Source organism: Eumetopias jubatus, unplaced genomic scaffold, assembly GCF_037043125.1.
Source record: "Eumetopias jubatus isolate StellerSeaLion01/CBP00866 unplaced genomic scaffold, mEumJub1_p1.0 scaffold_1, whole genome shotgun sequence".
Lineage (NCBI taxonomy): Eukaryota > Metazoa > Chordata > Mammalia > Carnivora > Otariidae > Eumetopias > Eumetopias jubatus.
The window spans coordinates 8,967,231-9,543,946 of record NW_028274807.1 but is presented as its reverse complement, the minus strand read 5'-3'; the positions used below and the strand labels follow the sequence as shown (position 1 = coordinate 9,543,946).

Here is a 576,716-nt window from a genome sequence, read left to right as displayed (position 1 = left end):
TGCTTAGAAACTAGAACTCAGTCACAAGAGGAAAGTCGGAAAGAACTCATATACATGGAGGCTAAAGAGCATCCTACTAAAGAATGAATGGGTCAACCAAGAAATTAAAGAAGAATTTAAAAAATTCATGGAAACTAATGAAAATGAAAACACAACTGTTCAAAATCTTTGGGATACAGCAAAGGCAGTCCTGAGAGGAACGTATATAGCAATACAAGCCTTTCTCAAGAAACAAGAAAGGTCTCAAATACACAACCTAACCCTACACCTAAAGGAGCTGGAGAAAGAACAGCGAATAAAGCCTAAACCCAGCAGGAGAAGAGAAATAATAAAGATCAGAGCAGAAATCAATGAAATAGAAACCAAAAGAACAGTAGAACAGATCAACGAAACCAGGAGCTGGTTCTTTGAAAGAATTAACAAGATTGATAAACCCCTGGCCAGACTTATCAAAAAGAAAAGAGAAATGACCCAAATCAACAAAATCATGAATGAAAGAGGAGAGATCACAACCAACACCAAAGAAATACAAACAATTATAAGAACATATTATGAGCAACCCTATGCCAGCAAATTAGATAACCTGGAAGAAATGGGTGCATTCCTAGAGATGTATCAACTACCAAAATTGAACCAGGAAGAAATAGAAAACCTGAACAGACCTATAGCCACTAAGGAAATTGAAGCAGTCACCAAAAATCTCCCAACAAACAAAAACCCAGGGCCAGATGGCTTCCCAGGGGAATTCTATCAGACATTTAAAGAAGAATTAATACCTATTCTCCTGAAACTGTTCCAAAAAATAGAAATGGAAGGAAAACTTCCAAACTCCTTTTATGAGGCCAGCATTACCTTGATCCCAAAACCAGACAAAGACCCCATCAAAGAGGAGAATTACAGACCAATATCCTTGATGAACATGGATGCAAAAATTCTCACCAAAATACTAGCCAATAGGATCCAACAGTACATTAAAAGGATTATTCACCACGACCAAGTGGGATTTATCCCTGGGCTGCAAGGACGGTTCAACATCCACAAATCAATCAACGTGATACAATACATTAACAAAAGAAAGAACAAGAATCATATGATCCTCTCAATAGATGCAGAAAAAGCATTTGACAAAGTACAGCATCCTTTCTTGATCAAAACTCTTCAGAGTGTAGGGATAGAGGGTACATACCTCAATATCATAAAAGCCATCTATGAAAAACCTACAGCGAATATCATTCTCAATGGGGAAAAGCTGAGAGCTTTCCCCCTAAGGTCAGGAACGAGGCAGGGATGTCCACTCTCACCACTGCTATTCAACATAGTATTAGAAGTCCTAGCCACAGCAATCAGACAACAAAAAGAAATCAAAGGCATCCAAATCGGCAAAGAGGAAGTCAAACTCTCACTCTGCAGATGATATGATACTGTATGTGGAAAACCCAAAAGACTCCACCCCAAAATGGCTAGAACTCATACAGGAATTCAGTAAAGTAGCAGGATATAAAATCAATGCACAGAAATCAGTGGCATTCCTATACACCAACAACAAGACAGAAGAGAGACAAATCAAGGAGTCGATCCCATTTACAATTGCACCCAAAACCATAAGCTACCTAGGAATAAATTTAACCAAAGGGGCAAAGGATCTGTACTCAGAAAACTATAAAATATTCATGAAAGAAATTGACGAAGACACAAAGAAATGGAAAAACATTCCATGCTCATGGATTGGGAGAACCAACATTGTGAAGATGTCAGTGCTACCTAGAGCAATCTACACATTCAATGCGATCCCTATCAAAATACCATCAACTTTTTTCAAAGAAATGGAACAAATAATCCTAAAATTTGTGTGGAACCAGAAGAGACCCCGAATAGCCAGAGGAATATTGAAAAAGAAAAGCAAAGCTGGCGGCATCACAATTCCGGACTTCCGGCTCTATTACAAAGCCGTCATCATCAAGACAGTATGGTACTGGCACAAAAACAGACACATAGATCTATGGAACAGAATCGAGAGCCCAGAAATGGACCCTCAACTCTATGGTCAACTTATCTTTGACGAAACAGGAAAGAATGTCCAATGGCAAAAAGACAGTCTCTTCAACAAATGGTGTTGGGAAAATTGGACAGCCACATGCAGAAGAATGAAACTGGAGCATTTCCTTACACCACACACAAAAATAGACTCCAAATGGTTGAAAGACCTAAACGTGAGACAAGAGTCCATCAAAATCCTAAAGGAGAACACAGGTAGCAACCTCTTCGACCTCAGCCACAGCAACTTGTTCCTAGAAACATCGTCAAAGGCAAGGGAAGCCAGGGCAAAAATGAACTATTGGGATTTCATTAAGATAAAAAGCTTTTGCACAGTAAAAGAAACAGTCCACAAAACCAAAAGACAACCAACAGAATGGGAGAAGATATTTGCAAATGACATATCAGATAAAGGGCTAGTATCCAAAATCTATAAGGAACTTATCAAACTCAACACCCAAAGAACAAATAATCCAATCAAGAAATAGGCAGAAGACATGGACAGACATTTTTCCAAAGAAGACATCCAAATGGCCAACAGACACATGAGAAAGTGCTCCACATCGCTCGGCATCAGGGAAATCCAAATCAAAACCTCAATGAGATACCACCTCACACCAGTCAGAAGGGCTAAAATGAACAAGTCAGGAAACGACAGATATTGGCGGGGATGTGGAGAAAGGGGAACCCTCCTACACTGTTGATGGGAATGCAAGCTGGTGCAGCCACTCTGGAAAACAGTATGGAGGTTCCTCAAACAGTTGAAAATAGAGCTACCATACGATCCAGCAATTGCACTACTGGGTATTTACCCCAAAGATACAAATGTAGGGATCTGAAGGGGTATGTGCACCCCAATGTTTATAGCAGCAATGTCCACAATAGCCAAACTGTGGAAAGAGCCAAGATGTCCATCGACAGAGGAATGGATAAAGAAGGTGTGGTATATATACACAATGGAATATTATGCAGCCATCAAAAGGAATGAGATCTTGCCATTTGCAACGACGTGGATGGAACTGGAGGGTGTTATGCTGAGTGAAATAAGTCAATCAGAGAAAGACATGTGTCATATGACCTCACTGATATGAGGAATTCTTAATCTCAGGAAACAAACTGAGTGTTGCTGGAGTGGTGGGGGGTGGGAGGGATGGGGTGGCTGGGTGATAGACATTGGGGAGGGTATGTGCTATGGTGAGCGCTGTGAATTGTGCAAGACTGTTGAATCACAGATCTGTACTTCTGCAACAAATAATGCAACATATGTTAAGAAAAAAGAAAAAGAAGAAGATAGCAGGAGGGGAAGAATGAAGGGGAGTAAGTCAGAGGGGGAGACGAACCATGAGATACGATGGACTCTGAAAAACAAACTGAGGGTTCTAGAGGGGCAGAGGGTAGGGGGATGGGTTAGCCTGGTGATGGGTATTAAAGAGGGCACGTTCTGCGTGGAGCACTGGGTGTTATGCACAAACAATGAATCATGGAACACTACATCAAAAACTAATGACGTAATATATGGTGATGAACATAACAATAAAAAATTTTTAAAAAATGAACCTAGGCTCACTGTATTGGTGGGGTTCAGAATTAACCCTACATCAGGCTGGGGACAGTGGTCTGCTGGGGAGAGTGAAACAACTGGATTGCGGGCGGTGGTTGGGAAATAACCCTGATTTGTAGCATCTGCCCATCTCTGTGGTGTAAATCCTCCCACAGTAGCAGATGTCAGGCTACAGTGTGACTCACTGAGGGGGACTTGGAAAGATGTGAAGTGGCACACAATGCTAATAACTGTTTATACTGTTTCCACCCAACCATGGCTGAGCATAGTAGTAATAGTGCAGGTCAGGGGCACCACCCCCCCACCCGCCCCGCTGTGCAATGGAAAAGCCAAGTATAACTTTTGACTCCCCAAAAATCTAGCTACTCATAGCCGAGTGTTGACTGAAGCCTCACTGATATATCAATGTAAGCAATCGATTAACACATATTTTGTGTGTTACATGTATTATATATTGTATTCTTACTAATACCTAGCTTTTTCTTAAATTTTTAGGGGGGTATTTCTAGGCTACGTGGTTTGTCTTTTTTAACATTTTTTTTAAATTGTCACAAATCTCCAAAAAAGTTTCCAATATATTTATTGAAAAAAAAATCTGCGCATAAGTAGACCCACACAGTTCAAACCATGTTGTTCAAAGGCCAGCTACAAAATGTCCTAAAATAATGAGGAAGTGATGGGTTTAAGATTTATTACCTCTGCTTTAAACATAATTTATTTAATTGTAAGTTGATATATTTTAATTTTCAATAATGACTCTTCAACGATGAGCTCACGAAATTTCTGAAAATTTAAAAATTGGCTCGAGTTAGAATAAGCCACTCCAGCACATCACTGTCTGGGAGGCTTTTTAAAAATACCCAAGACCCGTCTCTCTCTCCCCAAACCCCACAATTGCCAGAGGTCCCCAGAGTGGGCACGGCACATGTATATTTTATAAAGCTCACCAGGGTGGTTCTAATGGATATCCTCAGGTGAGACAGTGATGTGGCTCACCCTCCATGTCACAGAAAGGGAAACTGAGGGTCAGACATTTAAACGTCCTGCCTATTGGTTACAACTTGGCCAAGCTATGGGATGATGGTTAGTTAACTTCTGTTTCTTCCCCCACTCTTTCCATCCTGGTCATGGGTAACTTTGGGTCTATTTTTGAAATAATCAAGACCTGTGTTAGGATCCATTATAGCAAGACCTCATTCCTTTTTCGTTATTTTAACAAAAACTGAAGTGAAGTTTACCTTTAGGCTGTCCATGAAAAACCAGGGCCTAACAAGGAAATTCAGAGGTAAACAAGATTAAAGAGGAGATGTCCATGTTCTCAAGAACCTTTTAAAGCCAGCTTTGTATCTCGGTTTATACAAACCACCTATATCTTAATGACAAATGACTCTTTGCTCCTCACAAAGAGAGGGCTGACTGGACTGGCAATGTTATAGAAGTTTCAATTATTAAATGGTTAGTTTAAGTTATTCCTTTTACTTAAAAAAAAAAAAAGTTACTCTGGGTAGCAAGACCATGCATAATTTTCACTCACTGCGATTTTCTCCTGTATTCTTTCTAAATTTTCTTTCAGCAAGCATAATGCTGTAATGCTGGCATATGCTTTAAAGAATTAATGAATGCATGAATTTGAGAGAGAGCGCGCAAACGGGGGAGTGCAGGTGTGGGGGAGGAGGAGGGAGAGGGAAAGACTCTCAAGCAGACTCTGTGCAGACCGCCCAGCCCAGCGCAGGGCTCGATCCCACAACCCTGAGACCATGACCTGAGCCAAAACCGAGAGTCGGTGGCTTAACTGACTAAGCCACCCAGGTGCCCCTGGCATATACTCTAAAAACGTCTTTATAATCAGGGAAGAGTTGGCATTAATAAAAAAAACGACAAAATCAATTCTATTTCCACACCCGGGCTTTTGGCAAACCCAGTCGGGCTTCTCCCCTGAATATCCTAAAGAGAGCAATGGAGCCTTTTGCTGTAGCTTCAACCCCCTTCAGCTTTCCTTTCTGGATTTTTTTCCTTACTCTTCCCCCTGAGAGTCGAGAGTAATGTCCTTTGAATTTCCCACCCCAGTCTGAGGCTGCGAGGTCCCCGTGGGCCGGGGCCCGGTGTCCTAAGTGCCGCCCCCAACGGCTCACAGCAGAGACCTCAGCCTACAGCTCTCACGTGAGGAAGCGGTAGGTCCCGGAACAAGTTCTCGGCTTCTGTTATTTGAGAGAACGTTCCAGGACTAATTGTGAACTCATGCCCCAGAGATATGACATCTGAGTTTCAGTGAAAGCCGGTGCGGTTAAGCCGTGGGCAAATAAGAACACGCCTCAGCTAAGAATGAGGCCTGCTGATTCCAGCAGCTTCCCGGTGCTCTCTGCCTGGGTGACGGGGCATTAGCAGGGGCTTCTCCTCCCTTCCTGAAGACAGGCCTCTGGGGACCCCAACGAGTGCCCTCGTTCAACCCAGGGTTAGGAGAGCGCCCCATCTGTGAGCAGCCAGCTGTATACCCAGGAGACCTAGGCTTGAAGGGGAGAAACTTTTCCCCGGTGCATGGCTTCCTGAACAGTCCTCCCTCTCCGGCTCATCCCACAGCATCTGGGAGGATGTCCCGGCCTCGTCCCTGAAGAGGAAGGGGTCGGTAAGGAGGTGGTGCCAGGGCCGGGAAGCTGAGTGTGCAGCACTGTGGGTGCTGGGCTGGGCTGGAGGCACCTGCCAAGGGGAGGCCTGCCCTTCTCCCCTCAGACCAAGTACACACCTTGTATCCTTTCCCCTTCAGGGGGAGCGGGGTGGGCTGCACTTCTTGGTGCAAGAACCCTTGAAACAATTTCCTTCTCACGCTCCAGGCAGCTTCTGGCTTCTGCGGCCGAGCGGATCTTCACCCCTGTTTCTAGAACTCTCCCTAAATCCCAGTTCTAAACCGGGCTCCTGACACTCGGTTCTCTTGTAAGGAGGCCACATCCAGGGGCAGGTTTTCCCGCCACGCCTCTCCCACGCCTGCCCTTCCCCACCCCCCTCACCCAACCCTGGGGTGGAGGGGCTCCCGCGGCCGGTCGTGGGGAGAGCCGTGTCAGCGCCCCCCCCCAACCCCGGCCCCTACTGAATGTGTGTTTGGAGGAGTCACATGACCTCTTAGTACCTCGGTGACCTCACTGGCCAGCTAGGGAAAGGGATGCACACCGCGGGCTTCGGTGGGCATTCAAGGAGCGACTATGGATGGCCAATGCCAGGAACGGTCACCAAGTCTCCGCTCCCGCAGACCTCTCCTCCCCTCGGTCCCTATGCTAGCACCGTCACCATGCCCCCTGGTCTCTGTATGATCAGGATGGTTGCCAGATCAAATACAGGGCATCTTGTTACATTTGAATTTCAAAGAGACAAACCAATAATTTTTGGCGTAAGTATGTCCCATGCAATATTTTTATTTGCTAAATCTGGCAACCCTCATTTAATGAGAGTACATGTTTCGTGGGTTGGGCACCAAACTTGGTGTGTTTGTACTCCCAGCCTGGCCCAGGGCCTGGCACGGGAGTGAGGAGCCGGTAGATCTCGGTTCTGAGCCGGGGCGGTACTGCCCCCTAGGGGCTGTTTTGGAGACTGGAGAAGGCATGTTTGATTGGCACCCTCAGGGTGGAGGGAAGCAGGGGCTCCTGGCATCCAGGCGACAGCAGCCGGGCACCTGGCGGTACAGAACAGCAGCTCTCGACAGAAAATTGTCCTTTGTCCCACTCACCATTCGTGTACGTGAAAACCTACTCATGAGTGTCTGAGCCTAGACTCTAACTCGAATATAAGGTGAACTTTGTGCCGTATTTTCCAGGAATGCAACCACTGGGTAAATCGAGGAAACACTCCATTTTGCTTTGTTCATAACCAAGAGAGTTTCGAGGTGTCAGAAATCATCACATCAGTGTTTTGAGAGCGTCACAGCTTGGACAGTGGGGTTCTCGAGGCTGCCCTTGGCGGAAGGACACGCTTTCTTCCCCTCGCCGCCCCCTCAAGGCTCTTCGCTTCTCCCGCTCTCCATTCTCCCCCACTCCCTCCCACTTCCTTCCTCTCTCGTTCTATTCCTCTCTTCCCCATCCGGGGCAGAAACCCATATGTGCACCCCGATGGTTAGGAGGACTCATTTAGTATTTTACTATGAGACTAGGGTGTGACACCAGTATAGGGTGCTCTTCACAGTTGGGAGACCCAGCACCAGAGGCTCGTCAGCTCAACTCAGTGTGTCCTCCCTCCTGGAGGAGAGCCAGGCCCGCCCTGCAGCCCCCTCTTTGCCTAAGGGGCTGCCTCCTCCTGACCCAGTCAGGGGGTAAAACCCTCAGAGGCCCCACTGCACACCGGTTGGCTGTGGACGGAACCGTTCCCCTCAGAGTGACACCAAGGATACTGGCTGGATGAGGAGGAGCTCTGTGGGGATGGTTGTGCCTGACCTGGCCTGAGGCATTGGTACTAAGAGCCCCATCTTCTGAGGAGCCCCCAGTTAGCTGGGGTTTAAAGGCCACACATCTGTAGAGTTTCTGCTGGAGACAAAAGAGCTCGGAGGTTCTCTGATGCCAGGTGTTCCTGAGACAGCCCTGGTGCCCTTCTCCTTCTAACTCCCACCTCCATCCTCACAAGGCCCATCTCCTGCCCCGTCCAGGTAAAGTTCACACCACAAACCAGGGCTGGAGCTTCCTCCAAACAGTCTTGCTGGGGAGTCTGCCGAAGGGAAATCACCTGCCATATTTCTCATTCTCTGTGCTCCTCAGGTAATCTCACAGCACAGGAAAATGCCTTGTATCTTTCCTTTACAGGCAATGCCCCCCCTTTTTATTGCCTACACCAGGGGTCAGCAAATTTTTCTGTAAAGAGCCAGATGGTAAATATTTTGGGCTTTGCAAGCCATACAGGGGTCTCTGCCACAGCTGCTTTATACAGAAGTGAATGGGTGTGGCTCTGTTCCAATAAAACTTTATTGCTAAAAACATGCAGTGGGCCAGATTTGGCCCACAAGTCATAGTTTGCCAACCCCTGGCCAATGAGGTTAAGGAATCTAAAAGGTCAGGAGCTTTCCTGTTGGAGTCCTGGAACAAAGCCAGGTGGACTCCCTTTCCACTTTTCCAATAGGGTCTCTTGGGCTCTTCCAAACTTCTATACCTCAAGGGAGACAGATGGTGCTTCACCTGCTCTGCCAGTCACCGTGGCCTCCAAGCCTTGGCTGCTGGCAAGACTGGCTATTCCCCGTTCCCCACAAGTTCTTTAGAGCACCCCACTGCTCATTAAAAACCCAGAACCTCCCAAAGGAATGCAATCCTCTCTGATGTGTCATTTATAAACTCTTAGGAACTGGCCCTGTTTTGAGAATGTTTTATTACTACCTCTTGCTGAGAGAGTGCCAAGCCTGTAAAGATGAAGAGAGGGGGAGATTCTGCTCATTTTACTTTATAGGAAAGAACAGTCTCCAATTTCTCGACTCAGGAGCTCTTGTACCTTCCTCCATTCTGGTGCTTCTTCAGGGGACCAAATAGGACCAGTGCCAATGGCTATGCCAGTGACAGAAGGGTCTATCATAGGGAAGGAAACTGGGCATCTGGGGATCTTGTTACGACAGAGGCCGTTCGAAATGCAAAGGATCCCTTGGGCTTCATTAATGTATTTTCTGGCTGTTAGACAAAACAGCAGTGTTTCTAAGTCAAAGAAAGAGTCTTTCCCTAGGTGATAGATAGCATTTTTAAGAATGAGAGTTTAGATCTCCCTTCAATTTCTTCGATGAACAAAGGCATGAAGTTAAATGTTTTTCCCTTGGAGCAAAGATTCTTCAGAACAGGGTTTTAAAACTCCTTCAGGTGGCTGAGAAAGAGACTTTTCTGAGTTGAAGAGTGTATTCCACATTCACTAAACACGCTGGGTTTCCTGAGTAGGTGATCTACAGCCTGGAGGGTGAATGTGGGATGCCTGTAAATGATGCTTTCTGAAGGAACTCTGAAAAGTTACGTGAGAAGAACGGGAGTAGGGAGAGGGCACGAGGGAGGCCAGAGCATTCACTCCGTCCTTTCCTGTGTTCTTTTGATTATTGACCCATGTGAATGTAGTATCAAGACTAAGAAATGGGGACGCCTGGGTGGCTCAGTTGGTTAAGCGTCTGTCTTCGGCTCAGGTCATGATCCCAGCATCCTGGGATCGAGTCCCGCATTGGGCTCCTTGCACAGTGGGGAGTCTGCTTCTCCCTCTCCCTGCTCTTGTGCTCTCTCTCTCTCTCTCCCTCTCAAATAAGTAAATGAATAAATAAAATCTTTTTTTAAAAAAGACTAAGAAATAATTTCAAAATAGCATAAGTATGATACTCTTCATTGCATCTCCAACCCAGCTGGTTACTTGGCCACATATTTGATTGTCCTCGTCTGCCCTGGCCAACGGGATGCTAAGTCCTGTTAATACCCACAAGCGTCACTGGGGTTCATCAGGGTGAAGAGCTGCTCTCCCTGGCAGATGAGCTGGGTCCCAGCCCTGGTTTTAAGGCACTACCTGGACCCATCACTGTTCCTGGAAAGGGTAACATGGCATTTTCAAGAACATTTGAGTTTACTGATTTATTACTTTTTTATGAGTTCAATGGCATATCCAGGGGAATAGCCAGAAGTCTCAGCAGAGACATGTGGGCATCAAGAGGACCTTAGAGCCATGTGGCCTTGGGCAAGCAGCTTGGAGTCTCCAGGTTTTTTCCTCATCTGTTAAATGAGGAAAGATCACCTGCTTCACAGAATTGTGAATCTTCTTAATATATTAAGGGTCCTTAGTAAAGGGACTCATGCTCCATAAAAGATAGCCAACACCAACAGCCATCCTGGAAAGGAAGACCCCCATGGAAGACGCAGGCCATTGTCACCACCAACTTCTCCTGACTCCTGAGTTCCTGGGCTTTCCTGTTAGTGTGGCCAAACGAGCTGCCCACTCTCTACCTCTTCTTGCTTCCCAGGCCTGGGGGACAAATCAGCTTCTCCCTCTGATCTCTCTACAACCAGCACTCCACCTCCAGGATGCCAGTATCACCTTGGATTATTTCTCCTGGGAAACTACCCTGCCTCTACATGCAAGCTTGGTTGCTGCTCAGATGGGCTCCTGGACCAAGAGCTGGGCACAGGATGGTCAGAGTCTCTCTCCTGAAAATCTGAATTTTGGGCGGTGGGACTCCAAGATGGAAAACGGTCCGCTTACCCTTACACCTCCCCTTCCACTGGCCCCACCCTGTTCCAGGCAATCATGAATTCTTTTCCCACCTAGATGCAATTCTAGACCCTTCCTCCAAGAATGCCCCCTTCTTTGTGAGGGAGGCTCCTCTCCCCTGTCTTCATGCAACCTGCAGGTTGCCTTCTTAGGGTGCCGATTCTGACTCCCCAGGTGGGCAGATGCCCCCACTGCACTGTGAAACACTCGCCAACTTGCACTGCTTCTTCTTAGTGTGCACATCCATCCCCAGCATCATTCCATGCTCTGGAAGTTCTGGGACTCTGTTTCAAATGTGTTCATACCCCATTACCTAGGACATTGGCCTGTGGGCTGTAAAAACTGTGCTTTGAATGAGGTGGCCCATTTGCTCACAGGGGGGCAAACACCACCAAGTCCCCACAGCCTGGCAAGTGTGGCATCCCTCCCCAGGAGGAAAGCCTCTCTGTGTGGTTGTGACAAAGACAGCCGGTCCCAGGGAACAGAGACTGATCTGTGCAAGGTTGGTGGTTCCAGCTAGAGCCCACCCTGCTCAAATTGCATCTGGAGAGCCGATGGGGTGAGTGCTGGGGAGCCAGCATCCTCCCTGGAAAGAAGCATCTCCTTCAGGGAAGCTGGACACCACCCACTCCTGAACACAGAACCAGATGGTTAAAGAAGCTGTGATCCCGGGTGCCTGTCCCGTAGACATGTCCTCCAGCCCACCCCTCACACCACATACTACAGGGAGGGCCTATAAGAAAACCCAAAGAGCTGCCGGGTAGCACCAAGAGCCAGAGAAGCAACCCAGCCTGGTTCCCACCATCATAGCACCTTGAAGAGCCCAGGGACCCTGAGGAGGCAGCTTCCAAACATGCCCCTAGGACTTGACTCCTGGACGGGGGAGCTGCCTTCTCTGCTGCGTCTCAGACCTCAGAGGCCCCACCCTTGCCTCCCCAGAGCCAGGAGGGGCCCGGGGTCTGTGTGGGCTCCCAGGCCTGCCCACACCCCCATGCCCAGGGGCCTGCAGAGCCCAGGCCGATCTCCAGATGATTCCGGCAGAAACTCAACCACAGCCAAGTGGTGCTTAGGAAACAGAGGGGCTTTTGACCTAATTATTCCCAATTGGTTGTCTCCATCGATCACATTCTCTTGATAATTGCCCAGCTCCCCACTTCCAGATGGGGGTGCAGTTCTCGCGTGGGATAAATGGGGTGTGACGCTGAGAAATGTGCAGCCCCTTCTTTCCACACACTGGGCCTTTGTGGAGGAGTGTTTTGTTTACTGCCATTAAAATGAAAGGAACACAAGCAGGGAGTGTGTGGGGGCCGTGGAGGGGCAGGGGGCTGGCTCCTCAGGGAGAGAGAGTGCTGGTGTAAGCTGATCTTGAGCCTGGCCCCCGGTGGGACCCCCGCCATCTGGCCCAGACCCCACTCACTTGGTCACTCACTTGGTGTTTGCAAACCCTGATCCTGTGCAGATCCCCGGTCACGGTTCCCTCCCTGACTGCATATCAGGACCTCAGCCTCCTTGGCCTGGCACTCAAGGCTCCCCCGCAATGCCTCTGCTCTCCCTTCCACTTTATCCCCCACCAGCCCCCCCACGGACGACCTGCTCCGTTCAAGCTCAGTCACTGTACCTGGAGAGGACCCTGAGGCCAGTGTGTCCCACCCGCCCCAGCTTTCCCCCTGTCCTCAGTCTGCTCATGCTCTCTTCAGCTCTGTGCAGCTTGTGGGGTGCACCTCAGCTCTCACTTCCTCTGGGGATCCTTGCCCAGCCCCCTCCAGCTTTGCAGAAGCCTCCCCTGCAAACTCCCAGCACCCGTCCTCTGTGCCCCTTGTGGGTCTGTAGGTCTTGGTGTTCCCTTCCTCTCTGTGTCCTGGCTCCCCAGCTGGCCTGTGAATTCCTGGGGGCTCCCCGGTTTGGACTAGGTCCCCACACTAGAGTGACATCAGTCTCACACAGAGCTCAACACATACACATCTGCTGGTTAATAGAATAATGGGGCAACAGATGCATTCCAAGAGCCTTTACCTCACTGGAATCCACTCCCTTTGAAGAGCAGGGCCAGGCCTGCTGTATTCTCCCTCCCAGGCCCTCCTCTCTAACCTGCAGGACCCACTGTGGCTCTGAGATTGCTGAGACTAATGAGAGGCTTCAGCAAACGGGAGCCTCTCCTCCCCTGGTATCTGGTTCCCTGTGCCAACAATTACATAGTAATTGACAGTCAGGTGTAGGCTGAGTGGGCAGGGACTCATGGGGACGTTTTCATCAAACACAAAGGACTTACAAACTGACCTCTTCTTTTTCCCATTTTTCCCCCACAGTCACTCTAAACTGAGCTGATTGGACCTCCTGGCCATGACGGTCACTAATGTCAACGTCTCCCAAATGCACATCTCCACCCTTAGAATGAGTTGGTGAGCTTCGATGACCCTTGTAACTTCTGTGTTATAACTTCTCTGTTCCCCTAAATCTGTGGTTCTCAACCAGGGGTGATTTAGCAAGCCCCTGCCTCCGCCGGGGGACATTTGGCAATCTGGAAACACCTGATTGTCACAACTGGGGAGAGGAGTCTTAGCGGCACTTAGTGGACAGAAGCCGGGGCTGCTGATAAACATCCTACACTGGACAGGATTGCCCCCGCCGAGGTGTCAACAGCGCCGAGAGTGACCATCCCACTCGGGTTCTGTACTACATCTAGGAATGTATCACAAATCGCATCTTCTAGATGATCTATTTGATTTCAACTGTAAGTTGACATCTGCCGTTTGTCCTTGCCGAGAGAAGCCACCAGCACCATCCTAGGGGGACGAGGAATGAAGACCTGTAGGAGGCTTCTAACCTGGAGACCAGGCAAAGGGCACATGACACCCACAGTCAGTGAACTCGAAGGGAAGTGCTAGCAGTTCTTGCGTTTCTACCAGAACCCCCCCACCCCCAAATTCAGAGCTCTCAATCAAGTGGCTCACAGGAAGGCTCCCGAGGAAAGGGTGATGAGAGACATGGAAAGAGAACACTTTTGTTTCTAAACTTACGGGGAAGGGCAGAGGATTTTTCAACAGAGCCAGATCACACACACCTCTGTTGGGCCCTGAAAAATGTGCCTCAACAAGACGAAATAATGCACGTGACTCAGCTTTTCATGGGCGCTGCACACATGGCTTACCAAATGAAATGTGAAGGCTTATTTGCTTAGTGGAAATTCTCCAATAATGGCCCTGCCTGTTGCAGCAGGTAAAACGTGCAGTTTCATTGTGCTAGAGTTTTTCAGTGCAGGATTTCTCTGTTTGACAATATTTGAACAGATGGGGTATGTGGCAGGCACCTAGGACAGCAAGAGGCCTGAGCCCTTCCCAGCCTGAGACCCAGATCCAAATGTCTCCCACTGTTGGCCAATGTGTTTGTAGAACTTGCAGCACCCCAAGATCTTGCCTTCTGTATTACTTACATTCGACTGGTCTCATTTTTGCCAGCATTTTCCCCCTACAGTTTGTTGATTGTATGAGTTAGGATTGCTTTCAGCTGCAAGTCATGGCAAACCCATCAGGGACGGGCTTACGAAATTCAGATGGTCAGTTATGGCACGTGACAGGAAATGGGAAGTTGAAAAGTCCCACGGTTGCCCTTGTGTGGCTCAGTGAGGTCGTGGAGGACTCTATTTCTGCTTAGGTATTTCCAACAAGTTAGATTTTCATCCTTAAATTTGTCACCTCACGGCCATAAGATGTCTCGGCAGCTGCAGCTACAAGGTTTCCAACAAGAACAAAGAGGGGTCAATGCCTAGAGTGACCAACCAGCCCCCCTTTGCCCAAGACTGGAGGGGGGGCCTTCCCTGGAAAGTTCCAGGCAGACTCGGGCAGGTTGGTCATCCTCTGGCCCCCTGTTATTAGGGAAGGACTTCTCCTTCAGGAGCCCCAACGATTTCCCCTTATGTCTTTTGAACCAGACCTAGGACACACCCTCACCATTGGGCCAGTGACTAGAAAGAGGCCTGGGATCCCCTGTCATGATTCACCCCCTTGGGGCAGGGAGGAGGGCCTCCCCCGGGCTTGCCCAACACTTGAACAGAGTTGAGGTTCTATTAGCCAGGAGGAAAAGTGAAGAACTGAACATCTGCCAGAGTGCTCATGAAAAAATGTAAATCTCCAATGAACCAATTGAGCAAAGTCTTAAAGACTATTCATTCAGGGGCACCTGGGTGGCTCAGTCAGTTAATCGTCTGCCTTTGGCTCAGGTCATGATCCCAGGGTCCTGGGATCGAGTCCCGCATCTGGCCCCCTGCTCAGCGGGGAGCCTGCTTCTCTCTCTCCCTCTGCCTGCAGTTCCCTCTGCTTGTGCTCTCTCTCTCTCTCTCAAATAGATAAATGAAATCTATTCATTCATTCATTTATTCGTTCATTGAACAAATGTGTGTTGAACCGTACTGGCCTGGGTGCTGGAATACAGTCTCTGTTCTCCCAAAGCTTCCAGCCAAGTGAGGAATTATCTGCACTGAACGTGTAAGGTCGAGTGTGATGAGTAGTTGCAAGAGTGAGTTGCAAGAGTGAGTAGCTGCAAGAATCAGAGTTCTGGGGCCCATGTAACAGGGAAGCTAACTAGTCAGGGAGTTCTTCCTGGAGGAGGTGACTATGAAGTCGAGACCTCCAGGGTGGACAGAATTTGCTAGGAGATGGAGAGAGGAGAGAGGCAGGAGAGGAAGCATAAAGGGAAGGAGGACATCCACTGCACAGAGAAGAGCCATTTCCCTGCTCTGTGTGGGTGGGTGGGAGGTAGAAGTGGGTGGTTTTTGTTGGAGGAGCCTGGAGGGTGCTGGAGGGAGGTGTGAAGGACAGTAGGGAGGGGCCAGGTGAGGTACCCATGTTCTAGGGCCTTGGTGTGGTCTCCTCCATCCCCACCCCCATTGCTTCCTTTCACTTTGCAGCCTTGCAGCCTGGAGCAGAGCAGGCCTTTCCTCCCCACCAGGCTTCCCGAGGGGCTGAGCTCTTGCCCTGCCTGCACTCCCCATCTCAGAGGAGAGAGTTCTAGAGCAGATGGCTCCTCCTCTGGAGGACCTGCATCGGTGACACCTTGAACCAGTGCTTCTCGGACTTTAACGCACATAAATCCCCTGGGGCTTGGGCACTACTCAGTAGCTCCCGGGGATGCTGATGTTTCAGGTCCAGAGGCTGCACTTTGATAGCAAGGCCTTGGTCTGATTCTGGAAGCTCCATGCTGCTCACACCCTGCCCAACCCTGACCATAAGAGCCATCTCCAACGCCTCTGCTCTCCTACCTCTCCTCTCTTACTTCCTGCGTCCTCAATTGCTTTAAAATTTAGGGTGGGACTCTCCTTGAACCCCAACCACCATAAGGAATCCCCGTATATTAAAGTATTGATTCATTGAAGTAATGAGTCCTTCCTATGGCCATTGAATGATCGGAACTCTGGGCCACCTACATGGGGCCACTGTGGCTATGAGCAATTCAGTGAACAATGACATCATCCGTCTAATTAGTGAGTCCTTTCTACATTCTGGGTATTCTTCCAGGAGCTGGGTCTAAAGTAAAAGATAGAAATATCTGCTCCCATGGAGCTGACCAGGACAGTCCGTAAAGAGAAAGAATGGTATGTGCTAAGAAAAAAAATATAAGGATGGGAAATTGAAATTATATGTAGGGCATCCAGGGAAGGCTCCACAAACAATGTAGACTTTACTGCAAACTTGTGTAGAAGCAGGGAGGCTTTGTCTCACGTGTCACAGCCCTTTGTGGGCCTGTGAACCCCCCATGTCTCTCCCTGGGAGGCCTGGGCCCCAGAGCGGTACAGCTGGGCCTGTCCCTGAGGAACGTCCCACACACAGGTCAGCCATGCAAGGTTTCCTTGAACCCCGAGGAAGACAGTTGCCTCCGTTGTGTTGCAAAGGGTTATGGGCGTTCTGGTTAAAGCAATGGAAGTGCTGTGGGTGTTGAGCAGAGGTGTGGGAGAATCGCATATGTCTTGGAGTCATTCTGGCCTCAGTGGGGAGACAACAGCCCCCTGCTTTCATGTACCACTTTATGCCCTTGACAAAACCGCCTTAAATTCTTTACAACACAAGGTGGCCATAAAGAAATTACACTTTTTAAAAAGCGTACACCCTCTCTGACTTGAACTTCAAAACAACCTTATAAGAGTACAAATCTCTCCCGTATTGCTTTCTAGATGTGTGACTTTGGTGCATTAACTAACTTCTCTCTTCTTCATTTTTCTCATCAGTGAGATGGGGATTATCATACTTATTTCATAGGATCGTTGTAAGAGTTAAATAACACAAATAAAGTTGGCGTGACAAACGTTCCAAATACAGATAAATACAAAGAGATTTCTTGGCACATAAGAAGTGTTCAGTAAATGTTTGCTTTTGCTGCTTGTGGTAATGTTATTTATTTGTTTGTTTGTTTGTTTATCACTTCCGTAATTATTCAGAACTTTTGCACCATTCAGTGATCACCCCCACTCACCATTCTCGGCACCTAATTTTATCTCCTTTATCAAATGAGAAAAACAGACATACTTAACTCCCCATCTTGACCCAACACCACGCTCTGGCACAATGGCCGATGGCTGATCCTGAAACCGACTCTCAATTCTTATTTCGGCTCTGGCACATGTAAGCTGTAAAGCTGAGAGAGAGCAGCAAGTCCCTTCTCTGTGCAAGTAGGGCTGGTGATAATACTACAATTGTGGTGAGAACCATGAATAAAGCCTTCAGCCATTTTGTTGCTCATCGTCAATGCTCTAAAAATAGAAGCTGGGGCACCTGGTGGTTCAGTCGGTGGAGCATCTGACTCTTGATTTCGGCTCAGGTCATGATCTCAGAGTTGTGAGATTGAGCGCCACATTGGGCTCCAGGCTGGGTGTGGAGTCTGCTTGAGATTCTCTCTCTCTCTCCCTCTCTCCCTCTGCCCCTCCCCCCACCCCCACGTTCTGTCTCTCTCTAAAAAAAAAAATAAAAATATAAGCTACTATTATTTTTATTGCACACTGGCCAGTGATTCAGAGCTTGATTTTTTTTTTTAATCCCCATCACCCATTTCCCCATCCCCCCATCCCCTCTCCTCTGGTGACCATCAGTTTGTTCTCTGTAGTTAAGGGTCTGTTTCTTGGTTTGTCTCTCTCTCTCTCTCTTTTTTTTTCCTTTGCTCATTTGTCTCATTTCTTAAATTCCACGTAAGAGGGAGATCATATGGTATTTGTCTTTCTCTGAGTTATTTCACTTAGCATGATACTCTCTAGCTCCATCTATGTCATTGCAAATGGCAAGATTTCATTCTTTTGGTGACTGCATAATATTCCATCTTATATATATCACATCTTCTTTATCCACTCATCTATCGATGGACAGTTGGGCTGCTTCCATAACTTTGCTATTGTAAATAATACTGCAATAAACATAGGGGTGGCATGTATGCTTGTGGTGATTTTAAAACAGGGCTGTAATATTTTTCACTTCTTCCTTTGTAGGGGCAGAGTAAGGTGGAAATTAAGTCTACATCTCCTCTGCTTGAGTCTCTCTGGCTGCCTTGACCACTGGGATACAGAAAAGGTGTGACTTCTGGTTGTGCCCTTCTTCCTTGTTCTTGGGGACGCTTGCTCTTGGAGCCCTGAGCTATCTGTAAGATCAGCCCCCCTGGGACGGCCATGTGGGGGTGCTCTGGTCTGCGGTCCAGCTGAGTCCAGCCTTCCTAGATCCCTGCCTTGCTCGGTGTCAGATATCATAGTCCCTCCAGAATAGCCCACCCACTAGGTGAGAGCCACCAAGGACCTCCATCCAACAATACCACCAGCAACAGAAGAGTCGCCCAGCCCAGCCCCGTCTGAATTTATGACTCACAAAATTGGGTGCTATAATAAAATGATGATCGTTTTAGGCTGCATAGTGCTGAGGCACTTCGTTATAGAAGCAATAGCTAACCGGCACACTACAAGGAACGTTACTTTCATTGGTAGTATTATTACTACTGTTATCAGTATCAGCATTAAAAGACTGACAGGCGGGCACTAGAGTGCCTTCCTAACAGAGCAGGAACCAAAAGCAGAAAGTTAGAAGTTTTCGAACAGGGGAGCCACAACTAGTTTTCTGGGTTGGGCATCCTTCCGACCGTCCGGCATGACTTCTCGGCTGAGTCTTGCACAAACCATTTCTGTCTAGTAAACTGCCCTTTGGGAAGGTACAGGAGTATCCCTGTAGGACTCACCCTCCAGGAAGTGACTCATCTTATAGGGTCTGGCCCCAGAGAAACCCATCAGGCTCTGTATATAGTAAACACCACCATGTTGATAGTCCTCATTAAAAACCCTGCAAAATGCAAGCCCAACCCGATGCCAAACTAGCAACACCCCCCACCATGCACACACACACTTTTTGAATTAAAATAATGTAAAAGCTAAACTCCTGGTTTCCCCTGAATACAGCTGAGGAGCCTTGGCAAATCTGATCTCTGTGATATACCAGTCAAGGAAGAAAGGCTCTGATAACCTATTTGTTCTATCTGTCAGAGTGAAGGAAACAAACACAGTGCTTTTAATCAATATTTATGTAACACTCACCAAAAGCTGTACTTGCTGAAGTAAAATATAATGTTTCTCTCTTTAAACACTTCTTACTTGTTATTCAAATAGGAAGTTATTCTTGCAGAATTAGCTACATCTGTCAACCCAGCATTCCTGAGTACCACATATAAAGCTCTTACCACATCCCACCTTCTCAATAACTTTCTCTTTAGCTTAGATTTTATTTATTTTTGACAACTCCCTGGGGTTGCCTGACAGGAGAAATCTTTAGGACTGGGGTAATATGGTTTTTACATTCAGGGATACATTATTTTTTTTATTAGTGTTTTCAACTCAGCCTAAAACAGTCGGACAAATCCATGCCAAAAGCAGGCCGTTTTTTATTAATGGTTCTACAGACCAACATTTATTTTAAGCCTTAATGTTCCAACTTTCTTGTCTCTTTCATTGGTTTAAAAGGTGCCAGGTGTGTTCTCAAATGTGTTTTTGTTGGATCGGCGTAGGGTGCAGCACTTTTGCAGGAAAGCATGGGTTAAATGAAAAGTCACTGGATGCTATCTGCAAAATTCCATGCGCAACTCCTATTGTTTCCTTACGAGGGCCATAAATCGATCAGGTTGAAACTGTCTCCTTTGCGCCATTGATCATGGTTTATAATCCCAATCAATGGATGGGTCTTCCAGCTTTAGGCCGTGGCTGAAGACTCACAGATTTTTTTCCTTCTGCATTCTGCCCTGTATCTAACCCAGTCCTCGGGCTCTTCCATCTATGGATGGCCCTCCCCTGTCACAGTCTCTGTCGTTGGAGCAACACAGAATTAGGTAGTTTCGCGACTTCCCTAAAGCCGGCAGGTCAGAGATTTTCCTTACTTGCCCGGGAGGACATTGCACAGAGGGCCGCAGTCTGGTCCCAGGGGAGGAGGGTGCTTCGTTTGCAAGAGAATGGATTTAACCAATCAGGCCACTCTTGTGGGTGCTCAGCTGCAGCATTCTATCAGGGCTCCCGTTGGGGTCCGTCTGATTTCAGTGGAAGCCAGGGAGGTAGAAACTGAGCCCTGGAATGGATTGGCAGAGGTCTTAGCCCTGCCTTTTCCTTTTTAAAAAATTTGCCAACCACTCTTTGCCTGCCGCATGGACACAACCATTGCTAGGCTCTCTTGAACACCTATGCGGCCCAGGCTCTAACTAGCAGGCTTACTGTGATATTTTCCAGATTTAACTTTAAAATGTACATTATTTATTGTACTCTGCCTTGATCCAGAAAGGGCTTAAGGCAGCTGACTGAAATATATAATCATGAAACGCTGATTCAACTTATTTGGTTGAAGACATTCTGCTGTAAGTGGAAAAAAAGTTTTGAAATCCTCTTTTTCATTATAAGGTGATTACCTGATTTTACAACAAACAGACGTTTCTCGTAAGTGAATACAGTTAAGTATCTGTCCAAAAATTTCCTTTGACCTTGTAACTTACAGCTAATATATAGTGTTTTCATTCCTTCCTAACCAGGAAATTTGATGTCATCATATAAATTATGCAGAAGAAATGTCTTGTATGGGCAAAGCTGGACGTCAGGAGATGTGGATCAACTTTGACGGAACGCCCTAGCCTGTAGCAAGGAGGTTCCTCTGCTCCCATTCCTCCCAGGATTATTTTATTTTATTATTATTTTATTTTTTTAAATTTATTTTACTGTTTATTATTTTATTTATTATTGATTATTTTATTTTATTTCCTCCGTCATTGAGACACATCACTTTCTCATTTTTTCCTTCCGTTGGCCACTTGAAATCCCACGTTTCTGTGATTTATTAAAATATTCAAATATCACTCTCTTGCATCAGGTTGGCTGTATCTCTAGAGCAGAATGGAATTTTCATAGTCTCTGGCCAGGTCAGGCTTTGGTGGGATTCGGTGGCAGTGGGTGACCATGAGGTCATTCCGCTAGATTGGTCATTGCTGTTTCCTGAAGTGTCTGCCATGTCCCTTCCCATGACCCCTCCCAGACAGCCCTCGTGGATGGGCAGGCAGATTCTGGAGGAAGAAGGAAAGGGAAAATGCTTCCACCTTCTTACTTGTGTGCAGGTACAGGTGGGGGCAGGTAATTCAAAGTCATTTGGATTACATGTTGCCATTTGGCTGTCACGTGTTAGACAGTATATACTGCTCACCGGTGTGTGTGTGTGTGTGTGTGTGAAATCTGAGGTCTTTTACTTTTCTTTTTTGTTTGTTTTTTAAAAAAATGTAACAGTAAATTATGCAACAAAGTGGAGAAAGAGAATAAAATCATAGAGGGTAGCTTCTTTTAAAAAGTCACTCTCCAGACGATGGACTCTGAAAAACAAACTGAGGTTTCTAGAGGGGAAGGGGGTGGGAGATGGGTTAGCCTGGTGATGGGTATTAAAGAGGGCACATTCTGCGTGGAGCACTGGGTGTTATGCACAAACAATGAATCATGGAACACTACATCAAAAACTAATGATGTAATGTATGGTGATTAACATTACGATAAAAAATTTTTAAAGAAGTCACTCTCCATGTTTTGAGCTTTGTAGGGCAGGGCACCATGATAAGTGACCTTCACACAAAGGATCTCCCTGTGGGGGGGACATCATCACCCCCATTTCAGAGACGAAGAAGCCAAGACTTAGAGAAGACAGGATGTTCTAAGGGTGTGTCTGGGATTTGTTTTAATCAGGTAAGCAAACACAGAAGTAGTTGTCAAGAGGAGTTTGTACTCACAGCTCCCTAGAAACCAGAGGCACAGACACCATGCAGGGTATGGGGAAGCACTGGGGTCCGTTGGGAGGCAGAAGGCAGGGAAGGGGAAAGCCTGGCCCACAGCCCTTTACTGGGGTTTTGTGGGAAGGGAAGGCAAGGCAGAGTCAACAGTTGAGGATTAGCTAGTTTGAATAATTATGGCAGTCTCTGGGCTATAGAACAGTACCAGTGTCTGTACCTGGCCCTGGGATGACAAAGGGATGGGGTAGGGGGGATTGGCATGGCATCTGAGAGTCAAACACAGGATCTGGTTGAGGTGTGGGCTCTGGATTGGTTCGTTTCCAATCAAAGGCATGCTTGTAGGGCAATCATCTGCTGTCTCTAGGAATTAGCTAGCCCTGGAAGGGGCATTTTCTCCAGGTTCAAGGCCCCAAATGCCAGAGCATCAAGAATACGGACAATAATAAAACATAGTCGCTACACAGGATGTGGCTCAGGTGTGTGCAGGTAGTAAGGGGCAGAGCCAGCGTTCCCACCAGGCTGCCTGGCCCCCGTCCTTCTTAGGATTCAACCCTGTGAAGTGTTTCCTTCCCCCACTACCCACAGCTAGCTAATGGGAGCGCAGGAGCTGATTAAGGTGTATGCCCTACTCTTGGGAGCTTATTCTTCTTAGTAAAAGACAGACAGAAGGCCCAGACTCAAGGTTAGGATAACCCTCCTGGAGGTTACCAGACTTGGCCGAACAGTATTGTCAGTGCCTCGGGGACATTTATATTTTCAAGGAAGCTTTTCTTTGTTTAAAAAAAATTTTTATTGAGGTATAATTGACATACAACATCATATTAGCTTCAGATGTACAACATGATGATTTTCAGTATTTGTATATAATGCTAAATGAACATCGCAAGCCTAGCTGACGTCCGTCACCATACATAATCACAAAATTTTTTTTCTTGTGATGAGAACTCTTGTGATTTACTCTCTAAGCAACTTTCAAATATGCAATACAATATTGTTAGCTATAGTCACTATGGTGTCCATTATCTGCTATGACTTCTTTACTGTATAACTGGAAGCTTGTGTCTTTTGACCCCTTCACTCATTTCCCCTGCCCGCTACCCCCCACCTCTGGCAACCACCAATCTGTTCTCTGTATCTACGAGCTTGGTTGGGTTTTGTGTTCTGTTCTTTTCTTTTTAGATTCCATATATAAGCAAGACCATAAGGTATTTGTCTTTCTCTGACTTATTTCACTTAGCATAATGCCCTCAAGTTACATCCATGTTGTCACAAATGGCAAGATTATCTTCCTTTCTTGTGGCTGAATAATATTCCATTGTGTGTGTGTGTGTGTATACCACATCTTCTTTATCCATTCATCCATCGATGGACACTTAACTTGCTTCCATGTCTTAGCTATTATAAATAAGGCTGCAATCAACATGGGGGTCCCTATCGTTTTGAATTAGTGTTTTCATTTTCTTTGGATGAATACCCAGAAGTTGAATTGCTGGATCCACAGGGTAGTTCTATTTTTGTTTTTTTGCAGAAACTCCATACTGTTTTCCACAGTGGCTGCATGATTCATCTTTTCTATAAATTAACAACTCGCTTCTCTTGCTTTCCTTCTTCAGACCCACCTTGTATCTTTGGGCTGGGGAGAATCAAGTGTACTAAGAACACATCTATTTAGGTGCTATTTATGTGCACACCTGTGAGACTGCTGAGGTTGTCAGAGAGGCAGGGAGGACCACTGCCCTCCGTGTTCCCTGTGCCATCATCCACGTGCTGTCCCCCATGACCGACGCCGGGTGCACGGAGATCTGTGCAGCAGGCAAGAAGAAGGTGAGAGATGTATTGAGAGAAATGAACGAGTGTGGTAGATCTAAATCAGCCCAGCCCAGTAGAAACCTAATGCACACCACAGATGTCATTTTACATTTTCCAGTAGCCACATTAAAAAGATAAAAAGCTGGTGAAATTAATTTTAGTAATCTATTCTCTATAATCCAATTTATCCAAAATATTATCATTCCTTTTTTTTTAAGATTTTATTTATTTATTTGCCAGAGAGAGAGTGCGGGAGAGAAAGAGAGAGCGAGAGCACAAGCAGGGGGAGCGTCTGGCAGAGGGAGAAGCAGGCTCCTCGCTGAGCAAGGAGCCTGATGTGGGACTTGATCCCAGAACCCTGGGATCATGACCTGAGCTGAAGGTAGATGCTTAACCTACGGAACAACCCAGGCGTCCCCAAAATATTATCATTTCAACATGTAATCATTATAAAAATTATTTATGAGATATTTTACATTACCTTTTTTCTTACTAAGTCCCTGAAATCAGTGTGTATTTTATACTTACAGCATATATCAATTTGCACTGGCCACATTTTAAGTGCTCGGATTTCATATTTCATGTGGCTGATGCCTACCGTCCTGGATAGCACAGACATAGATCAGTAAAACCCAGGCCATGTGTTCTCTCGGTTTCCATGGGCAGGAAAGGGAAGGACTGTCGTCCTGGACATAAAGAACTTATGGAAGACGGGCTGATAGGAGCATTGGGATAGAAATGAGACGGAAGAGCAAAATATATGAAAGAGAAACAAAGCGTAGGTAGAAGCAGCACAGAAAGGAAGGAAATTTACAAGCAGTCCATTCCTTGTGCTTGATGGCTGTGTAACCACCGTGCGGAGCTCCTAACACATCACCCCACGAGGTTCTTCCTCTCCTTGTCATCTGAGGAAGCCAAGACGCATGGCAAAGGTACAGCTCACAGCTAGGGACTTGTGATTATAGGATTCAAATCCACTCTTGTGTGACTGCAGTATTGCCCCTAAAGTTCCAGGAACGTGCCACGGACATCAATTATGTTTGGGCCAAGGTGGAAAATTTTCTGCTGGAAAGATTTATGAGTGAGTTACCATGAATCCAAATGTCACTTGTTCTTCATGGTTTTCACCCGAATATCAACTGGAAAAATTAGGCAGGATGACCTCATCATCACAAGAGGCCAGCAAGCCAAGGCACCACTCATAGGCAACCCTGTAGGCATCCCATCGGATAAAAGGCACTTGATTTTTCCAGAATGGAAATATCTATATTGTTTTGTTTTAGGGAGGTATGTGTTCATTATAAAATGTCCAAAAACCTTAAAAGAGCCTCCGTCATTCTTCTCCCCACTCTGTAAGAATCACTGTAGGTGTTTGTGCATAATTAGAATAAAAGGAATCCACATGTGGGGCACCTGGGTGGCTCAGTCGGTTAAGCGTCTGCCTTCGGCTCAGGTCACGATCCCGGGGTCCTCGGATGGAGCCCCGCATCGGGCTCCCTGCTCAGCCGGGGAGTCTGCTTCTCCCTCTGCTGCTCCCCCTGCTTGTGCTCTCTCTCTATCAAATAAATAAATAAAATCTTAAAAAAAAAAAGAATCCACGTGGTACGTAACATTGTGGACCTTTTTCACTGTGTGAAGCCTCTCAGATCTTTCTGTTTCCATGGCAACACCCATCCCATGTGGCTTATCCTTTTTTCGGGTTGTAGAGTGTTCCATCAGAGAAGGGACCCCAGTTTAGCAATTCCCCTTTGACGGGCATGCAGGTTGCGTCCAGTGTCGTGATGTAGAAACGACCCTGCAGGGAGCATTTCCTAAGATTCATATGTCTTCATGTGTTTCCAGGTGTTTCATCAGGACAAACTGACACGGCAGATTTTATGACGCTGGTGTCACCATGCCTGTTATGCTGGGCCACACCCACTGGGACTAAAAACTCCACACCTCAGTAATGATACAACCTGCGTTCTTGGCTTTGTCTGTGCCCACCACTGGGGGACCCCCAAGCCTCATTGATGCCCCCCAAACTCTACGCCTGGGGAGCGTGACACAGGCCTTCAGGCCACCCCGTGGCTTCTTCCATTTTCTCCTTACCTTCCCTGTGCCCATCTTATGATGTCAACAGCCCAGTTCCCCGTGCTGAGGACCCAGCTCCCTTCTCTGGTACCCTAGTACCACAAGCCTCTGAGAGGATGGAGGAAGGGCAAAGTTACTCCCCAGATCTGTCATATAGTGTCCAAGCTCAGCACTGCCCTGGCTTCTGCTGTTCCTGTCCTTATGCCAGAGCATAAGCAGTCCTGGAAGTTTCCAGAACCCTCACTCCAGGACACTATTATTATTACTCTAGGCAGGGCTGGAAGATCTGCTGGCCCTTATCTTCGGATAGGTTCTTTCCTAGGGGGGTTCTCAGGCCCCCAGACCACTAGGCTCCTGCCTCAGGTACCCGCAGGCTTTGGACATGCCCAAACCCATCAAAATCCTAGTGAGTGGCCTTAGATTCTTGCTGTGTCTCCACCACAGGCTGTTGACCCTCAGCCTCTAGGGAGGTGACAGAACCACTTAGAGATTTTGTGAGAGGGCTCTGAGGGGCATCTCCATGTGCAGGAGACTGATGAGGTTGGGGAGACTGGAGGGGACAACTCGAGGGTGGGGTTCACATGTATTTAAGAATGTTGGAGTATCAGAGCTGGAGGGGACTGGAGCAGACGTATGAGTCAGTCAGTGTTGCTGTATTAAAACCAGCCCTGAATTCTCAGGGACTACAACAGCAAAGACATCTTTCTCACTATGTTAGAGGGTCCACTGTGCTGCAGTGGCCTTGCTCCACCCATCTTCTCACTCCAGGATACTGGCTCAAGAAGCAGCCCTGTCCTGGCTCTCAAGGCAGGGAAAAAGAGCAGGTGAGCTGATGGAAGCTCCCACAGTGCTTCCTAGACAGAGCTTTTCTTCACACATGGCTTAAGTCCATGCACTCATGTCCCATTGGTCAAAGCATACCCCACGGATAAGCCCAAAGCAACGGGGCAGTGGTGTATAATACTTTCACAGGGGAGGGGAGAGTGAATAATTGTGAATACCAACTCTAACTACCATACAGAGCACATCCCTGACTCTGAGATACACCTGGAGAAACTGAGGCACAGTGAGGGAAAGTGGCTTGACCAAGGTCCACAAACCAGAACCAGGACGAACACCAGATCTCCTGGGAATCAACCCAGTACTCTTAATTCTACCCAGAGCTTCCCAACATGTGCTCCGAGAGATATTATGGAGGGTCTGTGTCATAAGACCCCTCAGAACCTCCAATAATGCCATTGAGATTTACGGCTGTGCATGTCAGGCTGTGCCTGCAGCCTTTCCCAACTTTTTTGACCACAAAACCCACGGAACCAGCTGAGGAGCCGCCTGTGGTGATGGCCCTCCTGGGAACACACTTTGGGAAATGCCGCAGCACCACACCAGCCAACCACACTGACTCTAACTCACCATCGGGAACATGAAACTTAAGGTTTTATGTTGCTATAAGGAATGCTTTAAAATACCCTAAACTTCGTATAAATTCTTCACAGCTTAGAAGTAGACACAGTTCGCATTTTTAGAAAGTGCACATGACTTTGTGAGGCCATCATTAATTTTGATTATTTTTTCCATTTTCATTTCTTTCTCAGTTGCAGCCGAAAATGCAATAACTATAGCGAAACAGATATTCATAAAGTCTTGGGTGGATGAATCATGGGTATCTGGAAAGTGTGCTTGCATCTGCTATAAGCCTTTCTTCTTTTTTTCTTTGATAAAGACAACAAATGTTATGTATCATTTCTCAACCATAAAAATATGTTTTAACACAACAAAAACCTGTGCTTTGGTGTGATCATGGCAACACATCATGTCGTTCTCAAGGTGTCTCAAAGGGTCATACGTGGCCTCTGCTTGGGGCCACAGAACTCTCGGGAAAAGGCTACGAAGATTAGATCATCTCAGATCATTAGGATATCTTTTTCCACGAATTTTCTTTTGATTTGTAACATATGTGAAATTAAAATAAACTTTATACAGTGTTGGATTTCCCCAAACCCTGCAAAAAGTAAAATCCTATTCAAATGGCTCAAAAATAAAACTGGAATACACTCCAGTCACCCTTTAAAAGAATTTTCTGACACGCTGGGATGATCATAAGCAGGCTGGGAGGTGCGGTGCCTTTCTCAGGCAGGCAGCCCCAGAGATCACAAGCTCCTGGGTTTGAACGTTCACCTAGAGCCTGAGTCCTCTCGAACGTGTCCCTCCAGATCACTACATAGACCCTGGGGACTATGAGTCTGGGGACAGACTCTTTCCTTGGGTTAGATCAGGTGGTACAAAACTGTCCTTTATGTGCAACCTGAACACACTTCCCTACAATGTCTATCTCTTGGGGAGGGTGAAATGAGTCTAATTCCTCTGTTCCATGACCATCCCTTCAAATATTTTGAGACTGTCACTTTCCTCCCAATCATTCTCTCAAACAGTGGCTGTTCCTGGGCTGCTCTTGGCATGAATGTTTCTGAGGCCTTCAGCTGCTGCAGACAGATATTGGCCTAGAGGAGGCCCATGCATCCATGATACCAAGACTGGGCAGACATGCCTTCGGACAGCTAGACCTCGAGAGGTGGGGACAAGTGGAGGGCAGGTGGGGTCAGAGCCACATGTGACAGGGGCACGGGGGGGGTCTTGTCTTCTTCATTGCACTATGTCACCATGACTATGTCCCCACATTGCCATGATGTGGCCTTTCTACCCAGGGCCACACACAGAAAATTTGGGCCTCTTTGTTCCTGAGCTTATCCTGATTAATAGACCACCAGTGTGTGTGTATATTATATGTTGTATATTATATTATACACATGTCATTTAAGTCACATTCATAGATTTGCATAATATCCCTATACCGGGGTGATTGGGTGGCTCAGTCGGTTGACCCTCTGACTCTTGATTTTGGCTCAGGTCATGATCTCAGGGTCATGAGATTGAGCACTGAGCGTGGAGCCTGCTTGAGATTATCTGCCGCTCCCCCTAGCTTACTTGCTTGCTCTCTCTCTCTCTCAAGAAAAAGGAAAAATTCCTCTTACCATTCCAGGATGCAGTGGTTTGTCATCCTTATTAATGGTCTACACGAAGTCCAAGATTGTAGGTTGGTCTCCAGATAACATTGAAAATATGTATAAAATAATATAAATCTTATAGATATGGTGTCAAAAGAAAAGCTTAGCCAGATTCCTGTTTTACTAAATCACAGACTCCTGCAGATAACACAGGGGCGTCTTTTCTCCCTAGGGTGCCCTTCATGTCCCATGCAATGCTGCTTCTGTGACAGGTTGAGAGCAAGAATAAAAAGAGGCTGGAGAAGAGAGTTGGTTGGTCCTCCCTCACTCCGTCTGGGCCTGCTCGGGGAACCAGGAGGGCTTTCTGTCTGTGAGCCCCGAGGCCTGCCATTCCCACATCCGCACCTGCGTGAGCTGGAGGCCTCTGCTAACCACCGGGGTCCTTCCACCTCCTGGCCTCTCTGGGAAACAGTGAGCCATTGTTTTTATGAAGGAGAAAACAAGGTTTTAATGAGTGCACACGCACCCTAGGCCTCCTGTGCACACGGTTTTATCCTTGAGGACACACTCCAGAGAACGAATGTGGTTTTGCTGGGGGGCCCCACGGAGCCCACACACCGCACACCACAGCCTTCCCCCCAGTGTCCCCACCACAGCAGACACCACCCCGCAGGCCCCCAGGTACACCATCCTTCTGCCCTCGGACTCGGAGGGCGGCCCGCAGGACTGCAGGGTGTGTTGAAGGCAGCCAGCATAAGCTACTGGCTTTTTCTCACCGCTGGAGGGGAAGCAGCCGTCCTTCAGCCACCTAACTGACTTGCAGGAAGTCACAAAATGCTGAAATACCATATGGATTATCATCCCAGATGCAGAATCTGCTTTGTCAGGAGAACCCTGAACTCCCCCAGGTGATGCCCTGGGTGCCATGAACAATCCTTCCACCCAGCACATCCATTCTGTTTTGGTCACAGCAAAGGGTGTGTAAAGCAAACCGCGTGTGCTCAGCATGTATTTTTCTAACAGGGCAGTAAGAAAGACTTGCTACCTGAGATATTTCTGCAAGTCAGCGAAGCAAGCAGTTCCACATGTGGGTTGCATTATCCTCAGAGTTGAGCCTGGCTTTCTAACATGCACTAACCAGGCGTCTGCAGGAGGGTGAGTTTAATAAAAGCTGCAGGTTTCACTAGTGCCTCTAGGCAATAAAGACTCAAGCATCTCGTGGTGTCAGAACAGGCTAATTGCTGTGTTCCTACATCCCTAAATGAGGGGTGCCCCCAAAGACAATAACCCCGCCAGCATCCACGTGGACCAGCCTGTGATGAAGATTTTGAGGCATCAGCACACGTGTGTGCGGAGGTTCTGAAGCTTCACTCCTGAGGAATGAAGCTTTGTGCCGCTGAGGACTCCCCTAGCATCTCCCCAGCCCTGCCTGGCCGTGGTCTCCAGTCCTGAATGGGTTTAATGATCCATGCCTCCATGACACTCCCGTAGGAGGAAAGCATCTATCTGGACCCCAACAGTTTGGCCCTGGAAGAGTTGCTTCAGTGTGTTTGTGTTTATGGTTATGCCTTTAGATTTCATTGAGGTCATTATAAGAAGCAGCTGGATGAAGATTGCTTCTGCACTTGGGCTGAAATTATGGTAGGCAGGGAAAAATGAAGGGGGGGACATCGGAGGGGGAGACGAACCATGAGAGACGATGGACTCTGAGAAACAAACTGAGGGTTCTAGAGGGGAGCGGGGTGGGGAGATGGGTTAGCCTGGTGATGGGTATTAAAGAGGGCACGCTCTGCATGGAGCACTGGGTGTTAGACGCAAGCAATGAATCGTGGAACACTACTTCAAAAACTAATGATGTAATGTATGGTGATTAACATAACATAATAAAATTTTAAAAAAGAATATAATGCCATGTGCAGAGAAAGTTTATTTATTTGTTTGATTGTTTGTTTGTTTAAGAATACAATGCCAGGGCACTTGGCTAGCTCAGTCGGTTAAGTGTCAGACTCTTGATGTCAGCTCAGGTCAGTATCTCAGGGTCGTGAGATCTGAGCCCTGCACTGGGCTCCGCACTCCCTGCGGAGTCCGCTTGAGGTTCTCTCTCTCTCCCCCTCTCTCTGTCCTTCTCCCACCCCTGCAATCTCTCTTTCTTGAATAAATAAATAGGTATATAATGCCATGTGTGAGGGCAGGTTTGGGAAACCCCTTAAGGATTGCTGGCTCCCCTCTTCCTAATAATGGATTTTATGCAACCCCGTGGCTGCTAGGAAGTTCAGAGCCAAAGTCAAGGATAAGTCACAGTAATGACCTAGGCTCTGCTTTCGGTATCTGCTTCCTCCTCCTTTGCACGGTCTTGGTTTTTCTGTTGCATGAACAGAAATTTGCCATACACATGGTGTGCTTGTAACAGCTTCCAAGCATTTTGGGAAAGAGATGGCATATAAATAACTATCACTAGATATTGCTACCTCCATAAAGAAGGTTTTTTTTAGCATGACACGTGATTAATATCTCTTTGCAGTGTCCATAATGTTTTCTTGCTTTGGAGCTCTTGCAACCTTAAAATATACCGATACTTTTGAACTCCTTTGCATGATAGAGAAAATACAGACAGGAATTTCTTTTCTCTTTTTATTGCAGTAGAGTTGACATATAATGCCACATTTGTTTCAAGTGTACAACATCGTGATTTGACAATTCTATGCATTCAGCTATGCTCACCAGAATAGGTGTAGTTACCATTTGTCACCTTACAGAGTTATTGCAATATTATTGACTCTCTTCCCCGTGCTGTACTTTTCATCCCTGTGACTTAATGATTTTATAACTGGAAGTTTATACCTTTTAATCCCCTTTACCTATTTTATCCATCCCTCCACCCTTCCCTTCTGGCAACCACCAGTTTGGTCTTTGTATTTATGATGCTCTTTCTGTTTTTGTTTGTCTGCTCATTTGTTTTGTTGTTTAGATTCCACATATAAGTGACATCATTTGGTATGTGTCTTTGTCCGACTCCTTTTACTTCGTGTAATACTCCCTAGGTCCATCCACGTTGTCACAAATGGCAAGACCCCATTCTTTTTTATGACTAATATTCCACTAATATTTCATGACTGATATACCACATCTTCTTTATCCGTTTATCTATTGATGGACACTTAGGTTGCTTCCATATCTTGGCTATTGTAAATAATGCAACTAACACAAAGGCGCATATATCTTTTTTAATGTTTTTGCTTTCTTTGGTAAATACCCAGTAGTGGAATTACTAGTCTGTATGGTATTTCTGTTTTTAACTTTTTCAGAAATTTCCATACTGTTTTCACAGTGGCTACACCAATTTACATTCACATCAACAGTGCTGGAGGGTTCCCTTTTCTCTACATCCTTGCAAACCCTTGTTATTTCTTATTGTTTTCATATTAGCTATTCTGATAGGTGTACAATAATATCTCATTGCAATTTTGATTTGCATTTCCCTGATGGTTAGTGATGTTGAGCATCTTTTCATGTGTCAGTTGGCCATCAGTATTTCTTCCTTGGAAAAATGCCTCTTCAGTTCCTTTGCCCATGTTTTCATCAAAGTATTTGTTTTACTGATGTTGGGTTGTATAAGTTTTTTTATATACTTTGGATATTAATCATCAATTGGATATATCATTTGCAAATATCCTTTCCCATTCAGTAAGTTGTCTTTTTGTTTTGTTGATGTTTTCCTTCACTATGCAAAACATTTAGTTTGATGTACTCCTAGTAGTTTATATTATATACTTATATATTATATACATATTTATGTAATAGCTTTTATTTCCCTTGCCTGAAGAGACAGATGTAGATAATTGTTGCTAAGACCAATGTTCAAGAGATTACTCCTATTTTCTTTAAGGAGTTTTATGGTTTCAGGTCTCCCTTTAGGTCTTTAATCCATTTTGAGTTTATTTATTTATTTATTTATTTTTTTGCCTTTATAAGATATATAATTTTTTATTATTATTATTATGTTAATCACCATACATCATTAGTTTTTGATATAGTATTCCATGATTCATTGAGTATAACACCCAGTGCTCCATGCAGAACGTGCCCTCTTTAATACCCATCACCAGGCTAGCCCATCCCCCCACCCCCCTCCCCTCTAGAACCCTCAGTTTGTTTCTCAGAGTCCATAGTCTCTCATGGTTCGTCTCCCCCTCCAATTTCCCCCCTCTTCATTCTTCCTGCTGTCTTCTTCTTTTTTTTTTTTAACATATATTGCATTATTTGTTTCAGAGGTACAGATCTGTGATTCAACAGTCTTGCACAATTCACAGCACTCGCCATAGCACATACCCTCCCCAATGTCTATCACCCAGCCACCCCATCCCTCCCACCCCCCACCACTCCAGCAACCCTCAGTTTGTTTCCTAAGATTAAGAATTCCTCATATCAGTGAGGTCATAGGATACATGTCGTTCTCTGATTAACTTATTTCGCTCAGCATAATACCCTCCAGTTCCATCCATGTCATTGCAAATGGCAAGATTTCATTCCTTTTGATGGCGGCATAATATTCCATTGTGTATATATACCACTTCTTCTTTATCCATCCATCTGTCAATGGACATCTTGGCTCTTTCCACAGTTTGGCTATTGTGGACATTGCAGCTATAAACATCACGGTGCATGTACCCCTTCGGATCCCTACATTTGTATCCTTCGGGTAAGTACCCAGTAGTGCAATTGCTGGATTGTATGGTAGCTCTATTTTCAACTTTTTGAGGAACCTCCATACTGTTTTCCAGAGTGGCTGCACCAGCTTGCATTCCCACCAACAGTGTAGGAGGGTTCCCCTTTCTCCACATCCCCGCCAACATCTGTCGTTTCCTGACTTGTTAATTTTAGCCATTCTGACTGGTGTGAGGTGGTATCTCATTGAGGTTTTGATTTGGATTTCCCTGATGCCGAACGATGCTGAGCACTTTTTCATGTGTCTGTTGGCCATTTGGATGTCTTCTGCCCATTTCTTCATTGGATCATTTGTTCTTTGGGTGTTGAGTTTAAGAAGTTCTTTATAGATTTTGGATACTAGCCCTTTATCTGATATGTCATTTGCAAATATCTTCTCCCATTCTGTCGGTTGTCTTTTGGTTTCGTGGACTGTTTCTTTTGCTGTGCAAAAGCTTTTTACCTTGATGAAGTCCCAATAGTTCATTTATGCTCTTGCTTCCCTTGCTTTTGGCAATGTTTCCAGGAAGAAGTTGCTGCGGCTGAGATCAAAGAGGTTGCTGTGTTCTCCTTTAGGATGTTGATGGACTCCTATCTCATGTTTAGGTCTTTCAACCATTTGGAGTCTATTTTTGTGTGTGGTGTAAGGAAATGCTCCAGTTTCATTCTTCTGCATGTGGCTGTCCAATTTTCCCAACACCATTTGTTGAAGAGACTGTCTTTTTTCCACTGGACATTCTTTCCTGCTTTGTCGAAGATTAGTTGACCATAGAGTTGAGGGTTCATTTCTGGGCTCTCGATTCTGTTCCATTGATCTATGTGTCTGTTTTTGTGCCAGTACCATCCTGTCTTGATGATGACAGCTTTGTAATAGAGCTTTAAGTCTGGAATTGTGATGCTGCCAGCTTTGCTTTTCTTTTTCAACATTCTGGGTCTTTTTTGGTTCCATACAAATTTTAGGATTATTTGTTCCATTTCTATGAAAAAAGTTGATGGTATTTTGATAGGGATCGCATTGAATGTGTAGATTGCTCTAAGTAGCATTGACATCTTCACAATATTTGTTCTTCCAATCCATGAGCGTAGAACGTTTTTCCATTTCTTTGTGTCTTCCTCAATTTCTTTCATGAGTATTTCATAGTTTTCTGAATACAGATTCTTAGCCTCTTTGGTTAGATTTATTCCTAGGTATCTTATGGTTTTGGGTGCAATTGTAAATGGGATCAACTCCTTAATTTCTCTTTCTTCTGTCTTGTTGTTGGTGTATAGGAATGCCACTGATTTTTGTGCATTGATTTTATATCCTGACACTTTACTGAATTCCTGTATGAGTTCTAGCAGTTTTGGGTGGAGTCTTTTGGGTTTTCCACATACAGTATCATATCATCTGCAAAGAGTGAGAGTTTAACTTCTTTGCCGGTTTGGATGCCTTTGATTTCTTTTTGTTGTCTGATTGCTGTGGCTGGGACTTCTAAAACTATGTTGAATAGCAGTGGTGATAGTGGACATCCCTGCCATCTTCCTGACCTTAGGGGGAAAGCTTTCAGTTTTCCCCATTGAGAATGATATTTGCTGTGGGTTTTTCATAGATGGCTTTTATGATATTGAGGTATGTACCCTCTATCCCTACACTCTGAAGAGTTTTGATCAAGAAAGGATGCTGTACTTTGTCAAATGCTTTTTCTGCATCTATTGAGAGGATCATATGACTCTTGTTCTTTCTTTTATTAATGTATTGTATCACATTGATTGATTTGCGGATGTTGAACCGACCTTGCAGCCCAGGGATAAATCCCACTTGGTCGTGGTGAATAATCCTTTTAATGTACTGTTGGATCCTATTGGCTAGTATTTTGGTGAGAATTTTTGCATCCATGTTCATCAGGGATATTGGTCTGTAATTCTCCTTTATGATGAGGTCTTTGTCTGGTTTGGGGATCAAGGTAATGCTGGCCTCATAAAAGGAGTTTGGAAGTTTTCCTTCCATTTCTATTTTTTGGAACAGTTTCAGAAGAATAGGTATTAATTCTTCTTTAGATGTTTGGTAGAGTTCCCCTGGGAAGCCCTCTGGCCCTGGGCTCTTGTTTGTTGGGAGATTTTTTATTACTCCTTCAATTTCCTTAGTGGTTATAGGTCTAGTCAAGTTTTCTATTTCTTCCTGGTTCAGTTTTGGTAGTTGATACAGCTCTAAGAATGCATCCATTTCTTCCAGATTATCTAATTTGCTGGCATAGAGTTGCTCATAATATGTTCCTATAATTGTTTGTATTTCTTTGGTGTTGGTTGTGATCTCTCCTCTTTCATTCATGATTTTGTTGATTTGGATCATTTCTCTTTTCTTTTTGATAAGTCTGGCCAGGGGTTTATCAATCTTGTTAATTCTTTCAAAGAACCAGCTCCTAGTTTCGTTGATCTGTTCTGTTCTTTTGGTTTCTAGTTCATTGATTTCTGCTCTGATCTTTATTATTTCTCTTCTCCTGCTGGGTTTAGGCTTTATTTGCTCTTCTTTCTCCAGCTCCTTTAGGTGTAGGGTTAGGTTGTGTATTTGAGACCTTTCTTGTTTCTTGAGAAAGGCTTGCATTGCTATATACTTTCCTCTTAGGACTGCCTTTGCTGCATCCCGAAGATTTTGAACAGTTGTGTTTTCATTTTTATTGGTTTCCATGAATTTTTTTAATTCTTCTTTAATTTCCTGGTTGACCCATTCATTCTTTAGTAGGATGCTCTTTAGCCTCCATGTATTTAAGTTCTTTCCAACTTTCCTCTTGTGACTGAGTTCTACTTTCAAAGCACTGTAGTCTGAAAATATGCAGGGAATGATCCCAATCTTTTGGTACCAGTTGAGACCTGATTTGTGACCTAGGATGTGATCAATTCTGGTGAATGTTCCATGGGCACTAGAGAAGAATGTGTATTCCGTTGCTTTGGGATGGAATGTTCTGAATATGTCTGTGAGGTCCATTTGGTCCAGTGTGTCATTTAAAGTCTTTATTTCCTTGTTGATCTTTTGCTTAGATGATCTGTCCATTTCAGTCGGGGGGTGTTAAAGTCCCCCACTATTATTGTATTGTTGTCAATGTGTTTCTTTGCTTTTGTTATTAATTGGCTTATATAATTGGCTGCTCCCATGTTAGGGGCATAGATATTTACAATTGTTAGATCTTCTTGTTGGATAGACCCTTTAAGGAGGATATAGTGTCCTTCCTCATCTCTTATTACAGTCTCTGGTTTAAAATCTAGTTTGTCTGATATAAGGATTGCCAACCCAGCTTTCTTTTGGTGTCCATTAGCATGGTAAATGGCTTTGCACCCCCTCACTTTCAATCTGGGGGTGTCTTTGGGTCTAAAATGAGTCTCTTGCAGACAGCATATTGATGGGTCTTTTTTTTTATCAAATCTGATAGCCTGTGTCTTTTGATTGGGGCATTGAGCCCATTTACATTCAGGGTAACTATTGAAAGATATGAATTTAGTGCCATTGTATTGCCTGTAAGGTGACTGTTACTGTATATTGTCTCTGTTCCTTTCTGGTCTATGTTACTTTTAGGCTATCTCTTTGCTTAGAGGACCCCTTTCAATATTTCTTGGAGGGCTGGTTTCGTGTTTGCAAATTCCTTTAGTTTCTGTTTGTCCTGGAAGCTTTTTACCTCTCCTTCTATTTTCAATGACAGCCTAGCTGGATATAGTATTCTTGGCTGCATATTTTTCACATTTAGTGCTCTGAATATATCATGCCAGTCCTTTCTGGCCTGCTAGGTTTCTGTGGATAGGTCTGTTGCCAGTCTAATGTTTCTACCATTGTAGGTTACAGATCTCTTCTCCCGAGCTGCTTTCAGGATTTTCTCTTTGTCTCTGAGACTCGTAAGTTTTACCATTAGATGTCAGTGTGTTGACCTATTTTTATTCATTTTGAGAGGGGTTCTCTGTGCCTCCTGGATTTTGATGCCTGTTTCCTTCCCCACATTAGGGAAGTTCTCTGCTATAATTTGCTCCAATATACCTTCTGCCCCTCTTCTCTTTCTTCTTCTTCTGGGATCCCAATTATTCTAATGTTGTTTCGTCTTATGGTATCGCTTATCTCTCGAATTCTGCCCTTGTGATCCAGTAGTTGTTTATCTCTTTTTCTCAGCTTCTTTATTTTCCATCATTTGGTCTTCTATAACACTAATTCTGTCTTCTGCCTCATTCATCCTAGCAGTTAGAGCCTCCATTTTTTATTTCACCTCATTAATAGCCTTTTTGATTTCAACTTGGTTAGACTTTAGTTCTTTTATTTCTCCAGAAAGGGTTTCTCTAATAACTTCCATGCTTTTTTCAAGCCCAGCTAGTATCTTTAAAATCATCATTCTGAACTCTAGTTCCAACATCTTACTAATGTCCGTGTTGATTAGGTCCCTAGCAGTCGGTACTGTCTCTTGTTCTTTTTGTTGAGGTGATTTTTTTCTGTCTTGTCATTTTGTCCAGAGGAGAATAGAAGAATGAAAGAACAAAATGCTAACAGGGTAAACATGCCCCCAGAAAATATACACTAAACAAATCAGAAAAGACCTAAAACTGGGGGAAAAGAAAGGGAAAGAAAGAAAAAAGAAAAAGAAAAAGATAAAAACAAACAAAAACAAAACAGAATATGATCAAATATGATCAGGCTGGTGCATAGATCAGTGACACACACTAAATTTTGGGCGTATTTTGGTCTGTTAGAAGAAAGTGCCTCCCAAAATTTTAAAGAAAGAAAACCGTATATATGTACAAAAATAAGGGTTAATATGATGAAGGGATGGAATATGACTGTAAAAATGAAAATTATAAAAGATTTTATAAAAGGAATTGATAAGATAAGAAGTTGGTTGAAAAAAGAAAGAAGAGGATTAAAAAAAAGGGGGGGAGAGAATGTGATCAGGCAGGAGACTAGAACAAAGCCATACACTAGAGATTTAGGGTATATTTTGATCTGTTAGAAGAAACTGTATCTCAAAATTTTAAAGAGAGAACAACTTATATATATATATCTATATATATACCAAAAATAAGATTAACTACTATGAAGGGATAGAATATGACTCTAAAAATGAAAAATAAAAAAGATTTTTTAAAAAAAGGATTGATAAGATGTTGGTTGAAAAAGGGAAAAAGAAAAATTCCAAAAAAAAAAAAAGAAAAAGAAATAAAAAAATTAACTTTGAAAGACTAAAGAATCATGGGAAAAAAGCCATGAATTCTATGTGCAGTATTCCCCTAGTGCTGGCGTTCTGTCGTTCTCATTGATTGGTAAACTTGGTCTTGGCTGGCTGTTCTTGCTGATCTTCTGCGGGAGGGGCCTATTGCCGTGGTTCCCGAATGTCTTTGCGGGTGGCGGAATTGCCCTGCCCTTGCCGGGTCCAGGCTAAGTAATCTGCTTGGGTTTGCTCCTGGGAGCTTTTGTTCCCTGCAAGCTTTTGGTACAGCTTTGGAGGACGAGAGTGAAAATGGCAGCCTCCTAATCTCCACCCCGGAGGAGCCAAGAAGTCAGGGCCCCACTCTTCAGTGCGCCCCCAGAAAAAAGCAGTCAATCACTCCCGTCTTCCTGGTCTCTGGCCGCACTCTGTGCTCACCCGGCCTGTGACCGAGCATTTCTATCTCTGGCACCCAATCCCGTGTGGAATCTCCAAGCCCAGAAGATCCCTGAGGTGCACTCCTGCACCGCTCCTCCCAGGGGGAGGAAGGGGAGTCTCCCTGGATCTGCCACTTGTTGGGTCCCTGCTTCCAGAAAGTGGTTGCTTTTCTGTTCAGAGAGTTGCTGCTATTCTTTTCTTCAGTCTCCTATCGAGTTCGTAGGTGTTCAGAATGGTTTGATCCCTATCCAGCTAAATTCCTGGAACCAGAAAAAATCCAGGTCTCCTACTCCTCCACCATCTTGCTCCTCAAGATATTCATTTTGAGTTTATTTTTGTGTATAGTGTAAGAAAGTGGTCCAATTTCATTCTTTTGCATGTAGCTGTCCAGTTTTCCCAGCACCATTTATTGAGAGACTATCTTTCTCTCCATTGTATATTCTTGCCTTCTTTGTTGTAGATTAATTGACCATATAAGTGGGTTTATTTCTGGGCTATCTATCCTGTTTGATAGATCTAGATGTCTATTTTTGTGTCAGTACCGTAGTCTTTTGATTTCTATAGTTTTGTAGTATAGCTTAAAATCTGGGTTTGTGATACCTCCAGCTTTGTTTGTTTGTTTGTTTTTTTCTGGTAAAGATATTTATTTATTTACTTGACAGAGAGAGAGCACACACAAGCAGTGGGAGCTGGGGGAGTGGGAAGGCTCCCTGCTGAGCAGGGAGTAGGATGCAGGGCTCAGTCCCAGAACCCTGGGATCGTGAACTGAGCCGAAGTCAAACACTTAACCAACTGAGCTACCCAGGCGCCCCTCCCGCTTTGTTCTTTTCTCTCAAAATTGCTTTGGCTACTTGGGGTCTTTTGTGGTTCCATACGCATCTTAGAATTATTTGTTCCAGTTCAATGAAAACCACTATTTTGATAGGGATTGCATTGAATCTGTAGATTGCTTTGGATAGTATATCCAAATTATATTTATATATTTATATTTATGTATAATATATATTACATATATAATACATATTAATATATTATAATATATAATATATTATAAATCCAATTTATATTTAACAATATAAATTCTTCCAATCTATGAGCACAGTATATCTTTCCATTTGTCTGTGTCATCTTTAATTTCTTTCATCATTGTTTTATAGTTTTCAGAGTACAGGTCTTTCACCTCCTTCATTAAATTTTTTCCTAGGTATTTTATTCTTTTTGGTGCAGTTGTAAGTGGAATTGTTTTCTTAATTTCTTTTTCTTCTACTTCATTATTAGTGTATAGAAATGCAACAGATTTCTGTATATTAATTTTGTATCCTGCACCTTTACTTATTACTTTCAATTGTTTTTTGATGGAGTCTTTAGGGTTTTCTGTATATAGTATCAAATCATCTGCAGATAGTGACAGTTTTACTTCTTCCTTACCAATTTAAATGCCTTTTATTTCTTTTTCTTGTCTGACTGCTGTGGCTGGGACTTCCAGTACCATGCTGAATAAAAGTCGTGAGAGTGGACATCCTTGTCTTATTCCTGATCTTAGAGAAATGCTGTCAGATTTTTCTCATTGAGTATGATGTTAACTGTGGGTTTGTCATATACGACCTCCATTATGTTGAAGTATGTTCCCTCTAAACGTATTTTGTTGAGAGTTTTTATCATGAATGGATGTTTAATTTTGTGAAAGGCTTTTTCTGCATCTATTGAGATGATCACATGGTTTTTATCCTTTGTTTTATTATTGTGGCATATCAGGTTGATTGACTTGCAGATGTTGAACTATACTGCATCCCCAGAAAAGAATCCCACTTGACTGTGGTGACTGACCTTTTTAATATATTGTTGGATGTGGTTTGCTAATATTTTGTTGAGGATTTTTGCATCTATGTTCAGGGATATTGGCCTGTATTTTTTTGTTTGTTTGTTTGTTTTGTTTTGTTTTTTGTTGTATCTTTGTCTGGTTTTGGTATCAGGGTAATGATGTCCTCATAGAATGAATTTGGAAGCTTTCCTTCCTCTTTTATTTTTTGGAATAGTTTGAGGAGACTAGGTATTAACTCTTCTTTAAATGTTTAGTGGAATTCACCTGTGAATCCCTCTGGTCCTGGACTTTTGTTTGTTGGGAGTTTTTAAATTACTGATTCATTTTGTTATTAGTAATCAGTCTGTTCAGATTTTCTATTTCTTCTTGATTTAGTTTTGGAAGATTGTATGTTTCTGGAAATTTATCCATTTCTTTTAGGTTGTCCAATTTGTTGGCATCCATAAACGAGCTTTGTTCTGTGTGTCTGCATGAGTCCCTCACATCTTCAGTTCTGGAGACACCCTCATGGCACCAAAGAGTGGTGCCACTGATCAAAATCTCTAAGAAATTTGCAAATTGGTGTACCCGGGTGGCTCATTCAGTTGAGTGTCAGACTCGCTCTCCACTCAAGTCTTGACATCAGGGTCGTGAGTTCAAGCCCCACGTTGGGCTCCACATTGGGCTTCATGTTGGGTGTGGAGCCTACTTTAAAAAAAAAAAAAGAAATTTGCAAATCCTGTAAATATGGGGAAGAGAAATCCCTGTCAGATCTGATTTCATGACTGGAGGGCAAACACTAACAAGTGCTTTTGAGAATACCAATTTTTCTGCCCAATCCTGGGAAATGATGGGACAGATGCAGTACTTTCTATGAGAAATATTTTCTGTAAGAGTCCACCCTGACCCACCCCTCCCTAGAATATTAATTCTTTAAAATGTCCTACTTAGAAACTCTATGTTGTCACTGATAAAAAGAAACACCATTTCTAGAAGAAAAGTAGCACCCTAAAGAAGAAGCCTCTCAAAAAGGTGATTAAAATATTGTAGTTTCCACTATTTCCCATGACCCCACCTAAAAACTAACCTATCAGCCACAAACAGGAGCTGGGGAGAAGCTTAAAATTATTCTGCCCCAACTGCAGGTTTTTCCAATTAGAGGCATGAAGAGGTAGGAGGACCAGATTCCACATGATAAATTATCTTTGGTGTTCTGCTAGCCCAGGATTCTAATCCACCTCTGCCTTAGTTGCTCTGTGATCATGGACATGTCATTTTTCTTCCTGGCCTCCATTTTCTTATCTTTGAAATCAGGAACATGTCTTAGATGATCTTTTTTTATTTAAGATTTTATTTATTTATTTGACACAGAGAGAGAGATAGTGAGAGCAGGAACACAAGCAGGGGGAGTGGGAGAGGGAGAAGCAGGCTTCCCGCCGAGCAGGGAGCCTGATGCGGGCTCGATCCCAGGACCCCGGGACCATGACCTGAGCCGAAGGCAGACACTTAACAACTAAGCCACACAAGGGCCGTGTCTTAGATGATCTTAATGTCTCCTCTTATTCTTAGCCTGTCACATCCAAGTGGAAACAATCCTTCCTAGAATTGCCAGCACGTACCTTCCTAAGGGGAGTGTTAAAAATGTCCACCAGGGGATGCCTGGTTCAATGCAAACACTGGCCTGGGGTCAGGACAACCTGTGGGCAGGTAGGGTGACCCCAATTTTCCCACCCAGTCTTGGAAGGATTCCAGACATCCAAGAAGGATAGGTCTTCCTAGGGGTTAGGCTAGAATGGCACCATCTCTTCTAACAGCCTGTTTTACAATTTATCCCCGCCTCTGAGCAGATGGTTGGGACAACTCTCTGAAATTTCTAGGATTTGGTAGTTTGGGGCCATCTGTCTATGTGGGAAACTCTTTTCAGTTCATTCATTTATGGTTCCAGCAGCAGCTGAAAAACTGGGAACTGGTTGAAATTGGAAAAAAAAAAGGTCTCTGTCTCTTGCCTTCAATCCGTGGACACTGAGAACAGGGCTAGTGGCCATGACCACTGTGATTTAGAGGGGCTGGTCAAGGAGGGTCCCCGATGGTGGGAAGGTGGAGAGTGTGCTGGTATTGTCCGTAGATGTTCTGAATGCATCACCTCTCTCTCATGGACGCTTTGGTCAACCATGGTTAAAATATGCTGTTTCAACCACCACTATTTGTTGCTGGAGTCTCAGGCCAAATGAGAATTCTCTGGGTGTAATCACACCCAGACATCAGATTCTTCTGTGCCTCCACTGAGGCTTCTTCAGTTCTCTGGGGCGCTAGGTCTAAGGCTTTTGAAGAACCTCCCAAGCTCTGTAGACCATGTTTGCTATGGGTCGTATGTCCCTCAAAAAGATATGTTGAAATGTGACCTTATTTGGAAACAGCGGTGTTGCAGATGTAATTAGTTAGGATGAGGTCATTGGGGTGGGCCCTTAATCCACTATGACTCGTGTCTTAATGAGAAGAGGGGATTAGGACATAGACATAGACACACAGAGAGAAGGCCATGTGATGACAGGTGGAGATTGGGGTGATGCTCTACAAGCCGAGGACTGCCGGGAAGTGCAAACAACAGCAGAAGCCAGGAGAGGAAGCTTTCTCCCCTGCAGGTTTCAGGTGCCGACACCTTGGTTTTGGACTTCGGGCCTCCAGGACTGTGAGAGTATCAATTTCTGTTGTTTTAAGCCACCCAATTTATGGCAATTTGTGCAGCACTGCAGGATGTTCTGCTCTAAGGTTGATCACTGTCCCTTTCTAAAATAGTCTCCAAACTCGGCTGCTGAAACTTTGCCCCAGTTTTCCTTCCTTCACTGAACAAATATTTACAAAGCACCTACTATGTGCCAGGCATAGTGCTTGGCCCAGGCTATGGCAGCCCTGACAGAAATGGTCCCTGCCCCAGGGAGCTTATGATCTTCTCATTTGTCTCTCCTCCCTCCTTCCTCTTCTCACCAACTAAATCTGGAATCTCCCAGGTTCTGCCACCGTCCTTTCTGCTCCCCTGCCCTTTGAAGCTTCTGTTACAGGAACAACCCCCAAATCTACAACCCTCCCTATTCCTGGGCCTCCAAGCTTCCAGACCTGACTTCAATTGCAGCTCTGTGATCCCTCCTGGGGTCTCCTGTCACCAGATGCCTTCCTCCCTCCCAGTGTCCCTGTCCCCATCAATACAAGGGCTGTTGTCCCAGTGGAGCACCCCACACATGGACACCTTGATTGCTCCCTCCGACTTGGCCACACCCAGGCCCAGCTTCCTCCCCTCCTGGCTTTGCCCCAGGACCCCTGCATCATTTTGATCTGTCTGTGCCATTCTGATGCGGATTAGTCGTCTGAAAACCTCACTTTCACATGCACACCTCACATTGAAAACCCATGGCACTGGACCGACTGCAGAATAAGTCCAGCTTCCTAGCAAGGTGCCATAGTCACCCTTAATGGCAGCCCAGCGCCACGTGCCCCTACAGGCATCCCCTACTCCTGCCAACCTGGGCCACTAGCCATCCTGAAACACACCCCAGCCCCATCCTCCTCACTGCCTCCCTTCTCAATGCCCTCAAACTTCCCTAATCCAACCCTTCCAGCCGTTGGCCCAGAGTCAATCTTGCCTCACTGGGGAACATGTTCTCGCCTTCTCCGGAATGCTTATGGGCTTCTGAAGCACGCTTTTGCCTGTCGCCTGTGCAGCCCGCTGCCTCCGGCCTCCTGTTCCTGGAACCTGAACATTGTGGGAGCCACCCTGGGCCACCATGGTAGGACCATCTGTCACCCTCTCCCGACCACCATTACAGGCGTGGACCCAATGACCAGCCTCAAGTTAGCCCCAGAGTTAGACTGAGAATATGGAATCCAGGTAGGAGATCTCAGGTCTTGGGGCAGATTTTATCCTCCTTCAAGTTAAACATGAATCTTTAAGAGATAGATGGAAATAAGGTGACAAGCTCAGGGTGATGTTGAGCTGCTGTCCCCTGAACATGCACACTCCTCCCCTTGTGACCCCTGCTCTCAAAGATGCCAAGACCCCCTGCCATTGAAGCGTGTCCCTCCCCCAGATCCATATGTTGAAGAGTAGACTCATTGCAGATCTGGTTAGTTCTGATGAAGTCATAGTGGAGTAGGGAGGGCCCCTCGTGCAGACTGATTGGTGTCCTTATAAAAAGGAGAAACTTGGACACAGACATGCACAGAGTGACAACCATCGGAGGACACAAGGAGAAGACAGTGTCTGCAGGCCCAGGACAGAGGTCTTGGAAGAAACCAACCCTGCTGACTCCATGATTGCAGACTTCCAGCCTCCAGGACTGCAAGACATTACATTTCTGTTGTTGAAGACTCCCTTTTTATGGCACTGTGTTACGGCAGCCTCAGCAAACAGATACGGTAGGGGCACCCTCTCCATCAGCTCCTGCTCCTGGGAGTCAGAGGAGGGGCTGGGAGGGAGGTGGGAGGTCCAGCTGGAAAGGAGGTAGAGGGGGACACCTACCAGTGCCCTCAGAAATCTCCCATCCTCTGCCCTGAAGGACTGCATTTTGCCCCCAATACCCTCAGTTAGAGACATGCTTACTTCCTACAGGATATGACTCAGCTCCATCGGGTGGCTAATTACTCCGTTTTTCACGGGAAACTTTGGGGAGGCGGGTTTGGAAAAGCCCTGTCCCTCTCCTCCTTCTGTCTTCCCCCTTTTCTTCTTCGCTCCCTTGGGCATTTCTCAATTCAACCAATGCTTAGGGAGGGCCTGCCGCATGCAGACGTAGTGCTGGCAGCTGGGCACGTGTCCCACCCTGACGTGGAAAGGACATCAAAGTGCCCTCTGAACCTCAGCATGGCGTCCGTATGTCTGGCTGGTCAGTGGGAGGGTGCCCTCTGGACCCTACTGTCAACCCTGGAGTAGCAGTTGCCTTCGAGAACACAGATCTTCTTGGGGGCGCCGCATTCTACACAAATATTCCAATTTGTGCTGTTCTTCAAAGGCAAAGAGGAGCTCTCTCCTCTTGGGAAATTCCAACCTGCTGAGCAAGGAGCCTGCACCATTTTCCCCGCAGGGCGGGCTGGTGGCTCTTCCTGGGAGTACACAGGGTGTGGTGGGGAGCTCTAGCTGTGGGGTCTTGAGACAGACACGACCTGCAGCTGGGGCAGGGCAGGCTGGTGGGGGGGCAGGGGGAAGGGAGCTGAGCCCTGTGTCCCAGGCAGACAGGTGATGAGGGGCACCAACCTGGAAGCAGAGCTCATTGTGCACAGAGCCAGGGAGGGACCGGAGTCCCGGCCGACAGCCAGAGGCCCAGCCCACCACTGGCAGTGCTGGGAAGTCCTGGCAGGGGCCCTGGAAGCAGAAGAGAGCCCAGGATCTGGAGAGGTGGGCAGCTGGGCTGGGAGAAGGCCATAGCAGGCTGCAGGCTGCAGGCTACCGGCCACAGTTCTCGAGGAAAACACCAGACCCAGAGAGAGGGCAGGCGATACTAGGCAAGGCCAAGCCTCTCTTCTCCTGAGGATAGTTTAGAAGCTCACCAGCACAAGGAGCACCTGCCCTGGGGGCAAGACCTCAATCTAGCATCCTGGCCTGGGTGATAGAAAATAACTGTGTCTCTGAAAAAAAGAGAAAAGCCCAAGTTTTCAGGAGTGGACTGGCGGGAGGAGCGAGAAGCCACACTCCTGAATGTAGGACAAGCATTGCTCCCTGAGGTCAGGACCCAACCGGGAGGGGGTGGGGAGTGAAAGGGAAGCAGGGAGACACAGAGCAGGTACCAGCTGCAGAGGAAGGAGGGCTGGGAGCCGGCCTGAGTACGGCCAGTCCCCGAGCCATGCTCTGGGGATCCAAATGTTCCTGTGGTTTTTCAAATCATCCCCAAAGCTATTGAAATGCTCCCAGAAGTTTCCGTGTCTTAACACCGTCACCCAGATGGCCTTTTCCACTGGACAGCAATCCTTTGAGCCCTGAGCTCTTGAAAACACACTCTTACTGGCATTGGATCTGAGGCCAGAGCTGGTGGGCAGTGAGCCCCCAGCTGTTACAGGGCAGCCTGTCAGGAGCATAAGGCGGCCCAGATAAGGAAGGAGAAGTCTTATCTGGTCTCCATCGTGGTTCTTGGGAAAGATAGGAAGCAGAGGTGGTTGAGCAGCTGACATTCAAAGCTGACTTGTGTTGCTGTTTGAGTTGCAAAAGCCTATTAACAAGAAGGCTAATGTTTAGGTTTCTGCTACCATTGATAAGAGTGGGGAGCTTAGGAAAGTCGTACCTTTTACCATTTCCTGATCTGGGGTAAAAATAGCTTCTTTGTCTCCATCCTTAGACGGACACATTTGGGGTTGTATCCTTTAGTGAATCTGATCAGCCTGCAAATAGTTCACCTTTCCCTGGAATTCTCAAACAACAACAAAAGGCAAGCTGGTCCTAATGTGGAAAAGGAGAGGTAATTGTTGCAGGAATCATCTGTTTTTGCAATGTGTCCTGTCGCCTCCACCAACTCACTGCCCACTCTTCCATCGTGGAGATGTGCTGGCAGGGGTGACTCCTGCATGACAACGTCCGCAGACTCATAGCCCCATGGCCTCAGCAGACAGCACTCATGTATGCGAGTAGATGAGTGACTGGTTCTTATGGAGTCTGGGTGCCAGAAACTTCTAAGAAGAATGGGGTCCTTCTGCTTCTGGAACTGATAGTTGAAGGAATCAGGCAGCCAGGCTGACAGCAGTTACTGCCATGCCTTCCCTGGGGCTCAAGGGCTGGCCTCCATGATGACAAACACGGATGGTGGTGGGGGAATCTCAGACACTGGGATGCTCCCCTCCTCCATTGGATCCCTCAAGCCAGGGAGCCGGGTTCCCTCCAGCCACCCGGGCAATGCAGGCACAGGGCTGATGGAGGCAGTGACAAAAGAACCATGAGTGTTCTGATGGGAATTATCTGAATAATAACGATATTGGGGCTCTGGGTTGTTTTAAATTTTTTTCCCTAAAAAGGGCAGAAGCTAAGGGGAAGGGAGGAAGATCCAGGGACATGACATCTTGGTCCTGGAAGACAACAGCCTCTGGAGAACTGCATCATTATCTCAGGCTGTTTGCAGGGGCCCTTGAGAAAACAAGACCCTGAAGGAAAGTGGGTATGGGAAGGAAGGATGGGGAAGCAGGTCCTTGCTGGTGACAACTTAGCTCATGGCCCCCAGGGCACATATCAAGATGGTGGCCATGAGGCCCTGAGTGACAGGGGTGCAGGGCCAGGTGCAAATATCCCGTCCCAAGAACATGGTCCCCACTGGCCCTTGGCACATCCATTTCCATCCCCAGCCTCCTTGGACCCACGCTGGACTGATCTCACCTCATCCCCACACATCATCCCCAACCCAGGCTGGCCCAGGTAGAACAGAGGCACCCATGCTGGACATAGAAAGACCCAGTGGCTACTTCTTGGACAGGAGGCCTGGGCAAGTCACTGAAACTCTCTCAGCTTCACCTTCACCTCCGACACAATGAGGAACACCATACTTGTTGTTGTAAAAATCAAATGCGCAAAGCATGTTAAGAGTCCTTTCTAGTGCAGGACTCTTAGGACTCAGGACAAATAGAAGGGTCCCCTCTCCAAAGGCAGAGGGATCTTGGCTTCACTGCTTCTTAAAGCTGGGCCCTCCAGGCTGGCCCTTGGAATGGGAAAAAGCAGTGATAAAGGAATTAGGAACATCCTCTCAAGCCAAACTTTACCCCCTTGTGCTGCTTCTGAATCAAATCCAATATCCCTATTGCCAGATAGATATTTTGGGCAGGCCAGAACAAAGGTAACCCACAGGGCCAGCTTTTGCATTTTAAATTAAGTGTCATATGTTAAAGCTCGCCACCCCAAGACCCACCAGGAACATACATATGGGCAGACAGAGCTAGGTGGGTTAGCTTGGAGTGGAGAACACAGAGGGAAACTGTAGAACACCTCAGGTGGGGGAGTCAGGAGGAGTAAAATTGTAGGAACTAGCAAGGACCCATCCATAGGCCCATTACAGGAGGAGTCTTGAGAGAGTCAGTCAATTTGTCAACTAGGCAACTTGCCAGAACAATGCATCCATGGTCTTGTTAAAAACACAGACCTGAATGAAATTGGTGTGTCTTGCATGTCACGGTTTAGGACAGTCTATTGTTCATAGTCATAGCATCGTTCTGCAAATTGTGGGCTTCTGTCTCCATTCTGTCTCCTCACACAGCCTAGCTACCAGGAGCCTCATTTTTTACTTTATCACACATAATTTTCAAAATGTCCCATGAGAATTATAGTGCCTTTCTTGATTTATCAACTTTAGACCAAAATCTTACAACATAGCTATGAGAGATGAGTGATTTAGCTTATCTATAACCTGCAACACCTCCATCTTCTCCCAATTTTTGTTAACTTTATCTCACTTTGAGTTCTTCTACGATTATATTTATAACTCTAAACCAGCAGTTCTCAAAGAGGGACAATCCCCCTGGGTGTGTTGGAGGGGGCATTTGGCAATGCCTGGAGACAGGTATTGGCTGTTACAACTTGGAGGTGTTATTGAGGTCTAATGAGTAGAGACTAGCAATGCTGACAAACATCTCAAGGTGCATGGGACAGCTCCCACAATAGAGACTTATCCAGCCAAATCACAACAATGCCAAGGTTGAGAAACCCTGCTTTCAACAATACATTAAAACCTCTTGACCCATCAACTTGGACAATATTGGACTTTGCATCATTATGATGAAGAAATGTGGTCTCTCTACTTCATTCCATCTCTTCCCTTTCTTTCAGCCAAGTCAAGCTTTGATCATCTGCATTCTATTTAGATCAATAACTGACAGTTTGGTCTAAAAATTGGTTTTCAAATCCCAAACCCAATATAGAGTGTTTACAATGCCATCATTATGCAAATATTGATCTCTGAACCATGTGATGTGACTCAACCATGGAGAAGGAAATGCCACCCTTTGCCACCCACCTGGGCCCCTCCAGGGAGACTGAGCCAGGTGTCAGGGTCAATTGGCTTCTCTCTTCTTACCTCTCATCAATAGTTCCAATCATGCCCCTACTTCAGTTTGCTCCACATTTGAACCATGACATCCTTCTACGGTTCTTGGTTTTGATGGGTTTTTAACTGTCTTTTTAAACACTTATTCACAAGAGAAGCATGTTCCTTCACCCCATTGTAAGATCATCCAGCTTTCTCAATCACATGCTTGTTAAGAAAATCTAGTTTTGGGCGCCTGGGTGGCTCAGTTGGTTAAGCGACTGCCTTCGGCTCAGGTCATGATCCTGGAGTCCCGGGATCGAGTCCCACATCGGGCTCCCTGCTCAGCGGGGAGTCTGCTTCTCCCTCTGACCCTCTTCTCTCTCGTGCTCTGTGTCTCTCATTCTCTCTCTCTCAAATAAATAAATAAAATCTTAAAAAAAAAAAGAAAATCTAGTTTCACTGTAGAGTCATACTTCCAGTCTGTTCTTGTTCTAGGTTGGAATGCTTGCTTCCCAGATCCACTGAGTGACTCTCATCCTGACATGTCTTCTCCATTTCCTCCTGGGTGAGGGTCACTTAGGTCTGCAGACTTCCCTTCCCTTCCTTGGATTCTTTCTAGCTCTGAGAGTCAGTGCGTCATGGTGGGTAAGGGCCAGGCTGGAGCCAACCAGCCAACCCAGTGCACCTCCCATGGCCTCCACATAGTATTTGCATGACCCTGGACAAGTTACCGAAACTTTCTATGCCTGTTTCTTTGTACACAGAATGGGGATTATGATGATAAATATGGTAACCAAACTCAGGGTCATTGCAAGGGTGAAATTATGCATATAAAGTGTTTAAAATAGTGCCTGGCATTTAGTAAGCCCTCAATAAGTGCTAGCAATTACTGTCATTATTTTGCTGCAGCATATCCTTAAGTAATTTTTCCAGCAGATTATATGAAGGTAAAATTTCTGAGTCTTTTCAGATATGAAATGTCTTTATTTTGCCTTCTCATTTGATCGACAGGTTAAAATTCTGTTTGAAATCACTTTCCTTCAGCAATGTGAAGGCATTACTCCCACTGTTTTCTAACACCTGAGGTTGCTGATGAGAAATCCAGTGCAAATTTGATTCTAGTCTCTTTGTACACAGATGCTCTCTGAGTTTTTAGGGTCTTCTCTTTATGTTAGGTTGTTTGGAAATTTTACAAGGATGAGTCTAGGTGTGAGACTTGACCCTTTCAACGTGCCTGACATTTGAGCACTTTCTAGCTGAGCCTGTGTTTCTCTCTAGCTCTGGTAGATTTTTTTTTTAAGCTCTGGGAATTCCAAGCGACTATTTCCTTATGAATATTTCCTCCTTTAACTTTTCTTTTTCTGTGTTTTTGGAATTGCCATCTGACGAAATACAGGACTTACTGAGTTAGTCTCCCTGTCATTTACACTTTCTTCCTGATTTTCCATTTTTTTTATTCTGAAAGAGGGCCTTTACTTTTTTCTCCCCCAAGTCTTTTATTAGAGATTTCATTTCAATAATATTTTTAATATTAAAAAATTCTTCCATTTTATAGAAAGCTTCTAAAATTTTTCCAAGTTTCTTATTAGAGTTTTGGGTAAGAATTTTGTTTTGAGTTCTTATCTGGTGCCTAGTTTGTGCTTTCTTTGGCTTCAATTATTCTGTTAACCATCTTGGTCCTCCTATTCGGGGCCATTTTTCCTTTTAATGTGTGGTGCTCCTTGGTTGCCATTCGTATTTATTTGCCAAACCACAGGATTGATTAATACAGGTAGCTCTGTCCTCTGTTATCATGTAGGTCTGACCAGCTGCTTGGATGAGCTAACTGGAATTGTGAAACATTTGTTTTTTATCATATCATATCTATTGCCTCTCCCTCTCCTCTGCCCCCCACATAGACCACTCACTCGTCCCCTCTACTGGATTCTTTCCCATCCAACAACTCCAAGAAATACATACCTACAGTGTGAGGCCACCTAAAGTGTCTCTGTAATGGCTTCCGCAGCATTGGAGCAAATCCCTAAGGATGCCCCCTTGATGCCAGGGTTAGCATGTTTCTCAGGTGCCTAGTAGACACTTGTCGTCCATCCAAAGTGTACTAGCATTTTGTTGACAGGGTGTTAGAAGCCCTGAAACTAATGCACCCAAGTAGCTCAAAGTAGCCCACACAGTCTGCTGGTATCCACATATATCATTGCTACAACCTAACTGACCAGGCTAAGGAGCCCATTGATACAGTGGCTCCTGATGAACCAATATGGCACTGTCAGATTGCTATGGGGGCCACCCACTACCATCAAAGTGGGCCCTGGGTGTGGAGATTTAAGGCTCTGACATGGAACTTAACAATGCTCCACGGTCCTAGACTCATGCCTGAGGCAGAAATACTATTTTTGTTTCTTTCTGCCTTTTATATATAAGGGGGGGGGCTTCTCAACAAACTGAGGGCTGGAGATAGAACTATTTCTAGGGGACAGGTATGTCCAGCAGCCAGCGTATTCCTGTGATTAACACAAAAGAGAGCTGTATGCACTCTCCCCTCCAAGGGGGCTGCACGGGGACTGAGTAGAGGTTATTTACTATCAACTAATTAATTCTCAGCTTCTGCATCAAGGCTGAATTGTGAGAAGCAAGAGAAAAGGTGCTACCCAAGAGGGGTTTTCCAATGAAAGAGTAAAAAAACAGTTGGTTCCAATGGCAGTGGCAAAACAAGAATTCAAAGTTCATCTGCATGCCCCTGTCCACATTGCCCAGTTCTCCAGCTTAACTAGTAAACACCAGGGATCAAATCGAAAGTAAAAGCTGTATCTGTGCCTTCCTTAGTTCTTTGTTTTAATTAAAAATACAAATACCTGTATTCTAACCCCCACTGTCTTTATTGACTAATTCATGGGATCCATTTGGCTAGTGCTGATAAATTTTCCCACAGTTTTTAAAATAGCTTCAATTTCTTTCTCTTTTCTTTCTTTTTTTTAAAGATTTATTTATTTATTTGACAGAGAGAGACACAGCGAGAGCAGGAACACAAGCAGGGGGAGTGGGAAAGGGAGAAGCAGGCCTCCCGCTGAGCAGGGAGCCTGATGCGGGACTTGATCACAGGACCCTGGGATCATGACCTGAGCCGAAGGCAGACGCTTAACGACTGAGCCACCCAGGCACCCAAAATAGCTTCAATTTCATTATGCGGGGTAAATACATTTGGCTCTAAGCTTCTCCTAGAAATTGGAAGTGGAAGAATCCTTTGTTGCTCTTAATGAGCTCCTATATTAGTTTCCTAGGGTGCCATACCAAAGTGCCACCAATAAGAAGGTTTAATACAGTAATGTATTCTCTCATAGTTCTGGAGGCCAGAGGTCCAAGATCAAGGTGTTGGCAGGACTCATTCCTTCCTGGGGACTCAGAGTCTGCTCCATGCCTCTCTCCTAATTTCTGGTGGGTGCTGGCAACCCTCAGAGTTCCTCAGCTTGTAGCTGGATAGCTCCAGTCTACCTCTGTTGTGACATGACCATCCGTCTTCCTTCTGTGTCTGTGCCTCACATGCTGCTGTCTGTGTCCAGTCCCCTCTTCTTGTAGCTTAATCTTAATTACATCTGAAAAGACCTATTTCCAAATAAGGTCACATTCACAGGTCCAAGGGGTTAGGACTTGAACATAGCTTTTTGGGGAACACAACCCACAACAACTGCCTGCCAAGTCCCACAAACTTTTGGTGTGGTTATATTGCTTGAAGTGGGGACCCAGGGCGATCAGACCAAAAAATCCTAGATCCCAAGTTCTTGGCCCATGGCTACACATACTGTTTCTAGCAATGACAAGGGATTCCTAAAGTTAATTATGTTGAAATATGCCAAAAACCTCTAACCTTGAGACCCAGAAAGCCCCAGAAGCCTAAGCTCTCAGTCCTGGTCCCAAAAGCAGGCCATCTTCTCAGCCACTAGGGTGTATAGACCTGCCTTGATGGTCTCCTTGCCACAGGACGAGCACGTGCAGCCTTTCTCTGCTTCCCTGCAAAGCCATGCACAGCATATGGTGCTGTTCCAGGCATCTAACAAAAGGCAGGATGTGGCTTCACGTGGTACTTTGAAATGATCAAGAAAAAATACATTTACCAAAAATGAGCTGAAATAGGATGTCCACATACTGAGTGTTAATGCAGAGTAAATCAGTGTTTAACAACCAGGACAACAAGCCATCGGTTTCACAGGACTAATTCGAACAATGTATAGGTGACACAGGAAAAAGTGGTACACAGATTGGCTTAGAGGGAAATAGAAATGAAGGGGAAAGAAAACCAACTCCAGTCAGAGAAGAAAAAAAGGAAAAAGGCCAAAAGAAAAAAAAATGTGCAAGTGTACCTCTTAAGTCCCACAAATCTGCAAGGATTTGTAACTCAGGAAAACCCTAAAGTGAAACACAAATCAAAAAGTGACCAAGAGCCATAATCCACATTCCTAAATAGTTGTCTTTTCCGGTAATGAAAAAAGAATAAGACTGTAAATATATAATATCTCTCTCCATCATTGCAGCTTCTTTCATTTCTTTCTTAAAATATTACAAAGCAAACAAATCCTGCATTCTAATCCATTATAAACCAGTTCCATATCTAATCAACTTGAAGCCAAAGCCATATGGGCTGTGCAAACATAAAAAAAGTAATTCTAAGATAAGCAAAACAGGAAATTGGAGGTCGGTGATGATGAAACTGATATCTGAATGGTAATCTGAGCAGCAAAGTCACTAAATCCTTCCTGCTCCATAAACAGTTTCTCGGGATGTGTTTCCTTCTCCTTCCCTTGTGATTTGGCAGTAGGTTGCAGCAGTTAGTGCAAATCATCATCTTCCTCTTTCTTACCCCATGTCAGCGAAATATGCCCAGCTGCAGGGTCCGAGTGCACCCGGCATTCCCATCTGCTCCTGCTGAGCTCTGTGTGGTCTACCCTTCAGCCCAAGCTGCCAGGGAAGGGACAGATGGATGCACCTTGGTTTCCCAGTGTTTGTTGCAAAAGCTGGTCTGCTTGTCTAGATCAGGGCTCCCAACCTCAGCGCTATTCACACTTGGGCGCCGATGGTTTTGTCCCATGCCTTGTAGGGTATTTAGCTGCATCCCTGGCCTCCACCCTCTAGATGCCAACAGTATCTCCTTTGGTCCTGATGATCACAAATGTCTGGGGATATTGCCAGATGTCCCTGGGAGGGGAAGGCCAATCACCCACAGCTGAGAACCACTTATTTAGAAGGAAACTTTGCTAGAAAGAGCTCAAATCATTCATTTTAGATAGTCTTATTTCATTAGCCTTCACAGAGGGAATTCATTATGCTGCTTTGGACTTGAAAGTCACCTTCCCCATAAGGCTTCCCCTGACCACACTATTTACATTCACCTACTATTCCCGTTTCTTATTTATCATGTTTATTGTTTAATATTCTTTTTCCACTGCCAGAATATATGCAATTCTGGACACATAGCAGGTGTTCATAAAACAATTGTTCAATAAATGGGTGGATGCTCACCAAGTTCTACACGGTGTAAACAATGAAGAGATGCATTCTCCATGTAACCAGGGTGCTGGCTGAGGTGGCTCCAGGGTTCTCTGACTCAGCAGAGCCCCAGTGACAGGCTTTGGGGTCTTTCTTTCCTGCTCTACTTCTCACCCAGCTGCATCAATGCCCAGTGGAAGAGGAGGCGTGGTCTTCTCCCCATCTCCCTTCAAAAGCAAGGAAACTTGCCCATAGTCCCTGGGAAATGCCCCCTGCCCCACCCTCCAGTATCTCACTGGCCAGACCTGAGTCCCAAGCTCATCCTTAACTCAGTCCTTTGCAAGGAAAATGGACCAAACTTAACTGGAACAAGTCAATCAGGTTTACTCTTCAGCAGCAGATGGAATACTCTCCCCAAAGACTGGAGACCTGAACAAAAGCACAGATGTGGCAACAAGGAGGAAGAGGGAGGTGTTGCCAAACAAGGTTGGGCTACTTCCAGAAACGAAGGGCGAGGGAGGGTCAGTGCTGTGCAGATCACACCACCAACAGTCTTGTTCTGAGCAACCCCTGTTCCTCCTTGGGCCCTGGCTGCTCCTGGTGTTCTTTCATTTTAGCACACATCCTGTATACTCTTGCTCAGGCATCTGCTAACACTGACTCTCAAGTAGCTGTGGCTCATGGTGTTACCTTTCCCTGACGACATTAGGACTTTTCTGAGAGTCTCAACATCTTAAAAGTCTTTCATGTCCAAAGGAATTAATCTCTAATAGCCAAACATCAGGTTAGTGGGTATAATATGTAGGGACAAAAGAGTTCTCTAGTGTCCCTCAGAAGCCCAGCCTCCTCTACCACTTCAGTAAGTCAACACAGAATCCCCGTGGTCTGTGGCCAAGTTCTCTGATGCCTCTCTGAGTCCCATCATTACCTTGTTCCCACAGTACACCTAATGCCTGCTCCATGGGAGGCACTCAGTGTCTTTGTTGAGTGAATGGACCAACTCCCTTTTCTTGAGTCAAGGCTTCTCCAGCACAGGGCATCATAGAACATGAGATATTAATTTTCCTCCTGTTTCCAGGATGTGAGGTACTTTGCTGGAACCCTCTGATCCTGTGGCTGGGAAGAGACAGGATCTGAAACCTGGGCATAATCCAGATTCCTATCACGAAAGCCCTTTCCACCCCTTGTAGATGGGCAGCAGTGTCCAAAAGAAGGCTGACAGCTTGGGTCCTTGTCCTGGGGGCTACACGTCCCCCTCTCTCAACCCTCTCCCTCCAGGAGAAAATACTCCTGCCAGAAGATGTGGCGAGTGACAGAGCCTTGGCTGAGGACCAGTGAGGGTCCGTCAACAACCCAGAGCAAGCAGGCCTGCACTGTTCCAGCTGAAAAACCATCTCCAGTCTTCTGGCATATGCTGAGGCCATGTGGTATAGTGGAAAGGGTTTCCAGATGGGACCCAAACTCATAGAGTTACAGCTTCCCAGCTACCTGTGTGTATTAGCCAGGGTTCTGCGTTCTCTAGAGTAACAGAACCAACAGTGTGTGTGCGTGTGTGTGTGTGTATGTGTGTGTGTGTGTGTGTGTGTGTGTGTGTGTGTGTGGAGAGAGAGAAAGAAAGGGGGGATTTATTATAAGAAATTGGCTCATGCAATTATGGAGGCTGAGAAGTTCCATGATCTACATTTGGCAAACTGGAGATCCAGGAGAGCTGATGTCCTATCCAAAAGTTGGTAGGCTCAAGACCCTAGAAGAACCTGTGTTTCAGTTCAAGTCCAAAGGCAGGAAAAGACCCAGCTCAAAGCAGTTGTGCAGGAGGAGTTTCCTCTTATTCATGAGAGAGTCAACCTTTTTGTTCTACTCAGGCCTTCAACTGATTGGATAAGGCCCACCCACACTAGGGAGAGCAATCTGCTTAACTCAGTTTACCTATTAAAATGTAAATCTCGGGGCGCCTTGGTGGCTCAGTCATTAAGCATCTGCCTTCAGCTCAGGTCATGATCCCAGGGTCCTGGGATCGAGCCCTGCATCGGGCTCCCTGTTCCACAGGAAGCCTGCTTCTCCCTCTCCCACTCCCCCTGCTTTTGTTCCCTCTCTTGCTGTGTCTCTCTCTCTCTCTGTCAAAAAAATAAATAAATAAAATCTTTAAAAAATAAATAAATAAAATAAAATGTAAATCTCAGGAGTGCCTGGGTAGCTCAGTCAGTTAAGCATCTGACTCTTGGTTTTGGCTCATGTTGTGGTCTCAGGGTCGTGGGATCGAACACCGTGTCAGGCTCTACACTCAGCGGGAAATTTGCTTGAGATTCTCTCTCCCTCTCCTTCTGCCCCTCTCCCTGCTTGTGCTGCTTGTGCTTGCATGTGCTCTCTCTCAAATAAATAAAACTTAAAAAATAAAATAAAATAAAACAAAACGTTAATCTCATCCTAAAACACCCTCACAGAAATACCTAGAATATTGGACCAAATATCTAGGCACCCCATGGCCCAGACAAGTTGACACATAAAACTAACCATCACACACTGGGTGACCTTGGGCAAGGGAGTCTCAGTTTACTCATCTACAAAGAGGGCATAATAACACCCACTTTAAGGGCTACTGGAGATTAAATGAGATCATAAGCCCATGGTGCCTGACATCTGATGGGTGTCCAGCAAAAGCTCTTTCCCTGCCCTGTTTTCTCCCAGAAGAGCATCTACAGCATCTCCTCTGATGAGGCTCTTCGCTGTATGGGCTCCCTGGGCCCAGGCCAGACACTGCTCTGCAGACGACATGAGGACTTGATCTTAGCAGCCTCTTCCCATTTTGCCCTGAAGCCTGGGTTCATGGTAACAGACCCAATCTGCCAGCCCAACCCTTGGCTACCTGGCTTGGGTGCTCAGTCCGCACAGCTGTTGGCCATCATTCTGGGCCTCCGTGCAGCCAGACCTGCAGTGGAGCTCCTTCTGCCACCCTGGGACATCCAAAATTGCCTGCCCCAGGTACTCTCTGTCCTTCTACAAGCATCTCAGGCTAAGAAAATCTGATATCCGATCTTGTAAACTCCATATGTCATGCATGCATGTTCTTTCTCAGACCCACGTGATTCCAGTGTCATAGTGTGTGTCTTCTCCATTAGTTGGGGGCACTGCCAAATTCTCATGGATTTACACTACAGAAGCTTACTTCTCTCTCACGAAGAGTTCCAGGTGGCTAGAGCAACTCAGCTCCACACGTGCACACAGAAACCCAGGTTCCTACCCTTGTGTTGTTCCTCCATCCCCACTGGCTTTCTCGTTGTCTGCATGCCTACAGCTGAGTTGCCACCAAGGCTGGGCTCCAGCCAGCCAGAAGGGGAAAGAGTATGGACAACACAAGATGCTGGTCCCAGACCCAGATGCTGATGTCCCCACTCACACTCCATTAGCAGGAATGTAGTCCCATGGCTACACCTCACTTCAAGGAAGGCAGGGGGTACAGGCAGAAGGCTTTTGGTAGGCAGCCGGCTGTCTGCACCCACTTTCCCACTTATTTCCTGAGTGGTGGCCCATACTGCAGGGAAAGAGGGACAATGTTGTGTGGTTGTGTCCCCGAGAGGCAGCTGGGCCACCAGGGACCTGGGCGAAAGGACAGGCCTGCTTAGGATATGGTGGCTGCATGATCAGCACCCTGATCTAGGGGTTCTCCAGCTGAGAAATACTAATGATGAACACAAAACTATAAATAAATGAATACTTTCTTTATAAATAACAAATTAAAATTGACACTAAACCATTATTTCGTCATGAGACATTTAAATTGGCTTCTGATTCCTTAAATCTCTCTCCTCTCTCTCTTTATATTCATATATCCTATTGGTTATATACATATCCTGGATTTATCCCAATTCTGTATGTATATCTTGTTGGTTCTGTTTCTCTGGAGAACCCTAGTACAGATGTCCTTTCTAGTTCAAAACTTTCCTTCAAGGTAAAGAAATGTCAATAAACTTTTTCTTGTCCTCTCTATTATTATTATTATCCATTATTATCATGAATTATCTCTATTTTTTCTTATGATCCTGAGTGATGAATCAATGAACTAAAAATCATTCTTAAACAGCACACCAGAAACTGTTCTAAACTTAAACAGCACAGCAGAAACTGTTCTAAAACTTCCATCTAGACTCAGATGCCTGGTGGATTCCACAGACACACTCACATTCTACTTTAGTAAGGACAAGCAACATCAAACCCAACTGCAATTGTCTGGTCTAATTCAGGGTGACCTCAGGCATGTATCTGTGTGTCCCCCAAATAAATGTTCTTTTAAAAGTTTAGCCAAAACTGAGTAAACATAATCAAATCATTGAAAAATTCCTCTTTGGCGGTGATGCCACAGCTGTGTGTCATCTCTGTCCTGTCTCAGCAGGCAAAGAGCAAAGAGATCCCCGCCCCCTTGATGTCGCGTCCCGAGAAGGGAATTGTCCCCACGTGCTCACGGCTGGTCATCCAGCCTCTGACCTCGGGACTTCAGAAAGTTCTAGAAGCTGGACTAGGCTCTGATCTGGGGCAAAATAGGTGAGAGTGGATGAGGGTTCCTTCTTCCCGTGAGTTCAAGAATCAGCCTTTTCTGGCTCTTGGGCAGCCATCCATGACCTTGCCATCAGGAACACCATTTATCACCCTGGGAGTAGCTGCATTTTCTTTTCCCCATTTTGGTTTTGGCGTTGCAAAGAACGGGCCTTGTTACAGGGCTACCCTGACTATGCTCACTGTTGTCCTCACAGAGGAGGGCTCGGGAGGGGTTCCAGAGGGAACATGGGGCTCGTGACTCCCCAGCTGGGCTGCTGGACCTGGCCAGACTGAATCCCATCAGCATGTCGCTTCACTGCCCTGTCTGGCAGGCACTGCTACTAACCAGGTTGAGAATGTCCACTTCTCACCATCCCCACATGCCAGCACACGTGGAAGGCTTACAGAGCTGCCGGAACCAGGAAATTCTGAGACAGCCAAGCAGGAGGTGCATTTATCTCATCTGTCAGCATTTACAAAGCACCTACTATGTGCCGGGACCTGGGCTAGATGCTGAGCAAACACGGGCAGAAGGCAGGCACGAATCCTATTTATTTATTTAGTTTTAATAGTCTCAGAGTTCTGGTCACAGAGCAAAGATTCAATAAAGATTTTAAATTGTGGGGTGTGTTTGTAAGAGAGAGAAAGAAAGAGAACAAGAGAAACTGGGAGAGCGCATAAGGGAGTTAGCTCCTGACATGCCCAGTAGGAACCATTAAAAACAAACCTCCATCATTAGTTTCTGCAACAACCATCTCAAACACTTCATTAGGGGGAAAAAACAACTCGTTTTCCTCCTGAGAGTCAGGACAGTATTGATTTTCAATGTTTCAAACCCATAAACAAACACCCCCATTTATAAAACCCCATTTCACTCAAGAATCATATGTCTTCATCTCAAACGCACGTTTACGCTTCTTGGTTGAGAAAAGAAAAACACTAAACAGACCTTAGTGACCATTTCATCCAACCTGGGAGGGTAGAGGGGGCTCAGCTTTCAGACCTTATCAGTGGAAAGCGGTTCCATGCTTGGGTGTTACCTGATAGCATTTACAGAGCACCGGAAACTCTGTCAGCTGGGGACAATGGGTGTGACCGTCACGGGAAGGAGAAGGGGCATCAGGAAATTTTGAGCAGGACATTGCAAAGTTGAGTCAAGTCCTTCATCGTCAACATGACAAGACATAATAACAGCCTTCCAGCTAGTCCGAGGTAAGGGACCCTCCTTCCCAACGAGAGACTCTGTTTATTTACAGTAACTCCACACCAGCAAGAGAGTTCCCCAGATAGTTTATTTTAGGAGCGCACTCCAAGAACACTAACTGAATTACCTTTCCCCTGACCTGCCAGAATCCCAGCCCCATATTTATTTCTCTACTTAGTGTTTGCTTAATTCTGTGGGGTCAAAACTCCATTCTTAGTAACAGTGACCCACTAGCTCTAGATGCTTGCAACACAAGCCTCACCAACAACAGCAATTTCACTCTGCTCTTAACACTCCTCCGGTGCTGCTTCTGGGCATTCGTGCTCTACCCCACTGCGGTTCAGAGTGTTACAGGGTCACTTAATCACTTTCCAACCATCCTCTGTGTGCATAAGACCAGGAAGAAGACATAGTGGCAGCGAGACTTCCTGGTCACAGAAGACCAAGGTAACAGACTCAAAACACTTCTTAGAAAAGGAAAGCACGTGCACTCTGTGAACATACCCTGGAATATCATTCAGCCATGAAAAGGAAAGAAATTTTGGTACATGCTACAATGTGGATGAACCTTGAAGATATGATGCTGAGTGAAAGAAGCCAGTCACACAAGACTACATGTTGTGTGATTGTGTTTGCACAAAACGTCCCAAATACGGAAATCCATAGGAACAGAAAACAGGAGGGGGCTTGCCAGGGGCTGGGGGGAGGGAGGAATGAAGACCAACTGCCTAATGGGTTTCCTCTGGGGGCAATGAAAGGGTTTTGGAACTAGATGGTGGTTGCACAATATTGTGAATGCCACGGAATTTTTCATTCTAAAATGGTTATTAATTTTATGTTACATGCATTTTACTTCAGTAAACACACACACTCATTACTGGCAACCTAAAAAGAGGCCATGATTTTAAACTTTTGATTTCCTGTGGATATCTTTTGTAAATTGTACTTATGTCTCAAGAAAATCCCTTTCCAAACACACAAGACACATTCCTGGATTCTGATAATAATTTTTTTTAGGAGGATAAGCATCTGAAGTAGGGGCCCAGGTGCTAAATCTTCATCTTCAGTGGAGTCATACACAGAAAAGTCTTGATAAGAATAATTTGCTTGGGGGAGAGGGGAAGAGCACAATTCCAGAACATTCGGGTCTCTCCACTCTAGGAGAAACATCAATAACTCAGAATTGGGGTGTTTAGGGAAGAACATATATTTTTCGGGGGTTCCCACCCAGCCTGTGTCCCTGATGTCCCCTTAGAAATATGGGACCATAACAACAGCCTCCTTGGGAAGCCACGCTCTGACTTCCACATCTGCGTTAGGGGTTGAATGACATGCAGTTTCTCGTTTCAGTGCTGGAGGAGTGATGTGGGATGTCAGATGTCACAAGGCATTAAATAAAGCTGCACAGAGATGGAAATTGGTACCGGGTTTATTTGGAAGTACCAGTGGCTGCTTAATTGCAATTTGTAGAAACAAGCTATAGTCCGAGAGCTATTTTTCACAGTCAAGTTTTTGGTTTCTGCCATTTCCAGGGTGAGCCTCAAGTACCGAGCCTCAAGTATCCTCTAAGGTGGCATGATTTCCCAGTCAGGCTCAGGGCTGATGGCATTTGGTGAGGAGCTAAATCACAGGTCCTACGGAGACCCCCGCTTTGCCTCACTGCCGCCCCAGAGGCTCCTGCCCTAACTCACCCCAAAGAAGCTCACTTCTCACTCCCTGCCATGTCAGATGAAGGACCACCACCGACCGTGCACCCTTGGCTATTCCAAAGCAGACTTACCAGTTTGGGATTAACTCAGGGTTCTTGCTTCCTTTCCCTCCTCTCCTCTACTCCCTTCTGGCTTTATAGCACCTCTGCTGAAGGGCTTAGGCAAGTGAAAGAAAGGAGAAGAAAACCAACTGAAACCCATTTGGCTGCATTTCCCTCTACAAACAGGAGAAAATCTGAAGCGGGGAGTTGCAGTTACATAGTTTGCAGGGCCTGGTGCTAAATGAAAATGTGGGGGCCTTTATTCAAAAATTACTAAGGGGGCGCCTGGGTGGCTCAGTCAGTTGGGCATCTGCCTTCGGCTCAGATCATGATCCTGATCCCAGGGTCCTGGGATCAAGCCCTGAGGCAGGCTCCTTGCTCAGCAGGGTGTCCGCTTCTCCCTTTTCTTCTGCCCCCCTTCCCCTTGGCTGGTACTCTCTCTCTACCAAATAAATAAATAAATGACACTTTTAAAAATTTTATTAAGAATTTCAAGAAGGTGACAGAAGAGCTTCAAACCAAGGGTGGGGCCTTGGAAGCACAGGGCTCTGTGGGTCCACACAGGCCTCAGGCCCATGATGCTTGCCAAGTGGTGGGGAGAGGGGAGGTGGCAGGAAGGATGATACACAAGAAACTTTAGTTATTTAGGCCCCATCCTGAGTTAAGGGGTCCCAAGTTCTAGGAAGAGTACCTAAAATTGGATGGATTCATCTCTCTGTGTTCTAAGCCCAGACTCCACCCCAAATGGTGAGAGAGGCTAGGTTTGGAGAGGAGCTGCTGAGCTGACAGGAGTAAGCTGAGCAGGAGGCAATTGTGGGACATCCCAAGGGAGAAGTCAGCTGTGGGAAATGGAACAGCCCAAGGAGCCCTCCAACAGCTCCAGTGCCCACCCTCCCGGTACAGCAAGTCCAGAAGAAAGAGATTGTCTCCCCCATCCCTTGCAGAATAAAATTCCCAAGGGAGATTGATGGCACCAGCTTCAGTCACATGGCCTTCCCTGAACCAATCACTGGCCAGGAGACAGGACACCCTGATTGGCCAGGCCTGGGTCTTGTGCCCCGTCCACCTGGCCAGCAGAGGGTGAAGCACCTTGGGAAAAGCTCTATTAGAAAACTCTGGGCATTGGGTATGGTTCCCAAAGGCGAAGTTGGTGCTTCTACTAGAAGAACAATGGGAAAGTGTGTTGGATGGACACAAAACAAAGCAAACAAAGCCAGCTACAACAACTGAAGCCAAATGACACAAAAAAAGAAACTTAATTACATGAAAAATTGGGAATTCCTAGAGCTAGCTTCAGAGATTCCAGGGACACACATGTTATCACCAGATCTCCTATCTTTCTGGCTAACTACACATATACCCATCCATCCATCCATTTCTCTCAAGCTCCTGCTTTTCTCTGTGTATTGTTAAGGCACTGGGCTCTGAAGCCCAGCTACTGGAGTTTAAGTCCAGATTCCATAACCTGTAGCTATGTTGCCTGGGGACAATTTACTTACTCTCTATACCTCAAATGGGGGATAATAACCTATCTCATAAGACTGATGTGAGGATTAATTGAGTTATTCTGGCATCCTCAGAATAGTGACTGGCACCAACTGACTGCTCCATAAACATCAGCTCTCATTGTTTTTACTGCAGATGGGCTCTTTGCATGTGGTTTGGGTGGGTAGTGGTGGGAGAGGTGTGAGGAATAGCCACAGATAGCTCCAGCCCTATGCTATTCCATCTCCGCAAACCTAAAGGACAGAGAAAGCTTCAGTCTTCCAGCATCTATACATAAAACTTTAAGAATGGACCCCCTGGCCCTGGCCTTGGTCCCATGCCCATGTCTGGGTTCTGGGTCACTCACTGCAGCCAGGGGATGGGATACTAGGATTGACCAAACAGGCTAAGTGTCCAAAACTATGCCTGGAAGTGGGGTATGTGATTGGTGGTCTTGCCAGAACCAAAAAGGGAGCAGCTGTTACCAGGAGGCAGGGGAAAGAATACTGGGCAGACTAAAGCCACAGGTATACCTTACACTAATAAACCTTTTGGGGACATTTCAGTACCTCTTACCTCTTCTATAAATAGCTACAGGATGGGCTGTGATGGGCCATTATTTCGGACCATCTTCCAGGTTCCAGGGGCTTCCATACTCTACAGGGTTTGCAATCTCCCTAGCCCCTGGCACAATGGCTGACACACAGTAGGTCTTTCTCTTTGCTGACTCTGCTGTCAACACATGTTCATGATGTCCTGTCCTAGGTTGGTATGAGTTTATCTTCATCCGGGATTGTTTCTTCTGAGGAGACTCTTTGTTGTCTGGTTTGTGGGACCAATTTTATGTCAATCCTCAGCTTTGGAATTACCACACAAATGAGGTACATTCATATTATAAATGGCATCTGGCTTGGGCTTAAAGTTTTAATTTCTCATAGAATAACTTTTTTCCCCACTCAGAGCCTTGGATAGAAAAAAAGAACTTTTTTGGTCTCTGAGTACCCCATTCAGAGGGTGCTGCCTTTAGAGAGTCCTGACTTTATGCAGGGGTTCTGAGTTCCAGGTATGTTTCCCTTAAGTGGGTATTAAAACTGAGTGCTAAGACCTAATTCAGGTGAGACTCCATCCCAGGATCTCCGACCTTAGTGACAGATTGCTCCCTTTCCCTCTGACTTCCAATTCCCTTAGAGTTTCTAGCACTGGGATTTTCCCTTTTTTTCAGTTACAACTTTTTAATTGCTTTAGTTGTCCAGATTTTATGGGCATTTGCATCTAGAGCTATTCCATATCTGCTTGGCCTATTATGTTGCCAAAACCAGAAGTCTATTGTAGACACTCAGTAAAATATTGTCAAATTTTAGAATAATGGAGAAATGTACAAATGACCTGTTATTTCAGGGAACATAAGAGCAATGGTTAGGTTGCCTGCCAGACCTACTGTTCTCTAACTATTTGAAAGACGGTATAGAGAATATTATAGGTGCCACTCATCTTTTCCTTTCCCATCAGCTAAGAGATAAGAACAGCCTAATGTCACTGTTGTTAGCAACAATACAGATTGCCATCCAGACAGCATTTATTCACCATGCACCAGACTGAAGTGAATGCTATATATGCATTATCTTGTTTGATTTTCAGTATAATTCTGTAGGGTAGCACCAGTATTATTGGTCACACTTTACAAATGCTGAACCTGTGTGATCCAGAGAAGTAAATCCACAGCTAGTAAAGAGGTGTGCTAGATTGAATTCAGGTCATTCAGACTTCAAAGTCTGCTTATTTTCAGTAAAGAAAAATAAAAGCAAAATGGCAGAATGAATGGAAAATGCTGGATCTCTTCTGACTTAAATTTCCTTGGCATTCACAGACTCCATGTTGTGAGAACACAGAACGCTGGTTAATTTACTTCAGTCCCCCATCCCACCCCCACATCCTCCTTCCAGCCCAGAACAGCATTAACATTTTTGGATGGTTTCCTTGGCTCACCCTCAACCCTACCTCACCCCCACTTACCAACTTGTTTTCCCTGCCATAGATTCAAGCTGCTGAAGCCCACAATCTCCAGTGCTCTGGTTCATCACTAGAACCTTCACAAGCTGATGAATATCAGTAATACCCTACTATTTCCCCAGTCTTCAACCCCTTCCCCCAAGCCCAGGAGCAAATCATGGGTACTGCACCAGAAGGTAAGCTGGGTTTTGTGGTATGCCCTCACACCTTGGCATAAACACAGCATTAACTAAACCTTCCAGAGACCATACTGCCAGGCCAATGTCAGAATTGGATCCCAATAGCTGCCTTCCCTAGGGAGGGGGTAAGCTTTATATTACAGTAGTCTTGAGCCCAACAAGATCCAGGGAGACATCAAGAGTACCTGTCCAGGAAATTTTAGGGAGTTGGATGAAGGAGGGGAGAGAGGAGACCCAAAAGGTCTTCATGCCAAAGCATTCAAAACACTGGACTAGAAGAACAAGGGTACACACCCTTCTGTCGGTCTCTGCCATCCCCGCCCCTCATTCTCAGAGCTGCCCAGTCCCCTTTTCCAATAACTTCCCCTTTTTCTGGATCTGTTTTCCTCTCCAAAGCTTTATGGCTCCTCTCATTCATATCCCAGATCTGAATCTAAAAGAAAGATGTGCAGACACTTCTTTCCCACCTTATCTGCAGCAGCACTGCTCCCCAGCCGCCCAACACACACACCTGACAACTGACAAAGGTAGACCTTTTGTTTGTGATTTAGTGGAGACCAATGGCATTTTCAAAGGTTATTTCTCTTAGAGTAAAGTGTACAGCCCAGGGACAGTCACCTTGTGAGCTTCTTTATTCATGAATCTTCACTCTTCTTCCCAGATTGATGGGTGACAGCTCCTCATTCTGGGCCTTTCTTATATGTATTTACAGTAGTTTCTGAAGTACATCCTTAATCAAAGGGGCCATGACTCATTGACACATCTTTGGAATATTACTGAGTAACTCATTAAAATGTTAATAGCTTCTGTCCAGATATATTGATCGTGATGTCAACTATTCTTGGAACAATAAATAAAGTTGATTCTTTAAATTTTATCTTTTAACCACGCTGAGTGATAAGTGAGCCAAGGAGGGTCTGAAGGGAAATAAGTCACCTTGGAGGCTTCCAGGTGAACCGGGATCAAAAAAGAAGTTTCTATCAAGCTCTGTAATGGAAAACGTTATGGCAGACAGAGTTAAACTCAAACCGAGAGTAGGGGAAAGTACCCCAAACCCATGGACTATGGCTACTTCCCAAGATGTTTCTAAGTAAAACGATGAACGAGGGAGATTTTGAATCAACAACCTGAAAATATCTCCTGGCTTCCCCGAGTGTTCTGAGCATGGATAACTCTAGACTGAGAGAAGCCAGCATTCCAGGAGCCATTTTCAGTTTCCCAAGACTACCATCCAGGCTGGACATCCTCCGGTGCTTTGGTCACCTGCCACTTGCCCTTTGGCTTCTGCCACGCTAATCTTTCTACCTCTCTGATTCTTGAACACGCCACGTTCATACATCAGTGGCCTTCTGCCCTTACTGTTCCATCTGCTTAGAACACCCTTCCGGCCTCAGATGTTCACATGGCTTTGGAAGGCTGGCTCCTTCATGTAGGTTGCTCTCAACCCACCTGTCATTCCTGAAGATGCCTCCTGGACTTCCCATCCTAAAACACCACCCCTCCACTCCCAACCAAAACCTTCCCTAATGGGACCCACTTGACTTTTGGTGACACATCCCTCTGAAGTCATCCTTATTCTTTGTTGACTTGTTTTTTATGCCTCTTCCCAGGAGGCTGAGTAGGAACCATGTCTATCTTATCCGTCACTATGGCCCCAGCATTAGGTCCATGCCTGGTACATAGTAGGCACGCAATAAATATTGGTTAAATTAATGAATGTCTCCTAAAACAAGGAAGGGATCCTGGGATGCCCAGAAGAAATTAGGCCAGGAGAGTCTCTACTAAGCAAACAAGGGAGGGGCTGGAAAGATGTAGGGAAAGTCCTCAGGAAATGTTTCCTACTCTCCTACTCAGAGGGTGGGGAGGAGGAAAGGATTCAGTTGGGATGCCCATCTAAAACTCCAATTACTACTTGGAGCTCAGTTCGAGGGGGAAAATCTTTTATATGGCTCCATGACTCAGGTCCTAGGCAGTATGTTTAGGGCAAGCTCAAGCCCTAAGTCAATGTTTCCAGAACAAACACCCGCAACCAGAAGTGGCTGGGGCCAGTGACACATCACCCCACTCTCTCAGACCGGGGTGAGTCCTGTCAGGAACATTAGTATCATTCCCTACGATCCGCCATCCGAGCCCTGGCTGCTCTGATACCCCATCAATGGGCCCATTCAGATGGAGTCCCGTTTTGCATATTATTCTTAATAAACATTCAGAGTACAAGCCATAATGGCCCTTTCAAGGCTGCTGCTTTGAATGCATGCTAACAACAGAGTGCCTTTGTGTACTTACATGTAAAAATACACTGGCCACCCTGTTGATGTGTAGCATATATATTTATAAATATTTATCACCAAGTCATGGCTGACATTTTCAAAATGCTGCATCTGAACTAGGCCTCGTGTTTTTCTGTCTCCCAAGCTCAGAGGCCAGACGAGGTTAATTAATCCAATTTTGCCTAATAATGTGTGGCATAATGATCTCCATGCCCTGGTTTTATTTGTCAAGGGGGAGGGGGCTCCAAGGAAAAGCCTCTGTGACTCAGAAAGGAGGGGTTTTCTGACTCCAAGCTTGATCTCAAGCCAGCCCAGGGTGATGGAGACGTGCCCACAGCACCTTCTGAGGAAGCAAGAAAGAGAAGAAGCAAGCCACAAAAGAAATCCAGGGTTCTGGACTCGGGTTATCCCCAGGGTAAGGAATAAAGTCATGCAATCAGCTTCTCTCCCAATTCCATCCCATGTCTCCTGCCCAGGCTGCTAGGAGACTCCAGTGTTTCAGAAATGGCATCCCAAATGCACTCCTTGCACCTCATGCTGTGGTTGATATGAGAGCACTTGCCCCCGTGGCAAGGGCAAAATGAGTATTGGATCTGATAAGGATTGGCCAACAGAAATACCTGGTCTTTAGAAAACTGATGAAGGGCATGATGCAAATCCTTTGACTTCTTGCATTGGGCTGGTTTTACGAGCCACAGTGCACCGAACACCCCTTTGCAAACCTGTTCTCTCCAGATTATTCCAGCAAGAATATCCTGTTTTGTGCATTTTGACCCACATTTAGACTTGCTTTCTAACTCTTGGAGCCAGGAGGCATGTAAGCCAGGAAACTATTTCAAAAGGAGGTCTTTAAACCATATCTAAATTCCCAGAATGCCCACTTGTCTCCACTCAGCTCATGTGGGACTCAGCGCAGCTTTGGGGTTGTGGACTTCTGTCTCTTCCCTGAAATGGCTCTTGGTGTTTTAGGAATCCTTTTAGCCCGCACCTGCTCCCCATCCCCATGTGGCTCCTGAAGTCACAGAACAGACCTCACAGACAACTGCTCCAAGCTCATCCTGCCTCATCACCTCCAGGTTGGTCCCTGTCCATCTCTGTGGGACCGGCAAGGTCTTTATCCCATACCACCCTCCAGCCCACATTCACCTTCACCCTCTTGTCACCTCCATCAAACAAAACTAGGCTGCCAAATCCCACATGCCAGTTCCATTTAACATTGATTCAAACAAAATAAAGAGGAAAGTGGATCTACTTAAAAAAAAAAAAAAGTTGGGGTCAGGCCAGAGCCAGTTTAGCTTTTAAACCATCGATTCTTTGGATCCCCCATGTGCCACAGAGTTCATCAGCACCTGTGGCTCACTGCTAGACATGCTTGAGTCTTGGACCCCTTACTCAATACACCTTTGAAAATTGATTGTCAAATGGGCATTCACTGCACCCTTGTTCACTTCCTCAGATTGTACACAGCAATGAACTTGAAGTCAGAAACCTGGAAAAGAATCCTTTCCTGCCTGAAAGCTGCACAGTCTTGGGCAAGTTACCTAACCTGTATGCAACAGGGGTCATAAACCTGCTCCACGGGGCCATGGTGAGTCCTGAAAAAAAACAGCTTGAACAACCTGAGTACTGAATAAAACACGCTGCATGGCCATAGTAATTCTCAGCAAATCTCTGTGGAAACAGTGACCAAGGAAGGAAAAATTAGAGATGGTTTTTTTTTCTGTTACTTAAAATCAAGTTAAATAACCCCTTGATAGTTCCATTAGTGAAAGCTTCAAACTCATAAAGCTAAGCATTTGTAAACTTGTGAATGTTGACATTTCTTTTAAACAAATGTTCCCCCTCACCTGGATCCCATGGCATTTTATTGGTGCTATTGGGTGTATAGCTCATGCCAAGCTGGAATCCCCCTGATTACATGTGTAATTAATGCCTGTGGTATGATTTGTCCTCATAGGCCCTAAGCCAAGGAGGCACTGATGGTTATTTATTCATCAACATGTGAATGGGCTCACCTAATGTGCCCCTCAGAATCTCAGCCTTACTTGCTTCCTGGCCCCTTGGCTGTCTGCTTGGCTTCAGAGCCAGATGAACTCCACTGGGCCTAAGAGGGTCTACTGTTTGATGCCAGGCAGCTCCATGCCCAGTGTCTCTCGCTCCTCCTGACCCTTGTGGCCTCACTGAAGTAGGATGAAATCCACACTACAGGGCATAGGGTCTAACTTCTGCCTGGCTGGGAAGGAGCTGGAGGAGACACTTGGTTGCACAGGGGAGTTAACTCCCCAAGGGGTGGATGTGGACCAAGGGAAGCAGGAGATCGGAGGAAGCCCAGGAGATAAAGGTTTTCTCCCTTTCTCCCTCCAACAGACTACTCTTAGACATAGTGACATCCGTGGAGCTGATGAGTATACCTGCCAAGCAACTGTTCTGCCTTCATGGCTCTCTGCATTGCTTCTCAGTTCCCCTTTCCCTCACTCTCACAGCCCTGAGATGGCAGTTCCCAAATAAAGCATTAGTACTTAATCCTTGCCTCAGGCTCTGTTTTCTAGGGAACCCAAGACAGATTATTTAAAAGATGTACAAGTTGAAGAAAAAGAGAAAAGCCTTCTGGATTGACATGGATGGAAGGGACAGAAGCTGAGATTGTCAATACGTCCACTCAGTGGATTTCATTAAACTGCCTGGTTAACATGGTGCAGTGAACTGAATGTTTGCATCCTCCCAAAATTCAGATGCTGAAGCCCTAATCCTCAATGTAATGGTATTTGGAGGTGGGGTCTTTGGGAGGTAATTAGGTCATGAGGGTGGAGCCCTCATGAGCAGGATTAGTGTCCTAGAAGAAGACTCACAAAAAAGCTTTCCCTCCCTCTCTCCCTCCCTCCCTCCTTCTCCCTACTCCCCTCTCTCCAGGGTATGAAGACACAGCAAGAAGGCAGCCATCTGCAAACCAATAAGCAGGCTCTCACCAGGAACCCAACTAGCCAGTACCTTGAACTTGGGTTTCTGGCTCCAGGACTGTGAGAAATAAATGTCTGTTGTTTAAGCCCCCCAGTCTGTGGCATTTTGTTACACTAAGACACGGTCAAGCCAGCTGACCCCTGCCCCGTCTTGGAGCCCAAGTCCTCAGAAAAGCAGGGGCACCAGGCTGTGGGCCCCATGTGCCAGCTCGCCCCACTGGGCTCTGGTGCAGCCCCAGCAGGAAAATCCAGAGAGCCCCACACTCCCAGCTCATCTGTGTCTGAGACTGAGTCTACAGCTGCTCAAATTCAGTCAAGAAAACCCAATCAAGGGCAGAGCAACAGAACATTTTCTCTTTGTCTTTTGTTATTTTTAAATAATTAATACCGATGTGGTCACATACTAAAGAGTTTTGCTCTCATGTAATGATGCAGATATGGTCAGACTAATGTTAGGTGAGTGGGTCAGACAGGCAGAAGCCACGCCCCCGCCCCCCCCCCCCCCGGGCACACCTGCTCTCACTTGCTCTCTCTTTGGGGTAAGTGATCCACAAAGGGATCTCATCTTATTTTTGTCCATGGCAGAGTTCCTGAGGGCACAAGCCCAGCTGTGCTCCTTCTTGACCAGGCCCCCACTCACCACCATCCCACAAAAAGAGAGAGACAGGTGGCTTATTTTGAAAGATCCTAACTGTGGGCTTTCATAAGTAAAGTCCTGATTAATTTCCAGAAGCAGATAGGTCATTACTTTAAGAGTAAAAATAGTACCACACACCTTAGATACGTAGCATTGCACTGTTTCCAAAATTCTTTTCCGGGTATTGTGCAGTTTGATTACAACTACAAAGACCACTAAGCTCTGTAGCAGCTTTGTATTAGGTTGAAGAATCTGAAACTTACCAACGTTATAAGTCAAAAATGGTTGACTATGAACGGCTTCACACAGTTCAATGTATTTGGCAGCCCATGTTCGAATCTAGAGGAGAAAGCAACATGAGTAAGCAAGAGGCCTTGAGAAAGGGTCAGAAGAGATGCAGAAAGAGGCGGAAGGATGAGAAACGGTCATTAAATTAAGTTGTACCAACAATGACCACGTGTCCTAGTCATGGGAACTCAGTGTGGTTTTGAGGTTCGGAATTCGGTCTGTATTCTTTCAACCAAAGAATCTTTTTCCTACAATTAACACATTTTAAAGTAGGTATTTAAGTATCTGCTGACGGATGACTGTACTCACAGGTCCCCACGGAGAAGAGGGCTACCCACCCCAAAATGAAGGAGCAGTGTTGAAGAGTAAGAACATGGAATGTTTGTCTAAGCAATAGTGGAGCTTAAGCCACTGTGGTTCCTAATACAGAATAATTTGTCAGGTGACCTTGAATGAGACTGTTAACCCTCTTTTTGTTGCTTTGAGAAAGGAGGATGATACCTACTCAATACAGGGCAGTTCTAAAGGGGGGTAAACCTGATTGATCACTGCAAGTTTGGAAAAGGAAGACAGTATAATAAATACTAATTATAATAACCACTCCTGGCTTCTAAGAAAAATGCCTTTTAAGAAAAGGGAGGAAGGTTAAAAAGAAAAGAAAGGAAAGGAAAGGAAAGGAAAAGGAGGGAAGGAAAGAAAAATTCCTTCCAAAGAGGGCCTCATGGGGTGGCCGGCCACGGGGTATCAGGACCTCACGCACACCTGAATGGGTCCAAAGGGAAAAGGGCTTACAGGAAACTTATTTTTAAAAATTCTTCTTATATAAATTAATTCCATGTTTCAACTGTCAAATTATCACAGTTTTAGATTAATATATTTAGGGCCAAAACTTGCAGGTAGGTATACGTTTTTCACTTTATTTATGCAAATGCTAAATTTAAACGTGTAAAACGTAAGCGTCAGAAGCTACCCCCATATAATAACTCTGATATATATAAGGACAGATACTTTATCGGCATCCCTGGGCCCCCGGCAGACGGTTGTATCCTTGAGTGAATTCCTCTGGCTCTCCACAGCCTCGGGACCGTAACCCTCCCTCCTACAACACGCCGCAGCGCAGTCTTGAAACAAATGCGAACGCGGTGCCTCAATTTTCAAGATGGATTTACCAACCCCCTAGCCCTTCGCTCTCAGTTCTGTCTCCTCCCTATTTCTCCCCAACACGCACGCAGTTTGCAGAGTGTCCAGCCCAAACAGAACGTGCTCGGCAGGGAAGGGGGCTGATCGGTTTAGTTTGCCAGCAGCCCCGGGAGGGGTGGTAATTGACACTTTAACGTACGACATGTTGCATTCCTTCATATTGCCGCGGTAATTGAATACACATGAAACCCCCCTGCACTGGTGACCTCGGAGTGTGCCACACACCTGGAAGTAGTGAGGTTCAATTAATGTGTCACCGCCACTAATAGCCGCTACCAGTGAGAACCACCAGCAGCCGCGGAACAAAGCAGACAGCAGAGCAGAGTAAACCCCAGGAACGGCTGCTCCCCAGCAGAGCTGCCTGGGACCAGCTCTTAAAATCTGGGCTCTCCAGGAAAACAATTTGCTTTTAATTATGCCAATTAATTTTACCTAATGGCTTTGCTCATCTCTAAAAGAGTTATTTTTGCGCTAAAATACCAAATAGTCAACTGAGAGGAAATGACAATTGGCCCTAGATTTTTATGATAATGCATTTAATAATAATAATAATAAAGATGAGAAATTGAATATGATCTGAAAGACGGGACTCAAACTGGGGAAATGCAAAGTTAATATGATGAATTCCACCTTTTCATTCTTTGGGCCTTTGTGTGTGTGTGTGTGTGTGTGTGTGTGTGTTACTTACGTCCGTACAGTTAGTGGGACGCAGAGGAGGAACAATATGGGCGGAGGAGCCCTAGAGTGACCTGCCTTCGGGTCTGCAGACTCTGGAGGCTGACTCAGGAGGAAGTAGCTCCTAAGCTCCAGGAGGGGCAGGAGTAGCCACGGGAGGAGGAGGGGAAGCGGAGAGACCTGCGCGGGCAAAGGCTGGGATGTCGGAGACAAAGTCGGAGAACTTGGGGAGTGGGGATAAGAAAGAAGGGGGCCACACAGGGGGTGCGGGTGGTGGGGGCTGGAAACCTTTGGAGGAAGAAAGTGACAGGGAGGACCCCGCAGGGAACCATTTCCCAGTCTTCTTGGAGTATGGGAGTTCGGACTGGTTTCAGTCTAGTTACACTTTTTCCAGGACCGGTAGCCTTTCTCTTCCTTAAACAAACACACGCGGGGAAGGTGGGAAACATTGGCATATTAGAATTCAAAAAAGGGTAAGGCTACAGTTTGGGCATATTCTTGGAGGAAAGAAAGGAAAATTACACTGCATTTCATATTTGATAAATTCCATTTAATTAATTAACAAAAGTTTGCAGGAACTTCTGAACGAATATGTCCAAGTTGAAATGCGACCCTGTTCCACAAAATCTGACCTCCTCTCCCTGACCACGCCCTTCTCCCTGGCCACGCCCAGACTTCCTGTTTCCCCAGTCACGCCCCACCTTAGTCTGTCCTGGCCCTGCCGGGTCTTTGTTCTCCCTGGCCAAGCTCCAACCTCCTTCTCCCTGGCCCCGCCTCAACCCAGTTCTCTCTGGCCACGCCCCATCCTTGGTCTTCCCTGGCCACGCCCAGACCTCATTCTTCCTGACCACGTCCATGACCAAATCATTTTGCCCCATGTCATTGACTCGTTGTGGGGTGCAGGGGATTGCTTTGATTCTCTGCGCTTCAGGCTCTCCTCTAAAACAAGGGGGCTGTGACTTGGGTAAGTATGCACTTTAGCATTTTGGTTGGTCTCCCCAGGGAGAACAGAAGCCCTACCTCGGACCCCCAGTGCTCCCTCCTTGACCTACTCCTGGCCCTTAAGGCCCCTGAGGAGGAAGGGCTCCTTCACATGGGAAGCAGTCTAGGCTACCCTAGACATGGAGGTTTTGTAGGCAGCCTTCTGGGTAAGGCAGGCTGCAACATGCTCCTGTTAATCTCTGTGGTCTCCTCAAATCCCACTAAAGTGACAGAAAAAGCAAGAAGAGAAGGTCAGGAGAAGAAACATCAGTAGAGAGAAGAAATTCATAATAATTGAAAGGTGAAAACATAATGGACAAATGGTATCTGACTTAGGAGGGAGAAAGTTGAACCCTACCTGCTGGAGGGAGGTGGATGGGGGGGAAGTCATAAGAAACAAAAGGATCCCTGCCACAGAGTGGCAGAGAGTCTCAGGAATTGGGAGCAACAGGTATATCTGCAGACAAGGGTCCAGTGTCACACTGGAAACAGGACTGGTTGAAAGATTGTCCAGGAGTGGTGCCACACTCAGGTCCCTTCCTCCAGTGCACATTCGTTCTGCACCCTGAATAGTGAGCCACTTACCCTCTTTCTGAATGTCTGCTCCCTGCCCACCCTTCCAAATACTAGAATTTTCCTCTGACCAGTCAAACCAGAGAGTCTCAGGGCGCTGGACCCAGCTGAGGGCAGGACAAGTGGCAAGCATGCTCTCTGAACAGGGAGATGAGCTCACCCCATCAGATGACATTGTAAAGTACGGTGTAGTCTTGGAGGGAAAGGCATTCCTAAATTTGCAGTTTGGAATTCATAATTTGGTCCCTTTGAAAACTGGTGAGCGGGCTGCTCTTCTCACGTCAATCTCCGTGTGTTAACACGAAGGAGAGCCTTTTTAGGGATGGTTTGAATCCCAGGGGAGAGGCATGTTGACACTGAGATTCTCTGCATGGGCAGTGTGCCTTCAAGCCTTCCTCGTGCCATTATTCAAAGTCTTTGCTGCCCTCGCTGTGGGAGGATTATACTTCCTCACCCCCACATTGGCCTTGGCCAATGAAATCTGAGTGGAAGTGATGTGTGATGCTTCTGAACTGAAGCTTTGTGAAGCCATCTGCTCCTTCTCTGCCACAGAACCCATTTGTCTTGGAGGGAAGCAGGATCCTGGGTCTTCAGCTCGCGTCCCAGGATGAGGACAACGTGAGGCAGAGCAGACGTGGTGTGCACAAGAAGTAAACCTTTATTGTTGTCTACAGTTTTAGGGACTGTTTGTTTCCATGAGCATTCCACAGCAAAAGGTGCCTGCTACTTCCCCAGGGACAGTTGCAGCCAGGATTGGCAGGAAGGGTGTTCTATCTCCTGCATGGATGAGCACTCCTGGCTCCTCAAAGACAAGGGTATGGACTACACCTCAAGATGACCCCTTTGGCCTGTGGGCTGCAGATGGCACGAGGAGGCTCGAGTGGGAGGACACAAGTTAGGGCATCTCCCTCAAGGAATCCCAGCCATACCCCAGGACTTTGAAAGGCCTGGAGGTCCCGGGGAGGAAGGTGGGAACATTGAATGACCTGGTAGAAACTGGGTCTCTAATTGGGCCAATTATTAAACTTTTCTGTCTCAGGGCTCTACAGAGGCCATTGCTCCTTTGCCATGTGGCTGTGTCAGGCTCTGCCAATAGGAGACTACAAGGCTGGAGGAAGAACTGGAATTCTCTTCTTCCTGTTTGCTGTCCCTGGCAGCACTGCATCAGCACACACCCCTCACTCCGGTGGCAGCAGTGGGCTCCTGTCCCTTCCTTGCTCCCAGGAGCAGCCTTTTGTACCCAGCCAGAAGGACAGCACTGGCAGACAAGGACCTCTGCTCAGGGCTCTGCACCCTTAACCCATGGGTCCCTCCTGCAGGGCTCTATTCTGATAACTGCCCTCCCCCCGTCCTGTTTTCCTGACCACACCCTGCCTGGTACAGGAATGCAGACTCCACCTGAAGCCTCAATGGGAGGAGGCTGGGGATACCCTAAGATAACTACCCAGAGGGGGGTCTTTGGTCCTAAGCCCTGTGAGCCAGAGGACTGGTCCAAGTAGTTGTTGAGCACTGTGCCCCAAATCGTAATGGGTGTTGTGCAAGATTTGGGACATTTAAACTATGGTCCTGACCGCCAAAAAGTTCAGCTGGAAAGAAGGGCTTTCTAAGTCCACATGCAGATCCAGGGAAGGGACAATTTGTGAAGACCGGAATGGTCCAAAAGGTCACCAAGGAGTCTCGCCCTGAAGGCTAATCAGGCTTCAACCAGCAACTCCAGGCATCTTCAGGGTAGGCAGAGGTGCCAAGTATAATCTATTCAATTTCCTGAAGGAGAGACAGAACTTCAGGGAACTTATTCCTTTTCCAAGATTGCAAAGCAAGTTATAGATGGCCAGTGATTGTGTCATATTTCCAGGAATGGCCAATTGTTTTTTTCCACAATGAGCTACCAGAATGGCTAAGATTTAAAGGACTGACAATATCAAGTGTTGTCAAAGATTGGAGCAACTAGAACTCTCACACTGTTGGTGGAGACATAAATTGTTACGAATGTGTTGGAACATATGTAGCAGTATCTACTCAAGCTAAACCTCCATATAGTCTATGCCCTGCAGTTCCGCTCCTGGACATCTACCCATGGGATCTGAGTGCTTGGGTGCACCACAATACACTTACAAGAAGCTTTATTCCCAATAGCCTGAAGAAGGAAACAACCTTCTTCAGGAATGCCCGTTAATAGCTGAAAGAATTTTTTTTAATTGTCTGATATTCATACAATAGAATATAACATAGCAGTAAAAAACAGCAAGCAATTTCTATAGGCAATGACATTCACAGACTTAATGTTAAACAAAAGAAGCCATACCCCAAAGAGCACTTACTGTGTGATTCTATTTGTATAAAGTTCAAAAAGAGGAAAAGCTCATCTGTGGTGATAGAGGTGAAAAGAGTAGTTATTTTTCAGGCTATTATTGCTAGTGGGATGGGTGAGCAAGCTTGCAGGGATGTTAGGCATGCTCTATAGCTTGGTCTGAGTGGTAGTTATAGTGGTAGTTACAGAGAGATAAGCAAATAGAGAGTTATTGAGCTATTTGCTTAATATCTGTGTTCTTTATTGTACATACTTTATATCTCAATAAAAAAGGGTGAAGGGAGAGAAAAAATAAATTGCTCAGACATCCTCTGTCTGGTTTGGGTCCTCCTGGAGACAGATCGTGAGACTGGGGTTGGAGGCACATGGTTTATTATTCTGAGGTACAAGAAATGTACATGGCTGATAGGAAGTAGAACAGTGACAAGGGGAAGATTGAAAGGGTGCTGGAAAGCCAGCTCTCAGGTCTGGTAGCTGGGCTTAATTCCACAGGGAAACTTGGAGAACACTCACTTCAGAATTATCCCGTGCAAGGGGTAAGGGACCTGGGGTATTTATACACCTACTCTGGAGAGTCACAAGTGGAGGGCAGCCAGGGAGGGGTGCAGGTGTCCTGGCTCTTATGGCCTGAAGGCTGCTGGGGCCAGTGAGCCCTTGGGCAGCTGGAAGTCAGCCAGCCAGAGCACCCAGAAAGGACACAAGTGACACAAGTGATGGTCAGTGTCACACACTCAAATGACACACGTCCCATATGTAGCTCCCATTGGTTTAGAGAATTTACCATGACAAAAAATTAACTCTGAATTCTCAAATGGTCTTGAAATAAATGTGTTTTTAATTCCATTATCACCATCTGCACACATCTGAATACTGGAGGCACGGATGTGTTGGTGAGAAATATCATTCATGTAGATTCTCAGGGCCCTTGCAATGACCCTGGGACCTCATGGAGGGTCTGTGGCCCCCAGGATTCAGTGTGTCAACCACTAATGCTCTTTCAGTGGTGGAACGGGCCAGGGGCCACAGCTGTTAGGGCTGGAGTTTGGGACCCATAGCTCTGTAAAAACCACCTTCTTCATCTGAAGATAAAGTCGCATTTGGTATTATCAATGTCTGAATTAAATGGGCACCCAATGTGATCAGTGCTAGATTGAGGAGGAGAAAAAAGTGCTCCTTATTTTTTAAAAAATATTTTATTTATTCATTTGAGAGAGAGCGCACAGGCGGGGGCCGGGGGCAGAGGCAGAGGGAGAAGCAGGCTCCCCGCTGAGCAGGGAGCCCGATGCCGGACCCGATCCCAGGACCCTGGGATCATGACCTGAGCTGAAGGCAGACGCTTAACCAACTGAGCCACCCAGGCACCCCTAAAGTGCTCCTTATGTATTCACTGTTGCCCTCACTGGCACAGAACTGTTGCCCAACAGCCCCGACGGAGCCAGCTCCTCAAAGGCTATGGCCACCTTTTTTGCCCACAGCTGCTGTCAGGCAGGACATCGGCATGGCTGAGGGGTACCACGCACACCTGCTACCTGCTGTCTCCAAAGCACCATGAAAACCTGAGTCTTCAGCGAGCAGGACCTCTGCTGGCCTTTCCCAGTCTCGGACCCAGCTGTGAACCTGCCCAAGAGCGGGGACAGGCAGTACCGAAGGGCTGTGGAGAAAGCCTGTGCAGCGAGTATAAGATCCCTGCTGACCCCTGGGTTTGCAAGGGGGATGACAGATATTCAGTTTTCTATAATTTTGATTAAACCTCTCGAGCCTCCATTTCTATTGGTGGCGGACATATTGATCTTGGCAAGTCAAGGGAAATGCCAGCTACTTGCCATTTAAAACACACTCACTTTACAGTAATTCTTCAGATAATTTAGGCTGCTCAGGTGAGTCCCAGGCTTAAGTCTTAGTCAATCCCAGAAGCCTCCAACTTTCTGTACGGCCACTCTCATCACCCCCTTTCTTGGCATTGATGACATGCCCCGCCTCTAACAACCCCACCCTTGTTCTGGTCTTGCCTCTAATCCATCCAACAGCCTATGCCTACAGGACCCCCTCACCTCAGGGACCTGGTGGCTGGCATTGTAGAAACCTCCCTCCCAGGCACTCAGAAACACTCACCCTCCTCAGCCAGACCCCACTGGGCTGGAGCAAGAACATCTAGGATCCCATTCAGAGCTGAGAGCAGGGTCCACCTTCTCTCTTGCCCTCCCCCTGCATCCTGGGGCCTTCAGAGCTTCACCTGAACAAAGAGGCCATTCCCTCATGTCTGGCTTTGTGGATCAAACTTGAGACCCCAGGAGGGGCCCCACAGTCCGACTATATACACATGGCTTACATCTGCATGACCTGAACCCATCCTTCTTCCACCAAAATTCAAATTTTTTTAAAGATTTTATTTATTTATTTGAGAGAGAGAATGAGAGATAGAGAGCACGAGAGGGAAGAGGGTCCGAGGGAGAAGCAGACCCCCTGCTGAGCAGGGAGCCCGCTGCGGGACTCGATCCTGGGACTCCAGCATCATGACCCGAGCCGAAGGCAGTCGCCCAACCAACTGAGCCACCCAGGCGCCCCACCGAAATTCAATTTAAAAACCACTTAAGTTCTTTTCCCTCTAAGTCTTTTCTTTTGCCTGAAACATCAAAAGAAAGCAGTGTCCCCAATGCCTATTTTGTCTGTTACAGAACCTTTTTCTCCTTCCCAATTCCCTATCCATGTGCTAAAGGGAATTCCTCTTACAATGTCTAACCAAATGCAGAAATAGGAGGGAAACTTGAACCCAAAGGATGGCAAAGTTGGATAGGCAACTGAGTAAGATGGAAGAGGATATAGAAGCCAACAAAGGGACAAAGAGAAACAGAAAGGGCCAAGCAGCTGGGGTGAGGAGCCAGGAGCAGAAGAGAGAATGCAATGAGCAGAAACTGGTGACAAATACCTAAGTGGAGTCACGTGCCTGAGTTGTACCACTGGGGACCCCAGGCTGGGTGTTTGTGCTTGGGTCAAATGAGCCTTCAGTTCTCCCCCATTTGTGGAATTCCAAAGAACAAGAGGAAGTCTACCCTGGCCACCCACCCAGAGCCTTGGCAATGCCTGACTCAGTTTACAAGGCCCCCAGTCCTGCCAGCTTCCTGGCCTCAGTACCAGCTGGAATGGCCCCAGGGAGGACTCAAGCTGTCATGGTCACAAACCTCCCAGCCTCCCCCAGGGGTGAGGCCTGAGCACAGCCTCCACCCTGCCCCATCCCCCACAGCAGAACTGCCAACAGCTCTGGCACCCAGGTCTGGTCTGACCCGACCCACGAAGGTTCTAGCAACGGCTGGGAACTACTGTCTGGAAGGATGGAATGATCTTCGCCTGGGAGAGCCGGAGGAAGGAGCCAGCAGTAAATGACTTGCCCTCCCCGGCCCCGCGTCTCCCCCCGGCACACACACACCAGCCTGTTCCAAGCAGCAGTGGTTCAACATGACCTCCCCTGAGAGGCCTCCCGAGACCGTGCAGCCACGCTCTCCTGAGAATCAGGGCCAGCCCGGTAACACACTGTCCCCCGCTTGGCCTCACTGCCCTTTCTCCCTTGCTCCGGCTTCCCCAGGATTGCACCACCACCACCACCACCCTACACACTATGAGCACACAGCTTTGCTGCACGTTCTGTCATAAGGTAAGCTATAACCGCATCAGTTGTCTGGTGTATTCTGTCACAGTTCGGGAGGCCAGAAGTGTGAGGTCAAGGTGTCCCCAGAGCCTGGGGAGGACACTTCCTTTGCTCTGCCGGCTTCCGGGAGTCCCCGCTGTCCTTGGTGATCCCTGGCTTGTGGCTGCATCACTTCCATCTCCGCCCGCCCCCACTCCTCCCTGTGTCTAACCGCCCTTTGCCTCCCCAGGAACTCCTGTGGTGGCACCGAGGGCCCACCTGGATAATCCAGGATGAGCTCCTTCTCTCAGCCTCCGTAACTTAATCACATCTGCAAAGTCCTTTTTCCAAACAAGGTCACATTCACAGGTTCCGGGGATTAGGATGTGGACATACCTTTAGGGCACCATTCCTCAGCCAGCCGTGGCATCCTCACTCTCCTGGCCGGAATGCCACAGCAGAGAAAGAAAAAGAAAAAAAAAAAAAAAAATCATGCAAAATGCGAACTTCACCCACCAGACAGTTCTACGGAGAGAGAGAAGCATGGGCAGGAAAATGCGCTAATGTTTCCATTGCTGGGGTCGTCTGTGGCACAGGAGAGATCCCACCTTCAATCTTCTTGTCAACGTATGTTATTTCTTCCTTGAGAGGAACAAAAACGAATAATCCAGTGTTGCTGAGTGAAAGGGCTCACAGATGGAAGAGCTGGGGCTGGCTGTGTGCCCCTGGCTCGTGGTGACCCGATCCACCCACCTGGCCTCCCCTCTGCCTCCCGCCGGCTCGTTTCAGCTCCTCCGGGCCGAAGGGCCCTCAACCCAGCCCTAGCTGGAGTGAAACTGTCAGTGCCCCCATTTAAAACCCATTTGTGGAAGGCTCATAAATCACACCCTTGGAAAACTCACTCCTCGTTATAACTCAGCAGAGAACAACTCTGTTCAGAGATTTAAATGAATGTTGAGTGTGTAGCAGGTTGTTTGTCTTTTCAGCAGGGGGTCACGTGTAAGAGGATTCTGCACCACATTCTTTCAGCTGTTCATGTTATTAAAACCAGGAATAATTATAGGCCATCTCTCCAAATGTAGCAGTCTCGATTGTCAGATCCAGCAAGTGGCTCAGAATTGCAATAAGCCTCCCCTAGGACCCTGCAAAATGACAAGATCAATGCCCCAATTTTGCAGTTAGAACTTCCTTCCTTTGGACTTGTCCCTAGTCAAAACATTAATATTGCTGGAAAGGGTCACACTTTAAGCATGGTTTTATTTATACATTTACCCTAATGTTTTATCAGAGCAAGTCTTACGGTGGGAGTACAGAATAGTCCACTGGACAGGACAGGGAGACAACACTGAGGCTGGCAATGAGAAACCAAGGGCTTGGCTGGGTCCCGGACAATGCCTGGAGAGGGTCTCTTGTGATTCTAACTTTACAGGTGAACTAAAATGTTACCTTGTGTCCAGGGCTATGTTCTTCCACATAGATCCCCATCTGGTGGGCACTAAAGCTCATCTATTTATCAGCAGGGTGGGATCTAAGAGGCTGCACCTAAGCCCATTTGTTCCTGTCCAAAGTGGCATGAAACAAGTTACCAAAGTGTGTATGTCCATGGAAGTTGAGTTGCACAAAAGAGCTGTCTCCAGGCCATGAAACAATAGGTGCCTGGGGGCTGACTTGCTCCCCAGCAAGATCTCAGACATGATGTATTTCTGGAGGTGGAAGAGATTTACAGGGATGTGATAAAATAGACAGACACAGTCAGACAGGGAAAGCTGAGTCTGGCAGGGGGGTGGGGGGGAAGGACAGATGGGTGTCACCGGGTTCCCATGACCAGAAGGTGAGCAGAAACCACCAAGGACCAGGGCAGGAATGCTCAGGGGTTGGCTGAAAGGCAGGGAGATGAGATTGGGGTAACTGGGAATCTGAGTGGCAGGAACTGGCCTGAACCTAAGGCGACAGGGAGGGGGTGGGGTTGCTCCAAGGCAGGGTCCCACAGGGGGACCGAAATCTGAGATTCTTATTGTATAAAAAAAAGTCTTTGAAGGATTGTGAAATGCTCTGGCACGGGAGAAAGGGGGCTTCCCCATCTATTGGCAAAAGCAGATGTAGATTCTTTTTGGAGAAAAGCTTCCCAAGTTAGTTTGCAGGAACCACACAAATTAAAATGAAGCACAACTGGGGCATCGAGGTAGCTTAGTCAGTTAGGCGTCTGCTTTCAGCTCAGGTCATGAGTCCCGTATTGGGCTCCCTGCTCAGCAGGGAGCCTGCTTCTCCCTCTCCTCCCTGCTTGTGCTCTCTGTCGCTATCTCTGTCTCTGTCTCTCTCTCTCAAATAAATAAATAAAACCTTAAAAAAATAAATAAAATTTTAAAAAATGCAGCACAACCTCATAAACAAGAATCAACAAATATTGGGGAAGGCAAGTCACTATGGATGAAAGCTAACAGAAGCAAGAAACAACTTTAGAATCCCAAGGACTATAGATGTTTCTACCCCAGCAATGGCACGCAGAACTATGACTATGAAACGTCTAAAGAAGAACAGATACACTTATAATGTGTGAATGAACAACAGGACCATTGGGCATGAATTGGTAGAACCAGGTCGGGGGTGGGGAGGGTGGTGGAGAATGAACAGAATGTCTAAAAATCAATAACTGTTAAAGAAAAAACCCAATGGGTAAGTTAAACCACAGCTTACACTCTGTTATTTCTTTAAGGATTTTATTTATTTATTTGAGAGAGAGAGAGAGCACAAGCAGGGTGGAGGCGTGGAGGGAGAGGGAGAAGGAGTTTTCCTGATGAGCAGGGAGCCCAACAGGGGACTCGATTCCGGGAAGCTGAGATCATGATCTGAGCTTGCAGATGTTAAACCAACTGAGCCACTCAGGCGCCCCTGTAGATTACACTCTTAAAGAGAGAATAGACTGGAAGATGTATCTGAAGAACTTATCCAGAATACAGCAGAGAGAAAGAGCTGAAAATATGACAAACTGTGACAGGTATGGAGAAAAGAATGAGAAGGGCTTGCACAGGGGTTGGCAAACTTTGGCCCAGGTGCCAACTCCAGCTGGCCACCTGTTCTCATAGAAAGTTTTATTGGGGGGCGCCTGGGTGGCTCAGTCGTTGGGCGTCTGCCTTCGGCTCAGGTCGTGATCCCGGGGTCCTGGGATCGAGCCCCGCATCGGGCTCCCTGCTCCGCGGGAAGCCTGCTTCTCCCTCTCCCACTCCTGCTGCTTGTGTTCCCTCTCTCGCTTTGTCTCTCTCTGTCAAATAAATAAATCTTTAAAAAAAAAGAAAGTTTTATTGGAACACCCCCACACATTGGTGTATGTATTGCCCATGGCGTCTTTCACACTACAAAGGAGTTAGGTACTTGTGACAGACGTTGTATGACCTCCAAAGCCTAAAATATTTACTCTCTGGCCTTTTACTGCCCCACCAAAAAAACTGCCCCTGGTGTAATATATATGACCATGAACCCAGAAGGAAAATATAAGAAAAAAAGACAGGTAATAGTTTAAAGAGTAATGACTAAAATTTCCAGAACAATTTAAAATGTGAAGCCGCATATCCAGAGAGTACAATGTATTCCCAGGGGGGTACATAAAAAGAGTCTTGCTTGCTATGTAGTTTGAATTGTATCCCTCAAAAAGGTACATCCAAGTCCTCATCCCCAGTACCTGGGAATGTGACTTCATTTGGAAATAGGGCCTTTGTAAATGCAGTCAAGTTCAAGGATCTTGAGTGAGGTCATCCTGAATATAAGATGGGCCCCAAATGTGATGGCTGGTGTCCTTACAAGAAAAAAAGGGGAAAGAGAGACAGAGAAATGGGTTGGGTATCCGTGACACAGAGACATAGGGAAGAAGCCACGTGAAGACAGAGGCAGAGATTGGAGAGGTGCTGCCACACGCCGCACAACCTTCTCGAGAGCCTTTGGAGGCCGCCCGGCCCTGTTGATGTCAAGCCTGGCTTTCAGACAGCTGGCCTCCACAATGTTGAGAGAACAAGTTTCTGTTGTTTTGAGGCACCAGGTTTGTGGCAATTTGTGATGGCAGCCCTAGGCAACTAACACAGATTTTGTTTAGTTGGGCAGAATAAAGATGATTCCAAGTTGATTGTCATTCTCCACACCAAGAGATGTTAAGTATCTTCCGTCCTCTTGGGGCGCCTGGATGGCTCAGTTAGGAGTCTTGACTTTGGCTCAGGTCATGATCCCGGGGTCCTGGGATCGAGCCCCACGTCGGGCTCCACACTCAGGGGGAAGTCTGCTTCTCCCTCTGCCCCACCCCAGCTCATGCGCTCTCTCTCTCTGAAATAAACAAATAAAATCTTCAAAAAAAATTATTTTCCGTCCTCTTGAATCTGGGTCGGCCTGTGACTGTTGAAACCAACAGAATATGGCAGCAGTGAGTTTCTGCCAGTTCCGAGCCTGAGACCTCAGAAGCCCTGGCAGATTCTGCCTTTCCACCTTTGGGAGCCTTCAGCTGCCTCACGGGAAGTGCAGCTATCTACCCTGCTGACAAAAGCACATGGAGAAGCCAGACGAGAGAGAGGGAACCAGGACTCCATGGAAAAAGAAAGGGCCAGCCACCCAGATTCGAGCTGGCCCAGCCTTCTAGATGCCCCTGCCAGCCAAGACTCTGGAGCCAGCCTCCAGCTTTGTCTCCCTCCTGTCCCATCCCACAGCCTGGTTCTTAGGTCTAGAGCCCCTAGTACCTTCTCAATCCCAGGGCACTCGCCCAGAGGCAGCTCGGCCTCAACCAATCCTGCCAGGGGATCCTGTTGCAGGTGGGTGAGCCATCTTGGATGTCCCAGCCCAGGTGAGGGGCGAGAGGAATGCAGCCCCAGGCAAGATCACATTCAGCCAAAGAACCACCCAGCTGATCCCCAGTCAACTCACAGAACCACAAGCAGACGAGGTATCGACCAACTTGAGAAAGATGTCCTTACAGATATAGGTACTGCAGGCAAAACCAAGTAGAGATGAATGGTGGGTTCTTGGTTCCTGATCTCAGTAGATGAGCTGATAATAATAAATTATTTAAGCAGACATGAGTAGGAGATTTACAGAGCATCCAGACAATAGTTAACTCTTAGGTCTTAGTATCTATGACTCTAATTTTGTTAACCACACACAAGGAGTGCCGCTTCTTTTTCTCCTTCATCACCTTGTCTTACACCTGCGTAAATAAAACTATGAATCAAATAAAACAAAATATCAAGTTAATGAATATGGAAATGAAAAAATCATAAAAACAAACCCATGTGGTTAACTGTGTGCCTTAGGGCCAGAAACTTGACCACTAGGTGGAACTGTAGAAACAAAACAACGTCTCATTTATGGGTAATCATGGACATCTCATGCCATAAAGAAAAAAGAAAAACCTCATATCTGAGACAAACTAAAACGGAGTCAGCAAAATCAAGGGAACCTTGCAACTTTCCTGTAAGTTACCAACTCCCAAGCAGAAATAACTTGATCCCAGACTTCTGTGATGCTGCTATTTGGAAATTTGTCAGGACCTTTGTGGATGTGACCATCATGTGACAAATTTGCTGTTTTTTCTACTGTGCACAGACTGACTGTAATCTCAGTAGCCTTGGTAGTTTTGTGGAATTTTTTTTCCTTTAAATTCCTGTTGTATTTTGTATGATGACCTCAGGGAGAATAAATTGACTAGAGAACAGGAGTAGGGCCTGAAAGGAAAATAGGAGAATTAAGTGACCATCTATATGCTGGACGGCCACATTCTTCCCACTCACCTCCCAGAACACAGGATATAAGGTGTCTTTTCTCCAGGCAAGTAGTCGGAGGATTTGTCCCTGAAGAAATTAAATACGTCCAGTGAAAAGACACAGATACTAATAATTGGGACCCCCAATGAGAAAAACCAGATAGCCTCTCAATCACCCTGTGATGAAGCCCCACTACCCACATGTCCCATCTAAATCCATAGAGCTTCCAATCAGAGTTCTTCTCTAACGTGCAGACAAACCAGTATCTCTCCCTTTTGCTTGTGCTTGTTCTCCATGTTTTCCTCTGTTCTGTTTTTTTGTTTTGTTCTGTTTTATCGTATAAGACACCATCCTCTAGTATCATGTTAGAAACTTTTCCCCTAGCAGTCTAACATGAGATGGTAGAAAACGGAAAGAAAAAAAAAAAAGACAAACGTAGGCGCAGAAGAAAATGTCAAGAATTTATACAGCAAAATTCTCCAAGAGAATACATCTATAAAACAAGAATGGGGTGACAGAAAATAAGGCACAGCCAGAGAACAAGAATGAGGTCCTAGAAAGTAATGATGTATTAACTAAAATGAAAAACTCAATCGTTGGATGAGGGGAATTGAAAAACTACCCCAGAAAGTAGAATAAAATGTCAAAGAGGTAAACAAGAGAAGAAAGTATGAAAGAAAATCAGAAAACCAACGCAGAACTCAACACCCAACAATAGGAGTTCTGCAGAAGACAGATAATACAGAGAAGAAGAAACCATCAAAGAAAGAATACGCATGGAGCGCCTGGGTGGCTCAGTGGGTTAAGTGTCCGATTCTTGATCTCAGCTCAGGTCATGATCTCAGGGTCATGGGGTCAAGCCCCACGACAGGCTCTGTGCTCAGCATGGAGACTGCTTGAGATTCTTCCTCTCCCTCTGCCCTCCTCCCCTCACTTGCTCTCTCTCTCTAAAAAATGAACAAATAAATAAAATCTTAAAAAAAAGTTTGTAGACCTTTTAAAAAAGAAAGAATACCCATAACAACTGTCATCATCAAAGAGCATGATTTTCCAGATTGAACAGCCCAGAGAGTATCCAGCATAATGAAGGGTGGGGGGGAGCCTCCACCAAAGATTTAAAAAAAAAAAAAAATTAACTTTCAGAGAGGAAAAAACAGTACAATTTTTAAGAATTAGAAGGACATCAACTTCTCAACAGCAACATTAGAAGCTGGAAAACAGTAAAGCAACGCACTCACAATTCTAAAGAAAAAATTTCAATATAGAATTCTATAATTAGTCAAACTAGCAACTCCAGAAGGAGAGAAGACTGAAGACGCAAATATGTGAAATCTTAAAAATGTGTCCTCCCATACATCCCTTCTCAGGAAGCTAATTAGGGTGTGCTTTACTCAGTGAGGAAAAAGTCAGGTAAGCCAAAGGGATGAGAGAGAGAGAAAGAGAGAGAGGAAGAGAGACAGGGAGGGAGAGAGAGAACTAACACATGGGGGGCACGGGATGTCAGAGCCTAGTAGGGTTTGATGAGAAATAAGGTTTTATACATCCTCAAAGTAGTTCCCTCACAAATACTTATTAATTACAAAGGGAATAGGATTCATTTACAGCAGAGAAGACTTAACCAAATGATTATAATCAAATATAATTATAATAAATAAATGATTATGTCACCTTAATCAAACCAAATTTAAAGTCAACGGGCAGTGAAAGTCATGTACCCCTTGGTGGGATGCAAGGAGCGTGTGGCCCTCATGCAGAAGATGCACTGCCTGGATCTAATCATGAAAAACAACACACAAAGGCTGAGAAACTGTTTCAGATTAAAGGACACTAATGAGACATGACAGCTAATTGCAACACATGATCCTGGATTAGATCCTGGACCCGGGCGGCGGGGGAGTGATAAAGAACGTTATTGGGAAAATTGATGAAATATGAATATAAACTCTGGATGAAATAATAGTACCAGGGTTACAACAGTAAATTTCCTAGTTTTAATAATTGTATTGAGGTTATGGAAGGGACTACTCTTGTTCTTAGAAAATACACTTTGAGTATTTGGGGTTATAAGGGCATAATGTCTCCAATTTATTTTCAAATGATTCAGAGAGAGAGAGAGTGAATAATCAAATAGGAGGAGATGTAAACAACTGGTGTATCTCGGTAAAGGGCCTATGAGGGCTTCTCATAGGATTCTTGTAACAATTCTGCAAGCTTACAATTCTGTAAAAAGTAGAAGTTACAAAAAGTCTCATTCATTTCGTTCGGAGTTCGTCTCCATTAAAGTTTGCATTTTCTGGTTAAAAATGTAGCTTTACTAATGGAATCAACAGACTGAAATGTGTTACCTGTTAAAAAAAAGTAAGGTAAAATGTGTTACCTATACCAGAATTAAAATGCAAAAACTTGGGGGCGCCTGGGAGGCTCAGTCGTTAAGCATCTGCCTTTGGCACAGGTCATGATCTCAGGGTCCTGGGATCGAGCCCCGCATTGGGCTCCCTGCTTGGCGGGAAGCCTGCTTCTCCCTCTCCTGCTCCCCCTGCTTGTGTTCCCTCTCTCTCTGTGTCTCTCTCTCTGTCAAATAAATAAGTAAAATCTTTAAAAAAGAAATGTAAAAACTTAATAAAAATAAATAAAATGCGAAGTACCTGAGAGGTTAAATAGTATCTACCCAGGTGTAGGCTGCAGGGTAATCAACTTTTCTATGCCTCACTTTTCGCATCTGTAAAATGGGCTAATAACAGTACCTATTAGTTTAGACAATAGATTTTGAGGATTATGTAAGGTGAAATGTGTAGCATCCGTACCGCTTTATGAAAAAGCTCACTCTGAGAAACATACCCTCATAGACATATTTCTTCCCTTGCTCGGGCATCTCGGACCTCAGCACACAAAGCGATACTCTGTGGCTTATTAATGCAGTTGTTCCTTTTATACGCCTGATATTAAGAATCCTATACAGGGACACCTGGGTGGCTCAGTGTCTGCCTTCGGCTCAGGTCATGATCTCGGGGTCCTGGGATCGAGCCCCACATCTGGCTCCCTGCTCAGCAGGAAGTCTGCTTCTCCCTTTCCTCCCCGCTCATGCTCTCTGTCGCTATCTCTGTCTCCCTCTCTCAAATAAATAAATAAAATCTTAAAAAAAAAAAATCCTATACAGCAAGAAGGTGACAAGAGCCCCATGTAGCTCTGACATGTTCCACTAGTTCCTTCCCCTCCATTTATTTCTTTACATTTCAGAAGCCTTCCCAAGCGGCCATTTATACAGAGAACAAAGGCAAGCTTCTCGGCATGCCTCTCTCTAAACACAGTACAAAGGAGCAGGTGGAGTGGAGGGGGAGACTAAAGAGGCACATCCCTCAGTCACTGGGCTTCCAAAGGTGATGCACCTGAGACAGTTCACCTGGCGGTCTGCAGACATGAGCCTCGAATAAAGGAAATGCCATATTTACCTTCTATTTAGTATCAGAAGTATCAGAAGTATCATTGTGCTAAGAACGACTACAAAAGCTGGACAAGAGACATGAGACAAATGTTTGAGTACGCAGAGAGCAACCCAGACACCAGGCGGGGCTTTATCCTGCGGAGATCCTGGAGCAGAGAGAAATGCATTGAGGAAGAAACCAGACTGGCCCCTACTTTCTCCCTTGGAACCTTCCAGCTTGAAGCCCGGGCTATGCGTGATGAGTGAAAAGCTTGGGGTTGGCCTGAGGGTTTGCATCAGTCTCATTAAGCTGGGAAGAAAAAACTAATTGAGTTTAGGACTGCCAAGACAGCCAGAACTTGAGGTGCAAAAATCCCAGGAAAAAGAACAGCGGAGATAGCTTGACATTCTACATGGCTTTTGCTTGCAGTATGCGCTGCCTGGAGCTGACACACAGACCAGGAGGTGGCTTGTGAAGAGGTTAACAATCTAAACAGAGCTGTTGATAGTTTTGTGGATTAAATAGTGTACCCCCAAAAAATCATGTCTTCCCAGACCTCAGCAAGTGACCTTATTTGGACATGTAGTTCAGTAAGTATCTTGGGATGAAAGTATCCTGATTTAGAGTGAGCCCTAAATCCAATGACTGGTGTCCTCAGAAGAAGAGACAAGGACACAGGGCAAGGCTGTGTGACAGTGGAGGCAGAGACTGGAGGGACCCGAGCACAAGCCAAGGAACGCCTGGCTAGAACAGGTAAGAAAGGATCTTCCCCAGAACCCTCAGAGGGAGCATGGCCCAGTGGTCCTTGATTCCTGGCCTCCAGAACTGGGAGAGAAGACATTTCTGTTGCGTCAGCCACCAAGTGTGTGGCAATTTGTTACGGTGGCCCCAGAAAACTTCAAGCAAGGGAAAGCAGGTTCAGTCGGAACCCCAGACTAGATCTTCTCAAGGATGACCACTAGAGAAAAGTCCGTATGAAATGTGTAGAACAACAGCGTAGAGATCTAACGTAGGTTCACCGCAGCGGGGAAGACATGATGGGGAGGATGGGGAGAAGAAATATTGGAAGGTACACCAGCTGAGAAGTCCCCCAAACGGACAAAAGACATCGAAGCAGGATAAACACAAAGAAAATTATTTGTGGGCAAAACAGTCAAACTGATAAAAACCAAAGACCAACAAGCTAGAGAAAAAAACCCATCACATTCAAAGGAGCAACAATTATGCAGACAACTGAATTTTCAACAGGAACAACAGACGCCAGAAGATACTGAAGTAGAAAGAACCCTATTTAGGGGCGCCTGGGTGGCTCAGTCATTAAGCGTCTGCCTTCGGCTCAGGTCATGATCCCACGGTCCTGGGATCGAGCCCCACGTTGGGCTCCCTGCTCAGCGGGAAGCCTGCTTCTCCCTCTCCCACTCCCCCTGCTGTGCTCCCTCTCCCGCTGTCTCTCTCTCTGTCAAATAAATAAATAAACTCTCTTTTAAAAAAAAGAATCCTATTTAATTTGGGGGAGGGGAACAGCATCTACGAAAACCCTGCAGCAAACATCACACATAAAGGTGAAATATTGTAAGCTTTCTCCTGGAGACCAGGAATAAGGAAAGGATGTCTGTTCTAAGCACTCCTCTTCCAAATTGTATTGGAGGTCTAGTCACTGCAATAAGGCAATAAATAAATAAAATAAAAGACACGATGATTGTAAAGCATGAAATAAAAATATAACTATTTGCAGGCCACGCCAAAGGGACCGAACACCTGGGACTGTCCTCTTGAGGAGGTCAGAAAGTAACAGAGCTACACAAGTCTACTTTGCAGCCCCCCAGCTTTGGTCTTATCTAATGTACTCCTGAAATCGTGCTTGGGGGCCAAACATGAGCAGGCTGAATGACACACGCTCTCCTTTAGATGCATCTTTAAATTTGCAAATAGCTTGGCATGCAATGCTCTTCTCGTCCTTAAATTTGCAAATAGCTTGGTATGCATTACTTTTTTTAAAGGTTTTATTTGTTCATTTGAGAGAGAGAGAGAGAGAGAGATTGGAGCAGAGGGAGAGGAATAAGCAGACTCCCCACTGAACGCAGAGCCCGACACGGGGCTCCATCCCATGGCCCTGAGATCATGACCTGAGCCAAAGTCAAGAGTCAGTCGCTCAACCGATTCTAAAAGATAAGAACTCTTTCGAAATATATAGGTACAGTACCATTATCATACTTACAAGATTCACACTGATACTTTGACAGCATCAAATATGCAATCTGTGTTCACATTTCCCTGGTTTTCTCATACATTTTTACCAAGTGATTTGCATGAGTTAAGATGCAAAGTTTCTAGTTTGCACGTGGGTCATTTGTCTTACTGTTCTTTCATGCACAGGTTCCCTCCCCGCCTGCCATGCTGCCTTTTATTCCCCTGCCATTTATTTGTCAAAGAAACTGGATTGTCTCTCCTGTAGTCTCCCACATTCTAGATTTGCTGGTAGCGTTCCCTGATGTCTTTTAACATATTTCCTTGTCCATGTATTTCCTGAAAACAGTTAGGGACTGAATCAGATTCAGAGTTGATGTTTTTTGGCAAGGCTATTTTATAAGGGATATGTACTCCACTAGAAGGCAGAGATCTCTGAATTATCATGAATTATCCTCAGCTCAGTCTCTGTCTCTGCCTTTCTGCCTCCCCAGCCTCCCTCCTGCCCTTACAGTTAGCAGCCATTGAAAGGCAGGTGATCAGTTATGAAATTCATAACTTCATCAGAGGTTTACAAAATGGTATATCCTAATTCTATCCTCTCTTATATTAGTCAGAATATTTCTACGGAGACAAAATTTCCCTCGTTAACTGTTTGTTTACCCGTAGCTGTAATTCGAACATATTCCCAGCATACACGGTCTTTACTATTGTCCTTTTCCTTCACAACTGAAGCCACAGTTGGGCAGTTCAATTTCTTGGGATGTCTGGTTGAGTCTAGAGACCCACATCATCACAGCATCTAATGATTCCTTTCTGATTCTTCCGAATGCATTCATGGGTTCTGTGATTTCTTTTCTTCATTTTTCACCAACTTTTCTTTTATTAAGTATATTTATTTATTTATTTTAGTAATCTCTACACCTAATGTGGGGCTTGAACTCTTAGATCAAGAGCCCCAAGCTCTTCCGACTGAGCCAGCCAGGTGACCCGCCACTAACTTTTCTTAGTTATTTAGGGAAGGATGCAATAAAATATTCAAAGAATTAAGCAAACCTCACCGAACGAGCCAAGAACACAGCCTGCTGCGGCCACACTGCGGGCTAGTGGGGACCACCACCAGGCAGCTGTTCAAAATCATCTTTCACCAGCTGAGGCACCTGAGACCAGGTGTGATGGGTTATGTCCAGCGTATGAGCAGACACTGAATAAAGTCAAGTGCATGAGAATCGAAGGCAGATGTGATCTGATCATATGAGGAGCACAGATCCTCGCAGAAGGCTCACAGATCCTCTTATGCATCCGGAACGTGTGCTCTGCTGGAGAGTCCTGTCCCCAGTGATGCCAGGACAGCTGCGAATGGCAGCTGGGAGATTCCTCCTCCTGAAGTACAGGCATGTCCCCCTCAGCGTGGCCCTTCCTCATTTTCTACCAGGATACCAGGAGGAGAACTGGGTGGATGTGGAGAGCTTTGTGGACATGCACTTCCTTAATCCAACTAATTGATATTCAACCTACGTATCTTTCAGCTCAGAATATCCAGGGACGTGCAAGTATTTTGATTATTCTATGGTTATTACTTCAGCCTTTTAGCATTTGACACTGTGAGTCGAACTCATGTTTAATGAATGAACTCTGGGAAAATTTGACTGATGGGATAAATGATTAATTTTTTTAAGGGAGAGTTTGTAATTCTTAGACTAGACTCAAAACGGCAGAAACTGTCTTCTAGTAAATGTGGAAGGAGCAAGTTTCTACAAACTGACTTAACTCACCAAGGACTCTACGGGAAAGGACACCTCTCCGAGTGAGTAATCTTGGCTCGTGTTTCTCCTGACCCATTAAATTATACAAGGGCATCAGTCACTGAAAGCTAAAATTAACACTTCGTGGGGCTTGCCAGAGAGTTCTGATATCTCCAGTGGGAAATTGCCATGCTCTTGTGACAGACCAGCTTCCACTGGTGTTACCATAGGAAAAAAAATAAGAATTGAATTTCCTGCCTTGGTTTTTCTAGTAATTGCCACGTGGACAGCCCGCTTGGCCTTTGATGATAACCCCACTCTGGTCACATTGATTCAGCAAATATTTACTAGCCATCCACTGTGTGCTGGTACGACGCTGGGGGCTGGGGGTGTAGAGGTACATGGGATAGACAGAGCATGTGCCCCTGGGCCATAAGATCTGGTCCCTAGACCAGCCTCCGTACTTACCGGCCACGTGGTTTGGAACCACGTCTCAAAAATCATGTTGACTCTAGGCATTGGAAGGGTTCCTAGTGAAAGCAGCGCTCCACACCAAGTTAGTATAATCCAGCTCTGTCCCTTACCAACTGTGCGGCAGGAACCTGTGGTCACTTAGAAACAGAAAGGAAGAAGCAGCAGCTCGAATGAGAGAGCGAAAGGGAGAGAGGAGGGAAATCACATGTTACAATTTCTTCTTTTCTTTAATCAGGGCGTAGCTTCCATGTAGTTAAATATAACACCACACGCAAGTCTGAAATACATTGCTCAAAGCATTTTTCACACGAGTCCCGTGTAACCACCACCTTGGTCAAGATATAGAACATTTCCAGCACCCCAGTAGATACAACTTTTAAAGTGAAAATACCAAAATCAAGTCTCAGGACTTGTGTGAGGTTCTCATATCCCTTCTGCCAGCTTCAGAGCCATTTCTCGAGTGCTGGAGATGAGTCTGCAGTCTCTCCTCCCATCCTTCTGCTGACCAAGAGTACCACCTATAGACCGGTCTGCTGGACATGGGGGATGAAAGAGGCTGTAAATCTGGCTTGGAACAGAGTTTGAATGCGTACTGAGCTAAATGGCCAATCCAAGGACGCACTCCACAATCTTGCCCTCTTCTGAATACGAAACTCAAAGGTACTAGTCGCCCAGGCCAGGTTTTCCTTGTTATAAAATTTGCTAAATATTTATCATAAAATGGCAACATGGTCAAAATAAAGGTTGGAGGGAAATACTAGCATTATTCACACCAGCCAAAAGGTGAAAACAACTCAAATGTTCATCAACAGATCCATGGATGAACCAAATGTGGACTATCCACAGCAGACTTTGGCTGTAAAAAGGAATGAAGTATTCATACCCACTATAACACATACGCTACAACTTTATAACATTGTGCTACGTGAAACAAGCCAGATAGATAAGACTGCATTCTGTATGATTCTCTTCATATGAAGGGGCGCCTGGGTGGCTCAGTCGTTAAGCGTCTGCCTTCAGCTCAGCTCATGATCCCAGGGTCCTGGGATTGAGCCCCACATCGGGCTCCCTGCTCGGCGGGAAGCCTGCTTCTCCCTCTCCCACTCCCCCTGCTTGTGTTCCCTCTCTCGTTGTGTCTCTTTCTGTCAAATAAATAAAATCTTAAAAAAAAAAGTCCTGAGTAGGGAAATCCAGAGAGAGAAAGTAGGTTGGTGGTAGCTTGGGGCTGGTGGTGGGGGCAGGAAGATAGAGAATTAATAGCCAATGGGTATTTTTTGGAGGGGGCAATGAAAATGTTCTAAAACTGACTGTGGAGATGGCTGCACACATCTGTGAATGTACCAGAAACCACTGAATTATACATTTTAAATGGGTGAACTGTATGGTATGTGATTATATCTCAACAAAGCTGCTTTTTTAAAAAATGAAGGGAACAAAAAGTAAACTGAAAGATCATTCATAGTCTTCCTGCCCAAAGATACTCACAATCAATGCTTTAAGGAATATCTTTCTGGTGCTTGTCTCTATTTCTATTGTTGTGCTGGTGATCACACAACATTTCATAGTATTGGCACACTTTCCAACATATGTCAGTCAGGAGTTAGTTGCCAATGACAGAAATTGGTTTTTTTAGGCAGAAAGAAATCTGATGGAAGAACTTTAGCGCTTATAGAACTATTGGAGGTTCCGGAGGAGGGGCTGGTTCTCTGGGGGTGGACAGCACAGCAGGAAGGGTTGGCTGAATCCAGTAATGCCCGCATGACCTTCCAGCCAAGGATGAAAAAACCACCCCCGGGCCTGTTGGCTTCAGCCCAATGCAACTGGGTTCCATGCTAACACACACACACACACGCACGCACACACACACACGCACGCACGCACACACGCGCACGCACACGCACACACCCGCACACACATACACACACACACACACACACACACACCAAAAACGTATTCATTGGGGTGCCTATTGTCTCAGTCAGTGGAGTGCGCAACTCTTGATCTCAGAGTTGTGAGTTCAAGCCCCACACTAGGTGCAGAGATTCCTTAAAAATAAAATCCTAAAAATGTATTTATTTATTTTAAAGAGAGAGAGAATGGGGGGAGGGGCAGAGAGAGGGAATCTCAAGCAGACTCCCTGCTGACCTGAGAGCCCGACGTGGGGCTTGATCTCATGACCCATGAGATCATGACTTGAGCCAAAATCAAGAGTCGGATGCCCACCAACTCAGCCACTCGGGCGCCCCTAAAAGTAAGATCTTAAAATAAAACAAAACAACCATATTCACTGATCGTGCCTACCGTCAGAAACCACAAAGGTGGCAGAAGTGTGACTTCCACTTTACTTCTCAAATAAGTACATCTCATGGCCACACTTAATTCACACCAGGAACCTTAGCTGTCAGGCAGCCTGAGAAATGACTGCTTGCTAGGATCTATACTCTAGGAAGGTGTTTACCATGACATGTTGTTATAAACTTATCATTTTTTAAAAACTACATGTTTTCATTAACTATATAAATGTATATCTATCCATGTATATATAATATATACATGGATAGACTGTTTATTATTATATATTATATATTACATATAGATTATTATATTAGGATAGACTATTATTATATATTATATATAATATATTACATATAGATTGTTATTATATATTAGGATAGACTGTTTCCAGAGTTTAATATTATCAGTATTAATATTCCAAAGCTTAATAATAAAAATAATGCCATGATGATAATGCTGGAAGTAGCAGCCACGGTTTACTGAATATGTCCTTCCCCCAGGCAGTCTGCCAGGCCCTTCACATTCACTGTATATGCCATTCTTTTTTTAGTTAAAACTCACAACCTCCTTATGAGGTGGCTCTTAGCCCCACTGTACAGATAACAAAATTGGCGGCGTAAAAAGAAGTCAAACCCGGAAGCTTTCACCCTTAACCATTACACAAATATGCATGAAAAAAGGCCTTTTTCATTTTGGAAATGGCTTCCATAGCACAAATAATCAGAAACAGAATTAGTGGTTCAATACCTGGGGACATGTTTAAGGCCTCTGGCACACATTAAGCAGGTCAGATTCTCAATCGGAGCATTATGGGGACTGAGAATGGCCTCCAGGACAGGAACTCACTTTTATCATGCAAATGCCTGGCTGGGTGCCTGGCACACTCCGGCCACCCCACGGATGTTTCCTGAATGAGTAACAGCTTGTGTGCAAGCAGGAGTGCGTGAGGGCTCCAAGAACTGCATTCCTTTCGTTGGGTAAAGTACAAGCAGCTTCTAACTTAGTCCAGCTCTAGACCGCAATGAATACTGAGTGCCCGGAACACACGGCCCTGATCCATTTGTTTCAGCCACCCTCATTTCAGCCACCCTCACGCTGAGTCACTGCACAGGCCCATCACTCGGTTGACTGTGAAGAGTCTAAAATGACCAAAGAAGTCACACCACAGTGCATCTGAGTGACCACGCATAGGGCTGGAAAGTGCATCTATCCTTTTAGGTATGTAAAGGGGAGCATCTTTTAGCAGGTGCAACTGCTTCCTGGTTTGGATTATTTAATAAGTCAACTGTCCTAGTAAATGCTGATTCTCTGTAGAAACATTAGCAACTGACATGCATTGTCCCAGTCCACCAATGCCGGAGTAAGACTGTAAACCCAATACCTTTGCAAGTTGCATTGGCTGGTGGAGGCCACTAAACAGCCTTCAGATGCCCAGCTCTACTTTGCGATCAGGAAACAGTTGTATCTGCCTAACTACCAGTTTAAGAGGTTCGTAACGCTAAAACCTCTGGACCTCCATATACTGCTTTCTGCTGCAGAACAAAGTTTCATGACAGGACGGTTTGTCTTGGGAGATTCGCCACTGAGGAGCCAAAAACCCTGTTGAGCATCAGCTGACCTATAACCAGGTGGGTTTGTGTTCTAATAGATTCATTCAGTCTTTCAGACTCTGTCACGTGGGTTTTCCACCATCTTTATTTCCCCTAAAAAAAAAAAAATCCTAAGATTATGAAAGACACTCCTTTTAGTGCTCCCTTACCCACCTCTTGGACTGTACTATTCAGGGGTCTTTTGAGGGATGGAATTATAACTTTCTTTTTTTTTTTTTAAGATTTTATTTATTTATTTGACAGAGAGAGACACAGTGAGAGAGGGAACACAAGCAGGGGGAGTGGGAGAGGGAGAAGCAGGCTCCCTGATGCGGGGCTCGATCCCAGGACGCCAGGATCATGACCTGAGCTGAAGGCAGACGCTTAATGACTGAGCCACCCAGGCGCCCCGAATTATAACTTTCATTATCAATGTAGAAATACCTGGAAGGGCGTCTGGGTGTCTTAGTCAGTTAAGCACCTGCCTTCGGCTCAGGTCATGATCCCAGGAACCTGGCAGCCTCCCCCCATCGGGCTCCCTGGTCATCTAGGAGCCTGCTTCTCCTCCCCCCCAACCCCTGCTTGTGCTCTCTCTCTCTCTACTCTCTCTCTCTCAAATAAATAAAGAAAATCTTAAAAAAAAAGAAGAAGAAGAAAAGAAATACCTGGAGAAAGCATGGATGTCCTTTGGCTCCTATCCCACTACATCTCTCAAATCTAGAAGCTCTATCAGGTCCTCCTGGCACAGGGTAAAACTGGGAGGCAATATTACCCAACCAGACCTTCATGATTTTATTTATTCCACATGGCCTGAAAACATGTTTGAACATCACTTGCCATAATTTTTCTGGTGATTTCTATGAATCATCTTTTAATTATGAATAATGTCTTTAGAGACACTCCTGAGAAATTTCACCCCAAGTTCCCTTGACAAACATCCCATAAAGTATCTAAAGTGAAGCAGCTTCTACGACCAACACAGAAAATCAACGTTAAAGCATGAATTCCTGAAAGACCCATTAGTCAACTTTGCTGGGAACGAAGCTCAAGAGTCACACATGCAAAAGGTTTCTGAGAAATTCAAGAACAAACAAAATCAGAAAAAAGACATTTACTGTCAAATAATATTCAAAGGATTTGTGTACAAATACAGATTTTCTAACTACAGATGGAGTCTTTTTTTTTTTCCTTCTAGCTGGGAATTTGCTCTGTGTGTCTAAATTAGTGCATTTCCACCCTGAGCTGAAGGTTTTCAGCTCTTTCAGGATCCGCTATGGCTATGGCACAAAGGACCCTATCCTCTTGGCTCAATCCAGGCCACTCAGAAATATTTGTGCAAGATAGTGAGTGTGAATTTCCATTTCTGGGATTTACTTTCAGAAAATCCGACTGCTGGATCTCAATCAAGTAAGGTCCAAGTACCCTTAAAGGACACCCGGGGAGGGGGGTTGGCCCTGGGATTCCCACACCTTCTGCAGGTGCAGCTCACCTGGCTTCCACTTTCCTTGTTTGTCAGAGTTGACAGCTTCTCCAAAAAGGTGGTGTAGACATCAGGCTAAACTGAAATGCAAATAAGCCCATTAGATTTCAGCGGAGCACCCTTTATGTTGCTTAAACAGGGAGGTGTTTTCTGGTCAATTATTTTAAGTAGACTTCAATAAAAACTAAGATTATTTGTGCATGGGTAATAATGGCACAGATCTTTTTCCTCCGTGGCCTCTAAAGCCAAGTCACATAGGCGCTTTCCAGTGCTCACTACCTTGTTTAAAGTGCTTAAAGGGTGTTTGGGGCCCACGCTCCCCGCCCCCCCCCAGACAGTGCTGACAGTTCCCAAACTAGGGGAAAATGGCACCTATGGCCTCACCAGTCGCAGTCAGGGTCTACACTGTCACTGAACCATGCCTGTCAGACGCCAGGCACCTCTGGGCTCTTCCTTACCCCAAACCTGCTTGCATTTGTTCAAAAGTTAGATTTCTCAATAAACTCTTCCAAGTAGCCACCTCTCTTGTCCCTGCACGCTCTGGGCAGAGGCTGGAGATTGTAGGATCTCTCCATTATTAAAAGAAAGATTGGAGCGCCTGGGTGTCTCAGTTGTTAAGCGTCAGCCTTCCGCTAGGGTCATGATCCCAGAGTCCTGGGATGGAGTCCCACATCCGGCTCCCTGCTCCTCAGGAAGCCTGCTTCTCCCTCTCCCACCTCTCTCTTGCTGTCTCTCTATCAAATAAATCTTTTAATAAAATCTTATTAAAAGAAAGATTGAGGGGGGGCCCTGACTGGCTCAGCCATAAGGCATACCGATTCTTGATCTTGGAGTTCTGAGTTCAAGCCCCACCGTGGGCCTAGAGCTTACATTAAAATAGTAATAATAATAATAATAATAATAGAAATAAAAAATAAACAAAATTAAAAGTAAGATTTAAAACTAGGTCTCTCACACAACCGTAATTAAACGGTTTAATTGGTTTCGAGTTTGGGAGCGGAGTAAGCACCTGCACAATTCCACTGAGCCACACGCGTACCCGAACCACCCCTTCCATAATGAGGAAAGCAAGGAGAAAGGTCCCCTGAATGTGCAAATCTGCGCATGCAGCGAGGAAGGAGCCCGAGGGCTCACCCCGCCTGCCTCAAAAGCTTCTGAGAGAAAGAAGCACAGAGTATTCCGTAGTTAGAGTAAATAATGTCTTTGTCCACACCCGCGGGGCGAAAAGAGCGTTAGTGCAATAACCAGGATTATTTTGTTTCCGCCCTCTAAAAACCCGAAGACGGTGCTGGAGTTGGGGCTTAAAATATTCATAAGCCGCACAATATGAATCTACCTTTTAGTTTATCAGCTAACCGCTGCTTTTGCCAGGGAAAATACCCTTGGACTGAGAAGAATTGCTAATTTTTAGTCATCCGTTTTACACAAAAACGTGTTTTACCCCGTGCCTTCTCCTCTGGGGTATTTGCTCTGGCACAGAAAAGAAGGAATTGTCTCTGGACAGTTAAAAGAGGGCGAGGGACGGTGGAGAGCCCCAGTCGGGGACCACGCGGGGACCTCCTCCAAGAAGGCTGAGCCGCTGACACAGAATTTTGACTCCAGATCCGGGCTAAGTGCGCGTGAGACGGGAGTGGCCCACGGAGCTTTAGAGAGACCCAGATGAAAATACAAGCCTTCAATTTCCCCCCAGACATCCCCCCACCCACAGGCACCGGGTTCTGTCCTCTCCCGCCAGCGCCGCGCGCACCCAGTCTCCCTCTGGTCTCCGCTTCCCTCGTGGAAGGAATCTGGGAGGGAGGGGCGGAGCGGAGGCCAAGCAACCCGAGTGGGAAAGAAGGAGGTGGGCACCGGCTGCCGGTGCCAGGACCGGGAGCATGTCCTGACGGCCTCAAGCACGCCCGGGAGCTTCACACACACACCTCCCACCCCAACGAGCACAACCACTTGCGCCCCAGCGTGCCGCACGCCCCCCGCCCCAGGCTAACCAAGGCCCACCCCCGTGTACGCTGCGCCCCCGCCGTGAGCGCCGACCGCGCGCGCTCTCCTGCGCCTCCCCCTCCCTGTGCAGTGCGCCCTCTCCGTGCGCTCGGTGCCCCCCCCACCCCGCGTGTGTACTGACAACAACCCCCCCCAAACCCGGTGCGCTCTGATCTGCCAGGGCTCATTGAGCCTCCCACCCTCCACGCGGACGGAGCCCCTCAGACGGCCGTGCGCATTGCGCCCCCTTCCGCCAACCCGCGCATGCAGCGTTTCTAACCACGCGGACTGTCCCGAGACTGCGCGCGAAAGAGGCGGGACCACGCCGCAAAGTACGTCTGAAACAAACCGGTCCTGAGCCCGTACCCAGCGCGGGGGGCAGGAGTCCCAAGTCCCTTCTGCAGAATTAAGAAGACCTCTAGCGTCGGAGAAGCCTGACTCTTGTCCCCCTCCCGCCGCCGGTGTCCCCGAGTGTGGCCTGCAGCTCCCAAAGCCGGGTTTCGGCCCTGGGTAGGGAGGGCTGGAGAGGGGTCCCGCCACCGCCTCCCTGCCTGGCCAGATGTGGTGCGCTCTCCCCGCCGCCGTGGCCCGGCTGCCGCTCAGATCTGAAGTCCGGCTTTGGCGCGCCCGGAACCCCCGACGCCGGACTGCTCTCTGCGGTGGGAGTCGCCGCCTTCACCTCCCCGGAGAGAAGAGTGTGCTGCTGGACACACGCCTCTCAGGAAACCTGCCTACCGCGCCGGCCTGTGCAAGAAAATAAAAAATGAGAATCTTCGCGAAGCAGTAAGACGCTCACGCCCCGGGTTGGGGCGGCCTCGCGTCCCAGGCCAGCCTGGACGGGGCCAATTCAGCCCGCCCGCCTTCCTGCTGGCCTTTCTCTAACTCTGCTGAACCACGAATGCATTAGCATACATACCTCTTTTTACAGATTTGTTTAGATTAGGGGGAAGGTTCCCCCAGTATTCACTTTGTTTTGCAAATAACCCTGTTGTATTAAATAAAACGAGTTTGTGTCCTCGAAGTACTGAAATAGCCCTATTCTGCAGTCAGCCTTATATTAAAAACCTGCTAGAAAAAAAAAATTAAGCCCCTCAGGTTTGTGCTCTTTGATGTACAGAAGTATTTATCTCTGGTGGATGTTTTCTTTTGTTTTCTAGAGGAAATTTGTGGTTAATGTTTTTGAAAGGCGGTTTCAACGCAGTCGTTAATGAACTAACTGGTTTTCAGATTTCATGGTGGTGTGTAATTGGTATAACCACTGAGGAATTTCAGCGAATGCCGGACTGTTAAGACTCCCAACAGCTCGAAGGTTTCCAGGCACGACCCCCAGCTGGCTGGAGGCGAAAAGCGGGGCTTTGCCGGGAGTCGATGGGCAACCTCTTCTCAGAACCGTGATTTTGAGGGACCGTTTCTGTGAAGCTGGGCCGGGAGTCCTCAAGAGGACCGCGGAGGCTTCAGGCGGCCGCGCCCTGGAAGGGTGGGGTTAGGTCGGCGCAGGTCGCTCGCCACCGCCCCCCCCCCTCGGCCGAGGATCCCTTCCCGTCGCTGAGCTCTTCTGATCTTGGGCGCTGGGCGCTGCTTGAGCTCCAGGGGCAAATCGCCCTTCCTGGAGAACATTGGAAGTCTGAATGAATTGGGAAGGGACCGGAGAATGGAGAGAAAGTGAGGCCAGGCTTGGGAGACAGGGAAGCAAAAGGCAAAGGCCAGGCTACCCTCTCACCTGCAGGTAAAAGCTGAAGAAAAGAGTGGCTCTCTTTTACCCGAACCTGGCGAGGCTTCCGTGGCACCCTGTGGCCCATGCTGAGGGAGTTTGCTAATCACTATAATTAATTACCAGTGGCATTGTTTTTCTTCCCCTAAACGCATCACTCTGAGGGAGGGAGAGAAGTGGGCAGCAGCTATTCCATTCCTAGGTCAAGAGGCACTGCTGTGATCTGAGGCCCCGATCTCAGAACCCAAAGTTGCCCTAGACAACTGAGTCGGAAGAAAAGGACCATGTTCTTTTCAGAATCCCAGAGAACAGTGTCAACTTAGAGCAGGCCCATGTAGGAACCCAGAAGATGGGAATTACACCCCCCCCCCAGCCTCACCCTGGAATGCCTCCTTCTCTTGCTTCCCCACCCCAGACTATGCCTGAGGCACCAAGCTGAGGGCCAAAGACCGGCGGGAAGGGTTCCCTGGACCCCATGCACATGGAGGATCTGCCCTAGTTCTTGCAGTAGACTCAGAGATCCTGCCCACCAAGCTGAAGGCGAACACTTTCTCCAAAGGAGTAACTTCCAGTGAAAGAATTTCTTAAAAACAAAACAAAAATACAGATCAACTTCTCTTCCTCTACTTGGAAATATGTGAGCAGAGCCAGTTACTGTCTAGACCTCTGGAGGAATGGAATCACTATGAAATAGCTCTAGCTATCTCGAATTACTTTTAAACAATGAGCAGCGATATTGAAATTGTCGTCTGATCCTTTCTTGCAATAGCGATGACTCCAGGAAGAGTTGGAATAGCTCTCTGAGGAGTGAAAAATCGGAGTACTCTTTGGGATAACTCAGACCCAAAACGCCTCCTAGCCATAATAGTCATATACGTGATGCTAGACGCAAGCGGGAACTTCTGGAGTAACCTTATCTTGCTAATTGTGTAGACAAAGGCTTATAAATTGAATAGATTCGAATCTCTCTAGTCCTGGATTTTCGGTTGCCTCATTTTGCTCCAGCGGTTGGAGCTCTCCTTAGTTGTCATATGAGAGGTTCGGCACCATCTCCCCCACGGTGCTAGGGATGGTAGGAGTTCTCTCCCCGCCCCCACCTCCTTCGTGGCAAAGTCTCTGATCCCCTTCTGCCGCGGCAGCAGCCTCTCCGGGAGCCCATCCCCGGTAGAACATCTGCGCGTTTCCCCCTTGATCTCACTCAAAAGTCGGTTTCCGCGGGGGATGGGCCTCAGGTAGGCGCCGGGCGCGGCCTGGGGAAAAACAGTTGCGGAGCATCTGAAGCGGAAAATCCAAGCAGATGTGGGGCGGCCTGGGCCCGCCCCTTTCCTCTTGGGGCCTCAATTTCTTCCAGATCAGTTTCCTAATGGAAAATTTCTAAGAAGTGGGGGGTATGTAGAGGCGGGCTGGTGCACCTCGGGGTGCACCAAAGCTTGCAAAGGAGGACTGGGGGGTGGGGGCGCCTGGTGAACACGCGGTACTCCCAAAGCTTGCTGACCTCAATGTGTGGGCCCCCCTCACAAGCCCTCTTCCTGCCCCCCAGCCTCCCTTCATTCTAGATTCTGCAGGCTCCTTCCAGGGCAGCAGGGGAACTCCTGTTTTGGGGGGATGCCCGGACTTCAGGGTCTTTCGTGGCTGTTATACTTCTCCCCCGCAGGCCCGTCTCTATGCTCTGGGGGAGGCACTCGGAGTTAGCCCCAAAGCATAGACCAGGAGCCCTGGAGCAAGGGACACGCAGCAGGTGTCCCAGCCAGCGGCCACCGCTGACGCCCAGATCACTCTAATAAGCACCTATTTAATGCTTTTCCCACTTTACACAGAGCTTGTGGGTGTCTCTTCTAAGTGTAACAGGGGTCCTAGGCTTTCCTTCTGGTAGAAAGGGCTCGGGGACAGGCACGCTCTGGGACAGGCACGCTCTGGGACAGGCACGCTCTGGGGAGGGGATCGTTCTTCTTTCACTATTCCACGCATAAGTCACCATCCTTACCACCCAGGAAACCTCGAGGTCTGCGTGCAAGTATGTTGGGTACTTTCGGTGATGGGGGCGTGAGAGGGAGCTCAGACCCATCGCGGTGTGTGTGTGTGTGTGTGTGTGTGTGTGTGTGTATCTTGACTGAATGTGTTGGGGGGATATACAATGCCCGTTTCGCTGTCTGCTGAGGCAGGCTTTAGGATTGGAAGTGTCCCATACCCCCAAGTCTATGAGTCTTCAAACGCTCCGTTGTGCTACTTCTCGAACCCCGCGATTTGGACCCGTCCTCCTGGTGAGAGAACAGCTGCTGTGAAGATGAGATCACGAGATCTCAAATACGCTTTCCCGGAAAATCCGGGAAATTTGGTTTAAGAAAAGTTTCTGTTACTTGCTGGGTCTCTCCCACTTCCACTTAGCCATGTTCCTGCGATCTGAGTAATCCCTTTCAAGCCTAGGAGGAATTCTCTTGGGTCCATAATTGGGGATCGGAAATCGTGGGGGTGAGAGGGAACGTTGAATCCTCCCGAAGCCAGGGAAGTGCCGGAGCACACTCACAGGCGGCCTTTGCAGCCTGCGGCGGGACCCAGCCCCCAGGCGGCAGTCCCTGCCTCTTGAAGCCCGTTCTCCGGGAAGCCTCAAGACTACAGCAGTCTGCGCAGTCAGGCGCGAGATCCCGGGCAGTGAAGCGGGCCCCGCGCCCTGCGTTTGGGTACTACGTACCCTCACCGCTCGCGCGCCGTCCAGACCCTTCTGCACGCACCGTTGGAAACAGGAAAGTGCTCCTAGATCCAAAACCCCAAGGGAAAGTGCTGCTCTCGGCAGTAGGTTGAGGGGGGGAGCACCAACTCCGAAACTCGCGCTGCTCTGTGGTTTCGGAGCGCCAGCCCCGGGAGCCAAGGTCACGGCTGTGGGTTCCGCAGGGCGCGGGGCTGGGGGGGGACCAAGCCGGAGTCTGCGCACACGGTCTTGCCCACCGAGGGAGCTAAGACGCCTCCAACGCTGTCCCTTCAAAGGGATCCCCAGAAAAGGTCAGGAGCGCCCGCAGCAGTGTTGGTGGTCCTCTTCTCGCCCCCCCCCCCCCCCCCCCGCTCAGGCGTGAGGGAGGAAGGCTGGTCCCCGGTTAGTGAGTGCGCGGAGCAGCAGGCTCCTACCCGGCTGGGAGGGAGAGCGGTGGCCGCTGAAAAGGAGATCCTAGCGCGGAGCGCCGCAGCCCCGGCGTCTCTCGGCCTCCGCGAGCCCACCTCAAAATCAGGCGCCCCACAGTCGTACAGTCTGCGGCACTCGGTCGAGGGACCCGCAAGACCCCGTGCCCCGAGTCCACTGCAGCTGCCCTCTGACCCCACGCGCGGGAGAGGCTGGCGTCCTCCCAGCGCGCACATCCGCGCGGTGGCCGCAGTATTCAAACCGCTAGAAGGGCGAGGGTCGGTGCGACCGTCGGGGATTGGAGGAGAGCCCTCTTGGGGTTGCGTGACAGTGGGTAAGAGGGCTCTTGCGGCCCAGTGTGGCCCCGAGGGAAGGCACCAGGACGCCGTATGGCTGCACCTTCAAGTGCGCCTCCCCACTCCAAGGGCTTCCGGGCCCACCACCTTGGCTCCTATCAAGGTTCACTCGATTACTCTAGCTCGGCCACCCCCGGCCTGAAGTACCCACCCCAGCCGCGAGTCCCCGAAATTCCGGCTGCACAGAGTCGGGCTGCTGGAGCGGCTACTGTAGGACCCTGTGCCCGCCGCCGCCGCCGCCGCCGCCGCCCTGGGCGAGGCCTGGCGTCTAGGCTCGGCTCCCCGGCCCCCTCCTTTCGTCCGGCCCGCGCGTCCCCGCGGCCTGCAGCCCCTCCGCGAAGGCGCCGATCTTCTTTCGCTCCTGTGTTTCGAGGAGAGAAAGGGCAGAAGGGGCAGAGGCTCTCTCCCGCTCTTTCCTGAGGGAGGGGGTCTTCCCTTCGGGCCTGCCGCCTTTCGGCCCTCGGACCTGCAAAGTGGGGAAGTGAGGGAGCGGGACCTGCGCGAGGCTCAGAGTATTCGAAGGGCACAAGCCGGAGGATCAAGCCCCCTCCCCTCGGCCGCGCGCCCCCAGGACCTGTCTGGGAGCCACAGGGGAGGCTTGGGCATCCCTCCCTCCCTTCCGTCCCTCCTCCGCTCCTCCCCACCGCCCATCGTAGCGCCCAAGTCCCGCGACCCGCTGGCCGGAGCCGGTACCCACGGCGCGCCGTGTGCACTCACCGAGACTTCCTCGAGGCCGGGAGCGCGCGGGGCCTCTCCTGGGAGAGTCCCTGGAGGCCGCGATGCAGAGACGCGCCTATGACTCCGGGGCCGCGGCGGGGTCGGGAGGCGAGATTCGCTGCCCCCGCCCCTGCTGCGGTCCCTCCCCCCGCCCGCCCCCCCTCCCCCCGGGCCGCGGCGGCCGAGTGCTCCGCCCGAAGGCGGGTCCGCCATAAACAAACGCGGCTCGGTCGCACGTGGACCGCGGAGCTGCTGCGGCTCGCGACTGATCGCGGGCTCCGGGCGCCGCGTCTCCAGGCAGAGGGAACAGCCAGGGAGGGCAGGAGAGCGCGCCCGGGTCGGGCCCCAGCCGCCTCCGCCCCAGCTCCCCTCCGCTCCCCTCCCGCTCCATGGCCCCGCGGCCGCCGCCGCCCATGCCGCCCTCCAGTGCGGAGGGGCCTCTCGGCAGCGGGTACGAACACTCGATCAAGGACTAAGCGGCACCGCTGCCTCCTCGCTGGCTACTCTCCACCTCCTAAGGAAAACCGAGACGCGAGAGACAGGAGGGAGAAAGGAAGAGCGAGCAGAAGCGAGCGGGAAGTCGGGCGCTGGGCACCGCGGGACAGTACAGCCCGGAGGCGGCTGCGCCCGGGGCGGCGGGCAGAGCGCGCAGCGGCGCGGCTGGATTACGCGGAGCTCTGGGGCCCAGAGGCTGTGGAGAGGCTTCTCGGTGCCCCAGGCCTGCCCCGCGCACCTGCCCCGGCCGGTGCCCCAGACTCACCTGGCCCCCAGAGTCCCCTTCCCCATCCCTGCCGCTGCAGCCGGAGCGGGGCTCCGAGGGCCTGGAGCACGGCCGGGTCTAATATGCCCGGAGCCGAGGCGCGATGAAGGAGAAGTCCAAGAATGCGGCCAAGACCAGGAGGGAGAAGGAAAATGGCGAGTTTTATGAGCTGGCTAAGCTGCTCCCGCTGCCGTCGGCCATCACCTCGCAGCTGGACAAGGCGTCTATCATCCGACTCACCACCAGCTACTTGAAGATGCGGGCCGTCTTCCCCGAAGGTGAGGCCGCAGGTGGGCGGCCGAGAGCCTCGGCCCAAGCGGGGAGCTGGAGCTGGCTTGAAGCGCCAGTGCCAGGGAGTCTTGGGGAGGCCGCGCCGGGAACTTCGGCTCCTGTTGGAGAGAGGAGCCAGGGTGTTAGCGCCGTGGGGACTAAGACGGTCTTCTGGCCCAAGTGTGGACCCGGCGAATCAGGAATTGTTTTGTGATCATGCTGGTCCATTCTGTTTTCCCTCCTTTTCTTTTCGTTTCTTTCCTTTTTCCTTTCCTTTCTTTTCTTTTCTCTTCATTTCTTTAACTCTCCCTTTTATTTTTTCCTTTTTTCATTCGTATCTCTTTTTCTGGGAGGGGAAGTGTGTGCACCCCAGCCAGAGGTGAGACGGGCCTGGGAGAGAGCCGAGTGCACCCGGAGGGCCAGGCCCTGAAGGCCCTAGCCATGAGCAGGGCACTTGTTTGGGGCCCGGGCCTCAGATTTGGGCCTCTCTGGCTGCCTCTTTGCTCCTTTGGGGCTGGGCAGGGCAGGTCAGGGTAGGAGAGACCGAAAGTAGGTGAGCTGAAACCCTGCAGGACAGAGAGGCGACTAGAAGAAAAATGGCAGGCAGGCCAGAGCACAGTCTTCTTTTCCTGATTGGAATTATAAACCAGAAGGGCAGGTGCCATGGTGGGCAAGGGGCATCAGGACCCATGGGTCCAGCAGACTCCGGTGGTAAGTAATGGCATGCTGGCCAGCATTCCCTGCTAGCACATGGCCTGTGGGTGACCATGGCTGCCAGGCTGGGCACTTCTGAGCAACAGGGCTGGGGAGGCCTGGTCACCACAGCGTTCCTTTTGGTGTCCCGGTGTTTCTCAACCGATCACCATTCAGCGTCTCTGTCCCCAGACAGGGTGGCTGCAGCCTGGCACGAGAGATTCTGACTGGGGCTGGGACACTGCACGGGGGGGCCTGCTGGGCACTCCAAGACTTCTGGGCTGAGGAGCCCCTAGGGCCGTGTGGAGCTCCAGAAGCCGGTGGGAAAGTAAAAACAACTTCAGCCGCAGGACACGGAAGGTGGCTGCACTGCAGCGACAAGTGTCCTTTGGGTGCAGGCTGCCTACATTAAAGTGCATGGCCAGGCGATCAACCAGAAGCCAGTAAGCTTGACCTTTGCATTGGTTGCCCCTAAGCCTGTTATAAGTAATTGGCTCTGGGTCTGGAGCTGCACTTCACACTGCCTCCAGGGCTCAGAGGGCCTATCTCCCAGGGTGACCTGCAGCCCTGCATCACAGCTGGCCAGGGAGTCTAGCCTCCTCCCCCCCCCCCCAAAGCTAGCGGTAGCCCTTGCCTCCCAGCTGGGCCATGCAGCCTCCAGCGCTTTCCTCCCTGGGGCAGGAACCTGTGACCTGTACCTCCACCCTAGCCCCCATACAACTTCTTTCCTTTTCCTTTTTTCCTTTTCCGACCCCATTATAAAGACGTGCCCCACTCCAGCCCCTCCTACTTGAAGTTGTCAAGCGGGTGGTCGCTATTAGTGAACCCAAGGGTGGTGACCCCTCTACCAGAGAAGTAGAAAATTAAAATTAAAAGAGAATTGGGTTTTACGAGGGCGCAGTCTCCTTCCCCCCCCCAAGGAGTGGTGGTGAGCCCGTTTTTGTTTTTCTTTCTTTCTTTCTTTCTTTCTTTCTTTCTTTCTTTCTTTCTTTCTTTCTTTCTTTCTTCTTTCTTTCCTTCTTTCTTTCTTCTTTCTTTCTTTCTTCTTTCTTTTTTCTTTCTTTCTTTTTTCTTTTTCTTTCTTTCTTTCTTTTTTCTTTCTTTCTTCCTTCCTTCCTTCCTTCCTTCTTTCTTTCTTTCTTTTTAAAATTTATCTATCCCCCCCACCCCAGTGAGCTGTTTCTTAATTTGCATGCTGCAAGCAGGTGGGGAACCATGACAGGGCCCTGGCCTCCTCTCACGTCCCCACTGGAAATAAACACATTAGAAGCCAGGACTGGAATATTAAATGATTTGTTACCAATGATTTCAAGTAAGCCAGAAATTAGAAAGGGAGGCCTGGAGAAAGAGGGCTAATTGTAAGCCATTTATTGTTTGGAGAATTTCCAGGAAAGCCTGCTAAAAATTGGGAAGTCGTGGGTGTACTGCTTCTGCAGATTTTTAAGAATTGAATCGGGGAAGTGAATCTCCAAGGCCTTTGAGCCCAGAATTACGTGGCCCTGAGCCCTTTGCAGAGGTGGGCTTGCATAGATGGTCCAGGACTCGAGCACCAGGCCCTTGTGCTTTGTTGGGTAGTATGGTTTGGTTGAGGGGTAGCCTGGATGCCTCTTGGGGGTGACTGTCGCAGTTGGAACTCAGGGAGGGGCCCGGAGATAATTGTTTGGCCCTAGAGTTTTGGAAATGGCCCTGAACCTCTGGGGTCTAGATTGATTGGGGAAGGGGAGAAGGCAGTGGTCCGGACCGCCCCCCCCCCACTTCCCACAGGGCCTGAGCAGGGAGGGGGGCGCTTTGCCTACATGGGTGGACCGGGAGGCCCAGGATTCCTCACTTCATTCAGAGGCCTGGGGCCTGCAGCTCTGGGCGGTGGTGCTGCTCCCCTCAAGTCAGTTCTGGGGCGCAGAGTTGTAAAGTTGGGTGCCTGGGCTGAGAAGGAGGCGTTTAGAGAGAGACCTCAATTATGCAAAATAACTCGCTTGCCATTCCGGTAGCTCCAGAGGGCGGCATGCACTGTAACTGATTTTAGTCTCTGTTCTCGCGCCTGGGTGTGCGCCGGGGGAATGGAGTAGGGCCTGGCGGGGCCGCCTGGATCCGGGTGTCAGCATCAGGGAGGTTTAGGGCCAATGCAGGCCTGCATGGTGTCAGGACCTCCCAGATCTGCTCCGACTCTCGGCTGGCTTCCGGCTGAAAGATGCCAAGTGAAACCGGTATCTTGAGCTCGGTCCCGCTGTTCCATAGTCCCGGAGCAAGAGGGATCCCTGGGTGAAGAAGGGTCTAGAGGCCAAGGCCAAGTCAGGACTTTGGGAGTCAGAAAATGAATAGCACAGTCCAAAGGAACCACAGGCATCCCCAACTAACCCTCAGTCCCTGAGGAAATTGAGGCCAGAGAGGGATGGGCCCTTTCCAGGGTCCTACAGCAAGGGCAAGAGCAGGAGGTCGCTGCTGTGTTCGCTGGCCGCCGCCTGTCCTCTCACTGCCCATGGCTCCTTTCATCCTGAGACCACCTGGGCCAGAGGAAAGATAGAGGAGCTCGGAGGAGGTCCCCTCCGCCCCGCCCGGGGGCAGAAAGAGGCATAGGAGCCAAGGTGGACACTCCCCACGGAGGTCAGACTGGCATTGGCGGTGCTGGCAATTTTATAGCCCGTTCAAAGTTGTGCCCTGTTAAGCTGCCCCACTAGAACCCCCCCCCTCCTTGTCTGCAAAATGGGCCTATTAAGAACTCCATAGCTGTACAAGGTTCCTGGGATTAAGGGTGAGGAGGCGGAAATCTAATGTGTTCTTACTCCAGTCACTTAGTCCTGGGAGCGCGAGTGTTTCCTGAGCCAGGCATGGCTTAGATGGCAGAGTGCCCCCACTCTGTGTGCCTCTGGGAGTCACTGCAGTTGGAAGACCTGCTATTTTCTGCCCCCCCCCCCCCATTTAACAGCTAAGAAATGGGAGGGAGCCAGGGAAGAGGGCAGGAAAACAAGGCCGGCTTTGGAAGTAGATTCAGAACCAAAAACTCAGTGCATTCACTGGTGGCTGGGAAGGCCTGGTGCACACAGGGCTCAGGGAAGGGCTGGGGCCCATGATCTGCCTGTCCTCTTTGCTTTGTGGCCTTCCTTGTGTTTCTTTGGAAACACAGAGGCACGGGGTGGGCGAACTCTGCTGCTCTCTGGCCATAACTGCTTGGTGACTGTGCCAGGCAAGACAAGTTCCTCCCTCAGGTGATGTACACTGGGCCTCAGGAAGCCCGAGTCAGAGCGGCAGGAACACAAGGCCAATCCGGTGGCTTAGGCTCCTTCCTAGGAGCCAGGATTCCGGAGTCGGATTTGACCCCCAGCCGAGGGGTAGGGGACGGTGTCCCTTTGGACCCTTGCACACAGACAGCTGACAGGAGGGACTGGCCCGTCGTCCCAGCTGAGGAATGGAACTGGAAACTGAGGCTGACTCCCCCAAGGAGAACACAGCCCCTCCTCCTCCTTTGCCAGACCTGAAGACTCTGGACAGGTGTGGCCGAAAGCAGGGGAAGGGAGTGCAACACTGTTATTCTCACACAGCAATAATGGGGGTTTGAGGCCGGTGTCATTCCAGTGGCGGAATTTGCCTGGGTTTAGATTCAGGCAGACGGCTAGAAATTGTTGTCGGGAATGGAAACGCTTTGATTTAGACGGTCTGGTGAGAAGAAACCCGCCCTAAACCTAGACAGATCCGAGCCCTTTCTCTACCGAAGCTCGAAATAATGTAGATTTTAAAAAAGAAAACAAACAAACTTATTTTTTAGAATAATGTGGAGCTTTACAACCCTCTCCGCATCGCTCCGGGAGGGAAAGCTCACAGTCGCCGAGCAGCATGCTGTGAGCTGTGGGCAGCGGTGAAGGGAACTCCGGGGTGCGGGGGCCCCGGCTGTTCGAGGCAGGAACCCGAGCGCGCGCGAGCCGCAGACTGAGCCCCCGGGGGCCAGAACCCAGGCGGCGGCCGGGGCGCTCGGAGGCGCGGCGGAGAAGCCGCTCCGGGCGGCGCCGGGCCCCGCGCGCTCCTCCGTGCGGGCCGCGGGCCGGGCCTCGGTCCCAGCCTCCGAGGTCTCAGCGTTAGGCGCGGCGTTGGGCGAAGTGGTGGTTGGGGGGGGGGGGCTTGCGTCTGTTGTCTGAGCACGTACTCTGGCCGGCGGCCAGGCGAGGCCAGACTGTAAGCCCCCTCCCTTCCCCGCTCGGCCGGGCCCGGGGAGGCCTTCCTGGGGCGTCCCCACAACCCCCCTTCACACCCTGGTCCCCGCTCGCTGTGCGACCCTGGGTTTGGAAAAGGGCCCAAAGGCCGGGCTTCTCGGGGACCCCGGACAGAACGAAGCATTCCAAGGCCGGAAGCTGAGGTACTTGGAGGAACCCCAGAACCGTGAGCGTTTACGGGGTGCTGGAGTCGAGCGAGGAAGGAGCGCCAGCTCTGGGCTCCTCTAGAGTGGCGAGGGGGCAGCCCGGCCCCCAGCGCCCGCGTTACAACCTCGTCCGGGCGAGCGACGCCCGGTAGCCCTGGACCCGAGCCCCTGAGCCTGCCGCCCGCGCGGCCGGTAATGCTCCGAAAGCCGGGTTGTAAATACCCGCAGGCCGACAGGCCTTCCGCGCCGGCTCCCTTGCGTTGGGGTGGGGGCTGTCGCGGTGGAGAAACCGAGCAGCCGGCCCTTAGTCCCCAGCTCCGCAGCCTCCCCCGGAAAACCTTCTTGACTTTGGAGTAGTCTGCAGTCAGCCAGTGTGACCTTGTGTCCTCAGATGGCCCACGATTCTCAAGAGGCCACGCTCCCCAATAACACGCTTCCTTCCCCCCTCGCCCCCCGCAAGGGGCTAGTAGGCGTGGAAGGAGTGGGAAGGCAAGAGAAGGCTGGACCAAGGCGGTGGGTTGCAGCACCACCGCCTTCCAGGGGACGCAGCGCTTTGCTCAGCACCCTCTGGTTTAGTTCATTTAATCCTACCAAACCCCCCACTTTTAGAGTTGAGAAATAAAGGTTAGAGGTCAGGGCACTTGCTGGAGATCAGACCATCCAGACTGGCCCAGCTGGGGAGTGGGGGCAGAAGGAGGTGAGATCCCCCCCTGTGTCCCCTGGGAGCTCCAGAAAGGTCTGTCCTGGATTTTTCTCAATCCCAGATCCAGTTCTCCATGGACGGGTGGTGGCAGGGTCAGATGGTCCCCTATTAACCCCGTTTAGTTTTCACAAGATCCCTGCGAGGAGTGTTCTTGTCACCATGTCAGATACCCAAGGCTGCCTTCCAGAAACCGCTGTCCATCCCAGGAGTTCTTATCAAACTCCAGACCCTTTCTCTGGGGTTGCACAGCAGGTGCTCAACAGCTGTTTGTTGACTGACTAACTGAGCACCCAGAGAGGCGGGACCGTATTTAGATAGCTTCAGTGGCGGGAGAGCCTGGTAAGGTTTAAACCAAACAGCCAGTCAGCCAAATAGCCAAGCGTGGATACTAAGGTGCAGGTACCCACAAACCCTCAGAGGCAGAGGGGGAAAGGGGATTCCTGGCTCCCTTTCTCTTCTGACCCAGCGGCTGGCCTCCTCCCCCCATGGCCTGGCCATCTGGATTCCCAGTAGAAGGGAGTCCCCAGTGGATTTCCCTGCTGACACATGTAGAGCAATTAGGATAGCAAACCTTGGCAGGGGAACCACAGGCCAGGCTTGGGGTGCTCCCCGCCCTCCCGCTGCTCCCCCCACAGTCAGTGGAAGGTGGGTGCTCCCAGGATCAGATGAGGTCACTGATAACCTTGGAGGAGCTTAGCTCAGTCTTACCTGTCTCCCCTCATTTCTCAAACAAATAAAGCCCTTTGGTAGGTCCAGATAAGGGCCACATGCCCAGCGCCTCACTTTTGGGGGGGGTATATATGGCTTTACAAGTACCAAGACTATTTTTTGTTCTTGTTACAAACCTTACCTTATTTAGTCTCTGCGTTTAGCCCAAAGTAAATTTTTATGGGCGGAGTGAAAAGGTCTCACCCACAGAGGTTTCTTTCTTTTTTTTTTTTAAGATTTTATTGATTTATTTGACAGAGAGAGACACAGCGAGAGGGAACGCAAGCAGGGGGAGTGGGAGAGGGAGAAGCAGGCCCCCTGCGGAGCAGGGAGCCCCCGATGCGGTTGCTGGAAGATCTACCAGCAAAGCAGAGGTGTCAGGAAATTATGGGAAAAATTATAATGATATAAGAGAACAGGCGCTTTTGAAGTATCCAGGTATTTGAATTATATGAAAAATTGTCCTGTGTACCCAGTGCACTTTTGGATGTAAGGCCAGAGCCTTCCACAAGGCTTTTGGGAGAGCTGGGCAGGGAAGTCTGGTTTGGGTCTGCACCTTTCCCAGAGGTACAGATTTCCCCAGGTCACCTGGCTGTGGACACTGCAAGAAGCCTAATCTGGAAGGCCAAGTTCACTTTTCCTGCTGAGCCAGGCAAGGCTAGTGTGGTGCGAACCAGGCAAAGGACCCAGGAGTTGGGTAAAGGACAGTTACCAGGGCACGGTTGTCCATTTTCAGAAATCAGGATTCCTGGGTCTTTATTAAATTCTTTTTCATTCAAGTCCCCCAGTTTTAAATGTTGGTTCTTTCCATTTCTCCTTAATGGAGTAAACGTTGACCCCAACCAAACCATCCTGCACAGATGGGGGCTGGGGGGGGACCCGCTGGTGAGAGCCATTGGTGCCCTACTATGGTCACTGTGGTCATCCTTGGAAGTGAAATTGGGCAGACAGTAATTTCCTGGGGTTGAGAAGACACCTCTGTGGAGGTTGAGGGGCTGTGATCCTGTTTGGGGGATCAGGATGTGTGGAATTTAGTCACTTCCTTATGGGGAGACCAGGATAAGCCCCTAATTCCTACAGCTTAGGAGGAGAAATTAAAGGTCGTCCCTTTTGTGCTGAACACAGTTTGCAGGGAAGGGTCTCCAAAGCCTCTTGCGGCGGCCTGGGCCCCGAGGGGCTCTGGGGCCAGGCGCCTCCCTCGCGCTTGGGGTGGAGGCCTCCAGAAGTTGTGCTTCCTGACACCCGCGGGGACAGCGCGGGGAGACCCAGAGTGCCTGCGCGGGGACTTTCCAGGCCACCCACTCGCCACAGTCCGCTTGGGGGAGTTTTGTGGTCCCGGGAATGGTCCCCAAATTCTCTGAGACTACGCGAGGTTCCCCATCCCGCGCGACCCGCTCTGGCTTCGCGTTCCGCACTCCCTGAGCGCAGCGGGCAGAGGCCGGTCTGGCCTGCAGGAAGGGAGCTGGACCCACAGCTCACCCCGCAGGGGTCGCAGCCGGTGCACGAGTGGGCCTGGAGCCTGGGGCTGCCTTCTCCACTGGAGGCGATGGGGCACAGGCTGAGGACCGCAGTCGCGGGCCTTCTCCACGTCGCGCCTGGGCGGTGGCGCTAACTGGACAGTTGCTGGCCCGCCTGCCGCAGAAGGACTCCAGGTAGCCGCTGAGGGTTCTCCCACCTGGCACTTAGAGCCGAAACCTCACCCGGCTTTTCTACTTTCTCCCGAATACGCAGAAGAAAGCCTGGGATTTCTGGGGTCACGCAGCAGAGCCGGGGACACAGGAGAGGAGGGTTCGCTGAGCGGGGCACCTTTCCCCTGGTGCGCTTTCTGAAACACTTGCGAGCTTCAGGGAGGTAGTGGGGGAGAAGCAGGAGGTCTTTGGGGGGGCAGTTAAGAACTGGGGAACCCTAGTTATGTGGCAACTGATACCTTCCAGTTATCGTCGAGTACCTACAAGACTCCCACCGCCTTCGGCCCCTCCCCCTCCCCGCCTCGGGTGCTTTAGGAGCTTGTTCTGGAGAAGGCTCTAGGTAAACCCTTCCCAAGCCGGGGCACTAGGATCGGAAGAGGCACCGCGCTCCCGAGGCGCCTGTGAGGGCTGGGGAGTCCAAGGGATTACGTGAGGTTTAAAAAAAAACAAAAAACTTTTTTTTTTTAATGCAGAAAAAACTGCCTCCTGGACGGCTAGGACATTTCGTCTGGGCTTATCTTTAGGAAAATGCATAGTTGCCGGCCACACAGTGAAGGGAGGGAGTGAGGGAGGGTCCTTGGGGGAGTATTTACAGGTCAAATCGATATCCCCGTTTGGCTTCGAGGATGGCAGGTTTCAAAGCAGATTAGATTACTTTATGGCATTTCAAATAAAACGGCAATTTCGGAGCCGTGAGCACGTGGGCGACCCACGGGAGCTATGGGCCTGGCGAGCTCAGCGCGCACTGGGGGCGCTTGGACCCGAGGCCTCGGCGGGAATATCTCCTCTGGCCTTTTTTTCTCTTTAATCCAGGGCAAAGGGGCGATGGCAAGAACACAGACGGCGGCCTGCGGGGCCCAGGAGGCGGCAGGCGGGACGCTCGGGATTCCGGCCCACCAGGGCGCGCGGTGGGGAGGTTTCCGCGCGCTCTGCGGGGCGTGGGGGCCTCTCGACCGCAGCTGCCATGTACTGATTTGCTTTATTCCCCGGTCCAGGTTTAGGAGACGCGTGGGGACAGCCAAGCCGCGCGGGGCCCCTGGACAGCGTCGCCAAGGAGCTGGGATCGCACTTGCTTCAGGTGAGGCTCCTTTGAGGGGGGGAGGAGCGCAGCCACTGCCTAAGGCGCTGTCCTGCGCCCGCGTGGGGGCTCCCTTCTGACCCCGCCACTCCAGCCTCGAGATGTCCCTCCGCAAGGAGCCCCGGATGGATCCATAGGACACCATCAGGCTGCAGAAGTCGCCGAGGCCAGAGACAGCTGCTGGACCTGGAGGCAATTGTCTACCTCCCCACCGTCCCTCCGTGCATCCTTTTTGGAGGCCGGGACTAGAGGGGACACAGCTCAGAGTAACCTCTGGCCAGCCCCACCCCCATCCGGCATCTCACCGTGTCCCAGCCCCAGTACTCACCAGCTCACCAGACCTAGGCCTACGGTCGCCAGTGGAGGCGCGGTTCTTTCCAGCCTTACTTCCCTTAGGGAACTTTTGTGGAGCGATTGCTCAGTTATAGATGCTGTGCCAGGCCGCTTGAGCCAAAGAAGGAATGATCCGGGGGAGGCTCTGAGCCAGAGTGTGGCCGTCCTAAAGCCTTTGACAATCGTGTATGTTTGGAAGGGGTGCAAGAAAAGAAAGACAGTATCTATAATAGAATATTAACGTTAGCATTTATTGAGAGTTTACTACGGACCAGATTCTGTTTTAAATCTTATTGTATCAGGGTGCGTCATCACCCACCTAGAGTAGGTTCTGTTTTGAACTCCATTTTTTCAAAGGAGGAAATTGAGGCACAGAGAGGTTAAGCAACATGCCCGAGGTCACACAGCAAGTGCTGGAGCCTGGTTCAACCCAAGTCCTCCAGTTCTTGAGTGCTTCAGGTTGGGACCTGGTGCGGCCTCTGGGGTCACCCGGCTCACGGAGGGAGCCCTTGCTTGGTTTGTGGTCAGCCGCTTATAGCCCTCGGCTCAGAGTCATTTAGTCCAGGGTTGATAAACCAAACCTGGCCTGGGCTTTGGCCCGCAGTGTCTGCGGCTCTGGCCAGCTAAGCGTGCACACACGACCAGCCATTTCCAAGTCAGCGGCTGGCGCTAGGTGGGGACAGCAACGCCTCTTGTCTCGGAATCTTTCAAATGCCCTTTACAGAGCCTCATCAACGACCCGATTCATTCCCCTCACCTGTCATTTGTCTCTGCCATCGAAAAATGCTTACCAAGAGCTGTTTTGCATTTCCTCCTTCTATTTTGTGTTTTCTTTAAAAGAAAAAAAATAGGTTGGCGGCAGTGCGCAATGACTTGGGTCAGCGAGTCAGCCAAGAGCACCGCATTTCGAAAAAAGCGGATCTTTTCAAAACCCCTTTCCCCAGATGTCCTAGTACGATTTTTTCCCTTTTTTTTTTTTTTTTTTTTTTTAATGCATGCTCTGGGGAAGAGAAGATCCCGGAGAATATTTGATACCTGAAGCTTTTACAGCAGAAAGCGAACGATGTGGTAGCCAGGCGGCGAAATGGCACTCTTGGAGTCCTTCCCGCGCCCTGCGCTCACCCCCTCCCTCACTTCCAGCTCCGTGCGTGGTGTTTTGCTTGTTTGATACTCCTACATATTATAAGTGACCCTAACGTCAGGGACAACTCAGTGAAAACCCGGCGGGCATATGTTCCTCCACTGTGCATTTCTTTAATTCCGGAATGCTGTGCCTACGGGCTTGTTTACTGTTAATATACATTCAAGCGAATTAGGTCATTGGAAGCTAGGAAGACATACCCAACAATTTCCATTAACGATATTATTTTTTTAGCTACTGCTGGCAACTTTCAGAATTTAATTATGATAATTTTTTTCTTTTTTTCTCATATGGCTGTCAGATACTGTTTCAATAAATGTATCTCTTTAATGATTTTGGAGTTAAGCAAAAGTTTAAAATGTGCCAAAACGTTTATAACTTTAGAAATTGCTGTATAGTTTATATTTCTGAAACGGAATTTCGTTGCAAAAATATTTTGTAGCTGAGTTAGAAACGAGAAAGTTAAGGCTTATAATCAAGATGTTGATTTCAACCTCAGTGTAGGTTAGGGTGATGATAGTTTAGTTGGCAAAGGATTTTTACAGTAAAACTGTGTTTGAGACGGCAGAATGTAAGGATATCTTTCAAGTTTCACTTCTACTACATTCTTTGTAGGCCCCCCTCCAAAGAGGGGGCAGATTTAGAAAAACCGAAGGTAATCTGGTTTCAATTACATGCTGTAAAAATAGAATTTGTGGCCAGAAATTAATTTGGAATATTTTTTATGGGGGCAGCATTGTGGGTTGTATGGATCTTTCACCAACTTTATTGCTTTTCTTTGGTTCTGGATCTAAAATATGAATGGGTAAATAAAAATGCAGTTTCCTTTTTCAAAAATAATTTAGTCTTTTTATCCTTGCCACATATAAATATAATCATTACCTTTTTATTTGTCTTAATTAACTCCTAAAATTTTACTTTATTTTTTTGAGGGCTAGCCAACTTAGGCAGTATCATTTAGGTAGTTTTAATTTTTTCAGAGATTGATACTTTTTCTCCTTGAATTTTGCAAAGGTTGCTTGATCTCTTGCAAATTCTAAGTAGTTAATTCTGTAGACATAGTCTGTTAAAATAACCGGGTATTTTATTTTCAGGGGAGTGGTAGTGTTCGGAATTTATTATTCAAATGGTACTTAGGGGTAACTAGAAAATTGTGGCAAATAAAGCATATGTCCTAGTGGTATAAAGGACTGCCAATTATGACATAAAATGGTCTATATAGTGGTAGGTTTCCCCCTAAGTACCATAGAACTCCGGATTTGTGCTAAGTGCTAAAATAACCCTAAACAATAAAACTACTGCATTCAAACTGAGCATGTTAGGAGTTCTCAAGTGTTTTGCATGATTTTTGTGATGTGGATATAAGATTATTTTTAAAGTGCTTTAAAAGCATTTGAGAGCCTGGCCCCAGGAATTAAACCTTCAGTGTTATAACCTGGAATCCTTCTTATGGCCCTGGGCTCGTTTTGCATTTAACAACTATGTATGGATGATAATATTTTATACATTCCTCCACCTCAGTGACAGTACGATTATGAGTTTTCAGTCTACTGTATTAACTATCACCTCTTCCCCTGGCACTCTCTTTTACAGACTTTGGATGGATTTGTTTTCGTGGTAGCATCTGATGGCAAAATCATGTATATATCGGAAACAGCTTCTGTGCATTTGGGCTTGTCACAGGTAGGTATTACCTAATTTTATATACAACCAAAATATAAAAGTAAGCGTTGGCGGATCTTGACCGTGTTACCCAACTTGTCGATGATTCTGTTTAAGCGTCTGCTTTTGTGTATGAAATAATCCAAAACTGCAAAATCATCTTCTTAGGCCATCCCGCTGAGCTTTTCTTCATGTTGCATTTCCCGGTTTTACTTTCTTTTTCCTTTGGGATTAATGACCAGTATATCTTTGCAACAGTCAGCTTTGTTCTGAGATTCTGCCTGATAGCCTGGACTCTGCTTCTACAGTAACACTCTTCCACTAACAAGAACTTCACAAAGGGAGATTTTTCTGTCCATGCTTGCTGGGCTGCACGTGGTATTGTGAGTTGCCATGAAAGCAAGAGGAAAACTGATGTTGAACATGGATTTTATGCAGACTGTGCTTTGGGGAGAGAGAAGGCGGCCGGGGGGGGGGGGTGCGTAGATTTATGAGTGTTCACATGGAATTCAGGGTAATTTTTCCTGAGTTTTTCCAGTTCAGTGGTCGCTTCAGTAAAGCATTTTATATGCTTGTGATAGAAACTCATAAAACTCAGTTTACTACTGTTTTCACAGCAAGGTCCTGTTTTCTCTAGAACATTTAAATATTACCGATTTTTCTGGAACTGTCTTTTAAAAAGGGGTTTATCCCGTCAAGGAAAGAGATGCGCTCAGCTTTTATCTATTCCGGTCAAGCCAAGGGTTTGGAGGGGTGGGGGTGGGGGTTGGGGGGGGCAGAAATCGGCTGCTGTCTCAGCTCCTTGGAATGTGGGGAGGGGAGGAGTCTGATTGTGGCCCTTCACATTTCTGATTTAACAAGCCTGGTGGAGGTTCTAAGAGTCACATTTTTTTATACATCTAGGGATTAAATGTTTCTTTATATTGTGACTTATCAGAGTGCTTTTTTTCATCACGACTGAAGACACACTAGAATTAATTAGGGACAGGAAATGGGCTCCCAGGAGGCAGATGAATAATCTGTATTGCACCAGCCCTCTCTGTAGTTAAGCCAAAATAAAACCAGCCAATTAACGGGGCTGGGTTTTTTTTTTTTTATGGAAAAACAAAATTACCAATTTGGAAACCTGCATCTGGTGTATTCCTTTTCTTTTTCTACCATTGCATTTTTTTAAACTTGCCATTTATTTACAGCCTTCTCTTCCAATGTGTGTATATCCTCATCCATGCCCAAGGGGGTTTCTGTGCCTCTGTTTCTTACATAAAGTCCTTTAAAGAGAATCTCATATTAAAATTATTTAGTGTTTCCTTTTCTCTTCCTCTTCTCTTCCTTTATAAAACCAGGTCTCCCAGCTAAGATTTGCTAAGGCTTGGCCCTTATACTTCCATGACTGATGGCATTAGTATACTCGTAGAACGGGAAATACTGTTGGGAACATGAAATGTACTATTTACATATTTTCCAAGGTTGTTATGCTCTGAATTTCCACCTTGCCCTATTTAGAATTACTTAAGGTCTTTTTGTTGTAACCAGTCTGGTGTCTAGACGTCGTTCTATCTGTGGCTGAATGATTTTGAGCAGATTACTTGACTTTTCAATTGTAATTTATTGAATCTTTGGTTAGTCTTAGAATAATGTCACAAACAAGATAAAACATTTCACCTCCTTAAAAAGGACTGGTAAAGATGAAACAGGTACAGTCACTATTTTCAGATATTAAATTTAGATCTGAGCTCCCTAGCAGTCAAAGCAAAAAGGGAAATGCCCAGTTATATGGTTTTCATTGTCCGATAGGTCAGGTACTTAGCCTCCCTGAACCATCACTTCAATAAGACAATCCTGCCTGCTCTACCTCTCTTTCAGGATTGTGGTAAGAACTATATCAAAGTGCCCATTTTATGTCATTTATAAATAATAGGGAGCTGCACAGAATCCAAGTGTCCCCACAGTTTCATTAGATCTATACATCAAGTAGCACAAAAGTTCTTCAAATAGTGTCCTTTGGTGGGCACATGTTGGGACTGCTTAGTCCTGTGGAATGTTCTGGCACATCATAAGGCCCTGCGCACATCCCAGGACTCCAGTTGACTCAGTCAGGCTGCTCAGTCTAGCATCCTACAACTCTCTCTCTGTCATTTTTCTCTTTTTATGTGGGAAATGAAATTGACCGTTTATGAGCACAATAATTAAGAATGAACAAAATATCGGATAGGTGACAAATCTGCCTCCTGTTCATGATGAACTCCTGTTCAGGATTAATCCCAATTAAAACTATATTTCCTTTTGGTCATAATGCAGAAATAAAACTTGGAGTCATAATTTTGAAAAGGGAGGGAGTTCTACACACTATCATTTTTCAAGAATGTTGTAGAGATGCCTTTTGTCTATATGTTGCCGGCCGGGAGAAGTGTCAGTTTTAAAAAAAGATAAATCAAACTAACTGTGTAGAGGGACTGATGTTTTTTTTCCCCCTGATCTCTTGGCGGGACTGTCTCACCATCAGTCTCCAGCTATGAAAACACTTTAATGCAGACGTGAACCCTCGCTAGGGTCTGGGGAGTGTTCCACGCTGAACTGTTTAAATAAGCAACAACAAACCTTTCCCTCCAATCTGTCTCCTGCTCACGATTAACTCTGCAGAAGTAAATCTAGGCAGAATCACAATGTGTATTTTTTTCTGTCTTCTTTACTTAAATAGTAAAATGAAGTATTGAAAAGGATGTCAAATACCCAACTTCTCCTTTTAAAAAAATTTTTTTGTACCTTTTAGGTTATTTGTATTAGTAGTAAGAAGTCAGGCAAATATGTCAAACATGAAAACTTTATTAAAATAGGCTTAAGGATTTTTTTTAAATCCTCAGAGATGAAAGTGTTAAGAAAATTCTATCTAGTAGGCCGAGTAACCCTTTAAACAGATTTTCTGATGAATAACGATAGTACTGATAGCTTTTATTTACATAGTGTCCTTCTGTGGTCCAAGAACTTTCAATTACTCTCAGTGACATTATCTCATTAAGTAACAACATCTTTCACATTAATTCAGGGTTAAACTCTATGTTAGCAGCTCCTGGGGAACCTAAGCTCCTAGGTTTGTCATAATTGTGTGATAATTCACAGCAAAGTGTGGTTTTTTTTTTTAATCTGCGCTATCTAAATAACTATCTGAGTGATGTATTTGAGAGTATGAAAATCATTCTTTATGTGTTATAAGCCCGTCCTAATCCAAAGCCTTTTATTGAACTCTTTTAAAACAAGTGTGGGAGTGAGAAATCTGGCAGAGTTTATTATTTTTGCTTTTAAATTAGTAAACAGGGTGATCCTCGCTGTTGGACTTTCGGACCAAAGAGTGACAGAGATGACATCGAATTGCAAGTTGTCTCCTCAGTTCACAGTCCGAGTGTGGGGAAACAGAGTCAGGCTACAGGCTTGAAAATCCTACTTGGTGTGTGCACACACAAATAATAGGTAATGATTCATGTGGTCAAAAGATAGAGCTGGGGAAGCACTCTTTTTCCATGCGGGTTTACTAGGTGGTTAGTTCCATGGTTTTTTGGTTAATGTAATTAACTTAACTTATATTGGAAGAAGGAAAAAAAAGCCCTGTATACCTGCTGTGTATTTCCGCAGACTCTTTTAAGCATCCCTGTGGTTTAAATTTCTTCACCAAAGCCACATACGTCATACAGCATCTAGGTAACTAATATAAATTTTCAAATAACTATAGATATGTGTGAAATAGCCTTTTATGAGACATATAAAGGAAAATGTAATATTTGAGATTGTGGCCGGAACCACAGCCGTAAAAATAGCCATGGCATTGTTTGGGGCCATAAGACCTAATCCTTGCACTTTTGAAATAAAGAGAAAGGATAGCGTTTTATGTTTGTTGACATAACTCGAACTCTGAAATCCAAACCATCTTTTTTTTTTTTTTTTAATGCTTAATTTACCATAGTCAGCAAAACACCCAAAGCAGAGTAATGTGTATTTCCAGAGTACTGGGTGACTTTCCCCTTCCGACCCAGAATATATCCATTTAGTGCTGTATTTATCAGATGTAGTTTTCTTGGCAGGAAGGAAAGCTATTCAGCAAAACATAAAAACGCTCTTAGTAGGAAAGCAATTCATTTTGTAGTTAGCAGGGTTTTACAAATACTAAAATATCACATTGAAGGTCTGTTTTAATACGGTTGATGTATGAGACCTGGGGAGTTTTATAGCGACAACCATAATTTTTTTTTTTTTTTTGTGAGGTAGTCACATTTCTTTCAACCATTCAAAAGCACGAATAGATATGTAAATACAGGAAACACCATGTCAACCATAATTTTGAGTCAAGGTCAGCACTGTTTTATCATTCCAAAATTTGTTCTTTAAAAACATTTCTGTTATTTGAAGACCATTTTACTTCCTGGACAGCCTTGGAGTTTATAATTGAACGAAGGATTCAGAAAATCAAGCCTCTTAATTCATGGACCTTCTCTCTTCTCATTCTCCAAACACATGTGGTGAGAATGGGGTCTTTGAAGACAGATGAAGCTGCTTTGGGATTAAAACGCGAATCGAATCCCTGTAAGGACAGATGCAAGTGTATAAACATACTTTCTCTAAAAAGACATGGGGTACTTTTTTCTGATTAAGAACTTGGTGCAAACCAGAATGCTCATTTTTTCCCCTAAGAACATGAGTAAGAGAGAGATGATAGACCCACACACACACAGAATCTATCTCGTTGTGTTTTCATTTTAAAAATAAGCTGTTGAGGGGCGCCTGGGTGGCTCAGATGGTTAAGCGTCTGCCTTCGGCTCAGGTCATGATCCTGGGGTCCTGGGATCGAGCCCCGCATCGGGTTCCCTGCTAGGCGGGGAGCCTGCTTCTCCCTCTGCCTCTCTCTCTCTCTCTCTCTCTCTGACTCTCATGAATAAATAAATAAAACATTTAAAAAAAAATAAGCTGTTGAAATGTGACTCGATTAAAAAAAAAAAAAAAAAAAGCCCAGCTCCCTTATTGATTTGCCTCTGTCCCTCTCCACCTGACAGAGCTTACCAGGAATCTCCATCACTGACTTCAGGGAAGAGGAGATGGTCCTGTCCCAAATGGCTGACTTAACACTTGCTGGTTTATCGAAATTTTTTAAGGATGAACAGAAATGATTTGAAAGGAGACTATTTAGTTCTTAATCCTTATTGTTTTTAATGAACTCACGTAATAACTTTGGTCATAGGCAAATCCCCTTTTGGGTCAAGTGGGGAGGGAGGGAGGCTCTCTGTAACAGGATTGTCTCCGTTCCTCTGTAGGCATAATATTGGCAAGAAACATTCCATGAATAATGCAGAAAACAGAACTACAAAAGCCGTTTTAGGGACAAGATTACTTAGCAGGCCAGAAACAGAATTTGTTCTGAATAAAATGGTAACCCCTACATCTTAACTAATTGGAAGACCTGGCTCAGAGGAAGGGGGTAAATTCCTTCACCTCTCCCTGGCTGCTCAGTCCCAAGGAAGGAGCTGATGGCCTTGATGCTAATTTGGAACAGTGGCTCCCAGAAGAACTTGTCCATGAAATTGCCTGTGGTTGTCCTGCTGCGTGAGGTGGCCCGGGCAGAGCGGCCCCTTGACAGGAGATGGTGTTGGCTCCGCTCTGAGGGAGACCAGTGAGCCTCCCAACAAAACACGAGGCATGACACACTTAAAAATAACAAGGGGGTGGTTGGGGACAAGGCCCTCGCAAGCCTGCCTTTGCTCTTTTAGCCTGCCCTCTCCCTGTGGGGCAGAGCTGAGAAAGACTGAGTCAGACCTGCCCACGGTTCCCTGCCACCCGAGGGCAGTTTCTCATGCGCTCTCAGCTTCCCCGCCCCCCACCCTGGGCTTTGGGGCTCCTGAGGGCTGTGATGGAAGAGCCATCACTGGCCTGGGCTCCTGGTCAATACTGGGTGCACTGTTCTTGTCTGCACCATTGCATCTCTACAACAGGGTCCACCCACCACTGCTCAGAAGGCCCTTCTGATGGTCATAGTCTCTGGAACATTCTACGGCACTGCCCATCTTGGGGTGATGGGTCAGGGTGTCCAGGTCTTGAGACTCTCTAACATCCCCTATCGTGGCACTTACTTTTGGGAGAACAGTAGGAAAGTTCTCAAGGTTCGGTGTCGAGTCACCAGGAATCTCTGTGGAAAGGTCCTAATGCTGGTGTTTTCCTAGAGACCCCCGTCCCTGCAAGGGTCCCGTCCAACATGCACGTGGGCTCTAGGCCTGCCATCGTGTCCTCTGCAGGGTGTGCCTGGAAGTAGGCGGCATCCAAGTGCTGGGGTCGCGACCCCCGGAAATAACCACCATGTCACATGGCTGTCTGGAGTGCGCCCAAATGGCCCCGCAGGTCATGCAGCCGCCCCGCCGCACCCGTGGGTGGGAGCTATTGGGTCACTGGTCATCCCAGAGTCAGAAGGCCAGGGACATGTTTCTGGCAATGGGGAGGAGGCTTGGCGGTGCCCGAGGAAGGGCCTTTGTCGGGGTGCGAGCCCTCCTCACGTGCAGTGGAGCCCCCATGGCTCCCACCTGCTCAGCCTTGGAGAGGACGTGACCCTCGCAGGGACCATCGTCTGAACTTGGCCGCTGGTGTCCCGGCTGGCCAGGCCCCTCAGGCAGCACGGGGGTGTGGGTGGAGCACGGTGGGGCCAGGCCTTGGCTCCAGTCTGCTGTAAGCTGCTTCCTGTGTAAAGGATACCGCCTGGGGCCATGGGGGGGCACCCACCTCCATGGCTCATCTTACATCCTTCCCGTCCCAGTTCCTCCCGCTCGGGACTGTCGTGGCTTTCAGCTCACATCCCCACGTCGTGGCTTTCAGCTCACATCCCCACGTGGGAGACGGTTCAGGGTGCTGCTTGATAAAAGACGTGGGTTTCTGCATGTGGAGAAGGTGTGCACTGTGAGCAGAGGTCAAAGCTCTGTCCCTCGCAGTCCATACCTATTGTCCACCTTCCCCTCCCCGACCTGCGCAGACCCCAGAGGATTTCTGACCCTTCCCTTCCCTCCGTGGCAGGTGGAGCTCACCGGCAACAGTATTTATGAGTACATCCACCCTTCCGACCACGACGAGATGACGGCAGTGCTTGCGGCCCACCAGCCCCTTCACCATCACCTGCTCCAAGGTATTTCCTCCAGACGAAGAAACCAGCACGAAAACCAGACGAAGCTCTTGGATGGGACGCGAGGGTTTTGCTTCCCATGCTGCCCAGGGAAAGTGTGCGTGACTGGAGTGGCCCAGCTGGGCCTCTCCAGCAAACACGTGGCGTGGGGGACTTGCTTTTATGCGTCTGTCCTTTGAAGCAACACTCTTGATCCCATTTCTCTTGCCAGAGACCATGGTGGGCGCTGGTAGGAGGTAAAGGAAAGCGGTCAAGATGTGCTCTTGGTTTAGAACTCCAGGAACACAGGTCTAGACCTGGGCTTCTTAACCAGAGGGTCCCCGATAGAACTCAAGGGGTCTGTGAAACTGCACGTGGAGAATTCCATCTTTCTTCTGTCTGGTTGGAATGTAGCATTTCCTTGGCTTATAGATTATGGGGGGTACGCCATCTTACTCCCCCTTTTACCAGTGGCTTCGCCAACGATGAGAGTCACACACATTGTCATTTCACTTTACAGTTCTCACAAGTGTATAAACTTATCACGCACGCTCATCACTACTTCGAAATTTCAGGAGTTACGAGGCTGGCTGCTGGCTCTTGTTATTTAATGCGTGAATAAAGCAGCACATTTATAACCAAATCACCACTTGTTTTATTAGCAAAAGATATGAGCAAAAATATTTTGGTAACTGTTTTCAATACAGTTGGTTCAGTTTGTGATCTATATTTTTATCTTCTGCTCTTAAAAACGTTATTCCAGGTAGGAATCTGTGGATTTTGTGCCATGGCACGAATCAGTTAAGAAGCCCTGGTCTAGATGGAGGCAGGTCCACTTCACTGGCCTGTCTCCATGTGGGGACACGATCCTCCACCTCCTCCACCACGGTCCCATTACTGAACACCTATGGATTGGGGTCCTACCGCCATAAGCGCGTGTGAGGACATAATGTGGTGTGATTGCTCGGGGGAGGATGTGGGGCACATCATTACGCAAATGACTCCCTAAGTTACAGTTGCAATGCATGCTAGGACGACAAACTTATTCTGGGGCGCTGGCCTTGTAACACCCTCTCTCTGACAGTCCACTGAGCTAGCATGCTGCTCAGTGGGTCTCTTGTCTGCTGTGGACTATGGTATCCCAACTTGGCCAAAATTCCCCATAGAACAGAATGCAAAAGAAGAGACATCAAGCATGGTAGAATGGGATAACCAGCCGGAGAAGAACTCAAGTTCTAGTTGTACTGCTCCCCCCTGGGAGGGGCCGTTCTAAGGCTAGAAGGAGAGACTGCAGAAGAGCACACTCCGTTTTAAAACCACCTGCAGGTACAGCCTGTGGCCCCCATGTTCTTAGCCCCAGACATAGTCACTGTGCGTCTCACTTTTCCTTAACCAGGGAGAGAGACTGCTGTGCTGGTTTCTGAGATGAGATGGCTATGGTCTGTAGCTATGGTCTGTAACTCTTTTTTTTTTTAAGATTTTATTTAATTTGAGAGAGAGAGAGCACTTGAGCACAAGCCGGTGGGGGGTGGGGTGCAGAGGGATGAGGGAGAAGCAGATGCCCTGCTGAGCAGGGAGCCTGACGTGGGGCTCGATCCTGGGGCTCGATCCCAGGATCATGACCTGAGCTGAAGGCAGACATTTAACCACCTGAGCCACCCATACGCCCCACCATGGTCTGTAACTCTTAAGTCCTTGCAGATGGTCTGGCCACATCAGTGCACACAGATAAGCTCAGAAGAAGTAATTTCTAGCAAAATGAGAGCTGGGAGGAGAATAGTGCACCTGAGTCTCATTCTTTCACTGCAGGGTTGTTTGTTTATTTTTTTAATTTTCTTTTTTTTTAAGATTTTATTTATTTATTTGACAGAGAGAGACACAGCGAGAGAGGGAACACAAGCAGTGGAAGTAGGAGAGGAAGAAGCAGGCCTCCCACGGAGCAGGGAGCCCGATGTGGGGCTTGATCCCAGGATCCTGGGATCACGACCCGAGCCAAAAGCAGACGCCCACCTACTGAGCCACCCAGGCGACCCCACTGCGGGGTTGTTTAAAGCTGGAAAAGGCTGCAGGAGTCTTAGAGAACTCCTAAAACCATTGTGTTATTGTTCTAGAAAGTTCCACACAGAGTGTTGGTTACACAGGAATGGACTTTCTCCCACGAGCTCTGGTTTCATGTTACCTTTCCATGTCATAGCTTTAAGTTAAGTGTTTATCAGATGACAGCAAACCAGTCTTGGGAATATCAAGAGACCCTTCCAATCCCAGCCCCCGCGGGGTTCATGTCTGAGGTGTAGCAACCACACGAGAGAAACACGAAGCTCCAGGACCGGTGGGGTTGCCATCTGAGTGTGCAAGGTGTAAGGTGCACAGGCGCTGGGACTGCTCCCCGGCTTCTCATCCACAGAGCTGGTTTTCTGCTGCGGAGCTCGCCCTGCTGCTTCATGGTTGTTGTGCTGTTGACTTTCTCCAAACTGGATGGGTCATTACCAGGTGAAGTTGTTTAGAGCTGAGCGTCCACACCTCAGTGCGTAGCTGGAAATGGTGCAGACAGGCAGGCATGTTACCGGGAAGCCTTAGGCCTCGCAGACCCTGGCCTGCTGCAGAGGAATTATGGGTATATGTGGCCGCCCCTCCAACAGTGGGGGGAAGTGAGGAGCCTCACGGGCGATTCCCTTGCTCTCCCTGGGGAGGGGCGGGGGGCATTGCCTCCACTCCTAATGGTAACCTTTCTTTAAAAATTAATTTATTGGGGCGCCTGGGTGGCTCAGTCGTTAAGCGTCTGCCTTCAGCTCAGGTCATGATCCCAGGGTCCTGGGATCGAGCCCCGCGTTGGGCTCCCTGCTCGGCAGGAAGCCTGCTTCTCCCTCTCCCACTCCCCCTGCTTGTGTTCCTGCTCTCGTTGTCTTTCTCTCTGTCAAATAAATAAATAAAATCTTAAAAAAAATTTTAAAAAATTAATTTATTAACTGCCACCAAATAGCTGTTTATTAGGAGTGGAGTGACATCATCCTCACCCAGGGGCATGGACACATCATTCCAGAGAACTGGTATCTGTTCACTGAAGCATAGGGTGTGTCCTTAGGGGACTCGCTTGCATTTGCAATAGTGAGGTCAGAGATTGGTGGGTGAGGCCTTCAGGCCAGCCAGGGAAAGACTGAATGGGGAGGGTCAGAGCCATCGAGAAAGGAGGGGTGGTCGGACCGGGGCTCTAGATGAGGGCAAAAGCTTCCATCTGGCCGAGTGAGTGGGTCTGTTGGGTTCTCTTCCCCATTCCATGGCAGTCTCGGGCAGGATGGGTGCCCCGTGGCTGCCTCCCTGTGCTGCGGAGAGGGCTGTGCTTGGGAGTCCTGACTCAATATCCTCTACCCTGAGGGAAGTCAGATGCCTCTGGGCCCTCCTGGCCAACTCAAGCATCCGCCCCAGAGCTGGCCAAGGTGATTTCTTTGGCACCAGGCTTCTCTGTGCCTGCCTGGAGGGGACCATGGGCCGGTTGAGCGGGGCTGGGCCCACTGCACTTAGAGTCCTCACCTGGCCCCAGGTTGGTGTCTCCTGAGCTCTTGCTACGGCCACGTTTCTGGCTGCCTTCCCTCTGGGGCATGTGGAAGCCACGCCAGGCTTTCAGTGGGAGTGTCAGTTTTAAAAAAAGATAAATCAAGCTAACTGTGTAGAGCCCACCCAGGTCGTGGCCACAGGCAGAAACTCTCTGGGTCAGGGGCTGGGCATTCTGGGATAGGGTCTCTGGCTGCCTGGTCTGGGCCTGAGGGTTGACTGATGTTGTTGGGACAAAATCGGGGGAAGCAGTTGGGGGACAGTTGGCCAATCTAACCTCACTCCTGCTTTCAGAGTATGAGATAGAGAGGTCGTTCTTTCTGCGGATGAAGTGTGTCTTGGCGAAAAGAAACGCGGGCCTGACATGCAGTGGATACAAGGTATGAGGATCCTCCTGTCGGGGGAGGGAAGAAATCGTTCGCGCTGGGTCTTCACTGCTTTCTATTTTGCTTCCTACTGCGAACATCTGCAGACACCAAGCACAGGGACCCAGACATTTCCCCCTGCCTAAGGCAGAACTTTCCGGGGAGGCCGCTTGCCTCTGCTCCTGCAGCAGGTATGAGAGCTGGTGTCTTACAAGGATATCCTAGGAGGGCCGGATGTCGTCAGAGGAGACCAGGAATAAACGTGGCCCAGGGTAGAATTTTCCTTTCCTGTAGGTTCTACTTTGCTCAGGTCGGTGGCATTGGAGGAGCTGCCCCTCGAGCTTACTGAGAATCCCTATTGCGGGGTCGGCAGCGAGTATTCAGAGCACAGAAACGGTGCCCCTACCCTCGAATGTTCGGCCAAATCCAGGGATGATGACTGTGATGTGCTTGACTAATGATAGAACCCGTTCTGAGGGGCCATGAGCTTTCAGCAGCGGCATCTCATCTAGTTAATTAATAGTCATGGCAGTCCTCTGAGGGGAGTATTATTGGCCCCATTTTACGATCATCAGGGACGCAAGCAGAGAAGGGAGAAGACCAGCAGGAGGCCCGCAGGCTAAGGGGCAGAGTTCCTCCCGGCTGCATTTCTCTGCCAGACCTGGCCGCCTGCTCTGGCTAGCTCCAGAATCCAGGAGTAGGTCCCCCGCAGAGCCCACGGGCGGCGCGGTGCCTCAGCACCAGGATCAGCCACTCCCAGATGGAAGGGCAGGTTGGGGGAAGTCTGCGCTGAGCAACCCCTTCCAAGCTTCTGTGTCCTCTCTGGAGTCTGAAGTTACTGTTTCTCCCTCCTTTGCCCTCTCTTTCTGGAATGCCGCTCCCTACCTCCTCCCCGCCCCAGGGGCTGCCTTTCCTCAGCCCCTTCCTTTGAACCCCACACTGAGCTCTTTCCTTTGACTTTACCTCACTCTGTTTTATAGTCTGGGGATACATTTCTTATTTGCTGACCCAGACTCGAAGCCTATCTCGACCAGGGGTGGAGAACCCCCAGCACTGTCCTGTACCCAGCAGACTTGGGTCTTGAGTTATTTCTGCCGCTTGTTAACTGTCTAATCTTAAGCAATACAGATCACCTACCTTGTCCTTCATCTCCTCGTCAGTAAGCTGGGACAATAGACTGGGCGGATTTTAACATTTATTGCAGCTCTAAAGACTGAATGAATCCAGGAGTCCTGGAGGAACGCTTTTGAAAAGAGAATTTAAGATTTTAGCTGTTCATCACTGCTGTCGTGATGATTGGGATCCTTTCGAGATTTTACTGACTCTAACTTACATAAATCCTGCCAATATTGAGGCTGTAGGTTGCATAAATGTTTCTGTTTGACATTTGAAACACTATACGTTCTCTCCTGCATGGTTTTTGGCTATAACAATCAGGTTTCTATGTAGCCACTCCTGCTTATTGCTTATTACAAGGGGATAAATTCTTGAGTTATAAATAAACAAAACAAAAATACATTAAAAGGAAGACTCTTGATTCTACTGAAAGAATTCTTAATTTACTGGAATGGTATAGCTTGTCAAGTGATATAAATGTCAAGTTAACAGATGTCAAATCCAGTCCCATTGGGAGGCGACGAGCATTACAGGTACCCAAGCGAGCATCATGGAACCAAGAGTTAGCTTCCCATGGTGCTTTTGTTGTACCATCTAGTAGTGACTTGGTGATGAGTTAATCATGGATAAATCCATTGTGTATTAGAGTCTTACCTTGTGGAGTTACTTGAGCAGAGTGGATTGGATAAGACAACCCTTACATTTTATTATGATATTGTTTCCTGAGAAAGAAGCATGTTGGCCCAACAGCTCAGTAGAGGCTGGGCTGGGCATCGTCCCGCATGCTCGAGAGGCGGGCAGGCCCCGAGCAAGGAGGAGTGGATGCCAGTCTGACCTCCTGGGCTGCCGGCGGCTGACCCTGCCCTCTGCTTTCCTCAGGTCATCCACTGCAGCGGCTACTTGAAGATCAGGCAGTATATGCTGGACATGTCCCTGTATGACTCGTGCTACCAGATCGTGGGGCTGGTGGCCGTGGGCCAGTCGCTGCCGCCCAGTGCCATCACAGAGATCAAGCTGCATAGTAACATGTTCATGTTCAGGGCCAGCCTCGACCTGAAGCTGATCTTCCTGGATTCCAGGTGAGTTTGGCACCTGATGCTCCTGCAGAGTTCCCGGAGATGCCGACAGGTGGAAACTGCCCCGAAAGCTACACTGTGAATAAGGGGAGGAATAAGTCATACTAAGAATGCGAGTTAGGGGGACGCCTGGGTGGCTCAGTCGGTTAAGTGTCTGCCTTCCATTCGGCTCAGGTCATGGTCCCAGGGTCCTGGGATGGAGCCCCGCGTCGGGCTCCCTGCTCGGCGGGGAGTCTGCTTCTCCCTCTCTCTCTGCTGCTCCCACTGCTTGCATGCTTTCTCTCTCTCTCTCAAGAATGTGAGTTAGAAAGCGATTTGGTGGAACCAGGTCACGAACTGGAAGAATTGCTATCAGCCTTAGGACTCAGGGGTAGCCAGCTTCTCCAGGTTGTTTTATATTATTTACTTACCCCTTCATCATTTCACTGAAGTGGGAACTGGGAATAATGTGTTGTGGACACAAGTTAGCCGTTTTTGAAGGCCCACGATGTCGGGATTCTGTCTTGTATCTCTGTCAAGTAGGTAGGACCTTAAAATCAAAAAGAAAGACTGTGAGTGTGGACTGTGAGGTGGGGCGGCTGCCCACGCAGGCTGGTGGGAAGCCGTTCGGACTGTGGCAGCCACCGGAGCTGAGGCTGCGAGAGGCAGGTGGCCTTCCCTGGGGAAAGCTGTGGCCACGAGCTCAGTGGGTGCCCCGTCTGGGCCTGGGCTAGGAGGGCACCCCTGGCGGGCGGGGAGGGCGAAGATGCAGTGGCCCCAGAACCATCTGTCTCAACTATCCTTTGCCCTCCTACTACTTGGGTCTGAGGATCTCGTCTCAGAGAGAGAAGGGAGAGTGAACAAGGCGGAAGCCCTGATGTGTTGTTCACTAGGCCTGCCGAAGCCCGCCACGCCGGGGAGGGGTGTGCTGGAGTGGCCGCAGGGGCCGGCTGGTGAGGCTTCACCAGCCTTGAGGCCTCAGGCCTGCCGGGCTTCTTTGGGCTTCCATTTTCTCATCTGTAAAACAAGTCAGCCCCACCCTGCCCACTCGGCTACCCACAGGCTATTAGGAAAGCGGAAATTTGATCATAGACAGGAAGCATTTGTAAAAGTAAAAAGCCTGATGGGACTGCAAGGTGAGTCACTTTGCCTGGTAGCCCCCTAGAGTCCTCAGCTGTACAGGGAGGGCTAAATGTTCAGAGATCCCGCTTCTGCTTTTGGGTGTGTGTGTGGCTAAGCTTTCTGGGGGAAAGGAGATAGATACATCCATATGTAAATATAAATATATATATATATTTTTGCTAAGATTTATAGATTTTTTCCCCCACCTTTTTTATAGTGGTAAAATGTACATGACATAAAATTGGTCACTTTAACCAGTTATGGGAGAAAATCACACATATCTGGTTGGGGTGGGAGGCGAAGACATGAATTAGCCTAGGTCACCGTTAGCACACGTCAGGACCTCAGAACTGTTCATAGGTAGAGAAATGACAAAGGTTGACATGACAGACTTGGCTTTGTGCTCCCAGAAAGTGTACATATAACTCTTTGGGGGAAGGAGGCCGGCACCTTTGGGTGGCCAGACGCTGACAAATGCTGTTTTCCTGCAGCGAAGACAGGCCCCTGCCCAGAGAGGGGCCCCGGGGGGTTGGGCTGCCTGGGGGTGTGGCGGAAGTGACAGCAGGCCGTGGGAAGGGGTTCTTTCTGGATTCAGGAGCCACTTGTAAAAGTGAACTGAAGGGAATTTCAGCTGTCCAAGTTCATTATTTCACACATTTGGGAGGGTCTCCCTTGTTATGTCTGTCTCCTAGTTTTCCTTTGAGGATTCTAGGAAAAGCCTCTGGGGCTCAGTGAATTCTCTAGAAGAGGAAGGAGGGAGGTCTCCCTGGGAGAAGAGATTTCAGGTCTTCTCAAATTGTTCGATGCACGCAGCTTTGAAACGTGAAGGACAGAAGGAGGGTTTTGCAGAAGAGGGTACTGGAGGTTAGCTGAGAGACTAGCTCATGGTGGGAGCCTCAGGCATGGACTTTCTCGAATGCCAGCGTCCCTCCACTTCAGGGTGAGGGCCGGACCCCTGAGGTGAGTAGGAAAGAAAGACAGTGATCTTGAAGAAGACTCCCTGTCTCTGCAGAAGTCCACTGCTGTTCTCCCAGCTAAGTACCAGGAAGCTTCTAGCAAAGCTTCTGAACTCCAGTCATCTAGCAGATACTTAAGAGGGTCGGAGACGAGCTGGAGAATTCTTCACACTCACTCTGGTCTCCGGTCTGTTGCAGCTCGGTCTTTGATAGGCCTCTGGGCTGGGGGACAGAGGGGCCGGCCCAGGACTCAGAGGTCAGCAGGATGGCCTGGCGGGGTGGGAGATGTCAGCTCCTGCATCCAAACCCCAGCAGCCACAGTGTGGGGTTGGCTTGAAGCCCAGTGGCCCTAGAGTCACAGGGGCCTGGGTGGTGGACTGGGGGGTGGCCACTTTGCTCCCCACCCAGTGTAATCCCAGACACAACTGAACTCAGCATAACCTGAAATTTGGTTCATAGGGATTTTGTGGTATTTCACTTTGAAACTGTAGCTGGTGCTTTTGCTAAGGATGGGTGAACCCAGCCATGTTTGGGGTTTGGCAAATCCCTCTGACAGGTCTTCAGACACTGGAGGTTTGGAAAAAACCAGGAGGGCGTGCTGCCAGACCCTCCTCTTTCCCTTTAATTTTTAAAACCAGTGTGTACTTTGATGAGAAACTTAATACATGTGTTTCTGATTCATTTACACGTTCAGGGCCGTTGTTCTGTAACTTTACTTCCAAAGGGTCTGGGAAGCCTCTTTCATCCTCACATAGTAGAGATGCCAGGTTTTCTTTTTGGGGGGAAGCCAGGTCTCAGTTTTCCTGCCACACAGTTCGACTCCAGTGGGGCCTGAAGTTCTAGGTGGCCCTTAGACAAGTCGCCCAGGCCCAGAAAGGCTGTGGCACGTTCCCTTTCCCACCTACCTCCAGCCCCGTCTCCTTCCCACCCTGAAGGAACACCATGGAAATGTGTACACCAAATAGTGACCGATTCCAGGGAAATATGAGGCTTCTGGAGATTTATGACCCAAAGCCCATGCAGAACTCAACAGAAAGGGGAGCAGGTTATGGAATGAGGTCAGGTTTCCCTGTTTCATTTCCAGCCAACATTTCAGATACAAGCCAGCAGGACCCCCAGTCCCGGCCCGTCCTCAGGCCCCACCTCTCCCGCAAGGACTGCCTCCCTTCCCTTAGAATCCCTCTTGTCCTCTTCTTTCATCTGTTCTTGAATATCTGTCACCAAGACGTTCGGGCCACCTCCTCTGAGGGCACGGCTCCCAGCTCAGTTGCCCAGGGCCTGGGAAACAACATCGCTGCCGCCTGCCATTTTCACCTCTGGACGGAGCGATCCGAATGCCAGTGATGATGTGGTCTTGGACGTTGAGAGCCGCTTTTCTTCAAAGAGCTGACGTGGGAAATTCATATTCCTGGGGCTTGATGAGAACAGAGAGGTGGTAGTGTCAGGAAAACCCCAGGAGCAGGCTGCCCTTTTGCCAGTGGACTGCGGGTTTACCTTGCAGTCACAATATTTGAGGGGGGCTGTTCTATTATTTTCTGGGGGCTGTGCAACCATCCTCCACTGATAGGAGGAGTCCATGTCTCCAGCTAGTCTGTAGATGCTACCGCCCAACCAGAGCATCCTGAGACCACCGTGTCCAGTGTGCGACGTCCAGGCTCATACACACAGTAGCCGGGATGTGGAAACCACCCACGTGGCCATCAGTGGGTGAATGGACAAGCCACACGTGATATCTACACACAATAGAACATTACCCAGCCATGAAAACGAACGATATCCTATCACATGCTACAACTTCGGCGAACCTTGAAAACATGATGCCAAGTGAAAGAAGCCAGACACAAAAGGACATGTGCCAAATCATTTCACTCCTCTGAAATATCTATTTTTTTAAATTAATTTATTTATTTGTCAGAGAGAGAGCACAGCAGGGGGAGTGGCAGGCAGAGGGAGAGGGAGAAGCAGACTCCCCACTAAGCAGGGAGCCCGATGCGGGGCTCGATCCCAGGACCCCGGGATCATGACCCAAGCCAAAGGCAGACACTTCACCGACTGAGCCACCCAGGTGGTCCCTCTCCTATGAGCTACCTGGAATAGACAGATTCATAGAGACAGAGGCAGAGTGACGGTTACCTGGGTGGGTAGGTGGGGAGCAGTGGAGAGTTCTGGAGATGGAAAGGGTGCTGGTCACACAACTTTGTGGATGTAGTTAGTGACACTAAATGTACACTTAAAAAGGTTAAAATGGCAAAGTTTCTGTTATGCATATTTTACCACAATAAAAAAAAAAACAAAGGTTCCCATTGGACCGTCACCCCAAAGCCCCTGGACAGTGGGTCTTTCTCCCACTATCAGCATCAAAGTTCACTGGTAAGCGCCCCCAGAGAAGTTTCACCCTGAAAGAGGAAAACACGTTAAGCCATCCCAAATGTTCTTCTAGCTGGTAGTTTCAGAAGAACATTCCCACTCATGAAAGTGCTACATCCTGCACCGGGCTAGAGTTCAAAGACTCTCTTCTTGTAAAAAAGATCATTCTCGGTTTCCAAAACCAACATCACCCCCCGCCCTGAGCCTTTTAGCACTTGATTAGTTGGCAAAATCAATATTAGTTTAAATGAAAGACAATCTGCAGAGCAGAGTAACCCACAGAGTCACTGTCCCCCCCACCCCCCAGGGTGACCGAGCTGACTGGGTATGAGCCGCAGGACCTGATCGAGAAGACCCTCTACCATCACGTGCACGGCTGTGACGTCTTCCACCTCCGCTATGCACACCACCTCCGTGAGTACCGTTCACCCGCGCCGGGCTGTGGGCCGGGGCTGGCCAGGGAGAGGTGGTCAGGATGGAGCAGGAAGGCGGCCCTTGTTTGGTACAATGGTCGCCTGTCGTGCATGTATGAATTTTAAACCTCCTGCACACTCCATCCACCCCTTGGTTAAGCACAGCTACTGGTCAGTTCTCAGACATCCAAGCTTACCTTCAGGTGACACTCCATTGGGTGTGGGATGGTGCCGAAGCTGCTGGATTGGAGATAGTGGATTTGGAACCTCCGTTTCTCTATGACATCTGGACATCAGTTGCAAGTGAGGGCGACCAGCAAAAGAACCAACACGTACAGAGCCCTTACTACCGTCGGGCACTGATTTAAGTGATTAAATATGTTGCCAACCCAGTGAGGGAGCGTCTCATGTTCATCTCCCCCTTTGACTACTGAGGAGGAGCCGAGGTTCAGAGAGGTTAAGCCACGTGCCCGGGGTCACACGGTGAGAGGCCGGCAGAGCCTGGAGCTGAAGCAGGCAGCAGCCAGCCTCTGACCCCTGTCCACCACTCGGTTGGCAAGCTCAGGGGAGACCCCAGGTTCCCAAGATGGGAGAAGTCAGCATGGAAAGAGTGAATACTCAGGATTCGATTTGCCAATGCAGACAGTTGGGCGAACATCTGGACGGGGTGGGGCTGGGGCTCGAGTCACTGAAATGTTTAAAGAAGTGACACTTCTCTTCTAGAATCCAACCTGAAGCAGCAAAGAATTGGCATGGAGTGGGATACCTCATCCTCTCACAGCCCAGCCCTCCATGCCAATGGCCGGCTCAGGGGTGCTTGTTAAGGGGGTGCAGATGGATGGAGGGGCCAGATCTTTTGCAGTGCAGCTCAGACAGCATGACCCCCATCTGGCTTTGCTTCGTGTTGACGAGGAGACGTTAGAGGACAAGTTGCTGGTGTCGAGCTGAGGGTGGATGGCAGGTCCAAGGACTGCTCACTCTGGCCGCATGGTCTACCTGCCCGGTCAGTGTCGACTGGGACCCGGCGGGCATGGCAGTTACTAGGGTGTCGCTGGGCAGACTCAGACAGCTTCTTCCTGCTCCCTTTTGATTTACAACAGCGAGGAAAGGTCGCTGTGCACGGACAGACTCGGAGCTGTGAGCAGCCTTTATATTTCTTGCGTTTCAATTAACCGAATCGTGATACAAACATCCCTGTTTTTCTTGAAAGCAGCTTGGTCAGGAAGCAACTGCTCACTGTTTGGATGGGATCCGTAGGTCAGCCTCGCTGATACGGGAGCTGGAAAACAGGGTAGGCAGTGTCAATTATAGAATTAGTTCTTGGGGAGACTTGCCACGCAGGGAGTAAGGGGAGAGTGTGTGCTCTGGAGTCACTAGAGCGGTCGGGAGATGAAGAGGTGTCTGCTTTGTGGGTGTGGAGCAGCATCATCACCATAGAACAATCTAGAAAGGAGGACAGGCGTGAGGGCCCACACCTCCGCACTGCCGTGGGGGGGGGGGCGGGAGGGACATTCCCTGCCACTACCACTGCCAGTGGAGAAGGCAGTGGCCGCTCTGAAAGCCCCCACCCCATGGGTCCCCAGCCTCCTTCCATGGAGGCAGGAGCTTGTCAGGAGCCCTGATATCCAGCAAGCCCTGATATCCCCCGAATTACCTGCAGGAACAGTTGCTCTTCAATGTGGGGCTGCGCTGGAAGACATGAGGCCTCTAAGCACAGAGAATGAAAACTTATGGAATTAAAAGTCTTCATTTTAAGTCTCATTTCTTATCGCTTGCACTGCCTGGCTGACAGAGGGGAGCAGGGACTCCCCCCGCCCAGGGGAAATTAATACAATTTGTATTTGTATCTGGAAATGTAATAGTGTAATAAAGGCCACAGTGATGATCATCGCGAGGTTCTTGTGACCATACAGACTGGAAGCTTTTCATGTATCCATTCTGGCCTCTCGTCAAGTGCGGGGAGCCGGGCGGCCCTTGTGTCCATTTCCCAAATGAGCAGGTGAGCCCCAGGGCTGGAGGCCTGTGGGAGGGCAGCAGCTGAGTCAGACAGAACTAGAGTCCAGGCCTGTTTGGCTCTCAAGCCTTGAGCGGTTTCCACCACAAGATGGCTCTTAGACGTGGAGCCTGTCTTTGCTCCATCAGGAGCCCCAATCTTCCCAAGCTCAGCCGGCTTCTGAAGGGACTTCATTTGAGAGGTCCTCTGCAATCTGCATGATAAATTCACCGTATCTCACTTGGGATTTGGTATTTCTAGACATCTCGATTATCCAAGGGAGCCCTGAAAGGGAAGACATACACAGGCTTCCAGGAGACACACGGAAAAGACAGAAGCATTTAGAAACCAGAGGGAGCACGGTGGTTTTATATTTTCTCCAAATGGGCTAGAATTGGTAAATCAAAGAAAATTAAATATAGCAATATTGGCAATGATGGCTGCTGGGCAGTGACCTTCACTACAGTGGAGAAACACCACAGGGACTGGAGGCAGAGAGCATGTCCCAGCAGGCTGTGGGGAGATGGGGCGTGGCCTTGGGATCTACCATGAGCCCCACATCGGCCCCGGACTCCCCTCTGCCAGTTTTCCAGATATAAGCTAGAGGAGCGTCGACAGCGAGAAACAGCCGAGGCTCTTCCCCACAAATAGGGGTGGGAATTAGTCTTCCGGAGCTCACACCTTGGCTCCAGGACTGGAACCATCTTTGGATGTCCCCCTCAGGAAAACCATTACTTTCCCCTCCAAAGCTGGGACTCTCAGATGAAGAAAGGGAATGTATTCAACACGCAGAGCCTGGTCTTTGGAAGCCGGGTCTTGTGTGGAGCTTGGACAGTTCTGAAACCTCTGTGTTGTGAGGTACCTGAGGCTCCAGTCTCCCCACGCACACAACTGGGGCCAGAGGGGCCAACTCCAGAAGACGGCCCTGAGCCTAGAGTTCAAGTACAGCAGTTTATTTGGACAGCCACTGAAACGTGGTTAGGGGAGAGAGAAGTAAGTCATGGAGGGGAAGGAGCCTTAAGAGGGGCTTGTCTGACTGGGACTCAGTCATGGCGCCAAGGGGAGTGAGCTGAGGTATTTATATTCCTGCTCCTGCCAGTCGTTGGCTGAAGGCCGCTCTCGGGGACTATTAACCCCCCTGCTCCCCCACATCTGTCACAGTGGGCTTTGCCAGAGAAAGGCCTCAGGAGGGTGATGGGGCCGTCGGAAGTTGCTGGGTGCCCTCCGTGGTGAGGGCAGGGATGTGAGGAGGCATCGATCAGAGCAAAGGTCCAGAGGCCTGTGTCTCCTCAGCCTCCTTCCCCTCGTTGGTCTCCAGGCTTCATGAAGGTGTTCTCCATCCAGCCCTCCCTCCACAAGCTGCTCCTCACCTCCCAGCCCAGGTGGTCGTCTTGTCCTTGCATGCACTGGTCACCTCTCTCTGCGGGGCCCTGTTGTCCCCACTGCCCAGGGTCCCTGTTGGTCATTTGGAGTGTTGTCCATGTCCAAACTCCTGCCCCGTGGGAGCTGGGGAAAGCCAAGCCCCCCACTCTTTCCAGTTCTGTTTTCACTCCTCACATGGTGTCATCTGCTGTCACCTCTCCTCCAGAGGACGTGTCCAGCTCCTTCCAGCCCTACCCAAGGGCCCTACATTCTTGTTTCTGGACAATGCTTTCACCTCATGCTGTTCAGATCCTTATGGGGACTATGTTGGTCTGCTCGCGCCGCCATTACAAAATACCACAGGCTGAGGGGCTTAAACAACAGAAATGTGTTTTGTCACGTTTCTGGAGGCTTGAATCTGAGATCAAGGTGTCAGAAGGGCTGGTTTCTCCGGAGGCCTCTGTCTTTGTCTTGTAGACGGACATCTTTTCCCTGCGGCCTCACGTGATCATCCCTCTGTGTGTGTGTGCGCATCCTCATCTCTTTTTATTGTAAAGATACTGGCCAAACTGGATTAGGGTACCCCCATTACTTCATTTTATTTCAATTACTTCTTTAAAGATCCTATCTCCAAACACGGTGACGTTCTGAGGTACTGTGGGACGGGACTTCAACATACGAATTTGTGTGGGACACAGTTCAGTCCCTGACAGGGACTTCCCCTCAGAGCTCTGTGTCCTTATCCAAGTAGTAGGCCCAGCTGGACAGGCCGGCTTCAGAGGGGCAGGCGAGAATTCTGAGAAGGCAGGATTCGACATTTGGAAAATGTGACTTTTCAGCCGCTGACGTGGTGCTTCAGGAACTGACGGCAGGGCTCAGGGGCCCCGCCCCAGCCTCCTGCCCTCCAGGCTTCACCCAGGTCCCGGATCCGCACAGTGGCCCCTGCCAGCCTGGGACTCAAGTCCTTCATTCCGATCACAGCTGGAGCTGGCCTGGTTGGTTGCCCCAGGAGCTCAGGCATGCAGGGCGGCCTGTGCCACTTCCTTTCCATCCCCCACAACGGAGGGCGGCTGGAGGTGGCCAGGACTATGGTGACCCTCGGGACTCCAAGGCCATGGGGGGCACTGGCCTCCTCTTATAGGGAGACATACAGACGCATCTGTCTTCGCAGTTGATGAGGTCACTGAGTACAGGAAACATCTGCCAACACCCAGGGAGGTCACTGTCCGATTTTCCAAGGCCAGATTTTCTCCACACTGGCGTCCAAAACCCCGGAATCCCTGGAGACGGGGCAAAGGGCTCTGCCAGCAGCAGAGTTGGACATAAGGCAGTGGTGGCTCTGGAGGACCACAGTCAGCCAAATGGTTTTCACACATTGTTCAAAATATTATCTTAACCCAGAGCAGGGATCCACAGGGTCCAAAGAAAGCACAGCCCCTAAAGAAAGAGAATTCAACACCTTCCAGAAAGTCAGCTTCCTACAGAGAAGCAGGGCTGGGCAGTGCTGTCTTTGGGGAGCACGGGATTCCAGAAGTCAGCAAGACGGGGCCTGGCATGGCCCTCGCATCCCAGCTTCTGTGTCCCTGTGGACCTGGGCCTTCCCTGCAAGTCAGACTGTGCCAGGGCTTTCCCCAGAAGCTTTTGTAAGGAAAAATGAACACAGACCCTCTAGGGAATGTATTTGACCCTCCCAGCCTTTCCCCGCCTGCCATCCTGGGGTGGCTCTGCTGAGTGTGGGCCCCGGCGCAGGCATGACATCATGTGGCCTCAGGGCGATACACAGCTTGGGAAGGGACTGGTATCAGTGACCTTGATGATTTATGTTGAGGGACACCGGGCAGATTTCCTCTGGACACAACAGTTTGGAAGAACTATGATGTCCACAAGGCTATTTGTCGAAGGTGGTAGAAGAATGTCACCGAGCTCTCTAGTTAGGCCCCTCTCCAGAATGGGCCCAGATCACAGAGAACACAGGCCATGTCCAACTGTCAGAACATTTCAATATCACAGAAAGGCTTCAAAGCCTGAATATGTGGTCTACAGACTTCAAGCAATAACTGTTATAACAAAATTATAGGACAGCTGGTAGACACCCAGAGAGAACACACCCTAAATGGTCCACAAGAGTCACAAACCCAGATGTTTATGGGGCCAGGCATGTGACATGTATGAATGGGCAACTGTAGGGCAGTAGGGAGTGGTAGAGCCTGTGGCTAACACATGGCCATCCAAAGGCACTCTGAGTAACAACAGCTCTGTACCACTAACAGAGCCCATCCATGAGCTTATGTGGTACATGGGATACCAGTTTGCATACATTCTGTAGCTCCACTGTGGAGCAGGGGACGGAGGTCTTCAAATGGAAGATAAACTTGAAAGGAGTTTCCAATCTACTGTGACGATTCCGTTTCAGGCGACCCTAGCCCCTGCTGCTGGCCTTGCTTGCCTCTGGACTGGAAATGGATGACCACATTTAATTCATACTCAGATCCTTTTTTAGATACTATTCTCCAAGGAGAGTCTGGAGGTAGAGGAGTCTTTGTCTTGCAAGTGAAGGTGTGGGGAAGCCTGTGCCTTACGGGGGAACCACGAGCGATGGACCAGGAAATAATCCTAGAAGGCACAGCGTGATCTACACCTTGTCCTGATCCCTGGAAGCAGTTTGGACATCTAGAGGTGTAGACTGTACCTTCGGGCTGCCACATGGGTCGGGCTCAGCCCATCTTCCGTGGTCAGTGCCACAATGTGGCCCTTGGGGACGTTCTTCCTGAAGGTGCTTTCCACGCTGTCCTACCCATCAGAGCGCCTCAGTGTAGAGCAGGGTATTGTGTGGGGACCGTACACGCTCCCTAGAGGAACACGTGGCTTTTCTTGAGACCCACTGGCTATACTCCCCCGAGGCTGGAGCCGGCAGGGGGGATGAGAGCAGGCGGAGCGTGGGGATCGCATCCGCCAGTTTTCCCATGGAGGGTGGTTTTGTTTCCTGGGGCTGTCCTAACGAAGTACCACCAGCTAGGGGGCTGAACACAATGGAAATTTACTCTCCCACAGTTCTGGGGACCAGAAGTCCGAAGTGAAGGTGTCAGCAGGGCTGGGTTTCCTCTGGGGCCTGAGGGAGGATCGTTCCTGCCTCCGCTAGCTTCTGCCAGCGGCTGGCAATCCTCAGCTGTGGTCCCAACCCTCCAGTCTCCGCCTCGGCCGCCCCCCATACGTGTGTCTTCTCCTCTTCTGTCTCTTGGAGGGGCACTTGTTCGAGGTAGGGCCCACCCTATTCCAGGACGATGTCGTCTTGAGATCCTTAACTTAATTACATCTACAGAGACCCTTTTCCCAAATATGGTCACGTTCATAGGTTCCAGGTGTCAGAACGTGGAACCTATCTTTTGAGGGAACACTATTCAATCACGACAGGCATTTTTGGTGTCCTTTTCAGCTCTTAAAATTCAAAATAGCCCCAATAGATAATAGAAATACATACAAATAGAAATAGAAATTGTGCTCCAGGCCAAGGTTTACCTATCAGTGAGGCTGAGAGGCCCAGTTGCGCCTTCAGGAGGAATTCTGGAGGAACCAGGCAGGCCACCTACTTTTCTGGATAGCAAATTCATGGAACCAGAATTCCCACCCCAAAGTGGCCTCAGAAAACCATGACCCACCTGTCACCCCTCACATTTGACATTTGAATGTATTGCTACATGACCACTGGCTTCCATCTCAGCATGGGCCACCCTGATTAAAGAAACATCTTAGACTGCGATGTTGGAGATACTGTGGCCTGGAAGCTCCAGGGCCAGGGCCTCTGCTCACAGAGCTTACAGCTTAGGGGACATCTCCAGCCTGCCCCCGTCCATCACCTCCAAGCAGGGCCTTCCTCATAGTCCTCCGCCCTGGGATCATTTCAGGCAGCTAATTAAGAACCACAGACTGGAGGGGGAGCTAGACCAAACCAAGGAATGTTGTAAGTGTCTAGGATTTCAACTTGGATTGATATGTGGACTATCACCATGGGTCATAGGGAAGCAAAAAAAAAAAAAACCAAAAAATTCTATGTCTGTGTTTGTTCGGTCTCCGTATCTAAGTCCCATCACAACAGAGGCAAGGAGGGTCAGAAATGATAAAATCTCTGCAACTTCTGCCAGTGGAATCCTAATATAAAATATTTGGAATAAACTGGCTTTATTGTATCCGGCTTAGATGATTATGGATAGGTTTTAGGAATGTTGTAAGAAATAAGGAAAGTATGGGGGCTCCTGGGTGGCTCAGTTGGTTAAGCGTCCAACTCTTAATTTCAGCCCAGGTTCTGATCTCGGGGTCGTGGGATTGAGTCCCATGTTGGGCTCCACGCTCAGTGTGGAGTCCACTTGGATTCTGTCTCCTCCCTCTGCCGCTCCCCACTGCACATGCACACTCGCTCTCTCTCAAAAAAGAAAGGAAGGAGGGAAGGAAGGAAGGAGGGAGCGAGGGAGGAAGGAAGGAAGGAAGGAAGGAAGGAAGGAAGGAAGGAAGGAAGAAAGAAAGGACAATATAGGAGAAAGGAAAAGCATGTGGTCTTATTGCCAGGGGCACTCCAGATACCACTAGGAACAGATTTCAAAGCTGAGTTGCTTCATAAGCACTTCTGTTGAAGAAGGAATGGCCGCTTGGGAAATCCACATAGGGGACCCTTGTTGGATCTTCTCTCATCTCTTTTGGGGCCAAAAGCAAATTGGTTGAGTCTCCCTTAACCTTCCTTCCACCTCTCCTTTCACATGTAGCTACAGAGAACCTTCTGGAGGCTGCTGCCCCTCCTCCCATAGGGGTCCCTCTGAGAAAAGGGAGTCATCAGAACATCCAGCCTGGGGCTCCAGCTGTGCCTGCAAGACTTGTTGGCCCCACTTTCCCGGTGATGCCTGCCTCCCATGGTTGTAGGGGGGCTGAAATGAGGCCATGCATGCAAACCTGAGCTGGAAGTAGAAACTGTGGATTTTGCTGTTAAAAAAGCAAACCCCAAGAGGAGAAGCATTGTAAAGAGAGCTCTTTCCTACTACCTGTCTGTGCTCTTCGGCATGGAATCTGGCTCCTGCCGAGGGAGCCCACGCAGGTGCATGTGCCAAGCCCCGGGGGGAAGAGAGCTCGTGTCTGCACTGTCCCGGGGAGCCCTGCCCCTCGTCTGGGTGGGATGGCGGTCGTGCGGCTAAGTAAGGGGCGTGGGGCCCAAGGCGTGCTGCATTTCCACTTCCCGACCCCCCCCCCCACTACTTAGCCGTGGGAAAAATAATTGTTCACTTTTATTAAAAAACGAATACCTCCTTATTGCTGGAAATGTAGACAATCAAGAAAAGCTGAGAAGAAGAAAATGAAACTTCTTGTAATTTGACCAGATAATGAGAGTTAATCTATATCGAGTCCTTGCTGTGTGTCTGCACCACTGTTCTAAAGCTTCACACAGATTATCTATCTTTCCAGCAGCCGGGTGAGGTAGGGAGTATGATTATCCTCTTGTTCTAAGTGGGGAAACTGAGCCACAGGGGTTAGTAACTTGTCCGACATCACGCAGTTAGCTGGGGTGTATATGTGTGTGCACGCATGTGCATTCACTTTTTCCTACCTGTACTCTATGCACTTCTGAATCGTGTCTCTTTTTTTAATGAGACATAATTGACATGTAACATTATATTAGTTTCAGGTGTACAATATAATGATTTGACATTTGAATGTATTGCTACATGACCACAATGAGTCTAGTTAACATCCGTTACAATACAGAGTTAATAAATTTTTTTTTCTTGTCTTGAGAGCTTTTAAGATCTACTCCCATAGCAACTTTCAGTGTATTTTCAGTGTATTAACTAAAGTCCCCATGCTGGACATTACAAGTCCAGGACTTATTTACTTTATTTTTTCAAAAGATTTTATTTATTTGAGAGAGAGCAAGAGCACAAGTTGGGGGAGGGGCAGAGGGAGAAGCAGACTCTCTGCTGAGCACAGAGCCTGACACTCGACACTCGGGGCTCCATCCCAGGACCCTGGGATTAGGACCTGAGCTGAAGTCAGATGCTTAACTCACTGAGCCACCCAGGCGCCCATCCAAGACTTATTAATTTCATAACTGGAAGTTTGTACCTCTTGACCCCTTTTACCCATTTCACCCACCTGTCACCCCTCACCTTTGGCAACCACAAATCTGTTCTCTGTATCTATCAACTTCTATTTTTAGATTGCACATATAAGTGAGGTGACATGGTATTTGTCTTTGACTTACCTCACTGAGCGTAATGCCCTCAAGGTCCATCCATGTTGTCCCAGTGGCAGGATTTCCTTCCTTTTTTATGGCTGAACAGTATTCCTGTGTGTGTGTGTGTGTGTGTGTGTGTGTGTGTGTGTGTGTGTGTGTGTGTGTGTGTACCACAATTTCTTTATCCGTTCATCCATGGATGGGCACCACTCAGTGTGCCTTCATTTTTTGGCTTTTGTAAATAATGTTATAATGAACATGGCAGAGCAGATATCCTTTTGAGTTAGTGTTTTTGTTTCCTTCAGAGAAATTACCCAGAAGTGGAATTTCTGGATCATATGGTAGTTCTGTCTTAAATTTTTTGAGGAACCGCCTTACTGCTTTCCATAGAGGCTGCACCAATCTACATTCCTACTGATAGGGCACAGGGGTTCCCTTTTCCCTATATCCTTGCCAACACTTGTCATATCTTGTCTTTTTGATAGTAGTCATTCTAACAGGTGTGAGGTGATATCTCATGTGATTCTGATCTGCATTTCCCCGATGATTAGTGATGTGAACTTTCTCATGCACCTGTTGGCAATCTGTATGTCTTCTTTAGGAAAATGTCAATTCAGACCCTGTGCCCCTTTTTTAGTTGGACTGTTTTATTTATTTATTTTTACTACTGAGTTGTAGGAGTTCTTTGCATATTTTGGATTTTGACCCCTTATCAGATATATGATTTGCAAATATTTTCTCCCATTCGGTAGGTTGTCTTTTCATGTTGTTGATGGTTTCCTTTGCTGTGCAGAAACTTTTTATTGAGATGTAATACCACTTGTTATTTTTGCTTTTCATCTTTTAAGGAATTTTGGGGGTTCCACACAAATTTTAGGATTGTTCTGGTTTTTTTTGAAGGATGACACTGGAATTTTGATAGGGATTGCATTAAATCTGTAGATTGCTCTGGGTGGAATGGATATTTTATATGAATTCTTCCACTCCATGAACATGGGATATCTTTGCATTAATCTGTGTCTCCTTCAGTTTTTTCATTAGTGTCTTGTAGTTTTTAGGGTACAGGTCTTTCACCTTCTCAGTTAAATTTATTCCTAGGTATTTTATTCTATTTTATGTAATTTGTAAATGGGGTTGTTTTCTTAATTTCTCTTTCTGATAGCTCGTTATTAATGTGTAGAAACTCAACAGAGTTTTGTATGTTGATTTTATATCCTACAACTTTACTCAATTCATTTATGAGTTCTAAGAGTTTTTTGATGGAGTCTTTAGTGTTTTCTGTATATAATGTGTCATCTGCAAATAGTGACAGTTTTACTTCTTTCTTTCCTTTTGGGTTGCCTTTTATCCTTTTATTTTATTTTTTTTTTCTTGCCTAAGTGCTCTGGCTAGCACTTCTGATTCTATGTTGAATAAAAGTGATGAGAGTGGGCATCCTTGACTTGTTCCTGATCTGAGAGGAAAAGCTTTCAGCTTTCCCTGGTTAGGTGTGGTGTTAGCTGTGAACTTGTCATAGATGGCCTTTATTATGTACAGTGGACATTTATATCCCCACTTTGTTGAGAGGTTTTTTTTTTTTAATCATAAATGGGTGTTGAATTTTGTCAAATGCTTTTTCTGCATCTATTTTTATCCTTCACCTTGTTAATGTGGTGTATCCTTTCGATTGATTGCAGATATTGAACCATCTTGCATCCTGGAAGTAAATCCCATTTGATCTTGGTGTGTGATCATTTTAATGTATTGTTGAATTCAGTTTGTTAATATTTTGTTGAAGATTTTTGCATCTATGTTCATCAGAGATATTGGCCTGTAATTTCCCCTTTTTTTGTGGTATCCTTGTCTGGTTTTGGTATCAGGGATATGCTGGCCTCATAAATGTGTTTGGAAGTGTTCTCTCCTCCTCTGATTTTCTGAAAAGTTTGAAAAGGATTGGTATTAATTCTTCTTTAAGCATTTGGTGAATTCACCAGTGAAACCATCTGGTCCTGGACTTCTGTTGGGAGGTTTGGATCACTGATTCAATCCCCTTACAGTCCCTTCAGTCCTGTTCAGAGTTTCTGTTTCTTCACCATTCAGTCTTCATAGGTTGTATGTTTCCAGCCAATTATGCGTTTCTTCTAAGTTGTTCAATTTTTTGGCATGTAATTGTTCATAGCAGTCTCATATGATCTTTGTATTTCTGTGGTCTTTTTTTTAAATTATTATTTTATTTATTTGACAGAGAGACAGTGAGAGAGGGGAACACAAGCAGGGGGAGTGGGAGAGGGAGAAGCAGACTCCCCACTGAGCAGGGAGCCCGATGCGGGGCTCAGTCCCAGGACCCTGGTATCATGTCCTGAGCCGAAGGCAGACGCTTAACGACTGAGCCACCCAGGTGCCCCTGTATTTCTGTGGTCTTGAATGTGTCTTTTTTTCATTTATCATTATATCATACACATTCCCCATATTACAAATTCTTATTAATCATTATTCCAATAGCTGCCTAGTACTCCAAAAGTTATTTACCATCTTCCCTAATTCTTGAGCATTCAGGTCTCCCCCTCCTTTTTCTCCAGAATTATAAGCAGGACTGCTTATAATAGGATCAGTTATTGGAAGTGAAGTCAGTGTGTCAATGGGTATGAGCCGTCAAACTGCTTCCCAGAAGGACCGTACCAACCCATGCTTCTATCAACACGTGACAGTGCCTCCCACAATAGATTAGTTGACATCACCTGTTGTCTTTTCATTATTTTCTTTGAGATACAATCCACATAGTCTAAGACTCACCATTTTAACCATTTTCAGAGGTGGTCAGTATATTTACAATGTCGTGTAACTATCACCTTTACTGAATTCCAGAACGTTTTCTTCATCCCAAGAAGAACCCTGGTACCCATCAGCAGTCACTCCTGGTCCTCCTCATCCCCCAGCTTCTGTCAACCACTAATCTGCTTTCGGTCTCTATAGATGTGCCTATTCTGGACAGTTCACATAAACGGAACCATACAATATTTTTTTCTTTTTAAATGTCTGCTGATTTAACGATGGTATCTAGCTTTGAGTTAAGCAAATACATTGAACATTTATCATTTATATTCTTTGTTGAACTGTTTGTTCAGGTCCTTTTCTCATATAACTTTTAGGGTCTTACTGTTTTCATTGATCTGTATGAACACTTTCTATATTAAGGCTGGTAGCTCTTTGACTATCATATTTAAAGTAATTTTTCTTCTGCACCAGAATATTTTACTGCAGGTGTTAAAGTGGATGATAAAGAAGCACCCTTAATACAAAAAGAAGCCACAAAAGGCAGTGGAGAGCCCCAGGAGGGTTTGGGCAGACGGTGAGGGGGCTCTGCCTAGTGGCACAAGATGAGGGCCCCCAGGGGATTCCTTCAGTGCCAATTCGTGCAGGCACAGAATTTGGCCACCTCCCCAAATTCCTGCTCAGGTGGCTGCTAGTTACAGCCCTGGGCCCAGCCCTGCTTTGAAAAGCAGGAATGCCCGATAGCCATGACCTGGGCATCAAGGGATGCCTTTTAGATTTGTGCTGGCCTCCCCCTCCGTGGAGAAGACTAATTGGGACTTTCTCCTCTCCACTGCCCACCCAAAGCTTCTGGCACTTTCCTTCCCCTCCAGCCTGTGCCCTCCAGGCCCTGAGGGAAATCAGTACAGAGGCTTTGGAAGTGAGCGTGGCTCAGCACTCCGGAGTTTGCACCCATGCATGGAAGATGGCCCCATCGGCCCATGTTCAGAAACTAGCCAAGAGAGTTCTTTCCTGCATACGCAACATAGGGAATAGGCCGGAGGAAAAGTGGGGCTACTGGGAAGAAAATATAAAAGGCAACAGAATAGCAGTCTCGCGGTGAATACACACATGTTCTGGAGAGCAGCAAATATCAACAATTTGACACTTGGTTGAATGTACTTGTTATTTTGTTTAAATAACTACATCACCCCCTCCCCCTGGTGCCTATTAAGGGTTTTGGAGATTAAGGGTTTGGGGGACTATAACATACATCGTGGCATTTGGGAAACTGAAAAGCAGAACGAATTTTATCACTCTGCCAGGTGCAAATGTTGTACGGGGACTAATTGTTTTTCCCAATGAAATCAGTGACTGTTAGATTTGACAGGGGAGGGGAGAGATTGCTCCTCGGACCCCTTGAAATCGTAGGCAAAAATCTTGCGTGTGCGTGTGTGTGTGCAAGCATGCACCTTCCCGTGGAGAAAGCCCATTCCTTTGTCAAGTTCTCAGAGGTGTCCTTGACCCCAAAAAGGCCCAGAACCAGGGCTGTAGGTTATCCATGGGGGCAGTGTCCCCAAAGCAGGGCCTGCTAATTGTCCCTCGGGATTCATGTCACCTTGTGCTTGCAGTGCTGGTGAAGGGCCAGGTCACCACCAAGTACTACCGGCTGCTGTCCAAGCTGGGCGGCTGGGTGTGGGTGCAGAGCTACGCCACCGTCGTGCACAACAGCCGCTCGTCCCGGCCACACTGCATCGTGAGTGTCAATTATGTCCTCACGTAAGTCAGACGTATTTGTTTCCTTGCTCTCTCCTCCTCCCCTGTCCCTCATCAGCCCACTCCCACAAGCACCATCTCTCCCTCTCTCTCTCTTTCCGAAACTGTTCATTTGTCTCCTGTTTTGTTTTTATTTGAACAATCTGTTCATTTGGGAAGGTCCATACTATTTCGGGACTCAGCGCAGAGAGCCAGGTGCTAGGCAGTGGGGGGGGGGGGACACCAGAAAGGGAGCCCTGCCCCAGGTACAGCTGAAGATCAGATCACAGAGACCAGCTGAGGGGCGTGGGGGCTGGGCAGGGGGCAGGTGGGAGATGTCCTCTCCCTCCATCTTGCAGAGGCTGCACAGGCGATGTACATCCTGGATCAGGAATATAAATTTATGCTCTCTGTGCCCACAAACATCAGGGTCATCTTGCATGCTCCTGCCATGTGGGACAGGAGATATCTCGCATTTTCCCCGTCTTTCTGTATAGCCCATTGCAGATGATGATGAATGGCCCCTTTAGAATCCCAGAAGGTCAAGTTCAGTTGCACATACTTTTAAGACCTTTAGGCACAAGAGGACATGAGTCTCCCTGGGACCATATATTACTGTGGACCCACCATGGCTACTGTATGTGAAATTACCTGCACCCAGCTCTGGCCCTGAACTTGATACCCTTGCAGTCCCCCAGCCCTACCCTGAACAAGGTCCTCAAGTGTGCTCTAAAGCAGTAAGGATTTAGGCTCTCAGTTCTTTCATAGAATGATTGCCAGGTCCCTGGTTTCTTGGTTTGGTTTTGTTTTTTTTAGAACTAGAGGGTGATTTTAGCAAAACTGTAGGGAAGAAAGCATTTTAGCCCCTTAATGATTCTTCCTAAGCAGACAGGTGTGGGCTGGTACTTTGGGCAGCTTCCTCACCCCCCTCCAACCATGAACACGACCATGCCGAGTTAGCTCTTTAGGGCAGAAACCGGCGCCTGTTGTGGAAAAGGGGTGGGCTGGCAGCCAGGCTCCCGGACCCTTGATGGTCCCCCACTCACGCCTCCCTGGGTGCTAACTAGAGAAGCAGCTGAGTCTCAGATACCCAAACTGGTAAGTAATGCTTCTGCCCTTTCCTTTTGCCCTGACACACTTCCTTACGGCCCATGGTGTCCCAGGGAAACGTGTTTGGGAGCTACAGGATGGGAGAGAGCTACGGTGACACCCCCCACCCCCGGCTATTCCTGCTGGATGTAGCAGGACCTCACTCAGCATTGCCCAAGCCTTCGGGGGTGGGGGTGGGGGGGCTTTTATCATGAGGGTGGCCTGCCCTCTGCTCAAGTCCTGTCCCATCCAACCTCAGTGAGCCGCTGTGCTGGAGCTCTGTGAACGCGCTCGCTTGGGGGTGCGGGCCAAGGAAGCCGCTCTTCTGGGGCAGCCTGCTGGACATGCCTTGTCCTGCTCTTGCTTCTCAGGGATGTCGAATACAAGGAACTGCAGTTATCCCTGGACCAGGTGTCTACGTCCAAGTGCCAGGACTCCTGGAGGACTGCCTTGTCTACCTCACAAGAAACTAGGAAATTAGCTAAACCCAAAAATACAAAGATGAAGACAAAGCTGAGAACAAACCCTTACCCCCTACAGGTAACACGCGGGACCTGCTGGGGCAGGGTGCAGCAGACACCTGGCCCGGGGGGCTGCTCAGGACCCCCCGGCCCGTCCAGGAATGCCGAGCCTCTGACTGCAGAGCGCGTCTCCCGGCCCAGAAGTTTCCCTGTGCAGTGTGGCAGAGGCCCCTGGGGATGTCCCCCACACACAGCCGAGACACGCCTGGAGGCACGCAAAGCTAACGTGTGGGAGGACTTGTGGGGTCTAGGAGAAAAGACTACATTAGGAAGGCACTTCAGCTTGCTGGAACCCCCATTCATGTGGCTTAGAGCACAGTGCATTGTGTTTCCATAGCATTTGTTTTTTAATGAAAACCTTCCTTTAAAAAAAAAAAGTAGTTTGTAACATCTCAGAAAGAGCAAGTGCCTATGTGTATCTGGTATGTGGTCAGCTTGGGCTGGGGAGAGCTCGTTCCACGCAGGGGGAGGGTCACTTGGTACTGTTTGCTGTGCACCTGTCCCCAGTGGGACCTCACGGTGGTGGCCATGGTAGGCCCAGCCCAGGGATGCGGTCGAAGCCTAGAGGGTGGGGTCTGGTGAGGCTGGAGGGCAGGTTCTCACTGGCCCCTTCATCCATCTTCTTTGCCAAACAGCAATACAGCTCGTTCCAAATGGACAAACTGGAATGCAGCCAGCTGGGAAACTGGAGAGCCAGCCCCCCGGCGAACGCCCCGGCACCCCCAGAACAGCAGCTCCATTCAGAAAGCAGTGACCTTTTGTACGCCCCGTCCTACAGCCTGCCCTTCTCCTACCATTATGGACACTTCCCTCTGGACTCTCACGTCTTCAGCAGCAAAAAGCCAATGTTGCCGGCCAAATTCGGGCAGCCCCAAGGATCCCCGTGTGAGGTGGCACGCTTTTTCCTGAGCACCCTGCCAGCCAGTGGTGAATGCCAGTGGCATTACGCCAACCCCCTAGTGCCTAGCAGCCCGTCTCCAGCTAAAAACCTTTCCGAGCCGCCGGTGAACACTGCTCGGCAGAGCCTCGTGCCAAACTACGAAGGTGGGTCATGTTTGCACGAGGGGAGGGGGCAGGGCTGTGAACAGCGGTGGTGGTGGCGGTGGGTGGCAAATGGAAAAATGATCCTCACACTTTGGGCCAACTTTTCATTTTCCTGCTTATAAGTAGGAATTCCTGCGCTTTCCTGCTCTTGATGGGAAGTGGCTTTGCAAGAGGGAGACGAGCAGGGTGACTGAGTCCGTGTGCCTCTCGTGGTGCCGGTGACAGGATAGAGGGCAGAGGATGTCTCCCGGGGGGGGGTGGTCAGCCACCCTCCACAGAAACCCTGGCCTCGTTTGCCAGACAAAGTGATTTTCAAACCCAGCTCCCGGGTACTGAGAATGCTCCAGCCACGTTTCTTTTACAAGATTACTTCTCTACCCTACCCAGAAATGAGTATGGGATGCTGTTGGTTTTCTTCACACGCCAGTTTTCAAAGTGTGGAGAACAGTGGCGGAAATTCATGAGCTCAAAGACAGAAATGTCACTCACCAACCCAGGGCAAACAACATAAACACTCCATGACTCAGTTTCTCCATCTGTAAAATGGGATCATAACCCATATGATATGCCTACTACCCCAGGGCTTGGCACACAGTAGGTGCCTGCCCAGCACCGCTGGTTCAACGAGAGGGAGACAGGAATGGCCCCTCCCCCAGCTCTTCCTGGTGGCAGACAGGCAAATGTCCTCCATGGATGTGCCACCAGTTTCCCCAGGCCCAGACAGACTCCTGTTTGCTCACTGGACCAACCCCCAGGTAGAGGGTAGGTGGGGGTTGAGGGGTAGCTGCAAGAGGTATATTCCTGTTTTGCGCAGAACTAACTACTGCTCAGAGGGTAGCCCAAGATGGTGCAAATTTCCTGCAGTGGCTACTACATTCGGGGTAAATGTTACATGCTCAGAAAAGAAACATCTGCCTAAAGAGGAGAGCTCTCCGGAGCCCCCTCCTTCCCCACTCTACTTTCCCTCCCTGGAGGCAGGTAAGGCTCTGTTCCTCCTCGGGCTGCTTGGGGAGTCTCTTGCTCAGACTGTCTTTGCAAGGCTGAGACCCATTTCGTCTCTCAATCTGAGAAGAGGGATAGACTGTGGGAGAAAGCTAACCGTATTGGAGATTACTGGGACATGTTTTTCAAAAGTAGCCAGCTTAGAAAAGAACACGCCACTGACTAGGGCAGTGCAGCCCTGCCTTCTGGCCTGGGCCAGTCCTTATGCCACCAGTTTCTCAGATTTGGAGAGAGAACCATCAGCTACTGGATCACTCAAATAACCAAGGAAGGGATTTCCCCCGACGATAAGAAAGACAAAGCTAAGCATTCTGATAACAGCTGAAAATATTCTTCACTTGAGATTGACCTGAAAGAATTCTTTTTCTTAGCGTGTGGATGTTGGCCAGTGATATAACTAACACACAGTATTATATATATTTTTTTAAATGGCTATTTTGAAAGTGAAAGAGGGTAATAAGGAGTTCATTTGTCATACACTTGGTAAAAATGGACCAAAGGTGCTAATCTGGGGGCAATTTGTGATCTACTTCCTAGTCTTTTTTGATATTAAAGGAAGACAAAGGTTGTCTTAAGGTAAAACAAAACAAAACAAAAAAACCATTGGGCGCTGATTGTAGGCACCTGACTGGTGAGGGTGGTTATTAACTTTAGTTATGACGGCACTAAAAGGAGCAGGTGGGATTACCACCCCACCCTCCCCACTAAGCAAAAGAAAAAAAAAAGAAAGGAAACAGGGTTGACTGGGGCCACCTTACCCGTCAGGCAGTGGAAGCCTCTAGACCAGCGCTGTCCGCTATGGTAGCCAGTAGGCACGTGCGGCTCTTGCGCACTGGAATGTGGCCAGGGCAGGGAGGGGTGCTGCCGGCCGTGCACTGCACCTGGACGGCAGAAACAAAGAACCAGGCATCTCAATCATGTAAAAGTACTGATTGCACACTGAAAGACCTGTTGGATATGTGGCATTGAGTAACGGCTTCCGGGAACTGCACCTGTTCCTCTCCGCTCTTTAACGCGACCACCAGAGCGCCGCGGGTTGCAGGTTGCAGCTTGCCACCGGACCGCGCGGGCCTGGGCGCGGTGGGGCAAGGGGCCCAGGCGGCTGCGTGGGCGGAGCGCGCCGCGCGGGTGGCCGAGGGAGGGGTGGTGGTGGCGGCGCCCGGACCCACCGGGTTGGTGCTGCTTTGGGCAGGTCCCCTTCCTCCCCCGCGCGGGCGTCTAACGTGTCGCCTGTCCCCGCAGCGCCCGCCGCCGCGCGCAGGTTCGGCGAGGACACCGCGCCGCCGCCTCCGCCGCCGCCGCCGCCGAGCTTCCCGAGCTGCGGCCATTACCGCGAGGAGCCCGCGCTGGGCCCGGCCAAGGCCGCCCGCCAGGCCGCCCGGGACGGGGCGCGGCTGGCGCTGGCCCGCGCGGCGCCCGAGTGCTGCGCGCCGCCGGCCCCCGAGCCCCCGGGCGCGCCTGCGCAGCTGCCCTTCGTGCTGCTCAACTACCACCGCGTGCTGGCCCGGCGCGGGCCGCTGGGGGGCGCTGCGCCCGGCGCGCCCGCCCTCGCCTGCGGCCCCGGCGCCCCCGAGGCGGCGGCCGGCGCGCTGCGGCCCCGGGCCCCCGGCCCCGCCGCCGCCTCGCCGCCCGGCGCGCCGCTGCCGCACTACCTGGGCGCCTCGGTCATCATCACCAACGGCAGGTGACCTCGCGCAGGGCTGCCCGCAGGGAGAAGCCATAGGCCAGGCCTCGGGCTCCTGTTCTCCAGAGTGCAGCCGAGTTACGAGGGGCGAGCTGTATATGCACGGTTTAAATTAATTTATACAGAGACGACTATTTTAATAGAACGCCGCGGCCGCCTTCTAGATTTTTACGTAGATCCCACCAACGCCGGTGCACGGGACTGCGGCGCGGCGGGGAGAGAAAGGCCCTCCAGACCTTTGTTCTCCAGGAGCCGGGTTCCGAAGGGGCAGAGCTGAGCGCCCCCTGCGTCCCACGTGTGACCTCAAACTACCCCGTCTTGGGGGCGGACTTGGGTTCCTCACCTTGACATCAGGCTCGCGCGCCCTCGCCTCGTCCCGGAAGCTCAGTGGCGGTCCCACCGGGGGACTGCAGGAGCTTCCACCCCGGGGAGAGCCTCTGTAGAGGGGAGAGCCCAGCCTGATACAGTCAGACACGCCGGGCCGCGGCCCACCAGGAAGGGGGAGGCCTCCTGAATTCAGGGCGCCCTAGAGGCTTAAGGCAGGGTGTGATAATTGAAGTCCCACGCATCGACAACAACTCTGACGACTTTACAAGTCATTCACGAGTCTCATTAAAAGCTGTTGTCGTTTTAATTTAAGCCTTTTTTCAGTACAAACATCCGCAAGCCCAGACCAAGGGAGTGAATGAACATGGGTGTGCCTCACAAGCACATTCATGAGCTTTTACTTCCTCCTAACCCCTGTGAACTCCTGATGGCACCAAGAATAGCACCTTCCGAATATATGGGATAGGCATTAAATGCAGAAATACAGAGAGCCAGATAGATATTTTCTGAGAATGACATGTGGATGATGATGAGGTGCCCAAGGCGACTGGCTACCCCTGTCGGGTTTGATTGGGAGGCAACATCCCTCTGGCCCACACATACCTGTAATTCCCTAGGCTCGTGTTTGCTACAAGTAATGCTAATAAAGTTAGTTAAATTGCATGTGCAATATGGAAAATTGTCAATGGACTGTGCCCTCGTGGAAGAAAACTCGCTAGAGGGATGGTATAAAAATGGTGTATACATTTTCTTCAGCATTTCCTGCATTTTCTGCATAGCAAGAAAACCCCATGAACATGTCCTGTATGTGACAGGTGAACAGGAATCCTTTTATAAAGCACCAGCAGTGTTTTAAAAATAAACTTCCATTCATTTTTGTCTTACTTTTATATTTTTGCTTCAAGATTTCACCATTTAAAAATCCTACCATGGCTCTGAAATGGACTGATGCATAACCACCGTGTTTCAATTTGCTCCACACTCTAAACACTCCCTCATTGCCCTGTTTCAAAAATGGTTTTCGTTTAGGAAACTCTGCACCTTTCTGAGTGGAAAGATTGTTCACAAATGTCTTCAATTCATTGTTCTGGAATCAGGGCGCACCTATACAGGATTGTTTGCAAAATGTGAAGTGATCGCTTGCCAACCTAGGGTCACACTGAGGGTCTGCCTCATTCTTAGCAGGGCATCAGTAGCCTTATGGTAGGGGTGACATTTGCAAATTTAGGAACATGCATGGTACAGCAAAGGGACTGAGTCCTAAGAATCGAACGCATACACCTCTATACTGCACTTACCTATACCTCGTTAGCAGCTCTTTGTGCACACAGAAAATAAGCCTGGGGTATTATTTTTTTATGCTTATAAGTCTCATCATTAAACCAGGATTCCTGAAAGGTGCGGGTTTGATGAGCAGGCGATATCACCTGACGTTTTTCAATAAAGTACCACAAAATGCGTTTGTGTCTACCTTGTTATTAATCATTGGGTCTGTGTTCATTAGTAAATACAAACCAAGAAGGCTTTCCAGCAGTTTAAGATCAAAGGTTACTGTGAAAAAATAAGACCATTATAGATTTGCAAATGATAACGTAAACAGTCTTAACAATGAGTATGTACTTGAAAAATGAAATGTGTACTAGGGAAAACTTCCTTGTCTAAACAAACATCGGGGTTTTCATAGCCTAGAACATGAAGGAAGATTCCTATGCAAGCTGGCTTCTGGGCGGCTGGCAGCTCAGTGCAAAGTTAACAGGAGTTACCATGGCAACCTAATATTGTTACCTCCATCTTTAAAAGTCTGCACATTTAAGCTGGGGCCATCATTTCTTGACTTCTGTGAGGCTCTGGCAGGGAAGAGGAAGCATTTTAATAAATATGACTCTCTTTCACAAGAGAAAGAAAGAAAAAGAAAGAAAGGAAGGAAGAAAGAAAAAGAAAGAAAAAGAAAGAAAGAAAGGAAAGAAAGGAAGGAAATTGTAGTGGGTCCTAACACGTTGACAAAAATGCCAGATCAAAAGGATTTGAGAAATAAACCCAGTTCAAGACTGGCCGGGCCCTCCAAGGGGCCTCCCAGGGAAAGGAATTCCTTTATGTTCGTGGAAGCCCTTTCTAGAAAAGCCATTCCATTCATACCTTTGTAGAGAAGGGAACAGGGTATGAAGAAGGCTGTTCTGAGGAAATCTGCAAGAGCTGGGTATTTTGCACCCCTCACCCCCCAACCCTTTGTCCAGTTTAAAGTCCTATGACCAAGTCTTCCCCCTTGGACTCTAAGGGCGGGAGAGGTTTATACAGTCAATGAATCCTATACAAAGTCTACCCGAAGTTGTAATTTTGTTGTAACTGTAAGACAGTTAAGGTAGATTTGTTGTAACTGTAAGACAGTTAAGGTCGACTGTGGGGGCTGCTACAGATAAAATGGGATAAAAAGAACATTTTCAAATAAATGCCAGAAAACTACAGTAGTTTAAAATCTTAGTGAATTGTAGCCCCTGGGTTATCAAAGAGGCATTATTCAAGCTGTTCCTAACTTAAGTATGATGTATAAGGTTAAAATCTTGGGGGAAAAAACTCAAAACAAAAGTCAAGCAGTTCTTACGGAAGAGTAAGAACAACTCTACAAGAACATAATCTGTTCTTATAGTAAGTTTGTTATATTAAATTTATTTTTCAATTTATATTAAATGGTTATATTAAATTTATTTCTCACCTCAGTTTAAAGGGTTTTTTTACTTTGGGTTTTGCTAACTTTCACTCTCTGGAGTAATAAAATTTTTCTTTTGTATGACACATAACACATTTGTCAAAAACAAATCAAAAACAACAGAAAAAGCACCCGACTTCTCAATACTTAGAAATACATACGTATTCCTTACTATGTAAAACTATTTATTTTGTAAAAATGTTTAAATATGAATAAAGATACTGTAACCAAGAGTAGTTGCCTATTTTTAAAAAATAAAACTGTGGTCAAAATAACAATGAGCACAAACTGTACAGAAAATCTTAAGTTTATTTTGGTAGACTTGCTTCTTATAGGCATTGGTTTAAAGTAATTACTTTTCTGAGGCGATTTTTCGAAAAGGTACAAATGCGGAGGCTTACACTTTTTAAAATTTCAGATGTGCATAGTCGTAACCCAGGAATAAGGATTCTCCGTGTTCTGACTGTAAAGGGCAAGCAAATCTTCCAGAATGCAAGCCAAAAATGTCTCCCTGCTGCATTCTGAAGCTCCTGGATGAGGCTGGCTTCTCTCCTGGTTCCCAGGCTCGAGGGCAGGGGCAACTACATAGGCCACCCCCAAGGGTGTATGTGCGGGGCCCGGGGACTGGAGGCCGCATGCTCCCCCCACCTTGGCCTGCACCCCCCCCAAAGGCCCACTTGCTCCCACATCGGGCAAAGTCTGCAAGAGTGAACCCCACCTACTATTTTGGACCAGACACGAAATCCTTCGACTTCGCCCAGGGTCAAGGGGCACTGCTTTGGCAGGGGCCACGGGAAGGCCTTCTGGAAAATGTGTTTGAGGGAAAACTTGTGCACATTCAGGGGGCGCTTTCCCATGGCTTCCCCTGAAACCCGCGGCCAGCCAGGAAGGAAGGACGTCTTGCCTTTTTTTTTTTTTTTTTAACATAACCAGATAGATGCTCAAGGCGCAACCTCTGAACTCGAGAGCAAATCCAGTGCCCTGGAAGCACATGCCAATCCTGAGTTCAGTTGCCATGTTTTAAAGACTATGAAGAAAATGCAACATTTCTGTTAAGACTTTAAAACTCCTTGAGATCAGAGATGGCCAGGTGCACAAAGACCCCCAATCCGTGAGGGTGGTGTAGTGAGTAGATAATTTCCCTAACACGAATAGCTCTAAGGAAGATGCTTTATTCAGCTGTTCTATATGAAGCAGAATTTCAAGTGTCTTTGGTTCATATGAGGCAAGATCGTGTTTACAGAAAACGTAGCATCTGCTTCAAGTCTATTTTGTCCCCCTCAAGACAACTGCGGGCGGCACAAGTAAGAAACAGTCTTGAAAGCACAGAGAACAAGCGGTATGCCCGGAACATCTCCATCTGCCCTGACACGGCCACACATCATTAGTTTTAATTTACAGAAAGGAAATTAAATGATAACATTTTTCCCCCAAAGCAGAACTGTCTAGAATGGGACTTCAGCCGAAAACAAAACATAGCATGTTTTTCATTAAAGAACCCCCCAAAGAAATTCAAACAGTAACAATGGCAGCGCTGAGAGATGACTTGCCTTATGTTACAAAGTTTGAGAAATGAAACTTGCAACATTAGCCTGGACATCTTTCCTCTTGATGATATTTTGCAGATGCCCTCTCAAGGGGTGAGTCCATTTGATTTTGGGGTGCTGTGGGCTTTGATTGAAACGTGTTACTCGTTCCAAAAGAAGACTTGGACACTTAGGAGGGAACAGTTTTTTTTGAGAAAAATAATTCTAATGGAAGCCTTATTTGCAAAAATTACTTCTGAAATTTTTTTAAAGTTACATTTCCAAAAAACACATATTGGGTTGGTGTACTTAACTAAACATGCTATTTTTTTTTTCCCCTTCCTATGGCGCTGCCTGCGCCTGGCTAAAGGTAGGCAGATTTTATACTGAAAACCACAAGTTTCTGGAATTAGCTTGACTGGGTAAAGCTGGGTAGAGCTGGTGCTCGTGCACAATAAGGGGATTCTGTTCAAAGCTGAGGGCTCCATCAAGTTTTCCTTCCACTAATTTCAGTTGGGACTGGCAGGAAGAGAGAAAAGTGGGCAAAAAATTGGCCTTTTAAGGCAGAAAAATAATGTGTGTGATTCACAAGTTCAGCAGAGATAGGAGTGACATGGAAAAAGCATGGAGTGCATCTGGAAATCGCAAATGCATATCAAAAGGTTTCCTTTCTTTTGTTCTTCCACGGAGACTTTTAGGGCATCAGATCTTGAATATCTTCTTTTAAAAGCTTCTCTCTCTCTCTCTCTCTCTCTCTCTCACACACACACACACACACACACACACACACACTCCTCCCTCTTAAATGATGGTGTTTGGTATCAGTTGCATTTTGTTTCTTGGCAATTTAGGGAAAGGGGGGCAAAAAATTATGACTTACAGACAAAATGCCACGTACTTCTACATTCTGTGCACCAAACGGTCTTTCAGGAATGCTCCAGATTTCAAAGTGAGCCTACAACAGGCTTAGAAGTTCCAAATCCTCCCTGGTGTGTGGTATGAGTGAGTCCTTGTCTCCAGCTGTTAGGGCCCAATCATCAACCCCCGCACGCACACAAGGCCTCATCAACGCATTAAGGATCTTGAACTTGAGCCCATCCCTTCAGAGTCTGCAGTACATTCAAACTTATGAAAAAGAGAGCTCATAAAATTACTGTCGAAGTAGGTAATCAATTTCCTCTACCAGGTCACTGCAAGCACACCAGTGACACCCATCTTAGCAGCTACTCAGGCCCTGTTGTGGGACCACAAACCACCGGGCCCAGAGGTAACGCTCAGAAGCCTACCATCTTTTCTCTTATTAACAAAAAAATAAAACGACCAAGTGCCAACGTATGTTCCTAGAGGAAAACGCCTCCCTGGATGCGTATAAACAGTGCTACCAAACCTCTACCTCATCGCTGGCCTGGACCTGGAAGCTATTTTTGATTTGTTTTTTAATAGTCTGGGAGTGAAGGTCTCCACTACCAGGGAAACATCTGAATTATTCCGTTGCTGTTTTCCAAATAAAAAAAAATTTTGGGGGGGGGGCAATAAACACACATCCAAGCCCAAGAGGGGGGAAGGATTTCACACGTGTGGTGGTGCTTCACCTGAGCTAAATCTTCCGCTTGGCATCCCTCCGCCCCAGAACATTCGCGAACGCCAAGTAAAATGGCAACAGACAGAACAACATTAAGGAATCAAGCAGGTTAACTGGAGGGAGGCCACGTTTGCCTACAACTCTAAATCCGTTTTCCAGATCCTCGGGCTAGGAAAGGCAGCAGGAATTAACTGGAATGCTCACTGGGGTGGGCTCTGCCAGCCCTCTCACTACCCGGTGGCCCCAGGCAGGCCCCAGGCCTGGCTACTGCTGTTTGGGGATGATCAGGTTTCTCAGCATGTCAAAGGAGTTGCCGTCGGGATGCACGGTCACCACCTCGCCGTCCTCCTCTTGGACCTGAAGGAACCCGGAGTCATCCAGGCCGACTATCCACACCTCTGGCCCCTCGAGGCCTCCCAGGCGGACCCGTTGGCCACTGTGTGTGAAGAACAGCAGAGGGTCAGTGGGAAAGGTAATGCAGCGTCTAGAGACAGGTAGCTAAGTACTCACCCCTCCGGCAGAGGGATGGGGGGGGCACGGGAAGGGGGTGGGCCGGATAAAATGCTCCGACTTTCACTGGTCCCACATGAACTGTTTTGATAACTATTAGAAGAATCAGGATGATGGTAATTCCAATAGGGAGTGTAGCCTTTCTCCTAATTCCGATCATCTGGATGATGATTTGCCCCACCTCCTCGCCCTCCAGCACTTTTAAGAACCACTGTGCAATTCTAGGGGTTTGGGGAAAAAGAAACTGAGTTGGAAAGCCCATTTTCTAAAACGAAGCTGGGTACCATCAACGGCAAGTTAAAGTCACTCTAACACTGCTTCTTTTAATGTTTTCCAAATGTACCTGTTGAGTTACATCCTTGTTAGTTTTTAAAATATAGGTCAACACCCCCCCCCCCCGCCGCCCGCCACTCATTTTTATTTGGAAGAATGTAAAACCTACAGAAGAGTTGAAGAAATAGGACAATGACCCCCAGAATCCCCCTTCACTTATATTCACACCAACTGATAACATTTTCCATATTCGCTTCCCCTCTTCATGCACACACACACATGCTTTTTTGCTGACATTTAAAAATAAGTTGCAGGCATCATGACACTTTATACTTAAATACTTCAGCATGTCCCTCCTAAGAACAATCTCCCACAAAACCAGAATACCATTATCACCCTCAAGAAATCTAATCTCCATATAATAACATCTAGTATAGAGTTCATGTTTAAATTTCCCCCATTGTCCCATTAATATCGTTTGTGGCAATTTCCTCCCATCCAGGATCTAATCATGAATCACATTTTGCATTTGGTTGTCATGCCTCTTTAATCTCTAACAAATCTCCGACCTTCTTTTTATTTTTTGTGTTGGAAGACATGGACATTTCTGATGCATCAGAGGCCTGCTGGTACTCACCAGAGTGCTTCTCAAGCTCTGGGTGCACAAGGAGCCCCCAGAGCATGTGTTAAAACACGAATGATCAACCAGCCTGAGTTTCTGATTTAGGAGGCTCAGGGTGGAACCTGAGAATGTGCATTTCTAACATGTTCCCAGGTGAGGGTGCTCCCACGCCCCCTGGGCTCTTGCTTTGAAAACTCTTTGTTATCTAGAATGTTCTACAATTTAACGTGTGTCTGTTTCCTCGCATTAGGCTCCACTTAAACCACTTAAGACACGTGGAAAACTCTCGGGCGAGGTTGTGTCCTTTCCCATAACATCCCACCAGCACGCATTGGATGCTGGTCCATCCTGGGGTTGCTGATGGTAACTCGCTCAACGTGGTGGACACCAGTTTTCTCCATCAGAAAGGTAAAAAATAATTATCTAGGGGCACCTGAGTGGTGCAGTAGGTTAAGCATCCGACTCTTGGTGTCAGCTCAGGTTGTGACGTTGGGGTCGTGGGATCGAGCCCCGCGCTGAGCTCCGTGCTCGGTGCGGAGTCTCCTTGAGACTCTCTCTCCCTCTGCGCCTCCCCCTGCTTGCACACACTCTCTCTCTCTCTCTCAAATGCATAAATCTTAAAAAAAAAAAAATTACGTAGACCTGTGCTTAGTTTCTTGTTTTAAGATACTGAACTACTCACTTAATAAAGACACTTTAAAAGAATGAAGATGGGCCAGCACTGACCTGTGTACCCAGTACTTATAATAAAGGGGAAGAACGCCATCGGGCCCTTTGTCCTGAAATGTGTCGATCAGTTTCTCCAGCACAGTCACAGTTCTGGCAATGAGACTGTCGGTTCTTAAGGGCTTCAGCTCTGCCCTGTGCTGTTTATTGTATTCTGTGATGAGATCATTGATGCAGATGGTAGGGTTACTGTTACTCACGTTAAATCCGCAGCCTGCACAAAAACAGTTGAAAAGCATGAGCGGCTCAACCTATTGATGGCCTCCCAAGCACCTGGAAGGAGTTACAGCCTTTATCCCCGACTCCCTGCTTCCTTTTCCCTCATTTCAAATTTATCATGTCTGGCCACTTAAAGAAAGACTTTTCGGGGCGCCTGGGTGGTGCAGTCGGTTAAGCGTCCAACTCTTGGTTTCAGCTCAGGTCGTGATCTTGGGGTTGTGAGACTGAGCCCCTCAGTGTCTGCTTAACATTCTTTCTCCTTCTCCCTGTGCCCCTCTGCCCCAAGCGTTCTGTCTCTCAAATAAATAAATAAATAAATCTTAAAAAAAAAATGAATGACTTATGTCTTTGGGACCATCTTCCTTTTCATCGTTCCTTTATCATCCTTGTTCGAGGATTATCCCTGTCCACCCCAACCTTGCCGCAGATGGGTTGGGGGGAAAAAACCAGCCAGATTCGATTCAATGAAACAGAAGCTCTGAATGGGGCAAAGCTCCTTGCAGTGGCCTCTGAAACAATACTTCATGTGGTCTCGCCAAGAACTCTAGCTCTGCACTGAGCCCAATATAAAGTACAATCTCTTGTTTCTTTTCCGACTTGAATAACAAAAACACATGCCTGAAAATACAGAATTTCACTCGGGTCTTAAGGAGTAAACTCTGGATTCAGAGATTTCAAAACTTGGTCATGGCATAACCCTAGAACACATCTTTTTAATACGTTATCCTTGGAAGTCTTTGGTGCTAGGGTTACGCTGCTGGCAAGGGGCCAACCCGTGTTCAGTGACTCTTTTATAGGCTCCTGACCCAGGGCTTCAGGAACGGGAGGTACCAGCAGTGGAGTCTGAACAGGCTTGTCTCTGCCGTTACTTAATACCACCAACCCTCTCCCAGAGAGCTAGAGCCTTCGAGAAGCCAAACCTCAGTTTTCAACAGGGTCCTGAATCAACCTCAAAGAGGTCTTCAATAAGAAGTGAAATACTGCAAGAACTAAGCAGTGAGATGCTCTTGTTTTCAGTGCCTCCGAGGAAAAAACTTCTCCAAATACTCGCCTCTGATGGAATGATGACATTTACAAGAACAGTATTCTTTGGTCAATGTTCCGAGCCATTCTCCGTGTGAAGGGAAGGATTGATAGGCCTCAGATTTTTTTTTTTTTAAATATACTGGCTATTAAAATACTAAGCAATGTAAATTACATCTGGAAAAAAAAAACCAAGTAACTATAGCAACAGGGATGAATCGGCAGTTGTCCATTTGTTCATTCAACAACACACACAGTATGGAGCGTAAGGCATTCAATTAAGTGCATATGGTGCCGAACAATCTCCCATATATTCAGAAAATTCCAAGTCCTGGGGAAACAGCAGCACTGACTACTGCCAACTCAGGCCATGTCTTTCCAAGGCCCAGAGAGCACCCCTGTTGGGGACCCTGACTCTTTCCCCAAAGACACCCCCCTCCCCTCATCACCTCCTATGGCCTTAAGAACGTAATAAAAGCCATGAATTCTCCCTACAGGACCACGTTTCCTTTCCCCCATACTGACAGAAGCCATCCCTGGACCTCCTCGACATCTCTGGGCCCGACTTCGGGATATGTGCATCTAGCCTAGCGAACACATTTAAAAATGAGAAGGAGAGCTTGGAGGCTATGAAGCAGTTTGCTCAGAATAATCCTGCCCATTGGTGGTAGAGCTGGAAACTTAAGCTTTGCACTTTGGGGCTGGTACTTCCCACAGACACATCATCACACATTTTCTGCTCATTACTCATTTCTGAACATTAAGTTCTCCTGGGCCTTAGGGAGAAGTGGATGCTCGGATGAGCAGGAGCCTGAGAACTTCTGAAATTGTTTCTGAATCCGTCTCCTTGCCTGATATGGACACGCTGAGGGGAAATGGGATTCTGCACCCCACCTTGACCAGCCTGGAGCTTCTTCTGAAGGTCAAAAAAACAAAAAAACCCAAAAAACAAAAAAAACCCACACAACTTTTTCATGGCCTGGGAAGGTCCAATTAAGAATGCAGGAGCACCAGGAGCCCCATCCTTGCAATTAGCTTTCTTTCCTTATTACAAAATGGCATATTAAATGTTTATTTTCACCATTTCTGATTCAACAAGAAGCCGGCGTGTGGAGAGGTGCAATAAAAAACCTGTTTGATGTGGTACCGATTTGGTGGTTTCCATGGCCAGAGACAGGAACGCTAAACCTCTGCAAGGGGCTTTCAACCATCCGGCCTGCTTTGCATACATATTGTGCTCTGTGACTCAAGGCTCAAAGAAAAAGTAATCCCATATGATAATCCACTCCCCTCAAGGTAGCCATGTAAAAACCATTTTTATTTTTGTTTTTATTCATCTAAAAATGTGGAGGAAAGGCTTTCACAACTCACCGATGAGTATATAAAATGTTTCTCCCAAAAGTGTTGAGTTAACCAGAACTCCACCAAGCTTCATGAGGTCACTGTAATAAATATCGTTGGGCCACTTCACTCGTAGGTTGATATCCTAAAGGAAAATCTGCACGTTAATCAAGCAATCACGGGACACAAAGGGGCCGGGAGAGGTCATCCAGCTAAAAGGAAGATGAGCCGGATACTCTCGAATCTAATGGAACATGGGATCTCATCCTCGCTTCTTGTTCTGAGGGCTAATCCCTTCTTTGGGACAATCCAGTGGTCAAGGACCACCTTGGGGCCAGGAGAGAGACCTACAGAACGTATCTGGTGTAAATCCTGGATTCTCTCCACACCCCTGCACTCTTCATTATCCCAGGCCAGGCATGGTCGTTTTCTTGTGCTTTGCTTTATTGTGCTTCATGGGCACTGTGTTTCTTACAAATTGAAGGTCGGTGGCAACCCTGAGTTGAGCAAGTCTATCAGTGCCATTTGTCCAACGGTATTTGCTCCCTTTGGGTCTCTGTGTCACGTTTTGTTAATTGTCACATTTCAAACTTTTCCAATCTTTGTTACGGTGATCTGTGATCAGTGATTATGACTTGCTGAAGGCTCCAATGATGGTTAGCATTTTTGGGCAATAAAGTATCTTCTAATCAAGGTAGGTACACTGTTTTTTTAGACACAATGCTATTGCATACTTAATAGACCACAGTGTAGTGTAAACATGACTTTTATATGCACCGGGAAACCAAAAACTCCTTTGACTCACTTTATTGTGGTGATCTGGAACCAAACCTTCAAGATCTCCAAGGGGTCCCCACGTCAATGGCCACCCCCACTGAGTACCTACCATGTGCGGGTGAGGGGGGAGGCAGGGAGACCGAAATACGCTCAGGGTTCTTTTTCCTTAAGGAGCTCATGCTCGAGAGAGAAAGATGCCCCAAATTAACCACTGTCACAAAAGGTGGGTAGAAATATCTCAAGTAGAATCCTAGAGAGATACAGAGAAGGAACCTGGTTCACTGGATTATCACCGAGGGCCTCAAAGAATTGCCAACAGTCAACCAGAAATAGAAACTGATTTGTTCTGCGGCTCACTGCCTCTCCATCCAGAAGCAAACCTGGGCAGCCCGGCCTGGGGCCCTCGGTCACAGTCACAGTGGAATGGTCCAAGGGTGGACCCTGCCTTGAGCTGGTCCCCCCAGACCCCCAACTCTTGCTGTGATTTTTAAGCGGGGAAACAGAGACTGGGTGAGACTCAGTGGGTGCTGGAACTGCCCAGCCTCCGGGGCCTGGGGCTGGCAGCCAGGTGGTCCATGTGTGGGTAGAGGAAGAAAATCTGGAAGAAAGACACTCAGCATAATAAACCGAAAGATTGCAGCGTAGCAGGTGGCCTCTGATCCCACAGGGCTAGCTCTTCCGTCGCTGAGGGCCCGCCCGGCCCCGAGCCCCATCTCAGCTCTGGTCTGTGTGTCACTTAACACCAAACCCACATGGGGGTACTAGATTCACCTCTATTGAACAAGGAAGAAACTGAAGCGGAGAGATGGCCTGGCTTGCTTGAGGTTACACTCGGAAGCGGCAGAGCTGGGATTCGAACCCGGGGCTTTCTGACACCAGGCCCCTGGGTGCTTAACACTATGCTACGTAGCCTGCTGCTTCCAAGAAATCCCTTCCTTTCCCTTGGACAAAGGCTTCTTTGTATGGTGGCCAGTTAGAATGCGTTTCTGTTCTTCAGAAGCTCGTCTGCCCTAGCGTGTAGTGCTCGATGGTGAGGGGAAGAAACGCAGAAGCACCAAAGAACAAAAGCATAAACAAGACGCGGGTGTGCGCCATGACCTCTACCTGATTAGGGAGCTTCATAGTTTTTTCTGTTGTAGAACAGGGATCTCAATGGGGGCCGGAGCAAGGAGGCCTTCTGCCACCTTGTCCCAGGGGACACCGGGCGACGCAGAGGAGACATTTCTGGTCACTCTCCCAGGTCCCCTTCTTTGTCCTCTCTTGCCTTCCCACGTCCCTTTGTGCCGAGCACGGTCCCTGCCCAAGCTTGGAAACTGCTCCCCCAGCATGTGGGTGGCCGCTTTCCTCTGCACTGGCCCTGCCCCTGGGCTCTTGTTTTACTTCACATTTTCGGACCTAGTTAGTTAACGCTGCAGAGCTTAGGAAATCGTGGGTTCTCGTGCAGGTAAACAATGACCTCTGTTTCAAGATGAAGAGAAAGGCTGCACGCTTCTTTTTCACCATCTCAATGATTTATTCAAACAGCTGCGGTGGCAGTCCTCCCAGGATAAAGCACCAGGTTAGGCCCTTTGGGACCAACATAAAACTAACCGTGCATTCAAGGAGCTGGCTGCTTTACAGGAGATGGTACAGGAGGACAAATAACCCTGCTTCCGAGCAATCCATGGGAGAGACCATGAAAGCGGCTCAGAATTTCAAAATGCCAAAAGGTTAGTTAGAGGAGGGAGTTTGTAGCTAGAAGCTTCTGGGAATGGCACTGGAGCTGGGCCTCCCAGGGCAAACAGAACTTGCAAGTGCGGGGAGGAGAGCAGAAGCAGGAGTGTGGGGGTGGAGGGCTCCCGGCGCCCAGCGGGGACCTCTGAGACAGAAGGAACAGAGGGACGGACAGCAGGCAGTGCAACGAGGGTTCTGGAAGGAATCGCGGGCATTCCCGGGACACCGCTTCTGGTCCAGGGAGACGGGCACGATCTGTGTGCTGACGGAGACACCCGGCCAAGGATGTAAGAGAGGCAAACTCTCTGCAACTGGGGCCTATTCCAACCATCTCGGAGCTGTGCTGTGTAGGCCAAATGGCTCTGTTCAAAAGAAACACTAAGGGGAAGGGGGCAACTGGGAGATGGGCATTAAGGAGGGCACGTGATGGAATGAGCACTGGGTGTTGTAGGCAACTGATGAATCACTGAATTCTACCTCTGAAGCTAATAATACACAGTATGTTCATTAAATTGAATTAAAAAAATTTTTTTAAAAACACTAAGAAAGTAAACCTTTTTTTTTTAAATTTTTTTATGGAGTTGTCTCTGTATCTTTTTTTTTTTTTAAAGATTTATTTATGTGTTTGAGAGAGAGAGAGCATGCATGAGAGGGGTTTGGGTCAGAGGGAGAAGCAGACTCCCCGCCGAGCAGGGAGCCCGATGCGGGACTTGATCCTGGGACTCCAGGATCATGACCTGAGCCGAAGGCAGTCGCCCAACCGACTGAGCCACCCAGGCGCCCCTAAGAAAGTAAATCTTAAAAGTTCTCATCACAGGGGGAAAAATGGTTTTTGGTGACCCTAGGAGGTGAAGGAGGTTAACTTACTGTGGTAATCAGTTCATAATATATGTATGCCAAGTCACTATGCTGCACACCTCAGACTTACACAGTGGGGGCTGTCAATTCTATCTCAGTAAAACTAAAAATAAAACAAGAATAAGCCCAACCCCTAGCCAAAGTCACATCACACAGGTGTGACTGAGCTGCAGGACTGCGGACACAGGACAGGAACTCAGGTGGGGGCTCCTTAAGGATAAGGAGGGACACACGCCCATCAGGTGCAACCCCCCCCGCCCCTACTCCAGGGCAAGCTTCCCACCTCACAGCCTGCTGCCCGCAGTGCCTGGCACGGCCTCCTGGCTAGCAGGCACTCAGAGAATGCTTGCTCAGTTAACAAGCGAGGCTGCAAGGTCACAAAGCCAAGAAAAAGCTAAACAGATTAATTTAAATTTTAAATTTTATTTATTTTATTTTTTATTTCTTACTTGTTTCCTACCGTTTTTTAATTTCCTTTTTTAAATTTAAATTCAATTAATTAACATAGTGTCTTATTAGTTTCAGAGGCAGAGTTCAGTGATTCATCAGTCTTATATAACACCCTGTGCTCATCACATTGCATGCCCTCCTTAATGTCTATCACCCAGTTACCCCATCCCACCCCATCCCATCATTTTATTTTTTTTAAAGAAGATAATAATGCTTTATAATAGTTTGCATGGAATGATTAATACTATTTTTGCATGTTTTTCTTAATATTGTTCTTCCTTTTTTTAGAAGATAATGTTTTATAATAGTTTGCATGAAATTAATACTATTTTTTGCATGTTTTTCTTAGCATTGTTCTTTTTTAAAAAATTTAAATTCAATTTAGTTAACATATAGTATATTCTTAGTTTCAGGAGTAGAATTTAGTGATTCATCAGTTGCATATAACATCCAGTGCTTGAGGGTTGCTGGAGGGGGGGTTGGCAGGGTGGGGTATGGGGTGATGGGCATTAAGGAGGGCATTTGATGTAAATTTTAATTTTTTTTAAAAGGCAGACACTTAACTGGCTGAGCCACCCAGGCAACCTGACATGAATTTTAAATTATTTTCCTAAGACTAACGAACCTGCCGCTAGGGCTAAAAATATTTCCCCCCACAACAGAACTTTATCTTCTCACCTGCCCTCTGTGAGGCAAAATGTCTCGTTCAGGGGCTGCAGGCTGACTTGTGAAGGTGTGTGACAGTCGGATGAGCCCAGGCCCTTGGGATACAGAGGGCAAGGATGCTGAACGCTGGTCATAAATGTCACCTTTCAGTGTGCGGGCCAGGGACTTGATGTGACTTGGGAAACACATACCCCAGTCTTATACACGGTGACCATGAGGACATGACCACACTGGAGGGGAGGGCTGCTTCCCCGTTAAACACGAGGACAGGCCCCTTTGAAAGTCATGATCTTAGCCTCTCACTTCAGGAATTAATACTATAATTGTGTTTGGCCTGAGAGAAGAAATGTAGGTAGGAGGGAGGCCCGGGAGGACCCATGAAATTTGTCCAGGAAAACTGCATTAATCACCCTCTTGTCTCCTTACTAACTGATGCAGCAGCATCCGATGGTAATGATGAAGCACCTCTGTCCCTACAGCGGGGAGCAGACACCCCAAATGAACCTGCACTTTGAACCTGGGCAGCCACAGACAAGGGTCGTTCTGCTAAGCATGGACCGTGCTAAATGAAGACAGGGAATGAGAAGGTTGTTTAGGTCCACACAATAAGCCTTTTTGCCAGAAAACACAACAGTGTGGTATGTCAGTCCAGTGTGCTTCAATTAAGGGGGTGGGGGGAGGAGAGGCTTGAGCAATCTGACAACAGCACAGAAAGGGAATTCTGGGAAATAAACCCATCCCGGCGACCCCAGAGCCAAGCTATGAGCTGACAGTGTTTTTAAAACTCCAGGAGCACTCTGCTGCCTGCTTTGCGAAGAGCAGCCTGAAACTCTACACGCAGCGGTCATTCAGATGCATCCACACACCAACCTCAACTGAGATCTGCACCCAGGGTGGGCAAATCGCACCTACCTGGTACTCAGCGATGGACCTCACCGCCTCCACCACAGCCAGGGACATCAAATGCTGGACGAATGGGATTCTCTGTCCCAGCTGGGATCTCAGTGGGATGGAGATGAGCAGGGTGGACAGAGCGCATCCCATGGGGCTCAGCCAAGCGTTTGCTCCCCGCCCTGGAACACAGAGGGCCCCCCATCAGGAGAGTGGCCACCCTGCCACGTGAACAGTCAGATGCATGCAGCACCCGAAAATGGGCCCAGGACTCAGAGCCCCACGTGCAATCAACCTGCACTGATGAAGATGCTTGGAGGTTCTGGGGTTAACTCATGAACAGAGAAGCATTTTAAAGTCTGGCGCTGTGTTCCTGAACAAGTGTCTGATAAGTAGCTGAATGTTCTGCCTCAGTGAGCACATCATTTACGCTTTGATGATTCAAAGTCCTACAGGGTCTGAACATGACTGTCAGCTTAATTGTCACCATCTGGTAATGCTGGCAAAAACAGAGACAGTGGGGAAACCGGACTGAGTCTGTCCTGGTCCAGGAGAGGTCCTGGACACCACAGTTTAGAAGTGACCCGTATTGTGGTGATGGTCCCACAACCCTGTGAATATATTAAAAACCCCAGAATTGTATACTTTAATTGGGGAACTGTATGGTCTGTGAATTATATCTCACTGTTATACGGGGGGAAAGAAGCAGACTTTAAAAAGTAATCCCTGATATTAACTCTCGAGATTATTTTTCCTAAGATAGAAGTCAAGAAAATAAAATGCTCAAAATGAGAGGTATAATCCAAAAATGGGAGGTATAATCCAAGTTCTTCTATGTTTTTTTTTTTTAACCACCGTATTGAGCCCCCCACCCCCAGCTTTGGGTAAAATGAATTTTCTCTTTGAGTTATGTTCAAAAGACGTGTTCAAAGGAAAGAAGTGGAAAACAGTGGATTTCTTATTTCGTTGCTCCTTCTGAGAAAGGCATAAGAGCCTCTGAGAGTTAAAAGCACGTTTGGGTTGGCCTGGCACCGGCGGGAGCAGGGGCCAAATGCCTCCGGCAGGACCACTAAGCACAGAGTCTGCTTGCGGTTGGACCCCAAGTGGATTCTGGGAGGATGCGGGCTCTTGTTTCTGAGGGTCTCGGGGTCAGCAGGTGGCAGAAGCTCAGATCAGCCCTTGGCTTCTCTGTGGTCACTTTGTGAAGGGGCACTGACCACTGGTCATGGAATTTCCAGTGCGGCTGGGGTGGGGGCTGGCAGACGAAAGGGCTCTCCATGGGACACTCAACAGGAACCCAGAAGGCACCTCCCGGAGAACCTTCAGGCAAATAAATGTCTCTATAACACAGTAACGATTCACACACTGCAATGCCCAGAATGTGTCAGAAAGAATTTACAAGATGTAGGTGATGGTATGTTAAAACCATCCCCAGCAAATGTCCAGTGATTAATAACCATCTCCACTGGAGAGAAAGCTTTAATTCTACCAAAACTCAGTCTTCTGATCAATTTCCCTCCCTCTTCCTCCATTTTAGGGGGTGTGAAAACAAGCACTCCTAATGGGAGTCTTCTCCGTGATCAGCACACACAATCAATGGGCAACCTGGCCACAAGGAGCCACAGATTTTAAAAAGCAGAACAACAGAAATGATAACAAAAGATGACTGACCTTTGCCCTGCGTTTGGCGGACTGCGATGGCTATTAACCCCATTTCCTGCGGGATCTCAAACATCAATCTGCAAACGGTGGGAAAGACTGGTCAGCCAGAACAGGGACATGACAGCAGAGCCTACGGCTCAGATGAGAGGAGGACCCTATTCACACTCATCTGCGGGGCTGTGTGGGGAAGAAAAAGGGCCATTTCCCGGGTTTCGAGGGATACTGACCCCATTCCCAGCCTCTGTAGTGATAACGAAGGAGAAGAGACAAAGAAAACACCATTGAATCAAAAAAGATTGGGGTTGGGGTGCCCGCCTGAGCTGTTAGTTCATTTAAGATGTTGTTTGATTCCATTTCTTTGGAATATCCTATCAGGAAGTTCTTTCTTCCCCCTCTGATGTGGTGTCCCTTACTCCGAGTGACAACTAGCAGTTCCTGACATTTGTTTCTACTTACGGTGCGTTTCTGTCCAAACACTAGACCATAATCATAACAGAAGTTTCTGATTATTCAGAAAGCCAATATGGTGGCAATAAAGCCGTTTAAAAGATACACTATCCCCTGAGAACTAATTATGTTTTAACTATAGTAAATAAATCTACACCTTCTGAGAAGTCCAGAGAACCATGGATCATTTTAGGCTTGAGTTCTGCTTTTAAAATGGTTTCATTTAAAAGAATGCAAACTTCCCTTTGGGGATAGGCAGAAAAATGCCTTATATCTCCACCAAATGGGTCAACATTAACCTTTTTTTTTTTTTCTTCAGAATAGGAAAGGGGGTGGAAAACAATCCCTCACACCGAGAATTTCCTCCCAGCTACTTTCTACATATTTTAACTCCGTGTTAGGAAGGCTTTCCTCTGCATTCCCAGAAGTTGCTGACCAGGTACTGAGCGGGCACGGTTCATGGTGGGATTTATTAAACAGAGCCAAAATCGAGTTGGTCCGCTGTCCGTGCAGCTGCCAGGGACTCTCTGAAACACTTTTGGGGGAGGGAAGAGGCAGGGGAGGGAGGATGGAGAGATGGTATTTGTAGGACCTTTCCAGTAAGAGTTTCCAGGGTTCCATAGCAGCGTCCGAGCCAAGGAGAAAGGGCCCTGGACCCCCGCTCTGGTGGTTCTTCAGCTGCTCTCAGGGCTCGGGGCAGGGAGTGAGAGGTCTACACAGGGTAAGAGGAGAAATACACTTAAAAGCAGAGAGCAACAACACAGTGCCTCCCCGCGCACACTGGCCAACAGAGTTGGGCACCGGTGTGCAGACTGCGGTCACGAGGAGCCCAGAAGACCCCTTCGCTTGCAAAGAGGAGCCTGGCCACGTCGGGAGGGGGCCGGCGGGTCCCACAGGCACAGGGCATTCCCAGCGAGCAGGCTGCCTTGTCCACTTTTCATCGTACAAGAAGCACAGCTCCAGAAGTATTTCTCTTGGACACCATGAATAACCCATTGAGACCGACGGTTCCTATACACTGGTGGGCTCCAAGAATAAAGCGTCCTTTTCTTGGGTTGGACCAGTGGAAAACAGAGAAGGAATCTCTGTCTGTGCCAAGACATTAACACTGTCTTCTTGGAGCCTCGTGCTTTCCAGAAAGTTCCGGCAGCCCCTCACCTGGGCTCCGAAGGCTTCGGGTGGCAGTTAACACACTTTTCTAGGGGAGTGGGGGGGGGATGATTTGGCACACTGTGAGCAGACTGCAAAAGCCCTTCTCAATGGCAGGCCATCTAGGATGTTCTTCAAATAAACATGTAGACAGTAGACAGTCGTGTCTATAAGCCAGTGATGGTGATGGTGGAATTAGGCGAGGGGATGGGGGAGGTTTAGAAACCAACACAGACTTCTAGAACAAAGAGAAATGATTAAGGGAACATATGCACTCAACTGCTGGAGGTTTGGCAGCAGTTAACAGGGCATATTGATGAGAAGACGGAGTTTGTGCAGCTGAAGGCCAAGAGGAAATTTCTGCAGGAGGGGACAACGGGGGAGGGAGGTAATGCTCAGTTTGAGACAACTAGAGGCCGTCAGATTTATTTGTGCCATCTGAGATAACTCTGGGGGCCAAACCACACGGCTCATGGTCAACAAAGAGGCATTTATGAACTTCACGAATTTTGCATTTCTGAAAATGAAGTCGCCGGAGTTTGCTTTAGCAAAGGAGACACCATAAATGCCTCTCCATCCCGGGCTGATGATGTTCTCACAAAAGGAAACAGGAAAAAAAAAAAAGAAGAAGAAATAGGAGGGGGTAACCTAATGATCGGGTCCCTGCTGCTGTGGATTTTCTTTCCTCATTTGCGAAGGCTGTGGAATGAGAGGTTTCTGTGCCCGGCAGCTCAGCGCGCTCCCTCGAGTTTACGAACGGGGCGTGTGGGGAAAGTGCTCCGTCTTTCTACTCTGCTCCTGCGTCTGAAACATCCAGACCCCAAAGGGTCACTTTGCCAACGTGACCATTTTGGTTCCCAAGGACATCACAGCACCTCGTGGGTGCCCTGCCAATGGGAACGTCCTGAATTTCACCAGGTGGTTGGAGTAAAGCTTTAAGAATTAAGACTAAGCTAGGAGACAGGCCAGTAGGAACCTGTGTGAAAATTCTGAATGAACAAGTGAAAGAACAATTTAAATTCAGACCCAGTCGATCCATTGGGGGGATTCAAACCTAAGGAAATGGTCCACATTCACCACAGCGCTATAAAAGTAAAAATGTGGGAATCACCTAAGTGTCCAACAGGTAAATGTTGAGTACACCATGGTAGGTGAAGTCAATGGAATAATTCACGGTCATTAAAAATGATAGTTATCAGGGCGCCTGGGTGGTTCAGTTGTTAAGCGTCTGCCTTGGGCTCAGGTCACGATCCCAGGGTCCTGGGATCCAGTCCCTCATCAGGCTCCCTGCTCCGCGGAAAGCCTGCTTCTCCCTCTCCGCCTCCCCCTGCTTGTGCTCCCTCTCTCACTGTCTCTCTGTCAAATAAATAAATAAAATCTTCTTTAAAAAATGATAGTTATGAAGAGTATGTGGGAAGAAATGCTTGCAACACTCTGCTAAATAAAAAAAGCCATAAAAAAACTACATATACTTTTATTCCAACAATGTAAAATTCATAGAAAAGGGAGGGAGGGAGATTTACTTAGGCTTTATTTATTATTTATTAGGCCTTATTAGGATGATTTTTTTCTTTGTTTTAAAATTTCTTAAAGATGATTGGTTACCCTTAAAAATTATTCTGAAAAATTCTGGCCAAAAATAAGCATGGTTTTTATGTTTAGATATAACATATCTAAACTACTGTTCATTCAGTAATTAATTCTTCAAAAATATTTCAAGAAAAGAACTAAAAGATCTGCTTTAAAATTAAATAAGACAATAAGAGTTATCTACAGCACCCATTTTATTGTGAACAAAAGCTTATTTGATAGTATTAAGGAGTAGAAATTCTTAAAACCAGTCTGTTCATATGCAACCAGAGCCTTAAAAATTTTACACCTTCTGACCCAGTGACCATCCTTCCAGGAATGCATCCTGAGGAGTATTCAGACGGGGAAACAAAATAATTCAGGGACAAACTGTTCATCACAGCCTTACGATGTGAAAAATCGGAAACAATACACAAAAATCATAGCATCTTCCCATGAACAACTATCCTGTAGCAATCTGTGATAAAGCCAAAAAGTCCACTGGACTCCATCGGGTGATTTAATCAGGAGGCAAAACCCTACACACACCATGATTCTAATGACGTTTTAAAATATTCTTTTTACAATTGTTAAGAAATACAGCACAAGGGGCACCTGGGTAGCTCAGTCAGTTAAGCATCTGCCTTCAGCTCAGGTCATGATCTCACAATCCTAGGGTCCTGGAATCGAGCCCCATGTCCAGCGCCCTGCTCAGCGGGGAGCCTGCTTCTCCCTCTCCCCTGGCTTGTGCTTTCTCTCTCTCTCAAATAAATAAAATCTTAAAAAAAAAAGAAACAATACAGCACAATATTAGCTCTGGTTATTTTGAGGAGTGTGATTATTTGAAAAAAATTCAGAAAAGTACAAAGCAGAAAATAAGTTCCTCTTCTCATTAAAAGTGTATATTCTTCTAGACTTTCTCCCCTTTTAAACAAATACACAGATATATTTTACAAAATAGGTGTCTGATGATTGGAGAAATTCCTTACTGTGGAGCTCTTAAAATAATGATGCTATGGAGGTATAGTTCTGGACATTCTTAACACACTGATGATAAAGAGGGAATGCTTGAAAACCACACGTTTGGTCCCGTTTATGAAAGCTATTTCTTCCTGCGTGCATTTCTAGAAGAATACAGGACACACGTCAATAGTGGTGGTTAATCCCCGGAAGGTGGGGACGTAAGCTACACCTCGTGATCTAAATTACTTCTTTACGTTGTCCCCTCTAGTCTCGGGGGGGGGGCAAGATTCCAAGCGGCTTTTATTTCCTTCTTTACGCTTTTCTGACTTTTCCAGTATTTCTACACTTGGGGTGCATTCATTTTAGAGCCAGGAAAAACGCTATTTTTAAAAAGATGTATTTAAACTCAGCTTTGCTTTCAGTAGGTTAAGCATGAATCTGCCAGCTCACTGGGTGAACGATCTCATCTCTTCGGGGAGATGGTAGGTCTGCGATACAAGAGCAGCCAACTGGCTGAGCTTTTTTGCCAGGCTCGCTGGATGGGTCCCCCATAATGCACACTGTGTAAGTTCGGCCATGCCTGTCCCTTGCTCTCCTTCCCTGGGGAGCACGTGCCCTGTGCAATGGTGACAGGCTGAGTCTGCTTACTGTCCCTGCACAGACTGGCGAGACGGCATGTGGCTGCCGGCATCCTTCATCAACTTGTGTTCTTGATGCACAAGCTGCACCTTTTCTTTTATGTCTTCCCCCTCTGATAGTTTCAGCTCTGACATCTCCTTTATTCCTAGTGTTCAGAAAGACACATTCTCAGACAACACCCCCTACCCCCCATGCTTTCTATATGTGAAAAAGAACCCAATTAAGGGACCAGGGATGAGGCAGAAGGAGGAGGACCCAGGAAGTCAGACATTTGTTAAGTCCCTATTTCTGATTTTTAAAGACTTCACTGGAAGATAAATTCCCGTATGCATAACCCCATTGACATCTATGTAGTTCAAAGGAAACGGTGCTGGACTTCATTTCAGAAACTTTAAAAAATATATTACATTGCAAACGCCAACCATGATATTCAGGCAGTACTCTTTTTAAAGTTAAGCTAAAATATCAAGATATTTTAGTTCTTCAAAAGTCTGATTCTATCAGTACAATCGATTTTTTCTTTTAAAGCTGCCTTCAATGCAAGAGTGCGCAGCACTGTTTTTAGAAAAAACGCATAGCGGTTTTTGTTAACACCACCATGTGAAATGGAGCAAGGAGCGTGGAGGGCTCTGTGATGCACGGGGATGCACCGGAGACTTCTGAACAGGCAGCTAGGCATGTGGGCGCAAAGCTGGGGTTGACAGTCCCAAGGACGCACGGTGCCACCCAGGGACCCCGGGGGTGGTGGTGGTGGGGGGGCTATTGCTTCTGGCAGGAAAGGAAAGTTCCCCAGGAACTTTGGAAATACCCCAGCAGAGCAGAGACTCAGAGAATCAGATCAAGATTCAAATTCAAATCCCAGTGTTGGCAGAATTAACATCGAGGAAGGGGCTCCATCTCCCTTAATCTCTCCAGTCACCCAGGAAACAGAACACTTGTTCGGGTGTCTGTAAAAAGGAAACAGAATACATGCGGGGGGTTGAACCAGGTGGGTGCTTAAATACAGCACTTTCTCTTTGTTGTGTGGATCCTAGAACTTCTTGCTGTCAGAAGACCTCCCATGACCCCCTCTTGGGGATAAAGAGGGTGGCCGGGGAGAGGGCGGAGCAGTGGAACGTGTGTGTGTTTTAGGACTCTTCTAAAATTCTAGAGATGATGCCTATCCTCTGTACGTCTCCCCCCACCCCCCCCCCGTCTCCGCCATTGTTGTCTACACGTGCACTAACATCTGCACATGGGGCTACAAAGCTTTTAGACTGACACTAGTAATTGGGCTTGGAAAATATTCCCTCTCAGTTCTTGGGTCTCTGAACCCACTTAGCAAAGCTATAAACCGTTGGTTGAACTAGCTATTTGGCTGAATTTTATTTACTTATTTATTTATAAGTTTTTTTAATTTATTTGAGAGAGAGAGAGAGAAATCACAAATGAGGGTGAGGGGCAGAGGGAGAAGGAGAAGCAGGCTCCCCCCTCAGCAGGGAGCCCGATGCGGGGCTTGATCCCAGGACCCCAGGATCATGACCTGAGCCAAAGGCAGACGCTTAACGACTGAGCCACCCAGGTGTCCCTATTTGGTTGACTTTTTAAAGACAGCACTTTCTTTAAGTTTATTACTTGCAAATAATTTTGATCACTGATACACACAGGCACATAATACAGCAGTTTTATTGATATATTTTTCCATTATCTTCTGGGTTTGACATTTAAAGCTGTAACAACCTGTTATCAGTCCACTCTTGCAATATTGTAAATAAGTAAACTTTACATCATATTTGCTTTCCTCTCTTCTGGTGTACAACAGGATGAGTGTGCTTCAACTGCAGGAGAAGTAAGAATTTGGACTGCCCAAGAACACCACCATCACGACCCCGCCCCCGCCAGGACCCCCCAGAAGCAGAGGCCCCACCTGTACCTCTATTGAAGGATGCCGATGGGTCAGACCCTCCGTTGGAGATGCTGTTTAATTCCCGTACCTCCTAGCATACCAACCACTCCTGGGTTTTCAGCTAATATTGCCTATCTCCAACATAATGATCGCATCAACACTACTCCTAAATCACTTCATTGCTCACGGGGAGGGAGTCCTGTGGATTCAGTTTTCAGAATGAGGCACCTGTCTAGTAGACGAAGGATTTATTGATGTTGGTCTGTATCATTCAATCAAGATGAACACAAGCCACTATTTCTTACCCCTGACACCGCACCATAAATAATGGATGTCTGAGCATCACCTCCTACCTTAGATGTGCAGTTACAGAATTCGCAGATGGACCAGCAGGCTTGTGTAGCCAGAGACCGTCCCGGCACCCCACAGCTATGTCTGTGACCGTGTCCAACAGCAGTCCTGACCCTAGATCCTCACTTTATGGACGCAAGCCTTCACTGTACTACCACACACAGGAACTCAAGACCATGTGCTAAGCCCTCCGCTAAGAGTCACCAGATTACAGGATCTTCTCAACCCACTGCTCAGGACGATCAGAGTCCATCCTCTGCCGCTGGATGTGGAGCGGCCCCCCACGGAGCATGTCCACGGCCATTACCACGAGTCATCTACCCCAACAGAGGGCCTTCTGCTGGGAGACGGCGGCTGCCAGCTCAGAAGACAGACGCTGATGCATCTTGACCACATGGCGAACAGACATCTGGGAACCGTTTTCCTGCAGGCCCTGGGTAGACTTTCAACTTGGTCATCCAGAATTGATGCAGATTTTTTTGCAAGACGTGTGGCATTTCACATGTGTTATCTCATCTGAGCTTCACAAATCAGAAGAGGACACAGTCTTGGAAAAGTGAAACCATTTCTGGAAGTCCACAGAGCCAGCAAATCAGCAACACAGATCAAGTTCTGGCTGGTTCTCAGCCTCACGCTATGTTGCTTTTGTTTTTAACCTTTTTCTTTGAAATAATATCAGACTTACAGAAAAGCTGCAAGGATTGTAGGAGGAATTCCTACATGACCTTCCCTTGCACCCAGATTTCTGTCTGTCTGTCCATCTCTAATTTTTCTCACCTGAGCTATATAAGAGTTGCAGCCATCACATCTCTTTCTCCCTCTGTGTGTCAGTGTGTCTTTCCTAAAAATCAAGGGCTTATTTTACATAATCAGACTACAATGATAAAAATCGGGAACTTCATACTGTGATACAACACTATTATCTAATCTGGGGGTCAGCAAACTTCTTCTCTGAAAAGCCAGAGAGTAAACGCTTTAATCTTTGCAAGCCACTGGGTTTCTGTTGCAACTGTCCAACTCCACAATCCGAGCACGGAAAGCAGCTGTGGACAACATGTAAATAAGTAAGTGTGGCTGTGTTTCAGCAAAACTTTAAAGACACAGAGATTTAAATTTCATATACTGTTCATGTGAAAAATACGGTATTTTAAAAAATTTAGTAGACTTAATTTTTTTATTTCTTTTTTTAAGTAGGCTCCATACCCATCATGGAGCCCAACGTGGGGCTTAAACTCACAACCCTGAGATCAGAGACCTGACCTGAGATCGAGAGTTGGACGCTTAACCGACTGAGCCACCCAGACGCCCCGTAATAGGCTTTATTTTTTGAGTGGCTGTAGGTTTACAGAACGTATAGGGTTCCCAGAGACACCCTCACCCCCCACCCCGCTTCCTTATTATTAACACCTTGTCTTAGTGCAGTATGTTTGTTATAACTGACGAACCAATACTGATACATTATGATTGACTAAAGACCGTGGTTTAGTATTAGGGTTCACTCTTTGTACCGTACAGCTTTACAGGTTTGGACAAATGTATACTGCCACGTAGAACAGTTTCCTGCACCCCACCTATTCATCCTTCTTTCCTCCTCCCAACCCCCGATGGCTTCATTGTCTCTATAGTTCTCCCTTTCCCAGAATGTCATAGAGATTTCATTCTTTTCATTTTGTTCCCAATCATTTAAAAATGTAAAAACCACTCTGAGCTCGTAAGTGGTACAGGGATGGGCAGCAGGCCAGATCTGGCCCGAGGACCAGAGTCTGTCTGCCAACTCCTGATCTCATCTACAGAATGTCTTCAAATTTCACCCACTGCCCTTAAAAGGCCCTTGACAGTAAAGCACAACTTCTTTCTGGTTTAGGATTGAATCCAGATCATTTGGTGCAGTTAGTTGTCATCTCCCTTAATCGACTTCAGTTCTTTAGTCTTTGTCCTTCATGATCTAGACATTTTTTGAAGAGTATGAGACATTATGGTTATTTTGTAAAATGCCTCTTGATTTAGATGATCTGGAATCTCCTCATGATGAGACTCAGGCCAGCATTTTGGGCAAGAACAAAGTTCTTAGCGAGGCTGTATCCTTCTTGGTGCATCACATCAGGAGGCACACGGGGTTGTCGGGTCCCGGTGTTGGTGAGTTAACGCTGATCCACTTGGTTAAGGTGGTATGTGACAAGTTTTCCACTGCAAAGTTACTGTTTTTCCATTGTAATTAATAAGTACTTGTGGAGAGATAAATATCATGTTTCTCAAAACATGTAATCTACTAGTTTTAACATCTAATGAATCTTGTTTGAATAGATGATTTATTGGATGGTTGCCAAATAATGATTTTGATTCATTTTTTCTTCTGTGTTTACTTGATGGGATGCTACTATAAGGAAGAGCTTTTGTTTCTCCCTCACTTATTTATCTATTTATATCAGAATGGATTTATGGATTCATATTTGATTTAATAGACTACATGTTTTCCTATCATTTGTTTTGATGCTCAAATTGCCCCAGATTTGGCAAGTGGAAGCTCCTTGAGACTGGTTCCCGTGTCCTACTGACACGTCCCTGTCATCTTTCAGCAGTTCCTTACTTTCTGGCATAAGAAGAGGTTCCAGACTCACTTTCAAATTTCTCAGTCCCAGCCTTGGAATCAGCCTTTTCTCCACAGAGCTCTGGTTCCTTCTAGCAAAAAATGACATTTATGTATTTATGTATTTATTTATTTGAGAGACAGGGGTGAGGAAGGGCAGAGAGAGAGAGAGAGAGAATCTCAAGCAGACTCCACACTGAGCACAGAAGCCAAGTTGGGCTCAATCCCACGACCCTGAGATCATGACCTGAGATGACCTGAGCCGAAATTGGGAGTCAGATGCTTAACTGACTGAGCTACCCAGGCACCTCGAAAAAAATATTTATAAAACAGATCTGGATACTAGGAAATAGCAAAAGAGTGTGTTTCCTTCCTGCCTGCCTTCCTGCCTTCCTCCCTCTGACCCCTCCTCCCATCCATCCATCCATCCATCCATCTAAAAAACCACTAAGGTCCACTGAAAACTCCAGTTCCAATTCAACACCACATGGTCCATTCTATTCTCCCCCTTTCTATATTTGTAACTTCCTTCTTCAATAATTAGAAATCTGGCTCCCATTATCTCAGGTATATTTACTTATTTGCATAATACTGTAATACATAGAAAGTGGTTTCAGAATTGCTGACCCATGCTACTGTGAAAAACAAACTTACTAACTAGCCTTCAATATTTATCTACAGTTCTTTTTTTGTCCATAGCCTGAGGGTACATAGTCAAACATTGTGTTTAAAAGTTCCTGGGCCTTGCTCTTTGTGTCTTTCCTTTTAGTGTGGTTATGTTATTCATCCAAATAAGGTTAGGCTTAATTGTCCTTCTGTGTCCCGTTACAGGGCCCCTCCTCCAATCCTTGTTTCTTTCCTACTGTAATTTCTTGTTTCTTTCTTATTCTTGGTTCCAAGAATCAGAACTATACAGAAAAGCATACTGAGAAGTGTCATGCTCCCTGACTCACCTCGTCTACCCGGATCTCTCCTTCTAACTCTTTTCTGTAAATAACAATTCAACTAATGTCACTAGTTTCTGGTTTATTCTTCCTGTGTGTCCTTCTACACAAATGAACAGATACTTCCCGTGTTTCCTTCTACACAAATGAACAGATACGTGTATATTATTTCCTTTTTCCCCTCCAGAAAGTTACCATGTAGCAGATACTCCTTTGCCTTCTGTGTTTTGTTTTTTTTTTCCCACTCACTATAATCTGGAAACACTCTTTGTGAGTTCTTAGAGCTCTTCCTTCATTCTCTTCTAAAGCTGACGAGTGTCCCACCGTGTGGACGTAGCTTGGCTTATTCACTTAGGTCGTCTCCAAAAGACAGTAGAATGAATACCTTTGTTCTCATAGTTGAAGTGGATCTTCAGGTAAATTCCTAGGAGTGGGATGCTGGGTCAGAAGGCAAATGTGTATGTAGCTTTGCTAGACGCTGCTGGAGTCCCCTGCATTACTAATGAGCCAGCCACAGATGGCACACCTGGGCCCCCACCACCTCACCAGTAAGCATAACGTCACATGTTTTTGGTTTTTGCCATGTGAGCTGGCTTTCAGTGTAGTTGTAATTTGCATTTCTCTTACCTGTAAACTTTTCATACATTTAAGAGCCCTTTATACAGACAGTATGTGTGAATTACCTGTTCATGTCTTTCGCCTATTTTTAACAGTGCATTATGTATCAGGGAATGGTAGGGCTTTATCTGTAGCATCTTGCCAATATTTTCTCCCAGTATGTTGTCTTCTGATTTTATGATTTTTTTTTTTACCATGCAAAAATGTCTGATTTTTTTCTTATATTTATGTAGTCGACTGTATCAACCTTTTACTGCCTCTTGTTTTTTGTGTCTTCAGAGCCTTTCTCTACACCCAAATTCTACAGGAACTCATCTACTTGTTTCTGATACTTACAGGATTTCACTTTAAATTTAAATCCTTGATCCATTTGGGGTTTATTTTTATGAATGGTGAAAGGGATGGGTCTGATTTTATCTTCTTTCCCCCCAAATACCTATCAAATTGTTCCAGGACCATTTGTTAAAAAGTCTATCTTTGGCCTAGGAATTTGAGATGCCACCTTTATTATATACTACATTTATCTACGCACTTGGGTCTATTTCTGGACCTTCTATTCCATTCTGCTAGTCTTTCCATTTATTCACATGATGTTTTAATTATAGAAGCTTTATAGTGTGTTTTAAAATCCACCAAGGCGAGTAACACCTCATGGCTTTTCATTTTCATTGTTTTCCTATTATTGCAAATTTACTTTTCTAAACGAACATTAGCATCTACTTGTCTAGCTTAATTGTTTAAAAATGGTATTTTTGGCATAAGTGCATTAAATTTATAAATTAACTTGGGGAGGACTGATATTTTGGTGATGGCAAACTGCCCTATCTACCAGCAGGCAATGCCTTACACTTTTTCCGGGTTCCTTTTGTGGATTTCAGGCATGTTTCAAAATCATCTCATGTAAATTTTACACATTTTTTTTAAGTTCATTCATTAGGTATTTTATCTTATCTCTTGCTATTGTGACTGCATACCATAATATCTTTTGCTGGTTATTGTTTGTATATACAAAGACTATAGATTCCTGCACGTTAATTTTATATCTTGCTCCTTCATTGAATTCTTTTATTGTTTGAATTAGAGAATCAATGATTCTCTAAGGTTTTCTAGGCATACTATCATAACATCTGCAAATAGGGATAGTTTTTTTCTCTCTTCAATTATGTCTCTATTTGGATTGGCTAATGCCTTCAGAGCAATGTTAAGTAGAAGTAGAGATAGTGAGTATCCTTGCCTTGTTTCTGTCCATAGTGGAACCCTTAGTTTTTAGGGTTCCTCCACTAAGACACTATCTTTAGTATTCACACACACATGCAGTCATATTAAGAAAATACCCATTAATTCTTATTTGGGGAATGTATTTATCAAGACAGGATGATGAATTTTTTTTTTTTTAGGATGATGAATTTTATGAAATGCTTTTTCAGTATCTATGGATTTAACCATGTTTTTCCTCCTTCACTCTATTAACATATTAAAGAACCAATATATCTATAAATACATTAATTTATTTTTTCCAATATTGAACCAACCTTGCATTCCTGGAAAAAAATATTTGATTGTGGTGTATTGTTTTCTTAATGTGGTGCTGGATTCTGTTTCTTAATATTTATTACTTCTATATCGATGCTCAGAAGTGATACTGGTCTGTATTTTTTTGTGTTGTCTTCAACAGATTTAAGTGTCAACATTATTTACTTCCTTAAAGAGGATCTGAATTTTTTTCTTCATTTTCTTTGTGGCCATGCTCTCTCTACTGAGGTCCTGCCTATCAACAAGACTAAAAAGTTTTGGCTAATGATACTAAGGACAATTTCAAGGGAAGCCTTTTCTATTTCTTCTTGAAATGGCTTTAGTACTCCTGGTCTGCCTCAAATCTCTTTGCACCTGCAGTTCTGTATCATTCGCAACACGTGAGGATCAACCAGTGAGTCCCATTTCCATGGACTGAGTTAAGGAATTTCATGCCTATGAACCTGAACTGAGGTTCCACTTCACCCCCGACCATCAGGCTAGACAGACACTGGACTTTCTCAGGAAGGTATGCACCAGGTCTGGTACAGATCAGCCCAAATGACCAGGTCTCCCAACATTCCACAGGGCATTCTTCACATTTAACAAGATACGGCTCACAAGGGAAACCATTTTAAGATTCTCAATCATCTCCATTAAAACATTAGAAAAAGCTGAGAAGATATTTAGATGTTTTGTGCTGCATTTTTCACTCAGTTTTAACAGATGACTCAGTCTTTGCTAGAAACCACCAAGCTCAACAAATGCGAGATCCTAACCATAGAATCAAGGTCACAGAATCAAAGGTGCCTCTAGGGTTAGGTCCTCTAACGAAGATGCACACTGGAACCACCTGTGGAGTTTTAAGAAAAAAAAAAAAAAAAACCAAACCAAAACCAAAACACATAGATGTTAAGGCCTCATCTTAGACCCATCCAATCCCAATCTCCAGAGAGACTGGGTATGCCCTAAGTAATCAGGATACAGCTGGTGCAAAGGCTGGTGTCCTGAAAGCACTGCACCAAAAGCTATTTCTCAAATGATTTTTTTTTAAACTGTATTTCTTAAAAAATCTCCAGAGCTACAGCATGAAAAAGCCCCCTTTCTCCTTTGGCCATCACAACTCCTAAAATAAAGTATTGCATTCTTTTTCTATCCTCTAAGATAACACGGAAACATGCCCACAAATGAGATTTTATTTTCTAGAGCTAAGGTGGTGATTGGTAGTTGAGGACAAGGGGAAAGAGAGAAAGGCATAAGGGACTGGCAATCAGAAAGTGTACACCAGTGAGTGCCACTGTATACAAGACTGTGACTTGGAAATGTCTGAGTTCCTTGTTAGTGTTCTGTTCCCCAAGACTGACTTCATTCATGGTCACCTGAGTAGTTTTCAGCCCCATGAAGCATGGTAAGGGATAGGACATTCTCAGTCTCTCCCTCTCTGTCTCCCTCTGTCTCTCTCACACACACATACAAGGCACTTGTACTCTTTTTTTTTTTTTAAAGATTTTATTTATTTATTTGACAGAGAGATAGAGAGAGAGCACAAGTAGGCAGAGTGGCAGGCACAGGGAGAGGGAGAAGCAGGCTCTCTGCTGAGCAGGGAGCCGGACATGGGGCTCGATCCCAGGACCCCAGGATCATGACCTGAGCCAAAGGCAGCTGCTTAACCGACTGAGCCACCCAGGCGCCCCCAGCACTTGTACTCTTGATCACTACCTCATTATGGCAGGCTTCCAAGAGTTAAGTACACCAGCCAACACAGCACCATTTTCCCTACTCACTTTAAAAATTTCTCCAAGGCCAGGGCATGGGTGGCTCAGTTGGTTAAGCATTTGACTCTTGATTCCGCCTCAGGTCATGCTGTCAGGATCATGGGATCAAGCCCCACATCAGGCTCTGTGCTCAGTGGGGAATCTGTTTGAGATTCTCTCTCCCTCTTCCTCTGCCCCTCCCCCACCACTCATATGCTCACTCTCTCTCTCTAAAATAAACAAATCTTTAAAAAAAAAGAGGAATTCTTCCAAGGTCTTGTGAGCTAATTAATTAATTAATGAGCCATGTATCTTCAATCACAGGTAAAGAATGGGATCTTTAGGTCCTCAGAAAGTAGAGCAAGGTTACTGCATAATCCAATGGTACCATTTACTGAGCACCCAACTATGCGCCTGGGCCCTTAATATGGGCGATTTTCTCACTTAAACAATCCAGTGGCTCTTGTGATGGTCATTGCCACGTGGTCTCATTTTACTCACGGGGAAGTGGTGGCTTGCCGAGGTTAACAGCCTGGTGAGGTCCCAGAATAGTTAACCAGGTTTGCCTGGCTCAGAGGCCCACTTTGTGAGTCACTGCCAAAAACATCTCTCCTTTTATCAAAACAAAATTTGTAGGTAGAAATGCCACCAGTCTCTTAAAATGCATTTTCGAGTTGTATAAATTTGGCAGTCCTGGGGGTTATACGTTTCCCTGGAAAGTTATGAAAATGTACACCCAAAGTGTAAAATCGGAACGGGGTTCTTGCAGTTTTTTAGAATTAAAATAGAGTCACCTTAAATTAAAAAGAAAAAAAGAAAAAAAGAAACACCACCACACTTGCACCAAAGTTGTTTGCTCAGCCCTGCCTGTCTGAGTGGGTGTTTTCCCTACTCCATATGCATTCTTGTTTCACAAATGCCAATCTTTCTTCACCAAATTTACATCCAAACTCACATTGTTTCTTTACCCAGAGAGCCAAGGGGCTGCTGAAACAGCTGGGCAGACAAAGCAATGTGAAGGTAATGAATTTCTTCCTCTAGAAAGAGAGGCTCCACCTTCCACTCAGGCCCTCACTGGGGCCCCTTTTTCCACCCCAATCCCATCGCTGCTTGGAGGGTAATTATGAGCAAGAATTTCCTGCCCCTGCCAGCTGGCCTCACAACCATTGCTTCTTTCACCACCTTGCTGCCCTGAACATCACCCTTCCTCTCTCCCTCTCGCAGCTCAGACCTCTCTCCTGAGACCTCCTTGCACCCCACCCCGCCAGAGATCCAGCAACATGTCGGAGCTTGTTCCACCAGGAAGCTTAGCACCAGCTCAACTCTTCAGTCACCAGGACAAGGGGCCTCTTTCTTTAATGCACGGCTTTGCTCCACGATACGCTGGGTTTACGGCCCCCATGAACTAAACCTGGTTCAGAATCCAATTCCATAACAGATTTTCATTCAAATGGTTATTTTCCAAACCCCCCGCTCCCCAATTGCACTTTCTACCCAACTCCGTTGGCCCCATGAGGCCGGCTTCTGGTGAGGCTCCGTGCCGGTGGGCCACTTAAAATCCTGCTCCCTTGCTGAATTCTTTTATTGTTTCAGCGAATTTTATTGTTGATTCTCAAAGATTTCCCAGCTCTACTGTCGCATCAAGTGCAGAGACAGTTTCACTTCTTTTCCTATTTGTACACCCATGTTTGACTTCTCTCGTCTACCTAAAATGGCTAATATTCCTAGGATGACGTTAAGTAGAAGTGGAGATAGTGGGCCTCCTGGCCTTGTTCCTGGTCTTTGGGGAAATACACTCAGGGCGTCCCAGCCCTCTCCATGAAGTGGGACACCAGCCTTAGGATTCAGAGGATCTTACTCACCTTCTCCCAACACTGGACCTCAGCCTCTCCTCTCACAGATCTGCCCAGGGGCTCTGGGAAATATTATTTCAGGCCCCAGAGTGGCAAAGGATCCCCTGGGTGGCTGGTCTCTGGAGACACCCTCCACCCAGGTAGGGTCCCGTCCCCCTACCCTCACCTCCGCAAGCTTTCCCTCCAGCTCAGCTGGAGAACGTCTGTGTCCCCGACAACGGCAGGGAGCGACCATGTGTCCAGCACTCTAGGACAGGCAGTGTCCGTATCCATGTTTCAACAGGATACTTGTGCAGAGAGAGGAGGATGGGCAGGTGGGAAGTCAGCTTTTCCTGGGGTTTCCTGGACCTTTTCTCTCCGATAACTACCTTCATCCTGCCTTTCACTGCCCCTTTAAAGAGAAAATGCTTCCCATTTGTTAATTGTTGAGAGTTTTTACTGCCCTTTTATTTTGCTTGACATTTTATAATCAATCTTCTGTATATGTTTATATATGCATTTCTATTTAAGCTTTTTCTTTTTTTTAAATCTAAAAAACATAGTACCATACCGCCAAAGGTGTCAGGAAACGCGCTCAAATAAGGACGGGCTCCAAAGACTGCCCTGCCAACAAAATGCCAGTAAAACCTGAAACCCGGTTCAGACACACTGGGAAGGTTCCAACATTTAAGACTTAAAGAACTTCTTTATTCCAGTAAATCAGCTTCCCTGTGAATACCATCAAAATCCTATGCTTTAATGAGTGAGGGAATATCAGAGGAAGGGGTGGAGAAGGAAAGGATTTGGACAAATACGAAATTTAATTTAAAAACTATTATGAGAAGTTTAATTTCCCCTCCCCCAACCAAATACATAAATCTTGCCTGTGCATTTTCTTTGTTTCATTTTTCCTAAAAAAAAAAAACAACTTTTTAAAGGCATCCTGAACCATGAGAAACCACGACGGGGAAATCAGTGGAATGGAGTTTTTAGTAACAAATAATTATTTACTGGATTCCTAATAATTAAAATGCCATGTCAGAGAGATGGGGGAATGTAAAGGGATTTTAAGCCATGTTGCATTTCTTGCTGAATGCATCATCAAACCGGAGAGCAAAGACCTCACGGGAAGGGTAATCAGCCACACGCGGCCATGTGGGCCACCTACAACGTAGGGACAATGCGAGGTACCAGAGTTCTGGGGCAGACGGCTCACATCATGGTGGGAGCAGGTCAGAGCACGGCAAACTCAGACTGTATTTAAAGATGTGAACACGCATAGGAAATGAGCTTGCCTTTGTAGTTAATAATCTGACCTATATACAGCACTGCCGTCGGCCACGTCCCGAAGCTGGAACTTATCAAGGCCAAGAAGTCCCAAACAAATCGCAAGGATGTGGACTTGTCAGATTGTTCAGCTGGTGGCGTGTGTGCGCACGGGCACGTGGGTGGGTGTGTATACGCTGGTGTGCCTTTGTGCCCTCCACTCCAGGTCCCGCTGTAAGTCAGCTTGCAATGCTCTTCCAAGAGTGTCCCCTCGTCCACAGTGTAATGAGGCACCACTTTGATCTTACGCAGAAACTGGCAGTGACGCACCCATTTTGGGGGAAGGGCTGGGCCACTCTGACTCCAGCACCTCCACCAGCCGGGGTCACAGAAACCCCAGTGGAGGTGCTTTGCTGGGGGCATCCATGGGGGTCCCCTGCTTATGCTGAGCCCCAGTCTCCTTGTAGATAAACCTGGACCCTACCCTTTAACCCCCCAGGGCCCCTCAAGGAATGAATGTGTCACACGGCACAGGCACCCTGCGCCGAGCGCCTGGCACGCTGGGGGCACGTAGCTGACATCAGTTCCTTCCTGCTGGCAAAGTGGCATGAATGCAAGGGACACAAGGCTCCTTGGCTGTATGTCTTCTGGGAGAGGATTTGTACAACAGGGTACATGTCGCCCTTGTCTGAGGGGCTCAGGATATTCTGGAGAAAGAGGAACCGTCTCGTCTTCCCTTCCCACCCCACCTGACTGAAAGGGAGCTTAAAAGAAAAGCCCTGCAGGAGGAGAAGAAGAAAGGGGGGGAAATCGGAGGGGGAGACGAACCATGAGAGACGATGGACTCTGAAAAACAAACTGAGGGTTCTAGAGGGGAGGGGGGTGGGGGGATGGGTTAGCCTGGTGATGGGTATAAAAGAGGGCACATTCTGCGTGGAGCACTGGGTGTTATACACAACCAATGAATCATGGAACACTGCATCAAAAACTAACGATGTAATGTATGGTGATTAACATACCAATAAAAATTTTAAAAAAAGAAAAAAAGAAAAGCCCCCAAGAGCACCTGATCAAGCTCTCAAGGGCTCACTAAACGCAGTGTTGTTCCCCTCTGTGGCTGGGAAACGCGCAGTTCACCTGTGCTGCTGAGGGGGCTGGGGGCGGCCTCTGCGCTTAGCTCATCCCCCGGAGGGGGCGTCAGGGCTCCCTGGGGAAACACCGCTGCCTTTGCTTATTTCTTTTGTTCTCACCCCTCAGCATGGCTCGGTTTGGATCACAGGTATATTGTTTTCATTTTGCTAGACTCACTCAATTCCCTCAAGCCCCTGGTAAACTGTTCAGTGACCACTTCCCCCAGAAAAGTAAAAACCGTGGCATTTTGGGGGCACCCGGGTGGCTTAGTCCGTGAAGCGTCTGCCTTTGGCTCAAGTCATGATCCTGGGGTCCTGGGATCGGGCCCCACGTCAGGGTCCCTGCTCAGTGGGGAGTCTGCTTCTCCCTCTCCCCCTGCTTGTGCTCTCGCTCTCTCTCAAATAAATACAATCTTTAAAAAAAAAAAAAAAAACTGTGGCATTTCCTGGAGACTCTGCTTTGTCTTCCTGATGCTGTCTGGTACATGCCCGTCTCTGCACCCATGCTCAATGCTTCGAGAAGCATCCTGCAGCATGTGCTGGAGGAACACACACAATTTTCAGAACTGGGGGTGTGCTGAGCTCATGAAGGGCTGGGCCACGCATGGAGCAAAAGCAGCACAGCATAGCACCCCGTGTCAACAGAGGGGGCCCCAGTGGCTTCTCCTGCAGAAACGCGGGGATGGACACACCTCGAGACCTACTGCTAAACGCAGTCCCAGCGAATGACCCTCGTAAAGCCAAGAACAGTAAACGGAGCTTAACATTCTAATGAAATCAAAATTGCTGGGTGTGCGTTCACAAAATGAAACTGCCTGGAACTTCTCATAACGCTTTTTACGATAAGCATTAAAATGCAAAGAGGAAGATGGAAGTTCCTGCTCCAGACCCAGTCTGTAATGAGTGGGAGCGGAGGCCTCGAGGATAGGGTCCGGGAGAGAGGTGTGTGCGCTGCATTACACTCGGAGATTATTATATAAAATGAGTGTGTTATTAAAAGGATCCTGAAGTCATAAAAAGTCAAAGGAGTTTTTAGTGAGGATGAATAACTTCTTTGGTAAAAAAAAAAAATGAATAACTTGTATTATCATGCTCTGGAGCACAGGGGAGTCCCAAAAGCAGTCACCCCATTTCCTATACACCAGAGATCTTTCGTTGCCAGTAGTTGGGTTTTGTTGGTTTTGTATGGCATTTTCATTTTGGAAAGATCAGGAACCCAATCTTGAAGAAAGTTGGTAGGACAGAATCCCTCCAATTAGCAGATGTGGACCTTGATTACCGTATTTGGAAAAGTGAACAGAAAGACCCATCTCCTCCAGCCACGCCAGCCACTGGACACAATGTGTTGTGTTCTTACTTCTCAAACACTACACACCACCTCATCCATTCATGACACACAAAGAATGAAATTGGGTCAGAGGACTGTGGTCTGATGTTGTGGGGAAAAAAAAAAGTTTTTCATGTAGTTCTCCTTTCAAATGCATTTGATTAGTTAAGAATATGCTAACGTATGACTTTGGGCTTGAATTCCTCAAGTAATTTAAACATTTTGTTTCTGCGCATAAACCAAGGAAATTCCAATTTAATTTCTGGCCAGATAATCATAAATTCTAAATTAGTGGAGGCTAAATAATGTTCCCTTTACGTGGTCAGGAGGATGTAGGATATCTGATTTATGAACGTAATCATGCTACAGATAGTCTGGAAAACAGAAATAAAAGATGCAATCATTCATCCTAACACAACGCAACCATTTTTCCTTATTTCCTAGTCCTTTGTCAGATGCATGTTTTAAGATTTTAATCTACTAACTACTTACTTAACCTACTTTTTAATTGATCTAAGAATTGCTCTATATTGTTAGTCTTTCTGTTGATGAATAATATCCCATTGAGTGACTATATGCCCTGTGTTTCCTAAAGTATGGGTTTCCCCATATATATTCCTATATATTTTCCATATATTTCTTGAGTGTAGATTGCTACAAAGTAGGGTTACTGGATCAAAGGAACTCCTTGTGATCCCTAATGCTCACTACCAAATTGCTTTTCAGAAGGTTGTTCCAACTTACACTCCCGTCAAGGTTTCAACTTGGTTTCAGAGTACCATATCTCCTTGTATCCTTGCCTGTCTTGAACAGTATCACTAAAAAATAAAAAAATGATAAAAAATTTAAAATTTTTAAAAAATCCATGGTTTTTGTTCGTTTGTTTTTTTTTGGCTAATTTAGTGGGTGACAAGCATATTCAGTGAATTGTGAAGGATTGTGAAGTAGGGTCCTATGATGTTATCTTGGCTCTTATATTCCAGAGTAAAGGCATAAAAATAATCACAGAGACATATTCTGTATCTAGCTGCCTTTCTTGGAGTCTAATGTTTCTGCTCATCTGCAGAGAAAGATCCAGAAGGCAGTAGGAATGCTCCAATCTGGTCTGTCAAGACTCAGACAGCAAGGGGGGATGTCTGCACTGGAAGGCGGGTCGGGCTACGCTGTATTACTGTTCTGGCATCATTTTGATCGGCCGGCAGCACACTTGAGTTTCCGGAAGCAGAGGGCAGAATTTTGGTGTTCTCTCCACTTAGAAAAACCATGAAGTCAGCAGAATTTTCTTCAGTCGCTCTGTTCACCATCACTGCCTATCCGTGCTGATTCGGCACTGATATGGCCTCTGATTCTTTTTAGAGCAAAGAATTTGGGTGTTGGACAACGTGCTTTGTACATAGAATAAAATTAAACAATAAACTAAGGTGTGCCTTAGCTTTGAGGTTTGAGCCTGCTTATACTTACAGCGGGTTAAATATGCCTTATCAAAGATCTTCTGAACACGAATCATTATAGAAAAGATTTTGCACGGGGGAAAATAGCAATGGATGTGTCCAAAACACTTGCACACACCTCGCTGGGCCTTGGGTAACCCTCCCAAACACTCTCCATTATACAAAATTTCAAACACACAGTAAGCGAAAAGAATGGTGTAAAGAGCCCCCATGTGTGTGATCACTGTCAACAACGAATAAGCCCTTTAATGCGCGCGGACCGGAAGGAGGCGCCCCACCCTCCCGGCGTCCCGGCCCAGCATCCAGGCTGCCCAGCAGCCAGTGACTCTCCGGTGAGGCAGCTTTTAGTGTTTGCGAGAAGCTGCATCACCAGCTGCCAAATTCCTGCTGGGTCGGCCAAGAGGTATGAACCCAAAATGAAAAAACACGAAGGATTTGTTTTTTAAAAGCAATACATCAAACACAAAAAGAGCTCTTTTGTATGAATTTCGGGTGCGGAAGCCAGAGAAGAGAAAATCATTCTCCCTCCTGGGAGGAAACGGTTTGACCTCACCTGTAACTTTTCTCTTACGGTGTGGGTTTTTCTCACCCCATTAAATGTAACCTACTCTAGGTGGGTTTGAACCATATGGGAGAAATAGGGAGTGATGGAGAAAATGCCCAAGGGCAGCAAAGTGCCCAAGGGCAGGCTGGGGCTGCCACCATCGCTGGAAGGCGGGCCCTCGGGCCACATACACTGTGGGGGGAGGGAAGCAGAGCCACAGAAGGGGGGGGGCACAGGGCCATGTGGATGCCGCTGCTTCAAAGGTGCCTGTCAGACACACAAGGGCACAAGGATCACATTTCCGTGGCTTCAGAAATCGTGTGCACTTCCCCCCGCGCCACAACAGTCTTTGCAAAGGGAAGGGAAAGAGAAAAGAAAAACTGGGAAGAAAAAACAGGTTAGAACGGGGCATCTTCCCACCACTTAAAAAGAAAGGGCCAGCTGGGATGGTGGGAACAGTTTTCACACTGTGAAACCCAAAGGAAAAGCAGAGGAATCAAACCCATGTTCTCGAAGGGCATGGGCCCCAGAAACAGGAGTGCGAACACCTGAAAACCCAGCCGGGGAGCCCTGCCTACTGTCAAGGAGCTCAGGACTGTGCCGCACGGGACGGGAAAAGACAGTAGCAGTGCTGCGTCCCTAAATCCCCATCCCATTAACCAGGTGCCAATAGTGAAACCTACAAAAGGACCCCAGTTACATCACCTGGCGGCCACTCAACAGGCTCCCAGCGCTGACCCCCCGGGACAGGCAGCCTTTTCTTCAGGCACACGGCAGGAGAAGGAGCTCACTTTGGCATCCGTGTGATCAGGGTCAGCGGCCATCTGCCTACACACCATCCCCTGTAGACGCGTCGGAGTGGAAGTCCTGGGGAGAACTGACAATCCGCCGTTTTAGACCTACAAAAATGGCACCTTCCCGTGGCTCAGACTAAGGAGGAGGAGAAGCACCATCAGCTGATTTTTCTGACGTCAGCGCCTGAGGGAATTGCTGCATTGTGATTCCATTGTATCCCTGGGACAGTGCTCCAAGGTGGGGACCTTGCAACCCCATTTGTGGATGAGACAACTCAAGTGATTGATCCAGGACCACAGCTGGTAAGAGGCATGCCCAGTGCCCACGACAAATAAGTGTTCCCAAATGAGGAAGCCAACAGCCAACGAACGTCTCATCACAGAGCTGCTGAGACAGGTGGCGCACTTGGAACCACAGAGGGAGGCTGGTGGGGGAGGCTCTGGGGAAAGAAGGCAGTGCCATGCCAGACCCCAGCCCTTTCAGAGTGACCAAGACCCAAGGGTTGTCTCCACCTTAACTGTGACAGTCACCCTACTGGTTTGCTTTCACTTCCCTTTCATCTCCTTGTGAAGTCACATGCTAAAACACATCCTTGGTGGGAGCCACATCGGAGCTATCCAGGACCTGGGTCTGCTCAACCACACCGGGCATGGAGGGAAACGCGTGGCAATTCCTCTCCATTCCTTTGTTCCTGAGCTTTGCCCTCACTTCCCAATCTCGCAGAAATGTTCACAGTTGGACTTGAGCCCCTAACGTACTTTGAGATGACCTGTTCACAGGCTCAGCTGGTTTCTACAAAGAGGAGAAACCTTGACTTTATCGGGGACATGTAAAAAGTTAAAATTGTTGAGACCTTTAATTACCCTTTCTAATGTTAATGTTCCATTCACTTCTGGATGTTTCCTTAGGGACAAGCACCTTTCTCTAGGCCCCTGCTTCTCCCAAGAACTTGAAGGACGCGCAGAGTCTTGTGTCCACTGCAGGACTCACGGAAACACAGGGTAACAGGGTGCATATTTAGCCGTGTGTCAGTTTTACTCCCTGAAGCAAAAAGGCTGGGTAAGTGGATAGGTTAAAATATTGTTTTTATATTAAAAGAAATACACACCAGAATTATGGGGTAGAAATACCTATGGAGTAGGTAAATACGTAAGGTGACAATACAGTGAAAACAAAATAAAGCAGAGTAAAGGGACAGAGAGGGCCAAGGGAGGGGGTGTCAACTGTGTGTGGATGGTCAGGCAGGGCCCCTCTGGTAAGACATTCGTTCAGAGAGCACAAGGAAGCCAGAGGGTACGCCATGAAGGTATCAGAGAGAGGAATGTTCCAGGCAGTGGAAACTGCAAGGCCAAAGGCCCCAGGTGGGTATGGGGAAGAATAAGGTGGCCGAGTATGTTGTAAATGTGTATAGGAGACAAGGACGGCTACAGGAACGTAGGTTGGGGGGGGGGGGCATGTTTAGGGCTTTTAAGATCTGGATTCTGGATTTTATACTGAATGAAATAGGAAGCAATGTTGAGCCATTCTAAGCAGAAGGATGATATAATCTGACTTTTTAAAAAAAGATTCACTTGGCTCCTATATGAAAAACAGCCTGGGGGGGGGTGGTGGGGTGGTGTCAGTGGCCACAGGGGAGCAACTAGGAGGCTCTACAATGATGCAGGTGAGAGGCAAGGAATGCCAGAAGCTGGGGGAGCGGGTGCATTTTAGATATTTCGAAAGTGGAGCTAACAGGATTTGATGATAGATTGAGTTCCTGAAAGAAAGGGGCGGGGGAGAGCAAGGAAGAGAGAAAGGAAGGAGTCAAGAATGGGTCCAAGATTTCTGTCCTACACAACTGGGGAAAAGGGGACATGCCATTGTGGAAGGAGGAAGCCAGGCGCTGAGCAGGTAGAGGATGGATCGGGCACTGGATTTTGGAAGTGGCAAGTATGAGAGGCCTACTGCACCATCCAGTGGATCTAAAAGGCAGTGTGGACTTGAAGGGAGAAATCTGGACCAGGCTATTTATTTGGGAACCATTACTGTGGAGATGGTACGTAGAGCCATGGGACCCAGTAAGGTAAGCTAGGGAATGAGTCGGACTACAGAGGAAAGACGTCTGAGCACCTTGACTTTGTTCTCTGGCAAAGGCTTCAGGCTGAGAATTCAGAACCCACAGCCCTGATTTCTTTCTCAGAAACGCAAAGCATCTTGACCATGTCAGGTCAACACATCTGAGCTGCCAACCCCGAGAAAAGGCAGAAATGCACCTCCTCCTTTGCTAACAAGTGTCCCCACACACGTGTGCAAAGCAGGGCATGAGGGACACAGGGGTCCCCTCCTGAGATGCTCCTGCCTTCAAACACTTTTTAAATATATTCAGAATAGGAGTAAATGATGACCATATGCATCTTCCAAAATAATGATGACCTTTGACACAAACCACTGAAAACGACTTCAGAGTTTCTGTACCACACACGCTGCCTAGCATATAGTAGGTAGTTTGTAAATATTTGATGAATGAATAATTATGTACATTTCTAACTGAAACCAGAAAATTTGGGACTGTGAATCCTTTACAGCTCAACAAACATGCAAAATTACTATTCGGTGAGAGACAAATATCTGAAGGTCCCCGGTGATCCAACACACCCCCCTTTCATAGAATGAGTAATGCTGCCTTAGGTAAATGAGCTCTGCTTCCCTTCCAGAAAAAATGAGGGAAGAACTCTTGCCATTGATTTCTCCCCCAGTGCCCTGTGCAGAGCAAATGCCCAGTAAATTGTAATGAATGTCCAATGAGTGAGTGAATAAATATTCATTAAAAATTAACTGGACAGTTAATTTAGGTCACTCACTGGAAAAAAGAAAAACAGTGAAACTAGAAAAGTATCTTTTTAATTTAAAAGGTTAATTAAGGATAAAGCTTTAAAAAATATTTTGGTGGCTTAAGTAAACCAAACACAACTGGGGTTCTAAACAGCTGTGACTTGTAACTTTGAAAACATTCCATTATGTTCTACAAATTAGAAAAAAGAGCAAAAGCTGCCTGACTCATTTTATGGTTCTAGTACAATTAATCTCAATTCTGAGTTAGGTAAGTAAGAAAACAAAATAACAGGCCCTCTTCACTTATAAACAGAGAAGTGAAAATCCTAAATGAAATGCTAGCTAACTGAGTTCAATTACCCGTCTTATGTATAATGCATTATAATCAAGTAGTGTTTATCCTAGAAATGCAAGGATAGTTTAACATCAGAAAAACCTATCAATGGAACACATCACGAGGGCAAAACGAGAAAATCACATGATTGTCTCAGGATGCAGAAAAGATAAGTGATACATGTCAGTGGGTCTGGGTCAATTCTCCAAAGGACCTATTGGTCAGATGATTGATTTCCTAAACTTGCCAAATTTTCTGATTCCCAAAAGCATGTTTTATGTTTACTATTTAAAATGGTACAGCAGTTCGTATTAGATGTATTGGCAGGCCTGTGAGAATGGCAGGGGACCAGGACTCAGATCATCTGAGACACTGGAAAACCAAAAGGCCACCGTTCTCCAAAACTGGCAAATAATCCCAAGCACCACTGTATCCCTTCAGTCTTCCCACAGAACCCACCAGACTGACCGGGGCCACTCACAAGGAGGGAAGAAAAACTACTTGTGGTTTTCTCTGGAGGACATCCTGTCCATGCCAATGAGCAGTAAATTCCAGAAGGAAGAATTCAGGAACGTGGAAAAGAAGTAATGAAGCATCTACAGAAAAGATCATTGGACCTAAATCAGTAAATTCATCACATAAAAGTGACTTCTGATCACAATCTCTCCTAACACTGTCCCTACATACCATCCAAAGATAGTACTTTGTGCTGTGTCTAAAATCTTCTGATTCGGCTTTAAAACAATCACATCCTTAGCAACAGACTAGAGTGATAATGTCAGAAAACAGTATTGGTTCTATGCCCACAGTTTCAATAGCATTTAAGTCCAACATTTCATAAACATTATTACATTTATTTTCTCCTCGTTTTGCCTTATATTTTTGTTTTTATAAATGGGGAACAGGTGTGCGGAGGAAGACTCACAATCAGCAATGGCATGCATCATTGAGAACTTTCCTATATAAAAAGCCCTCTTTTAATACCTTTGCAAAAATGTCAAGAATTTCCCATTTGAACATATTCAATGAGGCACTAAATGTGCCGGCACTCATTTCTGGTGTGCATTTCGTTAGTTCGGTCTCTCAAAGCTACACAGAGTCCGAGCCTGTTCAGGACATGAATGAATGAGGCTAAGGAAAAGCCACCAACACAGAATGCAACCGTATATATCTTGACCGAGCACAGGATGCCTGAGGTCTCATCCCATCCTGCTGCCTGCATTCTTAATTTTGTGCATTGGCATCATTCACCCAACAATGATCTACTGGGCACTTACTATGTAACAGTATTCCAGAGAGCAAGAAATGTAGCAGTAGACAAAGCAGGCTTACATTCTGGTGGGAGCAGGCAGATATGAAACAAATATGCAAATAAATATATTCTATATCAGGTAAGGGGGTGACAGAAGGCTCAGTGGAGGCTGTCCAACATTTTATAAAGACAGTTAAGGAAGGCCTCTCTCATGAGCTGACATGTGAGCAGAGTCCCGAAGGAAGTGAGAGCAGGAATAGCATCTGGGAGAGGAATGATCCAGGCAGGGAAAGAATAAACACTAAGGATCTGAGGCAAGGAGGATATGCTTGCAGTGTCTGAGGCCCAACACCCATGTGCGTGTGCATGGGTGCATGTACATGTAGGTCTGCTAGGCAGGCGTGGGGGTGGAGGTGGGGGTGGGGCTCAATCATGTAGGGCTTCCGGGCAGTTGAGAACCTCAGATTTTCACTTAGCGTAACATTTCTGAGATGCACCCGTGTTCCTGCGGGTACTCATCTTTTGCTCCTTGATACTGTTGAGTAGTATTCCAGCAATTTATTTATCCATTTACCAATTGATGAGTAATTGGGTTGTTTCCAGTTTGGGAGGATTATGTATAAAAGTGCTATGAACATCTGCATATGGGTCTTTGCGTGGACACATGTTTTCATTTATCTTGGGTCAACCCCTCGGAGTAGCAGGGCTGGGCCATATGGTGAGTGTATATTTAATTTCATAAGATATTACCGGACTGTTTTCAGAGGTAGCTGTATCATTTTGCTTTCCCACCAGCAATATGAGAGTTCTAGTTCCTCTGCATCCTTGTCAACATAAGGGTATTATTATCAACTGTTAAGTTAGCCCTACAAATGGATGCAATGGTATCTCATTATCTTGCATTTCCCTGAAGACTAGTGATATTGAGCATCTTCTCACATACTTTCTGGCATTCATCTTTTCTTTGAAGTGTCTGTTCAATTCTTTTGCCTTTTTTTTTTTTTTAAACTGGGTTGTCTTCTTAATAGTGAGTTGGAAGTCTTTTTATGTATTCTGGCTACAACCTCTCTGCCAGGTATATGTTTTGCAAATATTTTCTCCCAGTCTATGGCTTGCCTTTTTGTTTTCTTAACTATGTCTTTTTTAAAAAAAGTTTTTAGAAGCATATATACAATGAGATATTACTCAGCCATCAAAAAGAATGACATCTTGCCATTTGCAATGACGTGGATGGAACTACAGGGTATTATGCTAAGTGAAGTAAGTCAGTCAGAGAAAGACAAATACCATATGATCTCACTCATATGTAGAATTTAAGAAACAAAACAGATGAACACAGGGGAAGGGCAGAAAAAATAAGACAAAATCAGAGAGGGAGACAAACTATAAGAGACCCTTAACTCTAGGAAACACACTGAGGGCTGCTGGACAGGAGGTGGGTGGGGGGATGGGGTAACTGGGTGATGGGTATTAAGGAGGGCACTGGATGTAATGAGCATTGGGTGTTATTTGCAACTGATGAATCACTGATTTCTACCTCTGAAATTAATAATATAGTATATGCTAATTAAACTGAATTTAAATAAACATTTTTAAAAGTTATATAAAAATCATTTTTTCTTTTAAAATTCATGCTCTTTGTGTCTTAAGAAATTTTTTCCTTACTCCAATGTCACAAAGATTTTCATTAACATTTTCTTCCAGAAGGTTAATAGTTTACTCTCATATTTAGGACTATGATCTGTTTTGAGTTAATTTTTTCATATGATACCAGGAAAAGGTTGAGATTCACTTTCTTCTTTCCACACAGACACCTAGTTGTTGGAGCACCATTACCGAAATGACTATCTTTTCCCCCATTGAATGACCTTAGCATCTTTACCAAAAATCAATGGGCCACGTAAATGTAGGTGTGTTTCTGGGAGTTCTACTCTCCCATTAATCTATACCTCGACCCTTATGCCACTACACACATACACACACACACATCTTGATTACTGGGGCAAGTTAATTTTAAGCTGTCCCTCTTGGATTTGTAAAAATTAGATCTCTAAGTGTAACTATAGTTGATTTACCTATCCAGTCAGTGAATAAATGTGAGAATCTGAAGACCAGGGGAGAGACTGGAGATATCAATTTGGAAGCCATCAGTTCCAAGAGGATATTTAAAGCAGGAGACACTCCCCAAGGCAAGGATGCCCACACACATGCCCTTTTTATCACACTTTGAGCTGCCTGAGCTAAGGAAGTGCACAACCTCTCTGATCTGTAAGCAGTGAGGCTTCTATCCTTAGCAATGCTAGCAGGGTCCAGTGCAGCGCTATCTAATTTGGATCCGCTAGATTTCCACGGAGCAAATCGAGTCCCAGATGCAGCCTGGAGGCTCAGGAAGTCACTCCAGTCTTCAAAGCCTTGCTTCTCCAATTTGAAAAAAAAAAAAAAGGCAATTCAGTAACAAGCCCAAATCACAGGGTTGTGCGTGAACAACTAATAACAGTAATATGTAAACATTTAGGAACAGCCTCCTGAGGAAAATCCAGCGATCTTTCTTTCTACAGAAGGGTGTCTGAGTGTCACAGAATCCATTTCCACATCTCCTAACTGTGCTCAATATCAGCGGCAGAGCATGTATGCCAACATCTTCTAGAGTGTTCATCTCGAGTCTAAAAGAGCCCGCAGACTCTAAGGTCAGCCTGACCTCAACAATGAATCATCAGAGGAGCGTGGGGGGTGCCTGAAGTCCCAGCCAGGCTCTGGGCTGATGTGCAGAGGTCAGCACCGCAGAGCATTTCCTACCGAAAACAGACAATATGGACGTGGGCATGCTGGGCATACACTGTGGGCACAGTGTTCGGCATACAACAGGCACTCCATAAATACTTGGGGAACAAGTAAACATACACGAAAACAATTTGTATCACGAGCTGAGACACAGAGAATCTGTAATCAGCCTTGCCAATAAAGTGACCATCGACATTACAGATTACAGATGTGAACGGATGTCACCGTAGCAGTAACAATGACAAGAGCAGCCGAGCCGCCCCCCGCCCCCCGCCGCCCTGTCCTCGGTGAGTCCCCTTCTCAGCATTTCACACGACACGACTCAATAATCTTAGCAGGTGGTACTGTCATTAACTCCATTTTACCAGTGAGGAAACAGGTTGGAAGGTACTAGGATTCCAGGGCTGGTCTGGGTGATCCGGCTGTGGGGTTTTCCCCAGCCTACGTGTCAGCCACCAGGCTAGTCTTCCCAGCGTTTCCTTCACCTCAAGCCTAAGATCGTATCTGCAAATTCCATTTCCATCCTTTGTTATCTTACCGCAACCTAACTCACACAACTTCAGAACTCAAGCCCACTTGTTACAGAACCCACTAGTAAGTTTAGGGTTGGCTGCAAGTGTTTGCCCTGGAGTGTGAATTCGGTCCACTTAGTCTTGGGGGCGGAGAGCAGTGTTGAGGGAAAGAGGTAATATTCTGAACCTGAGGTCAATTCATTAGAAAGCATCTGTGGCTGCTGGGGCCGTATCAACAGCAGCATTTACCTCCGTAGGAATTATACTGTGGATATAGTGCTTGGATGCCTACAACCCATGGACGAGACATGCAGGAAACCATATTTGGTTGGCCATATTTACACAAGAAAATTCAAGAACAACTGGTGAATCACTGGTAAGCCATAAATGCCCCCTGAATAATTATCCTTGTTACTACCCCCAGCCAAAATAAACCCAGAAACACACAATAGAGACACATGTAAGTTTTCAACCTGCTAGAAATTGATTTTGGTAGTTGCTGGCCCTCTGACATTTTAGAGCTTGGGTTCTCATACATGATTAGCTCCTCGGCTTAATTCACGCGTACCACATACTATTATAACAAGGGGGAAGGGAGCATGACAATCTAGAAAAGGAATAAATATGCTTTTGAATCATAATCCAGTGTTAACAGGTATGAAACAATGTTGAAAGAAACAGCAAATGTCTCCCTTCGGGGGAACTCCTGTCATGTCTGCGAGTTCTTAGCACAGTATGTCTGGCACATGGTAAGTGCTTCAGCAGCGAAAGGCAATCTTCTTTTATGATTATGAATGTTTCCAGCAGGAATCCCCCCTCAGGGAGTCTATTAACTTCTCTTTTTGGTCAAGCTATGTACAAGAATTTAGTCACTCTTAAATAGATATGGTTCATTGTGAACAATTATGTTTTATTTATAAAAACTGCAAGCAGGTTGATTTTTGTTTGTACTTTTAGCAACAATCTTATATATGTGATAAAAATATCCTTAAATACAGTACATTATATTTATGATGTATACAAAAACACAAGTACTTGGGGTGCCTAGGTGACCCCATTGGTTAAGCGCTTGACTCTTGATTTCGGCTCAGGTCATGATCGCTGGGTCGTGAGATTGAGCCCCACATTGGGCTCCATGCTGGGTGTGGAGTCCACTTGAGATTCTCTCTCTCTCCCTCTGCCCCTCCCTCCAGCCCCCGCTCTCACGCACTCTCTCTCCCTCTAAAAACAACAACAAAAAACCAGAACTTTATATGCTAACAGTGGCAAATAATACTCTTTTCCAAAACTGTGATTATTCAGCGTAGCCTAACACTAGGTGAAACAGCCCCAAGGGCAGTGGCCCAAGTCCAAGGCTAGTTAGCTCTCCTCCAAGTGGTGACTCAGGGACAGGCCTCGTCCAACTTGTAACTCTGCCGTTTCCCCACACGACCTCCAAAATCACAATGGAAGGGGAAGGGAGGGTGGGAGAATCTAATGGGCCAGGCCTGGAAGATGCATCTGCGTGGCACCAGCCCCACTGAGAGGGTGGCTGTGTGCCCAGGAGGAAGGAACATGAAGCAGAGTCGGGAATCACGTGATAGTTTCCCTGCCACATTCTCTACATATACAATTGACACTTGCCTTGTATTTTACAAGTGTTTACATGGCACTTTCTAGTTATGTCTTATTTCCTTATCGTTAGAAAAAGCTGCAAAGCTGCTGTGGTCATGGCCACTTTACAAAGAAGAAGCTAAGGCCTGGAGAAGTCATTTAGTGTTCAAGCAGATGAGTGACGTGGTGAAGACATCCCCGCCCCCTGGATCCAGATCGCAAGCCCTCGCGCCTGCTTGTGGCACTGTACTGAATATCGAGAACACCGGACAGTCAGAGTTTCCGTGACAGAACAGACTTACAACAGAACTAGGGTTGTCTTTCCACCCTCAGTGTAATTCGGTGCAATTTAATCCCATACAACAATCCATGTGGGTGGAGTCAACCGAACAGTTCAGGCTGCCTCCTACAAGTAAGCAGTTGTGTGTCGACCATTTCAGGGAGTGTTTCAAAAATGAAATAGGAATTACTATGGCAACTATCCCCAAATGCGACCTCTGGTTCTTGTTTTGGAAGTTGCAGATACAGGTGCAAATATAGAACAGTAGGATTCAGATGAAAATTAATGATGTGAGGGGCGCCTGGGTGGCTCAGTCGTTAAGCGTCTGCCTTCAGCTCAGGTCATGATCCTGGGATCCTGGGATCGAGTCCTGAATCAGGCTCCCTGCTCAGTGGGGAGTCTGCTTCTCCCTCTCCCTCTGCCCCTCCCCCCTGCTAGTACTCATGCTCTCGCTCTCTAATAAATAAATAAAATCTTTAAAAAAAAAGAAAAAGAAAATTAATGATATGAAAAAGAACTCTATGCAACTCGAGTCAAATTCCCAGCCCTACACCCTCAACGAAAAGTGAATCTCGGGCATCACACTCATTGTCATGGTGACAAGGAGAGGACTGGTGCTTGGAGATGGGACAGAACACACAGCTGGGGACTCAAAACCTGAGGGGGATCCAAGCCGATCAGAGGAGTGGCTAGTCCTCCATCGACAAGACGGCCTTCCTGATGGGAAGAAGCCCAAAGCACGGTCTTAGAGAACGAGGTCTGTACTCGTTGGCCGGGAGTGGGGCAGATGTACTTTCCATCGCTTCCTTCCCCATGTTCTCTGTCCAGCATCAATATTTCCATGTTCGGGATGAAACAGATTTACCTAACATTTAAAGGAATGATTTTCTCCCTTCAAAAAAAGGAGGAACGTGCAGTATCAAATCTGGATTCCAGAAACCCTGGCAGAGGACGACCCGGTGTCCCAAATTTTCTTGCCAGGGTTCCAGTGTATGCCCAGGAGGCCCGGAGCAAGGTTCCGGATGTGGCGGCAGCTTTTGGCTCTGACCAGTTTTGGCTGCTAGAACTACCTGGCGACTGATTTACTCCTCAATTTCAATTCTTTTTTCTCCATCAAAATAATTCTACACGAATCATTTCCATGTTTCCAGGGCAAAAATATAAAAAAACAAAAAGCTACAAGCAAAAAAAAAAAAAAAAAGCCTTCAAACAGGAATGGGTTTGCTACCCAACATCCCTTTCAGGAAACCGTCGGGTAGAACCAGGCAATGTAATGGGCAATTTGGTCTCGACTTCCCCAATCAGGAACAACGCCTGTGCACACATGTATACACACATCCATTCCCAGGCGAGCCCCGCACCAGACCATGAGCTTCTAGTGAGACCAAATTCCTGTAGGAGGGCAGTTTCCTTTTTGCTATACCAACATAATGCTTCATTACACCAAGACATAGCACTCTCCGATCTGCCAGGTAAGTAAAGAATGAAGCTTAAAATTTACAGTCACCTTTAATGTGCTAAGCATTTCCACCTAAAATGGACGTGTCCTACCAACCCCTTCCCGTTCTGTGTTTGATTTTTCCCATGGCTGAGGTGCAAACTGGCCTTCCGGAGGCCCGCTGGTTCTAAGCCCATCCCCCAGGCTCAATGCAATGCTCCCAGCAGGTGCTATGACTGCCACACAGCCAAACCCCCAGTCATGCCCTGAGTTGCTGACAAGAGCACGAGACCTGTCTCTACTTTCGTTTTGTGGGCATCAGCAGAAAGAATTTCAAGGCACCTGTGGCCAGTAAATCCAGTTATTCTTCTGGGTCAGACAAGATGCCAGATGTAGCCAACGGACCTGCTCAAAGCCTCTACAGTTGACCATCCCCACATCACCTGCCCTGGGCTAGGAACTGACAAACTGACCGAGGCCACCTTCAGTTTCCCCAGGGGAGTGGGTCTCATGACGAAGCAAGATGTCACACTGAGCTAAGAAACTCTCACCCACCCTCTTCCTACATACGGATCCCTCTGTCCTCCATGGTCTTCAACAGGCACAGGAGTCCCTTGGCCGGAACTTGAGGAAGCATCTGTATTTCTTTTGAATGTATTAAATGCTGCAATATTAGGTAGCATCTCTAATAAAATATAAGACATCTAGCAAGAACACCAGGTTTTTGGTGTTCTTTATGTGATCATTAAACACCTCCCTCGGTTCTACTGAGGAGTGAAGCTAGACGCAACCCAACCCAGGCATTCAGTAATGTGACCTCAGATTGGTACGAGGTTTGACAGTTTACAACTGTTTCTGTATTTTATCTTCTTAACAGCTCTGCCAGCGAGGCCAGGCAGGGACAATCATCTCCATTTTGCCACGGGGCAAACCGCAATGCGGGAACAGAAAGGGTGGAAAGCTGATGAGGGATGATGCACTGACTTCACACCCAAACAAGCTGGCTCCATACACACAAAGCCACGCCAGAAACGGGACAACAAGACATTGTTTGAATCGCAAAGAAACAAAGCTGGTGGGATGTCCAGCTTGGGAGATATGAAGGTGGCAAAGACGAAAGGATGCTTCCAAGTTTTGAAGGGCGGAAAAAAAAAACAACCAACAACCCTCATGGTTAACCCTCACTACTCTGTCAAAAACAAAAGCAACGTTGAGGTAACCCCTGAAAGGGGCTCAGATCGGCACCATGTCACTCATCCCAGGCCACACGGACACCCGAGCCCGACCGTGGCTGTGTGTATGTGTGGGAGGGCAGCAGGAAGACATGACCACCTCGGCTCTGTGGCGGGTTAAGCAGGCTGATTGAACACCGCTGCTAATTAAGGGCCCCTCTCATCTGGCAGGACCACCAGACTACCTTCTGCACTTGTTCATGACCACAGCCCCTCGCTCAGAAATTAACTCTTGATGAGTGCAGACAGGGGCCCAGCTGGTCCTCCTGAGTCCTCCCAAATAGATAAATGAAGTGTAATAAGAATGCTGCTGACGGCCAAGACAAGGAGGTCTCTCCGTGACCTCTTGGTAAAATCCAGAGTATACTTTTACAGTGACTTAATTCTCTGCACTGGGGATACTTAATGCAGCCAGGAAGGGTGTGAATAGGCTGATGGCCACAGGGACAGAGTTGAGAAGTCCATCACCAAATGTCCACTTATTAAGTATGAGCAAAAAGAATAAAGAGGCAATGTATGAGGAACTAATTTTCAAGTCGCCAGTATTTTCATTGGGAGGAGATGGGGCTGTTTTTCCCCAGAACTCCTCACGGGTCTAGGGACAATGGTGGATTTTATTATAGTCTGCAAATTGTACAATCATTGCGCTCGGGTTTAAAATATTAAACACTCATGTCCTATCACTTAGAGAGGAAATCTCTCCCTCAAGCTCTGTTTAAGAAGAGGGAAATGGTGGCCTTTATTGTCCGGGCCTTCCAGATAGAGAAACTAGATGGAAAGATGTATTCTGGTTCACACAGCAAAGCCGTGGGGGGGATGGGACTGGAATCCAGAGGTCTAGCCACTCAGTTTAGTGCCCTGTAGGTCAGAGAATTCTCCACCCTTTTATCTCAGTAAGTCAACAGGTGGCGAAGAGGAGGGCCTGGAGCAAGGACGCTGGGGACCATGCGTGGTCACCGACAGTCCCACAGTACTGGCCAATGCTGAGTGTGGCTCCTGAGTGTGACATCCTCCTTGAGATGTGACAAAGGGACAAAGGGCAGTGAACCACTGCTCTGAGCTTTCTATCACACTGAAGCCACGTCCTCCTGTGACTTTTGAAAGGAGCAGGGGTGATCTCCAAAGCAACAGATGAAATGACAGCACTAGTCAATTTGGTTTTTTGTTGACACAGCAAAAAGCAGTGACTGGGCCAGAGGCAAGATGGTAAAATGAAGGAATGGGCAGGAAAGGCATTTGATGCCTTGATGTAAAATTTTAAAAATAAAAGGATGCCATGGAGAGATCGCCACAGTTCCCCAGGGACCGAAATGGAAGGGATGGAAGGAGGTGGGGGAAGTCAGTGAAGACCCCTCATTGCTTTAGAGAGTGTATTAGTTACCGATTGCCGTGTAACAAATTTCCCCCCAAACCTGGCAGCTTAAGACACATTTTTTATCTCCCAGTTTCGGAGGGTCAGGAGTCTGGGAGTTGCTCAGCTGGGTGCTTCCGGCTCAGTATCTCCCACACGTTGCAAGGAAGGTGTCAGCTGGGGCTATGGTCATCTCAAGGCTTCACTGGGAAGGGACCCACATCTGAGTTCACTTACACACCCACTTGCAGGCCTCAGCTTCTCACGAAATAAACATCAGTTTCTAGCCACGGGGGGCTCACCACAAGGCGACTCACTGCATGTCAGCTTGCTTCTCCCAGAGCAATAGCTCCAAAAAGAGGGAGGGAGAGAAGCCCAGCAAGACAGAAGTCACAATCCTTTTCATAACCGACTCTCAGAAGTGACATCCCATTACTTGTGCCGTATTCTCTTTGTTAGAAATGAGCCTTTAGGTCCAGCCCACACTCAAGGGGAGGGGCTTACAGAGGAGCATGCATTGCTGGAAGGCAGACATCACTGGGACCCTCTCAAAGGCGGCTTACCAGAGCGAGTCCTCATTCCTTGTTCCGTGGATAAACCTAGAGATGAATTCTTCCACAGTGAGCCTCTTCAGAGTATATGTGGGCTACCCATCATCATCTTCACATTCAACATCCTTTCTCACATAAGTGAGAATATCTTCACCCAAGGCATGGAGTTTTAAATATTTGGAAAACATGACACACATACACCAGCCTGATGTCATTTTAGGCATAGCTGCCCAGAGCTGGTACCCCTGAGAACCGACTGTTTGCCCCTCCTTCTTTCATGTGAGCTGCCCAGACCGGTGTAGCTGCTTCCCAGGGCTCAGCTCTGTACCCTTCCAGAAGGAGAGTATGTGCAAGAGATACATCCTCACAGTAATAACCACTAACATTTGTCAAGAGAGTCTAATGGCCAAGTACCGAGTCAGGATTCTGCATCCATCAGCACATTTCATCCTTACAATGAGCCGACTCCATAGATGAGGAAACAGGTATGGACCCAGGACATGTAATTCCCTACTGCTTGGGATCCACCAGTTAGTGTGAATAGTGCTGATTAGCTCCTGGGGATTCTCTGTTGCAGTAAGGTGAGCATCAGACAACAAGAGATCTCATGACTGAATGGTTCTATTATATGTCCACCACACAACTATCTGCTTAGAAAATCTATCTAAAGGAATTAATAGAAAGCTATCAGAATAAAAATAAATTTAGTAAAGTGCCAAAATACAGAATGTAGAAAAGCCAAGTGTTAATATATAACTACGTACTAGTAACAGCTAAAAAGTAAATTTTGTGATAATCCATGCTCATTGTAGAAAATTTGGAGAATGTAGCAAGGCTAGGATATTACATCACTTAGGATTCTCCTACCAAAAAGCATTCTGGTATATTTCCTTAAACTTTTTTTCTGTACTTTGTAGGTGTGTTAATTATTATTATTGTTATTTTTTTTTTTTGTCATACTACAATGGCTGAGTATCCTTTTTTCACTTAGCACAACATTAGGAGCATTTTACCCATATTAGTAAATGTTCTTCACCCACATTAATAAATGTTCTTCAGAGTGCCTGGCTAGCTCATTCAGTAGAGCATACAAGTCTTGATCTGTGTTGTGAGCTCAAGCCCCACATTGAGGGTAGAGCCTAATTTAAAAAAAAAAAAAAAAGAAGTAGAAAAGAAAATAACCAGGGCAAAATAAATGTCTTAATATATGTCCTTCAAAAAATTCAGTTTTAAATGGCTACCATATTATTATAGCCTAATTTTAAAAATGATTTCCTTTTATTCATTTAATGGGTCACAAAATAAATAAAAATTTTGTTCCTGTTTCTCATTTCCTGCCTTTAACAAAAATTATTTGAATATCCATTTCAATTCTTATGTTGGCTTTTTAGCTATAATTCTTTGCATTTTTAAGTGGCTGCACCAGGGATTATAATATACATCATAACTTTTCATAGCCCACTTATATTCACTATTGTACCACTTCCTGTAAAATACAGAAATCTCTCAACAATAGAGGTTCATGCCTACCCTTACGGTTGTTATAGGTACCATATCTGCAAATGTTACAAGCCCCACAAGACAGTTATAATTTTTGCTTTTAATAGTTACAGGATTGACAAAGAAATTGAGAGAGAAAAGCACAAAGGAAAAAATAGTATTTTGTGTTTACCCCAGTATTTACCATTTCGGTTACTCTTCATTTTTCCCAAGGGTCCCAGTTCCCATCTGGTGTCATTTCCCTCCAGCTTTAGGAAGTTCTTCTAGCACTTCTTGAAATTCAAGTCTGCTGGAGATGAATTCTCATCATTTTCTTTATCTAAAATGTCCTGATTTTCCTTTTTTTTTTTTTAAGTAGGCTCCATGCCCAGCATGGAGCCCAACATGGGGCTTGAACTCACGACCCTGAGATCAAGACCTGAGCTGAGATCAAGAGTTGGACGCTTAATGGACTGAGTCACCCAGGCACCCTGCTTCATTATTTTAAAAAAAAAAAGTATTGTGGCAAAATATATATAATAAAATTTACTATTTTATCAATTGTTAAAGGTAAAATTCAGTAGCATGAAAAACATTCGTGTTGTTGTACAACCATCACCACCATCCATCTCTGAACCTTTTGATCATCCCAATCCTTCATTCTTGGAGGATTTTTTTACAAGATGCAGAATTCTGAGATGAAAATTGCTGTCTTTCAGCACTTTAAGGGGGGATGTTGTTCCCTTCTCCCCTGGTCCCTGTGGCCCCTGAAGTCGTCCCATTAATTGGACTATGGTTCCCTTGTATTGTTTCTCTCTTGCTGCTTTCAAGGTTTGCTCTTGACCTTTGGTTTTGAACAGTGTGAAAGAGTCAGCACGGGCTTCCCTGTGTTTACTCTGCTTGACGCTCTTCAACCACCTTGTATCTGTACATTTCTACTTTTCATAAAATTTGGAAAAGTTTAAGCCATTATTTATTCTTTTTTTTTTGCTGCCCCATCTTTGCTCTCTCTCTATCATTTCCATTTGACTGTGAAGTCCACTCAAGTGAATATTTTGTTTCAGGTACTATATTTTCAGTTCTAGAATTTCCATTTGGTTCTTCATTTATCATTTCCATTTCTCTGCTGAGATAGCCTGTCTTTTCCTTCCTGGTGAGCTTATACAGTTTTACTTTATTGACCACAGTTCTAAAAGTCACAGCAAAATCCTCTTCTGCTTCTCCCCATCCCCATGCTTCATCGTGGGGCTGGACTCAGTTGACTTTCCTTTCTCCTAAGAGGACGCTCTATTTTCTGGGTTCTTCAATTGTGGAGTATTTTAGCTTCATATTCTAAATGCGACAAATGTTAAATTGCATAGATTCTGGATTTTCTTATTTTTCTTTGATGAATGTTTTTTCTTTTCTTTTTTCTTAAAGATTTATTTACTTTATTTTAAAGAGAGAGAGAGCACGTGTGCATGTGATTGGGGGAAGGGGTAGAGGGAGAAGGAAAGGGAGAATCTCAAGCAGACTCCCCACTGAGCGAGGAGCCCCACGCAGAGCCCCACACGGGGCTCAAATCCAGGACCCTGAGATTGTGACCTGAGCCAAAACCAAGAGTCAGACACTTAACTGACTGAGCCATCCAGGCGCCCTGAATGTTGTTTCTTTGGTTTTGGTTGACGACTACCTTGGCTGAACCAGAATTGCAAACTCTGTCCCTCTGGGCAGCAGCTTTACTCTCAGTTCCGATCTTCTGTCATTACCTGAGGTGCTTTTAGTCTATTCCACGCATGCGTGGTTCAACAGTTGAAGATGGGCATCAGCAGAATTTGGAGATGCCTTCTCTGACCCTTTCGCGGCACTGCCAGCACTTCGCCTTGGGCTTACTTTGGATAGTTCTAGTCCTTCCCTTTCCAAGGAGGGAGTCCCACAGAGCCTGCCTGCTTCTGTTCACTCTTCAGTGTGACTTAGGGTAACTGCTTTTCGTTTTATGCTCAGTTTGCACAGTTATTTTCAGGGTGAGAGGGAGGAGTCTGGTAAGCTCTTGGTACATCATTCTCAGAAGGAGAAGTTAAAGATCTCCATTTCTAATTATCATTCACCACTAAAAAGAACCAAATTGGCCAAATCTGGACCAATTCAGTAAAGAATAAGAACCGTGATTGATTATAAGATAATAATTCACAAGTCCATAGCACGAGATGAGAGTCAGGATAGAGAACAAAAGAGAAGTAAATCACTCATTTGCTGCTTCTGGAGTGACTAGCACATCAACCTCCTACTCTGAAAATGATTCTTTACAGAATAATATCAGTTAATAAATGAAGAAGGAAAAACAGGTAAGAAAAATCTCCATTTGGCAAGCCTTAGAATTGGTTCAAGGAAGGATCACTAACTAAGGTTACCAGAGAACAGAATATTTCCTGGTGTGCCAAAGTGGTGTGCCATAGATTACTCACAGAAAGAGACCTTGACCGTGGAGAGAAAAGGTAGTAAAGCCCCTCGACAAAAGATTGAACTTAGTATCAATGAGAAAGGTACAATATGATGCGACATGATATGAAATACACAGCATCACCTAGGAAGCTTTTCTGCCCAAAATATTTAACATGAATCAAATCAAATTTTTAGACCTCACTTCCAGTTCACAAGAAATCCAGGGGCTAAAGGAACAAAAACGTCACGAAGAAAACAGCCAAATCCAGAATGCGGGGTATTCTTTAAGATAACTGCCCTGGTCTCTCGAAAACCTTGATGTCATTTCTTGTTAAGGGTAAAAGAAACATAAGAAACAAGTGCAATTCAAAGTGATGATTGGGTCCCGGTTAGAAATAAACAGGAAGGGACGGAGCAAGATGGCGGAGGAGTAGGAGACCTGGATTTCGTCTGGTCTCAGGAATTCAGCTGAATAGGGATCAAACCAGTCTGAACACCTACGAACTCAACAGGAGATGGAAGAAGAGAGAAGCAACAACTCTCTGAACAGAGAAGCGACCACTTACTGGAAGGTAGGACGTGCAGAGAAGTGAATCCGAGGCGATATTCAGGAGGATACACGGCGGGGGAGGGGGCCTCCGTCGGCCGCTTCTGGCAAGTGATAGAGCCGCGGAGCACAAAATCGGACCTTTTGGAAGTCGGCTCCGCGGAGGGACGTCGCTCCAGTGGCTAAGCGGGGGGTGGAACCCTCGCGGGACAGTGTGGTCTCAGGACCCTCGGGGTCACAGAAAGACCGGGGGTGCCTGAGTGCGGCAGAGCTCCCAGGGATCGGAGCGGGGAAGCCGGCTGCAGAGACGGAGGCGAGACGCGGGCTCTCAGCTCGGGGTGGCCATAAACTGTGATCCGCGGCCCAGTCGGGCCACTGCTCCTCCAGCAGGGACCCAACACGCGGCAGATCCGGGAAGACTCCCCTTCCTCCCCCGGGAGGAGCGGCGCGGGAGCGCACCGCAGGGATCTGCTGGGTTTGGAGACTCCACACGGGGTCGGGTGCCAGAGATAGAAACTCTCGGTCACAGGCCGGGTGAGCACGGAGTGCGGCCGGAGACCGGGGACACGGGAGTGACTGCTTTTCTCTGGGGGCGCACTGAGGAGCGGGGCCCTGAGTTCTCAGCTCCTCCGGGCGGAGAGTGGGAGGCCACCATTTTCACCCTGGTCCTCCAAAGCTGTACGGAGAGCTTGCAGGGAACAAAAGCTCCTGAGAACAAACCTGAGCAGCTTGCTTAGCTGGGACCGACAAGGGCGGGGCAATTCCGCCTCCGGCAAAGACATTTGGGAACCATGGCAACAGGCCCCTCCCCCAAAGATCAGCACGAACACCCAGCAAGCCAAGACCAAGTTTACCGATCAAGGAGAACGGGAGAACTCCAGCGCTAGGGGAATACTGCACATAGAATTCATGGCTTTTTTTACCACGATTCATTCGGTTTTCAAAGTTAATTTTTTAACTGTTTTTTTTTTTTAATTTTTCTTTTTCCCTTTTCAACCATCTTATCAATCCCTTTAAAAAAACATTTTTTATTTTTCATTTTTAGTCATATTTTATCCCTTCATAGTAGTTACCCTTATTTTTGGCATATATATATAAGTTGTTCTCTCTTTAAAATTTTGAGATACAATTTCTTCTAACAGATCAAAATATACCCTAAATCACTAGTGTATGGCTTTGTTCTACTCTCCTGCCTGATCACATTCTCTCCCTTTTTCTTTTTTTTTTTAAATATTCTTCTTTCTTTTTTCAAACTTCTTATCAATTCCTTTTATAAAATCTTTTATAATTTTCATCTTCACAGTCATCTTCCATCCCTTCATTGTATCAACCCTTATTTTGTACATATATAAGTCTTTCTTCCTTTAAAATTTTAGGAGGCACTTTTTTCTAACAGGCCAAAATACGCCAAAAATCTAGTGTGTGGCACTGATCTTATGCACTAGCCTGATCATATTTGATCATATTCTGTTAATTTTGTATTGTTCTGTTTTTGTTTTTATCTTTTTTTTTTTGTGGTGGTTGTTGTTTTTTTTTTTCCTCTTTCTTTTTTCTTTCTTTCCCTTTCTTTTCCCTGGTTTCAGGTCTTTTCTGATTTGTATAGAGTATATTTCCTGGGGACGTTGTTAACCTGTTACCATTTTGTTCTCTCATTCATCTGTTCTCCTCTGGACAAAATGACAAGACGAAAAAAATCACCTCAGCAAAAAGAACAAGAGGTAGTACCCTCAGCCAGGGACCTACTCAAAACGGACATTAGTATGATGTCGGACCGCGAGTTCAGAATCATGACTTTAAAGATACTAGTTGGGCTTGAAAAAAGCGTGGAAGTTATTAGAGAAACCCTTTCTGGAGAAATAAAAGAACTAAAATCTAACCAAGTCGAAATCAAAAAGGCTATTGATGAGGTGCAATCAAACATGGGGGTACTAACTGCTAGGATAAATGAGGCAGAAGAGAGAATCAGCGATATAGAAGACCAAACAATGGAAAATAAAGAGGCTGAGAAAGAGAGATAAACAACTACAGGATCACGAGGGCAGAATTCGAGAGATAAGTGATACAATAAGACGAAACAACATTAGAATAATTGGGATCCCAGAAGAAGAAGAGAGAGAGAGAGGGGCAGAAGGTATATTGGAGCAAATAATAGCAGAGAACTTCCCTAATGTGAGGAAGGAAACAGGCATCAAAATCCAGGAATCACAGAGAACCCCTCTCAAAATCAATAAAAATAGGTCAACACCCGGACATCTAATAATAAAACGTACGAGTCTCAGAGACAAAGAGAAAATCCTGAAAGCAGCTCGGGAGAAGAGATATGTAACCTACAATGGTAGAAATATTAGATTGGCAACCGACCTATCCACAGAGACCTGGCAGGCCAGGAAGGACTGGCATGATATCTTCAGAGCACTAAACGAGAAAAATATGCAGCCAAGAATACTATATCCAGCAAGGCTGTCACTGAAAATAGAAGGAGAGGTAAAAAGTTTCCAGGACAAACAAAAACTAAAAGAATTTGCAAACACGAAACGAGCCCTCCAAGAAATATTGAAAGGGGTCCTCTAAGCAAAGAGAGAGCCTAAAAGCAGCATAGATCAGAAAGGAACACAGACAATATACAGTCACAGTCACCTTACAGGCAATACAATGGCACTAAATTCATACCTTTCAATAGTTACCCTGAATGTAAATGGGCTCAATGCCCCAATCAAAAGACACAGGCTATCAGATAGGATAAAAAAACAAGACCCATCAATATGCTGTCTGCAAGAGACTCATTTTAGACCCAAAGACACCCCCAGATTGAAAGTGAGGGGGTGGAAAACCATTTACCATGCTAATGGACACCAAAAGAAAGCTGGGGTGGCAATCCTTATATCAGACAAGTTAGATTTTAAAACAAAGACTGTAATAAGAGCTGAGGAAGGACACTATATCCTACTTAAAGGGTCTATCCAACAAGAAGATCTAACAATTGTAAATATCTATGCCCCTAACATGGGAGCAGCCAATTATATAAGGCAATTAATAACAAAAGCAAAAAAACACATTGACAACAATACAGTAATAGTGGGGGACTTTAACCCCCCCTGACTGAAATGGACAGATCATCTAAGCAAAAGATCAACAAGGAAATAAAGACTTTATTTTTTTAAAAAAGATTTTATTTATTTATTTGAGAGAGAATGAGAGATAGAGAGCACGAGAGGGAAGAGGGTCAGAGGGAGAAGCAGACTCCCTGCTGAGCAGGGAGCCCGATGTGGGACTCGATCCCGGGACTCCAGGATCATGACCTGAGCCGAAGGCAGTCGCTTAACCAACTGAGCCACCCAGGCGCCCGGAAATAAAGACTTTAAATGACACACTGGACCAAATGGACTTCACAGACATATTCAGAACATTCCATCCCAAAAAAACGGAATACACATTCTTCTCTAGTGCCCATGGAACATTCTCCAGAATACATCACATCCTAGGTCACAAATCAGGTCTCAACTGGTACCAAAAGACTGGGATTATTCCCTGCATATTTTCAGACCACAGTGCTTTGAAACTAGAACTCAATCACAAGAGGAAAGTTGGAAAGAACTCAAATACATGGAGGCTAAAGAGCATCCTACTAAAGAATGAATGGGTCAACCAGGAAATTAAAGAAGAATTAAAAAAATTCAAGGAAACCAATGAAAATGAAAACACAACTGTTCAAAATCTTTGGGATACAGCAAAGGCAGTCCTGAGAGGAACGTATATAGCAATACAAGCCTTTCTCAAGAAACAAGAAAGGTCTCAAATACACAACCTAACCCTACACCTAAAGGAGCTGGAGAAAGAACAGCAAATAAAGCCTAAACCCAGCAGGAGAAGAGAAATAACAAAAGATCAGAGCAGAAATCAATGAAATAGAAACCAAAAGAACAGCAGAACAGATCAACAAAACTAGGAGCTGGTTCTCTGAAACAATTAACAAGATTGATAAACCCCTGGCCAGACTTATCAAAAAGAAAAGAGAAATGACCCAAATCAACAAAATCATGAATGAAAGAGGAGAGATCACAACCAATACCAAAGAAATACAAACAATTCTAAGAACATATTATGAGCAACTCTATGCCAGCAAATTAGATAACCTGGAAGAAATGGAAGCATTCCTAGAGATGTATCAACTACCAAAATTGAACCAGGAAGAAATAGAAAACCTGAACAGACCTATAACCACTAAGGAAATTGAAGCAGTCATCAAAAATCTCCCAACAAACAAAAGCCCAGGGCCAGATGGCTTCCCAGGGGAATTCTATCAGACATTTAAAGAAGAATTAATACCTATTCTCCTGAAACTGTTCCAAAAAATAGAAATGGAAGGAAAATGTCCAAACTCATTTTATGAGGCCACCATTACCTTGATCCCAAAACCAGACAAAGACCCCATCAAAGAGGAGAATTACAGACCAATATCCTTGATGAACATGGATGCAAAAATTCTCACCAAAATACTAGCCAACAGGATCCAACAGTACATTAAAAGGATTACTCACCATGACCAAGTGAGATTTATCCCTGGGCTGCAAGGCTGGTTCAACATCCGCAAATCAATCAACGTGATACAATACATTAACAAAAGAAAGAACAAGAATCATATGATCCTCTCAATAGATGCAGAAAAAGCATTTGACAAAGTACAGCATCCTTTCTCGATCAAAACTCTTCAGAGTGTAGGGAGAGAGGGTACATACCTCAGTATCATAAAAGCCATCTGTGAAAAACCTACAGCGAATATCATTCTGAATGGGGAAAAGCTGAGAGCTTTTCCCCTAAGGTCAGGAACGCGTCAGCGATGTCCACTCTCACCACTGCTATTCAACATAGTATTAGAAGTCCTAGCCACAGCAATCAGACAACAAAAAGAAATCAAAGGCATCCAAATCGGCAAGGAGGAAGTCAAACTCTCACTCTTTGCAGATGATATGATACTGTATGTGGAAAACCCAAAAGACTCCACCCCAAAACTGCTAGAACTCATACAGGAATTCAGTAAAGTAGCAGGATATAAAATCAATGCACAGAAATCAGTGGCATTCCTATACACCAACAACAAGAGAGAAGAGAGACAGATCAAGGAGTCGATCCCATTTACAATTGCACCCAAAACCATAAGATACCTAGGAATAAATTTAACCAAAGAGGCAAAGGATCTGTACTCAGAAAACTATAAAATACTCAGGAAAGAAATTGAAGAAGACACAAAGAAATGGAAAAACAAACATCGTGAAGATGTCAGTGCTACCTAAAGCAATCTACACATTCAATGCAATCCCCATCAAAATACCATCCACTTTTTTCAAAGAAATGAAACAAATAATCCTAAAATTTGTATGGAACCAGAAGAGACCCCGAATAGCCAGAGGAATATTGAAAAAGAAAAGCAAAGCTGGTGGCATCACAATTCCGGACTTCCGGCTCTATTGCAAAGCTGTCATCATCAAGACAGTATGGTACTGGCACAAAAACAGACACATAGATCAGTGGAACAGAACAGAGAGCCCAGAAACGGACCCTCAACTCTATGGTCAACTAATCTTTGACAAAGCAGGAAAGAATGTCCAATGGAATAAAGACAGTCTCTTCAACAAATGGTGTTGGGAAAATTGGACAGCCACATGCAGAAGAATGAAACTGGAGCATTTCCTTACACCACACACAAAAATAGACTCCAAATGGTTGAAAGACCTAAACGTGAGACAGGAGTCCATCAAAATCTTAAAGGAGAACACAGGCAGCAATCTCTTCGACCTCAGCCGCAGCAACTTCCTCCTAGAAATATCGCCAAAGGCAAGGGAAGCAAGGGCAAAAACGAACTATTGGGATTTCATCAAGATAAAAAGCTTTTGCACAGCAAAAGTAACAGTCCACAAAACCAAAAGACAACCGACAGAATGGGAGAAAATATTTGCAAATGACGTATCAGATAAAGGGCTAGGATCCAAATCTATAAGGAACTTATCAAACTCAACACCCAAAGAACAAAGAATCCAATCAAGAAATGGGCAGAAGACATGAACAGACATTTTCCCAAAGAAGACATCCAAATGGCCAACGGACACATGAAAAAGTGCTCAACATTGCTCGGCATCAGGGAAATCCAAATCAAAACCTCAATGAGATACCACCTCACACCAGTCAGAATGGCTAAAATTAACAAGTCAGGAAACGACAGATGTTGGCGGGGATGTGGAGAAAGGGGAACCCTCCTACACTGTTGGTGGGAATGCAAGCTGGTACAGCCCCTCTGGAAAACAATATGGAGGTTCCTCAAACAGTTGAAAATAGAGCTACCATATGATCCAGCAATTGCACTACTGGGTACTTACCCCAAAGATACAAATGTAGGGATCCGAAGGGGTACGTGCACCCCAATGTTTATAGCAGCAATGTCCACACTAGCCAAACTGTGGAAATAGCCAAGATGTCCATCGACAGATGAATGGATAAAGAAGATGTGGTATATATATACAATGGAATATTATGCAGCCATCAAAAGGAATGAGATCTTGCCATTTGCAATGACGTGGATGGAATTGGAGGGTGTTATGCTGAGTGAAATAAGTCAATCAGAGAAAGACATGTATCATATGACCTCACTGATATGAGGAATTTTTAATCTCAGGAAACAAACTGAGGGTTGCTGGAGTGGTGGGGGTGGAAGGGATGGGGTGGCTGGGTGATAGACATTGGGGAGGGTATGTGCTATGGTGAGTGCTGTGAATTGTGCAAGACTGTTGAATTACAGATCTGTACTTCTGAAACAAATAATGCAAGATATGTTAAGAAAAAAGAAAAAGAAGATAGCAGGAGGGCAAGAATGAAGGGGAGTAGGTCAGAGGGGGAGACGAACCATGAGAGACGATGGACTCTGAAAAACAAACTGAGGGTTCTAGAGGGGCGGAGGGTGGGGGGATGGGTTAGCCTGGTGATGGGTATTAAAGAGGGCACGTTCTGCATGGAGCACTGGGTGTTATGCACAAACAATGAATCATGGACCACTACATCAAAAACTAATGATGTAATGTATGGTGATTAACATAACAATAAAAAATAAAAAAAATAAACAGTAACACAAGACATTTTTTATGCAATTGAAAAATTTAAGTATGAGCTAGATAGTACTGAGTTAGTATTTATATAAGAAATATCGGTATTGTGCTTATGTAGCAGAAAATCTTTATTGGTAAGAGATGCATGCTGAAGCCTTTAGGGGTGATGTGTAAGGAAGTCTACAACTTACTTTCAAATGCTGTATCTAAACAAACAAGCAAACAAAGAAAAAAAGGACAAATTATAAACAGCTGCTGAAGCCAGGTGTTGAGTATTACTCGTACACAGTATACTGTTTCTTCAACTTTCCAGTATATTTCAATTTTTCCATAATAAAAATTTGGAGAAAAAATTCTAGTCCATTCTTTTGGATGGTTCTGACTCTAAATCAGGGATGAAATCCAAATGAAAGTGATTTTTTGTAGTCAATCTTGAAATGGCCTATGGGTGACAAGCCAACCACAGCCAGTCTCCACTCTGGAAGTGACACAGAGGAGAAGAATGGCTGGTAGGTAATACCTGTCCCTCCAGGGTCCATAACTTGCTGACCCATGACTCTGGTAAAATAAAATACAGCACCTCTGAGAATAAGGTTGATTGGGATCACTGGATAAAAGTGACGTTTTGGTGCCATTAACTCACATATTCACAATATTCACATATTGATCTACAATACACCAGATGCTGAGGTAAGCAACGGAGGGTATATCCCAGCCTTTGTGGAATTACAGTCTAGTCAGAGAGAGAAAACAGGCTGTTACACACCAGCAGAATAGGCTCGATGATGAGTCAGTCATGTAGAGTGTTCGGGAGTACAAACATAGAACGGGCAGCAGGGAGAAGAGGAGCACTGTGGTGGCCATGCGGAGAAGATAGCTGATCTCCTTCAAGAGAAACTAGTTGACTGATGGCATCCAGCCACTGCCAGGATACAGTCCAGCTCCAGGTCCACATATTAGGGGCATAGTCAGTGTTTAGTAAACAAATTAGTGAATCTCCATTACCCATGCCCTCCTCGGTCCCCACGAGTACTTCAGATAACTGTGATGCTCACATAGGTCTCAGTTCTAATAATCTAGTGCTCCCTAACAAAGCACCCCAAACATTAGTGGTTTAAATAACTCCATTATTTATTTTGCTCACAAATCCGCATTTGGGGCAGTTATGTCAGCTGGTACAGCTCCACTTGGATGCAGAGGATCTATTTCCAAGATGGCAGCATGCACAAGGCTAGCAGGTTGGCGCTAGCTGGGAGTTCAGCTAAAGCTGGTCCAGAACTCAGTTCTCCATAGAGCCACACAGGCTTCCTCTCAGCATGATGATTGGACTCAAGAGCAAGTGTCCCAAGAGACAAGAAGTGGAAGCCACCATTTCTCAAGGCCTGGGCCCAGAAATGAGCACACTGCCACTTCTACCATTCTATTGGTCAAAGCAGTCACAGAGTCCACCCAAATCCAAGGAGAGGGGACATGGACCCAACCTACTCAAGGAAGGATCAAGCCTAGCCACATCCTCTTCTTTTGAAATGGCCTCTTTACGAACTAAAAAAGTGTATTTCCCTCAAACCACAGTATATATATATATACACACACACACATCAGTATCCACTCTGTTTGGATTTGTTACCTGGAGCTTGGTAACAAATAACGGGCTCCCCTTACCAAGTCAAAGAAGGCTTTGAAAAGAATGCACATTGTCTTAAAGTGTGGGAACAAAACTGCAAGTTTGCAGTTTCCTTAACTAAATCCAATGTTCATTCACTTATACAACATTTTTTGAGCAATTACCATATGTTGTCCTAGGAGCAGCAGGGAATACAAAGATTAACCAAATATGGCATTTTTAAATTGCTCACAATTTAGCAGGGAAACAAATACACACATTACAGTTAACTCCAATGGGATGGAATTCAGGGATGACAACAATGAGCAAAACCCAAGGAGCCAAAAAGAGAAGGGAAGGAAACACAGAGAAAGCTGACATTCTCCACATTCACCCCAACAGAGGTCAACTTATATCTTCTATCCCTTTAATTTATGCATCTCTAACAACATCAATATAATTTGAAAAATGACTATTAATTTTATACAGTATTTAAAAACTTTAAAAATCTATTGGCTAAAACAATATATGTATGCATGAGATAGAACACCCCCCCCGCCCCCCCGTCCCACGCCTATGTAACAGTAGCTCTGGCTTTTCCCAATTCCTCACCCTGGTCTTGTCACCTTCCAATTACAGACCTGAAACCAGCTCAGAGTATTAACATCTCACTGCCTGCCCCTAAATTACGTTTGGCTCAAATATCAAAATAACACCCAGCTAGAAATTGACATTCATGTGCTCCTGAGGCTACTTACTACCCAGGAACTTTGGTTGATTCCAGGAATCAACAAGGAGAGTAATATCCTAAAGAATTATTATTATTAAAAGCATCAAGAGAGGTCAAAGGCTAAAGAATTTACTCCTGAAGATTTAAAGTACTTTATTTTTGTGACTTCCCTTAATCCTATCTCTCTATGAGACCTCCATCAACACCTTCTGTCATCTAAAGTGTTTTAAAGGGTTTGTTGCAGATTAAGAATGGGCACAGATTCCCTGACACCCAGTGAAGGAGGCGGGGGGACTATGTCCCTTCCCCTTCAACCTGGGTGGGTTCTGTAAATGTTCTGACCAACAGAATACATTGGAACAATCTCCCACCCAGGCCTTAAGAGATTGGGAGCTCTCACTGCCTGTTTCTTGGAATGTTCTCCAGGAGTCCTGAGCTGCCATGTAAAAAGTCTGAAAGCCTTGAGACAGTCACAATGGAGAGACCAACAACTCCACCCCAGGACCACAACCGTCCAGCCCTCCCACCAAGGAGACAGTCGTATAAGTAAAGCCATCTTCATCCCTCCAGCCCAGCCCATCTACCAGTGAGTATCACCATGTGACCGCAGCCAACACAGCATAGAGATGAGTAACTCAGCTCAAACTTGACCAAATTTCTTACCCAGAAAATCATAAGATCTAATAAAATTGTTGTTGTTATAAGCCATTAAGGTTTGGGATGGTTTGAACTGCAGCAGTAAATACCAGAACAAATTTTAATCTTGAAACTCATAACTTTGGTTAAATGTATGCAAAAAACGAAAATGTAATTGCAGAGGGACTATGAGCAGAATATTCTTCTCACAGCTGAACTACTACCCTTGATAGCTATCAGCAAAGATTAGCTCCTGTTTCAGACAGTTTGTCTAAAAATAATGCATTTCATAGAGAATGCAATGTAACTGTATTACATTTTAATAAGTTATCCTTTAAATACCATTCATAGTATTTTCCAGTTTTTACACTTTTAACTGCCAAGCATCTAGTCTCTGATTTATTGGATTCTACCCAGAGAGAGCACACTTTCATCTCTTTAATGATGTAACTGCCATGCCCTTAGACGTTTTATTATTCTAATGTATCACAATCCAAGCTAGTAGTGACATGCTTATCTTTTTTTTTTAATTTTTTATTATGTTATGTTAATCACCAAACATTACATCATTAGTTTTTGATGTAGTGTTCCATGATTCATTGTTTGCATATAACACCCAGTGCTCCATGCAGAACGTGCCCTCTTTAATACCCATCATCAGGCTAACACATCCCCCCACCCCATCCCCTCTAGAACCCTCAGTTTGTTTCTCAGAGTCCATAGTCTCTCATCGTTCGTCTCCCTCTCCGATTTCCCCCCCTTCATTTTTCCCTTCCATTTTTTTTTAAACATATAATGTATTATTTGTTTCTGAGGTACAGGTCTGTGATTCATCAGTCCGACACAATTCACAGAGCTCACCATAGCACATACCCTTCCCAATGTCCATCACCCAGCCACCCCATCCCTCCCACCCCCCACCACTCCAGCAACCCTCAGTTTGTTTCCTGAGATTAAGAATTCCTCATATCAGTGAGGTCATATGATACATGTCTTTCTCTGAGTGACATGCTTATCTTTCAGGACCGTGCACAGCACGCATCTCTCCATTTTTAGAAACTGATTTTCAAAAACTATAACCCAGTACAGGACAGTTGAGGCCAGAGAAGCAGAAACCTCTCCTTCAGTAGGCTGGATCCATGCCTCAAGGAGGGCCCAATCACCATGTTGTTAATAAGCCAGAATACCCTTCCCACTGCCACTATAATGAATGCAGGAGAACTAGACTCTCAGCTTCACGGTCCAGAAATTGGGAGACAACACAGTTGGCCTCTTAGGAAACAAAGTATGAAAGTAAGATTCATTTAGTAGTGGTCCTTAGAGAAATGTGGCTCAAAAATCAAATAATTTAGGGGGCGCCTGGGTGGCTCAGTTGGTTAAGTATCTGCCTTCAGCTCTGGTCATGATCTTGGGGTCGTGGGATCCAGCCCCACATCGGGCTCTCTGCTCAGCGGGGAGGCTGCGTCTCCCTCTCCCTCTGTGCTCGCTCTCTTACTCTCTCTCAAGTAAATAAAAACTTTTTAAAAAATAAAATAATTTACAAAGATCTCTTCCCACTTATGACACCAAAATATAAATATGTTAGTAATAATTCATCTCTAAACTTTCAAAATACCTGCTTTTCATGCTCTCTCATGCTACTGAATGTGATGTCTGAAGAAGGTCCGCAGGACAAGATGGTGTGAGACAGTAGAAAGGGCCCAGGATGGGAGCTGGGGGCCACAGCAGCTAGTGTGGACTGGCTGTTGACCAGATGACTGGAGACACAAGCCAGCCCCTCTCTCTGTCTTGTTTGTTTGTTTTGAGATTTTATTTTTTTTAAGTGACCTCTAAACAATGTGGGACTCAAACTCACAATCTCCCAATCAAGAGTCACATGTTCCACCGACTGAGCCAGCCAGGTGCCCCTCTCTGTCTTGGTCCCTTATAATATAATTCCCCACCAGGGGGATGGGGAAGAGCTTGCTAAATTCCTTCCTCCTCTGAAATTCTGTGATTCTTTATTGTTCTAGGAATGGCCGAGGCACCTGGAACACTGAACAGCTCCTTCTACCCTACCACGATCACTCCACTTTAGTAGGAAGTTGCAGGAGACACACTCTAGCCTCATGAACACAAGGGAAGATATCCTACAAAGGACAAGGACAAAGCCGGGTCAAGGTGAAAACTACTGAGGCTTTATGGAATCGACTCTGCGTCTAAAATCTACTTAGTAAATGTCTCCTCCCACTGACCTTCTTAGAGTCTGATCAGATTGGGAGATAATGGGAGTCCCAACGGAAAAACACCTACCTCCCATGGAATCATTTATAATCTTAAAACACACACAGTATGTTCATTAACAACATTTTAAAGTCCCAGATACCCTTTATATCACTCCCACTATAGTTTATCCTTTGACCTCTGAACAACCGTGAGTTGCAGAATATGACTGCCGAATCCTGAAATCTACCAAATGATGTCTTAGAATTTTAATTTTTGAAATAAATTAAAAATAATTGTTATGTGAGGCTTCATAAGCGCCCAAATGTAGATCTCATTATCTTGACTCATTATCTTGACTAAATGGCTAAGAAAATCATTTCCTCAACAAATACTATTCATCAAATTTAGTGAATTTAAAATAAATTATATCAGGGCGCCTGGGGGACTCAGTCGTTAAGCGTCTGCCTTCAGCTCAGGTCATGATCCCAGGGTCCTGGGATCGAGCGCCGCATCGGGCTCCCTGCTCCGTGGGAAGCCTGCTTCTCCCTCTCCCACTCCCCCTGCTTGTGTTCCCTCTCTCGCTGTGTCTCTCTCTGTCAAATAAATAAAATCTTTAAAAAAGTAAAATAAAATAAGAAATTATATACAGAAGAGTAAGCCAGACACCAAACACCAAAAAAAAAAAAAAAAAAAAAAGGAGAAAGAAAAGTTCTTAAATCTTTCATCTCTGAAATCAGATATACAAGGAGTCTTGGATTCCTGTTTTCTGGTGGTATTACGCCACATGTGTTTGCAAACATGTAAACGACATGGGTAATTTTGCTGCAACTAAGATCTCTTCACCAGATTATAAATTTAGCCAGCATTTCCCCATACAACCTACTTCATGATACTAAGCAATGCAAACACACTGCCAAACAACCAGTGTCTTCATATTCAAGCTCCCATTTCTTCCACCACATAATTTCCTGTAATAATCTCATTCATGTCTGAGGTCCAAAGGCATTCTTATTTATGCTTTTCAGGTCAGTATGCCAATAGCAAGAAGACTCGTTCTTGAAAGGTTGAGCTTTTCGAATAAGTCCAGAAAGAATTCTACTGACACTGCATATTTCCTCAAGAGGGATAATGTAAAAAAGCAAAATTTTAAGAAAATGGCTCTAATGCCATTTTCAGTTAAAAGCACTGGGAGATTTACAATGATCAAGTAATATGTCAATTTCTTTCAAATGCTGCCAACATTTGATACCAACACAATTACAAGTTGGAAAAATGTGTAATGAATAAGGCAGCTCATATTTTCCCTTAGAATATGTACATACAACTTATTAAGGGGCGTAAAAAGCAAGGAGTCATGGCAAATGTTGAAACCCTAAATCTGAGTTTCATTGCTTTGGGGCATTTGAGTCAAACTCCATCATCTGGAAGTACCTAAGAATAAGAAATATTAGGTCACGAGCTGTTTTAGAAACACCTGCATACCTGCACCTAATGAGGTGAATAAATGAGAGCTTCATGTTCCCCATCAAACAAGAAAACTTAATAGTTAAATCTGACATAATAAGCCCAAACTTGAACCCTATAGAAATGAAAATACTCACATGGAGGGCATTTTCTCTTCCAAATTTTGTGGTTCAACTCTGCCAGTTCCCTTACCTAAAGCCACCTGGTGGAAAAATGTGCCCCCAGTTCTAGATCAGTATGGGTTTCTCCAGAGTAGGGCTTGATTTACTCGATGGTCTTTGGAGGCTCAGAAAGAATAGATAGAGCTTTCTCTTGATGTCTCCTGTCCTCACCCCCCACCCCCCAAACACACCTACAACCTCAGTCAGAGGTAACATGGCACTGACATCTCGTTCCAAACCCCAAATCCCAACCCTTTCAAAGTACGAGCCACGCCAAAGGCAGGACGGGAATGAATGACTCTCGAGGATTCCCCTCAGAACCTGCCTGCGTACCTTATATACTATCACTTTCTCCCAAAAGGGAGATACTTTTGTTTCCTTCCAAAGAGGGTTGCCGGATTTCACAAAGAAAAAATACAGAATGCCCAGTTAAAGGTGAATTTTAGATAAACAACACATCATTTAGTAGTTTAAGTGGGTTAAAAAAGACTATTTTCTCTGGCAAACCTATGCAGAACATTCATAATACTGAGAAAGAGCAATTAACACCTTGACGTCTTCCTGAAAGTCCAGGAAGCAGAGAAAGGCAGCTAGGATAAGAGTGGGAAGTTAGAGGTGAGGAAAGGGAAAATATAAAGAGAAAATAAAGTCTTTAGTAGAATGGCACGTGCTGCTTCTCAGACTTCACCATGCACACCAACCACCCAGGGATCTTATGAATTTGACCTGTGGACTCTGACCTGGTAGGGCCAGGGGGCCTCTGGTGTTCATCTTTTCTCAGGTGATGGTGGCTGGTGCAAAGACCACGCTCTCTGAAGCCCAGCTAGACAAGGTGGGGGCCATGCAGATGGTGTGGGTAAGCAGCTGGTGAGGAAGAAGGAGGCTAGCGATTAAAGAAGCTTTTCTGGCAGTTAAGGTTAAACACAAAGATCTGGTCTCTTCCAAATTTCCTTCTAATTCCCCACTGTGAGAAATAACCACTATCACCATACATACTAAGAAACAGGTTCTAAGCAAAGAACAAAAACAAAAACACACACAGACACCAAAAGCAAAAGCATCAAACAATTTCAGACATGCATGCTTTTTATATTATTGTTGAGAAACAAAGCAGCACATTTAAGAATCCGGCACAAAAGCCCTGTCACATTGAAACGACCCAGTAAAAAGAGGGGGTACATTGCGCAGAATTCATCAAGTCGGTGCTCTTAAAGGGCAGCTTGAGACCTCAGGCTTTGGCCATGGCTTGGCCCTTGGGGGCAGCCTTTTGAGAGCTGTCTGGAAATCTGTCCAAGTCTCTCCCCTGCACATGTTGCAGATACCATCTCCCGCTTCTCCTTTGCCTCCTGGAAGACAGGAGAGGCCTGGCTCGCCAAAGAACATCTCTTGTCGCTGACAGCAGTGAGTCTGATTTGTGTCTATATTCCGGATGATGCTGTGCCCACGTGAGCTGAGCTCTCAGGAGGCAAGGACTCCGTGGCCCTGTGCGCTGGCCCCCCCAGAGCTGTGGCCACATGTAAATGCAGAGTCAGTGCATGTAGACAAGTAAGTGTCCAGAAAAGAGGCAGACATTCTCCAAATTCTCTTTAGGTCTTATCTAGGAAAAAAACACCCCACCATGTCAATTTCTCACGGCGTGACTAGGCAGAGGTGAGCATGACTTCCACACGTGCACTTTTCGCAGATCTGGGCACTGTTCAAAAGTGTTTATATTTATCTGGTTTCTTGGGGGCGAGGGAGCTGCTGCTGTTTTGGAGGCAATAAATGGAGACAGTGGAAAATCAGGTGCACCAGGACTGTTAGAACGTGCAGGGAGGCAAGAGGATGTGCACACCAATATGTGTGTCCATGCCACTTTCCAAGAGTTAGTTAGAGAAAAGTTTTTCCTTCTGGTTCAGGTGGCTTATCATATGGGCCAGGGGTGGACATCTATATCCAGGGACATAGACATATGAGATCCTTACGGGGTCCTTGATTCCCTCTGACTCAGGATAAAATAAAAAAGGCCACTGGGAACCTGGGTAAACCATAGACTAGTCACCTTAAATTACCTTTTCCTATTCAGCTTCTCTAGTCCTAAAGCCAAGTGTCCAGCTAGGTCCAAGGACACAGAGTTTATATGTAAGTCGATGCGGCCACTGAAGGGTGTTGATAGAGATACTAACCTATCCCAAATATTTATTCTGGGAAGTGGAGATACACAGCTCTGGTTGGAGCCCACACAGTCCTGGTCCAATAAACCCTAAATGCATGCACATATACTTATTTTATCATAAACATCCTATTTTTCCACTCATCAGACTTCATGATTCCAGAACCAACTGATGACTGCCCCCCCCAACACTTCAGAAATGGAAATTACTTTTTTTCCAGGTGATGGAGCGCTCTCTCACTAGCACGTAGGAGATTATGTCCCAAGAAGAAAAGGAGGCAAGAGACACAAAATGGCTTTATCACTGTCATACCCACCAGTGCGAGTAGCAAGAAATACTTCCCAAAGTTCCCTTCTCTAAAGACTGTATTATCATACATGGAACATCAGGAATAGCAGGGAGGACCGTAGGGGAGGGAGGGAAAACTGAAGGGGGGTGGAAATCAGAGAGGGAGACAAACCAGGAGAGACTCTGGACTCTGGGAAACAAACTGAGGGTTTCAGAGGGGAGGGGGTCGGGGGAGGGGGTAACAGGGCGATGGGTACTAAGGAGGGCACGTGGTGTGATGAGCACTGGGTGTTATTCACAACTAATGAATCACTGCACACTACGTCAAAAACTAATGATGTACTATATGGTAGCTAACTGAACGTAATAAAAAATTAAAAAAAGAAAAAGACTGATAATATGGCTCCATTTTACAATGGTACAAAAGCTATGTGCACTCGGTAAGAACCATACTTTCGAATTTTTAATCTGTATCTTTTCCTGGGCTCGTGGTATGTGGTGAGATCCTCCGCTCCCAGGCACAAAGTCACGGGGGGGAAATGACCCATACGCTTACAACCATTCCGTACCCATACAACCATGCTGTTGTTCACTTTCGGTAGTTTTCAATAAATTACGCACAATAGTCAACACTTCGTTACAAAATAGGCTTTGTGCTAGGCGATTTTGCCCAACTGTGGGCTAATGTAAGTGTTCTGAGCACGTTTCAGGGAGGTGAGGTTACGCTATCATGTTCAGCAGGGGAGGCGTCTTGAACGCATTTCTGACTTAGGATATTTTCAACCTGCGAAGGGTTTAATGGAACATAACTCCATTGTGAATCACGGAAGGGCAGCGTTTATCAGAATGTGACCCCATCATGAGTCAAGGAAGAGCTGTAGTGATGTAAGGGACAGCCGAGCACCGCACCAGGTTGTCTCCAGACGAGGGTCAGAACATGACTGCCTTCTCATGAACGGCAATGATGTGGTCAAAGGCGGGTGGGCCACAACCGCCAGGAATCCAAGCACCCCCTCCCCGCTTTTTGCTTTATACTCACAGATGTGAAAGAACTAGGTGGTGGTGTTTCCTTTTCCATGACTAGTAACCTTTTCTTCTTTTAAAGCCTGACAGTGATACTAATTACTTAAGCAAAGGATCAAATAAGTCAGCTGTTGCCATTGCTCAGATCCCAGTAGGACTTCCATTAGCAAAAATTAAAGCTGGCTTTCCTCCTTCCTGGCAATCATTCAGAGCAACCTTGTTTGGCTGTAATTACACCATGGCCGTTGTAGGAACTTTCCAGAGCAAAGAGTAAGCATTTGATAAAGGTTAAAATTAGATTAAAATGAACGACTAAGCATTAGATAATAGGATGCATTACATGCCATATTATTTTCAAAATGAAAAAAAGGCTACTAATGTAGAATCTTCCGATACAAAGGTAGATTATAAACACGAATACTTTCTTTTTTACTCACATTTGGGATTACTCTGGTCTTACCATTTGTGCCTTTGCTCAGTCTGGACTTAACTGGTTTCTCTGTCCTTCCCTCTAAAATTGAGCCTTTTCACCAAATGACCCTGAATTCGCCTTAATTTGATTTTCTGGGTTTACTGTGTTTTCATCTTCTAAGAACCGTTACTTATCTTCTGCCTTCGTTGTGATCAGTTCTCCGACATTTGTTTGACTATGGCTCAAGATTTAAAATTTTTTTAAAAGGAAGAAGAATTTAAATCTCTTAATTCTCAAACACTCACCTACTCTGCACCCACGGGGTATTCTCCCTTACCCCTCTCCTCCACTGCCTTCCCCACCCACGGCACTGGGCCTTCTTGTCTTTGACATCATGCAGTTCCCTGAATAAAGGAGACTGCAGTTTTGTTACCAATGAAACGAACTTTACATTAGAGACATCCAAATTGTGTGGATTTGGCATAAGCTTCTTTCAAAAAGTACTACTCCATTATTGGGAATGTTTATGCCTAAAAAGAAGACTCTGTGTTCTATTGTGTCAGAAGCTTTCAGAGTGCAATTGTTCAATTTGCAAACTGCAATTGGTTAACCAAGCTAAACTTAATTAGTCCAACGATCCTATAGCCCACATCAAACCCCACTGTTTGATGTATTCTGCGAGGTGTCCAAGCCGCCTACAGCTGTCTAAGTGCCACAATGAAAAGGCAGCTAGGCTTAGGTCTGGGAACTGAAATGAGCTGTTCTAAGTGGGGCTTTTCTTCCATTTTCTGAGGCTGCACTGCTCTGACCTTCTCCAAATCAATCCTTTGCGGATTAACATGTAAAGCAGTGTCGAATTAATTTCAGAAAGGGAATATGAGATCAGCCTAGGATCATACAAAACATCTAACTCCTAAACACACTAATGCTTCTAGCCATTCAATGAGAAGCTGTCAATAAAGGGAAAAAAGTCGGGGAGGGGGGCAGCCAGAAGGATTTGAAGGTTGGAGCAATCTATCAGACTAGTTAGCGCATTGCCTACTTCTGTGGCATGGCTAATGCATTCCTCTAGAAGTTAATCCTATTTCTAAAGACCATCCCGCTAGGGGCACATAGGCCGTGATGAATGAGAACTAAAATGCATTAAAATTCTCAACAACTTCACCAAAAGGCACACTATTAGATTCTGAGTGTCTACGATAAGACGGTTCATTAAAAGTGCAGGTCTTAAAGAACCGCCTTTGTCCCTACATACTGGGGAGAGAGGATCCAGTGTGTCACTTGTGACACCTGCAGCCAAAATATTTTTACATTAGGTTGTCCGAGTAATCACATGAGAACTGCTACAGAAAGCAGCAAGGGAAGGCCCTTTCCCTCGAGCTGGCTTTAATACTGTTGTTATGCGCCTACACTCAGGGGAGGCTGTGTGCTTCCATAGCATTAGCCACACAACAGTGTCATTAAACCCACTTTTAAAAAATCAGACATGAAAGAGCACTTATTCAATTTCCCTTGAAGAAGCTGCAGTGTTTGAACACGTCTCTTTTTCTCCCGTTGTGTTTTGCTTATACTGCACTAAGAGATAATTTAGCCATTTATCACGATGTAGCTGGGGCTGAGCGTTCATACACACATTGAGTCCAGCTTTTCGTTCATACACACATTGAGTCCAGCTTTTCTTAGAGGCAGAAATCTGTAACTATCTCTGAAGACAGCAGACGGCAGTGGGCCCAAGACTGGAAATTACATCTCCATGAGTTAGGTTTTGGTCCTGGTCAATAGGCATGGGGAAAGGCTGGACAAGCCTCAAGAATGGGGCTGCAATGAATTATAACACAGCGCTGATTCTAAAATCAGAAATGCCCATAATGCAGCGCTTGAGGCGCTACGGAGCTGACAGGAAGCCGCAGGTGAGGAGGCTCCGTAAGACAAAACTGCAGGGGGTGGGGCACACCTAGAGACGGGAGGGGCCCTGTGTAGAGTATTGTTGAATGAATGAATGAATGAATGAATGAACGGACCGAGTTGGATTTGGCCCCTGGGCTCAGGACAGTTACAGCGACTCAACTGGCTCACGTTTTGCAAAAGTTCATTCTCAATGTGAAACACAGGGTTTGGCAGAGGGGTTCCCTGGGGAGGGGGGGGTGGCGAGGAGGGGGGGAGAACCGCAGAGATGGACACGTGACCGTGTCCGCTGTGTTTCTGCGCTTCATGCCCGACGATTACGTCCAATCCTCACACGACTTCTGGAGGCTGGCATCTCTGTTTTACAGATGAAGCCCCTGGAGCTCAGAGAGGGCAGGTCGGACGTTAAAGGTCACACAGCTTGCGGGCGCCGGAGACAGGACTGACCCCGGATCTGTCCGACTCCAAAATCCAAGCCCTTTCCACTTCTCTATAAAGAAAAGCCCCGTCCATTGTAGAAAAATACAATATGGACTAACAGAATTTTTAAAAAATCACTAGTAATTCTATCACCTCACATGAGGATTCGAGTGAAACTACACTGAATCCTTGACCCCCAAATATCTGCCACCCAACAGGTCTTAGATGCTACTCCCATCTTCCAGGTCGTGGTCTGAGCGGCTTTTGTCTTTTGGATTACCCTGAGAGAGGCAGCCCAAACCACCGAGGACCCAGAAGTAGCTCTGCAGGCGGCCAGCTGCCCAGAGGAGGAGGCGCAGGAGGAACATCGGCCAGGAAACACAGCATGAGGGGTGCATAGCTGGGGCCAGCCCCGGGGCCTGGGACGTGAGGGTGCTCCAGCAAGTGTGTAAGGCGAGAAACCAAGTAGCACTTGGGGAGGCATGGTTCCCCCCATAAGAACGGGGATGACTTTACAGCATAAAAGGCTGTGACCCGGGACACAGACCACCTGGGTGGTGGCAGAGTTAATCCCAGGAAGGTGGGCATCGGGAGGGACGGGCCAGACACACTCTTCCTTCCGCAGCTCAGCCTTCCTTTGCATCTGCCCTTTGCACACAGGAAGAGTGTGTGCGGATTAGGAAGAACAGAGAAAACAACTGTCTGTATTTCACTGGTTACAGCCATGAAGACTTGTAACAGTGAGCTGACAAACTGCTAGACACTCGTGCGTGCGTGCGTGCCTGTGTTCATTCATTCATTCACTCGGTTAACTGGCTAAAATGATCACCATCACACTCACCAAAAAATACTGACTGGGAAATTCGGCCTTTGCCAACTCTGCAGAACCTTCCCCCTCAGATGTCGTGGTTTGCATTTTGCTCTAGCGTGACCTCAATGTTATGCCATGAAAGCAGGGTTTCTGTACGTCTCTAACCTGGATGCTCACGTTGTCCGCTCTGTGACGCCTTGTGAATGGCTTATGATATTTAAGCGTTTGTTTAAAACAAACAAAAAAAACCTTTCAAGAATATAGTCTGAATAGACTGAAGGCTTGTTGCTAAGTTTTCAGTACAAAGAAATTCAGTGATTATCCCAAAACTGACATTAAGTTTTAAGGTACAAAGTCTAGGCCATAAGAAGAAGACGCGAGAAGAATGAAACTATATTCTTTACAATGAGAATTACGACCAACACAAAGAAAGGGAAGGGACGGGGGTGGGGAGGGGAGACACCGGCACATGGGTGCAGGGGCCCCAGCGTAAGCACCAGAACCATCAGCCGGCCGCCCTGATGAGCACAGACAGCTGAAGCCAGGTACCCTCACCTTCCCACGCCTGCCAGTGAGCTACTGTCTCACCGCATACGAGTAATTTACAGTCCTGCTGATCTATCTTATGCAGACTATGTGGTATTAAACAGTCAAGCCTATCTAATGGGTGAAGCAGACTTAAAGCATATCCATCAGACCCGATGGGCGTTTTTTTTTTTTTTTTAAGTTTTATTCAGGTAATCTCTAACACCCAACTTGGGGCTCGAACTCATGACCCTGAGATCAAGAAGTGCATGCTTCTCCAACTGAGCCAGCCAGGCGCCTCTGATTTTTTTTTTTTTAATAAATTTTTGATCTTGAAAAATCTTACATTTACATTATTTTTAATGCTATGGCAACTGCAGTGGTTTTCTTTGTGATGGGCTTAGTGTGTGTGACACCCACCAGCACACATACGCATCCTTGCCCAAATCCATCAACCAACAACTCGTTCAGGGATACAGAGACGTGATGTAGATGTAGTATCTGGCTAATCCTTACCGTGAATTTTACCGCTCACGGTATTTTAAAAATATGGTTATATGGGTCAATTATCCATGCCTGGCAAGTGCCCAGGAAACGGAAGAACAAGAAGAGGACATGATCTAAGTGTTCAGGTTTAGTCATAGCAGAATAATGATTTTAAAAGCACGTACTTTTAAAACTATCCATCAAGTACAGCTTTTAATTCACAGTAAGGTTAAAAGAAATGAAAATACCCAAGGAAGAGTTAATACATGACTCACGGATTTACCTGCGCTATAGGCAAGAGCATAACTACTCGGGTTTTCTTCTCCCCCCCCCCCTTTCTTTCTTTTTAAAGTGCTGCCAAATATAATAGTGACTAATAGCTTTTTTATCTAAGTCCCCACTGATTGTAGCATACATCTCAACTTCAGAAGTGTTAAAATGTATATTTTAGGACTGGTGAAACAGTAATCAAATTAAATCCAAGCCCACCAAAACTACATCTCCTATTTACCTGGATCATAATGCACAATGCCAGGCAGAGAGTGGGAACTGGGTAAATATTTACTGAATCAATGAATGGTCTGGGAGGTAATATTCATGTGTTCATACGGAATTACTTGCATTTTGCTGACACACCATCTTCTCTCACCTCTGAACTTACCTAGGCCTGGGCCACTCCTGTTTCATTCTAAGGAATTAGGTCAATCATTATGGATACCTCTTCATTCTATGGGATAATTTCCATGTAAACTACAAATACTAATTTGTTAACTTTCTTCCAGGATTCAAGAAGACTCATCCAGTCCTTTCAGGTACTCCGGACTTGCAAATGTGTGTGTGTGTGTGAACTTGGTCTATGACAAGACTCATAAACCGGTCCATTTAGCAGCTTCAGATGCCCAGGCTGTGTGTGTGCTCATCTGCCTCTGTCTTTCTGCATTTCGTCATGGAGCAGGGAGACAGTGTGTGTCCCAGTGTACACCCATGTGCTGCAGGGCAAGGCACGTGCTCTGTCATTTACTTCCTAGGTCTCCTACCACTGGACGCACCGAGTCAGGGTCACTCGTGTAAATGAAACTCAACTGGGTTTTTGTGTTTACATTATCTAGATAAATATTTTTCTCTGCATTTGAACTATGTAGACCAGGCCTATCTAGCTATTTCCCCCTCCCATCCACAGAGGACAAAACTCAATTTGTTGTCCTCAGAGGTTCTCTGTGTACCTAACACCATGACATCAGGAGAAATGAAAGAGAACACGGATGCCATGCTTGCTGGAATACCAATAAGGAGGATGGAGGACAGTGAATATAATTATTGTCCATTATCAACAGAAAAAAAGGGGGATACTAAGTATTGTACTAAGTACTTAGTACTAAGATATTGTCAACTCTCAACAGAAAAATGGGGGAATTGAGTACTAAGTATTGTACTAAGTAGTTAGTACTAAGATACTGTCAACTCTCAACAGAAAGGTGGGGGTACTGAGTACTAAGTACAATACTTAGACCTTAGTACTAAGATATTGTCAATTCTCGACAGAAAGAATCAGGGTATCAGAAACTCATTAACAGGCCACTACACTTGCAGGCTCCCTGGTAGCACAGATGGAGAGAGAAATCTTATAGTAGAAGTTGTTGATGAATGCCCATTAACAAGCCATCAAAGAGTCATCTCAGCTAACAACCCATGGACTGCTTGCCTCCTCACCTGCCTTCCCTGCCACGCGACTGGATGGCATCTGGGATGGTCAAGGCCAAATAGGATGTCACCTCTGCTAACTCATGCAGAATTTCTGCTTCTTCTAGGTTTTCTCCTGCCCACACTATATGAAGACTTTCTCCTTCGGGGACTTCACAAGAGCCAGAACTGAAGACAGAACCTGGGTGAGAGGAACAAGCCCAGCAAACAGAATACAGACACACGTGCACTCCTCGTAACCACGACAGCAACAGAAACTACAACAGTAAAGGGCAGCGTTTTCCTCCTATTCCTGGGGCCAGATTTAAATCAATAACTTGGAGCTAGGCCATCGAGGTGCATCCATCTAAATGCTGGTTATGTGGTTTTGTCAAAGCTCTTAACCATTATATTATGTAATCCACGGTGGGGGCGGGGGTCTATCTGGTTAATACCGAGCTCAGACTGGCCTGGGTACAGCAGAGTTTATCGAAGCATGGTGCACATACCATGGTGGTTGCATAGGGCAATCTGAAACAACATTAGAACTTTCGAAGCCTGACTGTCAAAGGTCACCAGGAACCCATCTGAAGTCAGAGTGGAGACTGTTCAACTTGCTGCGGAAGGGAGTTCACAGAGGAACCACAGAACACCCTAGTAAGAGGGAGTTGGGAGCCACCTATCACACACGTTGGGATTGTGCTGAGTGTTTCTATGGGGTGGTTATGGGTGGAATTGTGTCTCCCTCCTAAAAAAAATATTAGAGTCCTGACCCCCAGGAGCTCAGAAATCTGACCCTATTTTTGGAAGTAGAGTTTTCACAGAGATAAGTTAAAATGAGGTCAGTAGGGTAGATTCAAATCCAACTCGACTGATATCCTTATAAAAAGAGGAAATCTGGACACAGAGACAGACACACACACACAGGGAAGGTGATGTGAAGAACAGAAAGAAGAGGGTCGTGTGACTGGAGTGACACAGCCACAAGCCAAGGGATGTCAAGGACTGTCGGCCACCACCAAAAGCTGGAAGGCACAAGAAAGGATCCTCCCTTAGAGCCTTCAGAGGGTACATGGCCCTGCCAATACCTGGATTTTGAATTTCTAACCTCGAGAACTATGGGACAATAAATTCCCATTGTTTTAAGACAAAAAAAAAAAGTTGATCGGCTGTTATGAAACTCTTGATGAATGCCCATTCATCTGGAATTATAGAATTATACAGAAAATTATACTGCCTAGATTTCAAATTACTTTAGTTTCCTATTAAAAAAATAATTACAGCCCGTGTGCCGACAATTCTTGAGATCGGTTTGGTTCTGACGTGTGTGTGCACACATGCATTTATCTTGTCCTAAGTGATTTTTAAAAGATGAGCTTCGTTCATTTTGCAAATCAGTTAGACTTCTTGATTCCGTTAAAATTCAGGAGGTGGTCTGGGTTCCTGGTGTTGCTTGGGATCCTGGGGATCCCCACGTCCCTCCCAGGCCCAGGACTCCGTCATTCTGTGAGCAGACCTAGCAACCCTGGGAGCACAGACGAAGGACCGTGCCCATCATCCATAGACTGCATCAGAACATCAGTGATGCTGCAGAACAGCTATGGGGATTTGGTACAACGGGACGAGAGGCAGGCTGGAAATCAGAACTCTTTCAAGGATGAGAGACGCCCGCTGCTGGAGCTCTAAACAACAAAGACGGGACTCGAAATCTGGCATTCTGCCAAGCTGTACCTCAGAGGGCAGAGGGAACAAGGAGCGGAATGGTAAACTGAGGGACATTCTCTGCACACAACCGAGGACTAGAATTACCTGGAATTACCTGGAAGGGAGGGGGACGTTCGTTCAACCACTACAAGAGGCTAGAATAAAAAGTGATACAAAAATATGAAGGAAACTGAGAGAATCCTACCTATTTCCATTCTGTTCGCTATGATTTTAACGTGAGAGTGACAATGATAGGAAACCTGTCAAAAATCGTGTTTTTGCATCACACTGCACCCCGTGCGAAATGATTCTTGACAAGCCCAGATGAATTTCAGTTCTTTTAGGCCAATATTTAAAATACATAATCACCGGGGCGCCTGGGTGGCTTAGTCGGTTGAGCGTCTACCTTCGGCTCAGGTCATGATCCCAGGTGATCATGATCCCTGCTCCGCGGGAAGCCTGCTTCCCCCTCTCCCACGCCCCCTGCTTGTGCTCCCTCTCTCGCCGCCTCTCTCTCTCTCTGTCAAATAAATAAATAAAATCTTTAAAATATAAAATAAAATACAGAATCACCTTTTACTACTATTGATTTAAGTACCCTTTCCAATGAATAAACCTTTTAATCTTTCCCCCTCCCACTCCCAGCCCATTCTTTATTTTTCTCATGTGCTTAGAGTTCCAGACATTGAAATTTCCCGTAAGAAGGGCAGGCCATCTGACAGGAAGAGCTTCTCCGAAGATCACACAGTGGTGTGTTCTTTTGTTGTTGTTGTTGTTGTTTACTTCTTGATCTTTAAGACTTGGTGTTGTTTTTGTCAATTCCCCTAATTTCCATCCTATTTTGTTGCTGGTGAGTTGTTTTCTCCAAATATGCCAAACATCAATTTTAACTTTTTAAGTGACAAGCAAATCAATCACTATGCATGGGTGTTTATAAGTTAGCATGAAAATATGCATTAAATGTAACTTAGAATATATACCTACTCGAGCATAACCCTTCCTGACTGCAAGACAAAAGCACGCCAGTGCTCATGTGGGGAGGCACCCCTGGGAGAGGGGGAGTGGACCAGGAAGGAGCATCCCATGTGTATGATGCTGCTGTTTCAACGAGGACACAAAGGCAATAGCAAGCAGGCACTTGGGCCTGAGATGAAAGGAAAAGCCAGGCTAAGCGTGCAGAGGAAGAAGCACAGGAAGCAATAGATCTCCGGTGCCTCCATGAAGAGCCTTAAAGCACAAAGAGGAGCCTGGATTTGGTCCAGAGTTTGAGGAAAATCTCTGGAGCACTTTACAGAGGAACCACCTCAGAAGAAGGGTTGGGGATGCAAGCGAGGCCAACGGGAGAAGCATTTTCTGAAGATGAACGTGGGGGACCAGAGGAGAGGCTAGAAGAGAAAGAAGGACCTGATCACCCAATGACACGTAGGGAGACAGGTGGACAAAGCAGAGCCAACCCAGAATATGTGCCATTGATCCAAATCTCACTTATTCCTAACGGAGCCTTTGCTGACCGCTGGGATAGATAAGGAGGCCTGGCACCCCAAATCCTTCCATCTGCCCTCTAGGTTGACTTCCTGTCCTGCAGCAGCTGGAAGAAAGAAAAAACGGCATTCCCAGACTCCCTAAGGTAAGGCTTTGGAGGCAACTGACATAGATTTGCCCATCCCCACGTGTGCTCACATGAGATTTGCAAGGAGGAAGAGAGGCAGAGACACCTCCTGCCACTTGGGCTATTGTGCAACCAGTCCCCAAGCCGGTGGCAGCAACCAGATCAAGTGTCCCAAGGCCACAAGCGTCTTGGGTGTTGCAAGCAGGCACAGCAGCAGGGGGGACCTGCCCCCCTGGTCTTAGCCATGCAGTGCATTCCTGAGGGCGGCAGTTCTGGGGGCTCCCCTGACCCCTCTCCTTCCTCAGGGTAGGCCACTTCAGTTGGGGTTCGTGTAGAGCATGACATCAACCATAGTACCTGGCTTGCTAAAATGTAACGCAGAGGTCGCTGGGGGTGAGGGAAGGTTTAGGAGGAGGGCATGGGCCTTTGGAATGCTGGGGGCTGCGTGACCACTCTGCCGTAGGAACGCCGTGGGGAGGTGCCTTCCCGAAGCTTTCTTAGCCCAAACAGCCGCCCTGTGATCTAAGAGATGTATGTGTTGTCCCCTAGGCTATGTTTAGCAGAACTCATAGAACATGCAGATTAGCATATCGTATCGTAAACAGATCCTCCGAGTTCCAGTAAGACCCCTTTTCACACATCACGTCCTTGAGAAACAGTGATAAGGATCTGTGATTATCCTGAAGGACCAAAAAAGGCAGGAGCAAAGAAGAGCAAAGGGTCTTTGTCTCTGAGCGTGGACCTCCCCGCTTGCCTTCTCCTCTCTCTCACAGCAAAGTTTGGAGTCATCTTTCATCCGTCGGTACAGGGATTGCTGGCCATTCCCGGCAGTTTTCTAGGTCATTCTTGGAGTTAGCCCAGAGTCAGCACCTCAAGCCTTCTTACTGATTCCCCCAAGTACCCAATCACCTGCATCCAGTCCCTTCCCGCTCAAGAGACCTGGAACCAAGCCTGACTACCATGTCCCCAGTGTGTGCTCCTTCATCTCCAACCAGACAAAGAGTAAAGTTCTATCACATGACATTTTCTAGAATGGTTACAACAAGTTTTACGTTATGTCAGGTACTACTGTTAGTAACCTTTTCACAACAGCATGAATAAACACATAATAGCATTAACACCATTTTACAGACAAGGAAGCTTGTCCAAGTTTACACGGTCAGCAATGGAACGGAGGTTTCGTTCTGTTATACTGCCTCCCAGTCAAAGTTTACGTGGTGAATACAGAACAAATATTCAAACGAGAGAAAGAGAAGTAATGGAGGTAACAGAGGACCCGCTGTGGGCTTAATAAGTATAAACATAAATTGGGCATGTTTATAGGCAAAAGGAAAAAAGAAAAGCAGAGAAAGCATAGTCAAATGTGTGGGTAAAAATGCCGATGGTAGGTCTAGTAACTGAGAAGGGGTGGTGCACTAAGGAGGACTGAAGAGATACGGCCGGATGCAGACGTTTGGGAAAGGCAGGTGCCTGGCAGAATCCATGCGGAGCTTACACTCAAACTCTGTTGTGAGGATAAAGAAAGGGCGAGAGGTGAAAAGTTAAAAGAAGTAGAGCTCTACAGTGAGCATATTCAACCGGAAAGTGTAAGATACTTCCGAACTGGAAAAGATCAGCAAATAATTTCCTCAATAGAAAGAAACTCAGTCGACGAGCGTATTTCTACAGATTTCCCACGTTCTGAGAACTGAAGAAAGGATACTACATTTTGGTGCATGTGCAGGCTCAGGTTTGATTCAGGAGGTTCAGAAGGAACTGAATAAAACCAGATACCAGGATAGAGCGTACCAACAAAGGGGTGAAGTATTCCTAACAGGACTGAATCTCTTGACAGAGTATCTATACTTGTATCTCCCAAGAGTTCAGTACTTGGGACATGGATGGTACTCAGAAGTTTGTGGAATGAATGAGTGGTTATGCTTTTCTAGAGCAGGCAGGACCAACACCCTGCAATGTTAAAAGATGTGCCAAATGAAGCTGCTCAAGACAGACCTTTCTTTCCTTCATTATTCCTTTTTTACAAAGGGGTAATGGTCTATTCAGCAATTCTTTTTTTTTTTTCCTGACTGTAACAGAGAACATGATACCATATTTTCACTAATAGCAAAAACAATTCACATTAGAAGGGGTTCTTCCATCCACCAGAGTTAATTTTTTAAGTGGATAAGCAATTAAAGATGCCAAGTAGATTACAATTGATCCCTAGCACAAAAGTTGTGATCAATAAAAAACAATCTGTAAATTTGATTGCATAAATCCTTTTTACTTAAGTCCACTATAAGCGTAATTTTCAGGATCACTCCTTTGATCTCACTTACTGGAAAAGAAAATGTAATGAAAATATTGCTGCATTCCTGAGTTTTCAAAAAATCACAAAATACCCCTTTTTAAGTTTTGAACCATTCATGGAAGACAAATGGGTGATTATCAGACCATACTGCTGATCATGGAAAATGTGTGATTAAAAAGCCCCCTGTGATCTAGCCGAGCTCCTACATTAATATAATAAATGCTCTCAAAAATGCAGCATGCTTTATTTAACTGGTTCCAACAGACCCTTACTGGTTTTCATGGTTTGGCAAATTTACACATCCTTTGGCTTCATGCAATGAGGATTTAACTCACGTGGCATCCATCTCTTCTCCCCATGCTTGTTATGCATCTGTTGCCAGTTCTTGGCCTAAACTCCCGTGAAACTTCAGATAACATACCAAACCACACTTACTGTTCTACCTTCCAGACACTGTGTCTTGCTGCTCGGTTGGTGAGTGGTACATCAGTGCTCAACTCCCCCCCACACTGCCACCCATTACATTACCAAATTTCAAAACATATATTCTCCGTTCAGTAGCAACCACTGTATCTTTGGTTACCTGTCTATGAGTTAATTTTAGGAGTTGATACATACCAACTTTTTATGGTATGACACATAGTTGACATTACTAACTCCATAGATGTTATCTGTTACAGAGCCAAATAGTATGCTCGAGTTACATTTCCTTCTCAATGGGCTCACTGTGCCATCTAATGGAGAATGTTTCTCATTTCAAAATAAAAAAATAGACCATCCCCCCCTTTTCTTTTTTGGTATTCTAACAGATGCTGCTGGGTAGTGGATTGGGAGTGGTGGCCCCCCCAAAAGATGCATCCGTGTGTCCTAATCTCTGGAATCTGTGAGTGTTACCTTATTCTAAAAAAGTTTCTTCCCTGATGAGATCATGCTGGATTACCCATGTGGGCCCTAAAGCCAATGACAAGTGTCTTTATAGGAGATACAAGAGGGAAAGACAGAGACACACAGAGAAAGATGAAGGTAGAGACTGGAGTGACGTGGCCACAAGCCAAGGAAGCCAGTAACCATCAGAAGTTGAAGGAGGCAAAGACCGGATTCTCCCCATAGAGCCCCTAGAGGGAGCAGAGCCCTTGACAACACCTTGATTTCAGACCTCTGCCTCTAGAACTGTGAGAGAATAAATTTCTGTTGTTTTAAGCTACTCAGTTTGTGGTAATTCGTTAGAGCACCCCTGGGAAACTAGTGTACATATCCAGGTTTTACTAAACTCCCAATCACAGTATGTACACACACACATCATCAATTTCCTTTTGGTTCCAGAGGTTTTCCTCCTTGGAGTACTCTCTCCTGTTCCATTCTGAATGGGCTAATTTAGGCCTCCTGTATGACTACCTTCCCAGGACTGCCTTTCAATGCCTTCATGGTTGGACCCTTGGACCCACTAGTTTCTGGACATAACCTCAAGTAACTGCCTAAGAAAGGATACACATTAAGCTAACTTTCTGAGTCCTTGAGTGTCCCCAAATCTTTTTACCTGCACTCAAATTCAATTGAGCATGCTGATGGAAACAAAACACTAAACCGAAGACCTAGATGGTATCACGTTAAGTGAAATAAGTCAGACTGAGAAAGACAAATACCTATGATGTCACTCATATGTGGAATCTGAAAGAAAAAAACAACAAAGGAATAAACAAACAAAAAGCAGAATCAGATGTATAAATACAGAGAACAAACTGATGGTTGCCAGTGGGGAGGAGAGGTGGAGGTGGGTAAAATGTGTGAAAGGGAGTGGGAGATACAGGCTTCCAGCTATGGGAGGAGTAAGTCATGGGAATAAAAGGCTCAGCAGAAGGAATATAATCTATGACACTGGGGAAGATGGAAGCCGCATCTGTGGTAGACGTAGTCTAATGTATAAGCCTGTCCCATCACTAAGTTGTACACCTGAAACTAATAAAAAAAATTCCAGACTCAAAATTATTTTCCTTTGGAATGTTAGCACTACCAATTCTCAATCCCTTGTAGATATTTATATTTATCCTTCTCTGGAAGTTTTTAGAATATTCCCTTTATCCTTGGTTCCCTGAAATTTCACACTGATATGTCCAGATATGTCTTTAAAACCCACTCTGCTTGGTTTTATGTAGGGCCTTTCAACACGAAGAGTCATGTCTTCATGTATTATTTATCTGAAAAGTACCCCATACCTTTTTCTAGTCTCCCTCTTTCTTACTGGTTGCCAGGGCTATCCAACAGAACTTTCTGCAACAGAAATTTTCTGTAAGTCTCCACTGTCCAATAATATAGTTGTTAACTACCTATGGTTACTGAGTCATTGAGATGAGGCTAAGGAACTAAGGAACTGAATTCGAAATTTAGCATTTATTAAATTTAAATGGTCACATGCAGTTAGTTTTAGTCCCTACCTAGAACATTTTCTGGACTGTATCTTTATTCTGCCTGACAACTGCCATACATTTCCAATATTACAACTCTTTCATAGAATCTTGTTTTAATATTCTTTTTTTAAGGATGAAATATTCCTGACCACACCTTCATACCCTAATTAGAGACTTGTAAATTCTATTCATTTCATTAAATTAGCTCTTTAGTAGGCAGTTTTCTTGTTTATCTTGGTCTTTTTTATTGTAAGTTTTAATAACACATTTGGTAATACTTGGGTTTTCCATTCATATTCAAACCTGTAGTAATAAAAAGACTGATGGACATCAGAAGACAATTCTCCAAAGATATTTTCACGTTTCACGTTTCTGCACAGTCCAGGCACTCATATCAAAGAGTACTGGCCAACATGATTGAATAGAAAACATTCCTTGGAAGCTACAGATAGTACATTACTCCAGAGAGATTTAGATAAATCTCCCCTGGGGCCATTTGTTTACATTCCAGGGTAGGAAAAACCTAGGGATCTTCCATGTTCTTCCCCTTTCTCCCCTTCCCTCCTCTTCTGAGAGAAGACTTGCTTATATTCTAAAGTCAGTCTCTCTCTGTCTCTCTGTCTCTCTCTCTCCCCATAGGGAAGGAGGGGCGGTCATGCCAGCCACCCCATACAGGTTCCAAGTCTCATAATTCTGGGATTCCTTTCCCGTGGTACAATCCACCTGCACATGCAGGGTACCATGTACTGAACTGTGTCCCCCACACCAAAATTCTTATGTTGAAGTCATAACCATCAGTATCTCAGAATGTGACTTTGTTTGGAGATGGGGTCTTTACAGAGTTGATTTAGTTAAAATGAGGTCCTTAGGGTGGGCCTTAATCAAATATGATTGGCGTCCACGACCAATCCGTAATAACAAATTTGGGACACAGACACACACAGAGGGAAGACACAGGGCCATCTATAAGCCAAGGAGAGAGGCCTTCTCTCACAGCCTTCAGAGGAACCAGTCCAACTGACACCTTGATCTCAGACTTCTAGCTTCCAGAACTGTGAGAAAATAAATTTCTGCTATTAAGCCACCTAGTCTGCGGTTCTTCGTTACAATAGTCCTAGAAAACAAACATTAGCCTTTTACTCTGTCATCCTACAGAGACTGGAGCACCAGGAAGCTCTGTATTTCAAGATCTGCTCTCTGATTCAGAAATCTCATGTTCCTTTTCAAAACAGATCTATCTACCTGTGTGTGTGTGTGTGTGTGTGTGTGTGTGTGTGTACATATGTGTGTGTGTATATATTAACAGCAGGGAGCTCTGTGTGATATACAGGGTTTGTCAACAGACAAGTTTCACTTTAGCAAAAGTGGACACTGGGGACCCCTACATTCCAGGATGAGGAGGGCTCTACTCTGTGATACCAATGTCATACTAACTGCCCTAGTTATCATCATCAAGTCATTTCATTTCTTTAAAGATAAGAATCAGATGAATATTTTGCTTGGGGTAAAACTACCTGTCATTCTGCTATAGGGGCAGAGGAGAGGGTACACTGACACCTAATACAGCCAGGCCCTGTTTTCAGTCCTCTGTAGTAGACACTCTCCAAGTTCAGAGCTCACGAGCGCTCTGCCGGGGAGATCAACCCCTCCACAGTTGCAAGTCTCCACATGTCCCCTAGGCTTCATCAGCACCAGCCTTCCATCTGCTTTCCATCTTCCAGAAATTGATTTAAATCTCATCTGCTGATAATCACCCCTTACGTTCTTTGATGTTGTAGATGTTTAACTTTTACTGACATACAGTCATTTTAATGGGGGCTCAAAAGGAGAGAAAATAAACATGTGTGCAGATTGCCATCTTGAACTAGAAGTGCCAACAGTTTTTCTTAAATATTGTTTCTTGATATTAAATCAAATAGTAGGCCCAGTTATCTTAACTACAATTAAGCTAAATGAACACGTTACACAAAATGATTTTTTCAAGTGATATGGAAAATTCTTAAGAAAAATAAGAGAAACAGAAATCTTTGAGGGTAGCCCAAGGGAATGAAAGCAGTTAAAAGTTTCAGAATACAGAAATAAAGCTCTTCCATCAAAAGAGCTATTTTGGGGCACCTGGGTGGCTCAGTTGGTTAAGCGACTGCCTTCGGCTCAGGTCATGATCCTGGAGTCCCGGGATCGAGTCCCGCATCGGGCTCCCTGCTCGGCAGGGAGTCTGCTTCTCCCTCGGACCCTCCCCCCTCTCATGCTCTCTCTCAAATAAATAAATAAAATCTTAAAAAAAAAAAAAAAGAGCTATTTTGTCCGGAAACTGAAAGTTATTATATATATATATATATATATATATATATATATATATATATATATATATATATTAGCACTTAGGTATTGAGTTTTTTGGAGTTAGGTGTTTTTTTAATAGGTAGAAGGAAATAATTAAAAAAAAAATAGTTTCTTATATCCTCGGTTCCAGAACTGGGTTCTGAATCATCCCCTCTCAGAAAGTTTACTAGTAGTGTTCCACAATGACTTGCCTTCGTCTATGAGCATCAAGATAATTGAGTACATATAAGACAAGCAGCCTGGGGCACCTGGGTGGCTCAGTCGGTTAAGCAGCCAGCTCTTGATTTCATCTCAGGCCATAATCTCAGGGGCCTGGGATCGAGCCCCGTGTCAGGCTCTGTGCTCAGGAGGGAGTCTGCTTAAGGATTCTTTCTTTCTCCCTCTCCCTCTGTCCCACTCACACGTGTGCTCTCTCGCGTGGGCTCTCTCCCAAATAAGTAAATAAATTTTTATTAAAAAAAAAAAAAAAAAAGACAAGCAGCCTGAGATACAGAACACAGCTAAGCTCTATAGCTCAGATGTTCAGCCTTTCTACCACCACGGTGAAAAGAAAAAAAAAAAAAAAAACCTCCTCTCAATTCCCCAAGGGTTGTGTTCTTACACATAAACTGACATTTAGGCTCAGTTTGATACCCAAGCCAAGCAAGAAAGTCCCAGCCACACAGTTTACTGCTACCATATATGCATTAATACCTCTCACCAATGCCCTGTCTACTGCTTGGTGAGTGGCCTTCTGGCTTTTATGTGATCAGACCTATAACCTAATAAAAGGGGAAAAGGATCAAAGAAATGCCTCAAGAGGAGGAAGAGAAGGAAAAGAAAAGAACACGGGATTTACCCTACTGTCTACTTGACTGGAACCCCAGCAAGCAGAATATCACACTAGAAAATCTTGATGAAGGAGCTAATGTAGATCACACAAGTGGGAAGCTTTTCTCCTTAACATCTGACTCAGTTAATACCTGAAGAGAGTTGGTCAGAAATGAAACAATAGTTAGTGGACGCTAGAGCTCCCGACTTCACTTGCAGCCTAGACATGGATTTCTTCAGCCAGAGGTAGACTATCGTACACCAGACATGGTTCTGAGCACTTTACAGCCATTGCTCACTTAATACTCACAACACATTATCCTTGCTTTACAGATAAGGGAACCGAGGCACCGAGAGATTAAGTAACTCAACTAGTAAGCTGGAAGGCACAGCCAGTAAGTCACAGACCCTCAGACCCGATTTTAACAGTCATTCCCTAACTCCTTGTTCGTTATTTGCTTTAAACATTACCTTTAAATTGCTATCTCTCATTTAAAAAATGAATATTATGCTAACCTGAGTCAGCAAAATGTGTCCTCAAAGGTAGGCAGGGGAAAAAAAACAAACATGTTCCCTCAAAAAGCAGCCCTCACTGTATCATAAACCTTGTAAGAACTGTGAACAAGCCCCGAACTCACAGTTGCGTTCTCTAGCACTGACTTTTGGTTTCACTATTTGGATAACTAAGGGAAGCACAGGCGTTAGCTTTTCATTTTCCAGTTTCTGGAAAGGCCAAAGAAGTGAACTTTTTCTCCTTGGAGGATGACGTAAGACACAGAGATAGCACAGAACCGAAAACTTTTAGTAAACCTTTTGAAACAAACATAAAAACATTTGATTTGGACCGGATTCCACATGGAGATCTCAATATTATGAAATATGATATTCATATTCATGAATATAGTAACATGCTATGAATAGTAAGGAGAGGAGGAAGGGGAGGAAGAAGAGGAGGGGGAGGAAGAGGGAGGAGGGGGAGGAAGAGGGAGGAGGGGGAGGAAGAGGGAGGAGGGGGAGGAAGAGGGAGGAGGGGGGAGGAAGAGGGAGGAGGGGGGAGGAAGATGGAGGAGGGGGGAGGAAGATGGAGGAGGGGGGAGGAAGAGGGAGGAGGGGGAGGAAGATGGAGGAGGGGGGAGGAAGATGGAGGAGGGGGGAGGAAGATGGAGGAGGGGGAGGAAGAGGGAGGAGGGGGAGGAAGAGGGAGGAGGGGGAGGAAGATGGAGGAGGGGGGAGGAAGAGGGAGGAGGGGGAGGAAGAGGGAGGAGGGGGGAGGAAGATGGAGGAGGGGGGAGGAAGATGGAGGAGGGGGAGGAAGAGGGAGGAGGGGGAGGAAGAGGGAGGAGGGGGAGGAAGATGGAGGAGGGGGGAGGAAGATGGAGGAGGGGGAGGAAGATGGAGGAGGGGGAGGAAGATGGAGGAGGGGGGAGGAAGATGGAGGAGGGGGAGGAAGATGGAGGAGGGGGAGGAAGATGGAGGAGGGGGAGGAAGATGGAGGAGGGGGAGGAAGATGGAGGAGGGGGGAGGAAGATGGAGGAAGATAAGGGGGGGAGGAAGATGGAGGAAGATAAGGGGGGAGGAAGATGGAGGAAGATAAGGGGGGAGGAAGATGGAGAGGGGGGAGGAAGATGGAGAGGGGGGAGGAAGATGGAGAGGGGGGAGGAAGATGGAGGAGGGGGGAGGAAGATGGAGAGGGGGGAGGAAGATGGAGGAGGGGGGAGGAAGATGGAGAAGAGAACAGCAGCAGCCAAGCCAGAAAGGGATAAATCAAATAAAGGAAAAAGTTCTAAAGTAATAAAGTGGTAGAGGATCCAACAACTCCTACACCAGAATTATGACTGAAATAACTGTCCCTTAAAACTATTTCCAGCCATCAAAATTAATTAGCTCAGAAACTAGGGACCTAAGTTTTGAGAAGCGAAGATTCTCCTTCACATGTGTTTCCCGAGTGAAGAGATCTGCTAGGATTCAGGATTTACCACCGGGTACGTGGTGGCTCTTCACGAATACCAGGAGCCCCCTAGTTCCTTCACACTGAGGTTATCGCATTCCCAAAGTGGAAGTGCATTTTCCTCCGTAGTTGTGCGAAGAGGTACGAAAGAGAAAAAAGAGAAAGTAATTCGGCTTGTGTGCGCCCCAGTATGAGTGTGACCAACAGGCGGAAAGCCAGAGACGACCCAATCCAAGATGCACAAGTAACAGGCGCAACTGACTGCAGGAGCAACCAAATGCAAGCGTGACCTCTCCCGAGAACGACCGAGCGTCAGTGACCTATCGCGAGAAAGACCGCGCGTCAGTGACCTATCGCGAGAAAGACCGCGCGTCAGTGACCTATCGCGAGAGTGCCATGAGCAGGACCGAGCGGAAGTAGGGCTCCACGAGCACGTTTGTGCGCTGTAGGTGGCCCGGCACCTTGAAGCTGTTTAAGGAGACTCTTACAGTCCATACTTCTAAGGCTTCATATTCTGCGTTCAAAAATAAATTGTAAGGTTGAGAAACAAAAACAGGTTCTTAAGAAATGGGGAATTATCAATCGGGAGCTGCGTGCGATCAGGAACAGGTGGAGCGCTGCCTTGCCTGTTGGAAGACTTCTCAAGGAGATGGCCATCCTCCACCTTCCCCTGAGGAAGGTCTTTAGCCTCCTGTCTCCATTCCCAGTGTCCTGGCCGTAAGGAACGCGATTCGGAATCCAAGCGTTGGGGAGAAGCCGTTTTCCAGCAGAGCAGGCAACAGCTTCCAAAATGGAAAACCAAGGGATTCCAAGGCGCCTGACTCAGATGATCAGTAAAGCAAATTACAGTTTTGTCTTTTCTAAATATTGTAACAAAGCCTTTAATTTCACATTATGTCAAGAGTTTTATGGAGCCAAGAAACTTTCCAGTACTGAATAATCCTTGTGTGAATCTCACAGAAATCAGGCGGCAAAGGCAGCAATCATAACTATCACCTTTGGGTCAAAATTCTGATTAAAACCAACTGACAAAGTGTATTTTATTAGCTGTAAGATTAAATGCAGGGCATATGTCAAAGCTGTAATATGAAGTCACAATTTCTCTAGATTACAGTTGGAAGCAGTAATTTTATAATTCTACCCCTCCCTAGCCCGTAAATCCAAATATAGTTCAGACAGCTACTCTGGACTGCAGGGCGCTATCTCTGCTCAGTTTAAGCCCCAGGGGAAGGCGCTCCCCTCTGTGGGGCCTCAATCCCTCAGCAAGGCCATGCCAGGGCTCCCTGCTCCCCTTGTTTATGGACCTGGGCGTGTTTCCCAATCCAGGGCTGAGATCAGGTGTCACAGGAGTACAAGGCTCCTGCACGTCCCGGATCAGCTGTCCCCAGGCAGGCATGCCACTTGAGTGGTCTAATTAGCCACTATAAAGATGTTCTCTTTTGCCAGCAGTAATGAGCACCGGGACATTTTTAGACACAAAAATATCTGTCCAGGCATATCAGAGGGGTGCCCTCGTCCTGTGGATTTCTGTGGGCCTCTTTGTGCTTAATCACAGTGGCAAAATGCTGATTCCCATTTCTTTAATCCATCCAGGAGTGACCTGGCTTATATTCATCCTCTAGCTAGCCTTACCCATGTCTAACTCATCTTCTTACTCAATAATGGCATGCAAATATGCCCATGGCCTGTTCCCAATTCCTATGCCCAATGCCACTGTGTGAATTTCAGGCTTATTATGGTTTGCTTTGATTAGTGAGATAGCCTCCAAAAACTTCCCCTGAGTCAATCAACCACTATTCCCAGCCACTATCACAAGATTGTTCTGGAACACAGCCCTGCTTACATAGCTCCATACTCAGACGAGCAGACAGCACGTCACGGTCAGCCCTTCTATCCAGGTGAGTTAATCTGTTTTTCCACTATAAGACAGGAACAAGAACCATGTTCACTCTGAAGCTATGACAGGACCACTATTTTGCTTACCAGTACAGTGAAAATCTTGATGTTAAAAAAAAAAAAGGCAGTAAGTGTCAAGGAATGATTGACATTTCTTTCTCATGTAGGAACTGTACCAAAGATGTCTGCTGACCAACGATCGACGTACACAAACTGGATGGCACTTGATGTTCATAGTACTGGGATCTGACCTTATTGTTCAGAAAGGTATTTATAAAGGTTTTGTGAAGTGCTCGCTTTGGCAGCACACATACTAAAAGTTTTGTGAAAACCTAAGGCATGACAAAAACTGTGTACTATATTAGATGGGTGTTTATAATCTGAAGAACCTTTTAAATAGAAATCTCTACTAATAAGCAACTCAAAATCTCCCTAAATCCACACTATAACAAGTTTGAAACCTTTAAAAATACAACACACAAGACAACATCTTGGCTATGTCCATGCCAAGGAAAGGCCCAAACAAAACAAAGTGGCTGAATCCCAGAGAAAACATTTTCTTAATCAAGAGGGAATTAATGTTTAATTTATCTAGTGGGTGCTGTTACCGTAACCTCTTAATATCAAGCTCACAAAAGTATCAGCAGGAATGGAATGATAATTAAAAAAAAAAAATTCTTCCCAGTAAGGTTAGTCCATAGAAGAACAAACATTAGTAAGATCCACAGTGGTCAAACACGAAGAAATGAGTGGTAATTTTTACACATTGGAAGTGTTGGTTTTTCATAAAAGTATAATTTTAGAGAAATGTGCAAGTCAGCTGCAATCATGAACCTTATATCAAGCTCAATAATGAAAGCCACTTTTGTCTTGGTGGGCTCAGTACAACCCAGCCCCTGCTGAAACCCTGATATGCTGTAGAGCTAATAACCAAGTTCTTACACTGGGGCTTGGGGGCGGGAGGGTGGGGAACAGAACAAAATATAAGTTGAAAACAAAATGAGTATGCTTTCTGAAACAAAGCCAAAATCTGAATAATCCTTAGGTAATGACCATTTATGCAGTTGATAGTTTCCCAAGTTTTTCTTTCCCCACTTCTTAAGTAACACGGGAATCTGGGCCAATTTTTCAAGCCAGAGAATACTTAGGAACTATTTTTAGGTCATTTCATCCTGCTTTTAGTTGACTAGTATAACCTGGGTGGCAGCTGGATTTCAAAGCAGCAAAGGATGGCATGCCTGGGCTCTCCCTGCACCCAGCGCCAGGGTGCAAGCCTCCATGATTTCATTGCCCTTCCTGCCATCAGCTTCTTAGTAATGCGAGTTTTCTTTCCTTCTGTAGTGGGTTGAATGGTGGTACCTCCTGTCCCCCCATATATATGCTCATGTCCTGATCCCCACACCCTGTGAGTTGTTTCCTCATTTGGAAAGAAGGTCTTTGCAGATGTAACTAGAGATCTTGAGGTGAGGTCATCCTGAATCCCGAGGTGGGCTCTAAATCCAATAATATATGTCCTTGTAAGAGACAGAAGAGGAAAAGACACAGACCCACAGAGGGGAAGCCCACATGAAGACCAAGGCAGAGACAGAATGATGAATCTACAAGCCAGGAGAACTCCAGGAACTACCAGAAGAAGCTGGAAGATGCAAATAACAGATACTCCCCGAGAGCTTTCAGAGGGAGTGTGGCCCTGCCAACATCTTGATTTCAGACTGCCCTCCAGAACTGTAAGAGAATAGTTTTCTGTTGTTTTAAGCCACCCAGTTATGGTAATTTGTTTCAGCAGCCCCAAGAAACTAATACATTCCAGATACAGAGATAAACTATTCTCATTTCTGAGCAGCCAAGAAACATCACTTCAACAGTTACAGGAACCAACTTCTCGTCTTTATGGCAACCGAAGCATTTGGTCTCTAAAATTAAATGGGATTGAAATGACACTGCTTCACGCTGTGCAAATACTCATGGTTGAAAAGACACAAGAGGTCAACTGATGGCATTAGCATGTCACTTCATAAAACATGACACATTTTTCTGCGCTGCTTTAAAATACTGGATTAAAAGGCAGAAAAGCTTGTTTCAGTCACACGTGGATGGCTATCTTTCTGAAACGAGTCTGAAATTGTTGATCTTCTTCCTTAGATTCCCATGTTAGGAGGTAGGCCAGAAAGGTGCCCAACACTAAAATCCCTCCACACACATTTTTAATGACTCATTATTTTGTGAGAATTTGCTTTTCTTTCTACAGCAGTCCCCACCTCATCCACAGTTTCACTTTCCGCAGTTTCAGTTACCCACGATCAACCAGAGTCCGGAAGCAGATTCCCCTCCTCACATATCATCAGAAGGTCAACAGTAGCCTAATGCTAGGTCACATGCTTACATCACTCACCTCCCTCCATCTCCTCACAGAGGTATTTTATCATCTCCCATCATCACAAGAAGGGTGAGTACAGTACAATAAGATATTCTGAGAGAGAGACCACATTCACATAACTTTCATTACAGTATAGTTATCACTCTTCTGTTGTATTATTCGTTATTGTTGCCAATCTCTTTCTGTGCCTAACTTATAAATTAAACTCTATCACGGGTACGTATGTATAGGAAAAAACACAGTAGATACAGCTGACCCTTGAACAACATGGGTTTGAATCGCGCGGGTCCACTTATATGTGGATATTTTACAGTGCAGCACTATAAACATATTTTTTCTTCCTCATAATTGCCTTAATAACATTTTCTTTTGCTTATTTTATTCTAAGGATACAATCTATAATATAACATATGAAATATGTGTTAACTGTCTACGCTGTTAGTAGGGTGTCAGTCAACATTAGTAAAGTCTCGAAGGAGTCAAATGTTATGCAGAGATCAGTGCCCCAGTGTCTGCACTGCTTTAAGGGCCAGCCACGTAGGGTCTGGTACTATCTGCAGCTTCCAGCAGACACTGGAGGTCTTCGAATGTACCCCCATGGGTAAGGAGCGGGGGACACTACTTTATATACAAACATAGGCACACTTCAGCTCAATTATAGAGTGCAGTTCTTGGAGGGAGGTAGGAGAGACAGGTAGCAGCCCAGGGAGGAAGGGACAATGGGAGCACAGATGGCAGCAGAGACTCCTAAACCCCCAAGAGGAAGAGATGTACACAAGATAGAAGAACTTCGAAGCCAATGCTCAAAGTATGGGCAAAGGAAATTAATAGGCACATCACAGAAAAAATCCAAATGGCTAAAAAGTTCATAGGAAGATGGTTCAACTCACTGTTCACATCTTACATGTGTGTTTTTGAAAATTCCACAGTGTTTTAAGATACAGGAAGACTCCTCAAACCCAAGTATGGATCTGAAATAATGTTATATGGATGTTTTCCAGCCCAACTGCATTAACACAAGTAATACTCAAGATAGCACAATACTGCCTATTACCTTGATGATAAATTCTAAAGCTAACATTTATTTCACTGGGTGCCAAAAGTACTGAATAACAAAAGTGTTATTTAGCTTATAAATGGTCTCCTTGTAATTTGCTAAGCGCAAGTGCTTTCCAGGGGAGGAAAAAAAAACCCTCAAAATATAAACAAACTCTAATATTTAGTAAGACCCCATTACTCACAATAAAGGTTAAGCATGGATCTGAAATAGCTCATAAACAGAAAAAGTATGTGTGGCTCGATTTAAGAGACATATAACATGTTAGAGATTTACTTATCCCGGTAGGAATTTCATTGCTAATTTTTACATAATCACAGAACAAGACAGGCACATTGCCTAACCCTTAAATTTGGTTTAAGACAAAAATTATTAGTTCCAAATATAGAAATTACCTATCTCTAGAAAAAGGGAGTCATTTTTAAGTCCATCTACCTTTACTGTTGAAGCAGCTTTGCTTCCGTAGCTATTGATGGGAACTCAAAAAACAGTGTCCATAGGAACATATTCAAATATCTAAAAAAAAAAAAAAAGATTCCCCTGAATCTTAATATATTATTATTGATTAAAATGGGTAAATTAACGATTTCCTTTGAAGTATTTGTAGATTGCTTATGGTGGAATTATGATATGCAAAGATGATAAATTTCTCCCATCTCATATTCTTTTTTAAAGATTTTATTTATTTGAGAGAGACAGCAAGAGCAAGGGCCGGGGGGAGGCGGCGGACATAGGGAGAGGGAAAAGCAAACTCCCTGCTCAGCAGGGAGCCCGAGACTGGAGACTTGGGGCTCAATCCCATGACCCAGGGATCATGACCTGAGCCACAGGCAAACACTTAACCAATTGAGCCACCCAGGCACCCCTCCCATATTTTAAAATTAAAGCCATCATCATGGTAAAGATAGAAGGAGATTATAAAATAATGTTCCTAAAGGATGAGAAGGAAATACATATTGTAAATAACAGTATTGCTTTTAAATTAAGTTTGTAATATTTAAAAAAAATCCATTAAGATTTTCATTTTTCTCAGAGGGATGGGGAAGTGATATGAAAATACAACTGTTTGGGGAGGGTGAATTTTACAGTATGTAAATTATCTCAATTAAAAAATGAGAGAGTCTCAGACACACAAACACACACACACAAAATGCTCAGGGGATATTTATTTTCCATCTAACTGCTATAAATTAAAAGTATTTTAATTTAAATTATAGAAATTTAAAGTTTCTTAACTTGCCAAAAATATTTAAACTCAGTTGGCTTATACTTAAGTAACTGTCCCATCTGCAAACAAAATAAACAACACAAAAATAAACCACTGTCTGAATATTAGGAACAACTTAGAATGTGTGTGACGATCTAGAGTTCACAAAATTTGACAATAAATAGTCCTGGACATCAGCACAATGTTTACTATTACCACAGTAACAGTAAAATGCTACGTACATTTGAGACCCGAATATAAAGAATAACAATAAGGGCTTCCCCGTGTTATCTAGAAGTCACATACTGCAACTTCCTTGGAAGGCAGGAGGATTTAGTCCGCCCAATATGGTAGTTAAGAGTATAGGAGCCAACAGCCTAGGCTGGGATTTTGGTTTGTCCTCAGTCACATATGATGACCTTGGACAAACTAGATCAAGTTAGTTGCAAGTCTTCTGATCTGTAAAATGGGCATAATACAATTTACAACTCTTGTGAACTAATGCACGTGAAAGTACTAGGCACGATGCCCAGCTCACAGCAGACAATTACAAATGCTGGTTGTGTCCCATGGGTAGGCTGGCTCTGCTCCACAGCCACAGGTTAGGCCAGGCATCCTAGAAATAACACAGGGTCATCAAACAAGAATGCTAGTGGTGACCTTGAAAGTCTCCTGACCCTGAATCGCATATACGGCTGGCAGGGAAACTTGCAGGCTGAGGAGCAAACACTGTAGTGACTCTCGGAGGGGGACGATGACCAGAAGAGACCATGACAGGTGCCTCTGGGATGCTAAACCTTTCTATTTCTTCATCTGGTGACATGCATGAGTTTAGTATGTAATAATTCAAATGCTGTACCCTTAGGATATGTGTATTTTTCTGTATGCATTTTATACTTCCATAAAAAATTTTTTTAAACCTACCTCTACTGCTGATAAAAACAAAAAGTCTACACCCCACTTATAGGCACCAAGGGCAGCCCATAACACTCTATCTAGTCCCTGCCCTGAATGCCACTGGCCTACATCAATCAGCCTAACCACCTGTTGGGAGGGGACACATGCCAGATGCAACGCATTCTCCCACCCATCATTTCCTCACTCATTTCTGAGCCTGGCACCTCTCTGTTGCTTTTCGCATGTTTGAAACTGGGCATTTTTCCCTGCCATATTTCTTCACTTCTAGACTTTGGCTATCATCTGTATGGATACAATCTTCAGATAAAAACACACCTCAGGATACAGAGCTAAAATGAACCTACTGACACCGGAGTCTTTCCATTAACCACCTCTTACCTCAGGCAAGTCATTTAAAATAAGTATCCACATTTAAGATACAACTTTAAAGAAATGACTCCTTAAAAGATTAATTTATTTGTAAGCAACTGAAATGAATGCTAGCAATTTATAGAATTTTCTATTAGGCCTACATCATAGCATAATCAGCCTTAGTAAAATTTATAAATATATGCAAAGTTCTCTTAAAATGGAAAGCACATGGATAAAATAAAGTTCTCTGAAGTTTTGTACAGTCAGTTCTAAAACATCAAAATGACTACTTCTTCGCACCACTATGCATAAGAAAGAGTTTCCTTTTCAAGTAAACACATCCTCAAGAATACTTTAGTCAATAATGCTCCCTCCCACAGCTGGAGCAAAGGGGATTCTTTAGGGCAAAGGAACTACGCAGTCATACTGTAATGGTGGACGTTTGTCCAAACCCAAAGAATGTACAACACATAGAGGGAATGGTAATGTAAATGATACTCATAATTAATAATGTCTCAATATAGCTTCGTCAGTTTTAACGAATGTACCACACTAAGGGAAGATGGTAATAACAGGAAACTAGAGGCAGGGAGAGAGAAGAGAGGGAATATATGGAAACTCTGTACTTTCTTTTTAATTTTTCTATAAACCTGCAACCGCTCTAAGAAATGAAGTCTATTAATGAAAAAAGATAAAATAAAATAAATAACGCTCCCTCCCAGCTTTTAAGATTTTCACATTTCTACCTTGCTGGTTTTTCAGGAAATGCCTCATTTAGAACACAAAAGGAAAGAACAAAAGCTTTCACAGATTTTCAAGGGTTTACAGTTGTACATGCAAACATCTTTCACCCGTTGTTAATGACTATTCAAACACAATTTTTAAAAAATTCACTACAGAGAACGACCATCTTGGGTTTTTTGTACCGGGCTGGCATACTGTTCTTCTGTGTAAGAAAATATAATGCAGAACGTATTCAAATAAAAGCAAGAATAAGGGTCGACTTTAATACCTCAGGGAGAAATCCGATTGATTGGGTCCATAAGAAAAGATGTATGCATTAGGTGCTCCCTAATTACGACTGCTTTGGTGGGCAGCAACGGTGGTGAAACAGATGTTGCAGACCTATTAAGGAAGGGGTTTCAAACATCTGCTTACAATTTTAAGGCAATTGTAAATACAGCAGGGAAGGTCAATTGGGCCAATTAAGGCCAATGTGCAAATCCACCACTGCAGGTTTCTTTTCAAGCTTACGTGGACTTGATTTTTTATGCTTCTATTTTCTTCAACCACAATTTTTTTTTAAGCATGGGAAATGGGTTTAATAAGAACTTTTGTCCACTTTGTGACTTTTTTTTTTTTTAAATAGCAACAAATTTTCTGTTCTAGGCCTTAGCTGTGCACCTTTTTCTTCAGGATGACTCTGTTTTCCTTCCCTTGGCTTTCCCCCCTCATAGCTGCTGCTCAGCTCCTGGCCGAGGGGGTCTGCTGTTACAAGCTCCCAGGGAAGTGAGGGATAAGCAGAATGAACGCGGGCAGGCGTCACTTCCAGAAAAGTCAGCACTGTGACATGCAACTTAGCAGTCTTAGCTCTGCTGACCCTGCAAAGGGGAGCAGTTGCTATTTCTACTGTACGCATCCTCACCAGCCCGAGTTAGAAAACCATCAAGTTTACGACCAGTGAAATGGTGGCAAATGTTACTCTCCCTAATCTAAGTATGCAAAACCTAAAACTGCCCTAGGGTATGAAAAGCTCACGCACCTCAGAGGTAATACTGGGAACGCACTTCTAAGAAATTCTAGGTCAGTGCTCCAAAGGCCAAGACTCCTGTGCTGCTCAACAGCTGGCCCCAGGAGTGGGGCAGGACTCCGAGGGAGCCGCAGGTCAGCAAAGAGGCGGGGTGTCCATCCCAAAACTCTACTAGGTGATTTTTCCTAAAGCTGAAAGTTTAATAGTTTGATTTTTAGTAAAATAGGCTAAATAGGTATAAAAGATAAGCCTAACCCACCTTCTTTCCCATGAGCTCAGAGTGATGGCCACCAGGTACATTTGGCTCATTTTTTTGGGGGGGGTGACCCAGACCACTGAACTGTTCTCTTTATAGAGAAGGAAAAAAAGCAAGATTAGACAAACCTGAATTCAAATTCTGTACATTCTAGCTGAGTGACCTCAAAGTTTGTTTCCTCATCTATAAAATGGGAATACAGCCACCCTCCTGGAGCATTACAAGTTGATACACAATAGGCACTCAATAAATGTCCATCTTCCAAGGCTGTACACAGTAAGCACTCAATAAAATGTTCATCTCCCACGGCTGTACACAGTAAGCATTCAATAAATGTTCATCTCCCACGGCTGTACACAGTAAGCATTCAATAAATGCTGCGTTTCTGCTCTCCTTCTAGGACCTTCAGGACCTCCACCAAGACATCTGTAAGGGACTGGGATGGTTCTCTTGAGTTTCTATTTGTTTGTTTGAGGGGGAGGGTTTATTCCATTTCTTCTGTTATCAGTGTTACTATTATTGTTTGCTTTGTTTTTGATGCAACAAAAAAAGACTGGATAATGAAAACATGAAGTGAGTTCTAAAAAAAGGATCCTTCAGACGGTAGGATGGGAAGAAATGGCATGAAGAACAACAACAAAAAAACGCTGAAGGAAAGTCAGTGTAACGCAGTGAAATCGAAGTTGGGAAAGAACTTTCTCTTATGTTCCCTTTTTACTTTTCAACCTTGAGGCTTGGCTCGCTCAGGTCTGAGCAAGAATAAAGAGTCCCGCTTGTCTAAACAACTGCTAAATCTGAAAGCAAACAGCTCAACTCCGTGGGCTTCTTCAGCAACATTCCTGTCAATAAACCCGTCTTGGCTCAATTGGTCCAACAATGCCGGACTTCGAGCCTCCTGCTCCTCCCGCGGCCAGCAGGCCAGCCCATTTCCACAAGGCCATTCCAAGAACAGCTCTCACGACTTTTGTAGCCTTCTCAAAAACACAAAAATCTCATCCTTTTGGCTCACTGTGTTGGCTATCCAGCTTAAAGTAATTTTAAAATTCCCCCAGCCCCCCCACTTTTAAAACAGTGATAGTTGGAACACCACCATTACCACAATATAAAACAATTGTACTTTTCTCTTTTGCAACAAATTACCACAGTCTTGTAAGTGAGAAGCTTCACGAGGGAACCTCAGGGGTGGGCCAAACTACCTGGGATTCACGGTGTACCAGTGACACTGGATGCTAGGAATCTTTTTAACATCGAAATAAAGATGGCCTTAAAAAAAAAAAAAATCAAGTGTTTAGCACAGGACCTGGTATAAAAAGTGTACTTATAGCTGCACACTAAATTCACGATCATCTGAGCTCCAGTACAGACGTACATCTAGGAATCATTTTTAAAAAAGTCATCGTGCCAACAGCATCAGCACAGAAAGTTCTAGGCAGCGTTAACAGTAGATATAAATATTAGCATCTTACTTACTATCCAAATAATTGGTCTCAATTTGTTAGAACTGCAAATAAGCTAAGTAACTGATACCCAACGTGCCGCGGTAGAAATTCTCAAAAATCATTTTTATTTAGAATATTGCATATGGTAAACTGCAAAACCAAAAATAATATTTGGGTCAAAACTCCAAAGAGCTGGGACATCTCTGAGCTAGAAGGACAAGACCAGCATCTTCCTAATATTCTATATTCCAAAACCCTGGCTCCCCATTTTCCTTCAACAGGATTTATTGTTTTTTCTTCCTGTGTTATATATAGCAACAATATATACTCACAGAAGAAATTTTAGAAAATTCGAAAAATCACAAAGAGGTGGGGATGTCTCTCATAATCCATCAACCAAAGAAAACTGCCTTTAGTACACTCTAGCCAACTTTTCTCATCTTTCAATGCATGCACAGACCTTCTTATTAAGTAACTGGGTCATATTGTGGGTATTGGTCTTTGATCTGTTTTTTATGGTTTTTACCCATTATATGACAGTTACACAGATATAAAATCTAATCTCTTATTCCTAGGCACTGAGACGGTCTCTGTGTTTCTGTTTACTAAAAAGTGGGCCAATGAATGTGCACACATATTTGTGTGCCTACTTCATCTTCTTGGGTTAAATTTGACAAACTGAATCGTCGGGTCAAAATATATGCACATTCTAAGACGTGTGTGACACATGACACACCAGAAAGGCTGTATTAACTCTGCACCAACAGCGTGAAATACCCATTTTCCCACACCTTTGCCCAAACACTTCTTAATCTTCACAGTTTGGCGTGGAAAAATTAAGTATTTGTCCATTTTTACTAATAATGATATTCAGATGTTTTTCCACACTTTTGCTAGTCACCTGATTGCTTCCATTGGAAAGTGACTGTTTTACTTCCTTTACCCATTTTTCAATTGTGGAACATTTTTGTGTACTGAAAACATTAACCCTTTGATTACTTTTTGTGTTCCAAATATGTTTTCTCCATTGGTCACCCACTTGGTAGTGTTATTTCGCATACAGAAATCTATTACCATAGAGAAACCTACCAGCCTTTCCTTTTATCACTTTTTCCTTGGGTTTTTAAGCTTCAAAAGAGCTTTCCTATCCCAAGAGCAAATAAACAATCTGTTTTACATATTGAACTAATATCAGGAGGGCACGGATTTTGATTGCAATGATTGAGAGGGCAAAGCAGAGTTAAGGAAAGAAAGAAGAAATCCCGCAGGAGCGAGAAAGAGGTGAGAAGGCTTCTAAAAATAACATTGGGCAGACATCGACTAAATGCAAGTCTAATTTGCTTCTTAGTTAATGAAGGAGAAACCGGAGGTGGTGAAGGAATGAAAGGCCCATTCTAGAATGGAAATAATAAAATCCCCTCTGAAGACAATAACAACATTCTTGTTATACACGGAAAGCTAATCCTAAAATAATAAAGAATATATTGATATAACAGCACTGTGAATAAATTCCATTTAAGCTATGTTATTTTAACAATGACCCAGAAAATGTTGAATGAAAGTAGTTTGTTACATGCCCAGTTTGGAGAGGATAAAACCCACTTAGAGAACCCCAGGTTCTCAGTAACATACTTGGAAAAGTCCTCTTTGTCTGCAATCAGTTAATCAATAATTGTGTGCCAAGAGGCTCACTTCTTATGTTTATAAAGAGACTATACACAAATAGATGTGCATATACATATAAATTTCACTTATTTCAGAAGGCAAAAGATCTATGAAATGTCATCATTTGACCCAGTTGTTAAACATAATCATAATCTCATCAGGGTCTAACAGAAATGAATGACTTGGGCAGCTTTCAGCCCAACCCCTGCACCTCCTTCCTGTGGGTGGAGGAGCCCCTGGGGGGTGTCTGGGAGGGAGGAGGCCACGGAGGCCAGAGACTTGCTGGCCCAGACTCCATCTGGCTAGAGAGCCCGGACAGCCTGGGCCCTGAGAAGGTGCGGAGAGGAGTGCCCAGCATCCTCCGGCCCTGCCCGAGCTGCTGGACTGTGGCTCAGTCCACCTTTGCTTTTGAACATGCTCTCCCAGCCTCATCCTCCGAACTCCCCCTTGCTTTGGCGAGCTACCCAAGGTCCAGCTTCCAGCCCATTCCTTTTCTGGTCAAGTGACATAAGTCAATTTCCATTGCCTGCAATCACCAACCCTGATTTGTACAAACTCTGAAGTCGTTTCTGACACAAATTAAAACTCACTTTGATGCAAAATGTCCTCAGCCCTGAAGTACACATACTCTACTAAAAAGCTGCCTTGGGGGCACCTGGCTGGCTCAGTGGAGCAGGCGACTCTGGATCTCAGGGTTGTGGGTTTGAACCCCACATTGGGTGTAGTGATTACTTAAATAAATAAACTTAAAAAAAAATAAAATAAAAAGCTACCTTGTTCCAGTTCTTTCTTTCCCCGTACATCTCACAGCGTTTTACAAGTGATTTTGTTCTTGTCACTCTCTTCTCATCATGTTCCACTCCCCTCCCTCAAACGGGTCTGGTGGGAGAGGTGAGGGGGGAGAGCAGAGGCAGAGGAAAACGGGGAAGTTAGTCACTTTCCATTCTTCCTCCTAAGATATGTGTATGGCCGCAGCAGCCTTCCTATAGCTGTCACTGTTAGAGGCCTTACTTCTTTCTTTTCTATAAGTGTATTAAAGAGTGTGTCAGACGTGGATTTACACCTAGATATTGCTGTTGACCTTTCCATACTGCATGCAGTGAAGGACTTGGAACAGAGAGTGGGCAGAAGGCGGACGTGGCAGTGACCCCACAGCATCTCACCATTCTGGCCCCAACACCCCTGTGTAGAGTTTGCTCTCTAGAATTTAGAAGGCTACAGTGGATGCTCAAGACTGTAGGATTTCCACCCTGGTTGGGGAGTTGGGGAAAACGCAGGAGACAAGCCTCTCTGCCCTGCACCTTGGGGCTCCCGTCCCTGCCCAGACTTGCTGGGCAGTCCCAGGGAGCCTGCTCCTGGAGGCCAGCCCCAGATCGGCAGAGAGACTGATCCACTTCCCCCAGGGTAGAAATGTGGGCACATGCCCAGCTGGGGGATGGGGGTAGTCCTCTGGCCACGGGGTGACAGGGTGGGCTAGGAACCATTCAGTCCAAAACCGGTTATATTTTCTCCCAGCAGCTTTTTTGTACACCCCCTCCTGACCCTCCTCCAAAACAAGGCTATGGAGTAAAGCAAGATTTTCAGCAGGTTGAGCTTTCTACATTTCAGAAACATATATTTGAAAATTTTAAATTACAAAGAGTAGAACCCAATTCACCACATGATTGTACTGATTCCTAAGCAAATTTCAAAGAGTTTTTTGTTTTAAGATTTTTTTTTTTATTTGTTTTTGAGAGATTGAGAGAGAGTGAGAGAGAGAAAGCACAAGCAGGGGGAGTGGCAGGCAGAGGGAGAGGGAGAAGCAGGCTCCCCACTGAGCAGGGAGCCTGATGCGGGGCTCAATCCCAGGACCCCAGGATCATGACCTGAGCTGAAGGCAGATGCTCAAATGATTGAGCCACCCAGGCGCCCTCAAAGAGTTTTTTGAAGCTAACATTATATGCTCCGGTGCTAGCGCATGAACCTCCTCATTATTCCTACTGTAAAGATGCTTCTGAGGAGCTGTTCCTTCTCATCAGCATTCTTTTATGGCGATCCGGAAGGAATTCCTGTCTCGTCTCACCTCTAAGAATTCTATGTTCATCTAAGTATGTCTTTACTTTAATCTGTGACATGTTTAACAGACCAGGTTTTGTCCTTTACATTGGCTGTTAGCAAATTCAAAGAAAAAATGTGTAACTCTGATAAGATACCTAGGATTAATGGAAAATTACCCAGGAATTCCCTCTGGGTTACCTCGACAACAAGCCACATGGGACTGGGGGTTCATCCCTTCTTCCAGCTTCCTGTGAGACTGGAGGGCCACAGAAAAGGCCACCCCAGCTTCCTGTGGGCCCCCCAAGTTTCCATGTGCAAGGTAGCTGGACAACCCCTGTAAACAGTTGTCACCTGGGGTCCTGCTGGTTGGTGCCAGGCCATCTGCTGTCCCACTGACAAGGAAACTCTTACTTGTCCCACATGAAACAAGAGCAAGAGGGGAACAGAATCCTTCCCCAGAACGTATGCCCACTTCATTCCAGCACAGTGCCAGTATACCTCTCCCTTAGGGACCAGAAGGATCGGGGACCTGATCCTTGCCTGGTAAGTTTCCCTCTACAACCTGTTTCTTAAGCCAGACCCTGTGGCCTTGAGACCCCACCCACATCCTGGTGCTCAAAAGGCACCTTCTGCAGAGGGACTGACCTGCCTGACAACAACCCTTGGGGACAGAGAGTTGTCGTTATTTTGCCTGTCAGTTTTTACGCATTCCTACCACTGCTGTAGGTATGTTTCCCCAACCGCTGGATGTCTCTACCACTGCCTCTCCTTTTTCCCCTCCCAATTTTTATTCAGGATCTGATAGATTTTAGCATCCTTATAAACTGCCTTAAATAATTCTCAGGAAAGAGCAGAGCAGAAGAAGGGGAGGGAAAGATGGGAAGAGGGAGGAAAAAAAACATGAATTCTCTAACTTCCAAATGCAAGCACAACTTTTTACACATTCTTTGGCTTTCTAGGCCTCAGTGCACACCACAGCTACAAGATTCTCAAGATCAATGAGGATTGAAAATGTTCTAAAATACAGCCATCTTCAAACGGGGCATGAGGCACATCAGCTTTAAGGGAAAATATTCCCAGAGCCCCAACTTGCCGTAAGCATTCTCTCCTAACACAAGTCTATTTCAGAATGGGCTTGGAGTCCAGGTGCACACAAGCTCTACCTTGAAACCTCTTCTTAAACCACTGCCTCCCTCCCATGTGACAAGGAAAGGAATACCTCTCAGCCTCCCCAGGTCTAACCAAGGGGCGCAGCCTGCGATATAAAAACCTCCTAGAGGGGTAACGAAGGGGTAATGCAAAATACTGATGACTGTAAAAAGATCATTTAATCAAACACCACAAACCAGAGACCATTTCTCATCATAGACCCGTTTTGATAAGTGCAAAGTGTGGCATTTAGAAATGAAGTATTTTGATCCGTGCTGCATCGTTCCAGATCGAGGAATGTTCCAGGGTCGGGCAGAGGGAGTGAAGATATCTTGCCTCTTCCATGACCTACCTGCTATTCAAGAATGCTTTACTCCCAGAGAAGTGCCAAAGGGAGCTATTTAAGATAGGGCACCATATTTCATCCAGGGGGCAAACTGCATGCCTCATTTCATCTTCAAATTGGAATGAAGTGAAATGTGGTCACTGAGGCATAAATGCTAACATGTTTACCTGAATTGAAAAAGGAAGGTGGACTTTCTAAAAAGAAGTCTTATTTGGTTAAGTGGTTTGTCAATGAGGATTGGCTTTGCCAATTAGGTTACACGGCAGGTACTTTCCCAAAATTGCAAGAACTAAATCCATAGCTCCAAGGTGTTTATGAAAGTATATTGAAAACATGGGATTTCCCTGAAGCCAAGTGATGTTGAGCACTTTTTCATGTGTCTGTTGGCCATTTGGATGTCTTCTCTGGATAAATGTCTGTACCTGTCTTCTGCCCATTTCTTGATTGGATTATTTGTTCTTTGGGTGTTGAGTTGGATAAGTTCTTTATAGATTTTGGATACTAGCCCTTCATCTGATATGTCATTTGCAAATATCTTCTCCCATTCTGTCGGTTGTCTTTTGGTTTTGTGGACTGTTTCCTTTGCTGTGCAAAAGCTTTTAATCTTGATTAGGTCCCAATAGTTCATTTTTGCCCTTGCTTCCCTTGCCTTCGGCGATGTTTCTAGGAAGAAGTTGCTGTGGCTGAGGTCAAAGAGGTTGCTGCCTGTGTTCTCCTTTAGGATTTTGATGGACTCCTGTCTCACATTGAGGTCTTTCATCCATGTTGAGTCTGTTTTTGTGTGTGGTGTAAGGAAATGGTCCAGTTTCATTCTTCTGCATGTGGCTGTCCAATTTTCCCAACACCATTTGTTGAAGAGACTGTCTTTTTTCCTTTGGACATTCTTTCCTGTTTGTCAAAGATTAGTTGACCATAGAGTTGAGGGTCCATTTCTGGGCTCTCTATTCTGTTCCATTGATCTATGTGTCTGTTTTTTACCAGTACCATATTGTCTTGATGATTGCAGCTTTGAATTAGAGCTTGAAGTCCGGAATTGTGATGCCACTGGCTTTGCTTTTCTTTTTCAACATTCCTCTGGCTATTCGGGGTCTTTTCTGGTTCCATACAAATTTGAGAATTATTTGTTCCATTTCTTTGAAAAAAGTTGATGTTGTCTTTTTTTAATTTATTATGTTATGTTAGTCACCATACTTCATTAGTTTTTGATGTGGTGATCACTCAGCATCAGGGAAATCCAAATCAAAAACCTCAATGAGATACCACCTCACACCAGTCAGAAGGGCTAAAATTAACAAGTCAGGAAACAACAGATGTTGGCAAGGATGCGGAGAAAGGGGAACCCTCCTACACTGTTGGTGGGAATGCGAGCTGATGCAGCCACTCTGGAAAACAGTATGGACATTCCTCAAAAAGGTGAAAATAGAGCTACCCTATGACCCAGGAATTGCACTACTGGGTATTTACCCCAAAGATAAAAATGTAGTGGTCCGAAGGGGCCCACATGCACCCCAATGTTTACAGTAGCAATGTCCAGAATAGCCAAACTATGGAAAGAGCCTAGATTTCCATCGACAGATGAATGGATAAAGAAGAGGTGGTATATATATACAATGGAATACTATGCAGCCATCAAAAAATGACATCTTGCCATTTGCAACAACGTGGATGGAACTAGAGGGTATTATGCTGAGCGAAATAAGTCAATCAGAGAAAGACAAGTATCATATGATCTCACTGATATGAGGAATTTGAGAAACAAGACAGAGTATCATAGGGGAAGGGAGGGAAAAATGAAACAAGACGAAACCAGACAGGGAGACAAACCATAAGAGACTCTTAATCTCAGGAAGCAAACAGGGTGGCTGGAGTGGAGGGGGGTGGGAGGGATGGGGTGGCTGGGGGATGGACATTGGGGAAGGTAAGTACTATGGTGAGCGCTGTGAATTGTGTAAGACTGATGAATCATAGACCTGTACCCCTGAAACAAATATTATATGTTAATTAAAAAATTAAAAAAAAACATGGGGTAAAATAAAAGCATATTGTTTAAAAATATATGTTGTGTTGATGAGGATGTATTAAAATTATTTCAACTTTCTCACTATTGTTAAGTAGATGAAGCGAGGTGTCTCTAAATGAAGCAATAATCAGTATAATTATAACAATTTGGCAAGTGATAGTAGAGTCTCTCAGGTATCTTTGATAAACAGGTGGTTTCCAGTTTTTTGAATTCAACAAAACTGATGGCAGACCTTGAGTTATTAACTGACAGGTAAAACTTACTGAGAAGAGAGAAAATGTAATTTTTAGCATATAACTTGAAAACCTTTCAAAAAGCTGAGTGACAATGCTATACAAGAAGAAGAAAAAAACCCTTCCTATTCCCATCTACGTTTTTATGTGAAGAAAGTTTCTCATTGGCTACATATATAAAAAAAAAAGCTAATGCAGAACAGTCTCATTCTGTCAAAAAGTCATGTCCATCCACAGAAAACGGAATTGAAACCAATGACCTGATCCATTTCATTCAGAACTCTATTTCCAGTAAAAACTTAGTTATGTTTAATAAGCATTTGTCAAAATTTACAGTGTATTTGTTCTTTACATATTGTGTACCATTAATCATTAAAAGGAGAATTCAATCCAGAAGAATTTTTTATCTTTAAAGCCTTATGTTCACAGAAAATTGCACATTGTTGTTGCAGAGAAATATATTAGGCTGAACGATAAAAGACTTTCAAGTATCTAGGTCTATTATATTAGTATAAAATTCTGTGGGGGACCTAGAATGGCAATAGGAGTTCAAGGAGATAAAACGACAACATAAACTTTTGACTAGTAAAGAAGAGCTTCATATAGTTTTTCATGGATGACGACAGGCCTAAAATAGGTATGGCATTTAGATTCATGGATAAATCTCAGAGATTGCTACGCTCTTGAACATCAATATTCATCCTATGTTGAAAATCACATCCTTTGCAATTATTTAAACTTTGGATGAAAATTGTTAGATGTCAAGTGAACCACGTACAAGGGGATTTATAGATTTTCAAAATTATTTTAGGGGGACACAAATGAGAGAGTTTGACAACCACTGTATAACAGTGTCTCATTCGTTCCTCCACCCAAGGCAGTCGGGTCCCGGGCACAGCAAGGGACGCTTAGGAGGATGTCTCCATCAACAGTTGCAGTAAGCATCAAAAGGAGATGCAGACGGCAGGGCTCCTCGGAGCTCTGCAGGTGTGACTTCTTGGTATTGCTCTGACAACACAACATTTCAGAACAGAAGTGGAACTTCAGCAGGATCTTGGGGCAGTCGGGGGCAAGGACAATCAGACCAAGAGTATCCCTGTGCCTGAAGAAGGTACCAGCCTTCCTCCTATTTATAAGAGGATGGCCAATAATTTGAACAGTTCAGGGAGGAAAAAGCTTAATGAGAGGTATTCACTGGTGAAGCCCATGTCACAAAGTAGACCCCAGAGCAGAAGTCCTCAATGGGTGCAGGACTGCCCCCTAGGGGACATTTCAGAATGCTATTTTTGGGGGGTTGTTCCAGTGACTAGAATTTAGTGCTCAGAGGGTTGGGAGACTCCCACTGTCCTGCAGTGCACAATCAGACCCTCCCACCCACTGAAACAAAAATTTAATGTCCTGCTGGTCACTCACATAGGTGAAAACTTGTTCATAACGATCTGCCATGAAAACCTGATTTCATGTTTACCTGTTAACAAAAAGAACTTTCTGTACAGTTTTATCATATTCTTAATTTTCCAAGGATGCTACCACCATGTAAATCAAGGGGAGATGGGTAAAGTCCAAACAAGGTAGAGAGCTGTTTCCCATTATGTAAAATCACATCACCTAAGGCAACACCATTTGTGGTGTCTGAAATGCCCAAGGCCACACGCCCTCACGAGCCCGTCTGCCGCGCGGCCATCATACGCCTGATTTCCATACAGGTGCATCGAACTACCTCACTGTCTTCAACACTCGTCTATGAGCATGTATTAAAATGCACATTACTTTACTTTTTGTCTGTTTTATTATGTTTATATTAATTTCTTTCTTTTTTTTTTTTAAGTAATCTCTACATCCAACGTGGGGCTTGACCTCCCGTTCCCGAGATCAAGAGTCGCACGCTCTACCAATGGAGGCAGCCAGGCGCTCCTAAAGTTAAGTGTGTAGATTGGTTATATAGTCTAAGAATTTAACTTTAAGAGGTTAAATGACTGGGCGCCTGGGTGGCTCAGTCGTTAAGCGTCTGCCTTCGGCTCAGGTCATGATCCCAGGGTCCTGGGATCGAGTCCCGCATCGGGCTCCCTGCTCCTTGGGAGCCTGCTTCTCCCTCTGCCTCTCTCTCTCTCTCTCTCTCTCATGAATAAATAAATAAAATCTTTAAAAAAAAGGTTAAATGACAGCAATACAAAATATTTATTATAAAAAGAGGTATGGACAAGGATGACCCTTTCACTTAGGCTAAGTGAAAGGAGCCAGACACGAAGGGCCAAGTATTTTATGAGTCCATTTGTATGAAACATCCAGATTAGGCAAATCTGTAGGGTTTGCCTAGGGCTCAGAGGATTGCTAATGGGGATGGGGTTTCTCTTTGGGATGAGGAAAATGTTCTCAAATTGACTGTACTGATCATTCCCCATGTGTGAATATAATAAAAAACCACTGAATTGTATACTTTAAATGGTTAAATTGTATAATTCACATCCTATTATCTCAAAACAGCTGGTGGAAAAAAAAACCTTTGGTATGGATCTAATTTGGTTGGCAACCACGACTTTATTTAGAGTTACTCACACAGCAAGGAGCTGCTGGAGACAAGGCAGGCCAGAACACCGTGGTGGGAGTCCTGCCGTGTTAAAACCATGCTTGAACTTACAGAGCATTTCTGGTATTTAGACTGTGGACAGTTTCAGTTTTAAAGGACATGCAAATGGCAATAGTCATAGGTGAGACTTTCTAAAATAGAATCTGTCTCAGATTAGAAGTAAATACCATGACTCCTATGGTTGAGAAAGACATAAATAACACAGACCATACCAATAGCAGTCCTTTGAAACCCTCCAGAGCCAATTAACACTCTGAAAAAGCATTAAAACATAACGTGTTGTAGGAAGTATATCGTCAGGCCATGTAATATAGCCCCCACAGCAACAAAAGGAAAAATAGAAGGGGAAAAAAAACACATGAATGCCCAAATAGCACCCACCACCAATAATCACCTAGTTAAGAGAAAACCACATCTAGGGATCATGTTCCCTCACCTCTAGTTATGAGGTGGGTATGAGCCAGAGCATGAAATGGCTAATGTATTTTGAAATCAGAAAACTAGCTCCAAAGAACTACGATTTACTAGCACGTGAAACCACACAGACACACACATACCATGTACTTTTCCCTGGCGATGTCATACTTTGATTACCAGAAATGTATTTATTTGTTAACACAGGCAGCTCCCCCCTTGCATGCTGCATGTTAGCTGGACCTCAAGCAGAGGGGGAACCGTGTCCCCGCGAACCCCGCAAAAGCAAGGTCACGGCTCTGACGAGCCCAGCTTTCAGCGAACCCAGCTCCAGGCAAAGTAAGTAATGTTTTGTACTGAAACAGGTCCACTGTTGTTTTTAGGTCTTCACTGCTACGGAAATTCGTTTAAAAGCTTGCATTGGGGCATTTATCTCTTGCTCGGCACGGCCACTTCCTAGCCAGGCACCCAAGGCATGCTGGTTCTACGTGAGTTGCTTCAGCAACAAGAAAATGAACAAGCCCTTTGATCCTCTCTCCTTCCCTTTCTTTCTGTCCCACTCTACCCCAAAGCTGGGGATGGGAAGGCAGGAGGGAGGAGTGGGGTCGGAGAAACACACAGAACCTCCAGCTCCGTGCTCTGTCCTCTCATCACTTGTCCTGTTCCAAAGAGGCCCCTACGGATTCATGTTGGCGTTTTGTCCGAGCACATACGTGAGGGGGTCTGGCCCAGCTCTGAGACCAGCCAGTCGGGGCGAGCCCTTGGTAAAACAGCGAGCCATCGTGCCGAGGCCCTGGCATCGACCCCTGCTTTGTTCGCCCACCGCAAACCTCCAGGGCCCTCCCCGGGGCTCTCTAGATGCTCAGAGCTCTGTCCATGTCGGCATCTTAGGGGCCCAGGTTCTGCTTGCTTTGTACAAGCTCCCCTTGTCAAAGCAGGGTAGTCCTCTTTGCCCCACAAAAACCCAGCTCTTAGCTTGCCATCACTGAGCTGGGGGCCCTGTTTCGTTTTTAATTTATTATTATAAACATTTCCACTAAATATTGAAAGTCATTAAAAATTTCTATAAAAATCCCACTGGTTGCCCCATGCTTAATAAACCTCCTGTCTTCATGAGCATGACTAAGTATCCTGTGTATTGTCTTCTCCTTTCTCCTATTTTCATAGTCAATTCTCTAACTCAGCTGGAATCTATTTGGATATATCTCCAAAATACAGAAAACTCCAAAAGTAGCCACTGGCTAAGCGTGACTTGAACTATAAAGTTGGGACTCTCTCCGTCACCACCTTTTTCTAACAGGAGCCACAAGGTTGGTAAAATTGAGGTTGGAAAGATCAATCTCTTACAAAACACAGAGGATTGACGGGCAACCATCCAAACAGCCCTGAGTGTGTTTTCTAAATGCATCCGCTCATTCAACAAACATTGGCCGAGCCCCCGCCTCGCCCAGGCTCCAGGGATCCAGCATGCACAAATCCCCCGACCTTGAGGGCTGTAAGTTCTGGAGGGAGGGAGAGAGAGGGTAAACAAGGGCAGGAGGTTAGAGAGAAGCGTGGACAGGAGCCCCTGGGGTGGGCCGGTGCCTGCTGGGTGGCGTGGGGCATCCGAGCGGAGATCCGCAAGGAGACAGGCAGCCATGCACATGTGTGGGCAGAGCCTTCCAGCGACGGACAGCATACCCACTTCCCAAGTGAATCGGCTCATTAACTCCTCTCCAACCGTCTCCAGGCTCCTATCTGCTGCGGCCAGTTTCCCACGGGGTTGTAATCTTCCCTTAGTTCACCCCTTCTTGGGCTTGAACTTCACCGTCTCCCGCCTCCTTCCTCACCTGACTTGGTTTTTCAACATCTCAGCAAAATGCCCATGAAACTTTCTGGCTTTTCACAGTTTCTGGGTCTGGACTTGCACCCACAACTCCCTGCCGCATGTGCTACAGACACGTGCATGCTCCACAAAAGGAGGGAAGCCAGGGTGACAGCTACCATCTGGCTCTTTTGCTTCAGTGGACTCAAACTTCACATAAGCAGAAGGACCGAGGATTTTTTAATTTTTTTTTAAGATCTTATTTATTTATTTGACAGAGAGAGACACAGCGAGAGAGGGAACACAAGCAGGGGGAGTGGGAGAGGGAGAAGCAGGCTTCCCGCGGAGCAGGGAGCCCGATGTGGAACTCGATCCCAGGATCCTGGGATCATGACCCGAGCCGAAGGCAGATGCTTAACAACTGAGCCACCCAGGCGCCCAGGACTGAGGATTTTTTTTTTTTACTCTCTTAATCTCAACAGTATGTCTCAAAACTACAGCTGGTAGGGCATTACTGCACGGTGCACTCACCTCCCTGTGGAACAGCCTAACACCCTTTGCATTTTATTAACTGCCTTTGATACAGGTTGTCTTGTGTTTAAAGAGCATCCAACTACAAACCCAACATGATCCCTCAGCCTTTTGAATATAGTTTAAACTGAAATTGTAAGGAGGTTGAATAAGGAATATTAAGTAGTATCAAAGTTGGGCTTCGTGAACCTCCCTTCCAGGGTGAGTTCATGTGGAAGCCTCCAGCAGCAATGCCCCTTAACTGCTGGTGTTCTAGCACAGTGTGAGGGAAATGGGGAAGATGGTCTAGGAATCCTCAGTCACGCCATGGAGGCGAATGGCTGCTGTGAGGACAACACTGACCCACACCTCATCCTAGAACTTTCCCTTCCAGGGCACATATTTATTGAACCAGTATTTATCCAGAGCCCAGTATATGGCAGGATTCAGGACAGAATTAGCAGGACAAGAATGCATATGTGTACCTTATATGGAGTACATACTGGGAGAGGGGTTAATTTTCATTGAGCACCTGCTCTGTCCCTGGTATCAAATTCAGTGTTTGATTTCATCTTATCCTGTCTGAGTAGGCATTATTATTTCCGATTCTTCAGATGAGGAGACTAAACAGAGGGAACTCATATAATTTCCCCAAGGTCACCCAGGTAGCACATGGTAGAACCAGACTCCAAGCTGGTTCATCAAGACTCCAAAGCCACGGCCTTCCAGGAAGCCACGCCCCTCGAGGAAGCCACACCCCTCCTGGAAGCCATGCTCCTTCCCCAAACTGGCCGCCTAAGACAAGGTTTGAATGAATGAAGTGGGGAGGGCTAGTCGAACCAATGTGCAGGGAAAACCACTGATGCTCCATTGTTAATAAGACCCCAACCCCAAGTTCTCTTTGGAGACGTTCAAATTTTAACTGAAGCTATTTTTAATTGAGAAAAATAAGCCATAATGCTCATGTTAATTTTTGTGTGTTAAAAAAAAAAAAAAAGCCAAATTACAACTTGAGCTTTATTTTAAAAGGAAAAGTGGCTGAAGAAACAGGCATCAAATAAAAAGGAAACATATTTCTCTTAGAAATTCACCTGATACAGGGATTACCGCATTTTTTAAACCATGTCTACTTTAGACATGGCACGTCTGGTATGATAGATGCTGTGTATGAATGGAAACAAGTTTAGAGTAATAAATGTTTCCCAGTGTTAAAATAAACACCTCAGCAGTTCAGATTTTGGCCAGGCAATTTCTCCACAGTAGGAGAGCACTTATCTACTTTAACACTTTGCTACTTAGAAATTATCACTCAATCAATTACCATCCACACGGGTTTATTTTTACAGAGAGCTTCAATAAAATGAGTGTGAAAATAAGTTAAACACATTCTATTCATTTTCTCAATTTTTCACCTCTCCCAATGGTGGATATGTTGACAGAAAAATTACTTCATTTTATTTCAGCAGACATTTATGGAATGCTGACCAGGTTCTGTGCTAAGGGCTCGGAGACAGGATATGACAAAGAGGAAAGAAATGCAGTCCCCGGTCGTCAAGGAGTGCATACAACCTACCTTTTAACATGCCTGTGTCTCCACTGCCCAACTAGAGGCAAATGCAAGGAATTTCTAGACCCAATAACCTCAACAGCGCCCCCTTTATCCCCACAACCCCAAATCCTCTGCACTCTGCCCAGATAATGGTCACGCTGCTTTCAGATACGGAAATACTTTTTCACCAAGAGATGTGTACTAAATTTTATTTTTAAAGAGTACCTACCTGTTACATCACTTCTGACATACACTTCTGAATTTGTACACCACTTACTTTTATTTACTTTTTTTAAGATTTTTTATTTACTTATTTGACAGAGAGAGACAGCAAGAGAGGGAATATAAGCAGGGGGAGTGGGAGAGGGAGAAGCAGGCTCCCCACCGAGCAGGGAGCCCGACGCTGGGCTCGATCCCAGGACCCTGGGAGTATGACCTGAGCCGAAGGCAGACGCTTAACGACTGAGCCAGCCAGGCACCCCCGCCACTTCCTTTTAAAAAACAGCTTCATTGAGATATAATTCAAATATCATTCATTCACCCTTTTAAAGTGCAAGATTCAGTGGTCTTAATATATTCACAGAGTTGGGTGCCAGGGTGGCTCAGTTGGTTAAGGGTCCGATTCTTGATTTCAGCTCAGGTCATGATCTCAGGGTTGTGAGACTGAGACCCACATCGGGCTCCATACTTAGCGCAGAGTCGGCTTGAGATTCTCTCCCTCTGCCCCCCCCCCTGCTCGTACAAGTGCATGCTCTCTCTAAAATATAGATATAGATAAATTCACAGAATTGTGCAATCAGCACCATTACCTGATTCCAGAACATTCTCATCACCCCAAAAAGAAAACCCCTACCCATTAGGGGTGCTCACCATTCCCCCACCCCATCCCCTGGCAACCACCCATTTACTTTGTATCTCTATGGATTTGTCTGTTCTGGGCATTTCATATAAATAAAACCATACGCAATCTGGTCTTCTGTGTCTGGCTTCTTCTACTTAGCATAATGTTTTCATGGTTCATCCATGTATTGTGTATCACAATCTCATTCTTTGTTATGACTAAATAATATTCCACTATACAGATAGACCACATTTTGTTTATCCATTCATCCACTGATACCAATCTGGGTTGTTGGCTGTTGTGGACAGTGGTGTGTGTGTGCACAAGTTTTTGTGTAGACCTGTTTCATTTCTCTTGATGGATATCTAGGAGTAGACTGGCTGGATCAATGGTAACCCAATGTCTAATCTTTTGAGGCAGCTAGCCTGTCTCCCAGAGGGTCGCCCCACTTTACATTCCCACTAGCAACATACGAGGGTTCCACATTCTCCACCTCCTCACCAATACTTCCGTCTGTCTCTTTTGTTTTAGCTGTCCTAGGAGGGCTGATGGGGCATCCCCCTGTGGGACCACTCGTCTCTAAGGCAGTCACTATTATCACGTCCTGCTGAGGTGGAGGATGGAAGGTCTGTCCTCCTGGAGGTCTCCCTCCAAGCTCCAAAGGCTCATGGCCAGCCTCTCAATGCTGGTCAATTACTGTCCCACCAAAGCCACGCTGTCTCTGCTGGCATAAAGGAATAAAGAAGTGCATGTGTTCAGTTAGGTATTTTAAATAATTTGAAATATTGGTTGTGATCTTCCATGAGGTGAAGACTAAATACCTTGCCCCAGTGCCTCCTATGTAATACTTAAGCTGAGCATGGACAGCATGCCAGGCATTGTTCAGGAGCTTCACATAGCTCATTTAATCCATATGACAGCAGTAAAGTAGATATTCTTTTTTTAAGATTTTATTTATTTATCTGAGAGAGAGGGAGAGAGAGAGCACAAGCAGGGGGAGCGGCAGAGGGAGGAGAAGCAGGCTCCCTGCTGAGCAGAGAGCCCAACACGAGGCTCAATCCCAGGACCCTGGGATCATGACCTGAGCCGAAGGCAGACGCTCAACCAACTGAGTCACCCAGGTGCCCCTACAAAGTAAATATTCTTTCTCTAATTTACAATCCAGAAAATGAAAGAGAGAAGTTAGATACTGCTCACCCTGCCCCGGTCACCCCAGGGAGCGAAGTCGGCTGTCAAACCTAGGCAGCCCAACTCCACAGCCCTGAGGAATGAACGAGCCATTGACTTTCACTGCCAATTCCAGGGGCAGATGCAACTGTACCCGTTCAAGAGCCGGAAACGGGCATGAGGGAGTGAAAATGCAGGATGCACAGAGTGGGGTAATTCTCCAACCCTTTCTTAAGATCCAAAAAGCTCATCTGGTTCAGGACTTGCTTCACAAAATTACTGGATGGAGGCTGGAAAGGGGGTAAGAATACAGATGAAATAAGATCAGCCACAAGAGATCAGTAACTGCTGATGGTGAGTGATAAACACACGGGAGTTCACAAGAATATTCTGTCTGCTTCTGTATACATTGGAGATTTTCTATGCTAAAAAGTAAACTGTAGTCTCAAAATATCTCCCTCGAAATATTCAGCAATCACAAAGGGAAAAACAGTAAGCCTACAGCAGGGATTCCTGGCCGACTCCACCCGAGCCTGGTGGTGAAGGTTAGCATGATGTAACAGACAGACATCATGCACCAAGATGATGTACCAAGAAGAGTCTATCACCTGGGATATTCATCTCCCAATGCACAAGCTCAATCTACTCATGAGAAAACATCAGACAGACCCAAACTGAGAGGCCTTCTACAGAATACTTTTCAAAAGTGTGAAAGTCATGAAAGGTAAGGAACCACAGAGGAATTGTCACAAATTGGAAGGGACCAAGGAGACATGACAAAAAATGCAGGGTGACATCCTGGATTGGATTTCAAACAGAAAAAAGTTATCTGTGGAAAGACCAGTGAAAACCAGTAAGTTCTGCAACAATGGTTACTAGCTGTCCAGAAGGGAGTTAACATAGGACCTTACACTACCCTTAGAAAGGCCTGCTTGCAAGATGGTCTTTGGCTTCTGGGAACTTGGATTTTGGGGATATTCTCACCATTTCCTAACTTATAGGGTGGCCTACTGTGCTGATGCTGTTTGTTCAAACAATGTGGTTTATGCTGAACATTTTCTTTCCTTCTGGGAGTCTAAAATTTTGATGTGAACCAGGAGGAGGGCACATGACCTGCCCCCAATAAACACCCTGAGCACCGTCTCTAATGAGCTTCTCTGGTAGGTAGCATCTTGTATCCGTTGTCCACCGCTCACTGCTGGGGAAATTAAGTGTGTCCTATGTGAACCCGTGGGAGAAGACACTTTGGAAACACCCAGTTTCCTCTGGGGCTTCACCCATACACTTCACCTATACATTTTCCCCTTTCCTGAATTTGCTTTGTATCCTCCCCCTGTAATAAAGGATAGCCATGTGCAGGATTGCATGTCCTGCGGGTTCTCCAAGTAAACTGGCGGGGGCGGTCCTGGGAACCCCCAATACAATAACTTGTGCCAAGGGGAATTTCTTGCTTTTGATACACTTTCTGTGGTTTTGTCAGATCCTAACGTAAGGCGAAGCTATGTAGGTGAAAGCTTTACAGAAATTCTGTTTTTTGCATAATCCATAATGATCTCAAAAAGTTAATTACACTTTTTCTTACTCCGCCAGTAATTCATGTCTGTGGTACAAAATTTGGAAAATACAGGAGAGCATAAAGAATAAAATAAGAATTCCTAAAAACAGTCCCTTTCCAAGAAAAACAGTCAATGATACAAACAACGACTCTTCCCCTAATTGATTTCTCATCCACCAATCGCTCTCCCCAGAAGGCTGTGGAGGAACAATTTGGGGCTGAGATACGACAGTGACAGCTGTGGGGAAGCAGGTTTTAAGAGAACGAAGTCAGACTTGATGGGTCTCACCAGGTGTGGATAAGCTGCCCCTTTACCAATAAAAAATTCTGTCTGAAATTAATGATGGAAAGGTGAAATATAAACCAGCAGAGCATATAAAGATGCCACAGCAAACTGGAATAGGTAGTAACATAAAACAACACTTTTTTTTAAGTTGATTCCTGGGGTGCCTGGGTGGCTCAGTCGGTTAAACATCCAACTCTTGATTTCAGCTTGGGTCATGATCTCAGGGTTGTGAGATCAAGCCCCGTGTCAGGCTCCACATGGGCATGGAGCCTGTTGGGGATTCTTTCTCTCTCTCTCCCTCTGCCCCTCCCCTCCCCTTCTCCTCTCACAAAATAAAAAAAAAAAAAAAGGTTGATTTTTGTGCCAGAAAAGAAGGAATGGTTTGAGGCATGGTGCAGGTCGGTCAAAAGACACAGGAATTATCTTGAAGGGGTGGGCCAATCTGGGACAGTGTGTGCACGAAAATAAAAACACCAAATGCATTATAAGCCCTTGAACAAAACAAAAATCCACACATTTGTACTGACATAAATGAAGAAAGAACAAGAAAAGCTATTTTTTTTAAGATTTTATTTTTAAGTTATCTCTATACCCAACGTGGGGCTCGAGCTTACAACCCCAAGATCAAGAGTCGCACATGCCACTGACTGAGCCAGCCAGGCGCCCCAAGAAAAGCTATTTCTTCCACAGAATGTCAACAACTAAATACCAAAGGCCTAAAAGAGAAACTCGCCATTTTGCCACCCGATTCCTGCAAGAATCATAATAAAAGTATGGGGTGAAAGTCTGGAACAAGCCTCGAAGCATCTCTCCCACAGATTATTTATTTATCACAAAAGAAAAAGGGTGATCTGTGGGTGCCGCCTTCAGCAAGGGATGAAAACAAAGCTCACCGGTGCGAGACAGCTGGTGTCCTGAGCCTCCTACTGGGCTGCTCTGAGGACACGCCGTCACATGGGTTGTGTTCCTGCCCCCAAACGCCTGACTTCGAATCCTGTATTCTTCCCGGTGTCAGTGCCAGGACGACAAAGGAAGGCTGGGGTAATGCTCCAGATCACAGGAGACTCCAGAGATGTGGCCACAGATGCAGTGAGTGATCCTGGAGTAGGGCCAGACGACCACAGAGGGCACAGCTGGGACAACGAGCAATGTGTGAACGTGCACCGTTAGAAAACAGCGCTGTTTTCTAACGGTGGGGCGCCTGGGGGGCTCAGTCGTTGAGCGTCTGCCTTCGGCTCAGGTCAGGATCCTGGGATCCTGGGATCGAGCTCCGCATCCGGCTCCCTGCTCCGCGGGAAGCCTGCTTCTCCCTCTGCCACTCCCCCTGCTGGTGTTCCCTCTCTCACCGCGTCTCTCTCTGTCAAATAAATAAATAAAACCTTAAAAAAAAAAAGAAAACAGCACTGTACCAATGCTAAACGTGCTGAGTTACACGACTGTGCTGTAGTTACGTTAAGAGAAGGTATTGTCCTTAGCATGTCAGGGCAAGAGGGCATGACGGCTCAGGACACACACACACACGCACGCACACAACACGTGTGTATTTATTTAGTCATTGAGTGCAAGAGTGAGAGCAAATGTGGCAAAATATCAGCAACAGGTGAATCCTTATGCTTACCTTGATTTCAAAAGAGAAAGTCTGAAGTATCGCAAAACGGAAATGGAAAGCAAGGAGGTGCTCCAGGAGGTCCCAGCAGACTCTGCAGTCACACTAAAGTCCCCGCACAGGCTCGGAGCCGGACGGGGCTGGAGCCGTGGGTATGACGTGAAGCCACACAATGGAGAATTAAAAGGGTCAAGTACAACTGTATGTTAACTAACTGGAATTTAAAGAAAAACTTAAAAAAAAAAAAGAAAGAAAGAAAGAAAAAACCACTATCAAAGACAAAAGGGATTAGAAGGCATGGGGCTGCCACCCCAGGAGGTCAGCACCAGCTGCTGCCAAAAGCCACAGTGGCCATCCAGGAGAAGGCGTGGACACGGGGAGAAGAGCAGATGACCCCGGCGTTCCACCGGACTAGCAGGGAGGCCCCCGTCCGGAGACTGCTCTGACCGAGACCCCCGTCTCTGGCCGGACTCTGCGCCCTCAGGCGGGAGGGTAGGAGGGAGGGAGGCATGATTACTTGTGAGCGATGAACCTACTGACCTTCTCTGGTCTCGGCTCCCTCATCTGCACGATAAGAGGGAGGGGCAGACCCTGGAAAAGCCCCTTACTACATCAGGGTGCTCAACAAAGGTCTCTTAACCTGCTGACTCCTGCAAAACTGGAAAGTAAGCCAAAAGGGAGGACGCCTTGAGATCCGTGCAAGAGGGGAACCCACAGAAGAGACACAAAGCGCTGTCCCAGGGTGGTGGCAGAGGGGATGTCTCCAAATAACAACGGTGCAGTAGGCCTAGAGGAAGGCTGCAGGAAAGGGAAACGGAAACCAACAAATGCAGTTAAGTATCTGGGAAATAACCTTGGTAAGTTGTGTGAAGTGTTGGGGTGTGTGTGTGCGCGTACATAATTCAGGGGCTTTTAGCACATCCTCAAAGTCAAACAACCACCACCACTATATAATTCCAGAATATTTTTATCAACTACCCCTAAAAATATCCCCATGCCCATTAGCATTCAATCCCTGTATTCCCTCAACTGCCAACCCCTGGCAACTACTAGTCTTACTTTCTGTCTCCATGGAATTGCCTATTCTGGACATTTCATGTAAATGGGATCATACAATGCACAGTCTTCCATGACTGGCTTCCTGTACTCTGCATGATGTTTTCAAGTCCGTCTATGTTTGTACCATGGATGGAGCAGGACTTCCTTCCTTTCTGCCAGAGTATGGCAGAATCATACTCTGTGGTATGGATGGACCATATTTCATGAATGCATTCATCTACCAATGGGCATTGGGTTGTTTCCACCAGATGGTTACTATGAATAATATTGCTATAAATATCCACGTACAAGTTTTCGTGTGGATGTATGTTTCATTTCTCTTGGGGAGATGCCTAGGAGTCCGGATGCTGGGTCATATGAGAACTCTTATGTTTTTCTTTTAATTTTTTATTGTTATGTTAATCACCATACATTACATCATTAGTTTTTTGATGTAGTGTTCCATGAGTCATTGTTTGTGCCTAACACCCAGTGCTCCACGCAGAACGTGCCCTCTTTAATACCCATCACCAGGCTGACCCATCCCCCCACCCCCCTCCCCTCTAGAACCCTCGGTTTGTTTCTCAGAGTCCATCGTCTCTCATGGCTGGTCTCCCCCTCCGTTTCCCCCCACTTCATTCTTCCCCTCCTGCTATCTTCTTCTTTTTTTTTTCTTAACATATATTGCATTATTTGTTTCAGAGGTACAGATCTGTGATTCAACAGTCTTGCACAATTCACAGGAGAACTCTATGTTTAATCTTTTGAGGAACCGCCAGACTGTTTTGCAAAGCCATCGTCACATTTTCCATTGCCATCAGCCATGTAGGAGGGTTCCAATTTCCCCACACCCTCACCAACACTTGCTACTGTGTATCTCTTTTATTATAGCCATCTCAGTGGGTGTGAGGTGATATCTCCTTGTGGTTTTGATTTGCAGTTCCCTGATGCCTAAGGATGTGGAGCATCTTTTCATGTGCTTATGAACAGGTCTGTTTTCCCTCACACAAGTTTCTAAGATTTTCTGTATTCTTTCACATCTCCCATTCACATCTCCCATTCTGCCCCACCAGCTCAGACACGCTCGCCATCCATGTCTCTCACCCTCCTGTTCTCTGTTTTCTCGCCTCCCAGCCACAGCCAGTGAGCCCTACAGAACCTGCAATCTCAGCTTTCAGACCTGGACAGGGATGAAAGAACCTCTAATCAAGCACTTACAGGTCTGACAGACAAGAGAAGGGAGCAGAGGCGGGGCCGGGTGGCTCGCCAAAGCAAAAGCAACGCAGTGATGGATGAAGTGAAGCCCCAAGGTCTCTGGATGATTCTTTCCACCAAGCCAAGCCACACCCCTAAGTCAACACTTGCCATTTCTTAACTGCCACAAATTCCCCAAATCTCACGAGCCAGAAATGTACATGCAACCATAATACAAGTGCTCCTTAGTCTCCCAGTCCTGATGTGGCACAAACAGAACAGTAATCCTGCCCCTGGGTGTGCACATGGGCGCCAGTGTGATGTGGAGAGGCCTGAGGGTCGAAGGAGAGAGCTACTGATGCAGCCTGGAGACAGGGACGAGGCGTCCAGAGTAGACCGCGGACTGAGCTTGCCCAGTGGGCGTGAATCAGATAGGAAACAGTGCAGAAGACGTTTAGGCAATGGGAATAGCACGTTCAAAGATCCAGTTTCAGGACATAGCAGGTGTTTTAGTGAAACTGAAAGGAGTAGCAGGGTCACGGGCAGGGTCATAGGCAGACCCAGAGCTGAAAAGAAAGAGATCACGGGCAAGACTGCATCCCTGAACATCATATAGATTTTTTTTCAGCAAAGTGATGAGAACCGAAAAGAACTATAAAACAACACCTAAACTCATTCAATATTCCCTTTCTATTATTTCTTCTTGGAGAAGTTTTGCTGCTCAAGACCAAATAGTGCATTTCAACCCCCTAACACAGGGTTAAGAAATACTATGATAACTTGGGGAACTCTGCTATGTGCCCCAAAGCAGTGGTCTTCAAATCTTTAGCTTGCAGAATGGAATTTCTGGCTTAGGGTAGAAATTGACATTTTAAATAAAACTATCATATCACTCTTTTAAATGTATTCCAAGGAATCAAGTACCACAAAAATGGGTTGCCCGCCATCATCTATTTAAAAAGTACATGAACAGGGGTGCCTGGGTTGCTCAGTTGGTTAAGCATCTGCCTTTGGCTCAGGTCATGACGCCAGGGTCCTGGGATTGAGACTTGCATTGGGCCCCTGCTCGGGGGGAAGTCTGCTTCTCCCTCTCCCTCTATACCCACCACCCACCCCCGCCGGCTTGTGATCTCTCTCGCTTGCTCTCTTTCTCAAATAAATAAATAAAATCTAAGTAAGTAAGAATAAAAAGTACATGAACAAACTTCATCGGTCAGAAATTTTTATTCCTTTTTCTCCATCAACAAAATTCCATTTCCCCTCCAGAATCTCATCCTAAGAAAATCTTATGCTTGAAAGTCTTAACCTCCCTGCTTTACCTGTCTACAATAAAGGTATATATGCAAAAATTGACATTTTAATTGTTTTATTTCCTGTGACCATAAACCTCTAAGTATTAAATATTGTTTATTATAGGCTGATTTATACTTATAATTATCAACAGTACAGAACTGATCAAAATATCAATGCTTCAAATTTTGATAAAAACATTACACATAAAAACTTAGAATCCACTGGAAATACATATGTTAAGAAATGAATGGGCCCTTCTTTATTGTAGCCCTGGTTGGAGATTACTTATTGCTTATGAGACAGGAAACAACAGCGAGTCGATCCCTACGTTCCATTTTCATAGATTAAACATTGGGAAACCTTATTCACATACATAAGTATGGGGAAATCGAAGGCATTTCATTACAGCAAAGTCATTCAATTCTTTAAACTCCTTCCAAGGCATTTGCCAAAAATCACACCCTTATCTATCATCAAAGAGTCTTTGTGAATGATGTCAGCTGACAGACAGGTTAGGTTCTCCTTCCATTTGGTCTAAAGAACTGGAAACCACCCCAGGTGCAAAAGGAACCACCACCCAGTGGCTTTCACTTTCTCACCTCAGTATTTCACACTGCGCTTCTCTTTGCCACCCCAGAGGCTGCGGCAGCCTGGGCAAGCCCCCATCCATAACAAAAAGGGTGGGTGAGGGCGTGGGCTGGGGTAAAACACACCTGATGCCCCACCGCAGGCACGGATTTCAGGCAAGAGTCCACACGGAGGCTGAGGGTCTCAAACCTGCACCCGCCCCACACAAAGACCACTGCTCCAAGGCACGTACCTGCAGACCCCTGGTCTACTGCTCTGGTTAACCCTGGAAAGGAGGCTTTGTTCTATCGACATCAAGAACGGACCGGAAAGCAGGGATGAAGCAAGGACAGAAAAGGGTGAAAAGATAAAAAGACCAGGAAGGGCTTTAAAAAAAAAAAAAAGAATTGAGACGGGCTCCACACCGTCAGAATTTTGCGGCCTGCCCCATGGAAAGTACACGGCCCGAAAGCATTCACCTTCCTGGGCTGTCTCCTTGCCAGCCCCGCTTCTCCCTCACGACACCCCAGAATCTCTCCTGTCCTGGCACGTCGGGTTCTGCCGTGGTTGTTCTGAAAGCAAAGGGCCACCACTTCAACCCCAGATTTTCCAAACGAGCAGTAAATGTGATAGAACGTTCTGACCATTCCATCACCACCATTCTGATATGGTCTCCTAACTCAAAATTATTCCCTATCATACGCACATTATATGACATCAGCTACCACACAAGTTTTTAATACACAGTAAGCAGATGGCCCCAGGAACTTCCCTTATACCCCACATCTGGTATTGTACTCCATATAAGGTGCTGAGTCCGATTTTTTAATAAAAACATGGCCTGAGCTTGTAAAAGTTCAAGTAAAATATACCTCTAAAACTGCTGTATTTAATTTCCAGTCATGAAAGTCTAAAATTATTGTAAAATAATACTCCACCTTTTTCATAGATCCGTTCAATGAAGCTTAAAACTACTTTCCTTTCAGAAAGGAAAAGAGCTTCATAACTAACAGCTTCTTGAATTCACATGTGCTATCTTACTTTTGTGAGCCTGAATTGTATAAACTTTATAACCTTTCAATCTGGACAAAATTAGTTTGGTTAGTAGCGCAGAGTAATAACGCACTGAAGTTTCTGGAGAGCGGTCGGGGGACGGGAAAGGCAGAAATGCTGGAAACGAAATCAAGTCAGTCACCTGACACTTGGAAGAAATTAATCTTCCTTTCAAAATGAAATTCAAGAAATTCACGCTAGCAAATACAGACATCAACAGACACACAGGTGACCATAAGCATGATCTTCTGATTAAACCACCATTTTCGGCTGTGTTACCGAACTTTACATGAGGGTGGTGTGTAAGTGTGTCTACCAATCAGCACAGATTTGTGCAAGCTCACAGCTGTGCAGCTGACCGGACGGACCTAAGCGGCTGTGCCCGCCCTGCATCTCCCGCTCTGGTCTATGAAAGGCGCAGTTCTTCTAATTTAGACGACTGTTCTCATGATTTGAGTGGAAACACAGGGATCACATTCCTTCGATCATAAATTCCTCAAAAGCAATCTTGCTTTAAAGGCAGCTGGTTCTAAATCAAAAGGTAACTTTCATTTCCTTTAAATAATTCGGTTTCATCTTTATCATCTTCAACCACAGATTTTTAAACTGTTACTAAATTGGGTAACTAAGTAGAAATAAATGAGTATTAGATGCTGGCTATAAAACAAAGCCAAAAAGTTGAGTAGTTTAAAAAAAAAAAAAAGTGTTCTGCTCTAACCAATCTACTCGGTAATAAATATTTCTCCAAAGAACTTTCATCCCAGTGTTTCATTTTTCTTTTTTTTTTCCTTGGGGGGGTGGGGAGAGGTGCTGTTAACCTCCCTTGTTGTCAGAATTAAAATGCAAGAATCAGCCAACAGGCCACTGTACCAAAACAGGTTCTCTCAAATTCCAAGGGCCATAGTGTAAACTGGCATATCCACTGGGTTTGGTAGGCAGTTTAAGAAAAGACACAGCCCTGATGACCCAGCTCCCACGGGAGAGAAACACTGCACGAGTCCATAACGATCAGTGTGATGCGGTGGGCACTGCAACACCAAATCTAAGAGCAAATGGTAGGAATCAGCTAAGTATGCATTAGTAGGAAACGACTGGACAAAAAAGGGCCTATTCTTGCTGTGGAATATCATGCAGCAGTGAAAAGGAATGGGTTGGGTTGATACACTGTAACAGGTGAGTCTCCAAGATGCCTGGTGAATGACAGAATAATGCAGCAGCACCCAAATCTATTCTCCCTTCTTCCTGACTGCCCGCTGCATCTCCTTTCGGCCAAGCTAACCCGGCCCGGGCTCTTGCCAAAGGACGGTCAGTGCGTGCTACTCCAGTCCTGTTGAAGAGAAAATCTCTGGCCTTCTATATTTCCACCCTTTTGCCACTCCCACCAGCTGGAATAACAACGACCAGACTGACCCAGAAAGCCACATGTTAAAGACACAGAGCCACTGTCAGCCTGGGTCCCCGAATGACTGCAAGGAACACGGCAGCCCAGTGACCTCGGCTACTTATCCTGGACTCTCGCATGAGGCAGAAATAAACGCCTTTCTTTTAAAGCCAATTGTTGTTGGGTATCTCCGGCTATATAGCAACTTAGACTTTTATCTCAATATAGAAGCCAAGAGTCAGACACCTGTTACATAATACTATATAGGAAAGCCCTTGAAAAACACAGATCAGCCTCCCCACAGCGATTATAGAGGCGGGAATGAAGGATGGGAAGCGCCAGGGCAAACGAGAGAAACAAGGATTGAGGTGAGTTTTAACATTAGGTGCAATGCTTAATTTTATGAAAGCAAAATATATTCATGTATGACATCTATCATTTGAAAAATGAACGTAATATTAGTTGCAATGTTTAATTTTATGAAAGCAAAATACATTCGTGTATGACATCTATCATTTGAAAAATGAAAGCAATCTACACAATTTTATGATTTTCAGTACCAATGACACCTTTCCTCTAAATTCTCCACCAAGCTTGTATTTTGATCCCAGTGTAACGCTAGCAAATACATCTTTCCACAAAGCAGAAAGAAAATGACAACCATAATAAAAATTGTAGTGGAGAAAAGCATCAAGAAAAGATTGTTTGCCTGCCACCCACACCTTCGAAAGGGGTGCCCGGCACAAGCAGAGAACTTTGCCCCGATGGAGTGTGGTCCTGCCTGTCTGGGGTTCTCCAGACCCTGGGGGCAGCCCATCCCCCCAGGCCAGGAGTGGCCCGGGGTTGGCCAGGAGCTGGGGCGGAGGCCCGGGGAGGTTCACGGCAGCTTCTCCTCCCGGGAAGCTGCACTCTTCTTCCCATGAAAAATGGAGAGACTGGAGAGATTGTATCTGGGCTCTGACTCCTCGGATTCATGCTTCGGCTGGAATGTTTAAGGGCAAAATTACAACTTTTTTTTTTTTAATGACCTGAGTCCATTTTCTAGGGGAAAGAGGTTTAATTGTAGACAAGTTTCTTCCAGCTATCTCCTGATGTGCCAGAAAAGAGATTTTCATTTTCAAATCTCATTTCTTTGCTACAGATTACCCACGTAAACTGTATTTTGTGTTTTCAAAATCTCCTTTGCCGTTAAAAAGAAAAACAAAAAACAAAAACCACTGAGAGAATGAGACGCCATGCTTAAGAATTTTCATGCTACTCAGAGAAAAACTACCTCCGATCTTCTCTTTACCAGATGCATTTAGTCCCATTAAATCATCCACCCCATAAGAAAGTCTTTTTCTGATACCATAGCCTGATTTTGTTAATCCCTCACTCTAAATTTGCTGACATCCTTAATCTCGTGTTTATATTGGCGGAATTGCAACCACAGGCTGAGAACTTCGGCCCTCCCTCAAAGTAGTACATCAAATCCAATGCCCTTATTTTTAAAAGAAGGGAGGTCATCCCACTTAGAACTATTTTATGAACAGTTAGGGAGTCTGATTTCTGGAGGACCAGAACAGGGAAAGGAGCAGCAGAGACCCACCTTTAAAATAAAAGCTTTGACCCCAGTTGTCTATGGCAACCCCAACCTGCAAGGAATCTGAAGAGTGAAAGCTGCTTGCCGCGATTTTAAAATTAATTCTACACCAAAGCATGTGTGCCATGCATTTAAGGGACTTGGGGAAATTGATGCTGACGGACTGTCAGTGGCAGGATCTTGCTGCTTTCGTTTTGTGAGGAACACAGCCTCTGGCCGCTACCAGCCCGTGCACAAGCTCCATCTGACCACTGAGTCCCCTCGGACATACTTCAGGCTTCTGAATAGCACAGAGGAGCATGGGTGGGGGGATAAAAGAGAAATTTCGGAAAGTTCTTTTTTTTTTTCTTTTCAAGATTTTATTTATTTATTTGACAGAGACACAGCGAGAGAGGGAACATAAGCAGGGGGATTGGGAGAGGGAGAAGCAGGCTTCCCGCGGAGCAGGGAGCCCGATGTGGGGCTCGATCCCGGGACCCTGGGATCATGACCTGAGCCGAAGGCAGATGCTCAACGACTGAGCCCCCCAGGCGCCCCAAATTTCGGAAAGTTCTTATCCATGGGCCTTGTACACGGTCTTGGCAAACAGTCCCTCCTGTGGTTATTAGCCATTTGCTCATTACCTTTATTAGATATTATTTTATTAGTTATTACTCACAGTGATTTCCACCCAAATGAGCACAGTGCTCCTTCCCATTTCCTAAAATGTCTTCCCAGAAAATAGTTCATGAATAACATAAAAACTAGACTATCAAGAGAAAGAAGCTGCATTACTACCTGTGTCATCATTAAATCAGTTGTTGGCAAAGCTGCTCGATTTGGAGCTATAAGGGTTTTCCTCTCAGACCCCTCCCTTTGAAAGTATCCCTCAAAATCTTAAGGTTGGGGGGGTTGCTTCACAACAAAAGATCACATGAGGAAAAATATCTTTTTTCAAAAAAAAAAAGATTTATTTATTTGAGAAAGAGAGCACACGCGAGCTCGAGGAGGGTGAGGGGCAGAGGGAGAGAGAATCTCCAGCTTGACCGCAGAGCCTGACTCGGGGCTCGAACCCACCACCCTGAGATCATGACCTGACCCAAAATCAAGAGCCAGAGGATTCACCAACCGATCCACCCAGGCGCCCCATTAGGAAAAATATCTTAAAGACTAGTTATGAGAAGAATTCCCAGTAACATTATGAGCTAGAGATATCAAAGACCAAAATCCAAACACTAAGAGAAGAAGGCCAACTCCTCCCGGGTCCGCCATGACTGTCTGAAAGGACCTTGGCAGAAGGGTCTGGAAGAAGGGAATTCAGCACCTACCCCCTTCACCCGCCTCCGGCTAGAACCTTGGAGAGGCTGCAGAGCAACTGTGGAGTAAAATTACATCAGAATATACATTAATGAGAATATTTTAAATAACGAGAACGCTGCTAATTATATCTTCTCTTTTTAACATGAGGCTGAACGCTTTACAGCAACCCTGAGACTTGCCGTGTGCCCAGCAGGGTGCCTCCTACTTGGCACACACTTGTAAAGGCCATGACAGCAGGCTAGCCGATACGAGGTGTGAGAAATGAAAACTTTATGTGCAGACAAATTTAGATTTTTAAAATATTTTCACTAGGGGCATAAATAAAGAGAAATTAGGCCCCTGGGATTTCAGAAAACGAGAATACAGACTGTGATTTTTGTTTTAAATTTTAGTACTCAGAATACCCAATGCCTAAGGAGTAAATAATCCAGCACGTCACCAAAAGTAGCACTTCAGTGTTAACTTCAGACTTTTCATATACTTTAAGCTATTTTGTCCAAGGAAGGGGGGGAAATTGTGCACATTTAAGTAAAAGAAGGAAGACAAGGGAGGAAAATGTTTGAATGCAGGAAACAACACGCATTTCCTTTCATGATGAGGCTTTCATACATAACCGGGGATACCCAACGTTTACACAACTCCAATGTTTGTAAATTTGTTTTAAGTATACCCTCGTGACTATTTTTTACAATTCTTCCACAGTGATTCACTTATTACAAAAAATAAGGACACATTACATCAAGGGTAAATTTTGGAGTGAACACTCATGTATGCCCCAGCGATATTCTACCATTACTACTCTATCATACTTGCCTCAGTACATATCTATCAACTAGCCTATGCATCCACTTAACCGCTTTACACATTTCAACATCAATTTCAGATATCCCTCTCTTAAGACTTAAGCCTGCATTTAACTAGAGGTCAATACTTCAGTTTGTATGTAAAACTTACCTGCAGTGATAGTGTAAGATCTGCTGGGTTTTTTTTTTTTAAGATTTTATTTATTTATTTGAGAGAGAGAGAGAGGTGAGGAGTGGGGGGAGGGAGGGAGAGGGAGAGAGTCTGAAGCAGACTCCCCACTGAGCATGGAGCCCAACACAGGGCTCGATCTCATGACCCTGAGATCACGACCTGAGCCAAAACCAAGAGTCGGATGCTTAACAGACTGGCGCCACCAGGTGCCCCAAGATCTCTGCTGGGTTTTGACAAATGTACACACCCTGTTACTAAAAGCTCTACCGAAACAAGAAGCAGTACCATCACTCAAAAGGTTCCTCCTGTCCTTCCTGGTTGAGCTCCACCCCCATTCCCTAGGGACAACCCCTCTTCTGATCTCCTCCCACCACAGACTGGATCTGCCTGCTCTAGAACTTCACAGAACGGAGTCAAACACTACATACTATTTTGTGGAAGGCTTCTTTCACTGTGCGTAGTTTCTGAGATTCATGCAAGTTGATGCATGTATCAGCAGTCCGTCCTTTTTGATTGCTGAGTGATGTTCAAGTGTATGAATATGCTACAATGTATCCATTCATCTGTTCCATGGACATTTGGGTTGTTTCCAGTTTGGGGTTACTAAAAATTAAGCCACTATGAACAATGACATACAAGACATTGTGTAGACATATATTTTCATTCATCCTGGGTGAATAACCAGGAAGGCACAGTCTGAAGGATCAGAAAGGAAGTGCATGTTTACTTTTATAAAAAAACTGCACGTCATTTTTCCAAAGTGGCTGGATCATTATATTCCTGCCAACAACGTGATGTTTAGGAATAGTGGTTGTTTCACATCCTCACCAATATTTGGTGTGACCAGTCTTTTCTATTTTTAGCTAATCTGGTGGGTGTGGTGGGCGTGCAGTGGTATCTCATTCTGGTTTTAATTTACATTTTCCTGAAGACAGAAGATGTTAAGGATCTTTTTCACTTATTTTCCTATAGACTACGTATTAGGTTACACCAGCACCATCTCATTTTTTTTTTTTAAGATTGCATTTTTATTTGACAGAGAGAGTGAGAGGGTACAAGCAGTGGGGAGAGGCAGAGGGAGAGGGAAAAACAGCCCCCGCCCCTGCGCTGGGCAGGGAGCCCGATGGGGGATGGGGGGCCTTGATCCCAGGACCCCAGGATCATGACCTGAGCTGAAGGCAGATACTTAACTGACTGAGCAACCCAGGCACCCCAGCCAGCACCGTTGGACTGCTTTGACACCTATGTCAAAAATCAAATGGTCAATTAAGGGCAGGTCTACTTCTGAAATATTCTGTTCTATTGATCCCTATTTCTTGTTAATGTCACTACCACGTGCTTCAATTACTACAATTTAACAGTATGTCTTTTTTTTTTTTAAAGATTATTTATTTGACAGAGAGAAACACAGCGAGAGAGGGAACACAAGCAGGGGGAGTGGGAGAGGGAGAAGCAGGCTTCCCGCGGAGCAGGGAGCCCGATGTGGGGCTCGATCCCAGGACCCCGGGATCATGACCTGAGCCGAAGGCAGACACTCAATGACTGAGCCACCCAGGTGCCCCCAATTTTACAGTATGTCTTAAGAGTCGGAGAATATGACTTCTCCAACTTTGTTCTTGTTCAAAATTACTTTCTCTACTGTACTGTCCTTGCATTTTAAGAAATTATATGTAAATCTTAGAATCAGCTTATACATTTCTACTGAAACTCCTCCTGTGATTTTTATTAATCTTGCACTGAATCCATAAATCAATTTAAAGCAAACTGGCATCTTAATACTGAGTCTTCACTTCCACAATCATGGTATCTCTATTTCGATATTCCTTAACTTCAAAAAAGTTTCTAATTTCTTTTTTCTTTCTAAGATTTTATTTATTTATTTGTTAGAGAGAGAGAGAGCACAAGCAGGGGAAGTGGCAGGCAGAGGGAGAAGCAGGCTCCCTGCTGAGCAAGGAGCCCGATGCGGGACTCAATCCCAGAACCCTAGGATCATGACCTGAGCCGAAGGCAGACAGTTAACCGACTGAACCACCCAGGCGTCCCAAGTTTCTAATTTCTATTGCAATTTCTTCCTTGGCCCATAGATTATATAGATGTGTGTTGTTTAATTATGAAATATTTGTGATTTTCCTAGATACATTTTTGTACTAACTTCTAATTTGATTCCATCGTGGACAGAGAAAGTACTTGCTCTATGTGATTTCAATCACTTTATTTTTACAGAGACATATTTTATGGCCCAGCATATAATCTACCTTGGTGAATATACCATATGCACTTGAAGAGAATGTGCATTCAGCTGGATGTCGTGTTCCATAAACACCAATTAGGTGATAGGGGTCGATAGTGCTATTCAGATCTTTTACGTTTTTCACTATTTCTGGTTAGTTGTTCCACTACCTGTTAAGAAAGTGGTGTTAAAATCTCCAACTGTGATTGTGGACTTGTCTATTTTTCTCTTTAATTCTGTCATCATTTTTTTCAAGCTCTGTTATCAGGTAAATACACATCTATGATTGTTATGTCTCCTCAATAAACTGAACCTTTTATCATTATGAAATACCCCTCTTTATCTCTAATTCTTTGTCCTGAAGTCTGTTTTATTGGATGTTAATAAGCTTACTATTTGCATGGTATATCTCTTTCCATCCTTTTGCTTTTAACCTCTCTATGTCTTTATAATTAAGTGTGTCTTAACGAGAATATATACTCAGGTTTTGCTTTCTTTTTTTTGTACCCATTCTGACACTCTGGCTTTTAACCACAGTGCTTAGTCAATTATCATTTAGCTGAATTAGGCCTACCATTTTGTTCATTTTTGTTTTTTCCTTCTATTTATCATTCCAATATTATTTTTGCTGCCTTCATCTGGATTATTTGGATATTTTAATTTACCTATTAGCTTTTTAGCTATACCTCTTTGCCTTATGTTTTTAAAGATTTCTTTTAATTAATTTATTTAAAGAGAGAGGAGGGGCAGAGGGAGAGAGAAAGACAGAATCTCAAAAGGAGACTCCCTGCTGAGCCCGGAGCCTGACATGGGACTCGATTTCACGACCCTGAGGATCATGACCTGAGCCGAAATCAAGAGTCAGATACTTCACTGACTGAGCCACCCAGGTGCCCCTCTGCCTTATGTTTTTAGTCCTTACTCCAGGGATTACAATATAAATGCTTAATTTACACACCTATTGAGTTTAGGAGCACCTGAGTGGCTGAGTCGTTAAGCATCTGCCTTCAGCTCAGGTCATGATCCCAGGGTCCTGGGATCAAGCCCTGCATTGGGCTCCCTGTTCAGCAGGGAGTCTGGTTCTCCCTCTACCCCTCCCCCCTGCTTGTGTTCCCTTTCTTGCTGTCTCTCTCTCTAATAAATAAATAAATCTTTAAAAAAAAATTTACACACCTACTGAGTTTATACCATTGCACAACAGATGTAGAAATACTGCCACGATTTACCCCCTTTCTACTGTCCTTTATGCTAGAGTTGTCATATGTACAACATTAGCATACACAAGATTATGCAGGATGATGTTACAATCTTTGCTCTAAACAGTCTTTTTTTTAAGATTTTATTTATTTGAGAGAGAGAGGGAGAGAGAGAGAGCACAAGCAGGGTGAGGGCCACAGAGGGAAGCAGACTCTGCTGAGCAGAGAGCCCATTGCGGGGCTCGATCCCAGGACTCCAGGATCATGACCTGAGCCAAAGGCAGACACTTAACCAACTGAGCCACTCAGGCGCCCCAACAGTCATATATGTCTTAAAGAAATTAAGGGGAGAAAAGAATTTTAAATTTACTCAGATATTTGCCATTCTGTTCCTTCTCAAAGGATCCAAGATCCCCTCTGGTATATTTCCCCTTGCCCTCTGGAACTCCTGTTGGCATTCTATCCAGCAGATCTGCACTATAACAAATTGTCTTAGTGTTCTTTTATCTGGGAATGTATTTTGCCTTCATTGTTGAAGCCTATTTTGCTGGGTGTAGAATTCTGGGTTGACAGGGTTTTTTCTTTGAGCCCTTTAAAAATAGCGTTCCACTCTCTTCAGGCTTCCATGATTTCCAGTGAGAAATCGTGCACATTCAACATATCGTTCCTCTGCCTGTAAAGTGATGTTTTCTTCAGGCTGCTTTCAGTATTTTCCTTATCTTTGTCTTCAGCAGTTTGACTCTGATGTGCCTAGGTGTATTTTCATCAGCTTTACCCTGCTCAGGATTTGCTAACATACTGAACTTGCCAATTCATGTCTTTTACCAATTTGGGAGATCATTTGGCCATTGTTTGCGCAAATATTTCTTTTTGCCTCATTCTGTCTCTCTTCTCATGGGATGTTAATTACTATATATCAGATATTTTTAGATTATCCCACAGGTTCCTGAGGTTTATTTTTTTTTTCCAGTCTTTTTCTCTCTTCTTCAAACTGGGTAATTATTATTATTCTATTTCAAGTTCACAGAACTGGAGAACATGAGGAAGATATAATTAAATTCATATGGCTGATCTTTGAAGGGTTACTGTGAACTAGACAAGCTAAAAGAAACATGCCATTGTAATTTTCAAAGGCAACTGTACTAACTAGAGATGTCCTATCCCTGTTGAAATTCAAGGAAGTAAGGAAATTACTACTACAGAGTACCTAGTCCTACCTGAATACCAGGAAATGAACTGGGACTTTCACATATACTCTTCTATTTAACCTGTATCACAGCCCAGTAAGAGAGGTATTACTGTCCATGTTTCACAGATAATGGTACAGAACAAACAAGTTAAATAAGATGTCCCACTAGTAAGGTCAAGACCTGGGACTTTAACTTATGACTCCCATTATACCCCTTTCCATAAAAAATCTCCTAACAAACAAGAAAATCACCAAGAACTAGATATGTCAGCTAACCTGATTTCCTTTTACAACAAGATTAGCATATACACAGATGTTGGAAAGATGGGGGATATTGTGTATTAGGATTTCAGCAAAAAACCTGTAATAATATAGTATTAGGGGCTAAGAATCTAGGCTCTCAAACAAATCTTTTAAATGCAGTTTCTACCATTTAATTCTTCGTGTGGCTCTAGCCAAGCCATTTCAATCCTCAAAGCAATAGCAACTTCATTTCTTAAAATGGGAACTATGATGGTACCTATCTCCTAGGATTCTGGTAAAGACTGAATGGGAAAAATGCACAATAATGCACAGTACCTGCCACACAGTACATGCCAAAATAATGTTAGCTGTTATTAAAGCATGACATCTCTATGGACAAAAGATGAAATAATGTGAAATAATTGTACAATAGTGATGAAATAATATGAAATATTATAAATAACAACAAGTATTATTGGCCTCATCCTGTTCAACTTCAATCAACATCTGCTTTTGTTTTATAATTTTCCAATTACCTTCTGGAAAAGAACTATTGTAATGGGGTCACTGAAGAATTATACAGAACCTCTGCCTCAAAAAGAAATATGCTTATTATTTAGAATAGAAAAACACTGGAAATGACAGGAGAGCATTCACTGGAGAGTGCTTAAATAAATCACGGTCAAACTGCATATACAGAACAAAAGACGTGTTTTTCGCAGACTAATTGCATGGGAAGTGATTATTTCATAAACAACATAATCACAATCTTACATATTGTGTAGGAGGAAAACAGAATAGAAGAAAATATACCAAAAGATTAATACCATTTATAAGTGGTGTGGTTACAGATGATTTTCACTTCCTTAGTATAAATTATTATATTGTCTTATTTTCTACAATGGCCAAGACTTCTTTTCATAACTAAGAAATATTTTCAGAAAAAAAATAGTTTTATGTACCCTGACTGGCTTTAGGTCAAGGCTTTTGGTCCTTCAGACCTAAAGTTTTTATCTCCCACGTGACGATATAACTAAATGTTCATTACTGGAGATGCTTAGAGGAAAAGTGATATGGGGATTAGAACAGCCAATAACTATCTTCAAATATCTTAAACTATGTGAACTAATTAAGAGATCCTTTAACTATCATTTGGGAGAAAGTTAAAGAAATTTTCTCTACTTGGATCCACGGCCAGATTTCCTTTATGGAATGGGATGGGTTCTGAAGGACCCATCCCAGGAGACAGCACTCACCCTAAGATGCTGGAATGAGCTGCCCAAAGGTATAAACTGCTCGGTAAATATTTGTAAACTGAACAAGGCCAGAAAGTTGCTCATCATCCAGGACTCAGACACATCTGAAACAGTGCAGAGGGTATTCAGACAGCGGAGGGTGACGGGTGACTGGCCTCTCAGGTACCCCCCTCCCCACCAATCTAAGAGACCATGAGAGTTTTGGTACACACTGTTGGTCCGATTTCAGGTTTATGAGATGTCAAATCCTTCATTCTATCCCAACTATGACCACATTGTGCTGAAGAGATTTGGTCTGTTTCATGACAGTTTTCCAGATGTGACAGCAAAAAAGACAACATGCCCCCAATCCTACCATGGGGCTCTACCTCCACTAACCTGCAGAAGAACCCCAAGAAGGCCTCTAATGACCTTCAACAGTTGGGAGGCACCACACTTTGCAACAAAAAGAAGGGAACAGAACAACACCTAAGCTGAAAGCTAGAAGAAGCCTTTTAACTGAGCTCCTAAACAAAAGCAGAAACAGGGGCACCTGGGTGGCTCAGTCGTTAAGCGTCTGCCTTTAGCTCAGGTCATGATCCCAGGGTTCTGGGATTGAGCCCCGTGTCGGGCTCCCTGCTCAGTGGGAAGCCTGCTTCTCCCTCTCCCACTCCCCCTGCTTGTGTTTTCTCTCTTGCTGTCTCTCTGTCAAAAAATAAAAATAAAAATCTTAAAAAAAAAAAAGCAGAAACAATCCTTTGTTAAGAGGAGGTTCGCATCAGAAATTTATAATCCTCACAGGCAACATGCAAGTGTCTCGCGTTACCTTCATGGATAAGACCAGAGTGTTAAAAATCAAATACATTTCATTTTGTAGAAGTTTAGAAAAGAGCAATTGCCATAGGGTATTTTCAGAAGTAAGGAGGTACTGAAAGATTGCAAATAAAAACTCCAGGAAAGCAGGATGAAAGCCCCTTGGATAAATCCTGCACCTCAAACTCTGCACCATCGTTCAAGTACACACGATCATATCGATATCCGATTCCAGGGCAAACTCTATGCTGTGTTCATGAGCCAAGCAAGCTCTAATAAAACTTCAAAATCTGAAATGTTGACCAAGACTTCATAGAAGACAACTATGCACCTGCCCCAACTCCCCTACCCCATTCCCACCACTGCCCTGCCACCCTGCTCCCCTCCCAGAGCACTCCTAAGGGGTTCGGGAACTGAGGAGCACTTTCCACCAAAGCTGAGATCCCCTCGTGGAGTCTGGGTGTCTGAAACCCAAGCTACTCCGGCAGAGATTTCTCCCCTCAGACTTCACTCACCTTTAACTGGAGACATTTGAATAACCACTGGATAATCACCCCGAGACAACAGCTACTTAGCTTCACAGGGGCAGGGGACCCACCCAGGTTTCCCTGTGTTCCAGAGGGGACCACAGTCACTCAGTCCTCATTGTCAGTCTGGGGAAGTCAGGGAACTGAATGGTGTTGAGTTTTATGAACAATATGCATATAACTTTGACATGACATACAATAACAACCAAAGAAACACAGTACAATCCCTTTTGGTCATACAGTTACACCCACAGGAGGAGAAAGAGCTTATCTCATAACAGATAAACTGAAATCCCCATTGCCTTAAATCTTCTTGGAACAAGGCAGGGTATAAAAAGAAACAGTCCAAGGGTGCCCGGGTGGCTCAGTCGGTGAAGCACCTGACTCTTGATTTCGGCTCAGGTCATGATCTCAGGATCATGGGATCGGGCCCTACGTCAGCCTCCACGCTCAGCGCAGACTCTGCTTGAGATTCTCTCTCTCCCTCTCCTCCCGCTCATATTCCCTCTCTCTAAATAAATTAAATATTTTAAATAAATTAATTACTTAAAATTAAAATTCAAAAAGAAAAAAAAGATAGTCTAGCCAAACAGTCAGCCTGCCATTGAGATTTAATTGTCCCAGTCAGCTGGCCCTGAGGGTCCAGGTGGCAGGACCTCGGGCAATTTCTCGGCCAGTTGTCTCCACACCCATGCCCTGAGGAATTTGGGCTCTAGAAGGTTCCCCAGCCCTATCTGTACCAGGTGGGTAGTTCATGTAAAAAAGGGGCTATACTGCTTAAAAAAAAAAAATATATATATATATATATATATATATATATATTTATAAATTAAGCCACAGATCTAGTACAACCCTCTCATTTTACAGATAAGGAAACGGATCCAGAGAATTCAGGTGGTTCACCCAACATCACACAGCTGGTGTGTGAGACCGACACAGATAAAATTACAGCCTAAGTTTCCAAGGTCACTGACGCTGCTGTCCCACTGTGTAGTTTCATTTTTGGGTAACTTCTGCACACACATATTACCCAATTTTAACCTGTGAAAACCACATCAGCATCCAGGTGACCTCTGGAACCAAAGGATAGAAAAAGAGGTAGGGACAGACCTCATCATAATCCCTTCCTCTTCTCTTGTCACCTCTACCCTTCCCATATCCCGAGAAAATACTTCTCTGCCAGGCAATGACTTCATTTTCCTTTTCGCTAATTTGAATACTCTGGTGGGAGAGCCAAACGAAAAATGAAAATGATGAATGACCCCTTGTGCAATGCAGAAAAAATGTGGCGTCTGGGTCTCAGGGTGACGGAATACCCCTCATGCAGAAACAGAACATGCTTCTCTCCAAAACAGAAAGCAGAAACAAGGGCATTTCAGAGCTCCGAGTGTGTTTGGACAAATGGTAGGTGTGTAAAAGATTTTAAAGGGGCAGATGAAAGCAAATCAACCCTCACCTCCAAAGCAGGTAAGTGTTTTTATGAGAAAGAAAAACAGAAGTTTTTCTAAGTGAGTCACAAAGCCATGTCAGGGGAGAAATGGGAATGGGGCAGAGGTATGCAGAACAGGGCGAGGGAAAAAGATGTGCTTGATCACCTAACACATCTTTACTAAAACAAATGTTTTAACCCACAGCTCAGCCTCCACCTCCCTCACGTGTATACAGGTAAGTGGCCATACTTGAATGATCACAAACACCAAATTCTAAGAATATTTAAAACTTTTCCATGTAGAAACTAATGTTAATTCATAAACTGAGTTTCACTTTCTCTTGCACTGAATTTTACTTTTTTTAATTGAAGTATATTTGACATAGAACACTGTGTAAATTTAAGATGTAGATGTTAATTTGATACATTTATATATTGCAATATGATTGCTATTGTGGCAATAAAGGGCACCTCTAATACATTACTTATCATTTCTGGGTGCTTTGTTTTGTTTTGTTTTATTGTTTTAAGTAGGCTCCACGCCCAACGCAGGGCTTAAACTCACAACCTTGAGACCACGAGTCGGACACTCCGCTGACTGAGCCAGCCAGGTGCCCCTCACATTACTTATCCTTTATTTTCAGTGGTTGGAGTAGTTAGGTTCTAGTCGCAAAGCAAGTTTGACGATCACAATATGGTACTGCTGTCTACGTTCACTGTGCTGTGCATTAGGTTGTGCGGATTTATTTGAGAGCTTGAGGGCTTCTCGTTGCAGCTTCGTGCCCTTAAACAACATCTGTTCCAGTCCCCCACCCCTCACCGCCATTCCCTGGTAACCACCATTCTACCTCTGTTCTTAGGAGTCTGGCTTTTTTAGATTCCACATAGGAGTGATATCACACAGTACTTAATCTTTCTCCGTCTGACTTCTCTCACTTAGCAAGACAGACAAGGTCCTGTCCATGTTGTCACAGAACAAAGTTTTTTAAAATGCTGCTTTCTTGTCATACATTTTTTTTCTTGCATGAGAACCTTGGGACACATTCTCCATCTTTATTTTTGCAGTTGCCAAGGAGGCGGCTCTCAGCAGTCTCCATCTGGAGAGAGCACCCATCTCAATGGGGAGACAAGCAGCACTTCCTAATCACCCACTCCATGTCAGAGACCGAGCCAAGGGCTCCCCATTTCACCCCTCCCTCTGACCCTCTCAACATAAGTGCCATTCCTATGAGTGGGCATCACAACAGTTTGCTCATTTTAAGATGAGAAGTCATGGAATTCGCCAACAACGCTCGGGGGACTGAGATGCTGTCAGTATCCCAGGCTACCCTGCCCAGTGAAAGCCAGATTTCTCATCTGCCCACTCTGGGCCCTCCCAGGACACATCGCTAAGAAATCACTCCTCCGCTCTCAATAACTGAGAGTGAAAACATTCCCAACCACCGTAGGACACTGCTCACTTCTAAACTGCAGCTAACCCTCGGCTTTCTCTCTAAGATGCATCTGAACCAGGGAAAAACAAGTTTAGGGAACTGGCTGTCACCTTCTTTACTGAAGACATTTTCCAGCCCCAAACCTTGCTTTATTACCCTTTGTGGTACTTTATTGCTTGTTCAAAATAACAGAGGCATCTGACAAAATGAATATCAAGTGCAGTATACATCTGAGCAATTCTGCAGAGTAGTAAGTATGTAAGCAACTCAAGACCATCATGCAACATCAAACACATGCATTTCCAACCGGTACAAGAGGTTTAGGGGCTCAAGGAAGATGTGGGTGATGCACAAGGCATATCGTGGGACTGATGAAAATGTTCAAAGAGTCAATGTTCTGGCTCTTTCCAAATGACTGTTGTTATCTGTGAAAATGATAAATTGTGAAGATTTAAAAAAAGAATAAATTTGATTAAAAAGGGGGGGTAACTGGCTCCACATATTTTAAGGGTAACACAAACACAAACAACTGACTATGTTTTCTCATCTTTCAAGAAAAGCTGGACTAAAACAACACATTTCTGGCAAAAAAAAAAAAAGTAACTAGTGATGAGCCATCATGCTTCTTGCATGACAAGAAAAAGCTGCCAAAGTCTTCCACAAAAACTCCACCCAAAGAAAACACATATTACAATCTGGGGCGAAGACAATGCTGATTTGTTTCACAGACACTCACAGCACCGCCACTGAAGAGCGCAAAAGAACAAATGAATTACACTGAAGTTTAAATAACAGTGAGAGCCCAGCGGTGCCTGGGTGGCTCAGTTGGTTGGGCAACTGCCTCCGGCTCAGGATCATGATCCCAGAGTCCCGGGATCGAGTTCCACATCGGGCTCCCTGCTCAGCAGGGAGTCTGCTTCTCCCTCTGACCTTCTTCCCTCTCGTGCTCTCTGTCTCTCCTTCTCTCTTTTGCAATAAATAAAATCTTTTAAAAAAAAAAATCTAAAATAAATAAATAAATAAATAACAGCGAGAGCCCAGTCAATATGAGCTCTGTGCTGAGAGCTTTGCAGACGAGTCTCAGTACATCCTCTCTGGATCCTGGGGTGGATGCAGGCTTCTGGAAGGAAGGTCTCATGTGTCTGTTGCCCTTCCCCACCGGGTCCCAGAGCCTGCGGCAAAGGCCTGCACATGGCAGGTGCTGAAGAGAAATTAGTTGAGCAAATGAATTTAAGAAGAAAAAATGAAGAGGAAAGCAGAGACTATGACCAGCGACATTGCACAGATAAGGAAACACTTGCATGGTTTCTGATTTACCCAAGGTCACTCATGTAGTAAAAGGTGGAACTGGAATTCCAACCCAGGACAGGAATAACCTGTTCGCGAGATCTAAGCCCCTAGGGTCAAACCAAGAGTCTATCCTTAGTTATTAGAAATGAGTGAACCATGGGGAACTAGGTGTTTCTGCAAATACTTCCCACAATGGATACCTTACCATCATGTCTAGGGTTTTGTTTTTGGTTTTGTTTGGTTTTTTCCTAGGGGTCTGGTGTACCCTCAAAAGATTAAAGAACCACCATCAAGAACATGAAAAGACTGTGCTGTGTGTTTGGAAGAAGGCTCCAGAGGAAGAGCTTCTACTGTGGCGGGCGGGGGGGGGGGGGTGTGGGGGGAGGGCCCGGCAGAAACACCACCATGGCTGGGCAGCCCATATTGCGTGCCCCTGGAGCCAATGATGTTCACCGTTCACATGGCATCGCTGGGTGGTGACCTTCTCCCTCACTCTTCTGAACCGTAAAACCTGGGACGCTTCAGGCTGTCCAACAGTTAAATGTCGCTTAATGATGAGAGAGAGACAAAGAAGGTCCAATTTTCATGAAACTGCCATCTAGACAGCACACACTATAGCCACCACAAAATGGCACACTGCACAATGAGTTTACCCTACTTTAAAAAAAGTCAGCTAGAAAACGTGAAAGCAAACATCCTAAAACACTAAAAATTAATGTGGAGGCATCTCTGGAAAATAATGGGCCACTTCATAATTCAATTCCAGGAGCATGGCATGTGAAAGGTTAACTTATTCAGGTGTTGAATTGGGGCAAAAAAAAGCATTTGATGGAGAACTTGCCAGAATAGCCAGCCCTTCAGTTGTGACCTCTAGAGTCAAAGGCTGGAGTTATATTCTAAACCTTAATTTAGAAGTAAACATTCAAATGAAGGTTTCTTTAAAATTCTCCAATAATTTTCATTTTAAAAGTACCAAATTGGCTCATAAAAAAAGCTCACGCTAATTATTCCAAAGCAATCAACTTCTTAAAAACCCTTTATTTCACAATTACACCAATATCCCATTAATCTGGGACACTTACCCATGTATTTATTCTTTGCTCATTACCTATGTGCACATTAAGAGTACACCAATAACACAATACAGGCATTAATATGTAAAACATCAACAAAAGCCATCTGGAAAGCTAATGAATAATCAAGGGATTTCAAATTAAACTACAGAATTTTCCCTTAGAATCTTTAGGACAACACTGTCAAGTTCAATCTATTCACTTCGCCTCCAGAATCAATTTTTCAAACCTTATGACAGGTCTAATCGCTTCCACCTGTGTCTCTAGCTTGACTCTTGACTGGCATGCTACCAGCCAGGGTGGAAATGTAGACAAAGACCCCTATTAGGATCCGGCTGTTTCTCTACTGTGAGGTCACTCAGCCATTAAATTAGTTCCAGCCCAATTTCTGTCTCTCAGGCCTCGACTTCAGGGGAGGAGGGTGTGCAGGAGAGCGAGTTAGGGGAGCTGAACCAGAAGAGCAAAAAAGGGGAAAGAGATGTTTGGGACTGAATGGACACACACGCAGAGAGGCGAAAAGCTAGCGTTGGCCCCAGATTCTGAAACAAAAATACTCTTTATCAAATGATGGTGGCCATTCACCCCAATGTTTCCCCAAAATGTTTTCAAAAACCGTGTTCTGGGACTGTTTTTCCTTTTCATTTCTTTTGCTCGCAGGAAGTCTACTGTCTCCCATGCAAAGTGAGCCTAATTCCCAAAACCATTTCAGCCCTCTAGAGGTGCTGGGGAAAGGTTGGCTGGTAAAAGAGGCAGACTTGGGAAGATCACCCCATCAAGGGAGTGTCCAGCGCCCCAGATCTCACAGCTAAGGAGAGCAAGGCCCAGGGGAGGGAGACAGAGCCAGATGGTGATAAAATTTTCAGTTCCAGCATTTTCCCTACCAGAGCCGGGGATTTGTGGCATCAGGAATGATGCCTGACACATAGTAACTGCTCAAAAAAAATTCATTGATCAGTCTACTTCCTTTCCTATATCACATTATCTACTGCACCCACTTCTCTCTGCCCAAACCCCTCGCACTCAGAACAAGAAGGGTGCACACAACGTGTATGAGCTGAATGTGCACTGCAATCTGATTCTTCCAATGCACTGTAAGGCTGGGGTAGTACCTTCTCCATCATTCTCCCTCAAGAGCCTAACACAGTGCCTGGCATACAGAAGGCATGCCATAAATGCTTATTCTATGGATGAAGGCAAACTTAAGCCTGAAAAATCAAGGGACTTAAACAATATTAAGAAAATAAACTTATTTAATAAGGAAATCTATATTATTCTTTACAAATAAAAAAGAATCCATCCTTGGTCAGTTTACTGAGGATATATAAGTATGCTAAGGAAATCAGTATAAACAAGTTTGTGGTCAACTGGCTCACCACAAACTGTGGCTTCACACGTGAGTTATTTCAGTATCTGACAGCGACTCGGTAAAAGTTATCAAAAAAGATGATATGAGTCAAAACCTAATAAGGGACAATTCCACAATTATCACAACTCAGTTACTCCCAAGCTCTGTGCTCCATGGTCTGGCCTTAATGTCTTCCCCACAGCAGAAACTAATCACAAGATGAGACAGAATGTGGTAACCCAAGCATGCCACGTGGAGGTGTTTCTCTCAGTGGTGGTGATGGATGGTTCTAATCCATCGCCAACACCAGTGTAGACCCCACCACCACCAATAGCTCACATTTGCAAATGGCTTCTGGGGTGCACATATGTAGGACGTGACTGTGGGACACAGTAATGTTCACTGGTCCAGACACAGTGTGGAGCCCATGCCCTTGGGACTCTATCCAACTAGCAGAGCTCACTGGTCACAGGAAAACCTACCAGGAAATAGGGCAGAAAGAAAAAGAAAGGTGTCTAAAGGCAATCAAATCCAGCATCACGTCCAAAAGGTTACCCTGATAACAGAGTAGAAAACACATTTCAGGGTCAGAAACACGTGCCAGGGAACATGACTGGAGCAGGAAACAGAAGGTGAAATTACCTGTCCTAGTCAGACTGGTGGGTAGCTGAGCCAAGTACGACTATTGGGGGACTATCACTCACTGACATGACTTTTACTTTTTATGTTTGGAGAGGGGAGCCCACAGGCCCTTCAACTGCCTCGATTTAGTTGCTAGCAAGAAGCTCCCTTATCTCCCCTGGTCACTCCCTTCCCCAGAGCTCCTTCCCCTCTACTGGATCACTAACACACCCTTAACATTCACAGGTCAGGGGCAGGAGGGGAAGGTGGTGGTGGTGCATGGCTCTGGCACCTGCCTGCTTTCATACTTTGAGATCAAATGAAAGCTTTCAACGTCTGTCTCAGGGCCGCAGTAGTTCAGCTGAGTTTGTAGCCAGAGAAGAAAAGATGGTAGCCCTCCAAACTATTTGTCAGAGGAGCAATTTCCAAATTACCTCTGATGGTACTGAGGTGAGACAGAATTAGTGTGAGTATTCAAATAACTATTTTCACCCATGATTTTAAATCTTGTAGGCCCTGGGGCTATCATTCCGTGTATACTATTTAAAGGCCTCCAGCTGTTTTTCTTAATAGTCTGACTAATAAAAAGTACATGCTTGGGAAAAAGACTTCTAATTCTCCTCCAATATCTGTTCTCCACTCCTCCCTAGTGCTCGGCCCCCGATTTTCAATGGATTCATGGATGCTGAGTATACAGACCACGTTTATTTCCTAGCCTTCTTTGTGGGTCGATACGGTCCTGTGCGTAGATCCTAGCTCTAGAATATAAACAAAAAAGTCACGAGCGATTTCTGGAAAGAGTCCATAAGAGTGGAGGCACACCCTTCTCACCCCCTCCTCCTGCGTACTGGCTAAGACGAGAACATAAATGCCGTGCCTCCCAGACCACTTGCTGAGGGTGGCAAAGCAACTCAACTGCATCCCTGATGCAGTGGGCCGCACGCTGGCGGACCCTGGGCTGCCCATCTCGGCCTCTCTCATTTACGGGACAGAGAAATGAACCCAAATCTCAATCCTGTTTGAAACACTTTAATTTGGGGATACCTGTCTAATCCTAATTGACCTAGAAGCTGGTACCTGAATGGGGTGTGCAGAGGCTTCGATCTCACGCATATCACAAGAAATGCGACCTGAGAGAGAGGGAGGGTCATCGGGGCAGGGAACAGTGGAGACCGCCCCCGTCAAACAGCAGCAAAGCATTTGCTAGAAGCCTGGCTTTCTATAGTTTGGGAGGAAGACCATGCAACTGTTAGAAGGGTGTTATAGTCAAGACCCTCCCAAAAGGCAAAGCCATGACCCCAAGGACACCAGGCCAGATGCATGACCAGGAAACCTACCTACCGCCTGTGCAGGGAGTCCTTCCCTGCCCCGGAGGATTCCATGGTCCCCATCTCACCCCCGTAGCTGGTGGCAGAGAACACGTCTGTTTTAACTAGCAGACTGCCAGACCTCAGTGAGCCACGTCCAGCCCTGAGAGAGAAGGTTCCTTCCCCAGAGATCCTGAATCTGCTCGAGAGGAAGCAGACTAGTAGGGCTACCTTCCTGGAGGAGGGGGTGAGAGTTTTAGATGGGGCGGGGGGAGGAGGGTCATACAACACAGGTATTTGGGACTGAGGCAGAAATTGCTGGCTGTTCCCCACCATGGGTGTCCCCCTCCTTTCTTAGGAAGGAAACTTCCAATTTTTAGCTGCAACAAGTCCCTGCGGGTGGGGGGGGGGGGGAAGGGCAGAGAAAAAAGATTTTAGAAACCTTATAATAAAGATCTATTATCTAACTTAAATTTTACTTCTATTCCAGACCCTGAGGAAAGAGCCACAGAAGTGACAGATTTAAAGAGAGAAACATGCATGGAATTCAAAGCCAGGCCACACTTTTGAAAATTCTTCTTGCTCTGCATAATAGACCTATGCATGTGGTCGGTCCACAGGAACAATTCCATATATGGTAAATTCTGATACGCAGCTTTCTACATGCTGGTATTATACTAGAGTTTGACCCTGATGACCCTAGGCACTAAAAGATACCATATGAAACTGGTCGATACATGTATGTAAAGTACATTGAAGCAGTGTCTGAAAGATAAAAGCTTTCAATACATTAGGTATTATTATTATTATGACCACAATAGACTCTGCTTCCATGAGGAGAGCCCATGTGGGATCAAATATAATATTAGCTATAGACATGGTTTTGGTCTGGGGCACATGGGTGGCTCAGTCAGTTAAGAGTCTGACTTTTGATCTCGGCTCAGGTCATGATCGCAGGGTCGTGGGATCGAGCCCCGCATCGTGCTCCCCACTCAGTGTGGAGTCTCCTAAAGAGTCTCTCTCTCTCCCTCTGCCCCTCCGCTCCTGCTCTCACACTCTCTCTCCCTCTCTCTCAAATAAATAAATCTTTAAAAAAAAAAAAAAGAAAAATGGTTTTGGTCTTACTCTTAGAAAGGAATAAGCCATATTTATCCATCTCATGGTCCCTTTGTGGACAACTGTGAGTTTTCGGCATCAAGGTGACCTCAAGCTCCTTCTCCTAAAAAAGGCTACAACCCATCCACCCCACCCCACCCCACCCCCAGGAACTTCTCAGCAGGCTTGATGACTCACGAGGCTGCAGTGAGTAACTGTATCTCACAGTGTTCGGAAGGAAGCCATGCGAGCCATGCAACAGGACATCTGTATGTTATGGTGAGCAGCCACTATTTATTAACGTGGGATCTGCTCTGTGCCAAGCAGAGGGATTAATCATTAATCATCAAAGCTATTTTATTCTCTGTCCTCTACAGAGACCAGGCAAGAAGAGAAACAAAGACACTTCCTAAATGCCCTTGGAAAAGCCAAAATATTTTTCTCTTCTGTAAAAATAAAAACTCGTAATCCTACAGAAGGTTCTGACTCTGCTATTGTCCTGCTCAGCTACACACTTTTCCAGACTCAAGTTGCTTAAGAAAGAATGTAAAAAAAAAAAAAAAAAAAAAAAAAAGTTCAGTATCAAAAAGGAACTTACCAGTAATCAAGGGTACTAAAGCAGTGTATTTACACGGCATTTTCTTTCTATCCTAAAACACGTGCTCACCAGGATGTAAGGAAACCCAATCATCTGATTACACAGGAGATGGGTCATCCACTCTAGACGGCTTGCAGCCCTCTTAGTAATCACTGCCCACTACACGAGCTCAGAGCCCGTAATTCCAGTGGTTCAAGATCATCCCAACATAAAATATTCTTCACTTGGGGCGCCTGCGTGGCTCAGTCGTTAAGCGTCTGTCTTCGGCTCAGGTCATGATCCCGTGGCTCAGTCATTAAGCGTCTGCCTTCGGCTCAGGTCATGATCCCAGGGTCCTGGGATCGAGCCCCGCATCGGGCTCCCTGCTCTTCGGGAAGCCTGCTTCTCCCTCTCCCACTCCCCCTGCTTGTGTTCCCTCTCTCGCTGTGTCTCTCTCTCTGTCAAATAAATAAAATCTTTAAAAAAAAAAAAATATTCTTCACTTACTGCCCAACAAAAATGGAGAAGTGCCAGTGTTTTGTTTTTTTTTTAAGATTTTATTTATTTGAGAGAGAGAGAGCACGAGCAGGAGGAGGGACAGAGGGAGAGAGAGAGAAGCAGACTTGCCACTGAGCAGGGAGCCCGACGCGGGGCTCGATCCCAGGACCCTGAGATCACGACCTGAGCCAAAGGCAGATGCCTCACCGACCGAGCCACACAGGCACCCCATAAAGTGCCAATGTTTTTCTATCTAAATTTAATCTCCCAAAATCCTATGTCAAATGCCGTGTCTGATTTTTTATTTGGAAAATACGATGATAATAGGTCACCTTTTCAATATAAATAGTGTGCTCTTGAGTAACAGAGGGTTATCGCAGAGTTTGCGCAAGCAAGTAACAATTGTTCCATATACAAACACAGGCTTTTTCCTTCTCATCGGAGGGCACGGGACTGGGTAGGAGGGGAGGCAGGAAACGGAAGAGAACACTGAAAAAAAGTACCTGTGACAACACAAAATAACCCAGCAAATAACTGTTCACGGTCATGACTCATACCCCCTCGTGCTACACCCACCTCACTCTACTGATTCCGCTCCACAAACGCTTTCTCTACACACTATTCACACAAAACCGCCAATTCCATGGCTTTGACGATGACAGTCAAGAAAATTCTAAGGTTATCTCATCATTTTATAACAACATATTATCAAATTCCAGAAATTATTAAGAAAGACCAACATATTCCCCTATGGTGAATTATGCATCTAATTGTGCAGTCCCATGAGTGAAAATGCCCAGAAACTGTGAATCCAGTGGGGTGTTTGGTTTTTGTTTTTTAGTTTTACAGTCCTGAAATTTTAGTCCCATGGTGAAGGAAGATGCCTTTCTTATTCACTCCCTCTGTAAGCCTACTTTTTAAACTATCTCAATATAAGAATATTAATACTAATTTAAGAGTTAAAAAAATTCCTTTCATCTGTTTGTCATTTTTTAAACTTTAACCAAAGTCCATGAAACAGAAGAAATAAGAAAGAAAACTCTGTAAGAATAAATCTCAAACATCTAAATGGGATTAGAGAGCGCCTGCAAAATGTACTGAACAGGGAACATATCAAAATGGGTTTCCAAAAGTACGAAGTTTCCAATTCATTTCAACTGAACACAGCTCATATGTCGTTCAAATGTGCTGTCCTGGCCCCCCCACAAAACATCTTCTGGTTACAACAACACAAAAATAAAATAATGGCTTGAGTAATAACACCACTGGGTAAAGATATTTTTCCATCAAGTTTTTTCCGAGGATCATCTGAAAGGTCAACCACTAAGGGAAGGAAGAGAGTCACAATACACAAAATCCCCTTGCTTTCAAATATAAACCTGTGATCAAGGAACATTTTTAAACTTTTCTTCCTACATTTTACCTCTTCTAGGACCACCTTGCTTTGCTAATGGGCTTATTGAGAGTTCGCCTTCGTTTCTACCCCTTCTCCCCCAACACTGGTCCGACAGGAGACTCCTCTGGACTCCTCTGAGCAGCTGCACAAAGTCTGGCCAGAACTTACCCATCCAGAAGGTTCATCGTGGTAGGCGTCACTTCGGCAAACAGAATTACTTTTCCAAGTCGCTTTGTCTGCAGATTCTGTCGGTAGATGTCTAAGTTAAAATTTTCTGAAGAGAAGGCCTCCACGTCAGTCACCACAGGTAGGGCAGATGGATTGATTTCTATTTCAGACGTGTAGGATGAAAGAAACTTAAGGGAGAGCTTGCTGGATTTTATGACTCCTTCAGGATCCACATGCTTCCCCAGCCACCGCATAAGAGGATCCCAGATTTCCTGTGTTATAAAGAAAGAAATGAAAAGGTCGTAATTTGGCATTACATGAGGTGATGGTAGCCTTTCCCTAAAATGCCACTTTGGTAATATAAGTACTTCCTAATTCATGACCAGTAAGAGCTAGAGTAACATATTCCAAACATCTGTGCCATCATACAGTAGACAATAAGTATAGGAAATATGCTTATACCATAAAAATACACTTGACCCTTGAACAATGCAGGTTTGAACTGGGAAGGTCCACTTATGCTCGGGCTTTTTTCGATAAATACAGTACAGTGCTGTAAATGTATTTTCTCTTCCTTACGCTTTTCTTAATAATGTTTTCTCTTCTCTAGCTTACTTTCTTGTAAGGAGACTGTATATAATACACATAGCACACAAAGTACGTGTTAAGGGGCGCCTGGGTGGCTCAGTCGTTAAGCATCTGCCTTCGGCTCAGGTCGTGATCCTAGGGTCCTGGGATCGAGCCCCATGTCGGGCTCCCTGCTCCACGGGAAGCCTGCTTCTCCCTCTCCTGCTCCCCCTGCTTGTGTTCCCTCTCTTGCTGTGTCTCTCTGTCAAATAAATAAATAAGATCTAAAAAAAAAAACAAACAAAATACGTGTTAATCGACTGACTGTTTATGCCATTGGTAAGGTTTTCAGTCAACAGTATGCCATTGCCATTTAAGTTTTTGGGGAGTCAAAGTTATATGCTGTGGATTTTCGACCTCCCTAGCAGGGAGTGGGGTGGAGGGGGGAATTCTCCTAATTTTCCCACACTGTTTGAGGATCAACTGTAAACTGTTCAGAAGCCAGGATCCAAAGAAATAAATGCACCTTATTAAACTTTCTATCCTACATTATATCCTAAATCCTTAAAAGTCTTCTCCGGCTCTAAAGTTCATTAGTAATTCTCTAAGTCTGTGCCTTTTGCAGGAAATTTACAGCTTTAAACTTTCACCCCTCAAGGAAATTCATTATCCTATCTGGGGAAATACTGTAAAATGCCAGAACAGGAGTCACAGAACACAAGGCACTAAGATAAGAGCATTCGCTCTCCCCCTCTAGAGGACCTCTACCCCCTCTCCTAGACAAGCTGACCCCCACCAGCCACTGACAGGCCACCAGCAGGGGGAACATGACTTTTACATTGAGGAAATAATGGGGAACCCAACAGCTGCCTCCACTTTGTCCAAATGTGGGTCCAGGGGGGGTTGGGAGGGAGGCAGAACCTACCAGAAACCTTGCCTGATCCAGAACAGAGCTCTCTATTCCAATCCCTACAACAAGAAGGGGTCTTGGAGCCTCCAGCAGGCTGCAACTTTCTCTCAGGCCGTGGACGCCCCACCCCGGAGGGACCTCCCTCCGGGGTGGGGTAGGACGTGGGGCACCAGGGAACTACGGGATCAGGGGAGTCATCACCCTGAGAGGCCAACACCAAATGTATTAAGATCAGAGAGTCACAGTAAACACAGACCTAGGCTCTTAGGCCACCTTCATGCAAATGCTGGGCCTTTCGAAAGAGGAAAGGTGCCCTTCTGTTAACACAGGGTATGCCCCAAAGCTGCATGTGGCCGCAGAGAAGCAGCTTCAAAGATGAAATTTCACTGAACTAAATTCAACTAATGGACCATTAAAATGCACCTCCACTTGATGAAAAATATAGAGGACAGAAGAACAAGTTAAATAACCTCAGGAGGAAGGAAATCAGAAGAAATCGAGGAGGTGAGATATTTCACAAAACAAGAATTGGCAAGTCAATGTCACAGGGGCCCCAAAGGCAGAAGGGGGAAGAGAGGGTGAAACCCCGTCTGGATGAGGAGAGACGTGAAAGACACGATCAAATACAGTGAGTGGCTCTTCACCGCATTCTGGTCTGAACAACTGAGCTGGAAGAGACATTTTGAAAGAATTAGGAAATTTGAATCTGGAGAGTATGGATCAGACAACAAAGATTCACTGTCAGGTCCAGTAGGCATGATAACGGTACCATGGTGATGTAGAAACACGGCCTTAATGGTAGAAATGTGTATGTGTCATGGTATCTGTAGTTTACTCCCAAAACAGATGAAGCAAATAAGGCAAAACGCTAATAACTGTTAAATTTAGACCATGTGTATTTGGGGTATCTGTCACACTATTCTCTCTATTCTTCTCTAGATTTTAAAACTATCATAATTAAAAGTAAAACAAAATGGGGGCGGTTGGGTGGCTCAGGCGGTTAAGCGACCGACTCTTGGTTTCGGCTCACATCACTATCTCAGGGTCGTGAGAGCAAGCCCCGTGTCGGGCTCTGTACTCGGCGCGGAGTCTGCTGGTCCCTCTCCCTCCCCTTTTTCCCCTCTCCCCTCTCACACACACACACTCTTTCTCTCAAATAAATAAATAAAATCTTTTAAAAAAGTAAAAAAAAAAGATAAAACACACACACAAATGGTAAAATAAACACTAACTATTATAAAAATATCAGATTCAACTAAAATGTTTTGTCAATCCATTCATGCGACAAATATTATGATATTATGGGGTGCCTACCACCATATGGTAGACTTTCTCATAGGTTCTGGACATTCAGTAGTGAACAAAGGAGCCAAAGTTCCCATCTTCAAAAGGCTTATATCCTAGCATGGGAGTCAGATCATTTTTATAAAAATTCATCAGCACAAGACATAGAATGTTAGTCATAAAGTGCCAAGGAAGAGACGATAAGCAGAGAAGAGAGATAAGAAGTGTTGGAGGTAGGCCATCGTGGGGAGGGCATATGAACCCTGGGGGGAGGGAAGAAAGGAGGGTGGGACAATGTAACCCACACAAGCCCATGGCTCTTCTCTATTTACATAGAGGATTCCAAGGAGGAGCAGAGGCCCAAAGGGAAGCATGAGGGAGGGAAGTGCCCAGAACGCAGAGCAAGCCAGGAGGAGGCCAAGGAGCCCAGAGGAGGGAGGTAAAGGGGCACCCACACTGTGCAAGGCCTGAAGGGCCACAGCGGGGACTGGGACTTTCACTCTGGGGGCAATGAGGAGCCCTGGAGGCTTTGGGAAAGGGAGTATGGTGACCTCCTGGTCACAGTCACCGCAGGATCACTCGCTCAGCAAACTGCCCTGAGCACAGATTAAGGGGCAGCAAACACAAGGAAGCAGACACCAGTCAGGAAGCCTCTGAAGATCCCAGGAGGGAGATGCTAACGCCTGGACAGGTGTCACGGTGGCCATGCGACTGACGTAGAGGCCGCAAGATACGCTGACAGATCACCCTTGGGATGTCAGAGGGAATGGGGAGTCAAAAATGAGCCCAAGCAACCAATTCAGCCAACCTTATGTGTAAGACAAGGAAATAAAGGCTTACTTCTCTTAAAAAAAAAAAAAAAAATGAGGCCAACACTTCTGGCCTAAGCACCTGGAAGGATGGAGCTGCCCCCGGAAATACTGAGGGGAAAGGGAAGGAACAGGTGTGAACCGGAAGAGCCGGTTCTGGGCACATCACACATTAGACACGGGTTAGAAACGCACGGAGGCAGCGAATAAGCAGTAGGACACGTGAGTCAGGGGTCTAGGGGAGAGGTCCACACCGAGGACATAAATTTGGGAATCTCCAGACTGCAGATGATAATCTGAAGGCAGGAGACAGGCTGAGAGCAATGAGGGAGTGACTGTAGATGAAAAGAGGGGTTACACCGGTTTCCTGGGGCTGCCACTACAAAGTGCCGCAAACTGCGGGGCTTAGACAGCAGAAATCTACCATCCCACAGTTCCGGAGGCTGGAAGTCCAAGATCAAGGTGTCGGCAGGGCCGCGCTCCCTCTGAAGGCTCTAGGAGAGAATCTGTTCTAGGCTCCTCTCCTGGCTTCTGGTGTTGCTGGCCATCCTTGGCTCCCTTCCCTGTGCCTGTGTCTCGTGTCCTCTTCTTCAAAGGACACTAGCCATATCGGATCAGGGCCAGCCCTAGCGACCTCATCTTAACTGGATTATGTCTGCAAAGACCTTATATCCAAATAAGGACACCTTCACAGGTTCTGGAGATTAGGACTTCAGTGTACGTTCTGGGGGGACAAAATTCAACCCACAACGGGTGTCAATGCTTAGATGTCAGGGAGATGAGCAGGAGTCTGCAAAGGACACTGAGAAGGCAAAGGAAAATCAAGTGTGCGTGCATAGGGTGTGGGAGCTCCCTGGGAATTCTGGGGTCCAAGTTCACAGGCAGCAAGAAAGTAGGAAGATGGTGGTAGGGCAGCAGGAAGAGGGCTGAGCAGTAACCACTGGATTCTGCAAGGCAGAGCCCATCGGGCGCAGGCAAGTCTAATGTTATTAAGGGAAGGAAAGAAACCACAGACTCCAAGAACAAAACTTTGGCAAGGAGTTTCCTCTTGAGGAAAAAAAGATGGGGGCAGTGGCTACAGGGAGGAAGGGAGTCCTCCAAACAGGTACGGTTTGGTTAAATGAGAGAAATAACAGCATGTGTTTTAATGATGATGTGAATTGTCCAATCCAGAAAGGTAACAGGTGAACAGGTGAGGACTGGATCCCGATGCTCAAGCAAAGAGGTCAGCTTCAGGAGCAGAGCCCTCCAGCACTGGGATGGACAGGGTTCCACATCCCCGCTGGAGACCCTAGCCTGCTTCCCCACTGGGTTGCAGCCCTCCCTCACCCCTGCTGGCCGCACAACCATCCAGGACAGCCCTGGGAACTCATCTATGCTACCATTATTCTGCTCCCAGGCTGACAGGGAGGTAGGAAGGAGCCCCGGGCCGAAGGCTGCTGACATCATCTTCGGATTCCTTCTGTTTTTCCTCAATAAATAAACAGCAAGATCACCAACTAAGAGTGAAAAGGAAGAAAGAGGTTTGAGAAGGCAGAGTGAGAAAATGAGGAAAGCAGGGAAAATAGAAGGAGCAAGTGGAAGTGTTCAGGGTCCACTCCAGGTTAGTGTTTCTGAATTCAGAGTGAGCAGGTGACCCAATGTTGTGCTTTTATCCAGCCACACTCAGCTACAGAGCTACATGGAATAGGCTCAGAGGAAGCTGAGGGGGTACATGAAGCAGCAAAGTAGCTGACCTACTGCAAAGGAGGCCCTGATGGAGATATAAAGATAAATAATAGGATAAGCCTGGCCTAGAAGCTCACAACTCAGTGGGAAGGACAGCAAGAGGAGAGGACAGTTCCAGAGGGAAAAGCAAAGTGCCCAGGAGGAGTGCAAAACAGGAAATGCTTCTGTTTGAATAAGCACCAGAAGTTGTCAGAAGTGAGCTGAAGTGAGTTACCGGAAGCTACAGCCCTAACTTTCCATCTTTGCAGGAAGAACTAAGATAAATTTTATTTTTTAAGATTTTATTTATTTATTTATTTATTTATCTGAGAGAGAGAGCACATAAGCAGGGGGTAGCGGCAGAGGGAGAAGCAGGCTCCCTGCCAAGTGGGGAGCCCGATGATGCAGGGCTTGATCCCAGGACCCCAGGATCATGACCTGAGCCCAAGGCAGCTGCCTAACCGACTGAGCCACCCAGGCAACCAACTGAGTCACACAGGTGCCCCTCAAGATAAATTTTAAACCAAATAATCCCTGTTCACTGTTATTTCTTTGATATAAATTCTACTGGAGGAAGAAGACAAAATGAATAAATAACATATAAAAGTAGCCCTCTGTTATGGACTGAACATTTGTGTGCCCCCCCACACCCCGAATTCACATTGAAATTGAAATCCCCAAGGTGATGGCATTAGGAGGTGGGTGGAGCCCTCCTGAATGGGATGTGGGAATGGCCCTTATAAAAGCAACTCCAGAAAGATCCTTCACCCTCTCCACCAAGCAGGGGCACAGCAAAAAGAGAGCTCTCTCACCCCAACAGAGGGTTCTCACCAGAACCAAACATGGCAGCAACCTTGATCTCAGATGTGGAGACTCCAGAAGTGTGAGAAATAAATGTCTGTTGTTTATAAATCACCTGGATCTATGCTATTCTGTTTTAGCAACCTGAACTAAGATACCTCCAAACCTCACATCTGGCCATTAGTTATAACCAATGCCTTCAACTTTGGTCAATGCCCTTAAGGTATAAAGTGAACAGATCTGAATTGCCTTTATCAAGTTCCCCAGGACAGTTAGAGGTCACAAAGGCATCACAAAGGCTAATGACCCATATCGGTGAATAGGTTAAATCACAAAAATAAAGGGAAAATAATCCAGATAACAAGTATTTCTTAACTAACTGCAGTTTTCATTAACTCAAGCAGAGAGTTAAAGGGTTATTCAGCAGCTGCAGGCAATGTATATTTCCATTCCAAGTCAATGAGACGAAAAAGAAAGAGCTAGCACCAGGTAACACTTTCAGAACGGGAATAAAGCAAGGAATCTCCTCTGGAGTGAATTATCCAACTGGCCACCTATACGTCATTCATCTAAGAAATACATACGGAGCACCCAGTATGTCTCAAAAATAGTACCACAGCATAAAGCGGGGCAGAAGGACAGGTATGTACACATACGACTACCAGTTAGTGTGACACGTGCTTAAAAAAGGCATTCAAGCTAGTTAAATATACACATCCTTTGGCAAAGTGGGTCAGCCTGACCCATCAAATGTAACCACTTAGTCTTATTTGCATACAAGTTAGGAGCCAGATTCTCAAGGAATTACATTATCACTTTGTATCTACTAATCACTAAAGTAATATCCCCAATTACTTGTTTTTGAAAGCAATACTTAAGAAATGCACAAACATGCAAAATAAAATCGATGAAAGCAAGGCACAGGGGGTTTTGTTCTTAACACCTCTTTCACATAAATCTCTCAAGACGTACCCAGAGCCAACGAAATTACTCAAAACAAAGATAATCTAAAAGATATAAAATGAGACCTGGAACCTCTTAAGAGGGATAACTGTAACCACCTATAATTCTCTGAAGTATTTATATTCACTGAAGTGAAATACAACTTTAAGTCATCAGGTAAAACCGAGTACACAAGGCACACTTAGGCTCCTCCTTCCATCATCCCTGGACAACGGAATAAAATTCTGGTTGCAAGACATATCAAAATTACTACCTGTTTGATGCCAATCTGCCTGATAGGTCGTCTCAGATGCACTCAGGTTACAATGACTCACTACAGAAGTAGCTGCTAACATATGTAGGAAAAAAGAATTCATTCATGATTCTTGGCTTAACTCTACTAATGACAACCAATGCCGTATGGAAATGCCACTCCCAAATCTACCTAATTTTTTTTAATTCAAATACCGGACTGTAGCAAAAATGTCACTTCTTTAGGGAAGACTTCTCTGACCCACAACCCTCCCAATCTACATTAGAACTCTTATTCATAAACAGTGACTTTACAGCACTTATCAAATTGCAATTCTATAATTTATATGACCATTTATTCAATGTCCCACTGTCTTGCTAGAATGTAAGCTCCATAAAGACAGCATATACACATTTCTGTCTTGCTCCCAACTGTATCCATGGCAGCCAGCACCAGACCTGGCAAATAGCCCATGCTTAATAAGCATTCATTATACAAATGCACATTAAATTCCTTCTGAAGAAAAACTCCACCAGTTACATATATATATATCTGTATTCCAAGAGGTAAAATGCAAAAAAGGCACCGATAAGCAATGGTCTTGATATGGATACATAAGCCTCAAAAAGAAATCTGAAATCTTTGAAAGCCGCTGCAGTCCTACTGAAAACAAAACAACTGCTATCAAATTTCACCACAATGAAATTCATAAAAACCTTCTAATTCATGTTATTTTGTTAACATTTAAACCACAAGAACTTGTATTTACCTTTCTCTAAGATTTCAAGCTTACTGAATACAATTCAGGTGCAACCAAAAACTGAATGTTTTATAGTCACATAAATGCTGGCCCTTTGAATTGGCCACAGCAGTAGGGTAACACTAGCCAATCTCAAAAAAGGTGAATATGGCTTTATTTCTTATTGGGACATGTTGCATACAACAGGAAAACCCCAAGGAATCCACATACAAAAAAGCACTTGACTAGGAAGCGAGCTTAGCAAGGTTGCAAAATACAAGGTCAATATACAAAAATTGGGTGTCTTTCTACATACCAGCAATGAATACTTGGGAGTTTGAAATTTTTTTTTAAATCCCGTTTTCAATGGCGTCGACAGATCTGAAACATTTAGGGATAAATTAAACAAAATGTGTCAGACCTGTACACTTAAAACTACAAAACACTCATGAATTAAAAATTTTAAAAGCCCTAAATAATTGAAGAGATATGCCATGTTCAGAATCAGGAAACACAATACTGTTAAGATGTCAATTCTTCTCCAAATTGATTTATGGATTCAGTGCAATCCCAATCAAAATCCCAGGCATTTTTTGTAGAAATTGGTAAGCTGATTTTAAAACTTGCACAGAAAGGGAAAAGACCTTGAATGGCCAAGCAATTTTGGGAAGAAAAGTGTTGGAAGTCTTACAAAATCTGATTTCAAGACTTATCCTAAAACTGCAGCAATCAAGACAGTATCATATTAGTATACAGATACAGACTACTGAAATGGAAGAGAAGCCAGAAATAGAGCCACACATACATATCCAGTTGATTTTTGACAAAAGCATCAGGGCAATTCACTTGATAAAGGACCATCTTTCTTTCTTTCTTTAATATTTTATTTATTCATTTGTCAGAGAGAGAGCACACAAGCAGGGGGATCAGCAAGCAGAGAGAGAAGCAGGCTCCCCACTGAGCAAGGAGCCCAATGCAGGACTAATCCCAGGACCCCGGGATCATGACCTGAGCTGATGGCAGACACTTAACCGACTGAGCCACCCAGGTGTCCCAGGATCATCTTTCAAAACACGGTGCTGAAACAACTGAACATCCATATGCAAAAAACAAAACAAGACATAACAAAGGTGACCCTTACACCTTCTAGGTACACAAAACTTGAAATGAACTGCAGACCCAACTATGAAACTTCCAAAATAAAATAAATGAAAGAAACTTTCTGACCTTGGGACAGGTAAAGTCCTTCTCAGATAAATCAAAAGCATGAACTAGAGAAGAAGAAAATAATAAGCCGGATTTCATTAAAATTAAGAATCGCTGCTCACTGGGGCACCTGGTGGCTCAGTTCGTTAAGCATCTGCCTTTAGCTCAGGTCATGATCTCAGGGTCCTGGGATGGAGCCCCGCGTAGGGCTCCTTGCTCAGCGGGGAGCCGGCTTCTCCCTCTGCCTGCCGCACCCCTTGCTTATGCTCTCTCTTTCTCTGCCAAATAAATAAATAAAATCTTTAAAAAAAAATTGCTGCTCATCAACAGATAATGTTAAGAAAAATGAAAAGACAACAGACTGAGAGAAACTATTCTCAATACATATATCTGGCAAAAGATTTGAATCCGTAACATAAGAAGAACTCTTAAATCAGAATTATAAGAAAACCAACAATTCAACATAGAACATCAGTGAAAAGATTTGAACAGACACCGCCCAAAAGAAAACATCAGCTGGCCAACGAGCACATGAAAAACTGCTTAGCATCATTTATCACCAGGGAAATGCAAATTAAAACTACAATGAGCTACCACGACACACCCACTAGAATGGATTAAATTTTAAATTCGGACAATATCTAGTTTTGGCAAAGAAGTGATAACTGGAACTTTTGAAGATTACTGATGTCAATATAAAATGGTACAAGGAGGGGTGCCTGCATGGCTCAGCCAGGTGAGCGTCTGACTCTTGATTTTGGCTTAGGTCACAATCTCAGGGTCGTGAGGTGGAGCCCCATATCGGGCTCCACACTCAGCGGGGAGTCTTCTTCTCTCTCTCTCCCTCTCTCTCTTTGCCCCTCTCCCTGCTCATGCTCTCTTTCTCTCCCTCTCTCTCTCAAATAAATAAATAAATCTTTTTAAAAATGGTACAGTGATTCTGGAAAACAAGTTGGCAGTTTCTTATCAAATTAAACACACACTTACCATATGACCCAGAAATTCTATTCCTAAGTATTTACCCAAGAGAAATAAAAACACACATCCACACAAAGACTTGTACATGAATGGTCATAGCATAACTTTACTCACAATAGCCAAAAATTACAAACAACCCAAATGTCCACTAACAGGTGAATGGGTAAATAAGTTATGGCTTATCCATATGAGGCAAACACTATGTGGCAATAAAAAGGAATGAACTACTCATCTATGCAACAACATGGATGAATCTCAAAATCATAATGCTGGTTTTTAAAAAAAGAGAAAACGAAGAGTATATACGGTATGATTTAATTCAGATGAAACTTCAAAAAAGACAAACAATGAATCATGGAACACCACATCAAAAACTAATGAGGTACTATATGGTGACTAACATAACACAGTAAAAAAAAAAAAAAGACCAATTTAATCTATATAGTGATAGAAAGCAGATCCAAGACTGCTGACGCTGGCCATGGGGGTGCAGAGTGGATGATGGCTGACTGAGGAAAAGAAGGAGGGAATCTTGTAGGATACTGGAATGTTCTATATCTTGTTTGTAATGGTGGTTATTCAGACATATACATTATCAAACCCTACACTGAAATGGGTGCATTTTCTTGACTATAAATCATATTTAAGTTGATTTTTTTGAAAAAAATGTAAATAATAACAAGCTCCTACAACACTAAATGATAACTAAAGTCCATGAGACTCCATAGTCACTCACGCCCCAAAAAACACCAGTATCCCAACTTCTGAAGAAATGAATGCTTACTTTTACACTGAGTGCAAATACACAGGAGTGGCTACTCTAAGGTTAGTTAACATATTGTAACCTCTGCTACAGGCAGTGCAAGTAAGATCAGAGGCATACAATATTCTGTGTCACATCACACTAGAGCATTTCAACCCATCTCTTGTCCTATCTGCTACGTCCACCCATCTAGCAAGATCCACTGGGTGAAATGCAACCACACCTCTTAACTCAGCGATGGATTCAAAATATTTATTGCCATCTGTTTGTGTGTGGGTGCTCCTTTTTCCAAGAAACACCAAATAACTGATCTTAACCAATAAAGGTTTTCTATCTCAGAGAACATTTGCCTCATTGTAAATAATCGAATTAGTTGTGCTTCACTCATAACAGTGCCCATTGCTAGGCAACCAGAAGTAGGCAAATCAGAAAATGAATCCACAGAGACATGGAACACAAGCTCTTTTTATGGGTGTCTCATGCTTTGTTAAATACTCTCAGGGAAACAGGAGCAGATATTCTTCTACTCTCACAGAATTTATATGAAGCAACCCAATTCTTGGTATTAGTATTTTCCAAACAAATATTCACAGCCAATTTCACATTGACTCAGTGTCTTCACGCAAGTGACCAAGGCACACAGCGTAGCGGATCTTTATAATCAAAAGATGTCCCTCCTGGAAGAGCAGGACGTTTTTTGGTCCTGACCTCATTTAAGGCAGGGATTGCTCATTTGGCAGCTTCAGGGTGGACTTTCATTCTGAGCACCAATACCAAGCAGAGCGGGGTCTGAGATGTGTTCTCCTCACCTGACTGGTCCCCTATGCAGATGCTTCTGTCCCAGCCCCACTGACCCCAATGCAGTCTGATCATCCCTCGCCTAACTTGTCCAGATTCCTCTTTGGATAGCACTGCATCCCAGTCTGGGTTCCCAAGACCCCTGCCTTCCTGTGTCCCCAGATATGCTCAGGCACCAGTCCCAAGCACTGTTACCCCAGAATGAATGGATTGGACCTGGAGGGGCTTGTAGCTTTAGTGACACACTGCTGAAACCAATCCATCCCCCGCATCCCCACAAGCATCCAGGTCACCCACTGCCAAAAGACACCCACAGGCCAAAATGAACCCACAGGAGATGTGTTTTATTTGGGCCACACATTTTGAACCAGTTGCTAACTCTCAAAAACCATGACATTTCACATCAAATATCCTGTTGCTTTGGAATAAATGGAAACTCTTTCCCACATGGCAGTAACTGGTTGGGGCCAAGCGGCACGGCCCTCATTACTTGGGGACACACTCTCCTGCTGGACTCTCAGATGCCACCTCTTCTGCCCCACAGGCATTTGGGTTGGAGACCACTCATCTTGGTCCTATATCAAGTCTGGCATCAATGAAGCAGGATCTCCCACGGGGCCCTCGATGATGTTTCTTTCTAGTTATGTCCATCTTAATTCCTCAGAGTGAGTCTAGTGATACTGAGTCTCAAGATAGAAGGAGTCCAATTTGACGGGTCCTCAAAAGTAAACAGTATTAACACATGGTCCAGATATTCCATTCCCAGATGTATACCCAAAAGAAGTGAAAGCAGGGACACAAACAGATACTTGAACACCAATGTTCACAGTAACATTGTTCACAATAGCCAAGTAGAAATAATCCAAGTGTCGACAGCCAAATCAACAGACAAATGGACAAATGAAGTGTGGTTTATACATACAATGGAGTATTAATTAAACCACACAAAGGAATGAAGTTCTGATAGATGCCATGTCATGAATGGACCTTAAAAACATGATGCTAAGTCAAATAAGCCAGATGCAAAAGGACAAATACCATGATTCTATTTATGTGAAATATCTAGCACAGGCAAATTCACAGAAACAGAGTAGAAGAGAGGTTATCAGGAGCTGAGGCGAGAAAGGAATGGGGAGTTACTGATTAATGGGTACAGAGTTCCTGTTTGGTGTGATGACAGTTTTGGAAATAGACAGCGGTAATGTTTACACAACCTTGTGAAAGAAATTAATGCCACTGGGCCCCTGGGTGGCTCAGTTGGTTGAGCAGCTGCCTTTGGCTCAGGTCATGATCCTGGAGTCCCTGGATCGAGTCCCGCATCGGGCTCCCTGCTCGGTGGGGAGTCTGCTTCTCCCTCTGACCCTCCCCCCTCTCATGTGCTCTCTCTCATTCTCTCTCTCTCTCTCAAAATAAATAAATAAAATCTAAAAAAAAAAAGAAATTAATGCCACTAAATTCTACACTTAAAAATGGTTAATAGCACATTTGATGTTTCAATTATTTTAGCACAGTAAGAAAAGAAGAGGGGTCAAGGTCTCAACCTTTTGCTCTGCCCCCATCGATCTGCCCGGCATACGGAGAGGACGCGAAGGGGCAACCTGTGTGCCACCCAAGCCCTCAGCATTAGTAACACCCAAACCATACAGGCAGTAAGTCAGAGCTGGATTTGAACCCAAGAAGCCCAGTCTGCCTCGTTCCCAAATCCCTGCGCTAATTCCTATCTCATAGTCCCCAGCAAGAGGACCTAACCCAAAGTAAAGCAACATAGGACCAGCTTATTTACGTAAGCAAAATGTTGAGGGCGTCACAAAGAAAGACACAAATTCAATATAACATGCAACTGTGAAATAGTGATAAAATATGTATATGTGGCTTGGAGCCAGAGTGCATGGGAGAGAGTAGAATGTTCGGCAGTAGAAACTTAAATCTGGGGGCGCCTGGGTGGCTCAGTCGGTTAAGCGTCTGTCTTTGGCTCAGGTCATGATCTCAGGGTCCTGGAATAGAGCCCTGAGTCAGGCTCCCTGCTCAGCGGGGAGTCCGCTCCTCCCTCTCCCTCTGTGCTCACTCTCTCTCAAATAAATAAATAAATACAATCTTGGGAAAAAAAAACCTTAAATTTGAAGCTTGGGTCTACCATTAATTAACTCTGTCTACTTAGGCAGTCCTAGACCAGGACATTTTCACGAAGAAACAAAGTTTTATCATTTAAGTGTGTTATCACTCACTACCCTCCGCGTTCCACTGGAAAGAGTGTATCCGGAAGGCTTCCCCTGAAGGGCTACTTAGGGAACTGTGGGCAGTTAAGAGAAGCAAAGAGCTAAGAGATGGAGAAGCACCTGGGCCAGCGATGGGCCTGAAGGAGGAAAAGGCCAGAGCTGCCCACAAGGGCCGGAAGCCGAGAGGGAGGAGGAAATCTGTCCACTTGCTCACCTCCCGCCCGCGCAGCCTTGGAGCCAAAAGCCACCAGAGCCCGGGAAGGGGCAGGCAACAGGGGGTCAGGGTAAACTGGGCAGGGGCCAACACACCTGCTGAGGGAGACCCCAGAGCTGCTCGGAAACGGTTTGGAGTGGGGGAGGCCTCTCTCTGAAGTGAGTGCCTCTCACAGATGGGCCCTGAGGCCCAGCGGAAAGATGAATTTCAACACATGCCGATCCTTCACTAGTGTCGAGACCACACCTGGGATGGTAACCCAGCAACGCCAAAGGACTCAGGACAGAGGGCATCAGGTACCTAAATCCACCGGACAGGAGTACCTCGGGAGCTGGACCTGTCGCAGTCATTCTAGGTCCCCACGCCTGGGACACAGTAGACACTCCATAAATGTCTGTTGAACTGTATTCCTTTTATTAGGTAACGGTATCGCTCCGGCTTGGGCTCTGAAAGGCCACAGATTTACTGCATTTTTTGTTACCTGCCAACTAGTGAAGACCACAAAAGGATCGGGCGGAGCAGTAAAACAGAGGTAATGAATCCGGCATTTCTAACAAGGCTGCTTTTAATAGGCATCACACCTCGACGGGGCCAAATGGGCTCGTTTGGGAGGTGAAATCCATTCTGCAAGCGCGCAGAGCAGAAGCCGGCCGTGGACGGCGCTAAAAGAAAGGGAGGCGCTCCGGGTCGGGGCTCAGGCACCGCTTCCCCGCGAGACGCGCTGACTTGCCCTGACAGGGCTCGCGGCTTGGGGCTCTACATCCGCACAAGTCTCCGGGGCCTTCATTAAGCCTGCCTGCGCGAACCGCCCGCCCTTTGTCCTGGTCCAACACAAACAGGCTCCTGACTGAGCGGGGCCGCGGGGGGGTGGGGGGGGCAGGAAAGCTCGGTGCTGGGGGCCCCGCGCGAGTGATAGGGGGGAGCCAGGAAAGCTCGGTGCTGGGGGCCCCGCGCGAGTGATGGGGGAGCCAGGAAAGCTCGGTGCTGGGGGCCCCGCGCGAGTGGGGACACCCGTGGCGGCCTGTCCTGCGCACATGCCCCCAGCCGCGAACGATGCCGGGCCAGGCGCAGGCCGACGTCGAGGACCCATCTCGAACCATCCGCGCAGCACCTGCGGCCCGGCCTCAAGCCCCCCAGCGCGCGGCACGTGGAAGCAGCAGAAACCCCCCGCCCCTCAACACAGAATCAGGTCAACAGCTGTCCGCACCGCCTGCTCCGGGCCTCTGTTTCTTCATCTTTAAATCAAGAAACCTGGAACATCCAGGACTCAGCTTCAAGATTCGATGTGTAGTCGCCAAGGTTTAATGCTCCATTAAAACCGCGCCATCATCCGCAGAATTCCAATAGGAAGTGCCACATGGTACCTGGCAAGGAGAGATGGAGCCGGCCGGAGGTGCCTTCAGGGAAGGCCGAGCGCCTCCTACTCCAGGCCACTCATTTTAAGCAAAGGTTCATCTCTCTGTTGGACGGGCTGTCACCGGGACACCCTGGAAAGCTCAGAGAATCCCAGGGCACGGCACGCTGTGGGGGCCGGCGAGGGGCACAGGACACCGGCCTCGGTGCCTTCAGAGGGAAGGTACTCGTAGTTCACGGCAAGGAGCCGCGGGCCGACCGGCACAAACCCGGCAGTTTCTAGATGGGAAAGCACGTTAATAACAGATTAAACCTTTCTGCCTTTCTCCTACACTCCTAAACGCCACCTGGTCAGTGTTCCTCGACAGCGGATTCTTTTAAACTGTTTAACATGGTTGTTTATGAAATCCCCATCATACCTGAATAAACAGTGACAGAACTAGATTGGAGGGGCAGCCAGTCCGAGCTGGGTGGGCTCTTTGCTGCCAGCCTGTCTCCCAAGGCCCCTCGGGTGTCCCAGACAGAGCAGCAGGGAAGCGTTTCACGATCCGTTAGTGGGAAAAGCCAAAACGCTTCCTAAGTGTTCAAACAAAACGCTCTTACTAAATGCCTACTATAGGCCAAATACTGGGAAGGGGCATAAAGATTAACAACATATGGTCCTTGCTTTCAAATGATCTTGTATTACAGCTTAATGGGGCAGACAGATAGTCACATGAATAATACAACAGCGTTTGTACACTACTTACAGTTTACCTCTCCCCCCCAAAAAAAAGTTCTTATGGAAGCAAGCAATCAGATCTAAAGTTCCCAAGTCACAATACTTGGGTTAGAAAGTTGAAAGAAAAATTGTAAATCCTATACTCATGACGTGGTCATCAGTGGAATTTCCCTAGATCGGGGGTAGAAACCCTTTGTTGGGCATAAAAGATCAACTAGTTGCCCTCCTAACACGTGGCTCCAAGATGTTTTATGTTCTGTAATTCGGAATTTTTAAGATATAAGAATTTTAGACATGCTGGCTGATGTGAAGATGGGATGTGCCCACAGCACAGCCCAGTAGGGGGATGACCAGCCATCCAGAACCACTACAAACCAGTAGGCTTTACTTCAAATAAAGAAAACAAGCCCAAGGCCAAGCACAAACTAACACCACTCTCTTGCCAACTCCCTAGAAGCAACGCTACCAAAGCCTCATGCTCCCATAAATAACTTATAAGTTGTATGCTTTGTGTTTTACTTAAAGGCAGTAAAGTATACATCTTCCAAAAAACAAAACAAAAAAAAAAAACGCCAAACCCTCTTTGTCAAGAAAACGTAGCAAAATGTTAACAAGGGTGAACCAAGGTGATGGAGCTACATACGGTTTATGTACTATTCTTTCATACTTTTTTAGGTTTCCTTTTTTTTTTTTTTTTTAATAAAAAGTTGAAGTCAAAACGAAGGGATTTGCTCCTTGAGGCTCTAAGGCCCCTCCAGCTCCAACATTCGCTGTGTATTTTGTTCTGCCATCAATCCTGGAATCATCAAAGACACAGCCTTTGTAACAAAAAACTAAAAATCAAAAAAACAAAACCACCACCAAGAACACCTTCTAGCATTTCACATTTTAGTTGAATCAGCATGACCCCTGCATTGGGGCAGGGATGCTAAGGCCACTCCGGGTAAGAACACCTCCCCAAAAATCCAGATTGCCATCGTCATGGGCCCTTCCTCCCCAGAGGTCTGGATCTGGAACAGTCCAAACGCAGGACCTACTCTTCCCTGAACACAAACCCCAGTACATTTGTGAAGCTTTTCAGTCTATGTGGAATCAGTGTATTAATAACAGCTTATTGGCACTGAATGAGAAACACACAAGTCTTCATCTTGGGTCTTGAATTGGGTCCAGGTCCTACGTAATACCTGGCTGGAAGGGGTACAGCTGTAAGCATGCTTGGTGACTGGAGGCCATGTCGTGAGACCTGAGGTTTGAAACCAGGATTGGTAGCTTAACAAAATTTACTGGTTGTAGAAAAAGTAAACTTGCCTCTAGGGAGGTGAGCTCAGACTCACCATTCTGACAGCAGCCCCTGGTGACCAGTTTAGTGAAAAGTGTTGGCTCTGATGCTTGAAAGCTCCGACCTTGCCTTAATGAAGGTTGCTGCAAGCAGAAAATCCACTCTAGGTGACAGCTGGGGGGTGGGGAGGTGAGGTGATTAGGGAAGCAGCAAAAATTCAAACTACGGTGCACCTTTGGGTCACATAAATTGCCAAGTCATTAGGTTACCTGTTGCTTGCATTTAAAAAAAAAATGTAGTACTGTCTTGCAAAAGTAGAAAAAAAAAATGACAATTCATTTTGAAAGGGCAAGATAATAATACCAGGCAGGTAATACTGACCTTAGTTTGAAAGTTAACCTCATTCCTTAACTGTGTAGAAAACCTGTGAATCGTCAAGGAGCACCGACTCCTATACAAAATAAAGCGTGTTCTGTCTACTTCCCGACACAGCACCACCCTAATTTCCACATACCGAATACTGGGAATTCTTACTGGAATATAAGGAATCATTCCGTGTGGCAGAAACTTCTAGAAAATGCTATCATTCCTTCAGAGAATAAAATAAAATTAGATTGTAAGGGAGGCCTGATTTCTAGTGCTGCAGATTCACCGATTTACTGGATGCAACTAGGAGAATGTTCAGAGGCCGACAGTTGGCTTCAAAGGGGGAGACCTATAAGAAGTGGAAGCCACAAGCTCCAAGCCGAGTTCTTCGTAAGGTGCACTCTGTCCTCAGCCAGGAGAGAACAATCTGGAAACAATCTGGTGGGCAGCTGCTCTCATCAACAAACTGTTTATTGTAAGAAAGTGGCTGGGTCAAAGGCTAAACATCAACCTGAACCGAAAGCATACGGAGCAAAAATCCATACCGTCCCCGCTGAAGAAACCAGGACTTCTTGTGCAGAAAAGAGAGGGAGAGAAACTCCTGCCTCGCTCTGAACGGGCAAGTGCCACACAGATCTGCTGCATTTCTACGCACGGTTGTTTTGCATGCTATTACAAATGATTTTCTGCTGCTATTTTCAGAACGGCCTCATAACAAGGGCTAAAATACGGCATTTCAAGAGACACAGAAATCTACTTTCTAAAACACGTCCCCCAAAAAGTTATACTGGTTTCTACCTGGTTGCTTCCTTCTTGCATTTGTTGTATAAAGAGGGGAACCAACATGCCTGTACACAATGCACGGATGATAGGGCCCATCTTTAAGTATGTCTCATCCGAAAATGGAACACCAACTGGGTATGAGATTATACAAAGGAACAGATTTATTTTAGGTGCATCAGTGGTATTCTGGTTATGATTTTAAACAGAGCTCTCATATTTTAGAAACACTAAAATATTTACAGATGAAAAATCTGATATAAATATCTGGGATTTGCTTCAAAATAATATGGAGGAGTGGACAGAATTAGATGAAATAAGACTGGCCAGAATAAAAATCTGTGACGCAGAGTTCATGAGTTCATTTTCTGTTTCCTTTTGTACATTTGAAATTTTCTACAAAACGTTTCCTTTGATGTGTGGATACAGTTTAACAGTTACTATGAAAAAGAAAAAAGAAACCATTTTCTTAAATATGAGAAAAGTATTAACCTACCAACACAAATGCAATGATTCCCAGTAAGGACACATATGCACCGCGGTGTTACTAGGGGTCCAACCGGACTGTTTCAGAGACGTCTGAAACAGGGCTGTTGTATTCCGAGTCAAACCCTGGAGAGGTAGAAAGAGATGTCCTGTGTGTTCCCAGTGTGTTCAGGATCCAGCAGGTCAGCATCGGACATCAACAGCACCACAAGATGGTATTTAATTGCATTAGGGAAGCATGAGGACATAAGTGAGCTGGTAAGGAAACCCAACTGACATAAATAACCACATTTTAAAACAGCCCATTTAGCACACAAATTTTGAAACCATAACTTGAGTGCAAATTTGAGGCTCCTGTATATTGCATTGGTAATTCTTAAATTAACAGGAAAATCAATTTGAGAAAGAACCTGAAGTAAATAAAGCAGAGAGCAAAACAGTCTTTCACTGTGCTTAAATTAACTGTGCAAAGGCACCTACCAATGATTTCAAATTGTTCCAGTATAAAGATGAAAATGGTAATAACCACAAATTCTTACCAAAAAAAATGCATCCAAAGGAACTATTTAAAAGTTTAATTTTTTTTTTTTTTTTTTTTTTTGCATCTGATTGCTTTGCTGGGACCAGCATTAATACCGGAGTCCTGGAAAGAATGTGAAAGGCCATCTCATCTACCCTCCCACAACAGAACAGAGAAGATTTGGTCATGAGAATCTGGTGACAGTGGGCTGTCCTTTAAAAAGCCACCTTGCAGGGCGCTTGGGTGGCTCAGTCGTTAAGCGTCTGCCTTCGGCTCAGGTCAAGATCTCAGGGTCCTGGGATCAAGCCCCACATCGGGCTCTCTGCTCAGTGGGGAACCTGCTTCTCCCTCTCCAACTCCCCCTGCTTATGTTCCCTCTACTGCTGTGTCTCTCTCTGTCAAATAAATAAAATCTTTAAAAAAAATTAAAAATTAAAAAGCCACCTTGCACAACAAACTCTTTTGGCCAGTCTGAGACATCACACGTAATCCCATCATCACCGAAACAAAATACATGCAAAGGAGGAGAATCTTCAAAATTACAGACCTTTGACTTGTAAGGCCCTCGACAGACTAAAAAAGCCAGAGGAAAAACCTCAATATTCATGCCTGTGGAAAGCACTAGAGTAATAATCTAGACAATTCTAAGGCAGAAAGAGTCTGGACATTCCCCATTCCCCCATCCCTCAAAAAAATGGAGCATTGGGGCACCTGGGTGGCTCAGTCAGTGAAGCGTCTTCCTTCGACTCAGGTCATGATCCCGGGGTCCTGGGATCGAGCTCCATGTAAGGCTCCCTGCTCAGCAAGGAGTCTGCTTCTCCCTCTCCCTCTGCACGTCTCCCTAGCTTGTGCTCGCATGCTCCCTCTCTCTCAAATAAATAAAATCTTAAAAAAAAAAAAAAAACAGAGCATCATTTTTTAATTTATAGAACCACAATTTGGTGTTTTCTTTTTAAAGCCCCATTTCCAGGGCACCTGGGTGGCTCAGTCGTTGGGCGTCTGCCTTCGGCTCAGGTCATGATCCCAGGGTCCTGGGATTGAGTCCCATGTTGGGCTCCCTGCACAGCGGGAAGCCTGCTTCTCCCTCTCCCACTCCCCCTGCTTGTGTTCCCTCTCTCTCTGTCTCTCTGTCAAATAAAAAAAAAAAAAAAACACCTTAAAAACAAAAGCCCCATTTCCTTATTTACTGAGAATAAAAACAGGAAGGGGGATTAGTGGTGCCATCATCCAATTACTGACTAATAAACTGCTGTATGGAGGATTCGTTTCTGCTCAAAGACAAGAAAACAACTTGTCAAATACTTTCCTATGGCATTAAAAAAGGAAAACTTTACAAGTTTTCTTAGAAGAATACTCACTTCTAATTTTCATTTTAATTGTCAAACTTTTACTTTGCCTATGGGAGGCAAGCAGGTTTAACTACATGTTTTCACAGTTCAGGGCGCAGGAAAGACTCGCAGCTTCTGACACCAACGAACAGCCCAGCAAGGCACCCATTCAGAATCGGGTGATCCTGCTGGCTGGGGATGGCCGGTCCGCCTTTGCAAGATACTCTATTTAGAATTTGAATTTAAACCTAGGAGGTGCAAGAGCCAAGTGTCAACACAATCCTTCTCTTTACCCAGAAGCCCTATCTCCCCACACCTGGACACACACACAGGAGACACACGAGAGAACTTACACCCACACCACAAGATTATGTTGTACATACATCTCCTTGTGCCGATGCGAAAGTATGTTTCCTTTTTAGCAGGAATCTAGATATTTCACCTAAATCTTCTCTCATCCTCAGGGAAAAAGACCTCTCTGCAAAGGAAGGTTCTATTTCAGCAATCTCATAAGCATTTTCTAGAAGTTTTAGTTAAACAAAGGAATATATGCATATATTCAATTTATTCATTCGTTTATAATTTATTTATTTATAGGTTAATTCACATGCTAAAGTTGTAAAGACTCAAATACCACTAAAAAATATCCATTAAAACAAATATTCTAAAGGCTCTAAAATGTTTTCATTCAAAGCCATGTTCCTCAAGTCACCCAATGGGGTCTGACCTCTAGAATTTTTTATGAGGGGCAGGATGTCCAACAATCAATAAGAACCAAAATTACAGTCTATACTCCAGTATTTCTTCTACTGATTATATGATTAAACCAAAGCCAGAAAACGTTTTAAGAAAGAAAAATACAACAGAAGCAGGAGGATAATAGAGAGTTTTTCTAGAAACATCCAGTATCTGGAAAGCTGTGTGAGGCCACACTTGGTGCAACAGCACCTGGAAAAATGCACCCACTCGTAGGCAGCTCCGGGGAGCCAGAACGAGAACACCCTGAGAGTGATTACAGCGCTGTCTGATCTCCAAGAGAAAGAGACAGACAGACAGACTAACCTTAGCCGAGTCCTCCTGCCACCACGCTGGCCGGCTTTCGCAAGGAAGCCAGCGAGATCTTGGCCTGGATGGCCCCAGCCAGCCTCCCTGCGGAGGTCCAGGAACACCACCACCCTGGCACCCGGGGCTGTCTCTACCCTCCCGCTCAGGCAGGGGAAACAAGATCACACACCATCCGGGGCCACAAATGGCCTGTCAGTTCTAAAACCCTGAAACGTGACCAACATTTTTTCAAGACAGCACAATTCCCGGAGCGACATTCTGGAATTCTTAGCATGAATGGAAACAGAACGTGCTCCCCGCCTGTCATTCCCACGCCCGAAAACTGCAGGAGGATGGTCATCCATGGAGCTCAGGTCTCAGTGCTGGACAGAACCAGCCTCAGCACTAGGTGGCCACCACGGGAACCCTTGGCCGTGCCCTCCCGCCCAGGGCCAGTGTGGGCTCATCCCTTGGGATGTACTTTGTAGGCCTGGGAGACAAAAATTCTGCTCCTAAGAATGTTGCAAGACTTCTAGAGACAGCTTCAGTCGACTTCCCCAGGAGGCAAGGCCATAATCTGTACCCGTTCACACATGGCAGCTATTAGGGAGCTGGTGTGGGAGACAGAAAGCATTTGGTCTTGGAGGACTTTTTATTCCAAAAGGGCCTGTTTCCCATCCACAGATCTGTGACTGCATAAGCGGTGGATATAAATAGTGTGAGGAAATAAAAGCGCCCTTCCTGGGTAGGGTACTACCCGCAGAAGGAAAGGGTAGGAAGAGATGCTCCCTCTCACCTAACCCTCTCCCCCGGGCTGGCCGGCAGGAACTGAACTAGAACAGCACCCACTCCAAGTGGAAAACAACCGAAGCGGCATCCGCCTGGGTCTCCCACAAGCACCTTATCGGTCCCTGCCTGGGCTGCAACCCAGACGTTATTTACTCTGCAGGAGTCTCTTGGAAACATTCTCGTGAAAGTAAGATGCAAATAACAATTTGGTCTATAAGATAGCTGAAAAGCCTCTCCGCACAAAAGACAGACTTAAATAAAAAGGCAGCTAAGGAAAACACCCCATGTATTATCTCTTTTGCATTTCAACGTCAAAACCCATCATGTCACCTTTGCCATAGGTATTATGTGCGTTAACAGGAAGTCAGTTAAAATGAACAAAGCATTTCCAGTTTAGGTGAAGGAAGAAAGAAAGGAGAGAAAGGTATATGAAAGACCCCTAAACATTCATAGCTATAAAAGCTTTTAAATGTCTGCTTTAATCTGCTAGCTGCTCGTTAGCTCGGTACGTATTATAAAATAGCTACCCCACCACCGCGTTAGCCACGTGTCAGGCGCTATTCAGGGCGCACCTGGAATTCTGACTTTCTCTCTAATTTGGATCTCTAAAAATTATTTTCTAAGCTGTGTTTTAAAGGAACACTGGAAGTTTCCATCTCACCGTACTTACTTGAGATTCAGAACTAAGATTAAAGGTGGAGAGAGGGAGGATGCCATGCCAAATACTAAGCTAAAACATGGAAAGCAAGAGTTGTTTTTTTTTTAATTAGAGAATTTCAATTAACTCAGAAAAACACATGAGATGCTTCACTGCTCCACAACCCGGCTTGCTCTCCCGAGGATAAGGACCCCTGCCCTGGCTTCCCACCTGTCAGGGCCACCGTGAGATCCAGATGAGGCCGAGACACCTGGGGAGGCACCTGGTTACCTATACCGCATGCCACAAGACGAGAATGTGTCTGGATTCCAGAAACTTCCACAGAAAGGTCTCACGCATAGTAGGCACTCAGATGTTTGCTAAACGAAGAGATCATTTAAGAGAAGGAAGAATAAGAACCATGTGGTATGATTTAGTCTCGGTTTCTTCCTAAAGCAACCAACATCAGAAAAGCAGCTCCCCGAGTGGAAGGGACGACACTAGGAAATTTTAATACTTTTACAGATATTGAAACTACTCCTACCTGCTTTTTTGGTGGGGGAGGAGGCATTCCACGGCAAATGATTTGGGGTTGAATCAAAATGAAATGTGATACTAGTTTTTGTTCTAAAGCATAGAGGACCCATCCCACAACACCCACACTACCGAAATGACACACAACATGACAATTTCTGCCGGGTTGCTTTAAAAACAACCCCCATTGTCACTTCTTGTTACGGTTACGTCACAACCCCGAGGCAAAGGAACCGCATACCCTCTCTCTGGCAGGACTCCTGCCAACGTCCTGCCTGCCTCCGTCTTAGGACGCCTCCATACCATCAGCTACCAGCCACAAGGAACGCCCAAAAGAATGCCAGGTTTGTAATTTCAGAAAGCCCCAGACCCCCGCAATGCTGTCCCAGGGTAGGGGAGCATGCCAAGCAGGCTGTGCGCAGTCCCATCCTCTCCCCCACCTCCCCTGGTCCGGCTGGGGGGTCGAAAGGGACCCACTGAGCTCCCATCCCGGCTTGTGCCAATCAACCAGCTGCCCCTCCAAGCACAAACCCCTCGGGCTCGCTTCACACCCTCCCCCCCGGCAGAGACAAACATGGAAACAGAGCCCAGATAAATGGAAACGGGAGGGTGAGTTTTTCCGTGGTTCTGCAGGGGAACGAGCTGTGTTTTTCTATCAAATTGGACACACACACTCACACACACACACACACACACACACACACACACACACACGGGTCCCCCAGAGGAAAGGGGTATTCCTGCTAACTTGCCGGCAGCACCAACAGCAGCACCAGGGGCACGAGGTCAGTGTGGTGGCCACCCAGTAATCTGGGGTCAGCCGCATGTCCTCTGAGCCCCTCTCTCTACTCACACCTCTGGGAAGGAAGTTATCTGTTTGAAAGGGCTCCCTGGGTAGACATCAGCACAGCTGTGGTCTTCTCTGAGAAATAGTTCGAAGGGTTCCATCGAGAAACATCCAAGCAGGGGTGGGGGCACTTGAATTACAAGCTTCCGCCAGGACCCCCAGAAGCAGGCGTGAATGCACTGCTGAGGCCCGGGGGCACCCGCCGGGAAGGTGAGAGCCATGATTAAACCCAGCAGCGTAGCTATCACTGGCCACTCACCAGAGTCAAGTCGTTACTAACAAAGCTAACGCTGTTAAAGTAACTAATATAGACGTCAAATATTAAATAAACTATCAATATCTACACAAGAGTCCTTAATTTTCAACACTCAAGTTGTGACCGTTTCTGGGATGCCTTCAAAGTCCAGTAAGAGTAATTTGTGTGCATTTTTAATAACTGGTTTTGCTCCTTATAAAAATAATACATGTACGTTACAGAAAATTTAGGACATACAAAAGTTTAGTATCATCACCCTGAAGCCCACCACCCAGAAATATACCCTAGATTTCTGTATTTCCCTCCAGTCTTTTTTTCTGTAGACACATTGGTGGGGTACACGTGCTTGTGTGTTTTGTTTGGACAGAGCAATAATTTTGCTGAGGCCTGAATTTCAATCCTGCCCCATGGGAGTTTCGATTAAACAAGAAGTCCCCGGTCACCCAGAGGCTGCACCTCAGCCAAGCCCTGCTTCCTCGTGGTGTCATGCATGGTGACGCATACGAGGCCATACATGAGTGGATTTTATAGGGGAAATCACATGCTGCTGGGGCGCGTGGGTGCCGGGAAAGGTCTCAGAACACATCTCCAGCAAACACCAAGAATCAACTGTTCTTTGGGTGAGTGTTTTTTTCTACCTGGATCACCCTGCTATTCTTTTCCATTTGTATCGGAGTGATGTGGAAGCTCATAGGTACCTCGTAAGTCTTCTGTACCGTTTGCTATACAGAGCAAGGGCCTAGGCACCAAACTCTGTAAACACAGCTGGTAACTAGTGTGTTTACTCTGTTCTTTCATATCCCCTCCTCGAACAGTACCTAGTACACAGCAAGACCCTTAATGAAAGATGAATATTAACCGTGACGCTGAAATAATTCCTACAGATCCAAAAGGAAGTGCCGCCAATATAATGGAAAACTACTAAAGTATGTGGAGCTGGTGCAGAGAGAAAAAAAAAAAAAAGTCTCTGAGCTGTTTCCACAGTCCAGGGAGTCTGTTCACAGGCAGCCTAGCTCAGCAGCGACACCATGTGGTGAGAGGTGGTTGATTCCCAACGGCACAGAGTACCCCGGAGCCCGAAGCAAGCGCAGGCATGGAATCTACTACATACAGGGCAGGTGATGAATCTAAGGATGGGCCATGTAGTACAGATGCTGGGATGACAACATCCTCTCCACGTGCCTTAATTCCATGGGGATCTATGAGATCTAGTAAGAAGGCTGCAGAAAAGAAAACCAAAAAGAATGTACGACGCAGCTCTCTTCCCAATCTGTCAGCCCCAACTATCTGTAAACGCTGAGCCACCTGCACAGTGACTAGAAGATGCTCCTAGACGTCTCCACCTCGGCATTAGAAGACCCCGAGGAATTATGCAGCTGCCTGCAGAAAGACCAGCAAGGTGTGGATCAGTCTACCTTCACATTCATTTGCATGATAATCCTTTAAAGAATTTGTATTTCAGGAAAGCATACTCTAACACCCTGAGTTCTTATATTTCCTTTAACTGCAGATTCAAAGTCTTCTAGGAGTCGATAAAACTAAGAAATGAAGATATACACAACAACCACAAGCTCACACACTCGGGTTCCTCGGGCTCCCCAAGTAAAAAGGAATTTGGAGAAAAGCAGTCGGGAGAAAAAGCAATCCACAGTATAGAGATCCAAGACCAACCAGACCAATTGGGAGACCCAAACTGAGAAGAGAACGTTTCTGAAAACTGCTCTTTCCCAAACTTATTACATAAAGAGGGACTTCGTAGCCTTGGAGTCTGCGTGGGGTAGACATACAGAACGTCTGCATACAGACGTCTGCATACAGAAGGAATACTGGCTTTAATCTTGTTCAAGCACTTCATTCCCAAGGTTTGTGAATCAGGGTCACCAACCAGTAGGGGAAATGCATCCCCCGCCACACGCAATTTAAAAGAACGGAAAGGACAAAACCATGACTTATCTACTGGGTACATTGATATAAGCAGACACGCAATACAAAGCCTCTGCTTAGGTGTTTCAGGTTAAAGAACCACGGGAAGTGCCCAGAGTTCGAACCTTGAGAACACAGCTTCTTCTTCACTGATACATCCAGGAGTCCAGAGGGGCAAGTCCCAAGACCAGTGCAGTCAGAACTCCCAGGAAAGGTCAAGGAGCACTGCCCCTGGTCTATCTCACTCGGTGACCTCAGAACAAGCAGGCATTTCCTCACATATCCGGTCTCAGCCCTCAATGACCAGGAAAGGAGGGAGTGAGAAGATTTAGGAGAGCGACAGTCACAACTCCCCTGGGACCAGTAACCCTTACCTACGAGGCTCTGCCCCATCCCTCCAAAGTGGGAGGGCAATGGGTGGGCCGTCTATAGGAGGGGAAGCTCTGAGGACCCACTTTATTTTAATATAAGTCACAAGTTGGATCTGATGCTTTTTCTTCTATTAACTGAACATTTAAAATAGAGACAAAGATGTGGAATTTTGAAGTCCCAAGATAAAGGCACAAACCAAAGTCATACCATGAATCCCCGAAAGCAGCCATTTAAAAGAGTCTGGGGCACCTGGCTGGCTCAGTCAGAAGAGCATGGGACTCTTGATCTTGGGGTTATAAGTTCGAGCCCCATGTTGGGTACAGAGATTACGAAAATAAATAAACTTTTAAAATAATTTTTTTAAATAAAAAAGTTAAAAGAGTACAAACTGGCTAAAAACCACAATGAAAATGAAATAAAAGAATGTTTCTTAAATGGAAAAAAAAATCCATTGCAATATCTTTCATTTTTAAAATTTAAAACATCACCTGACGTCTTTTTAGACTAGATACCAGGCACTAGGTACATTATACACACGTAACTTATTAAAACTCCAAACTAATAATAATAATATTAATAACTGGACTGTCTTTTAAATAATATAATTTACACAAAACTTTCACATATATTATTTCTTGCAAACCCCATATAATCCTATAACGTACCCTAATCTTATACGCACATGGAGTTTAGAGCTGTCTTCTCCAAGTGAGCACATCCCATCCAGATGGCCCACGGCTCCGCTCTCCTCCGACAACGAAGTTTGCCAAGGGATAGAGTATAACCCAAAAGGGAGTACCTTCTCTTTTAAAAATGTTGAGGTAGGAGGTATACGTTGCTCTTTTCAAGGGAAAGCAGGTAAGTTTGGTGTTCAGAGTCACCTGGACCATCAGGCATTTGCTGAAACTGCAGGGTTATATCACTAAACTCACAAATTTCCCTATGTAGGGGAGACAGGAAAAAGACCTCCAAATAACTTGCCACAATCAATAAGAGATTGACAGCTTGGCAAAGCAAAGGAGTTAGTAGGAGACACCCCTAAGAATCTGGCAACCAGCCCAAACCAGGTAACAACCACAGGCAGCAGAGGCAGACAGAAGCCCAGGAAAATTCCTGAATACATTCCCAGCTCCGCGGGCATTTCCCTTTTAGACACAACTAGAGGACAGAAACTGAACTCGGAGCCCCTTCTGCCACAAGATGGCAGACATCAGCACAAATGAATTTTTCCTGTCCAAAAATTCCCTGAAAAAGGCCCGGATCAAAACAAAGGTCTTTAATCCCAAATGAATAAATTGTGGTTTCCAAATACACTCTTGACACATAAAAGAGTGACCCTCTGCCCCCTAAAGTGGATAGGCCGTGACCCTTAAGATACAACGCCTTCTAAACCCCAACAGTCTTCTCTCCTGCCCTTACCTACAAACACCACAAGTATCAGTTATACTTGGATATCTTTAAGACGGTTCCCAAACTTGAAGGCAAAATAAAAACAGAAATCAAAATCAAGACCACTGAGGAAGAGCAGGGTCGCCGTCTGGAAGAAAGGCAACCAAGGGGTCGTCCCCTTCCCGCCTGAGCACACACTCACCTCAGTCGCAGGCAGTAAATAAAGAGGGGTTAAGGCAGGAACGTGTTTGATGTCACAGTTTAGGCCGAGCGTTGTCAGGATCTCCCTAAGGACTTCATATCTTCTAATATTGCTTGATTTGAGCAGATCAAAATCTTCTTGGGCTTGCACCACTGAAGAACTGGGAGGTAGTTCTAAGTGCACCTGCGGGAAAAAGACACTGCTTCGTAAATCGTGAATTGTGAATCCGGGGCACTTGCCGACCTTAGGAGGAACAGTGTCTTTACCAGAGTTTCTGAAAACCTCAACAGAAATCCTTCAGATCTTCAACAGTATGTAAACATTGCACTTGACCATGTGGAGAGTCACGACAAAGCAATAAAAAGATTCAAAGGAGCCGACTGAAATTTGGGCAGTCGGGTGGAAAGGTGGTGCTGGACACAAGCCTGGATAGTATTCAGACTCTGCCTGGGTCCCGACTTGTATCACTAACCAGTCGGGGGACCTCGGCAAGTTGCTTAACTTGATTACTCTACCAAAACACTTAGAAATAGGATTGTACTGAGAAGCCAACTAAGGTTGCTACTGAACTCCAGGAGGCTCAATGGGTGGTGTGCAAACTCTCACTCCACCTGTAGTCATAACCACCAGGAAACAACACCACGAAGGAGAGGAGCCTCATTCACCATTATAAGAGTGTGTGCAGGCATTCAAATAGAAGATGTGGGGCTTGGGGGACCCCAGAAAGGCCCGCCCCACCACCTTCCTTCACCTGGATTGAATTTAAGATTCTGGACTTCTATCTAGTTCAGGCTTTGTTGTCCACTTAAAATTAAAACCCCACCTAGGGGCACCTGGGTGGCTCAGTCAGTTAAACGTCTGCCTTTGGCTCAGGTCATGGTCTCAGTTTCTGGGACCAAGCCCCACATCGGTCTCCCTGCTCAGTGGGAGTCTGCTTCTCTCTCTGCCCCTCCCCCTGCTCATGCTCGCTCTAATAAACAAATAAAATCTTTTTAAATAAATAAATAAAACAGCCCCACCAATCAACAAATGGTCTGTGTCTTGGTCTGAAGGAACATGCTAGAACTTCTAGCTCCCTTCAGCTAGAACTTTCCAATCAGTGGTGTGTGCTTTGGTGTAAAGGAACAGACTAGAACTTCTGGTCCTCTTGAGATCAGATTTTAACGGCCATGGAGGGTGCCAGAATATTGAGCAAGCTAAGCATGTTTGCTTTATTTTATTTTGCCTTTGCCAGGAATCAGCTGTGGATTTCTGTTGTATGCAGAGCTCCTGACCTGATACTATTAGCAGCATGATGAAAATAAAAAGCCAGGTGCCCACAGCCTTCAGGCAATGTAATATCTCTCAATTCCCACCTAAGACTTAACCAAGTCAAAAATACTGTCCCAATATCCTGTCCAAAGCGGTCCGACCGTGCAGCTGATGCCAGTCTTAAAGGTTTGGAGAGACAGGCCAGCACGGCCCTACGCGAGGGCAGGCCAGCCGAGGGCTGCTCCTGCCGGCCAGGAGTGAGTCCGTCCAAACAGCCGTGGAGAGAGGCAGAGAAGTGAAATCCTTCAAGGTATCCGAATCCGAGTCTCCTTCTTCCCTGCGTTCTCTCCCTAACTGTGGCCTCTCCTCTCTAGTGGACAAAGGCAGTGGCTCTCCTGGAGGTGACCCCTTACAGGTGGCAGAAATAAAATGAGCGACATTCTCGCCCCACCTGGGCCCAGAGGAGAGGGCGTGAGCATGATGCCTGGCACACACACAGCCCAGGCTGAGTGAATACACAGAAGATCCAAGAAGCACCCGCAGTGGGGTGTGCTGAACTCAAAGTCACACATGAGCGAGGCCAAGGAGGAAAAGACGGGCTCACGCCCCACGAGCAGGCCTCCAGGGCTCCAGGAGGTAAGAGAGAGGACAGCCACGGACATTGTGCGAGGAGTGCTTTCGTGGGCTTTAACAGTAGCTGCTTCGACAACGGACGCGGGAAGAGAGACCTCCTTGGTCTCTAAACCTCAATTCACAGGACAGACAGCGTGTGCTTCTGGATTTGCGCTCCTGGTCCTCCATGGGACCCAACACATGTCTCATCCTCTGGCTGTCATACTGTTACCATACTGATGGGCCCGTTTCTATACCTTGGCTTCTTCTAAAATTAAGGCTTTTTGACCTAAAACGTCTTCAGTCACAAATGCAGGGGGTGGAGGGTGGTTTGCTACCTGTGCGTAGTATCTAGTGGGTAGCGCACAGCTGACACCCTACAGAGCACGGGACAGGACAACTCCACAACAAAGCAGGATCTACCTGAAACGTCAACAGTGCCGGGGTTGAGAAACCCTGCTCGAAAGGCCAGGCCACACTGCCATGCGCTACGCTAAATAAGGGAATAAAATATTTTTAAGTCCATCGGGGCAACCTCATGCCAAAGTCCTGGTCCATCCGATAATCCAATGTCAGCATTAATCCACAGCCTTAAATTTCCCTTGCAAACCTGCTCGTCACAGCAAGCACATGAAAACGTCCTTTTTCCTCGTGATGAGCAGTAAAGGCGTTCACATGCAGCGCCTTGGCTGTGAGACCACCATCCACTGCGCGGCTGTGGTTTGCCCTTGAAGTGCTCTGCCCCCTCTTACTGGGTTACATCATTACTCGATTTATTAGAGATGAAGACTATGAAACTGACCAGGGAAAGAGGAAACTAACCAGCCCTCGATAATAACATTTATTGGCTGCTCTTGGCGGCAAGGTATTGTAGTGACGCAGGTCTGAGCAGAAAGCAGTGACCCTGTCACAGAGACTGGAAGTCATTTAAAATCAAAAATGACATTCTAATCCTCTGAATCTGATTTTTGAAGCTGCATCGTATTGCCTTTTTTTTTTCCTAGAGCAATGCATGCAGTATCAAATTTTATGACAGTAACGGGGTCAATTTAAATGGTGCAGCAAGCGGAGTTGCCATGTCACTCAGAGAAATGGATCGCAGCAGTGCCGAATCAATTTTCTAGTACAAGTCTGTGCACAGGGGTGGTAAAAGTCACCATTCAAACCTGAAATACAGCTCTAGGAACTCGGGTTTTTAAGTGGATTTTCTGAGAATACACAGTTGCTATAGTTACCATCTTTGCAGAGAAAAAGATAAGAGGAACATTTATTAGGCCTCCAAACTAATTCTTGTGCTTTGCAACCTACGTGAAACCTGCTTGGCTTGTATGCATTCATCTGTCCTGATGGCCAGATTTTTAAATTATATGCATCTTTGACTGAGCATTATCTTAAGAACAAACGAATGGGCTTTGGAATAGTAAAGAAACAAATTTATGACCCCTTGAAGAATGTTTGTGGTCAGAAAAGCCAAGAGATTTAGCTCTGAGGACAGCATATGAAATGAAAATAAACGATAAAAAAAAGGAAACGATTCTCCAACTCAACAAAAAGATCCCTGTAATAAAACAAAATCTGTTACACTCATCCTGGGAACTATTCTGGGCAAAATATTCTACATCTACTTAACTTTCTCATGAGATAACAAATCCTTAGGGACAAGAGTTCCTCTAACTCTAATAAAAACTTTCTGCCCTGAGGTGTTAAAAAAGTTTGTAGTCAATGATCAGGAATTTGGAAACCGTCTGTCCTGCTTCCATCTGCTTAAACAAACCAAAAAGGAAAAGGAAAAAGAAAGTGAGGGGAAAAAAAAAAACAGCAGATGAGCCAAAGGATTTGGGAAGGGAGCGGGAGGGAAGTATCACGTCCCTTCTTCTCCCTTCCCACTTCTCCCTTACCTATATAAAGCTGACCCTTGAACAATGTGGGGGGTGAGGGGGCCAACCTCACCATGCAGTGGAAAATCTGCATATAACTTTCAACTCTCCAAAAACTTAACTCTAACAGCCTAGTGTTGATCGGAAGCCTTACCGATAACATAGTCAATTAACACATATTTTGTATATTACACATATTATATACTCTATCCTTACACTAAAGTAAGCTGCAGAAAAGGAAACTATTACTAAGAAAATCATAAGGAACAGAGAACACATTTACAGTACTATACTGTATTTAGCCAAGAAATTCCACACAAGTGGACCCACGCAGTTCAAAGCCATGTTATTCAAGGGTCAATCGTATTAATGTGCCATAAATAGAAATCGCTTCAAAATTCTATCTGAAATTTTTCTCAGCACTTAGATTTTAAGAGTGACAAAAATCATAAAAGAACTGAGGATTTGAGAAGTTTTCAACACTCACTACCCCAGCAGTTGGTACGCATTCACGCAATCCCTGATATCAACCACAATGTTGTAATGTGAGGGTTATGAACCCTGAAAATCACCAGCCCAAGGCACTCAACTCCCTATGCGAACGAACAGGTTCGATTATACTGACCACAGCGTGGTTTGAGACAAGCGAGTAGACCAGTGTATTTTGGAAAGAGGCTTACCAGCACAGAGCAAAACAAGAGAGAATTTTCTGACTCATCTTCGGTCAACCAGCAGTCTTTAATCAGCATGACACCTTCTGCTTCGTCCCTCCGTCCTGAGTATTTTGGTGAAATGCAATATTCATGCGACAGGAAAGCCCTCATCTAAACCTACTCAGCATCAGCAAAAAAGTCCCAGCCAAGGATCAGAAGTACCCCACGGAGCTCAGACTCTTGACCCTTTTGGCGTTCAGCCTTAAAGGGCGTACTGAGAGGTCCCCCAAGATCCCTACACGGATAACAGCTCCATACCTGGCAAAGAACAGCTTCTCCTCCGCGAGTTCCAAAAGGCACCTGCACTATCAGCCTGTCCTTGTTCCCATTCTCCAGGTGACCCTGCAGCTTGCCCAGGGTGCAGCGCTCCCCAGGGCTTTCCTCATAAACGTAGCCACTGCTCAGGACGCTGAGCTTCACCTGGGTCTGGTCAGCCTTGGAGAAAACCAAGTTCTGGACGGTTTCCTCGAGCACGCTCTTGCTCGTCACCCGGAAGCCAGCAAATGTGAAGGACGAACACAGGCCTAACACTTTCCCTCCCTGAGAAAGGTAGGCCATGAACTTCTGGGAAAGGTCTTCAGGAATAGCCTCCTGGGTGGCAATGACCAACAACAGACAGTTGTCTGACCACGGGTCTCTGAGAGCACTTTCCCTTGACAGGTGGTAGAGCGTATAGCTGTCGGTGTCCACGCAGTCCGCCAGGACGGACCGGACCTCCTGGAACCTGCCCAGGGATTTCTGGGGGGCAGAGCCCACGTAGAAGAGGATGTTGGGGGCCTTTCCCGTGATGTTGACTCTCCTCCATTCTCTCTCCAAGCGGATATCATCAGCAACATCCTCCAAACTGCCACTGTGATCATAGGGAAGATCTGGAATGTTCTCTGCAGATGCAAACTTGACAGATTCAATGGTACTGTTCTCAAGCTCCAGACACTCATGGCAACTAGACAGATGGAGGGGACAGTGCTTGACAGAGCCTACTCCTCTGTCACCCTCCCCGGCAGGCTCACTGCCAGAGGCATCCCCTGTCCCCAGTGTGGGTTGTGCACCAAGAACCTCGGGATCGTCTCTACCAATGCACTCCATAACGTCCGGCTCAGGCTTACTCTCAGCGGAAGGTTCAGGATTCTGTTGTAGGGCCTGGGCTTGCTTGTTTGAGGCTTGATCCTCAAGTGCCTTCAGAGTACAGTCCTGCAAGTGCACTGCTAAAACACGAACAGAAAAGACAATCATCAGCCCTTCTGGCCTGTCACGCGGCTCAGTTCAAAACCTCATGGCGCTCTCCGCATTCCGCCCACTGGCTCCCACCTGCATCCCTACCGCAAGTCTTCGGCATCCACTGGAACCGGGCACTGCTCCCACCTGCTGGGAGGGTGCGCCCGACCTTCCCGAGAGTGAAATCCCAAATCCCACATTTCCACAACACCTTTGCCTTGTGAATCGGGAAGCCCCAGATCCCCTTACTGGCTGGTGAACAAAGTGGGATTCAGAGAGGTAAATTCTGTGCCCACTTACTTACAGAAGCGATTTCTTGGGTGTCAGTCTCCTATAAGAAAATGAAACTGAGAAACAAAAAAGGCACATATCTGGTGTACCCAGCATACCCCACGTAGAAGGTGCTCTCAGGACACTTCATAGGATCAGTGGGGGAAAAGGGTCTTTCCAGTATCTTATCTCAGGACTGGAATAGAAGTTTACAATCACTGATTCAGAAAACATTCATGGAGCACTTCCTATGCACCTGACATTGTATTGGGCACATGCACATGCCAAATGGGGAAATTAAATGATTTACAAGGATTTCCAGAGCTGGGAACACTCCTTTGCTCAAGATACAAATGAAGGGGCACCTGGGTGGCTCAGTCGTTAAGCGTCTGCCTTCGGCTCAGGTCATGATCCCAGGGTCCTGGGATCGAGCCCCATGTCAGGCTCCCTGCTCCGTGGGAAGCCTGCTTCTCCCTCTGCCACTCCCCCTGCTTGTGTTCCCTCTCTCACTGTCTCTCTCTCTCTGTCAAATAAATAAAATCTTAAAAAAAAAAAAAGATACAAATGAAGACTTTCATGGACACAGAAACTCAATTTTTAAAACCTAATTAAGAAAGAACATTTTGCATGTTTCCTGAAAAAAAGATGTATCCCAAAATACTGTGATATATATTTTTTAAGTAAAACACTGTTAGAATTAGAACTTTGTAGTAATACTGGCTATGCTTTCCATCCAGTCGAACTATAGTCTAGAAACTTGTTATATTTTTTAGATGGTGGGAAACAATTATTATATGGGTTCTACATTTGCACGCCATCTCGTGGATAATGCAATTATGGGAAATCCTTGTTAAAGAATCTTAAAAGCACTTGGGGCACCTGGGTGGCTTGATTGGTTAAGGGTCTGACTCTTGATCTCAGTTCAGGTCTTGATCTCAGGGTCCTGAGTTCAAGCCCCATGTTGGGCCCAGCATGGAGCCCACTTAAAAAGAAATAATTTAAAAAGCACTATCGATATACTTTGGGATAAGCATCTCAAAAAAAACTAACACATGTATTATTCTCATACTGTTACAATTATATCCACCTGTTGACTGCATTAAACTGAAGATAAGCATTAGCCTTAAGCCACACCGAACAAGAGGGTGCAACAGTCCTTAAGCTAATAACCAAGGGTCTCCTGCTATGCTAGAAATATTTTTTTAACTTTTTATTTATTTAAGTAATCTCTACACCCACCGTGGGGCTCCAACTCACGACCCAGAGATCACGAGTTGTCTGCTCTTCTGACTGAGCCAGCCAGGTGCCCCTGATGGAAACATTTCTGAGGTCACTTACAAACAATCTTTTGAGGTACCAATCCATCAGCCATCTGGAGTCTATCTTCCATGAACGCCACCCCCAGCTTACTGAAGTCATCCACGCTTGCTTCAGCGATTAATTGATAAGGATCCCCAGGTCTGCAAGCTAATGGCAAACAGCAGTCGGACCACTTCACAATCTGAGAAAACATGGATGAGGGAAGAGGAAGAAGAAGACGGTGAGGTTGTTCTTCTCTAAACTAAGCAGATACTTTTCCCTTCAGCTCCCACCCCTCAGTTACAGTCAAACATAATGAGTTAGTTACTGGATACTGCATTTTCTTAACATCAAAGTTGTTCTGGCTCTAACATTCTTGTTTCTACCTGACAACAGGGCTTCCAAAGCACTAAATACAACCCTCTCTTTTATTTATTTTTTATTTTTTATTTAGCCAACATATAGTACATCATTTGTTTCAGATGCAGTGTTCAATAATTCATCAGTTGCGTGTAACACCCAGTGCTCATCACCTCACGTGCCCTCCCTAGTGCCCATCACCCTGTTACCCCATCCCTCTCTTTTAAAAGCAAGCAATTGAAGTCTCCACCGCTTTTCAAGGAGCTGAAAGGGGAAAGGGCCATTTTCCAGACATGGAAATACATCAGTGTGTCCTTTAGTAACAGGAAATAGGAGAAAGCAACAGGTCCGCAATATCCAGTGATTTATAATGTAACCTGTAGACCAGCTTTGCTCTGGTGCAGCCTGAGACCGAATGCACCAGAACTCCCCAGGCGCGTGTGAGCACTTCCCTTCCTGGGCACCGCACTCTCTGGTGCTCCCGATGCTCTGCAGCCCAGGAATCAGAGAAGTTCTCCATGGGGCTCCTCCTTGAGTCCTACAACTGGGAAAACAACTGTCAAGGACCGTCCTGTCTGGAGAGCTCCTGCCTGTCCTGGCTCGAATTCCCACCACAAGGGAAAATGAGCACAGAAAAAACCCAGTCCTTGACACGTTCTGGTTTTTCTAAGAGAAGAATGTGAACCCTGGAGGAGGAGAAGGGGAGCCCTGGGCCTGGCGGGGGGGAGGGGGGGGTGGCGGGCAGCGGGGTCGCAGGTTAGGAGCCTGGCTCTGGAGTCGAGAACCTGGGCCTGGGTCAAACTGGGCTCATCTTCGCTGTGTGTCCTCGGGCAAGTCTCAGAACATCTGGAGTCCCAGCTTCCTCATTCATAAAACAGGAACAATGCTATGAATATCAGTCATCTTATAGGTTTGTTGTATTAATGAGATTCAAGAGCACATCTGAATCCCGGAAAGCCTGGGACAGCAAAGTACTCAAGTGATGAAAGCCACGATTATTAGCTGTTATGAATCTGGCTTTACAAGCAAGTAGATAGAGTGGTACTTTTTTAAGATGCCATGAAGAATTTCCCTACTTCCCAAAACAAATCATCTCAGGGATACACTGCCCCAAATTTCATAATCAGAGATAAATAATTTTGAATTCCGTTTTTTATATTGATAGGTTAGGTTTTTAGAACTAATTCTTGCTGAAAACAATGAGAAAGTGCTGGATAACATCAATACAACATCATCTTGAAAGCACTGAAGAAACGACTAAATAATGAAACATACTAGGCCCAACACTGGGGTAAATCCCGAACCTACAGAGGGAAGGGGGAATTCCCACAAGCCAAGCCACCTCTGCCTTGAGGGAATTTGCTCACCCAGGAAACGTGGGGTTCAAAAGTTCAAAACTCAAGGTCCAATTGGCATAAGGACAGATCTACAGATCAATGGAATAGAACTGAGAGCACAGAAATAAACACATAGATAACTGATTTGGGACAAGGTTGCCAAGACAATTCAACAGGGAAAGAACAATTTTTTTCAACAGACGGTGCTGGTACAATGGGATATCTATATGCAAAAGAATGAAAATAGACCCCCTACCTCATGCCATTTACACCAGGTACAAAAATCAACTCAAACTGGGTCAAATCCTCCATATACGAGCTAAAACTACAAAATTCTTAGAAGAAAACAGGTGTAAATTGTCATGACCTCGGACAAGGCAATGGTTTCACAAATAGGACACCAAAAGTACAAGCAACAAAAGAGAAAAACAGATAAATGGGTCTTCATCAAAATCTTTGTGCTTCAAAGAATAGCTTCAAGGGGCGCCTGGGTGGCTCAGTCGTTAAGCGTCTGCCTTCGGCTCGGGTCATGATCCCAGGGTGCTGGGATCGAGCCCCACATCGGGCTCCCTGCTCGGCGGGAGGCCTGCTTCTCCCTCTCCCACTGCCCCTGCTTGTGTTCCCTCTCTCGCTGTGTCTCTCTCTGTGTCAAATAAATAAATAAAATATTAAAAAAAAAAAAGAATAGCTTCAAGACAGTGGAAAGACAATCCACAAAATGGGAGGAAATATTTGCAAATCACATATCTGATAAAAGACTTGTATCCACAATGTATAAAAATATAGAAAGAAAGAACTCCTACAACAATAAAGACAAAATGCCCAATTTAAAAATGGACAAAGAGTGGGGGGTGCCTGGGTGGCTCAGTCAGTTCAGCGTCTGCCTTCAGCTCAGGTCATGATCTCAGAGTCCTAGGCTTGAGCCCTGCAGCAGGGAGCCTGCTTCTCCCTCTCTCTCTGCCCAAGCCCCCTGCTGATGCTCTCTCTCTCTCTCTCTCTCTCAAATAAATGAATAAAATCTTTTTAAAAATGGACAAAGGATCTGAATAGACATTTCTCCAAAGAAAATATACAAATGGCAATAAGCACTTGAAAAGATGCACAACATCCTTGATCAGTCATTAGGGAAACACAAATCAACACCACAATAAGATACTTCACCTCTACTGGGATGGAATATAATCAAGAGGATGGATGCTAACAAGTGTTGTTGAGGATGCTGAGAAATCAGAACCCTACTACATTGCTGGTGGAAATATAAAATGGTGCAGCCTCTTTGCAAAAGAGTTTGATAGTTCTTCAAAAATTAAACACAGGGGCACCTGGGGGGCTCGATCGGTTGAGCATCTGACTCTTGGTTTCGGCTCATGTCATGATCTCAGGGTCATGGGATCAAGCCCCCTGTTGGGCTCTGTGTTCAGCATGGAGTCTGCTGATTCCTCTCCCTCTGCTCCTACCCCACCCCCGCTCACGCTCTATTTCTAAAATAAATAAATAAAATCTTTAAAAAAAAAAAGTTAAACACAGAATTACCAAATGACCCAGCAACTGCACTCCTAGGCATATAACTAAAAAACTGAAAATATATGTACACACACAAAAGTTGTATATAGATGTTCATAGCAGCATTATTCATAATAACCAAAGAGTGGAAACAACCCAAAAGTCTATCAACAGATGAAGGGATTAAAAACATGTATATAACCATACAATGGAGTATTTTTCAGCTGTGAAAAAGAGTGAAATACTGATTCATGTCACAACGCAGATGATCTTGAATACATTATGCTAAGTGAAGGAAACCAAGAAAGAAAGGTCATATATTACATGATTCTACTTATATGAAATATCAAAAACAGACAAATCTAAAGAGGTAGCGAGTAGATTAGCAGTTGCCAGGCCAGGGAGTAGGGGAGTGGAAAGTGGCCACTGATGGATACGTGTTTCTTTTTGGGGCAATGAAAATGGCATTAGGTAGTGGTGACTGCATAACCACTGAATTGTAACTGGATCCTTCAAAAGGATGAGGTTTATGGTATATGAATTATAGGTCAATTTTAAAAAGGGAAAAGAAAAGAATCAAGGCATTTTGCTTATTCCTACACTGCACCAGGACAGCCTAGACAGTGGGAGGACTCCAGAGCCCAGCTCCCTGAATTGAGTCCCGGCTCCTCTGGCCAATAGCTGAGGGACCCAAGCAAGTCACTCAAATTCCCTATGCTTGGGTTTCCCGTCTGTAACGTGGAAATGGCAAGGTTACCCACCTCACAGGGTTACTTGCGAGAGCCAAGTGGGAGTGATGCGCAAAATCCCTGATCCATAGAGGGGCACTTACTATTCTACACATGTCCTCAAAGCAGGTATTCTCAGTGGGGACCTTCTCCCCCCTGAGCGGGCAAAAACTGGTTTGAGGGTGAGGGAGGGGGCTTGGGGGGGGGAGATGAAAAAAGTTCTAGGTATCACAAGGGTTTGCGGCCCTTCCAGGGTGAACCCAACCCCACAAAATCTTATTCCTTACGATCTCATTCCTCTCCTGAGACAGAATTCAAATTGAATCTAATGTTCCTCATTCAAGAAGCCATTTAAAAAGCTGGGAAACACTCAATAATTGCAAGTCTTTATGGTCAAAAGGTTGAAACCCACTAATGGGTCTAGAATATTTGGAGAAAGAGAACCCTCGTAATTTTCTTTTAGCTCTACGGGGAGCCTTCCCTCCACCTGATCACCGACTTCTCCACCTCCCTCCAGACAGGTAGCCAGAGTGAGCCGGATTCCCCTGACCAGCATTTCAGTGGGACTCCGCATTTCACATCCAACACCTCTGATCCAGGATGAGAACAGAGGCTGACAATTCGCACAAATATTTAGCTGATTCCAGCTTTGAGAACGGAGGAAGGATGTCAGCTCAGGAGGAAGAGAAGATAAACTCTGGCCTCGGCAGGCAAGAGCTGACTTTGCAGAGGAGGGTGAACGGGAAACGTGCAAAGGAACAGCGCAACCGACCTCCCACGCGAAGCTAACAGCATCTTCGTCCTCGGGGCTATTGCTGGCAATGCACGCATGAGGAGAAATACTCAGCCAGGGGAGACCCAGCCCCGGGTTCAGTTGTTCAAACGCTGATTTAGCACCCTGCTGGAGAGGGCACGGGTGTGGAGCAAGGCCTCAGAGTAAGCATTTAGTGTAAAAGGAACCAATACTTAAATTCTCAGACAGCCCTGAAGGAGGAGAGATAAACGAAGCATGGGGAAGGACAGGAAGCGGCCAGGGAACAATACACACAAACCCCTGATCAGGTTTCTCCACTCAGCCAGCTGTTCCCTCACCTAAGTGCATTTCCTCTTTGTAGATATGGGGTCTATGAGCCACAGACCATGCAAACTCCCCAAGCTGCGCTGTGTCCTCCATCAAAGCAAAGCCAGGCTGTCACCCATGCATCCAGCGGTGTTTGTCTAAAAGCAAACAGGGTGCTTCCAGTTTGCACATCAGGGTGGAAACAAAGGGATGGAGATAGAAAGGGGAAGTCACACCAAAGGCTTACTCCGGAAGATCAAAGCGGAAGAAGCCCCGGTCAGCCCTAAACAAAGGGACTTCCTGGCAGAAATCCCTTCCATAACCAAAGCTTGTGACTTGCAGTTACCTTGATGACAGGAGGCAGTGGTGGACCTGCTCTACTCAACACACGTCCACAAGGAAGGCCCAGGGCCAAGGGGCACTACATTCCATGCCCGGGGGTGGCTCCTCAGTGAATTGTCCTTCCCAGGGCTGCCTGCAGCATTGGCGGGGGGGGGGGGAAGGGGGCAGTGCTGAAGTTCTCCCACAACTCGGCTAGGCCACGGTACCCAGATCTGCCGCCAAATTTCAGTCCAGATGTGACCCTGAAGGTATTTTTTAGATGGGATTAACATCTTTTTTTAAAGAGAGGGAGGGGGGCAAGGGGCAGAGGGAGAGAGAGCATTCCCTGACACAGGGCTCCATCTCACAAGCCGGAGATCATGATCTGAGCCAAAATCAAGAGTTGGAGGCCCAACCGACTGAGCCACCCAGGTGCCCCTACATGTGATTAATTGATTGGATGAGGCCCACCCACATTATGGCAGATAATCTGCTTTACTTAAAGTCCACTGATTTGTTTATTTGTTTATAAAAGATTTATTTATTTGAGAGAGAGAGAGAGAAGGCACACATGAGCAGGGGGAGGGGCAGAGGGAGACAGAGAATCTCAAGCAGACTCCCCACTAAGCACAGGGCCTGATGCGGGGCTTGATCCCAGGACCCCAAGATTATGACCTGAACCAAAAATCAGGAGTTGGACGTGCAACAGACTGAGCCACCCAGGAGACACCAAAGTCCACTGATTTAAATGTTAAAGACCTTCTGAGAAAAAGACTGAGGTCCCCCAAGGAAGAAGGAATTCTGCCCCCCCAGATAACCCCCTGACTCAAGCAGCCACACCTACTCTTCCCTGGGTGCCCCACCTCTTGGCCGGCCCTGCAAATTCAGGACCTGCAAACTCCACAATCAGGTGAGCCAATTCCTTAAAATAAATGTCTCTGTCTCTCTCTCCTTGCCACCTCCCCCCCATGTATGTATATTTATATATACACGTATATGTAGAGGGGCGTGCATGCGCCATGCACACACGCGTGCACACACACACACACACACACACACCCCTACTCCTGCTGGCTCGGCTTCTCTGAAGAACCCAGACTGAAACAAGTTCAGTTTAAACTGAAACAATCTGTTCTGCGGAGTCACATACTTGATGTTGCTAATGTGTCCGGCTCTTATTCCTTTCTTCCAAACCAACTTAATTACACGCTAGGTTTTTAAAATTTCTAGCGATAAACTGGATGAAGGAGGGTGAGACACGCAGACATGGGAGGAATGTGAAGCTCAGAGAGCGAAGGAAGGCGGTTATCCCTGGACCTTCAGGTTTGGAAACACAGAGAACAAAGGATGGGTACAAACTTCATTCTCACGCTCTATTATTTGGAAAAGATAATATGCCCTATGGCGCTTTCAGGAGAAGGGTGTTGGAAAATCAAGTGACAGTATAAAGGACATCATGACTACATAGCTAGCAGGAGCTGACACAACAAGCTTGCAGGTGAAACCACGTGGGGCTACAAACCCAGGACTGACCAGACACCCCAGGAAGAGGGGGGGCCCAGGGACCTTAATTTTCTGAGTACCTGAGAGTCAGTCAGAAAATAAGAGAAATACCCTTGTTGTCACAGCCTTTTTACTTTCCTTGTGTCCTGGAAGAGTCCCATAAGCCCCTGAGCCCCCCGTCTAAGTTGTACTGCATTAGCCTCCCCAACCGCTCACTGCCCACTTCCCATGCCCATCCCACTGATGCTGGCAAGCTGAGGAAGAGCTAAAGTCTTAAAAGACATCCCCAGTGTGGAGCGCCTGGGTGGTTCAGTCGGTTGGGCATCAGGGTCCTGGGATCGAGCCCCACATCGGGCTCCCTGCTCAGCAGGGAGCCTGCTTCTCCCTCTCTTTCTGCCCCTCCCCCAGCTTGTGCGCACATGTGCTCTCTCTCTCTCAAGTAAGTAAACAAATAAATAAAAAAAAAGACATCCCAAGTGTTCTCGTTACCCATTGCGGAGTAACAAAGCACCCCAAAATGCAGTGGCTTAAGTTACTCATTTATTTTGCTCAGTCTCAAATGTGGGCAGGGCTTGGCAGGGACAGTTCCACTCTGCTCCATGAGACTAGGGTGCCTCAACTGGGCCCGGATGATCTACTTCCAGGACGGCTCCCTCACATAGCTGGCAAGTTAGAGCTGCCCACCAGCTGGAGTGTCCTTCCTTGGCAGCAAGGGAACTGAGTTCCAAGAGCCCAGGCAGAAGCTGCCAAGGGTCTTAGGATCTCTCCTTGGAAGTCCCATCGCACAGGACAATCTACTACGCTGAGTCCCTGCCAGTTCCTATCCCTCCACTCAGTGCGTGAATGGCACGTCCCCAGACAGACATGCTCCCTCAGCCCGGGGCCCTGCACGAGAAGGATGCATGGAGCAGAGCCTGGAGCAGAATCATAGCTTGAAACAGCAACAGCGAACCTGCTGAGCCTACACCTAAGCTGAGCAAGAAACCAAGATTTGTTGTTAGAAACCAGTGAGATGCTAGGGTCCTCTGTTATTTCAGCAGAGCTGACCAAAACAATGCACAAAACTGCATTCCTTACAGCAACCCCTCCACCAGTCCTTCCTGCCGTATTCCCAATCTGCACGAATGATCCACTATCCACCAAAAACTACCGTCTCTAGGATAAAGCCCCAAGTTTTTAATGAGTGCACTTAAAGCTTCTGTGACCTGTGCATTAGGTGCATTTGCTGTACTAGTGAAGAATGTTCAGCTCTGCTACATAGAGACCAGGAAAAACGAACAGGGAGGCCAGGGAGGCCGCCACTCATCAAGTTAGTAACTTACAAGACATGCTGAAGATCAATGACATCAATGGAACATACATGTAATGAACACAGATAAGAAGGAAAGAAGAAAAGGGAGTATTACCCCTAGTCAGAGAGTCGTGGACAGACCAAGTAAATGTTAAGTATCATCGAGACACGAATCATGCCACCTCCGGATTGACAGTTCTGTCATCCCTGAGTCAGCCACCCAGTTGGGCCCCATGTGTGTAGTTTGCCTAGAAACAGACGAAAATCACAACTGGCACACAGCTCTTCCAGGCATACAGGTCCTGAGTCTCCCCAACAGAACAAGTGTCCATCTGCTGAGCCCCCTGCTTTAACCTCCTCTCGGACCCTTGTAACTACACTCTCGGCAGGGAAGCCTGATAACAGCAGAGAGCAGGACGTGTAAACACGGCAGAGCCCAGGATCCGGGGATGCAGTCCTTCCCCCCTGCAGGCACCTAATCCTAAGCATTAGCTAACCCCATATCTCTCCACGTGCTTCTTGTTGCATGTTTTGAAATGATTTAATGAACTGTGTGATTCATGTATCTTAACTTGGGCTGCAAGCTTCTCTGCTCTGGTACTGCTGGGAGAGCCTGCCCGGTCAGGCTCTGTTTTTTTTCTTTTTTTGAAGATTTTATTTTTAAGTAATCTCTACACCCAATGTGGGGCTCAAACTCACAAGCCCAAGATAAAGAGTTGCATGCTCTAGCGACGTAGCCAGCCAGGCGTCCCTGTTTCTTAGAAGCTACTGCTGCATCTAGATAATTTCCCACACAACAGTCCAGCCCCATCATTCTCCTCTGGCCTTACCTTGGGCCACTCCCCCAACTCATGTTACTGTAGATGCAACAGTACTGAACCAGTCCCTAGGTGTAAACCTCTGTGTCCTTCTGCACCTGCCGTTCTGCTGGGAAGCCCTTCCCTCCTCTGCACCAAATTCCTGTTTTTCCGTTAAAACTCAGATATTACCTCCCCCGGAAAGTCCTTCCTGACCTCACCCCTATCTAGATAGGTTGCCCACCACCACCACCACCCCATCCATGCCCTCCCATTGTACTTGTCCTGGTGAATTGTAATTGTTCATCGACTTAGCTGTCTTCCCTCCCACACTGTGAGCTCCTTAAGTTGACGGGGACCATCGTCTCTGAATGCACCTTGCATCTCCATAGGACACATAACCCCAGCCCTGGCACACAAGCTGGCATATAATAGGCACTTGATAAACCCTGGATGAATGAATGAATGAATGTCTTGATAGCAAGTACAAGGAACATAAGTGAATTTTTGGCAACAAAAGAGTTATGTATGGGGGCACCTGGGTGGCTCAGTTGGTTGGGCAGCTGCCTTCGGCTCAGGTCATGATCCCAGGGTCCTGGGATTGAGTCCGGCATCGGGCTCCCTGTTCAGCGGGGAGCCTGCTTCTCCCTCTCCCTCTGCCTGTCTTTCTGCCTACTTGTGCTCTCTATCTCTCTGGCAAATAAATAAATAAAATCTTTAAAAAAAAAAAAGAATTATGTATGACTTTTGGGTCATCGATTCTTACTAAACAAGACTGCCAATGTCATTACAGAAGATACTGAAAATTGAGCTGAATCTACCATGCTCCACTGGTATTTGTTATGGCACCTTAGCAAAATAATTGGAACAGAGTAGATGTTCAATAAATATGTTAATGAATGACTTAGTGAAAATATGAATAAATGAATGCTACATTTTTTTTAACAACTGAATTCCTAAGATTCATTTATTTGTTGTTGGGGTCTATACAATGACCACAAATGAAAGCCATTTGAGGGGTGCCTGGGTGGCTCAGTCAGTTAAGCGTCCAACTCTTGGTTTTGGCTCAGGTCATGATCTCAGGGTCCTGAGACTGAGCCCCGTGTTGGGCTCCCTGCTCAGCAGGGAGTCTGCTTCTCTTTCGCCTGCTACCCCTCGCCCTCTTGTGCTTTCTCTCTCTCTCTCTAATAAGTCAATAAAATATTTTTTTGATTTTTTTAAAAAAGAAAGCCATTTGAGATATCCAAAATTCAAAAAGATATTTTAAATATCTGTAAGAGTTCCATAATACTAGAAATATGAAAGAATGTTGACATCTCATCAAGTTCAAAAGTCTTTCTTACACATATATTTTCAATTTAATATCTTAGGGTCCTGTTAAACTCAAATGACTATTTTTTTTTTTAAAGATTTTATTTATTTATTTGACAGACACAACGAGAGAAGGAACACAAGCAGGGGGAGTGGGAGAGGGAGAAGCAGGCTTCCTGCAGAGCAGCAGGGAGCAGGATGCAGGGCTCGATCCCAGGACCCCAGGATCACGACCTGAGCCGAAGGCAGCTGCTTAACAACTGAGCCACCCAGGCACCCCAACTCAAATAACTTTAGAGTTAAGTGCAAAATACAGATTCATAGAAGCCCCCCAAAATGCAAAATCCCATTAAGCAATCAACCCAAATGAGAACTGCAGTTAGTGAGCTATGAGATCAATTTCTTTTTTCTTTTTTATTTTTATTTTTTATTGTTATGTTAATAACAATACATTACATCATTAGTTTTTGATGTAGTGTTCCATGATTCATTGTTTGTGCATAACACCCAGTGCTCCACGCAGAACGTGCCCTCTTTAATACCCATCACCAGGCTAATGCATCCCCCCACCCTCCTCCCCTCTAGAACCCTCAGATTGTTTTTCAGAGTCCATCGTATCTCATGGTTCGTCTCCCCCTCCGACTTACTCCCCTTCATTCTTCCCCTCCTGCTATCTTCTTCTTTTTTTTTTCTTAACATATATTGCATTATTTGTTTCAGGACACATCTGTGATTCAACAGTCTTGCACAATTCACAGCGCTCACCATAGCACATACCCTCCCCACTGCCTATCACCCAGCCACCCCATCCCTCCCACACCCCACCACTCCAGCAACCCTCAGTTTGTTTCCTGAGGTTAAAAATTCCTCATATCAGCGAGGTCATATGATACATGTCTTTCTCTGATTGACTTATTTCACTCAGCATAACACCCTCCAGTTCCATCCACGTCGTTGCAAATGGCAAGATCTCATTCCTTTTGATGGCTGCATAATATTCCATTGTGTATATATACCAAACCTTCTTTATCCATTCATCTGTTGATGGACATCTTGGCTCTTTCCACAGTTTGGCTATTGTGGACATTGCTGCTATAAACATTGGGGAGCACATACCCCTTCGGATCCCTACATTTGTATCTTTGGGGTAAATACCCAGTAGTGCAATCGCTAGATCGTATGGTAGCTCTATTTTCAACTGTTTGAGGAACCTCCATACCGTTTTCCAGAGTGGTTGCACCAGCTTGCATTCCCACCAACAGTGTAGGAGGGTTCCCCTTTCTCCACAGCCCCGCCAACGTCTGTCGTTTCCGGACTTGTTAATTCTAGCCATTCTGACGGGTGTGAGGTGGTATCTCATTGAGGTTTTGATTTGGATTTCCCTGATGCCGAGCGATGTTGAGCACTTTTTCATGTGTCTGTTGGCCATTTGGATGTCTTCTTTGGAAAAATGTCTGTTCATGTCTTCTGCCCATTTCTTGATTGGATTCTTTGTTCTTTGGGTGTTGAGTTTGATAAGTTCTTTATAGATTTTGGATACTAGCCCTTTATCTGATATGTCATTTGCAAATATTTTCTTCCATTCTGTCGGTTGTCTTTTGGTTTTGTGGACTGTTTCTTTTGCTGTGCAAAAGCTTTTCATCTTGATGAAATCCCAATAGTTCATTTTTGTCCTTGCTTCCCTTTCCTTTGGCGATGTTTCTAGGAAGAAGTTGCTGCAGCTGAGGTCGAAGAGGTTGCTACCTGTGTTCTCCTTTAGGATTTTGATGGACTCCTGTCTCACGTTTAGGTCTTTCAACCATTTGGAGTCTATTTTTGTGTGTGGTGTAAGGAAATGGTCCAGTTTCATTCTTCTGCATGTGGCTGTCCAATTTTCCCAATACCATTTGTTGAAGAGACTGTCTTTATTCCATTGGACATTCTTTCCTGCTTTGTCAAAGATTAGTTGACCATAGAGTTGAGGGTCCATTTCTGGGCTCTCGATTCTGTTCCATTGATCTCTGTGTCTGTTTTTGTGCCAGTACCATACTGTCTTGATGATGACAGCTTTGTAATAGAGCTGGAAGTCCGGAATTGTGATGCCACCAGCTTTGCTTTTCTTTTTCAACATTCCTCTGGCTATTCGGGGTCTCTTCTGGTTCCATACAAATTTTAGGATTATCTGTTCCATTTCTTTGAAAAAAGTGGATGGTATTTTGATGGGGATTGCATTGAATGTGTAGATTGCTCTAGGTAGCATTGACATCTTCACAATGTTTGTTCTTCCAATCCATGAGCATGGAACGTTTTTCCATTTCTTTGTGTCTTCTTCAATTTCTTTCATGAGTATTTTATAGTTTTCTGAGTACAGATCCTTTGCCTCTTTGCTTAAATTTATTCCTAGTATCTTATGGTTTTGGGTGCAATTGTAAATGGGATCGACTCCTTGATTTGTCTCTCTTCTCTCTTATTGTTGGTGTATAGGAATGCCACTGATTTCTGTGCATTGATTTTATATCCTGCTACCTTACTGAATTCCGGTATGAGTTCTAGCAGTTTGGGGGTGGAGTATTTTGGGTTTTCCACATAAAGTATCATATCATCTGCAAAGAGTGAGAGTTTGACTTCTTTGCTGATTTGGATGCCTTTGATTTCTTTTTGTTGTCTGATTGCTGTGGCTAGGACTTCTAATACTATGTTGAATAGCAGTGGTGAGAGTGGACATCCCTGACGCGTTCCTGACCTTAGGGGAAAAGCTCTCAGCTTTTCCCCATTCAGAATGATATTCGCTGTAGGTTTTCCACAGATGTCTTTTATGATATTGAGGTATGTACCCTCTATCCCTATACTCTGAAGAGTTTTGATCAAGAAAGGATGCTGTACTTTGTCAAATACTTTTTCTGCATCTATTGAGAGGATCATATGACTCTTATTCTTTCTTTTGTTAATGTATTGTATCACGTTGATTGATTTGCAGATGTTGAACCAGCCTTGCAGCCCAGGGATAAATCTCACTTGGTCATGGTGAATAATCCTTTTAATGTACTGTTGGATCCTGTTGGCTAGTATTTTGGTGAGAATTTTTGCATCCATGTTCATCAAGGATATTGGTCTGTAATTCTCCTCTTTGATGGGGTCTTTGTCTGGTTTTGGGATCAAGGTAATGGTGGCCTCATAAAATGAGTTTGGACATTTTCCTTCCATTTCTATTTTTTGGAACAGTTTCAGGAGAATAGGTATTAATTCTTCTTTAAATGTCTGATAGAATTCCCCTGGGAAGCCATCTGGCCCTGGGCTTTTGTTTGTTGGGAGATTTTTGATGACTGCTTCAATTTCCTTAGTGGTTATAGGTCTGTTCAGGTTTTCTATTTCTTCCTGGTTCAGTTTTGGTAGTTGATACATCTCTAGAAATGCACCCATTTCTTCTAGGTTATCTAATTTGCTGGCATAGAGTTGCTCATAATATGTTCTTATAATTGTTTGTACTTCTTTGGTGTGGTTGTAATCTCTCCTCTTTGATTCATGATTTTGTTGATTTGGGTCATTTCTCTTTTCTTTTTGATAAGTCTGACCAGGGGTTTCTCAATCTTGTTAATTCTTTCAAAGAGCCAGCTCCTAGTTTCGTAGATCTCTTCAACTGTTCTTTTGGTTTCTAGTTCATTGATTTCTGCTCTGATCTTTATGATTTCTCTTCTCCTGCTGGGTTTAGGCTTTATTTGCTGTTCTTCCTCTAGCTCCTTTAGGTGTAGGGTTAGGTTGTGTATTGGAGACCTTTCTTGTTTCTTGAGAAAGGCTTGTATTGCTATATACTTCCCTCTTAGGACTGCCTTTGCTGTATCCAAAAGATTTTGAACAGTTGTGTTTTCATTTTCATTGGTATCCATGAATTTTTTTACCTCTTCTTTAATTTCCTGGTTGACCCATTCATTCTTTAGTAGGATGCTCTTTAGCCTCCATGTATTTGAGTTCTTTCCGACTTTCCTCTTGTGATTGAGTTCTAGTTTCAAACCATTGTGGTCTGAAAATATGCAGGTAATAATCCCAGTCTTTTGGTACCGGTGGAGACCTGATTTGTGACCTAGGATGTGATGAATTCTGGAGAATGTTCCATGGGCACTAGAGAAGAATGTGTATTCCGTTGCTTTGGGATGGAATGTTCTGAATATGTCTGTGAAGTCCATTTGGTCCAGTGTTTCATTTAAAGTCTTTATTTCCTTGTTGATCTTTTGCTTAGATGATCTGTCCATTTCAGTCAGGGGGGTGTTAAAGTCCCCCATTATTATTGTATTGTTGTCAATGTGTTTCTTTGCTTTTGTTATTAATTGCCTTATATAATTGGCTGCTCCCATGTTAGGGGCATAGATATTTACAATTGTTAGATCTTCTTGTTGGATACACCCTTTAAATAGGATATAGTGTCCTTCTTCATCTCTTATTACAGTCTTTGTTTTAAAATCTAATTTGTCTGATATAAGAATTGCCACCCCAGCTTTCTTCTGGTTTCCATTAGCATGGTAAATGGTTTTCCACCCCCTCACTTTCAATCTGGGGGTGTCTTTGGGTCTAAAATGAGTCTCTTGCAGACAGCATATGGATGGGTCTTGTTTTTTAATCCAATCTGATAGCCTGTGTCTTTTGATTGGGGCATTTAGCCCACTTACATTCAGGGTAACTATTGAAAGGTATGAATTTAGTGCCATTGTATTGCCTGTAAGGTGACTGTGACTGTATATTGTCTGTGTTCCTTTCTGATCTATGCTGCTTTTAGGCTCTCTCTTTGCTTAAAGGACCCCTTTCAATATTTCTTGGAGGGCTGGTTTCATGTTTGCAAATTCCTTTAGTTTCTGTTTGTCCTGGAAGCTTTTTACCTCTCCTTCTATTTTCAGTGACAGCATTGCTGGATATAGTATTCTTGGCTCCATATTTTTCTCGTTTAGTGCTCTGAAGATATCATGCCCGTCCTTTCTGGCCTGCCAGGTCTCTGTGGATAGGTCGGTTGCCAATCTAATGTTTCTACCATTGTAGGTTACATATCTCTTCTCCCGAACTGCTTTCAGGATTTTCTCTTTGTCTCTAAGACTCGTAAGTTTTACTATTAGATGTCAGGGTGTTGACCTATTTTTATTGATTTTGAGAGGGGTTCTCTGTGCCTCCTGGATTTTGATGCCTGTTTCCTTCCCCAAATTAGAGAAGTTCTCTGCTATAATTTGCTCCAATATACCTTCTGCCCCTCTCTCTCTTTCTTCTTCTTCTGGGATCCCAATTATTCTAATGTTGTTTCGTCTTATCATATCCCTTATCTCTCGAATTCTGCCCTCATGATCCTGTAGTTGTTTATCTCTCTTTTTCTCAGCCTCTTTATTTTCCATCATTTGGTCTTCTATATCGCTGATTCTCTCTTCTGCCTCATTTATCCTAGCAGTTAGTGCCCCCATTTTTTATTGTACCTCATTAATAGCCCTTTTGATTTCGACTTGGTTAGATTTTAGGTCTTTTATTTCTCCAGAAAGGGTTTCTCTAATAACATCCACGCTTTTTTCAAGCCCAGCTAGTATCCTTAAAGTCATGAATCTGAACTCGAGGTCCGACATCGTACTAATGTCCATATTGAGTAGGTCCCTGCCTGACGGTACTACCTCTTGTTCTTTTTGCTGAGGTGATTTTTTTCGTCTTGTCATTTTGTCCAGAGGAGAACAGATGAATGAGAGAACAAAATGCTAACAGGTTAACAACGTCCCCAGCAAATATACACTATACAAATCAGAAAAGACCTGAAACCAGGGGAAAAGAAAGGGAAAGAAAGAAAAAAGAAAGAGAAAAAAAAAAGAAAAAGATAAAAACAAACAAAAACAGAACAAAACAAAAAAAAACAGAATATGATCAAATATGATCAGGCTAGTGCATAGATCACACACTAGATTTTGGGCGTATTTTGGTCTGTTAGAAGAAAGTGCCTCCTAAAATTTTAAAGGAAGAAAGACTTATATATGTACAAAATAAGGGTTGATACAATGAAGGGATGGAAGATGACTGTAAAGATGAAAATTATAAAAGGTTTTATAAACGGAATTGATAAGAAGTTGTTTGAAAGAAGAAAGAAGAAGATTTAAAAAAAAAAGAAAAAAGAAAAGAAAAAAAATGGGAGACTGTGATCAGGCAGGAGACTAGAACAAAGCCATACACTAGTGATTTAGGGTATACTTTGATCTGTTAGAAGAAACTGTATCTCAAAATTTTAAAGAGAGAACAACTTATATATATATGCCAAAAATAAGGGTAACTACTATAAAGGGATAAAATATGACTCTAAAAATGAAAAATAAAAAACGAAAAGGGATTGATAAGATGTTAGTTGAAAAAGGGAAAAATTTTCAAAAAAAAACAAAAAACAGTTAAAAAATTAACTTTGAAAAACTAATGAATTATGGTAAAAAAGCCATGAATTCTATGTGCAGTATTCCCCTAGCGCTGGAGTTCTCCCATTCTCCTTGATCGGTAAACTTGGTCTTGGCTTGCTGACTGTTCGTGCTGATCTTCTGGGGGAGGGGCCTGTTGCCGTGGTTCCCAAATGTCTTTGCCGGAGGCGGAATTGCCCCGCCCTTGTGAGTCCGGGCTAAGGAGGCTGCTCGGGTTTGACCTCAGGAGCTTTTGTTCCCTGCAAGGTCTCGGTACAGCTTTGGAGGTCCAGGGTGAAAATGGTGGCCTCCCAATCTCCGCCCGGAGGAGCTGTGAACTCGGGCCCCGCTCCTCAGTGCGCCCCCAGAGAAAAGCAGTCACTCCCGTCTCCCCGGTCTCCGGCCGCACTCCGCGCTCACCCGGCCTGTGACCGAGCGTTGCTATCTCTGGCACCCGACCCCGTGTGGAGTCTCCAAACCCAGCAGATCCCTGCGGTGCGCTCCCGCGCCGCTCCTCCCGGGGAAGAAAGGGGAGTCTCCCTGGATCTGCCGTTTGTTGGGCCCCTGCTGCAGGAGCAGTGGCCTGACTGGGCCGCGGATCACAGTTTATGGCCACCCCGAGCTGAGAGCCCGCGCCTCGGCTCCGTCTCTGCAGCCGGCTTCCCCGCTCCGATCCCTGGGAGCTCTGCCGCACTCAGGCACCCCCGGTCTTTCTGTGACCCCGAGGGTCCTGAGACCACACTGTCCCGGGAGGATTCCACCCCCGGCTTAGCCACTGGAGCGAGTCGCTCAGCGGAGCCGGCTTCTAAAAGTTCCGATTTTGTGCTCCGCGGCTCTATCACTTGCCAGAAGCAGCCAACGGAGGCCCCCTCCCCCGCCGTCTATCCTCCCGAATATCGCCTCGGATTCACTACTCCACACGTCCTACCTTCCAAAAAGTGGTCGCTTTTCTGTTCAGAGAGTTGTTGCTACTCTCCTCTTCGATCTCCTGTTGAGTTCGTAGGTGTTCAGAATGGTTTGATCCCTATCCAGCTGAATTCCTGAGACCAGACGAAATCCAGGTCTCCTACTCCTCCGCCATCTTGCTGCGCCCCTCAATTTCTTTTTTAAAGTGGGCTCCATGCCCAATGCAGGGCTTGAACTCACAACCCTGAGATCAAGAGTTGCATGCTCTACCAACTGAGCCCAGACAGGTGCCTGAGACCAATTCCTTTATAAGTTTTAAGGCCCAACTTATAAAATGAAGTATGGTGTAATAGCCAGAGTGGTCAAAAAAATAGCTCTGAATGTCTCCGGCTCCTGATTGCAAGATCCACCAAACCCTCTGATCATAAATAAAATGAATTATCTGGACAGTAGCTGTCTTTCCTGGGTGGGTAGGCATCTTTCTATCTCAGAAAATTAAGAAATAAGTTGTTGCCATTAAGCAAGATCTTAATTAAATCTTCATTAGAACATATGTTAAATGAAATGATAACTGTGAAAAATGCTAATTATCTCCCAATATCTAGTCTTTCGTTCTTCCCTTCAACCCATGACTGTCCAGCTAAGACTACAGTTCCCAGACTGCCCTGCAGCTAACAGAACAGGTGCATGAGTGGCCTGTGAAACTTCTGGATCAGAGTTTTTAAAGAGGAAGCTGGCTGCCCACACCTTCCCCCAACCTGGGGGGCTAGAATGTGCATAAGGTTGACAACAGTGTAAGGGTAGTACAAACCAGCCTCTACCTAGAGAGTGAATGAGGCTGGCAGAGGGGAGAGAACAGAGCAACACGACAGAAGGGAACTGGGTCCCTGGATGGCCTTACAGAGCAGAACCACCTCCCCGAGGGAGAAAGAAGCTTCTAGCTTTTTGCTCCCAAGCAGTTCTGGGTCTCTGTTACAGTAATTTAGCCTCTACCCTCCATAACACAGTAACTAAGTTCCTTCAGATGCTCTATGTCTTTGAACCCCATAAAGATGTACAATTAAGGAACAACAATTTAGGAAATCAAGAACACAGCAGTCACATTTTGTGTTAAGGAGGAACCTGTGCCTATTTTAGGTAATGGCAATATTTTAAGAAATTTTGGCCTTGGTTTTAAGTTGAAATCTTACTAAATATACAAGTAATATTAGCATATCTAAGAAAGCATCAAGCTTACTCTAAGTTTAATAATTGATAAGAATTATGTAAGTGTTCAGAAAGATGGTGTTTGTCTCAGGGTCATCAAAAACAAGGGAAGTCTGAGAAAGCTGTCACATCCAAGAGGAGCCTGAGAAGAAATGACAGCTAAACGGGATGCTGTATCCTGGATGGGATCTTGGAACATTTTGAAAAAGACATTAGGTAAAAACTAAGGAAATGAGATCAAGGGTGAACTTTATTTAATAACATATTAATATTGGTTCGTTATAACAAAGATACCATAAGATGTGTTAATGCGGGAAACTGGGATATATGGGAACTCTACATTATCTTTGCAACTTTTCTGAAATAAAAGTTTTATTTAGGGGGCACCTGGATGGCTCAGATGGTTAAGTGTCTGCCTTCGGCTCAGGTCATGATCCCGGGGGCCTGGGATCGAGCCCCGCATCGGGCTCCCTGCTAGGCGGGGAGCCTGCTTCTCCCTCTGCCTCTGCCTCTGCCTCTCTCTCTCTCTCTCTGGCTCTCATTAATAAATCAATAAAACATTAAAAAAAAGTTTTATTTAAAAAAAAAAAGATGATGTTTGTTCACCCAGATGACTTATGTATTTAAAAAGAAATTGGTTTGGGGGAGCCTGGGTGGCTCAGTTGGTTAAGCAACTGCTTTCGGCCCAGGTCATGATCCTGAAGTTCCGGAATCGAGTCCCACATCAGGCTCCCTGCTCGGCGGGGAGTCTGCTTCTCCCTCTGACCCTCTTCCCTCTCGTGCTCTCTATCTCTCATTCTCTCTCTCTCAAATAAATAAATAAAATCTTAAAAAAGAAATTGGTTTGGGGAGGGAGAAGATAGGGGCGGGGGGGCAGAATAGGTGGACAGACTCTGGGGGATCACACAGGTACACACGTTCCATTTCCATATTCAGTGGTGAATTCGTGGGTATTTATTATATAATTTCAAATTCATCAGCAAATGAGGGCCATACATGAACCAATGATGAGAATACATTTTGATCAAGGATTAGGATTAATCCAAGTCTGTGCTAGAGTCCCAAAATAAACTACAATGTTTTAAGATATTTGAGCTTCTAAACAGGACAAATATTATCCAGAAATTCCACCAAACGTGATCACAAACTTTTGCTAAATTTCTAAGAATGGCAAATTAGGACTTAAAAGCCCAAATCAGAACAGTTAGGTTACCATGAATGGACTCTTCATAGGTTAAGGGAAAAAAAAAAAAAAAGCCAATATTGGCCATTTCACAATTCAACCTAATTGATAATTTGTAATTTTAATACATTGAAAATCATTGTTTTAAACAAAAAGGAAGTTTCTGAATAGTCTTTTCTTCTGCGTATAAAAATTACGCTTGAGTTCACCAAAAAACTTCACATCACCAGTTGGCATCTTTCTACCAAACACAGGAGAAGAGCTACAAGCATTGCTGGATTGGCCTCAGGTTAATATAAGCTTTGCTGTTACGACTAGAAAACGGCTATGTCTAGATCTCTTTAAAACTACTAATGCATTCCTCTGGCTCCTAAAAAGGGTACGGACACTGGCTAAAACTTTATCTGCCACTTAGCAGCTGGTGGCTTTAGAAATGCCCTTTAAGGGGCACCTGGGTGGCTCAGTCGTTAAGCATCTGCCTTCGGCTCAGGTCATGATTCCCGGATCCTAGGATCAAGTTCTGCATCTGGGCTCCCTCTGCTCAGTGGGGAACCTGCTTCTCCTTATCCCTCAGAAAAGAAAGAAAGAAAGAGAGAAAGAGAAAGAGAAAGAGAGAAAGAGAGAGAGAGAGAGAGAGAGAGAGAGAGAAAGAGAGAAAGAGAAAGAAAGAAAGAAAGAAAGAAAGAAAGAAAGAAAGAAAGAAAGAAAGGAAGAAAGAAAGAGAGAGAAAAAAGAAAGAAAGGAGAGAGAGAAAGAAAGAAAGAAAAGAAAGAAAGAAAGAAAAAGAAAGAAAAAGAGAAAGAAAGAAAGAAAGAAAGAAAGAAAGAAAGAAAGAAAGAAAGAAAGAAAGAAAGAAAGAAAGAAAGAAAGAAAGAAAGAAAGAAAGAAAGAAAGAAAGAAAGAAAGAAAGAAAGAAAGAAAGAAAGAGGAAGAAAGTAAGGAAGAAAGAATTTATCTTAGGGCTTCAGTTTTCTTCTCTTTAAAATGACAAGAATAATATCGTACAGAATTGTAAGCATTGCAGCAATGTATGTAAAATGCCTAGCAGGGGCGGGATAAATGGTATTATTACCATCATCCTAAGTCGATAAAACATCAGGAGGGAATGGAACGTCACAGCACACTGGCAGCTCTCGGACCACCTGCCAAACCTTAAGCCCCTTCTGAGTCCCAAACAGTTTCTTTCTTTTTTTTTTTTAAGATTTTATTTACTTATTTGACAGAGAGAGAGAGATTGAGAGCAGGAACACAAGCAGGGGGAGTGGGAGAGGGAGAAGCTGACTCCCCGCTGAGCAGGGAGCCCGATGTGGGGCTCGATCCCAGGACCCTGTGATCATGACCTGAGCCGAAGGCAGACGCTCAACGACTGAGCCACCCAGGCGCCCCCCCAAACACAGTTTCTTGCTCTCCTTTAAATATCTTTACCGATCTCATGGCCCTTATGTCAGTCTACCTTGAATTCTAGTCAATTTTTGTCTAGTCTTCCTCCTCTCTTCCTTTTCTCTCATCCCAATACAATGGCTTAAAGATGGTGTTTGTAGGGTGCCTGGGGGGCTCAGTTGGTTAGGCGACTGCCTTCGGCTCAGGTCATGATCCTGGAGTCCCAGGATCGAGTCCCGCATCGGGCTCCCTGCTCAGCAGGTAGTCTGCTTCTCCCTCTGACCTTCTTCCCTCTCATGCTCTCTCTCTACCATTCTCTCTCTCTCTCAATAAATAAATAAAAATCTTTAATAAAAAAAAAAGATGGTGTTTGTAAAATGGAAATCCAGTGACAGTGGCTATGATCAGCAAAACCCCTACTGGATTACCAAGTGGCAGGCAGGGATCACAGCGTGGCTGAGTGAAGGCGGCAAGGCAAGGACTCATCACAGATACCCAAGGGGAAGACATCCACAAGAGGGGCTTAGGTCAGACTTCCACGGGCCTCAGGGCATGACCCTGCCTGGTGAGAAGGCGCCCCCTGAAGCTTGAGCAACAGTGTGTTTCCCTGGATTTGTGTCTAGAAAGAGAACCCTGGCCATCAAGAGGAAAACCCACAGACACAAGACAGGATGACATTTCCATGGTCTAGACCAGAAGATCTGAGGCTGAGCATGAAACAAGCAGTGGTAATGAAGGAGGCGAGTGGAGACGGTCGGGGAAGGGGCATCAGTAGAATTTGGACCTGCGTGGCGGGAGGGACGCAGGAGGTGAGAGGAAGAACAGGCTGCGGTGTTCCTCTGAGACTCTCTTTCTTTTCCAGCAGAGAAATAGAAGCAACTACTTTTAGACAAGTCATTAAGTTTGAAGTGTTTTCAGAATACTCCAGGGGAGATGTCTAGGAAGTGCCTGGCGATCTGAGTTAACCACTCGGGCCGATTTGAAGAAGTGGAGGGATGGGTTAGATGCCCCTCCAGCAGCGCTGCCCAGTGAAAACATGATGTGAGCCACAAACACAAGCCACCCAGGCACTTTTTCTAGCAGCCACATTAAAAAAAGTAAAAAGAAACAGGTGAAAATGATTTTAATAATACATTTTTCTTTAACCCAAAATGTCCACAAAAGAAACGGGGTCACAAAGGCCAGGAAAGAACAGGGGAAAAAAACAAATTTACTTTTGGTTAAGACATCATTTCCTTTTGGGACACAAGTGAAAAACATTTTACTCACGGTTTCTGAAGAGGAAGCCGGTCTCTGTAAACTCTCACCTTGCACCCAAATGCTCTCTGTCACAAATGCTATGTGTTCTGCTTCAAGTATAAAAGGAGAGACAAGAAACAGGGCCCATTTGTTCAAGTCATCAATGGACTGGGCAGAGGGAAAGAAACACACAAAAAGGGGATTCAATATCACTTCAAATCACAACTGTCACTTATATTAACATCTGAGACCTCCCCTCCTCTGTAATTCCAGGTGGAATCTAAATTAAGTTAATCGGATGCTCTCCTCCTACAGACCACATTAACCCTGAGCCTCTGGTTAAACTGTGACTATTTAAACACCTGCAAGATCCCTTCTATGATCCATGACAACTTTAACATCTCTAGATATGTGTGACCTACCATTAATTCTGAAGCTGGGCTTACCCCCACCATTCCTTACTGCTTGCAGCATGAGGAGCTTCCCAACTCACAACTCAGAAGCACATTTAAAGGTGAGGAGGCTCAGGAGTGCATGCTGGTCAAAAGAAACCCATTACTAATAGAAACCTGAAGAACTCTTCTTCCATTTCCTCTAGCCATTATAGATAGCATCAGCATTGGTTATCAGATTGGATTTGTCCGTTTATCTGTGCTCTCCCTCCTGAAACCTCTCTAAAAGGACAGTAAGTGAATTTTAAAGGCTTTAAACCACTAAAAACAATGCATATCCAGAGCAGAAAAGCGGACATCTAAGGCTGCAGGGGTGAGCCCTTTTATCACCACCAAAAAAAGGTCAGGCTCCACACCCTGTTTACCAATTCACATCTGCCCTTTTGATCTGGGAGGATCAGAAGGCGTTTCCACCTGGCCTAGTAACCTGGCACATAGTAGACCATTAATAAATATCGACTGAACTAATTAATGAACGAAAATTTGGGGGAGAGAAAACACCTCTCCATGGGTTAACATAATTATCAGTATAGCAGTTAACACGGCGCCTGGGTTGCTCAGTTGGTTAAGCGACTGCCTTCGGCTCAGGTCATGATCCTGGAGTCCCGGGATGGAGTCCCACATCGGGCTCCCTGCTCAGCAGGGAGTCTGCTTCTCCCTCTGACCCTCCTCCCTCTCATGCTGTCTCTCATTCTCTCTCTCTCAAATAAAATCTTAAAAAAATAAAAAATAAATATAGCAGTTAACAACAAAAAAGATTGTCCACCTTACTCAAACACAGAACATGTGTATATTAAACAAAAAGCTTAAAATTTCCAGTGTGTATAAACTCTTTGGTTATAGTTACCATTTCTGTGGGAACTTCAATTATATACACTACACATTCTATGCATCTGATTCTAAATATATGAAGTAAGGAGACAACAAAGACGTTAAGATTCATTTCTGTAAAGTTACTTTAGTCCAGGTAGACTGACAAGGTAGCTAGCAAACCAAATCATTAGCCCCACCATATTTCATAGCTGAAATCAACAGGAGCTAATCACAGTCAAGTTTTCCAATCACAGGCTTTACCCATCAGAGCTGAAACCCAACAACCACTAACCACTCCTTCATTCACTGAAATACTGAGTGACTATCACAGGGCAAGCTGCTAAGCTAAGCTAAAAAGACCCAATTCCTAGGGAGAAAAAGATAAAAACTAGAAATATGAAGGGTGATTTAAAGTGTATGAGGGCACAGCGCAGGCCCATCCCATCTAGTGTGAAGAATGAGGAACATCTCCTTGAGACAATAATATCTGAGCAACTCTACGGTGAGGCAAAGTTAACTTCAAAGAGCAGGAGCATAGCATCAGGTTCCAGAATCCCCGAAAACCCAAAGCTAGCTTGGCAGTGGTACCCCCAGAGTAGGCTGGAGCGGTAGGAAAAAAGCTGAAAAGCCCTGGTTATAGTTATGGTAGTTAGCAGATCAGTAAAGTCATGGAGATGTTCAAAAAGTAAAACTGTCTTCCAAGAAAATTAAAAATATTTACATCCCAACATTTTTGAATGTCCAAAATGTTTACTCTAATTGAAATCTTTTTTTTTTTAAGATTTTCTTTATTTATTTGACAGAGAGAAAGCACAAGCAGGGGGAGCAGCAGAGGGAGAGGGAGAGAAGCAGGCTCCCCACTGAGCAAGGAGCCTGATGGGGGGGCTAGATCCCAGGACCCCAGGATCCTGACCTGAGCAGAAGGCAGACCCTTAATGGACTGAGCCACCCAGGCACCCCTCTAATTCAAATCTTAAAGTTTATTTTAAGTAAATGAATCCAGATTGTCAACCACTGCAATAGAAAAAAGCACCCCTCGATTTTTCTTTATTTTGTTATTTCTCTCAATCTTGGTTCCTTGAGAGAATGAAGCCCTATTTAGTTCATTGGGCCCTCAAGTGGAATGAGTGTCTCGCTGTCTTGCATCTAAGTGATCCTAGCTAAGCACTCTCTCAGAACTGAGAGAACAGTTACTTATTTTCTGTGTGTTATAGTATACTAACAAGGAAGGGTATTTTTGATTTGCTAGTAGCACGATATAATTCCATACTTAAGCATACAACAAAGTACTCAAACCTGAGATAAGATTTTAATTCCCACGCGGGTGTTATAGTTTCGCACACGTAGAAAATCTTACTTTAATGGTAAAAGTGAGCCAACTTTCCGGAGGGAAGAGGAAAGGGAAACAAACCGATTAAAAGTAAACACTTAAAGGCTAATGAAAACAGTGTTAGTGATGTCAGTGGAAATCTGGGCAGAACTGCACCGTCAAGTCAAGTCCACCTCCAACAGCTGAATGGATGGAACTGCTGTCCCCTTTTACAGAAAGGGGACATTGGTTTTGCTAAACGACCCGCAGGTGAAAGAGCCTGCTGAACTTGCAGCTATCAGGCTAAGTATTGGGTCAAAAACAAAGTCTGTGTGCAGACCGAAGTCAAAGAGATGCAAAGTGGGGCGCCCTGGTTGGTAAAACTCGCCACTGACAGGGCCGTTTTGTCCCCTCGGAGATATCTGACAGAGGCTGACGATCTGCTGTCTTTCTGTGAATTCAGGTTCAACCCAAATGCAGCCACAATGGAGGAGAGGATGTCAGAAAAGACACTCCAGGTGGGCAGTGCTAATCGCCAGATTTGGAAAGGCAGGAGCCATGCATCCGCATACAGTCGACCCGGCACGCCGGGGACAGTGCTGCCTGGCGCAGCTCCGGGCCTCTGGTCCGCCCCCGTCCGGGCTCCCGAGGATATCGCACGCAGAGGTAACCCGAAGCCAGGCCCCCGCAGGGACCCCAAGCCCGAGACCTCCCGGCTCGCACAGCCCGGGGGCAGTGCGGGGCCCGCCGGCGTTTCCGGCCGACTGCGCCCCGAGGCCGCGCCTCCCGTCGGCCCCGCCCCCCGCGCGCGCCCCCGGCCCCGCCCCGCACCCCGCCGGCCCCGCGCCCGCCCACCTGGCTCTCGCCGACGCAGAAGACGCGGCTGCCGCGGCTCAAGCACACGCGGGCGCCCTGGGGCCGCGCGGCCGCGCCGCAGAAGGTGAAGGAGCAGCGCGAGGCGCGCAGCCGCTGCACCGTGGCGCGCACGAGCGCGGCCGGTCGGCGCCCCCAGCGCGCCCACAGGTAGAGGTAGCACAGCGTGATGAGCATGGCCGGCCGGCCGGCGGCGGGGCGCGAGCCCCGGACGCTCGCACCACCGGCTCTCCTCTCCCGCCCGGCCCCGCCCCACGCCCGCCCTCCCGCGGGCCGGAAGAGGCCGTGCCATAGGGGTGAGGCCGCGCGGGCTGGGGAAGGCGGTGAGGATGGAGGGAGGCCTGAGCTTGGGTGCCCCCCCCGCCCCCACACTAGTGGGGGAAGGTGTGAAGGAGGGAGAAAAGAGGCGTTAGGAAGAGGAGGTTGATAAGGTTGGAGACCAGGGATTAGGCCCATTTGGCTGGTTTAAGCCAAAGTCTGTCCTCCCTTTCTTGGAGAGCTGGGAGCCAGATTGAAGAAGGGGCTGCGGGTATGTGTACATTAACTAGTACCATACTGGTTAGTTACTCAACTAACATACAGCCTCTACCCAGTTCCAGCTGGGAAAACAAAGTGAGACTGGGTTTATTAGATTATTCTAGACCTTATTGCAAAAATGATTTTACAGGGGCGCCTGGGTGTGGCTCAGTCGTTAAGCGTCTGCCTTCCGCTGGGGTCATGGTCCCAGGGTCCTGGGATCGAGCCCCACATCGACTCCCTGCTCAGCAGGAAGCCTGCTTCTACTCTCCAACTCTTCTTGCTTGTATTCCCTTTCTTGCTGTCTCTCTCTGTCCAAATAAATAAATAAAATCCTTAAAAAAATGATTTTACAATAAATTACATAAATTCACAATGCACTATATATATTATATATACAATGCAACTGTATATTTTATATATATATATTTTGGGGGGGACTCTAAATATTTTAAAATAAGGACTGAAAACAAGTTGAAGACAGACCAGCACTAAAAAGGCTGCCTGGTGTTCTTGCGCATGTGGGTCACCAATTTGTGAGCATCCTAAGACCAGAAGAAAAAGGGAAACTCATCAGTTATGATTCAATGTTCTCGTTCCTAAAAGAAGCATAATTATTCCTGATGGTGACCGAGCTCTCACCCATGGAACCTCATTTGGGTTTTTTGGGGTTTTTTTTAAGATTTTATTTATTTGACAGAGACAGTGAGAGGGGGAACACAAGCAGGGGGAGTGGGAGAGGGAGAAGCAGGCTTCCCGCAGAGCAGGAAGCCCAATGCAGGATCCCAGGACCCTGCGATCATGACCTAAGCCGAAGGCAGACGCTTAACGACTGAGCCACCCAGGCACCCCCTCATGTGTTAAAAGGCAGTTTGCAGGGCGCCTCGGTAGCTCAGTCAGTTAAGCGTGGACTCCTCATTTCGGCTCAGGTCATGATCAGGGTCATAGGATTAAGCCCCTGTCAGGGTCCCCGTGCAGCAGGAAGTTGGCTTGAGATCGGCTCTCCTCTCCCCTGCCCTCTCTCCCTTCCCCTCCCCCACCAGCTCATGTGCGCATTCTAATAAATAAATCTTTAAAAAAAATAATAAAAGGCAATTTGCAAAAAAAAACAGCGTCCCCAGCAATTCTGAAATATAGCAAAGATTTTCCCTGCGCTGCTTCCTGCTCTGGCCTTTGCTATAAGTAGAAGGCATAATGCAATAGCAATCAGGTACACCACTCCCAGGTCTTCCTTAATCCAACGATAGATGTTTAAAGTGCCCTGACCATTTATTCATCTGCTTTAAAACAGTGGTATAGAAAACCCACTTTCAGAACTTCAGATTTACAGTCAGGTGACAGGAACTTTTTCCCAGTGCATACAGCAACAATAGATTTTAAAAGAGAGAATCTGAAAAGCAAAAACCGGCCTCAGAAACAAGATAAGCATCACAGTGGACCAGAAATAGAAGAAAGACAGTAAGTGATGAGCGGGGCTGAAGCCGAATCTTCCACTTTCCTGCAGGACAGTGGCATTTGGGAAGGGAGTTCCTGCACGGTCACAAGGCCTAAAACTGGGTCATTGTGTCACTGGAGGAAGGAATGAATGAATCCCACTGAGGAAGGCTTTAGTCCTTCCAGGATAACACAGGGCTAAGAAGTTAGGAATGAGAAAATGAAAAAGCTTTACAAAATGATAAACCCTGAAACCCTTCAGATAGCGTTCTTGGAGTTTGCTGAATTATGGTTCTAAGGACACAGCCTCTCCACTCCAGCTAGGTATGAAGAGGTCATCTCCTCTACCTGAAGGTCACAAACATCTCTAGTTCTTCCAAGTTCCTTAAGAGCTTTGTAACCCCACCTTCCCAGACACCATAACTGCATCGAGCCAGAATAGGAACTTTCCAGGTTTGCCCTAAGGTGCTTCCAGATGTCATGGTCTCGGAAGACATCATGGGGAAGGGTGGGGGCCAATTGTATGTACAGCTCTGCATTATTTTTTTTTTTAAGATTTATTTATTCATTTGAGACCCAGAGATAGAGAGCGAGCATGAGCAGGGAGAGAGGCAGAGGGAGAGGGAGAAGCAGGCTCCCCGCCGAGCCAGGAGCCCAACGTGGGGCTCGATCCCAGGACCCCGGGATCATGACCCAAGCCGAAGGCAGACGCTCAACCATCTGAGCCACCCAGGCGCCCCTGTACAGCTCTGGGTTATAAAGAATGGGGACCACAGTGGGTGAAAATGAACTGAGAAGTTGGTGAGGTCCCTTCTTGACCCTTGGGCTGAGGAGCACTGTTACCATTCAGGCCCAGGAACGAGCACAGGACGGCAGAGGAGTAAGAGAAGTTAAACAGGCACATGGCAGGCTCTGTTTACGAGGATAACAGCTCAAGGATCGAGCTTGGCTTCATCGTCCCCAGAGAACAAAGGAAAAGAAGAAGGATGCAAAAAAATGGGACATTGGGGCATCTCAACTGTGTACATAACTGATTCACCCCTTACAGTCCCTCACCACTCAAAGTATGGTCCCTGGACCATCAGCGTTGGCATCCCCTGGGAGCTCACTAGAGATGCAGAACCCCTGGCTCCACCCCAGACCCACTGAGTCAGCATCTGCACTTTCACAAAACCCCCATGTGATTCACAAACACGTTAAAATTTGAGCAGCATTGTTGATATCCACCTCCGTCGCTCCCTAGATTTGGGTTGCTCTGGACTCTTCGCTAGACTGTTCCAAATCGTCGTGGAGAACAGACTAGGAATGGGCCACAGACGAGGCATTCAAGGAAGATGAGGCTTCCTACGGGAAAAGCAGACGCCAAGTCTCTCGTCTGCCCTGCAAATCATGGTTTGGGGATAAGGCAGAGTGTTAACCAACAGTATCCCTCACCCAGAGGAGCTGTCCTGCCCCCATCCACCGCCAGTAAATAGATCAACTGTTCCTGCCCAGGAAAAGCCTATCCTGCTGACAGTGGCTGTGTCTGCATTTGGAAAGCTCTCTGAACTCAGCCAAATGGCCAGAGCTGAATAGGACAGTTCCTGAAGGGACCCCAGGCTAGTTGGAAGCGTTTAGTAGATGCTGAATTTTAAATAGCTCTCACTGTAAACAGTTCACATTTAGCAATTGAATTACCTAGTCTCTGCTTTATATAAAAGAATTTATTTCCTCCACGTCAGTGTTGGAGTGGTAAAAACAAATGATATTCAGAGATCCCAGGGTCTCAAGAATGACTGTCTGTTTGAAAAAATATCCTCCGTAAAAATGACTTAAATACAAATTTAATTGAAATCATGAGGTTTTTGTTGGTAAAAGCTGTACCATGAAGACCTTTTCTTTGACTTTTTGAATGTCTATGGTATGTGTGTTTATTAGCCAGAAAGTGTCAGGGAGACTATCCGCATATGCAGTTAACCGTTAAGTAAATTAAACTATTTTAAGCCATTAATCCTTTTTATTATTGGTTTAAACCCAAAAAGAAAAATTCAATTTGGACTGATAGAAACAAGCTACCAGCAAAAGAATAAATTAGAGGCTTGGGCTGTGATGAGGGCCTCAAGGGGGGAAAAAAATTGCCATTTTAAATCTTGATGATTAGCAAATGCCAGGCCCCATGAAGGTAGCAATCAAACCAACCACCACCTCACCCTTGGTCAAGATCAATTTTGGAATCCCAACTTTGAAAAACATTCATTCCAAATAGGAAAATTTTGTATTAAATGCCTTGTACATTTCCATAAATTACTCCTTATAATTATATAAGGAAGCTGAGAATGTATTATTTTTTTTAAGATTTTATTTATTTGACAAAGAGAGACACAGTGAGAGAGGGAACACAAGCAGGGGGAGTGGGAAAGGGAGAAGCAGGCTTCCCGCGGAGCAGGGAGCCCGATGCGGGGTTTGATACCAGGACCCTGGGATCATGACCCGAGCTCAAGGCAGACGCTTAACGACTGAGCCACCCAGGCACCCCTGAGAATATATTATTTTAATTGCATTTTTATAAACTTTGGTTATTTTTCTAATAATACTGCTTTTGGAAGTTTTATATTTATCAAAACAACTTTTAAATTCTACACAGTTTGTAATTAAGGGACGCCTGGGTGACTCAGTCGGTTAAGCGTCTAACTTCAGCTCAGGTCATGATCTCAGGGTCCTGGGATGTAGCCCTGCGTGGGGCTCCCTGCTCAGTGGGGAGCCTGCTTCTCCCTCTCCTTCTGCCCCTACCCTCCCCTCTTTGTGGGCGCACACGTGCTCTCTCTCTCCCGCCTAAATAAATAAATAAAATCTTTAAAAAAAAAAATACAGATAATAGGAGCACCTGGCTGGCTTAGCCAAAAGAGTATGTGACTCTTGATTTTGGGGCTGTGAGTCTGAACCCCAGGTTGGGTGTAGAGATTACTTTAAAAAAATCTATATATATACCACTAATACAGTCAAAATGTGAATTGTGACCCAAGAATTAAAGGATGCTTTCACATAAAACCTTAACAGCCTATATTTAATGTGTCATTATTTCTTAATTATATGGAATGCCAAAGTAATAGCAATCTCCCTGCAGTAAAAATAAACATAAGGACTGGTAGTAAGTAGGTCAAGATAATGCTAACTGGTTAAAACCATTTGAATTTATTATAAATTTTGGTATAACAATATGTCACATTAAATTGGTAAGAGAATGTTACATATATTTTATTCTTTTTAAGATTTTATTTATTTATTTGAGAGAGAGAATGAGATAGAGAGAGAGCATGAGAGGGGGGAGGGTCCGAGGGAGAAGCAGACTCCCCGCTGAGCAGGGAGCCCGATGCGGGACTCGATCCCGGGACTCCAGGATCATGACCTGAGCCGAAGGCAGTCGCCCAACCAACTGAGCCACCCAGGCGCCCTGTTACATATATTTTAAAAGAAGATCTAAGTTTTAAGATAGGATTTATTTACCAACTGTGTAGAATGTATTTTTTTTTAAGATTTTATTTATTTATTTGAGAGAGAGTGAGAGACAGCACGAGAGGGAAGAGGGTCAGAGGGAGAAGCAGACCCCCCGCTGAGCAGGGAGCCCAATGTGGGACTCGATCCCGGGACTCCAGGATCATGACCTGAGCCGAAGGCAGTCGCTTAACCAACTGAGCCACCCACGCGCCCTAGAATGTATTGATTCTAATATTATCAGTAATTCAATAATAGGCAGAACCATTTAGTTTGGCTAGGGTTCACACACACATGTATCTTACGGCTATATTTTAAGTGACAGTATGTGGACGCAGTAATGAGAAAATGAAACATATTATAGAATGTGATAGACTGAGGTGATCTCAAAGTGGAACAGCCCCTTTGCTATCTGGAGGGGGCTGGGGACCGCTTGCTAAATTCTACCACCTTTTAAGAACTTAAAACTGTCAGCTATTGGAATACCAGCACCCTTAAGCTGAAAGCAGAATGAAAACAGTGGAACCAAACTCTCCATCAGATGAGTATGTAAAGAGCCACACCAAACAAGAGATTATGAATTACTGGGATGCCTGGCTGGCTCAGTAGGTGCAACCAGTGACTCTTGACCTCAGGGCTGTAGGTTCAAGTCCCACGTTGGGCATAGAGCCTACTTAAAAAAGAAAGAGAGAAAGGGATAATGAATTACTAAGCATCCATCCTGGAATACTAAGAACCAAAGGAACTGTACAGAAAATCTTGGTATCTATTCAGTATATGATTCAATATGAGCTTTAATGCTCATGTGAATACCTTGTTCTAAAAAGAACAAGGACATTGTTAAATGAAGCAAAAAGCAACTTTATTAATCAAAATAAAGAGAAAAGGAGATAAAATTAGAGGATGGGAAGAATTTTAACTTGGAACACCTCAAACTATTGAAAATAGTAAACTCGTGTCTTTAAGTCTTTAAGAGGAAAAGAAATACCTTTTCCAGCTTTGTTCATGAAGATGGCCTCAGAACAACTTTACCGTGAAATGCACCCTAGTGCTCAGATCCTGGTATGCATGTTATTTTTTTCCATTAAAAGGAACAGGAGATCCTTGGAGAAATGGCTGGCGCAAGTGTTAGGGACATGCCTGATGGACCAGGACACCTCGTTCCAGAAAGAAGGTAAGCTTCAAAGAAAAATAGGGTCATGTCAGAAGGATACAGGAGCCAACCCAAAGGGCCCCCCACTAGCCAGGTTAGGACAATTTGAGTATGAAATTGAAATGCATCAAATTTATGAAGAGCCATGAGATCATGATGATCCACAATAAAAGTTTATTCCAAAAGAATGTAGAATATAATCAGCACTGCTAATTCTTTTTATTTGATTATGTTTGTAGTACTGACTCCTTTATGCTATTGATGAAAATTAGTACATTGTAAATTCTTCCTTTAGAAGGCTATTTCTGAGCCAAGGGAGAATCATCGATACAAAGACCCCAGGAGCTGTGATGCCAAAGCAGAGAGAGTCCAGAATTCAGTCGGATCTCGTTTTAAGGCTCCTGAAGAGTGAGATGGTCCTAAAAATATAACAAAGTGCTCAATGTCTTAGGTCCAAAGATCTTAAAAATCAGATGAAATTTGAGAACTGATCAGCCAGCGTGGGAAGTGCAAGCTTCTCTGGAGCAGAAATAAGTAATGCTTTGATCTGAATCTAGAGAGGGGCTAAGTGACTGCATTCCTTGAGATTACAGAATCATTGATGTGACCACAATAGATGGGATTTGGTGTCTCATAAAGACTCAGCAAAACTCTGTGATGATCAATGATCTCCATTAACCAGGACAGTCACTGTTTTCTCAAAAAACATCCATCTCCGAATCCAATAAAATTTTGAGTCAAATACAAACAGGCTTAGAAGAAACAAAACCACAGATTTATATTTCTGGGTTAATAAGGAATCTATGTGTATGTGGTATCTGTATGCCTGAAATGTGTTAGAGAATTGGCTATTTTAGGCACAGCCTTCTAAATCTGACTTGAGATGGGTACTTTTAACTTAAAATCTTACTGAGTTTATAAACAGCATTGAAACATCTAAGAGAACATCACGTTTGCCATACTGATAAGCTTAATTTGCTGGATTTATACAAATTGTTTAATTAGGCAACTGAAGTACATAAAAAAAGGAAATCTAATTGAGGAAGGGCTTGTGGTCTGGACGGGGACACTGAATACCCGTGGCAGGAGGACCCTTGCCCACCTCTCACCGTGTCTATCTCTCTTCTCATGAAGGAGACCCAGTTACAGTCTCTGCAAAAGCATATCTATAAATAAAGAGATGTAACTGTGTGCGTGGTAGGTCTCCAGAGCAGGAGGAAGAAATCAGTCCCTCCATATAAGACAATGCTGCATGTCAGCAGTTTAGAGAAAGGAAAACGCTCCACAAAATGATGGCTCCTGAATGTTTTTCTGGGCAAACACTATGACCCCTTTCAGGCAGCCTTTTGAATCTCATGACCACAAGGTCTACTTTCCTCTCCCTCCCCTACTGGGCATCACAAGCTCTCTTCTCCCTTACCTGTGTTACCAGGCCCCCTTCCCTGCTGGGCCCCTCTACCTGCAGCACACAAAGATCTGACCATTTTCAGTTTCCATCCGTTCCATCATTCTGCAGCATTTGCTTTTCTGACTCTGGTGTCTCTACCCGTCAGGTAAACAGAAACCACTCTAGATATTCCAACAGAGGGGATTTGATACCAAAAATTGGCTACAGGCACAATGAAGATGCCAACATATCAAACACGGGACAGTGAGGCAACCCGGAGAATAGAAATAGCAGAAAGCCACTACCTACCCCCAAAGAGATGGGGTGACCTCAGCCTAGAGCCAGGGTCACCTGGTGGAAGGGGGAACCTCCCAGAGAAAACAGCTAATGCTGGGGACCCTGCCAGAGCTGGAGAGAAGAGGGGAATTCCCCTGGCTTCTCCAGTCCTCTGGGCTCTGCCCTCGCCCTTGACATACCTCTTTGGAAGCCAAACAAAAGAGGAGCCGCCAAGAGCCTCCTTCCTTGTGAATCACTGGAGAGAGGGGAAGAGGCCAGGGGCATGAGTGGATCTGAGCCAGCCCCTGTCCTTTCTGAAACTCTTACCTTGAGTTCTTTCAAAAGTCATTATCTGTTTCTGTTTCTGTGTTATGGGCTGAATTGTGTTCCCCCACCCCCCCCGCCCGCCAACCACGTTCTAATGTTGAAATTCTATCCCCAGTACCTCAAGATGTGACTAATTGGAGATGGGGCCTTTAAAGTGGTGCTTAAGGTAAAATGAGGTCACATGGGTGGGCCCTGATCCAGGATAACTGGTGTCCTACCACTGGTCTAGAAGGAGTCTTGGCCCCCAACTCCGGCCTCACCTACATTCTCTTCCAGGGTGGTCCGTTTGCTCTCTGGTTTTCAGTGGCCACCCCTTTAGGCATGATGTCCCGATGGCTACAGGGCCACAGTCATTGTTTCTTCATATCTGCTTGGACCTTCTGTTGGTATCCCAAGTGCAACATGAATAAAACCAACTCTATTTTTTCCCCACAAATTTCCTCTTTGTCCTGATTTCTCTAGCTAAGTTAATGACATCAGTCTTTTTTTCACATGGACCTAGAACATAGTCATCTTGGAGTCCTGCCTTCACCTCACATCCTCTGTAGCAGTGGACGGCATCTCCACACTGTCTCCTGGGAGTTTCATCTTTCCACCCCAACCCTCATCCAGGCCAAGCACCCATTCTGCTCTCATCCGCTCATCAGAACTAACACCATAGCCTCCTGATGATTCCCTGTGGGTTTCCTGCTTCCAGCCTCTCTGTAATCCAGCACATCGTGACTTTGTAAGGTCAACTCTGATCTCATCGCTCCCCTACTCAAACCCTTCAGTGTCCACCCCTGCCCACCAGGGAGTTCAGTGTCTTACCTGGCATTCGAGACTCCACTGTACCCAGCTAGCCTACTCTCCCCCTCATGCCGTCCATCCACTTGTTTATTCTCTCCACATCAGCACATCATGCACTACGCTAATCACTGTGTATATTCTTACATTTAGACCTCTCGACCCTCCGGGGAGGCTGTTGTCCCCATCTTGCAGAGGAGCAAATGAGTGACTTGCTCAAGATACCACAACTGGGTGGGGATGCTGGAGGCTGGATTTATGTCCTTCTGACTCCGAAGTCCTTCACCATATAAACCAGTCACCTGAGAGCAAAGAATGCTCTATGCACAACAGTAATAAATAGAAGTGAGACTCAAGGTCCAAGAGGGAACAGTAGCAGAAGGTTCAGACTATGGTGCTGCTGGCCCCGAGGGCAGCCTTTTGTATCCAGATCAGACAGGCTGGGATTGTCCAGAACTCAGACACATCCAAAAAGCTGTAAGTGAGGTTTCATCAAGATCCTCCCAGCAAACAGCTGGCTCTGGAAACAGCCTGCTCCAAAACCAAAAGAGGCGTGGGGTACAGTTTCTGTACTACAGCGGAATGTCACTGGTTCAACAACATCTTAAAGAACCTCAAGTATAGGAAAACACAAAGTTAAAAACTGCAGTCTAAATGCTAGGATAATTTTTTTTTAATCTAAAAAAAAAGTAATAAATGCTATGTGGTACCCTGGATTGGATCCTGGAACTAAGTGGACTTTAGTGGAAAAACTAGTGAAATCTGAAGTCTGTAGTTTAGTTGATAATACTAGTTTTGATAAATCCATGGTTGTGTAAGATGTTAACACTGGAGGAAGCCGAGCAAAGAACTCTACTATTTTTGCAACTCTTGTAAGTCTGAAATTATTTCAAAATAAGAAGTCATAAAAATTAGGGGATAACCTTCTGCTGAATTTCATTGGCATTTCCTCCCCTGTCCCTAACTAGCCTTATGGTCTTCGGCACATCATTTCATCTCTCTGGGTCCCAGTTTTCAACTGTTTAAAAAAGGAGTGACACAAACCGGATCATCAAGCTATAAAATCCCAATACATTTACGACGTGATTCACTTTACAAGGACCTGATTTGCAGTGATGTCTTATTCACGTTCATAACCCTGCTATTTCGCACTGTGCCAGCATATAGTGGGTGCTCGATAAAAGTTTTTGAAACTAAACTGGCTCATACCTCAATTTGTAAGATGAGGTAGAACTGTTTAACTCTTTTGCCTGGTTGGCCACTAGAGAGCGAAGTGCTCACAAAACTTTCTCCACTGAAAGCAAATTTATCTTCATCCAACAGAGGGGAGTGGTCCTTTTCGTCCTATGCATATAAAAATCCATTCCTGGTTGGGGGAAGGGAGTCACCATCTGTGAATAGTTTCCTGCCCATCAGATAAGACCTCCAGTTGGGGCGATTAGTACCATAAGCTTCCAGAAGATTAGACAAACACAGCACTCAGCAGACTCAAAAGTCTAAACCACTTCAATAGATCAGAGACTGAACAGCAAACAGGTGAGCCCCACTCACCTGTTGTCTTCCTATTTCCTGAACAAAAAGGGTCGCACTTTTAAAACGCTGGCTAAAGAGGTCAAATGAATGACTGTGGAAATTGACTAAAACCTTCACAACCAAAATGGAAGAGCCTTAGCACTGCATCCTCTTAGCAGCTCAGGGCTGAGCCTGTGTGAGCTGCAGTTTGCATGGTGAAGCAACAGAGGCCTCCATCAGGAGTCAGGCATCCCGAGTTCAAACATTGCCCCAGATCCCCGGCTCCCCCCACAGACGGGCACAGACATGGACACATACAGTGACCACGTGACTGTGGGCGGGTGCCTCTGTTCTCACAGTCCTCCCGGAGAATAACAGCATCCACATGGTCCTGGCTGAGGATTAAGAAGGAGGTGGGCACACAGGGCCTGGTAGTGACTGATCTGATCCAGGAACAGCCCACCTGGATGAGTCAAAAGGAAGGGAATAGAACAAGACGCTTTCATTTCATCCTTCTAACTCTTAGGGGTGAATATTATTACCTCCTTCTAACAGCACAGGAAACGGGCTGTGGTCTACCCAAAGCAGGGCTCCTTTCAAATCGATCAAGTTGCCTTCCTCAGGCATGGAAAGGTGTGTCTGCCCCCAAATGTTCCGGAGCCGGCCAGTCACACTGCCCCACGTCCCTACCGTTTGAACCTCTACATCAGGTGTTATCATTTAATGTCCCAACAGAATGAGATTTAAATTGAAGTCAGTGTCAAGTTCTGGACTGTGGCTGCTATCAGTGTTCACCACAGTAATTTAGAAAATTCAGAGTAGACATCCTTCTCCCACGCCCGTGTGTAGGAAGGAGGACGGAAACATTGTGATATAATTTGCTGCCTCGTGATTTGCCCAGTAAAATCCCAGACAGAGCCTGAGACCTGAGAAAGGGACAAGCAGAGGGGCATCAAGGGACAGCTGGGAGTGACTGAGGGTCAAAAACTTCAGGGGCCCTTCAGCAGAGCGCCCTGGGAATGTCACCCAGCAAAGCACAGGTGATAATTTATCAAAAAGCAAACTCAGTGTAAATTACAGCCACTTCGGTAACACCCAGCACCAACGGGTCCTCCCCTTGTGGCTGCAAACGCCATGAAAAGGGGCAGATGAGACACATAATAACTGAATTTTCTCTTCTCCCTCAGCCAACCGGGGCATTTTCTCCTAGGAACTGAGACTCCCATGCTTAGGGAAAGTGAATCCCTGCTTATTTAAAAAAAAACAAACTCACACCTGTTCTCAAATTTTGCTACTGGAAGTTTCATGGGTCTGGAAAGCAAAGTTTGGTGGAAAGAGTCGGTGGGAGAATGGGAGCATTACGTGCAGTCCCTTACATTCCCAGGCCAGCATGGCTCTGCTTTCTTGTTTTCACTGGGTTTTCTCGTAGAGGCACCAGCATCAAGACTCCAGGAGGGGGCCCAGAAAAGCTGTCATGCTCCTTGTTGGTGTCCCTTGCTTCGCAGGTCAACCTGTGATTTTTTTAAACGCAAACGTATTTTTTATGTTTATTTTTATTTTTTTTAAAAGCAAACGTATTTTTTAAATGCTACATTTGTGGTGAACACAGCATAACGCATAGTGGTCGAATCACTATGTGCCACACCTAAAGCATTCTCAACTACACTTCAGTTAAAAAAAAAACATAATATAGAGGCTCCTGGGTGGCTCAGTTGTTTAAGCATCTGACTCTCGATCTCAGTTCAGGTGATCTCAGGGTCTTGATCTACGGTTGTGATGGGTTCCTTGCTAGGCATGGAGCCTACTTCAACAATAACAAAAAAAAAAAAACCCAAATCTATACTATAGCTAAACAAAAAAACAAAATGAGTTTATGCAAAGCCTGCATCTTAGCCTCAAAAGCATTGCAGGCAGTTTACAATAAAATAACAGTAAATCTGGTAGAATAAAAGGAGAAATTCAGACTGTGAGAAAGGAACTCAGTAACCACAGGGCCAGTACGTACCGGGTTTATAAATGCTTATAAAGCCCTAACTAGAGAAAAGGCCGTTTCCTGAAGAAGCCAAGAGCAGATGACGCAGCTGAATTGGAACTGCTTTATGCAGCCCGCTTTGAACAAGATTTCAACCCTGGAAAGATGATTGCATCCAGCGCCCCCCCCCCCCCCCCCCCCGGCAACTTGAATAAGAAAAGCAAAACCAGACGAGCAGGAGGTGATCAAACTATTCCCTTCTATAAATAACTCCCCCTAGGGGAATAACAGCAGGATCAAAGGCAGGAAACCCAGCCAAAGAAACCGGCCGTTTCTTGGAGAACCCACGGAGGAGCGTGCGCCCAGGGCCCCGTGGAGCCGGGCCCGGGCACTTTACCGGGTCGGACCGAGCCCCGCCATCCGCGCCGCACGTACCTGCTGCCGGAGCCCGGGGCCCCCCCAGCCGGGCTCCGCGCCGCGGCCCACGGGGTGGCCGACCGCTGCCGAAATGCACCGGAAGGTGTGCCCAGGACAGAGCAGGTGGCAGCGGGGGCGTCGGGAACGGACAGTGGGAAAGGCCAAGTAGGGAAACCCCTCGGTGGGGCCCCACTGCCGCTGCACAACCCCAAATCCTGACTGCTGTAGCCACCGCTGGCCACACTGGCAGGGACTTCTGGCTCAACCTGGGCACCCTTCTCCCGGCTCTCCTCCCCTTGGCCGCCCAGAGCACGGCCTGGCCTGCCCCCGCGTTCTCCTACCTGTCCTTAGGTTTTGCCTTAAACGTCAAAATGTCACCTCCCCAGGGAGGTCTCGCTCCACGCTCCACGCCTAGGCTAGGTGAGCCCCCTCCTCCCCCTCCCCCCACACACTCCAGCAACAACACTCACCCACCTTGTAATTGAACCCTGAGTCTGCCTTCTCTTTGAGGCTGGAAACTCTCCAGGGGCAAGGACGAGATCTGTCTTTTTTCCTGGCACAGAGTGAAACCAAGGTGGCTGAAGTTTTTGCTAAATGAGAAAGAAAAGTCGCCCAATCCGGCCCCTCTTGCTAGGATGTTTGGGTGAAGGAGGTGCAGATTATGGGTTTAAATTTCTTATTCAGGGGCACCTGGGTGGCTCGGTGGGTTAAGCGTCTGCCTTCCGCTCAGGTCATGATCCCAGGGTCCTGGGATGGAGCCCCTGCATGGGGCTTCCTGCTCAGTGGGGAGCCTGCTTCTCCCTTTACCCCCTCTCCCTCACCATCTGTCTTTATCTCAAATAAATAAAAATCTTAAAAATTTTTTTTTTTTTTAATTTCTTGTTCAGTGGATTTCTTGTTCTGGTGCTAGGTGCTAACTGCTTCTTTCATCACAAGAGTAACTGAGACCTGGATTTACTGTTCTTTTGCTAGGGGCACTTAGTAGATTTCCATTGATGCCTCAAGGATGGGATGGTCCGAATTTTGCCATCTAATCCCTGAAGCCTTCCCTGTCAGCATAGCAGTTTCAAGCACGAACTTGAGCCTTCCCCAACTGTGTTTTGGGGAATAGGGAATTCATTATTCTGTGGTAGGACCTCTATAGAAGGCCCCATGGTGTCCATTAGGAATACTGCCACACACCCCCCCAAAAAAAACCAAGGAGATAAATGCAAAGACTAAGCATCTGGGAAAAGGAACGGAGTCTGGCCTCCAGTTAGGTGGCTATGGATGGCCTCCAGGTCAGAGAAAACCTCAAGTTGAGATCGGCCGTCACTGCTGAGGTTTCTAGTAAACAGCAGAATTCAGAGTGACCAGAGTGAGCAGAATTCAGGTGACCAGAGTAAATGTCTTCAAGAACCACGATTGCTGACAGCTGCAAAATATTCCACATTTGAGTGTTCCATGATTTGTTCACTCTTCTGTTGTTGGGCTGTTTTCTCCCCCAAGTGATTGCTCACACAGTGCTGAGGAGAACAGTCCTGTACAAAAACTTTTTAGCCACCTTTCTGGTAATTGTTTGGGATATATTCCTAAGTTCCTATAAGTGAAATTACTGGGTCAAATGATATAAGCCTAAGACTATGGGAACGTAAGGCCAAACTTCTTGAATGTTGTATCATTTTATCTCCTAATAGAGGACAGCCTTTTAAAAAAATCTTTATTGGGGCGCCTGGGTGGCTCAGTCGGTTAAGCGGCTGCCTTCGGTTCGGGTCGTGATCCCGGGGTCCTGGGACCGAGCCCCGCATCATGCTCCCTACTCGGCGGGCAGCCTGCTTCTCCTTCCCCCACTCCCCCTGTTTGTGTTCCCTCTCTTGCTGTGTCTCTCTCTGTCAAATAAATAAAAATCTTTAAAATGAATAAATAGAAACAAAAATTAAAAAAATAAAAAATCTTTACTACTTTTAGGGGCACCTGAGTAGCTCAGTCGGTTAAGCGTCCAACTCTTGATTTTGACTCAGGTCATGATCTCAGGGTCATGAGACTGAGCCCCGAGTTGGGCTCTGCATTGGGAGTGGAGCCTGCTTAAGATTCACTCTCTCCCTCTCTCTCTGCCCCTCCCCGACTCTAGAAAAAATAAATCTTGGGGCGCCTGGGTGGCTCAGATCGTTAAGCATCCGCCTTCGGCTCAGGTCATGATCTCGGGGTCCTGGGATGGAGCCCCGCGTCAGGCTCCCTGCTCAACGGGGAGTCTGCTTCTCCCTCTCCCTCTGCCCCTCCCTCTGCTGTGCTCTCTAGCTCTGTCAAATAAATAAATAAAATCTTTTAAAAATAGATAAAAATAAATCTTTACTACTTTGATTAATGAAAAATGGTTATTTCTCTTAAAAGAGTGGTTTTTCTTTCCTTTTTGAATTACTGGAAAAACTTATTTTTTCCAATGTTTTACCGGTCATTTGCATTTCTTCACCTATGAAGGACACTTACAGTGCATGTTTAAAAAAACAAAAACTAGAATATTGCCAAGACCTCTACTTCTTATCTTTCCCATCCCATAGCCCTGACTCATCCTTGATATTCCATTTATCACTCCCTTGCTTTAAAAAATACATCTTAAATACAAATGAGTATATCCCTACACGGTACATTGTTTTGTTTTAGCTGTATAAAAATATTATTCAATAAGTACACATCTGAGCCTTGCACTTTTCCATGCCATGTTTCTAAGATTCACACATATAATTTTGCATAGCTGCACTTTATATTCATTTTCACTGCTATATAATATTCTATTGTATGACTACAACATCATTTGTTCAGCCCTTGTCCAGCTGATCGACACTGAGTTATTTCCAGTTTGTTTGCTGTGACAGATAGTCCGGCTCTGAATAGCCCCTTACTTATCCCCGGAGCCAGTGGGCAAACGTTTCTCTGGGTTGTGGACCCAGGAGAGGGATTACTGGGCTGAGCTAATTAACATTCGTTTTTAAAAGGTAATGCTAAACTGTTTTCCAAAGTAGTTATACCAACATACCTCCCATTACCAGTGGTTTTTACTTGTTCTCAACTGAATATCTTTTAGGCCAAATACCTGTTCTTTTCAATTTGCAGTTGATACTGATTTTTACAACGGCCTTGGAGAACTGTGAGGTTCCCAAACACAAAACTTCACATTGTGGTTCTTAAGAGAATCCTCTAGAGGCAACGAGTCAGCTGATCACAAACCCTTATTGTCCAAAATCTACGTGTAGGCCATGGTGGCTTGGAGTAGACCCATGGTTCTCAGGGCAATGGCAGGGATGTTACTAGCCTAAAAAGTCTGCTGTGAGCTTGGTGTGGGGGTGGTTTCCTAGTGACGCAAGAGTCCTGTGCACAACAGCCCCAGGAGCTGCTTTCAGAATCTCCTGCTATTTGTAGCTCTATGCTGTCACCTCCCCTGGTACCTATAACCTTCTATTTAAATCAGCCACTCTTGGTATCTCAAGCTACTACTCTTCTTAAAGGCCAAAAAACATTTACACTCTTTGATTTGGGATTCACAGTTGCGGGCATTCATTCTAAAACTGCTAACAAAAGAAGAAATTAGATTCATAAAGATTCTGATAGCCACATGGTTTATGAGTGATTTTCTTTAATTGGCAAAATATTTTTTATTTTTTAATTATATTTATTTTATATTTATTATTATAATTATTATTTAAAGTTATTTAAATAATTATTTTTAAATTATTATTAAATTCTTTTTTAATATTTTAAAGATTATTATTTTTTGAATTATTTTATTTTTTTAAATTATTATTTTAAAGTAATCTCTACACCCAACATGGGGCTTGGATGCTCTACAGACTACACCAGCCAGGTGCCCCTTAATTGGAAAATTTTAAATGTTCCACAGTAGGGAACATATTATGCAAATTGGGGTGTATCCACTAAGTGGTACAAGGTATTGCACAGATTTTTCTCCTTCCCCTGGGCGCCTGGGTGGCTCAGTTGGTTAAGCAACTGCCTGCGGCTCAGGTGGTGATCCTGGAGTCCCAGGATCGAGTCCCACATCGGACTCCCCACTCAGCGGAGAGTCCGCTTCTCCCTCTGACCCTCCCCCGCCATGCTCTTTCTCTCTCATTCTCTCTCTCAAATAAATAAAATCTTGGGGCGCTTGGGTGGCTCAGATGGTTAAAGCGTCTGCCTTCGGCTCAGGTCATGATCCCGGGCTCATGGGATCGAGCCCCACATCGGGCTCCTGGCTCAGCGAGGAGCCTGCTTCTCCCTCTGCCTCTCTCCCTGCTCATGCTTTCTTTCTCTGTATCTCTGTGTCTCAAATGAATAAATAAAATCTTAAAAAAAAAAAAGACTTTTCTTCTTCCCCCAAATCATTTGAGATTAAGTTGCAGAAATCATGACTCTTTAGTCCTAAGTATTTCAGGGTAAATTTCCTAAGAACAAGAAGGTTCTCTTACGTAACCACGTTGCCATGTTCAAATTCGAACACTGATCCAATGCCAGTATCTCGTTTTCAGTCCATGCTCACATTTTGCCAGTTGTCCCAATAACACCCTTTATGGTAATATTATCTTTGCCAAAGTCACACATTTCACGTAGTTGTCATATCTCTATTCCCCTTTAATCCGGACAGTTCCTTAGCCTTTGTCTTTTGTGGCCTTGACATTGTTTGAGAGACCCATATTATTATCCCTCAATAAGAGTTTGTCTGTTTCCTCATGATCCAGTTCAGGGGATGCCTTTTTGGCACATGATGTCAGGTCACCCTTACTGAAGATGCTGACTTTGATCACATGGTTAAGGTGGTGTCTACCAGATTTTCCCACTATAAAGGTTCCTGTGGAGTGTGACTGTGTAAAACCCCCAACAAGGGGTTTTAGCATCTATCAATGATTCCCGCCTGAGTCAGTTATTGCTATAATAGTTGCAAGACAGTTACTTTTCTAACTCTGCTGTCCCTTTAACATTTATTAGTTGGTACTGTACTGTAAAGAAGAGCCATTCCTCTATTTATTTGTTTGCAAGATTGTTTTTTAGTATCATTCTGGACTCATGGATCCTTTCCTCCAATGTCATAATTCACTACTGTCATTATTCATTTTCATTTCAAATGGCTCTAAATTTGGCCATTGGAAGCCCTATCAAGCTGGCCCCTGTGTCCTTCCTGACCTGTCTCCATCATTCTTTCTGTACCTCCTTGCTTGCAGCTGACACAAGCTGTTCCTGAGTGTCTTTCACTTGCCCTGCCTCTCCCGGAGTGAGCCATTGCTCCAAGGAGCTCTGGACAATGGTGTCTAGAAACTAAGATATGGACACAAGGAATGCTCATGGCTCTTGGAGTGGCCCTATTGCCCAGGCTTTTTCAGCAGGCAGATCTAGGAAGTAGATTCCAATTGACAGAGCTCTGATTCCAATCCACAGAGTTCTCCCTTGCCGCCCCTCCCTCCATGTTTGTAACACCCTACTCCAAAGGGGAATGAATATACCATAGTATATTCATCAATTTACTTAATCCTACAATACACACACAATATTTTCAGAATTGCTACCCCAAACCACTGCCAACTAAGTGAAGTTCAAAATTTCTTTGTAGTTTTGTTTGCTTGTTTACACACAGAAAGTATACAAAGATTTGTGTTCAAAAGTAATTTGGGTTTACTTCTCCTGCAGTTAATTTACTACAGCATTTAGTTCATTTGTTTGTTTGTATTCAATTTTAGTTTTCTCTTCCCCCTTCTTTGTTGATTTAATTTTACTTTTTGAATATTAAAACATCCATTTTCTACAAGTCAAAACTACCCCAAAAAAGTACGCTTAAATACATGTCATTCGTCTTAGAGTTTCTCCCCATTCCCACCCATCCACTCTAAGTAACCAATTTATTAGTTTCTAGTTAATTCTTCCTGAGTTTTCGTTTTTAGCAAAAATAAGCAGATCCTTGAATATTTCATTTCTCCTTATTTTACACAAAAAGTAGCATATGTACTTTTTTGTATTTAACTTTTTTCACTTATCAATATATCCTAGAAATCACTCCATATCAGCTCATAGAGATCTTCCTCACTCTCTTTAATAACCGCATAGTATTTCATTGTATGTGTGCCAGTTTATTCAACCCCTTGTCTGTGTATTGGCACGAAAGTTGTCTCCAAAATTTTGTCATTGCAAGTAATGCTGCAATAGGTAACTTTGTACATATATATACTTTCATGTTGGCGCAAGTGTTTCTTGAGGGAGAGTTTCTAGCTGTGAAACTGCTGGGTCAAAGGGTAAATACACACCAACTTTTGTGAGAGGTTGCCAAATTCCCCTCTGCGGGAGTTGTACCATCTTGCATTCCCACCAGCAATGTATGAGTGCCTGTGTCCCCACAGCCTGTCCTCTCGCTTTTGACTTTTGCAAACTGGATTAAGTTAGAAATGGTATCTCAGAATAATGTGCTTTTCTCTAAGAACCTAACACCTTTTCGTTTAAGGACCAGTTTCATACTTTTTTTCTTTTCTTTTTTTTTGCAGATTATCCATTCCTGTCTCTCGCCTTCTTTAAAATTGGAATTGTGATCTTTGGTTCCCTCAGTCTTATTATGTGGGATATTAACCTTGTATCTGTGATATACGTTGCAAATATATTCTCCCCATCTTTCACTTTCTTTGTGGTAGGCTTTTGTTTGCCTCCGAACCGATTTTTGTTTTTCAATGTCGGTAAACGTACCAATCTTTTCCCCCTTGCCCCTCGACTTGGGTCATTAGAAAGCCTCGGGCGCACCGACGCTGCGGGGAATTCACGCGTGCCTTCCGGCCGCGCGTGGGCCGCTCCTGCTCGCTCCCGCTACCGCTTGCACCTGGCACACACGTGCGTCTGGGTCGGCGCCCGGCGGCGGGCGGGACCCGAGAATGTGGTTGGCCAGGCTGCGGGCGGCGGGCCGCGCCTGCGCACTGACAAGCGGACGGAGCCGGCGGGGGACCCGCGGGGAGGAGCGCGAGTGCGGTGGAGCTGCCGGGTCCCGAGGTTTCCTCGCGGCCCTTCCGGAAGCGCCGCCTCCCCCCCTCGGCGGGCCCGGGAGGGTCTCCCGCCGTCCCCCGCGGCGGCCCGCGGCCCGGACTGCGACCCCGCCCTCCCCCGGCGGCGGCCGGCCGTCCCGCCCCGCCGCGTTCCCCCCGCCGCCTCCGGAAGGGACGCGCGCCGCGGGGCTTGGGGCCGCGGGAGGGCGTGCGAACGGCGGGGCTGTGGCGGCGCCTGGCGCTTCTCTAACGTTAGACGCGGGAAACAAAACCGTTGGATGCTTCTCTTCCAGCCTTCTCTCCCCCGCGTTGTCCCCTATTGACTTTGGTTGTTTTTTTTTTTTAACCCGCCTTTATGCAGTCCTCCAGTCTGTCACCCCCTTATAACTGCCTCATAGATCCTATCTCAAGATGCTCAGCAAAAAGAGGGGCTCTCCGCTGGCCTCTGGTCGTCCTCTTTACTAAGGTGTATCCCGGTCCCAAACACGGGGTGTCTTTTCCAACACCAAAACAACCAGGTCTCGGATTCTCTGCCCCCACTTCGGACGCCACCCACATTTCTGCCACGCAGACTACAAATTCGTGGATGGGTTCCCACCTGCACCCCTCCAGTTTGATGATTCCTAGAGCGCCCAGAACTCAGGAAAGGGCTTTCCTTACCCATATTCGGCACGAGGAGCAGGATGATGGAAGAGAAGCACCCAAGGGAGGTCCGGAGCGTCTGTGCCTTTTGCCCGGTCCCACTGTCGCAGCACCCAGCCCTGAACCCTTCTCTCTGACGGTTTGTTTTTTTTTTTTTAAGATTTTATTTATTTATTTGAGAGAGAGAGAATGAGAGATAGAGAGCACGAGAGGGAAGAGGGTCAGAGGGAGAAGCAGACTCCCCGCTGAGCAGGGAGCCTGATGCGGGACTCGATCCCGGGACTCCAGGATCATGACCTGAGCCGAAGGCAGTCGCTTAACCAACTGAGCCACCCAGGCGCCCCTCTCTGACGGTTTTTATGATTTCATTCGAATAGGTGGAGGCAGAGTTAGTAAGTGAAAGTTACAACTTTCTCATCGCTTGGTTGGTTCCCCAGCTCCCAGCCCCCGTCCGTCCGGAGCCATCAGGGAGCCCACAGTTACCGCCTCATTCACTTAACCTCAGCTGTGGTTGCCCTTACCGGGAGCTTCCAAGGGTTTGGGAGCTATGTGCCAGGCCCTGGGCACAAAGACCAAATATGTTTTTTATTGTGCCACACTCCCCCAAACCCATAACTGCATGTAATCATGAGAAAAACATCTGACAAATTCCAACAGAGGATCATTCTACAAAATACTTGACCTGACCTTAGAACTGTCTAGGTCATGAAAGACAAGGAGAATCTGAGAGGTTTTTCACAGCCAAAAAGAGCCTAAATTGATGGTTAAATGTAATGTGGTATCTGGATGGGTTCCTGGGACAGAAAAAGAACATTAGGGAAAAACAAAATCTGAATAAAGTACACTATCTATATAGGTTTGTTAACTGTAACAAATATACTGTAATAATGTGATATAGTAACAAGAAACTGGTTTATGGGAACTCCACTATCTTGCAAATTTTCTGTAAAATTATTCTAAAAATAAAGTTTATTAAGAAAAAACTTTTGAGAGTGCCTGAGTGGCTCAGTCGTTAAGTGTCTGCCTTCAGCTCAGATCATGATCCCAGGGTCCTAGGATCGAGCCCCACATCGGGCTCCCTGCTCCGCGAGAAGCCTGCTTCTCCCTCTCCCACTCCCCCCTGCTTGTGTTCCCTCTCTCGCTGTGTCTCTGTCAAATAAATAAAATCTTTAAAAAAGATTTCTTTTTAAAGATTAAAAAAAAAAACCTTCTGAAAGACCTTCAGTTTTCAGGACACACCTTCTTTAAAAGACAGGGAGAAAATGTGTAAATCACTCTCTTGTTGTATTTATGGTCAGTATGCTGCCAGGTAAGAAGAGAATACCAGAACGGAATCTTCTGTGAGATACCGTGATGCCTGTGTATCAGACACAAAGAGAGGGTGAGGAAGACCCCCACCCACAGAGCTGCAAAGGAAGCGATGCTTCCCTGGTCCTCCAGCGCCTCAACCTAAACAAGGAAATACAAGGGGTCAGAGTGAGCAGAGGAGTGAGGTGAGAGCCCTGGCCTGCTGTGAGGTGTCTTCCTCCTGGCCCTTCCTTCTACCAGGAATAGCCCAAAGTGTGTTAGTCTGTGTCCCTGTATTTGGAGGACCATACATGCGTCTGACATCCCCTGGGAAATCCAGCTGGACTGACCAACTGCTTTGGTGGCAAGACTGGGAGCATGCAGCTGTCTGCAGTTCTTATAGGGGTCCTTGAATCACATGTGGGCCATGGGAGAAGGTAGGGGGCTTGCAATGAATCACTGAGGGTCCTGCCCCAAAGGGGCTGCCTAGGAGCAGAGGGAGGAATGCTGGATTTTTAGGGCTGAAAAAGAAGTTGCAAGTTAATTCCCCAAGTCAAGTTGCATGTGGCAGAAGTCTCCAAGTTGGAAATCTCCAAAGAAATTCCAAAAATACCCCTGAGAGGAAAAGGATCTGAAGAATAGCCCCTGAGAGTATGGAGCCTCCCAGTGGCTCAGACCTGTCCCATCCTCCCACTTCTCCCATCCTGTCGGGAGACGGAGCCCATGGGTGGTGGGGAGCGAATGGGCAGGGCACCAAGGAAGTCAAAAGAAAGTGGCAATGTCCAAACACACCCCTTCCTGCAGGCAGGCGGTTGCCAACCCCTGACCTGCAGCTGGCCTTGGAACGGAGCTTGGGAAGGACTGATCGATAGCTAATACTGGAAATACTAGTTTCTGAATTGAGAATGAACTTGTGGCTTAAAGTAACCCCTAACATTGTGTCCTGCCTGAAATGAGCAGAAAAGTTTTGGGCCCACGTTAGGGGGTTGAATTATGCCCCCGCCCCCCCCCCCCGCAAGAAGATATGTTGAAGTCCTAACCTCCAGTACCTTAGAATGTGACCTTATTTGGAAATGCAGTCACTGCAGATGTCATTAGTTAAGACAAGGTCACACTGACAGGAAGGATGGGCATGATGACCAAGGCAGAGACTGGAGGGACCCAGCTAGCCACCAAAGCGGGGAAGTGGCAAGAAGGATTCCCTGACAATTTTCGCAGGGAGCATGGCCCTGCCAAGACCTGGATTTTGGACTTTTAGCTTTCAGAACTGAAAGACGATAAAATTATTGTTTTCAGCCATCCAGTTTGTGGTACTTTGTTACAAAAGCCTGGGAAACTAATACAGCCTCCTAGAGTTTTCATCTGGGGCGGGCAAGATCATTTCCACCGGATGCATTTAAAGAGATGGTAAAAGGTAAAAAGTTGTGCTCATCATGTTCCATGAGTCATGCATACAGTATACCCGTTCCTCCAACTGTCCTGCGGAATAAATCTCTCCCAGGGCCCAAGGGAGCATGGTGGGCTCCTGGCACAGAGCCTAGGCCCATAGGGGGTACCAAAGGAAAGAGGACCTGGTTTAGTGGTGATCAACCCAGGCACCTCTAACAAGAACGTAGCCTTTGATAGAGTCACGAATGTGCATAATGGTGTGCATCTGTGTGAGGTTAGTTGCGAGGTACTGCTTTGTAGCAACAGAAGGTTGGAAACCACCTACATGTCCATCAGGTAGGGATAGTTAAATAAATGGTTCTCCACACACTGACACACTGTACAACTTTTTAAAAAAAAAGATGAGGCAGCTCTCTATGGAAATAGAAATATCTGGAATATGGTAATCTACCTTTTGTGTAAAGGCAGAGGGGTTGATAAGAAACTATAAGTGTATTTTGCTTATATTTGCATAACGAATCCTAAAGCCTTCACAAGAAGCTATGAAAAGTGGGGGACAGGGGAATGGAGTGGAAAGGCACAGGGGTGGGAAGGAGACTTTCTTCCTCTGCCACTTTTTACACTGGGTTGTTTTTGAGACATGTGAACACAAGATCTGCTAATGAAATGAAATGGAAAATGAATGGGGAGAACGTCAAGAAAACTGGTTTTCTAGAGTGAGGAGTAAATTGGATATGCAGTTGACCTTTGATAAACACCAGTTCAAACTGCATAGGGGCCCACCTATACACAGATTTTTGTGGATTTTTCTCCATAAATACAGTACAACACTGAACTATATTTTCTCATACAATTTTCCCTTTTTTTAAAGTTTTTATTTATTTGAGAGAGAGGGAGAGCAGAAGCAGGGGTGTATGCAGAGGGAGAAGGAGAAGCAGACTTCCCACTGAGCAGGGAGCCTGAAGCAGGGCTCGATCCCAGGACCCTGAGATCATGACCTGAGCTGAAGGCAGACGCTTAACCGACTGAGCCACCCAGGTGCCCCTCTTACTATTTTTTTAATAACATTTTCCTTTCTCTAGCTTACTTAACTGTAAGAATACAGTGTATAATATAGAACACAAAATATGTGTTAACCAACTGCTTATGTTATCAGTGAGGCTTCTGGTCAACAGTAGGCTATGAGTAGTTAAGTTGGGGGGGAATCAAAATTTATATGCAGATTTTTGACTGGATGGGGGGATGGCACCCCTAACCCCCAAGTTGTTCAATGGTCAACTTGTACTGAATATCAAATAACTATGGAGATCCAGAATATTCAGCCAAAAGTTTAGGAATAACCAGAGAATCATCAGTTGTTTGAACCAGTACCTAGCATCAGGAAATTCACTCAAAGCAGTGTATAGTCTAGATCAAAGGGAGAGACCCACATGGGGAAGGTGTGAAATAATGACCAGGACCAGTAGTGGCAAAAGGACTGGTGATAGAGGTTTTCAGGAAAGATCTAGAAAGATAAATTCCAGCTGAACTTCTTACATAGCAAGCACTGCTTGAAATAAATGGGTCATAGTCATAGAAGTTATTTTTGCCATGTGAGTATATTTATTCTAATTTTTCTGGCATACAAAATACTGCTTAAGGCTGCCTATGCTTTAGACCTTTATTTTGAACTAGATTTGGAATTTATATTGACACCATAATGTAAATTTCAACTTCCTAAGCTATAGGCTACTTAGTTTGAGGTTTTTTTCTCTACACCCTTATGTTTAGGTACAATTCTTTTGAGTTGTTTCCTCAGGTTACAGAATCTAACAATATTTTCTATTGTGTTCAGTGAAAATCTCTGGCTCTCTATGTGGTAAATATTCCAACTTACATTAATCAAAACTTACCTCGTTCTGGTGTATTTTTTTAAAGATTTATTTATTTTAGAGAGAGAGAAAGACGGTGGGGGGGTGCATGTGGAGTGAGAGAAAGTCTTAAGCAGACTCCACACTGAGTGTGGAGCCCGATACAGGGCTTGATCTCACAACCCTGAGATCACGACCTGAACCAAAACCAAGAGTCAGACACTTAACCAATTGAGCCACCCAGGCACTCCAGTTCCGGTGTATTTATAAATTAAAGATCCTCATTGCCCCCTGGAGCATTATTATCACATCCATATATTCTTTTGTTTTTTTAGGTGAGTTTTATTTATTTATTTATTTATTTATTTTTGATGTAGTGTTCCATGATTCATTGTTTGCATATAACACCCAGTGCTCCATTCAATACGTGCCCTCTTTAATACTCATCACTGGGCTAATCCATCCCCCCAACCCCCTCCCCGCCAGAACCCTCAGTTTGTTTCTCAGAATCCATAGTCGCTCATGGTTCGTCTCCCCCTCCAATTTCCCCTCTTCGTTTTTCCCTTCCTACATCTTTTTTTTTTTAAGATTTATTTATTTATTTATTTGAGAGAAAGAATGAGAGAGAGAGAGAGAGAGCACATAAGAGAGGGGAGGGTCAGAGGGAGAAGCAGACTCCCTGCCGAGCAGGGAGCCTGATGCGGGACTTGATCCCGGGACTCCAGGATCATGACCTGAGCCGAAGGCAGTCGCTTAACTAACTGAGCCACCCAGGCGCCCCCTACATCTTTTTTTTTTAAACATATAATGTATTATTTGTTTCAGAGGTACAGGTCTGTGGTTCATCAGTCTTACACAATTCACAGCGCTCACCATAGCACATACCCTCTCCAGTGTCTATCACCCAGCCACCCCATCCCTCCCACCCCCCACCACTCCAGCAATATTTCATTAATTCAAATATTTATTGAGCATCTATTATGAGACACGGTATAGCAAAGATTTCTAGCTGTCTCTTAGTACCTATTTTCTTCTTCCTCCACAATAACAGAATTTTCAGCTGGATGCCTGGTAGTCCAGAATAATTACTATACTTCCCAGCCTCTCTTGCATTTAGTGGGGCCCTGTGGCCAGGTTCACAATAGGATGTGAATAGAAACAATGTGTGCACCATCTAGGTATTATCCTGAGAGAGAGGAGCAATGCCCTCGCCCCTCTCTCCATCCTGCTACTCTGAACATGGGCAGAGTGACAAGCCCTCTTGGATCGTGAGGATGCTGGCAGCACCTGGAGAAAGTGGAGTAACAAGACAGAAGGAGCCTGGACCCTGCAAAGCTAATGAAGCTGGGCTCCCTCCTAGATCCGGCCCACCTCTGTCCAGATTCTTATGTGAGAAACAGACTTCTATCTTGTGGAAGTCACTATTACTTGGGGTCTCTAAAGCACAGCCAAACTTATATCCATGCTAATACACAGAGACTGTTCCGGGTTTGCGGAATACAGAGTGAAGAATACAGTCTCACTCTACTTGGGAAGATAGATGCCTTAAAAAGTAATACAATTTGTTCACTTAAAAGTCATGTATTGAGTGTCAGTAATGGACCACGCACCTGTTCCAGCTAAAGGTGAAATAAGGCTGTGAGCAGGAAATGAGCCAAAATCAAGAGTCTGCTGCTTAACCAACTGAGCCACCCAGGCACCCCCTAATCTCCTCTTCTTATAAGAACACCGGTCATGGCGCCTGGCTGGCTCAGTTGGAAGAGCATGTGACTCTTGATCTTGGGGTTATGAGTTCAAGCCCCACACTGGGTGTAGAGATTAAAAAATAAAAAATAAAAACATATTTTAAAAAAAAGAGGGGGTGCCCGAGTGGCTCAGTTAGTTAAGCCTCTGCCTTCAGCTCAGGTCATGATCTCGGGGTCCTGGGATGGAGCCCCATGTCAGGCTTCCTGCTCAGTGGGGAGTCTGCTTCTCCCCCTCTTTCTGCCCCTCCCCCTGTTACTGCTCTCTCTCTCTCTCTCTTTCAAAAAAATAAATAAAATCTTAAAAGAGAGAAAGAGAACACAGTCATATTAGAGTGGGACCCACCCATATGACCTCATTTGGCCTTAATAACTTCTTTAAAAACCCTATCTCCAAGAAAGGAGAACCCCCTTACACTGTTGATGGGAATGCAAACTTGTGCAACTACTCTGGAAAACAGTATGGAGTTTCTTCAAAAAGTTAAAAATAAAACTCCCCTATGGCTCAGCAATTGCACTATTAGGTATTTACCCAAAGGATACAAAATACTGATTCAGAGGGGCACAATGTTTATAGCAGCATTATCAACAATAGCCAAATTATGGAAAGAGCCCAAATTTCCATTAACTGATGAATGGATAAAGAAGATGTGGTATAGGGGCGCCTGGGTGGCTCAGTCGGTTAAGCATCTGACTTCAGCTCAGGTCATGGTCTTGGGGTCCTGGGATCGAGCCCCACATTGGGCTCTGCACTCATCAGGGAATCTGCTTATCCCTCTCCCTCTCTCTCTTCCCCTCATCCTGCTTGTGCTCTCTCTCAAATAAAAAATAAAATAAAAAAGATGTGATATATATATGATGGAATATGATGGGTGTGTGTGTGTGTGTGTGTGTGTGTGTGTGTGTGTGTGTGTGTATGATGGAATATTACTCAGTCATCAAAAAGAATGAAATCTTTCCATTTGCAATGACATGGGTCGAGCTAAAGGGTATTAGGCTAAGCAAAATAAGTCGGTCAAAGAAAGACAAATACCATATGATTTCACTCATGTGGTATTTAAGAAACAAAACAGGTGAACACTGGAGAAGGGAAAAAAGAGGGAGAGAGAGAGGCAAACCATAAGAGACTCTTAACTATAGAAGCAAACAAACTGAGGGTTGAAGGAAGGAGCTGGGGGGGTAGGCTAGATGGGTGATGGGGATTAAGGAGGGTACTTGCTGTGATGAGCACTGAGTGTTATATGTAAGTGATGAATCACTAAATTCTACTCCTGAAGCCAACATTACACTATATGTCAACTAACTAGAATTTTTTGGGATATATATATTTATATTAGAGAGAGAGAGATCACAAATGCGCACTGGGGGAGGGGCAGAGGGAAAGAATCCCCAAGCAGACTCCCTGCTGAGCACAGAGTCCGACGTGGGGCCTGATCTCAGGACCATGAGATCATGACCCAAGCTGAAACCAAGAGTCAGATGCTTAACCAACTGAGCCACTCAGGGGCCCACTAACTAGAATTTAAATAAAAACTTAAAAAAAAAAAATCAAAACCCTATCTCCAAAAGCAGCTATGTTCTGAGGTACTAGGGGGTTAGGTCTTCAACATATGAATTTGGAGGAGGCATGATTCAGCCCAAAACAGACTCCTTTTATGGGGTCCTGGTTGCAAAGCACAGGGTCATGCCTGTCACCCCATGCAGACCAGACAAGAAGAGATCATTGAAGTGGGCTCTGGTGAGCTATGAAGGCTCTCAGGCATCATGTATTCATTCTGCCTCCTGGAGAGCCAGGCCAGGTCCAGTGGCATGTTGCTGGTTTCACTGTGGAATTCCAGTGGCTGGAGACAGGTGGATGAGCAGGTCCTGGAGCCCCTGGATGGCGATTGAGCCCTGGGGTGAATGTACGACAGTGTCCATAGGAAAGAGCAAAAGAGCAAAGCCGAGGTGCCAGATCAGTCCGATCAGAGCGGCAGGGCTGAAGTTTAGGGCAAGGACAGGAGCAGCAGATGCAATGGGGACATCAGAAAGGACTGGGGCCAGGGACGGGAGTATTCATCCAGGTTGTAGCCACACCAACAGAAAGATAAGTTTTCACGTATAATCAGCTCATATCATGGAGTTGTACGATGATCTCAGGGTCATGTCCTGTGGGACAGAGCCCCCATCTTCATGAGCCCCTATAGACACGCTACACCCGTCCTTGGGGAGACGATCTCCCTGACCATGTGCTTGAGCTTTGGCCAGCCTGGGAAAATAATGGACTGGTGCCTGGTTTAGGTGTGAGCCCCAACCCACCTAACTGAGAGGACCAAGGAGACCGCTCAGAAGGTAGCAAACTCTTCGTTCAGAAGGCTAGCCCGTTCTCCGGGAGGTCTTCCCCTGCTCTTCATCAGACAGAATGGGCAATGAGGTGAGGAAGTTTACTTGTCTTTTTTCAAAGGTTAGACAAAAAATTATTGTATATTTCTGGGAGCCATGGATGTCTAGGATTGTCCTGCTTTTTCCTCCTCGTGTTTTCCATACCTCTCCGAGCTCCATCCACAGAAAAGTGTCTTTACTTTTAACACCATAAAAACCCAGAGAGGCCGAGTTTACAGGTCTGAATTTCAACTTCTCAGAATAGTAACAGAGTTTCAGCGTGACCCTGAATGGTTTTGTTTGAGAATGAGCTCGTTGCCATCATCCGCTCAACTCCCCAACACAATTTATCTCTCATATCGCTAGCCCCCCTGGAAGCCAGTGTGACTGCAGAGGGACAGCAATTCTGACAGATGACAGAGGGAGTCCTGTCTTCCCCAGAGCATGCTTGCCAAGCCCCAGACTTGAGTGAGTCTGCCTGGGTACATGTGCCAACTCTGACTTTCTGGGTGATCTTGAAGTAATGATTTAACTTCTCCATGCTTTGGTTTCCTTGCCTGCAAAATTTAGATAATGCTCTCTCCCTGGGGCACCTGGCTGGCTCGGTCGGTACAACACATGATTCTTGATCTCAGGGTTGTGAGTTCGAGCCCCAGGTTGGATGTAGAGATTACTTAAAAATGAAATCTTAAAAAAAAAAAGTACTCTCTCCCTTACATGTTTGTGAGGACTAAGTGAATTGATATCCATAAACCATAGTGCCCGACACATAATAAATGCTCAATAAATGTTAGCAAAAGTTAATGTTACTATATTAGCTATTACTACTGCGGTAAGCGAGTCATTTCCTGAGCTTCTGTTACTTCATCTGTGAAATGGACAAGAGCCAGGAATGACCCCCGTGTCACTTCCTGTTCTGGCATCTTGAGTTCTGGCTCTCCTATCTTGCTGGGTCCTTTGGGTTTTTTAAATTGTTATTGTTGTTTGGTTTTGGTCAGGCAGCACTGTGAACAACCAGGCAAGCTGTAAGTAATAGGAGTTTCTTTGGTCTCCTCTAGACACAATTGGAAGAGTGAATCTCGTCATAGTCATCAACTCGGGGGCCAGTTTGGAGATGACTCTGGGGGAGGTATTAATGTCCTAGAGCCACTGTAACAAATGACCACAAACTAGGTGGCTTAAAATAACAGAAAGTTATTCTCTCACAGTTCTGGAGACCAGAAGCCTGAGATCAAGGTGCCTGCAGGGGGTTTCCTCCTGGAGGCTCTCTGGGAGAATCCACTGCGTGCCTCTCTCGTAGTTTCTGGAGGCTGCCTGCCCTCATCAGCCTCCCTTGTCTTGTGAATGTATTATTCTTGTCCCTGCCTCTGTCTTCACACCTCCTTCCTCTCCATGTCTCTGTGTTTCAAATCTCCCTTTGCCTTTCACTCATGATTTCTCTGATAAAGATACCTGTCATTGAATTTAGGGTTCACTCTAAATCCAGGATGATCTCCTCTAGAGATCGTTAATTACATCTGGGGAAAAAAAACTTTTTTAAGTAAGGTCATTCATAAGTTCTAGTTTAGGACTTGGACATATCTTTTTGGGGGACACTATTCAACCCACTATAGGTGAATAGCATCCTGCTTACTTTGGGCCCAGTATGAAGTGAGATCCTGCTACTTATCATGTGCCATAGGTGGATAAACCAGGCTGCTTTCCAGATTCTCTCATTTGGGGTGTTAAGTCAAAGTACATAACTAGACAACTCCAAAGTACTTCTTCCTTTTTATCCAAAGCAAACCGTAGGCACAGCTATACACTTGCCAATACCTTCTGGACATCTACTATGTCAGATGCTGTTCAGGGTAGCGGGATATTGTAGTGAACATGAACAAAAGCAGACAAGACCCCCATCCCCATGGACTGAAGCCTAGTGAGAGAGGCAGAAAATAAATGAAATAAATACATATTAAAATATAATGTGTTAGGGGTGCCTGGGTGGCTCAGTTGCTTAGGCGTCTGCCTTTGGCTCAGGTGATGATCCCAGGGTCCTGGGATAGAGCCCCACATCGGGCTCCCTGCTTGCAGGGAGCCTGCTTCTCCCTCTCCCTCTGCTGCTCCCCTGCTTGTGCTCTCTCTCTCTCTCTCTCTCTCTCTCTGTCAAATAAATAAATAAATAATCTTTAAAAAGAATATAACGTGTTAAATGTGATAGGTACTATTGAGAAAAATAAAGCAGAAAAGGAAGGGGGATAGGCAATACCAAGGGGCATGCATCTGTATGTATGTGAGTGCGTATGCATGAGAAAGAAAGAGAGAGAGAGAGATGCTTTAAGCAGGTGTCCAGGAATGGCTTCATCTTCAGGGGACACTTGAGTAAAGACCTGAAGAAGGTGACAGACAAGCTGTGTGGGTATATGGAAGAATGCTGTTTTGGGCAGAGGCCCTGAGAGGTCCGTGTGTCTGGGATGTTTCTGGTCCACAAACAGCCCAGAGGCCTAGGGATCTAGAGGGTGGGCTGGAGGGGGGGAGCAGTAGAGGGGATCTGAGAGGTAAAGGGGGTAGGGAGGACGTCAGGGAGCCCTTGCAATGGTCCTGGCTTAAGCAGGGAGTATTCAGACACGGTTCCAGCACCCAGACATCCGTGATCATGCAGGTAAGCTATGGACATCTGCAGTCACAGGGAGAAGCTTGGTTATACATGTTTATAGCATCCTCCTCTTTCATGCCTTGAAAACAAATTCCATGTTAAATTTTTTTTTCAAAAGCAAACTCAAGCTTTAAGAATTCAAAACCCGATAGATCCTAGCTAGCAATTCTACTTCTGTATATATACCAAAAGAATTGAAGTCAGGGACGCATATGAACGCTGTTCTTAGCAGTAGTATTCATAATCACCAAAAGGCTGAAACAACCCGTGTCCAACGAGGGATGAATGGATAAACAAGGGTGATCCATACATACAATGGAATATTATTCAGCCTTGAAAGGGAAGGAAATTCTGACATTCGCTACAAGTAGATGAATGAACTCTGAGGACATTGTGCTAAGTGAAACAAAAGGACAAATACTGCATGATTCCACTTATATGATGTATCTAGATAAACATTCATAGAACAGAAGGTAGAGTAGAGGTTATCGGGGCAGAGGGAGAGGACGATGAGAATTACTGTTTAATGGATACTAAGTTTCAATTCGGGATGATGAAAAAGTTCCCGAGATGGATGGTGGTGATGGTTGCACAACAACGTGAATGTATTTAATGCCACTTAAAAATCCAGTTATGGAATAAAAAGCACAGCACAGGAAAAAGAGTCAATGGCATCGTAATAGTGATGTATGGGGAGAGATGGTAGCTACGCTTCTGGTGAGCACAGCATAATTTACAGAGTTGTTGAATCGCTGTGTTGTACACCTGAAGCTAATGTAACGTTGTGTCAAGTACACTTCAAAAACAATTACTTGAAGTGTTTAAAATGGTAGATTTTGTTATTTGTATCTTACCATGATTTAAAAAAAAATAAAAATCAATTTTTAAAAACAAAAATACCCCAATACATCTTATTCCCATGGGAAAATATACTTTTTTTTTTTTTGTCTCCAAAACAATCTCTTGGAAAATGGTATCAACAGCAATAACATCTTGTAGCTTCTAAATCAGCTTTGGAAGTTGCGGAGTACTTTGTGGAACAGAGAACAGGAAACAGGGTCTGTCTAAACACAAGGGAAGGAAACAGTCATTTCCCTGCTTGTCTTCAGCACTGTTTATGTAAAAATATTCTGCCCTCTGAGATGTTTTGACTTTTGGTATCCTCCTCCAAGGCAAGTCGGAAACCCTGAGGGTTGACATCTTTACTCTTTGTTTCTAAGCAACGACTGAAAGTCAGCGTATGAAAAAGAATTTTTAATTAAAGAGAACAGAGCAAGAAATAGAATCTCAATTTTATCTCTTTCCCACATCACCTCCCAGGCAGGAATTCAGGCACTTGAAGCTACGCAATTTTTCCCAGTTTATAAACCAAGGACTTAATTAAGTTTCTTAAGATTTCTATACCCTTTGGCAAATTATTTCCTCTGTCATAAACATCTTCCTTGGATCCCAAAAAAGTTTAAGAAATAATTATAACATACTTGATAACACAAAAGTCCTTTGAATTGAAAAGCCCTTGAATCAACAGCAGTTTATTTCTGTTACTGTATTTTAATTCTTCTACTTGCAGAAAGAACTCAAATTAAAAAAAAAAACATACACACACTTTTATTCTGTATCACCAATGAATTTTTTTTAAAGATTTTATTTATTTATTTTGACAGAGAGAGAGACACAGCGAGAGAGGGAACACAAGCAGGGGGAGTGGGAGAGGGAAAAGCAGGCTTCCCACGGAGCAGGGAGCCCGATGTGGGGCTCCATCCCAGGACCCTGGGAGCATGACCTGAGCCAAAGGCAGATGCTTAACGACTGAGCCACCCAGGCGCCCCACCAATGAATTTATTTTTCATTAAATATATTTTCAGCAAAAACATGCATAGCTATTAATTTTCATTACAGTCTGTGGAGTTCTACTCCACCTCCTTGAGGGTAGAGTATTTACATAAATCTCTTGGAACTCTTCTGTTAAGGAGACTTGCTCCTCATTCAATATTTATTGATATCAGTATGAACTCATTGATGTTTAATATATACCTTGGGTTATGATCCAGAACTACTTGATATTGTCGCTCAAATTGTCACTGCTCTGCCAGGCCATGTGTTCTTACATGTGCTTGGCAGAAGCAAGAACAAAAGAAAACAAAAAGACAAAACTGAGTGTTTACTGTGTGCAGGCGCTCTCTTGGGTTCTTCTTCTCTTTGAAACTTACTTTAGCAGCATTCAGTGTCTGAATTCCTTGTACCCGCAGGAGCACAAGTTCTAGTTTTCTAACCAGATGGTGACTTTACACCAGTTACCTAACCTCTCCGAACCCCAGTTTCTTAATCTGTAGGATAAGGATAATGCCTATTTGCAGGGTTGGGATGAGGATTAAATCGATAGTTTATGAAATTATTTACTCCACAAAAGGAGGAAATGAATCTAATTATATGAAGTGCTTGGAATAGTCAGCCCTAGAAAGGAGAATGGTGGTACCAGGAGCTGCAGGAGAAGGGAATGGGGAGTTTGTGTTTAATGGGACGGAGTTTCACTTTGGGACGATGAAAATGTTCTGGGGGTGGATAATGGGGTTGGATTCACAACAGTGTGAATGTACTTAAGGCTGCTGAGTTGTATGTGAAAATGGTTAAACCGGTAAATGTTGTTATGCATATTTTACCACACAGAAATATATGCTTATCGCTGAAAATTTAGAAAACGTTTTTTAAGTGTTTTAAATCCTTACTGGGGCGCCTGGCTGGCTTTGTCAGTGCAGCGTGGGACTCTTGATCTCCGAGTTGTAAGTTCGAGCCCCATGGTTGTAGAGATAAAAATAATTTAAAACATCTCTTAAAAAAATCCTTGGTCATCCCAGTACTCAAGTGGCCACTTCTGTTTTGTCATTTGTAGCCCAACCTACTCATTCAATTTTGTTCTTTTAATATTATATGTATGTATTTCCCCAGGCTGTTCAAAATTCAACAACCATTTTTATTAGCTGCATGATATTCCACCATCACTGATTAGTCGTTGCCATGTTTTGGCATACTTTTCAGCATTATAAGTAACACTGTGATGAACATCTCTCTGTGAATTAATACATCTTTAATATAGACCCAGAAGGAGAATTACCGAGCCAAGAGGTGATCATTTTTAAGGCGCGGGGTAACCTGACTACATTGTCACAGGCTACCTGAAAGACACTCGTTTTAAGGCACCCAAGGGGTTGTCCAACGTTAAATATAGTACTGTATGGTTGTAATGTTGTCTGCTAATGTTGTTCTTTGACACTGCCCTCCCCCTCTGTTATACTCAGTGTCTTCTTTAATCATTTGTATGAAATTGTACATAGTAAGGTTATTAATTTTCCCTCTCTGCCTTTACTTAGGTTTAATTATTGCCAAACATCTGTTGCTTTTAAGAAAACAAAATGTGGAAATATTTTTATTTCTTAAGTTCGTTGATTTTTTTCCCATAGAGCACATGTAAATTCCCATAAATCACAAACAGCAAGCTCCAGTTCTCAAACGCAGCGTCAGTGGGGCGCGAAGGAGCAGATGCTATTTAAGCAAGTGGTTCTCGCCCCCCCCCCCGCCCCGTCCCCCGGGTCCAGGCCCAGGTCTGTCACCGGGGCAGCTGATAAACCAGCATTCCTTCCCCCTGACCCTGCGCTGGCGACGGTGGCAGCTGCGCTCGCGCGCCCCCTCGAGCTCTGCAGCCTGGGGAAGTGTCCTCGGGGCCGGGCATCGGCGGCTCCAGGCTCATCTAGGCGCTTTCTAATCGCGGCTCCGGGCTAACCGGAGGCAAATCCCTCGCACCCCCACGGGGAGTCGTGTTCTCTCCCAAGCCTCGCGACGGTGGGCCGCGTGCTGTCTTCTCGCTCTCCTCTCCGCGGCCTTCCACCGCCTGGAAGCGCAGCCGCGTTTCCACCCTACCCGGTTCGCGCAGCGCCGTCGGGGCGTCCCGGGAGCCCGCGCTCCGGCACCGCAGGGAGGGCAGGTCCCGAGGGTCCCGAGACGTCTGTAGCCGCGCCCCAAAACCCCGCGGCCGCTTAAAAGGGGTGGACGTGAGAGCCTCCGTAAATCTGGGCACCTAGACGCCCCCGCAGGAACCAGAAGAACCCTTTAGGGGCCGCGGGGAGCCCCAGAGGGGCGGGAAGAAGCTAGGGACCCCTCCGCGCCCGGCGGGGGAGGCCCCTGGGCCAGCGCCCCGCCACCCCCGACCCCAGAGGGAGAGTGCCCTACAGAAACAACCCCCGTCCCCGCACGTGTCCTCCTCCCCGCGTTTCCCGAGTCGCTTCCCGCCGCCCATTCCCCAAGCTTCCTCGCCCTCGCCCCTGGCGACCCTCCCTGGGTTTCCTTTGTCCCCTCCACACCCTCGCCCCGAGCTTCCTGAGTCCTTTCCACGGATATTTCCCCCCTCCCCCATCGCGCCCCCCGCGCGGCGCCCCTTCTGGAGCTTTTCCCGTCCCCTCCCCCTCTCCGGCTTCCCCGTCCCTTCCCGGAGCCTCTCCAGCGCCCTCCCCACCCCCTCCTCGGTCTCCCTTGTCCCCTCCCGCCCCGCCCCCGTTTTTAAACCTGGCGCCGAGCGCACTGGTAGGTGAGCGCCCTCGCCCGAGCGGTTAGAGGCGCGGCCGTGTCGCTGGCGCCGCCGGAGAGGCGCTGGCTGCGCGGGCACCATGAGACCCGAGGCGGCGGCCGGAGCCCGGGAGGCGCGGGGGCGCGTCTGTCAGTGTCCCGCGGACGGTCCCCGGAGGCCACCGCCGCCGCGCAGGCCCGAGAGGTGAGGGTGTCCCCGCGGTCCCCTGGACGCGTGGAGAGGCGCGCGGCGCGTCGGTGCGTCGGTGCGGCGAGCGCAGAGCGGGATGTTCCAGCGCCGCTGAGCCCCCCGGATCCGGGCGGAGCCCCGGAGCCCGACGGCGACGCCGCGCAAGTTCCTTAGCCTTAGACGGGGATGCACAGTCCTCTCTATTTTCCGCGCACGGTGCCGAAGTGTGGAGGCCCAGGAAGCGCCCCGCGAGTAAATGGGCCAACGCTTCCATTCATAGATCTGAAATTCACTGGGCTGGGAACGTTGAAGTCTCGGGGCCTCTCAGCTAGCCTTGTTGCAGGGGATCCCCTCACCACGCGGACTGTCACACTCTCGATAACAGTCTTTGTTTGCCCGGCGCTTGGGGCTCAGCCCTTTCAAGGTAGTACAGTTAAAGTGAGGAAGGGGCTGGGTGGTTAGGCAGCCAGAGTGGAGAAACCCATCCCCAACCCCACCCCCCTTTCGCATCGTAGAACCCTGTGGAATCATCTCTGCAGGGTCAAGATCCTTCAATAGCAGAGGGGGTGCGGTTGAAATTAATGAGCAAAAAAGTTGCCACCTACAGTAGGGAATCAATTGAAGAATCCAGTCAGGTTGGGAGAGAAATCTCTCAACTAATGTGTCCCCTGATAATTGCATCAGATTTGGGACTTCTCAAAGCCAGTGAAGGCAGAGAACTGAGAATGCGGCAGGAGGAAAAAAAAAAAAAAACGCAAATGGCACGGGTTTATCCACAGACTGAGAACTTGAGAGAACTTTCTGCGGTATCCAGTGACTCTTTCTCAGGCAAACGTTGGAATTGATAAGAATGATAACTCTTATGATATACTTTTAAAAGACAGCAGAAAATTCTGGGGTTCACCTCTGGTCCCTGCCTTTCCAGCCCCACACCATGGAGACCTTGGATCCTCACACCCCAAGAAGCTGAGCTGACCAGAACCGGAAGCCGGGTAAGGTTAAGGTGGGCATTGTGGTATGGAAGGGTTCAGCCAGAAAGTGGCAACTAAAAAATGACCATGAAAGGCCTCCTCAGCTTGTCCCTCCCTTGGTCCTCTAATGCCGAAGTGCCTGTGGGCCTGGGAGGGCTGGGGGCTGGGTTCAAGGCCTATGCCCTCTGAGGGGGCTGTACCGGGAACCTGGGTGAGCCTGCTGTTGATCAGACCTGATCACATGTATAGATTGGGCTCCTGCTTGCTTCTTTCTTGAAAAGCAAAACCACTATGGCATAGCTCTTTCAAGGGCATTTTAAAGAGAGTTCTAGAAAAGAGCAATTGAGAGAGATTTCTTTATGTTGAGTCCCCCCCCCCCAAGGGCAACCCAACAGGTAGAGAGAGGAGGGGAGAAGGCTGCCCCAGTCTCCCTTCTGAGTGTGCCATTACTGGTGGGCTTGTACCACAGTGCAAATAAGGGCAGAGACCAGTCTGGGGTGCCCAGAAGCCCCCACCCACCAGCTGGCCCTTTCTGAAGCACTTTTGCCCAGTCTGCAAGCACTCCTGGGGTAATTCATGTTGTCTGAGCAAATACACTCCAGCCGAGGGCTTTGTGGGTAAAGATTAATCTCCACCACAATTCTTTTGTTTCCTGCATTGGTAACTAAATTGCTGTATACTTGTTGAAGTAATGGCTTGCTTTCATAGAATTTACCTTTCCTTTTTTAAAAAATCTTAAATTGTAAGTTGATGACTTTTATAATGCTGAAGAGCTAATCAGGCTGGGAAGGACCATGTATTTAATTTACCAAACATGTGGTATATGTTATGTGGGCAGTTATTTGTAATATGATAAGAAACTCAGGTGCACGAAAGCTGACCTTTGACTGTATTTTGATATTCAGACTACTTTATTAAATTAGCCCGGATAATGGAAGTTTTAATTGTTGCTGTTATTTTAAAAATGAAACAAATACAATCTATATCAAATTAACAAGGGATATGATTTTGTAGCCTAAGTTACTCTTAAATATGTGCAATATCTAAATAATGGAGAATAATTAACATCTTTTGCATTCAAACTTAAGGTCTTAAACATCAGCCCTTTAAAAGGTGCTTGGGAGAGGGAGAAATTACAGAAGTTCACAATTATCCAATTTTTTGTTAAATGAAATGTATATGGAGCCTATCAGTTGTTGCAAGAGTAAAAATACAATAGCACAGTATAGTATACAAGGCAGTTGGGTTTTTTCCTTATGATGAGAAGGATACTTGTGAGAAAAATGATTACTTGCAGGAAAGTGTTCAGCTGTAGGAAGTTGCTAGGTGATCGTCAGCATGGCACAGTTGTGTCCGTGGATTTTGGGAGTGGGGGTGCTCTGAGGGGGCTGTACCGCATAATGCCCCGCTTGTCCGGCCAGCTCTTTCCAGAGCCCAGCGGGCCAGGCAGAAAGGACAGTAGCGAGCGACAGCTGGTTCTAGGTACCGCGCACTGTTCCGGGAGCCCAGGCAGGGAGAGCGCAGCCTGGCGCGGGGAGGGAACGCTTCTTGCTCAACAGCGCCCTCTCCCGACAACACGGGAGAATCCCTTGGCTCCAGAGCCCGGTTGTGTATTTCCCCCGAGAAATTCGAGGGCTGGGTTCAAGGCCCTATGCCCTGAGCACTGGGGTCACCCTCACCCATTTAGTACCCCTACCTCCCTTTGGGAGCTCTCCTGCCTGGGGAAATGAAGGACAGCCTAAGCCTTTGTTGACCTCTGTTACATTTCGCTCCTGGCCACTTGCCCACCTTGCAAGGGAGGGGATTTCCTAAAAAGAGGTGTCTGCTGGGTTCATCCTCCCATTTTACAGGCTTCCCACACCATCGCTTTATCGGGGTCAGAGGCTGCATGGGGAGGAGAACCGGAGACTCTAATGAAAGTCGGCTTGTATCTCTTCTCTTACTCCTACGGACACACACACACACACACACACACACACACACACACACCTTTCCTTGTATACATTCCTGATCCCCTTGAATTATCCAAGTGTGAATGTGTAGACATTTCTGTCATCAGAAAATGATCTTTAATTGGAAGACCTTTGTGGCATACAGTTTTTAAAGCTATGTATGTTGGGGGTAAAATTTTACAGTTTTTAAAGGCGTAATGTATGTTTCACAGAGTCTGGTTAGAATTACTCACTTAAAGGAAGCTGTTTTTCTGTGCTAACCCTGCCTTTTGGTGTCCACCAAAGTTTGCGCTGTGGCATTAGATGTGCTCCCCTCACAGGATATAAAGTCACCTCTGACAGCCCAGGATGGCTTACTGTGGTAGTGAGCAATTAGGGGTATTTCATAATTACAAACAGAACCTAACACGGACATGATTCTCTGGAGTCCTCAAAAAGCGAACTTCATTTTGGAAAAGATTTTGTTCCAAGAGCCTCATTTTCTTTCCCTAACTTCACTCACCCAGGCATGTTGTAAAAAATACGGTTGGTAAAATATATTGACATTTGCTCACAAAGGCCACACGCCTATCACTGCGGGATAGAATGGGTGTGATGATCCTTGGTGACAAACCATCCTCCCGGTCCTTCCTTGTCCTGCTCTAGCAGATTTTGTCTCACTCCCGATCTGGTTTCTGCTAAACTCCATGCAAACCCAAGGGCTAGGGTTTCTGATCCATTGCCCCAGGCCATTTCAGCTCACTTTCAAGCTGTTCCTGGATGGTCTGTCCCAAGACGCCCCACTTCCCTCTTTCCATAGTAACTAAAATTTTCAGAGCTCTGAGATCAAATGACAATTACCAGCTTTGCAGCCTCTCAGATCATCTGACCACAGTTCAGGCCAAGTTCACTGAGATTCAGGACCTCACGAATTTGGGCAGAATGGGGTCAGTCCTGGACAGGCAGGTGTGACTGTCCCTTCACCTCCCTAGCGCCGATGCTGGTCACAGCATGGACAAGCCTGGCTCTCTCTCTCCCTCTCTTTCTGCTTGTATCCTATCTCCATCAATGTTGCCCTTAGTGGCTCAAACTGGCTTCCCTTTCCTCCACTCGTGATATTCAAGTGGTCAAGGGGTTTTTTGAATACTACAGAAGCGCCCTTGGGATCCATCTTTCCTTGCCTTCCTGTCACTGTTCAGACCTTTATCCCTTCTTGCCCCGTGCCTCTGAGCCCTTACCTCCCCAATCTAGGCTGTGCACTGCTCCCTGGGGCCGCCATTATCCTTAAAATACAGATCTGACTGTTGAACTCCTGGCTCAAAAACCAGCATTGGGCTCTAGTGCTGTCTCCAGAATGAAACCTAGGCTCAAAAGTAGGTATTCAAGGTATCCTGTAATCGGGACTCAGCTTCCTGCTGGAGCCCCTTAAATAACACAGCTTCTCCTTCATTCCACCCTGGGCTCCTCACCTTTCCCCACCTATGCCCTCTGTTTTCTGGTCCCTCAGAATTTGATGTTCCCCTCCGCCAGGAATGGTCTCAGACTTGCACACCCAAATGCTACTGATGTCTCTGCTAGGCCCTCCGTGAAGCTTTTCTTCCTCCCTGCCTAGAAGCGTTGGCATCTTGCTGTACAAGGCTTTGTGGTGTAGTCATTTGCCTACGTGTGTGTCTTTTCCCGTTAGGTTGAAAAAACCTGAACTGCAGGACTGTGTCAGACTCATCTTCCCATCTTTGAATCCCTCACAGTGCCCAGGCCATTGCTGACAACAGGAAGAGAAAGAGGGGCTTATCAAATACCCTGAGGGTGTTTAAACTGTCTCTAAAACTGGTATTGATACTAAGAAGTTCAGACTACTTGGATTTTCTTTTTTTAGAATTTCCGGATGCTAAGGTTCTTGACTATGAGGTTTTTGACCATATCTGTGTCTGTACGTGTCTGTCTTTACAGCTTGAACCTGAAGGTGACCAACAAGCTCCGGGATCAAAGGGGGCCTTTGGGTTTCAGCATCCTGTAAGGTAACATGACCTGACAGTAATAAATAGATTATTTCCTTTTAATAGAGGCATAAATACACTTTAGTGTCTTCAACTGTGCACATTCCCAACAAAGTAGAAAATAATTCGGTATATTCTCTAATATTTAGTTATTATCCCAAGAAACTTCAAGGATCTTTTGTTGGATTTCTGGAATCTATTCTGGAATCATTCATTCATTAATTCATTCAGTGTTCTAGTTGCAAATTGGATTGACCTCTTTCCTTTGTCTTTTGTTTTTACCTCTCATTACATATTATGTCTTGTGTTAAATTCAACGGAATATGAATTGTATACGGGTGTCTGCTTATCTACTTAAATATTTAAGCCCATTCCGATTTCTCTCCCAGGATATCAGTTAGTATATTGTCCAGAGCAAAGTAAACCTTCAAAACGTGTGTGACCAAATGAGGGGTCGGGTGGATGGCTCCACCATGGTTGGCTCCTCCAGGCTTTCTGAGCTCCCACAGTCCTGGGGATGATCAGGACCCGCACTGCTATGGGTGGCTCCTCCAGGCTTTCTGAGCTCCCGCAGTCCTGGGGGTGATCAGGACCCGCACTGCTGTGTCCCTCTTACATTTCATCCACTTTGGGCAGGTGGCTCATGCTCAGGATTTGTATCTGTTTCTCTGTCTCTTTCTCTCCCCATCCTGGAAGAGTATTTTTACCCTGGTTATCCTGGAGACCGAAACTTTAGTAAAATCCAAAGATCCTAATTGCTAGAGATAAAATCGAAAGTCCTTCAGACTGGTCAAAGAGTGATTTTTGAAAAAGGGAAACTTTCCTCGTGCCCCTGACACCAGTGGTCTTTTTTCCCCACAGGATCACTCGGGAAACTTTAAAAATGCAGACGCTGGGTGGCCCCCGGGGGTGCTGACGCACTCGGTCTGGGCAAGGCCTACGTGTCTGTATTTTCACAGGCTCCCTGGCTGATCCCAGCATGCGTCGGGGTTGAGGGCCACCATCCTCCTTCATGCCCTGTAAGCACCACCTGCCCTGCACACCCATGCACCTGCTTACCACAGACACCCTGCTGCTCCCCAATGTTTGATTCACTGAAAATGCAGGGACTGGTGAAGCATGCATTACAAACCAAGGACACAGGTTTATTCTATCTTTTTATTACAAAAAATTTCACGCTTACACACAAGTGGAGAGAATAGTCTCTCCCCGCCTCCACATGCCCATCTCCAGCCTCAGTAATTATCAACAGTCTTCAGATCTGATCGTGAGTATCACCCTCTCCCAATTATGTTTTTATTATTGTTAGAATATTTTTTTGAGATTTATTTATTTTTTTAAAGATTTATTTATTTATTTATTTGAGAGAGAGAATGAGAGAGAGAGAGAGCACATGAGAGGGGGGAGGGTCCGAGGGAGAAGCGGACTCCCCGCCGAGCAGGGAGCCCGACGGGACTCGATCCCGGGACCCCAGGATCATGACCTGAGCCGAAGGCAGGCGCCCAACCAACTGAGCCACCGAGGCGCCCGAGATTTATTTATTTGAGGGAGTGGGAGGGGCAGAAGGAGAGGGAAAGAGAGAACCCCAAGCAGACTCCCCACTGAGCACAGAGCCCGACCCTGGGCTCAATCTCACGACCCTGAGATCCTGAACTGAGGTGAAACCAAGAGTTGGATGCTTAACCAACCGTGCGCCCCCAGGCGCCCCTGTTGTCAGAATGTTAAAGCACTTCCAGACAGCCTACGAGTTCAAATTCCCCGGTAAATACTTCAGCATTACAGCTAATTTTTAATATGGCCAAACCCTAAACTATGTTTATGTTTCCGTCATTATTTGTATTTTATATAATATTCTGTATATATAATACATATATTATATATAATATATAATTAGATTCTGTCATTATTTGTATTTTATATAATATAGATATATATAAAAATTTAATATATTTACTATATTTATATATAATAATATATATTCTATATATAGAAATCATTTATATATATATATAATGGTTTTCTTTTTCTCTGTTTGTTGCAGAGATCCTCAACCCTAGCACTATTGACACTTTGAGCTGGATAATTCTTTGTTGTAAGGGGCTGTGGTGGGCATTATGGGATGTTTACCAGCATCCCTGGGCTCTGCCCACTACATGCTAGTAGCTTCTCCTCAGTTGAGGCAACCAGAACTGTCTCCAGACATTGCCAAATGTGCTCTGAAGGTTGAGAATCCCTGGCTTATCAGAAATCTTAGGAAGTTCAGAATTGTCATGCATTATTTATAGTAGGGCATTCTCTCTCCCTCTCTCTCTTTTCTTCTCTATCCAAAAAGAGAGAAATTGCATTCAGCTTTGCAGGGGTGCATGGCTGGCTCAGTTGGTAGAGTGTGTGACTCTGGATCTCGGGGTTGTAGGTTTAAGCCCCATGTTGGGCATAGAGATCACTTAAAAATAAAAAAGAAATCAGCTTTGCAAATAAGTAGTGGTCAAATGATAATCCCTCTCAGTTCCTCAGAAGACCTCAGGAAAAAATGCAAATAAATTAGTGAAAGGCATAAGAATAAGGGGTTATGGGGAGAGTGAAGGGTATTTTAAATACTTTCCATGTATAACTGTAATCCTAAATTCTACATAACCTGAATTTAGAGTTCCAAGTTTATATATTTAGGTTTTTTCCCTTCCTTCCTTCCTTCCTTCCTTCCTTCCTTCCTTCCTATTCTTTAGACACATAGTCAGGGTTACCGTTTTCTGTTCTGGCAAAGCTAGGAACCCACCCCTACAGCTTCTCTGTAGCAATGTCCAGAAAAATTAGCTGCTTCTCTAGACTGCGGTTCCAGAGTCATATTTCCCCCAGAGCCCAAAGGTCACAACATTCCCCATCCTTGGGGGTGCTAGGGGGAGTGGGGCCTAACCTAAATAAGACATATATTCTCTAGGATAAGTGACGTTCTCTGTTTGATCAGAATGAGACTCTTCATCTTGAAACTCAGTGTTTTAATTTCCTTTTACCTTCATGGAAGCACACCCTTTTTCCTGTGGTGGTCTAAATCGATCTGCTCACTCCAATTATAGCTTGTTTCTGAACTGGTGTGTAGGGTTCCTTTTGCCAGGTCTCTCCACCTGCCCACGTTTTTGTGTTCTGATGATTTAGAAAACACTCTGTGCAGCAGAAGGCAAGATCAGAGAGGGAGATTGGGAGTGAGATGCCTCTAGGGAAGGGGACCTGCTAGATGGAGGTTAGCCTGTTTCAGGGTGATTAATGGTGTATTTGTTTCTTAAATATTAGACTTTATTTACCCATTTCAAAGCGCCAAGAGTATCTGCAGAGTTCTGGGGAAAAAGTGCTGGCCAGTTTCCCAGTGCAAGCCACAATTCATTTCTACAATGACGAATCTGATTCAGATGATGAAGAACAAGAGGAAGAAACCCAGTCTTCCAATCTTCAGAGTCAGGCGGAGAATGGCCCAGGAGGGAAGGACAGAGGTCAGCTGACAAACCCAAGATGGAGTTCTGTAGGACAGAGTGGCCTCGGTGGTAAGGGTCGACTCCCTCATGGTGACTCTCTGGGGGGCACAGAGTGTGCCTCGCCCAAATAAATGGGGTATCTCTCCCACACCAGACTTGGCTCACATGTGCTCTTGGGGACAGCTGTGCATTTCCCCTGGTATACAGGGTTTGGGGACTATCTCTGGCCAACAAGAACTTAGCTTGTAACTTTTCCTGCTCCTGGAGGTTCTCTTCAGGGCACTCATGCATACCATTGAGAAAGGAACCAGGAGGTTTGTGTTGACATGGGTTGTTATCAGATGGGACCAACTTTCAAGGCACATTCATATTGTCACTCTGCCATCCAATGACAGATTATTCCAATATAGATTAATAACCCACCGATGCCTCTCACTTCACCTCAGACTCATTATGTAGCTATTTCTGCTTTTGTAAACAAAAGGATTTAGACATTGTCCAAGGGTGGATGTGTTTGCTTAGTGGCATTTCAAAAAAATTTATGAAAAATAAAACTGAATAACTTCCATAAGAGTAACAAAAACTTTAAATATGGATTTCTAGGGGAATAATTTCGGTTTAAAATTTATGATCCTTGTCTAAGGGCTGAGTATATGAAGATATAGAGAAAAGAGCTTTAACTCTTAGTTGGGAACTGGTTTGGGCTTGTTACTTGAATAAAATAACACTGTTTTCAATAAAATTATCTAATATAAAATTATTTTCTTTTTTTATATTTTGATGATCAAATGATTGTGTTCCACAAGTTTGTTACTAAACTATCTTATATATGATTGTCTTCCTATATATAGTTCTTTAATAAGTTTATACTTGAAATAAATATTTTGAAAGACAAAATGTTTGATAATCACCTTTTTTGTTTAAGACAATTTATTTGTTTATTTATTTATTTAGATTTTATGTTTTTAAGTAACCTCCACACCCAACATGGGGCTCGAACTCACAACCCCGAGACCAAGAGTCACACGTGCTCTACCCACTGAGCCAGCCAGGTGCCCCATGTTTAAGGCAATTTTAGATTTAATTAGTGCCTGCTTTAAAGTTTTTATAAGTTTGGATGTTTTCATATTTAACTCTTCAAATGATATTGTTTTTAAAAATAAAAAAATGTATAAAAAGAAAGCAAAAGGGATTATAACCTCAATGCCCAAAAAGTCCATTAAACATTAATAGTAAAAAAATTGGAGTAATACATGCAAATATTTTAACAATCCAAACAGCATAGAGAAGTATACATTTGCAAAGTAAAAGTCACCCTTTCCTGTTTTCCTCTTTCTCTGTGCAAAGGTACCTAACATCAATTGTTTCTGACTGCTCTGCCCCTTTAAAAACTACTATTTATAGGGTGCCTGGGTGGCTCAGTCGTTAAGCGTCTGCCTTTGGCTTAGGTCATGATCCCAGGGTCCTGGGATCGAGTCCCACACGGGGCTCCTTGCTCAGTGGGGTGCCTGCTTCTTCCTCTGCCCTTTCCCCCTGCTTGTGCTCTCTCTCTCTCTATGACATAATAACTAAATAAAATCTTTTTTAAAAAAGTATCCATATGCCCCAAAATGCCCCCTTCCCAGCAATGAGCCCAGGCCCCTTCCCCACCTCCCTGTCCCGGTGACTGGGCTGCTTTGCTCAATGGGAATTATTTACACTGACCACGGGCCACATGACACTATTCTTACCTGTTTCTGTAGCATGTCCTGCCATGCTAATTATATAGACTCTACTAAGATTTTTCCATTATTTTATTTTGGACCCTGCATGATCAACTGAAATCAGAGGGATTTTTTTGTTTGTTTGTTTGTTTGGGCAACTTAGTTTTAATCACCTTTTCCTCCTTGTAATAGCTCATTAAAGAGGAAAACTACCTGTTTTTCTGTGTCTGCATGAGGCATTTTGTGAAAATGCTGGTGAAAAACCAATGCATAAATAGGCAATTTTTTATGATGCTTATAAATATGATGGATATTTATAAAAACAACTTGAACTCCCTTGGAATTTGCTGGGCAAATCTAAAATATGATATCATTATAATATTCCGTTATACCATTACATGGCAACTTTTACAAGCAGATTTTATTTTTATTTTATAGTTTGAAACATTTCAAAAAATGCTCAGCATCATTAGCCATTACAGAAATGAAAAATTAGAACAATAGATACTGTCAAACACCTACTAGAATGATTAAAATTTTTAAAAGACAGGGCGCCCGGGTGGCTCAGTCGTTAAGTGTCTGCCTTCGGCTCAGGTCATGATCCCAGGGTCCTGGGATCGAGTCCCGCATCGGGCTCCCTGCTCCGCGGGAAGCCTGCTTCTCCCTCTCCCACTCCCTCTGCTTGTGTTCCCTCTCTCGCTGTCTCTCTCTCTCTGTTGAAAAATAAATAAAATCTTTAAAAAAATTTAAAATTTTTAAAAGACAGACAACGTGGAATAACTAGAAGCCTCATACATCACTGGTGGGAATGTAAAATGGTTAAGAGTTTGGAAAACAGTTTGGCAATTTCATTAAAAAGTTAAACACAGGGGCACCTGGGTGGCTCAGACGGTTAAGTGTCTGCCTTTGGCTCAGGTCATGGTCCCAGGGTCTTGGGATCAAGCCTCACATCGGGCTCTTGGCTCAGCGGGAACCCTGCTTCTCCCTCTCCCTCTGCCTCTCTCCCTGCTCATGCTCTCTCTCTCTCTCTCTCTCTGTCTCTCTGTATCTCTGAGTCTCAAATAAATAAATAAAAATCTTTAAAAAAAATTTCAACACAGATTTATGACACAAGCCAGCAATTCCATTTGTAGGAGTCTACCCAGGAGAAATGAAAACATTTGTCCACAGAAAGACATGTACACCAATGTTCATAGCACCTTTATTTGTAATAATCCCAAACTGAAAAAAATCCAAATGCACATCAACTGGTGAATGGATAAATAAAATGTGGTCTATCCGTTCGATGGGATAAAATTCAGTAATAAGAAGGGATAAAATGTAATATTAGTGCAGGCTAAAACATGAATGGACCATGAAAACATGATGCTAAGTGAAAGAATCCAGATGCCACAGACTACACTGCATGATTCCTTTGTATGAAATGTCAAGAAAAGGCTTGCACTATGCTTGGAAAGAGAGTCGTTGTCCAGGAACCAGGTTGTGGGGTCTTGTGTGGCAAGCTCGGGGCACCCGCCTATCTAGAGGACAGCGGAGAAAAGCATGATGGAGTTTTGAACAGGAGAGTGATATGATCAGGTTTGTGTTCTGAGCAGTCTTTCCGTACTGAGGCAGGTCTGAGTATAAGAAAACCAGACAGGAATCTGTCACAGTGATGAGAGATGCTGACTTGAACCCTGGGAGGAAGACAAGAAAGGAGGACACCTACTTGAGGATGTACATTTCTTTTTTTTTTTTAAAGATTTTATTTATTTATTTATTTGAGAGAGAGAATGAGAGAGAGAGAGAGCACATGAGAGGAGGGAGGGTCAGAGGGAGAAGCAGACCCCCTGCTGAGCAGGGAGCCTGATGCGGGACTTGATCCTGGAACTTTCTAGGATCATGACCTGAGCCAAAGGCAGTCGCTTAACCAACTGAGCCACGCAGGCGCCCGAGGATGTACATTTCTGTATGTCCATTTCTGAGCACTCTTTGTTGGGGTGGCTGAATTGTAGAAGATGCACCTGCTCACTAGATAACTAACTGCCCGTTGCTCTCCAAATTCATGCTGGCCATTCATGCAGGCGATGTTCTTTAGAACACCCCAGCTAACTCCCTATTCTCTCTGTCTTCCTATAGCACAATTTCCTATCACCTGCTCCATGAAGGAGATCTATTCTCTGATTGTGGCTAAAGAAAATCAAAAGCTTCATGTTAAGCATGTGATTTCCCCTCTCCTCTCCCACTGTGCCCGAGCTCCTCAGCAGATTGGAAGGCGTGCTGCCTCCTTCCTAATAGTCCTAGACCATAAATCTAAGTATGCAAGAAAAAACAAAGGGAAAAAGACAAAAGGCAAATCTATAACAATAATTATGTATAAAAATGCATTATATATAATAATATCATATATATACTTATATATTGAATATAATTATAATTGTAATATATATTACATAATGCATTATATATAGTATGTGTATGCATATAATGCATAATGGTTGCTCAGCACTGGGACCAGGTGCCTTTCCATGACAGGGATTGACTGTTGATGGGTGCAAAGAAGCTTCTTGGGGTGATGGAAATGTTCTAAAACTGGATTATGGTGATGGTTGCACAATTCTAGAAATTTACCAAAATTATTGAATTGTGCAGTGCCGTGAATGGGTAAGTATATAGTACATAAGCTACACCCCCAATAAAGCTGTTTAAAAAAAGCTTAGACTCTTCTACTAAAACAATATTTGAATTTTTTTTTAGCCACTGAACCAATTAACAAACAATCTTTTTTGTCATGAAAAAAATTTATATATTTAAAAAAAATTTTTTTTAGATTTTATTTATTTATTTGACAGAGAGGGACAGAGCCAGAGAAGGAACACAAGCATTGGGAGAGTGGAAGAGGCAGAAGCAGGCTTCCTGCAGAGCAGGGAGCCCGATGTGGGGCTCGATCCCAGGACCCTGGGATCATGACCTGAGCCTAAGGCAGACGCTTAACCGACTGAGCCACCCAGGCGCCCCTATTTTTTAAAAAAGTAATCCAAAGGAGAAAGCTCTAAGTAAATTGTTTGGTTTCTTAGTTTTTGACTCTCTGGGTTTCTCAAGGCCCTGTCTTCTGCACACTTGTAGTGCCCTCTGAGCCATCCATCACAAAAAAGGTGATGAGGTCTCAGGTGTATGTTCAAGATGATGGCTTCAGTTCCAAAGAAAGACACTATGGGGAGACCGTTTGCTGAGACCCAGGTCATCATAAAGCTAGATCTTTCTGTGAGCATCTTAAATTACTTTAAACTCCAAGATTGCATTGTTGATCAATGTGGAAGAACTCTGAGCCAGATTTAAGTTAGGTGTAAGACTTGGGGCTCATTACCAACAATACCAAACGATAATGGTCACCAGCTGTCATAATTTGGGGTCTCTCCAACTACATCAACTACACCTGCAAATGCAGAAGTTTTACAGAGTTTTCTATGATATACTGATCCTAGCAACATTTAAAGCTACAATCTAGCTCATTAAAAGATATATATTTTTTAATTTATTTAAAAATATATTTCTTGGGGTGCCTGGGTGGCTCAGTCGGTTGGGCGTCCGACTCTATCTCAGCTCAGGTCTTGATCTCAGGGTCATGAGTTCGGGCCCCACTCTGGGCTCCATGCTGGGTGTGGAGCCTACTTAAAAAAAAAATTATCAACATACAACAGATACAGAAAAGTGAGCAAATCATAAGTGCTTGATGTATTTTATTTTATTAAAGAATTTATTTTTTAAGTAATTTCTCCACCCAACATTGGGCTCAAGCTCACAACCCCTAGATCAAGAGTCATACACTCTACCAACTGAGCCACCTGGGCACCTCAGTATTTGATGAATTTTAAAATAGAACACAGCCTTTAAAATACAAGACAGGTTAAGAAATAGATTACCATCACCCCAGGAGCTCCTCTTATGCACACTCCCAGCTAACACACTCACTGTCTTCCCCAAGGATAGCCACTATTCTGATTTCTTTCTTTCTTTCTTTCTTTTTTTTAGGAGAAAGAGAGAGAACGGGGTTGGGGGGGTGGGGCAGAGGGAGAGGGAGAGAGAGAGAATCCTAAGCAGGTTCCATGCCCAGTGTGGAGCCCGATGCAGGGCTCCATCACACAACCCTGTGATCATGACCTGAGCCAAAATCAAGAGTCAGAGTTTTTTAACCGACTGAGCCACACAGACGCCCCCGACTTCTAATACCATTCATTTTTGTTGCCCACTTTTGAAATTTATACAAATGGAATCATACAGTATGTGCTTATTTGTGTCTGGTTTCTTTTAGTCAACATTGTGTACCTAAGAGTCACTCATTGTCCTCCGGTATTCTATGGTAGGAATATATCACTATTTATCCATTCTATTGCCAATAGGCATTTGGATTGCTTCCAAGTTTTTGGCTATCATGAACAATTCTGCTAAGAACTCTTTTGAATATGCCTTTTGTGCATATATGTATGCATTTCTGTTGAGTAGTTAACCTCGGAGTGATTGCTGGGTCATAGGGAATGTGTATGGCTGGCTTTAGTATAAATCATTTTATTTTGCTAAAATCTAGAAAGCCACTTGAAGTGATTTAAGAGTAAACACACCCAAATGCAGAAATTTTCCAAGTATAAACACACGTTCATTCTTCTTCAGAGTTGACCTGAGCAAACACTGTCATAGGCAGGACAATTGAATATCAGTCACGAAGTTACTGGAGTGTGATGTCTCACAAACATGACTTCTGAAGACACCATCTCCTGTGAGTTTCAGCCCTCAGGAAATGAGGTCGACGTGAGCTTTCTGGCATTCCTGCCTGCTCCCGGGTTGGAATCTGGATGAGCACGGCTTGTATCCCTGCTTTGGCTTTGATCCCAGAGAAAAGCACTACGTTTGTTCAATTTCCCCCTACAATCTGGAAATAAATTTATTTTGGGGTTAGTAAAAAAAAGTCTAAGGTGGTTATTAGCACAGGATACCAGGCTGAGTCTCTCGGTCCCTAGACAACACTTCTGTGTTTTTTCCTGGGGCTCTGTGATTGTTTCCCAGGAGGGACTATAGGCTTTGCCTCCAACCAGTTCTTCTGGGGTGGCCTTGGGCTCATAAACGACCCCTGTCATAGCCCAACCCTGACGTGCCACCTTGAAATTTGAATTCAAGCCAAGGGAACCCTGATTCAATCCACGGTCCGTCCAGTCGGATGTTCTCACGGCACAGGTCAATTTTAGAAATCCAGAAGCTCTGCCCCCAATATAAAGAAAACCTCCCTCCCAGGGAGCGTCCACATCAGTTTCATTTCCTGGTCTTTGGACTGGTTGTCCTACCGGGGTTTGGAGAAACCTTTTTCTCAAAACAAGAGACCCTCTTGCTTCCTGCCTGCCCTTAGGAATTTGAGGGGCTCATCAGTATTTCCGGGCCTCGGGGTCTTTACGTGCTAATGGACCAGGCTGTCGGGAGGTCTCAGTTTTATTTTCTTTCTATTTGGATTCCTTCTGTTGCTGCCTGATCTTTCCCAGATCTCTGAAGTATGTAGTACATAGAAGGAGCAGCTTTTGGAATAGTGTCCGTAAAGTCTTTGTGTCTAGATGGCAAGCGGTAGCCACATATTTTATTTCTTTTCTACAACACACTAGTGCCCCAAAGAGACCAGCTTCAGCATAAAGAGAATTTACCATATGCTCTTCACTGTGTGCTTTGGTTTGCTTTAAAAATTGCCACAATTTTTGACATTCTCATTTGTCAGTGGCAGAATAGAAATTATATTCTCTAAATCAGATGGGCTTCCTGAATTCGGTTATACTTTTCATGTTTTTGATAAACTGTGGCCATGTTCCAAAAAGCTCTACCCAGAACATGTTTTGTGGAAAACTTGTTATTTGTAAAATGGCAAATATTTAATACAATGAGATATAGGACAACTAATGATCTACTTGCTTAGGTTTATGAAATGGAAAGTAACTATTTGGGATCCCATATTTTGGGGTAACTTAACATTTTAAAAGAATTATTTACTGCCTAAGAATATATATTCTTATATTCTTATAACATAAAGAATGGAATGACTATAAATTCACTCACAGTTAGAAAGATGGTTTAGCAAGGCAAGAGGAAAAGTCTGTATCAAAAGACCAAGTTAGTCAACCAGCCCTTCCCAGTTTCCCATATTCGGGATGATCTAAATGTGGATGACTTAGCTTTTTTTTTTTTTAAACCAGTTTTCATCCATCTATCCATCAATCCATTATTTTTTTTAGCAGCTTTATTGAGATGGAATTCACACACACTGTAATTCAACCATTTCAAGTGTACAATTCAATGGTTTTTAGCATATTCACAAATATGTACAACCTTTGGATGCCTGGGTGGCTCAGCTGGTTAAGCATCTGCCTTCGACTCAGGTCATGATCCCAGGGTCCTGGGATCGAGTCCTGCTTCGGGCTCCCTGCTCCCACTTCCCCTGCTCATGCTCTCTCTCTCAAATAAATAAATAAAATCTTAAAAAAACAACAACATACGTACAACCATCACCACAGTCAATTCTAGAACATTTCATCAAAGAAACCCCATACTCTTTAGCTATCAGCTCCCTACTGTCCCACCCCAGCCCTAAGCAACCACAAATCTGCTGTTGGTTTCTATAGATTTTCCTTTTTTCTTTTTCCAAGTTTTTCTCTAAATTCCAGCTAGTTAACATACAATGCAATATTAGTTTCTGTTTCCATAGATTTTCCTGTTTTAAAGTTTCACACGAATGGAATCATAAAGTATGTGGATTTTTGTGACTAGCTTCTTTCACTTAGCATCATGTTTCAAGGTTCATCCATGTCCTAGCAGGTGTCAGTGCTGCCTTCCTTTTTTATGGCTGAAACATATTCCATTGTAGGGATAGACCATATATGTTTATCCATTTGTTTGTTGTGGATATTTGGGTTGGTCCTCTGCATAGCTTCTTAAAGTTCACCCTAACCTTGTAATCCTGTTGTTCTTAAACATGAGACCATAGTTTTCAAGAGTGGCATAGAGTCAGGAGAACTGTGGACAGGGTCTGTGATTGTATGTTTATCTGACGTTTGCCAAAGACAAGCATTCTGGCCCAACATTAGATGCTCCGTGTGCATTCCTCTGCTCCTTATCGAATCCTAAATGGAAACAAAGGGCACTTATTCCCGAGTTTAAATGAATTGCTAAAACCATTACTCTTTCTCCCTCTTCCATTTTTCTCCTCTGCTAGCTTTTTCAAATAAAACTAAAATAGGAGATGCATGGAGGATTTCCTTAATCCACCAGGAAAGTGAGCACAATTATTCTTCTGTGCACAAGTGAAGCCACAAAACTCACCCGAATAGCTGTTTCACTTGTCAGTTACCTTGATCACTCTGAATACTTTCCAGTATGGTCTGACCTTCTCCAAGCATGTCACTTCAGAAAAGCTATCATGATGGTCGTTCTCATCTTCCCCTCCTACATTCAACGGAATATTTAAGATGTGACGAGAAGGTAACAGTAGATCAGTAAAATAACATAAGAAATTTCAAAATAGCTTCCAAATAATACAGGTCCCAAGGATCAGGGCTGTGCTTTTTCTTTTTTCCTTTTTTAAGATTTTACTTATTTGAGAGAGAGAGAGCACGCAATTGGGGGGAGGGCCAGAGGCAGAGGGAGAAGCAGACTCCCCGCTGAGCAGGGAGCCCGATGTGGGGCTTGACCCCAGGACCCTGGGATCATGAGCAGAGCCGAAGGCAGATGCGTAACCGACTGAGCCGCCCAGGCGCCCCATTTCCCTCTTCTTTGGGGACCTTCCCTCAGTTTACCGAGGAAGCCAACTTCGGAATAAGGCCGAGCCTGTACCATGAGCATTTCAGAGCTGCGAGCGGACATGTCTGGCCCTGTGGACTGGTGAGTGGAGAAGGCTGGGCTGTAGAGTGATGAGAAATGGAGCAGATGTGCTTGGAGGAGCAGAGATGAGCAGCTGCTGGTTAGGAGAGTCCTGCTGGTTAGGTAGTTCTTGGTTCTGCTGCATTCCTGACACCCAGCTGCATTCCTGCCCTGAGTTGCATGAGAAAGTCTTATGCTGTCTCAACAACAATAGTAATACTTACATAATCACGTAACACTGATAGAATCCTTACCACGTGCCAGGTGCTGTTCTAAGTACTTCTGTTATGATATTCTCACAAGACTTCGGAGGTCATGACCGTTATTATCCCCACTTGACAGCTGAAGGAACTGAAGGGCAAGTAAATAATTACCTATCCGACCCTCGTAGGGGACACTTGGGGGCAGTATCCAAGTCCCTGGGGCTTTGCTGGTGGCATGCGGTTGGGGGGTGCCTCCCAGAGGATGTTGAGGGAGGAGCCAGGAACCCACAGCCCCAGATTGGCCTGAGGAAGGACCCCAAGCGTGGAACAAGAGAGTGTCCTTCCGTCTCCAGGTGAATGAGCAATTCCCCAAGGAAGCCTTAGTGACCCTGTTCTCTACCTCTGCCACCTGCCATCCTGACATCAGTGGGGAAGAAAGGGAAGATCTGGAGCTCGCGAGGCATGTGAGGTTACAGCCTCTCCCACCTCAGGGAGGGTGAGGGCTCCTGGCATAGGGAATGGGGGCTGAGGGTGCTGTCCCTCCGAGAGCTGGCGCCCTCCCACCGGGCACTTCCGGTGGCAAGTCTCAGCAGACAGAGCAGCAGCTGAGGGTCTGGTGACTGTCCTGTTGCTTCAGGGGGTGCTGGGGTGGCGACCCTGGGCAGTCCTTCCTCTGGTGGTGCTGAGTGTCGTTGATTCTATTTTGCACAGCGGCCGGAGCAGGACATCCCCAACACACCGGGGTGGACTTAGCATAGGGCTGCCCGGGGACGTAGAGTTAAGAGCATTCGAGACTTAACATTTGGGCCGTTGCAGACATAGCATGGGGGCGAAGTTTACGGCACTGGGTTCACCATCCAGCCGCACGGGCCAGTGTGACACCCGAGCACCTGGATTCTTAGCCCGGAAGGACTTGGCCCGGGGTGCAGACCGCCGGGAGCCCACCCTCTTGCCAAAGAAGACCCTGTCCACTTTGCCTGCTCCCCCTGTCCTGTCGCTTCTTCCCTCTGCTCTGGGCAAAGCAGCCACGTTCCCTCTTCTTAGCTCCGTGGCTTGTGTGGCCTCTGCGGCATGGCTGGACCCAGTGAGGACACAGTCTGTCTCCCCAGCTCCCCGCTGCTTTCTGTCCTGGACTCACATACCTTAGGTGGAATCATGTGAAATGGGTGGTTTTGACCCACTTTGACCTACAGAAATTTGATGTTCTCACAGGTCAACCTAAATGTAGGCCTTTGATGTTTGAAACATCTTGCTGCTCGTCGCGGTTTGGTTCTCGTCGCGGTAGGGAAATAAACAGAAAGAAACAAAATAGGAACTCCTGGGCACATAACAGACTCCCTAGAGATGGTGCAGGAGGGTTTTCCCGGCCTGTCTGCCTTTCCCGGGGGCCTTCCTGACAGGGAGCTGTGAGGCTGTCTCCAGAGGTGACCGCGTGGCCTGATTCGAATGTCAGACCAGACGGCTCAGCTCAATCGGTAGGGGGGCCAAGCCCCGCCTCATAGATTCCCCAGTGCCTTCCCATCCTCACCTTCACATCTCTGCTCCCCCTCTTCTCCTTCCTGCTGCCTTTCATTCTGCAGCTGCCTCTTGGTCCTGCCCTGGCCCCCCGACCCCCATGAGAAAGAGTCCTGGCAGCTCAGGCTGCTTCTTAGCTCCTTCCTGCTATACTAGAGGCCCCTGGGTCCAGCCCCCTGCTCCTTCCCCATTTCTCTCTGTACTGGGTGTTTTGCCTGCAACATTTCTCCTGGCCAGGCTGAGAAGTCCAGAGAAGTTCGGTTTCCTTCTCTCCACTGTGGGTTTATATCCGAGCGGGCTCTCTCCTCAAGTCATGTGTCCCTGAACATCAGGGGCCAACCTCTGGAAGCCCACCAGCTGCCTCTAGTCTCCCTGCTGCTCCCCGGGCCCTGCAGATTCTGTCTGTCTTTCAGGCCCAAGTCCCTGCTGGCCTCCCTTTGGGATCCTGTGCTGAGGCTGCATGGTGTTTAGATACCCACTGCCTAGGAGAGGGCCGATGACCACCAGCTGACTCTGCCTAAACCTGACTCCCCAGACTCTCTCTGCATCTCCCCTCAGGGAGCCTGTTGCCCCCACCCAGTTCATGTCTATGCACCTGGAATGGACTTTCCACTCAGGGTCCTCAGAGGGAGTCTGGTCAGAGATCAGAGGGTTGCCACTCAGAGCATGGGGGCCAGGCTGAGCTGAGCTGCTCTGGATAAAACATGGCTGCTGCATTGGCAAACGCTCTGCCCAAGGCCTCCCATGGGCCTGGGTGGTGAGAGTGCCGCTGAGTCATCCCTGGGCCCCTGCTGGTCCGCTATGATGTTTGCAGACTTCAGCACCTGCATCCAGCCACTTTGCCAACAGTGACCAGCCCAGCCAAACAGCCTGGCGGCACCCTCTTCTCTACACACCCTCTTTTATAGCGACTGGTGGCTTATTCAACCACTCACATCATTCAGTAGAAATGTCTTGAACACCTACCACCTGCCAGGTACCATTCTAGGCCTTGGAGACATGAGGTGAATAAGACAGATGAGGTTTCTTCCCCCATGGAGCTCACAGTCTAGAGGGGACAAACCACTGATCATCACAGTGGGGTCTGTGGACTAGAGCTGGGCCACAGATCTGTGTTGCCAGGTTGGGATGAGTTAACACCAAAGTTGAGAGAAGGGTTTAGAAACTTCTTCTACAGCAATTTGACAGAATAACTTGTTTGTTGAGTCTAGTTAAAAAAAATCCAGCTTCTAAAATAAAATAAAATAAAATATTTTTTAATTATATTTTATAAAAATATAGATCTCCAATGGTCTGGAAATTTAGAAAAATTAATTCTATACTCCAGAAATATTGAGAAGCCTTGCCCTAAACTACACATTGCAATTTGTGCCATGAAAAACAGGATGGAGAATAATGGGAAAAACTTGGTCTAAGGAGAGTGTTATTTGATGTGACCTGAAGGGTGGGGAAGAACCAGCCAGGCAAAGAGCTGGGGAAGGAGCTTTCCAGACAAAGGAACAGCACATGCAAAGGCCCTGAGGTGAGTGAGAACCTGGAAGGCTAAAATAGAAAGGAAGCCAGTGGAGGCAGAAGGAGCAAGGGGAGATAGAGTGGGGGGCAGGCAGGGTGCACAGGCAGAGGACCGATCATGTGAGTGCATTCTATTTTTTTTTATTTAAAGATTTTTATTTTTTTATTGAGAGAGAGAGAGATAATGGTAGAGAGAGAGCATGAGAGGGAAGGAGGTCAGAGGGAGAGGCAGACTCCCTGCTGAGCAGGGAGCCCGATGCGGGACTCAATCCCAGGACTCCAGGATCATGACCTGAGCCGAAGGCAGTCGCTTAACCAACCGAGCCACCCAGGCACCCATGTGAGTGCATTCTAAAGGCAAGGAGAAGCTAGTGAAGTGCTTGAAGTGGGCACGTGGTCTTCAGCACTTCTACCTGCCCCTTTCCAATAACACATGCAAAGCGGAAAAGGGACAGCCTCATCCTGGACTCCTCGGGAGGCCTACGTGTCAGATCCAGAAGGACATTGTGATAGCAGTATCTCTACCGAAGTCTAATCCTGAGACAGGGGTTTCCAGAACACCTTTCTTGCAAAGGTCTGCAAACCTTTTTAAAGATTTTTATTTATTTATTTGAGAGAGAGAGAGCACGAGCAGGGGGAGGGGTAGAGGGAGAAGCAGACTCCCCGCTGAGCAAGGAGCCCGATGTGGGGCTCCATCCCAGGACCCCAGGATCATGACCTGAGTGGAAGGCAGACGCTTAACCGACTGAGCCACCCAGGTGCCCTAGGTGAGTTTTTTTTTTTTTTAAGATTTTATTTATTTATTTGAGAGAGAGAGAGAACAGAGGGAGAGTGAGAGGGAGAAGCCGACTCCCCACCGAGCAGGGAGCCCGATGCAGGGCTCGATCCCAGACCCTGAGATCATGACCTGAGCCGAAGGCAGACGCTTAACCAACTGAGCCACCCAGGTGCCCCCCCAGGTGAGTTTAAAGTTTGAACCAGCCCCATAACCATTTCTCTCTCACGCTTTTTTTTTTTTTTTAGAGATTTTATTTACCTGAGAGGGAGAGAGAGCAAGCGAGAGCACAACAGCAGGGGGAGGGAAAAGCAGACTCCTTGCTGGGCAGGGAGCCCGATGACGGACAGGTGGCTCCATCCCAGGATGCTGGGATCATGACCTGAGCCAAAGGCAGACGCTTAACAGACTGAGCCACCCAGGTGCCGCACATAATCATGTTCCTTATTACAAAATAATTACTTTGTATGTGAAGGGGATTTTCTACATGAGTTTGAAATTTTAAGTTATGCTGTACAGATAAGTCATTTCTACCTCCTAGATCCGCTGGGAAGCTCTTAGTTCTGGCTTACAAGTTAAATAAATCTTGACAAATTCCTAGGAAATCACGCCTTGAAATTTCTTTGAACGTACTTCATTATTCTGAAAATGATCATGGAAGATCCACTGTTGTTTTCTTGAATAATTAAAGCTTAAAATGCATATTAAATAAATAAATACATACATACATAAATACATAAATAAATAGGTTATCAATACATGATGTTGATGAGTGAACAGTCATGCTTTGCTGGTGGGAGTGGAGGTCACCTTCCAGGCAATTTGGCCATAGGTAGTCAGAGCTCTTAGAAGTTTTATATGCCCCACCCTTCTGTAAATATTTCCTAGGGATATGATCAGAGATAAAAACAAAGATTTTTATACAGGGATATTTCTTACGGTGACATTGATAAAAATAAAACTCAGGACCATCCTCAAAGTCCAATAATAGAGAATTTGTGAAATTATGGTGTATCCATATGCCACAATATTATGCAATTGTTAACCACTCATAGTGTTATTTGAAAAATGAGGCACACAAAGTTATATTTACAGTGTTTTTGGTTTTTTGTTAAACACACACAGCCTTAGGAGGGCTTACATAAGACTATTAAGAATAGTTATCTTTGAGTCACGGCTTATGGCCACGATTTTAATTCTTTTTCTTTTCTATAGTTTAAAAATTCTCTATGATGCATGCATATTACTTTTTAAAATAAGTTATACCGATTAAAAAGCAATGAAAATATTTAAAGCATCAGTCATTAGATACCATCCCATATCCATTACTTATTTAAAATTTAAAATTTTAGATTTAAAATTAAGATTTAAAATTCTATAATCATGAAGCAACCTTAGCCAAAATCTTACGGACTTTAATCAAGGGTATTTCTGATGTAGTCTGTTCATCCATAGACTGTGTTGTTGATGGGCTCTTCAGCACCTTTCAATCACATCAGTTATTTGGTTCATGGCATTTTCATGATGAAAAATCTGATGTAGCCCAATGCACTACCACTAATCTTATTGGTGACAAGCAGCTTCTGATAAGGATGGGTTAGAGAGGTGAGAATGAGGGCAAGTTTGGGGATTTGACTTCACTGAAACCATTTTCTTTGAGGGATTGGATATCTGATCTGATGTCGTTTACTTCAGATCTTTGAACAAATCATTACACAGGTATTTTGGGTGGGAAGGAGTTAAGTTGAGGAGCAGTGCTCGATTTAACATTTGTTTTGAAACCACTTACCTATTGGGTTGCTGACAGCAATAAACATTTTCTAAATACCTCAAGGAATGAAAGTAGATTGTCTTCCCATAAGAAGAGTGGCAGATGAAAGTTGGTTATTTCTTTATATTCATTCTGATGAATGTTTGAGTAAACACCACACACATACACACACACCCCGAAACCAAAACAAAACAGATGAAAGTGACCTCTTAAATTTGTCAGGCATCTGTCCGAGGTGTGTGGCCCTCTCTAACTTCCAAGATGACCTAGGACAGATATTTATTTTGTAAAATAAAGTTCAGAAAGGCAAGGATATCATCCACTTAGGCCAAACATTCGATAACTCCTGCAAATGGATTGTCAATAGGGCCTTGACATACATTCCTTATTCTGGCCAGGAAGGGGTAGAGTTATTCTCAAGGTTAAGTAAAGGTCATCTCTCTCTGCCAACTGCCACTCAGCAGTGATGGAAAAGCACAGGCTACAGCTAGGTGCCTGGAAATTTCACTTAAGAAACAAATGGCCCCAGTCTGTCTGTTCACTCAGGTCATTTCTGTTAGTTTTCCCATAATTGTACTGGATCCGTAGTCAAGTAAAGCGACAGATTCGTCACTGATAGAATCTCTGTCTTGGGTTGACAATTCTTTAATTTGTGGACCTTTGTGGTCAGAGGCCATTATTTCTAATTGCCTTTTCGTCCTGCAGCAGTTCATCTATCTTTCACACACATTAACTTTAATCTTCTCGTTCAAGGAGGACAGCGAATTTGGTCTTTCAGACTGGTTTCCTTAACTTTAGTAAATTCAAGGGGAAAACAATCTTAGAAGACACAAAAATGTGAAAGTAGAATGCAAATAATGATGGCTTTCTGGTACTTTAGGGCTGTTACCAAGATCTCCACATCGATAATTCTAAATATTTAGGGACTTAAATGATTTGACTCCTTAAAATATGAAAAAAGTTTACATCTCCCTCATTGCACCATCAAAACTATTTAATTGTACTGCTTCTGATGATTCCAGAGAGGGGCCTCTGAACTTCTCCTTTTCCACTCAACAACTATATACTTTCCTCCATGGTAGGAACTGGAGACCCAAGATGACTCAGACAGGTTCCCAGGAAGAAAGGTAAAAACAAAGTGTGTGTGTGTGTGTGTGTGTGTGTGTGTGTGTGTGTGTGTGTGTGTGTGTGTGTAGCATAGAGGACGTTCAGAGAGAGATGGACATACTCTGGAGTATTGGGGTATGGATGGGGAGCAGCAGGGACAACCCTCACGACCCCATCCCCTCCCAAAGGCCCCACTTCCATATTGGTGGTCAGGGGTTAGGATTTCAACAGATGAATTTGTGGGGGACATAAACATTCAGTCCACAACACCTTGTGCGCCACCGAGGCAGAGATCGGAGTAATAGGGTTGCAAACCAAGGAATGCTAGCAGCCACCACAATGCGGATGAGTCAAGGGAAGGATTCTCCCGCGGAGCCTCAGGAGGGGGCTCAACCCTGCCGACCCCTTGATTCTGGCCCAGGAAAACTGCTTTCAGACTCCTGACCTCCAGAACAGCGAGACAATACATTTCTGTGGATTTAAGCCGCTACATTTGAGGCGATCTGTTATGGCAGCCCCAGGGAAGTAAGACATGATAAGAATTGGTGGAAAAGCAGCACAGATTCGAGGCAGTGGTCCCCACGAGGAATAGTATGAGATACAATGATGATTAGCATAACCTAAGGGCCTACTGTGTGCCAAACCTGTTTCCCGATAACCTATCAACTGGGTGTTGTTTGACGGATGAAGAAACTGAAGGTCAGAGTGGTCAAGTAACCTGCCCAAGGTCACGCTGGCAGGAAGCGGTAGAGCAGGGATTAGGACTCAGGACTCATTGACGCCAAAGCCCTACTCTTTTTACTGTGCTTCTTGGAAGTTAGCCGTTGTAATGTATACGTATTCACTATTTGTATAAAATATTGAACCCTACTGGCATTCAAAAGTACAGATTAAAACTGCATGCCAGTCCTTTACTCACTATTTTAGCAAAAGTGGGACAAGCGTGGCTTACAGAGCCACACTGTGGCAGCTTGCTCATTTTTTGCTGCTATAGAAAAACAACAGAAAGTATCAGTGTCTTCCCTTCCCACACGAGCAAGGACAGACTGACAGAGGGTCCAGGTTTCTTTTAGGGGGTGCTGTGTGTGTGTTGTCTGGAGGAAGAACGGTGAGTAGAACTTTCCGTGCAGATCAAGGAGACTTTGCCGAAGCTTGTGGTTTCCAAGGCCCACTATCAACCTGTGGTCCGTGGCCTATTTCCTGCAATAGCCTTCAAGGAGGTCTGTTAAAAGTGCAGATTCCAGGGCCTTCCAAGCTGGAAACCTGCATTTTAACAGCTCCCCTGGTGGTTCTTGGCCACTTCAAAGTTGAAAATAGACACCCAAGGCCATTCTGGCAATTAGCAGGACAAAGACGATGGCTTAGTGCCTGAACACTGAAGGGAACTGTATTGTTGGGCTTAGGTTTGGCTGGGATTGGACAACCCCCAAATTACAGTGGCTGAAATAAGATAGAAGGACAGTTCTAGGTCCAAGTCCAGAGGTAAGCCATCCAGGTCTGGTACAATGTCAGGATTTACAATGTCAGGATTTGGGCTCGCTCTTTTCTTTCTTTTTTTTTTTCTTTCTTTCTTTCTTTCTTTCTTTCTTTCTTTCTTTCTTTCTTTCTTTCTTTCTTTCTTTCTTTTCTTTCTTTCTTTCTTTCTCTTTCTTCCTTTCTTTTTCTTGAGAGAGAGGAGAGCATAGAGTGAGAGGGAGAAGCAGACTCCCCACCGAGCAGAGAGCCCGACGTGGGGCTCAATCCCAGGCCCCTGAGACGATGACCAGAGCTGAAGGCAGACGCTGAACTGATTGAACCATCCAGGTGCCCCATCGGGCTCTTGCAATCCTTTTGCTTGCTGCTGTGGGGCTTCCATTCCTAGGGTCACTGCATGGCCTAAGGGACACCTTGACTTCCAGTCATTAAATCCACACACCAGGCAGCAGAAATGAGGAGGGCTGAAGCAGGGCGTGATCCTTCCTTGAAAGGCACTTTACAAAACTGTCCCCCCCCACCCCCCCATCCAGTGTACTGCCCAGAAGGAACTGAGGTCACACTGTCCTGCTGCGAGGGAGAGAGAGCTTTATTCCAGGTCACCGCGTACCTCATTGAAAGCGGGGAACCACTTCAGAGGAGGCTGAGAGATGGAACACTAGGGGAGGCAGAAGCCCCTGCCTCAGGGTGGGTGCCCACCCCAGCACTGACGCCTGGGTGTCCCACGACAGGGACAGAGGGACAGAGGGTTAGGGGTCTGGGAGTTAACGTGCAGCACCCAGAGAGGGGGGCATTGAATAGGGAAGGTCAGCGGGTGGTCTGTGGACACTGAGCACGAGCCTCACGAGCCCGATGCAGTCTCTGAGCAGGGCAAGGGAGGAGGTGGGGTAATGCGCCTGGAAAAGACACACGGGCAGAGACAATAAACATGGCAGATTAAACGCCAGGATGGTCTCTCCTGTGCTTGGCTAGCATAGGCGTCAACAGCCCAAGGGAGGGTGAGGAAGTCTCCCCCCACCCCCCCAATGAATGATTCTGAAATTCCTGTCAACAGTGGACAGTGGGAAATCACAACATGTTTAGTAATATTTGGAAAAATGGAACATGGTGACTTTTCATACACTCCAGAAGTGAGGAGCACTTCATACCCAGCTGTATTAGTCATGGTTCTCCAGAGAAACAGAACTAATAGCATACACGTAGATACGGAAGAGATTTATCATGGGAGTTGGCTTTTGTGATTATGGGGCCTGCGATATGCCACCATCTGCCGTCCTTCGGAAGCTGGAGAACCAGGAAAGCCCGTTGTATAATTCAGTCCAAATCCAAAGGCCTGAGAACCAGGAACTCTGATGTCCAAGGACAGAAGACGGATGTCCCAGCTCAAGAAGAGAGAGAGCATTCACCCTTCCTCCACTTTTTCGTTCTATTCCGGGCTCTCAAAGGATTGGATGTCCACCCACACTGGACAGAGCAGATCTTCTTTACCTAGTCTGATTCAAATGCTAATCTCTTCTGGAAACACCCTCATAGACGCATTCAGAAATAATGTTTTACCAGTTGTCTGGGCATCCATTAGCCCAGATAAGCTGACACATAAAATTAACCACCACATCAGTATAATGTTAGTGAACTGTAGGGAGTGTGTTAATAGATACAACCTTTTTGAAGATCAGTCTGACATTACATATTAAGTGTCTTAAAAATGTTTAAGCCCTTTGACCCTGTAACAATCCCAAAGTCAGGAACCTAGCCCAAGGACACAACTTCACAAAGCTTATCCACAAAGATTTCTGTTGATTGTTTATAGCAGGAGAAAACAGGAGATGACCTAAGTGGCCAGTGTAGGGAAATCATGGTCTTTGTCCTCGTATTTCTGCCTCAGTGACTAAAACAGTTATGTCTTCCTGGGGAAGGTTTAGAGACCACACTCCGGCACTCTGTCCCACACTCCCTAACATCCATGGGGAGGGGTGTGACTTATCGGACCGGTGAGAAATGGTAACCCGTGGGTTGTCTGCTATCTGCCGGGACCACCCAGGTGGCAGCGCACCACTGGGCCTTCTAGTGCATGCAGATGGCTGTGCCAAGTCTAGATTTGCAGGCCCAGCCTTCCTCTGATCAGATTTAAGGAAGAAAGCTTGGTTTGGTCTTCATTTTTACACAGCACTTGAACACCTGGCTTCACCAGTAACAAAGTGGACTCTGTATTTTAATTCCTCCCTGGTGCTTGTCCTTCATGGGATAGTGGTGAGGAGTGGCTGTGCTCACCCCGGAGCATGCCCACCCATGGTTCATTGAGAATAGTCAAAGAAGGGGGTCCTGGAAACCAGTGTCAGAGGGCAGGAGGGGGCCTCTTGAAGAAGCCGCAGCAGCTGGTGCAGGCTGACTCACAGCTGCTTTTAATACGCAGGGGCCACATAAACAGGCTTTGTAACACAAGTGGGCCGGCCTGGCCAACTATGGCGTGACTGGAGTGTGACATTTGAGTCACTGCGAGGCTTTGGCTGGCGTCGTCCAGCCCTGGCCATATGGCCCTCTGTGAGTGTGACCTATACAAGCAGAGCTTGAACACTGGATTTGCCGAAATAGCCTGAGACAGGTATTGAATTATCGGAGAAAGAGAGTTTTTCTCCTGGACCATGTGAAAGATATAAATCTTGGTCCACAAATGCATCTGCTCAAGAATTATAACTTATTTTCTGTAATACCATCACTTCAAACTCCATGGCTCCTTGGGTTCCGAGACTTCCACTGTATTCCTGGCACCTTGGGTCTTACATGGTGCTGAGGAGTGGAGGGGGGAGGGGGAGAGAACATTTGGTCCTTGGTCATAAGTCCACACAGGTGACCACTGAGACATCCACTGCCTCTATGTGGCTCCATTCTGATTTGGTGGCTATCTCCAAGTGCTGTTTTTTGAAAAATGAACTGTGGTTAGGCCTAGACCAATTAGAAAAGGTGGGGTGAGTAAATTTCTTTTGAGAATCAGCGAGCAGGGGAGGGGGGGAGAATCTTAAGCAGGCTCCATGCCCAGTGGAGCCCATTGCAGGGCTCCATCTCACAACCCTGAGATCATGATCTGAACCGAAATCAAGAGTCAGATGCTTAACCGACTTGAGTCACCCAGGTGCCCCTAGGGATAAGTCAATTTCTGCCCATTCCGAAGTAGTAGAGTGCCACAGTTAAGCCAACTGAGTTTTCTCTGAATGAGATCTTGACAACAGGCACAGCCTGACCTGTACCTCGGGAAGACAAATCAAGAAGGACCCCTTCTTTCTTGCCTCCCCTTCCCCACATCCCATCCAGTCTCCACTGCAGTGACAGGCTAGGTGGGGGGGATCTGCACTGTCCACCGTAGCGAGTCTGGGACAACTGTGGTAGCACTGGATTTACTCGGGTTTTCTAAGTTCTGTGGGCCTGGCGCTGGTAATATACTGGTTGTCCCACTGACTCCTTGAAAAAGTGGGATATAGAAGAAATTTGGGGTTGGGTCAGTTTGCTTAAGGAGTGACACCTGTTCTAATGAGACCTTAGGCATCAGTTTCTGGAGAAAACCCAGGCTCCTGATTGAGATCCTGCTCAAACAGGGAAGGTCAAGAAATTAGGGAGGGAAGAATTTTGGATTTGAATTCTCTTGGCTTTTCATTTAGGTGATTTCATATTTGGCCTTCCATAATGAAATTCTTGTTGAGAAATCTAATTACTGGAGGGGGTTTTGGCAAAATTGGAAACTTTATACTACTGACATTTGGGGGGTATTTTATGCTATTAGTTGGGCTTATTGTAAAACGCAGTGTCTTTCCAACATTTTTCTTGAATTAGAACATGCAGCAGGGAAATGCATTACATATCCTGGCCCTGTAACTGAAGCACAGTTTTTACAAAATAAAAACCTCTCAGCTGGGGTTCCCATGAAAGCAGAGCCTGCGACAAAGGCTTGAGTGTGTAGGCAGTTTATTTGGAAAGTGACATTAGGAAGGAGTGGGCAGCAAGGGAGCAAAACTGGGAAGAGCCAACGCAGGCATGCGGTACTGAGGCCACCGTTGCTATGGTGACCGCAGCTCAGTCTCCCAAGACCTCCTCCGAAGCTGAATGAATTCGGCTCACATCGGCTTTGTTGGGGGATGGATGCCTGCCCCACAGTGAGTTCCACAGTGTCCTTTGGGTGTTGATTCCCCCCACCCCCCACACACAGGGTGCACTGTTGAGTGGCACCTGTGTGGACCCAATCAAAAGGGCATCAGTGGCTGGAGAAAGGGGTCGAATGGGAAAGATCTGCAGTGGGCACAAGAGGTGTTCAATCAAGATACTCAGCCTGACCAAGTGCAATACTGTATCCTACGCTAGTTCACACGCACACACACAGTCTAGTTGAGGCCCACTAAGCAGTGGTTCTCAAAGTGTGGCCTGGAGACCCTGTTCCAGAGGGTCTGTACGGTCAAAACCAATTTCAGAAAACCATTAAGATGCTGCTTCTCTTTTCCGCTCTCATTCTCTCACAAGTGCGCAGTGGTTCTCCAGAGGCACGGACTGAATACAGAAGCAGACAGGAGAACCCAGCTGTCTTCCAGTAACCCAGACATTTAAAGAGATTTGCAAAAATGTGAAACAATTCTACTGGTCTCGCCGCTAAGTTTTAGAAAATATAGTGATTTTTCATAAAATGTTATTTAAATATATAAAGCATAATGGGTTTCGTATTTATAAACAAATGTTTTTAAAATTCCTATTTTAATTTCTAAATATAATCCACATATATGAAAGTTTGTGGAAACACTCTTTATGAGTGTAAGGGGGTCCTGAGATTTTTTTTTTTGGGGGGGGGAAAGTAACTTTATTTTCTTCAGGGGTGTGGACAGATGTCTCGTCTCAGAACTTCTGGAACTGTTTCTTGGTGCCAGCAGCCTTTGTGACTTTGAGCACGTTGAAACGCACAGTCTTGCTCAAGGGCCGGCACTCACCCACTGTGATGATGTCGCCGATCTGGACATCCCTGAAGCAGGGGGACAGGTGCACAGACATGTTCTTGTGGCGCTTCTCAAAGCGGTTGTACTTTCGGATGTAGTGGAGGTAGTCTCGGCGGATGACAATGGTCCTCTGCATCTTCATCTTGGTCACCACACCAGAAAGAATCCGCCCTCGGATGGAGACATTACCAGTAAAGGGGCATTTCTTGTCAATGTAGGTGCCCTCAATGGCCTCCTTGGACGTCTTGAAGCCCAGACCGATATTTTTGTAGTATCGCGGGAGCTTCTCCTTGCCAGTTTCTCCAAGCAGGACCCTCTTCTAATTTTGAAAGATGGTTGGTTGCTTTTGGTAGGCGCGCTCAGTCTGAATGTCCGCCATCTTCCCGGCCGGGGTCCTGAGATTTTAAAAAATGGTGCGAATCGCTACATTAAACTGATCAAGACCCTGGAAAGAATTGCAGCCCATAATCCGAGAAACACTGACATAGTATTTCAGGAGCTCTAAGAACACGGTGGTTGGGAAACAGAATGAAAAGCTAATAGGAGGCCTGAGGTTAGGTGGGGTACTGGAGTGAAGGGCCTTTTCTGACCCATTTCAAAATCTTCTTAGGCCTATCATTGGCCTGAGGGGAATACAAAGGGATGATGCTGATCTGGGACGGAGTCTCACAAAGGTGAAAGGACTGCTCTGATAAGGACCCGTTCTTCCAAAGAAACTGCTGCTCCCGGGTTGACCACAGGTTGTTAAATCCAATGGATTAAGGCAGGCAGTTCTCAGTTCTGGCTGCAAGTTGCTCAGTGTCCAGGAGTCATTAAAAGCTACCCCTCCTTGGGCCCCACTCCAGACCAGTGAATTAAAATTTCTGGGGATGGGGCATAGGCACCGTTCTTTACCTTTTTATTGATGTTACGTCAAGGGCACAGATCTTGGGTGGGGGGATGTGTGGCACAGCTAAAGGTGATTAAGAGGTACAAACTTCTTACAAAATAAGCCACAGGGATGTAAGGTCCAGCACAGGGAATAGAGTCAATAACACTGTCATCACTTTATATGGTGACAGATGGTAACTAGTCCTATTGTGGTGAGCATTTCATAATGTATAAAAATATCAAGCGGCGACCTTGTACACCTGAAATTAAGACAGTATGTTATGTCAACTATGATTCAATTTTAAAAAGCACAAGTTAAGTGATATTAACAGTATGCTTCTGTTATAGCCAAGTAACTATAACCCAGATCAAGATGCAGGGCATTTTTAACCTCCCAACAGGTTCCCTCGTGCCTCTCCTGGTTAATACTGCTATTGTATAGTTATCACCAAAGGTTTGTTTTTCCTGATTTTGAGTTTCATATAAATGGAATTTTACACTATATGTTCTTTTATGTCTGTTTTTCTCCCCAACATGTGTGTGTGATATTCATTCATGCTGTTAGGTAGAGCAGTGATTTGTTCTTGTTTGCATGGCTGTGTGGTTTTCCACTGTATATTTTATTTATTTTTTAAAGATTTTGTTTACTTATTTGACAGAGAGAAACACAGCGAGAGAGGGAACACAAGCAGGGGGAGTGGGAGAGGGAGAAGCAGGCTTCCTGCGGAGCAGGGAGCCTGATGAGGGACTGGATCCCAGGACCCTGGGATCATGACCTGAGCCGAAGGCAGACACTTAACGACTGAGCCACCCAGGTGCCCCAGTTTTCCACTGTATAAACATATTTTTTATTTACCATTCTACCCTGGATGGAGCCAACCGGTCCTCTCAAACTGAAGTGTGGGGACATGCTCTTACCCTAGAAATACAGGAGCTGGGACAAACGACAGACTAGAAATAGCAGATTCATGTCACCTGTCTTATGCTTACAAGGCGGGGATATGGTTATGAAAAATGGAAACCCTAGTTTTCTCAATTATTTAAAATTAATAGTTTCTTTTTCTTTTTACAGGAGGTATAGTTAAATTTGCACAAAAATGTGTGGCTCCATTCCTGTACAGAGACTTTGGGTGTCAAAGGTTAGAAGGCCTCGAATGCTTGAGGAGTTGAGATTTGGTCTCATTGGCCAACTGTTAGTACACTCTTGCTAAGTTACCTATGGTTTGTTTTTGTTTAGTTTTTTTTTGTTTTTAAAGATTTTTTATTTATTTATTTGACAGAGAGAGCACAGGCAGGGAAAGCTGCAGGCAGACGGAGAGGGAGAAGCAGGCTTCCCGCGGAGCAGGGAGCCCAATGCGGGGCTCGACCCCAGGACCCCGAGATCATGACCTGAGCCGAAGGCAGATGCCTAACAACTGAGCCACCCAGGCACCCCATATGGTTTGTTTTTAAAACTTATTTCTATCCAAGCTTCTCAATCTCACATGGACACAACTAGATATTAACAAGGAGCAGTCACTCAAACGAATTCATATACTGAAACCTCCAACCCCCTCAACTTCCCCAAATACTGTCTAATTCAGTAAAAGGCATAACCATCTACTCAGCTCATCGATCCCGAGACCCCAGGAATGCCCCTCAATCACAACTTCTCTCAGCAGCCACCCACTCCGCACAACCAGATACACACAACCCTGTCCATCAGCTGTGTCTCCGACCAAGGCTGCAGAGAGACCCGCCCATCCCTAGCACCACTGCCACCACTTAGAGCGCCCCCCTTACATACATACTCCTGCCCCATCCCCAACTCTTCCTCCTGAATCCATCCTCTATCCACCAGCCTGAGCAACTTTTTCAAGACATGCACTGGGCCAGGTCATGCCTTTCCTTAAAGCCTCCCTCTAACTCAGAATCTAAAGGGCCTCCAACTCATCACACTGACACTTAATTCCAGACTTCCCATGCTGGCGTACAAAGCCCCCTGCGGCAGTGCGGTGGTGCTGCGCCTCTCTAGGCTCCCCTCAGACCACACTCCCGGGGGCAGTGTGCTCGAGGCCCCCTGCTGGCCTTCTGTCCACACTGACCTCCCTCCCACCTGGAGGTCTCTGCCCCCGGCTGCTTCTTACCTGCAAGCTCTCCCACATTCCCAATCCTTCTGATGGGCTCCTGTCTTTTGCTAATCAAATTTCAACCTCAACTGTCTCTCTCTCAACAGCCTTCCAGGACCACCCAAGCTAAAGTAGTCATCCCTTTACTTTCTAGAACATTATGCTATCTTAATTCTCTGCATAGCACTCATCAAATAATATTTGCTTAGTCTGTCTCAATCTGCTTCTGAAATGTAGGCTCTTTCAGAAAGAATCTTATCATTGCTACATCTAGAAAAATACCTGGTATGTAGTAAGTACTCAACAAATGTTTCTTTCTTAGACACAAATATGATGCAAGAACACACAAATTCAATGTACCCTTCTCCCAAATCTAAGAGTTTGAATTCTGGGCCTCTAAGAAAAAAACAGCAGGAAGGACAAAATTGCCATTTAAAAATCATAACATGAATGCTTCTCTGGAGGGACTTCTTGTTTTTACTGATACTTATTTTTTTAACAAGTCTGCTATATGGTAATGCAGTATTTTATTTATTCTGTTCATTAATAACTAATACTCAAGAACTTTTATAATATTAATATAACTTAATCTAAAAGAATCAACTTACTTTGTTTACATTTCAATACTGGGTACGAGAGAGAGTCAAAATAATTATGGTCAAAATTATTATATAAAAAATTATAGTAAACGCTCGGTGTTAGTCTCCATACAATTTAGTTTTTGGCATAAAGTTATTTAGTTGCCAGGAAGAACATTTGGTTTACTTCACTAATAGGAATATCTCTTAATGCTGGGATGGCCTCTTCTTGGTATTTCTTCTGCTGTTGATTTTTAGCATAGTTATCTGTAAGAAGAGGACAAAAAGCTCTGTTTACCCAAACAATTTCTTCTACCATTTCTTTTTTTAAAAAATTTATTTATTTATTTGACAGAGAGAGACACAGTGAGAGAGGGAACACAAGCAGGGGGAGTGGGAAAGGGAGAAGCAGGCTTCCCGCAAAGCAGGGAGGCTGATGCGGGGCTCAATCCCAGTAGCCTGGGATCATGACCGGGAGCTGAAGGCAGACACTTAACTGACTGAGCCACCCAGGAGCCCCTCTTCTACCATTTCTGTGGTTTACGGAGATCCACTGCATAGTTTACTAGGCTAATATTTGCATAATGACAAATACCATGTTTAACATAATTAAAAGACTTCTTAAGTTAAGACTACTTAAATTCTCTCTTTAGAAGAAATGTCCCAATTAGAATAAAAATCAGGAAGGTACTTTCTGCATCTCTAGGATAAGAAATATTTCATTCATTCAACTGTACAATGATGATTAAAGTCCCATCTGCACATTTCTCATAGGGACAGAGTTATATGAAGGCTTAGTAAATATATTTAATCCGACACCCTCAAACTATTAAATCATTTGGTACAATCATTCATGCAAACTTAACAATGTGCCCTCATTGCACGAATTGTCTATTTGCTGTAATTTTAGGCAAGAAGACAGGGAATACAGTAGCTTATCAGAAAGAAATATAAAAATACTAGAACTGGTTTTCAAAATACATTATATAGGCTCATGAAAAAAAGGCTTTGAAAAGTTAAAAAAAAAATTCATACCAAGCAACTTAAAAAACCCCTTCACTTCCTAGAATCTAAGCAAGGTCAGGAATTTATTTTAATCTTTAGACTCAGGGGAATTAAAAAAAAAAACTACAAAAACATGCCGTGGCTCTTCTATCTACACAATTGGGGTCAGGTGTATACAAGGATCCTGAGGAGCATGCACACTCTCAAATCCCTCTACTGAACAAGGTCTGCATGGACCTATTTGCCATTGTTTGATCAACACTGCCCGTTTAGGATAAAATGTTTTTCTCAGGCACAGTTGCTAAGAAACATATTATATACTTGTGGTCTTTATGGGAAAATACACCTGCTGACTGGTGCTATAAATAGCATATTCATCAGAATTTATTTCTGCCACATAAACATATCCTCTGATATCACTTTGTATTTATTTCTCCTAGGTTCTTTTTCTTGTGCTGACATGTGTCACCTACTACAGCCTATTCTGGGTTGCTTTTCTTGATAAAACAGCTAACACCTTGCTCTTCCATCCCCCCGCACTTCCGTTTGATATACATTTACCTGTGACTGTATGAATGGAGTTGAGTGGAGAGGTACTCATCATGTTTATTCCAAATAAGAGTACATAACCAACTACTATAGTAATGAGGAAGTAGACGGGCAATGCAATTGCCCAGTATCTGTAGAAGAAAATATTAAACTGCTATAAAGTCATCGTTCTCAAGAGTCCATCACCGAGTTAACATGCTTTTTAAATCTGATTTTTTTATTAAAATAATACATGTATATAAAAGACAGTCAAATCGTTCTACAAGGCCTGTAATGAAAAGCTGCAATCCTGCATCGTTCCCTACCGTAGCACCATGGAAAAAGTGCAGACTATTACCTCTCACCTGTCTGCAATCCATTTCCTTGAATTCTTCAGATACTTCTTATCTGCTATCCCATTATTTGTTCCTGTGGGTTTACACCTTAAACATTTCTCTTGTATAGTGTTATCTTAGCAAGATGTTAGGAGGAAATGGAGACAATAATGTGTGTTCATCCCGCCATCTTGAATTAGAGGTGTATTAATAACGACCTCTGAAAAGCTTTAAATTTCTATATGGCTATTTATGGATCTTAAGAGGATAAATATTTACGATTTGGGTAGTCTCAAGGAAAAACTATGATCCTTAAAAACAGTATTAATACATTTTTATTTAAGAAAAACATTAAACTTACTTTTGAGGCCAATAGGTTAATCCCAAGGAGTTTAGCCAAGATTCAGGAATAAATGCCCACACGAGATACAGGACTGCAGAGAGGAACAAAAACAAGAAAAGAGAGCAGTAAGGCATGCATCTAGTTTATCAAGGTTCAGATAAAACAATAAGCTCCTGGTGCGCCTGGTGGCTCAGTCAGTTAAGCGTCCAATTCTTGATTGAGACTGTCATGATCTCAGGGTTGTGGGATGGAGCCCTGTCAGGTTCTGTGCTCACCAAAGAGTCTACTTAAGATTCTCTCTCTCCCTACCCCTCTCCCTCTGACCCTCCTGCTCATGCGCGCTCTCTCGAGCCCTCTCTAAAATAAATATTTAAACAACAACAAACAAAAACCAAAAAGCTCTTTGAAGATTCCCTGATCACCTCAGAATTGAGTTTTCTTTCCTTTTAATCTCCCAGCTCCTTATTTCTATCATTCTTATAATTATATTTATGACACTTATAGTATATTTGCATTGCTGTGAAATGATCTCTAGAACTTAAACAATTCCGTTTCCCCCGTTAGTCTTTTTTCTAAAACACGTCTTAACTCTCATACTGTAGTTTAAGCAATTTAAGGGCAGAAATCACATCTTAGCAATTACTGGGATCCTTATAGCACCTAGCAATTTGCTTCATATATAGTAGCTATTCAACACTTCATTCCCACAGGGTTGAAATGATTATAGACACTGGTTGTTTAAAGGTGAATTTATCTACCCTTGTTCTGATCCACCTCAAGATGGGCTTCTGCCTCATCTCCCAGAATACAATCTTACTTCCCTCAAGTCCAGTCTTTGTGGAACCCTTTATTGTTAATTTGTAAAAACAACAGCTAACCTCCAAGCACTCACTGTGGGCTAAGCACACTTCAAAGCGTTTCACATGCATTATTTAATTTAATCCTTAAAACAATCCTATGATATGTACGCCATTTCTACAGAGTAGTAAATGAAATCTTTGAAATGTTACATCCTCTGCCCAAGGTAAGGGGCACAGACAAATTTCAAACTATCTGTATCAGTGATGTTGAAGGATTCATATTCTACATCAGGAGCGGGAGAAACAGTGGTGAATCCAAAAGACATGGTCTCTGGCCTTCCCAAGTTTAAAATCTAGGGGAGGGGAAGAGAGTAAACTGATATTTTCATTACACTGTGGTAAGTGCGAATGTGTAATAAAAGGTGACACAGGAGCACATAAGAAGGATCTTAGCCCACTCTAGTGCTGATAGAGGTGATGTTAATGGTCAGGAAAGATTTCGTGGAGGAAGTGACTAAACTGGGACCTAAATAAGCAGTAGGGGATTAGCCAGATTAAAAATGTATATGTCTGGGGCCTGCAGATGAGGAAGGAAGGAAATATGAGAAAATGGTGTTCGCTGCCATGATCCACAGAGAGAACGTGAGGGATCTGGTGTGACTAGATGGTAGAGAGAAAAGGTGGCATGGGACAGGCTTGCAGCTTGTGATAGTTTTTAAGATGAATGAAATACAAAGAGCGGGAAAACATAATATAAATTCATAAATGGAAGTGATTGACTTTAATTAATTCAATGAATGAGCATTTACTGAACACCTACTATATGCCAGGCACTATGTAAAAGTTAAGGCCATATAGAAATAAGACACAGACCCTATTCTCACAAACTAGTGTACGAGACAGAAATGACTCAAATGTAGTGGCAGGAACTTCCCATGCATTCGCTTATTCGACCCCTTCCAAACCCTTTGGGATGCATGCTATTATTATCCCTGATCCACAGATTTGAAAAAATCAAGGCGTAGGGAATTTAAGTAACTTGCTTGGGATCTTACACTAAAAGTTACTGGGCTGGAATGTGAACCCAGACAGTGTGCTCATACTAGGGTTTCGGGCAGCAGCAAGAGCATTAGTAAAAACACACAAGTGAGGAGGGATGTGATGTATCTGGGGGTAACTTTAAGTGGTTTAGAGTGAATGGGGCATAAAGCGTGAGGCTGTGAATGCTGAGAAATAAAGCTGGAAATGCAAACAGGGCCCAGATCATGAAATATGTTGTACAAGGAACTTGGACTTTATGCTCCAGGCAATGGGGAGAACTAGGTATTTTGTTTGTTTTTAACTTTAAAGACACAGCAAACTACAAAGAGAAATAACCATTCCTACCCCAACCAGAGGTTTTAAGCAGAGGAGTCAGGGGATTAGCCAGATTAAAAAGATATACGGTTGGGGCCTATGAACGAGGACAGAAGTAAATAAGAGAAAATGGTGTTCCCTGCCGTGATCCAAAGAGAGCTGGGATGGTTGTGTGCAGGACGTATCTGTGGCAGAGACAGTAAGAAGCCTGCCAGATTCAGTGGCAGGAGCGGAGGAAAGAGTTAGGAGGAGAAAGACTGTTAAGTGAAGAACAGCTCCCAGGTTTTTAGAGCGGGTGTCTAGAAATTTCAAGCCTTGGGGCGCCTGGGGGGCTCAGCAGGTTAAGCATCTGCCTCCTGATTTAGGCTCAGATCATGATCTCAGGGTGGTGGGATTGGCTCCTCGCTGGGTGTGGAGCCTGCTTCAGATTCTCTCCCTCTGCACCTCCCCTGCTCTGTCAAAAAGAATTTTTTTTTTCAAGCCTGAGGACAGAATATCCGAGCAGTCCTTTTCCACACAGCAACGAATGATCTTCCAAAAATATAAATTTGACCAGATCACTTGACTTGCCCAAACCCTTAGAATAAACTAAATACCTTTAGAATAAAATCCAAACTCCTTACCATGGCTTGCAAGGACTTAAATGTTCTGCCCACTTCTCCGACTTCTAGTCCTGGTGCACTATGCTCTAGCTCCAGACAGTGTCTCAGGGCCACTGCACTTACAGTGAGTGCTGTCTGCCCAGAATGTTCTTCCTTTGACTCTTTCAATGGATGACTCCTTCTCTTCCATCATGTCTTAGCTCAAATATTACCTTCTTAAATGAGGCATTCCCCATCACCTGATACTCCAACTATGTCCCACCTACCACACTCTCCTTACTCCCTATCACTTCCTTCTATTTCCTTCAAAGCTTTCATCAAAATCCATAATTACTGTTATGAACCGAGTGTTTGCATGTCCCCCAAATTCATATGTTGAAGCTCGAATCCCCGGTGTGGTGGTATTTGGAGGTAGGGCCTTTGGGAGGTAGTTAGGTTTAGAGAAGGTCATGAGGGTGGGGCCGCATGACAAGATTAGTGCCCGTCTAAGGAAAGTCAGAGACCAGAGCTTCCTTTTACTCTCTCTCTACTATGTAAGGACACAGCAAGAAGGTGGTTGTCTGCAAACCAGGAAGAAGGTTTGCAAGAACCTTCACCAAGAACCCAACCATGCTGGCACCCTGACCTTACACTTCCCAGCTTCCAGAACCATGAGAAATGTCTATTGTTTAAGCCTCCCAGTCTACGGCATTTTGTTACAGCGGCCTGAGCAGACTAAGAAAGCTGCCTTGTTTTCAAAAAAATTCAGTAAATATTTAAATGGAGAGAGAATCCTGCAACCCTCCTGCACCCACTACCTAGTTTTATCATAACTGCTACATATGGTCTCTGACCTCTATCCTACTACTTCTTGCCTCACCTTCTCAGACTTCAACCTTACTGACCTCCACCTGTTCCTTGAATCCACAGGCATGCTCTTCTAAAGGCTTCTGTACCGTCCATTCTCTGTCTGGGAAGCCCTTTCCCCAGACTGCTCCATGGCTAACTTGCACTTTTCATGTCTGTGATTAAATCTCATCTCTCAGTGAGGCACTTCCAGACTGCTGTCTTTAAAACAGCAACCGCCTCCCGTTCCTTATCCTCCTTTAATTTTTCCCCATGGTACATGTTATCATATATATATTACTTATTTAATTTGTTCATTAGCTATCTCCTCCTACGAGAATGAAAACCCTCTGAGAGCAGGACATTTTTAAATATTTTGCTCCTCCTTTGCCTATATCAGTGCCTAGCATGTGGTAAGCACTCAAAAATTTGTAGCATTAACTTTTGGTTGTGGGCCATAACTACTTCTTACTAGATATGTCTCCAGAGGCCAGGGAAACAAAAGCAGAAATAAAGTATTGGACGTCATCAAAATAAAAAGTTTCTGCACAGTGAAGGAAACAATCAACAAAACTAAAAGGCAGGGGCGCCTGGGTGGCTCAGTCGGTTAAGTGTCTGCCTTCGGCTCAGGTCCTGATCCCAGCATCCTGGGATCGAGCTCCGCATCGGGTGCCCTGCTCAGCGGGAAGCCTGCTTCTCCCTCTCCCACTCCCCCTGCTTGTGTTCCCTCTCTCGCTGCGTCTCTCTCTGTCAAATAAATAAAATAAAATCTTAAAAAAACCCCAAAACTAAAAGGCAACCTACTGAATGGGAGAAGACATTTGCAAATGACATATCTGGTAAAGGGTTAGTATCGAAAACATAAAAAGAACTGATAGAACTCAACACCCGAAAAACAAATAACCCAATTTAAAAAATGGGCAGAAGACATTTTTCCAAAGAAGGCTACAGATGGCCAATAGACATGTAAAAAGATGCTCAACATCACTCAACATCAGGGAAATACAAATCAAAACTATAATGAGATACCACCTCCCACCTGTCAGAATGGCTAAAATTAACAACACAAGACACAACAGGTGTTGGCGACGACATGGAGAAAGGGGAGCCCTCTTGCACTGTTGGTGGGAATGCAAACTGGTGCAGCCACTCTGGAAAACAGTATGGTGGTTCCTCAAAAGGTTAAAAATAGTGGGTGTTACTGGATTTAAGTATTAAAGTCATTGCCTTTATTTATTCATATAGTTTCTAATCTTTCAAATACCCTACAGAACAGGGATTTAAACAATGGTAACACTGAAATAGCAGCCAACATTTATTGAGTACTTATCAATCTTTTGTATTGTTTTAAGCACTTTGCATGAATCAAGCAATTAATCCTCACAACAGCTCTAAAGGGCAGCACAGTGAAGTCAACCCAGTGTCTGGGTTCAAATTCCAGCTCTATCAGTTTCTGGCTGGGTACCCTGGGCACATTCCTAAAACCCCATGCCTCTGGATCGTCATCTGTAAAATGAGGATAGTAATAACAATACCTACCACACAGGACTGTCTTGCACATAATAAGCATTCAATAAACATTAACACCACCCTTTTACAGATGAAGAACCTGAAGGTTCAAGAGCATGGGCAAATGGTGCCAGGTGACAGAGCTAGTCCCTCGAAGAGTCAAGATTTGAATTCAAGTCACAACTTCTTTACTCCATACACTACCCTTGCCAACAGAATGGTTGGTTGTACCAATGCAGTCAGGGTTCAGAGACACTACCACTCCCTCACTTCCCTGGTTTCCACGAAATTCCAAAAAGTTGGATGGGGCCACCCAGTTTTTTCCCTGTTGTATTCCTTTTAATTCTGACATCCTTTGGAGGAGAGATGTGGGGCCTGCTGTGTGACCCTGGGCACAGTAGTGTCTCAGTGAGCACTGGTTTCCTTATCTAAAACAGGGTCTTCCAGGAACTAAGCCAGATCTAAGACTCTAAAGTGCACATGACTTCTCCAGCCTAATTCTCTTGGCTTCCTGGCTCCTACAGGCTGCACCTGCACCAACTTACTCACTCTAAACCTTTCATTCAAAACCTTCCCACATCTTCCTTCTTACTGCCTTCCTTCTTATTGTCGGGGAGAAAGCTAACCCTGTTTCCCAGTCTGATTTCATGTTTCTCTACTGGGTTCTCATGCCTCTTTTCACGGTTAATTGTAGATTCCTTTGTCTGTTTCGTCCAGAAGACTATGACCACAGGGACCAGGTTTTATTCACTTTGCTGTCTGGTGCTGTATAAATATTTGTTGAGATTATTTACACTAGTGTCGGGCATATGAAATACCAAACACAAGTTCCCTTCAGGTTTTCCTAGAAAGAGGCATAAGTAGAAACAATCACAGCTCATATGTGCACATTCTAAGAACAAATGCAGTAATATTCTTGTCCTTGAACACCAGAAAAGAGGCCCTGGCCATCCATCAGGAAAGTACTTACTGAAGCCAAACTGGGAGCTTAAGAAAAGAACAAAGCCATAAATCGCTCTTTCTGGCAATGGAGACGGTGAATTTTCCACCATTTTCCCTGTGGCTTTAGACAATCTGTGGGAAAGAAACACAATCATCGTCCGTGATTTACTCCCCTTCATCACTGGTCTGTTGTAGCCTCGTCGCTCTGCTATGGGCACAGCCTTTGTAGTTTTTTTCCTAGCCTAAACCAATGCACATCGCCACCCTGTGCACACACCTCCAACACACACCGCTTGCACGCGCGAACGAGCCCCAGACCTCGCGTGCGCGCGCACATGCCAGAGCGCGCGCACCCTGCAGCGGAAGGGAGGGGAGAGCACGGCAAGTACGGACGCCGCCCCTGCCCTGCAGGATTCGCCTCCCCCGCGGAAAGGGCTTGGCAGGGCGGGGCTCGGGGAACGCGCGCCTCCCCAGGTCTGGGCCACGGCGCCCAGGACCCGGCCCTGCCCTCTCGCGGGAGCTTCAGTTTCCTATTCAAGGGTTGGGGGGTGGGGGAGGCCCTTGACCTTGGGGCCTCGAAGCGCTCACCCAGGACCCTCCTGACAGCTCGGCCACTTCAGCTCCAAATCCCCCGCGCAGGCCCCTTCCAGAAAGCCTCCGCGGGGGCGAGAAAGGGAAGAACTAAAGAAAAGGCCGAGTCTCTAAGTCGCCCCCTTGGCCGCCCCCTCCGCTCCCGCCCAGGCGCAGGCGCATGCGTACCGCGACCCTTGCCGTCCCGGAGCGCGCGAGCGCCGGGAACTGCCTGATCGCTCCGCTCGCCGCCGCGGAAGAGGGCGGGGCTGCACGGCTGCGCATGTGCGTTGCCCACGTGATGCGCTTGTCGCCTGCGCCGCCGCCAGCTCCCGCCTGCCCGCTGGCTGACGTGGAGGGCCAGAGGCGGCGGCGTCGGCGGCGGCCCGCGTCCGAGGCTCGCGGGCGGCGGGCCCCGGTGAGTGCACATCTGGCGCGCGGCGGGGCTCCCGGATGTGTCACCTTATCGCGCTGCAGCCGAGATGCCCGGGGAGAGGGGCCCTCCACACCCCCTCCGTGGGTGTGTGGTGAGTGTGTGCGCGTCGCCCCGCGTCGCTCGCTGTGGTGCCCCCGGTGTGTCTGCGTGGGTTGGGGTGCCGGTGCGCTGGGGGTGTGGCCGCCTTTATCGCCCCCAGTGGATGTGTCACCTTTATCTAACGGGCCCCTTCAGCCCTCTTGGGCGCCTCCGGGCGTCTGTGCGAGGGTGGGAGTAGCCCCTTTGTGTGCGCATCCCCCTGCCGCCCGCGCACTCTCGTCTGGAGGGTGACACCCCTGAGAGGCGAGGGGTCCCTCGGCCCGGGCGTGCGGGCACGCGCCTGTGTTTCCACTGCCGGCTTCTTTGTGTCGCGCCCGTTCTTGGCGACGGCGTGGGCGGCCCCCCTTTGTGTCACCGCCCCACTCCGGGGGGCGCGCGTCCCCCGCTTCTGCAGTCGTGACCCCGTCCTGGAGCATCTCCCATCCTGGAGCATCTCCCGCGCCGGTGTGCGTCCTCGCGTGTCCCTGCGCGCGTGCCGCGCCTGGGTCCTGTCGAGTGTATGATCTCCCTTGTGCGCGTTTTCGTTCGCGAGTGTTCGTGAACGTTCGTGCGCGCCCCGTTCTCTGTTTTGTGTGCCTTACGTCTGCGCCACCTGTTTTCGTGAGAATGGCAGTCGAGTCCGGGGGCGGCTTCCCTCCCAGGAGGGGACCGGGGGTGGGAAAATCAACCCAGCGCTCCCCCTCCCTCCTCGCGGGAGCATCCTCCCTCCCGCGACGCGAGTGGGAAGGGGGAGACGGAGGCGGGTCTGGACAGCTGCTCCGTAGTGTTGACGACGTTAGGTGTGGCCTGTCGAGCCGGCCTATTCTGGGGACAATGAGGGGGGAGCCAAGGGCCAAAAATTGAGCCAAGGCGTAGGTGAATTTTGGCTGGTACCAGTGCGGAGTGCCTTTTCCAGAAGCGGCGTAGACGCCCAAAGCCCTTCAATTGCAGACTCCTTCCAAAATACGCATACACGCCAACTGGGCAAATACGTTCTAGCTGTGCCTGGGCGTTCTTGATAATGCGTAACGGTTCATGTAGTGTTTTATGGCGTTCACGTAAATTATCTCTTGATTCTGCCCAACATCCTGGCGAGGGGACTCAAGGTAGACATCGTACAGATTTTTACTCCTCCCTTGGCAGCAGTTTTCTCATAGTTACAGCTCTAGTTAGAACATTTTTTATTGCAAGAAATTTGCGTTTTATCCTAAGGGAAATGGGATTTATTACAAGGATACCCAGGGAAGGGAACTTCAGACCGATTAAAGATCCACCTCCTACGCTGCTTCTTGCTCAAAGGTTCATGCTCTTCGCTCAAAGGCTGTGTTTTGGTGTGTCTTTCTGTTCATTTGTTCAATTTTCTTACTTTTGCCTAATTTCCCTTTTCCTTTTTAATTTCTGAAATATTTCACATATAAAATACACAGGGGGAATCTCACCAACCCATGACTCAGATTTACAAATGTAATTATTTTGCCAAATTTACTTCAGATCCTTTTTTATTTTGAGAAATAAAATTGCAGATGTTGGAGGCACTCCGAGTTCCTGTCCCTCCTTCCCTAGAGGTAGCCACCGTGTTCAGATTTGTGTATATCATTCCCTTGCATATTTTATAGTTGGTTCACAGTGAATCCATAGACAATATGTGGTGGTATGTGTTTTAAATCTTAATGGTTTTAAATGATATATGTCTTTTTGCAACTTGCTTTTTTTGATCAGTATCACATTTTGAGATTTATATACGAATGAATTGGATAATTGTGTTATCTTTGGTTCATTCATTTTAATTGCCGGTATAGAATCCAATTGTATGAATATACCATGATTTATCCATTTCCCAGTCGGCGGACTTTGAAGTTGTTTCTGGTTTTTTGACTCAAAACAATCCTACAATAAACATCTTTGTACTTGTCTGCTTGTGCACACATTTGGAAGTTTCTCTAGGAAATACACCTAGTAGTAGAGTTGCTGGATATTAGGATATGTGCATCTTCAGCTTAACTAAATAGCACAGAAGCTCTCAAAGTGGTTGTACTAATTTTCACTCTCACTGGTATTGAGTGAGGACACGCATTTCCTCACATCCTTGCTAATACTTTACTAGACTTTTACTTTTTTGCCTTCTCTTTACTGACCAGCTTCCTTGTAACTTTAGCTTATGGCTAAATTTGCTTGTAGCCACCTTGGCTTCTGCTCTAGCCCTGTGTCAGATGGGTTCATCTCTCACAGCTAACTGGCTCAGTCTTTATCTCATGTGGTCTTCATAAGATAAATTCGAGTAAAAATTTATTTTGCACCTGTGGTTGATGTAAAGATAGTAATTTCCATGGTATGTTTTATGTACCTCTTTAGTGGCAGTTGAGGTGATTTAATTACTTTTTAAAATATAATGAATGGTTTTGAAAAATCTTTTTTCCTCTTTAATGTAATATTTGATATCAAAATATATGTAACAGTAAAATGATAAAAAATAAAATCTATGTAATATATATGCAGGTTGTGAAGCAAAACAATACAGTGAACACCAATCAATACACCACTCAATCCAAGAATCAAAATGACCAATATTGTACGTGCTTATCTCCAGAGTGACTATCCTGAATTGTCTGTGTCATTTTTTGCTTTTTAAAAATAATTTTGTCAGATATGTGTATATCCCTCAACAATGTATTGTATGGTTTCTTTGTTTTTGAATTTAAAAAAAAGGAATTCTGGATACAGTTTTCTGAGACTTGCTTATTTCACTCAATGTTTCTAAGAGTCACTGATACTGAGTATGGATGTAAGTCATTAATTTTCACTGCTGTGTAATATTCCACAGGTGAATATAACACAGTGTATGCCTTCTTTGATGGACATTTGGCTGTTTCTAGGTTTTGCTGTTATGAAGATTCTTGTACGTATCTTGTACACAGTTGCAAGAATTTCTCTAGTTTTCATGCTGGGGTGTATGATCCCCAGGGGAGTAATGAAGCTACTTCTAGGGAGTACTTGGACAGGCGTGAGATTCATGAGTCAGTTTCCAGACCATTACATTCCGTGTGTACTCCTAAAGCTGGTGATGCCCGAGGCCTGTGATAGAGGCCGCCTGGCTGGTTCTGTTTTCTACCTTACCTTTCCTAGTAGCACTTCTGCCTTAGGTAAGGAAGGCATACCACTTGCCCACATGGAATTGTGGCATTGTCTCAAGCAGAAAAACTCCATGGAAGACAGATAATTTAAAATCCAGTATATATATAGTGTTAGAGAAAGCCTTTTCTAATCCAGGTACTTCTCATCTCAAGAGCTGCATTTGCAATACAATTTCACATTTTATGTTTAATTATCAGTGTATATAGTTATTTTTGATAAATCCTATGCTATAATAATTATAACAGTTTAAACCAATGATATGTCAGTTTTATTTTTAAGTCACAAGAATTCATCATTTGCGATTATTTAAACTTGGGCTGAACACTTTTAGATGTCATCTTAGTGTGAAAATGATTTCAAACAATTTTTAGTGGTTTGTGAGTAAAAAATGGTTGGAATACTACTGTGGTAAGCTATTTGCTAGAAGTCAAATTGCTGGATTATGGGGTATGAATGTTCAGCTTTACCGAATTGTTTTCTGAAGTGGTTGTACCACCTTGTACTTTGACCAGCAGTTTTGTCAATTTTTATATACTTTGATAAGCAGTGTATAAGAGTTATAGTTGATCTATATCTACTCCAACACTTATTATCATCAGATTTCTTAATATTTGCCAATCAAATGGGTATGAAATGATGTGATTTTAATTCGCATTTCTTTGTTAATGAGTTTGAGCATCTTTTCATATGTTTATGAACTGTTTTCCCTTTTGTGAATTACCTGGTCATATCTTTTACCCATTTTTCTCTTGGGTTGTCTTTTAAAACTAATAAACTGGTAACACTGATCCTTTGTTGATTATATGCATTGTAAATATCTTCTTCCAGTTCATGGCTTGTCTTTTTACTCTTTATGGTGTGTTTTGGTGAACAAAAGTTCTTAATTTTAATGTAATCTAATTGGAAGCTTTACCTGGCCTTGGAATTAGAAAGACATTCTCTTGGGTTTCTTTTTAGAAATTTTAAAATGATGTCTTTCACATTTAAATTCATAATTCATCTGGTATTGATTTTTGTGTACAGTGTGAGGCAGTGATCCACATTCATTTTTTTCCTCCACGTGGCTACAGCTGTCCTCCTACCATGCATGGAATTGGCCCTCTGTTCACCAGCAGGGGTTTGTTTCTGACTCCCCTTTCTGTGCCACTTGTCTGCTTCACTATCTCTGTGTTATACCACACTGTGATAATTATTAATCCTACGGCTTTACCAGAAATCTTATTTGGGGCAAGGGGTCTTGAGTCTCAGCTGTTCTTGGACCTTTGTTCTTGTTTTAAGAATCAACTTGTCAAGTGACGTGAAAAATTCTTTGGGAATTGGAATTATTGAATCAATTTGAGGGAGAATTGAAATCTTTAAGATTTTGAACCTTCCTGTCTGAGAACATGGTATGTATTTCCATTTATTCAGGTTTTCAATGTCTTTTAATGTAGTTTTGTAATTTTCTCCATACAGATCTAACACTTTTAAAAGATTGATTCTGATGTTTCTAGTAGTTTTGTTGCTTTTATAAATGGTATTATTTTTTAAGATTCTATTTTCTGACTTTATTGTTAGCAAATATAAATTTAATGGATTTTTTATATTAATGTTTAGCCATCACTTGATAAACTCTTATTATTTCTAATATAGTTTCAGTGATTCTCTGTGTGAATAATTATGTCATTGCAGGTACTGACACTTTTGGTTCTTTCAGTTATTTTCCCTTAAAATTTTTTTTTCTGGTCTTAATATGCTGGCATACTTTTACATCTATGTTCAATGGAATTGATTATGGTTGTTCTTTAGAAGTGATTATAGTGGGCATACATGTCTCATTCCTGATTTTAAAGGGAATGTTTCCCCATTAAAAATCTTTGTTTTAAGTTTTTGTAGATTCTCTTTATTAAGTTAGGGAAGTCTTTGCAATTTTGGCACATGCTTTTCTGCATGGGACAGAAAAAAATATTTTGTGGTTTTTCTTTTTTAATCTGTTAAATGTAATAAATTTCAATTTATATATTTTAAAATTCTTATTTTTCTTTTGTATTCTTCACTGAGATAAACCCAAATTGATCTTAGTGAATTGTAGTTTCGTGAACTACTGGATTGAGTTTGCTAATATTTTATTTAGGATTTTTGTATCTGTTTGTGAGTGAAATCACCCATCATCTTTCTTTATAGACTACCTTGTCTGATTTTGGCATTAAGGTTACACTGGCCTTATACAAATTAGAGAATAGCTCTTTTTTTTCTGTTCTCTGGGCAGTTTGGGTTGGAGTGATTTGTTTCTTAAAAGTTTGGTGGAATTTACCTCTATCATCATTTGGACCTAATGTTTTCTTTGTAGATGGATTGTAAATTGTTAATAATTTAGTAGTGATTAGCAGTTGAGTAGTAGTAGCATTTCAGATTTTTTTCTATTTCTTTTCATCGATTTTGGTAAATTTAAGAAATTTGTTTTTCAACAAAAATTTTAAGTTGATTGGTGTCAAGTTCATGGTATTTTCTTAATTCCCTTTTTAATTTCTGCTTTATCTGTAGTTAATGTTCCTTTTCTCATTGTGAACATTATTTGTATGTGGCTTCTCTTTTTTCTTGATTAATCTTGCCAAAAGTTTGTCTATTTTACTAATCTTGGCACGCGATTAATTTTTGACCTAATTCTTTCTATTACATTTTTGTGTTTTAGTTCATTGATTCTTTTTTTTTTTTTTTATTTACTTATTCTCTCTTTGGACTTAGCCGTATGTCATTTTCTAACTTAAATTGCATGCTTAACTGATTAATTTTCAGCCATTGTTATTTCCTAGTGTAAGTATGTTAGGCTGTAAACTTGCTCAAAATTTATTTTCAGTTTATCTAACATTGTTTAGTTTATTGTGTTTTCATTAACTTTCAAATCTAAGTACTTTTTAAATTTTCATTTTGATTTCTTCTTTGACTTACATGTTTAAATTTTTCTTTGAAATATGTTTAATTTTCAAAAGTATCTACATTAACATTTTTTCTTTCTGTTACTCACTTTTAAATTGTGTTATCAGAGAATGTAGTGTGTATTTTATCTTTTAAAAAATATTTTCCCTAGACTTAGGGCCTTGTACATCGTGAATTATAACTTTTCAGTGTGTACTTGTGACAAGTATGTATTTTCTAATTGTTATGTATCTGTTAGCTCAAGCCTGTAAATTATGTTGTTCAGGCTGTCTTTATTAATTTTTGTTTCACCTGTCTTAATTGAGAGAGATGTGTTGCAGTTTCCCACTACCACCTTCTAACTGACTTTCTGTAGTTCTAACAACCTTTTTTTTTTATGTATATTGAGACTTTGATTAGATATGTGAAAGTTTAACATTATTTTCCTCGTGGATTGAGCCTTTTCTATTATGCTTTCATCCTCTCTATGCCTAATTTTGCTTTCTGTGTTAGTATCTATTTAATCTATCCCACCTTTTTTTTGGTGGTAATTTACCTAGAATATCCTTTTCCTTTATTTTACTGTCACTTGTTTTATGTCCTTAAATTTTAGATGTCTGTAATAAAGAATATATTCCTGGATTTTTCTTTTAATCTAGTCAGACAGTTTATGTCTTTTAATTGATATTTTTTTAGGAATTAGTTCAAGTCTCTTGGTAGCTCAGTTTTTATGTAAAGTTATTTTCAGGGGCACCTGGGTGATTCAGTTGGTTAAGTGCCTGAGGGCGCTTAGGGGTCCTGGGATCAAGCCCCACATTGGCCTCCATGCTTAGTGGGGAGTCTGCTCCCTCTTTCTCTGCCCCTGCCTTTTGTTGTGTGTGTGCGCGTGTTCTCTCTCAAACAAAATCTTTAAAAAAAATAAAAAAATATAATTATTTTCATTTTATCCTTGTTCTTGATAGTTCCGATGAGTATATAGTTCTAGGTTGATAGATTATTTTTTGTCCGCATGGTAAAAATCTTCTACACACAAAGCCTCCTGCCAGTTTTATTTTTACTACTTTGAAGAAAATACTTTTTCTTTTGGTTGCACTGGATTTTCTGTCTTTGGTGCTATGTCATTTCCCTTCTAAGTCTGTTGGAGATTACTTTTTATTTATTCTCTTTTGGATACACGTGTTTCTTGATTCTGAATTTTGTCTTTCATGAGGTCTAGAAGATTTGAGCCTTATAATAAATATTATCTTTTATCTATTTTCTCCTTCTGGAAATTTAATTGGATGTATATGTATTGAACTGTTTCCAGATCAATACTTTTCATCTTTCAGCGTTTTCATTTTCTTGTTTCTTTACCAGAATTTACAATGCTGGGTAATTTTTATCAGACACATCTTGTAGTTCATCAATTTCTCTTTATCTGTGCTTAATCTTCTCTTAAGTGCATCCATTTTTTTCCTTTTACTTTTAAGTTATATTCCTTATTTCTCAAAGTTCCACTTCTTTTTTGAGACACACCAACTCTTTTCTTTTATAGTCTCATGTTGCTTGCTTGTTTTTCTGAATCCATGGGTAGTCTGTAGACTGTATCTGGTAGTCCCAATGTCTGATGTCTTTAGGGGTCTAAATTTATGACTTGTTCTTTCTGTTGTCTCTGCCTCATGGTGGGTTGTCACCTCCTTTGCTTGATGATCTTTGGTTGTGAACTATTTGATTGATCTTTCCCTGTGGGATCTTGAGAGTTTGATTTGGGGGTGCTTTTCTTCTGATAGGGTTTGTTATCAGCTTCCATTGGGAGTCAGGGAGTTTACATTACATGGCTCAGTTTCCTCACTTTGCTTCGGGCCCAGGGCTCAGTGTCCATTATTGCTCTTGGCATTATTACTTGTAGCTCTTGACTGTCAGCTTTAGTTTTTAGCAAGGGGTTTGTTCCTTTCGGGGGGAAAGGGTGGCTTTAAATGTTCCCTATGAGCTCAGCAAAATTTAAAAATTTTTAAAATCTAGGATCTACTTTGTTTTTCAGTGAGAGTCCCCCATTAGTTCATTGTAACTGATGGGATTAGAAGTCCTTTACGTTAATGTTTAATTTTAGCAATATGTTTACTTGAGTTTGTATTAGAAAAATAAAACCTGTCCTACCAAATGTAAGATTTCTTGTGATATCAAATTTTCTATTAAAACAAGTTTACATTGAAGTTAGAAGTTGAGTTATTCTCAAGGAAAAAATATTGAATAACAGTAGTATAGGTCGCAAGTGGATTTTACAAGGTTTTCTACTTGGGGAGTGTGAATAAAAAATTTGAGAAATACTGAGTTAGGGAATCAAGATGAGTAGGGCACAGTGTACCCTCTGGGCCTGCAAAGATAAACCCGTGATGACCAGTGTGAGAACTGCTGTCAAAAAGATATGGACAGGGTGCTCTGGTCTTACAGAGAAGAGGTGCAGAAAGAAAATTGGTAGTAGTGAGAAGATCAAGAAATGCTTCCCAGAATGGAGTATTAAGGGCTGGTAGGCATTAGGTGGTTGCAGAATAAGGTTTGTTTATGAATCAGAAGCAGTTGAGTATGAATGGCTTCTAAGTTGCATGTTGTGGAGTGACTGGAAATAAAAGCAGGACCAGGATTACAAAAGGCCTTCCATGCTATGGTAGGGAGTTTGTACTTTATTCTGAAGGTGAAGGGAAGCTATTGAATGATTTTGAGCCCTGAAATGTTACGATCAGAGTTTTAGGGAGTGCCAAGGTTGAAGGCAAGTGACCAGCTAGGAGGCTGCTTGTTAAGTTAGTTCAGAGGAGAAAAGATGAAGTGACAGTTAAGGCAGTGTTGCTGGCACGAAGAGGTGTGTGTGCGCTTCATTTTAGATTTCTTAGGTGGAGAGAAAGGGTAGGACTTTGTGGTCAGGTGGATAGGAATGTTGAAAGAGACTGGGGGGTCTAGATTGACCCCCATGTTGCTGGTTTGGTTAACTAGGTGGCACGTAGAGCAATTGACTGATAGCATACAGAAAGAGGAAGGGACTTGGTTTCATTTGTTTGTTTTTGAGGAAAAAGATAAGTTCATTTTTGAACGTGATGAATCTGAGAGGCTTGTGGGACATCTTGTTTAAGATCCAGTAACAGTTGATCCAATAACTATAGAGATGCAATGCAGCCTGGAGAAATTAGAGACTCTTCAGCATTTGGGTGTTTCAGCGATTGTTTGCTACGATTGTGTAGTATGAAATATTTAAAGTGGCACATAGATTTTTTTAATAGTTAAGAATTTAATGTGTATGAAAGCTATTAGTTGTGCATCAAACCTATGATGTCATGGATATTATCCCATAGGCCAAGTGAGCCCAATAAAAGAGAAATACTAAGTAAATAAAAATACATTTGATGTGTGGAAACGGCAAAAATCATGGTGAAGCTGTGCAAATAATGGAAGTTCAGAAAGTGCTGCTTTAAGCCATGGGTGTGGTGGGTAAGGTCACCAAGGAGAGAGTAAGCCTGAAAAGAAAAGAGTTGACATTTGGGTGGCGGGGAATGGAGAAGAAGAGCCCATGGAGACTGAGGAAAAGCAGCCAGAAGAATAGGAGGAGAACCAGGAGAAGATGGTCTTTGGAGTCCAAATGAAGAGTTCTGAGGAGGAGGAAGTGGTCAACAGCGTCAAGTAAGTTGTAAGCTGAAAAGTGCTCTTTGGACTTAGCAATTAAGGTAGACCATTTAGCTGGAAGCATCCAAACAGTGGATTTTTAAAAATACTCACCTAATACTAATGTTAATGATAGGTGATATTTATAGCATTTCCTATATGCCATGTACTATTCTAAGCACTACAGATGTGTTAACTGGTTAATCAGGTAGGTGGTATTGCTATTGCATTTGGTACATGAGGAACTGAATGAAGTACAGAGAGGTAAAGTAACTTGCCCAAGATCATATACTCAGGAAATGGGGGAGCCAGGATACAATCCTAGGCAATCTGATTTCAGAGTCCATGCTCTTAATTAACCCCTGTGCCAGTCACCTCTCTGGTTAAAACAAAATAGAAAATAAAAATCACACCAGTGTCTAATTACAGTGTAGTTGGTGTAGGGTGTGCTAGTGAGGTTTGCCAGGCTGACAATGACCAGCATGATGTCACAGTGGCTCGGTCTGCTGGGTATGAGCACGTTAACTGGATTGTAATCAATGCCATGATGGTGATGTGTGGGCTATGACAGAGAGTTTTTGGCTTTTTCTGTGTATACATACGAAAAATGTTTGTAAGGCAAATGAGTTTAAAAGTGTGTCTATTTCCAAGATAGCGTGTGTCCCATTTTACATTCCATACTTTGGGTCCTAGTCTGGTTTTTCACTTTTGGAGTTAAATTCCCTAAACTCTGTTCATCCAGAACAGGTCACGTTCCAGACATGATAGATAACCAACCTGTTGTAGAAGGTCACTAATGACCTTATCGTGAGCAGTTTCCCTTGAATGGCAGAGGTAGAAACCCAGTTGCAGAAAGCTGAAAGTGAATGAGAATGGAGGAAATGGGAGAGAAGGGAGGAAGAATTGTGATGAGGATGAAGAATGTCTGTGGTAGGAGATGGAGGATGCAAGAGTCGTATGACTCTTGGTTGCGGTCAGAGGAGCTAATCAGAGTTAAAGATTTAAAAACTGGTTTAGACCTGCACTGTGATCTGAGGTGTAGCCTTGGGAAGGAAGAGCCTAGATATTGGGTGGTGAAGATCATTTTAGTCAAGGAGGTCAACAGCAGGGCTGGGGTCTTGAAGGCATTGTCTACATGGGCCTTGATGTGGCTGGGATGGTGAGAGTTTGGAGGAGAGCTGGGAACACTGTGAACTAATGGCCAGTGTTCTTAAACAGGACAAGCAAGAGCGAAGTAGGTAGCAATGACAAGCAAAGGTAGATACAGTGAAATAGAGCGAGAGGAGAGACTATGGAATCAGAGGATCTGCGTTTGAATCCTTCCTAGCTTGGTGACTTTGAGCAAGTTACTTAATTTTATTCAGAATGCTTCCCATCTGTACACTGCAGGTGATGATGATTGGACCTGAGAATTGCCGAGAGGATGAACGAGATAATGCGTGTAAAAATGCTTGGTATGATGTGTGACAAATAGTATGAATAGTTAGCTAGGAGGATTGTTATTGTTCTTCTCATACTATGAGGTTTTCGTATGGCAAATTGGACGTAATAAGAACTAAACAGATTTGTATTTCGAGGACCGATGGTGGTCTTGCTTAGTAAAAAAGAAATTTGGTTTGTACTGACAATGGCCAGGCAGTAGTGAAGGGGAAAAGTCTAAGAAGTGGTGTTAATAGTGGTGGTGATGATGATACGAAAAGAAGGCCATCACTTGGGCAAGAGTTAGAAGGACTACCGTGCTGCATTTTTTAATGATGTTTATGTTTTGTGGCTATTCTCTGATGGCGATAAATTTTTATTATTAAACTTTCTTCCAGAAAAAAACCCTTAGTCTGAAACTCCAGTCCTAATTTTCTTTTTTCCCCCATTGAAATAATTCTTTTTAAAACATAGATAATATGTTTGATAATAGGAGGCTGTTGGTAATGTGAGGCTTTTTGCCCACATTTGCAATCTAGCAGTGCTGTGTGTTGTGGTAGTTGTGAGAGCGCCAGATGCAGTGATTGTTAGGAGGATGGAAGTCTGGGTGCGGCTGTGGGGAGGTAGGAGGTTGACAAGCTTGCCCCGTACCATTCCAGCTCAGCCCCTTTGCCCAAGACAGGAACACACACGGATGGATGGATAGGGAAATATAAGCAGCCAATAAGAAACCATTTTCTCAGTGGGGTCAGGATTTACTTCTGGCCAGGAGGTTGAGAATATGGCGGAGTTTGTGTGTGGTGAAATGGCATTGTTTCTCAGGATGCAGTAAAAGCAGTTGGGGTAAAAGGGCAGCAGTGGAAAGATGTCTTTTGTTCATTCAGCAAACAATTATTGGAGGGCTTTACCATGTGCTGGGCACATACAGAAGTGAGTAAGATGCCCTTAATTATCTTCCATCTAAAGGAGACATCTAACAGATAAATTCAGAGTAGAGATGGTGACTATGTGAGCTTCAGGAAAAAAAAAAGATTAAACTGGTATTTGAAGAGAGTTGGGAAAGAATAGCAGCAGACTGAGGATGAGAATCTTCCAGACTCAGTGTTCTTACTGGTTATTTTGGGGAAGCCTAAGTTCGAAGGATTTTTCTAATATACCATAGAGGCCAGGAAAACTGCTTCTCATATTATCTCAAATGATTTAATTACTGATTTGGGTTTGTGTTATTTCCTTAGGATGGTACAGCATGGACGATTTTGCCCTGGGAGATTTCACTGTAGCAGATGATGCCTTGTTAGAAGATTGCCCTTATGTGGATGATTGTGTCTTTGCTCCTGAATTTATGTCCAGTGATTATGTTCGTGTGACTCAACTTTACTGCGATGGGGTGGTAAGATTTGTTGCTTTTTTGTTTTAACATCGTGTCTTAAAGGTTTATTATTTTATTAAGATATAATTGACATGACATTGTATTAGTTTCTGGTGTACAACAGAATGACTTGAAATGTGTAAATGTTGTGAAATTATCACCACAGTAAGTCTAGTTAAAACTACATCCATTGGGGCGCCTGGGTGGCTCAGTTGTTAAGCGTCTGCCTTCGGCTCAGGTCATGATCCCAGGGTCCTGGGATTGAGCTCCGCATCGGGCTCCCTGCTCAGCGGGAAGCCTGCTTCTCCCTCTCCCACTCCCCCTGCTTGTGTTCCTGCTTTTGCTAACTCTCTCTCTCTCTGTCAAATAAATAAATAAAATCTTTAAAAAAAAAACTACATCCATCACCATTCATAGTTACAGATCTTTTTTTATTCTGAGGACTTAATGTCTACATTTTAAAGGTTTTTTTGATTTAGAGCTATGGGAGTAAAGATGTTTTTGTGGGGTAAAAGTTTTTACAGGGAGTTTCAAATGCGATTTCAGAAGAGAAAGTAAATGGTGCCTCAACAACAAGAATGTTCAGTACCAGAGAATGGGTGATAAGGGAAGATGGTTTTCTTTAAGATTTTATTTATTTGACAGAGAGAGAGAGAGAGAGAGCGCGCGCGACAGCAGGAACACAAGCAGGGGGAGTGGGAGAGGGAGAAGCAGGCTTCCCGCTGAGCAGGGAGCCCGATGCGGAGCTCGATCCCAGGACCCTGGGATCATGACCTGAGCCGAAGGCAGACGCTTAACCGACTGAGCCACCCAGGTGCCCTGGAAGATGGTTTTCTGACTAGAGATTAGAATACTCTCAAGAGATAGCCGTAGACGCAGACTTGGGGGAAACACTTAAAAAAAAAAGCCTAAAGGACTCACCGGCCGAAGATATTGTAATCAAAGTGTATAAGTAAATGTGCACTGAAAAATTTGTTAGTTTAGTACTGATAATCCTTACATTAAAAATTGAAAACTGTATTTTTGCATTTCACCAGATACAAATCAAAAGAATTTTTTTCTGTTTAGGGTATGCAGTATAAAGATTTTACTCAAAGTGAGAGAAACTTAGGTGAGTACATCGGTATTTTAATTTGTTGAGAGACTGTTGTGGGAGGTTCATCCATTCACATCAACAAAGCAGTCCTACATATCTTTCATTTTTTTTACTTTTTGATTAATGTATTTTTAATTGAAGTGTAGTTGACATGCAATATTATATTAGTATCAGGTGTACAACATAGTGATTGGACATTTATATACATTGAGAAGTGCTTACCATGATAAGTGTAGTTATTATCTGTTGCCATATGAAGTTATTACTATGTTAGTGACTATATTCCTTATGCCGTCTGAACTTAACGTCCCCGTGATTTGTTTATTTTATAAGTGGAAGTTTTACTTCTTAGTCCCCTTCGTCTGTTTTGCTCATCCCCTTCTTTCTTACCTTTCCACATCCATTGTAGCCATTTCTCTATTAACAGTGTTGATTTATTCCAAAATGAGGCATAAAATATTAATTTAAAACTTTTTTTAATAAAGAATTTGACATCTGCAATATGTGGTGTAGTAAACCAGTTTCTGTCCTGCAAGATTACTGTGATGCCATTAAAATATACATCTTCTGGCCACTTCTGTTTCAACGTCAGCACAGTTCTATAATATCACGGTTGCACCCCTGTGTGGAGGCCACGTAAGTTACTACACGTCATTCATTTTGTGTAAACAGTGATGATAAGCATGTTGCCCATTACTGAGGAATGCCAAGTACAGGGGAAGGCTTATGTTTTATTCTTGTATAAACTGTTCAACTTGACTCTTATGTAATAAGATGGAAAAAGTTAATGCTTTGGATTTGGATATGAATGACTAATCATGGTGACATTATGATGAGTGAACCTCTGAGGAGCATTAGATGGTAGATTTGAAACTGAAGGAAAATTAATATGCTTGTTTATAAATAGCAGCATTGTAGTACAGAAGAGAGAAAAAGGTATTTTGTCCACTTAACAACTTATAGTTACCTAGAGTGAAGTAAGAGAATTTAATTTTTTTCAAGTAGTTTAAATTGGGGTATAACATATAGTAAAGTGTAAAGCTCAATGAATTTTTATATATGAGAACCTAATTTTTTTAAAAATGAATTTGTATTTAAGCAATTCTCATGCTTCTGAGATAAGTTTGAAGAAATTACAACATCTGGAATTGATGGAAGATATTGTGGATTTGGCAAAGAAAGTTGTGGTAAGTGGTGGAATGTGTATTTGGCCCCCTGTATCTAAAGAATATAATTTATGTGGTGTCAGGCCCATGTTACTCATTTATAGTGGTTAACAGGTAATGGTTTGAGTTTGATTGAACCTGAGATTATTCTACTACCCGTGAGTTTGTGCTATGTGTTTGAGAGATTAGGTAGATGGCAGTCTTCCTGGTTCTGACATGAATGATGTAGACGGTGGTCTTCCTGGTTCTGACATGAATGATGAGATCCAGGACCATTCCCATCATTAAAGGATAGAAAATGGAATTTGTCACAGATGAAAGAAAGCTCATAGGAACTTCTGTCATAGGAGCTTTTGTCACTGAAAGTGATGGGTTCTTGTGAAATCATGCCACTGGCAGCAGCACCACAACAAATATTTGATCTTTGGGGTAAACTTTTATTATATAGTATTTGAGGCAGTGCCCTGTATTATACTGAAGGTTTTTTCCCTTGAAAGCCGTTTGATCATTTTTCTTATTTCAGTTGGTTATGGAGTTATGGAGCCAAGTGTTTATTTCCTGCTGATGAGCCTCTGCTATTCCTTTTTTTTTTTTTAAGGTTTTATTTATTTATTTGAGAGAGAGAATGAGTGAGAGGCAGAGGGAGAAGCAAACTCCCCACTGAGCAGGGAACCTGATGCGGGGCTCGATCCCAGGACCCTGAGATCATGACCTGAGCCAAAGGCAGACGCTTAACCAGCTGAGCCAGCCAGGCGCCCCTCCTTTGCTATTCCTTGTATCAGTCAATGTAGTTTCATAAAAAAATCTTGATGTAATGAACTTTAAAGTCCATACATCTAAAAGTTACACTAAGCCATTTTATTATTAGAAGCCAATGTAAGACTACTTCTGAATTCTTGTTTTAGGGTTCTTAGGAGGTAAATTGGGCATGAAAGTGCTTGTGGGAGGTGGACTCTTTGTACACATAGCAGTATTCCTGAAATGTAGGATTTTTTTTTTGTCCACTGGAAAATTCAAGTGTAACTGATTGAAGATGGTTCATGTTTTGTTGTTTTGTTTTGCAGAATGATTCATTCTTTATCGGAGGCTTATTGAGAATTGGTTATAAAATAGAAAATGTAAGTATTAAATGCGGGAAGCAAGCACAACCACTGCCGATAAAGGGCAGTTGTCTCACTGCTCATTGCTCCATGAATTGGGTTCACGAGTTAGTGTTTTACATGTAGTAGTTGCTAGTATTGATATCTGTATTTTCCTTAAGCAGTCTCCTTATTTTGGGGGTTTGCATCCTTCCCTCCTCCCCGTATATGTAGTATAATTTTGGGCTGCCCTTTTTCTTTTTTTTTAAGATTTTATTTATTTATTTGACACAGAGAGAGACAGCAAGAGAGGGAACACAAGCAGGGGGAGTGGGAGAGGGAGAAGCAGGCTTCCCGCCGAGGAGAGAGCCCGACGTGGGGCTCGATCCCAGGACCCTGGGTTCATAACCTGAGCCGAAGGCAGACACTTAATGACTGAGCCACCCAGGCACCCCCGGGCTGCTTTTACACATTGATTCTTTTTTTCTTTTTTAGATTATTTATCTGGCATATATTCTCTCAAATGAAATTATTAGGTCTCTGGTATGAACATTTTTGATATGTAATTATTAGATAATCTCCAGATAAAATTATAAGCCAGTTTTTAATGCTACTGGTAACATAAACATCTACTTGTTTCCCTTAAGCCTGACATGAGCATCGATAACTCTTCTTCTTAACTTCTGAAGTCATTTCAGACTAGAAGTACGAATAACATTCCTGTGAGCTCCTGCCTCTTCATGAAGATCTTTGCACTGAGTGCTTATTTGCACAGCTGCACTCTCCTCCTGTTTATCTCCTTACTCTTCTGTTTGCCATAGACCATTTAAAATACATAGTCCCTTTCAGGAACCTTAATCTGTACCTTTAACCTTGTGGTAAGGATGGAAGTCCTAGTTTAGATGAGATCTGAGACCCCTCATTCACCTTGTATTATTGCACCCAGGGCAGCTGCTGGCCAGGTTGTAAACCTCAACTTCTAGGTCTGTAGTGATTGAAGCAGCATCTTGGCCTATGAGGGTAGCCTGAGGTTATTTGAAGATGTAACATATGTGAGTCCCTGGTATCTGTTAACTTAAATGTTGGGGTCCAGCTATTCTAGTTGCGTGAGTAATGAAAATGCAAGATTTTGTTAAGTTTTTATTAAGACTCTGAAATACTGTATGTTAAATTTATGGTACCACATGTACAATTAAAATTAATACCCAAATCACATTCTTCATCCATCTTTTTGATACAGAAAATCTTGGCAATGGAAGAAGCTTTGAATTGGGTGAAATACACAGGCGATGTAACAATTCTACCTAAATTAGGAGCAGTTGACAATTGTTGGCCTATGTTAAGTATTTTCTTTACTGAATGTAAGTATAAATGCATTAAATTGTTACTTGACTCAGTTTTTAAAGGCATTATTTAGGAAAATGGAATGTGTGGTTATGTGATTTCTTATTTATCTTAGGACTTTAAAAAATGTTTTCTCTTAAAAAAATCTTTTTCTATTGTAAAGAAGAGAAAAGCCTGAATAAGAGAACTGTAACCTCATAGGTAGCTTTATTCTATATTTCCTGTCTTAATAATTTCTATGACATCACACTTCTAAAAATCCTACCAAGTGAATGCCGTAAGTTATAATACCCAAGAAAAGAATCCACAACTGGGGCCTCATGTATTCTTCTTCAAAAGAGAAATAAGTAACAGAGCTAAGATTATAATTTTCATTTTCCCGATGACCCTGTTATTCTTTCGTATAATGAAACTGCCTTCTATATTTTTTTTTAACTTTGTGAAATATGTTTCTCTAAAGCATTTGAATGTTAGCAGTGTTTTTTTAATAGTACAGCTGTAGGGATCTTGAAGCAGGAAATATTGTGCTCTTTAGTTGATGACGAGTAATTTGCCATCACCACTTGAGAAGAGGTCAGATTTTATACTGTTGATCTAAGTGGTAGAGAGAAATTAAGCTTAAACACGGAGACAGGTTTTCCTGATATTACATACTGGACTGTATTATATCAGTAGGGGTGGTTCTCCTCATTGTTCTGGAGGCCTGTAATTATAGGGTAGATTTTATGGTAGAAGTAGAGGACCAATATCATGTATTGGGCACCCATGTGGGCTTGGTTCTGACATATTCTCTCTCTCTTTCTCTCTGTTCTCTTCTTTACAGTTGCTCTGTAAAGAAGCTACAAGGTAGCTGTTACAAGGTAGCTGCTGTTGTCCCTATTTTAGAAATAAGCAAACTAAGGCTTTGGGAGGTTAAGTGATATTTCTGCAGTCTACTGAGTAGTAGAACCTAGATGAGAAGTCAAGTCTCCCTGATTTCAAAGCCCAGGTTTTTAATCCTGTAATCTTACTCTGTCCCTTATTAATTACCTTATTTGGTGAACGTCTGAAATTCTTCCTTAAATTTAGATTTTAGATACTTTATTCATCTTGGAAATGTATGTGTTTGGCTAGAGGCTTAACTACAGTTTTGTTGGGATAAAATTGTTAACATTTAAATCTATAAACTGCTAAAAATACAGAAAATGAGGTCTGATAAACTTTTAACATAAATTTTGGTTATTACCTACTGCATTTTAATTAGTTTATTAAATTTTTAAAAGCATAGTATTTCAAATAACATTTTCACATTTCATTCATGAGAATCAAAATGTTGAAATAAGATATTTAAAATTCTTTGTTACATTAAGTATATTTTAGAGAGTTTTCCAAGTTTTTGTTTTTAGACATTTTTGTTGAACATCGTGCCAGGTACAGCATAGGCTCTCAGTAAGGTTTGTTGAACTAACTTGAGTAATTATGAGGCCTATTTGGAATATTATGACTGACGATTTGTTTTAACTACAGTTAGAATTAATGTAATAATAAGTGTTTTTTTTAATGGTAGAACTAAAATAGGTTAGATTCACATGCAATGAATCTAATGTGTTCTAAAACATTTTATCACTTGTTCACTTTAATTTGTATAATTTGATACATGTAAAAGATTATAAGAAACATGTTATTAGAAATATGAGAAAGTATAATAATTAGTTGACCTTATGGACTGACCTACGTATCCTAAGTTTTAGAACTTTAACAATACCAGTTTGCTTTTTTTTTTAAACAAATGTTCTCTCACTCTCTCCTGAAAATAAAATTTAGACAAGTATCACATAACTAAAGTTGTAACAGAAAACTGCAATTTGCTTGAAGAATTTAAAACTCAAAATTGTGCGGAATGTATAGAGGTGAGAATAAATGTTTACTTGTAAGTATATTTTAAAATTTATCTGTTAGAACTTTTATTAACATTCAGAGAAAGTTCAGTAAAACTGCTGTCTGTCAGCACACAGGAACTGTTGTAAAATTCACTAACACGTTTGAGGGAAAATTTTAATAAATTTTGATTGGAATTTTTTTTTTGGAAGAGGAAAACAACATCTTGATCAGAATTTTTTAATTTACATATGTATTTCAAATATATATATTATTAAAGTAAATTTATAGAATACTGAATAATAAACATTTAAATATATGTATTTTAAAAGAGTTAATTGAAATTTGATTTTTTTAAACTAAGGTTTTTAATTAGTTAAAGAAATATAATTTTCTTTGGTAACAGCTTTATTGAGATGTAATTCATATGCCATAGAATTCACTCAAAGGAAATTTTTTTTTTAAAGATTTTATTTTTGCGTAATCTCTATTCGCAAAGGCGGGGCTCAAATTTACAGCCCTGAGATCAAGAGTGACATTCCTCCACCAACAGAGCCAGCCAGGTGCCCTGGGAAATATGATTTTTACTAAATTTTTAAAGAAGGAGTTAGGAAAATATTTAGTGTTCTATTTAATTCACTTACTAAAGCCATTTACAGGATCCAGTTTATTTTGATCTGTTTATTTTGAAAATTTGAATATTTGAAGTGAACAGTTTCCATTATATCTGTAGCATCTTTGATTTCATTCTTGCTAATTTTGCTGCCTCATTTTTGTTAATCTATTCAACATTGACTCTATGCTACCAATTTGTGTATATATATATATTTTTTTTAAGCACTCAGGATTATTGAATAATATCATATCTTCTAACTGAAAATTTTACCTTGCATCTCTTTTTTTCCCTGCTATATGACAGGCTCAATAGGTATTTTTAAAAGTGGGCCTGCCAAATACTGTACACAAGGGGATAAATTGTTAGTTGTTACTCATAATGTGCTGGTTTTGTTTATTTTTTAATATTCCTTTAACAAAGTTAACTTTGAGTCATCAGAGACAGATTTTTTAAAATAAATATACCAAAATATTAGATACTGGGTTCTCATTTTCTACATAAATAATCTCCTAGCTTATTTCTGTTATCAGAGATAAAAGCCCAGTACCATTTTTCCTAGATACTGGCATTCTTGATTGTCTTTGCTTTTAATTGATGGGTCTTCTTTCACCTTGGTTTCTCAGCAAGGAGAGCTAATGAAAATGAAAGGAAATGAAGAGTTTTCAAAAGAAAGATTTGATATAGCTATTATCTATTACACCAGAGCCATTGAATATAGGTAAGAGCAAAATAGAACAATGAGATCCTTATTGTGTGGCGGATCAAGTTGAAATGCTAGTCAGGAGAAATAAAAGCAAGGCGAGGAATTGGAGAGAGGATCTTCAACTTGCTATGTAGAATAGATTTTCTCGCCCCTAGGCATTAGAAGTGTTAGGGATGGCCTGGGTAGATGAAATAACTGAGTAGTAGAATTTAAGCAAGTCATGCAGAATTGTGAATATTGCTTCTACCCTGCCCCGTTTTCTCTCAAGCTTTCCAGTGTAAGCCCACCTGTTTTTTCTTGTTCTCATTTTGCCTTCAGCTAATACCTTCCAAATTATTCGCTAATCAAAAAGGGCTAGTTACTAATACCCATTCAGGAATTTCTGCTTTCTGAGAGGGAACTTTTAAAGTATAATAGTTGGAATTGTTGCGAGAGTGTGTGTTCTCTCTACCTCATCTTCTGTTTGCTCAGCTGCTGGAATTTCATAGCGTCCCTACATGTGTGCTTCATACTTGGTTCCTACTGGTATTTCACCTGGGCCGTCTGGTATCGTAGCAGTCTTTGGAGGGTGTGCTGTAGACGGCTGCTCTCTTTCCTGCCTTGCCTGTCTCCGTGGGGCATGAGTGAGTCAGGGGAGCACACCACATCTGGAAGGCTCCTGCTTTGTTCTGAGGAAGGAAACAGATTAAGCTAGAAAAGACAAAATTTGAAATGAAGCTATTTAAATTGTTGGAATTTACAGACTTTCTTTGTCAAAGTGGTATGGTCCTGACTTACATAAGTATAATTCTGTCCTTTATACCTACACCATACTTACGATTCGCTAGCTTTTTAATACGTCTCATTTGACCCTCACAACATCCCTGTGAGCTAGGCAGAGAAAGTAGGGCGTTTCGCACACAGTGAGTGTGGATTGACGCGAACCAGGTTACTCTGGTGGGGAGTAGAGGGACCAGGGCCTAGCCCGTTAGGTCTCGGCGCCTTCCATCCCTCCCGCGCCGCTGCCCAGATGCAAGGGCTGCGGAAGCCTCCTTCGTGCCTTACACTCTCTGTGTGCGTTTTATTTGCCTTGTATGTAATGTACTTTACTGACTAAACATTATTTCTTTTAAAGACCTGAAAATCATCTTCTTTATGGTAACCGAGCTCTTTGTTTTCTCCGCACTGGACAGTTTAGGTAAGTTGGTTAGAGTACTCCAGTCACTGAGCTGTTAGGCTAAATACCCATTTTTGAGAAATGTTTGTGTTTTGCAGGTATACAAGAAAATCCTTTAGTAGTTTTTTGTCGGATGTAGTTGAATGGTTAAAGGGGCTGTGTAGGCTTTATACGAACAACAGCAGCGGCAGCTGTTCTGACTGAGTGGATAACATGTTATGTGCTGTCTCGAGTACTTTACACTGTTCCTTGATTCTCACAGTCCACTCACTAGGTAATGTCATTCTCCACACTTACATTCGGGTGGACTCATACTTACTCATAAGTAGTGATGTCAAGATTTGAACACAGATCTTACCTGGTGATGTTGAAGTCTTTGTTCATAATACCTGTGTTATCTCCTTTTGCTCTCTTAATTAATCTGTATAATTCTAGAAGAATTTTTGCTGTTTTCTATATGTTGATATAAAAAATAAAGTAAATCTCATTTGTAAGTGAAAGAAAAAAAATTTAATGGTTTAACCATCAGAGTGAAATCATAATTAATTCTTTTAATTTCTTACATAATTAATTCTTCGTTTCTTATGTTGCATTGAGTTTTTATTAGTTGAAAAAGATTGTTGACACTGCACCATGACTTTGTTGTCCCTCAGTTTCAAATATTTTGGATATAAATTACAAGCATTAATATTGAGCAGTGTATACTGTTACATTTAATCGTGTCTTGCCTTACCGTAAGAAGGGCTTAGAGTGGCTTCAGGAATAAATCTGCTCGGTAGAAGAATATTAAAAACACAACAAAATAAACTAAAAAACCAATTTAGAGCTGGGGATCCTCAGAATAAAGCTCTATAGGGATAAGGTCCTGCACAGTTATTAGTTACATTCATATTTGTATTTGACCTTTCTGTTGCCTAAAATAAAAGGAGAAAGCCTGACAAGTTACATGATTCTCACTGTCCATGAAGAAAGAGGACAGAAGTTGCTCAGGTGAAGCAGTTTTCCTGATGTTTAGTTCTGGAAGAAACGTCTTATATGGCTCACAAGTAACATGGACTGGGTGATGGAGTAGAGAAGAACCTCAGGCACATTCCTGTTCAAAGCAGAAAACTCCCTGAAAGTGCAGTTTGGGTTTCACAAATAAATTTTTTTTGTGGCGTTTTCTGATCAAATAGAGAGTCTGATACTAGTGGTTTTTAGTTAAAGTACTTATTGTTGGGATGCGGGAGGGTGGGAGTGGGGAAGAGAGTATATTCCAAGTATGTAGCTTTTAAAAATAACATTTGTTTTTCTTTTATTATAAACAGAACACATTCTCATGGTAGAAAATTTGGAAAATACAAGAGTTTAAAAAGAAGAAAATAAAAATCACCAGTAATCCAACCACCTCGGAGAATACCGCTGTATTAACGTTATGCAGCTTTTAGATGGCTTAAGCCGTGGATAAAGCGAGGCTATCTAGACTAGAGGAATGGATGGGCTGGACACAGTCTTCCATCAATACCACTGTCCTCAACTGGTTCTGACAAGAAATGAGCTGCAAATGTCCTTAGGTTATTGCGTCTGGCTAGGTCCAGAATTGCAGATATCCTATGCTGTTTGATGGTGAATCTATGTGCTTTCAAGATGAATAGGTTGGCAACTTGGCTAGCCTCTTGTGAAAATCGAAACCTTGATTGGGAGAAAGGTCATCCACTCTGCATAGGGGAGCTCTGAGAGTGGAGAGGCAAGCTGGGGGGTTTCTGCCCGCTTTCATGAGTGTTGAATGCTAGACACTCAAGGAGGATCCTCTTAAAACTGCGCTGCAAAGGAGGTGCATCAAAGTAGAAATACAGAAGCCAGGTAGCCTGGTGAGGAAAAGGTCAAGAGCAGGGTTGTGTGTCAATCCTTGTACCTACTTCCTGATAGAGTCTAGCTTGTGGTTCAACACCCCTCGAAGTTTTCACTAGAGGCAGGTCAGCAACATTTCCTTCTCAGGCAATCACCGATATGTATTGAATGCCAATGTAATGTCAGAAACATTGTGCCACACAGCTTTGGTGGTGTTTCCCACCTTCTTGCACATTGTTTATATGACTTATTCAGTAATGTAGGGATGATGTTTTCTGAGTTTACAGTACATCTCACTCCTGACCAAGTGAGTAGATAATGTGACTTCAGAAAGGAACACGTTGCCAGTGATTCACTCGTGCCATTGAAACAGAAGGACCCATGCCCTTTAGCTGAGTTACCATGATTGAGATGTTTTGAAGCTCTCACATCTGAGGTTTGGTAGATCTGTCATGGGAATCTGGCTGAGCAGCTGTGGGACACCTGGGGGTAACACACTGGCACTGTTCTGAGCACTTTATGCATACAAGCTCAAAAAACCCTCAACAACCCTGCATGGTGGGTGCTGCTATCTCTTTACAGATGAGGAAACAGGAATGGGAGGTCAAGCAAAGTATCCTCAGAAACTAGGTGGGTGTGATGGAGCCAGAATTTGAACCCAGGCAGCCTGGATGCAGAGTTTCTACTCTTAATCTACTCTTAATCCCGATGGAAAGGGCAATGTGAAAGCTGAAAAAAGAATTAAAAAATAAATGGTTCAAATAGTCAATAAACATGAGTATCCTTATAGGACATGCAGATTACAAACTTTGAGTTTCTTTTTCATGTCCATCAGATTGGCAAACATTTTAAAAACCTCATAATTCCAAGTGTTTGAGAGGATGTGGAACAAAGGAAACTTGCATACTCGGCTGGAGAAAGTGTAAATTGGTGCAATCACTTTGGACAGCAGTTTGGCAAGGTGAAGATGTGCATACTCTGCAGCCCACTTCTAGGCTCCTATCCTCCAAACTCAAATGTGTACCCAAGAAGATACGTACAAGCCTTCACAATAGCATTGTTTGTAAGAGTAAAGAAATGGAAACAACTTAAATGTCCATCCATGGGGGAATGGATAAATAAATGATGGTATATTCATACAATGGAATTTTATGCAGCAGTTAAAATGATGACAATGTTGAGTGAAAAAGCAAGTTGCCGAATGATTTGTATGGTATGCGGTTTATATAATGTCAAAATATGCAAAATGACAAACATATCATAGTTAATACCTAGTATGTATTAAAAATGTTTACAAATGCATGGGCATGTTAAACATCAGCGGAGTGGCTATCTCTGGGGAGGGAAGGAGGGAAAAGGATTGGAGATGAGAAAGTGGTACACAGCGGTTGTCGACTATAACAGTTCTGCAAAAGATCTGAAGTAAATACGGCAAAATGTTAAGATCTTGCTAAGCTGGTACATGGGTGTCGACTATATTAATGTTATTCTCTGTACTTTTATGTATACTTGAAATATGTGATAAAAAGTGATACAGTAAAATTAAAAATGCACATAAGATGAAAAAAAAAACAAAAGCAGTGTTCACTAAAACATCAAAGATAAAATAAGTGAAAGTAATCTCGAAAGAAGAGAAATATAAGTGTTTTAAGACCAATGGTGGGGAGCCCGAGGTGAGGTATGCGTGGGGAAAGTGCTTCATTAAGAAATGGTCACGGTGCTTGTGGTGGTAATGCCAGGTAGTCACAGTTTGTACCACCTTTGGGTGAATGTATGTGAGGCCAAGAGCCCATCTGAACTTTTAACATTCCTCAGACGTGTGCACCTCCAGATGTCCCCCTTTGGAAATCTGTGGAATGGAATTGGGGGGCTGTGTGGAAATATGCTACTTCCTGCCACAGCTTCTGCTGAATCCTTTAGGCTCGGGACTGTGTGCAGTGTATCCCAAATGCCGGTCGTGGCCGAGATGTCCTTTATTCAGGTCTTCCAGAAGTTCACTTCACAAATACAACTTGGCAGTTATAGGGAATTTTAGAGTGGTAGTTTTAATTGAAGTAATCAGATATTTTTAAAAGAGAATCTAAAAAAAGTAATTAGGCGTATCTATGGCTTCTGTAGTTACAGCACTTATGTGAGGTGTATCATCAGACTGTGCCTCTTTACTGTTTCATTCTTTTTTCTGGTACTCAAATGTGGAAATTTGAATTCTTTGATGGGATGTGATAAACTGTGTAAGGGTAAATGGAATTGGAAAAAGGGAAAGCTTAGCCTTGGATTTTTTTTTAATTTACTTTGGAAAATTATGGAATTTTAAACTTGGCATTTACTTTGACCTTCAGTGTTTACCCATCATAAGATATTCTCTTCTGTTAAATCCAACTTATGATTAATAGCAGGTAGATAGACTTTAAATGACTTCTGGTTTTTTGTTTCGTTTTGTGTTTTTCTGAATTTCTCTGAGGCCCAGAGGTATAAATCAAGGCAATTGTATGTTCCTGTGAGAATTTAAAAAATTCTAGTGTGGGGAGCACCTGGCTGGCTCAGTAGAGCATGTGGTACTCTTGATCTCGGGGTCAGGAGTTGAGCCCCATGTTGGGTGCAGAACCTACTTTAAAAAAAAAAATCCTAGTGTGTGGGAGGAGCTTCAGTGTGAGTGTTCTGTGTATTTCCATAATATCTTATGCCTGTATAAGCACTTAGTATGTTGAACCAAATGAAGTTACTATTTTTATAATCCAGAATGTAGGCAGTTTCATTTGATTCAATGTAATGTGTATATACGTGTGTGTGTGTGTGTGTGTGTGTGTGTGTGTGTATTTTTTAACATTGGTGGGAGCATACTGTACATAATGTTGTACTTCTTGTTTTTTTTAAAAAAAATACTTAAATCTTGGAGCTTGTTGCATATTAGTGTATATAGAGATATACCCTTATTTATGTTCATGGCTCCATAGTCTTTTTTTTTTTTAGCTTTTTTTTATTATGTTAATCACCATACAATACATCATTAGTTTTTGATGTAGTGTTCCATGATTCATTGTTTGCGTATAACACCCAGTGCTCCATTCAGTATGTGCCCTCTTTAATACCCATCACCAGGCTAACCCATCCCCCCCCAGAACCCTCAGTTTGTTTCTCAGAGTACATAGTCTCATGGTTTGTCTCCCCCTCGGATTTCCCCCGCTTCATTTTTCCCTTCCTGCTGTCTTTTTTTTTTTTTTAACATATAATGTATTATTTGTTTCAGAGGTATAGGTCTGCGATGCAACAGTCTCACACAATTCACAGCGCTCACCAAAGCACATACCCTCCCCAATGTCCATCACCCAGCTGCCCCATCCCTCCTACCCCCCACCACTCCAGCAACCCTCAGTTTGTTTCCTGAGATTAAGAATTCCTCATATCAGTGAGATCATATGATACATGTCTTTCTCTGATTGACGGCTCCATAGTCTACTCAATGGATTACTCCTGCTTTGGTTAGTTTGTATTAGAATATAAATTATTTCCAGTTTAAAAAAATTACAGCTTTGTAATGATTATCTTTTTACTTACATTCTACACTCAGGTGAAAGTATATCTGTAGATAAATTCCTGATTGCTTTTACTTGGATGAAAGAGCTTATGTAATTTTTTTTTAAGATTTTATTTTTTAAATTTATTTGATAGCGCACAAGTAGGCAGAGCGGCAGGCAGAGGGAGAGGAGAAGCAGGCTCCCCACCAAGCAAGGAGCCCGATGGAGGGCTCCATCCCAGGATCCTAGGATCATGACCTGAGCCGAAGGCAGCTGCTTAACCGCCCAGGCGCCCCAGAGCTTATGTAATTTTAATTCCAGACACTAACTTTTGATTTAAATTTTTGTGTTTATTCATTTGATGGTTATCAGTCACTGCATATTTGGTAGTAACTGACCATTACATCTGAATTCTGCTTTTGTTGCTTCATTGTAAGATCTAGGAATCTGGGGAGTAGCATTATTTCTTTGTTGGTCTGGTCAGGCCCTAAAAGTGCTGATTTACAATAGGGAAGAAAAAAAGTGATAATCCTTTTATGTCTTGTGAAGTTCTTATATATACTGTGGTTTGAGAGAGTGAGTAAATAGCATCTTTTCTTTCCAAGTCCAGAATCAGTTAAGAAATAGAAACGGAAGACAAGGCAGATGGTGATCTAGTCTTGCCTCTGGTGCTGACACAGTGGAGAGTAGGGCCTTATCTGAACAGTGTGATAGCCAACTGACTTGTTAGTTCACCCATGGTCACAGAAAGAACTGGCAACAGGGACTTTTGTGAACTTTAAGCTTGGAGGAAAAGGGGATCTGGTATTATGATGGTGTTCAGTGTAAGATTCCAAAGAGTGAGAAAAAGAAGAGGCTAAACCACATAGGATTAGCGCCCCTCCCCACCATTTTTCATCCTCGGGAAAAGTTAGGGGTGGGAAAGGAGAGAGCTCAAAAATGATTAATCTAGCAAATCCACATGGAAGCTAGAGGAGGGAGAAATATGTATTCACTCCTAACATTTTGGGGCAAAATGTGCCATATCATATATGAAGAAATAGGTGAGAGGGTTGGAGAAATAATACTTCGCCATGTAACATGTATTCCATTGGAGCATCTAGGCTAGAATATTCTTTCTTGCCCTCTGTTCAGTACTCTCACCATTTTGTCACATAGTCTTCAGGAGTAAGTAACCATTTGCATCTCTTGAGTTTTCCTTTTTTCGTAGATGTATTGTACAGATGTATCGCTGTTGCTAAAGTCATACCTGCTCTCCAGAGTATGTACACCTCCGCTGCACTGGGTTGGATGAGCAATCACACCATGTCATTTATTATGTCTACTTTGTTTTAGTAGGAGGATGTGGTCATATGCTAGTAAATGTGAAAATACGTTAGTGTTTTTATTTATATAGTGTATACACACACTAATATGTATGGTATTTATAATGTATTGATTGTAACTACAGTTATCATAGTGGTTATTGTACTGTATATTATAACAATAACATTTAACATTGATTCAGTAAGTACGATTGGAGTTCTGCTTCTAGCTATGTCAGAAATGAGCAAAACCAGACACAGCTCCTGTATTCTAGACAGTGGGCCAGCAGTGGAAGGGAGGATGTTGCATTCATGGAATTAATAGTGTGCTGGGTGGCCTGAATACAGAGAAGGAGGGGAGTGAGTGGTACTCAGGGACTAGACCGAGGAGGGTCTTGTAGGCTACATAACTGTGGCCTTGAAGAGCATCAAGAAGTAAGTAAAGGATTTTAAATTGAGGTGAGATGGCATGATTAGTACCTTAGAAAGATCAATCTAGTTGTAGCGAGGAGAATGGGTTTGGAGGAGATGTAGCATGAATTGGGTTGAGGCTGTTGCAGTACTCTAGGCCAGAGGGATGGTAGCTTAGAGCAGGGTAATGGTAGTGGAAATGGAGAAGTGGAAGTATTTGAGATGCTTTGGAGGTAAAATGGATGGATTTTTAGCCTTCAGCCACTTCATGGATTATAGGCTCACTCCCTAACACTGGGATCACTGGAAGAGACACATTTGTAGGAAGTAGAACTTGACTTCACTCCTGGACTTCAGCCTTCAGCCACTTCATGGATTATAGGCTCACTCCCTAACACTGGGATCACTGGAAGAGACACATTTGTAGGAAGTAGAACTTGACTTCACTCCTGGACATCCTGAGTTGAAGTGTCCTTGAAGGATCCCAGTTGGAATTTCACATTGGCAATGAATTATGTGGGTCTGGGACTCCAAGGAGATATTTGAACAAGAGACACATATTTGGGATAGTTAACCTAGATGATTTGAAGTTGCAAGTGTGGATGAGATTGCTTGGGAAGGCGGTTCTCAACTTTTACTGCACCCTGGAATTGACCTTGGGAGAAATACCCCCAACTCAAGAGATTTTGATTTAATTAATTGGGCATTAGGCTTCTAGCAGCCCCAACCCCCCCCCAGATGGTACTCATATGTAACCAAGGTTGAGACCCACTGTGTAGAGCAAGGGTGAGCTGAAAACTAGGACTGAGCCTTGAGGGACACAAACAGTGGCTATATAAGGGAAGATGAACCTGCGTGGAAGATGGTTAAGAGGTAGCCAGAGAGGTAGGAGGAAAACTAGAGGTGTGACATCATTGAAGGAAGAGAAAGAGTGACCAGTAGTGTCTGTTGCTGCTGAGAAGCCAAATGGAGTTTAGACTGAGCAATATGGACATCTTTTAGTTACCATAGGGAGAGCTGTGTATGGGAAGCTTGTGGATCCTGGGTTGGAGTGGATTGAGATGAGAGGAAGTGGAAACAGTATAGGCAGTTGTTAAAAGTATTCGTGGAGGGAAGCAGTGGGGAGACGAGGTGTGCCATTGTATTAGGATGTGTTTGGTTGCCAATAACAGAAAACCCTGTTTAAATGGTGAAGGAAACTTAACCTCATTCAAGAAGTCCAGAAGAAGGTGGCTCTAGGGTTGTATATTTAGTGCCTCAACAATGTCATCAAAGACCTAGGATTTTTCTAGTGCCTCTGTGTGACTTGGACCTCAGGCTGCCTCCTCTGGCTACTGTAATTCAGATATTAAACTGGACATTACAGTCTCCAGCAAAAGAATGACTCTTGTAATCTTCAAAAAAAGTACACATAGTGCAAAGTGTACAATTCCTAAGTTTATAGGTTGAATTTTCAGAAACCTTACACATGTTATTGGTACCCAGATCACAGCCCCAGTACCCCTGAAGGTCCCCCTTGTTCTTCCTAGTCTACCCACCTTCTTCCCCAGGTTGAGTATTATCCCATTTTCCAATGCAATGGGTTAGTTTTGCCTGTTTTTGTGTAATGTAAACAGTCATGGTATGTGCTCTTTTATGTTTAGCATTCAGCATTGTTTTCAAGATCCATATTGTTGCATGGAGTTGTACAGTTTTCATCTATTGCATGAATATACCACATTTTATCCATTCTAATGTTGATGGACATTTGGGTAGTTTCTAGTATTTGGCTTTTACAGATAGTATCATTGTGAACATATGTATTCATTTCTTTTGAGAATCTAATTAAGGAGTGGAGTTGCTGGGACGAAGGTATGCTTATATTCAGCTTTCCTACATAATTTCCTATATGGTTGTGTTGTTTTACACTCCTGCCAGCAGCATATGAGAGTTTCAGTTCCATGTCCTCGCTAACACTTATTTTTTGTCATTTCATTTAGACATTCTGATGGGTATGTAGTGATACAGTGCTGTGATTTTAATTTGGATTTCCTTAAGTCAATTAAGGATATTTAAGTTGAGCATCTTTTCATATGCTTATTGACCACTTGGATATTCTCTTTTGTGAAGTGCCTGTTTGGATCTTTTGCTATTTTTTTTCTTTTGAGTTGAATGTCTTATTCATTAGGTTTAAAAAAAATTTTTTTTGGATTTGAGCCATTGGTCAAATATATACATTACAAATAGCTTCTCACATTCTGTGGCTTGCCTTTTCACTTTTGTGTGTTTTGTTTTGTTTTTTTTTTACAAATGGTTGATGCTAATTTTGACAGTACCGTTTATCAGTTTTTTCCTTTATGATAAGCACTTTTGGAGTTCTGTTTATAATCTTTGCCTTCTCTAACATCACCAGAATGTTCTATGTTTCTTTTAAAAGCTTGATTGTTTAACTTTGCGTTTAGTGAGAGGTAGGATTCAAGATGGGTATGAATGTCTAATTGATTCATCACTCTTTCTTGAGAATATGTTTTCTCCATGCACTTCATTTTGTCATATAGATCAGGCAACTGTATGTAAGCATCTGTTTCTGATCTGCTTATCCAGATCTGTTGGTCAGGTCATCTATCTTTGGATAGATTTTTTTTTTTTTTTAACTATATATAGTCTTTTAGTAGGTACTTCTGTCTGGTAGTGTAAGTTACCTAGTTTTCTTCCTTGTAATCTTATTTTTAAGAGTGATGAGTCCTCTTAGCTCTCATTGGCCAGCACTGGGTCACATGACTACCCCCAAACCAGTCAGTAGAAAGGAGAGTGAGATTGCCATGATTGGCTTAAACTAATTAGAATTATCATCCTCATTTTACATATGGGAAAGTGGGCCTGGGAGGTTAATAACTTCCTAAACAGTCCCGAGAAGAGTTAGTGATTGTATTGAACTTAACTCCCATCTGTGTCTCAACTTTTATGCTCTGTCCACTGCAGTTTAGCTCATGTGTGCAAGATCTGGGAGTTATCTTTTTGGAGATCAGAAGTCTTGCTGATGTGCAAAAATAGTGCAGAAAAACTAGGTAGATAATAACAAGTAAGATGTAGATAAGATATGTGGAGGAAATACTCCAGAAATATGAAAAGTAGTTATTCCTGGGTAGTTGTGATTGTGACTCTGGGTGACTTTTTCCTTTTGTTTTACTTTTCTGTATTTTCCAAATTTCCTATAATGGACATATATGGATTTTTAAAAATTAAAAAGTTATTTTTAACTAGGTTATATCTGGAAAATTCAAGAAGTACAAATAGATACACAATTTATAATGCCTTTATGAAAAAATAAAAATGAATATTTCTTGTTTTTCTTTTTAGAAATGCACTTGGTGATGGAAAGAGAGCCATTATCCTGAAGAGCAATTGGACAAAGGTAAGTTGCTTTTATCTTTACATTGGGCAGGTAACGCCATATAACTTTGTGAAAAATCTGTGTACAGGATGTAAATTTATATGTAAAAATGCTGGATAAAATTATGCCAAGCTCAAGAATGTGAGAGGGGAATCTTCAGTTCCATAATCAGAAAGGAGACTTAACACAGCAGTGAGAGGCCATGTGTCTCTGAGCAGGACAAGTAGCACGTAGAATTGTTGAGGAGCTGGAGGGTACCTTAGTGACTAAGATGTCAGCATCTGCATATTTTGGATGGGTTAAAGACTTACTATGAAAAATGAAACTTAAAACTTAGGAGAAAAGTTATAGGAGACTGTCTTTACAACCTTGAGGTGGGAAAGGATTTATTAAATAACATACATTGCACAAATCAGTGTGTGTGGGGGGGCACGTAAATTTGACTATATCCAACTGAAAAACTTCTGTATGTCAAAAGACGCCATGAATGAAATCATAATCTGGGAGGAGATAATTTGTCATATAGATAACATATATAACTGATAGGATTTATATCCAGAATATGCAAAGAGCTATAATAAATAAACCCAGTAGAAAATGGGCGAGTGAATAAACAAGCATTTCACAGAAGAGAAATCCTGAATGGGCAATAGAAATAAACTATGTTCTATTTCCTAACACTTAAAATTATACAGTTAGAAAAACAAAACCAAGAGAGCAGAATAGAGAGCTTCCAAACAGACCTACATGAACCTAAGTAAGTAAAGCAATGTGATATCGTTTAGGTCCTTTAGATTGGCAAAAATTAAAGAGACCAGTAGTCCCAGGTATTGGTGGATGTGTGTACTAACAGGAACCTTCCATAAACCAGTGGGTGAGAATTGGTTGCAACCAACCTGGAGAGCGCTATGATGTGCATATGCTATAATTATTTGATTCTAAGTGTGTGATTCTGAGAATGCAGACATTCTTGCAATATGTACCCATGTTGAGATATGCACAGTGGCCATTGCAATGCTGTTTTAACGGCATAGAACTGCAGATACCTACATATCCACTGATAAAGCAGGGATGGATATGGTATTTTCACTTGATCAGAGTTGTGCCTCTGATCTGATCTTTCCCTCTTCCTTAAACACCCATTATGTCTCTGACCTCACTCCTACCGTTCTCTCCCTTGTTCACTCTTTGTTGACCTGTTGGCCTCCTCAACTGTTCCTTATATATGCCAGGCCCACTCCCAGTTTGTACTTGTTCTTCCCTCTGCCTAGAATTAGAATGCCTTTTCCCAGAGCCTGAGCTAGCTCCCTTACTTCCTTTCATGTTTTACTGAAAGTCTTCTCAGTGAAAACTTCTTGGCCACATTACTAAAATGCCAAGGCTATCCCTGTATAGACATTTGCTACCCTTTTTCCCTGCTCACTTTTTTCCTCTTGGCATTTAACATTATTGAACATACTGTATGTATTATTACTGTGTGTCCTCCCATACATCGTGAGATCCATGAGGACGGATCTTTTTGGTTGGTTCACTATTGAATCTGGACTGCCTGACAAGCTGCTTGGCACATAGCAAGCACTTACTAGTGAATATTTGTTGACTTAGTGAATGAACGAATCGAATATTAGATTGTAGTTGGAATAAGTTAACTGGTTTATCAGCATTTATAGATTTAAAAAATAGTGTTGAATGAAAAAAAACAGTAAAAGCGTATTATAGGCCAGAAAGATACCTATCAAACTCATGATAATGTTTGTTTCTGGGCAGTTAGAGAAGGAAAGATTAGAGAGGGTACAAAGACTATTTCGGCCATATCTGTATGGTTTTATTTCTTCTAGTAAAAAAGAATCTAAAACAAATACAGCAAAATGTTAGCAATTAATTCTGGGTGTTTGTGATATTAATCACTGTATGTTCCTAAATCACAAAAATACCCGACTTTTTTTTAAAGTAGAGCTTCAGATAAGACACAGAAAGATACATGTTTCAGACTTCATTCCTGGCTTTACATAATTTGTTTTTAAATCAAAGTGAGTATTACTCATAGAATTTTAGAGCCCCTCCCCCAAATTATGATTCATGTGCCTGAGGAGTCTGGGGATTGTGAAATTCCCCAGGTGGACTCCTGCATCCAGATTTTGGAGTCTGTTTTTAAATGTCTCTTAATGTTTTATGACTTAAATGTTTTAAATGCCATTTTACAGATGAAGAGATTGAGTCCCAGAAAGGTAAAGTGACTTTTGCAAGTAAAAGACAAAACTGGATTTAGAATCCAGCATTGGATGTGCTTCTGTTTGAGAGTGATCAGTTTGTTGTGCTTGATACAGAATCTTTGTTGATCACTGAACCTAGCATTTGTCACTTGCTCCATAAATACTTATTCTATGGATGATAGAATTCTTAATACTGAAACCCAGACCCTGAAGTTAGTTTTCTAGAGTTACCTTTGAATTTTCTATTATCAATTTAGAAAAAAAGGAGTACTAAAATATTCTGAATTGCATTGAGGACTTCGTGTAGAATGTTTATTCCTGGCTTGATTTATTGAACAGAAAATTTTCACTTTCTAAAAAACTTTTTTTTTAGAGCAGATTTAGGTTCACAGCAAAATTAAGAGGAAGGTAATCTCCCATAAACCCCCACACATGCATAGACTCCCCCATTATCAGTATCCCCCAGCTGAGTGGTATAATTTGAAAATTGATGAACCTACACAGACACGTTATAATCATCCAAGGTCCATAGTTTATCTTAGTGTTCATTCCCTAAGTGTTACGCATTCTGTGGGTTTGGACAAATGTGTAATGACATTTATCCATCATTATGATTTATACAGAGTATTTTCACTGTTCCCCCAAATCTTCTGATCTGCCTATCCAAACCCCTGGCAACCACTGATCTTTTTCCTATTTCCATTAGTTTTACCTTTTCCAGGATGTCAGAGTTTGAATCATACAGTATATAGCTTTCTCAGATAGCCTTCTCTTTCACTTAATAATATGCATTTAAGTTTCTGCCATGTCTTTTCATGTCTTGATAATGGTTTCTTTTTCATGCTGAATAACATTACATTGTCTGGATGCACCAGTTGATTTATCCATTCACCTACTGAAGGACATTTTTTTTTTTAAGATTTTATTTATTTATTTGAGAGAAAGATAGCGAGGGAGAGCACAAGCAGAGGGGAGAGAGAAGCAGGCTTCCCGCGGAGCAGGCAGCCCATTGCGGGGCTCGATCCCAAGATCCCTGGATCATGACCTGAGCTGAAGGCAGATGCTTAACTGAGCCACCCAGGAGCCCCTACTGAAGGACATTTTCGTTGCTTTCAACTTTTGGCCATTTTGAATAAAGCTGATATAAATACCTATGTGCAGGGTTTTGTGTTGACATGTTTTCAACTCTTTTGGGTAATTATCAAGGAGTAGAATTGCTGGATCATGTGACAAGACTATGTTTAGTTTTTGTTTTTGTTTTTAATTTATTTGAGAGAGACAAGAGAGAGAGGAGCTGGGGGGAGGGGCAGAGGGAGAAGGAGAAGCAAACTCCCCACCGAGCAGGGAGCCTGATGTGGGGCTCGATCCTGGGATCCTGGGATCATGACCTGAGCTGAAGGCAGATGCCCACCCCGGTGCCCCTAGTTTTGTTTTTTTTGTTGTTGTTGTTTTTAAGATTTTATTTATTTGAGAAAGAGAGGCAGAGATAGGATAGAGGTAGCGAGAGAGCATGAGCAGGGGGGAGAGGGAGAAGCAGACGCCCCACTGAGCAGGGAGCTTGGCGCAGAGCTCAATCCCAGGACCCTGGAATTATGACCTGAGCTGAAAGCAGATGCTTAACTGACCGAACCACCCATGCGTCCCAAGAATATGTTTAGTTTTTTAAGGAAATGCCGAACTGTTTTCCAAAGTGGCTATGCCATTTTGCATTCCCACCAGCCACAAGTGAGAGTTCCTGCTGTTCCATATCCTCCTTGGCATTTGGTATTGTCTCTTGTGGTCATTGTAGTGTTGTTTTAATGGCATGTGTCCTGAATTTTGGCATTCCTAATAGGTGTACAGTAGTATTTCGTTTTAACTTGCATTTCCCTAATGACATATGATGTGGAGCATCTTTTCATATGCTCATTTGCCACTGTGTACCTTCCTTGATGAGGTGTCTGTTAAGACCTTACAGATGTGTCTGCTAAATATTTTCTCCTTGATTGTAGCTTGTCTTCTCATTTTCTTGACAGCAGCTTTCAGAGAGCAGAAGTTTTTAATTTTAAAGTCCAGCTTATCAGTTATTTCTTTCATAGATCATGCCTTTGGTATGGTATCTAAAAAGTCATTACCATTTTTTGCATTTTACATTTAGGTCTGTGATTCATTTTTAGTTAATTTTTATGGAGAATATAATATCTAGATGCATTTTTTTTTGCATGTAGATGCCCCAGCATCATTGTTGCAAAGGCTGTCTTTACTTCATTGTATTACCTTTGTTATCTTCGTCAAAGATTTGTTGACTATATTTATGTGGGTTCATTCACTTTATTTAGATAGGGATGTTTTGTGATGATTGCAGAAATATTTGTATAGATGCAAAACACAAATCCTAGTAAGTATTTAAAAAATGTGGTAACTACATCTAGGTTATTTTTTCATTTTATTTTACTGGAAAGAAGTGCTCATTAAAAGGTAGCTTAAACTTCAGAAGCAAAGGTGAACTGTGCAAGTTGCACAGAAGAAGTTCTGTACTTCTACTTGAGATTAACTATGAGCCTAAACCTGTTGAGTCATGCCTCTAGGATATAAGCCTGTATAAGAAAGTTCTCTGTAAATTTCTGTGAGGGTGGGCCATTGTTCTCCCTTCTTTCCAGATAGAGAAGACTGGTACATTGCCAACTGCCCTACACTGCTTTCAGGCTTAAGAGAGGGTGTGTCATTGTATCCCAAAGGGTGGGAATTTTTATGGTATTATTAGTAGACATTTGTTGACATTTCTCTGTGCATTGCCTTTTGATATTGTTATATAGCATACAAACCAGTAGCCTCACAGATGTCCATAAGAACCTTTTAATATTGAGGGATGTATTAGGACTCTTTTGTTTGTGATACTGATGTTTTTGTGTATCTAAATATTTTTGAGCTTCCTTTTGGGATGCAGTAAAGTTACTTGGAAACAGTGTAATTCTTTGGAGTCTTGTTTTAAGCTTTGATAGGTGGGGCCATAGTGGTATTAGGTCAACGGCTACCTTTTTATTCACATCTGAAGCAAAATGCTTCTGAATACTCTGCCTGTTACTCCATGAATTATGTTTTCCACTCTGGCTGGTGGAAACAGGAATTATTCCTGGCCCTGTGTGAGTGCTGACTCTTGTTTCCTTATTAGTCTTTCGAGTGGTTCTTTCCCTGGTTTGGGTTTTGGGTAGTTGTCCCACATGCATGTACTGATTAGTACTCACCTCAAGACTCAACTTGGGACTGTGTGAGGATCTCTGGAGGTGTCTGTTTTGCAGTCTCCTCTCTGGTCCTCTGCCCTGTGAACTTGAGCTGCCTTGGCTCTCCTGGTCTCTTGTCTCTGTCTCCAGAACTGAGACTGCAGTCCCTGCCTGTGTTCCTTCTCCCTGTGCCATGGCTTAGAATTCTTCAATAAGCTGAAAATTCCATTCAGGGCTTATGTTGTGTTTCTCCAGGGTCACTCTCTTTCGTTGCCTGATAGTCACTCAATGTCTTGCAAACCTTGTTTCATATATTTTGTCCTTGTTTGTTTTAGGCAAGAGTGTAAATCCAAATCCCTGTTAACTTCATCTTGACCACAAGTGGTAGTTAGAGTGTGGGCTCTCTTGGCTTCATTTTGAAAAAGACTTTTACCATGTAGTGGGAACCCCAAACTGTTATCCTTAATAACTGTTAATTCTAGTGGCAAGAGAATCTCCTTTAGTATCTATACAGTACACCTAAGGATGCCTCAAGACTGATCCTGATTGAGCCATGTGTTCACCAGTGGATTGATCCTATGACCTGGAAAATGGTGCATTTTGATTGGTCAGTCTCCTGGGTCATATGCTTCTCCCCAGTCATTTTTGAGAGGGAGCACTAGTCCCAGTCTTGCCCTTGCTGTGTGGAGTAGGCACATGGTGGCACCAAAAGGAGGGGATGCTAGGCAGACGAACAACAGGGAATTTCTATATATGTGATAGAGAATGAGGTAATGTCAAAGAAAAGCAAAACTTTGTATTGTAATTGGGTTCAGAAAATTCTCTGAGATACCTTTTAATTTAAGTTTCATTCAAATAACCTCAGCAATGAGACCTGAATAAATTCATTTTTCAACCGATAGACTTCATGCTAGGTTTTACAGAATTTAGGGAAAAGGACCCGGCAAAAGATGAGGAAGGTGGGAGGTTGCAGGGGGGATGGGGAAGAGAAAGAAATTTAGCAGGTACGGTTTATAATCTATCATATATCTTATGCTGTGTGTGTGTTTTTTTTTATGTAGTTACCTTAATTTTGAAGTTGGAATAGTCCTGGGTGATAGGATGTTGGTCTTGTAGCATATCTGAGAGATCTGTCTTCATATGCCTTTTGAGGAAAAGCAAAGTTTAAGCAAATGCAATCTGCATTGGGATCTTTGATCTGAATCTAAATAGTCCGGCTAAAAAAAAATGTTTCAGAACTCACAGATTGGGTTGGTGCACGAGAGCAGGATTATATGTGTATCAAACCTGCATAAACAAAGGTCCCCATGGTTGTTCCTGGCCTTTTTTTTAGTGAAAAGCTCATCTTTCTTAAAAGGGTCACTTATTTCTGATTTAGCAGTTTCTCAGAGAATGGGAATGTTCTTTGTAAAATCTGTAGTAAGGAGGCAAAAGCTCTGGATCTGGAGTCGTAAGATCAGGATTCTTTGGCTTGCCTCTAAGTAAGTGTGACATTGGGCCAGTTTCTAGCCTCTCTCACGGGTAAGTCAGTTCTCAAGTGGAGGTACTGTGCCTACAATGGGAGATCAGTTTGTGAGTAGCTAGAAGAGGGGGTGGTTGAGTTAGCCCCAGGTTTGGTAATGCTAGCTTTCTAGGTTAAAACGTTCATCCTGGAGATAGAAGATTTCCCAAAATGCATAAATGGGGCCAGCCAGGACTGTGGTTCTGTAGCAAACAAAATAAAAAGCCCTGATCATTGGAATTGAGTAAATCAGTGGTTTTCAGACCTTTTCTTAAAGCCAAGAACTATGCTTAGAAATAAAATAATTAAAAGCTGATTAAGAGCAAGCCGAATGGAAGATCTAGCCTAGATGCACCCCCTATCTGTGACCATGCTTTTCAGAGGGGTTGGAAAACGACTGTATAAGCTGATTGTTCCTTCCAGTTCTAAAATTTGTTTGATTTCCAAAGTGTAGGGAATGTAATGACTTAGAGACTATTACTGTCTTAAAATATTTTGAAAAAAATCAAGTTGCTTATTTATAATGAATGGTTTGTGTTACTTTATTTGGCACAAAATAATTATTTCATTCTTTACTTGTAAAATATAATAAAGGTTGAATTATTTTCTTTGGGGTACAAAAATCTCTTAAGCAAAAATACTGATCTCTAGTTAAAATTATTATAAATACTATTTATTCATAACTTCACTTTAGCTCATTTAGGTAATTTTATTTCCTGAGAGGTATTAACATTTTAAAAAATTTTTCATTGATAGGTTCCTAATCTAACATTTTAAGTAATCAGTTTTCAAGCAAAATATTTTTCCTTATCTATTTTCTTTAACTTAAGCATATTTTTGAGAAAAAAATTAAATTTATCTTTTGGAACAGGGTCATTATCGTTATTGTGCTGCTCTTTCTATGCTGGGGGAATATGACTGGGCCCTACAAGCAAACATAAAAGCTCAAAAACTCTGTAAAAATGACCCTGAGGGAATCAAGGATCTAATTCAGCAGCATGTAAAGTTACAAAAACAAATAGAAGACCTGCAAGGTATTTCACCTAAGATTCTTTGGTTACAGTTGAATTCCCTTTAAAACTTTTGAAGGTGGGTTTCTTGGATTAATGGAGGACCATAAATCAACTCTCAGGTGATTTGTGCTTATTTTGTTACGTTATCTTGGTCAAGTCACTGAAGTTTTCCATTTCTGTCTATGTAGAAGTACGTTAGTGTTATATTCCACTAGGTAATTATAAATGATTTGTATTTTTTATTTGAAACAACAAATTATTATTTATTCTTCTGTAGTGAAATATGCCACCTTGAGATTTTGGGTAAAGTGAAGACTTTGGAAACAAAATTGTTTAAAATTTTTTCCTCCATTATGGTTATTTCTTAAAGAAAAGACTCTTCAGTAGAGTTGTTTAATGTTTTTGCACCAAGTGTGTGGCTCATTCTATAGCATGCTGAACATTTTTGCATATGTACATCTGTATGTGGGTACATATACATATGTCAGAAATCAGCTGTGTGGGCTAGGAATTCTAGATTTTCATTCTCTTGTTTTCTCTCCTGAGTATTTTGCTTTCTCCAATGCCTGAAATTCCCTTACTCTATACTTTCAGCATATAGGCCTTTCCTGTTTTTTGTTTTTTTGTTTTTTTGGGGGGGGTATTTAGTGTCTCAGGAAGCTGAGATGTTATTATCCAACATAACATGATTATAAGATTGTGAGCTCCTTGAAGACAGGTACCATCTCTGATTCAGATTTATATACTGCTGTATCTAGTCAATGATCACATGTAATGGGATGTCAAATGAGGCTGTGTAACATTTTGCTGAAGCCATCCTAAAACTCAAAACATCTGAAAATATAAAATTATTTAGGTTTATTTTTCAGTTCTATAAATTTGATGTTCTTACTGTCAGCTTAAAGGGTATTTGAAAATCTCTTCAAAGTATGTGTTGCCAATCCACTGATTACCTTGCATGTGTGATTGATTTTTATAGGTCGAACACCAACTAGAAATCCAATTAAAGCCTTCTATGAAAGCAGGTGAGTTAATGCCAATCAGATCAGTAGGTCTTACGTGGGATGGCTTTTCCTGGTAAGTTTAAGAATCACTGTATCTGATGCTTTGTGGCTAATAGCAACCACAGTAAAGTTGGGGAGGATCTAAGATCAGGTGACCTGTGAATTGTCAGATTTGTTTTGTGGACTATTTTACTGAACCATTTGTATGTGTATTTAATGGGAGATCAGTAGCCTAAGCCTATGGGAAAAGGTGGGTGAAATGTTAAGTGGATGTCACTGTGCTTGGGTGCAGTTTTTGCAATGAGCGTCCTGGCAGCAGAGAGCAGGGACACAGTCTGTACCTTTAACCTTTAGCCTCTGTCTTGGAAGCATCTGCCACCAGCCTCCCAGTATCTTTTCAAAGACTAGAACACTTTCTGTTAGAAATAGACAACAGACAGATTCGATATGCTCACAAGAAAACAAATAGCAGCCAGGGTTCTACATTTATTGCTTGGCAATTAAAATAGATTTCCCCCCCCCCACATGCTTTAGATGCCTAAGATACTGAAGCTGTTAAATTTAAATCAGGGAGAATTACTTATTTTAATATTAGAAACCAGAATACATTGAACTGTTTTTAATCTGTTTTGAGTTCTTACTATGAAATTTAAAGCAATATTTGTGTATAAAGCCCAATCTCAGAGGAAGATCCTTTTTAAAACAGTATTACCCTGCTTTCAAGGAAAAAAGGTGGTATTTGCTGGAACCTATTTATTTGAAGGATAACTTTTTAAAAATGCATACTAATCAACAAATAAAATTATTTCTCTTATTTCCCTTCAGGGCCTATATACCCAGTTTATCAGCACCTGCGTTTAGTACTTCACTTAACTTTGTGGAAACCGAAAAAGATTCCAGAAGAACTAACCACGAAATGGCAAACGGTGGTAATCAGAATCTAAAGGTAGGTTCAGTTAAAAACTAATATTAAATGATTTCAAGTATAGATAGTCTCATGTTTTTACAGTAGTATTCCAGTGATAATGGAAATTAAATATTTTGGTGATATGAATCCCTTTTTGCCTCTGATATGAAAAGAATGATTCTCTCTTTTTAATAAATATTTCAACTACCTCCTTCAACTACATGAAGAGAATATTTCTTTTTTTTTAAGATTTTATTTATTTATTTGAGACAGAGAATGAGAGATAGAGAGCACGAGAGAGAAGAGGGTCAGAGGGAGAAGCACACTCCCTGCTGAGCAGGGAGCCTGATGTGGGACTCAATCCCGGGACTCCAGGATCATGACCTGAGCCGAAGGCAGTCGCTTAACCAACTGAGCCACCCAGGCGCCCTGAAGAGAATATTTCAATATCACATAGTTTCTTTTGAAATCACATTGGTGTGTTTTCAAAATACTTTTTTTCTAAATTTCATTTTACTACTTGGATAGTTCTCTTTGTATGCTTTCCCTGCTTTACATGTCTCTCAAACAGCCACTTGGGAATGAGTGACAGCAGGGTCTGGGGACCACGTCATCCCACTCCTTACAGTGCTTCGGATTTTTCTTTTCCTCCGTTTTGCAGTCAGCTTGGCTGCCTGGCACCGCACGAGGCTGTCCACCTGACTTGTGTGGGGGGAGGCACACCCTCCCCATTTCTGCCCAAGCCATTTCTGCAGCAGTGGTCTCCAGCCTTGACTCCCTGCTGTGCTCACCAGCACCCAGGCCTCACGGTTTTTGAGGGCACCTCTAGGCCTTTTAGCCTGGCTCTGTGATTGGTATCCCAAATGACCTGAATCTGAGTTTTCTCTGAACAGTAGTATACTAAAAACTTGGCAGTTATCACCAAGTCCACGTTAATATTTCTTTCCAGAATTTGTGAGGAAAAAAGGAAATGGTATTTTGGAGTATGTGGCTAGTAGGCATTTAAGGGAGCTTTTCCAACTCACTGTGTAGTCCTTTTATTGTTAATGAAAATCTCAGAGGCTGTATTCAGTTAGGGAGAGGAGCATAAGGAAAGATGCAATAATATTTATTCAGTACACTTATTGAACAATAGACCTGTCAGGCATCATGCCAAGTGTTGGAAGTAGAATTACCATTAGAGAATTTGTCTTATTAGAATCTCTTATCACTAGTTATCCTTTTGTGTGTTTATTCATTTAGGCCTAATTACCAGCTGGTTATTTTAGGCACTTGGGTAAATTCTGTTTTATTCTTTTTTATTATTTAGTTAATTGAATTCTTTATGGCTTTATTTTTTTGAAAATCTCACGAATTTTGTTTTCATGGGTAGGTGGTAGATGAAGCTTTGAAGGTAGATGATTGTGACTGTCATCCTGAATTTCTACCACCATCAGGTAAGTTTTTTCCTTATGTAAGTTGTTGCTGAATTAATATAGCATTCCTTTTTTTTTTTAATTTTAATATAGCATTCCTAAAACTCCAGTCCCAACGTTTGCATGAGCCTTGCATACATTTGCTGTTACTCTCCTTTTACTTTATAATGCTTCTGTGTTAAGAAAACATTGAATACTTACTTGAAATCAGTGCTCAGTCTTTTCATATTAAATAAATTTAATTTTGGAAATTCAAATAAATGGAATAGAAAGGGAGGATGAAACTCTTTTTGGTCTGCTACCTAATTTCCGTGAGGCCAGTGTTTTTCAACTTTAATTTCATTAAAGCCCCCTGACCCAGGAGGCTTTTTAGATGTATTTTTTTTCCTGTTTGCCCTCCTACGACAGATACTGTTTAACTGTTTATGTCCTGTATGTACATCTGTGCTTTATATATTAAAAAAGTTAGATTTTTTGTTGTTGTTTCTGCTTTTTTTTTTTTTTTAACTTTCACCCTGGTTGGGGGTGATGTTGAGAATGGGTGCTTTAGGCTGATACTAGTTTAACTGGTACATGCTTAATGCCTATGTCTATTTCTGCATCTAGTAGATACACGGACACACAGCGGGACTTCATTTACTTGGCATCATTTGGAAATGAAGGGTCCAGAGAAGCGAATATTCATGTTCCATTTACTTCTCGGTCTCCCTTTACATCACCAGATTTTGTTGAAAATCATTCTAAAGTAGATATGCTTCCTGGACTTTTGAAACAGAGTTTTGAAAAATACAGATTTTCTTGATGACTCGAGGTTGCTGTCGGGTACAGATTTTTTGTTTGAAGCTTTCAGAGGTTATTGGGGTGAGATTGCTGACCTGATTCGTGATCTTGTTAGTAATCTCTTTTCCTTTTTCTTGTTTGTTGGCTTGTTTTCTTTTCAGTGTTTCTGCTTCTGTCAGCCATTTCTGTCTTTTGCTTCCCGCAGTTCTGTCTTTTCTTAGGCTTCAGTGCCACAAATCCAGCTATTTACCACTGGCCATTCCCATTTGGTTAGCATATTGGAAAATTATGAAGAGGGAGACTCAGGTCATTGTCTTACCTGATGTAATAAGTCTAATAGCACATGAAAAATCTCTGAAGATAAAACTTTTCTTTTGTAAAACACCTTTTATTTTATTGATATTTCTTAGGCTGTTATTATCAGATAGCACATTTAAGTAAGTACTCTAAATACCATCCACACTTTAGCATCTGTATTCAGTCAAAGAAATTGAGGTCCCAGGGTTAGGGCTGTGTAGTTTTGCCTGAAATCAGACAGTAGGAATCAAATTAGAACTCTTCTGCCTTTCTGGAAGCCTCTTTTGTTTTCTGAGGCCATCCAAACCAGCTTGGCTCTGATCCCCTCCTTAATACATAGGTTCTGACATGCCTCTGCTGTCTCTTCCCAAAGCTTCCATCAAAAAGACCCTGTCCCTGTTGCTGTGCTTTTTTCCACATAACTTTGTGCATGGCCCTCCCCACTCCAAAGTACGTAGTAGTCCTTGCTCTTACCAGTGGGACAAAGGCTGGGCTCACAGAGCTGGAGTGTCGGAAGCAAAGGACCCGTGAGCACTCACTCCAGCTGGCCTTCGCTGCCCCTTTCTAACCTTCTCTTCTTACCCAACTCACCAGATCACACAGGTTTACTCAGTGCTTCTTAAAGTGAATGTTATTCTTAGGTTTGGCCCATCCTATCCACATCCTACTTGTTTGTTTGTTTCTTTTTCTCTTAAGATTTTTATTTATTTATTTGAGAGCGAGCGAGTATGAGTGGGGGAAGGGGCAGAGAGAAAGGGACAAGCAGACTCCTCGCTGAGCATGAAGCCCACTGTGGGGCTCCATCCCAGAACCCTGAAATCATGACCTGAGCCAAAGTCTGATGCTTAACCGACTGAGCCTCCCAGGTGCCCCAAATCCTACTTTTTTCTTAAAACTAAATACAAATGCTGCACCCCCACTAAGGCTTTTCCTGGCCACTCGACCTTAAGTGATTTCCACCTCTGGGTTATAAGAGCAGTTAATACGGAATTTATGTGTCAGTAGCAACATGCTGTCTTCTCTTCTTAAAGATGGTTGTTGTGTAATTACTGGTGACTGTCTTTTCTTCCCATCTGATTATAAACAACCTAAGAATGGGAACTATGGCCTATATCTCTCTGTATCTACTTTAGGCCTAAATAGTATCATTGTAATTAGTGTTCACAATACTGTCATAGCATCCATAGACGGACATCATGGTAGCTGGTTTTTCATCTGTTTGTACTTACACTCACATAAAATATTTTTTTTTAAAGATTTTATTTATTTGAGAGAGAGAGAATGAGAGATAGAGAGCACGAGAGGGAAGAGGGTCAGAGGGAGAAGCAGACTCCCTGCCGAGCAGGGAGCCCGATGTGGGACTCGATCCCGGGACTCCAGGATCATGACCTGAGCCGAAGGCAGTCGCTTAACCAACTGAGCCACCCAGGCGCCCCCACACTCACATAAAATATTGCTTCCTTTGCTGCTTATTCCAATTTACATATTTTTAATTGATTTGCTTTCAGGCTTGTTGATTTTTATGAACAGATTTCAGGAACAAATACTTTGTATTCACAGGTCAGCCTCCAAAATATAAAGGAAAACAAAAATCTCGAAACAATGAATTGGAGAAGTTCAGGTATGTTTTTTATCTGTGTGGCTTTTCACCCCTTATAGCCTCCTCTTAGGAAAAAAAGTAAAAGGGGGGAAAAGTCTCAAGTAGTAGCTATGATGAGTACTGAAATCCCTTTCAAATATCAAAGGCATATCTTTAGGAGAATGTCATTTTTGGCTAAAGGATTATTAATCCTGGGTGTTAATAGATGTCTGGAAAGCATGGAATATGAGATGTATCAGTGTTAATTTTTAAAAATCCCAAAATACATGCTCATACAAAGAAAAAATATTCAGAGAAGTGTAAAGTGAGAATTACGTCTTCTCCCTGCTCACCTTATTTCACCTTTCCCACAATTGATTCTTTGGTGGCTTCCTTTAGGAACTCTGTGTTAACAAGTTCTTGTCCACCTGGAAGCAGGCATGAGTATGTGTGTATTTAGGGGCCCTTCTGAGTAGTTCTCATTAAAGGAAAGTATTCATTAATGAAGCAACCACTTGTAAAGTTAATTCTGTCAAACACCCTCCACACCAAAATTAACAGTAGGACCTCATGCAACTGTCTTTATAATTAATCTCTCCATTGCCTACAGAGATATATACTGATTGCAAAGTGAAATTGTAAATCTTACAATGAATATAGAAGTTCATGAGGTCAAGGAAAGTGGTGCCGGAGACCCTGCAAAACCATTTCTGCCACAGTTAGACCAGCTGTCAGCTCTCTTTTCTTCACATAAGGCTGATTCCTGGATAGGTGCTTCAAGGAGAAGAATTTTAATATCAAAGCACTACGAGATATTAGTAAAGCCCCATCTTAAAAAATATGACTATTTTTTGATGCTGCTACAAAAAAATTAAATTTAAAGCAAGGGCTTAGATACTGTGTTGTTCTATTATTCAGTAGAAAAATCCTGAGTCTTCCCCTCCCCCTGTTAACCCTAAAAAGAAACCAAAAACATGCAGGGTCATTCTTTGAATGCATAGTTATAATTTTAAACTGTTCTTCTAAAGAAAAATTTATGTTTCGATATTTTGTTTTTGTTTTTAAATTGAGGTCTTCTTATTTGATCATGTCTACTTCATGATTATGTCTACTTAATGATTAAGTGGGGTAACTACATGAAACACTTAGAGCCCTGGAACATGGTAAATGCTCAGTACGCTTGAACTATCATTGTTGTTAGGACCATTCTGGCCTATAGCTTGCTTTTATTTTTATCTTTTATCTATCTGTATCTGCATATTTTCACATATCACATCATGGAGATTGACATCCTTCATTTTAATGGCTACAGGATAGTTCATAGTATAGATGTGTATTTGAAGAAGAAATTTCTAGAATGGAATTGCTCTGTCAAAGAGGATGTGTACTTTGCTAGATACTGTCACATTGTCCTCCCAGAAAATGAGCATTGTTCACACTCTTCCTGAGCTGGTGGAGAGTGTGGTATAATAAAATATATATATATATATATATTTGGTCTTTGTCCTTAGTTCTTGGCATAGAGCACTTAAAACCCTTGGAACTTTCAGAGTGATAAGAGTATCTTTTGTTCTTCATAATGAGCTTCTTTCTGCCTTACCTATACTAATGAGATGACTCAAGGCTGGTCCCCCACCTTCAGGATTGGGGTGGTTGGCTACCAGAAAGACCAAACATGTGATTGGAGAGTTGGAACTCTCAGCCCCACCCCCTGATCTCCAAGAAGGGGAAGGGGGCTGGAAATTGAGTTCAGTCACCAATGACTAGTAATGATTATTCATGCTTATGTAATGAAACCTTGATAGAAGAAACCTCTAAACTGCTGGGGCAGGGGAGCTTCTGGGTTGCTGGATACGTGGAGATGTTGGGAAGGTGGTATGATCTGGGGTGGCATGAAAGCATTGCAGCATTCCCCTCCTCTGTACCTTCCTGTGCATCTCTTCCATTGGGCTCTTGTGAATTATATCCTTTATAGTCTAGTAAAGATAAGTAGAGCACTTTCCTGAGTTCAGTGAGTCATTCTAGGGAGTTGTTGAACCTGAGGGTGGGTCACAGGAACATCTGAGTTTGTAGTCCATCAGGCAGTAGTGTGGGAGGACTAAGCACCTCATTGTGGCTGACAATAGCGGTAAGGGCATTATTTCTGAAGTGGGGTCAGTCTTGTGGGACTGAGCCTTTAACCCGTGGGGCCTGTGTTAACTCCAGAGTTGGTGTCAAAATGGAATTGAGTTGTTGGACACTTGGTGTTGGAGAATTGATGTGGAAAATGGCAATTATTTGGTGTCAGAAGATACCACCTAGGGTACCTGAATCTTCCTTACCCTCAGCAGCACTGGGAGTCAGACTTTCTGAAACAGTTATATCTTATTACTAGATTTTCATATGAGATGGAGCGTCTTTGCATGTTTATTGGGCACATTTCTTGTTTCATGGCTATGTTGTTATGACTACATTTATAATAACTTTTGATGATCAGTGCAAATCCCCCCCAATTTCTTTTTTTTCTTCAAGTTGTTCTTCCATACCATCTTTATAATCAATTCATCTGGTCCCCCTCCATCTCTAATTTTATAGGGATTTTATTGAGATTTCATTGTATTTAGAGATTAATTTGGAGAGAATCAGCTTCTTGGTAGTATTTCAATTTAGGAACTTGTGACTCCATTTATTCAATGTTTAAAATGACCTTTACATGGAGATGAAAAGTACAGCATAGGGAATATAGTCAGTAATATTGTAATAATGTTGATTGGTGACAGGTGGTGACTACACTTACTATGATGAGCTTTGTGTAATGTATAGTGTTGTAGAATAACTGTGCGGTATGCCTAAAACTAATGTTTGTATGTCAACTGTACTTCAGTTTTTAAAAAATGGCCTTCAGTAAATATATTCTTTATATAAGCAAGACTATTTTATTTTAAAATAACTCAACACTTTTCTCTATTAGTTCTAGTTCACAAGGGAGTTTACCAGTAGATTTGAAGAACATCTTGGAAAAACAGTTTTCTAAATCTTCCAGAGCTGCACACCAGGTAAAGGAAAAGGCTTATTTCTAATGAAAAAAAGCAGAGTCTTTGAACAAAACATTTTTCATATAAGTCTAATCATGTACATCTCTAAGATTTATTTTTTATAATTTAAATTATGGACATACGATTTTATATATGACTGCTAAGAAACCAAACTATCACTAATTTAGGTGTTAACTTGATAATCACTTTAAACAGAAATTTAACTAATGCTTGATACTGCAGAATTGTTTGCTTCCCAAAGATTTAAAGATTTGGGATTCTTTGCTTTCCAAAGTTTTAACTTTTAAGATAAATACTTTAAGGAGCACTTGGCTGGCTCACTTGGTAGAACTTGCGACTCTTGATCTCTGGGATATGAGTTCAAGACTCATGTTGGGTGTACAGGTTACTTAAAAATTTTAAAAAATAGATAAGTATTGTAAGAAGATTTAAATTATTTTAAAAGGTTCAAGCACTTGCAGTTTTATTACACCTACCTTAAAGCTGTTAAAGAGCAAACTTTCTATTCTTTGAATGATTTAACAGTAATCAGATAACTTTGTATATAAAATTCTTTCTACGGTATTTAGGAAGTTAATTAGAAAGTATACATTAAGGGGGAAAAGATGAAAAACCACAGCAAAGAGGATTTTTAGGGCAGTGAAAACTCTTTGTATAATATTATAATGGTAGATATATGTTCTTATACATTTATCCAGACCTGTAGAATGTATGGCACCAAGAGTATATCCTGTGTTAAACTATAGACTTTGGGTGATTAGGATGTATCCATGTCATTCATCTTTGGTAAGAAATATACTATTCTGGGTTCAAGAAGATGTACGTACACACACACACATATGCAATAGAGTATTACTCAGCTATAAAAAAGAATAAAATATTGCCATTCTTGACAACATGGCTGGACCTAGGGAGTATTTCGCTAAGTGAAATAAGTTACAGAAAGACAAATACCATGTGATTTCACTTATATTTGGAATCTGAAAAACAAAACAAATGAACAAACACAAAAACAAAGTCTCATAAATACAGAGAACACACTGGTGGTTGCCAGTGTGGAGGGAGAGGGAGAGGATGAAGGGGAAATGGGTGAAATACATGAAGGGGATTAAGGAGTTCAAACTTTGGGGCACCTGGGTGGCTCAGTTGTTAAGCATCTGCCTTCAGCTCAGGTCATGACACCGGGGTCCTGGGATCGAGCCCCATGTTGGTCTCCCTGCTCAGCAGGAAGCCTGCTTCTTCCTCTCCAGCTCCCCCTGTTTGTGTTCCCTCTCTGGCTGTCTCTCTCTCTCTCTCTCTCTCTCTCTCAAATAAATAAAATCTTTAAAAAAAAATAAAAATAAAAAGTTCAAACTTCCAGTTATGAAATAAGTAACCATGGAGTGAAAAATGCAGCATAGAGAATATAGTGAATAATATTGTAATAACTCTGGCTGATGACAGATGGTAACTACACTTATTGTGGTGAGCACTGCATAATGTTTAGCATTGTCGAATCACTATGTTGTATACCTGAAATTAGTATAGCATTGTATGTTAACTATACTTCAGTTAAATATAGAGATGTAAAATACACCATTCTGATGAGTGATACTGATAGTGGAGTATACATGGGAGGAGGCAAAGGGTATATGGAAATTTCTGTACCTCCTTCTCAATTTTGTTATAAACCTAAAAGGAAAAAGTCTTCTAAAAAATGCAAGGGATACAGCTAAAGGATTACTTTGAAGGAAATTTATCAAGCTAAATGTATGTATTAAAAGAACAGAAACTTCTAAATTAATGAAGTATTTATCCCAGGAGCTAGAAAAAAAGAAAAACAGCAAATAAACCCAAAGAAAGTAGAAGGAAGGAATTAATAGAGATCAAAGTAGAAAATAATGAATTGGAAACAAACATATAAGGAAGAATCCACAGAGCTAACAGTTGATTCTTTGCCAGTATAAATAAAATTTACACACTGGTGTTGCAACTGATTAAGAAAGAAAGAAAAGAAAACATTATAAAACAATTTCAGGAATGAACAAGGATGCATTACTGTAGATCCTTGAATATTACAAATACATCAAAATACTATTATGAACGACATCATACCAAGAAGTTTGAAAATGTATATAGATGAAATGGACAAATTCCTAGAAAAATCCAACTTAACAAAAACTGATTCAAGAAGAAATAGAAACCTCAATGAAATCCAGAATTTACAGAACCATGGCTGGTCACTATTCTAGTCATTGAACACTTGTAGGCTATGTAGTAGTAAGTAAAAGATTGTCTTTTTTGGGTAAACATGATTCATAGGCGTCTGCTTTGACAATCCTTTATGTAAACACAGTTTTATTTCTTCTAAAATAGAATATTGGATTTAAATTTCATTCCTAAAAATGTATATTAGCATATGGAATATAATACTTGTTTTAATATGGAGGTCATTTTAAAATTCAGTTAACTATTTTAGGTATATATGACAAATATCTTACAGAGGACTGGAGGAATGAAGCATGTTTCAAGCAGTTTATGAAAACAGATCTCTAATCAGTTGCATAAAAGCATCTTTAGAATTTCTGACATTTGGAGATTTTAAAATTAGGTCTTTTTACATTGATTTTACTGACTCTCAAAACTGTGAAGGACTTAAATAGAAAAGACAACCTGGGAAGATCAGAGGTGATTTAAATAAGTATGATAGTTATTTTTGAGCCTTCCCTTGTTCATTCAACACACTTTTGGTTAGGCCCCTGTCTGTGCTGAAGTCTGAGAGAGATTGGGTATATGTCACTGCAACCCAGCCTACTTTATATAGTTTTTTGTATTGTACTGAGAAAAATAATTTTTTTAAGATTTATTTTTATTTATTTTAGAGAGCAAGCATGTGCCCATGAATGGGGGGAGGGGCAGAGGGAGAGGGAGAGAGGGTCCCAAGCAGACTCCATGCTGAATGCGGAGTCTGACATGAGGCTCAGTCTCATGACCCATGAGATCACGACCTGAGCGGAAACCAAGAGTTGGATGCCCAACTGACTGAGCCACCCAGGCGTCCCTGAGAGAAATAAATTTTTAATGAAAACATGAGGTTTTATGTCTCTCTCTTCTAGAATGTGAAAGAGATTAAAATGGAATCAGTTCATTCAAGATTAATAACTATTATTTGTGGGGATAGCACATCATCATCTATAACTTTTAAAATTCATATCTTAACATAAATATAAGCTATCCTTGAGCTTTTTGAATACTATAGTAAATATCAAGTTTATGGGAGAGGTGCTCTTTTCTATGTGTATTCTGGGGGAAAGTTCTCCTAAACTTTGATTCATTGGATGAAAACCAGTAAAAGAGCTTTTGTTAATTGTGACCAAACTGCTCTTCCCTCTGTGCTTTGTGCAACGGGGCCTCCTTTTGGATCTTTACTGTTAGGAACAGTGAGGAATATCACACGCATATTTGCATTTTCTGCTTTCCTGAATGGTGTACACATGTATGGCAAGGAGTGAGGAAATCTAGGTTTAATCTGTAGTCTATCTAGTTTTTATGGAACTTTTGTGACTGATAGCTATTGCCATGTAACTAAAACTTGAATTCAAATTGTAGTGCATGTTCACATATTTATCCAAAACTAAAGTTTTTTTCTCACTTTATTCAAGGTATATTATAGCACTTTTGTTTTTGTTTTTTATTTCTTATGCTCTTCCCTTTACATTTAACCTGTAATATCTTTCCTGATAATTTTATTGAGTTCTATTCAAGTACATGTTGGGCAGAAGTAGAGCCAAAGATTGAAATATCCTCTCTTGCTGAGAATTAAGATTTGTTCCAGAGCACGAGGGTAGATGTTAAAATCTGATAGTGATCAGTAAATTGATTGCTTGTTCTTAATTCTAGTCAGCCATACAGTTATTTAAATGGTGGCTGGTGTTCTCTGTGCTGTTTGTGCTGTTAAAACTTCTAAATGCTGTCTTTTCTATCTGGAAAAGTGAGCAAGGCATAGAACCATGTAGTGTAAAATGAACTACCCTTTCTTGTCATGAGTAGCAGTAGGAATGTTGGACATAAGATGGTGAAGCAGGACCTTTCAATTTTCACTGGAAAAGTGCTGTGTAGGGAAGGGAATATGACACATAAAGGGCAGCTTTGGGTATTTATTTACGTATTTTATGATCAGTTATAAAATATAACTGCCCTATGATGAACTTTGCATCTTAAATTTTTGGCTAAACACACGTAGCTCTGGATGACGTAATAGAATTTCTTTTTTTGCAGGATTTTGCTAATATAATGAAAATGCTGAGAAGCTTAATCCAGGATGGTTACACAGCTTTGTTGGAGCAGCGCTGCCGCAGTGCTGCGCAGGCCTTCACGGAGCTGCTCAATGGTTTAGATCCTCAAAAAATAAAGGTAAAATTGCCGTCTCACAGTTTATCAGTGCAGGTGCATTTCAGGTGAATGTAGAAGAGAACCAAGGCTTTAACATCATTGTATTAATGTACCTTAGGCCTACCTGAGATTAGCTGAATCTGCCCCAGGTTGTGAGAAGCAGGTGACACTCTGATTCAGTCTTTATGGTTGCACTCGGTATGTGACTCTCCTTGCTCCCTACTTGGTGTGCATTAGAACGCTTGGCTTCTTCTACAAAAGTACTAAATCGAGGTTTTGGACTTGGCTTTAGTCACATCTTTTCATCCAGAAAGAATTAGCTAGGTCAATAGTTTATCCAGGATTGTAAGCAAATGTCTTAATCTGTCACTAGTACCCACTTCTGTGCAAAAGAACGTGACGAACTCAGTTATTCTAATTTGCTATGAACCACCCCTTCAAGGAACTCTGAGACAATGGTTCTGTGTTTTAAATACTTGATTTTAGTATAACTCCATTATCTTTATAAAATACATTTTCTAATTCTGTTTGGCCTTTGTCCCAATCATAGTGATTAGAGAGATTTTATTACACTTTTTTTCTGTTGTGGCTAATAGGTGGGTATGATGCAAGTTGGGCAAAATTATGTTCAGATTTTTAACTGGAGCATTTTTATTGACAGCAATTGAACCTGGCCATGATTAACTATGTCTTAGTAGTCTACGGACTTGCTATTTCTCTCCTTGGAATAGGACAGCCTGAGGTAAGATTTGTAACAGAGATAATAAACAGTTAAAATATGCCATTAATTTTAGAAGATAGGTAAAAAATAGTTTTGCCTCTTTGGCTTATTTCTTTCTGATAATTTCTTCTGAAATACCTGTTTATTTTTTTTTTTAAAGATTTTATTTATTCATTCGAGACAGAGAGAGAGAGAGAGAGAGAGAGAGAGCACGAGCAGGGGGAGAGGCAGAGGGAGAAGCAGGCTCACCGCTGAGCTAGGAGCTGGACATGGGGCTTGATCCCAGGACCCTGGGATCATGACCCGAGCCGAAGGCAGATGCTTAACCATCTGAGCCACCCAGGCACCCCTGAAATACCTGTTTAATTTGTGTTGTTTTTATTAAAAAGAAAATGTGATCCAATAATAAAATAGCTATGCCAGACAACCAGTAGGAATTTTTTTTTTTTTTAAGATTTTACTTATTTATTTGACAGAGAGAGGAACACAGGCAGGGGGAGTGGGAGAGGGAGAAGCAGGCTTCCCGTTGAGCAGGGAGCCCAATGTGGGGCTCGATCCCAGGACCCTGGGATCATGACCTGAGCTGAAGGCAGACACTTAACAACTGAGCCACCCAGGAGCCTGGAATTTTTTCCCTTGTATAAAAACTAAATCTGTATTATCACAGATTTAAGAGAACACGTTGAGTGAAAAAGACAAGTTGGAGAACATAACACACATTGTGATAACCACTTATGTACAATTTGGAAAACATACAGAACAATAGCATATATTCTTTATGACTATCTCTGCCTCTTGTAAAGGTTAAAAAAACCACAGGCTAGCCTAGTTTAAGATAATGCTTGCATTTAGTGATGGAAGGAAGGAATGGGCCTGTGGAGATTAAGAAAGGAGAGTTCAGCTTTGTGTTAAGATCTCTTAGTTCTGGGTGGTAGTTTTTGGGTATTTTATTATCTTCTAGAGTGCAGACTTCCCATAACCACATACAGTCAGCGTATAGGTGTGAGCACACATGGTTTCCATCACTCATGGTCCTTCAGTGCTCTCCTGGAAGTTGTGCCTATCTGCACTGCACGGCATTATACAGCTGACCCTTGAAAACACCGGTTTGAATTGCATGGGTTCACTTACACATGGATTTAAAAAGAATATAGTACTGTGAATGTATTTTCTCTTTCTTACGATTTTTCTTTTCTCTTGCTTACTTTATTATAAGGTTACAGTATATAATACGTATATAAAATATGTGTTAATCTGCTCTTTATATTATTGATAAGGCTTCTAGTCAAGTAGGCTATTAGTTGTAAAGTTTTGGGGGAATCAAAGTTATACCTGTATTTTCCATTGCATGGGGCACCCCACACCCCTGCATTGTTCAGGTGTGAGCTATAATTTGCTTTCTGTGGTTTTCAATTTTCAATAAAAGTTAAAATTGCTCTAGAATTACCTCAGGTATAATACATCCTTTCTGCCAACTTGGCCTCCAAGCTTCCTTGGCTAAATGAAGGCTTAACCCTAACTGCTGCCTAACCTAATAAGGTTAATCATCTTTTAGGTTCCACTCTCAAAGTGGTTTACAGTGGCCGAGGTTCATTTTCCTTGTTACATGCCTCTTTCCTTGTTCTTGAGGTGACAGATGAATGTGTTCCATTAAGGCCTAATTCTGTTTTCTAATAGATTGTTGGAGACAGGACTTCATGATCTCAGTTCTTCTGTTCTTGGCAGAGTGATAATAAATATCATGTTTTGCTTTATCAGAATTGAAGAAATAGTTCACTACGTTTGTGATTTACTTTGAATTAGTGAGACTGATTTAAAAAAAAAACAGGTATGATAGAACTTGGACATTTAAAAGAATGTCATCATTCAGAGTAGCCCCCGAAGTAAGCAGTGTATTTACTCCATTACAGCTCTTGCTTAAAACATTTTTGGAATGCCTTCTTTGGAACTGGCCTCAAAGCTTCTTATAAACTCCCATTTTGTAGTGACATTTCCCTTTTCACCCACAATGGGGTTACCAGGGTTACCTTGAGCTGTTTCTTCTGGATTTTTTCCAAAACAATTCATTCTAAGCACAGAAGTTTCTACTATTGAGAATATTCAAAAGAATGTACTCTAAGTTCTGTAAAGCTTTTGCTAAAACACTGTTCTTAAAACAAAGCATTTATCTTTCGTATACCACAAAACATTGTGGGTAACATTATTGGAGTGCCTATATCCCAAGGGAGCAGCACTTGCAAGGATATATGTCATGGAGTGCTTGCATTTAGTCAGTGTTTTTATTATGAATTCACACCCTTTAGTGTTAGCCAACACATACCAGGCCCTCTCTGTGTATTAGTAAATGCTCATTTGGTTTGTTGTCTGATGTGTTCCACACCAATTTTTCATTCTCAAGCTGGATCACTTTGGTTGTGTCTCTGTATATCCTATGTCAAAATTTGTATATTTGCTAAGAAAATAAAATGCAGAAGGTTTAATTTTGCCATAGAAATTTTTGGATATACAGTTGTTTGTAATATTACACAAATATTACACAAAATATCGACCTTCAGATAAAATCTGTTCCAGTGTTTCTTTTGCAGTTTAAGTGATCATTGTTTTTATTGCTACTGAAGGAATTATCTGAAGCTGAAAACCAGTTTAAGAGGATGATTGAACACTACCCCAATGAGGGACTTGATTGCTTGGCCTACTGTGGAATTGGAAAAGTATATTTGAAGAAGAACAGGTTAGTAGAAACTATGCTCTTTTACACTCAGGTTGGATAACTCAGTTGAAGTCTAATGTTGTAGTGGAGGTCCCTTTTCTGGAATTATATTGTTATCTTCTCTGTGGCAAACTATTATCATCTTGTTTGCTTGGAGGACCAGCATTTCTGTAAAATTAATTATTAAAATATGGCCAATCAGGGGCGCCTGGGTGGCTCAGTCATTAAGCGTCTGCTTTTAGCTCAGGTCATGATCCCGGGTCCTGGGATCGAGCCCCGCATTGGGCTCCTTGCTCGTCGGGAAGCCTGCATCTCCCTCTCTCTCACTCCCCCTGCTTGTGTTCCCTCTCTCGCTGTCTCTCTCTGTCAAATGAATAAATAAAATCGTAAAAAAAAAAAACATGGCCGGTCAGTTCAGCTCCTAGTGCTTCCTTATTTTCAATCTCATAAGAAAGTCAGGAACAAAATGATTTGACCCAAAGTATTTTGTATTTTTTCTGTTAGTATTTGTCCTTATAAATGGTGACTGAATTGATATAAATTAATGCTTTACAAGTCTGATTGTACAATTTTTTGGTTACCAAAATATCTGTTTCCACCCAAAAACCTGTATGAATATGGTTTTAATATGACATAGATACCTGTTCAAAGACATCATGAGTTCAATGAGAATCTCTTCTCAGAACTTTTTCTATAGTTGGAATCCCTACTCAAAGTTTAGTATGTAGTTGTTTTGCAAGTGTTTCTTGTCTTATCTTCCCAAATTGCTGTATGACCCTTTGGGGATAGGATTATGCATTGAGCTTTAAAAAAAAAACTCCCCTGTTCACTGCTTGCTTGGGCAGCACATAGACTAAAATCGGAATAATACAGAGAAGATTAGCATGGCCCCTGTGCAATGACGATGCACAAATTTGTGAAGCGTTCCATATTTTTGGCACAATAAAACTATCATTAACTGTAAAACAACAATAACAAAAAGAAAACCAAAAATCTCCCTGTTCCTGCACTTAACACCCAGTATATTGGTAGGTGTGTTAGATTACTTTATAAATAAATAATTATTGACTGATTGAGTATCATTCATAGCTTTTAATCTTGAATTTTCATCTGTCCTTTTAGGGAAATTTTTTTTAAGATTTTTATTTTTAAATAATCTCTACATCCAACCTGAGGCTCAGACTCACAACCCTGAGATCAAGAGTTGCATGCTTTTCTGACTGAACCAGCCGGGTGCTCCCAAGGGAAATTTTATCAGACCTTTGGGACTCTGGGGAACCCAGTCTTGGAATGTGCCTAGAACTTCCTTTATAGATTTTTTAGAGGTTAAAGAAAGTTCTTTTACTTCGAGAAGTTACTGTGTGACCAGGCTGAATTATATTAAGAATCAGGTAGAGGGAGAGATAGTGAGGATTTAGCAATCATCTGTATAGGAACAGCAAATGAAATTAATTTCAAAGTTTGGCATAACTTATTTAAGATATACGTTTTTAATGCAGTAGTCACATGTAATTATTCATAAGATCTAGGAATATATCACAAATGTGTAACATCATGGGAACTATGGTAAATGAAAAAGTCTTTGCCATTTTAATTTCAAAATAATATGGTGTGGGGTTCAGTGTCTGATGTGTTGGTTTTTGCTGTTGTAATATGCAGTTTCTGGTAAAGTTCTGCTGTTATCTGTCATTTTATGGTTGATGGTGGTCTAAGCTTTTCTGCAGGTGAATTTTTCTTACCCATAGGCAAAAAAAGTTCTTAAATTGGAAGATCATTTCAAGATTGGAGAAAGCAAGAAACCTTTCTTCTCTAGTCTGAAGAGAATAATAAAGACTTGGTTAACTTTGTAATCCAGTGTATTAATATCATTTTGTTGAATGGACTGTGGGAATCTCTTGACATTTTTTAAAAACATGAATCAGAACCAAAACGTTTCATGTAGTTAAAACAATTTACATACACATTTATTCTTTTAAAATACTTTACTGCTTTATGGTTGAAGAAATATGTCCAGCATACACGATCTCTTTAGATTTTTTTCAGAAGAGTGGTTTTTACTAATAGATGTCCTAATAGAGTTGAGTTTAAAAAAATATATTTATGATTAATTAGCTGAAGTGAAGGGCTGTCATTCCTCTATAGGAATCTAATTAGTTTAGTAAATGAAACAAAAATGAAACAACCAGATTATTCAATTTTCTGTTTTAATTGTTGGAAACTTTTTTTTTAAGATTTTATTTATTTATTTGACAGAGAGAGTGCAAGCACAAGCAGGGGGAAGCAGCAGAGGGAGAGGAAGAAGCAGGCTCTCCGCCGAGCAGAGAGCCTGATGCAGGACTCGATCCCAGGACCCTGGGATCATGACCTGAGCCAAAGGCAGATGCTTAACCAACTGAGCCACCCAGGCGTCCCAATAAATTACAACTTTAAAAGGACTAGTATGCACCTACCATAATAAAGCCAGTGTCCAGGCAGATTTGTTGTTTACATTACTTTTATAACAAACAATGAATAGTGCCTTCTTTTTTTTTTCAGTCTTTATCTTAATTCTTTTAATATACAGTGTTATATTAATTTCAGGTGTACAATATAGTGATTCAACATGCCTTTGTTTTTTTTTTTTTAAGAAAATAGAGGTTCCATTGAATATTTCTGAACAGTGATTTATCAAATGTACTCTTATTAGTAAACTTGAAATTTCTGTAACTTTTATTGTGGGGAATGAAAATTCTTATCACAGCTTTAATACCTTCTTTCTTCATAATTATGACTTTAGATTTCTAGAAGCTCTCAATCATTTTGAGAAAGCAAGAACCTTGATTTGTCGTCTTCCTGGAGTGTTAACTTGGCCCACAAGTAATGTGATTATTGAAGAGACTCAGCCGGGGAAAATAAAGGTAACCATTTATTTCTTCAGAGACCTTCTTACTAATTCAAAAAGCCCATCTGCACTGACTGACTCGGGTATCAGAAGACAAAGAGGTAGGGGCACTCTGTCCTCAGCATCCCCACGTGTTTCCCTTTAAAGACTAGTGAGAATCACTAATATTTGTTAAATATTTCCTGTGTGCCAGTCACACAGCTTCCATTTATCATACCTTTAATCTTTACAGCAACTCTACAAGATGAGTACTATGATTATTCTCATTTTACTGAAGAGGAAGATTAAGTTAGGAACATTAAATGATGAGCTCAAGGTTAAACAGCTAAGAAGTAGTGGAGGTGGGACTTGTATCTAGGCATTCTGATTTCAGAGCATTCATTATTAAGTAGTATGACTTACTGCTTGTACTTAGAGAAAGGTATAGCATTGTTGTTTCATCATAGTGACTCTAATTATTAAGATGGCACTTGAGGACTTAGAAAATATAAATTTGGTCTCATATCCAGAGACATAGGACGCTTTGCTAGTTCTGGAAAGACTAAATTATGTGTGGATTGACTAGAATAGGCCTTTACTTGTGGGGAACCCTGGCATGTATACAGAACTTGCTTTTGGCTAAAGCTTTTAAAAGCTTAAAACTCAATAATAAAAGAATTTGATTAAAAGTAGCCATTATACTGGAATTAAAAAAATAAAAAATAAATGAAAAAGTAACCGAAGGATCTGAACAGACCTGTCTGCCAAGAATTTCTGCAAATATCCAATAAACCTGTGAAAGATGTTTAACAGCATCAGCTATCAGAGAAATGCAAATTCAAACCATAATGAGATACAACCTCACACACTAGGATGGCTGTACTCGAGAAGGCAGACAATCGAAAGTGTTGATACCTATCTCTGGATATGTCTCTGTATCAGAACCCCTATATGTTGCTGGTAGACATGTAAAATGGTCTGGCAGCTCCCCAGTAGAGTAAAGATAGAGTTACCATATGACCCAGCAGTTTCATTCCTAAACTTATACAGAGAAAGGAAAACATATGTTCTCACAAAAATGTGTACGTGAATGTTTATAGCAACACTATTCATAATTAAAAAGTGGGAACAGCTCACGTGTCCATCAGCTGATGAGTTGTTAAATAAAACCATTCATAAGCCATTCATGAAACCATACAGTAGCCTATCCATACAAGTGAATATTATTTGCCCATAAAGAATAATGTACTGATAAGTACTACAGCATGGATGAACCTTGAAAACATGCTAAGTAAAAGAAGCCAGACACAAAAGGCCACATGTGTGATTGTATTTATCCAGAATTTCCAGAATAGGCAAGTCTGTATTTAGAGACAAAGTAGATTAGTGGTTTCAGGGGGTTGGGGTTTGGGAGAAAATGCAGAGGGACTGCTAATGGGGATGGATTTCTTTGTTGGGTGATAAAACTTTAAATTTAGACTGAGGCAGTGGTTGTACAACACTGTGAATATACTGAAAGCCACTGAACTATATATATTTTAAATGTGTAGATTGTGTGATATGTGAATTATATCTCTCCCATCCAAGTACTAACCAGGCCCGACCCTGCTTAGCTTCCGAGATCAGACGAGATCGGGCGCGTTCAGGGTGGTATGGCCGTAGACGATATGTGAATTATATCTCAACAAAACTGTTTAAAAAAAAAAATCACTGAGGGCGCCTGGGTGGCTCAGTCAGTTAAGTGGCTGCCTTCGGCTCAGGTCATGATCCCAGGGTCCTGGGATCAAGCCCCACGTCCGGCTCCCTGCTTGGCAGAGAGCCTGCTTCTCCCTCTCCCTCTGCCTGCCACTCTGCCTGCTTGTGGTGTCTCTCTATCTGTCGAATAAATAAATAAAATCTAAAAAAAAAAAATCACTGATGTTCTCTTTATAGTAGATTGGGGTGGAGACAGAGGAGCTCTTGAGAACAAAAAGCCAGCACTGGAAGCATGGCACAAGTGTCTTGGGGGCTTCAGTGGCAGTGGGATAATTCTTCAAGGAATGCACAAGATGAATCAGGATGGTAGGATCCCAGGTGAAGTGACACTGGGAAGGAGGAGAAGGGTAGATTCCTAAGGGTTTTTCTACCTCATCTAACTCCCTCTGAGTGCCTAAAGGACATTTCTAAGAGCTATACCTTGTCAAGTGAGGCTTGATGATAATAACACGGGATAAGGTTTTGATTCTGACTCTGAAATTCTGAAACTTCCCGTTCAATCTTTTTTTTCCAACTTTTTCTCTGGATATGTCTCTGTATCAGCCTTTTTTTTTTTTTGAGAGCGAGAACACGAGTGCATGCGAGAGAGAGAGAATCTTACAACCCTGAGATCATGACCTGAGCCGAAATCAAGAGTCAGGCGCTTAACCAGCTGAACCACTCAGGTGCCCTATGTATCAACCTCCTTCTAAAAAAGAAAAACTAAGGGGCGCCTGGGTGGCTCAGTTGGTTGAGCATCTGCCTTTGGCTCAGGTCATGATCCCAGCGTCCTGGGATCAACCCCCAGGTTCGGCTCCCTGCTCAATGGGGAGCCTGCTTCTCCCTCTCCTCCTGGCTTGTGCTCTCTCACTATCTCTGTCTCTCTTTCAAATAAATAAAATCTTTAAAAAGAAAAACTTTAGAAGTTATATGTAGTTTATTCTTTGCTAAAAAACATTTTGTCATTCATTCCTATGCTGAAAGTATTTTGATGGCAAGAAGTTATTGAAATCATAAGCATTTTTATTGACAAATCAGTGTTGTGATATTGTTTTTGTTTATTTTTGTTTTAGATGCTGTTAGAGAAATTTATTGAAGAATGCAGATTCCCTCCAGTGCCAGATGCCATTTGTTGCTATCAGAAGTGCCGTGGATATTCCAAAATCCAGATATATATAACTGATCCAGACTTCAAGGTACATGATGAAAGTACAGTAGGACAGTAACTTGTAGAATTGTGCCTTAAAATGGATTCAGAACAAATTCTGTAATTGGAGGTACTCAAGTTCTCTGCTGTCAGCAGTTTTATGTCCTTTGGTCTACCCTATCCCCTGGACTTCTGTAGGTCTACATCATCTCATTTGGGAACAAGCCACTAAGTAAGCCCTGAGTGCAGGGGTAGTCACCTAAGAAGGCAGGCTAGCTAATTCTATTTCCCCTTTCTAGCCACTGTTCATATAACTTGCCTATTTCTTAGCAGCAGAGGAAAGAAAATGAGATTATTACTTCTGACTGGTTGCAATTTTAATTTCTTGTAAAATTTGAGTCCAGGAATCTAAAGGCTGTTGTGACCACTGAATTAGCTCCTGGAGACCTAAGTTTGTAACCGGGTCTGGCACTTAATTGAGTTCCTGGGCCTTAGTTTATTCAAGAAGATAGTAATTGCCTGCTCTCCCTGGTTAGTAGATCAGATGAATAATGTTTATAAAATATTTGATACTGTAGAGGAGAATACGTCTGTACACTATGGAAATGAGTATGTCAGTCAAATTCTCTGTCTCTAGCACTAGGCGTTTAGGGGTATAGAAGTATTGTACTTCCCTGGGAGAGAATGTGATATTTAGTTATGTTTGCCTGGTTAATGCAGACAGCTCTCCCTTTATCTTAATATGTGTGTTGTGATTGTGAAAGAAGAGTGTGTATGTGTAGACATCTTTAAATGTGTATTTAAACACTGTTTTAAACCCCTAGGGTTTTATACGAATCAGCTGCTGCCAATACTGTAAAATAGAATTTCACATGAACTGTTGGAAGAAGTTGAAAACAACAACTTTTAATGATAAAATTGACAAGGTAAGTTCACATAGTCTGGATTTTGTAGTGTGCTTAATTTATGTTGATTTTTTTTCCCTGAGAATCTTAGGAGAAGTTTTTAGTGAATATAAGTTCCTTTCTATGCATTCTAAACATAACTAAAAAGTTTTAAATGAAAACTTTAATGATAAAGTAGAAAATCAGTTTTTGTTTTTATTTTATACTGGCATAAGGGCAATAACCATAGAGGCCTTTAATAAATTGTTTAACCAGTTTTTATATTAGGAATCTTATCAAAAATAAAAGTTTAAATGTCTGATGTTAATGTTCTCATGTAGAATTAGGGTCTCAAATGTTTTATGTTCTCCAAACTTAGTACTGTCACTTCTCATTGTGGTTTTTCTTAATTAGCAAGATAATAATGTTAATTACCATTAGCTAGATACCTTGAGCGAAGGCACAATTTTGTAATCTTATTTGCATTCATTTGTTTCTGATTCCTATAAGCTATGGACTTTAAAAAAAAAGAAAAAACCATTTTCTTTTTTAATTAATTAATTTATTTTCATTATTATGTTCAATTAGCTAGCATGTAGCACATCATTAGTTAAGAAAACCATTTTCTACACTGCTTAGCCTCATGTAAGCCCCTGTTCTTGTTGGAGAAAAGAGTAAGGTGCTTGTGCTAGGTATTTATTAGCAAAAGGAATTATTCAAGTTTGGTAGAAATAAATTCTCACATTTTATGCATTTTCACATAGTTAACTAAAGATACAATGATATAACCAAATAATTGTTGCCATTGAGTCACTTTTGCTATGTCTTTGTCTGACATTAACTCAGTTTCTCTAGTTACACATGCACCCTTAGTGGTCTTAACCATTCCTGTGAGTTAAAATACTCCCTGTAAATTAGTCACCTTGCACTAGGATATACTGAAGTAATACACAACCCAAGTATATCTTGATTTGTAATAAGAAAAGTTCATCTCTTGCTTACGTTTATTGTCCTAGAGTTCTGCAGCTGTGGGCCAGCAGCTCTAGTCTGTGTAGCTGTGTTGTTTCTGAATTGAGGTTGAAGAGTGACCGGAACATCTTCTGTGGCAGAGAGTAAAGAGCAATGGCCAGTCCATTCAGTGTTTCTTAAAGCTTTTGCGTGGATATATGTACATTATGTTAGCTCACTCTGCATTGACCAAAGCAAGTCACGTGGTCAGCCCTACAGCTGGGAGTATATTCCTTCTACAAGGGAGGCTCTGAAAGTCAGAAGACAAGGAGCAGGGACTTTCGTTGCCTCCCTAAAGGAGGTTTTAGACATATCTTGACTATTCCTGATGGTTAAAATGGTATACATATATAGATTTATTCTGAGATATAGCACTTGTTTTTTTAATCAAATAGGATTTTCTACAAGGAATTTGTCTTACCCCTGACTGTGAAGGAATCATTTCTAAGATTATCATTTTCAGCAGTGGTGGTCAAGTTAAATGTGAAGTAAGTATCTAATAGAGGGGAAATATTACCAAATTGTTAACCAAAATGTTTATAACTTTTAAAATATGATTTAAATTTGGGGAGGTTGTACAATTTAGATCTTGTGTTTTCCAGGAGAAATCTTTAATTTAAGAAAATGGAGGAAATATTAGGATGTCATAATGTATCTTTGCAGTGAAGGATTCTCACATTCTTTCATTTCCTAAAAGAGGAGACTTTTTACATTTTAGTTTTACTGTTTTTATTCTTTTCGATAATCTTGTTTTCTTAATCCCCAGTAAACTTATGGGTATTGACAAGGGTGGAGTTGTTAGGAAGGGGGAAGAGTGTTTTGAAGGGTTACCTTTTACTTCACTATATGGGAATGTTAGGGGTGGGTTATTCTAATGGTATTTGTAGTTTATTTGATCTGCTTACTCTTAATTTTTTTTTTTTTTGAGATTCCTAAAGTGTGTCTACTCTTTTGTTCCTCTTTTCAGTAAATTGTTTTGCTAAAATTTTCTGGGCTTTTGTCTGGGTCAGAACATCATCCCTGTTCTCTATCAAATTGATTATTGACTGTGTGCTCCTGAACTGCTTGTTACTTGTGGTTTTGTGCTTTATGTCATGAGTATGAGACAAATTTTGGTTGTCTTTGTTTTATTTAAAGTTTGAACACAAGGTCATAAAAGAAAAGGTTCCTCCAAGACCTATTCTGAAACAGAAATGTTCTAGGTAAGATTTTTAACAATGAATTAGTAGTTTAACGATGTCTATTAGAATATAATTCTGTTAAATGGAGATTTCTAAGTTATGCTATTTTTTAAATTAGCTGTATACACATATCCAAATAAGTGTTGTTTAAATGAATTTTATGGATATTTAAAACTTAAAGAGAACCGCCTATGGTTAAATACTAAAAGCTTGAATAAGAAGCATTATTTGGCGATTGAATTTTTAAGTAAAATTATGACATTTGATGCTGTGAAATGACGTTTGATTAATAGCTTTGGCATTTAGATTAAATTTACATACCTAGCTCTCCGTTGTTTAAACTTTAATTCCAAAGGCATTTTTCTTTTTTATCTCTCTTCAGCAAACATTTTTGAACCAATGACTATTTCTCACCCTGAAAAACTCAATATACTGTCAAAAATATTCACTTCTGTATATATTGTTTAGTCAAATAATTCCAGTCCTTTTTTTCTTCTTCTTTTTGGTCCTGCTTCTTGTCCTCTATTCCAAGAAGTGATTTTTTTCATCATTTGTGACCAAGAAAAAAAAGAAAAGATGAACAGAATTATTTGTTGAAGAGAATTCATTGTAAACCATACCAACCAAATTCCAGTGTTGTGGGTCATTATTGGGATGTGAAAATAATATTTTACTGTAGGAGCTTTCTTTGAGATGAGTGTACACATGTACTGTCTTGCAGGGTGTAATTTATACCATTTTTATTTACCCTAAGCAGTAACTTATATACATGAAAACATTTGTGCAATGTGTGCATGCCACCCTTAATTAAAAGTTAGTCATTGAGTTCTTGCTTTCATGAAATAAGTACCCTAATCTTAATTGAACATGTGTCAACGGTTTTTGATATTAAAGAGAAGATGCAGGACAAGTTCTGAATTAAAAAGGAAACTTCTAGCTTACTACTTGGAGAATGGTTTCTGTAATAGGCAGATAGTTAATTGAGTTTATAACAAAGGTGGATTATCACTAATTGTAAATGCTTATCAGCCTAGAGAAGCTAAGACTGAAAGAAGACAAAAAATTGAAGAGAAAGATCCAAAAAAAAGAAGCAAAAAAATTAGCACAAGAAAGAATGGAAGAGGACTTAAGGGAAAGTAATCCACCCAAAACTGAAGAGCAGAAAGGTATGCTGAAGTCAAAGGCATGATGAGAGTAATATCTTCTTCCTTAAAAGCATAAACATAAATATCCATCTTATTGGGCATTATATTGTTACTGAATTGAAATTTAGATTTCAGTTCGTATTTTAGTACCATCACTTTCTTGTGTTGCTCTGAGATGGGGAGAGTTTGGCACAAAGAGCACTGAATTTGGAAGCAGTACGTACACGGGGATAGCGGTGTGCTAACTTGAGGCAAGATCTGTGTCAGTTATCACCAAAGTGAAGGTGGAAATAATAGCTGACTGCATATTGTATGTTTGATAGTATTCTATAAACTCCACTATGCAGATTTAGGTTCTAAAACATTGAATGTGAATTAGCTACTAATTATCTGAAATAATGCTGAGTTCAAATAAAGAAGCAGTTCATAAAAGATGCTGTAGAGATTACCTAACCCAGCCTTCTGTTTTACGTTTCTCTTGTTATTATTCTCTGATCATCATGGGAATGTGATTATACTGTTCCTGTGAACATATTTACTTTCAGGTTTTTTTCTTAATTAAGGGTTTTTTTTTAAATTGAGGAATAAAGGACATAACATTATATGAGTTTCAGGTGTACAACATGATGTATATATTGTTTATTCGTATATATTGCAAAACGATCACCACAGTAAATCCAGTTAACATCCATCCCAATACATAGTTACAGAATTTGGTTTCTCATGACAAGAACTTTCAAGATCCACTCTTCTAGCTACTTTCAAATATACAATACAGTATTATTATTTTTTTTAAAAGATTTTATTTATTTATTTGACAGAGACATAATGAGAGAGGGAACACAAGCAGGGGGGAGTGGGAGAGGGAGAAGCAGGCTTCCTGCCAAGCAGGGAGCCCAATGTGGGGCATGACCTGAGCTGAAGGCAGACGCTTAATGACTGAGCCACCCAGGTGCCCCTTATTATTATTTTTTTTTTAAAGTAGACTCCACACCCAGCGTGGAGCTCAGTGCAGGGCTTGAACTCATGACCCTGAGATCAAGACCTGAGCTGAGATCAAGAGTTGGACACTTAGCCAACCAACTGAACCACCCAGGTGCCCCACAATATAGTAATATTAACTGTAGTCACCATGCTGTACATTACATCCCCAGGACTACTTTTAGTTTTCAGTTAAAGGAAGTTATTCTTTCTCATTTTCTACTGTGATGGCTATCCCCAAAATGAAATACTTCCTCTTGTTGTTTTTATTTTTTATTTAGTATTCCATTAATGTTTCACAGATCAGTCAAAATTATCTTTCCTACTATAGGAAAGTCTCGGGTAAATGTTTGTGTTTTAACTTTGGATGCTTCAAGATGCTAAATGGCCATCCATTAGGGAGATGCCTGGGTTGGGAAGATGAACTTCTGAGTGATTTTCCAGCTTGGAATTAACAACTCCGTGGGATCCTATGGTTTAGGATCCAACAATAAGATGAGTAAAACAGTAACTAGCAAATATTAATTGAATTCATAACTAAATAAATGATCCTTTCAACTCCAGAAAAAAAACCCTTTGCATTCTTAATGATTAAGCATAGTTACTGAATGTAAAGTATAGGTAGTGGGGCGCCTGGGTGGCTCAGTTGGTTAAGCGACTGCCTTCGGCTCAGGTCATGATCCTGGAGTCCCGGGATCGAGTCCCACATCGGGCTCCCTGCTCAGCAGGGAGTCTGCTTCTCTCTCTGACCCTCTCTCTTCTAATGCCGTCTCTCTCATTCTCTCCCTCTTAAATAAATAAATAAAATCTTAAAAAAAAAAAGTTTAGGTAGTGATGAGGCTGGGTTAGGATTGTTGAACTTTATTTTAGAGGAACTAAATTTTTAGATGTTACCATGAGTGGTATAGAGTGAAGGAGATAAGCTATTTTTGATATATTTGATTTAATGTGAACTTTCATATCTTTTCAAAGGTATTGTTAAGTATATTCCAAATTTAAAATTTCTTGAGTTTATTTAAAACATTAAGAATCTATCTGAACCATATTTTATATTATATAATGTTCTATTATTCTTTCTCAGTTTATATCTTTGCAAATTGGTCCATTGCTCACTTTAACCACTTTTATTTGTCCTTAGAAACTGCAGACAATGTTCAGAGTTGCCAGTTCCTTGATGACAGAATTCTGCAGTGCATAAAGCAGTATGCTGACAAGATAAAATCTGGTATTCTGAACACTTCCAAGCTTCTCAGAGAATTGCTTTCTTGGAAGGTTTTAAGCACAGAAGACTACACAACCTGTTTTTCTAGCAGAAATTTTCTAAATGAAGCAGTGGACTATGTCATTCGTCACTTGATTCAAGAAAAGAATAGAGTAAAGACCAGGATATTTCTGCATGTTTTGAGCGAGCTTAAAGAAGTGGAGCCAAAATTAGCCGCCTGGATCCAGAAACTTAACAGCTTCGGTATGCCACTGAGTTCTAGAACTGCGGCTTAGTAGGAAGGGTGGACATCGGCCTCTGATCCCTTTTTCGTTTTTCTGTCATCATTTATGATTTTTTTAAAAATGTAGGACTACAGATTTGTATGGTTAAAAGTACTATTTCCTCCCAACTCACAATTTAGGTTATTTTATAGATAGGTTACAGTACACTTTTAAAAGGTGTAAACACAAGAAGGTTTTGTCAGAAAATCCAGTCCTGTATTTTGCTAAACTATTTGTAAATGTGTAAACAAAGAGAATCCTAGGCAGGTCATGGGTCAGTAGTGCCCCCTGGAGGTGGCTGTCTGAGTGCCCTCTGGGATTGTGCAGTTCTGTAGTCAGATTCTTCGGAAAATTTAGAGGAAGAGTGGATGGAACTAATTGCTTAGGATCACTGAAGGCAAATCTGTATCTAAGGATTATGAGAAAAATACGCTGAGGTTGAATCACATGATTATAAAACTCTGCTATTTTTCCTGATTTTCCTAATTTGGTGGAGGAAGACCCTCCCCTCCCCCCAAGGAGGCTCTTTGCCCAAGGCCATGCAGGGACTGCATAAAGCAGCTGCAGATAGAGTTGTGGTCTAATACTAGATTGAGGTTTCTCTGGGTACCTACCAGGGCACTGTTTATCTTGGTGACTGTGGTGGTAACTGGCCTCAGATAGTGGATGATTCAATTGGCAGCTGTTGGCTACAAGGCCAGTGGGAGCTACAGCAGAGCAGTCCAAAGGGTGAGACTGCCACACCTCTGCAAGTCACCCCCACCTGTTGGAATTTTTAGGGACATGGAGCTCTTAGAATTCTAGAGTTTCAGAGAATATATTGATAAATTTGTCAGTAGAAACAAAGTAAGATGGCAGGAAGCTCAGCATAGTTGATCGCTAAGTGTTGCTGCTTTGAGCATAGGTCTGCAACGGGCTTCTGGTCCCAGAAAATCACTCTTAAGTGATAAGGTTGTCATTTGCATCTATTAACAATCAAATAAAAAATTATAATGTTATTTTTAACTTTAATCTGCTTTGGAAGATAAGACTTAGGAGAAGGAAGCTTTCTGGTTATGCTTACGCGGGCAAGAGTGCCAGCCACAGTTCTTTCAGTGTACTATAGTATTCAAGCCTTATAGCTCACTGATGGAAATGTTCATGGGTCCTTTTGATATAATTCACATTTATTCTGAAGATTAAAGGTATTTTAATAAGTATATAGATACTATTTAAAGTTGCAGTTTTTATTTTTAAAAAGTTCTAAAATGACTTCAAGCATGTTAATTAGTAAGATTATACTCTGTCCCTGATGTAAAGCTCATATTTATTTATTAAAGGCAAGTAATTTCCAATTCCTGGAATTTTACTTCCTTCTCAACAAAAAGTTTATACTGTAGGGTCATATCATATGATATTTAACATGAGAGGTCAGTTTATATGTGGGGTGTGGGGGAGAGTAAAGTTTTGATACTAGAATTGACCTCTTGCCTTCCCTTCAGTGAGCACATTTTTCATGCAGCATTGACCTCTGCAAGGTAACTGTTTCATCTGGAGGAAACAGCCCTCCAGGGTAATGTTGACACCGCATTCTGCTTCATATGCTGACTGAGAAACTATGGCTGACATAAGAGGCGATTGTGCTGTGTTCGAGATGGGTGGGAAGATAGACCAGAACTGTCTTTGCCTTTGGTGGCTGTGTTAGTAAGGGTAGAGTCTCACCATTCCTTCAGAACAGTGGTATGAGGTTGCAGCCACTTCTTTTTCTGATTTGTTAGAAGGTGGAATAAAAGTGGGAATAGTGACCATCCTGATTTTTGGAGGAGGGTAAGGAGTCATTAATGGAGGTGTTGGGGGGTTTGTTTACCCCTTTCCTGTTTTAAAAGCTCTTGGGAATCATTTGCATATTCTTGTTACTATGGGATATATGTAGAAAAGGACTAAAATCTTGCTGATTTGTACTGATTAGAATGAAAATCTTGAATTAGTAAAAGAGTTGTTATATTTTTACAGGAATTTAATGCCCTGTTTTCATTGCCAAAGTCTAATAAAAATGACCATAGAAGCTTATAATATATGAGCTATTACGTAAGAAGCCTTTGGCCCACCTTATTCAACTAATAGATAAGAACTATTGTAATTAGCATATCATTAAGTGGTATTCCTAAAATGCAAAATAGCTCGAACAAGTGTATATTCAGGTACGTGTTTTCACTGAAAATGTCAGCAAACTATAACTGAACTGCTTTCAGAGATGTAAAATTGAATGTGATTTTATGGTATATGATTTTCCCTTTTTCTGATTTGGGTTTTGTTTTTTTGTTTTTTTTTTTACAGGTTTAGATGCCACAGGACCTTTTTTTTCTCGTTATGGAGCGTCTCTTAAGGAGCTTGATTTTAGCATCATGACTTTTCTCTGGAATGAGAAATATGGTCATAAACTAGCCTCTATAGAAGGAAAGCAATTTGATTACTTCTGTGAGCCAACATCACTGAAGGAAGCGCGGTGTTTAATATGGTTGCTAGAAGAGCACAGAGACAAGTTCCCCGCACTGCATAATGCTCTAGATGAGTTCTTTGACATAATGGGTGTGTGAGCTGAGTTTCAATTTGTATTATATCTGGGCTGAGGGGGGAAAACAAATCTGTGAAGGACCTAGCTTATTTAATACTTGGTAAAATGGTGAGAATTATTATGGTACAGCCTGCTTATTTGGGCAAGTAAGTGATTAAGAAGAGTGGTGTTTTGTTTTGTTTTATGTCATAAAATGTTTTTACTCTGTTGAGCTAAGTGCTGTAGGGGTGCTCAGATGGATGTGTTACACTAATTACACACCATACTATTCTCATCTTAGATACATTGACAGTATCATGGCAAAGGCTGATTATTAAATGGACAGAATTTATCAGTAAATGGTTTAAATTGTAACCTTCAAGAAAACATCTCCCTGCAGAGGAGGTGATGTTTGCAAAATCTAGAAATAGCACAGCTGTTGTAGTGGGAAAACTTAGATTGGGGAATCAGGAAAAGTAAGCTGTGGCCCAGCTTCTTCCCTAATTCAGTTCACTAAAAACCTTGTTTTTATTACTGCTTTAAGGCCCCTGCCCGAGCTGGGTGTTAGCCAGGAACTCAGAAATGCTTATGCTAGTCCCTGCCTTCAAGGACCTTATATTGTGGAAAAGGGAATAAGATGAATATACAAATAACTAATGTGGACATAAGCTCAGTAAGAGAGGACCAGAAAGAGTGCTGGCGGTTCAAATGGAGGATCAAGCACTTGTGTTCTTCCTGGGGAAGATGAAGCCTTGGTGCAGGGCTAGAGTCCGAGCTGTGAACATGGATGTAGTCAGATTGGTGGACATCAGACTTAGAGACATGGGGTTGAGAGGAGTTGGGTCACCTGTTTGGATAGCAGCATGGAGTCCCAGTTTAGCAGAATAGGGTGACTAGTAGTTAATTCCTTAGCTTCTCTTGGATCTTAGTTTCTTCATCATTGAAGTGATAGGATTTGGAGCCAATGGTCTGTGTGGTCCCATTTTGCTTCAGAATTCTAATATTCTTAGATTCTAAATTGATTTTAACTTCTTATCTTTGGGACTTAGTGTGTGTCTTATGATACCCCTCCCCCCTTTTCCCTCAGCATTCTTCAGCATCTGCTTTATGGACTGTCAGGAGTTAGACTTTTAAATTTCATGCTTTTTTTTAAAGGGCACATTAAAAGGTCTGGCGTTGTACAAAAGTATCACACATTACAAAGTTCATATGTAAAAGGAACTAAAAAGCTTGCTTTTACTGTGGTTCTTAGGAAGGAGCACTTTCAAATATAGGTGGCTTTATTTTTCCAGGACACAGCTCCGTGACTGGAGGCTACATGCTACTTGATAGCCTGAATTTATTGCCATCAGTTTGCTGCTGTTGGTAATACAATGCTATCTGGCAACTGAGCTTATAGAACCTGATGCTTGGCTCACACAACAAAATAACTAAAAAGGACACCCTCTTAGTGTGCCTTTTTTTTGTACCCCAACTATGCAGTCCATCTGGCTGACTGTTCCTCTGCTTTTAGTCATAGAGTCAGAAGCCACCAGCCAAATGACCAGCCATCCCAGCAGATTTTCCCCTCCAGTAACTCTGCTTCTCACTCTCATCCCAGATATTTTCAGTTTTATACCTTTTCATTTAAAGGGATGATTATATTTCTTAAAACTTTTCAGAATCTACTGGTCTTGTAAATAAAAGTATTCAATAATGTCACCAATGCTATGATAATTTGGAGTTCCAGCCTCTCTCCTGAACTCTGCATACTCTTCCTATTAGTATTTATTTGTAGACAGCTAACAGGCATCTTAAGAACAGTGTGGCTAAACCCACTTATTATAACCCTAGAGATGTTTTTCCTAAATTATTCTTAGTAACATTGTTGTATATTGTTGTATATTGTTGTATATCTTGTATCTAAGCAGGAAACCCTGAAATTAGTCTCAGTTCTTCCTTTTTCCTATTACCCGGTGTTTAGTTTGTCACTGGTCCAGTAAGCTTTATTTTTGATCTGTCCTTTCCTGTCCATCTCCACTTCCCTGCGTGAGAGCCTTAGTAATCTCTCCGTGATTAGACCATCCTGGTAGCCTCCAAACTGGTCTCTCTGCCTCTAGACCTTCCCATCCAGATCTTCCTCTTACATTGCCACTAGTGACTCTTCTAGAACATCTGATCCTGTAATGATTTTGTTAAACACTTCATTTTGCCTACACATTAAATTCACATCATCTGTCTGGGTTTATCACTCTCCCTATCTGCCCTCTGTCTGTACATCTCACTTCTTGAAAGTGTCCAGACCTTCCTTGTGCTTTCCTGCCTTGTGTCTTTGCTCAGACATTTCCTCCAACCATGTCTTACTCCTTTGCTTGTTTATTTCAAGTCTCACTTTAATATTGCTTCCCCCGCTCCAAGCCCTCCCTGACCTCTCCTTGGGCCTTTATCCTTGAAAACTTTATTATTCCATCAGTTTTGTTTCCATTGTCTTTGTTGAGGCACTTAGCACACTGGGTTACAAGTATTTGCCTGTTAGTGTATTTTGCACAATACAAGCTTAGAAACACAAGCCTGTCTGTGGCAGGGGCTATTCTCTGCATTTCTGTATTCCTGGCACCTAGCATAGAGTTTGACCCCCAGAAAACACTCAAATCATGTTGAATTGGATTCACATTTTGTGGTTCTTTGTGTCGGTTTCCATTTATTTGGCCTTTTTGCTCTTGGTTTCTTAAACTAAATTTGTGTCAAAATCAAACAAGGAGTAGAACATAGTGGATGATAATAGTATCTGGGGTGGTTCTCTTTAAGGCTTAATGTGTTGTTTGGCAGTGCAAAATCTTCATTTTCTCACAAATCATTGGTATTTTCCTACAGATAGCCGCTGTACTGTATTAAGGAAACAAGACAGTGGCGATGTGCCGGTAAGTTACTTGATCACTTTAACTGTAGTGTGCTAATCTGTGTTAGCCAAAGGAAGAAAGGAGTACCCAGGCCAGTGTTTGTTTACATCACAGTGGCATTCTAGAACCAAATCTGGAGGATTTCTGGCTGATTTATGCTAATTTATTAGACAGTTAATACCAATTTTCCTCTTAGAGTGACAGTCAGCAAACTTGGAGGCTTAAATTGGCAGTGTCCATAAAGTTTTGCAACGAATAAATGTTGATCTCAGAAATAGGGAAGGAGTTGTTGAATCATCTCCTGGCATAAAAATGAAAAGTTATCTGTAATGATTAAAATTTTAATGTTTTGCTCTGTAAGGAAAATAGACTTTATTTTGAATGGCTCCAAACTGAGTTTAAGTTAAAATAATCCCAGAGTTTTTCTTAGTAGGTTGTGGCAGTTTTCAGACAGAAAGATGCTTATTTACTGATTTTTAGGATCAGGTCACCTGTACTTGAAATTTTGTCTTAATCTGCTGTTAAATACTGCCCAGCTAAGTACGGAAACACAGATAACACACCCGTGGGAAGTTAAATGTCTTTTAAGTTCACTGTGACCCCAGAGTTTGGCCAGGTGTAGAGTGTCTAGTTTAGCTTAGTAAAAGGAATGTCATTAGAACGCTAGTAGCATATAACTGGAATTTAAAGACTGATTAATTGCTTGAAATAACATAAACCTTCTTACAAATAAGTTTAAAATGTTGGAGCAATTTTAGTTATAACAGTCAAAATTGAGCTTTCTCTTATGTTCTATTATAAATCATAACACTAGGGCTAACATACTAAATGTTATATTTGTTGAGCATTTTTGTTGTTTTTGTTACATATATTCAACTTATGGCTAAAACCAGTATGATATTTTTATTTTGAGCTTCATAATTGTTATTTGAGTTTTCATTGTTTTTTCCCCTCCATTTTTCCAGTTTAATTCTGCTAAGATAAAAAATAAAGGCAAGAAAAAGAAGCCAAAAGATTCAAAGGTATATTTTCTGTATCAATTCTTGTATAAAGTAATTGAATATATAAATTAGAATTAACCAATTTTGGGGGATATTTAGAAGCATTTTGTAGAGAAAGACTTTTTTTGTTTTAAGATTTAATCTAAAATTTGCTCCAATCCAGTGAGATAAATAGGGTCCTGTTTATCTTACGGTGGGTTCTCCTTGGCTGTCAGATATGTGGGGGCTCAGGGGGGCAGGAGTTGAGACGGGGAACAAATATTAGGGGAGGATGAGAGCAGCTGTTTTTAAGTTCCACTAAAACTTGTCTTTTTATCTTTGACATTTAAAATTTTTTTGGAGATTGAAAGCTACCTAAATGTTAATTTGGGCATATTTATGGCTGTTGAAACTTTTATTACTATGTGTTCCTATACATAAGAAAAATTTAGGTAAGTCATATATTGGCAGTTTGCATGTGTATTTATATAAGTGTTCATCACTTTTAATGCTAATTTTTTTCAGAATTTTAAGGTGGAAAATCATTTTCATTTTTCTGTCTTTTAAACTAGCCTATGTTAGTGGGGTCTGGAACAGCTTCAGTAACAACAAATAATGAGACTGTCACTTCAGGTGAAGACCATAAGTAAGTACAATTAAAATTTTTTGCTTCATTTTAACTCAAGTGTATTAACTCAGCAAGTGGTGTTAATTTAACATAAATTAAACTTGTGTTTTATTTCCCTAACTTCACTGTCTAAAGATGTGCATCTGTTATGACAACCTGGTGTGATCCATCTTGGTTGAATTTACAGCATGGTTTGTCTGCATTAAGAATTCATACAAACTACATTAAAATCACTGGGCTAATGACATTTATTAGATCAGTTTGGGAGCTTACTATGTGCAAGATATTGTGGGAAAATCCTAGAAAATCGTCCTTAAAATGTTCAGTGAAAAGAGTGTCCTATTGATAATCGCTAGAATTTTTGCTATAGTAGGATTGAGGAAGACGTTTCGGAAGCTGTATATGATGTTGTGTTTTTGTTTTTTGTGTTTTTTTTTTTAAGATTTTATTTATTCATTTGAGACAGAGAGCACAAGCAGGGGGAGAGGCAAAGGGAGAGGGAGAAGCAAACTCTCTGCTGAGCAGGGAGCCTGACACAGGACTCGATCCCAGGACCCTGGGATCATGACCCGAGCCACAGGCAGATGCTTAACCATCTGAGCCACCCAGGCGCCCCTGATGTTGCGGTTTAACCTTAGATATGAGCAATTTTCAGTTGTGTCTGGTTGTTGAAACTGAGTTTTCAGGAAACAAATAGACATAAGAAATAAAAGTAGTGAGTAGCAGTGACCTTTTTATGTCATATTCCTTTATGGACTAGAAACCTACAATTTTTTTTTTCACATTTCTTAAAGGAGTTGTCATAACAGCTGCTTTCCTGCAGTCATTTTCGTGGATTCTTTAAGTGGAGGAATTATTTTAAGTTAAAATAGTAATAGCCTATACTTAGATAACACTTACGTACCAGGTGCTATTCCATTAGCTTTACATATATAAACTCATTGAATCCACTCTTCCACCCTAAGAGGTAAGTACTGTTATTATGTCCATTTTACAGATAAGGACGCTACTCATGCACAGTATCGTTGAATGGTATAGTTGAGTGATGCGCCCAAGAACCTGAAGCTTGTAAATAGCAGAGCCAAGGAATATAACCCAGGAATCTGGTTTTAGAACTCACACTGAAACTACCACATCTTTTTACAAATGCTAGAATCTTATATTTTAGAAAAAAAAAAATCTTTTTATAATAAAATCCTGCATTTTTCTCTTTAACAAGTTACAATTAATGTAACATTGATACTTTTAAAACCAGGAGTTTCAGAAAATTTGCTCTTGGGACTAAGGGTAGGTACTTAATTAAAAGTGCTTACTCAGTGGTCAGGCAAAGATACATAATTGTGGAAGGGTAACTTTTCTACATTTAATTCTCTGGTAGTGGTTTTTTGCATTGTAAAGCTGAGTAATATGTTACTATCTTTACATTTATTTTAATTTAAATATTCTCTGGGTCACCTCACAAGTTTATGATTCACAAAATTTTTTTTTATCAGCAGATGCAATTCAAATTCTGCAGGCCCATTTGTGGTACCTGACCACCTTCGGCAAGATGTAGAAGAATTTGAAGCTATCTATGAGCAGCACAATAGTGAATATGTTGTCCGTAATAAGAAGCTGTGGGACATTAACCCAAAACAAAAATGTTCAACTCTGTATGAGTAAGTAGTTTAACATGTCTACAAGTATTATTTTATACTGATGCTGCCAGTTAAAGATCTCAAATTGTTTGTGTCGATTGTGCTTATTAAAGGAATCATTTATTAGCTCACAAACCTGGGGAAGAAAAGTATTTTTACAGCTTTTGTCGGGTATTACACAGAGTTAACTGAGTATTTTTAACTATTAAATTTAGACTCCTAATGATTTATGATGATTATTGGTTTTGTCAGTTTGAACTGCTTAATATAGATATTTTCTGTTTCTAAAACTGACCTGGTATATGCTGATAGGGCCCATAAAGTTTCCAGCCATAATCTTTTTTTTTTAAAGATATATTTATTGGAGTGAGAGAGAGAAAGAGACATACACACATGTGCGTGGGTAGGGGGAGGGGCTGAGGGAGAGAATCTTGAAGCTGAGCGTGGAACTGGACGCCGGGCTCAGTCTTATGACCCGTGAGATCATGACCTGAGCTGAAACCAACAGTTGGACACCTAACTGACTGAGCTGTCCAGGCGCCCCCCGCCCAGCCATAATCTTTTATCATGAATTCCAAGGCATACTGTACTCTTCCTTATCCTTAGTTTTGGTTTCCCAGGTTTCACTTACCCGCCGTCAATCATGATCTGGAAGCCAATGGTCCTCCTTCTGACTTATTGTCAAAAGGTCATTAGTAGCCTAACATTACATCACAGTGCCTACGTCACTCACCTCACTTCATCTCATCATGTAGGCATTTTATCATCTCCCATCATCACAAGAAGGGCAAGTGCAGTGCAATAAGATATTTTGAGAGAGAGACCACATTCACATGACTTTCATTGCAGTATACTGTAACTGTTCTATTTTATTATGAGTTACTGCTGTTAATTTCTTATTGCACCTAATTTATAACTTAAACTTTATCAAAGGTATGTGTGCGTAGGAACAAAACAGTATATATAGGGTTCCGTACTATCTGTGGTTTCAAGCATCCCTGACGGTCTTGGAACATATCTCTCATGGATAAGGGTGGAGTTACACATTTGACAAAGAGTAGTTATTGATTATTTGATGATTATTTGATCTTACTCTTCCTTTGTTGATGGATGCGGATGTTTAGCATCTCATAAATCCAGTGACAAGTTAATAAGTTGGAGTGGGGTGGATAACATAATGGAGTAAAGAGTTCAGGAAAATCTAGGAAGCAGTTAACCGTTTTGAGCTTGGTATTATTAAGGTATTGCTATCTTCCTTAAGAAAAATTGAGGGATAAGACCTGCAGTAAAAAATTAATTTAGAAGCTAACTATTCTCCCAGAAAACCTGTCACTCATCCATAATTTAGTCATTCCTTCTGTTTTCCCCAGTTGCATTATTCCTATTCAGTCTAGTTATGCTCATAGGTCCCTCTTCATGGTTTTTCTTTAGAGTTGAAATGCTGAGCAAATCATATTTCCAGAGAACTTTCCTGGATGACCATATGGAAACAGCTATAAAACTACACTAGTATTTCGTAAAATATGGTAGGCTTTGCTTCAGGCATCCAAAACTGAAGCTGAACTGTGTTGTTTTGAGGACCTTGCTTCTTAAAGAATTTATTACTATTATAGGTGGGAGGAAATTAAACAACTTCATGAGGAAAAAAAATAGGCTGAGTTGTATTTTGAGATAGAACTTAAAGTCATGAAGTTGCAGGAAGTTACACCTCAGAAACAGTTGTTTCTTTGAATTTTCAAAAGTAGACGTGATGATGGGCTTAAGAATGATTTCTTTTAGGGGCTCCTGGCTGGTTCAATCAGAGGAGCATGTGACTCTTGATCTCAGGGTTGTGAGTTCAAGCCCCATACTGGGTGTAGAAATTACTTAAATGAATAAATAAACAAAAACTCTGAAAAGAAAAAAAAAAAGATTTATTTTAGTGGCCAGTGGATAAAAGAAAGAAAAATGAAACCACTCAATTTTCTTTATGACAAGAGTATAGAGTAGAAAAATTATTAGACAAGGAATCAAGAATATTGGGATAACTGCTATTAACTTTATCTTAAGTATTTCACCATGAAGTAGGTGATTAGACTGATTGGAGTTTAATTGACCTAATGCCCTTCTAGTTCTAATATTTTATGATTTTAGATATTTGAAGCAAATTAAATTTCAGTGGGTAGTATTCTGCATTTAGCTTTTCCTAACACCTCATTAGTGGTGTTAATTAGTCGGCCAGCATTTATTAACCACTTGTGGTTAAGCCCTGTGGAAGATTGCAGAAAAAGTAGAAGATGCAGTCCTTTCATGCAGCTTGGAGAGCTAAATTGATCATTGGTCGGGTCACCGTGTATTGCAAATAAAATTACTATGAAATAAGAATCATGAGCTTGTACAAAACAGTGATTTTTTTCAAAGGACCAGAGCTATAATACTAGGGTGGGGATGCCTTCTGAAATGTTTTCTCCATCCTTATCCCTTGCCCCTGTGCCAGCAGTGACATGTAATGGTACTATGGTTGGGATGACCAACCATGACCATTTCAGACATTAATAGTCATCATCCAATTATGAAAATATATGTACATATATACATAACATAAGAACTATTACTATCTCTGATATAATTAGCTTTTTTCTTTTTTTTTTTTTAACTCCTGTCATGTGCAGTGTGCCTCATTTTTGCCTCTGGTCCTGAAGTGCAGAGTCTGAGACTTTGAACGAGAGCAGGCAATGATGAGAGAGGAGATGCATCTTGTGTAACTTGGCAGAAGCTCAGTCAGCCTCACCATTTCAGTTGTTGTCTACCATCTTTCATTAGAGCTTTGACCTCTTTCATTCATGTCTGCTAAATAGCCACATCAGTACCACTGTTGAGTGTGCATTGTTAGATGGATTCTAACCCCTGTAAAACACTGGATTATTAAGAAATCATATTTATGCTATTTTGGATCCACTGTTTATCTTACAGAGATGATTTTTCAAGGCTAGAAAAGATGTATAAATAGAGTTAAAGTTCATTTTGTGTTGCATTTCAAATAATAGTGACTATAAAAATTTTATTCACAGTATGGTTATAATACTGTTTCTCTTTGGGCTAGGGACCTGTGTTAAATTTTGTTCTGCTTCGGTGTTTGAAAAATTCATTGCTACTTAGCCAGTGGAAAAAATGTGGAGGCTCTAATTTTTTGAAAAAAAAATTTCTGATTGTAAAAGTAATAATATAAATTACTATGGAATTTTTTTAAATAAAGGAAAAATAAAAATTATGAGTAATTCTATCACCCAGATATAACCACAGTTAATTTTTGGTGTATATCCTTTCAGGCTTTTAAAATGTAGATAGATGTGTAAAACACAGGTTTTAAAATTTATAAACTGTGATTTTACTATACACTCAGCTTTGTCATAACCTTTTTTCACTCAAAATGCATAGTGAGCATTTTTTCATATCCTGACTCTTCTTCAAGAACATGACTTTTATTAGTTGCTTGGTAATCATCACAGATCTGCACTGTCATTTACATTGCTAGCTATTGAAAAGCTTATTGCTGGGGCCCCTGGGTGGCTCAGTCGGTTAAGCGTCTGCCTTCGGCTCAGGTCATGATCCCAGCATCCTGGGATCGAGCCCTGCATCGGGCTCCCTGCTTAGCAGGGAGCCTGCTTCTCCCTCTCCCTCTGCCTGCCGCTCTGCCTACTTGTGCTCTCTCTCTCTCTCTCTCTGTCAAATAAATTTAAAAAAAAAATTTAAAAACAAAGAAAAAAAGAAAAGTTCATTGCTGAATTAGAGTGGTTTCCTTGAAGGTGGACTCTTTTTTAGTTATCCCATTTTGGATTTAAGTGTTTTAATCCAGGTGGGAAAGCTTTGTTTTTCAATGATTCTCTTTAGTATTCATCATGGAGAGCAAAAAGTAAATACACATACACCATTCATGAATTATTCTCCTGTTGCTTAATGGCAGCTAAATATCAAATGGAAGGGTATCTCTCTTCAGAGAGATGGTAGAGCCAAAGTTACACCAATCAGCCAAAATCCTCAACAAGAGTTACTGTTTCTGAGACTACAGTGATTTCTTTTTACCTTACTCTCCTTCAAACCCTTCTGCTTTTAGAGATTTCTCATTAAAAACGAAGCTTGAGGGGCACCTGCCTGGCTCAGTTGGTTAAGCAGCCAACTCTTAATTTTGGCTTAGGTCATGATCTCAGAGTCCTGAGATTGAGCCTCGTAACCTCGGAGAGTCTCCTTGAAGACTTCTCTCCCTCTCCCTCTGATCCCTCCCCTCGAGTGCACTCTTGCCATGTGCGTGTGCTCTCTCTCTCTTTTTAAAATAAATAAAATCTTAAAAAAATAAAAATGAAGGTTGATGGGAATCTTAAAGTGAAAACAAATCTAACCTGTTACCTTGCAAAAACAATATGTATTGGGGAGTTTCAATTATAGAGATTATTCTAAGGGGAAAGTAGTCATCGAAAAACACTAAGTATTTAGAGCAGCATTGCTGACGAAAAGTAGTGGCATTTCGTCTTCAGCCTTCAGAGTATCAGTTACTTTGAATAGAGGTTAATCATTTGCAAAAATAGTCCTATGCCTTTATCTGTAGCAGCATCTGTACATAAAGAGGTTTCTTTTGCTTCAAAAAAGTGTTGTTTTTACCTTCTCCTAAATAAGTTGTCTTTCTGGTTAGTGTTAATTTACTAAGAAAGTCCCTTTAGAGATTTTTGCTCTTGAAAAAGTAAATCTTTTTGGTGGTGTGTGTTACGTGTCTTTCTTGCTAGTTAATGCCACTGTTACAGACTGTATACCAAATTCAAATAGAAGAGTAAGGCTCTTTGAGGCTGACACAAGAATGGGAAAAAAAATAGCCCCAGAACTGGAGGGAGCCCCAATCCAGAATTGGAAGTAGATTAAGGGATCGCCCCATTACTGTGTGTCTGATCCTGTACTGTATTGGTTTATTGGTGAGACGGGATTAATTTTAGTACCTCTAAATCACTGCCTATTCTTAAACAGAAAAATGTTAAGATTACTAGATACAAATTCCATAGGATTTTAGTGAAATTTGATTTCTTCTCATTTGACATTCTTGTTACTGATATTCTTGTATAATAAATTTTCTTTTCATTACTTTTAAAATAGATTATGTAATTATATAATTGAAATTTATAAAATAACTTTTTAGTCCCTTTCTGTCTTTTCAAAAAAAATTTTTAAGGATTGTTTTCCAAGGGGTAAACAAAATTTTGCTTTTAGAGTATCATTCATTGCAATTAGCTTTTGTCAGATTTAATATGAATATAATATGTTGGGGAGCTGTTGAGATCACTTGGAATTGAAATGGTATTTTGCTTTGGAAGAACTTTGGGGAATATATTTTTTTCAAATGAACATGTATACTTCCTTATAACATGTAAACATAATTTTTTTTCCAAGTTATTTCTCTCAGTTGTTGGAGGAGCATGGTCCATTGGACATGAGTAATAAAATGTTCTCTGAAGAATATGAATTCTTCCCAGAAGAAACTCGACAGATACTAGAAAAAGCCGGAGGTTTGAAATCTTTTCTCCTGGGATGTCCTCGTTTTGTTGTGATTGACAACTGTATTGCATTGAAGAAAGTTGCATTGCGGCTCAAGAAGAAGAGAAAGAAGAAAAACATTAAAACAAAAGTGGAAGAAATTTCAAAAACAGGGGAGTATTTACGAGTTAAACTACCACTGAATCCATCCGCTAGGGAATTTAAACCAGATGTAAAATCCAAACCAGTGTCTGATTTATCTTCAGCAGCAGCTTCTGAGGATGTGAAGCCCAAACCTATAGCTGCGAATTCTCCCAGACCAACCTGTGAGGCTGTGAAGCCGAAACCAGTGTCTGATAATTCTTCTAGATCAGTTTCTGAGGATGAGAAGCCCAAAGAGGTCTCTTCTGATCCTCCCAAACCAGTATCCGAGGATGAAGGTCACAAGGGAGGATCCTCTAATTCTCCCAAACCAGCTTCTGAGGATGTGAAACCAACCTACTGGACTCAGCCCCATTTGGTCACAGGATACCGTACATACCTCCCCTTTCGGGGCTTTGACATTACCCAGACATCACCAACATATATAAATGTGTTACCGAGTGTGCCCCAGTACACTAACATTTACACACCTCTGGCCGTTTCTTCTGAGTATCAGCTGCAAAGATCAGTTCCAGTGGTGCCATCTTTTATAGCCAGTGACGGACCAGATGAAAGTGCTGTGTGTTTTGAGGGTCATCATTTGAATGCTGAGGATGCCCCTGGTATCCAGATTGCCCCGAAAACACAGATCCTTCAGGACTCTCTGGAAGTATCAGTAAAGACACAGTGCAGCACAGATGGTGCTGATACAGCCCTTAGTGAGTCTAACAGATATGATGGTCACTGTGGAAATTCTGCCAGCAAGTGGGAAGTAAATCCAGAAAATACCGATGAAGTAACAAATACTCCACATACACAAGTGGTTGCCATACAGGTAAGACTTAAATAGAAAAAAGTCATCTTAATACTGAAGTTAAATTTTCCTTCTCATCTTTCATTGCCATTATATTTACAAAAATTCTTTTCAATAATTGACTTTATAATGGTTATGAAATCTCTTGCCTGGAAATGTTTTTAAAAATATGAACCCTTTTGTAGGGCATGATAGGTAATCCAGAAAGAATTTTTGGGTCTAGTAAATAATACACTTCTTCCCTAACCAAGTTTTCTACCAGTTGAGAAATAAGATAGAGGAATCAGCAGATGGAGCCAAAACATCACCTTAACAATTAATAATGGCGCCATAAGGATGATGTGGTTTGTTTCTGTAGCACTTGGATGTTCTAGTATTGAAGCCCAACACTGAAGCACCAGCTCACCCACCCAGTTACAGTAGTGCCGGACCTAGGAAGCCTCCCATCTTGGGGTGCTTGCCCCACAAGAGTTACTGCATGGAGAATGAAAGGAAAAGTGCTTTTTGCACAGGCAGCCCAAAAAAGCAGAGTCTGGGCTTTATGTGTGACCAGTTTCTCCTACCAAAATAGGGGAGGAATGGGAGAGTTAAAAACAAAACAAAATAACAGGTGGAGAGAAATGAGAGGTGCGAATAAAAGTTCCTAACAAGCATAGAATAAATTGACGTTCTCCCATAGTTCACTCTATAGGGTTTGAATTCATTAACTCCTTGTTGGATTATCCCCCTCCTCATTATATTTTCTGTTTTCTAAGAAAGCTTTGAAAGAACATTTTAAGGGGCACCTGGGTGGCTCAGTCGGTTAAGCATCTGCTTTCGGCTCAGGTCATGATCCCAGGGTCCTGGGATGGAGCCCTGTGTCGGGCTCCCTGCTCGGCAGGGAGTCTACTTCTCCCTGTGCTCCTCCCCCTGCTCGTGCTCTCTCACTTGTGCTCGCTCTCTCTCTCTCTCGCACTCTCTCTCACTGTCTCTCTCAAATAAAATCTTAAAAAAAGAACTTAAGAGTAATGAACCAAAGTCATTTTTATTTTTACTAATTCTATATGATAGCTCTTTCCTAATACAAGTATTTGTAGAAAGCATACAACATTATTAAAATTGTCAAAAAAAAAAACCTTGAAAAAATTGTGGGCATGCCTTAAAATGTCATTACATGATCGATTTATTTTACTAGAGCAATTGAGATAAATTTAAGTGTTTGTTTTGCCCCAAAGGTGTCTTGGAATATAAGACATCAAGAAGTCAATACTGAGCCATATGATCCTTTTGAGGCACAACAGGTAAGTCAGAATGAATTATCATGATGTTTCCCTTGTAAATTTTCATCTACCTTTTATTCTCCTCTGTTTATTTTAAGAGACTATTCAGAACAAGACCAGAAATAGGCGTTTTAAACTATTTTTAATAGATAATTTTGTAATTTACCTTTAGGGAGATATTTTACAGATTGAGAAGGAGTACCCGGTTTTACAAGAGCAGCTTAAGGAGGCATGCAAAAATTATGAGCAGAGAAAACTCGAGGGCTCAGAAGAGACCAGGGACCTGGAAGAAAAGTTGAAAAGGAACTTAGAAGAAAACAAGGTAACCCTCTCTGAAACTTCGCTGTACTAGCATGTGGCATGATCAGGAGCATTGTTGGCTGAACAAAGGATTTTTTTCTTAATGCCTATTTAAATTTCTCTATGACATATTAAAGTGGCAGTGTTTTTGCAGTGTTTTAGAACCTCTACATGTTGCCATTTAAGAAAAGGGCTGTGAATCTGGGTTTTCATTTATTTTTAGTTCAGTTTATTTCATTAACTAAACCTGTTTTCTGGTGACTAAATTTTTGCATTAATCCTTGTTTATATTGAGAGGCAGGATAGCATTAGTAGTCCATAGTGTGAGTCTTGGGGTCAGACCAACTAGGTTCAGATGTAAGCTGAGTCCCATACTAGTTCTCATCTGGGACTAGTTAGCTAACTTCTTTGTGCTTTAGTTTCTTATTTGGAAAATTTGGGTGATAATAGCTCCCATTTCTTGGGGTTAGATTAATACTCGTAAAGTACCTAAAACTGCCTGGTGCGTAATAGGGGCTCTGTAAGTATTGCCTGCCACTGTAACTACTATTCCTACTACTGTCTTCATCTTACTGTTAAGGAAGTATAAGAATAACACATGGAGCTTTAGGCATATTAGATCTGTAAAATCACTTAGACCGTCTTGTTTGAGTCTGTTGATCTTGAGTTCCATTAGCTAAGATGGGTTACAGTTACATGTAACTGGCTATTGGAGTAATATTAATTAGTGGCAAGGCCAGATTGAATTGGTAGGGAAATGGAATTATAGATGTAAGGGAATCATAGTGTGTTTCTTTCTTAAAACCGAGGCCTTCTGTACAGATGTAACAAAGGGATGTTGGTTAATTTAAGGAAGGAAGGATTTACACTTACTCTGGTAAGCATTGTCTAACATACAGGATTGTTGATTCACTGTCTTGTATACCTGAAACTAATACAACAGTGCATGTCAACTACACTTAAGTTAAAAACGAAAAAAAGAAGAATTTGTTCCAGAAGTCTGGATCAGTAGCTGGGGTACCATATTAAATAGAAGAAAATTTGCTTAGGTTGGACCTTCATCAGGAAATTCATTTATTGAGATTTAAGTACACCCGGCAGAAAAGGGTCAGTTTGTAAAGGTCACTGTTATTACATTTCTATTATAATAGTTACAGCATTCCTGTTATAATTGTTTTCACTTGGGATAGAACTGGGGAGATTTGAAGGATGAGAGGAATTAGAAGGAACCAGACTTTCTGGTCAGTTGCCTGGTTGAATGAGATCTTCCTAATTGGGAGAGGAGAAAATGAGCAAAAATAAAACTCTGCACAGTGACTCATAGAACACTAATTTGAATAAGCTGCCTGGAGGGCTTAACAAAATAAAATATTTTTATAAACTTTCTATTGCCTCAGTAAATTCAGTTTTACTAAACTCGTATAAGAATGCCTATGGCTGCCCAATTAAGTGAGGAGAGCAGATTTTCAGACTGCCACTGAAGGTGGGCATCTGATGAGTGAGGTTTCCCTCTCTCTGGCAGAGGCTTGTTCAACTTTTTATATAAACTGCTGGTCTGACTGGGTCCTGTATTTGTGCAGTTTATCAAGACATCTTTGTACACTTGATCAAGAAATTCGCAGTTAATCAGGCGCCCAGGGAGGGGGGCTGCTAGGGAGCCACAGCTCTGACTGGGACTGGCCTTCTGATGCAGTTTTTTTTTTACCTTCACTGAGGCTCTGGGTCTGCTTTTAGGTTGTTGTTCTTAAGAGTGTAGTCAGTTTGTTTTTTAAAATAGCCATTATTTAGTGCCCAAATTTCATACCTGTTGGGTTGTTAGACTTCCCATATAAATTCTAGACCCATTTCCTATCACGATAAGTTGCTCATCTGAGTTTTTAGGTGGTTGTCCACACAGGAGCAGATGAGATGTAGCTGTGGCCATTTCTTTTTGATCATGATTATGTTCATAATTAGCTTGTGGAGGAATCTTATAAACATAAAAAGAAATTTTTGCCTTTTATTGATCTTTCCCTGGCCTTTGACTCTCTAGTCCCTGAGGTTACCAGCTAATACTTTTACTTGAAAATAGCTTGATACTACATAATGAATGTATTAGATGCAATACCCTTTCATACCGTAGAGAAGAGATAGGCAAGCCCAGGCCTCGGTCAGGCTGCCTAGGTTGAACTACAGCACTATCATCCAATACCTTTGTGACCTTAGTTTACTCAATCTCTTCTACCCTCAGTTTCCTCATTAGTAATAAAATCTCTACTTCATAGGTTTGTGAGGCCTCACAGCGATGGTTGGACAAGGGTGGGTGGGGTTGTCCAAAGATACTAAGTATAGTAGAAGGAAGAATTGTCCCACTTAAAATGACACTCATACCCCTCCTGAGAAAAAGTGTTTACAAAGCAGTTAAAGAGTGCTTAGCACATAAAAGCATCAATAAAAATCTGAGCTAGCTATTTTATATAGCTAATGGGGTTTCATTATTATGAGCTAGGAATGGCCTTAATAGACAAATAGGCCAGTTATCTATTCTGTCAGAGGAGAATACCTGTCTAAAGCCAGAGTGTCCTGTTGTTTTTAATGTACCTCCAATTTGTAACTGGCAGGTTGTAACTGATCGCAGTATTGCTCAAGGGTGTATGTTCTTTTTAGTTTATTAAGATAAAATTTACCATTTTAACCATTACAAAGTCTGTAATTCAGTGGTTTTCAGTAGACTCACAATGTTGTATGACCATTACCACTGCCTTGTTCCAGAACCATTTCATAGCACAAAAAAGAAACCCTGTACCCGTTAAGCAATCACTTCTCATCTCTCCTAGGACATATGTTCTCAAGGTGCTTTAATGAGATTTTCTTATAGCTGAGATGGGTATTTAAGTTGACTTTGACTCCTAAAACACAGTCAAAATAATTTTGGCCTAGAATAATTTATGGAGAAGAATTTTGGAACTTTGTCCTATTTTTATATTAAAACAGAATCTTGGGCCCTGCCTGCCAAATATTTCTCAGCCCACATCTGTGTAGCGGTGGGGTTTTCCTATTCAGTCACAATCATTGCCAAGTTCAGCCATTTTTAATCTAACATTTATGGAGCTCATTATGCGCCATACTCAATTGTAAATTTTTTACATGAATTGTTTAATATCAAAGAATCATAGTATACTAATGCTATAGTATAGTACACGAGTATTGTCTCCATTTTACTTTTAAGGAAATGAAGGCAGGAGCAGCTAATGCAACTTGCTCGAAGTCATACCAGTACTAAGTGGCAGAACAGTTAATGAGTGTCAGGCTCTAGATCCCTTGCTTTTGTCCTCCCTTAAGAGAATGTCAGTTCCACAACCAGTTGAAAAATATTTCTCAGCACTTCATGAGGAGGATAGGGGTATCAGTTAATTGCTGTCATATAATAATGCTGAGTAACAACCACCTATAAAACCTCAGTGACATAGAACAGTAAACATCAAGTTTGTGAGTCTGTGGGTTAGTTTATCCCAGTTGGGCTTGGCTGGACTGTTTCACCTTTGGGTCAGCTGGGGCTCTGTTCTTGGCTGTGCTTGCTCACATATGTGGGATCACCATATTCTGTGTCCACCTACATCAGAGGACATTAGGCCTGCACATTCTGTGAAGATTGTTGCTTGATTTCTTGCTAGTATGTTGTTGATATTATCCATTATTTCATTGGACAAAATTTATTGGATGCTCCCCTATAAAGAAGACATACAAATGGCCAACAGACACATGAAAAAATGCTCAACATCACTCGGCATCAGGGAAATACAAATCAAAACCACAATGAGATACCACCTCACACCAGTCAGAATGGCTAAAATTAACAACTCAGAAAACAACAGATGTTGGCAAGGATTCATAAAAAGGGAAACCCTCTTACACTGTTGGTGGGAATGCAATCTGGTGAAGCCACTTTGGAAAAACGGTATGGAGGTTCTTCAGAAAGTTAAAAATGGAGCTACCCTACTACCCAGCAATTGCACTACTAGGTATTTATCCAAAGGATACAAATGTAGTAATTCGAAGGGGCACATGCACTCCAGTATTTATAGCAGCAATGTCCACAATAGCCAAACAATGGAAAGAGCCTAGATGTCCATTGACGAATGGATAAAGAAGATGGGGTGTGTGTGTGTGTATGTGTGTGTGTGTTTGTGTGTAATGGAATATTCCTCAGCCATTAAAAAGAAAGAAATCTTGCCATTTGCAACAACATGGATAGAGCTAGAGGGTATTATGCTAAGTGAAATAAGTCAGTCAGAGAAAGACAAATACCATATGATCTCGTATGTGGACCTTAACAAAACAGATGAACAAAGGGGAAGGGAAGGAAAAATAAATTAAATCAGAGAGGGAGACAAACCATAAGAGACTTTTAACTATAGAGGACAAACTGAGGGTTGCTGGAGGGGAGGTGGGGGGGATGGGGTAACTGGGTGATGGGCATTAAGGAGGGCACATTGATGGAATGAGCAGTGGGTGTTGTATGCAACTGATGAATCACTAAATTCTACCTCTGAAACTAATTATACAGTATATGTTAACTAAATTGAATTTAAATAAAGAATTAAAAAAAAAAGAATAAGCCAAGCTCTGTGCTGGTCTTCTGGGACTTTATGCAGCATCCTCTTTATGAGATCCTAAGAAGTCATTTCTCTCTGCTTTCACTACCTGGGCTTCTTTGTGCAGCAGATTTGTTTTTATTTTGTGGATATAGCTCACTGTATTTCCTCTGACTTTGTTTACCAGAAAAGTTTTAAGCTATTTCTAAAGAATGGTTAGGGCCTTATGCCACTCAATTTTTTTTAAAGATCTTTATTTATTTATTTTAAAGAGAGGGAGAGTGCATGCACACAGGCAAGTGGTGGAGAGGGCAGGGGGAAGGGAAAGAGAATCTTCAGCAGACTCCGCACTTAGCACGGAGCCGGACGCGGGGCTCAGTCCCACAAACCCAAGATAATGACCTGAGCTGAAACCAAGAGTCGGCCACCCATCCAACTGAGCCACCCAGGCTCCCCATGCCATTCATTTTTATGTTGCTCTCACTTCTAGTTCTATATTACCATTTTTATCTTTTTATTCTGTTTTCTTTACCTACTTCACAATCTTTCTATTTTGTTTTTTTTTTAAAGATTTTATTTATTTGAGAGAGAGAGATCACCAGCAGCGGGGAGGGGTAGAGGGAGAAGCAGACTGCCTGCTGAGCAGGGAGCCTGACACAGGGCTCCATCCCAGGACCCTGGGATCATGACCTGAGCTAAAGGCAGATGCTAAACCAACTGAGCCACCCAGGTGCCCCTCTTTTGTCTTTTTAAACTATATGTATATTATAGATACATATAATACACACATATATACAGTAAAGGGTACCTCAGTTGTTTATTTTGGAACACAGTTGAGGTTTAAGAAAAAGAGGTATGGAAACCGAATGTTTTCTAATTAAGAAAAAAAGCCATCAGAAACTCTTTATGTCAATAAGCTGTGCATATAGAAGATAGAGTTGTGTATAGTTTGTTTTTTCTTTTATTCTAGTGTTTCAAAGAAAAGGATTCAGATCCTTCTCTTTCATGTAGTCAGAGACAGGAGCTGACAGCTGACCTAGTTAGCATTGTGAGGCAGCTGTGTCATTAAAGGGTGGTTAGTTCAAACAGCAGATGACTTATGTAGCATCTTCTGTGGCTGAGCTGTGTGTGTGTAATACTTTGTGCCTTTTGATACTGAACTCCTTTTGGTATTTGTTGCCAAGTAGGTTCTTACGCCCCAGTATAACCTTGTGGTTACACATCATCTCCTGGCCAAGGGGCTAAATCTGAGGTGAAATCATTGGCTCAGAATGGAAGCACAGGATAGGTGAGATACAAGGTTGGCTTGGTTACCAGCAGCAGGGCTTGCATATGGACATTGGTCATGGTAGTAGAAGTGAACCAGGTGCAATACAGGATTTTGTAAGTAGAGTAGACATGGTGGTCACCTCAGTGACAGTAATGATTCAGTGATTCACGGTGTAGCAGCAAGGAATATGTGAGTAAAACTGTCCCCATGCTAGAGGGAATGTCATTGAAACGTCATTGAACTTCTGCCTAAAAACAGTTGGCCTATGCATCTCAAAGCCAATGAAATCAACCCTACCCCTGTGGTAGGACTTGGAAGTCTTTAAGGACCTGGACTGTTAGCAAATCTGTCACCCAGGAACATCACAAACCTTGGTGTCTAAAGCTTAAGAGGGAGAAATGTCCTTTTTCTAAGTAGGTGTTGTCTTTGACTGGAAGACCATCACTTCCCACAGAGTCTGTGTCGGTTGGCTTCAGGTACACCATCCTCTTTGAGGGAGGAGGCCCCCAGTTTCTGTTTCTGAACCTATACCCTCAGTAACCTGGTCACATTCTCAGCAGTTGTTGATATTATTGGAATTTCAAACTGGAAAATATTACAATTTAAACTTGTTTCTTGTAAATATTGCTCTATTCCCTGATTCACATATTATTAGAAATGACATTCTACTTACAAATGACGTGTATTTACAAGCGTGTGCCCCACCTATACCTCTGCCAGCACTGAATGGATGACACTTTGAAAAATGACATAAAACTTTGAGAGAATGTATAGGTTCAGAAGAAGTTTCGGAAAGCAGCACCTTCATAAGAAAGCTAACAAGGAAGGCTGGGTCTCATGTGGTGTTTTACGTAATCATCTGGGGAAGGGTAACTACCCCTGCTTCAGAATACAGGTTTTCACTTCTGTTTGTCACACTGCCTGAAATTCTGGTGGGTATCTCGACCCAAAGACCCTTATATTCTAAAAAGCAAACAACTATTGGACTTGCCAAATGTATGCAGACTATCTCTAGATTAGAGAATCACTCTGGCTGAAGAGTGAAGTGTGAACACTTCTAGGCAAGCTGAGGGGGTTCTTCAGAATCCCTTAGTGCAGTCAGGTGCTCTGAATGCTGAGAGACATGAAGGAGAGGAGAAATGTTTAAAGCATACGTTTGGAAGGCGGGCATGCCCTGGGTCGGGGTGTTTAAATGAGGGGTCAGGTGAAGCTTGAGGGTGTTGCAGGAGAAGGATCCTTGGAGGACGAAATGAATGCCAAAAAGAAGAGGGAAGCTACTGCAGACAGACATGAATCTTTTCAAGCAGGTTTCAGAGGAAATTCTGAACTTTCCTCTTTGCCTTCCCTTGCACCACATCTCTTTCCCCAGCACCCAGGGTAAGACTGTGTCTTATACAGTCAGATAGACTCTTCATGGTCTGGGGACTTGCCCTGTTAACTCTGTAACCCTCCTTGTGTCCGGTTTACCATTGTAACCAGGAGCTTCCTGGAAGGAACTGGTGGACGTTTAACAGACATTTCTAACACGGCTTTTCATGGGGAAATGCATTCTAAGTTACAACCAACCAAGTGTTCGGCGGACTTTTGGATAGAGTGGGAGTTGGCCATATTGGGAAAGTCTGTTTTGAGGAGCAAAGCACACCTGACTTGATCATGTGCTAATCTGTGCCTGTTGTGTAGAGAAACATGACTTAGAAGCATGTTCCTCTCTAACTGGTTTTGTTGAAAGCTGTTTGAATTCATTATTTTTTTTCCTTTGATATCTTGTCTCTGTCAAACACTTGTAAATTTCTGCTCTGTCCCATCAAAATGACTGCAGGGTTAAAGTTACGGAGTTCTCACATATTTTATTGTTTATTCATAGATTTATTTAGACATCCGAAGCTAGGTTAACATCTCTGTTTTCATGTCCTAGCCTAGTACATCATTTGTGCTCTCCTTTTTTGTTAATGGGATTTTTAGCTGTTCATTGAAAGTAGAAACCTATCTTTAATTCTGTAAACTTCTGCTTTGTTTTATATCCTACTTAGACACATGGTCTCTTCTCCATCCCCTTCTCTAAAGTTTCCTCTATTTCTTTTTATCATCCCTAATGTTACCACCTCATCCTTATTGTCTCTCATTTGGGCTACTGCAGTGAGATTTTAAGAGATTTTACCTTCGGGGACCTGGGTGGCTCAGTCTGTTAAGCATCCAGCTAATGCCTTCGACTCAGGTCATGATCTCGGAGTCATGGGATCGAGCTCATGTCTGGTCTCCGTGATCAGCACTGAGTCTGCTTAAGATTCTTTTTCTCCCTCTGCTCCTCCCCACACTCATGCTCTCTCTCTCTCAATTCCAGATAAATAAATAACTAAATAAATAAGTATCTTTTTAAAAAAAGATTTTACCTTCTTCTACCTAGAGTTTTTAATTAAGGGTTACAATTCATATTGAGCTATGAAATCAGTTTAATGATGGTGACTGGAATTGTTTTTAGTAATTGAATAGAATAGAAATATCAGAAAGCATCTCAAAAAGTAAAGGCAATTCTCTTTCAGTTGTGTGTGTGTACATACATACCTACGTATATTATGTACATATGCTATGGATCGTTATTAAAATGTATTTGTTATTTTGGGTCACAGTCAAGAAGATGTGAAGGCCACTGTTTTGGTCTAACGCTTTCACATGCCTTCACCCAATCCTAATCCATCTCTGTGTCTTTCAGAGCTCTTTTTCCAAAACCAGAATCTCATCATCTCATTGCCCTGCTTGAGTCTTCACTGGCTCCCCGTGCTCTGCAGGACAAAATCCACCCTCCTTAGCATGGCTTACAAGACCTTTCATAATTTGAACCCAAAGCATTTTGGGGTACCATTCTCCCTGCCCTGCCTTCCATATGTCCACCTTGTATCCCAGCCACATAATAGTGCCTCTTGCTTTTGTTCAGACATGCCGTACTCTTTTATCCTTCTCCCTTGCCATTCCCACTGCTTGGAATCCACTCTCCACATGGCGTCTCATCTTTTTTTTTTTTTTTTTAAGATTTATTTATTTATTTTAGAGCAGGAAGGAGGAGCAGAGGAACAGGGAGAGAGAATCTCAAGCAGACTCCCCGCTGAGCACAGAGCCTGACTTCGGGGCTTGATGTCATGACCCTGAGAGCAGACCGGAGCTGAAACCAAGAGTCAGAGGCTTAACCGACTAAGCCACCAGATGCCCCTGGCATCTCATCTTTAAAGACAGAAATCAGAAATCACTGATTTTGAGAAACCCTTTTCCAGTACCATAGAGTCTGTCATGCCTCTGTGCCTTTTTATTTGACAGCCTCCCCCCACCACCCTGATCAGTGAGAGTAGATGAGGCCCAGAGCTGTATGTTCTGCTAAACTGGAGGCATCGATTAAGCTACCACCACCACAGTTCTGGTCTTTGGGACTCTTTTTTTCTTTTTTTTTTTTTTTTAAGTAAATCTTCCTATTATTTAAGAACTTTCTAAACATGTTTTTAGATCTCAAAGACAGAATTAGATTGGTTCCTTGAAGATTTGGAAAAGGAAATAAAAAAATGGCAACACGAGAAAAAAGAAATCCAAGAAAGTCTGAAAGCACTAACAAAGAAAATGAGAAAGGTTTTAAATGCCAGTGAGAGGTAAGTAACAACTGAAAGGCAATGATTTTTATTGCTTTTGAGGGGGCGGTTGTTAACATTTTTGATACTCAGTTTCAGACTATGTCAGGTAAAGAACAAACTTAAATATTGTTTTCATCTCATTTTAGAGAACATTCAATGGAGAATTATCTTAACTAAAACTTTTCTTAAATCTACCCTGTTGACAGATAAAGTGGGACTTTGAATCAGCAAAGATTCTAGTTGGACACCACCCCTTACTGTGAACATTACCTTTGACCCATTTTTTCCTTTTCTGTAAAGTGAGGGGCTTGGTCTAAATCTAAGTTTCTTTCCTGCACTAGGATTCTGTGGTGATTATTTATCATTACTTTCATCTTGAATCTTTAAATTATTAAAATTCGGTCTTGTGGTATGAAGCATTTGGTAATAAATACATACAGGTAATACAGTTGTCAGATGGGCCACGTTTGTTTTGAGATTCTCTGTGATCCATTCCTAACCCCTCTCTTCCCTAAAAATTGATATGTCATATGATTCCCCAGCTTAATTGTTACCTACCACCGTGTAACAAAACACCCAAACTTGGTGGCTTAAATTAACAGCCATTTTTTTTGATCCTGATCTTGGAACTTGGGCTGAGTTCCACTGGGCTATTAGGCTGGTCTTGCCAGTGGTTCCTCATGTGGCTGGGAGTTGGCTGAAGGCTAGGTGCAGCTGGGATGTCCTGGGATGTCCTGGCCTTTTCTCTCCATGTAGTTTCAGGGTTGCTCCCTTTCCATGTGACTTTTATCTATATGGTCTCTCCATGTGGCATTTGGTCTCCAGCATGGTAGACAGACTCCTTATGTGGTACCAAAGGGCTTCAAGGGTACAGGAGTGGAAGCTGCCATGTCTTCTGAAGGTCTGGGCCCAGAACTGTCAGAGCATCCCTTCCACCACATTCTTCTGTTTAAAACAAGTGGCAGGTCTACTTTAGATTTAAGGGCATGAAGAATGGGAGGCATGGTTCATTCGGGGCCGCACTACCACACTCACCGTTCAGGACATTTGTGCTTTTTCCATCATTTGCCATGCCATATGATCAGACGGCTTTTATTATGAGTCTTGCTAGCATTACATTTGGGCAGTTTTTAGGTAGTCCTTAAAAGAATGATGACATATACAACACTGCCTATGGCACGTCATTTTGAGTATGCTCAAAGTAGAGTAGTTCTGTCAGAACACATTTACGGAAATGATAAAACTCTACAGTATCCCCTCCACTTCCCCATAGTTTTCACTTTCTGTGGTTTCAGTTACCCGCGGTCACCCACAGTCCAGAAGCTCAGATGATCCCCCTTCTGACATGTTGTCAGGGGGTCAGTAGTAGCCTAAGACTGTGTCATCCACCTCACCTCGTGTCACCACGTAGGGATTTCATCGTCTCCCCTCATCACAAGAAGGGCGAGTGCAGTGCATGCTCTATAAGAATTTTGAGAGCGAGACCACATTCCCATAACAACTGTTCTAATTTATTATTAGTTATTGTTGTTAATCTTTTACTGTGCCTGATTCACAACTTGAACGTTATCATAGGTGTGTAAGTGTAGGAAGAAACCGGTTTGGTACAGGCATCCATGGGTCAGTCTTGGAACCTATCATTCCATGGATAAAGGGAGACTGCTGTGCCTCTTAATATTTGAGCATACCAGTAGTTATTCAAAAATAAAGGAATATTTATATTTAATATATATTTTTGTATGCTCAGTTCAAGTGTACTATCAAAACTAGATAAAATAAATGAGGCTATTATAAAATTTTCTGTACTAGCATAAAAATTAACTTTCTGTTGAGGAATAAAGTTTTTATTGATTTTTTTCCACTTCATTAATTTGCCTTTTTCTCTCCCATTTTAAAGATAAGCTACAGACTTCTCTATGTGTATTATTTTTTACACCTTCCAGATAAATGATTTAAATCTAAATTTTTATATTTAGATTTTAAAGTAAAATCTTAAAGCCTTTTAGATCTCTCAGAGAAGTACAAAAGATAGGAGAAACGATTGCTGTCCAGTATTGAGTACTTAGAGGAGGACATATTTTACAAAAGAAGTGAAAATGGCATTTAAACATTTAGGTTCTTAATGGAAATGTTGGAATTTTTAGCAAGTAGAGATGACAAAAAGTTGTGTGGGAGAGAATGAAAGAAGAGGCAGAGTCCATCTTTTGCAGGGTTTTGCTTTAAAATCAAAGATTTACACATTTGGTTTTGCAGGGTTATCAGACTGGATGTGTGTGTTAACTGGGCTTTTAAGTTCTGTTTTAAAGACTAGAAGGCTGTTTTCATTTTGAATGAGCTCGCTGGTTATACTGATGATGATTGACAACACCTGCACTCTTCTGTGTCACACTGAACCCCCGGGGAGGCACTTCTTGAAGTGAACTGAGATTGGGTGGTCTGCACTGCAAGCATATGACCTAGGGTGAAGGAAAGATTTCTGCCCTCCAGGCGTGAAAGAAAAACGACCCAGATTCTTTGCCTATTTAGAAGATATAGAAATGAAATCAAAATGTAGAAATTTACAAAGAATTCAAAAAATGTTTGCGTGGATATAGGTAGAATTTACTGTGAGGGATTGTGTCTTTAAAAATATTTGAAAACTGATTAAAATTTGGTGATTTTCTTTCATAGATATGCCCAGAAAAATGATGAAAAAGATAAGGAACATGAATTACTTCTGGATCAGTCCCTTGAAATCAGGCAAATTAAGCTTACATTTGTTTTTACTGTCTTATTATACTTTTAATACCAGAGGCACCAGCACACTAGGCTTCTAAGTCTGTTGTTGTGGCTTGTCTGTTTTTTTAGAATAATTATGTGTGTCTGTTCTTTATTTCTGTTTTTATTTTATTCTTTAAATTAATATTTAAATAAGTTTATTTTTTGAGTATTTTTATTTTATGATGTTCCTACTACTTTATTTCACATTGTCAGTATAAAAATCCTGAATTTACTATTATTGATTACTCTTTTCTTTTGAATTCTGAAACTAAATGTGTTTTTAAAACTTTTTTGTTACTTAAAATAACAATCTCAACTTTATTATGGTAGTTTGTGGCTCTATAATTATAAGTTTATTGAAGTTTTTATTATGAACTTATAAAAAGCTTCCTTTTAACCTTTATTAATGGAAATAATGTGTTTACATACTGGTAGCCAGTATATCCAGTAGTTTAGCATTTGCGTTCTGCATTTCTTGTTGAATATTGTTTCACATACACATTTCCATTCACATCATAATTCATAAACATATTGCCATGAAAACTTGGTACAGATCACTGTTTTCCTTTGTGTTATTTCCTTGTAATGTGTGTCAAAATAGAATTTCTGACTGAAAGGATGAGGGATGTTCTATAAAGTTTAGTAATACAGCCAGATTGTACTCCACCTGTCCTCATAAAAATGATGAACCAGAGTCTCAGCATTTCCACCAAACACTCAATTTTATTTTATATGTTCCTTTGATCATTTGTGAAGCGCAAAAAGGACATATGAGTCTGTGTAGTAAATAGTCAAATATTAGGCAAGAAGGGACCTTAGAGGATGTTAGTCTTTCTGTGGTGTGATTCAGAGCTAGGCCTTTGGCTATCTCACTGGTTTTTTTTTCCCCCCAAGAAGTTTTTTTCTCAATATTTGCAGTAATACATTTACAAATGAGAAAATGAAAGTAGAAGGATATATAAAGAAAGGGAAGGAGAATTATGAAGAGAATCTTCAAAGAGCTGTGGCTGCTGAGGTGAGTCTGAGACACTTGGCGACTGACAGTTATGGCGACATACATTTGCTTTGTGTTGTTACGTGTGAGGCGTAACAGCATTGCCAAAAGGTGTGGAGGCTGGTGATATCCTCTTACCCATGATCCTACCTCCCAGAAATAGCTACTTTTTTCTTGCCTATCACTTTTTAATGTTTTTTTACCCTTAAGCTTACATTGTGTTATGTATCTGTACTCATAGTGTACACCAAATTTTGCAGTCTGCTTTACTTATTATTTCAGTTCATTTTCCATGCTCTACACTTAGAATGGCTTCATCATATATAGTCAAATGATACGCCATGAAGTAGCCAACCATAAAACATACTTGCCAATACTAGAAGAACTTGAAAATATTCCATTTATTAATACACTCTCAGAAAAAAATATGCTCTCTTCTTCCCCCAGAAGAATATATACCAATGTCAGTATACTGTTTGAGACACTACTCAGACAAAATTCAAAATCACAACCTCTGGCTGTATTTTATTTAGTTCCCAAAACATGGTTGTCTTTGTTTTTCCAATTGAGAAGAAATGTTCTTGGTTGGTATATATATCTGTGATTTTTCTGGGAAATTTAAAAGGGTTAGCTTATGTAGTCCACAGACGGACTTTTGATTAAATATTGACTGTGCAGCAGCTTCTAAGGAAAGGAAGGGAGGAAAAAAGCCAAAGTACATATATTTTTGGGTCCTGTGCCCACATCTATATTCATAAGCTTGTTCAGGTCCCATTTACCACCATTTGGCCTGCCCGTCTGCCTGGTGGGTCCGGGACTAACACCTGCATTAAAACAAAGCAGTTCTATATTTCCATAATGACTTAATGAAAATGGCCAGTAGGCTTATTGGGAAGCTAAAGAGTCTATAAAGTTTTAAGAACCTGCCCCAGAGGCTTTTGAAGTTCGTACTGAAAACAACTTCTCTGAGGCCTTTAAATTTGTGAGGGTGCAGCCTTGGGGTTATTCTTCAGGCCCCTGGCCCTCTGCTCACCAGGAACAGGACCATAGATAATACACATCGGGTGTATACGTGTAGGTAACCTGGCTCTGTGCTTGTACATGGCTTAAGCGATAAGCCATGTGGAAAGTTTCATATCTGAGAAACGTATCATTTAAGGTAAAATAATTTTACTGTCATTATGTTGTTCTATTTTCAAATCCAAAAGTTTTATTTAATTCATGTTCACTTGTGTGAAATTACAGTATTATCAGGTTCTAATGATTCTGTCATCATTGGTCATTTAAGGAGAAACTTGAAAGTAGTTCAAAATGTTTAAGTTTTAACCTAAAATAGTTTCAGTTTCATCATCTTAAAATACTTAAACATTCTCTAATCTAATGTTAGGTATCTGTGCTTGAAAACTGGAAGGACATGGATGTGTACAAATTACAGATCATGGACTCACAGGCAGAAGGGTATCTTAAGAACCTGAGGCTCCTGAGCAGGTACTGTGTGGCATCACAGATGTTCTTTCTGGCATGTCATTTAGTAAATCCAAGTTAGAGCTGATTTGAGGGAAAAAAATGTTTATATTAGACAGGACTTTTTTTTTTTTTAAAGTAGGCTCCATGCCCAGCATGGAGCCCAACAAGGAGCTTGAACTCATGACCCTGAGATCAAGACCTGAGCCAAAATCAAGAGTTGCACGCTTAACTGACTGAGCCAGCCAGGTTCCCCAAGACCATTTTATTTTTAATAGTTATACAGTCAATACATGTTCAGTTGTAGGAAAATCAAAACGTACAAACAAAACTGGTAAAGATTATCCATAATTCTAAATTGATGTGTAACTAGTTAGTATTTTGGAATAAATCAGTAAGTGTTTGAAAAAAAGAAAATCTGTGGTTTTTTTTCCCACTAAGTAATATATAGGAAACTTCCTTTCATATCAATAATTACATTTCTCTAACCTAATTTTGCAAAGTTGAATAGTGTTCCAGCATACAAATGTGTCGTGATTTATTAAACAACACTGTGATGGTATAGTCGGGTTATTTGCACATTCTGTTAATAAAAGCTGCATTTCAGTGAGTTCCCTTATAGCTAAATTTTTATGCATATTACTAATCATTTCCATGCAATAAATTTCTGGAATGAAGATCACAGCTTTTTAAAAAATTACCTTCTATATAAGAACAGTCACTTAACAGTCTTAGTGGTAGACTAAGAATGGAATGTCACTTCAAAAGATATTCACCTGTGGTCATTTTTTTTAACTCTCCATCATCTTTCTTGTTTTTGTTTGACGTCGTTTTTGGAATAAGGTTTACCTGGGAATTTTAGAGGGTCTTCTTCAGTCTAGCCTCAGCATTTTCTGTGTGGATTTTCACACAAGGGATTACTTTTCATCTGGTCTTTTTATCATATTCCACAGTCAGTTTTCATCCTTCCCTATGCTTTTTGCTTTAACACTTCAAACCCTCGGTGTTGACCCTCTCTGGGGTCATGGAAAAGGTTTTAAGGTAGTTTTTATTTCTTGATTTTTCAAGATTTAGTTTTTTTTCACATGAGAAAACCTTTCTAATGAGAGAAAACTAATATGCTGATTCGAATTACAAGACTGGTACAGCTGAAGTGGAAACAGTGGTGCCGAAAGGCTGGTGTTTCATCTTGCTGTGGGCCATATGTTATGGCATCTCTGGGAAACAGAGCTCTCAGACCTTTTGTCTGATAGTGTTGACTTCCTCATTAAGCCTCATAGTACACGTAGCTTTTTTCTTAGCTTCTACCAAAGGATAGCGAAAGAGAAAAGACATAAAAGGAATGTTCTGGTTTTTCTTTAAGATATATAATGAGAACTGACACAGTCACGGATTGATAATGTTATTGATCTTCCCAGTTAGGAGTGGAAAGCTTGTTTGTCACTTTCAGTAAAGGTGCTGAGGTATAAACTTATCACAGTCTGTTAGGCCCCACTCTTTATTTTACCATAAGGCGAGAATGAGGTTTTTTATTGGAATGTTTAAGTGTTCCATGTTGCCTTTTTATTTTTTTAATGTAAAAACAGCCGTTGATGTTAAACATGAAGATGTTAAATGAAAAATGGTCAAATCTTCAAAGTTAGGGCAAGAAATTAAAATTTAGGAGAATATTTACTCTCTGCCCACCAGCCTGGGAAGTTTGGTTAATCAATAATTAAGATTTCCTAAAGTGCTTCTATTGGTGAGTCTGTAAGATACGTAATTCTTTAAAAATAATTTTGTGTGTGGGGCACCTGGGTGGCTCAGGCTTTTAAGCATCCAACTCTTGATTTCTGCTCAGGTCATGATCCTCCGGGTTGTGAGATTGAGCCCCCTGTCGGGCTCCACACTCAGTGGGGAGTCTGCTTGAAGATTCTCTCCCTCTGCCCCTCCCCCAAGATGTGAGCACTCTTGCGCACTCTCTAAAATAAATAAATCTTTTAAAAAAATAGTTTTGTGTGTGTGATCATGTTAAATATATCTTTCTGGGGCCCCTGGGTGGCTAAATTGGTTAAGCATCAGCCTTCAGCTCAGGTCGTGATCCCCCGGGTCCTGGGATTGAGCCCCATGTTGGACTCCTTGCTCAGCGGGGAGCCTACTTCTCCCTCTCCCTCTCCCCCTGCTTGTGCTCTCTCTCTCTCACTCTGTCTCTGTCAAATAAATAAAATCTTTAAGTATATATATATATATATATATATATCTTTCTCATGTTTAAGTGTTTTCATTTGCACTGTAGTGTTTTTAACTCTTAAAAACATACCTGAAGTAGACATTAAGCAGTTCCATGTTTTTCTTTTTCAGTGATTCTGCAACTTACCCTGATATGGAGTCGGATGTACATTCATGGGAATTATTTCTTTCTAAGGTTAGAAAAGAAATCGTGAAAGTAAAGGTACGTTATAAAATATTTTGTAATTCTGTCAAAACTGATAATGATGATTATAGTTCTCAGGAGAGATGAGTGTCACTGAAACTTTTTGTTGAGCTGTTAAAGGCAATATATATTTTTTGTTGTAATTATTAAGAGTTTTTCCAGAAAATAATGCTGTTTTCTTAATTAGCTGTCTTAAACTCTGCCTGTAATTGAGAAAATTAGAGAAGTTATATTTGATAAGACTATAGAGCATTCCTATTAATGAGGTCTTATTTTGAACTTCTTTCAAGAAATAATTGTTCTGATACTTTGCGTGTCTGTTATATTTCCTGAAAGATTGTTGACCATTTGTAAATATATAGTAAGAAAAAAGAATTGACAGTTGTGATTCTTTCTGGGAATTTATTAGAAGAACTTAACACTTTTCCTTCTACCTACAGTCTCAGTATGAAGAACAAATACAGGCAGTTAAAAATGGCTCTCGGCTCAGTGAACTTCCTAAAGTGCAGATTCCTGAGCTTTCATTTCCCACATGTGGCACAGTAAGTCTGTCACAGCTTCTTTCTTTCTTTTTTCTTTTTGTGTGTGTGAAGAAAAGAAAACAATAGTAAACCATAGTTTCTTTCTTATTTGGCCAGAGTAGATTTTTGTTGTTTGTATTCTAGGAGTGGGGATGAGATGGATTAATAAGTTACCTTAATGTTTTCATTATTGGTGCTACTGGTTAACCCTTTAAGCTTAATAATAAACATTCTTATATAACTGGATGAGTCTTTCTGCTTCAGTGTCTGAGGATGGGACTGAAGTAAACACAGGGCTGGTACATTGCTTTCTTAAGGATGCTGGTGTGTGTTTTCTGCGTGTGAACGAATAATCCAAGAGGATCAGTTGCCTGTGATTTAGACCAGCTCTCTCTACAAATACCACCTAAAATATAGTCTTATTCCTAGATACTTGCAGGCATAAGACCAAAATTAAGATTTGTTTTTTCATCAAATACAGACTAAAAAGTGCTATATCTGAGACATACAAAGGTTTTGTTGGTCTGATCTGTCATATTTTATTGCTAGTTTGAGGTATTTGCTGAATCTTTTGAATAATAGTGATTGCCAAACCTCGCTTTGTATTTTAAAATATGCAGCACAGTAAAGAAAAACATTAGTTCTGTATTGTGGACTTTAAAATAGGGCTCCACTTAGTATCACTTTATTGTATTCTGGGGTACATATTTCTTATTTGGACACAGAGCAGTTGCTCAGCCGATACCAAATTGAAAAGAATTAAGACCAAAGGAGATCAGACTGTAAGAATTTAAAGAAGGACTCTATTCAAGAGTTGATTAGAGGTAGGTTTCAGAATATTTTGGCACAACATTAAAAACTTCTGGTTGTGAGTTAGTCTGCTATAAGGAGACTATTTTCCTTAGGTCCTGATTTGCATCTTTCTGCCACTGCCAGACCTTTATCTGGGATGTTCCCCAGCCTGGAACACCAACCTCACTCTCCACCTTCTGCCTCTTCCTAAAAGCCCAGTCAAAGCTGCCCACATTTGTGCCTCACCCTGTAACCCTTCTGTCATGTGCATTCAGTCTCCTTAATGTAGGTGACTACACTCAGGAGCCTGATCTTGAAAGTCTCTCTCTAGCCAGTACTTTGCATACTAAGCATGCAAGCTTACTGTGGTTTCACCTGCCAAAAAATGTTTTTAAAACATTACAAAGGGAGCACCTGCGTGGCTCAGATAGTTAAGCATCTGCCTTCGGCTCAGGTTATGATCCCGGGGTTCTGGGATTGAGCCCCACGTTGGGCTCCTGGCTCAGCGGGGAGCCTGCTTCTCCTTCTCCCTCTGCCTCTCTCCCTGCTCATGCTCTCTCTTTCTCTGTATCTCTGTGTCTCAAATGAATAAATAAAATCTTTAAAAAAAAAAAAAAGATTGGCCACCTTGAACTGAGTAAAATACTCTTTTGGGATCCATTTTCTTCTCTCCATAGAAACACATTTTTCTCTCCATTGAACTGAGTAAGAAGTAGAGTTTGATGTAGAATTAAAGATCACTTTTCATTTATAATGTTTCTGAGTTCTTTATTTTTTTTTAAGATTTATTTATTTGAGAGAGTGTGTGGAGGGGAGGGACAGAGGGAGAGTCACAAGCAGATTCTGTGCTGAATGCAGAGCCTGAGGCAGGGCTATATCTCACAACCCTGAGATCACAACCTGAGCTGAAACCAAGAGTCAGATGCTCAACTGACTGAGCCACCCAGGCACCCTCTCTTTTTTTTTCTTTTTTTTTTCTTTTTTTTCATTTTGGAGAGAGAGTGTGTTTCTAAGTTCTTATGGCAGACATGGAAGGGGAAAAAAATATGAGATCTCAATAGAATATTTGCTATTAATTTTTAGTTGTAGCTTATGTAATTTTATAAATACACAAAAAAATTTTAATATCTAAGCCTTGGGAACTCTTAGGGTTCCAGGAACTTAAGTAATAAGTATCCCTAAAAACCATTAGCTTTGTGTGTTATTTCTCCCACATTCATTCATTGGGTATTTAGTGGTGATCAAGATCAGATATGGTCTGTTCCCTCAAAGGGCATATGGGTTTGGGAAAAGAGAGTTATTAAGCCCATAATTATAAGTAAAGTGTGCCAGGGTTTTTCACAGGAGTATAAAATGCTATAGCAGCATATATTAGGAGGGGTTAACCTAACCTAGAGGTCTAGGCCTCAGCAGAAGATTCCCTGTTGGAGGTCTCAGTGAGTCAGAGATCTGGAATAGGAATTAACCAGGCAAAAGGAAGACACGGGTATGTGTTTGAGAAGGGGTAGACAGTGTGATATTTGGAGGGTCAGAGTATCTCAAATGCGAGAAACAGCATATTTGGAGGCTAGAAAAACAGAAAACACTCTTTCATGGATATAAAAGAAGTTCAGTATGATAGAGGGGGGCTTTGGTGAGAAAAATCATAGAAGTACCCAGGGGCCAGAACCAAGGGAGCCTTACTTATTCTGTAAGGTGTGTTCAGCAGTTTGACTTTTCCTGAGGTCACTAAGAAACCAATATAGGTTTCAAGTAAGGAGATGCCATCAGCTGGCCCACAGTATGGAGAATGGGAGAAGGGCTCACTGTCAGCAACTGTGTCCCAGATTAGACAGTGGGAGTTGGGCTGGATTTGAGAGGTCTTTAGGATGAACAGTGGAAATAACTGTACTGCCTGTGAGATGGGGGGCACGGTGTGTGTATTTTGGGGAGTTAGGACAAATCTGGTTTTCTGTCCGTGAGGTGGACACCCAAGGAAGAGCAGGATCGGAGACTGAGCTGAGCCTGATTTTGAAGACACAAGTTTAAGTGGCCTTGGATTTGCCTAAGAGGAAGTTTGGATTTGCAGTTGTGGATCTCAGGAAAACATTCAAGACTAGAATCTTTTAAAAAGTGGGCATTATCAGTACTAAGCACACAGTCACTGAGGCATGAAAGAATGTGAAATGTCCTAGAAAAGAACATGAATCTCCACCCCCCAACAGCATCCTAAGGAGCGTCCACATTAAGGCACAGACAAGCATTAAGAACTGCAGGGAGAGCCTGGGAAGGGGCTGCAGAGAGGTGGGAGGGAGGTGTGTGGAGCCCAGTAAAGCTCATTTTAAAGTGAAGGTGACCAGCAGTTTTTTAAACACAAAACTTTAATTTATTGTATTCAAGTTTCCTGTGCACTTGAGCACCCAGGTTTTATTATAGTCTGCTTAATCGTCAGTCTTTATCCACAGACGTTTCTCTTAGTGATCCAAGGACTATGGTATATTCTTCCCAGATTCCTCCTCCGGTACTTCCAGAGTCTTCAGGTCGTGAGGATCATGGAACCTCCACTTCTACAAGTCATGGGACTGGAAACCAAACAGCAGTTCCTAAGGATTCAAGTCTGGCCTCTGCCAATGATGGCCCAGTGGGGGCTTCCTCTCCACCGTTAACAGGATTGCTCTCCCGTCAGCCCGAAGTCATCCAGCTGCCAGAGTGTAAGATCACGGGCCAGGAAACTCCACCAAAACAAAGCCTTGTGGCTGATCAGAAACCACCTATTCTTCCAGGACGTGTTACCCGCTCAAGCCAGTCTCCAAAAAAGCCATTCAATAGTATTATCGAGCACCTGTCAGTGGTATTCCCATGTTACAACAGGTAGGGATATAAAATGTCTGTGACTCTGTTAAATACTTTATTGAACTGAGGTTTCCTGATCAGATAACATTATGGCCAGTTAGGGGCTGAAGTGGAAACCACTCCATAGTTGTTTTACTCAGAAAAGACAAGTGTTACCTTTTTTTCTTTTTTTGTAAACATAGAGGTGAGCATTTTCAAACCAACTTTTGATATGCATTTCTAGATTGAAAACACTGACTCCTGGTTACTCCACACTCATCAGAACCCAGGGCAATTTGCTGAGATATTGATGAATAACATGCTCCAGTCCTAGTATGCAATCCCTAAATGAAAAACAAAACTGCAAAACACTAGTTTCCTATCATTTGGGGAAAGAAATACCAGCTAGCAAGGAAGGCGGCAAGAACTTACACCTTGCTAAATAGCACCTCTGATTTGTTAGAGGTGTGAAGTTGGAATGACCAGGTGTGATTTGATAGTGAGTCAGGACTGTGGGTGTGTTACAGAGGGTCCTGTGAGGGTGGGGAACGCTGCTTTATCTAAGCCAGCAAGCGTTTGCCTGGCAACCTCTGACCTCGATCTGCAGGTTGGTATGAGGGATCAGAAATGCTCCCTGTCTCAGCCAAGGAGAGAAGCAGTGAAGGCAGTACCTCAGGGATACAGCTAGGAAGAGAGGAATCCCCATCCCAGAATGACCCTCTGTACTCTTTCCCATGTTATTTCTGTCTTTGATATGATATTATAAGTTTTGAAATTATACGTTTGAAACAAAGTAGTGTTTAAATTATGATTGGCCAGAATTAATGTTTTGCATCTGTTGTGGAGCCCTGCTTATTTGAAAATAAGTATATGTCCATGGGCATATTTAGCCCTGCCTAAGTTTGAGAAACTTGTAAGTTCCCTCAGTAGCAGTTCCCAAGCTAATTGTAAAAATGCTCATTATAATTACCAGAAGTACCTTACAAATAAAATGGTTTGCAATCCTGACTAAATTTGGGAGAGTTTAAACAACCGAATAGAAATGCATCCTAATTTTCTGAAAATGAAAACATTTGAGGTATTAGTACTCCTCCACATATCAAGTTCCTGTTGATTAATGGTTTAATTCCATCCACTGGTACTTGTGAAACATTGAGGCCTTGAAAACCTTGTTGTTAGGTTTTTTTAAGGGAGGCAGTCAACAAATCTAGTTTCCCTTTAGGTAAAAAGAGATTTTATTGGTTTCAAGTCAGAACCAACGTTATCTGATCAATCAGTGATTTAGCATAAAGCTACAATACATCCAGCCTATACAAAATCTGGTTTCAAAGTAGATATGGATATCCCAAATGGATCTAGCAGATAAACTGTTCTGTTACTTTGAATTTCTAGTAAAATAAATATTTAGGAATAGTATTGGAATTTTCATAACTACTTGGAAAGAGTGATTCTCTTGCCTTTATATACAGTTGCTATTGTTTAATTTTGTATGTATTGGGTTTGTTTCTTATAGCTGTTGGGTTAATATTGGCACATAATATTTGTCCACAGTAGAAAACTGACTTTCTCTTGTCATTTATCTCTACTTCCTCTTTTTAGCACCGAGCTTGCTGGTTTTATTAAAAAAGTGCGAAACAAGAACAAGAACTCGCTCTCAGGATTGAGTATTGATGAAATTGTCCAAAGAGTGACAGAACACATTCTAGATGAACAGAAAAAGAAAAAGGTCAGTGTTTCATCCAGATACAATAACACAATAAAATGGTCCACTTTATTTATAAAATATGAGAATTATAAAAAGCAAAAAAAAAAAAAATGCATCCAACCAAAATATGGAGAGCACTTCAGTAAAGACAGAAGATTTGGGTTTACTAAACTTGCTTCTCTCCCTGCCCACATTCTCTCTGTAGCCAAATTCAAATTCAGGAAAAGACAAGAAGTTGTCTGAGCCCAGCTCTGCTGCTTCTGTGACCAGGGCCTCCCAGGACCCACCCTCCATAATTGCTGGACCATCACCCAAAACCAAGGGACAGAAGACAGAAGATATCCCTGTGAGTGTTATATGTGTGACGGTGGAGTCAGTTATGTTTTTTTAATGAACAAGAAGGAGACAAAATAGTTAATCCATGATTTAGCCCCATTCTTTTCATTTCTAGACCTAATTTATTTGATCTTAAAATTAGAAACCAGGGGCCCCTGGCTGGCTCAGTTGGTAGAGTATGCAACTCTTGATCTTGGGGTTGTGAGTTTGAGCCCCATGTTGGGCATGGAACCTACTTTAAAAAAAAAAATTAGAGGTGCTTGGGTGGCTTAGTCACTTAAGCATGGACTCTTGATTTCAGCTCAGGTCATGATCTCAGGATGGTGACATCAAGCCCCTTGACAAGCTCTGCTCTCAGGGAGTCTGCTTGAGATTCTCTCTCTCCCTCTCCCCCTCCCTTACTCGTGTGCACGCTCTCTTTCTCAAATAAATAAATTTTTAAAGAATACTAGAGACCAAATTTAGATGTACTTAAGTGTCCCATTAGAACATCTCTGCTTTTGTGGGTACCTGTGGGTCCCTGTTGGGAGAAGCCCCTGCACTAGAGAGACCAGGAGAGCTCTGGCCACACTGTGGGAACTGGGCCTACTGGCAGTCAAATACAAGTTAATTTTTTATAGTAAGAGTGATATTTTGAATAGTTGGGGAAAATGATTTTTGAATCATTTTATTCCATGTCACCATGGGCTTTGGAATCCCAGACTTAGTTCTGTCACTTGGTAACACTGTGAGCTCAGATCATATCTGCTTGTTCAGGCTGTTGTCTGGATGAAGCGCTAGAATAGAATGACCAGGGTCAAGCTCTGTATTCATGCAAGTCTGGTTGCTTCCCCTCTCTCTCCCCTTGAGTGCCTAGAGGGGGTAGGGGGGACACTGGACACTTGATCTTACGGGCTAAACTTGCCTCAATTTGATATATGGATTTAAAATGTTTTTTTGTTCTTTTGGACAATAAGAATGTTACGTTTACATAGATCTTTTTATAAAATACTGTAGTATCTATGATCTCAATTGATAAGGTATTCTAATTGTCTTTATTTTATAATAAAGAAACTGAGGCACAGATGATTGATGCAGCTTGCCAGCATTCCTTCATTTGATCTGGGTTTGTAGCATGTAATTCCCTAATCCTCACCACATGGAGCCAGCCGATGCTAGGGACTGTGTAGTAGGAACCAAACGTGGTTGAAAGAGGCCATTCAGGGCTGTGGGCCCCGGATTGAGTGCTGGTGTAAAGCATGTTTCTCCCTTTTGTCCAACTGTGATATCAGAGTTTATTTTTTTAAAGGTTTTATTTATTTGAGAGAGAGAGCGAGCAGGCACGAGGGTGGGGGGGGAGCAGAGTGAGAGGGAGAAGCAGACTCCCCGCTTAGCAGGGAGTCCGGTGCAGGACTCGACCATGACCTGAGCCAAAGGCAGATGCTTAACCGACTGAGCCACCCAGTCGCCCTAGTATCAGAATTTAGATGAAATGAAAATTAGAAGAGTTTCTGGCCCCATAGTGGAGTCAGTGATGCATGATTGCACAGAGTACTTGTTTGCTGACTTGAACTAAGCAGTGAATCTTTGTGTGAACTTAACGTTTTTATTCCTCCTGTACATTTTCACTTTCCGCTGTTCTTTGGCTATTTTCCAAACCATATATATTCATTTCCCAGAGCATCTAACTCCAGTGAGAGAGCTTATGAGCACACAGAGCATTCCTGCAAGACCTGGCTGGAGTGCCTCCCTCTCCCCAGGCTGCTGACTGGCCAGGTGCTGGGTGGTCCTCCGAGCAGGCCAAATGCTGAGAGCATCCTCACCGACACCCGACACCCGCCCCCCCCCCCCAACACACACATGGAATGCAGTCACCTTCAGGGGAGAGATTACTTTCTGCTTCATGGTCGTTGATGATGATGATAAAGTTGTAAAAGCTGACTTCTAAGAAAAATATGTATTCAAACTGGGACTTAGTTTGATAATTATAGGTAGTTTTTTTAAAAATTAAAAGTAGTTTTCTTTATCTTTTCAAATTACAAAAGCAGTACATGTTCATAGTAGGAAATACAAATAAAAAGCCTTTAAAGAACCCCAACACTCACCCCCTAAGGTAACCAGTATTATGATATTGGTATGTGTTTTTCTAACCTCTTTTGTGTGTGTGTGTATATGAATTTAGTCAAAACTATAAATACTTTTTGTGTCCTTTTCTTTTTCACTTAGTAATGTATGTGCCCATCTTTTCATGCTAATAAAAATAAGTCAAGTTAACTGGGTTTTTCAAGCCAAACCTAGCTCTGAGCTTTGCAGAGGCCTTAATCTGCCCTTCCCTGGGACTGACACTTCCATTGCTCCCTGACCCTCCCATCGGGCCGCAGAGTGGAGCTAGAGCCTCTCATTCTACTGTATCTACCCCATCAATGCTAGGGGAGAGACAGAAAACCCCATTCAGCAGTTCAGGGTCTTCAGAGCCTTTAGGCACTGTCCCCATCTGCATCCCTGACCTTAATCCCATGGCCAGGGCTGCTCTCATTCACTCGCCTGACAGTTTGTGGAGAATCATTCTGGAGCCAGGTTCTTTGCCATTTGCTGAGGATATAGATGAACAGGGCTCCTTCTTTGCCTTCAGGGTGCTCAGAGTTTGGAGGGGAGGAGGAGTGGAAAATAATGGTGCAGCGTGGGTAGGTGCTGTGATTTGTAGGGGGAGTTTGTGCCTGGTGTCCTGGGTGGCACTCCAGCTCTGCTTTCACAGAAAATGCTGTCTGTGCTCACCAGACTGTGTGCTGCTTGAGCCAGAAACTCTCCCATTCAGCTCTGTGCCCTCGCGCCCCGCACAATCCCTGACCACGGATGTTTGCTGAATGAGCCATCAGTTTGTTTTGTTTTGATTTGCACACGTAATCCACATCCATAGAAACTTTAGAAAATAGCAAAGAAAAAAGTTAAATCTCTTAACTGAAAGTAACTGCTGTTCACATTCTATATCTTTCCAGGCTCTTTTACAAGGTATCTCTCTCTACAGCCGTTATCTTTATTTCAAAAAATCAATTATGTGACTATATGATATGTACTGTTTTGTAACCTGCTTTTATTCAGAGGATTGTCGTCACCACCTTTTTGTGTCAGGGATTGTGGACTTCCGTCATGATTTCACTTAGCCCCGTAATAGTCCATAGTGTGGATGTGTCATCATTTATGTTTCTGTCCCCAACTGTTAGATAATTAGATGAATGATTAATTTATAATATTCATACCATAGTTTGGGTGTGGGGTGGGATAATTAGAAATTTGTAATCATTTCCTGGGAACCTATTAGCCATATAAAACATTTTTTTCTGTGAGAAAATTATAACTTTAAAGGTGTATTTTTTTCTTTTGTATGTTTGTAATTTTTCTTAAGAAATGCTATTAAAAACTAAGTTGTTCCCTCAGCCTGCTTAGCAGTAATTGGGAGTAATTTGCCACCTTAATGACAAAAGTGTATAAAGGCCACTTGTAGGAAGGGCTTGTGTAGTAAAAAGGAATTTAGCTCTTCTTCATTACGGGGATACATTTGTTTCCACAGGCATCAGGTGCAGCTTCCTGTGAACTATGCCGTGAGGTATTCAAATCCAAAAATGTGCGTGTGCTAAAATGTGGGCACAAGTTTCACAAAGGGGTAAGAATTCTCTTTGGCCATCCTCATATCATGAATTTCGACTATTAAGTATTTTGAAAATAAAAAGGGACCTTTTTTTAAAGATTTTATTTATTTATTTGACAGCGAGAGAGGGAACACAAGCAGGGGGAGTGGGAGAGGGAGAAGCAGGCTTCCCACCGAGCAGGGCGCCCAACATGGGACTGGATCCCAGGACCGTGGGATCATGACCTGAGCCAAAGGCAGACGCTTAACGACTGAGCCACCCGGGCGCCCCAAAAAGGGACTTTTTTTCATAGGTGTCAGTACTTGTGTTTTCAAAGTATTTTCTGTATAAGCCTCCTTGTGCCAGTGTTCATTGTCTCCCTTTCCAAAGATTGCTGCTGTGGAAAGGGGGAGAGGCCTCCTGGGGTCTGGGGTGTGCAGTTTTGCACACTGTCCTTTCCATCCATCACGTCATGGGTGGAGGAGAACAGTCCTAGTCGGCTCCCTCAAATATAAATATGTTGGTGCTGAAATTCAAAACAGTATTTGTTTCTTAAAAGGTAATTTCTTACACACATGGCTCAATAGATGCACAGTGTAGCATTTTGTCAATTTAGTGCAGTATATGAAGTAAGTTCAACATTTTAAAGGAGAAAAGCTAAACCTAACTGGGTCCATTGTGCCTGATCCTGGGAGATTCTGGCTTGTACCCTTGCACGATCTTTGGGTAAATATTTTGGGTGCTGTGGGCATTCATTCTGTACCCCTGCTTCTGGTTAGAATAGGTCAGGTCTCTGCCATGTCAGTGTATTAATCCTTTGGAAAAAGGGATAGACACAACACACTTAGGAGGAGGAGTTGAGACAGCTTGCAGTCTTTTGCATGGCCTGTGTCCTGCAGGTATCGGGGTGTTGTGCCTGGGCTCTCAGACTTAACACACACACGCAGCTCTTAGCAGCAACAGGCAGCCACAAGCAACTTGGGACCACGATGGTAGACAGGTTCCAGTCAAGGCTGTGGTGTGGAGGCTGGTGGGATGTATAAGAATCAAGACCAGGCAGAGAGAGGATCGGTTAAAAATTGGGTGAGTCCCAGGACCAAGAAAATGCCGATCCCTGGAATGAAATGACAAGAATGAAGCTGGAGTGTAGGGGCAAGGCCATCCCCCTGAGATTAGGTCAGAGGCCCAGAGTCCATGGGTCAGATTCTGAGGCAAATGATTTGTTCCTAGGGCTTGGGGCACACTCCTTGCTTGAGTAGGCTTCAGTGTTCCTGAGTGTTGGGCAGCTCCAGGTGCCACCAGACTTGTAGGTGAACTTAACCATGTCTGTTGAGGAGCAGCACAGGAGAGCTAAGGCTCCACATGTTCCTGAAGACACTGACTGATTTCATTTTCTCATTTTCAGTGCTTTAAGCAGTGGCTGAAAGGGCAGAGCACTTGCCCAGCCTGCCTTGATCAGGATCTCCTGTAAGAAGAGTAGCCGGCACCTTCTGGAAGAGGCCAGAAACATTTGAGATTCTTTGCACTGTGTGTCGCAGTGCTAATAAATGGAAATCTTTAATACAGTTGATAGTAATTTCCCTGCTTTTACTAAACACTTTGATAATAGCAAATAGTGGTTAATAAAATTATGTGTAGCCACATTCCTAAATTGTTGGGGCTTCTTACAGAGGTGCTCTCTGAGATGGAAGGCTTGTTTTGGGAAGTGTTAGGAGCACCTCAAAGCAGTACTTGAATTTAAAGTATTCTGACCTATTAAAGTGCCCCAGGTTAAAATTTTTACAAGTCAGTATTCCTTATAACATGCCTACATTTTTCCTCAAAGATTCTGCATTTAAATGGGCTTAAGCAAACACATTTTAATAATCTGTAGTAAATGGTAACATATTGGCTGATTTAAACCAAAAGATTTAAATCTCCTTTTCATGAAACACCATGTGATTTTCTTTTTCATTTCGTTGTTTTATTCCCCCCAGTAGAATAAATGGCTGTTTATAAAAGAGCTTACTTTTCATCACCTAAAAGATATAATCTGATTTTTGAAAATCAATTACAAATACTTTCTTATTCGTGTCAGCCAAGACTTTTTTTTGCCCCGGAAATGGAGGCTACACGTTCATCATCCCCATGCCCCATTGGGAACTTGTTCTTTGAATATTTTACTCTTACTAGCAGCTCCTTCACGAGTTAGATGATGAATGTGTGGGTATCCCACTCTGACACATGGTAGGTGCCATAGGGAAATAGTCACCATCATTCCCCTCCCTTATCCCACCACAGAAAGAGGCACTTGTGTAATTAGACAATCCTGAGGTGTCCCTGTCTCACTTGTTCTGTGTTTGACATCTGTGTGAAGTAATGCATGCACTCTTGTACTGTGGTGTGAGAACAAAACTTTAACTGCTTTAGAATCTGTTAAAATATTAGATCTCTTCAGTGAGTTGTAGACAGTGGTGAATATAGAAACATGAATTCTGGACACATTCCATTTCTCTCAGACATCAAAAAAATGTTTTTCTTTGTGTTCTTTGTTCCCCTGGAAGCTCACAGTCCCAAGTTCGTGAGTTAATTTGGTCACCTTCCTCAGCCTTGGTTCCTTGTGAGTTTTGATGTCTTAGTGACTTAGTCCATAGATGCTCACTCTGTACTTTGAGGCAGATTCTCCTTGCAGGTCCCTGAAACATTGTCTCCATGTTCATAACAACTGAGAACCGTAGATAGGAAGATACTTAGGGAGCAGCAGGTGTAAAGGAAAAGAAGAGCAACTGGAGGGTGAGAAAATGTGTTTTGTGCATCAAACAAATATTGTGAACATGCCTTATACATGTCCTGGTGTAAGTTTCAAAATAAAGAGCATTCTAAAATAATACGTTTACTGTCATGCTTGTCAATTTTTCTCAAGTATTTTTTAAAAAGAATACTACTAGAAAATTCAAGACACATATATTATCTTCATTTGGAAAAGAAGAGCCATGATACATCCAAAGAGTCTAACCAAGGATCTTAGAAAATTTTAGAGCCTGGATCAAAACATGCCTCTGTGCCTAAATAAAGGTTGCTAAACTCAAGTTCACATGATTGGCTATTTAATTTGTGAATAGAAAGTTTATACACAGATGATAGTTTACTGCTTTAGCTAATGTAAGATATTTCATGTGAACACATAAGAATGTTGAAGGTAATCAAATTACATTCCTCAGTATCCATTTTCCTTTGAGGCACTTGTGGATTCATGGACAACTGAGGCCAAGCAGTAGGGTTTCTCTTTTGGAGAATCTTCTGGTGAGCACTAAGAGATGATTGAAGAAAGTGAGTATTATCAGTATATGTTTTTAATCTGATAGCATTTAATTCAAAATAACATATAACTTAAAACGATGACTATTCCTAAGAGTTTAATTGTTTTCTCTGCAGAGCAGCTTAATCTATGCTATAAATAATGGGAAATCAAATAGAAAATTGAAGTGGTGCCCTAGCAATGCAAAATGTTACTATATTTTTAAGGTAATTTCTAAGACTGTATAGTGGAGGCAGGTGGGCAAAGTGTTGACACCACGGCATTGAAGCAACGAAACTATTTAAATCAGTTGACCCTCGCTGAAGACACGGATTAAAAGACACTGGCAGAAGAGACAGGAGCAAAGGTGGACAGTCCTCCTGCCACAAGAGGTACGTAGTGATGAGACTGATAAGCAGACAGTAAAGTCTGTCAGAACAAGGACAAAAACATCTCCAGTAGGGTCCTTCGTGAAAGAAATAGGAAGTACATTTAGGTGTTCTAAACTTTAATCGAACTATATTAAAAGAACAGTTGTAAAAACAGTTGATCATCAGCCATGTCTAATCCCTTTTTTATTTTCTCCTCTTCACTCTGCCAAGGATCTGAGAGGGGCTGTCTGCCTTCATGTGACCATATACCTTAAGTGCTTTCCTGGGAAGGAAGGGATGGGCAAGGCCTGGAAACCAGTGAAAATGAATGTGTATTGAGTACATACTATGTGCTGGGCACTGGGCTAGATTTTTTTTTAAAGATTTTATTTATTCATTTGAGACAGCATGAGCAGGGGGAGAGGCAGAGGAGAGGGAGAATCAGGCTCCCCACCAAGCCAGGAGCCAGACA

The 576,716-nt window shown here is 44.1% G+C and overlaps 5 protein-coding genes, 1 non-coding gene and 1 pseudogene across 9 annotated transcripts; 4 read left to right on the top strand and 3 right to left on the bottom strand.

Moving 5' to 3' along the window:
- The first annotated feature begins 109,813 nt into the window (after positions 1–109,813).
- Positions 109,814–159,798, top strand: SIM2 (SIM bHLH transcription factor 2). Of its 2 annotated transcripts, none has more exons than XM_088021029.1 (11): positions 109,814–109,988; positions 119,116–119,198; positions 122,266–122,355; positions 129,373–129,481; positions 133,301–133,386; positions 135,367–135,566; positions 140,295–140,401; positions 154,331–154,478; positions 155,915–156,083; positions 156,700–157,108; positions 159,353–159,798. In XM_088021029.1, exons 1-11 carry the CDS (start codon positions 109,814–109,816, stop codon positions 159,796–159,798), a joined length of 2,022 nt encoding a protein of 673 aa, XP_087877155.1. The 2 variants fall into 2 exon arrangements, with proteins under 2 accessions (XP_087877155.1, XP_087877142.1); XM_088021016.1 differs by having other exon boundaries at positions 109,814–110,000.
- A 3,318-nt stretch (positions 159,799–163,116) lies between these two features.
- On the bottom strand, positions 163,117–379,154 carry HLCS (holocarboxylase synthetase). 2 transcript variants are annotated; one of them, XM_028116309.2, is made up of 11 exons: positions 378,960–379,154; positions 375,561–375,698; positions 353,071–353,233; positions 350,506–351,452; positions 345,795–345,977; positions 316,782–317,053; positions 177,674–177,741; positions 176,024–176,184; positions 170,678–170,792; positions 168,065–168,278; positions 163,117–166,369 (listed from the first exon to the last, which is right to left on the bottom strand). In XM_028116309.2, the coding sequence occupies exons 1-11, from the start codon at positions 379,152–379,154 to the stop codon at positions 166,198–166,200; spliced, it is 2,628 nt and encodes an 875-aa protein (XP_027972110.1). In that variant the 3' UTR covers positions 163,117–166,197. The 2 variants fall into 2 exon arrangements, with proteins under 2 accessions (XP_027972110.1, XP_027972117.1); XM_028116316.2 differs by lacking the exon at positions 378,960–379,154 and having other exon boundaries at positions 375,599–375,665.
- A 36,618-nt stretch (positions 379,155–415,772) lies between these two features.
- On the top strand, positions 415,773–424,355 carry RIPPLY3 (ripply transcriptional repressor 3). The gene is made up of 4 exons (XM_028114242.2): positions 415,773–415,876; positions 416,787–416,853; positions 420,714–420,781; positions 424,046–424,355. Exons 1-4 carry the CDS (start codon positions 415,773–415,775, stop codon positions 424,353–424,355), a joined length of 549 nt encoding a protein of 182 aa, XP_027970043.1.
- Positions 424,356–446,089: 21,734 nt separating this feature from the next.
- Positions 446,090–447,498, bottom strand: LOC148164969 (small ribosomal subunit protein uS17 pseudogene; annotated as a pseudogene).
- Positions 446,090–459,757, bottom strand: PIGP (phosphatidylinositol glycan anchor biosynthesis class P). Its single transcript, XM_088023903.1, has 7 exons — positions 459,680–459,757; positions 458,949–459,052; positions 452,905–452,977; positions 452,242–452,360; positions 450,706–450,942; positions 448,014–448,249; positions 446,090–447,514 (listed from the first exon to the last, which is right to left on the bottom strand). The coding sequence occupies exons 2-5, from the start codon at positions 459,028–459,030 to the stop codon at positions 450,830–450,832; spliced, it is 387 nt and encodes a 128-aa protein (XP_087880029.1). The 5' UTR covers positions 459,031–459,052; positions 459,680–459,757; the 3' UTR covers positions 446,090–447,514; positions 448,014–448,249; positions 450,706–450,829.
- A 77-nt stretch (positions 459,758–459,834) lies between these two features.
- On the top strand, positions 459,835–575,463 carry TTC3 (tetratricopeptide repeat domain 3). 2 transcript variants are annotated; one of them, XM_028115719.2, is made up of 46 exons: positions 459,835–460,017; positions 472,316–472,470; positions 473,518–473,560; positions 474,031–474,181; positions 474,645–474,732; positions 475,776–475,829; positions 477,031–477,151; positions 478,938–479,023; positions 480,231–480,325; positions 481,425–481,487; positions 491,866–491,920; positions 499,685–499,847; positions 500,806–500,851; positions 501,656–501,776; positions 503,110–503,173; positions 505,790–505,850; positions 508,759–508,843; positions 513,101–513,235; positions 513,876–513,956; positions 516,554–516,666; positions 519,422–519,542; positions 522,313–522,435; positions 523,211–523,312; positions 524,674–524,766; positions 525,416–525,480; positions 526,489–526,625; positions 528,724–529,050; positions 531,387–531,638; positions 534,457–534,503; positions 535,448–535,504; positions 536,035–536,108; positions 537,584–537,748; positions 543,140–544,199; positions 545,393–545,458; positions 545,610–545,759; positions 555,074–555,213; positions 557,866–557,934; positions 558,874–558,970; positions 560,337–560,437; positions 562,754–562,844; positions 563,267–563,368; positions 566,628–566,989; positions 568,550–568,676; positions 568,861–569,001; positions 572,539–572,631; positions 574,002–575,463. In XM_028115719.2, exons 2-46 carry the CDS (start codon positions 472,327–472,329, stop codon positions 574,065–574,067), a joined length of 5,997 nt encoding a protein of 1,998 aa, XP_027971520.1. In that variant the 5' UTR covers positions 459,835–460,017; positions 472,316–472,326; the 3' UTR covers positions 574,068–575,463. The 2 variants fall into 2 exon arrangements, with proteins under 2 accessions (XP_027971520.1, XP_087880022.1); XM_088023896.1 differs by having other exon boundaries at positions 558,850–558,970.
- LOC114219521 (U6 spliceosomal RNA) lies at positions 517,475–517,581 on the top strand. The gene has a single exon (XR_003611397.2). It is a non-coding gene; the product is annotated as a U6 spliceosomal RNA (small nuclear RNA).
- Positions 575,464–576,716: the final 1,253 nt, after the last annotated feature.

What these genes read in the sequence shown, in the direction of transcription:
- SIM2 (XM_088021016.1), top strand. Translation starts at nt 109,814, where the DNA reads ATGAAGGAGAAGTCCAAGAATGCGGCCAAGACCAGGAGGGAGAAGGAA. An exon ending in CCCCGAAGGTGAGGCCGCAG is followed by an intron (nt 110,001 to 119,115) that starts GTGGGCGGCCGA and finishes TCCCCGGTCCAG; the next exon opens with GTTTAGGAGACGCGTGGGGA. An exon ending in CTGATCTTCCTGGATTCCAG is followed by an intron (nt 135,567 to 140,294) that starts GTGAGTTTGGCA and finishes CCCACCCCCCAG; the next exon opens with GGTGACCGAGCTGACTGGGT.
- HLCS (XM_028116309.2), bottom strand. Translation starts at nt 379,154, where the DNA reads ATGCTCATCACGCTGTGCTACCTCTACCTGTGGGCGCGCTGGGGGCGC. An exon ending in TCTGCGTCGGCGAGAGCCAG is followed by an intron (nt 375,699 to 378,959) that starts GTGGGCGGGCGC and finishes CCCTCTGCCCAG; the next exon opens with TCCATTGATGACTTGAACAA. An exon ending in ACGATGAACCTTCTGGATGG is followed by an intron (nt 177,742 to 316,781) that starts GTAAGTTCTGGC and finishes CACCGTTTGCAG; the next exon opens with ATTGATGTTTGAGATCCCGC.
- RIPPLY3 (XM_028114242.2), top strand. Translation starts at nt 415,773, where the DNA reads ATGAGACCCGAGGCGGCGGCCGGAGCCCGGGAGGCGCGGGGGCGCGTC. An exon ending in CCGCCGCGCAGGCCCGAGAG is followed by an intron (nt 415,877 to 416,786) that starts GTGAGGGTGTCC and finishes CTGCCTTTCCAG; the next exon opens with CCCCACACCATGGAGACCTT. An exon ending in TGACCAGAACCGGAAGCCGG is followed by an intron (nt 416,854 to 420,713) that starts GTAAGGTTAAGG and finishes CTGTCTTTACAG; the next exon opens with CTTGAACCTGAAGGTGACCA.
- PIGP (XM_088023903.1), bottom strand. Translation starts at nt 459,030, where the DNA reads ATGGTGGAAAATTCACCGTCTCCATTGCCAGAAAGAGCGATTTATGGC. An exon ending in TTAACCTATTGGCCTCAAAA is followed by an intron (nt 452,361 to 452,904) that starts GTAAGTTTAATG and finishes TTTCTTCTACAG; the next exon opens with ATACTGGGCAATTGCATTGC. An exon ending in CTCCATTCATACAGTCACAG is followed by an intron (nt 450,943 to 452,241) that starts GTAAATGTATAT and finishes CTCTTCTTACAG; the next exon opens with ATAACTATGCTAAAAATCAA.
- TTC3 (XM_088023896.1), top strand. Translation starts at nt 472,327, where the DNA reads ATGGACGATTTTGCCCTGGGAGATTTCACTGTAGCAGATGATGCCTTG. An exon ending in ATTGTGCGGAATGTATAGAG is followed by an intron (nt 479,024 to 480,230) that starts GTGAGAATAAAT and finishes TTGGTTTCTCAG; the next exon opens with CAAGGAGAGCTAATGAAAAT. An exon ending in AAAGAGCTGTGGCTGCTGAG is followed by an intron (nt 558,971 to 560,336) that starts GTGAGTCTGAGA and finishes ATCTAATGTTAG; the next exon opens with GTATCTGTGCTTGAAAACTG.